The 513,735-nt window shown below is 42.6% G+C and overlaps 2 protein-coding genes across 4 annotated transcripts; both read left to right on the top strand.

Moving 5' to 3' along the window:
- Nucleotides 1–52,049: 52,049 nt before the first annotated feature.
- On the top strand, nucleotides 52,050–454,729 carry FRAS1 (Fraser extracellular matrix complex subunit 1). Its single transcript, XM_087826788.1, has 74 exons — nucleotides 52,050–52,576; nucleotides 59,716–59,747; nucleotides 202,470–202,577; nucleotides 210,189–210,281; nucleotides 217,687–217,846; nucleotides 219,546–219,679; nucleotides 225,067–225,150; nucleotides 226,773–226,874; nucleotides 227,170–227,361; nucleotides 232,162–232,251; nucleotides 234,073–234,108; nucleotides 235,483–235,630; nucleotides 237,082–237,225; nucleotides 238,560–238,694; nucleotides 254,692–254,835; nucleotides 262,078–262,218; nucleotides 263,958–264,098; nucleotides 265,850–266,026; nucleotides 278,207–278,347; nucleotides 280,586–280,729; nucleotides 297,774–297,926; nucleotides 298,162–298,308; nucleotides 307,175–307,321; nucleotides 309,895–310,035; nucleotides 310,944–311,084; nucleotides 312,573–312,713; nucleotides 315,669–315,939; nucleotides 319,612–319,696; nucleotides 322,373–322,699; nucleotides 331,895–332,048; nucleotides 337,078–337,253; nucleotides 341,732–341,848; nucleotides 349,527–349,641; nucleotides 351,220–351,357; nucleotides 353,447–353,479; nucleotides 361,576–361,707; nucleotides 363,029–363,154; nucleotides 365,382–365,629; nucleotides 371,226–371,374; nucleotides 371,682–371,844; nucleotides 373,376–373,511; nucleotides 376,925–377,115; nucleotides 378,117–378,270; nucleotides 379,465–379,728; nucleotides 381,464–381,652; nucleotides 383,084–383,203; nucleotides 383,485–383,664; nucleotides 391,401–391,525; nucleotides 391,801–391,941; nucleotides 393,538–393,765; nucleotides 396,781–396,894; nucleotides 398,755–398,905; nucleotides 400,024–400,183; nucleotides 402,348–402,516; nucleotides 404,706–404,952; nucleotides 406,195–406,539; nucleotides 408,092–408,252; nucleotides 408,788–408,935; nucleotides 417,915–418,120; nucleotides 421,164–421,320; nucleotides 423,041–423,241; nucleotides 425,011–425,198; nucleotides 426,096–426,371; nucleotides 428,649–428,881; nucleotides 430,680–430,840; nucleotides 433,198–433,412; nucleotides 436,462–436,612; nucleotides 438,236–438,343; nucleotides 439,785–439,944; nucleotides 442,590–442,706; nucleotides 445,169–445,335; nucleotides 448,400–448,605; nucleotides 449,760–449,906; nucleotides 450,985–454,729. Exons 1-74 carry the CDS (start codon nucleotides 52,501–52,503, stop codon nucleotides 451,558–451,560), a joined length of 12,018 nt encoding a protein of 4,005 aa, XP_087682914.1. The 5' UTR covers nucleotides 52,050–52,500; the 3' UTR covers nucleotides 451,561–454,729.
- Nucleotides 454,730–460,475: 5,746 nt separating this feature from the next.
- Nucleotides 460,476–510,152, top strand: ANXA3 (annexin A3). 3 transcript variants are annotated; one of them, XM_087826776.1, is made up of 14 exons: nucleotides 460,476–460,545; nucleotides 461,072–461,115; nucleotides 462,929–462,981; nucleotides 477,488–477,575; nucleotides 480,894–480,988; nucleotides 483,586–483,699; nucleotides 485,930–486,020; nucleotides 490,581–490,660; nucleotides 494,106–494,162; nucleotides 494,505–494,598; nucleotides 495,941–496,036; nucleotides 500,081–500,139; nucleotides 502,803–502,925; nucleotides 509,762–510,152. In XM_087826776.1, exons 3-14 carry the CDS (start codon nucleotides 462,967–462,969, stop codon nucleotides 509,819–509,821), a joined length of 972 nt encoding a protein of 323 aa, XP_087682902.1. In that variant the 5' UTR covers nucleotides 460,476–460,545; nucleotides 461,072–461,115; nucleotides 462,929–462,966; the 3' UTR covers nucleotides 509,822–510,152. The 3 variants fall into 3 exon arrangements, with proteins under 3 accessions (XP_087682902.1, XP_016068604.2, XP_016068603.2); XM_016213118.2 differs by lacking the exon at nucleotides 461,072–461,115 and having other exon boundaries at nucleotides 460,491–460,545; XM_016213117.2 differs by lacking the exon at nucleotides 460,476–460,545 and having other exon boundaries at nucleotides 460,997–461,115.
- Nucleotides 510,153–513,735: the final 3,583 nt, after the last annotated feature.

Here is a 513,735-nt window from a genome sequence, read left to right as displayed (position 1 = left end):
GTCCAAATGGTAACTATGTTTAGTCTTGGGGGACACACGAGGCTGCTTTCCTGCGCGGCTACACCACCTCTGTGCCCATCAGCGGGTGTGAGGCTTCCAGTTTCTCCACACCCTGGCCAATACTTGGCTATTGTCTGTCTTTTTTATTACAGCCATCCTAGTAGGTAGGAATCGGGATCTCATTGTGGTTTTTGATTTTTTTGAAGATGTGCTTATTGGATATTTGTATTCTTTGAAGACACATATATTCAAATTCTTTGTCCATTTTTAATTGTGTTATTTGTCTTTATATATTGTAGTTCCTTATCAACATATGATTTGAAAATTTTTCTCCTATTCTATGGATTGGCTTTTCAATTTTTTTGGTGGTGTCCTTTGAAGCACAAAAGGTTTTACTTTTGATGATGTTTGATTTACCTGTTTGTTTGTTTTCTTATGTTTGTGTTTTTGGTGTCTTATCCAAGAAATCCTTGCTTATTTCAAGGCTATGAAAATTAACACCTGTGTTTTCTTCTAAGATCGTTAATAGTTGTAACTCTTACATTTAGGTCTTTAATCCATTTTTAGTTTATTACTTTTATGATGTGAAGTAGGAGGTATAACTTTATTCCTTTCTATATAAATATTTTGTTGGTCCAGCATAATTCATTGAAAAGGCTATTCTTTCCCTCATTGAATTGTCTTGGCACCCTTGCTGAAAATCAAGTGACTATAAGTGTGAAGGTTTATTTCTGGACTTAATTCTATTCCACTGATTTACATGTATATCCTTTGCCACTACCACTCTGTCCTGATTATTGTAGCTTAGGAGTAAGTTTTTGAAATCAGAAGGTGTGAATCCTACAACTTTGTTCTTAAGATTGTTTTGGCTATTTTTGGTCCTTTGAATTTTCATACAAATTGTAGGATCAGCTTGTCAGTTTCTGCAAAAAAACAGCTGGAGTTATTTTGTGTGTGTGGGGGTGGTGGTATTAAGATGATATATAATTGACATATAACATTATATTAATTTTAGGTAAACAACATAATGATTTAATATACATATGCACTGTGAAATGACCACAATAAGTTTAGTTCAAATCCATCACCATACATAGTTATAATTTTTTTTCTTACAATGAGAACTTTTAAGATCTACTCTCTTAGCAACTTTCAAATATACAATATGGTATCGTTAACTATAGTCACTATATTGCGCATTACATCCCAGGACTTAGTTATCTTATAGTTATCTTATAGTTTGTACTTTTGACCACCTTCACCCGTTTCACCCACTCCCCACCCTCACCTCTGGCAACCACTAATCTGTTTTTACTATACTTTTCTTTATGGTCGATAGTAATATCTCCTTCTACATTCTTGATTTTAGTAATTTGAATTTTCTCTTTTCTTTGCTTGGATAGTCTAAAGTTTGTCCACTTTATTGATCCTTACAAAGAATTAAGTTTTGGCTTTATTAGCTGTATGTATTATTTTCTATTTCTTATTTGATTTATTACCACCCTATTCTATTATGTCCATCTCTTTCCCCTTGCCTTGGATTTAACTTACTCCTATTTTTCTAGTGTCTTCAGGTAGAAGTTTAGGTTATTGATTTTATGTCATTTTTCTGTTTTAATATAGGCACTTAAAACTATAAGTTTTCCTTTAAGCACTCCTTTAGTTAGGTCCCATAAGTTTTGGTATGTTGTATTTTCATTTTCATTTATTTCAAATTATTTTCCAATTTCCCTTGTGATTTCTTCTTTGACCCATTGGTTACTTAGTAGTGTGTTATTTCATTTCTACATCTTTGTTAATTTTCCAAATTATATATTTTATTCAGTCTGGTAGTTGTGGAACATCCTTTGCATGATTTGAGTCCTTTAAAATGCACTGAGTTGCCCAGCCGGGCGTGGCTCAGTGGTTGAGCATTGACCTAGGATCCAGGCGATCAGGGTTCGATTCCCGGTCAGGGCACATGCCCGGGTTGCGGGCTGCAGCTGGCGATCAGGGTTCGATTCTCGGTCAGGGCACATGCCCGGGTTGTGGGCTGCAGCTGGCGATCAGGGTTCGATTCCCGGTCAGGGCACATGCCCGGGTTGTGGGCTGCAGCTGACCAATGACTCTCTCATCATTGATGTTTCTGTCTCTCCCTCTCCTTTCCTCTCTCTGAAATTAATAAAGATATATTTAAAAAAAAAAAATGTACTGAGTTTTGTTTTATGGCCTGGGAATATTCTATGTGCACTTGAGCAGAATGTATATTCTGCTATTGTTGGGTAGAGTGTTTTATAAATGTCTGGTAGTTCTAGTTGGTTTAAAGTTGTTCACGTGTGTTACCTTTTTATTGTTTTTCTATGGGTTTTTTAGTGCATCAATGACCTAGTCTTTGACTTGCTCTCCTACCCCATTCCCCTCAGGCCCTTTGTTTTTTATTGTGGGAATTTGCATAGCACTGTGATTTTTAGGAATACTTATTGTGAGTTATAGAAGAAATGACCATATGCTGAAAGTGGGTGTGTTTTATATACATTATGCGTCATTAGAGTCTATCTTAAAAGAAACTTATTGTGGGGAAAAGTTATTTAAGACTGTAAATTATAGTTTCTTAGAGTAACAGATTATTGTATTGAACAGACACATTTGAAAACTTACCCCTTAAAAGAGATTTTTTAAAAAAAATCTATCACGCCTTTTCTAATAGGTATTGAAATCCGTTTTTCTACTTCCACTAGTTTTGTCATAAAAATCCATATTTTTTCACAAAGGCTTGATTACTTTTTCATCTTAAATTGTTTAGTGAAATGCTTCTGCTTTTATTATTTTAAAAAGTTTCAAAAAGCTACTGATAATTGGAAATATCTCACCTTAAAATTCTGTCAACCATGTCAGGCTAAGAGAGCATATTTACCAACAGTTGCTCTTTAATCCAAAATACACTGTTCTCTTTATGTTCATTTAAAAAGAGAGAGTTGATTTCAACTGTTGCTCTTCTCCCAGCGTTGCCTGCAAATTAGACAGCAATTTTATCTAGATTAAAAGCCTAAATTAACCATTAAAAGTAGGTGGACTTGTCAAGTGATCTCAGTGGCTTCATTGAGAATTCAAAGGACCAATAAAACAGAGCCCTCATTACATGTCTTTAGTTTGGAAAAAATATTTTTTCAGTGAGAAAGCTAATCATTAACCAATCTGTGTTCCCACGGGAAACTGAAGTTTGGGTATAGCAGTGAAATCTCTCAGCATTCTAAAATAATAAAATCCAACACAACAAAATCCTTTGAGGGCCTGCTAAAAGTGAGGCGTGGCATGAGTTTGGCTTAGTGATAGTATGTAATTTTGAAAGCAAGTTTTAAGATTTATAGCCAAGTTTTAATATCAAGGTCAACAAACATCATTGAGCTTATAGTTGTGAGAACTAAAATTCAGGGCTGAGTGAATAATGCTCATTGTTTTTCCAACTTTTTATTCTAAAAGCTAATGTCTTGGATGGTTAATTCTAGATGATATTGATAAGTTTCCCCTGATTGGATGTTAGCTAGAAACGGTGATATGTATAAAAATGAATGAACATTCTCTAAACAGACGTGTACTGTCAAAAGAGCGAGCTGTTTTTTTGATAAATTTTAAATGCTTAGCCTATATGTAAATTAGGGCACCCTCACTTCTTGTTTTCCTGTCATCAGATGTTCTTCCTTTATAGCACTTATTAAAATTTATTTTTATGTTCATTTGTTCAAAGTATGGGTACAGCTATGTCCCATATCTGACTCTAAAGTACATACATATTCTTACCACTGTATATCTAGTACCTTGCACCACTTGCCATATAGAATGCACTCTGAAAAAATTATTGAATGACCAAATAGATAAAATATGTAGACCTCAAAATCCAGTCTTAACTCCATTCTGACTTAAGAAATAACTTAAGCTGGTCACTTCCCCTCTTTTTGCCTTCTGTAGTTTAGTGATAATAATGATACCTTACATATAATACATTACATCTCTTTAATATTCAACACTTTCATAGCATTCACCGAATGATTGTATATGTCAGTTACACTTCTAGGTATTAAGCCAAAAAGTGAGCCAAAAAGACAAAAACTTGTGCCTTCAAGGAGCTTACATTCTAGTGAATGTTGTTTGGTTTTGGTCTTCACACCAGCCCTGTGAAGTGGGTAGGACTGATATTATAATTTACTCATGTGGAATAGAGACTTGGTGAAGTTAAGTATTTACTGAAGGTCAACCAGCTGGTGAACCAGCTACTTTATTTCCATTGCTTTTTCCACCACCCCCAACTCCTCATCTATTCATGTAGGAGTTTCTTGGGGAAAAGTAAGGCCCAATTTACTCAACAACTTCTGTAAAATAAACTATATAAATACAAAGTGATAGCATAATTCAGGCTTCTTTTTAATTGAGGCATAATTGGCATACAGCATTATATTAGTTTCAGGTGTACAACACAATGATTCCACATTGCGAAATGAGTACCACAAGTCTAGTTAAGATCCAGGTTTTAAAAACTATGGCATTTCAACCTTAAATCCAAAGAAAATTTAAAATTTAAGTCTGAACTCCTTTGTGTAGATATGGCCTGCTGTTATATATTTAACACCCGACTCATACCAAACCCTTGACTACAGGAGCTGGGGCTTCCTATTGTTAAATGTTCTAACACTGTGCATTGGCATGGAAATCTAGCCGCTGCGTATAGTGGATAACATATTAGTTGCTAAGCAAGGGAAATTATTATGCCATCTGCTGCCAGGTGTGCTATTACCCAACTCACTTTCTGAATCAGCACACTGAAAGTACCATAAGTAATGTAAATTATAGTAGCTTGCACACTTCTCAACTAAACAAGCAGTTCATAAGAAAAACACACACCAGTTTTGTGCCTCTTCTCAATTTTAATGGATGCCTTGAAAAATTATTTTTGTCCTTCAAACTTTGCTTTCATAAGATAACTTTTATCAGACTATCAGGGATCCCATATTCAAACTTAAACAAGATGTTTTCTTTGTTAGGAACTTACAACAGTTCTTTAGCTTTGAGAGTAGGCTACTCATGAAAAATTTGGTATTTGTTTTGATTCAAGCACTTCAAATTCTAAAAGCATTAAAATGCACCCAAATATGTGTAAGCTTGCATAGTTATGGAAAATATATCTATTTGACAGAAATGACAAAGTAATTTCTTCATTAATCTACCCTAAAAACCATAAATTTTATATAATTCTTTTTACTGTTTGTCCTATTAAAGGATTAGATTACCATAGAAAAACACCTCTCAAAATGTGTTCCTTGAGTGTGTCTCTGAAGATATTAACAATGATTATTGAGGGAGAAGGAAGGTGACCGTAGCCAAATATGATGAAAATGCTAAAGAGGTTTCTTCACTCTCAGACTTCTCTGAGCCTTTAATATGTCCATGTGTTAGTGTGTATTATAATCTCCAGTGGGCGATGCTCTTCCCAGCATGTTGCCACAGATCCATGTTGTTTTTAGGAGTATCTTCTGGGACTAATGTTCTGCAAAATGTAATTTGGGAAACACTCCCTTAGAGTGTATGTTAGTATTTGCGCAGCAGCCTAGGGAGTCTGTGGCTGCAGGTTGCTCCTTGGTCCTCTGCTCTCCCTGGGCAGCCTCAATTGTACCCAAGGCTTTAAAGTGATGATGCCCACTTTATGTAAAGTCACCAGCTCTGTCTCCTGAGCTCCACATCCATATGTATATCTGCCTACCCAACTTCCCAAGTGAGTATTGAGGCCCTCAAATTCAGGTATCCAAAACTGAACCCAATATTTCCCTCTAAGTCAGCTTCTTTTGCTCGTTTCCTGGCTCACTGAAGATTCCAAGAACCCACTCCATCATCCAAGTCTGATACCTGGAGGCCTTCCTTAACTCTGGCCAGTCAATTTTCTTTCTCACCCAACCATCAGCATGACCTGATTATCCTAATTCTTGATATTTCTTAAGTTCACGTCATTCAAATTGGATCTAACTTAGTTTAAGCCTTCTTTTTTTTAATATATCTTTATTGATTTCAGAGAGAGGAAAGGAGAGGGAGAGAGAGATAGAAACATCAATGATGAGAGAGTCACTGATCGAGCCCGCAACCCGGGCCCGCGCCCTGACCGGGAATTGAACCCCGATCGCCTGGATCCCAGGTCGACGCTCAACCACTGAGCCATGCCCGGCTGGGCTAAGCCTCCTTGTAACTCAGCACCATTCAATAGAAATAAAATGCAAGCCACAAACCCAAGTTATATATGTAATTTTAAAATTTCTAATAGCCACATTAGTTAAGCCAGTCAGAGAAAGACAAGTACCATGTAGCTTCACTTATATGTGGAATCTAATGAACAAATAAACTAACAGGGGAGACAGACTCATGGATACAGAGAACAAACGGACAGCTGTCAGAGGGGAGGGGTTTGGGGGCTGGGGCCGAGGGGTGAAGGGATTAAGCAAAGACGAAAAAGGAAGGCTCCTGGACGCAGACAACAGTGTGGGATGGCCAGGGGGAAGGCGGGGAGGCAGAAGGAAGTAAAGGGGGGATGAATGGTGATGGAAGGAGACTTGGCTTGGGGTGGGGAACACAATACCGATGATGTGTTGTAGAATTGTACAATTGGTGAGTGAGCTAAACATAACAGTTTGCTATAAGTACTTCTTTTGAAGTTTTTCCCCCTCAACCTCAAGATTTGGGGAGTGTTCTGTTTGTGTGTTTGAGAGGCTGGAATTATATGACAATGTTGTAGGTTTATTATGAAGTCAGAGGTCAGCCATGTAGGGAAAGGAAATGCATTCCCTTCCTTTTTACTGAAGTTACAGCGTGGAAGTGGAAAGTGGAAGCACACACTCCAGATTTTACTTTCTAGGGTAATGCTGAGACAGGAATTTCGTTTTCTTGGACGGCCCCCTCACTAGCATGAGATGAATGGCTCCACGGGATAGAGATAACGCTTGGGCCATAGAGCTCTAGGTCCTGGCAATCAGGGCATGAGAAACAGTAGCTCACTCCTGGATCCAGCCCAGTAAGAACCGTTCCCTTGAAGAAGTAAAGTGTCAGGTCACGTATGAAACTCTCCCAGCAGCATTGGGTCAGCTGATTCTGACGGCTGTGCGATCCCAAACTGCCGAGCCTTGTTTCTTCACCCAGGGAGAGCATCAGGAATGAAGAGGAATAAAATTGATCTACAGTGTAAAACATGATTGCGCGGAGCAGACCTTCTCGTAGCAGGGCCCTGCTCTGGCCGGGGTTGGGCTGGACAAGGCAGCCTTCTTACAGCAGCCACCAAGAAAGTGTGTGATGCAAAAGTGTCTGTGGATCCCACCAGCATCTGTTGACCTCACACGGTTCATTCTCCGTCGCTCACTCCCTGGTAAATAGAAACAAAGAACAGTGGTTGCCTTGAAAGGGTCAGTGTTTCTAGCTCTGGCAACACACTTTGCTTTCCTTCCCCATTTATTTCTCATCAGTGAACTTGCTCCAGCAGTTACCCAGCAGCAGGGGGACCATTATTGCATGAAAATGTCCCGTGACAGTGACATTCATTCAATTTCCTAAAGCTAAACATGGACTCTGGATCCCTCTAAAAAATATAAGATAAGCAGCTTACACTTGAGTAGTGATTGGATACTTTTAAAATTTGGAAAACTCGAGCTTATTCATATTTAGTAACAGCAATAGTTCATTTTCCATTCTTCAGGTGAAAAGGCCTGGAAATATAAAAAAATGATTAAAGGTCCCTGAAAATTTCTAAACACTTATACGATTATATAGACCTCAGTGATGCCTTCTACGGAGGCCTTTCACTGGGACGGCTGTGGAGTAGCGGCACCGGTGTTCGGCCTCCCCTCTCTGCTCCCCGCAGGCCCGGGGTCCCCAGTCTGCTCCCTGCAGGCCCTGGGAAAGGAGGAAACAGCGCTGGGGAGCCCAGCAGCCTGAGGAGAGACGGGGGGCGGGAAACACGGGTCCAGGCCACCCGTGATCTCTGTTTCCTCACAGTATCTGTGATTGTAGACTGATCCCCCCATTTCAGTCTGTTTTTCTTGGACCAGCATCTCATATGATGTAGTTTTATCCTGTTATGTGAACAAAGGCGCTGATTTTAATCACATGGAAATTGATGTTTACTGTGAGCTTTTATGAAGAGTAATTATTGCATCGAAAAGGATCCAAAGAGTAGTTATTCATCTTTACAGTCTTTGATTTGGCTGTAAATGTGCCTGATCTCTAAGGTTTAATAGTGAGAATGAATTTGTTCATTACATCCACATTTATATATGATTTTTTTTTAGTTATGGGATTTCTGGTGCATCTGTAGTTTTTACCTATTCATAAATATTGATGTCAAGGCTTTGTTTAGTTTACTTCCTTTTCAATATGTTCCCAAAGTCTGCTTGGACGCATCAGGATTTTTGCTAATATGGCTAGATGTTGCCTACCTCAAGGTCAGAGGTCTCATCTTAATTGGCTTTGCAAGTCTCCCTACGAAGCACAAGGAGGCATTCAAATACAAGTTGAAGGAAATGAATCTAGTCCAAATGGGTGATTTCCAACAAAGGAAATAGTCTGTCTGCAATGCTTTATCTGAAAAGAGAGGCAAGTAGTTTGATTTATATCACAGGTATATGTATTTTAAGGATCCATACATAGTGGTAAGAGTAATTGCTCAGAAGATGGTTGTCATACAAAAATTCAAGAGAAAAAAAAATCTTCCTCTGGTTCTCTGCTGTGATATGTCTGTATAAAGCCTACTCTCCTTGTTCTGCTGGTGTTGCAAGTACTTGAGCAATTTGCTGTTCTCCCTACTCCTGGATCCATATAGTATTAATGCTTTTGAGGTTTCTCATTTCCTTTGAATAGCAGCTCTTCAGATTTAGTGTAATCTCAGAATTTAATTAGGAATCAGAGCAAAGGTCAATTGGTGTCTCACTGTGTGGGGCTGAGAGAGGAGGGGTTGAAGATGATTACACTTTTGCCTGGTGCCCATTGCTCATTTTAAAGAAAAGTTAAAGCCAGCAATAGTGCGAGGCCAGGTGCATTTCCCATCTGCTGTCCCTGCTAGCTGAAGCTACTTCATCAACATTGATTAATATGCTCTGGCAGGTGCAGGTATTTGGAAATCAGTTTCAGTGATTAAACTTTATTTACCAGGGGGTTCCGGGAATGTAGGTCCCAACTTCACTTTCTGCCCATGGTCAGGGGATCCTGAGAGGACTGAAGATCCTCTGACTCTTTTCACTCCCATTGGGATTCAGAGTCTTTATTTAAAAAGTCTCAGCCTGCCTTAAATATTCTTTTACCCTTTGACTCAGTAATTATCCTTCTGGGAATTTAATAGAACAAAATCGCCAGAGATCCATGTATAGATCATTTGTTTTTATGTATTTTTTTAAAAATACTTTTTAAAAATTGATTTGAGGGAGAGAGGAAGGGAGAGGAATAGAGAGAAACATTGATCAGAGAGAAATATCACCAATTGGCTGCCTTCTGCATGCTCCCTACTGGATATCGAGCCTACAACCTGGGCATGAGCCCTGACTGGGAATTGAACCAGCGACTTTTGGTGCATGGGACGCTGCTCAACCAACTAAGCCACACTGGCCAAGGCTAGATCATTTGTTTCAACATATTTATAATGTCAAAAACCTGGAAACAATCAAAATGCTTAAGTAGAAGACTGATTAAGTGATACAATCACACGGTAGAATCCTATGTAGCTACTAATAATCTTTTATTTAACAATATAGGAAAATGCTTATTCTATAATATGAAGTGAAAAAAGCAGAATGCAAATATAGTTACACATAGCCATGATTTTGTAAAATAAGCTATACATGTATATAATTTTGAAAAATGTATTTATATTTGGGTAGTGAGATTATAGATGTCTGCAAATATTTTTTTCCATTTAAGCCTATCTGTATTTTTCCAGTTTTCTATAATTTTATCAAAAAGTGTTAATTTTTCTATAATGAATTAGTTCAGCTATTTTTTTTCCCCCTGAGTGATAACAGAAAGGCAGTGATTCACATACAGAAAGTGTAGGAACTGTCTATGAAACAGACTGTAGAGGTGAGAAGCAGGGGTGACAAGCTTAGCAAGGTCAAGGCACCAGTGTGGGAGAGGGACCACTCATAGCTTTGGGTCACTCTGGCCTGGGGATTTCTGAGAAAGGTGCAAATTCCATGCCAAGTCCAATGCATACAGAGATTACTGCTTTCAGATGAACCATGGACATACTGTGGGTGTTAATAGGGAGACAGCGGCTCTGGCTCTGCTGGCTGCAGAGGAAGGTGCGAGAAGGAAGCAGCTGAGTCCGCAGGTGGAGCAGCCCGCCTGGCTAAGGGAGAGTTGGGAAGCAGAGGTGGAGGGACAGAGCTGGTTGTAAAGGGACAGGGAGAGGAAGTGAGCCCAGCAGGCGGAGCAAAAATAACACAACGATGGGAAATACAGGCCTGAGTCATATTTGGAGGTCCATATGCAACAGAAGGAACCTCCGTAAGTTAAGTGTCCTTTGTCACTCCTCTGCTCAAAACCCTTCAGTAGCAGCTCGGTTCACTCACAGTAAAAGCCACAGTCATAGAATCTAAATGTTAAAAGCGTGTCCTTGGAAATCGGCTTGAGGTATCGCCTTGCCTTCTTCCCCGTGGTTCTTGGACTGCATGGGGACGGCCGACTCCCGCACCCCAAAGAGCCCCAACTACTAAGCCGGGACCTCAGAGCCTAGAGCACGTCTCATCCGGGAGGCGGCCCGGGGGGGATTAAGGGGTGCAAGTTGGAATCCAGGTCTGGGGCTGCAGGGAGCACAGTGAAACGGAGGATTTGGTTCTGGAGCATCAGGCGTCACCCTTGGGGTAACTGCTTTTGTGCAGAGGTGGAATCTTCTGGTTCAAAGAATGTCACCAATGTGCTCATCTGCTTCAAGCAGTTTGAAGTAATGGGATAGTGTATTTAAGACTTAGCTGCCTGTATTTTATTAATTTGTATCCCCAAGTTCTGAAATTATGCCATAGTCATTCTTGCCGTTCCTGGCCGACCAAGTGGATTTGGAAGCCACCAATGTGGAAACGTAGAGCCGGGGAGGGGAAGGGGTGCGGAGGAGGAAAGGGAGGGAAGGGGGCCGGTTAAGCTGGAATGTGGCTGTGCCCTGACCTGCTCCAGCAAAGCGGAGTGAAAAGTGCTGCTATCAGCGTTCTGAGTGAACCTTCTGATTGTACACCCAGGAGCCCTTGGTCTAAATCTCCCCCACTTTCCTGAGGTCAAAGACGGAGTCAGTGAGGGAGCTAAGAATAGACCCCCTGAGCACCAGGTGCCGCGGTGACTGTCTGCTCAGCCACACAGCGAGGTGTGTGCACACAAAGCGTTTTTATTATTAGTGACGGGAAACGGGCCTTGCCAAGTTTAGCCACTTCTTTGAAACCAGAGGTTCAGTCTTTACAGCCTGAACACTGACACCTACCCAAAACATATATTCCTTTTTCTTCTTAGGAAAAAGGGCTTTTTCAAATAATAAATTAAAGATTCAAAGATGTTTTTCTAGACATAAATGATTTTAAAGCAGCACTTTAGAAAAATGTAAATGTAAATGAAAGGACTGGATTTAAACTGACATATGCATTTCTAAATCACATTGCTTCCTACCTGAGCCACCACAGAGAAAACCAGTAATGAATGCCTGTGCTCAAAGCTCATCATAAACCAATTTAAAAAGCTCACCAAGTCAAGGTGACCACGCAAGGTTTTTGGTTCTACCTGCCTGTTTTTGCTAGTTTTTGACTTTGAGTCAAATAAAAGAAAAGCCCTGTAACAGTGCCTGGCATGGGGCAGACAGACCCAAGCCAGGTGGGTTCCCCAGCTAGGCTAATAATTTGGTGCATCTACCAACTCTTACTAAATAAATACTTGTTCAACTGAGTGAAGCAAGGAGGAAAGATAACTTTTGTGACAGTACCTGACATTTCCTATCCTGGGCTGGCCAATGTGGTGGCTATTAGACACATGTGGCTATTTAAATTCAAATTAAATTAAATTAAAATTTTAGTTATTTATTCACACCAGGCATGTTTCAGATGCTCAATAGCCATATGTGGATAGTGGCTATTGTATTGAATGGCACTGGTACAGAATTTTTCCATCACTGCAGAAAGTTCTCTGGACAGCATTGTTATGTCCCAGTTATTTAGGTTCCAAACATATGTGCCCCTACAGTTGTAAGGGCATAGTAAGGGCCCTGCTGTTTGTCTACTGACATTCATTTAATGGCATTCTATTTGTTTTTGTTTCATTTTGTGAATCCGCACTGAGGATACTTTTTCCATTCATTTTTAGAGAGAGTAGAAGGGAGGAGAGGAGGGGGGGAGACACACGCACATATCGATTGGCTGCCTCCTACATGTACCCCTAGCACCCTGACTTGGGCTAGGGAATGAGCCTGCAATCCAGGAACATGCCCTTGACTGGGAATCAAACCCTTGACCCTTTGGTGCTCCGGCCAATGCTCGACCACTGAGCAACACTGGCCAGGGCTAATGGCAATCTATTATACTCGAACATTCACTCATTCAACAAATACTTATTGAGCACCTGTCACATTTCCTGGCTTTGATTGCCTCTGGGTCAAGTAGGTACCTGTGGTTTAAGATTTCAGTAAAGGTCCTGAGATGGAAAATGGAAAGAGTGGTGGAGGTATTTGAAGTGGGACGGTCAGTTGTCAATGAGATCAGAAGTGGGCTTAGGGGATATGACTGAAGACATCAAAAGTACCTGCTAAAACACTTTGTAAGTGTGAGTAACTATTTTGCCTTTATTTTAACATTTCCTGTTATTATAACTTAAAATGTTTTTAGTATCCAATAGAAATGCCATCTTGGCATTCATTTCAATGTGGTCCAAGTGATGGTTCTGAAGAACTGGGCCTGGAAATCAATATCTTTGGAATGGAAGTTAGATGTGCTAAAATAAGACTAAGTACCCTAACACACCAGGCTATTACTTTTGGAGAAAGCATGTTATGATATATTAGGGTAATCTTGAGAAAACTTAAGGCAAAAATAGGCAACAATGATGATAAATGCATATACTGTGAGATTTCATCTCTTCCTAGTTTCCATTTTTTCCCTCTGGAAATATTAGTCTGAATTATGTATGCCAGACTCAAGAAACATGATGGCCCTCACATGGAATAGCCCTGAACAACTTTCTCCATCTAGATACATTTCCAGGGAAGACTCCCTATAGATTGGCACCCTAGGCAACTGCCCAGCTACCTCACCCTGTTGGTCAGATTCCGTCTGGTAGTAAAACACGGGGATAAAAAATCTTGGTTGCCTCCATAGTATCCATTTCTCCCTCTTGCCTGGGGTAGAAACCATGGGGCTGGGTGGAATCAACTCTTTTCCTAGCTCTAGAGGTGGGTTGTCATTCTAACTCTATGTTATTGGCTCAGGCTCGGGATAATTTCCCGGGTCTGAAATTACTATGGTGCATGGCTTCCTGGCCACAGTCATTTTTTTCAGAGGTGGGAAAATCCAGGCAGTGCGAAGCCTAAGAATTTGTTTTATGACTGGAAAGCAGGGTAGCCCCTCCTGTCCCCCCTGTAAATGAGAAAGCATTTAGACCTGGGAACTGCTGGCAATCACCTTGCTCCCATAACTAAAAAGCCAATACAAGGAGGTAGACACAGCCAAGGGAATTGCAAAAAAGGGAAGCACTGGCCCTGATGATATTACAAACCTTTGGCTCAAACTGACCCTGAAGTTTGCTCTCTAGTTATGAGTCAATAGATTCCCTTATTGTCTAAATCAGTTTAAATTGTGTTTGTGCTACAGAAAGCTTCCTGATAGCAGACACTTAGGAATAAATGTTCCCTTTCCCCTCCGTTCCAGTGTCTTCAGAGCCACCAGGACATAAACACAGAAAGTTATACATGAAACCCATAGAAAACTATGCTTTTTTTCATGACCCAAATCAAATGTTCTGGTCTTTTTCCACTTAAACTTTTTTCGCATAGCCGTATTATTTTATTATTAGTCCCTAATCACTGGCAATCCACTTCTAAATTGATTTATATTGCTTATAAAGTGAAACATCATCTACTGCTCAGTTTAATTATTGAATTCTGCTTGCTTACATAAATAAACAACTCTCTGCGTGTGATAGTCGGGGCACTGCAGCCTCAGATTGGTCGAATTCACTTGTGGTTCCCATGGTGATCGGTGATGTGCATGTGTGGGACTTCCGACTGTAATAATGCTCTGGTGCGAAAGTAATGCTGAATAGTTTCACATTTTACAAAGTACATAATTGCTTCCATTTGTCCTACTTATACAGCTAACTGTTTATTTCAACAGATTCTGCAAATTGTCTCCCAATAGAAATGGCTGAAAACATGAATGCATTTTTATTTTGTAGTTTACAAAAAGACATTTGTGTAAATGAAATGTCTACCGGTTTGGATGCTGTTGCCTGCGATGGAGACCCAGATACGCTGGTTTAACAAGAAGGGGGACTGGCGGGCTCAGGGGCCTTGGATAGGACAGGATCTGTGGATCAAATGGTGCTCTCAGAGCTCAGCTTCTGTCTCCCTCTTTGTCACTGGCTCTCCCCTCGGGCTGTGCCCCTTGACCTCCCATGGCTCCAGCTTCCCGGCCTCTCAGTCCCATTGAAGGCATAATATTCTCCCCCAGCTCAGAGGCCGGAGTTTAAAGCTGTAGGTGTCCATTGGTCTGAACCAACTAGAGTGACCAAGAGATATAACACACAGGTTGTCTTAGAATCCGTGTCCGTAACCTCTGCATTCAGGGGGAGAGGTGGGCCACTTAACCGCACTCACACCTACTGAGAGTAAGGGGGACCCCAAGGAGGTATGTATTGCACACTCACCTCAAACCAGGGCGGGGAGTGAAAGGACTGAACCCTCAGGAAGCGAGGCCACATATCACTCTTGTCTTTGGACCCCAGGGAACTTCCGGCGGCCTAGCCGAGGCCTTGCTGGGGCCTAGACCTCACCGAGGGCTCGGCAAGCTGAGGTCTTACCAGGCCTTTCACCGTCGGCCTCCTAGCAAGTAACCACGGTGTCCTTTGCTGCGACTTCTTTGCCTTTCCTTCTGGCCCAGTTTGGTTCCCATCTGAGCCCTGATTTCTGGGTGAGCTTGATTCTCACTTTATCACACAAAGTTCATGGTTATAAAGGAACTGTTCAACCCATTGGACGTTTGCTTTTTTCCTTGGTCGCTTGAATTAGCCTCACAGTATGATTTGTGGGTCCCCATAGAGGCTGGGTAGAGGAGTATTCTGCCTGGTAGGCTCTGAGGCAGCTGGCTAATTTTAATACATAGAAAATAACTAGCCTCAGAGAGCAGGGAGAGCACATGGGAGCTCCCCGAAATGATGCCCAGGCCTGTCTCCCCCGCCCGCCCCCCATGTGGTAGACTTGGTTCTGAGAGATTCGGAAGTCCGAGTCGGCTTCTGGGTGATCTGCCTTGGGAACAGTGTCTGAAGAGGGGTTGTTTTCATGTTTAAAGGGGGTAGGGACATACAAGGCCATTTCCAAATCTGGAAAGTTAAAATTGCCCACTGAGAAATTTGCTGAGCTTCTAATTTGGCTGTTTAATCAAACAATCTAAAAATAAAGACTGCCTTAAATAAAAGACCAAAATAAATCACTCAGGAAAAAGTTGAATATCTGTTCCTATCCAGCAGTTCAGTTATACCGTTTAATCACTTATTTATTCCCCCATTAAAGTTAATATGGTTGCATTTGTTCTTTTCACAACCCCCTTTTAAAGGTTATGCACAAAGATATATACCCTTCTTTTTGCCCGTTAAGAGAGCATATTTTGTTAATTTTTTTGCCAAGGGAGATATTACTTAGAGTGAATTCAAGGAGTCCCAGAGAAGAAGGTGAAATAATATAAGGCAACTGGGAGGTGTCAAGACAATGTAATAAATTTAGAGCAAAAACCTGGAGTTTAAATTTGGTCCACCAATTACTGTGTTACCTTGACCAGAGCTTCAGGTTGTTTTTATTGTTAATTCTCACCCAAGGATATATTTTTCCATTGATTTTTAGAGAGAGTGGAAGGGAGGGGATAGAAGAGGGAGGGGGAAAGAGAGAGAGAGAGAGAGATGTCGATATGAGAGAGAGACACTGAGTAGTTGCCTCCCGCACACTCCCCGACCAGGGCTGGGGATCGAACCTGCAGCCGAGGTACATGCCCTTGACCAGAAATCGAACCCGTGACCCTTCACTCTGAGGGCCGACATTCTAACCACTGAGCCAGACTGGCCAGGGCTGAACTTCAATTTTTGAAGAAAACTGAAAACAAGTAAAAGAGGGTCCAAAACAACATAGTAATTTGACCTTCCTTAGAGCTGGAAAGATCTTAGGTGGCCTTTACATCCATTCTCTAAGTACTTAAATCACTGTGTGTAGATGGATATTTACTGTATTTGAAGTTATAGCAATAATACTTTGATTTATGTAAACTTTGTCCTCAAAAATTTTTCTAAAAAAGGAATAATTTATTCTAAAATCTTTAAGATGAAGGAATAAATGACATTTTATATCTGCCAGTCTTTTGTTATCATAATGTTATAATGATAAGCAGTAAGTCCTGAAGACTAAATACAAGCCCAGTACCACTAAGATCAGAGGTTCTCTGGGTCATAGCCAGGAATTGCTGAGCCCTGCGTGCGGCCTTGACGTGGAGATGAGAGAAGAATGCGGTGGGCTTGGGAAGAGAAAGCATTCAAACGCCAAGTTGAGCTGTTTTGCATTCCAGGTCCCAAACTCAGCATTTTAAAATTAGCCTCTTTATTTTAAAGAAAGGCAGGGTTTTTCTGGCTCCATTCTTTTGTTCTTGCCCCATATATGTCTTGACATTTTATATATACACAGGTATTCATATAAAAAACCATAATATCTGATAAATATTAATTTTCCCAAAGGTAATTTTTTTTTTTGCCTAGTCAAATTTAATCTAAACCAATCTAACTTTAAACCCAAATCAAACAAAAAGGGAAAAAACAAAACAAAACCTGAAAATTTTAAATTTTAAGCCAGCTTTCCTTTATTAAAGAAGCAAGCCTGCTCAGGTGGGTGTGGCTCAGTGGTTAAAGCATCAGCCCCCACACTGAAGGGTCTCAGGTTCGATTCCTGGTCAAGGGCAGGTAGTTGGGTTGCAGGTTCTATCCCCAGCCCGGTCGGGGCTCATGCGGGGGGCAACCAGTCAGTGTGTCTCTCTCACGTCGATGTTTCTCCCCCCCACCACCACCACTTCTACTCTCTTTAAAATATCCTCAGGTGGGAATTGACAACAAGAAAAAAGTAAGTTCTGATTTTGTTGGAAACCTTTCAATGCCACTTTTTCAGATAGAATCCTATCTTCTGATGATCAGATTAAAACAATAGTTTTAAACCCTTTAGGAGTGACTACAACCGATCATGGTTAATTTTGCAATTATTTCTTCTTTCTTATTTCCTTCCTTATTCTATACTTTAAAAAAATCCTGCATCACATACATACTGTATTATATAACTAATTTTACTTTTAAAATTAATGCAATTTATAACAGCTTTATTGAGATATAATTCACATATCATACAGTGCACTCATTTTAAGTGTATAAGTATTTTAAAATATATTTAGAGTTGTGCACTAATTCCAGAACATTTTATCACATTTTATCATGCTTGATTTATCAATTTTAGGCATTATTTAAATTTACTTCCTGTGTAATAAATAAGAAATGAGATATTTATTCAGTGATACCACCTACTATTTCCCTTAGCAACATTAAGAGATATTACCACACCTTAAGTTTTTATTTTATCACTATAGGCATTATTGTTGATCGCCCATCTTGTCAGATGAGGACAATAGTGCCTCCATCCTTCCATTTAGGTTTTCTCCACTCCTTCCCCTTCCTAACTCCTAACAACTATCCTTTTTCATTTGCCTTGTGGAAGTTGTAACATTTATGGTCTATTCTGTAACCAAAATTTAGTCTTCCATGTGTTGCCTATAGGTTGAGTCTAAAGGTTGAAAAGCAACAAAATGTTATTATTTTAATTTTATAAAAATTATGAATTGCTACATTATACTGTGATTAACACTTGTTTTTGGTATAGCTTTTCTCCCCATGATGTTTCTAAAAGTCCTCTTTTTCTTGCACATTTCCTTTTTAATAGTCTTTATTATCTCTATACTCTACATAACATCAGACATGCTATTGAGTGCACCCTCTCCCTGGCGCCACCCCGCCTCTGCCCTAATAAGACTTACCATCATTATATCCAATTTGAACTGCTTTCAAGTCATTGCAGGACTTCCTTTCACTTTATTGACTTCTTCTCATGTTTTACTGGAACACATCCTGAAGAAATTTTCTAAGAAACGGTGTGCAATGTAAATTTTCTCAGCTGTTGCACATTTGAAAATGAGTTTAATCTATATTAAATTTGATTGACAGTTTGGGTGGGTATGGCATTCCAGTTTCAAAATCACTTTCCATTAGAATTATAAAAATATTACCCCACTGTTATCATGCAACCCATATTGTCATTGAGAAGCTGACTGCTACTCTGAGTAACATTACTTTGTAGATAAGGAGTTTTATTTTAGGGAATATGTTATGATCCTGCCTTCATTCTTCGTGCTCACAATTATTTATAGAAATATGAGTCATTTTTCATTTAGTGTGCTGGGCAGTTGGGAACTTCTTTAATACGAAGACTTACATTCTTTTTCTTGGAAGATTTTCTTATTTGAAAATGCCCTTATTTCCGTCTTTTTCTGTTCTTTCTTCCTGGAGTGCCTGTTAATTGATGTTGGATCTCTGGTATTGATCTTATTCAATTTCTTTAGAAAAGAACCCTCTATATTTCCTGTAAGACAGACACCATGAAGGAATCTGAGAGCTGGAGAGGTGAACTTTTCTGAAAACACACTTTCATTCATCCCTCTGCTTTTACCCCTATAGCTCAATGCCACCACTTGCTGTGCCTGGTGTATCTGTGCCCTCAGCCTCTCTTGTATGTTTCAAGTCATTTCCCCCTTCTTTGTACTCCTCCCCCATACTCGCATGTACACATGCTCTCCTCTCTTTAGACTGAGGCTTCTCCTTCTTGCTTCACCAGTAAGTACTTCTCTGTCTGCACATTCTTCCAGAAACTAGTCTAATCTGTGGTTCACCAACGGAGTCCTTCCTCTGTGATTTGGGGGGCATTAAAAATTATTCCTTGATTCTCTGTTTCTGTCATTTTAATAGCATCTCTAGAGGAAGAGGCGATAAATGTACATAGTTGTTTCACTATACTGACCCTCTAACAAATCAAGCCCATCGTACACGGTCTGTGTGAGCTCTGCCCAGATCCTTATCATTAACTCACCTTCCTTCAGATCACAGGATTTGGCTCTACATGATCCATCATCTTGACTTAATGGCTCAGGTTTGCCATTCTTCTTGGTACAGAGAAATTCCTTGATCTATTATAAAACAGGTCTGAGAATCACTCACTGTCTAGTGTTTAGGACTACAGATCTTCACACTGGGAATCGTAACCCAAGTGTCCTAAGATTATTATCTCCTTTATTTCCTTTCAGAGAAGTGAAAGTGTTGGAGTGAAGAGCTGTGTTTGGGGGGGCCCAGGGGAGTGAGAGGAGGAAGGCCGAGTCATAACCTTCAAGCACAGCCTCTGCGAGGCCAGTAGAGAGGGCGGTAAGCTGTTCTCCATCCACAGTAAAGAGCGAGAAGAAATGAGCCGACGCTGCAACCTGAGAGGCTTTTAGGAAAACCAGAAAACATTCCTGAGCGAGCAGGAATTCCTGTAGGGAAATCGTGTGCTTTCCTTCTCTTAAGTACCCTTAGAAACTGGAGAGGGACTCATTTTGTTTTCTGTATTTAAATGTGATCCAAATTAGAAGCAGAAGGATGGACTAGGAGATCATTCTAGCTCCTTCCTCCTGCGAGGATGATGCTGAGAAATAACCACAAACATGGTGATAGCTGCCATTTATTGAGCGCTCACAATGTGGCAGCTTCTGGGCTAAGTGCTTTACACACCAGTCTCAGTTTCCCCAATAAGCCTGCGAGGCGGGAAACAGTAACATCTCCGCAGGTGAGGACACCCACGGCCCCAGATCCCTAAAGCAACACAGCGTGGATCTGGGTCTGTGCGACCGCAAGGGCCGCGCTTTGCATCGCCGCCCTAATGTCTCTCTTCTGGGGCGCCGTGATGTACACTTTCAAAAGCAGTGCGGACCACCCCCTAGGCCTTCACTGCTCTAAGTGCTATTTGTAATTATAGTTGCTTTTAGGTGATTTCTTTTTTTCTCTGCATTTTATCATCCAGTGAGAGTGAGGCGATGCCTCTTTATTTCTAGGACTTGGACTAGTTTTCCAGTGTCATAAAAATGTGCCGCCTCCGAGCTCTTTCAAAGCCGGGCTCCTTTTCACTATGGACACGGGAGACGCTTAAGGCCCCCCTGTGGCCCGGAGCTGGGCGGGGCGGTGCCCCCGCAGCTGGCCCCCCGTCCCCTCCCCCCCGTCGCTGCCCCCCCGTCCCCTCCCCCCTCCCCCCCGCAGCTGCCCCCCGTCCCCTCCCCCCCCCGCAGCTGCCCCCCCGTCCCCTCCCCCCCGTCCCCCCCTCCCCGCGGGGCCCTGCAGGTGGCCAGCCCGCGGGGAGCGTTTCCTCCTCCCGAGGACGTTCTTCCCACCCGTCTTCTAAGTGTGGCTGCTTCGCGTAGGGTGAACAGTGGCCGGTTAGAGAAACCTTCACCCCCCGGCTCCTCAGCGGGCTCTTCTGCTTTGAGCCTCAGCTGCCCGTCTGTTCTGGCTCTTGTGGGCTTTGCTGTTCCTCCGGGCGGCGCCTGCCCTTCCCGCGGAGCCCGGGAGGCCGTGGGCGGGGCTCGCTCGGCAGCTCCCCCCCCCCACAGGGAGGGGAGGGGAGGGGGAGGGGAGGGGAGGGGAGGGGGAGGGGGAGGGGAGGGAAGGTCTCGTCTTTGCTCTCTTGCCATGGAGGTAAAGGAGATCTGGCTGCAGCAGATCCTGACAAAGGCAGAATTATGCCCTAAGTGAAATCATGCCAATGAAAACACATCCGGGCCATTGCAGCTGGCCATCAGGCGATTGTTGCCACAAGGTAATTCTGCGGCCCTTCCAAGCTCTCGGACCCGTCCCGGTTCCCCCGAGTATGCACCCCGCGGGTGACCACCGGGAATCCTCTAGCGGCTGCCGGCTGGCGCGCCCTGCCCACTGCTCCCGTCATCTCCCCTCCGGCCCTCTCTTTACCCGGACAGGACTGTTGAAAAGGTGGTGGCAGAGGCGACAAGGGACTGCACACGGCTTGTTCAGGACCCCCCTTCTCCATATGGTTTCTGTTTGTAGTCCCTGGCCACCGCCTGCGTCCAAGAGCAGGCCAGCTGCTGGTCACACAGTGGCTGGGTGAAGGTGTTTCTCTTAACTTTGCTCCTGTCACCTGGAGAACACACGGCTGGCAGGCCCTGTGACGTCACTGTCACAGTCTGGACTGTAGCTCTGAGGGGCCCTGCACTGGGACGCAGGAGGAAGCTGACAGGCGCCTACACAAGCTGAAGAGGGGATCCTTGTCCCATTCGTGTCATGCTTTAAACATCTCTACTTCAGGAACTACTGTTTTCCTCCTGTATGCGGAGGCTTTCTGAAAATTCTCTATATTATGGCCACCACTTCCACTAGCCTCAGCAATGACACATTTTCCAACGTTGGTCCAGTGGGAGAAAGAGAAAGTGACCCTGTCTAGACACAACTAAAGTGTCATACTGCACGCTGGAGCAAGTACGGACGCCTAGACGGTCTATTCATTCAGATGGAACACAGCAAATATCAAAACATGGTAAAACTGCAGTCATTTAGCAAGTGTAATGTACAGAAAAGAGACAAATAAATGTACATAATAGGAAAAGAACCAGCATGTATAAAATTTTAATACATGATATTGGAAGGTAGGACAAATCAATCAGAAAGGGTAAGATTGTCCATTAAATGATCTGGAGAGACAAGGTTTGATAGTCAGAAAAAAATCAATTTAGATTTTCACTTTACACTGTATGTGAAAATTTATTCCACATGGACTAAACATAAATTATTAATAAGTAGGGAGAAACAGTAAGTGACTGATCTCTGGAAGGGAATGTAGTCTCTTGGCATTAGAGCAAAGATAAAAATTATAAAGTAATTTATAATCATTTGACTAGATGACAGTGTAGAACTCTTGTATATCAAAAACCAGTTATGACACCAAGAGCTAATATCTTTTCTCTATAGAGGACTTATACACGCAGATGAGAAAAGCACTTGGACCCCAGGAGAAAAACAGGCAAAGAGCACGAATAGTCAGTTCACAAACGAGGCAATGTCAGAGCCTAATAAAGACAAATAAATATGCACTCAAATTTGTAATCAAAGAAATGCAATTGACATAATGAAATGCCTTTTATTTTCCTATCAAATTAGCACAGTTTCTGTATTGGCTGGGTCCTCTGGGGAACAGATGCGAGGTGTGGTTAGGAATATAAGGTTTTATTTGGGAGTCAGGCCTCTGAAAGACAAAAGGGGAGGAAGCAGGGTCCAACATTAGTGCAGTATAAATATTGTATCACACTACACGATGATCTGTCAAGAAAAAGAGAGGCAATTAGTGTTAATAACACTCAAATATAAACCCATCCAATCCTCACAAAAACTCTATGAGGCGCACACTTTTTGGATCCTATATTAGAGATGAAGAAAGAAATGCACTGGGAAGATGAATAAAATGCCCTGGGCAGAGCTGGAGCTTGAACCCAGGTCATCTGGCTCCAGAGCCTTATATTACACTACCTCCAAGTATAGCATGAACTATTAAGAAGTTTTTAAAATGATGTTAAAAAAATTTTAATCATGTGGGGAAATGTGTATGATATAAATTTAATTGGAAAGTGAAATTCAGAATTATCTACATAATGAAATCTCAATTATAATATGCATAAGTACTGGGTGAAAATAGCATAAATTACTCATAGTAACTACTGAGTGAGAGGTGAGATGTGGGATAACCAATTCATCTGGGCTTACCCTGGACTTTCTTGGTTTTTCCTATGTCCTGGGAATTTCCTCAATTCTTGGACAAACTGGAATGATTGGTCAATCCTAGTGATTTTAATTATCTTTTTATATGACTTAGGTTTTCCACCCAAATTTTTGAAAATGAACATCTATTAACTGGGTAATAATGAAAAATAAGAAAATTCTTAGGAGAAGGAGAGGAAGCCTGTGGGCTGTGTTTTGGCTGAGAAGAGATCGAGACAAGAGAAGTGTCCAATAAAATTACTCAGATCAAAAGGATTAAAAAAGTAGCAGGAAATATTGGTTCATTTTCTCATTCACTTGACCCAATAATGCTAGGCCCTGTGGAGACAGGAATGGAGATGGTGACAAGTCACTTACTCTCAGGAATTTACACTCTAGTAGGCTCAGGCATTCAGTAAACAAGGACAATGCTTACACATTGTGATGAAGAAACAGGAGTGCGATGGGCATGCTCTAGAGAGGGGCCTTAGGGAAGGCCTCTGTGGATTGGTGACATTTGATTTGGGACTGAATGAGAAGTGGCATTATAAACATTAATTCAAGTATAAAACTAAACCATGGGGGAAAGAAAAAATTTCTAGCAACTTATTTCTTCCCAGATCTGGGATTAAGACACTCCATCTCTGGAGATAGAATTCCTTGGCACCGTGCTCCCAAATCACATGAATGATCGAGTATGTTCACATTTTTGGAGTCTGGAAGAAACTGGGCAAGTTTGCAAAAATGGAGATTTTTTAAGGGGAAAACTGATGAAATACCAGTTTTTGGAGACTTTTTCCTAAATATATTTGAAGCAGTAATAAAATACCTTGAATCTATAATTATTCAGCAGAATAAGGGTTTTTGAAAATTCTTGCCTGTGTCTGAACGATCTCATTTCAGCACGATGCTGCTCAGAAGCATTACAAACCTTGAATGACTAAAGAATAGCATAAAGAAAGCTGCACTCCCCTTTCTTCATTTAGCAAATGTACACCCCCTGAAAATGAAGACAGAGCGTGCAGTTTACAGGGAAGAAAAACAGAATAACCCAGTCTTGGCAAAGTCAGCAGAGCTTTCCTGGGGTCGTCAGAAGTAAAGTCTTCACCAAAACTCTTCTTAAACGTTGAGAGCCTGTTTTGTAGAGTGAAAATGCTTTCACAGCACCTCCCCGGCTGCTCATCAAGGTAGATGACAATTTGCATAATTATTCAATGTTTAAAACAAGAAGGGCCACGATGGAGCAGGGAAGGGGGCGCTGGGAACAAGAGAGCTTTTTGTTTTGCTTTTAGATTAGAAGACACTGATATACTCCTAAGGTCCTAACCTGGTGATAAATTAGGACCAGAGCCTCAACAGTATATTTTAGATTATAGTGCTCATAACAGAACTAGTCCTAAAAAGACTGTCGTATTTGTTCTTCCACATTCCTCCCTGGTCTCTGCCCCTTTCCTTTCGGAAAATACTCTGGGAAAAAATTGTTAAAATGCTTATTAAACAATTTTTATGCTTTAAGCTGATTATGAGTTGGACTTTAAGGAAGGAAATAAGCAGGATGAATTTTTTTAAATCCTCAGAAAAATGTCTGTGGAAGAGACACTCTTTTGGGGGTAGCAGTTCAGGTAGGATATCAGTGTCTGTTGGTAGGCTTATCGTAACGGAGAACACTAGGCTTTTCTCAAAAAAAATTCCTTAGCTGGAATGAATAATTGAAAATGCAGAGCCATTAGAACTTCAAAGATTAATTTTCTCCATTAATGGCAGAAGGTGATAGAGAGAAACAATTAGGCTAAAGAAGGAGACTCAAACTAACCCAACTGGGGCATTTCATCTGATGTTCAAAGTCACTGGGCCAAAACTTTCATCTCCTTCAGTTTGGTTTGAGGGAGTTTTAAGTCATTTAAAACTGCAGAAACCTTCTGTCTTTGTAACTCAGAACTGTGTTCTGATACATGATTTTCTTTTAATCCCTTCAGGTAATAGGATACAAAGTGCGATTTCTGGGCACTGTGAACTGCAGGATGGTTATTTAATGACCAGCCTCAGATATTCCTCAAAGGCCTTGGCCATATATATATATAAAATATATTTTTATTGATTTCAGAGAGAGAAAGAGAGGAGAGAAATATCAATGATGAGAGAATCATCGATCGGCTGCCTCCTGCGCTCACCCCCACTGGGGACCGAGCCGGCAACCCAGTCATGTGCCCTGACCAGGAATTGAACCCCTTCCTCCAGGTCCATAGGTCAACGCTCAAGCACTGAGCCATGCAGGCTGGGCAAGGCCTTGGCTATATTTTGAATGTGCTTACTTGATAGCCACAAGTCCATTCAGTTATATTAAACTTGGAGACAGACCATCTTACTTAGCTAAAGAAAGAACAATGATGCAGCAGGAAGTCAGACGGCAAAGATGAGACTCCTGTGTTCCACGGTAAACCAAATGAGGCAGAACCACTATAACTTGGGTTTGCATAAAAGTTGGGGATGGGCAGATTTAACTAAAAACTTTTCTTGTTAGCAGCCAATTCTCCCAGTCATGAATATATTCTTTTTAAAAAAATATATTTTTATTGTATTACAGATATCCCCCATTTCCCCCCCCCCCCCAGGCCATCACCATCCTATTGTCTGTGTCCATGGGCTATGCATATAAGTATATAAGTTCTTTGGTTTATCTCTTTTCGTTCTCCCCCTCCTCCACCACACACACACACTGAGAGCTGTCAGTCTGTTCCATGCCTCTGTGCCTTGGGTCTTATTTTGTTGGTGAACTCATTTGTTCATTAGATTCCACAAATAAGTGAGATTCATGAGATACTTGTCTTTCTCTGATTGGATTATTTCACTTAGCATAATACTCTCCAGGTCCCTCCATGCTGCCTCAAAGGATAAGAGATCCTTCTTCTTTACAGCTGCATAGTATTCCATGGTATGAATGTGCCACAGCTTTTTTATCCACTCATCTGCTGATGGGCACTTGGGCTGTTTCCAGATCTTAGCTATTGTAAACTGTGCTGCTATGAACATAGGGGTGCATATTTTCTTTCTGATTGGTGTTTCAGGTTTTTTAGGATACATTCCCAGAAGTGGGATTGTTGTGTCAAACAGCAGCTCCATTATTAATTTTTTGAGGACTCACTATACTGTTTTCCACAGTGGCTGCGCCAGTCTGCATTCCCACCAGCAATGAACTAGGGTTCCCCTTTCTCCAAATCCTTGCCATCACTTGTTGTTTCTTGATTTGTTGATGGAGCCATTCTGTGAGGTGTGAGGTGATACCTCATTGTGGTTTTAATTTGCATCTCTCTGATGATTAGTGACTTTGAGCATTTTCTCATGTGTCTCTTGGCCATGTGTATGTCCTCTTTGGACAAGTGTCTATTCAGATCCTCAGCCCATTTAAAAAAAAATTTTTTTTTAATCTTCCCCTGAGGATATTTTTCCCATTGCCTTTCACAGAGAGTGGAAGGGAGAGACAGGGAGAGAGGGAGAGAGAAAGAGACAGAGAAACATCTATGTGAGAGAGACATATCGATTCGTTGCCTCTCTCATGCACCCTGACCGCAGCTGGAGATCGAACCTGCAACTGAGGTACATGCCCTTGGCTGGAATTGAATCTGGGACCCTTCAATCTGAGAGCTGATGCTCTAACCATTGAGCCAAACCAGCCAGGGCTGCCTATTTCTTTTTTAAATTTATCTTTATTGTTGAAAGTATCCCATTTCCCCCCCACAATTGATCCCTCCGCCTCACTCCCAATCCCTCCCCAGGCCTTTACCCCATTATTGACTGTGTCCATGGGTTATGCTTATATGCATATAACTTCTTTGGTTAGTTTCTTTCCACCCTCCACCCCCCTTCCCTTCTCCCTCTGAGATATGACCATTTGTTGCATGCGTCAATGTTTCTGGAACTATTTAGTTAGTCAGATTCGTTTGTTCATTAGCTTCTTCTTAAAGAAGACCCTTCAACTTTTCCTGTAGTGCTGGTTTGGTGGTGATGAACTCCTCTAGCTTTTCCTTGTCTGAGAATCTCTTTATTTGACCTTCAATTCTAAATGGTAGCTTTGCTGGGTAGAGCAATCTTGGTTATAGTTCCATGTTTTTCATCACTTTGAATATTTCTTGCCACTCCCTTCTGGCCTGCAAAGTTTCTGTTGAGAAATCAGCTGACAGTCGTATGGGTGCCCCCTTGTAGGTAACTAACTGTTTTTCTCTTGCTGCTTTTAAGATTCTCTCTTTGTCTTTAACCTTTGGCATTTTAATTATAATGTGTCTTGTTGTGGGCCTCTTTGGGTTCCTCTTGTTTGGGACTTTCTGTGCTTCCTGGACTTGTAAGTCTATTTCTCTCCCCAGGTAGGGGAAGTTTTCTGTAATTATTTTTTCAAATAGGTTTTTAACTTCTTGCTGTCTTTCTTCACCTGGTGCTCGATAATGCGAATGTTGGGCCTCTTGAAGTTGTCCCAGAGGCTCCTTATACTATTTTCATATTTCTGGATTTTTTTTTCTTTTTGCTGTTCTGATTGGGTGTTTTTTGCTTCCTCATATTCCAAATTGCTGATTTGAATCTCAGCATCCTCTCCTCTACTGTTGATTCCCTATAAATTATTCTTCATTTCAGTTCATGTAGCCTTCATTTCTGATTGGTACTTTATTATGTCATTGATGATCTCACTAGTTTCCTTAATAGTCTTACTAAGATCCTTGAGCATCCTTATAACCATTATTCTGAACTCTGCATTTGTTACCTTGCTTGGGCCTATTTTTTTTAGTTCCTCTTCTAGAGATTTCTTCTGTTCTTTCCTTTGTGACATGTTTCTTTGCCTCCACATTTTGGCTGCTTCCAGGTGTTTGTTTCTATGTATTAGGTAGAGCTATGTCTCCTGGAATTGGTAGAGTGGCTTTGTGTAGTAGGTGTCCTGTAGGGCCCAGTGGCTCAGCCTCCGCAGTCACCTGAGCTGGGCCTTCTAGGTGCTCCCCTGTGTGTGCTGTGTGCACTGTCCTGTTGTAGTTGAGCCTTGGTTGCTGTTGGCATCACTGGGAGGAACTGACCCCCAGGCCAATAGGTTGTGAGGACCAACTGCAACTACAGCCAGAGAGCTGCTGTGCTGGAGACACCCCTATGGAGCAGGATTTACTTCAGTGGAGCTTTGGTGCTCACCAAGTGCGCCCCTTGAGTGTCACTCGTGGATGTGGTAGGGTTGTAATCCATGTGGTCGAGTCTGACCACCAGGTGCACTGTCTCTGGGGCCTCCCGGGAGGTGCAAAGTCAGCCTGTGCCAGTGCCTTGCCCAGGGCCCCCCAGCATGAGCTACACAGCAAACCGTAGTTGGCTGCTACTTGTGCTGGGCTTGGAGGTGCCCAGGGGAGGCCAAACTATGAGCCAATGCAGCTGCCGCTAGTGCCAGGCCTGGGGCCGCTTATCAAGCCGTATGGGGCAGCTGCTGCTTGTTTGAGAGATTTTAGGAAAGTCCTAAGCATGAGGCTCGAGAGGCCACTTGCCCAGAAAAGCCCTTGGAAATGGCCCGGATGAGCTGCAGGTGGGAGGGGCGGGGCCTCCGGGAATCACGGGGCGGGGCCAAAGGTGTGAGTCAGGTGCTGGCGACTCAAACATGGTGCCTGCCTGCCGGCTGTGTGCGGGGAGGACTCGCCACAGGAGCCATGGCCTCCGCCAGCCCTTCTGCCTGGAGGAAGCCGCCCTCCACTCTCGCCCGGATCTCAGGCAGGTTAGTTCCTCCCGAGTGTCCCGGGTCCTTTCAGGCTGCTCCCGGCGCTGGGCTCAGAGGGAGCGTCCGGGTGAGTCCGTGCCGGGCCCTTTAGAGGAGCTGCTGGGGCTCCCGCGGCCTCCGCGACCCTCAGGGACAGTCCCCGCTGGGTTCACAGCCCGGAGTTGTGGGGACGTCTCTTTCCGGCCTGGAGCCCTGGGCTGGGGGCCTGCTGTGGGGCTGGGACCCCTCCCTCCTCCGGGAAACCCCCACCGCTGAGATTCCCTCCCGGGTTTACCCCGAGGCACCGGGTGTGGGCCCAGGGCCCCGCGCCGCCGGCGTCTCCACCCCTCCTCCCGCTCTCGGTGCTTCCTCAGCTCCCTGGTTGTGGGGCTTCTGTGCAGCCAGATCTCAGGAGGCTCTGAGTGATGGTGGTTCTGGATTTTAGTTGTGATTTTGATGTGGTTGCGGGAGGCGGCGGGTGCAGCTGTGACCTACGCCCCCATTTTGTCTCTTCAGGGCTGCCTATTTTTTAATTGACTAGTTTTGTTGAATTGTGTGAGTACTTTACATATTTTGGAGATTAGCCCTTTACCAGATGCATCATTAGCAAGTATGTTCTCTCATATAGTAGGTTCCCTTTTCATTTTGATGACGGTTTCTTTGGCTGTGCAGAAGCTTTTTATTTTGATGTAGTTCCATTTGTTTATTTTTTCCTTTGCTTCTCTTGCCCTAGGGGATGTATCAGTGAAAATTCTGTTACATGAGATGTCTGAGATTTTATTGCTATGTTTTTTCGTCTAGGATTTTTATGGTTTCATGGCTTACATTTAAGTTTTTTATCCATTTTGAGTTTATTCTTGTGTATGGTGTAAGTTGGTTGTCTAGTTTCATCTTTTTGCATTTGTCTTTCCAGTTTTCCCAACACCATTTGTTGAAGAGACTCTCTTTACTCCATTGTATGTTCTTGCCTCCTTTGTCAAATATTAATTGACCATAATGGCATGGGTCAATTTCTGGGCTCTCTGTTCTGTTCCACTGATCTATATGCCTATTCTTGTGCCAGTACCAGGCTGTTTTGATTACAGTGGCTTTGTAGTATAACTTGATATCTGGTATTGTGATCCCTCCAACTTTGTTCTTCTTTCACAAGATGCATATAGTCTTAATGTTTACAATCAAGAATATAGAGGATAGCTTATTATAATACCAGGTGGATTATATTCCCTCTGCCAGTGAAATTTTCATACTGTATAAGTCTAACTTATAAAATATCTTCATAAATGCTCATCAGGATTACTTCATGGTTATGGAAACTTTTTGTTTCAGAAACTGTAAATCAGATTATTATAACTATTGTTGTCATTAATATTATTGGCAAAATCAATGCCATAATAGTAAGAGTTATATATTATATAGAGTTCCTGTCTGTATTTATTTAGTTACTGTTATGTCTGAGGCACTGTTTTGAGCCTATTTAAAACATCATCCCCGCGCGGCCGGGCGTGGCTCAGCGGTTGAGCATCAACCTAGGATCCAGGCGATCAGGGTTCGATTCCCGGTCAGGGCACATGCCCGGGTTGCGGGCTCAATCAGTGACTCTCATCATTGATGTTTCTATCTCTGTCTCTCCCTCTTCTTTCCTCTCAAATCAATAAAAGATATATTTAAAAAAAAAAAGTATAAAACATCATCTCTATTTCTTATAATAATCTTGCAAAGTAAATAAGTATTACTAGTCTAATTTAATACTTGAGGAAATTGAGTTTAAATAATTTGCCCAAGGAATACAAATGGTTACATGGTAGATTTCAAGATTCTGGTAGGAGCTTCTTTGACTCCAAAAAACAAATTCCATCACAATCACCATCTCTCCAACTTTTATACTGCTTTTTCTTCAGAATTAATGGTTGGAGTGGTCTTCCTTAACAGTGTCACTTACTTGGAAGTAAATGTTCTTTCTTTGAAGCAGACTGAATCTACTGTATATTCACAAGTCCTTTAGTGCCATGCTGTCTCACCGGGGAGAGTGACAGAGACAAATGAGGGTGAAGAACGCCAAAGCATCTTCACTATCACAGAAGTCAAACCAAGCACACACATTACCTTTAAAACTAGTATTTGGAACTCCGGTGGGATTAGTCCCATTTGAGTTTTTTTACACAGTGGGCTGCAGAACTGTTAACAATCTGCCACCCTGGGCCCTTTCCCGGTCTGAGGCATGTGCACAGATTATCTTATCAGTACTATTGTCATTATCATCCTCATATTACAAATAAGGTTAAGGTCATTTATAACTTATTGGTAGAACAGGGATTAGAACCTATGCCTCTACCTCAAAATTCAGTAATTGTTTAGATGATATTTGATAATTCTTTAGTGGTCTCAGGTGTCTTGACACTGTGATGCATTGTAATTCTCAAACATCCTGAGTAATTTATAATCAAGATAGATAAAATACTAAAATTTGCAAATGGTTGACCTGTTGTTTGTAAACTAGAGAACATTCAAGGATTTCTCTTAAATACCATCATCTACAACTGTTCACATTCAATATATTTCCTTTTGTATGAGAGAAATGTGTAATAGCGACCAGCATTCAGGAAACTGAACATAACCCTGTTTGTTACCCATTGTACGGCTTTGCCTGTTTCCTATCTTGGTTCTTTGAAAGCCGTCTGGGGACTTTCTGCCATCTAAAGGACTGACACGAGTCTGTCATTACTCGTAGCAAGCACAGTAAGTTCTCGCTAAAAGCATTCGAGTAAGAAACAGGGTGGTAAAGGCACAGATTACAGAGCTGACGTCAGCCCTCCAGCAGTTACCACCTCTGTGGTCTCAGGCTATTATTTACCCTCCCCAAGCCTCGGTTTCTCATTAAAGAAACGGGGGTCATAGTAGTACCCAAGTCATGGGGTTGTTGTGAGGATTAAATAAGATAATGTAAATAGAAGTGTTTAGCAGTGTCTGGCTTACAGCAAATGCTCAGTAATGTTAGCAGGTATTACCTGCTATTCTAGAAGGATTCCTTTTTCCCTCACTCTTCAGGTCTAGTTATATTGTAATGACACAAAATAAGGGACTCTATCTTTCCCTTTGGGGTAAGCTATGAAAGTCTGGGGCCCCAATATTATAAATAAATATATATTATTAGATTTATTTTATAAGCAATGCCATGTATTATGAAGGGATGGGGAAATATAGTCAATAAGTAACTGGGAAATTTAATAAAATATTTACTCTTTACCATCTAACCTTGTAAACTAGTAATAAAAAAACAATTTTTAAGCCTTGTTAATAGCAAGACTGCACCCAAGATGATAAATTTGTATGTGGGAGGCCTTTAATCATTTCTTGCAAGCTATTGATTTTTTAAAAAATCTAATTATTAACATAATGGAAATTAGTGCACTTTGAATTCTTACGGATTTTTTTTCCCCTCTTTATAAGGGACTTGAAAATAGCTTATGCTATCTGCATAGAAAATTAAGAAAACCCCCCACATAGATGCAGACTTGGCGTCCTAGCCCGCAGAAGGAGGCGGGCGGGCTGTGGGCTGCGCAGGAGGAGCCACAGGGCGGGGCAGGGCCCTGGTGCAGACGGGACCTCCCGCGGCGCCAGGCGGGCAGCCGCGCTCGCGGGCGCTCGGCCTGCGGCGTGAGGAGGCGTCGCTAGCCCCGTCTCCAGGGGCCACGCCGCGGTCTCCTCTGCAATGGTAGCCTCCCAGTGTTTTTTGACGCAGAGTCACACACCTGACAGTCCTACAGGGCAGCAGCAAAGGGTGCCGGCGTCAGAGCCGAAGAGGAGAGTTTCTCTGGGCAGCCGGAGCTTCACAGCCTCTTCGTCCCGGTCCCTGCGCCGCCGGGGCCCGGAGCGCGTTCCCGTCGCCTCTCGGCCGTGCCCTCGCTGCCTGCAGTTAGCTGTTCTTTCCAGCAGGGGGAGCAGACGATTGCGCTGCCGTCGGGCTTCCTTTGACTTATTTAACACAGAAAGAACTTTCACAACAATAAAAAGATGTCAGAAGTTGTAGATGATTAAAAAAATCGGAGAAAGCTGTTTCGCTGTTATTGATCCTTCTCTTATGAAGCAAATGACCTGAATGGGAAAGCTTGCTGCAGGAGCTCCTCTTCCGACGGGAAGGCAGTGTGACGGCGTGGAAGAAACACGCGCGGACAAGACTGAACCGAGCCAGGGAAACAGGAGCTCTGGCCCTCGTCTCGCCAGCCGCAAGCTGGGGAATTTGGGGTCAGTTACTGCGCTTTCCTAGAACGCAGTTTCCTTATGAGTAAAATTGGAGTATTGGGACAGATGTTTGAAAGGCCTCTTAGAACTCTGTCGTTTGGTGTTCAAAGGTGAACAAAACCAGCCTCTCCGGTGGACGATTTCCCAAGAGATGATCATGAACCTATCACTGTAAATAAATGTTTTAGTTTTTAAAAAACGTCTAATTCTATCCAGAGGATTTTAAGATAAATAGAAGTGAAATAAGTAGAGGTGTTTCAGACCAGGATAGGAAACAATGGATCCTCAGTGATTATAAAAACCTAGATAACTAAACAAAGTAACTTAGCAAAAAAAGCAAGCAAAAAAAAATTCAAAGAATTATTAACAAAACTTTAATTCTTCCAGAAAAATTTATTTCTATTACTTTTTAACACTGGAAGTGTTGATAGAGATTTCCATTTCTGGACTTGGTGAAGTGCCTGGTACCAGACTTTTCTTCCTACTGCAAGTAGCTAAAAATATCAACAAAATGCATGGAACAGCTCTTCAATATTGGGCAATGGACAATGCAAGAATGTGATCCCTGAGAGAAGGGAAACAACCGGAGGCCCCAAACCACCCTGAGTTTCACTTGGAAGCATTTTCTGGGCCATGTTGTAGGGATGGAGAACCAAGTAGAGCATGCATAATGTTCTCACTGAACAGAAGGGATAGAGTGTGGAGTTCAGAGGAAACTGAGGTGGCTGAAGAGTGGGACAGAAGAGTAGAGAAATGAGAGTTATCTAACAGAAAACCACATGACCTTTTGAATCCAGTAGAACAATATGAATGCTGATGGTACTGATACTGTCCGCGGTGAGAGCATGACTGCTTCCATGATCAAGCAGTCTTCTGCATTATCTCTCTATTTGCTGACTTGTGTGACCCCCAAACTAAGTCTTTTAGTCTCAGAAAAATCAGTCGTGACTCCTATTTATTTAAAACATTATTTTTACTGAGAGATTCAAAATTTAAAAATAAATTTAAAATATATGTTCCTAGTCCACACATACTCATACAATTTTTATATTGGTTTGTACTGGATCATAAACTCTAAGGTAGTCTTAGATGGAGTAGATGTATAAGATAAAACAATTATTTGAAGATTGAGTCTCAAAGCTCATCTATTATCTATCATCTATCTATCTATCTATCTATCTATCTATCTATCTATCTATATCTATCTATCATCATCTATCTATCATCTATCTATCTATCTAATCTATCATCAATCATCTATCTAATCATCCATCCCCAAGCATAAGTATAGGGTGTCCCAAAAGAGTGTACACACACTTTGAATGATTTTAAAGGCCGTGTTTATTAACACATTGTTTGCGGGTAGTTTTCATCGCGCTCTACTACCAGTCAACGTAAAACGTATAAATACGTTTTCCGCATACAATGTGTTAAAATACATTTCATTTTCAAAATTGAGCTATCAGCTGTTAAAGTGTGTATACATTTTGGGGGGACACCCTGTATAGAAGTATACTTGTTATATCATTAGCTAAATTACTATCAAAAAAGATTAAGGAAGAAGAGTTAAAACCTCATGGATCCCTTTTCAATTTACACTTCTGTTTCAAGGGTAATTATACATTTATAATTTTTAGTTGAGACCCTTATTTTTAACAGCATGAGTTTATATTTGTTTTGAATTTCACATCAGAGATTCTGTAATAGTACACATTTTAGGTGTCCATATCTTTATTAATAAATATATTTCATATTTTTTTCTCTACTTGATTTAGTCATAGCTAAGAGAGGTATGTTGAAGTCATCTGTTATGATGTGGTTTGTGTCCATTACTCTTTTTATTACACTTTCCACCTTATACATTTTGATGTTGTTTGATCCACTAAGTTGAATGGATATAATATCTTCTTTGTAACATTTTGGTTTATAACATTTTATCAACATAAAGTATTCTTTTTGTTTACTTAACACCTTATCTCTTTGAATTCCCTGTTGTATTTATATTTATTCTTACCACTTAATGTTTTTTTCTTGTTAGAATTCCCTTGATATAGCTTTTTAAAAATCACATTTTCTAGTATTTGCTGATTTGATTTTTTTGTCTTTATTTTGCCTTTGGTGACTTGGAAAGTGTCATTTGCTGTGGTCTGGGGTACTTATGAAGTTTGGCTTTCTAGTTTCCCTTCTTTTGGGTCATTAGGGAGCTTCTCATGCGGGGCTCTTCATGTGGGGCCCTCAGTCACTATGTCCCCACCTCCACCATCACAGAAACAAGCAGGTGACTCTAGCTGGCTAGTCAAAGCAACTCACTTGTCTGGCCATAAAAACTGAATCAAGAATGAGCCCATCCCTGATCAAATCTACCCTGGAATCAAAATGACTATAATCTCCTCCACGATAGACTCAACCTTTGTTATGTTTCTACTCCCTTCCCCTTCCACTGGAGTGACCTGTTTTGTGAAATCATTTTCCATTTTAGTTATATTTTGAGGGTTTTATATTGTAGTTGTTTCATTTTCATGATATTTAAATAATTCTTTACCAAGTTTTATGACCAGAGTAATATTTCTTTATACTTAACGATACACTTATTAGTTCCTTTGCTCAATGCTATTTTTTGTATATCATGTCTTTCTATTTTTTTAGATAATTTATTTGTAGAAATATGTCTTGAAGTTTTTCAGGAAGATTGAGTGAGCAGAAAATACTTAGTAGATGAGTAAAAATGTCTCATTTGTTAACCTATTTCAATAGTGATTTGTATGCCTTTGTATGAAAGTTTATACAAAATTTTGGGTTCAAAGTTCCTTTCTTCGAGAACTCCACAGAAATCATTCCGTTGTCTTTTTCATTCCATGAAGAAGAAAGAAAGTATAAGCCTATCTAGGTCTTGATCATTTAGCACTATTTTGAAAAAATAAGCCTATTCCTAGAGCTGAGAAACCTTACCTGAATGATCCCTTCATTGTTTCTGTTTGGCACTAAATCTAAAGATTCTGTTTTTCCATGGCTCAAAGAAAATTTCTCTTATTATTATTTTAGAAAACGTTTTAAAATAATTCAAGTTACATAGGAAAACACATTTAGTGTGTTCAGTTATAGCAGTACACACAGTAAGAGCTTAGAATCCCTCCGTAATCCCTTTAATTTCCACGTGGTCCCTTGCCACTCTCAGCCCCCTTCAAGGAAGAGCTTCTCGCCCAAGTCGCCAACAGGCAGCCTCTGGCTTCGGGGTGTGGTTCAGTGGCAGAGAGCAGCCGCTCTAAAAGCATGACTTCCTAAGATGACTCGCATTCAATGAGTTGGGGGTATAGGGTCTGGCAATGTCTGCCCAGTGTGATTTGTCATGTCTGGAAGTCAATACATGGTAGAAGTCCCAGTGGCATTGGCCAAGGCTTTGTCTGGCCCTCATCACAGTTTAACTTCTTCTGCCCAGTTCTATTTTCTCTCTCTCAGTTGATTCCTAAAATATACTCCGTCTACCAAACTCAGACTTAGCATCTGCTTGAAAAGAACCTAACTTAGAAGAGTTGGTGGCAGAAATTTTATGAGAAAGCAAGTGATATGCTGGGGTTTTGGAGATGGATAATGCATTTGCCACCTGGCAGTGAAGACCCCATCACTGGTGACAGGTGGAGCACAGATAGCGCCTGCCACAGAGTACAATTGTAAAGCTCTCATTGATGGTGAATTGCAATGGTATGTTGGTGAAAGGGAATATAGTAGACAGTGTAATTTATCAGGAATTTGAGTAGTATAAGAGAAATAGTAACTCTAAAGGAAATAGGATTGGATGCTAAAAGCCCTTGATACCTTAGATTAACCCTTCTCAAAGCACAGTATCTACTGGGAAGCTGTGTAAAATACAAATTGTGGGGCCCCACCACAGACCTACAGAATCAGGAACTCTGGACCTTGGGCCCAGCAATCTACGTTTTAACAAGCCTACCACCTTAAAGTTTTATAACTGCTCTCATAGAAAAGATAAGGAAAAGCTGTAGGCATTAGCCACCCATTGGCAGCCAAGTGTGAAAGCCAGGGGTTTTCTCTCTCTGAGCTCACAAAGAGGCTCCTATCTCTTGCAGAGTAAGCTGTGGACCAGACTGAGGGAGAGATAAGTGGCTGAGCTCCAGAGAATGTTTAACTCCCAATTAAGGCAGGTCTATTATGCCAAGGTCAGGACCTTGGGATAGGGGCACCTTGACAGACTTTGAGCCCCTAGAATTGTCTGACTTTGCAGCAGTAGATTAGCCCGCCATATTAAAAGTTAGCATTTCTCCCTTGTGTGAAAGAGATTCAGAGGCCTCTCCCAGGCAAGACAACATGTGGTTCCCGCAGAATGATGAACTTCCACATCCTTCCCTGGACACTAGGTCTGTGTCCTGAGTTACATCCATCATCCACAGCTGGGCCCGATACGGGAGGACAGGGGCTATCTCCCAGAGCAGCTGTACATCTAGCCAGGAGCTGCTGCTCGGGAACTGGGTCTGAGCTGAGGGTGCTTGATTAGAGGGCAGGGACTTAAGATTTAATAGTGGAGAGTTACTGATTTGAGAGCATGTGCCCGAGATATGGGATATAATGCTCTGGCAAAGTCCCCAAGAGATGGTATGGACTTGTACTAGGATGCTTCTAGAAGCATGGGAAAAGTGATGGCTCATATATATATATGAACTTCAAGTGCCAGAATTTGCGTGGGAGACAATGGAGGAAGGGATCGAAGGACCCAAGGAAGTGGGCATGCTGGAGTGGGTGTACCACGTGAGGCCAGAAGACCCACTGGAGCATCTTACTCCACAGGTGCACTGGGGACATACCACCTGCCATGGCCATAGAGAACATGCTGGTGACAGGGCACCAGTGTCACTAAAAGGGTTCAGTGCCATCTCTCTGTAAGCGAAGAGACTATTACAGAACTAGGCTTATAGGAACCCAAAGCGATAGAGGTCAGGCGGATGCAATTATTGTAATGATCCTCAGGATTGGCATGATAGCCACGGGAGTCTGACCTGAAGAGGGTTAATCAGACGAGCGACCCTAGGGGCAAAAGAGATGAGAGCCAGCATAGGTACTACCCAGTGTGTATCATCATAACAAATTGAAGACAAATGACCAGGAGACGGAAAGCAACTGGTACAATAAAAAGTCATGACACTTTGCCCAAATCCAGATCTCAACCAGTTTTTCAACCTGGAGCACACTGACCAAAGAGGAGGCTGGATCCACAGGAAAAAGACACCCACAAAACCATGATAGTTATCGCAGTAATAATTCTCCCAGTTCTTCAAAGGATGTGGCCGTTTACTCAAGTAACTGCACTCTCAGGAAAGAGGAGTTCTTGTGGGCATAATAATAGTCTCCCCAAAGATGTCCAGGTCCTGATCCCTGGAACCTGTGACTGTGTCATGTAACATGTCAGGAAGACTTAAGGTTGCAGATGGAATTAAGGTTGTTGATCAATTCACTTCCAATGTGGAAGAGTGAGAAGAGACAGGGTGTCAGAGTGGATGATGCAATGTGAGAAAGACTTGAGCAGCTATTGCTAGCTTTGAGGATGAGGGTGACCATGAGCCAGGGGAGTATGGGCAGTCTTTAGAAGCTGGAAAGGGCAAGGAAATGGATTTCAGAAGGAAAGCTAACCTTGATTTTAGTCCAGTGAGACTAATTTTGGACTTCAATTTCCAGAAATGTATGATAATAAATTTTTGTTGTTTAAACCACCATGTTTGTAGTAATCTGTTACAGAAATGATAGGAAACTTAGAAGCAATAGAATCCATACACTAATATTCATCCATTTTAATTACAAGCCTGGCCACAAAAGGAGCTTAATGAATCATAGAAAATCCCTGCAGACCACCTCAAACTCAACCAAGTAGTAGCCCAGTTGCAGCTGCTCTGTCAAATGTAAATTTGTTAGCAGAGTGGCATGGCCTCAGGTACAAGGAATGCGGCCCCTGAGTTGGCAAATGCATACTTTTCTAATCAGAATAAAAACCATTCACATTGAATGGGCAACAATACATATTTTCAGTTTTTCCCAGGGCTATGTTAAATCTACTACCTTCTATCATAATATAGTCTGGAGAGATCTAGATCTTGTGGACATCTCCCAGAAACTGATCCACTACATTAAGGATATTATTCTTATAGGGTCAGAGAAGCAAATAATGGCTTACACACTGGAGGCCTTGGAAAGACACCCCTGTGCTTAATGGTGGAAGGTAAACCTACAAAGATCCAAGAGTCTATCACCTTGGGGAAAACTTCAGCAGTTTGGTAGTCATGGGCGTGCCAGGATATCCCTTCAAAATGAAAGACAAATTATTGCATCTTGCAACTTCCACCATTAAGAAGGAGATACAGTGCCTGTTAGGCCTCTTTGGGGTTTGGAGGCAGATATTCTGCACCTGGAATACTGCCCCTATATTGGGCATCACAGAAGACTGCCACCTGTGAGGTAGGGTGCAGCGCAAGAAAGAGCTCTACAGCAGGACCCTGGGCCAGCTGCTTGGCCCAAAGGACCCAGCAGACCATTATATTGAGGTGTGAGTGGTGGGAATGATGCTGTGTGATGCTCATGACAAACTACTCTGGTGGAACCAAAATGCAGGCCCTCAGCATTCTATAGCTATATGCCCTCAGGGCAGATAATTATGTTTTTTGTGTTTTTTTTTTAATTTATCTTTATTGTTGAAAGTATTACAGATATCTGCCTTTTTTTCCCCATTGATCCCTCCATCCCACATCCACCTCCCCCCAGGCCTTTACCACACTATTGTCTGTGTCCCTGGGTTATGCATATAGGCACATAAGTTCTTTGATTAATCTTCCCCACCCACCCTCCCACCCCCACCTTCCCACTGAGATTCATCAGTCTGTTCCATGCTTCTATGTCTCTGGACCTATTTTGTTCCTCAGTCTGTTTTGTTTATTAGATTCCACATATGGGTGAGATTATGTAAAACTGAATCAGGAAGAATCAGAAAACCTGAACAGGTTAATAATAATTGATGAAATCAAAGCAGTAATAAAAAAACTCCCAGCAAACAAAAGTCCTGGTCCAGACAGCTTCACAGGGGAGCTTTCTAATTCTTTAGGCTGTAGGGTTAGGTAGTTTACTAAAAATTTTCTTGCTTTTTGAGGTAGGCCTATAGTGCTATGAACTTCCCTCTCAGGACTGCTTTCTCTGTGTCCCACAGATTTTGGGTTGTTGTGTGCTCATTTTCACTTGTCTCCAGGAAGTTTTTTATTTATTTCTTGACCTTATTGGTAACCCATTCATTGTTTAATAATATGCTATTTAGCCTCCATGTGTTTGAATGTTTTTGAGTATTTTTACTATAGTTGATTTCTAATTTTATGCCATTGTGATCTGAGATGCTTGATATGATTTCAATCTTCTTGAACTTGTAGAGGCTGGTTTTGTGTCCTAACATGTGGTCTATCTTTGAGCATGACCCATGTGCACTTGAGAGGAATGTGTATTCTGCAGTTTTGGGGTGAAATGTTCTGTAAATGTCAATTAAATCCATCTGATCTAGTGTGCCATTTAGAGTCACTGTTTCTGTGTTGACTTTTTGTCTGGAAGATCTATCCAGTGAAGCCAGTGGGGTGTTCAAGTCCCTAACTATGATTGTATTGCTGCTGATCTCTCCCTTAAAGTCTTTAAGGTTGTTATTGATAGGTCCTTATTTATTGCCATTTTAATTCTTTATGCCTATGTTTCTCTATTTCATCTTATTATTACAGCAGTCCTGTTAACATTATGTTTTTTGAAAAACAGCTCCTGCAGAACCACTGGACTCTGGTAGAAAAATTACATCCTAAGTGGGCAACACTGTCTTCCAAGGCTTATCACTATTAGTCGGGAGAGAGTGGAATATGTGCTCAGGCTTCCATCATCTCAGCATGAATAACTATTGTTCCTTTTACTACTATTTTTCTTATGTTTTCTCTGTTCCCTCCATCAAGAACTCTTATTAGACAGATACTGGGTCTCCTGGAACTGTATTATAGTTTATTGCTCTAAGTTTTGAAAATATCCTGTTTTAATCTTTTTACTGATTAAAGTTTGCAGTTACATATGCTTTATTATTCAGAACTTCTGTTAAGCTGTTCTTATTTTGGGAATTATATCTTTGTTTTCCAAAAACTCTCTTGTATTTTTAACTACTCTTTTTCATAGTGGCCAGTGCTTATTTTTCAGAAATACTGTCCTTTCAAATAACTCTGAGAATATAAGCCTATTTTTTGGGAAAGCTTTCTTGTCTTTCTTGCATGGTATCTTTTTACTCAGGAATCAGTTGTTTTTTTGTTCATTTTTAAATTTCACTTCAAGCTGTGGCTCTTTTCTCAAATGTGTTTTGACTTTGGCTGTTTGTTCCTGTTTATGGCAGGACTGGATTGTCTAGCACAGGTAGCTGATAAGTATTTCTTCAGCTGACTTTAGGTGCTTCTTTCCTGAATGGGTATGTATGTTTGGGGATGACAGAAAGTAGATCAACTAGAGAGCTCTGTGGATAAATGCCCGTATGTGGGATTCCTTCAGTCCTGTGGCCACTGGGCAGGCAGGCTAGCTGGGGACCTCTGTAACTTTTCCAGTAAGAGAGGCATTACTCTGGGTGGACTTTATGCTGTGAATAACACTAAATTGACGTGTCTGCTCCTCAGAGTGTTATTTTTTCTCTAACTGATGTAGGTAGCCACTTATGGAATCACCACATTTATAATGACAATTGAAATGATTGAGGTTATTTTTGATGATGTATGTAAAATAGCATGATGTAAACAACTGTCTAGTTCAATTCAAAGCTTACTGTGAGTCTTTTAATATATTGAGATTAAGAGAGGATTTATAAGGACAATTGTGGATGAAAACAATTACTCTCCTTTTCAAATAAATTTGAGAAAACCAGAGTAGAAAGCTTTTATTTGTAATTTTTTTCTATGAAGGGGAGAGCACCAAAAAATCATGATGTCCTGGCTATGCTAAATCACGTAGGTACATATATGTATAAACTTTGTTCTGTCCTGGGGTATTATGAAATTAATTGTATTTTATGTAATTCTTTCCCTTTAGTTATGAGAATGGAGTCTCTTCTTTGTAGCATCAGATGTAAATTAAGACAGTACATATGTTTCCATTTTTAGAAAAAGCTTATGCCATATTCATTGCAAGTTAAATTTTCTATACTGACACTGCGTTTGATGCCTCACTGACGGGGATCCATGCGGATATGATCTGGTGAGAAGCATGACGGTGGATTCTGACGGGGGATGACGGAGTTGATCAGAGGGGCCATCTCAAGGAGATGCGCACATTTCTCCCATCGCCAAGGCACTTTCAAAGTCCGTATACCTTTTCGTTCCAAACAAGATGAGAGGGGATACAGGGTCATGGTTCTTCAGTATTTGATTTCCCACCTTCTTTTTGTCCTGTACCCACAAGGGAAATATTTCTCAACTCTGTAACCTCCTAAAAATGACAGCAGGTCCAGGATGGCCTGTCTGCCAGGGGATTCCCCTGAGAACCCATGAGCAGTTCTTCCCTGTCTTTTCAAAGTCCACAGTCATTTTAAGATTGAATCACTCCAGAGGCATCAAAGCCAGACATATTGCAGCTCAGCTGTTCCTAGGAACCGATAGGATAGAAGAGAAAAAACAGCAAAATTAAATGCTAATGGATTAGTATGAGCAAACATACCAGACTCCCATTGCTAGTAAAAGTTGCAGCTCTGATTATATCATTACTGGAAATCTTTGAAAGATAAAGATGCTAAAAGGTACTTAGTCTTTTTGCATGGATCAAGGTGTGAGGTCATTATCTTTCCTCCCTGATTCTCATTCACGATTAGAGAAATACCATCATGTCATCATCAACATCATCATCATCAGTTTTGATTTATCTGAATAGCCTTCTGGAATAGACCTCTGAGAGCATTTACATATCCAATTACCACAGAATGATTATTCATAGCCTTAAAACTGCCTTGCACATAAAAATGCCTGACCTAGCTGGAAGTTCTTAATAATACTCTACACTTGTATAGTGCTCTTAATATTTCAAAAGATTTTCATATTCACTTTCTTAATTTGAGCCTCAAAACAACCCAGTTTAATAAGTGGATCCCAAGTATTATTATCTCCCTTCTACAGATGAAGACTTAGAAGACCATCTCATCCATCAGTGACTTGTCTAGTCAGTCAACCAGTTAGTCTTAGAACTTAGACTGCATCGTAGGTGTTAATTCCTGGGCTCAGTGGGATAATCCAGTCTCTTGTTCCTTGGTTTGTAGAGGCCAATATGTTTGGATTGCAATGAAAACAATCTCAAAGTCATGATTTTACTTCTGAGAAGCTGGTGTTGTTTGTTGTTTAGGCTCTGAGGTCTTTAAAAAGCCTTGGGGGTTGGAGGGTGGGCCTGGGATGGGAGGCCCAGGGCACATCGGCAGGCTTGAGCTCACTAGTGTTGATTTCCTTGGGTTACCTTGGAGAGAATATCTTGAAAACAGGCTGGATTCAGAAGCGGGCTTTGCAGTCTGCTGAGTTTTCCCTCATAGAGAGTATAAGGTAATTGCTATTGCAGGGACTCTGTTTTCTTCGTAGGTGCTGCAGACAGAATGCTTGTATGCCCCTCAAATTCATATGCTTAAACCTAATCCCCAGTGTGATGGTATTTGGTAATCTCCTTTGTGAGGTGATTAAATCATGAGGTTGAAGCCCTCATAAATGGGCTGAGAGCCCTTACGAAAGAGACCCCAGAGAGCTCCCTCACCCCTTCTGCCCTGTGAGGTTACAGCAGAAAGGAGCCATCTGTGCGCCAGGAAGCAGGCTCTCACCAGACACCGAGCGGCCTGAGTCTTCATCTTGGACTTTCTCAGCTTCCAGAACTGAGAACAATACATTTCTCTTGTTTATAAGCCAGTCAGTCTATGGTATTTCATTGTAGCAGCCTGCATGGTCTAAGACAGGTAGTATGTATGTGATTTAAAATATTTTTTAAAATAGTCATTGTGGTTATCTCCCCAATACCCATTCTGCTTTGTCTAACCAACTACCGACTTTTCATTCAGGTGTCCACATCTGCCCCAGGAAGCATGCACTTTGGGAGCCCTGGTTTGTGCCTGTTATCCTGGCATGATCATTAATACATTCTCTGTTACTCTCTAAAGCATCTTGGTTTGGACAACCAATTACTCACCCTAATTTGGGGGACTGTTAACTCTACCTACTCCTGACTGTAGGGGTGGGGCATTTTCGATGACTCAGGTCTTAGCTAGTTCATGAAATTTCATACTCTGTCAAACGTGTTGATTCAGGTATAAGCATGGGAGAGAATGTGGGCTAATGAAACACAAGGAAATATGTGCTGGGGGTGCACCAGAAAGTAGATTCCTTGCCTTTCTTAGATAACTCTGCCTCAACTCTCTGTGGATTGGACAAATAAAAGCATGCTGCTCTGAGAATTGCTGGCAGTTATTTTGTATCTAAAAGCAGGATCCCAGTGGAAGGTGAAGCTGCCACAGTGGAAGGCGTCATTTTTCAGGACAGCATAGGTTATGCTGAAGTAACAACCCCCCAAATCTTTACTGCTTAACAAAATAAAGTTTACTTCTCACATTATCTGCCCAATGAATGTTGGCAGGGGGCTTTGTCCCAAATAGTCAGTCGGGGACTTGGGCTTACGGAGGGTCTTCTGATGCTGCATCATCAGCTTTAGAATTCACTGAGGCAGGGGAAGGGAGCAGTGCTGGGGTTGTTTGGACCTCAAGGTGTCATAGCCCATTATCTAAAACAGTGCTCTCCAATGGAATATAAAGTGATCCATATGTGTGAATATTTCCACTAACTTTATTATTGTTGTTCTTACTACCAAGTTTGGAGGTAATGCTTGTTTGCTAAGATTTTTTTGTTTTCCATACTTTAAATTAGGGTATAATTTATACGCAGTAAAGTTCACCCTTTTTAGTGTACGGTTCTGTTTCAACAAACATACAGTCACATAATTACCATTTTTAGCAAGTTTTAGAACAGTTCCGTCTCTCTCCAAAATTACTCTGAGCCCTTTGTGTTCAACTCCCCCTCCTACCCTCTGCCTCTGGCAACCTCTGATCTGTTTCCTGCCCCTAAGGTTTTGCCATTCAAGGGTGTCACATAAATGGAATCAGAGCATGGAGTTTTTTGAGTCTGGCTTATTTCACGTACCATAAAGCATTTGCGATTCGTCTGTGCTGTGTTGTGCATCAGGAGTTGATTCCTTTTGGTAGCTGAGTAGTCTTCCATTGTATGAATATACCACAGTTTTTTTCATTTCCCAAACGAGGGACATTTCAGTTGTTGCTAGGTTTTGGTGATGAATAAAGCCAACGTAAGCATTCATGTACAGGTTTTTGTGTGAACATAAGTCTTCATTTCCCTTGGGTAAATATTTAGGAGTGGGATGACTATGCCATGTGGTAATTTCATGTTTAACTTTATAAGAAACTGCTGAAATGTTTTCTGATGTGTCTGCACCATTTTGCATTAAAACCAGCAAAATGTATGAGAGTCCCAGTTGTTCTGCATCCTTGCTAGTGCTTGACATTATCATTTTTTTTAAACCATTCTCATAGATGTGCAGTGAACATATGCAAACCTAATTTTCTAGTATCCACATTTTAAAAAGTAAAAAGAAACTGGTAACGTTAACTTTACTAATATATTTTATTTAACACAATATATTAAAAACACTATCATTTTAACAGTATTTAAAAAATTAAAGATGTCATTAAAAAGCTGATGATATATTTTACATTCTCTTTTTATGTGTGCTAAGTCTTTGAAATCTGATTCACATTTTGCACTTGCAGTGCACCTCAGTTTGGACTGGCCACCTTTCAAGAGCTCGGCAGCCACGTGTGGACAGTGGCTGCCGCATTGGACAGTGCAGGTCAGATCTAGTTACAGGGCCCCACCTAGCTATGAGAGGGCTGGGACAGTGTGATGATGTATGTATGCTGGAAATGCTGGTGAGCACTAGTAATGTCCACGACAAAGGCAGCCTGGAGGGAAAGAACAAAGTCAGGTCCTTTATGACATCATTAAAGTACTAAATTAAACTAAATCTGAAGGTTCTCTAAGGTTAGCATTGGTTTCTAGTTATCATGGACAGTAAATATCACGTATAGTTTAAGCCAGTTTGCATGAGCTGATTCTGTTATTTGAAAGTTCCTCCAATATAATTTTACATCGTGCAGTTAAATATGTATTCTATGTAGAATATTGAGAAAATAGAGATGAGCTAAAAAGAGAAATTAAAATCACCTGGAATCTCCGAGATGCTATTTTGCTGCGTATCCTTTGAGATGTGTCTGTGTGGATCTGTGCGTATACATGTATGAAGGTACATGTGTATAAGCAAAGTCACGAGAGCACTGCCTTGTTATTAAAAACATCTTTCCATGTCAGTAAATATATGGGTAAGGTATCATTTTTATCTATATATTATTCTGTTTTATGGGGAAATCATAATTTACTCCACAAATTCTGTTACAGGTTGTTCAGAACACTTTTGTTTACATTGGTGCAGGGGCAGAGGTGGGGTCTAGTTTAGAACACCTTTCGAAGCAAAAGCAAAGAATATTTGGAATTCCTTTTGCCTTCCTCTCACTTCTCTTTATATCTGCTCTCCTCTCAGTTCTTTCTGTAGAAATAATACAAAAGGTAATATATGGCTCAGCATGAGGACTGAATGATTAGTAAAATAGAAAAAAGTTTCCTATAAAGTTTTCAGTATTTTTTTTCTAATTGCCATGACTATGTTGTATTTATTACCAGTATTGATTAGTAGTTAGGTTATTCAAGGTGGTCGAGGTGTAACTAGAAGATAATTGATGATGCAGAAAATAACAAAGTTTTTAAAAAAATCTAGACTTTATGTAATCGTAAAGTGCAGGATGAATCAGATCTAGTACTACAGAACTTTTCTTTGTAAAACAAAAGCCAGCGTAATCTGTGCAGAAAAGCAATTGATTAAATGTGCTGAGATGACCTAGCTGCTTTCCTTTATTTGTCGCCGTGACCATTTGGCATTTTCAGTGGCCTCTGATGTTTAGCTTTCTGCTGTGTTGCTATGGTAGGCACAGGGGTGATATTAAAAATATTAACAACTGGGGAAGATAAAACAAGGAAACATACAAATAGCCTGGCTGGTGTGGCTCAGCGGTTGAGCACCGACCTAGGATCTAGGAGATCGCTGTTCAATTCCCAGTCAGGGCACATGCCCGGGTTGCGGGCTCCGTCCCCAGTTGGGAGAATGCAGGAGGCAGCTGATCAGATGACTCTCATCATTGATGGTTCTTCCTCTCTCTCTCCCTCTCCCTTCCTCCCTCTGAAATCAATAAAGATATATTAAATAAAAAAGAAACAGACAAAACTTGTGATTTTTGTTTATTTTATCCCAGGAAAATAGTTCTAGGTAAAAAGCTTTTTTTCCTTGGTTTTGCATATCCTTCCAGAGACACTACTGGGGGAACTATCATTTCCCACAAAAATTAATGGTCAATGGCCACTCCCTTTCTGTAAAGCAATGTCCACATTCATTTAAAAGGATTAATATCCTGAACATATAAAGAAACCTTATAATTCTAGATAAAATAAAAACCCTATTTACATACACATACAAAGAAATATAATAAGTATACGAAAAACCTTACGAATGAGCAAAGAAATGCAGATTTTTAAGATACTCATATTTCCTTTGTCTAACGTCTGTGAAGGGGCGAACTTGTGTCAGATATGGTGCTGAGCACTTTTACCTTATTTAATGCAAACGAAAGTCCTGTAAGGTCGGCACTATTATAACATCCATTTCATAGACAGGGAATTGGAGGTTTAGGGAGGCTAATACGCCTGAGGTAACAAAGTGAATAAGTGGTATTAAGCAAAATGCATTTTTAACTTTTGAATTTGCAAAGATTAAATGATGATATGAAAATGACAAATATGCCTGCCTTTGACCCAGCAATTTCAACCTACAAAAGTTTATCTCAGGGAAATACTTAGGTACATGCACAAAGAACTTTTATAAAGATGTTTTAGTGCTGTATTATTTATAACAGCAATACATGGGAAACAACCTAAATTTTCTTCAAAAGACTGTTGGCTAAATTTGTAAAAACATATCCATACAGTGTAAACCCAAGCAGTGCTTAAAAATGAGGTAGATCATTATGATGTGGCTTGGAAACTTGTGGCCCAACTATGTTGTTCAGTGGGAGAAAAAAAGGCAGGTTACAAAATGGCGTGTAAATCCTAACTCTGTTTTTATAAAAATAATTATATTCATTAAGCACAGAAAAATTTTGGAGTGTATTTGCTACGGAGATCCTTGAGAAGGGATTAGATTGTAGCAGAGCCCATCAGTACTCTGCGTTATTTGTCTGTTCTTTTTGATATAACTATTTGAAGCAGGAAAAAAAAAGCAAATATTGTTACACGCTGAAAGTGACAAGCTAGAACAAATGCACTAATACTATAGCCAGAGTGGGTGACAGGAGATCAGAGAGGCACAGAGAGCAGAAAGAGAGGAGACTCAGTACTGAGTGGGGCTGTACAGAAAGAGGACCCCAGCAGCAGAGGAGAGGGGCGGGAGGGAGAGGGGACAGGAGAGCAGAGTGGAAACGCAGGAAAGTGGAGCCGAGGCAGACTGGAGGAACAGCAGAGCCTGAGTGTCCTGGGGAAGGTTGAACCTGGGCTTATGCTGAGGGAGCTAGTGTAGCCAAGGAGAGTTAAGAGACTTAAGAGCACGGGCTCTGGAGTGGAGCAGGACAGTGAGTGCTCACTAAATATCCACTGTTTCCTTGTGGGCCCCAGACCTCGTGTCAGAATGGGGTCATCATGTGATTTATTCTTGCCACAGGGCTCTGAGAGGAAGGCTGAGGCCTTAGGGACTGCAATGCCTCTGTGGCTCTTGCCCTGATGCAGAAGCAGCGCATGTGCTCCAGGATGGCCTAGCAACAAGAAGTCATCCATGGCAGGGATCACCTATGGCCAGCGGCCAGGATGTAATTGAGAAATAAACTTTTGCTATTTTAAGACACTGCAACGTGGAGGTTTGTCGGTTATTGCCTCTAGAGTTGCTTGCTCTAATATGCTTTGTCATTTATTAGCTGTCTGATTTTGGATGGATTACTTAACTCTCTGGACATCAATTATTTCTCCTGTAAATGGAAATAATAATAGTACCTATCTCAGAAGCCTACTGGTGGATTAAATGGCAAAGTGTACAGTGTTAGGAACAAAGTACTCAATATGTATTAGAGGTTATTGTTCTTATCACTATCATTTACAGCAGGAATTGATCAATCAGTCTCTCCAAAGGGGCAGCAAAAGGCCAGGGAAATGTCAATAGATGACAGCAGGGCTGAGCCAAGGAGATATTGTGGGACACAGTAGCAGAAGTTGTGGAATCCAGACATGTGAATGAAGAGCACTGAAGATATAGACCCAACTGTCTCTGGCTAGTGAACTGCCAACTCCCTGTCACTGGAAGCACTGGTTGTTGAAATGAAGCACTCCCAGGTAGAGGTTAGCTTCTGGAGATAAGCTAGTTATGAGTAGTTGCATATCAATAAAAATGCTTACTAAACTCCCACCATAATGAAATAGGTTATGCTAATATAATTATTTTTCCAATATCTCAATTTAAATGGCCAAAAGGGCACTAGATATACCTGATATTACTGGATTATTGGTTGATCCTTCCAACTGTTTGGTCATCTAAGGATCTTGGCACAGGGGCTCTGGGGCTACCAGCTGGCTTTCTACCTAATTAGGGGAGAGGGAGGGTGATTTGAGTGAACCAGTGTGTGCCCTTGTGCTAGGCTGGTGGTGGAGGGGGGCATTATATATAAATGTAGCATATGATGAAATTGGGGAAAGGTAATGATGTGATTCCCCTCCCTCCCTCCCTCCCTCCCTCCCTCCCTCCCTCCCTCCCTCCCTCCCTCCCTCCCTCCCTCCCTCCCTCCCTCTCTCCCTCCCTGCCTGCCTCCCTCCCTCCCCCCCCTCCTTCTTTCATTTCCTTTCCTTTTTAAAAAGCACATTTGCAACAGCATGTCTTATTGAGACTAATTGGAGTGCCAGGAGTGTCTGAATTTTTTTATAAAATCAAACTGATTCTTGAAAGGACACATTGTCTAAGTTACTTCTAGTCAGTGGTGGCTACAAATTTTCTATGAGGGGATAGAGGTGGTAACCTGGCTGAGTTTTTATAGCACTTTACCAGGGATTGAGAAAATGTCAACCTTCTAAATTTAAAGAGGAGGGGATCCTTTTTTGGGGGGTTTGAGACACCCAACCCCACTTGATATGGCCGCTGTTCTCAGGGACTTAATATTTTGCTCAGTCCATTCTGTGAACAGGCTTTTAATGAGCACCTACTATGTGCTTCTGATATACAAAGCTGATAAACAGTCTTTGTCGCTGAGACCACCACTGCCCAGGAGAGACTGGGGGTGAGTTGCACACCCCCTGGGGCCTCTTAGTACTCAAACATCAGTGCTAGGTTGTCGGAGGTTCCCTCTTTGCTCTGGATAAATAGTGGTCACAGGGATCTGCCAGTTGCAACTTCATGAGTTAAACAGTGGGACCCCTCCTGTTTCACCACTTGGTGTTCAATGCTTGGACAAACTCTACTCCTGGGACAAACTTACCTCCCACAGGCTGGCCCCTCTCAGGTCAACTGAGGGACCCCGGATGCCTCTTCTCTGGGCCAATCAGAAGCCGGCCAGCATCTCTCCGATTCACCCATTCTTATCTTATAGAATGCTTATTCAACCTTAACCTTTTTATTTGGCCCAAAAAAACTCCCAAAACACTAACACAACAGCTGCCATTACTCAGTCCTGACCAGGAATCAAGGCCTCTGCTCTTCACGCGCGCCCGGAGCCTGCCTCGCCCTGACATTTACTTGCCAGTCCCTGGCATTCGGGGCGCGCCCGCAGCCACCGCCGGGACCTAGAGCGCCAGGGGGAGAGGCCGCGGTGCAGCGCGGGGGAGGCGCCCCGAGACCCACACGCCCAGATCCTCGCGGGCTGCGGGGAACCCTGCGGTGCGACGCCCGGAGGCTCCCAGAGTACGGAAGGTGGATCAGGTGCTCCTCTCGCACTTCGTCCTGCAGGAGCGGAGGGGTGCGGGGTGAGGGCGGCGCCAGAGCCTTCGGACGTGGGCACACCCCACTCAGGAGTGGGTCTCGCCCTGAGCGAGGGGTGTGGGCCGGGTCGCAGGCCCTCAGCTGTGCCTGAGCAAGGACCACGCCATCTTCCCCCCTCCCCGGTGTGACCACTTTTGATCCCGCTGCAGACAAAGGCAATCTGAACTCCAGCAGAACGAATAAGGGGATCAGGTTGCTCCCCTGGCCTCCCCCCGTCGCGTTCCCCTTCCCCACGTGACTCTCTGGAATCTTTGCCAAAGCTCCGAGTCCCTGGGTCCATTTTCACGCCCAGCAAGGGAGAGAGGAACGGGCGCAGGGAGGCGGGGCGTGTCTTTTAAACGCGGGGGTCCAGAGGGGGCCTTATTTTGTGCGTCTCCGGGCTCTCCGGTGTGAGTGGCATTGAACCCGGGGTTCTTTCCAGCCCCTGTAGCTCTTTCCTCCGTGCGTTTAAAATCATGGCTCCTCCCCCACTCCCGTGATCACACCTGGACCCCGCACACCAGCGCCGCGGCGCTCAGTGCGGAGGCGGCTGCCGGCGCGGAGCGAGCGGCGCCGCAGAGCTGCTCCCCGCGCGGGGGTCGGGGCGAGGCCAGCAGCAGCAGCAGCAGCAGCGCCCCCGCGCCTGCCCGGTCTTTCCTGGGAAGCCTCGGAGCCCCCTGCTGCAGGGAGCGCAGCCCGAGCCGGCGCCGGGCGGCTGCAGCGCCCGCGAGTCCCCGGAGCCGCCCGCAGCGCAGCGCAAAGTTTCCCGGGAGCGGCGCCCCGCGGAGGGGTGGGTGGGTCCTTCCGGGCTCCTGGCGACCCCCGCTGCCGAAGAAGCGCCAACGTAGAGGGTCAAGCGAACTTTCAAAAGCGGCTGCAAACGAACGGACGCGGGGATCTCCACGGTGGGGGACCTGGGAGCGGAAGGGTCAGGCCTGAGGGAGATGATGGGAGATCCGGTCAGCCGGTGACCCGCAACTTTCCGGCGAGACCTCCGCGGAGAACAGCACTCTGCCTGCCCCAAGCCCAGCCCGCGTCGGCGTCCCGCCTGCTGGGGAGCGGGGCGGCGAGGGAATCGGATCCCCCGCCCCCCGGCGCCTCGGGGCTGATGCGAGTCTAGCTCTCCACCAGTCCCGCGCCTCCTCTCCAGGAGGTAACCGCCCTTCGCCCGCCGCCCCCCGCCCTCGGTGCGCCCGGGTCCGTGGCGCGGGAGCCAGCGTTTTGGCCGCGAGCAGGTTCTCGGATGCTGAAGGCTGGGCTCCTCCAGCGTGGGTGCCGAGGCGGCGATGGGTGTCTTCAGAGCGTGGCTCGGGGTGGCCCTGGCACTGGCAGAATTTGCAGTATTGCCTCGTCGTTCCGAAGGTGAGAGCGGCGCTGTGTGTGTGTCCGCGCTGGTTAACAAACCCAGCGGGCTTGGGGTATTGTGGGTCGGAAGGAAGTTTTCTGGGGATGGGTGGGTGGGAGTGGAACTGGAGTGGGCTCTTCCCGAGACTTCTACGGATTGCTCTGCATTCGGGCCACAAGCGGCCGCCGCCTCCCGCTCTGCCCAAGTGCCTGTGGGCGGGCGGGTGCCTGGCTGGGGGAGTCTCTGAAACGGGATTCTCTCCCCCGTTTCCCGCTGCCCCCAGTGGAAGGCAACTGCTCGGCGCGCAGGTGCGGAGCGAGCTGTGGCTCCTACCTGTGTAAAAATACTTCTTTCCGCGCCTACGAAACGTACAGTCGGCACCTTAAAGACCGGGCGCCCCCGCCCTCCTGGTGCCTGTAAGTGTCCCGGTAGCGTCGGGGGAAGGTTTGGTAACTCTCCGGACGCAGGCAGCTCTACGGCGCCGAGAGGAATCTCCCCCGTGCCGGGGCGCGGGCGCCCGCCCGGAAAACAAGTGGTTAATAAGTTTCGCTCCCTTCCCTCGCTTCGCCCCCCGCCTTCCCGTTTTCCTCCGGGGCTCAGACCTCCGGGGAAAACCCTGAAGCTGCGGGAGAGAAAGAAGGAGACGGTGGGGTTGTTGTCGCCATGATAGCAGCGGCAGTCTGGGCGCAAGGCAATAAATGGATCAATAAAGAGCTCAAGATGTGGGGGCCGTGGGAGGCGGGCCCGGGGACCCGAGGCTCCCCGGCTCCCACCTGCTCCGAGCCGCCGCTCAGCGCGGGGGGGGGGGGGGGGGGGGGGGGGGGGAGCGGGGAGCCGGTGGCCTGGGAGGGAGGCGGCTGGAGCCTCGGCCCGCTTCCCCTCGCTCCATTCATTATTCATCCAGCTGCGGGAAGGAGCGCTCACCTGCCCCGCGCGGTCCCAGCCGCAGCCTCGGCGGCGGGGGCGGGGCGGGGCGGGGCGGGGCGAGGCGCCTTCCCAGCCCTGGCGCCCGCCGCGGGGCCCGAGCCCGGGCGCGGGACTGGGGACAGCGGCAGGCCCCGGGGGGGACAGAGCCCTGCCTCGGGTCGCCCTGCAGCCACCGGGCAGCTGCCCTTTCCTTGCTATTTCCCGGGAGAAGGTGGCTTAGCCTTGGACTTTCCCGGGTGCCGGCGCCGCCTGCCCGCACCTTCCCGGGACGGAGGTCGGATGTGTTCGATCCCCGCGAAGAGCGCGCCTGGGCCCTGAGCAGCCTCCCCTCACACGGGGCATAACCTGTGGAAACATGTCTTTACTGTGTGTGTGTGTGTGTGTGTGCACGCGCGCGCGCCCGTGCATACTTCAAAAAAAATAAAACTTACAGGGCTTAATTATGATAATAAACCAGATGGGAGAGTGGATCCTCGCCACCCAAACCTGAACTTGAGACTTAGGAAAATTACGTTATCCCTTGGCGATGGCAGTTTCTTACTCAGAACCAAATCCCAGCAGCGCAGAAAATGTGCTATCTTTCCCAGATAGCTCACCAGGGGGCAGTTGGAATGAGGCAGTTTTACAAAACCAAATCTCTTGAATTACAAAAGCCATTATTATTAAGAGCCTGCAGGGTTCACTCTTTGGAAGATTGGTTGATATATTGGGCAAAGTTTAAGAAACTCCAGTCTTTTGATGGGGGAGGAAGAGTGCAGGGCAAAAGGGGCGCTATTCCTCCAAAGATTTTGTGGAAACCTTGCTTCTTAGTGTTTCACCCCATCTTCAGAGCATTCTAGAATCATTTTACAAGTTGGATTGATGTCTGAGAGTTTCCACCCAGGCCATAATGATGCTTATCGAATAATGAATGAATATGGACATTTATTGAGCACATATTACTTGCCTGGCACTATTCTAAGTAAGTGCTTCACATACTTTATCTCATTTAATTAATTAAAGTGATATCGGTTCGACAACCAAAATATTAGCTGTCATCAGATGAGACCTTTGATTTGGGTGTCTCAGGGTTTTTTCCTTTTTCTCTTAGAAATAAGAGCATTGAAAGCAAGGGTGGAAAGCTAAGTGTCTTAGAGATTTCCTCAAGTTTTTCTTACTATCCTTGGCAATGATTTTTAAAAATGGAAAGGAAGCATTCACGTGTGTGCTGCTCTTGGTGTGACGTACTCTGTGACACTTTGGCTGACTAGGCCATGGCAGAATTTATGTTTTCCTCTCAGTGCTCAGAGAGCATGTCATACATACTTCTAGTATACCAGTTAATAATTATACAATTGTTGTTAATAAAGGCGTGGTTTCTGCCTTCCTCACTTAGCTGTGCACACACTGAGAGCTTAGGATGGGTCCTAGTTATTTTTATATCTCCAACTCAGCTCCTACTATACAATAGGTACTAAAAAATGTTGGTCAGATGAACGACTATTGCCAGATCACATTCTTGTGAATTAAGATGGACTGGCTTGGACGGTAAGATGCTCTGTGACCTTGAATGAATCACCTAACTTCTTTGGGTTGTGGTTCAGTCATTTACCAAATGCAGAAGTTGAAGAAGTGATAGTTCTAAAGTACTTCTGCTAATCATCCAGCATAGAGGGGTGGGGGAAATCAATATTTGCTGTCTTATTTTGTGGTCAGTTGCAACTTTCTCATTCTGAATTTTATTTTAATTATTAAAAGAAAAATGAATTATTGGCAATGATAATTTACATTGTCTTATATTGCCACACTGACAAACTACTATGATTTGAGAGCTTTATAAAATTAAGATGTTATAGAGAAACTTCTAGCAAACATGGCTGCTTTCTGAGTCAGACAAGTTCTGCCATGGCATTTTCTGGAGAAGCGCATCTTGAGTTATGTTGACAGGGAAGTCCTGTGAACTTACACTAGATAGAACATGTGGGCTTGGGGATAGGAAAAGACTGTTTAATTGGAGGTTAAGAGAACTGAGTTCTAGCCTGTGTCCCATCATTCCCCACATGACTTCTGCTAATCCCACAATCTTCCAGGCTTTTCCTTTACATGTCATTAACCAAATGCACTGAAAAGGATCAGTTGATAGTGTGTTTTACTTAAGGGTGTATTAGCATATTTGGTTCCTCTTAGCCGGAGAGTTCCTTTTGTGTAAGACTCAATGCTTAAAACTCAGTATTAAGGAAGAGAAGACATTGGCTGGGAAAAATAGTCTATCTCTTCATTCTTTCACAAATCTTTATTGAGAGCTTATGTGCCAGGTTATTTCTGTTAGGGTGATACGGACATAAAATAATAATATCTGCCCTTAGGAGTTTAAATATTCAGAAATTGTTAATACCATAATGTAGCAGTAGGGTTATGTGAACATTGGTCCTTGGTGGGTTTTCCGGTATTGAATAATTGCATCTTTGCATCTTTTGGCTTTGGCAGCTACCTGCTAGTGGAAATAAGGAGGTGGTGTGTGGTCATAGGGTCTTAATTCCATTATATTATATTTCTTCTCTGGGGATTGGATTTTGGGTGTTGCCCACTGCATATACATTATTTAGTAAGGGCACAGCCACCTGTATTCACTGTATGGACTCGAGTGGGAGTATCACTCAGTTTTACTCAGGCACAAGTAGTCATAGAGCTCTCCACCACGTGGCTCAGGAGAGGGGAGGGGACTTCCACATGGCAAAGTTGGAGCCATGCACCAAATCTTAGAATGGCTCAGAAACAGTTGGCCCATTTTCATTTTAGCTACTTTATTAATTGATCTGAATCCTGACCAACAATAATCAGGATGTGAGCGGTCCTGTCAGTCCAGAAAGTGATTGTTTTTACTGTTCCACAGTGTACAAGCCGTATCCTGAGTTACAGCACAACATAAAGCCCGAACATTTAAATGGCAGCTGGTGGCTGCTTGTTCCTAATGAGTCATGTTTGTGTGATGCCACGCTCTCCAGATCTCTTCATATCTTACGGTCATATCTGTCACATTTCCTTTGAACTAATGGGTCTGACATTTTGTGGCCCTTGGATTTGACTTCTCTAATTTACTTAGTTTACCAGATACAGTTTCTAGAGTGAATAGACTATAAATACTGGTGCAAATTATATCTCACATTTTCTCTGAAAACTTTAGATTTCAAATAGGAGTACATTATACTGTGCAAAAGGGCTTAAACAGACATTTACTTATTTAAATGAATCTGAAGCAACATTTCACCTCTGTAACCTGCAAGAAGGGAGCCAGCCGCCTGGGAGGAAGGTCTCGGGAGCTCAGCTTCCTTGGCGCAGATGACCGCGTCACCCTGCAACACTCCTGCACTTCCTCACAGGGCTTAGAAATTAAGTTAGCTAGCTTCTCAGCTGTACTCAGTGTCCCGAAACTGGCAGAGTTCTTGGTCAGAGAACTCCAGCTCTGTAGTCTGACTTTCCCTGTTTTCCCTTGAAGAAGATATGTTTCTCCTTTTAGATGTGCACCATCTGTCAGAATTCACCTTGAGGAGTTTCTTTTAAAGTTCAAATAAAGTCGTAAATTTAAACCTCAGACAGAGCCGCAATCATTCCAGTGCTCCTTAAGAGAAAAAGTGATGAGTGGAGTACTTTTGTTTTCCATATTATGTGAGTTGATCCATGATGGAAAAGGCCCCTGCTCTAGGTCAGAACCCGAAGCTGCCCCAGCAGCCGATGCCAGCAGGCCCCCCTGCTTCGTCCGCTGCTGGGGGTGAAGTGTGTGAGCTAGTGTGGGGGAAATATGCTGCTTGGAGGACTGCTGGCCATGGGTGGTGATAAATGTTTGCTAGGCCTGGGTATCACTGGAATGCTTTATTTTCTCTAGAGAGTAGAAATGAGATTTTTGGAAGCTGTGTTAATGGAGACTCATTTGTGTAGCTGCCTTCCGGGTAGAGCTGTGCTGTTTTAGGAAAACCCTCAGAGGGCAAAGCTTACTTCTTTTGGAATTGTACATCATGGAGTGACCTAAATTGAGTTATTTCCTTTTTCTAATGATGGAATTTATCAGCAGTTACATATCATTTTTGACTTGAGTCCCTAGCAGATGTTTGGCTTAACCAAGTGTGTATATGGTGCCACACACTCAGTGCTGCTTTATTTTTTTAATGTTACAGTGAGATTATAATATCCATCTAAAACCTCCAGAAGTGGGTTTTAAAACGTGGGTACTCTTAAGATACTTGATTTCTTTTGGAGCTTTGAAAAGATATTGGCTTTTATAAGGAAATGCTATGGAGGAGGGCAATGAAATTATTTGAGGATGGTCTTATTCTAATGGTTACATTTTGTTGTTTATACTAAAGGTTAAATTTTGTTAAATTGTACCTAAGTGTTGATCTTTATGTTTTAAACATGAGAATTAAATATGTCCATTTAATTTAGAAATTGAATATTTATTTGAGCTATATATGATTATTTTATATACAGGGTGGGACAAAAGTAGGTTTATAGTTGTGAGTGTGCAAAACACAGAATTTATTCTTATATTATTATCTATTAATTATTGTATTATTTTCCATATGAACAACTGTAAACCTACTTTTGCCCCACCCTGCATATGCATATATAATATCTGAATATATATCCTTTTTTATGCCATACCATAGACTGAAATACTAAGTCTTGGGAACAGAATTTCTTAAAGAAAAATAAGTCAATTGATCCCAAGGTTTTTATCTCAAGTGATTCTTATTTGAATGTCAAGGGCACAGAAGTTTTATTTCAATAAATTTACCCACAGAGATCTTCGACTCAAACGCCAAGTGTAAACAGTCATCTCATTTTTGTTGAAGATTGCTCTTAATTCCATTATTGGAGATTAAGGGAGACCAATCCTTTCCTGAGAAGTTAATATTTTTGAGACTTCATGAATGATCCGTTAGAGGCCAAGCACTGCAGTAAAATGTGTCCTTCCCTTTTTGGACACCCAAGTGTGGCAGGTTGTCAAGATGTGCCTTTGCTATTCCAGTCTGTTTGAGCCTCAGTTTCTGAGAGAGTAGCTGTTAGCACACTACCTGCATGTTTCTAGGTTAAGTCACTACCTGTTGTGCTGTTTAAAAATTGGTTGGGAATGTGTGTGTATGTTTTTGTAAATTAGCATTGTAATTTCACAATTTTCAAATATAAAACTTAGAAAAGATTTATTTTATGATACACTAATTATTCAAAATATATAGGCTGTCCCATTTAAATTCAGCCTACTTTTCTGTTTAGAAGCAAATCATCTGTTGTTTGTTTTTTTTGCTGCGTAATGAGCAGAAACTATAAAGATATATTAGTTTATCACCAGCCCATTAGAAAAAAAGTTGAGTGCAGAGAGGGTGAAAAGAGCCTTGGAAGTCAGGAGCTCAATAGAAGAGCTCTTTTCAAATAACTACAGTCTACACCACTCTTCTAGAAAATGTTTTAATATCCCTAAAGAGGAACATATTGTGTTAAAGGCATGAAGTGGGTAATCAGCCAGATACCTAAGTGGATGCCTACTGTGTGAAAAGTTAGGGAAAACAGTAGAAGGAGCCCCTGTCCTAAGAGTCTATGTACAGGCAGGGAGTAGACGCAACAGTTCCACATCCTCAGCAAGGCTGTCAGAAGAAGGTACGCAGGCATGAATTCACAAACCGGTGATGCAGACACAAAGCTCTATGGGCTCAAGGGAGAAAGGGCATAATCCTATGGACTGGAAAGCTGAAGGAGATGGGGTCACGTTCAGTGAACTCAGATAGACCAAATGTATCCCCTGCTGGTAACGCTGATGAACAAAGGCACTGAGATATGAAAGCATTATCACAGGATCCTAAGTTGGCCTCTTGGGTGGGACTGGAGAGAACTTGTATAAGCAAAGAGTGGCCGAGAAGCCTGGATAAATCAACTGGGACTGGATTGTGGAGGCTTTGCTGATTTATCACAAGTGAAAATAGACACTATATTTATAGCATGCCTTTTTAAATGCATTTATTTTAAAACTCAAATACTAAGTTTTAATGATGCTTTTCCTCATGTGTATCCAAGAAATCTTATTTTGGCGTATGAGGTTATTTCCCGAGGGCCAGAATGCTGAAGTTTTAAAGATTTTAGAAAGGGCAGTTTGCTGATTATGATACATATAGATGCAGTATTCCCGTAAGTCTGCCGGGGCGGTGCCAGTTGGCTTGCTATGCATCCCTTTTAATTCTTGTTTTGTTTTTCTCCACAGGTGCTTGTGTCTATCAGGGTTCCTTGTTGGCGGTAGGTCATTCTTAATATTTTTGGTGTATTTCTTTTGGATGTAAAATGCTTGACTGAGGTTACTGAATGAGTGAGGTGACCCTGTCGTTCTAAACTATGTTTATTTTCCTTCACAGTTTGAGGATTATCCCTTATCCTGGGACAATCATACTCAATTACTTAATACCTTTTCAGAGTGAATTAGTTCCATTCGGATACTCAGGTATTAGGAGAGAAGTACAAACACCCACCGCCCAATTTGCATTCCTTTGTGTTTTTTCAATCGGAGAGAAAATTAGGTCCCATTCTCTTATCAGACATGCACTAGGGCACAACTTGTTTATCTTCCTGTTGCATTTGCCTCTCCTTTTGAAGCCCCTCCAAAAAAGGTATGATTATTAAATTGAGTGCAATGTGGAAGATTCTTGACTGTTGCTTTGAATTAGAAATTTAAGATCCAGTAAACAACAAACAAATTAACATTTTATTGCTGAAACTTTGCCATGAGTGGAGTAGAATTGATTTTGAATTTAAAGGCAGGATGACTTGGGGGGAAAAGCTGAGGCAAGTCTTATGCATTTCTTTTCATTAATAATGTACTATGGTGCATAACAGTGTGTTAAAGCCTTATTGAAAAAACTGTCTATGCTCCATCAACTCTAATAAATGGTGTGACAAGTCATTCTTCACCACTTTTTTATCCTGGTTTAATAAATGCTGTAATAAAAACAGAACTGAAATGGTTGGAATGGGTTTGCTCCTTTCCATCACAACTCGCTGTTGACATGTCTGATATTAATAAGTCATCTTGGATTATCCTTGTGGTGTTGAAATAGATGAGAAATATCTGAAATATCCGAGTCTGGATAATTGTAGGTGTTTATAGTAATATTCTTGAATCTGAACTTTATGTAATACAGTAACTGGAGATTTGAGGGATATTTTTTCTTCTTTATATTTTTCTATTAAAGAATCAGGAGAAAGCCATTTTCCCTGTCTTTCTCATTTCATGCCCTTAAAAACCTACTTTTCCTGCTGTTTATTCTTTAACACATTTTAGGACTCATTTTAAAATCAATGTGCTATAAAGTACATCATCAGTTTTGGGGAGCTATAGTAGCTATTATAGACAAGTGGGTTATCCATGTTAATGCAAAGAGTGTTGCTTATTGTATAGAGTGTTTCATAATTTTTCAGTATATTTTCATAGCTGTTGATCCATCTGATACTTACAATAAACCGATGACATAAGCAGGCCACATATTAGTTTACACCTTCCCCCTTTTTAATGAACAACCAAGGATGAGAGAAAGATTAAGAAATTTGCTAAAGGTAATTGACTTAAAAACAACCCATCTTTCTTCTGTTGTCTGCCTTTATCTGAAGAAAAGTGGCTAGGCTCTCTTGTATATTTGACATTGCTGTGTGTTACTATACATTTCAATATGAAAGCATCAAGTAGTTGGAGACATCAATTTGATTAAGTTAAAGGAGAGGCTGTGTAGTCCATTTGTATTTAACAGATGATCTTGCTCCCCTCCTTTCCATGCCCTGGCTGATCCCAAGGTTCATGGCTGCCCAGGGCTAGTTGGCTGTGCTCTAGTGCACGAGCACAATCCTGACCCCTCTAGTTGGCTCCTTGGTTTACCAAGACTCTGCTACTTTTGTTCCTAAACTTCCTCAAGCCTGAAATCATTGCAATTGTAGTTATACAATTCAATCAGAAAGGCAATACACTTAGTGCAGTAACAAAGATTATTATTATTTATCATTTTTTATTTTCCAGTTATAGTTGACATACAATATTATATTAGTTTCAGGTATACACTCCAATGACAGACATTATGTAACTTAGGAAGTGATCATCCAATAAATCTCACACCCATCTGACACCATATATAGTTATTAGAATATTATTGACTATATTCCCTATGCTGTACTTTACGTCCCCATGACTATTCTGTAACAACCCATTTGTACTTCTAAATCCCTTCACCTTTATCACTCATTCCCCTAACGCCCCTCCCATCTGACAACCAAGTGTTCTATGGGTCTGTTTCTGTTCTGCTTGTTCATTTATTTTGTTTTTTAGATTCGATTGCTGATAGATATGTATTTATTGCCACTTTATTGTTTGTATTTTTAATCTTTTTTTTTTCTTCTTAAAGAATACCCTTTAACATTTCAAGTAATACTGGTTTGGTGGTGATGAATTCATTAGCTTTTTCTTGTGGGAAGCTCTTAATCTGGCCTTCAATTAATTCTAAATGATAGCTTTGCTGTGTGGAATAATCTTGGTTGTAGGTCCTTGCTTTTCATCACTTTGAATATTTGTTGCCAGTCCCTTCTGGCCTGCAGAGTTTCTGTTGAGAAATCTGCTGACAGTCTTATGGGAGTTCCTTGTAGGTAACTACTAACTGCCTGCTTTTCTCTTTCTGCTTTTAAGATTCTCTCTTTGTCTTTAACCTTTTGCATTTTAATTATGATGTGTCTTGGTCTGGGCCTCTTTGGGTTTAATCTTGTTTGGGACTATCTGCACTTCCTGGACTTGTATGTCTGTTTCCTTTACCAAGTTAGGGAACTTTTTTATCATTTTTTCAAATAGGCTTTCAATTTCTTGTTCTCTCTCTTATTCTTCTGCGACCCCCATGATGCAAATGTTGGTACACTTTAAGTTATTGCAGAGACTTCTTACACTGTCCTCATATTTTTAGATTTTTTTTTTCTGTTCTGATTGAGTGTTATTTGCTTCCTTATATTCTAAATTGCTGATTTGATTCTCAGCTTTATCTACTCTATTGTTGATTCTCTGTAAATTATTATTCATTTCAGTTAGTGTATTGAAGATTATTATTATTGAGGGACAACTGGACCTGCTATTCTAGGCATTAGGAATGCATCAGTGAACAAACAAACAAAACCCTGGCCCTCATGAAGCTCCAATTCTAATGAGTAAAATATATAGTATGCCAGATAAGTGTTGTGGAGTAAAACAATATAGGGTAGAAAAGGCTGAATGGGGGAAGGGATGGCTACTTGAAATAGGGTGGTAGGGAAGGCCTCATTAAGAAGGTGACATTTGAGCAAACACCTGATTATAAGAGTGAGCTCCCTAGCTATCCAGCAGAAGAGAACTCCAGAGAAGGGGGAACAGCAAGTGTGAAGCCTGAAGTGGAAGCTTACTTGGCCATTTGAAGAAGTGTGTGGAGATCAGAGTGACTGGAGTGCATGACCAAGGGGGAGGATGGCAGGAGATGAAGTCAGAGAGGTGGGCAGGGCCAGAGCATGTGGGGCCTGTCATTTCAATAAGGTGGGTGAGCCATCAGAGGAGCTAGAGCAGAATGACAAAATCTGACTTACTGTTTAATTAAACTGCTGAAATGTAAATGTGAAAAGAAATAGCATTCTTGTTTCTAGGGAAACTATGTTGAATACTTTAAAAGACTCCATAGAGGTGAGTCACTAAAAATTTGCTGTCATATTAAGCGTGAGAGAAACAATTATAAAAGATTGGGGAAAAACACAAAAATCCAGAGATTCTGCATTTGGATTTATTTGCAACCACTTTAAGTTTTTTTTTTTCCCATTTTAAGGAACTTCACACTGGAAATGGACATAATGTATTTTGAAGATAGTTAATTGTCTGCATAATTGATTAAAGAAAGCCACATATCAATACGATTGAATGAATGTATATTTATGTATTTTGAATTAAAATAAAGAATTTAAGAGCATTGATATACTATTCTAGAATTCTCTGATTAAACAACTCATTGGGTGAGAGGATTTGTACTATAAGAGGCTTTACAGTTGGGAGCTGGCTCTGAGGATGGTGGTGTGGTGTCCCTGTCCCAAACACTGTAGATTCTACCCACATGCATTTTAGAGCGAGGGATGACTTCAGAGATCATGTAGTCCAAACTCTCCATCTTCTAGGTGAGGAAAATGGGACAAGAATGTGAAGTTCTTGAGCTTCATTCGTTTCTCAGGAGAGTAACCAGAAGTGGAGAGTGGGTCTGATTCAAAATGGCAAAGCATGAGCTTTACCTGGAAGAATTCCATAAAACATACCAAGCAAATGAGTACCCTGATCTAGGCACCAGCTGCTAGTTGCCAACTCTCAGCCTATCTTGTGAGGCTTCCTTCCACTGATACCTTTTCAGTTGCCTAGGAAGTTGCCACGTGTAGTGCAACATTCATGGTCCTCGTTTCAATTCTTCCTCCTCTGTGACCTTGAGCAAGTTACATGACCTTCCCGAATCTCTTTCACCTCCTCTCTGAAATGAGGTGAGTAAAGCCTCTCCTAGAGAGTTTTTGTAGAGTAAGAAGATAATGTGGGGAAGACTCCCAGATGCGTGCCTCGCACGTGCTTTTCCACCCTAACCCACTCCTCTTTACCAACCAAGAAGAAGAGGGAGGGATAGTTATTAAGCATCTACTGTGAATTTCATACTCTCCACAGTCCCAGGAAATGGATTTTGTCTTTACTTTATAGATAAGAAAACTGAGCCTCAGGAAGCCTATATGACTTGCCCAAAATTACACAGCTGGTCAGTGCTGGAGGAAGAGCAGGTTCCAACTCAGTTCTGGCTCTGAAGCCATTCCACTGAGCATACCGTTTCTCACAGCCAAGTCAGCCTGCTTGTTGTCTCTGAACACAACTAGCTTATTTCACCGTCAGTCTTATGTGCCCATCCCTTCCCTGCTGCACCTGCCATGCAGTTGTCTCTGCCAGTCTCTGTCCTGACCCTCAAAAGCCAGCTGTCCCTAGCTAACCCCTTTCCACCTCACCGAGGCTCGCCTGTGCTAGCGTGTCCATTCACACGCTATGCAGGGAACACTTAGGGGGTTATTCCATCTTAAAAATATATGATCACATACACACTCACACATTCCCAACAATATATTGTGTTTCCCAACTTTTGACAGCTGAATGGACTAGCGGTGACATTCTGAGTCATTTGGTTAATAAACCCAACAACTCAGCAGTGTTTATCCGTCTTAAAATTTTACAGCAGTGCTGATGGTTGCAGTCTTATAGGCTTTTTGCCTAGATTTTTCATATGTATTTCAAAATATCTTTTGCGAAAGAATTCACTTGATTGTAATTTAATTAAGGGTCTGGAATCAGTTAGGTCTCACCTGGGAGGGCAGCCCCACCAGGGCTGAGTCAGCTGGAGGCTAGTCAGCTGTACCCGAGGCCGTGGGAACCGACCAGGTAAGGAGCAGCCCCATCCCCTTTAGCACCCCAGGCTCCTCCAGGAACCCCCACGGCCCTCCATCAGTTCATTCACCCAATTACCTGAGCTCCAAGTGGGCCATGCCCTTCCCTCTTTAGCTGAAAACTCAGATCCCAGGTTTTTGACTCTTAAAAGCGGTCAAAGAGGAGTCGCTTTCTTAATACCTTTCCGTTTCTCTTCACTTTCATCACTGGCACTCGTTTGCAGATAGTTTACATTTCAGTGTCATTATTAACGAAGCTCATTCTAAGCCACATGAAGCTGTCTCTCACTTATGTACTGACTTCAGCTGTCTCTCTTCTCCCTTCTTTAACACTATCTTCAGGATACCTTTCTTTCCATTCCTCATGTCAGAAATTACCTGAAGGGACTCAAATACCCAGGAAGGTCCTGTACTGTGAGAAACACTGGCTACTCTACTTTGGGGTGTGTTTCCTACCCTGCAATACCCCCTGCACCTCCAGGCTCTCAGGAATTTCTCTAAAGTCAGCCCTTGTGGAGGAGAGAGTGTGACTGTGTTGAATCATAAACCCATCAGAGGAAAACTACCTACTTAATATGTTTAACTGTGACTGGAGCATTGAATGTGAGAAGGAAAATACATGTTGTATTTCAAAGTTTTCACCTATCTTCTGCTCTTTCCCAATTCTATGAGTAAAAGAATTCACTTTCTTTTGGCATCACCACAAGCAAACAGTTCTTTAATTAGGCTCTTCCTGGGGGCGGATGGACTCTTCACCTCAGTCTTTACATCTGTAAAATGGAGGTGAACTATTTACCTCATAGGGTTGTTGTGAAGGCTAACGGAGATCAACACGGAGCCCTTAGCCCAGCGCTAAGTGACCTTCAATGCCTAGTAAAGGTCAGCTGCTGTTACTGTTGCTATAAAGTGGTTATGAATAGAAATTTTGGACAAAACTATGCATCTTCCTTAGACCAAAAGTGTTAAGTGTTTGGATTTTCCTACTTGGAATACTTTTGCTCATAAATTCTGACAAAGTGAGTCATGAGGCACTAACTTACGGCACACTTGAAAGAAAGAAAGAAATTTTCGAGGATAATTAAACACGTGGCGTGTTCATTCTATATGGTGTGACAGTGGAAAGACCCAGCTTTGGAGTCTGAATCTGGGTAATGCGACATACTTGCTGTGTGTCCTCAGGGCATTTAATGCAGAGGATGATATTCCTCGTACGGTTGATGTGAAGACCAGCTGAGAGCATGCATGTGAAAGGACTCAGACTGTGCTTGGCAAGGAACCGGCACTCATGTCACCTAGGTGGCAACACAGTGTCAGAGTGGAAAGGACTCAGTGATAAAGGCCAGGGTGTCTTGGTTTGGGTCCTGACTCTGTAATTATGAGCTACGTAGCACTGAGTAAATTGCTTGAGTGAAATGAGGTCTCAGTTTCTAAATTTGTAAAATGAGAGAGTTAGATTAGATCCTCTCCAAGATTCCTCAGTGCAGTGCTATCCACTAGAACTTTCTCTGCTGATGGAAATGTTCCATAGAGGCTTTCCAGCATGGGACCCATGACCCATATGTGCTTATTGAGTACTTGAAATGTGGCTAGTGACACTGAGAAACTGAATTTTAAATTTTGCTTAAAATTAATTAAAATTAAAATTTTAAATAGCCACCTGTGGCTCATGAGTACTATATTGGACCATGCAGCTTTAGAGCTTTAAAATGCTTAACATACTTGAGTGCTTAGACTTGAATTATAGTCTCATGGATGGTTCTCACCCCTGGTGAAGGCTCATTGTAGTGTTAGCAGTTATGAGGAAGGTCATAAGAAATTTGTTAGAATACTTGAGTTTGCTATTTGATTGTTAATTTAAATAATTTGAACAGTTATCTCTGTTACAACGCTACTCTCATATTGCTCGACGTGTTTCCTTGAATATAAGAAAAGGGGTGGAGCCCTTGCCAGGCAGCTCAGTTGGTTAGAGCGTTCTCCCAATATGCCAAGATTGGAGGTTCAGTCTCCTGTCTGGGCACATACAGGAATCAACCAAGGAATACATAAATAAGTGGAATAGTAAATTGCTGTTTCTCTCTCTCTTCCTTCCTGTCTCTCTAAAATTAATTAAAAATAAAGAAAAGGGGTGGAGTTATACCTGAGCCCTCACCAGCAAACAATCTTACATATTTCAGTACATTTTTTCCAGCTTTATTGAGGTATAATTGACAAAAATTGTATATAGTTAAGATGTACAACTTGATGTTTTGATATATGTATACATTTTGAAATAATCACCACAATCAGGCTAATAAATATATCTATCACCTCACTAAGTTGCTGTTTCCTTTTTGTGTGTGGGAAGAACACTTAAGACCTACCCTCTTAGCAAAGTGCAAGTATACAGTCCAGTATTATTAACTATAGTGATACTGTTGTGCATTAGGTCTTCAGAACTTGTTCATCTTGCGTAAGTGAAACTTGTACTCCTTGACTGACATTTCCCTCTTTTATCTTCCCCCAGCCTCTGAAAACCCCCATTTTATTCTCTGCTCTATGAGTGTAACTATTTTAGATTTCACATAGAAATGAGATCATGCGGTATTTATCTTTTTGCATCTGGCTTGCTTCACTTAGCATAATGTCCTCCAGGTCCGTCTATGTCATTGCAAATGGCAGAATTTCCTTCTTTTTTAAGGCTGAATAATATTCCATTGTGTGTGTGTGTGCATGTGTGTGTGTGTATGTATTTCCATTCATCTGTTAATGGGTGAGGTTGTTTCTGTATGTTGGCTATTGTGTGCATAGTGCTGAAATTACCATGGGAGTAGATTTCTCTTCAAGATCTTGATTTCGTTTCCTTTGAATATATACCCAGAAGTGGAATTGCTGGATCATATGGCAGTTCTATTTTTAATGTTTTTAAGGAACTTCCATACTGTTTTCCAATATGACTGTACTGATTTCCATTCTCACCAACAGCACATAAGGGTTCCCTTTTCTCCAAATCCTCACCAGCACTTGTTATTTTGTCTTTACTAGTAGCCAACTTAACAGATATGAGGCGATATCTCATTTTGGTTTTGATTTATGTCCATTAAAATTTTTACAAAATACTTTTGGTGTTTTGTCAAAGTCTGAAAAATTTGTGGGATTGTTATCCACTGCTTATGTTGCTGTGGAAAAAAGTTGAGAACCTCTGGTCTAATCTGTAAGCCTTATTTATTAGGTTTAAAGAAGATGAAGGGAGACAGCTCTTCAGTGCTAGAGTTCTTTTAAAAAATTGGTGTGCTATAGCATTGTTTTCTTTTTTTGAGACTAACACAAGAGAGAGAGCCCACAGAAGTAAAAGTGTCTCAGGCTTGCATTTTTTCCGGTGTTCACCAACATGCTCAAGAGGTTTTATGAAGAAGAGAAGCGACGAAATTTGGAAGCTTTCTCTATTAAGTGCTCCAGGATCCCCTAAGCACTTAGCAAATCTCGGTCAGTGGCTACTATTAAACACCCTAAACTCCTCAGCAGTGGGGGACTGCTTGGCATCCTGTGGATATACTCAGAGGGGAAGCAATAAAACCAGCCATTCCTTAATTTCCCTTAAGAGTACTATTGGGTATTGTAGGATATTGCTGTTTTTTGTTATAGCTTAACAAGAATTCATCATTTTTTAATACCTCTGGTCCTTCATTTATTTTTAAATACTGAGTAATAAGCTTTTAAGTGGAGAAGCTCCTCTTTATTTAAATGTACTTATTCTGGGGAGAAACCTTTATTTATTTATTTGCAGAAAACCAGTAGCCCATGATCACAGTGCTAGGTGCTGGAATAAACCTTGGGAAATGGTAAGCGTCTTTTAACCAGCGGTATCACAGTGGAGACTTAACAGTCAGTATCAGGAATGAGACAGTGTTGGCTTGGCCTTCCCGGGGGCCTTCTGATTGGGGTTCTTTCTTGTGTGGCCTGAAGGCTAGAGCTGTGCATGTCTGCCCAAGGAGGCCCGTGTGGAGGAAGAGGGGATCTCCGGGCTGTACGGGGACTGGTTGCTCCTTGCGTCTCCTCAGAGGCAGCGATTTTGTGCCCATGGGGGCTGGGTGGTGAGGATTGGGCTCTAGGTGGTTCAGATGATTCTTTTTTCCATGCTGTGTTTTTAAAATTGTTCATCATAATCAGATGTGCTAGCTTCCTTTTTGAGAATTTATATCTTAGAATCCTTGTGTGAGAGGGATAATGTCAGAGATTTTGTGCTTTTATTGATGAATAATCTGTATGCGCTTCCTTTCTTATTCATATTCTTGTAGTAGGAACAGATGTTTAAATTAACAAACACATATCTTATGCTTTGTTTTGAATTTAGGAAGTGCAACTGAGCTTGGCAGCCATATTAATTTCTTCAGACTACTGTATGTGTGATCATATATCTCAATTTTTTTGGCCAGACTGTACATTCCTCCCACCTTTAAAAAAAAAAGTTTGTGTCATTTTTGCTCCAAATTGCCTTACAACCGAGTACCTCATTTTTGTTTACCATTTGTCTGTTTATAACTATATATGTTTATTTTGTACATAGTACATTTATATATGCATATGTATATATCTCCTAGAAAAGAACTTTCACTCATTTATGACAATTTATGGTATAATCTTGTCATAGTTTACTTACTTTTTAAAAGATAATATGTAAATATCAAATGACAATTATGAGTTAAGCTTATGTTTTCTTGGAATTTGAATGACAAATATCTTTTAAAAAGTTGGCTTTGAAAATTTCATATGGATGACATTTTGCTTCTGTGCTGTGAAGGGACACTTAAATATAAAATTGGCACAAAATACGTATTTTTAAATCTGAGCAGTTTTATGTACAGTTAGTGCATAGCCCTTGGAATCCCAGCTGAGTTCCTCTTAGCAATGATTTCTTACACTCCTAGAGTTCATAAGCTACCTGAAAGGAAGGAGGAAAGGAGGGAAAAGCTGTCACAGTAGAAAACAGTTTATTGTTAGTACCCAGGAGGCCCTTGAATTTGGACCATGACCTGTGCGTTCTTTCCTGATAGCTTCCAAGATTGGTTATTTATTAAATTTATGTCATTCCTTTCTTCCAAAGGGAAATTGAATGGGTGGAGGAGGTGCTGAGGAGAGGAGATTTCATAATCCCTCCACCTTACATTCTTGAGATGGTTTTGTAATAGTGAGCAGGAGAGAATTATCAACAGAAATGGACACTTAGTCTTTGATGCCCTGACGGTCCTGAGTTTCCCTATAATCAGGAGGAACTGGGTTTAGGAGATGAGAGAACAGGAACAGAAGGAAGCCTAACCTGAAGGTAGTAGCTAAGAAGAAACCCCTCTGTCTCATATTGCCGCAGGCATATGGTAGTAGCAGAGATCCAGCCGGATTCCAGATATTTATCGATCAACGTCCATGTGCTGGACGATAGCAGTTTTACGCCCAGGTCATGCAGTACCAGACCCTAGGCTGGCTGCCCAACAGCCCCGCTTCTCCTTTTCTTTACTGGCTAAGTCCCGACCTTTCTCCAGTCCCGCCGCTTTCCCACGCGACACACGACGTCCTCACTAGGAGGCTTCTGTCCCCTTGCCAGCGCTGGTTCAGGTGAGCCTGTGACCTATGTGGCCAGTGAGGTGTGTGTGGATGTCTGCTAAGTTTTTGGGTGTTCGAAAGGACCCCCATAAATAACACCTCTCTCTTCCCAGTTCTGAATGAGTTGAGAAAGAAAACAAAGAATAAATATGGAAGTAAAAATATCACTTTTTAAAAGCGTCAGTGACACTAAGGTGGAAGACGCAGCTTTCATTTTCTTAGCCAAGTGGGCTTACTGAATTTGAACCCCAGACCTGGGTGGACTCGTGCGTTCCCGGCAGAGCCTTACTGAGGAAGCTTTCCCACGTGGCAGGGCTGCTCGGCAAAGAATTACCATTTGGGGAAGCGGAGGAAAATTTATGCTCTTGGTTGATATGTTTGCTCCCTTGGAGAGGAAGGAAGACAAAACTAGTTCGGCATTCCCAGTTACTCTTTTAAATTTACCAGTTGGATAATCAAGCCACCTTCCCAGGGATAAGACAGGTCTGGTTGATGAGCTGATATCCCTTCCCAGGAAGGAACTTGAAGAGAAAGAAGAATTCTCTGTTAATGGGAAATTTTAAAACGTGTTCTTTGAACATTGGCACGGGAATACATGACCCCCAGAGCTATTGCTACCACTTTGCAACCGTTAGGACACCTAGTCACCACCCGAGGCTGCTGGAGGAAAGGGTGGGAAGAGTTTGGTTCCTCCAGGGGTTTGGTGGTCGTTCTGTTTACTTAACAACCAGCACAGGAATTGACCTTTCTGATATATGAGCTAGAAAAACTCCCTCATTGATTAAACCAGTGGAAACAGAACGTTACGTTACTGTAGCCAAAGGCATTCTCACCCATACCTCACAGGCAGGCAGCGAGCTCGGCGCTTAGGGGGCAGTGCAGGAGCATAGCAGCAGGTTGGGGCCCCGGCTCCACGTCCAGACTGGCTGCATTTGAGCCCGAGTCCCTCACTGTTGTTTGACCTTGGGCAAGTTACTTACCTCATCTTTAAAATGGACATAATAGCCGTGCCTGTATTAGAGAGCCATTGCGAAATTACATAAAATAGTCCGTGGGATACAGTAAGTAGTAAGTACGTGCTAGCTTTTGAGAATACTGTTATTCACGAAGGAAACCCTTTGATACTGACTTTGAAACTTGGTTTAGTTTAGAATCGGAAGAGATGAGGGGAAGACTCTTAAGATAGAAGATCTGTATGACTAAACGTGTACGTGGCCAAGGTAGTCCAGTTCGATTGAAGCGTGAGAAGTGATTCGATGAAACACTGAGAAGGGATTTTTAAAGTGCTGATCACAAAGGGCCTGGAATAAGGCATTTGAATTACATTCTGCAGGCAGTGGGGACCCTTTGAAATGGAGATCATTTGCTCTTGAATTCTAAGCCTGTCACTGGAGTAGTTGGAAGTGAGATATCATACATCCTCCTTTGCCACATTCCTCCCTCTTCTCATTTTCGCCAGGGTGCAGATGTAGTTGCTCTGTTAAGCCTTGAAGAGGGTGTTAGTGGTTCCATGTAACTGATCATCGTTGCTGAAAAAAAAGGTCAGTTTGCAGACATATTCCCGCAGTGAGTCAGTAATGTTCATTATTTGTTCAACAAAAATGGGTTTATCGCCCGGCTGGGCATGGCCCAGCGGTTGAGCATAGACTTAGGCTCCAGGAGATCGCCGTTTGATTCCCGGTCAGGGCTCATGCCTGGGTTGCTGGCTCGATCCCCAGCAGGGGGCGTGCAGGAGGCAGCCGATCAATGACTCTCTCTCATCATTGGTGTTTCTATCTTCTCTTTCCCTTCCTCTCTTTGAAATCAATAAAGATATATTAAAAAAAAAAATGGGTTCATCATGTCAACTAAAACTCCCTATTAAAAGGCCTCATGCCATCTGAAGCTCCCTATTAGTCGGCATCGGTGTATTCCTTTAATATTGATGCTCAGGATGATGCCCCTCGAGGTGGTGGTATAATCCTTTCCCTTCCGCTTTAATCTAGTTGGCATTTCTTATTTCTCCTTTGCAATTTGCTAAGGTTAAGTTATGTTCTGGATAGTGTTAGGATGAATTACATTTTATTGTGTTAAAAATACATTTTTTCCATGGACACCTAGTTACGTTACATACACTACCCGGAGTTTGACGAATTTTTCTCCTGTGCTGGACAACACAACTTGCTATCTTTTTGTTTGCTTCTAGAGTTTTATCAGAGGTATCAAGTCCTACATTTAAAATGTTTAAAAAACATTAAAAAGTTTTAAAAAATGATTTAAAAATGATTTTAATTTTAAAAGGATTTTTAAAATGATTTTTAAAAGTTTAGTTTTTCATTACAGTTGACATACAATATTACATTAGTTTCAGGCATACGATATAGTGATTAGACATTCACTTAACTTATGAAGCAATCATCCTGGTAAGTCTAGTACCCAACTGACACCTTGTGTAGTTATTACAATATAATTGACTATATTCCCTATGCTATACTTTACATTCCCATGACTGTTAAAAATGTATGCTAAGTTGGTTTTTTAAAAAGATTTTTTTGCCCGGCCAGGCGTGGCTCAGCAGTTGAGCATCAACCTAGGACCCAGGCGATTGGGGTTCGATTCCCGGTCAGGGCACATGCCCAGGTTGCAGGCTCGATCCTCAAAGACTCTCTTGTCATTGTTGTTTCTCTCTCTCTCCCTCTCCTTTCCTCTCTCTGAAGTCAATAAAGATATATTTAAAAAAAAAAGATTTTTTAATTGATTGTTAGATGAAGAGGGAGAAGGAAAGAGGGAGAGCACCGCTGATGTGAGAGTGAAACACTGATCCACTGCCTCCTGCACACCCCTAATGGGGATCGAGCCCACAACCCAGGCATGTGCCCTGACCTGGGATCGAACTGGCAACGTTTCGATGCAGAGGATGGTGCCCAACCAACTGAGCCACACTGGCCAGGACCTACGTTGATTTTTTTTTTTTTACTTCCATTAAAATCATTTAATATTATTGCAGATTGGTAAACATTAAAAAACGGAACAATTTTAAATGTAATTTTCAGTTGAATATTTTTTGCATGGTTGGGAGATCAGAAGCAAAAAGACAAACTATTTAGAATATAACAACTTTTGTCAGAAAATGTTTTAATGTGTTTTTAAAAAGAAAGATCAAGTGTGATAGCATACTTTAAGGAATACTAGGACCTCTTATAAAACATGAACTGCTAGTAAAGATTCTTAATAGCTTGAGGATTTAGGAGAGGAGAGGAAGATTTTCATGGGCATACGGTAACTCTAGTGCGTATGGAAAGGACAGAAACTCATGTTAAACAGCTGCTTTGGTTACCACTTTAGTAGAATAAAGCTGTTGAAGAAAAAAAGTCTTTTTATATTTCTTACTGTTTCACTGCTGACTTCGAGGAAACCCCCTGAATAATATCTGTCAGAAGATAAATATAAAGTGTAATAAAAGAAATTCTCTGAGCATCAAGACATATATTCCTGTGAGGGGCTTGTATGCAAATTAAGGTCAGTGATACTTGGTAAGGGAGAGTATATATTTAAAACTAAGAATTCAATTTTCATGTACTGTAAATAAATTATTGAGTTAAGAAGAAAAAAATCGAAAAGAGTAAACGTAATGGGTTTTAAAAACCAAACCACAAAACTCAGAATATCATCCCAACTTTTGAGAAAGATGGCTTTCTTTTTTGTTTTTTCTAAATGAAAGTGGCCATATTGTGTTACTTATTGTATTAAAAATAATACAAGTTTGTTATAAAAGAAAAGAAACTAAACATAAAATATAAAAAGAAGGGAAAAGTCTCCATTAATTCCAGAAATTCCACAAACAAAAATAATTTCTACTAAATATTAGATGAATTTATTGCAGAACTTCTTCTATAAATGTGTGCATGTGCGTGTGCTCATGCGCTTAACAAAAACAGACATTGCCATATGCCTATTGCGTGGTCACTTGTATTTTTTATTTAATACTGCATAACGAATATGTCAGTACATATTGATTTATATCATAAGTTGGTCATGGATAAACTGTAAGTTACTTTAGCCAGCCCTGTTGATTGGCATTCCTACTCCAATATTTTGGTATTTCATTTCCTCAGGGGTAGATTTCAGTTGTTTCCTGCAGGTAAATTCCTTAGCTATACAATTTTTGAATCACATTATGTATAAACTCTGCAATTACATTTGTGTACACATTTAATGCATATTACCTAATTGTCCTTTGGGGAAGTCACACCAATTTTCACTGCTATTAGCTGGTATTAGTAGAGAATTCTGATGTAAGGATAACGCCAACACTTGATGTTTGAATGATTGATTTTTAAAGGTTAATGGAATAGATGACAGCATTGACAAATCTGACAAAATCCTAAAACTTTATAACAATGTAAAACTAAAAAACCCAAAGTACACAATTTCAAAGCATTAGTGTTACAAAAAATTACTTAGTATTCATAAAGAATTCATGCAAATGTTTAAGAATACCACCAAACTTTTGGAATTAAACTAGCTAAAAATAGGAATAGAGTTCACATGACAGACAATACAACTAGCAAAATATATTAACCCTGGCTGGGTGGCTCAGTTGGTTGGAGCCCCATCCCATACACCAAAAGTCTGCGGGTTGCGTTGCCGGTCGGGCCACATACCTAGGTTGCGGGGTTTGATCTCCAGTCGGGGCACTTATGGGAGGCAACTGATCGATGATTTTTTCTCACATCAATGTTTCCCTCTCTTTTTCCCCTTCCTCTCTCTCTCAAATCTATAAACATATCCTAGGGTGAGCATAAATATATATGTGTAAAGAAGAACCATTATTAATATCCAGGTAAAAACTAAACCAATAATGGGATATCATCTTGCGCCTATTAGAAAAAAAATTTAAATGATCAAATTCACTTTTGATGAAACTTCTGGGAATTTGCCCAGAGGAATTAATTTAGAAGAAAGAAAAATTATACCTAAAGAAGTGCTCTTTCCAGCATTATTTATAATATAAACTAAGACGCTATCTTAGTGTCTGTATTAGAGGAGTGCTTAAGTAGATCATCATGGGCTGTGTTGACACGGGACGTCAGATAGCCATTAGAATGAAGTTGTGAAGAGCATCTAGCTGCAGAGATGCAATTTGAGATCATGTTAAATGACAGGCAGAACGTTCACTTCAAACCCTGTAATTAAAACTATTTTTAAAAATGTGCCTTTTGTGATTGGAGCCTGATAAGGGGGAAAAAACCATTTTATGTCGAAAGGAGGGAGAAAGCTTGTAAGTAGAAGATATGGGACCAGAGGAGAGAGAGGATAGGAGATATGTGGATGAACACACAATGGATGGAGAGGATTGAGAAGAGGCAGGATGGATAGAGGTGGAATCAAACCATAAGTGGCAGGGACAACCTAGACAAGGTTCTTTTTCAAAGACAGAAGCAAAGCAGCGGAAGGTATATGAAAACGACATCATTTAGGACTCAGTGTGAGTGATGGAAATGCAACCCAAGTGGCGTAAGCGAAGCCTGTAATTTATTGCTCCCTAACCCGAAGCCCAGAGGTTTAGCTTCAGGTGCAGCTGCATCCATGTGTTCACGTGGCATCTCTCTTGGCTGTGCTTGACCCTGGTTGGCATCACTCTCAGGCAGCCTCTTGGTGGTGGTGACGTTGATTTGCATAGTTCCAATAGTCCATATCCACAGAGAACCCCTTTTTTGGGGGGTGATACCTCCAGTCAAAGTTCTAGGAAAATTTCTGATCTGTCTGGCTTGAGCCGCGCGTCATGTCCCCAGGTATAATCACCCTCTCGCTGGGGAGGAGGGAACCTTACGATTTACCCGACTACCGAGCAGAGGAGGGCAGTTCTAACAATGAAAGCCTGCCCGCCAAAGAGACAGGAGCAGATGTTCTCTACAAGGATAAATGGACATTTGGAGGCAGAGTGGTTCATTCAATAAGTCTTAAGTGTGAGCTACCATCTGCTCGGTTGGCCTGACCAATGAGACTGGAGAAAGCATCATTGGAACCAGGTTTCCTGTCTCTTGCTTACCCCATTGTGGTCAGCCCTAGACTAACATCCATATTTCCTTTTATCTGAATTTGAGAAAACTTGTTGGGCCTCTTTCACTCTATAATAAAGTTTTACTTGTTTGACGAGAGTATTCAGCAAAAACGTGGACATATTTGATGAATTAGGGCCATGTTGATGTCCTTTTTGGTAAGTTAGAGGGGGTGGCGAAGTAAATGGGTGGGAGGTTAGGTATTATTGCATTTTGAAATGGAACGTTTTATTGTTGGTTTTTTTTTTTTTTAAATGCTTGGTTGGAACATTTTTTGGGTACTGAGTTCTTTGTTTCATTTATTTCCCTTTGATAAATGACTTGTAGAAAGAGAAAACAACCAGAAACGGAGACTGAAAATTTATTGATTAGAAAGATGGCGCTCAGAGTGTGTGGGGCCAAACATTTTTCCAGTCCTCTGAAATGAGTCAGTGATTTGATGTACGATTTCCATGGCAAAATCATTGTCTGCCATGAGGAATGAGAGCAGAGGAGACTAAACCATGGCACTTCACGCGTTCGGGAACTTTGGAGTAACAGTGTCCTCCCCCACCCTGGACTCCTAAATATGGAGGGATGATAGCAGCTTTTCTCCGCTACATCCCTCTACTAGCATCTCAGTTCTTACCCCAAACTGATGATATAATAAAACATGGAAACAAACCAGGAGCCAGAACTAAGAGCTTTTATTTTCAGTATTTACAATCATCTCCTGATTGCATTTGATGATTTTTTTGGTGTATGTGTATGTAGTTATGAAAACCACTCTGCCGTGAGTTCTGTGTTGGATGTTCTGGATCCCTGAGTGGGTCCAAGCATTAATGGGTGTGATATTATGTGTAACTTACACCACGCAAATGGAATGACATCTCTCCTTTGGTAACTCAGCTTTTTGGCAAACTCATCTATTTGGAACACAGCGAAGAAACAGGAGCTCACAGCGAAGGTCTGTGCAGAGTCGGAGCAGGCACACAGTGTGCGTGCCCAGAAGGACAGACTGACTTGCTGCCCGGCCGCCGAGAGCAGTCCAGCCCCGGGTTAGAGGAAGCGCAGCCGCGGTGCTCAGCAGTGTCCTTCGAGAAGGCGCTGGTGCGCTCAGGCCTCTAGGTGCAAGCCTGGGGTGCAAACGTCGTACGTCGGGCAAAGAGTTTGAGTCTTGTTTCTTTGTCATATGTATTTAAGATCTTTTTTCTATCATTGTTAGGATGTCAATAAAAAACATCCAATCTTAGCGGAATAGGTTTTATCTTAATAAGATGCATTCGATTGTCCAGAGTTTGTCCCCGTGAGCTGCTGGTGACAGATGTGCTTCGGGAAATGCTGTGTGAAGTAATGTTTCCTGTGCGCAGTCCTGCTCTTGCCATGAACACTAGTTTAAACGCCGTGAGGCCACTGTACAGGCACATACGTGTAAGCGGTCCACGAGGTGCGCTTTGGGCTCACACACACTTTCCTGCCTGAAATTCTTGCTTGGTTATGGAATATGTGTTTTTCAGTTCACTTCTGATTTTCCATTTGTGTGGCAAGGTTACACTTTTTCTTTTCTTCTTTAAAAGTTCTTCATAGTCACCTTGCCTTGTAAGCTGCCTGGATGCTTGCTGGGTCAGCTGCGGCCCGGGAAGCGCGGGGCTGGAGTCGGGGTGTCCCTTCCTGGCATCTGGGCTCCTTCCCTGCGCTGGGAAAGCAAACCCCCCCAGTGACACTGAAGGGGGGGTGTTAAACTGGTGCTTAGCTCTAGTTTCTGATTTGTTTGGGGCCTGGGATCCTCCTGGGAAAGAGCTTCAACCTGGAAAACAGTTGGAATTCAGACACCTGCCCTCGTGTCCTAAAGGCTCTGAGCTCAGGTGGTTCCCAGGATGGGGCGGAGCAGGTGGAAGCTCCTCACGCCTCCCAGGACCGAGCTGGACTCGCAGCGAAAATACAGAGCAGCCAGCGGGACACCCAGCTGAGGACAGGCTGACAGAGTCTTCTGACCAGGGGTTTCGAGAAGAAGCCACAGCGAGGCTGAGTGTGGGGCAGGACGAGGGACCTTGCGCAGAGTTGTGGGCGTTGGCAGAGGCAGAGGGGAGGGGCTGGGATGCCTGGGTGGTCGTGTGTAAACCCACCGTTAAATATTAGCTGGGCTGTGACTTGGATGAAAAATACATATTTTTTGCACTCTAAAGAGAAATACTCTGAGGATGAAATGGCGTGGAGCCAACCATAAGAAAGCTTGTCCTCAAAGAGGGACAGCCGGCTTCCTGAGAGAAGCCCCAGCGAGCACGCCGTTTGGCACGGGGGGACCTCCCGAGAGAACGTCCCCAACACGCGAAAGTGCTGCAGCTGTGCCGGTGGCCACTGCGCATCTGCATGTGGCTACCGTGAAAGAGACGGAAGTAGATTATGCATCGTATTTTTAAGTACATGTAAGCAGCACGGGCGACTAGCAGCTCCCGCATTGGACAGCACGGGTGTGGACTGGAGCAGCAGCGATGACCAAGACGGCCGTAATTCCACGTCTAGGTTTGGGCAACGGGTGAACTCGACAGGTTGCTCCAGCCTCTTGGAGCAACTTTGCACCTGGAAAGACGATGAGTGGAGGTGGGTGGGGTAAAAGCGAGAGATGTAATTAGCATAAGTTACTGGGGGTTCAGGCCCAGATACCTGGGAGACAAATTGGCAAGAACCTGTCACTAGCTTTCCCACCCCCACTGTGGTTTGAACCCCCACTCGCTTGCTCATGTCAACTAGAGACAGATGGGCGCCCTGAGTCAGGAGGTAGAGGACAGGGGGCTCCATCCTTGGCAGCTGACTGAGGGCATTGTAGGTCAATGATAGGGGAGCAGAAACTCAAATTATCTAAGAAGACTTCATTTCCTTCCCTCCTTCCTCCCTTCCTTCCTCCCTTCCTTCCTCCCTCCCTCCCTCCCTCCCTTCCTTCCTTCCTTCCTTCCTTCCTTCCTTCCTTCCTTCCTTCCTTCCTTCCTTCCTTCCTTCCTTCCTTCCTCCCTCCCTCCCTCCCTCCCTCCCTCCCTCCCTCCCTCCCTCCCTCCCTCCCTCCCTCCCTCCCTCCCTCCCACAACTCTGATTATTTTTAGGCATTTTTCTTTCTCGTGGCCATATCCTTTAGAAGAGGTAGGCCTCCTCCTCAGGCTTAATGATCTGCTTTCTTTGACCTAAGTCAGTGCTCTTCTGCTTCTCCCCCTCCCCCCTTTACTCATATCCCCTCAAAATAGTTTTGAAAACCATATACCTCCTTATACATTTACATCTAAAAATTTTTTTCATAAGATGCATGAGTTGCAATGTAGGTAATTGTTTGCATATGGAAAACATTGGCATTTTAGAACTTACAGCTCTGTCCTAAAATGTCAGTGTATCCAACAGAATCTGAATACTGTAGCAATTTGACTCCCACTGTCATCCATAAAAAATATACAAGCTCATCTTTATAGGAAATGTACATTGTATTTTTCTCCTTAAACTTTCATTTCTGATCCAATTTTCCCACAGAGTTTATCCTCATGTAATTTATTTTTATGCTTGAAAGTCTTTTATTGATCACCCTATTATACTTCTCTGCAACAAAGTGTGTATATAAATTTTATTTTAAAACATTTGTAATTTTTTTGTGTGAACATAAGGCCCTTAAGTGTAAGTAGTTTCTTTTGGATTGAGTTATCACGGTTGAGCAAAACAACATAAATACATTACAAATTTTGATAAATACTTGCTAAACATTAGAAAGTACAGTTTCATTGAAAATGCATTTCTTAATGAGATGGATGGGGCTTTTTTCCCTTCAGTTAGTTTATGCAGGATGCATATTATTTATTGCTGGATGATACAGGGTTCGGCATCAATTCTATTCATATTTTTCACTTGTCTAGATGTAGACTCTGTGAAATCTTGTTCACATAATAAGTAGAAAAGGAAGGAATTCGTTTATATAGTCTCTGAATTTCTCCTGAATTACAGGCCAAAAATCAATTGTGATATATCGTTAAAAATTATTTTTAATGATCAGCTGACAACCTGATTAGGTTCCTCTTCAATTTTATTAAAAGAAAAGGATTGGTAACTACCTGATTTGCAGAAGGATTAGTTGTGAGTTATTAAAGTAATTTATTTTCTCAATATACACATTGATATTTCAAAATGGCTGTGTTTGGTGACCCTGATATTTTAATATACCAGAGCATCACACTACAAACATGCAGGCTAGGTGAGAGGTACACCTTTCTTTTACAGGGTGAAAATGGAGATAGTGAAAGGCTTAGCCTTTTCTTAGCAAAGAAAACAGAAGGATCTGGGGATCTAGAAACGACTTTAAATGATCTATTCTCACTGTAGCCTTGAGGAGACTTCATGGAGCCCAAGGGGTACAGTGCTCTAATACCCTCGGTTTGAAGGCCAAGCTCTAGGCGTTTCCATGGTTCCTTTTCCCTGGCCTGTGATTGGTCAAGACATTGGGCGACTCTGGACCCTGAGAGGCGAGGGGAAGTGTGTTGCCGGGTTCTGGGAGATGTTTCCTGGTTCTCAACAAGAGCAGGGAAGAATCTGCCTCTTGTTCCACTGGATGTGGCTGTCTGGTGGTGTGGAACAGCTGCAGAAACACTCCGATCGTTGGGGGACCACCTTAAGGACAGAGGGCCGCCTTAGCGTGTCAGAGCAGAAAGAGCAGAATTAGGGTTCTTAAGGGTACTCTGAACCACTCAGTTAACCAAGCCTAGCACCCTACCTTTGAACTTCTTCTTGGTTAAGCAGGTTTTTTTTCTTATTGTTTAAACCATGTATTTTTGGGCACCACTGTATTATTATTATTAGTAGTAGTAGTAACAGCTTTATCATATAACTCACGTACCATGCAATTATCTCATTTAAAGCATACAATGCCATGGTTTTTCGTATATCTCAGAGTTGTGCATCTATCACCACAATCAATTTTAGAACATTTTCTTCATCCCAAAGAAGAAGTCCATGCCCTTTACCAGGCCCTCCCCCTGCCCCACCCCGTGTTTTTCTCCACTCCCCACCATGCCCCAGGCCAGCCAGCCACGGCTCTGCTTTCGGTCTGTATAGATTTGCCTATTCTGGACATTTCATATAAATGAAATAGTTCACTCTGTGGGTTTTTGTTGTTGTTGTTTTGTTTTTTGTTAATCATCACCAGGGGATATTTTCTCCATTGACTTTTAAGAGAGAGAGGAAGGGAGGGATGAAGGGGGGGAAGGAGAGAGAGAAAGAGAGAGAGAAAAACATTGATGTGAGAGAGACACATCGATTGGTTGCCTCCCACATACACCCTGACTGGGCCAAGCATCGAATCTGCAACCCAGGTACATGCCCTTGACCAGAAATCAAACCTGTGACCCTTTGGTGCCCGGCGACGCGCTAACCGCTGAACCACACCGGCCAGTGCTCTTGGTTTTTTATGACTGGCCTCTTTCCCTTAGTGTAATCTTTTCAAAGTTCATCCATGTTGTAGCATATATAAGTACTTCATTCTTTTGTATTGTCAAATATTCCATTATACATACCACCTTTTATTTATCCACCCATCAGGTGATGCAGTTAGAGCTGTTTTTACTTTTGGGGCATTGTGAATAATGTTGCTACAAGCATTTGTTACAAGTTTGTGTGTGAACATGTGTTTTTAATTCTCTCGGCATATACCTAGGAGTAGAATTTCTGGTCATATGGTCATTCGATGATTCATCATTTGAGTGCTTACCAAGGTGGCTACACCATTTATAGTCCCACCTGCAGTGTAGGGGGTTCAAATCTCTCCACAGCCTCAGGAACACTTGCTGTTTTCTGAGTTTTTGTAGTTATTTTAAAGGGTATAAATTGGGTTTTCATTGTTTTTTGTTCTTTTTTTAAAATATGTTTTTATTGATCTCAGAGAGAGGAAGTGAGAGGAGGAGAGAGAGACAGAAACATCAATGATGAGTCATTAATTGGCTGCCTCCTGCACGCCCCCCACTGGGGATGGAGCCCACAACCTGGGCCTGTGCCCTGACCGGGAATGGAACTGCGAGCTGCTGGATCCTAGGTCGATGCTCACCTGCTGAGCTATGAAGGCCGGGTGGATTTTCATTATGGTTTTGATTTGCATTTCCCCGGTGGCTAACAATATTAAACATCATTTTAAAAAATACAGCTTTTAAAATTGATTTTAGAGAGAGAGGAAGGGAGAGGGAGATAGAAACATCAATGATGAGAGAGAAACTCGATCGGCCACCTCCTGCCCACCTCTCCCCGGGCGTGCGCCCTGACCAGGAATAGAACTGGCGGCCTCTTGGTGCCGGGGTTGATGCTCAGCCACTTGCCACAGCAGCCAGGCCCAGCATCATTTTATGTGCTTAACTGGCCGTTTATATACATTCTTGGATATTGCATTATTATAAATGTTTTTTAACTTTAGAAAATTTCAAATATACACAAAAGGAAGAAAAACTAGTATTGTAAAGCCCCATGTACCCGCCACCCATCATTAATAGTTATTTATGACCAAACTTGTCCTGTTTACTTTCCCTTCTTCTGTTCACTCACCCTTGATCATTCATTCAGAAATTGTTAGTTTATATCACTAATGATACAGATATATGTAAAGTATATATGATAATGGCTTAGAAAACATAACCACAACACTATTTTATGGCTTACAATTTGACCATATTTCTGTGTTTTTTTTTAGTTTCTTTATCTTTATTGTTGAGAATATTACAGATGTCCCCTTTTTACCCCCATGGATCCCTTCCACCCTGCATCCATCCCATTCCCAGGCTTTCCCCAGACCAGTGTCTGTGTCCATGGGTTATGTTTATAAACATGTAATTTCTTTGATTAATCTCTCCCCACCCACTCCCCCACCCCACCTGCCCTCTGAGATCCCTCAGTCTGTTCCATGCTTCTATGACCATATTTCTTAATGCCATCAAATTTAACAAGTGGATTATGTTTACATTTGGATGATTTAAATCATGATACAAATATAGTCCATACATCTCTTTTAATCCTTAAGTTTCTCCATTTATTTCTTTGCAATTTATTTATTGAAGATACTTGTTCATTTGTTCTATAGGGTTTCCCACATGACTGACTTTTCTGAATACATTCCTGTGGTGTCATTTTACATGTTTTTTTGGTCCTCGATATTTTCTGTAAATGGTAGACCATTGGCTCATTCAGTTTCCTTTTGTTTGGCAAGAATTCAACATAGACTGCAAAACTACTTCGATCAAGAGGTACATGGTTATTTCTTGTGATGGTGATTGGTGAGCAGTTCAGGTGTTACCAGCCTGACTGTACATTGTAAACTTACCCATCTGCTTTTCATCTAGTTGTGTTAACAGCCATCAATCAGCGTAACTTGGATCCCTAATTTCATTAGATTTTAGCAAAATGCTGACATTTGCCTTCTGTCATTCCTTCCCTTATGAGCTCTAATCCACCTAAAAGATAAAACTTGCCTGTATCATCTATCTGGTTAGCCTAAGGCACAGTTCAGAGAGGAAAGACAGGGTAAATTCTTGGTCGTTTTTTTCCTTTTTATTTACCAGTTTTCAGAGTAGTGATTTGGTTCTCTGGCATCCACCAAAGGGGATCAATGAGGTTTCCTCTTTTTATTTTTTGAAACTACTATTGTGGATTCATGAATGTTTAACATGTTTGAAGTGTATCGATTCATTGCAGTTAATATTCCTCCCGCTGCTCAGTTTGTCACATCTTTGGATAGTGAGAGCGTATGTTTGCTATTGAGTCCTTTAGATATGATCGCAGTACACTGACAAAGTCCTTGGTTTTCTGCCCCAATCCTAGAGACAGCCAGTTTTTCAATGAGCTCTGGTTCCTTTTAGTGGGAAATGGTATTCCAGGGCCAATAATGTATGTGAGTAAAGCTGCTTATTGTTACTGGATTGGTCATTGTTTTCTGGCCCTTTCAGAGGATAGAGGTAGGAAATACATATTTCCATTTAAAGCAAAAATGAAGCATGAGTTTATACTCATTCCATTTCAAATTTAGGAATATTTTTGTTATTATTGTATCTCTTATTTTGAAAAGCTGTTTCCCCAGTGACACGAATATAATTACATATATACACTGCACACTGTGCTGCTATGTCTGTGATCATTTCAGATGAACAAAGTCGATACTGAATTTAGCAGTGTGATTACTGAAAATAGTTTAAGCTCTTTTAGGTCTTTAGAATGTATTCAACTAAGGATAGTCAAATTTCTGTGTTTTAAGGTCATGTGAAATGATTCTTCTCTGCATGATTCAGTATGTTGTCAGACTTTTGGATTTGATAAGAAATGGTATCTCAGCATAGTTGCAATTGCATTTCTGTTCTTATATATTTAAGGGCCATTTACATTTCTTTTATGCAATTTCTCTTCATGCCTCCTTCCCATCCTTGTTGGTCTTTTAATTCTCTATTTTAGAAAAACATCAGTTTTACTTGGTCTTTTTATGACTTACATCTGAAGACATCCTGATAAGTCAAAACTACCAACTTGTAGGCCTAAGGAATCAGTAGTAGCCCTAAAAGTCAGATGGCAGCAGCCAGAGTGATGGCGGAGACAGAGCTGCAGGCAGCAGGTTGGAATATTTGGAAGACCTTTCCCTCTGTGTTCCCTACCCTGCCTTCTGGGGACGCCTAGACATGAGAAGGGGTTCACCCTAGTGAGTCAGATTGTAATTGTTGATTCAGTGGGCTTAGTAGCAGTATGTTAACAAAACTCCCACACTGGTGGAGCCCAAGGGGCCTTGCCTTTGTATTATACCTGGATTACGTGCCAATCCCCTATTTGGACTTTTAATTGCTTTCCTTTTTGTGAATTCCAAGTTTTTAATTTTTCTCTCACTCTGTGGTACAAACTCCACGTCATTTGACTTCTTACTTTATCTGCCCAGAGAACACATAATATGAAATTAGCCCGTTGTCTGGGCTCCTTATAAAGGAATAGAAATAAATAGGAGGAAATAGAAATTGGATTTAGATCTTTAAGCTTCCCGTTTTCAAAATGCATTTGAAATCCACCATGTTGACAATGTGTAACAAATGTCAGTGAAGATCATGGCATTGCAAACTGTGACTCAGAACCAACTGAGCCTAGAGCAGTGGTTCCACACTGTTCGAATAGTAATGAGTGCAAATGGCCTGGGCATAAGAACAACGTCATTCTCTAGCAAAACATGGTGCACTCATGACTGGCATTTATGAGCCTCAAGTTCCCAATCGGAAGAAAGTGAATTCACTTGGTATAGAGACAATTTTAAATGTGCTGAACAGTTGCTAAGACTAGAGTATATGCTAATGTAGAAAGGTTTGAACCCCTCTGGAATCTGAAAGCCAAGACTACAAGGGTGGTAAAATTATGGTCTCAAAATTATTCCAAGTTTGAAGCTATTTGAAAACATTTCCCCTTGTTTTCCCAAACTTAACTTGCAAACTACCATGGTGGACAGTCAGATCTGGTTAAGTGCAAAATGGGGCTCTGAGGGCCCAAAGAGGCCTCTCTGAACTGTGTCACTTTCTTCATCTTTGCGTTTGGCTAATGCTGTTCCCATGGCCCTCAAACCATTAACTCATCTATGCTCAGGATCATTAAGGCCATAAATCCACGATATTCCTACCGCGCAGCTGTGTGCCGCAAAGAACGATTTTCCCATCGTCATTAAGAGAACAAATGCCATGGGACATTTTTTTTCTGTAAGTCGACAACTAAAGAAAGGCATTTTTCCTCTAGTTGATATAAAAGTTGTCATTGCATAGAATGGCCTGCCTGTCTTGTCCTCTTGTGCATTAACTGAGCATAATTTTCCAATGTAGAACCTCGAAGAGGAGCGTAATTCTGGAAATGGCAAGATTATAATTATGTGCAGTCGAAAGGATAAATTTGCAGTTTATAAATCATGGATGTTAATATTCAGCAGGAGCCCAATTCACAGTAAAACTGGAAATAACGACATTGTTAAAAAATAATTGAATTTCGGTTTTAGAGGAAATTTTAGCAGTTAAAGATTATTTTGGTGGGGAGGGCTTTTGGCCATCTGGGGTTAAATTTGCATTTTGGTGGGGACTTTTTCATTGCTCTTCGAAACAGTGGCACACATTTAAATTCATCTTGGCTGTTTTTCTCATTCCTACTCCCTGTGCCTCTGTCTCTAATCTGTCACAAATGCTTGGATATTTAACTTTGCATATATTTGTGAATCACGCATTTCCTGCTGTTTCTACTACTGTCTTGATTTTTGCAGGGGCCCCCACCCTCTGGACCTTGTGTCCCTCAAATCCATATTATGTAGCATCAAGAGAAATCTAGTTAACCTGTGAATCTTACTTTATCCCTTTGCTTGAAACTGCTTGATGCCAATTCAGTATCTACAGAAATGGAATTTGCTGCACTCTGAAGGGCCCTGGTAGCTCTAGGTGGGGCGAATGGGCCAAAATATATTTTACTTTTGAATAATGCTGAACTTTTTCAGTGGGTCTTGATCGTTGCCGATTTTCAAACCACAAATGCTTCAATTTTGAGATCCTGAAGTTTGAATGGCTCAGAAGTAAGAATTTCCTTGGCTGGTGTTTCTGCAGCTTTAGGTTTTTCTCATTCCTCCAGTATTTTTCTGGGGAGAAGAAGCATAGAGTGGTAGAACAAAGGGGCTTTGCGGTAGACCCGAGTTCAAATTCTGCCCTGCTGCTTTCTTATGGAGTGATGTTTACATGTTATTTATCTTGTACAGACCTCTGGTCCCTATCCTGTAGGATGGGTTGTTGTGAGGACTGGCATGTGCTAGGCACTCTTCATCAGTGGCACTGGCCTTGAGGTTTACAGTGGACCTGGGGGAGGTGGGTCTCAAGGACCTCACAGTAGATATGTGTTCTTCCTTGAAGTAAAGTGTAGCACTTTTGCCACTCTTAGATGACTTCACAGTAACCCCTCTAGGTCTACACAAAGCTAGCAAACACTCTTTCTTCAACATACATTCAACCCAGTGGTCTGTGTGCACAAAGTAGAAGCTGCCAATCGCAGAGAGTAGTTATTATGAGTGATGGTTTGAGAAAAACCTGGTTTGCTCTAATCTTTGCTTTTTGTGTAACCAGGTGTCCACCAAAGATCGCAATGCAGTCTGTGTAATTTTAATTCAAAGTCACCTTTTGTTTGACAACACTGATTCACCCATGAACATTTTGAACCTGAGCCTGTGTTCACATTCCTGTCTTAAGTCAGGAGCAGCTAAAAGGAAAGAGCCACTCTCAAACCAGAATAATTAAATATGCTTTGAGAAGCATTCAAGATATGATAAAAATTATTCCGAAATGGAAAAATACCACAAGTACCAGCCTAAAACTCAAATGCCTGTGCAGAAGCCATGAAAAAATAAACACTGCCATAGTGGAAGGGAGTTAACCAGGGTTTCTAGAAGCTAAGATAGAAAGTGCTAAGTATAATTTGAAGTGAATCTTTATTTTTGCAGCTGTTATGACTAAGGCAGGTTGCTTATATTGAAAAAGAAACACACTATTCATACCACTATGACAACTGATTATATTTAATACCTACTTCCATAAAAACCTTATTAGGATTTCAGAAGAGCAGAAGATTAAGTTACCAGGATTAAAATTATTTTTATCTGAACAGGAATAACAGGTATTTAAAATGTGAACTACCAGATTTGATATATTTGGCCAGATGCTCTCCAACTTTTTATTTTTACTTTTTTTTTTATAAGAAACCATCTGCTGTAAGTGGAGGTGCCTGTTAAATTTTCTAGTAGACAAAAGAAATTAGCTTCTGAAGACACAGCAAGTGAATTGTGAAAGAACACAGTTATGAAGACAAAATTAAAAAATCCTCTGGCACCCCCAAGGACCAATTAAAAAGTGTTCTATTTAGAGAAATTCTGTTTTCAAAGCATATATTTTCAGTTATTTCTGTTAAGGTTACTACTTGCAGCAATTTCAGAAGTTTGTTTTAATAGATACTGTATTATGTTGCATTTAATGAGAACAAACTCTGGATCACAACTCATCTGTTTATAGAGCTCACTCCCCTGACCTCACTCCCTACCCCAAGTCCTGATGACCGGTCTGGAACATCACAACAGGCTACCTGGAAGTCACCGTGCAGTTAGAAACATAACATCAGTATGGAAGGAATAGATAAAATTATTTATGGATAACCAAGTAGTTTTTTGCAACTATAAAAGTGAAATTAGGAAAGCATGTTGTGTTCCATTTTTATATGAGCTATATATTTCCCAAGAACTTTGGATCACACAGAATCTCTCATATGAGGGAAAAGATAAAAAGTGAGGTCAGTGGATTTTAGATAATTTTCAAAAAATCAAAACTGCCTTTTGACCCAGCAATTCCACTTCTGAGAATATAGCCAAAGAAACCCCAAACACTAATTTGAAAGAATATATGCATGCTTATTTTTATTGCAGCATTATTTACAGCAGCCAAGATTTGGAAGCAGCTGAAGTGCCCATCTGTAGATGAGTAAATAAAAAAAGCTGTGGTACATTCACACAGTGGAATACTACGCAGCCATAAAAGGAAGGAAATCTTGTCCTTTGCAACAGCATGGATGGACCTGGAGAGCATTCTGCTAAGTGAAACAAGCCAGTCAGAGGAAGACAAATACCACGTGATTTCACGTATATGTGGAACCTAATGAACAAGATAGACTAGCGTACAAAATAGAAACGCTCACAGATTTAGAGAACAGACTGACACTTGTCAGAGGCGAGGGTTGTTGGGGAGCTGGGTGAAAAAGGTGAAGGTATTAAACCAAAAAAACCGAAAACAAAACATAAAAAACCCTCATAGACACAGGCGACAGTATGGCGATGACCAGAGGGAAGGGGGTGGGGAGGCAGAAGACGGTAAAGGGAGAATAAATGTGACCGAAGGAGACTTGACTTGGGGTGGGAAACACAATGCAAAATACAGATGATGTGTGACAGACTGTACACCTGACACCTAGATAATTTTATTAACCAATGTCACCCCGATAAATTCAATAAAAGGGAAAAAAAGAAAATGATGGCAAATGCTCTTATTTTGGTTGAGGTAGCATAGCTTTCTCCTGAGGCAAACTGAGTTAAAGCCCCATGGGAAATTCTTTTCTTTCCATTTATTATAGCAAATATACTTTTGAATCTTTAGCTTAAAAAGTTCTCAAATTGCATTTTTTCTGCCTTTTATCTATATTGGAATCTTAACTCAAGGATAATACTTGCTGTCCCATTAATGCCATTGTCCATCTGTGATGACTTACCAGAATTTTCCAATTGTCGTATGAAACAGTTTGCACTAAAGTTATGTTCTAGATTTAGGAATTTTGCTTGATTTTGTTTTTAATCATGTGGCAACTTAACCTGGGAAGCCAGAGAAAATGAAGTTAACACTCAGCCTGTGTTCAGCAGGAGCTGTGCTCTTCTTGAGTAGATAAGAAGATAAAAAAAAGCTGGCCCCTTCATCAGAAACATTTTTAAAAATCACAATAATAAAAGCAACATTATATATGTAAATAAAGAAATGCTTAAAACCCATCTAATTGACCAGAAAAATCTTTATATTAAATATAAAAATGTCAAAACTTTTCTAAGAGAAGAGATTCTGTCCTCAAGTAGTTAGATCCTGCTTGGTTAGGTTTCATTCAAACAATGAAAGCCTCATTGTAGGGGGAAAAAAGGCTATTTCCAGATGGTCTACTAAATTGATAGCTCTAAGAGTTTATTTTTAATTTGTTTATTTGGAAGTTAGAACATATTTTCCCCACAAAATCGTCCCTAAAAGCTGGTTGGATCTATTTAAGGCTTGGTGAAGTTTCACTGTTACATTATCTTGGTTTTAATCTTGAGAGTAGAGGATTGCTATGGGCTGAATTGGGTCCTCCCTAAATTATATCTTGAAGTTTTAACTTCCAGTACCTTAGAATGTGACTCTATTTGGAGATAAGGCTTTAAAGAAGTAATTAAGTTAAAATGATATCATTACATTAGGTTGGGCCCTAATCCAAAATGACTGGTGTCTTATGAGGAAATTGGACACAGATGTGCCCAGTGGGGAGGCCATGAGAAGACTCTGGAAGAAGACAGCCATCTAGAAGCCAAGGGGACAGGACTTAGCAGAAGCCAGCCCTGCCAACTCCTTGATCTCTCACTTCTAACCTCCAGAATTGTGAGAAAGGAAATTTCTGTCACTGAGGCCACAGAGTCTGTGGTCTCGGATGGCAGCCCTAGCCAACGAACAACACAAGGACCACGCGGCGCTGGAGGAGCAGGCCTGGCTGTAGGTTGAGATGCACATGTAGACGTTGTCTTTGCCCGTCTTTCATCATTTGCTGCCTCGCTCTCCTTTTCCCGTGGTCTTCTTGCCACTCAGTTCCACTATGACTCTGTTCTTCAATGTGCTGAGTTAGGGTGAATCTGGAGTCTCTCCAAAGCGCTCCCTGCTCCTTCTGCCCCAGATAAAGTCAGGAAATAAGTCGTGAGTGGCTTTGACCATACGTACTAAAATATGAGTGCCCCGTGGCTCCTTAATTTTTTAAATATGAGTTCCACTGGGACATGGATTTTGTTTGCTGGCCAGTACATTACCAGAGCCAAGAATAGAGTCTGACATGTGCTAATTACTTCAATTAATATCCCTGGGTGGATGTTTTACTTTAAAAGCCAGAGCTGAACTCAAGTGACTCTTCCTGTAGGAATCGCAGACGGTACGAGCCAGCGGAGTAGAACACCTCCAGCCCTTGGGAAGGTGCTCCGTTTCTGTGTGGCGGTGGTGGCTGGGGTGCGGGCGGCAACGGAGCCCTAACTGAGAGCCTGCTTCTGGGATCAGCCTGCCATCTTTCCAGCTCTGTACCGCAGATCTAAGAAACCTCCTCATCGCTTCAGTTCATAAAGGCTCTGCTGGCGCTGCCGGCAGGCCTCAGCTTTGGGGACCAGGGAGGGATTTAGGCGACGGGCGGAGCGGGCGGCCTCTGCGCCTCGGGCTCACTGGTAAGCTGAGGGCGGCCTCGGCGGCAGCCTTTTACCCCGTCACCTGCATGCGCAGCGCGAGAAGGGAGGGGGAAACGGGCTGGGACCGAGAACATTTGGAATGCTGCCGAACTGGCCCTTCCCGGCGGAATACCCGCCGAGGTGGGGGGGGTGTGACTGCAGTGACAGCGGCTCTGAGCTCTTCTCTTGCCCTCGTCCCCTGTTTCAGCTCCCCCCCACTTGTGGAGTCCATTTGGCCAACCCTTTAAAAGATGGAGGTGAAGGGGCACATGCGATAGGAGATAAATAAAAATGTGTTTGTTTAATTTATTCATTCAGTAATCACTTATATAGCACTTACTGTGTCCTGGGCACTGCTCCAAGGGTCCTACACCTATTCACTCATTTAATCTTCCTGATCACCCTGTGAGAAAATCCTGGCCAGAGCGCTTCTTGCGGCAGGTTACACAGTGAGAAGGCGCTAGAGTCAGGGCTCAGACCCAGGGAGTGTGATTCCAGAGTGTGAGCCCCCACGTGAAGGAACCCATAGCAAGTCAGGCACTTTGTGCAGTGGGGCTGAAGAAAGGGAATTCCAGATTTGGGAGTGGGATATTGAATGTACATGAGGCACAATTTGGGCACAAACGGGAGAAATAGCTTGTTATGACATTGAATTGATCTCTAGTTTATCCTGTTTCATAGCCCTCTTCTACTGTGGTCACATGAACACTGTAGTCACCTTACAGGAAATAGCCTTAGAAGGAAATATTTTCTGGAGACTGGAGGAAAGACTCAGCCCAGGAAAGAAACTGCAGTTGGGATGGGGAAGCCAGGGTTTGGTTAGTGACACATCCTTAAGTAAGATGTTGACCCTCTGTGTGTGTGTGTGTGTTTACAAATGGAAATGATAATTTCTATCCTTATACAGTAATGGATTGCATCTATGACAGTGGTCCCATAACATAATGGAGCTGAAAAATTCCTATCGCCTAGTGACGTTGTAGCCGTTGTATCATCAGCGCAGTGCATTTTAGTGGCCGACAGCGTTCTGCACAGTCACGTGCTGTGCAGGCTTGTAGCCTGGAAGCAGTAGGCTATGCCGGATAGCCTAGGCGTGTGTAGGCTGGGCCATCTAGGTTTGTGTAAATACACTATGATGTTTGCACAGTGACAAAATTGCCTAATGACACATTTCTCGGAATGTTTCCCAGTTGTTAAGCAACACATAACTGTACTTACAAGGTTGTTGTGAAGCCTATAATATGAAATAGAGCATAGAACTTAAAATTGGAAAGACTGCAAGCTCAACAAATTCAATAATTTTCAGGTAACTCATTTTTTCAAATGAAGGTAAGAACGTCAAACAGAGCAACCGTTTCAATTAAGAGTGACCTACTCAGCTTGCCCTTTTTCACCTGCCCTTTATGTCCTTGAGGGCACTCCGGGGATTTTTCAGAGCATGATTTCAAAGCATAGTTTGAAAACCACTTCTCTGAGCCAACCTCAGTTCTGAATATGAGGAAATGTAGGCCACGAGGCATTCAGTGGCTTTCCTGCAGTCGTTCGATATTTCCACTCTGAGGGTTCTGTCTCTACTGGGATATGAAAAGTTAAAAGTTCAGTTCAAAGTAAGCATCTTTGCTTTAGTAATACCTACCATTTATTGAATACCTCCAACGCTCTTGGACAGAGACAGCTTCACAAGTGTGTGACCCGTGCAGTTGCACAGGCCCCACTCTCAGAAGGGCCCCGCTCTTGGTTTCATGCTTGGTTGCTGCCCTGTTGGAATTCTTAGTAGTTTTTGAACAGGGTGCCTGTTTTTTCCTTTTGCATTGGACCCCACAAATTATAATCCTGGCTCTTGGTATGTATAGATCTTGTTTCATTTAAAACTCACAATCATCTACAAGGTGTGAATATTATTATCCCTAGTGTACAATCAAGGACATTGAGGCTAAGAGAATTTCCTGAAGCTCACAGGTGTTATAAAAGGAAATGTAGTCAATAAATGTTGGCCTAAAAGCCCACTGTCTTTCCACCCTCGGCCAGTGGGAGTCTAAAGTTAGAATGTGCTGGAGAAGGGAAAATAGGCTAATGGTAAATCTTTGTTTGGGGGGAAACGGGGGCTGGGTAGGCAATGTAAGAGCTGCTGAAATGCTTAACCTGGGGGGCATTCAATATATATAAGCATCCTTTGATTTTTTTAAAGCTGATTAACTCAATTTCAAAAATAGGTAGTTTGTTATGAGATTAATTTACATAGGACCTTTACTCCGCAAATCTGGTGGCTGACCCAACAAGCGTGATTTTGTTTTCTTTACATAGGAGCAGCTGAGAAACATTTGTAAAAGAACATGTTTTAATTCAAGCTGTGACTTGGAGGCAGGTTTAGGATTAGAACTATATTGTGCTTGCTTTTGCTTCAACATTCAGTCCATATTTTTCTTTATTGTTTTCTCATATAGTCATAAGACAACACAGTGGTTTAGGAGTTGTTTTGATGATAAATGTTGTAGGAATAGATACAATTACTTGATATTCCTGTGTTTACATCTATAAGAGCCCAAAACTTTATGTTTGGTCTCCCCACCCCCTATAATTTCAAAGTGAGAGTATAGTTTTTAACATTTTTTTCATCCAGAGTGTTAGTGAATTTTTAAATAGTTGCCTGGGTAGAAATGGGAATTTTCTATTTGGAGAACATTTTAAAGAACTGAGAATTTCTGGCTCTAATATCTTGGACAGCATTATGACTCAAGTTAGTAATATTTTGCATTTGTATAGAGCTTTGAGTCTGTCATGGTTTTTCATATTTGTTATAGGAAGAGGGATAAGACTGCAGAATGGAGGAAGGAAAGAGCGTCGACCTGATATTCTGACACAACATAAAGAACATTAAATGAGGTTCCGTAACAAGAGCAAAGCTAGTGGACACAGAGCAGGGTCCACACAGGATTTAGGAGTATAATTTTTCATTCTGCTAGTGTCTGTTGGTCTGCTTTAGTCATTCAGCACGTATTCATTGGATCTCTCAAAATACTAAACCTTTACTACGCCTTAATATAACAAATTAGACTGCAGTGGCCCATCAAGACCTAAAATTGCAGCTTTCTATCAGTACCATCTTTTAATTTGAATGGCGCACTTCCAAAGTGTTCTAACCAATTGAACTTTGATCAAGGTCAAATATGGTGATTTTCAAAGGAAAAAGTAAGAAAAAATTGGAACAATTTTCTTCTTTATCTAGACTGTTGAAAATACTTTCTTAGAGACTTCTCAGAAAAGAAGCCATTTCCAAAGGACCACCAGACACACTTCTGCAGGAGAAACAGCCCACAGAATGTATCCCATGACTAATCTTCACCTAAGTCCTTGAAAACTCAATTAGTGAAGTTCATGCCCAGAATCTGTCAGACAGGTTGTAACTGGAGAGTGCTAATGGCTTAATTCTTTAGTTATCAAAATGTCACTTCATATTAAATGAACGAACTCTAAGTGCCCGTATGCTAATTGGATTTATTTCATACATGTTGGCTGTGGTCATTATCACACTGAACACGAACTTTCCTGGATGACCCTACAAGTTCCCCTTAATTCTCCAAGTTAGGATGCCACTGGGTATCACCTTCATAAAGATATTCTAACTTCCAGTTAAAGAGTATAGTTAAAGTAAAAGCTGAAAGTTGGACAAAAGGCTTAAAGATTCAGAAAAAGGTAAAAAAACACACCAACCTGATAGAAATAAACTGTATAAACCAAATGTATAAAGTACTGAAGACTACTATGAAGATTTTATTACCTTAAGGTTGAAGTTACCACATCACCATGGATTCCTCTCAGTCAGCCGTGTCTAAATGCGTTGCCATGCAGTGAGCGCACTCACCCCACTTTAAGATCTGAGGAAAGGAGACAAGAGTAAAACAGCTTCATCTGGAGTAGAAATAAGCGCAGGGGTTGAATACTGAGCAACTCTCCTCTTCTTTAAACCGGGTGAAAACATAATCTAGACTTGTGTCCCATGCGTGGAATACCGAGGAGCCCGTGGAAAGGGTGCAGTGTGCGTGGCTTCATCTTCTACACCTGGAACGGACCAGCACCTGCCTGGCTCGTCCAGGGGCACGAGCAGCTGGGGGAAGCACACCTGCCCCCAGTGGCCTGCTTCCACCGCCTTTCTTCAGACACAGAGGCAAATAACAGCACCTTGGGTTCAGGGCCCGTGGAAGTGGCTTTGTGGGAGCTCCGAGCAGAGGCAACCTTGAAACCATGAAGTGACCAGTATTTAGACTTTCTATGTTATCTCCAGTAGCCACTAACTGTTGGATACAGGGTGGTGCTGGAAGAAGGCATTCATCAAATAACTTTAATTGTTAAATAAAACATTCTCAGTACTTTAAAAAATATTTTAACATACCTAGAGTCTCAAAAATCACAAGTTTTCTAATTTTTTCTTGCCTTCTGAGAGGGTATGTTTGGCAGGTGACCACCTACATCTTCATGTGTAGACAACAACTGTTTCTCAAAGTGTTTTTTAGCCCCTGGAGTAAGGGGATGTAGTGGAAGGTGGGGTTTGTGGACAGAACAGAGCGGGGGGTGTAGTGGGGGCCATCCATTTATGGAGAGTCCTGCGCTCTCAGCCTTCCCCTTGTCGGGCAGGCCTGTCGGGCTGCTGGGAGGGGCTCAGCTTGGGCCCAGGCAGCCAGCTGATGGCCTTTGCTTCGCCAGCCTCGATGGGATCCGCCAGCTGGAAGGCCCGCTCGCAGAAAGGAGCCTCCTCCAGCTGGAAGCTCATTTAGCTCCGTGCTCTCAGCTAGGGCCTCCAGTATTGCTATGGAACCGTAAAGGTGTTTTCATTCAATGTTTTACTCCCTCTTCTTCCAGGAGTGGTTGTGGCAACTTTGAGATTAAACGCAAGGCGAAAATGAGATGTTTAGGAATAAATCTGAACAGAAGCCTCTTGGGAGGCTGCTGCATTGCACACGAGCCAAGCTAACATCAGACGGACCACAGTTTTCTTGGTTGTTCAATTTTAATATGTTTGCTCCATAACATGCACAATAATTTTAGGAGATAGTGAGAAGTCTGGAAACACAGTCTTGACAAACGTGAAGAGAAGAGAGGGATTCGGTGCTGCCCACCAGATTTTATCTGTATGCAGTGCAGACCACTGTCTTTTATTTATTTAAATAAATAGGTCTGATCTTTCTAGCAAGATTACATGATTCACCATGTGCATTTTTGCTCACTTCCTTGTTATTTATTTATTCTACTGTATATCCTTTCAGAAAAATAGGAGATGAGGTAGAAACTGACTCATCCGTTTAGCAGAAATTCGTTGCACAGCTAGGTGTTGGTGGGATGGAGATGAAAGGCCAAATGCTCATCTTCCAGGAATTTACAGTCATATCAGAGGACCTTTTAACTAAAAGGGGAGAAAGCAAATACTTAATATATCCTTAAATAATATAGTAAAGAAAATTAGACTTATTTTGAAATCATACCTTTTATCCTGTATTTCACATCCTACAACATTTTGGGCTAATATTATAGACTGTTTTATAGTGTCATATTTTGTAATAGGGTGGAACTAGTCCTGACTAGCAGACAAGGTGTTCGGCCTAACCTTGCTGCATCTTGCTCGCTTTCATGGATTGTTCTCATTTTGATTGACTGGGTTTATTTCTTTTCTCAGCAATGGGTTGATTTCCTCTCCAGTTTTTCTTTACTTTAGATCCAGATTCTTTAGAAAACCTGCTGTTCCCCAGTTTCTTCTCCTGGCATCAGGTGGCTCCATGTGGATAGCTCCCATCAGTCTGAAAGAGTCTTTATCTTGTTAGGAAGCCAGAATTCAGGCTTGGCTTGGCACGATCCTCGGAAGAGTAAATGTTTGATGGGAATAGTTGCCTTCCACATCTGCTCTGGACTGTTGGTTTTACTTGCCTGGCATATTTTTGTATGATTATATAACATCACTCATAATCCTTATTTTGGAAGAAGGGAGAGGGATGGGGCGGTTGACAGGCATCATGAAGTTCTAGAAGTTTGGTTATTCAAAGCACCCTAAGTGGGCCTTTTTGTTCTCTCTCAATGCAATGGAAGGCTTGGTGAGGGAGAGGCCTCTAATTGCCCCTCTCAGAGGGCGCTGGGGGAAATGAGGAAAGGGGATGGGGCGGGCGGGAGAGCGCTTGGCACTTGTAAAGACTTCTGTGCATTTACTTTTCCTTTCCTTTCACTACAGATGGTGCAGGAAGGAGGCTGTATGTTCCTTACCATTGTTTTTGAACATGTTGGTCTCACATCACAGAGGGGAAAGTACAACTGTTAGAAATAGGATAAAATATGAAACATGATTATACGTGAAATCAGTGCATAAATTGTGAAATGTAAGATGAGATTCTGTTTTGGAACAAAGTAAAAGTCTTGAATAGTTAATTAAGGTAAAAACTAGACACACTGAAAAACTAAGGGAGTAATATGGGGGGAAAGACCTACTGCTGTCCCGTTTACATCCCCATATGAAGTTGTTCTCGGGTGACAGGAAAGGATTATGAATCAGAAAAATGTTAAGAATGTGTGTTTTTAAAAGCAATAAAAACAATTTTTGGAATTCTTGACATCCATATTTTACACTATATGGAGAATTTCTTTGATAATCTTCTCTTTGGTGAGTATATTGCTCTTCTCTCTATGTTTTTCACATAAAGAATCTAAATTTTAGTTGACTTAAGCAGTCTTTGAAGTAGGGAGGGAAATAACTAATTGTATATGGCCAGCATATTTCTGATGCTTTATTAAAAACTATAATAATATTATCTTATAATATATAGAAAAGATATATAGAAAACTGATTGAATAAGTGAAACTAATCACTCAACGAATACATATTAAGAATCTGGCTTTTACTTTGGCTTTAAGGGAATCGCACAGGCACTTCATGTACATATTTACAAATTTAACTTATACTCTCGGACCCGTAGATCTGGAGATCATGGATCTATAATCTTTTTTATTATATTTTCTACCCGAACAGTCTGTGAGCTTTTCCATTAGGAAACTCTTTCCTGATAGTGTTTCTTGAGGCCTCTGGCTTGTGATTGGGCTTTGGAAACATTTATATGCAATACAGATAATTAAGATTCAAATCATTAATATTTTTCCTCCAGAAATGGCTTGTGAAAACACTACAAGTAATGTGTAATGTCCTAACCAAATAGATTCTGTGCATCTGTGGCATGGCTACTTATTTGTTAGTTAATGCAATGCGCAAAACAGAACTATCAAAATACTCAATCTTTTTTCATTTTAATACTTTTATCGTATTTCTAGTACTTCCCCAAAAGCTATGTCAGCAAGAGTAGGTCAGACTTTGTAGCATAGTAGTTCCGAAACCTGACTTTGTGTTAGAGTCAATCAGTAAAAACACAGACGCCTAAGTTCTGGGGATGCTAATTCAGTGGGACAAGACTGGGGTCCTGAATTTTGACTTTCAACACGTTCCCCCGGTGATTTAATGACCGGTCCGTGGATCAGCGTGTGGGAAACTCTGCTTTCGGGAATGTCGCTGTCAGGTACCAAACAAGCAAACCCCTTGACTGACAGCTGGCCTTGTGACAGGGGTTCGGATGATTCCTCCGCGGGCCGCGGATGCCACTGCCTTGACCAGAGAGGAGGAGCTGCTTCTCCTTTCCCTGTTTGTCTCCTGAAGTGAGACAGAATTGTAAAATATTTCTTTTCTTTCTGTTTACACCTTGTTCGTTTGTCTTAATCAGCTCAATGGAGCGACTTTTTTTAAAGTTACAAATGGATGTATCTCAGACTCCTAACTACTTACTACCCAGGACATTTTGGAACAAAGTATATTGATGAATTTCTTATATCCCTCTCGTTTTGGAGTTCACAGTGTATTTGGCTTCTTTAAAATGTACACCAATTTCTTACGACCAATATTTATGCCAAATATCTTAAATCTGAACAAAGAGTTTTCCTTAAAAATAACAAAACAACAACTACGAGCTATATGTGACTTGGGATAACAAAGTGACTGTCCTCTGGTACGGGGGCAGCAGGGCACTGTTTTCTCTGGGTGTATCTCTAAGGTTTAACTTAGCGTTGTCCGGAAGTGCTTTGTGTTTTTATTAAGACATTTCTGAGGTTATCTAAATATCTTTCAGGTTTCTCTTGTTCCCGTCAGCTCTCTGGGCAGGCATGATTGTCCTGTGGGGAGACTGTAAGAGAGACCCCATTAGCTCTGACTTGTTTTCTGTTGGGGTCCGTGGCAGCCACTTCTAGGGGAGAAGGGCCTGTGTGCAGACAGCTGCAGCCTGGGTTGGTCTTGTTCAGAGGAGGCCATTCTGTACATGTCTGACCTCAGAGTTGAAGTCAGGATTATTTGGGTGCAGGACTGAGCATATCTGTGGGCTGCTGACTTTAGGGGTCTATTCTGCAGTGATTTATGACCTCTGAGTCTTTGAATCTTAGACACTTAGGATTCGTTCCTAGACTTTCTCTGATGTAGTCTCAACTAAATTAAAATCTTGCTAAAAGTGGGGTCAGGACCTAGGTTTGGACCACATGTAGAGCTATACAGATGAGATGGATGAAATGATGGTAGTTTGGTGTTGGCTTGATGGTCTTTGCTATTTTGTGGGAAATTGAAATGTGGTTTCTTAAGCCCAACACAAATGAAGGAAGACATCCAGGAAGACAGCAAGGGATCCTCAAATAGTACAGTCCAAGAGTGCTTTGGTATTTTACTTTTCTGGGACACCAGCGTTTTCGGGGAATGTTCCGAAACCTCTCAGCCAATCTTACCAGCAAATTTGCCTTGTCTGGAACCTGAGTGGTCAGCGATGCAGCCTGGTAGGACCTTTCTCCTGGGAGCAATAGCAACATGTACACATCTGCATGTACTTTCAAGAGTAGGGGGAGGTCCGGTTAGGATTCCTACTCAATAGGGTGGGCTAAAGTAAACGAGTTCCTTTGAACATTTTGGTCCAGTGCCTCACTGATTACAGATGCTTCATCCATGCTGAGGTTTAATTTCCTTAAAGCAAGCCCTCCACATCCTGGGAGTGTTCTGGGGGCCGCTGTAACAGAGTGGGAACCCTGGTTAGGGTGAGAGGTTTGGGCACAGTGCGGCCTGCTTTTCTTCCTTTCATGAGAGCACAGGGCCCTAGTCACCAAGTAATGTGATCAAGCACACTCTGCCTTATGTGCCTCTTGGCATATAATGTGAAAGCACTTAATATAGTACAGGAATTAGCCAGCCCTGCCTGGGAGATTTATTCCCTTGCTGCATAGTAGGCAAGGGGTGTTTTATCAGACTCTCTGCCACTCTTCAGATTTATTGCATAAACAGAGACTTCTTTGGTTATGCTTGTGCTCTGTTTCTGATTCAACTGTGTATGTTTTGCAGTGAAATAGCTATGTGGTGCTGCTGCTTCTTTTTTTTCCTTTTTAATTCTCACCTGAGGATAGCTTTTCAGAGAGAGTGGAAGGGAGAGAGAGACACATCAATGAGAGAGAGACACATCGATTGGTTGTCTCCTGCAAGCACCCAGACTGGGGCTGGGGGTTGAGCCTGCACCTGAGGTACGTGTCCTTGACTGGAATCGAACCTGAGACCCTTCAGTCTGTGGGCCGATGCTCCAACCACTGAGCCAAACTGGCCAGGGCTATGCTGTGCTTCTTTATTTTTATTTATTTATTTTTTAAAATATATCTTTATTGATTTCAGAGAGAGAGGAAAGGAGAGGGAGAGAGATAGAAACATCAATGATGAGAGAGTCATTGATCAAGCCTGCAACCCGGGCATGTGCCCTGACCGGGAATCGAACCCCGATCGCCGGAATCCTAGGTTGACACTCAGCCGCTGAGCCACGCCCGGCCGGGCTATGCTGTGCTTCTTTAAAGCAGCACAGTAGACTTGGCTGTTTCCTTCTGTATCACAGCACATGTGGTGGGTTTTATTCAGAATAGCTACCCACAGCAGTTGGAATATGAATAGCTCTCAGACGAAGAGCCTTGGGGTGCCAGAAGTTAAAGATGGTGATGTGGCCTGGACATGTGTTGTTTCTCTCAGACTCTAGAGTCGAGAGTCTAGATCCTTAAAGGACAAGACCTGTATCTATTTGTGGCACCTACCTCAGCTGCACAATAGGTGTATGGTACAGAAAATCCTTGATGCTCTTTGTATTGAAAATTCTTGGTTTTATCTACCTGCACTATGCTAGATCAGCTCACTTTCTCTTCCTCAAATCTTATCCTGTTCTTTATTGTTTTTGAATCCAGCACATTGTGCAATTTGAGTGTTAATCCACATTTTTAATCATATCACATGTCTAGGCATAGATTGTGGAACAGTGAAAGGGTCAAGGAGGAAAGTGTACAGACATAGCGTACCATTCAGCAACTTCCTGTGCGTTCATGGAGACCTCTAAAATATATTTTATTTTGTATTAGTCAAAGCTTTAGTTTCAATTACAAGCAAATTAATGCGCCTTGAAATTGTAGCCTGAGAATAATTAAGTGACTGAGGCTGAACCCCAGTATTTATTTATTCATTCATTAATTCAGAAAATATTTATGAATCTCCCAGTATGTGCCCAATATTGTATTAGGTACTAGGATGCAATGAATTAGACAGATTCGATCCTTTATTCATGGGACCAAAAGTCTTACTGGAGATGTAATTACACAGACAATTATTAAAGAGAATGGGTAAGGGATGGGCAATGGGAAACAATATAGTTGAAGGCCGAGAGACAGGAGAGGGGAGGGTAGAAGAGGAGACGAGGGGAGGGGAGGGGAGGAGAGGAGAGGGGAGGGGAGAGTAACATATTGGAGGAACTGAAAGGATTCTGAATGGCCTGAGTGTGAAGTGGGGGAGGAGAGTGGTGAGAAATGAGTTTAAGGAGAGAATCCTTGTCTGGCTCCCTAGTGAAGGGTTGGAAGCCCTCTTAAGGGGGTTGGACTTTATCTTAAGGCAACAGGAATTAAGACAGCGTTTAGAGCTAGAGAGGTGATCAGATCTGCAGCGCCATGAGGATATTAGCATCTGGATAGGCCTGGAGAACGGAAGGATGGGGCGCGAGTGAAGGGTGGCGATGCTGACCAAGGTCACGGCTCGGTGGAGAGAGTAGAGCTTTAGGAGCTGCAGAGAAGCAAGGCCAATAAGACTTGGTAACTCAAGAGGGTCAAGGGTGATTTCCAGGTTTCAGGGGTCAGGCCACCTGGGGCACAGCGACAACATGCTCTGGGAGAAGGAACGCAGCAGGAGGAGCGCATCAGAGGAAGGATGATGAAGGAAGTTTTGGGCAAACGCCCTTTGAGATGCCTCTTAGAAGCCAAGGGAAGATGCTGACTGGTCAGTTGCATGTAGGGTCTCGGGCTGAGGAGAGAGGTCTTGGATGTGGGTAATGAATTGAGAATGTGCCGTAATCCCTGGGAGATGAAGAAACAAGCTGATTAATGGGCGGTGGCCTCCGGGTATGTGACGTTAAATTTGGGAATTAAGACTCGCATCCACGGAAGAAGGGAACAAGTGTGCCAGTGCAAGGTGGCCCAGTGGTAACCAGAGACGCAGTAAATACTCTCAGAGCCTGGAGAAGGAAGTTTGGTAGCCTGGGGTAATCAAGGATGTTTTGAAGCCAGTGTAATCATTCTAAAATTTACCCCCTTACCTCTCCCTGCCTAAAACCATCAGTGGTTTCTCATTGATTTTAGGTTGAGGTTCACATTTCTTAGTTTGGTTGCCAAGGCCTATCCTAATCTATTTTCTCCCATCTCTTAACTCTTCACCTTCCATTCTTTTTCTCTCTCTCATATTCCACTATTGATTTTCCCGAGCATGAAGCTGCTTCTCACCTGTGTGTCTCTGCCCGTGATGCTCCCGCCCTGGATCCCCAGCCTGTTCTTCTCTACCTTGTCTGGCAACTCTAATCAATCTTTTGAGCAGAGCTCTGTCTGGGTTGTTCTCCTTACGGTGCTTTCCCTCACCCCTGAGTGTAGCATTCATCCTTCCTTGTGTACTTTTCTCCTTTTGACATCCTTCTGTTACTTATGTAGTGCTTTTTTGTGGCTTGTTTTTTGTTTTTGTTTCTATTTCCATCACCCATTGAGACTTTTAAGCTCCTATGGACAGTGACCAGTTCCCCCTCTCCCCCCCATCATGTACCCGGTATTATATAGCAGAGTATTGGCACTTACAAGATGCGCAGTAAATTCTGAATTGGAATAATTACATTCAGCTTCAGGTATAAAAGTATAAGGTAGATTACAGGAATATAGGACCTATATAGAGGAATCTATGGACTAGATTTTTTGTGTTTACTAGCACTGATTACAAACTCGGTGCTGCATATTTATTGCTTGTAACAATGATATTAATCAAGTTCAGCTCAGTCAGCACTTACACACTTTTTGCGCTCCATTGTCTCCAGAATAATTTTGGTTCAAAGTTTAGTTTTACTTCCATTCTTCTGTCTCAAAAAATTAAAATTGTGAAAGTTGTAACCAACCCCTAAAGCTTGTTCAGCTTAATATTCAGTCATTTGTTAGCCCCATTCACTCATAGACAATTACTGAGTGTCTACCCTGGGTCCAGGCACTGATGAGATGGGGAAAGACATGGCCCTATCCTCAGGCAGCTTATAGCTTCAGTGGAGAGTTTGCTCGAAGCTTTAGTGCTAGTAGCCATTATTTCTGCTAGCCATTAAGCTATAGCACCAAATAAACCAAATTTTTGATTCTGATACTTTCTGACTTCTTTCAGATATTATTAACACATGAACTAGAGGTTACATATATTTTTATGATATGCATTTTTTGAAGACTCGCCCCATTCTCATGTGCTTTCATTGTGCCTTGGGTGAAAACATTTTTTTTCTAGGGGAATAATTCTTTCCAGAATTAAAATTCTGATACTGATATGTAATCACACAGGATTTGATAGAGAGGTTAAAGTTTATATAAATCTTCCTGACTAGATCTATGCAATCAAGCTGGGCACAGCTGTATTAGATTTTCCCTCTCAGCTCAGCTTTTCTTGAGACTCCTCTACCCCGTCCAGACTATTTTTCTTTATTCTGCCCCCTCCGAGGCCCACCCATGCCCATAGAGATGTTATACTATTTCTTCTGGTATAAAGTGTGGCATGTGTTTGTGTCTTTTTGATTATAGAGGAATGATGTAGTCTGGTGAGAAAAATGACTGTTATATTGAAAATGTCTGTGCTAAGTCTTCATAACAAAAGCAGTGCAGGCAGAAGCCAAATTTGTGCCACTCTGAGAAGAAGGTATGTTGGTGTTAGGAAGGCGTATTTACCTCTGAGTTGCTTTCCAGAGCTGAATCTACTGCAGTGCAAACAGCACTGGAGCACTGGAGCACTGTGCCAGGGAGCCCACTGGTATTAAGTGACTAGCAAAATAGATTCAAGTGGGAAGAAAAAAAGTTAGCTATTAATTACTTATTCAGGCATGTAGCCTATGAGAATGGGAAAATCTAAAATTATTTTACCAGCATTAGCTAGAGTTTTAAATCAAGCACTAGGCAATAACTTCACCATGGATTTAAGTAGTTGCTGATAAATAGATGCCTGGGACCATCTCTAGGGGCGTAGCTTTTATTAAATGAACACACTAAACAGGCTATTAAAGCTCTGTATTATTCCAGTGTGGTCCCAGACCCAGCCTGTAAAATCCCTTTGCGTTGTCTTACTGTGCATGGTTCGGGTCTGTAAGGTTGGTGCCCTGTCAGTGCTGACTTGTGTTTCTTGGTGGTTTTCCCTGTGGTCTATCTTGTGCAGACCAGAGGCCCCCTGAAGAGCACGTAGGGAGCCAGAAGGGGCAGCTGATAGCTCTTGACTTTTACTTCAGGTTTGGCTGGGAAAACAGCCCCATTCCTGTTTCCTTGGAGAACTTAGTGTGTATGCAAGAAGTCAGGTTCTAGTTTGGTGGTCCATAATGTGCCTTTCTTAAAACACAACAAGGAAAAAACAAAAGCAGTATCTCTGGCAATAAAAGCAGCAGCACCAGCCGTGATCTGCATTGGGGTATCCAGAGCTTTCATCCAGCAGTGCTGCATTCTTAGGCTGTGGAATGAATGCATGAGTGACCATCTCAGGATTTTAGGATTGCACATGCTCATGGAGGGTTTGTAGAGTGGTTCAAGTTGGAAGAACCACTGAGTGGAATGGGAGGGAACCTAGCTTGGTTTGGCCTACACAAGGCACCCAGGGCAGATGCTGGGGCCTGTGCAGAAGCAATGGGCCTGTTAGATGGTCTACAAGTTTATATTTGGAGCTGTCTGCTGGCATTACATCTCACTTTGTTCTCTCTAGTGCCTCTATTTCTGATTTCTCAGCCCTTGATTTGTAAGTCAGCCTAGACACCTCCAGTTAGGCATATAATCAGCTTCTCTGCCTCTTTAACTGCAGCTGTACTTCCTAACTGTAGTTCTTGTCTTTCCACAGCTCAGCAGTTTTGCAAATGGATTTCTGGATAAGAAATCCATGGGACGACCCAGCCCTCAAAACCTTCTCTTTCCCAATTTTAAATAGGAAGCCCTCACTGTTTAAGCTTGTGGGTTGGACACAGACAGAGGGAGCAGACCAAGAACAAGTAAAAGTATTAGTGACCCGGTCAGTGGTCCAGCTGTGAAGTAAAATCACAAATCTGAAATGGAGTCCAGTGTGCGAGTATGCAAGGTTTGTCTAATTGTATGCAGCAGCCCCAAGACATCAGATTTTAGGTTTGATCCAGAGTTAGTAGCTTATGGGGAGCTATGTGACAAGGTACATGGATAAGAAAGATAAGGGTGCTGGCGGGAATGTCACTGGACTAGCATTCCATGGGGTCCATAATGGGCTTGAAAGATGTCAGCAATAGAAAGGCTGATAGACTGAGAGCAGAGGGGGTGTCAGATGACCAAACCCTCTAAGGCCCAAGATAGTGGGAGGGAGTGGATTGGGATTCTCACACCCATTTTGTTTTTATAGACTACTCTTATATCCCATCTCAATTCTCTAATCATTCTTGAAACCGTAGTTATATATTGAGGACTCACAGTCATGTTAGAAGGTTGTCTTAGATGAACCAAAAGATCTTTCCCAAGCCTATGATTCCATTATGTGCTACATGGAGAAAGAAAGAGCCCAATTAAATGACTCACTTGATCAATGATCAATGATGATGACAGAAACACAATGTGTCTTTGGCCCTGTGTTGGCCTCTTTTCTTATTTTAGCCTCGTGCATCTTGCACATGAATTTTTAACATTTGACCTGGAGGATTCCTGAACTGTGCCTCTGGGAGGGCATGGTGTTCTCCGATACGCCGATGCTAGTATTTAGGCTTTATGCTAGTATTTATGCTAGTATTTTCTTCTTTTTTTAATGATGTATTTTATGCTTCCTTTCCTCAGAAGTAGTGATTTTAAAGTTAAGGTTCCATTTTAAGTATTCCTGCAGTGAGGGCTATTGGACAGCTTCCCGTAGAACATAACGAACAGGTCTGTTTTATTGCTGTGCTAGGCACGAGAGCAGCTGGACGCTTTAGAAATAGCAGTCCTTCCTGTGAGCCTCAGAATTCTTTATTTCTCCTTGTCTTAGCTGCTGATGGTGGAGGCTTTGGCCTTAGAGGTCTTTTTCCTTTGTCCGCTCCTCATTTTCTCAAGTTTATTTTCATGTCACTTGTCCCTCCTCATGTCAGTGGGATATCACTGTGGCTTCTGAGTTCTGGGCCTGTGATCACATCATTTTTACTTGTAGGATTCGTTTTGGTCTCTGGGAAGTCATTGATCCATTACTTAGCAATGAGAGGAGAAAAGCAGAAAGCCTGAGAAACTCAAAAGGAAATTGCTGTTCTCTCTTTTTTTCTCCTTCCAGCATCCGTCCTTTCATGATGGATAACTCCAAAGGCGTTTCTGTGAGATGGCTTCCATTCTGGGGTTTTACCTACTGACTTAAAGCCCCGCATCACCTGGATCTATATGCGATTTGCCAATTATAATATATTAATAAATGATGTTTTTATATTCTAGGTATGGCATTAGGTGCTTTAAATGCAACATTTCATTTAGTTCTCAGAACAGCCTATGTAGTAGGTGCTATCACTATCCCCGCTTTACAAATGAGGAGGCTGAAGCTCAGAAGATAAGCCACCTACTGACAGCCACGTAGCTAAGTAGTGTCGGTGGCATCTGAGCCCTCACACCTGAGTTCAGAGTCTAAGGAGAGCGCTCTTTTATTTTACCCTAATTTTGACAGCCTTGAAGGACATTTGCACGCTGGCAGGGTTTAACTGTATGAAATTGTTAACACCACCAGTGATGTGGAGGGCTGACTATATATTTGAGACATATAGTTACAAACCATATTATAAAAGAAAAAAAAAGCTTACCCCAGCTTGCAAAAGGAAAGACATTTTGATCCACGTTACCGATAATCAGCCTTTCTCCAGTAGCATTTATTCTGAAAACTTTCCTTCTCTTCCTGTTCTTTGTTTTCTTGCCTTTTTCCCCTGCTCTTGTGTTTCCTCTCCTTTTAAGAAGGAATCTCCCCGTATATCTTCCTGGTCGGATTTTCAGGTGCCTGCATGCATTATTCATTGCTACTGTCCTGTGCTGCTGCAGTGGATTTGTGGAGAACCTTCTCACGGCCGCACTATCTGCAATTATTAATGACAGGTACAAAATGATCTAAAGAGGAAGCTTAGAAACACTTGGGTTTTTTCTTGCAAAATCTAGAATACCTATATTAGCTTAAGAGGGATGGAGTAAAGGTGTTTCAGGAGACACCCAGGTTCCCAGATGGGTGTACCCATGTCAGGAGCCTGGTCGTGTGCAGTAATTTCTTCATGACCACAGACTAAAGCTTCTAGAGATTTTTTACTTGGGGTAGGTTAAGAATAGAAGTTTCCATTTTTGTTTTCTCAGTTGTGTTCATTCTAACTAGATCATATTTCAAGGGCAGTGGTGCTACACGTGGTTGGGTAGGTCGTACACTCTGCAACTCTAGGGGATGCCATTTACACAGTTGTAGATGAAGCCTGGACTGAGAGTATACAGTCAAATCTCATTATTCACAATAGTTATATTCTTTAAAGTCACCACAAACACTGAATTAGCAAATACTGAACCATTGCTCCTACATATTTCCCCTAGGAGCCTCTGGTCACAACATTTTCATCAACAGATCAATACGTAACCTTGTTTTATGTGTGTTTCTGTTTAAAGACAACTTATTGAATATATTGCTGATTTATTAACACTGAAATCACGGCCAGCAGCGCTGTAACTCATGCCTTAATGAAGCTTATCTAACACACACATTTTCTCCGTAAGGATCACCACAGCCTTCTTGAGCTCAGGAACACTAGACAGCACTTCAACACTATACTTAGGGACCATTTTAAGCAGCAACATCACCAACAAAATAGTACAAAAATTTGAAAAACACAGCACTAAATAGAATGTAAAAAAATGACACTATGGGAGCTGAAACAAGAAGGCAGAGGGTCACCTTATTTGACTTCAGCTGGGAGCGTGCCCGTCAGTTTACTTAAATATTTTGTTGGTCTGTGCATGTTCTTAAATGACCACGAAGGCATTGTAAGTATTGATTTTGGGGTTACAAATAAATTTTAGCCAGTAAGTGAATTCACAAATATGGACTCCTTGAAAAATGAGGATCAGCTGTATAATCTTTTAACTAAGAACTGAGGGAGCCCAAGGGAGATGTTGGGCTGAGAATGATTTTAAGAGAAGTAGGATTGTAACACTTAGAGTAAGATAGCACTCAGCCTAATCTCTTTGCTTCCTGAGTGAGAAAGAAGCTCAAATACACTATGTGACTTGTTGAAGGCCAGGCAGCCGATGAGTGACTGAGCCAACATTTGAGCCAGAGAAGGTCAGAGGAACCCAAGTCTTGACATAACCCCATCGATACCCTGCCCTTCCATGTGTGCCAGGGTAAAAGTCCCCACAGGACTTCCCAGAGCTCTGTGTTGAAAGGAAAGGGCAAGGGGGTGATATTACTAAATAGCTCTTACAAGTGTGGGCTTCTGTCTCAGTCTAGTTAGGCTGCTGTAACAGAATGCCCTAGACTGGGTAGTTTACAAACAGAAATGCATTTCTTACAGTTCTGAAGGCCACGAAGTTCAAGATCAAGTCACCAGCAGATATAGTGTCTGGGGAGTGTCTACCTCCTGGTTCATAGATGGCATTCTTCTTGCTATAACCTCATATGGTGAAGGGACCAGGGATACTATCACATTGGGGATTCGGTTTCAACATATACATTTTGGGGGAGACACAAACATCCAGTCTGTAGCAGCTTCCCACCCCATTAGTTTAATTTTTCACTCAAAAACGGTTTTTGTATTCTTACTGTGTGCCAGTCCAGTGCCAGGTGCTGGGATACTGGGAGCGAATGGGACTTCACAAGAAGCTGACAGTCCCTCGTGAAGCCTTCACAGGAGGAGTGGGCCCCAGCACACATGAGGCTTGAGGCTGCTGGTGCTGAGACATCTGGAAGAAAAATTCCTTTCCCAACAAAAAAAGCTCTCCAAAGGAACTAAACTTAATGTCACTTCTCAAAATCCTGCCTAAGAAGCCTCTTATGTCACCCACTTGGCTATGGCTTTTCTGAACCTAGACAGGGCCAGACTACAGTGGACCCTTGAGCAACATGGGTTTGAACTGGAAAGGTCCACTTATTTGTTGATTTTTTTTTTCAATAAATACTGTAAATGTATTTTCTCTTCCTTATGATTTTCTTAATATTCTCTTTTCTCTAACTTTATTGCAACAATACAGTATATAAACATAACAAAATATGTGTTAATTGACTATTTTATTGGTAATGCTTCTGGTCAATGGTAGGCTATTAGTTTTGAGGGAGTCAAAAGTTATATGTGGATTTCTGACTGTGTAGGTAATAGGCACCCCTAACCCCTGCACTATTCAAGGGTCAGCTATATACTTAAGTTGCTTTTATAGTCCTTTGGATTATTATTATTATTATTATTATTATTATTATTATTATTATTATTTTTACTCACCTTAAGAAAAGACGTGAAGCCTATGACAGAGTCTGATGCCTCCTCCTTACTCGGCCACAGTAAATTTTCCAAAGGCCCTGTTAGTTCTAGGGAATTATTTGAGTCAGTAATTTGTACTTGCTAAATGTCAGTTTGTATCTGTGTATACACGCAAATACACACATATAATTAAAGAAGTTGTTTTATTCAACATTGAATACGATGATGTTCTCTTTTATTTAAAATTATTCAACTCTGAGTGATAACAGCATCCTCTCTTAGGTATGGAGATGACTGACAAGGGAAACTTCAAGTACTGTCTGGGGAGGCTGGATTGAGCCCCCAGAGAAGGTGCCCCACGTCTGGTGTGTGTCATTTTGGCATTGGCCGGTGTCTCTTCACTCACTCTCTGCAGGAAAGATGAACTTCAGATCTGGGTTTGGAGGCATGTGTGGCAGTGTGAGGAGTGGTTGAGAGCATGTGCTGTGGAGCTAGGTTGAGCTGGGTTCTAATCTTGTCTCCATGTAATCTTGGGCACATTACGAAGACTCTCAGTGCTTCCAGATTCTTACCTGTTTAAATGGTGATAATAACATGAACCTTGCTGGGTTGTTTTGAGAATTAATATAGGTAATTGTATAAAATTCTTAGTGTAATGCTACATAGAGAAGGCTGGATAAGTGGTATTTTTTGGTGGTAGTAAGTGGCCAGCGGGTTCTGGTTGGTACGAGTGGCCAAGTGCACTCCGTGTACACTGGCTCAGTCTGAGGTGGAAGCGTCCAACCCTGGACTTCCCCACCCGGCACCTGTCTTCTTTCTGTAGTTGGTCTTCGGCTCTTGCCTGGGGAGAGCCTCACTTCCAGTTTCTTTGGAGAGTCTGGTGTGAAACTACCCATTACTTAAGCTCTGCAGTTGCTCTCATTTTGAGTAGAAGAGTGATCAGTGCATTGAATAAACACCACTCTGGTTCACAGTTTTATTTTGTCCAAATGTAGAGCTTCGCTAAAAAAAGCAAGGATGGCCATAGAGAGCAGGCTGGCTCCTGGGCCAAGAACTGAGTGGTTTTGTTTCGGGAGGGCCCTGGGCTAATACTGTCTGCTGAGGATGTGGTCAGAAGTTTACAGAGAATGAACCCAGGGGTCAGCAGGGTTACAGAGAAGCCCAGATGGTCAGCCAGGGTGTGTAGAGGAACTTATCCAAGGGGCTATGCAATTTCTTTTAACTGTATGCTCTTAACTATCGGCTTTCATAATCAGATTGGTTTTTCAGCCTTGATAAAAAGATCACAACTAGTATATAATAATTCCCTGTCACCTAGCACTGTGTGTCCCTGGACAAGTGACTTAATCTCTCTGAGCTTCAGTTTCTCTTGCTATAAGGTGGGGGTATATTTTTAGTACCTATCTCCTAGGGTTGTTCTGAAAATTAAATGAAATAAATAGCTACATTCATGAGCAAATGAATGTGCATGAGATAGTGTGGAATCATGAGCTCAGCACAGTGGCTGCCTTATATCAGAGTAAGCACTTGATAAATGTTAGCTACTATTATTTAAGTTACTGCTGAACTGTAGTTAATAATTGGGAAAAATAAGTTTGCTCTTCCTTAGTCTTAAATAAGTAAACGCTGACCGAATACCGAGGATTTTTCTAGCTGGTAAAGGGGACTTATAAGCAACTACTACTACCTCTGTGTGTGTGTGTGTGTGTGTGTGTGTGTGTGTGTGTGTGTGTGTAAGTCTGCATAGCTGGGTATTTAATTAAAATGAACCATCTCACTCTCAAGATGAGAGTTCACATCTTGGGGCTAACAGACTTGCCTAGTTTGGGAAAATCCTACAGTGTTTTTGGAGGGGAATCAGAACCTCTCCCCACCCCCCACCAAAATAATATGCCGAAGAACTGGGCCTTGGGATGTGACTGCAAGGATACAGGGGAGTAAAGAAAGACATTTCGGACATAACTGAAACCAACACTTAGCAGACTATTGATTGAGCAGGGAACAATTGATGGAGTGTATGATAAAATGATTTTCCAAAGTATTTTTTCTATTTTGTTTTGGACTACCCCCATCCCTCAAGTTATGACATTTTAGATACATTTAGGTACAAAAAGGCAATTTGGGGGAGATCTGGGATAGTAGTTGTTTTTCTTTGGTGTTCCTTTTTACCTTCCAACTGCCCTCCACCAATTTACCCTTCTCTGCAGTAAGTCTTACTTGGACCCTCAAATACCCTAAATGTAGCTGACATTCCACCGTGGGGTACTTTGTTAGTGGGAAAGAATCTGGGTTATAAAATATTAAGAATATACTAAACACTGAATGTTGCATTAGCGTAAATAAAATAATTTCTTTTAGATTTTAAAACAGATTATAGTTGATAACACTGCATTGTATAATTAAAATTTACTAAGAGTGTAGAACTTAAATGTTCACACACACACACAAAAAGATAAATATGTGAGGTGATGGATGTGTTAATTAACTAGATGGGAGGAATCCTTTTTATAAATCACCATGTATATAAATCGCCATGATGTACACTTCAGTTTTTTTACTGCTTTACTTGCCAATTAATTAACCCTCAATAAAGCTGAAATAATAAAAAAAAGATTCTGAGAACAATATTAGTATTTGTGTGATGAAATATAAAAAAAGGTAGTTGAATTACACTAAATAATGCATTATCTTGCCTCTTGCTTAGCTTACCTAGTTTATAGCTTACCTAGTTTATAGAAGTTATTTTTTAAAGCATTTGTGTCATTGGCTGAGATTATATATCTAGAGATATTTGTTGAACTGTATTGTTATAATTGGATTTGGCTTTTAGTCCCCTTTAATTCATTCATTTGGCAACTTTCTCTTTTAATTTAATTTTTTTAAAATTCTTACCCCGAGGGTATTTTTTCCATTGCTTTTCAGAGAGTGGAAGGGGGAGAGAGAGAGAAAGAGAGAGAAAGAAACATTGATGTGAGAGAGGCACATCGATTGGTTGCCTCCTGCATGGGCCCCGACTGGGGCAGGGGATTGAGCCTGCAACCAAGGTACGTGCCCTTGACTGGAAATCGAACCCAAGACCGTTAAGTCCCTAGGTTGATGCCCTAACCCCTGAGCCAAACTGGCTATAGCGGCAACTTATTTTTATAAGAAAAAAATAATAGATGGACTTTTAACTTCCTTTCATTTTAGTTTTACTTTTTATTATGGAAAATTTCACATAACTACAAAAGAACAGTGTAATAAATAAATATGTGTTATCACTATCTCTCAATTCCTGGCCAATTTTATTTACTCTATACACTCTCTTATTTCTTCACATCTTATATTATTTTGAAGTAAATCCTAAATATATTTCATTAACAAATATTTAATATGTATGTATGAATGATAATGACTTTTAAAAATATAACGAACATAACACTATCATATCTGACAAAATTATTGTTTCTTAATAACCTCAGATATTTAGTTATGTTTAAAATTTGTAATTACCTCTGTTTTGTCCTTGGTTTGTTTGTAAGGATCCATATTAAGTTCAGATTTCATGATTGTTTATGTTCCATTTTATTTACTTATTTAATAAATATTTTTTTGAAGTGGTGCTTTTTAAAAAAAAAATTATTTTAAATCTCTAGTGCAGATTGCCCGCCCTCGATGTGAACTGGATTAGTTTCCTAGTTCTTTCAGGAACTTGTTGTATGACCATGAGACAATGATTTCACCTCTTAGAGCCTTCATTTCATAATTTGTAAAATTATAGTGTTGAGCTAGAAGACCTTTAAAGTCATCCACAGTTCTCATATTTTGTAATGACATACCAGTAGCAAAAAAGGAATATTTGAACTTTTTTCTTTTATGCGGGGAAATGGCTTTTAGAAAGGTCATAAGTCAGAGTCACAGATAAAATGTTAGGTGATAGGCTGGGAGATTCTTTTTGAGTTTTTTGGAAGACATTATACTGTCGTAGAAATTGGTATTTGGCTTATTACCTCTAGAGTACACAAATTATCCCTTCCACCCTTATGTAACTGAGCATGGTCCAGGGCTGAATTGAAATGGGTTATGAAAAACATTTATTTGGGATTTAATTTTTAAAACTTGTTCAGTGGAGGAGTTTTCTTTTGGTAGTGGTAGACTATGTAACTTTAAACAAATTCTCCTACTTAAAGAACTGAAAAATATGTACAAAATATGAAAAACCTTTGCTTAAAGGAATAGGAAAGCTATTAAGATAGCAAGAAATTAGAGGACCAAGATACAGGAGAGGAAGTGTCTGAAAGCAGTGATTGAGAGGCTAAGAAACTGAGCACAGCTTTTAATACAATTATGGGGATGGTGGAAGATCAAAATGGGACCAAAGTCTACCTGGGAATGTGGTTGCTAAATACCCAGACTTTCATTTAAGGACTTGAAGGGCTGCATCCTAGAAGTAAGAGTGAGCAGGAAACAGACTAATCTCACAAGTATGGAAGCTGTGGTCTGAGACAGTTTAATCCCTGGTTGGATTAAGATGATTTTAGAATTATTGGTGCCCTTAGACTAGCTGCCTGCCAGTAGTAAAATTATTCCTCTCTGGAGGAAGATAGCATCACCCAGAGCCTGCAAATAACTCTACTTTTCAATATAAAACCTTCCGTACTTAAGCAGAATAGCCAAGCATATGAGAAAACAAAATGTAACTGAAAACTAAAAAAAAAAAAAAAAAGAAAGATGACAAGAAAAGCTTCAACAGGGTCTTTCAGGTCATGGAATTATCAGAGTTTTTACAACTATGAATAATATGTTCAAGGAAAAGACTGAGAATTCAGTAGATAATTGTAAACTAAGAAAAAAAACCTAAATAAAATTATATAATTAACAAAATACAACTGAAATTAAGGACTCAGTGAATGGCTTTCATAGTAGATTTGACATAATTAAAGAGTGAAGTAGTGAACTGAAAGAGCAGAAGAAGCTATTTTAAGTACAGAGAACAAAAAGAAAAGAAAATATAAAAAACAGTGTAAGAGACAAATGAGATCTGGTGAAAAGTTCAGCATTTTGTAATTAGTATCCCAGTAAAAGAGGAAAGATGGAATGGGAAAGCAACATTTGAAGAGTAACTGAGAAACATCAAACAAGCATTTTGAACCCTACACAGAATAAAGGAAAAATAGAAACCTTAGTACAAATACTGAGAACAAAGACAAAGAGAAAAATCATAAAATCAGCCAGAGAATAGACACATAACCTTGAAAGGATAAACAAGATATTAAGATGATTTTCCAGTGGAAACAATGAAAGCCAGAAAACAGTGGAAAGGTATTTTCAAAGTGATGAAGGAAAACTGCCAATGCAGAACTTTATACCTAGCAAAAATGTCCTTCAAACATAAAGGTGGAAAAAGACATGCAAAAGCTGAGAGAACCTATTGTTAGCAGATCTACACAGAATGAAATACTAAAGTATATTTTTTAGGCAGTAGAGACATTATCCCAGAAGGAAGCTGAATGAAGGAAGGAGTGAAGAGCAACAAAATGGGTAGATATGTGGGTAAATATAAATGATTTTTGACTATTCAAAAATAATTACAAAGTATAAAATTAAATATGCCACTAAATAGTACATAGTTTTGGAGGAGATTAAATGTAGAAAAAGTGCTAAGGTCCTTACATGATTAAGGAAGTAGAAAAAAATGCTAATTTAGTTTGGACTTTAATAGGTGAAGAATGCATGTTGTAATCTTTGGAGTATCAATTAAAAGCATAGTTAAGGAATGCATAACTAACAAGCAAATAAAGGCAGAGAATAGAATAAAAAAAATTCTTGGTAAGTCCAAAGTAAGGTAAGAAGAGAAAAAGGAATAAATATAAAGCAAATTATAAGATGAAAGAATTAAACTCAATTCCATTAAATATGAAATATTAAAGTCTACCCTCAAAGGGTAAAAATTAATAGACTAGAAAGACAAACAAAACCTAACTATATGGTGCTTATAAGAAACAAATCTTAGTATAAGGATTCAGAAACATTGAATATAAAAGTTGGGAAAATGAAATACAGTGAAAATACTAAAACAAAAGAAAGCCAGTGAAGCTATAATATTTTAATGTAAGATTTACTAAGAGTGGTTTAAACAGGTCAGTCCCGCAGGAATACATACTACTTTTTAATGTGTATATACCTAATAACATGGTTTTAAAATACATAAAACAAAAATTGACAGAATGGCAAGGAGAAACAGGTAAACCCACAATCACAATGGGAGATTTTCACATACTTTCCTCAATAATTGATAGGTAAGTGGACAAAAAGAAAATCAGAGGATATGGACTGTTTGAACAAATTAATCAACCTGAACTAATTGATATATAGTTAACAGAATAGTGCTCACAACAACTGCAAAATACACATTTTCTTCAAGTGCACATGTACATTTTCAAAAAATGACCATATGCCAGGCATAAAGCAAGCCTTAACTTCCAAAAAGTTAAAATCTAAAACGTACTCCTGCGCACTGAGAAATTAAGCTAGAAATTACTAACAGAACTACTTAGACAATTCCCAAATGTTTTGAAAACAGTTAATATTTCTCTAAAGAATAAGTAAAAAAAAAAAAAGAAATCACAAGAGATATTAGATAGCATTTTGAACAGAATGATAGTTACTATAAATTACAGCTAAGTATTGAATAATGAGAAATTTATAACCTTAAAAAATATAAAAATTTAAAGAGAAAGGCTGAAAAACCTAAAGGAGTTGGAGAAGAGAATAATAAAATAAATGAAATATAAAAAAAAGTAATAGAAGGAAGACAATAATGAATATAGAGGCAAATATTATTGAAATAGAAACAAACGTACAATAAAGAGAATGAACAATGTCAAAATTGGTGTTTTTGAAAAGACTAGAAGAATTGATAAACCTCTGATGAGACTGTTTCCCAGATTTTGGAGAATTATTTGTTGGGCCAACAAATATATTCCAAAATCAACATCGCTGCTTGACCATCAGCTTTTCTTCCTACTCTTCTTTCTTATTTTAAAAAATAATGTATATATAATGTTAAAAAATAACATTACTTTTGTAGTCACCTGTGTGTTCTTTGCTTAATCAACTTTAGAAAGAAATAGCTTTTTACTTCTTTTATTATTAAAGTGATATATGTTCATTGAACAAAATACAAATATGCAAAAAGGAGATTTACTGGGAAATTTTAAATCTCACATAATTGCTTTTGATATATATTATTTGAAACTCATTTCTTTGCTTATAGATGCACATCTGTTTATAGAAATGTGATCAGAGTGTATTCTGTTCTGTACCTTTTTCCCCCCACTCAAGACTGTAGAATGACTATTTTTTTCATGTCATTAAATATCTTTCAATTGAATTATTTTCATGACCGCATGATCTAATTTATTCAAGTGTACCAGTTGCCTGTGTTTGGACATTGAGGTTGTTTGCAATATATGTATATTTTTAATCCTCACTGGAGGATATTTGTTCCATTGCTTTTCAGAGAGAGAGGAAGGGAGAGGGAAGTAGAGAGAGAAACGGGGGTGTGAGAGAGAGACACTGATTGGTTGCCTCCCGCACATGCCTTGACCCGGGCCAGGGATCGAGCCTGCAGCCGAGGTACTTGACTGGAATCAAACCCGGGACCCTTCAGTCCACAGGTAGATGCTGAAAGCACTGAGCCAGAATGGCTAGTATTTTTGCTGTTATAAACAGTGCTGTGATAAACATACTTGTAACTGAATTTTTGTGCAAATCACTGATTATTTTCACCAGAAAGTGAAATTGACGAGAGGAAAAGAAAATTATTTTTAAGGCTTCCTATATTTGTTGTTCGATTGCCTTCCAGAAGGATTGTGCCAAGTTATAATCACATCAACATCAACAGTGTATGAGCATCCATTTCCAATACTGTCGCCAACATCAGGCATACTCTTTTTAAATGAGCTTCTAATGATCTTGACCTACTCTGAGAGTGCCCAGTCAGTTTCCGAGAGGATAACAGCTGTGGGCACCGAGGTGGGAGAACGGCGATGGGCCTGAGCGTCTGGGCAGCTCTTGGCGGGGCAGTGGCTGGGGTGAGGGCGATCCTGCTCCGTGATTTCCAGTTAACTTCCAGGAGTTCAGCAGCCAGGAGCCATGTATGAGCCCAGAGAAGTGAAAGCATGGCTGTTTTTTATTCTCTACCTTTATTTCCATTGTCAATAATATTATTATTTTGTTATTTTTTAAAATTCTCATAGGTACCACTCACTTGGGGTGGGTGCAGTGGGGTGAAGGGGAACTAGAGAACCTCAGGGAGCTATCTGAAGCCCCGAAGCCACATCATGACCACGTGCAGCTCTGCTTTGTACGTCAGCAGCCTCCATGAGCTCGGAAACCTCCATTTATATAAAGAGTACTTTAAAGTTTACAAAGCTTTTTAGACTTAGTGTATCTGAAAATGTCTTGATCCTACCTTTATTCTCAACTAACAGCAAGGTTGGCTATAGAATTCTAGGTTGTAAATGATTTCCCTCAGAATTTTGAAGGTGTTACTCCATTTTCTTCTGTCTTCTAGTGTTACTGGGAAGACTTACGTTGTTGTGATGCTCAGTCATTTGTTTGTGATTGGGTTTTTGCTCCCTGCTAGAATATTTTAGGATCTTCTTGTCTCCCATGTTCTGAAATTTCATGACAATGTATTATGGTGTATTTTTTTTTAAATCCCCTCCCCTCCCCTCCCCTCCCCTCCCCTCCCCTCCCCTCCCCTCCCCTCCCCTCCCCTCCCCTCCCCTCCCCTCCCCTCCCCTCCCCTCCCCTCCCCTCCCCTCCCCTCCCCTCCCCTCCCTCCTCCTCTCCCCCCACTTCCCTCCTCTCCCCTCCCCTCCTCCTTTCCTCCCCCTCTCTTCTCCTCTTTCTCCTGCTCTCTCTGTCATTTGATTTTCGATCTTCCTACAAAGGAGCCTAGCAGCCAGCATTGCTGGGAGACAAGTAGGGGTGGGGCTGTGGTCTCGCCGGTTCGCAGACTTGCACTTACCTCTCCCCTTTCCAAAAGATGCGTCACTCAGCGGCCCCGGGTAGCCCCTGGTTCCGAGCATCTCTGGTTCAGCCTCTTCACAGGGTCAATCTTCAGGCCTCCGCCAGGGTTGTGGGAGTGGGCAGAGGCATCTTCGTAGCTCTCATTTTCAGCCTTTCCCCTCTTAAAGGCGCTTGAAGCTGAGGAACCTGAAATGTCAGTCACTGTTTGCCTCTCTACTTTCTATCTTAAACTGTTGTGTGTCGGTCCCGTGTCCCCCCCCCCCCCCCCCCCCCCCCCCCCCCCCCCCCCCCCCCGTCTCTACCCTTCGTTGTCATCGCCTCTTCTCTGTGATGTTTTAGTGGGGTTTAGGAAAAAGTGGAGGGGGACGCTGGTTCCATCCACTGTGTTTGAATGAAAGTGCTTTTAGTACAGTGATTTATATTAAAAAGCAGGTCACCTTTTTAAAAAAAAATTTTTATTTATTTTTTACTTTTTAAAATATATCTATTGATTTCAGAGAGAGGAACGGAGAGGGAGAGATAGAAACATCAATGATGAGAGAGTCATTGATTGGCTGCAGCCCGCAACTAGGGCATGTGCCCTGACCGGGAATCGAACCCCGATCGCCTGGATCCTAGGTCGACGCTCAGCTGCTGAGCCACGCCCGGCCGGGCAGCAGGTCACCTTTTTAATGTGCTTGGTACACAGGAGGCAAAATAAGGAAGGGTCGGAAGGGAAGAAGAGGAAGGGAGAGCAGGGAGGCAGGGGAGGGTGCGGGTGTGGAGGGAGCGCTGCTGGTCCTCTGCCATCCATTCCCCATAGGGAATGAAGCCAGGCCCGAGCCAGGGCCTCAGTTTGATTCCTCGGGCCTCTAGTGTGTGGTCACAGGTGGGGCTTCATCTGGAGAGTAAGAACATTGCTATCGCCAAAAAGAAAAAGACAGCAGTTACTTATTACAAATAGAATCCCCAAAGTCATTTTTCACCTTTTAGCCAGAATGACTTTCATCTTCTCATTCTATTTGATCAAATACGGGATTAGGTCGCTTTTGATTTCCATGGAGAGAGGCATGGAAGTATTTCCATTTCCATTATGGTTTATTCTGTTCTTCATACAAGTTTCTGTTTAATCACCAGCTAAACTTTGGGTCCCGCAAAGTGGTTCGGTCATTTACTCACTCACTCATTCTTCGTCTCAATGGCCAGAGCAGGGCAGCTTTTTTAGTACACAGCTGTGACGTAGGACTTCAGGTTTGCAGGCCCGTATTTATTGTTACGTATTTCCACACAGGTTAATTGGCCACTATTACGTGGCAGTTTCGTGTCCTTCGGACCAAAGGTGAACAAGGCATAACTTTTGTCAGCTCTCAGAGATTACAGCCTTGTGCAAATCTGATCCCCCTTCTAAAGAAAGGAATGCACTGTGAGTTGACAAAGTAACTGCACGTACGATGAATGAACAGTTTTGGAGCCAAGTGCCTAGCAGGGAGGCCGTATTCCATAAAGGTCAATCACATCGGCTTGGAATCAGTTGACTCTGCCTCCGTTCCAGCCCTGCCGTTATGCTGCGTCTCCTCTCTGAGCCTCAGTTTCCCCATCTGCAAAATGGGGAGAATAGTACTACTTCTCGCCTGCTGGTTTAAATGCGGTGACACAGGTAGAGGCCTTACAGCTGGTCCTGAGGACAGAGTCTGTTAACGGCAAGTAGGAGCTTTAGGAGGACAGCGGAGAATGTCGCACAAGGATTTTGAGCTCGTGTCCCGGTTTTGCTCTTTCTAACTCTGTGATGTTTATAATGTCTCTTGGCTTTAGTTTCCTTATGTTTAAAATTGGGATATGATGTCTGTCTTACAGAGTTGCTATGAGGACAGTGTTAAATGGGATAATACAAGCCACTGTTGGCCATATATAAGGGTTTAGTGTAAGTTTTATTATTAAAATGTTGGGGGTCCTGGGGTACTAGATGCATTGTGAGACTGTGTCCGAGGAAAGCCAAGCATTTGATTGAGAATTTGCCTGCTGCACTGTGGTAACCTGATCTTTGTGGTACTATCCTGAAAACGTAATTTAAATCAAATTGTTCAGAGTGAGAATTTTCTTCTTTTTTTAAATAGGTGATAGTTCTTCTTTTTAAAAACTATGTTTTTATTGATTTGAGAGAGAGGAAGGGAGAGGGAGAGAGAGATAGAAACATCGATCGGCCGCCTCCCGCAATACCCCTTCTGCCCACAACCTGGGCATGTGCCCAGACTGGGAATTGGACCAGTGACCTCCTGGTGCATGGGACCACTCTCAACCAACTGAGTCACACCAGCCGGGCCATACTGAGAATTTTCTTGACATGTTCTGTGGAGGTAGTTCAATCTGGAGGTGACCTTGGAAAAAATAAAAAATTAAAAGGAGCTACCTTGTGTGTGTATAATGAAAATGTCATTACTTCACTCTAAATCCCAAGACCTTCTCTTCTACAAAACATGTGAACAGCTTCTAGAAATTAACTTGTTTGGGATTTTTGGTTTGTTTCTTTAAAAGAATAGAGAAATGACTTCATTTTTCAATGGTGAGTAGCATGCTAGTGGAGACTCATAGAATAATAGACTTTTAGAGATGAAAATAGGGTAGTGACCACTTGATTAAAATTTTAATTTCTTATTGATGAAGAAATTAGGCTTGGAGAAAGGCTTTTCTTGTCCAAAACTACAAAGCTATTAACTAGTGAAGCTCAAAAGAATAGATCTCCACTTAAATTTCAGCTAAAACAACATTGTGTAATAAAATAACTCAATGTAATATTATAATTGAATGCTTCAGTGCTTTCTCTCAGTCTCAGCCTAGAATGGAAAAGATGGACTCCCTAAGGGTTTTTGAAACAAGTTTGTTGAAATTATGTCAGAAAAGTTTTTTAAAAATTGTAAGTGAATTGAGATTTAGTAAGCATTTTTAAGTTTCTAAATTAACACTCCAATTTTCATAGTCTGCATAGCTATTAATTATGTATTTGTGCTCTTAATTATTTATTTCAAAATGTATCAAGTTTTCCTGTGTTAAAAATTCTAGCGATCATCACTGCTTATCTGTGGACTATAGTGACTGATACTCAGAAATTTGACCAGATAACTCAGCCTCTTTTGATTTCATCTTTACTGGGATCCATTGTTTTGTTGTCAGTTGTGTTTATTGTTGCAAGTTATAGTGACCATGAATACACAGTATTTTTGGATGAACCTTGAAATTATAGGAAGACATGCACCAGCAAAGTCCATATGATTTGTGTTTCATCAAGTGAAAATGAGCTTTTTCGTGATTGGCAGCAGAAGTGCCCAACTCTCATGTGAATAATACTGTCTTAGTTTGAAATATAGGCTGCAGAAATTGTCTTCTTTAAAAACCTGTCAAAGAATGTAAATCACACTCTTTCTTGGGGAGAGCCATTCTGATGTTGCTATTTCTTTACGTGCTGAATAAAACTCCAGATTTGGAACTTCTTGCCCTATTGTATTTTGGCTTCCCCTGAAATCCTTTGAAGGGGCAGTGACTGGGAATAGCATGATCCTGGAAATGATGGAGTTGGGGCAGTGCTGGCAGAGTGAAAGATCCACAGCGAGTGCCTTGTTTTGGTTAATTAACCTAAGGGCCTAAGCATCCTTGGCAGCAAATATACAGTTGGTGGTGAATATCTGACCTTGGATTTGTGTTACTGCTTCATTCTCCTTTTTTAATTTTATTTTAATTTTATTTTTTATAAATTATATCTTCATTGATTTCAGAGAGAGGAAAGGAGAGGGAGAGAGAGATATAGAAACATCAATGATGAGAGAGTCATTGATCGGCTGCCCCCTGCATGCCCTCCACTGGGGATCGAGCCCACAACCCAGGCATGTGCCCTGACCGGGAATTGAACCGCGATCTCCTGCATCACAGGTCAGTGATCAACCACTGAGCCACGCCTGCTGGGCTTCCTTTTCCTTAAATTTTGTTTCTGTGCAGCTAATTTTTCTCAATCTTCTGTGTCCTTCAGATATATTAAAAAATTATGAGACCAATACATACTCATAGTAAAAAATGCAAACAGAATCAAAAGATTATACAATGCACTGTTCACCCCCTCCAGTCTCACTTGTTACAGGAAACACTGTCTGTTGATTTTTGGGTTTTCTTCTAGACATTTTTCACGTGAACATACTTGCATACATACACCTATATATTTTTCTTGAATGGGAGTATAGTATACATACAATTCTCTACGTTGCCTTTCACTTAATATGTTTTGGAGATGTTTTTGCATCACCGCATAGTGTGAACTCATTCTTTTAAATGGCTGGGTAGCTCTCATGTTAGAGATACTTCATTATTTATTAGATTTTTCTCATATCCTTTTCTTTCTTCCTCAGACAACATAGCTCGGGACAGGCCTTGAGTCAATCTCACATTTAAGGCAGGTGTCACCTGGAGGGGGCTCAATTTCCAACCTCAAGAAAGTGAGCTGGTGGCAGCCTGGGACTACCATTAGCTGTCACCACGTGCACCTCCCTTTCACCTCTTGATGTATGAGGAGTGGTGTGTGTTTTTGTGTTTGCCAAAGTCAGAGCTGCCATGATGTCTCCAAGGGGCAGTGGAGCATGGAAAAGTGAGTGGGAAGCTGGGTACATCAGTGCCAAATCCTTAGATTGGACATAATGAAGCAGAAAATCAAGGTACTATGCTTTCAGAATTTTCCAGGTCAACAATGTGGCTCATGCTCTTTAAGTCAGGTTAGCACAGGGGCCGATTCCAGTAGCATTGTCTGCTTTCCCAGACAGCAGGAAAGTCTCAGTGCCTGTAAAGCACATCTCGGAAAGAGTTTGCAGATTCCCAAAGGAAATTGAAATATCAGTTTTAGCTTGCCTTCAAGCAACAGTGCTAAACTTTGGACATGATAAGTAGTTTTCAAACTTCTTTTAGAAGGAGAACCTATTTTTCAAATGAAATCTCTTTTACAATTCCCAGTATATAAAAGAGATAAAAGTGTAGCTGCAGCGTTTTGGGTTGGGATGGGGATCTGTTGGTTTTCCCCCAACAATTTCCATTGCCTGGCAGTTTTGCAGAACACAGACTGAAAAACAATGAACTAGATAGCATTTTGTGTCAACCAATATATTATGATTTATCTTTCTTTGTTTTTTAGTAGCATTTAGACAGGGTTTCTAATACTATTTAGAGGTAATCATCTGCCTTGCATATAATTTCAAAGAGGAAACATCTTCTCTTTGTTGTTTTTTAAAGGGCCTGTTTTCACTTGGCTGGATCGAAGGGCAGCCTGCGAGCTGATAGATCATTTCAGTTAACTTTTAGCTACTAAAGGAAAAGTTAAAAGTATCCAGGCTGGAGAAACTAGCTTGTAAGGGCAATAAGTCTTTATTCAAATTCCAAGGCCTGTGAGATTGATTGCTTTCAGTGTTTACTGCAGCCAAATGATTAACTAGGACCCTGAAACCCAGCCCTCCTGAGAAGTGATTTATGCTGTGAATGCAGAAAGGATGTTTGCATATGGCCATTGGATTTCTTGTTGAAGCCTTTTAAACATTGTTTATCTTGGGGACACCCACTGCTTAGAGCATTTTTATTTTCTTTTGTATTTTATTGTCTTATGCCAAAGGCCAAGGCCAGCCTTGTAGTATTTACTGAGTTTGGTTGTTCAGGGCTTTCTAGGGGGGCACTGAGTGTGTGGGAGAAAAACAGGCTTCAAACAGTTTATAAAGTGTAGTGCTCTGGAATTTTTCACCGTTGTGAACAAGGTTTTTTGTAACTAAAGAAACACAGTGCTCACAAACAATGAATCATACTATAATTATTTGGGATTTCAAAGATGAGATGTATATTCAAGCCAGTGCCAACTTTTATGGGACCTTCTTTATAACGCTTCTCTTATACCTTGAAGTTTTATTATGGATGAGACACCCCCATTCACCAACATTGAAATAGCATACTTCATTCAGAAATATGTTTTTGAGCACCTACTATGTGCCAGTCTGGATTCTAGGTCATTGGGATACAACAGTGAACATAACAGAGAAAACGCCACCCCTCTGGGACCCTCACTTTTGTTCTCCTAGCTAGTTGTTAAAAAATCTGAAAAGTCATCTGCCTCGCCTTTGCAGGTGTTATTTGAGGAAGACAGTGTGCTTTAGGGTAGTGGAACCTGTTATTTTGCTAGGGAGCTTTCTGTGCACTCATGATAGGGCTAATGGAAGATGATCGTGGATTTGTCCTGCATACAGAAGATAAATTACACGCAGTTTCTCAAAATGTGCTATTACCTACCTGCCTGTGGACAGGTAAGACATTTTCTTAAAAATACGCATTCCTCAAGGTGTAATGCAGAGTTAAAAGAAAAAGCATTCAGTTGCAATTCTCTTCTATTAGGGAGCATCAAGAGAGCTGGAGAATAGCTAATAGAGAGAGAGGCTTTTCTTGGCTCTCTAGAGCTAGGGGTTTCTAAAGCCTTCATGTTCCTTATCTATTTTTTACAACCAGGGGAAGTGCTAAGGCCCAACAGTGGACCAGAACTTCCAAGAATTCTTACTCTTTTTTGGGAAGAGGTATTAATTTTCAAGGTAGTGCTTTAGCTTTTTTTTTTTTTTTTTTTTTTAAATAATATTCTTCACCTGGAAGTGGAAGAAATCATACTTGGTGAACTACTATTCAGAAAAAGACTGATTCTAAGTGACAGCCCAGAAACGGAATCAATATTTGCATTGTTCACGTGACATTATGATTCGTTGTACTATTGGGCTATATTTTAGAGAAATGAGTGTTGGTGTTGCCGTTAAGAAAGGTTGAAATCTGTTTACACGTTGGAATCGGTATCATTCCTTGAATCCGTGTGTGTTTGGAGTGCTCTCTTTTGCATGGCTTCTGGAGAGGCAGGGTGCTGCTCAAGGCACCTCCCCACCCCCTTCCCGGGGAAGATTAAGGTGCAGGAAGGAAACTGAATGGCTTAAGGTTGAGCTTCTTACTTACATGCCTTTGTTTAGGGCTCTGAGTTGCTTATTCCAGGCTCCAAGGGACAGTAAAGAACTTGCAGATTTTAAATTGAGTATATGCTTTAATTCAGGCCTAATTGTTGAATAAAGTTGTGTACATGTATTTTCTTCCCAACTTGTGGTGAGCATGTTGAATCCAAGACTCTTCTTCTCTTGCACTTTTTTGCATGCCCCTTACGTCACGCAGACTTGTTCTTAGCATATAAACCTTCTGTTACTACTTGCTGGTTGATCAAGGGTGGCCCAGAGTTGATATCTCACAGATAATGACTGATTCAGTTTTGGAGAATTCATTGGTTCCTTCAACAGATACTGGTCGAGGTCTTACTGTGTGCTAAGGAAGCAGTGGGATTGCACAACTTGCTCTTTGGTTGGATGCGAATCTGGTTCTCAGTGGTAATGCACTGTATTTGACATGATTATAGATTGATGAGACATTTTCCAGGGCAGTTGGTCTCAGTACTTGTGGTCATGTTCCGTCAGCCTGCTAGACCTACTCACTTTGTTGCCTAAATATAGCACAGAGCACTCCTTTCTTTCTCTCGTTAGGGACGCGGCATAAACTTGAGCCTTCATTACTGCTCGCCTGGATTGTCATGATAGCTTAACAGTTCTCTGTTTCATTGGTGGTCTTGCCTCTCTCATATCCATCTTCTAAGTTCTTAGACACCGATGCTACAGTGATCTTTCTAACCTGAAGACTGGCTGAATCCCTAGAGGGTTTTGTTAGTGGCATACAAGACCTGCTACCTTGCAGCCTTCTTCCAGCCACGCCTCCTTGTGCTCTGGGAATGTCGTGTCTGTATCTCCTAGATCGAGAGCTCTGTGAGGCCTGCGTTCCTGTCTGCATGTCCCTCTCGGAATCTCTGGGGTCCGAAGGTGCCCAGAATAGAGCTGGGTTCTCTAAGTTTTTGTAGAGTTAAAGTGAATCATGTACTCTCTGAAACTAACAAGACTTAAGCTTATTAGCAAACCAGATTACATTGCCTTCTGTCTAATCCCTTAAATTCTTACTGGATGGATTCAGCATTGTTTGTCAAAGCACTTTGGGAAATGAAAAATAGATGGCTCTTTCCTCTCACTGCTCAGCAAGACTCAGAAATATATTTAGAACATTTAGCACTTGAAAGACTGTATATTTCAGCCAACTGTCCTCCCCCTCATCTGATATGAGGAGGCGGTATTAATTTCTAAAATAATAGAAAAGGAGGAGTGAGGCAATGCAAGGGACTCACGCTTCAAAATATCTTTTGCATTTCGGTTATCTTGAGGACATGCAATAATTTAATAGCTTTCTCAATATTTTTTAAAATCTGCTTTACATTTCATAATTCTTCCCTTTTCATATTCTGTAAACCAATTTTCTTTATAACATTGATTCTACACTCACCCAGCGAGGTTCAATCAAAGTTTATGGATCCAGTGTTATTTCACGATCTCTCTGGCCCATCTAGATCAAATTATTTACTTAAGAAATTTCTGCAGATTCTTTAATCTTTTGTTTGGTAGAAATTTATCTATCCTTACAAATTTGAATTGCAGATAATTCACTGTGATTTGCCTTTGTCACAACAAATTTTAATTTATGGGCTTTTTTTCTTATTCCTATTTTCATGAGGCCAAGAGACTCATACATATGAATGTAGTTAATAAGTGGCCTGCCCTGTATATTCACAGATGAAGCCACTTACCATTGGGGTTGGTATCTTGAGTTACGCTTTATGGAAACACATGGACAATAATTTCACCCACAATTTCTCTTGATCTCCTCACTCTCTTGGAACTAATGGTGTACACTTTAGAGGGAATTGTATGATCACTGTGTAAAGAAGAGGAACTTCAGACGTAGTGGAGTTAAGTAACTTGCTTGGCATAATCCTGGTCCATTAGCCTAAAACCCTCTTAAAATATTTTTTATCATGAGGTTTTTCTAAAAATTCTTAAAATGAAAGGAAACTCTCATGTACCCATCACTCAGCTTTAAAAGCTGGCAACATCTGCCTGTTTGGGGTCCAGTCTTTAGTACCACTGTGTTTGTCTCACCCCTAACATAGGTTTAAAGAAATTCAGGTGACATTGGGAGGATCAGAGGGTATTACATTTCTTTTTAAGCCTACTTTAATTACATTTATGTAATTATTCTCATCACCATTTTAAGTCATTCTCATTGTTAATATTTTAAAAACACACTAAACTAAGAAAATCCATTTTTAATCCCTGAGGGAAAAAATGCAAAAGTAAGCAAAGTGGAAATCTTAACAGATGGGTAATTAAAAGCAAACAAAGCAGAATTATCCTGAGAGTTTTTTCACAGTTCCATATACTAAGAATGTGTGCTTTATCTGGGGGATTAAATGTACTCAGCCCTTGAATATCCAGCAGCAGATAACTTTGTCTTTGGGCCTTCTCCAAGCTGTGCTCTGCTGTGCTCCCACCATCTTCTTGGCCCAGGGAGGCACAGACGTAGGAGACTAGCAAAAGGTGACCCTGTATGACACTGTCCTTTAATGATTTCCATGATTTTTGGCTGAGGCATTGGATTGTTTTGCTTGTTTATCTCACTTCTCTGTGATCGTCACACAGTTAATAAATCATTGGTTCAGGTAGCTGCATTAAACTACAAAACGTGAGGCCATGGCCTGTTCATCTTGTATCCGCATCACCTAGGACAGGGTCTGACTTCTGGTAGGTTCTTGGTGCATGTTCTGAGGCTGGAGCGGAACCACCCTAAGATGATATGCCATTGGTTAAGAACCTGCACATGGGTTGCTTTATTTTCAAACTGGATCGATAGACTGAGCAAAAAAATTTGGCATGTTTTTAATATAAAAAAAGATAGTGTTGTTGTTGAGAACAAACTGAAAAATGAGGAAATTAAACTGATCTAATTTTACTCTGAGCACGTGACCAAGAGTTAAGTAAATAGTGTAAATTGTGCTGAAATGGAAAGAAAACAACATCTGAGGCAGAGATTATAATTAGAAAGCAAAGTTATTTTTCAAAATTATTATTTCTGCTGTGACCTTTTCTTCAAGTTAACTGATGATACAGTCCCTTGCTTTTTCTAATAGAGAAACACGTGGCATTCGAGGAGCTTATTTATAACCCACTGTGAAGAGCAAACAGTAAAGAAGAGAGCTCAGTTACACATTTTAAACACCATGCTTCGTGTGGTCAGGATGAAGTGCTATTCTGCCTGTACTATGGTATCTTTTCTATCTGAGCAAATGTACCTGGCTTCCTTTCCCCAGCTTTCTCCCCTCTTTTTTCTCCGTTCAGGAAATCAGTTTGGTTGAGTTTCTTGTGTAGGGTGAAACCCATGGACTGGTACAGAGCTGGTGAGTGGCCCATCAATGGGATCTCTGTTAGCTCGTTTTTCATCAGGGAGATACATTTCTTTCCCAAAGCTGTGATCCAGGAGAGTTGCCAAGCGGCTAGAGTTTTTAAAAAAATACATACAAAACAGCAAACAACGTGATTCTTTCACGTGGTGATCTCTCCTTTCGTGTTCATTATGCTGTTGCTGGCCGGCCAGCTCTAAAACAGCCCATGGTTCCTTTGCCTTTGGCTGTTTCTAGGCTCTTGGAATCTTAGTTAAAAGTTGATTCCAAATAACTTTTTACTGACAGCATTCAAAGGGTGGAAGTAGAAGACTCTCTTTTTGTGGGTTGGGACTTAATTGAAAAACGGTAGAAGTTCATGAACAATTTCTCAGGTTCACTTTTGTGCACTTAGCATGTGTAAAACATTTACAAAGCTCTTATGTCCATATCTGACCTTGTGTGCTCTTTGAACCCAAAGTGTTCATTTTTTTGATACCACTATTTAGCTCTTTGACAGACTTTATATAGGTGGCTTAAAACTGAAATATACTTTATTTTCCCCCCTGTATCTTCAGCAGGGCTAGCATGTTAAAAGCCGATTGACTCAGTATGCTTCCATTGGCTTTGTTGCATAAATGCCTCTGGTGGCCACAGCCAAGCTCTCCTGTCCAGAGGAAACAGTGAAGCCCAACCAGCTGGTGGGGGTGATTTTTTTATTGTGAGCACTTGAATTTGGCTTATTTGTAACATTCTGTAAGGCAGCAGTTGTTTGTCCTCTATCTAAACAAGACACTGTCCCCAGGTAGCTTTGGCGGTCTGAAAAATGACCTGTTTCAAGGAGGCCTTTCAGATGATTGAATTGAATTGACTAATTCTAAATGTTTCACCATTAGTGAGAAATGTCTAACAAACACTTTGTGGCCCAGGACAAAAGTGGTTTTAGCTCAACTCTTTTCCCACAGGGTCCCACAGGGTCCCACCGAGTGGTGACTCTCCCACCGCTTCAGTTCCTGAAGGGTGGTGTGGAAGCCCACTCCCAGTTTCCCAATGCAGTGCCCATCTCCTTCGAGTGCCCTCACAATTCTGGTGCTGCCACAAGCTCAGGATGCCCACATCCCCTCTCGTCTAACCTGAGTCCCAGCAGCCCCTTCCAGATTGGCCTTTCTAGGCTCTCTGCTCTGAGTGGTCTGTGAAGTTCTCCTCTAAGCTCTGCTGGGTGAAAAGAATGATCACCAGCTGCGATGCTCCAGCCACACACGATGAATTAAATTCCCATGCCTGCCTGGCCGGTGTGGCTCAGCAGTTGAACGTCAATCTATGATCCAGAAGATTGCGGTTTGATTCCCGGTCAGGGCAAATGCCTGGGTTTCGGGCTTGATCCCCAGTGGGGGGTGCAGGAGGCAGCCCATTAATGACTCTCATCATTCATGTTTCTATCTCTTTCTCTCCCTTCCTCTCTCTGAAATCAATAAAGATATATTTTAAAAAAAATAAATTCCCATGCCTACATTGTAGTCAACAACCAAAATACTGTTATTTCACCTTGAAAATATATCACCTTATGTTTTTAGGCTTGCTGCAGTATGTAATGTGCTCAAGGCAAATGGCACTTGGGTTCTTTGATCTGGGTTCTTTGCAGCGAAACTGTTTTATTTATTGTGTCACATAACCTCATTTCCCAAATCAGGCTGGTTGTTGGACTCGTGTTCATTTAGCTAGGCCATTGCTGTTTCGTTGTTTGGAATCTCTTACTGAAGAATGGCTGTTGTGCTGAGACGATGTTGAAGTCAGGAACGCTGTGTTTGGGCCTTGGGCATCCAGCAGTGCTGAAGAGCAACTGCAAACAGCGATTGGCATCGGTGAACTGTGCCTGGGAGAGTTGGACTGTAGCCCTTAAACCAGAAGGTACCAGCAGCTCTTTGACATCTAGGGCAGCACTTCTTAATCACATGTCGTAGCATTTGGTCAGCAGTGCAGTGTGTCACACACATTTGATGCTGGTGTGATGGGCAGGACTTACCGGTATGTGCGTGTTCACAGTTTCTCATTTTCATTCTGAGAAAGAAAGCGCAAAACTCAATGAATGAAGTTTGAGAGAAAAACCATCAGGTTGGAATGCAAACTAAGTCCTTGCAAGCTTCACTGGAGGGGAACTTGATGTAGTGGGAGGATGAAGGCTGGGCAGGAAAAGCTCAGAGAGAAGTGACCTGGAAAAGCAGATGGAAATGGTGAGGTGATACGGATGAGCGAGAGAGCTCTTGTGGAGTGGGCCACCGAGTGGCTCCCATGAGTTGTGTGTTGCTTGAGAATAATATAAGCCAGGGCTTTCATGTTGCTCTCGGCTCTATTCTGGAACTTCTTTAAATGATTCTGGGAGACACAAGAGAAAATGGACAGTCTTGTTTGGGCTATGGGTTTGAATTGTGACGTTGTTCTGGACTGTGTGGATTGTGGCTTTATATTTGTAGTAATGATTACTTAATTTTTAGTATGATTTACCTTTAAAAATATTTCAGAACTAATTCATGATTACTCTCTCATAATCATTTAAAGTGCCCCCCCTGTGGGAGAGAAAGGATGTCTAACCTCTGAGTCCCAGCAGCCCCTACCTGTTTTATCTACTCTACAGCTCAGAGCAGGTATCTATTACTATTAATTAGTATGGCAATTACCATTTATTTATAGTGTTTGTGATTTTATAGTTTTTAATTTACCCAAGGATAAATTTTTAATAAGGAAGGAGCAAGAATAGACAAAGAAAGCCTGAGTAATGTGTCTATATCTCTGCTGAACATGAAAAAAATGTTTTAAATGTCTCCCTTAGAAAGAACACAACAGTTCCATGGGTCATAAGCTAAAGGACTATAGGTCAAATACATCAAATACAGCCTACATACGTGTTTTATTTATCTCTAATAGTTGAATCTATTGCCAAAATATCAAATATGGAGATTTCATAGGAAAATCTGTCTTTCTAACTTTTTTTTTTTAATATATCTTTATTGATTTCAGAGATGAAGGGAGAGGGAGGGAGAGAGATAGAAACATCAATTATGAGAGTCATTGATCAGCTGCCTCCTGCACGCCCCCCCCACTGGGGATCGAGCCCGCAACCCGGGCATGTGCCCTGACCAGGAATCAAACCTTGATCTCCTGGATCCTAGGTCGATGCTCAACTGCTGAGCCACGCCCGGCTGGGCTTTCTAACTTCTCTTGAACAATTGAAGGGCTTTGGGACATTGGCCCACATTTCCATGGCAATAACTGTCTGGATGTGTTTCAGAAGTCTTGCTCATGAGGTGGGGCACATGTACCTCAGTTTGCTGTTGCCCACGATGCTGTTTCCCGAGGCACTGGCCGCTTCCTTTGCCCATGCAGGCAGTGGAGTATGCTAATCCTTGCTAATCACTAAACCAATGGTAGGCAAATGATAATGTTTTAAAAGTTTGCAATAATTCTAGTAATATTAATAATGTTAAATACCTGTATATTATAATATAAAACTATAAAGTAGGGTTTATTTCTTTTAATTAGAATATTTTATTTTTTATACAGCACCATTTTGAATATCTTCCAGTGGCTTATTTTATTACCCAGATGCAAGCATAAGCCATTTAAAGATCTAAAAAAGGGCAGTTTTATAAGCAAAGAGATATGATTATTCTAATTCAAAGAACTAATCATAGCTTTTTTTAATGAGAATTATTTTTTCCAGCCCTCTAATCCACAGATTATATTAGAAGTAAGCCAGTATACATCAATGAACTCTACTTTATTATTTTACATTACTGTCCACAGTGTGGGCTCTAGATTAAGGGAGTCTGAGTTTGAATTCAGATTCTGTCACATATGAACTGTGTAACCTGCATGAGCCAGAGCCTCTCTATGCCTTGATCTTCTCACCTGTGGTATGGGAATCATTATAGCCCTTACCTTAGATGGTTGTTTTGATGATTAAATAAAATAACGTACACAGGGCAGGTGGCTCAGATTAGGAACTCAATAATATTACCTATTATTATTACTTCCACATATGATTTTTCAGTGTTATCTTATTTACTTTATTACAATTTATTTTTTGCCTAAGAAAATCTTGGTGTCAATATTGGGAGTATGTTGGACATGCCTATATCATCTGCCAGGAGTAAGGCTGCAAAATTTGGCCCTAGAAAATGCTGTCATATTAAATCTAAACTTTCACCATTTCATCTCATACCATAGGTCTTCATCTGTAAAATAAGGAGACTTCTCTTTGTAATCTACCTCGCAGGGTAAAACAAAGTAGAAACCTTGTACAGTGGTGCCTCGGTTTTCGAACATCTCCGTTGGCGAACATTTCGGTTTACAAAGGCCGGAAACCCTGAGGGAAATGCTTCGGTTTTCGAACCCGCCTCAGAGGTGGAACATGCCCCGTGGCTTCCACTGAGGGCAGGATCCTGAGGCCCAGCTGTCGGCTGCGGATCCCTCGGTTTTCAAACGGTCTTTTGGAATGGATTGCATTCGAAAACTGAGGCACCTTGTCCTGATAAGTTAGGCTATTGGTACAAAGCTGCTGAAAAGACTTTGTCTGCCACAGCTGAACTCGATGAAGATGAATTTAGCCGTTCACACTCCCTTTCCCAGTTCCACGCATGCTGCCAGCCTTGGCACCTGAGTACAGAGAAGCATAAGTATGTTGTGTCCAGTAGATATGCAGCTACTAGTTTATTGAGATGGAAATAAACTTTGTCCTTACTGTGTCTCTTGTCTTATAATTTTATTTCTTGAGGTTGACTTTGACTTTTTGCTAGAAGGAGGAAAAGCAGGTTTTACTTCTATGCCTAAAAGGAATCCATGAGAAAAATGTTTTTTAATCAGCGTACATGGGATATAGCACTAACTTGGGACCATGATCTGCATCCAGGGAAATGTATGCTCATGTCCTTCCACTTTGTTGTTCACTCTCGTAGAAAAAAGTTGGTTTTAAGTGGGACAGGATAGAAATGGTGCCACAAAAACTATTTCTTAGATTCAAAATTGCAGTTTTCTGGCACCACAGGAAGCCTGCACTGTTGAGCACCACTGCCCTTTCTGAGGAAACAGAAAGCAGCATTTCACGGTTGTAAATGAAGATCGAGTGTGATGGGTTACATTTGAGGAAAATGTCCTCTTAAATGATTGCAGAAACACAAATCTATCTCAGCTGTAGGGTTTTCAGTGCTGAGGATCTTGTAAATTCCGTCTGCCTGCCATTGTCATGGTGGTTACATTCATTCCATTTCTGTCACTGCCTGTTAGGTGAATGTTTTGCTTTTATCTGATAACTTTGGAAACCCAAGTTATTTCTCCTGAGGCTACGAGGCAGAAGAGTCTCTCAGGAGCTGGTTGATTCTGAAGTATGAAGCTGCTTTTCCTGAAAGGAAGGTGTATTATTAGACGTGGTTTTAGTCCCTTGCTGTGTCAGTGCTAACCATCTTGAATTGGGGAAAACAATAAAATGGAATTACCTAAGAGAGGAAAAATCCAAGAAATAGTGCAGTTGTTTTTATAGCTAACTGCTAGAAAACAATTTGTGGGGTGAGCCTTTCTTGTCCTCTCCAACTTTTTCTAGCACTGAGCATGCGAACTCTGAGGCCCCGCACTTGCTTTGTAATTAAACAAGAAGCAACAGGCAGATGATGCACAATTGTCACCATTCCGCTTCCTGCTTGTCTCTAGAACACACCCAAACCTCAGATGACAGAAAAGATGGGAAAGGCATCATTCTTTTAATGGAGACTCTTGGAACATTGCCCAACTCTTATAAAAAGCATTTTATTCACATTTCTCCATTCTGTTTTTATTCATCTTTTTATGAGTAAATTTAAGTTTATATAGCTGTACACCTTCACATACATAACTTATTGTGCATAAATTACATAATTTATTTCTCATTCTTTGAAAATTTGATTTTTTTCTCCCTATTGTTATAAAAATCTATATAGTGTTTCTCACTATTATTAAAAAAACTTTTAATTTTATGGTCAAAGATTTTTCACATTCCCAAGACAAGTTAATTGAGTTACCTAATTATTCTATGAGTGAATTATATTTATAATGGCTTTATTAGCAGAGATCATAATTTAGACCTGGTTTCTAAGTTGTGGGCACTTTCTAAAAATTGTTGGGTGCTCAGATTTCAAACTGTCCTCCCCTGCCTTCCACCCCTGCCAAGGGAACAATATTCTAAATTATAATAAATAAAGATTAGATTTCTATTGAAACCCACAAATCTGTGTACTCCACACTGGGACTAATCTCTAGAGCTATGGTTTCTTATTGCTGCTTTGGAAAAAGTAGTCCCAAGTCACAATATTACACATGACTTCCATAACTCCAGTGCTCCAGTGTTGACGAAAATCATATTTTGCCTTTCCCTTCGCACTTGGACTTAGTTTTTTCTCTCTCCTTCTACTCTAACCTGGGCAGTGTGAAGAGTTCTGGTCCTTCTCCCCCTTTCGGTGCCGGGATTTGAAAGGAGTTGTGCGTAGTCTCGTCTGATGAGAGTGGCAGCAGGAGGAGGTTTCTGCTCTGCCTGCCCAGCCTCCCATGCCCCCATCTGGATGGTGAGGATTGCATTGACCACCTGGCTGGAACAAGGGTTCAGTTCCGAAAGGCTCTGGGTGTGGAAAGCAAAGGGGCCAAGGGGACAACTGAAGTCAGAGTTCCTAAGGGCAGACATTAAGCCAGCGGTCTGTGATAGGATGTTGCAGAGCAGGCAGAAACGGTTTTAGGCAGAAATGGGGTCCAGGGGTGGGCAGGCAGAAACACCTTTGTGTGGCATGCTCAGCATTTTCCCTTGGAGACGGGGGCATTATGTGATGCTTGAAGCATGGAATAGACTGACAGATCTCAGAGGGGAAGGGGGTGCGGGGGATGCGAAGAGCACATAGGCATATATGCGTAGCCCATGGACACAGACAATAGTGTGGTGAAGGGCTGGGTAACAAAGGGGGTGAGGAATGGGGGACATCCGTAATACTGCCAACAATAAAATAAATAAATAAAATGAATAAATAAAAGAGATAATTTTGAAGTGGTATGTTTGTAACTCCAGAACCACTCATAATGCTTTAGAGCAGTACAGTTTTTGAATCAGTACAGTTGAAGAAATACAACATGAGGAATGGAAACCATATTTATAACCAATTAATAAAATTAATCTTTTAAAAATTCTATGAAATGTTAAGAAAGATGTAAGAAGAGATTTAAAAAGGCTTTGATTTTGTTAAAGTGCTAATGTAAATTTAGTACTTAAAGCACTAAAATTGTTCTAAAGGGAAAAAATTTTACCTGAGATAATGCCTCACATAAATGTAAATTATTACTATATAACAACTTTCCTGCAGAAGGAATCTAAAGGCTATTTAAAACCTCAGTTATTATGAGAAAGTCGAGTATTTTGATAAAGTTGTATTTAAACATGGGCACAACACAGTCAATATCTTCTTCTTTTGAAAAAGCTTCTAATATATTCCTCATTTTTTTTCTTTCCTCTTTTTCATGCAGGTCTTTTAAAAAGTAACATTTTATTTTCCTGCTTCCTCAGCCTAAAGTTCTTTCTCCAAACTCCTGGGAATATACTAATTAAAAAAGTCAAGCTTTCTGCCCTTCTAGCCTTTAGTCCCTTAGGTCAGAATACAAGTTAAAAAGGCAAATTTTAGAGCAATTCTCTTGATGCTCTAAAAACTAATGAGCTCTCCTTATGCTAGTATCCTTTCCCCCATTTTTTGGAGAATGGTTAATGTCTACATAAAAATCAGAGCTTTCTGAGCTAAAGATATGACAAAGCTGACCCAACGACCTTTCTTTTGACAAAGTAAAGGCTTATAAAATACTTTCATCCATGCCTCTGGCATATAGTAGGATATTTTGCCTTTTATAGTACTTTATAGTGTGTTTCACACGATTCCCTCTTATGGGAAGGTCCAACATTCTTACACGTGGCTTTCTTATTGGACCCTAACGTTTATGTTGACTTGAGAAACTCCAAAGATCTTAGAAGTAAAATAAGATGATTTCATGGAAAGCCCATCAAACTGCTAAATCAGAAGACCTGAGTTGTAATCCTCGCTTTACTAGTGTATGCTTTTATTACTTTCCTTCTCAAGTCTTCTGTTTACGCGTCAGTAAAATGAAGGGCTGTGTTAGGTAAAAACTAAAGGTCTGTATTAGGTAGTTATTGTTGTGTAACAGACACCCCCCCAAACATCCATGTCTGAAAACAATAGATATGTAATTTTACTCTGGTTCGTCTGGGCAGGCCTGCTAACATGGCGAGGCTCACTTGACTTTGGTTAGACTTGCTCATGGTTCGGCAGCCTGCTAGAGGCTTGGCCAGAGGCCGAGTCCTTTGGAATGGGCTCTTGCCCATAGCTGGCTAGGGACTGGGCAATGAGACAAGAGTGTCATCAATTTCTCACCGTCCAGCAGCCTGGCCTGGGCTTATTCTCTTGGCCAAAGCATGTACCCCCAGGGTGTGAGCAGACACATGCAAGGCCACTTGAGGACTGTTAACTCCACCACATTCTGTTGGCTGAAGCAAATCTCAAGGCCCTCTCAGGTTCTGGAGATGGGGAAATAGACTCCGAAAGGCATGGAAACAAGGAGCAGTGAAGAATTATAGCCCGTTTTTCAATTAATGGACTATATAGGCCCTTTGAGCCTTAACCTTTTGTTAACCCTGTAAGTGATCTAATTGGTTATTTAAATGCCTACTACTGTGCTTAGGCGCTGAAAGAAATACAAAAGAAAAAAAATAACACTTGACTGTACTGAAGGCATTTTATAAAACCATTTTCATTTTCCAGAGAAACATAAAGTAGAAGATACCCTTGAGGAGCTAGCAACATGGTTAAGCAAATAAGGCTCATATATTAAACCGTAAAACATTTCAAGACCATCTTTCTTTCTTCTTTCTTTTTGTAAGGGCTACAGGACACAGAAAACCAAGAAGCAAACGTGGGCTGGAATTGTCTCCTAAGCCTGGAAGGATGATGTGTCTTTGGTTAGATCCAGACTAAGCAGGCTTTTTTCCTTTTGATCACCCCTTATATTTATACACACAAAGAGAGCAAAATGTGTTTTAATTAAGCAAGGGAAACAAACAATTCGTTGGTAGATAATTAATCTGAAAACCTGTTTCTTGCTAATTTAAGGAAGAAGTTATATCTTGATTATAGACATTTTTAGTAAATAAAAGCTATTTTCACAAGAATGTTTAATTTTCTCAGTACTCACCAAATATTTTTAAGCACTGGCTCCTTGGAATAAAGCCAATGGGATTAATTTCAGCCACTGGCAGAGGTGCTCACTGTTCACTAAAATTCATTTTCCCTTTCTACATCTCCCAGCCTCTCGCAGTTAGGGGAATCATTTAGTAAGTTCTGGCTCATGGTAAGTGAGTAGTAAAACATGTGCCATTTCCCACTCATTCCATCAGACATCCAACAGGTGCTCTCCACACAGACTCCCTTTCCTGGCTGGCTGGGTGGCCACATGCAGGGCAACTTTGGAAGCCATAGGTTGATGCTGGAAGAGCTGCGGTCATCTGTGTTCCTAAATGATTGCCTGGAGCAGAACCCCTCTTTCAAAGAGGAGCATCTGCCATGGATTATTAATGGAGCAAAACATGAATTCTATTGTGTTCAACACAATCCATAGTGGATCTACTCCAACTAATGGTCTACTCCAACTAATACAAAAAATAAGACCATTACTTGTAAAATCAAGGTAGCTAAAGCAAAATTAAATTAGAGCTTTCTAGCTTTTTTTCTCTATCCACAGGCCTAAATCTTGTTACAGAGTTCAACAAACACAACACTTACTGACTCTTCCATCTACAAAAGGCGGAGCTCATTGCTGAACTAAGAACTGAATGAGACTATTCCAACTTCAGGGCGTGCACAGTATCTTAGGGTAAATGATTATTAACAATGTAGTAAAGCTATTTGGCGGTACAGGCTGAATGAATGTATCATAGAGACCCCACTACTTAGTGACTCAAGCAAGATAGAAAATTCTTTTTTTCTATAATAGTTCAGTGTAAGGTGGGCAGTCCAGAATGGATGGGCAGCTCTGCTCTAAAGAGTTATTATAACAACACTGATAGAATGATTCCTATTGATAATAGTAATAATAATGATGATCATTATTATTATAGGTAGCATCACCTGGCACTTACTATGCTTTAAGATTTTTTCCAAGCCCTTAGGTGTTATTAATAACTACTTTAGTTGTTACAAAACCCACATGTATTAGGTACTGTTTATTCCCCCATTTTACACATACGGAAACCAGCCCACAAATTGCTTAAGTGATTTACCCAGGGTCACAGAGCTAGGAAGTGACTTAGCTGGGCTTTCAACCAGGCAACCTGAGCCTGTGCTGTTAACCACCATGCTGTGCTCAGATGGGCAAGGTGACTCAGTGGGTGGTCATTGAAGTGTGGGAACATCCGCTGATCTGGGTGGACATTTGACTGATACCTTTGAGCTAGTTCTTGTAGCACCCAGAAACTCAGGTGGTGATGGTGTACTTGGTGTTCAGAGTTATGCTGCATTACATGTTTTTTATGTGTTTTGTGTTCCAGATATATAATGATTCTTTGAGGCATTTTGCCTAATCTTTGTGGTTTCTGTCTTCTTATGTAGCCAATTAAGGTTGCACCAGTTCAAAGAAAGTAGTGATGATTATTTGCAAGTGTTATTTTCCCAATAATTTTTAAGGGTCTCCAACTTATTTAGAATATATTATACCAATCTCCACGCACACTAAGTACCTGATAAGTGGCTTCTTGCTGAGTAAATATGGAATACTACACTGTGTAAGTTTATCTTTGAGCTCCCATCAGAAGCACAGCATACAGTCCTCCCCTTGTCCTCTGCATTCGCCCTGTCTCTCTCACTCTGACAGAAGACAGAGTCCGAACGTTCCTTTCCCTCTGCCCCTCCTCAAGGAAGGCTGGCTTTACTAGAGAGGGTGCACATTGTTGTTACATAGCATTTTTGCTTTTCCCCTTTGTGATATTTACACAAGATGGTTTGGCAAATATAAACCTAACCTGAAACCTAGATTCTCTTTCCTTGAGTAAGCACAGTGAACATGTGCAAAGTGCCATTTACTACTGTCCACTACATATTTCCATTTCATGAGAATGTTGGACTTTTTCTGAGATTTACACCATATCTGCTCTCTAGTGGGGATCATTTTAGTTTTCCTTAAACTGTTGTGACTGCTGTTCTACTTTTTTTGTTCACCTGTGAGCATTTGCTCTTGTAGGGGACACAGGATAGGAGTATTTTCTGAGCATCCCATGCGTTAGGTGCTGAAGTCCTCTGGCCACTGAGCCAGCTCTTGACAAAGAGGCTAGGCAGGTGCTAAAAGATTCCTAGAGCAGCTTTTATTCTGGGGGCCATTGTGTCTGGCTAATTCTGAACCTTGTTGGGTTTTGTGAGGGTGCTTTGTGTGCAAAACGTCTGATAAGACAAAAACTGGCAGTGTTCATTTACAAAAGTTGGCAGCTCTTCACTGGGAAATTTAGATGTAAATTATGATCCAGGTTGGGACTGCTGCATGTCCTGCAAGAAGGGTTTTGAAAGTCCAACAAGTCTAACAAAGGCCTTGTAAGCTGCAGGCTGCCCTTTTATTCCTTAAGTACAATTGACTTGAGTCGGTCAGGAATGAATTAAGTAATTTTTTCAATAATCACGCATTCATCATCTTTCCCAAGCAGTGTTACTGAGATCAGGAAGTGAATGGGAAGCTGGGAATTCCTATCTTCCTGGCAGGGTCTACTTTTCACTAGCCAGTTACCTTTGACAAACTGTTTTGCCTCTGTTCTTTCTCCCTGCGGCAAAGCTAGTTGTCTAGTGGAAATCACGGGCTGGTGAAGGGGATGACATTGTTAGTGTACTGTATGGGAGTTTGAATGTCTCCTCTGCCACTTGTGTAGTGTAGCCTTGGTCATGTTGCTTAACCTCTCAGCTTTAATTTTTTAAAATTTATTGATTGATTTGAGAGAGAGAGAGAGAGAGAGAGAGAGAGAGAGAGAGAGAGAGAAACATTGACTTGTTGTTCCACCCATTTATTTATGCATTGGTTTCTTCTTGTATGTGCCCTGACCAGAGATTGAACCTGCAACTTTGGTGTATTGGGACAACGCTCTAACCAACTGAGTTATCCAGCCAGGGCTAATCTCTCAACTTTAGATGCCATCTCTCCAATGGGGAAAGTAATGTCCACCTCACAGGGTTGTTACAAGAATGACATAAGGCTGTGCCTGGTTATCACCAAGCATGATGACTAACACATAGTTGGTACCCGTTACTTTCTAGTTATTATGTTATTATTATTAGCTATTATCAAGTTCTCAAACTAGATGAGATGCTGGCAAAATATCAACAGGGATGCAAGGAATGTTCTTTCATGAAAAGATCATGCCTATTTAGGCTACATATTTTTCAATGCAATAGTTATTATTACATTAATATTAAAGAGTTTTTATCCAGAGACTTATTTTCATAATAAAAGAGTAACTTCAGAGACCATGTGAGTTGAGAGTCAATGGGGCATGGTGGAAAGATCATGAGGTTCAGAAGCTGCACAGATCTTACTTGAATTCTGTCACTACCACTTACTACCTGTAACCTTGTAAAAGTCAATTAACTTCTCTAAGCCTTAGTTTACTGGTTCATAAAATGGAGATGATATGATAATGCTGATTTAAGCAAGACTCATTTTGAGGATTGGAGATCATTAACATAGAGTTAGTGAAGTCTTGCTCATTGCCATGTGGTTAACTAACAGAACAACCAGATGTTGCCATGTGCTCTCTTAAGGTGTTTTATAAGGCCATCATGAGCTTCCAGGATCATCAGTTGTGTTGTATGTGTTCCTGTTTTAAAGCGTCCCGTTCTTTTCCTTCATAGCACTTACTCACAATGTGTATTTCTCCATTCATTTGTACGTTTGCTTACTAACTGTTCTTTTCCTAGGCTGAGGACTGGGTGTGTTCTGTGTGTTCACTATTACATGGCTAGCATGGTACCTGGCACAGAGTCAATGCCCAGGACATCTTTGTTAAGTGACTGGATGAAAGGATAGCCAACAGCTAACAGAGATCTTTCTCCTCTGTAAGCACATGTCATTTATTTGTTACTTTATTTCATATTGCCTTGCCCCATCACCTGTTGTCTTGTTAATTAAGCTCTTAAAAAATCTCTAATTCACCCAGCTGGGTGTGGCTCAGCGGTTGAGCGTCGACCTAGGATCCTGATCGCGCTTTGATTCCCAGTCAGGGCACATGCCCGGGTTGCTGCTTGATCACCGGTCGGGGGCGTGCAGGAGGCAGCCGATCAATGACGACTTTCTCATCCTTGATATTTCTGTCTCCCTCTCCCTCTCCTCTCTCTGAAATCAATAAAGGTATATTTTTTAAAAAATTGCCAATTATTTTCTTAGACTCTGTGATAGGTCGTTAACCCCTTAAGGGCTGGAGCCATAGATTAGGTCTCATCCCCCAAAGATGGTACCGTGCTTTGCTCAGTAATTAAGTGTTGGATAGATGCAGTGGAAATGGAAAGAAAAACTCATTCTGCATATGTCACCAAAGATCGAAGTGGGAAATGTCATGAGGTCAGTTTGCATTCAGCCTTTTTCTCTAGTGCTCCTATCTATTGTATTATAATGGTGATAATCGATTTTTAAAGATGAGAAGGAAAGGCATATGCTCAGCTCCCTGACATGGTCCTAACCATTCTTTGTATGCTCATCTCAGTGGCTCTTTCCTCTTTCCACTGGTGGTCCTACTCAACCTGCAAAATTTTCTGTGCTTTCCCATGGCCATTCCTTTTTCATGTCATTTCCTGACACAAGATGAGCTCCTTGCATTCTTACCTGGTAAAATCTTACCCTTCAAGGCATATCTTAAATGCTCCTCCAGCATTCAAGACAGGCCTTGACTGTGGCGTCCTCATTTAGATGCTCTCTTGTGCCCATTTTCCTCCCCCTGCCCTCACCTCATCTTCCCCCTGCATTCCACACCTCACTGCATTTTTCTACAGTAGCTTCACCTGCTTGCTTGCATTAGGCCCATCCAGTCTGCACATTCCTTGCCCTTCTGTGACAGTTGTCATCTCCTGGCTCAGTGCATTGATAGTGTAAGAGCTCTACATGTAGTTATTTCTTTGCATTGGATGGAATCATCTCAGAAAAGTCGTTATATTTAACACCCCCATTAAAAAATCACCTGTTTTCATTCATTTTATTAGTCTGAAGAACATTAGTGTATTGAGGATCTCTTGAAGTTCTTGATTGAAAAGCTCTTTGTGGCTGCTTTATATTTTAAAACTGTACTTTTCCTCAGAGTGTCATCATTTTGGATTGAATTTAGAGGTGACCGTATGATAAAAATACTGCCTTTGTGGTCTCTCTGTTGGCCATAGTATTTTATCCATGACACCCAACAAAGAGAACTGCATTGTGAAAGGTTAATTTAAGAGATGGGTGCAAATATTGGTCCACAACTCAGGAGTACTAGAAACACTGACTTTATGTTCTATAACTCTAATCAATTTCTGACACTGAGTCTCTATGCTGTCAGGTGGGCAGAACAATACCCTAAGTCTTTCTGCTGTGTCTCTTCGTCTTCCTGGGGTTTCATCAGAGTCTGAGGGCTGACACTGCCAGTTTTCAAGGAGGTGGTTCATCTCTTTCTTGAGTCCAAACTAGTTGCCAGGAGATATCTCCAACCCATCTTCACTGCTGCTCAACCTCTCTGGGTTTAGGAGCCCCTGTTACTTCTCTGCCCTTGAAGCATGGGCATCTCTCCTGGATGGTCCATGGTCCCTTTTGCCTGGGGCATTATGAACACAAAGCCGTTCCTCTCTGGAGTAGCCTTGTCACTTCACAGAGGTGCTGTGGGTGACCGAGGTCCAGACTCTCTTTATTCCCATGACTCCCCCCCCTCTTTCAGTCTTCTCACCCTTGGTATCTTTATAATCACTGGGAAACTCCCATCCTCCCATCCTCAAGAGCTATGTCATTTGAGCACAGGAGGCATCTTAGAATTGAAACTGAAACTTAAGATAGCTCATGCAATTATACCTTTAATAGGGGTATTTTGTCTCTAGTTAAGTACTTCATTACTACTCATTGTTTATGTAAAGTGCAAAAGTTGGTACTGTGCTTACTGATTAGTGTTGGGAACCAACACATTCTAATTGGGGAAACTGTTAGTTTTTTCAAGACCATTTTCATGTCTTATTGGGAAGGTATGGAAAAAGTGTTCCTCACTTAAAGCATTGCTTTGGAGAACCATCATGGATAAAAATGACAGGCTGGTTGAAGTCATAAAAAACATTTCTATTTGCATTAGGCTGTTATTGTCAGCATGCTTAGTAATTTTTACTTGGGCTTATCACCAGTTATTGTGTACACTCGGCTTCATTGTGCAAATGGTGTAGTTGGGCTCTGCGTGACTAACTCTTGATGACCATGTCCCTTGGTGTCCAGTATGTCTCCTGTGTTTCAGTTGAACACACAACTGCATCTGTGAGGTCAGAATAGCCGTCTCTTTTATTTTTAGGACGGATCTCTGATACTTGGCCCCTCTGAATGAGCCTCGTGTCTTCCAAGAGCTAAGTGTACATTGAATTTTGCTGCATTCACTGCTTCCACTTGGAAATTTCTTGGCTCATGGTCTTGACTACAAGAAATCATGGTCCACTTAGGTCACATAAAATATCTTATTGTTAATTTAGGGCCTGGCAAAGATACCTATGTCAGTGCATCTCTTCCATATTTGGTATGGCCGTGGGACCTGCTTAACAAAGACTTGAATATTATTTAAATATACAGGAAAATGGTCTGAAGAGAAGACAATGAAGAGGCAGCTCAGTGGAGAGTAACACTTTCTACCAGTGATGGCAGCAAGATCACAGGCCCCACGCCCACTTTCCTGCACTCACTAGACCTTTTGTTTCCTGTAGCCAGGAGTCATTATTTATTTTGAGTATAACAAATACAGAAGGAAAGGAAAAGAGAGAGGGGTTGTGTTCACTCATCTGTCTCAAAAAGGCTGAGCATTCAAGTTGTCTAGCAATTAAGATGAGCCAAATATTTGGCTGAGTGGTATTGGTCGTCTCCAGGCATTAAAGTAGACTGCAGCATGGTTTGTCTTGAGGATGAAATGACAGGACTGTAAATCTTTAATCAGGCTCTTTTAAATCTGGTAAAATGGAAGGCTGAATTAGGTCTGAAGTCTCAGGCAAGAAAACACAGTCTAACTCTCGAGCTATTTGCTTGAAGTGGGATTACCTGTGTAGGAATTGTTGTCAGGATGGATGTTTTCATTTGGAAACAAAATGTAAACCCTAAATGTAAATCACTGAATTTTCTCTTAGCTGCATATGAATAGCGCATTACATTCATGCACAGGCCCTGGCGTTATTGAGGCAGAAAGGCATTACTGTATTCAGTAATGTGCTGTGAAGATTTTCATTATTGGGTCTCAGCAGGCTTGGTTCTAGGCAGAAAGATGAAGTGGGTGAAATCTGATTTTTTTTTTTACTTCCTGCAAATGCAGGCCAGCTCCTTTCCACTGGCTCCAGCCTGACACTGTCCAGCAGGCTCCTGGCCCCTTATTCCATTGTCTGGGGGCTAATTTTTTTGTGGGGGAGGGCAGGATCTCTCTTTGGGCTCTTTCACTAATAATACTCCTGGCTCCCATTAGTTAAGCTCCTGTGTGCCTGCCATTGGCTGAGATGTTCCACATACTTTCTGTCTCTAGCATTTGCACCCTTGGTGGTAAGCAATTCTCTTTACTTTGCTCTGCTCTTGGACTCTGCCTTCCCATGTTCTGCCCTTTTGGTGTCACACCACTTCTCTCTCCTCTGACATCCCTCACTTAGAGAACTTTACTACTCGGGTACCACGTTTCCACAAATTAAAGTTCTTAGAGCCTGCAAGGGGAAAACTAAACCAATACATTAGTCTGTGATAATACTTAACATTTATTAAACACTAATCATGTGCCATTCCCTCTGCTAAGCATTCTGTCTCCTTTAACCTTTACAACAACCTCTCATGGAGGAATAATGATCTTTGTTCTGCAAATAGGAAACTGAGTCTGGAAAGGCTAAGTAGTGTCTCCAAGGTCATTGGCTAGTAAGTGCTAGAACTAGGATTTGAGCTTGGGGCTGCCTGATATTCTAAGAGAGAGATAATGGGAGAAAGAGAGCCAGAGCAGAGCAAGAGAGTGTGAGAAAGACTTGCTCTCCACTCTATCCTCATTGGTACCTTTCCCTTCTTGGTTTCCTTTCAGCGTTATAATATTGCAATACTGGCTTCTAGAGGCCACACCAGCCTTATATGCTCATTACAAAAGAATTTTAGACCAAATAGGGACCAAGAAGAAATGGGAAATTGGATACAGGACATATCAAACTAGGAGGCAGGTAGTATCTATAAGTTGAAGATTATTTTCCTCTGAATTTGGAAAAAGATCTAACTAACTTTTGTCTCTCGGTTCATTTTTTATAAAACTCATATTTTCTGATGGATTGACTGTACTCTCCAACCTAACTGTCTGATGGCTGCTGCTCTTTGTTCCGTGGTTAGACTGGCGCTGCTGGAGGGACTCTCGCAGGCTGCTGTGGTGGGGTGGCAGCACTCCCACCTGTGTCCCTGCCGAGGAGGGGCACCCTCGCTTTGCATGGAGCCCACCCTCAGTGAGCTGATCTTGACTGATGTCTGCCTGTGCTAATCAGGAACCCAGCAGGAAACAGGCAACACACCTAAAGTAGGTAATTTGAGGAGGGGCTCTTTCAAAGCTGAGAGCAGAGCGTTGTATAAGGAAACCACAGGATGGTGCAGTATTCTAGTTACAGCAGAGTCAATATTAATCCTGTGTCTGAGGGGTCAGGGCCGGGAGCCCGTCGAGAGTGTCGCCTTAATGGAGCTGGAAGCTTCAGATGAAGGATGTGGCCAGAACTTTGGTATTCAGCAGAGAGAGAGGCAGGAGAGTAAATACCCTCACTCTGTACCCTTCCTCTAATCTTTTGCCAGCCCTCACTTTTGGCCAAATCCTACTGGAAGCCAGAGGACACAGGATCCTGCTGATGTGGTTCAGACTGGCTGCCTGCCTTGGCCAAGAGTAGGGCTCAGTGGAAGACATCGGCTTGTGGGCTCTCAAACTGACGTAATTACACTCTTGAGAGATGCTAGATTACTGTCTCTTGGTGGGTGTCATTTTACAAATAAGTAGGATTAAAACTTCAGCCACTCAGATATTAGTGAATTGAATGTCAAATGCTGCATTGGCCATCAGGGAAGCTTTATATGGAGACTCCACCCAACTTACAAGTAACAGCTAGTACAGTTGTACCCTGTTCAGAAACAAAGGAATTTTTCTTTTGTAGATATCTCCCTATTTGCAAGATGTCATTACTTCATGTATCAGCATCTATGAAAATTATTAATTTAAGAAGAAGGACTGAAAACTAAGAAGCCTAGAATGCTCTAGAATCTTGGACGCTAAAGAGAGTATCCAATTTATTCTTTTACTTAGAGCAAGAAGCCTTTCGTAAGTGCCCTCAGTAATCGTCAATGGGGGGACTCAAAACTCAGCCCATTCCCTTTGCCATCAAATGTAATTGGTAGAAAGAGCTTCCTTATGCTGGACAGAAATCAATTCACTATTCCTTCCACCAGTTGTTGGGATTTTTCCCTCCAGAGCTGCATAGCTTAAAGCTCATCATCATTCAGATATGTAAAGACAGCCATCATTTCTCCTTGACACCTTCTCACTTCCAAGCTGCACATTCCCTGTTTCTGCAACCTGTTCTAATATGATAGACTTTAATTCAACAGACATTGTTGAACCCCCAGCTGTATGCACTTGGTCCAGGTTCCAGGAGTGTACAGGTAAAAGCTTTCAATACAGCGAGGAAGAGGAACATAAACACTTACCACAAAACGAGGCAGAATGAAATGTGCCGAGTAGACAGTTAACTCACATACTTCTTCTTTTTTTTTTTTTTTTTACTTTTTAAATGTATCTGTATTGTTTAGAGTATTACAGGTATCCCATTTTTCCCCCCAATTGATCCCCTCCACTTCCCTCCCACTCCCTTCCCAGGCCTTCACCCTATTATTAACTGTGTCCATGGGTTATGCATATAACTTCTTTGGTTAATCTCTTCCCACCCTCCACCCCCCTTCCCTCTTTCCTCTGAAATACAATCGTCTGTTGCATGCGTCAGTGTCTCTGGATCTATTTAGTTCATCAGATTCTTTTGTTCATTAGATTCTTCTTAAAGAAGACCTTTCGATATTTCCTGTAGTGCTGGTTTGGTGGTGATGAACTTCTTTAGCTTTTTCTTATCTGTGAAGCTCTTTATCTGACCTTCAGTTCTAAATGATAGCTTTGCTGGGTAGAGCAATCTTGTTTGTAGTTCCATGTTTTTCATCACTTTGAATATTTCTTGCCACTCCCTTCTGGCCTGCAAAGTTTCTGTTGAGAAATCAGCTGACAGTCGTATGGGTGCTCCCTTGTAGGTAACTAATTGCTTTTCTCTTGCTGCTTTTAAGATTCTCTCTTTGTCTTTAACCTTTGGCATTTTAATTATGATGTGTCTTGCTGTGGGCCTCTTTGGGTTCTTCTTCTTTGGGACTTTCTGTGCTTCCTGGACTTGTAAGTCGATTTCTTTCCCCGGGTAGGGGAAGTTTTCTGTAATTATTTTTTCAAATAGGTTTTCAATTTCTTGGTCTCTTTCTTCCCCTTCTGGCACCCCAATAATAAGAATGTTGGGCCTCTTAAAGTTGTCCCAGAGGCTCCTTAAACTATTTTCATATTTCTGGATTCTTTTTTCTTTTTGCTCTTCTGGTTGGGTGTTTTTTGTTTCCTCATGTTCCAAATTGCTGATTTGATTCTCAGCATCCTCTGCTCTACTGTTGATTCCATGTAAATTATTCTTCATTTCAGTTCCTGTAGCCTTCATTTCAAATTGGTACTTTATTATGTTATCGATTTTCTCAGTTATTTCCCTAATAGTCTGCTTAAACATCCTTATAACCATTATTTTGAACTCTCTGTCTGTTAGCTTGCTTGGATCTATTTCATTTAGTTCCTCTTCTAGAGATTTCTTCTGTTCTTTCCTTTGTGACATGTTTCTTTGCCTCCACATTTTGGCTGCTTCCAGGTATTTGTTTCTGTGTATTAGGTAGAGCTGCTATGTCTTCTGGAATTTGTAGAGTGGCTTTGTGTAGCAGGTGTCCTGTAGGGTCCAGTGGCTCAGCCGCTCACCTAAGCTGGGCCCTCTAGGTGCTCCCCTGTGTGGGCTGTGTGCACTGTCCTGTTGTAGTTGAGCCTTGGTTGCTGTTGGCGTCCCTGGGAGGAATTGACCCCCAAGGCCAATCAGCTGTGAGGCCCAGCTGCAACTATAGCCAGAGAGCTGCTGTGCTGGAGACACCCTTATGGATCAGGACTTACCTCATTGGAGCTTTGGTGCTCACCAAGTGCGCCCCTTGAGTGTCACTCGTGGATGTGGTAGGGTTGTAATCCTGCAGGGTCGAGTCTGACCACCAGTTGCACTGTCTCTGGGGCATCCAGGGAGGTGCAAAGTCAGCCTGTGCCAGTGCCTTGCCCAGGGTCCCCCAGCATGAGCTACACAGCAAACTGTAGTTGGCTGCTACTTGTGCTGGGCTTGGAGGTGCCCAGGAGAGGCCAAGCTATGAGCCAGTGCAGGCTTCTGCTAGTGCCAGGCCTGGGGCCACTTATCAAGCTGTATGGGGCCTGCTGCTGCTTGTTTGAGAGATTTTAGGAAAGTCCTAAGCATGGGACTCGAGAGGCCACTTGCTCAGAAAAGCCCCTGGAAATGGCCTGGATGAGCTGCAGGTGGGGAGGGGCGGGGCCTCCGGGAATCACGGGGCGGGGCCAAAGGTGTGAGTCAGGTGCTGGCGATTCAAACATGGCGCCTGCCTGCCGGCTGTGTGGGGAGGACTCGCCACAGGAGCCATGGCCTCCGCCAGCCCTTCTGCCTGGAGGAAGCCTCCCTCCACCTCTCCCCCAGATTTCAGGCAGGTTAATTCCCCCCCGAGTGTCCCGGGTCCTTTCAGGCTGCTCCCGGCGCTGGGCTCAGAGGGAGCGTCCGAGTGAGTCCGTGCCGGGCCCTTTAGAGGAGCTGCTGGGGCTCCCGCAGCCTCCGAGACCCTCAGGACAGTCCCCGCTGGGTTCACAGCCCGGAGTTGTGGGGACGCCTCTTCCCGGCCCTGGAGCCCTGGGCTGGGGGCCTGCTGTGGGGCTGGGACCCCTCCCTCCCCCGGGAACCCCCCACTGCCGAGATTCCCTCCCGGGTTTACCCCAGGGCACCGGGAGTAGGCCCGAAGCTGTGTCTCCGCCCCGCCCGCGTCTCCACCCCTCCTCCTGGTCTCGGTGCTCCTTCAGCTCCCTGGTTGTGGGGCTTCTGCTCAGCCACATTTCAGGAGGCTCTGGGTGATGGTGGTTCTGGATTTTAGTTGTGATTAGATGTGGTTGCGGGAGGCGGCGGGTGCAGCTGTGACCTATGCCCCCAGCTTGTTTCTCTCCCTAACTCACACACTTCTAAGTCTTCATGCAAGTTGTGGGTTAAAATGTTACGCAGGACAGGAATGAGCAAAGGGCCCTCAGCATGCCAAAGCAGAGCCATCTCCAGATCAAGTCTGATCAGTTCACTGACATCGATGTGTACTGTCATTCCACCTGCCTTAGCTCTGGTCATCTTATGCACCCCATCAAGACATCATGGGGGGGCCTTTGTCATCATGTCTCTTTCAACCGTTGTCACTCAGGAGGCTGCACAACTCCATGGAGTAGGTAGTTAAAATCTCAAAGGGGAGGAGCAGAGTGAATTTTTTTATATTCATCAGAAGAGGGAACATGGCCCAGCCAGGCGCGGCTCGGTGGTTGAGTGTCGGCCTGGGATCCAGAGGATTGGGGTTTGATTCCGGGTCAGGGCACATGCCCGGGTTGCGGGCTGCATCCCTTCGCGGCATGCAGGAGGCAGCTGGTCAATGACGACTCTCATCATTGATGTTTCTGTCTCTCTCTCTCCCTCTCGCTCCCTCTCTCTGAAATCAATAAAGATGTATTTAAGAAGGAAAAGTAAATTTAAAAAAAGAGGGAACATGGTTTAAAATGAAAATTGAGAAACAGAAATAAGTGTGCCAAATGTTAAAAGTTGTTGAAGCTCAGAGGTGGTCTGTGGGTATTTATACTATTCTACATACTTTTCAGTGTGTTTGAAATACTTCAACATTTATAAAAGGAAGAAATAATCACTTCCAATGGCCCATTAGCGAAACCTTAAACGCTGACTATGGCCATGATAGATCACAAGCCGCTAGAGACAAATGGTCAGGGACACTGGCTCATGCTCAGCATTCTCCTGCTGTTCCTGTTTAGTTTCATTGTTAACATTGTTCTTTCAGTTAAAGCGAAATCAAACCACCTCACATAGGTGAGGTCCGTTGGGAGCTCCTGGCTCCTGACTTACACTTGTGGGCTGTGTGCTTCAGGAGAATCGGCCAATCGTACTTGAGCTCATGTTTCAAGCACCTGTAACTGCTGGCCCATCATCACTGCGGCCGAGGATTTCAGCCATCTCTCCATCCCTCACACTTTTTGCCTTTGGGTGCCTCCCCTGCCTTTTAACCTTTACCCCCATGGAGATGGGTATGGGGTTGATTATGGTTTGTTACTTCCTGTGTGAAAGTTACCCGATGTCTTTGATCCTCAGTTTCTGCATCAGTAAAGTAGGAATAAAGTTACCTACTGTTTAGGATTTATTAGTTTCCTGTGGCTGCCGTAACAAATTTCTACAAATTTCTGTCTTAAAGCAACAGAAATTTATTTCCTCACAGTTCTGGAGGCCAGAAATTCGAAATCAAGGTATTGGCAGGGCCATGCCTCTGAAGGATCTAAGGGAGCCTGCCTTGCCCTCTACCTTGTGGTGGCTCCAGGCATTCCTTGGTTTGTGGCAGCGTAACTGTAATCTCTGACTCTGTCTTCACGTGGCTGGCTCCTCTGGGAGTCTGTGTGCCCTCACCTCTTCTTGTAAGGATACCAGTCATTGGATTTAGGGTCCACCCTAATCCAGTAGGACTTCATTTTAATGTAACTAAGTTCATCTGCAAAGACCCTATTTCTAAATTAGGTTGCATTCTGAGGTTCAGGTACACAGAAATTTAGGGGAAGCAATTCTGGGAAGTGGCCAGGGTGTGATCCGCAAGACACCTTCAAGTACCTCACTTTTCCCTTCTGTCTACCAAATAGGGCCAATCATTCATCTGTAAAGTGTATAGAAATATAGAAAATGAGAAGTGTCCTTTCTTAAATTCTTGTCCAGGTTTTCCAGTTATGAATGTAGCAAAGGGAAACTTTTTGAGAATGTAACTTAGAATCAGGACACAGAGTAGAGTTGGGAAAACACAGTTGCTCGCACTGTGTGAAAGTGTATCAGCAGTTCAGGCCCCCTCTGAGTCACTTGCATTCTTCTCATTTTTTCAGCCTTGGGGCCTTCTCTTGACATCTGGCTCTCCACAGAAAAAGCACCTGTGGTGGCCTCTCCTTTTTAATATCAAGTGCCAGCGGGTAGCGGGGCATGCTATGCCGAGACACTGCTCAGAGTCTCCCCAGGCTTCGGATGAAAGAAAGTGGAATTCCCCTGAATGAGCGGGAAGTGTTTCATTAAAAGCCTTAGTTACATAAAACTGTCATGTGGAGCTTTGGAAAGCTATTCTTTCCCTGCTCCAGAAAATATATTTAAAATGACATCTCTATAAACTTTGAATGTATTATGTGTACAGAAATCCAGAGAAGTTACATAAATGATTCCAGATATTCATTTAGTCCAAATAACTTATCTCAGGGAGTTTACTTTCATCTGAAGGTGGAGTAAAGCCTGATGCTATTAAGAGACACCTTTTGTTTGTCTCTAGGTATTTAAGGTATCTAACTGGCAGCCACTTGTGAGACAGTGATATAACTGTTATTGCTGATGGCCCTGTAAATAGTAGCCACTCCAGCAAGGGTCAGGGCTGGTGTGAGGATACTGAGGCAATTAGTGGCATCCTTGGGTAGATGTGGCTGAAAAGATTTGATTAACAAACACTCTTGCATATATGAAGCTTTCTCTTTGACTGCTGGTGATACCATTATATTTATATTGACTTATTTAATCAACAAACCTTTATGAACCGCTTACTACATGCTAGGCGCTAGGGATAGGGAAATGAAAGTCGGTTCCTATTCCTAAGGGTTCCTCAGTCTAGTGGAGGAGATACATAGGTAAACAGTTATTCATTCAACAACTAATTGAGCAAATGCAGTGTCTCAGGCACTGGGTAAGCTGCTGGGTCTGTTGAACAAAATAGATGGTTCCTAATGTTATGAAATCTTCAACCTAGAGGGGGAGAGGTCATTCAATAATTGTACAAATTATTATAGAATTGTTTTCATAAGAAAATTTATAAAGCACAGGGTGCTGTGAGGATATATAATGGGGTCAACCAAATTGTTGTTTTTCAATTACAATACTATGCAATAAGTGCTGCAGTGGGAGTGTGCATAGGATGCCCACAGGAGTGGACCTTTGCCCTGGCTGAGGAAGTTAAGGGAGGGTCGTAGGAGAGGCAGCATATGGATCTTGACTGTGTGTTGGAAGTTGAGTAAGAGGTAACCAGGCACGGAAGAAGGTGGACTCCCTCTCAGGTTTCCAACTTCTTTTCCCTGAGTGGATGCTGCTGCTGTTTCAGTAAAACAGAAGGAGGAAGGTAGATTTAAAGAGAGTGACAGTTCTATTTGGGTTACTTTTGGTCTAAGATACTTGTGGATATCTAAAGTAAGATGCCCAGAAGGCAGAGAACTATTTGGGTCTGGAGCTCAGTGTGAAGATGACTTGGGAATCATCATCAGCGACTAAACATTTGGGATGGATGATGGAGGAAAACAAGAACTCAGACTGGGGAGGTGCATGGAAGAAAAGCAGCTGAAGGAGGAGACATCGGAGGGAAACCAGGAGATAATAATGGCACGGAAGTCAGGGAGGTCGAGATAGGGGTCAGTAGTATCCAGGGCTATTGAGAGGTCAAGCCAGGTATGGACTTACTTGCTCACTGAGTTGGGCAAAAGGAGGCCACTGACCTCTTCACTAGGTATAGTTTCATGGGCAGTGAGAGCAGTAGATTGAATGACAGGTGTGGGCATGGACACAGGCATCTCAGTTTCTGAAGTTCACATCTGTATTTTCCTCAAGAGTATTTTTATTCCCAAGGATGCAAAGCCTTATAGCACAAGAACGAAGATTTTTTCCCATAGAATATTAATAGTCCCAGGTGAGAGAGAGAGAGTGGGAAGTGTTCATCTCTGCACAGGAGTTGTTTCGGCCTCCCCTGAAATCACCCCACATTCAGATGGGTGGCCCATCTTTCAGCAAGACTGATCAGGAATATGCTAACTGTGCCCAGAGAATGTATTATGTTGTTCCTCTGTTGGTATTTGTGTTCTTCTTTGGACCCTATAAATAGTGACCATGCCTTACTCTACTGTCAAATGATCTCTTTGCTCTTGGTGTTAAAGAGCCTTCTACCAATCGGGTTGTAACAGTGCAGGCCTGTGTGAGTAGTCTTTAGTTCTGGGTATGGGATATGGGAGGGCACTTTTTAGTATTTGTTATCTTTTTTTTCTGTTTTCACTCTTCTTTGTGGCTTTTTTATATTACAGACATCCAAAGTTCTAGAAAGTGGTCAGTGCATTGTATATTTCTATTGCATTAATTAATTAAAAAAAATAAAAAAGCAACAGAAACTTGAAAATTGCAAGAGCACAAAGGTGGTATGGGGAAAGCAAACTAGTGCTTATTTAGTGTTTATTATCTTCCAGGATGGCTCTTGCTAGTCAAATTGTGCCTATTGGCCATCAATGTTAGCATCAACTGGGAGCTGGTTAGAAATGCAGGCTCTTGGGCCCCACCCCAGACCTGCTGACTCAGAATCTGCACCCCAGGTGATCTGTGCTCACAAAACAGTTTGAGGAATACTGCCTTAGGCACTGTACAAACTATCACATTTAATTCTCATTGTAAATCTGTGAAGTACAGATAGTTATCCCCTGTATCATTTGGAGCCAAATGTAGAAACAGAACCAGTAGGAGATAATATTAAAGATTTATTACAATTAATTGGCTTACCCCTAGCTTCAAGTCAACTGATTAGGGACTTTAATTACATCTGCAAAGTCCCTTCACATCAGCACCTACATTAATGTTTGATTAAATAATTGGGAAAAAGCCTGTAGGTGCTACAAATGGCTTTGCCCTTACCCCCTTGTAGTTTAACCTGGCCAAATGGACAGCAAAAGCCACCACATCTTTATATTTCAACAAACAGTGGTCAAATAATTTATCTTGAATCATACAGTTGGTCAATGCTACCCTGCCATTCAATCCTAGGACTGTCTACCATGCTGCCTCTAGAAGGATTATTACTTTTCAAAACGTGTTGACCAGACTAGTACCTGTAGCATTGACCCTGAGTGTCAGATGATTAACAATGATTTGCAGAGCTCCTGGTGCATCCTGTGTAGGCCTGTGCTAGATGCTGTGTCCGTGAGTGTCATTTAGCAGAGTGTAGAGTGCAAGTAAAGTGATACAGTCACTGATTGAAGTGGTTTATAGTATGTAGCAGTTCTATTGGCTTGAGCTTTGTTAAAGTAAACTTGATTTATCAAGATTATTGCCTTGCAGAATCTAGATGGAATGCATTTGTGCCAGAGTTTATAGATTTCAAGTTGCTTGCTAGCCTTTCTGAGTAAACTTTCAGTTGATGTTTGGGTACCTATATTCCGGTTTTTTCCACTTCATAGGTCTGTGTTTTTTGACCTTAGTGTATTAGTTTTAGAGAAGGCTTATATAAGTGTTTTGGTTTTTCTTTTAGTATAATAAAGTTATTTGCTTTTCTTAATTGTTAGAAAATGTGCTCCAGCAAGTTGTGACCAGGCATCTTATGTGCTGATTGAGTGATCGTCATACAGTTCTAATTTTAGAGCGTGCATCACTTGGCTTAGCATTTAAAAATATCTACTCTTGAAGCAGATCAGGACAAGCCACATCTTGGAACCAGAGGCTGCTAAATAAGTGCAATTTGCCCACTTCTTGAAAATCATCAACCCTTGATTTGGACTCTCACCTGTTCTATCATTTCCATGTCCTCATTCTTGGATTCCCTTGTTCTATCCTGATAACCCACATTTCAAGTCAAGGCTCAGTTTTTTGGCAATTTCTATTGGACATATTTTTGTGGTTCCCTTTGAGGCTGGCTGTCCTCTTTGCTGACCTTGTCCTATAAACCTGCTGATCCTAGTTGCTTTCTGTGATTCTGATGGCTCCAAAAGGGTCTTAACCCCAAAGTTGAACATTCTACAGCTCCTCATGGGAAAAGGTGACATGTGTAAGGGGTGTGTGTGTGTGTGTGTGTGTGTGTGTGTGTGTGTGTGTGTGTATTCAGTAACATTGGAAGCTTGGGGGTTTTCAAATTAAATAGGTCAGAATATTAGTAACCTATGGTGCAAGTTGCAGAAGACTCAAATACAGTTGGCCCTGGAACAACACGGGTTTGAACTGCATGGGTCAACTGAACTGAGAGGGTCAATTGAAAAAATCTGTGTGTAAGTGGACTCATGCAGTTCAAACACTGTGTTGTTCAAGGGTCAAATATATTTAATTTTACTTTTCTTAAAAAAACAGCTTTGATGAATGGCTGGCTTCTAGAGTGGTGAGAAACAGCTGCTTGACAGACTGCTTGGGAGATTAAGATCTTGCTCAGACTTTTCCCCTCTTCTAGAATCATGAAACCTTGATATGAGCTTGGGCCAGAGAATGCTAAATGGTGATCAGTTATCGGGGATATCTATTATAAATGCCATCTGTTCAAGGCTTCACATATATTTAATAGCATTTTTACTGAAGTACTCTATTCATCATAAAACCTGTCACTTGTGAACTATGTGGAAGTCTATATTAATTTGGAGCCAGCATACTACTAAGTTTGAATCACATGAGGCTTATTAGCATTTGCCAGGTCAGGACCTACTTGGGCTCTTGCCCTGCTTCTTTATATGCATGTAGGTTTTTTCAACATTATCAGTGTTTTTTCAAACATTATTTTTTTCCATCCCAAGCTTGTCAGCCGGAGCAGAGCAGCAATATGCAAAGTGACACAAATTACTATACAAACGGTGTTGCAATTGTATTCTTTGGTGATTTCCCTGTAGACCATATCAAAACTGTGTTCTGATTAACTACTTTTCTAATGGCAACTAGATCTTAGTTTGGTGGTAGTCACCCAGGGGTAAGAGCTCTCAATATATCACTGTATTTTCTTTTTTCCCCTTCTTTTCATTTTTTCACCCCACTATGTCTAACTATGGCTAAACTCCTGTTGAATTTTTATTTGTATATTTAATGCAAACATGTTTTATAGTATTATATGTATGTAGATTCTCTCCAAATCCTGAAGTCTAAAATCAGGTTTGATTTATCTTAGCATCTTCCAAAGCACTCGATAAATGCTTTTGAGTGAATGAGTGCATAAATGAAAATATGAAAATGTGGGTGCATTTTAAGAGGAACTGTGGTCAACCCTATGTACCAAAGGTGGAAGGAGAGCTGGAAGGGACACATCCTTGAGTCCAGCTCCTCTCCTTGGTGCTGGAGGGCCAAACAGAGCTGCAAAATGGCTTGTATGGTCTTCACAGTGCTCCTTTTCCAGAAAAACGAATCCTTTAACTGAGTGAGATGATTTAGAATGGATGGTGGGAGGGGAGGGAACCCCTAGTCTTGTTATCCTGATCACCTGGGCATCCAGAGATGACTCCCCCCAGCCCCTGACCTTCCTGTTGGGAAAGATGATGACTCATAGGCCTCATTTCCAAAGGTGAGGAAGGGTGATAGGCAGAAAACTGAGCTAGCTGACATTTTCTCTCTGGCGGAGGAATTCATCAAACTTTGTCCCTATAGTTTTCAGCCCCAGATGTTCCACCTTTTGCCCAGGTATTTCTGGGGGGAGGCCAAGGGACTAAACTCAAGGAACTACAGCTAAGGTTTAAAGGTAGCAACAGCATTCAATTTTATGCTGCTGTTTCTGTACATTGGATTTAACAGGGAAGTGCAATTGGCTATGGGCTGTACAACTGAACAAGACCTTAAGAACCTTGTGTTATAGTTTAGATTTGCCAAGTGCATGGAGCATGTGACTAATGAGAAGGAGAAGTTTTCTGACTGTATTCATCACCTATCAACAGCTGTGCTTCCCTTTGCCTCCCAGGTGAGAGGGGAGTAACTTTTTCCGCTTTTCTTGTATGGAAACAACACTCTTTAGCTGCAGTAGTGTGCATTTACATGGGCTTGGCTTCTTTCATCTGTGCAGAAAAGGAAGATGTATAAGTCAGAGTCCCACCAGAGAAACAGAACAAGTAGGGTGTACACACACACACACACACACACACACACACACAGTAGTCCCCCCCATCCATAAGATATACATTTTAACACCCCAGATAATATTGAACCCTATACATACATACTTATAATAAAGTTTAATTTATAAATTAGGTACAGTAACAGATTTACAGCAATAACTAATAATAAAATAAAACGATTATGACAATATCTTATAATAAAAGTTATGTGAATGTGGTCTCTCTCATTAAACTAGCATGAGTTTCTTTTTCTCTCTCGCAGTTTTACAGATAAAGATTCGTTCTTACTATAGATCTTACCAACCTCAGCATGTGATATTTTTTTCTTTCCTTATTAAGTTGAGAATGTTTACCTTTTAAAGGAAGCAATTTATAGCTTCTATTTGAATATACGAATTGTCAGCATGACTACACTTGTGCTTTGGAGGCATTCTTAAGTAAAATGGGGGTTACTTGAACACAAACAGTGAGATACTGCAGTAGTACACAGGAATTGAAATGACTATTAAGTGACTACCTGGCGGGTATACAATGTGGATACACAGGACAAAAGGATGATTTATGTCCCAGGCAGGATGGAGCTGGGTGACCTAAGATTTCATCATACTACTGAGAATAGTGCACAATTTAAAACTTATGAGTTGATTATTTCTGGAATTTTCCATTTATTATTTTCAGACCATGGTTGACCATGGGTAAGGTGACTAAAGCTACAGAAAGCAAAACTGCAGATGGGGGACTACTGTGTATATATACATGCATATAGTATATGTGTATATGTATTTTCACAAACACACTCATATATGTGTATACACACAAGCACATTTACTTACTTATTTTTGCAAGGAATTGGATTATACAATTGTGAGATCTGGTAGGCCACTGGACTCTGCAGCCCACCACAGAATTACTTCCCTGGGGAACCTCAGCTGTACTCTTAAGGCCTTTCAACTATTTGGATCAGGTCCATCCAGACTATGGAGCATAATCTTCATTACTTAAGTCATCTGATTGTGGATATTAAGGACCTGTACAAAATATCTTCACAGTGACACCTAGATTAGTATGTGAATAACTGGAACTGCAGCCTAGGTGAGGTGACACATTAAACTGACCATCACAGAAGAGTTTTGCACATTGGACTTCCAGACCACACATCGATTCTGTAATGTGGAATTTTCTGCATTGCTGCAATGGAGGGTCATTGATGCCGTGGTCATGAGTTCAGTCCCTGCATATAGACAGTTGGCATTACTCTGTCTCCTGCCCTCATATGGTAAGCGGCCCTCAGCAGTAAGAATAGACAGTCATAAAAGCACCATCACAGGTGGAAAACAGCTCAAAGTGTGTGTCTTACAGATGTGGGCTTATTTCCAGCTATTACTAATTAGTTCTTTTCAGGTGAAGAGGGACTGTGTCATTACTGCTGAATTCAGGTGAGGCCCAAAGAGGGGTCAAGGGCTTGCCCTCTCTAAAGGACACAGTAAGTCACTGCTTGTCTTGGGATACCATAATCAGCTTCCAGTTCTGGTGTAAGCTTTTCTTCTCTTCATATACCTGATCCCATGCATGATTATATCATGTCTCATTAAAATGTACAACTGTGGACATGTTCATTTTCATTGAACTTAGGTTTGACCTTTCAATACTGAATGATAAAAGGTATACTTCTCACTTAATTGTGTTGGGAATGGACAAGTGGACAAGTTAGTGCATCCCTCTCGGTTTCCTTCAGTCCAGGCTTTCTTGCACTTCTCTGAATCTTCTCACATTGCTCTTAGAGTTCGGAGGTTGAAATGTGCTCAGCTCTCCAGTGTCGGAGATGGCGTGAGGAGAGGTAGGGATGTGGTTTGAATGCTCCTGAGGAGCTTTTGATGGCTCCCTCTCCTCCAAAAGTTGGTGTGCTGTTGCAGACCTGCCTCTCTAGCTATTGGCTCTAGGTTTTCATGGGGCTCTGTAATTCAGTTGTGTCATCCCTATACTGACTTGCAAATGCAGCCCTCCAGCACTGATCTCTCCCGTGGCAGACACAGATGGCAAATCTCTATTTTACTTCTTCATTTGCATGTCTAGTGGATCCTCAGACTTCACAAGTTCAAAAGAGAAGCCTTGATTCTGTGCACCCTTTGCAACTTGCTTTTTCCAATTTCTCTTCATCTCATATAATTTTTGACTTATGCCAAATATTTCAGTTATTTATCATTCTACTCTCCATATCCAATCCATGACCGTGTCCTATGGTTTTACTTTATAAAATAGACCCTAAGTTCTCTCTAACTTCATTACCTCAACCCATTCCCCAAATCTACCATTTTTGCTAAGCTGATGCACTAGTCTTATAACCTGATTTTGCTGTTTTTACTCTTGCCCAGCTAGATCCTTTCCTGGCCACAGAAAACCCCGACTGACTGAAAACCCTGAAAGCCAGATCAGGCTCCCTTCCCTGCTTCCCTGCTTCCCTGCTTCCCTGTTTCCCAAGGCCTTCCTGCTGCAGTTAGTTTAAGTGCAACTCTACCATGGTCTGCATCTTCCCGCCTCCTTTCCAGACCTCATCTCATACTGTTTGCCCCACGATTTACTACAGCCCAGCCACTGTGGCCTCTTTCCCTCACATGTGCCAAACTCGTGATTGGCCCAAGCTTTTCCATCGTCTATTCTTTCTCCTTGAAACACTTTCCCAGGAACCTCACGTGACTGGCTCCCTCTCCTTCTTCAGATCTCCATGTAAAATCCCTTCCCCCGAGAGGCCTTTCTTTCCTGCCCAGGCTGCCTGAATGGTCTCCTCTGCCAGTTCTCTTCCCCAGCCCCCTCACTCCCAATGGTTAGTCTTCAGTTAGTTGTTCGGTTATTTATTGTTTATCATCTACTAGAATGTGCTATTGCGAAGGCAGGGTCTTTAACCCTTTCTCCCTCCCATCCTCTCTTCCTCCTTTCCCCTTCCTTCCTTCCTCCCACAACAGGAGATAGTACCTGATGCAGAGTAGTTATCTAATAAATATTTAAACGGTTGATTAACTACTTACTATTTTTTTGTGCTTTTGGTCTGTAGCAATATATTAGGTTGACTTCAAGGGGAGATATAGATGAATTGTCTTCCCCCCAATTCAAATGTTGAAGCCTTAACCTCCATGCGACTATATTTGGAGATTGGGCTTCTATGGGAGTAATTAAGGCTAAATGTGGTCATCAGGGTAGACTTAATGTGATTAGATTAGTGCCCTGTAAGATCTTGTTCTTCTCAGACTTCATAACTGTGAGGAAACATTTTTTGTTATTTAACAACCGAGTCTGGGATATTTGGTTGTGGCAGCCTGAGCAGCCCAACCCGAGGGGCGACCCACAGCGACTGTCGGGTTGCCTGTTTCAGTCTCAGCGCATGTCATCTTCCACAGATAATTCATGCTGAAGTTTCCTAATTGCACTAAGTTAGAGTCTCCCTCATTATTTATTATCTACCAATTGTCTGTCTTAGCATGCAGCTTCTGAGATCTTCTATTAGGCTGGCATTTTATTACTCAAGGGAGTCAGTGTTATCTGATGAATTAGAAAATTCACAAAAAGGTTAAAATATTTTAAAGTAACATTTATAAGTGTTGAAAGAAAACTGTTTCTACTATCAGGTCTTAGTAATCTGTGTTTTACTTTCATCTAGAGAGAGGATCATTTATTCTTAAAATTTTTTTTTAATCTTAAGGCTAGTTCCTTTTTTATAACAAGATCATGTCTTATTGATTGTAGTATCAACTCAAAAGTTTATTGAATGAATAATTAAAGTTTTCTGGACCCATGCTAAGTTGTTCTTAATCTTTGGTATAAAACTTTATTAGAAGTCTTTAGAAAGATTAAAAAAATATATACTTTAGAATAATCTGTATGTACTCATATTATACCTTTTATTTTTATTTCTCATCTTGTTCAAAGTTAAAACCCTGAGCTTGAGAGAGTTTCCTGAATTGGTTTCTCTAACTCTTTTAATGGTGTCTGTGGACATCCACTCTGGTTTTACTGGTGGTGATTGCATGTTGCTTTCACTCTGTGATTTCATGTATTCTCTGTCCCCCAGAGTGGTGGTGGAGAAGAAAAAGCTGTATGAAAAATTTGGAATAATGATCTATTTATCATATAATTAATGCTGGGAAACTTCAACATTAATTCTTAGAGCTTGAAGAATATTTTTCCCCCTTTAGAGTTTAACTGAAACTCATGGAATTTCATTAAGTGGTATTGTTTATAGACCTTTTGAAACTGAAATCAAGAATGAGCACACGTTTGTTGCAATGAAGGGAGATATGAAAACAAACAGTGGGGTGGGGGACGATTGGGACAAAGTAGGGCAGAAATATGGGTGAGATTCCTGGTATGGTATGGGCTGAATACTTTAGATAAAATTTTCCTTTTGTTTTTACAGGCAGCTCATTATTTTTTACCTCAATAACCATGCTTATTACTTGCTATGATTATTTTGGCTCTCCTCCTACCCCATCTTTCCTGCAAAGTTAGTATTGGCTCTGAAGTCAGACTATCTAGGTTCAAATTCTGACTCCTCACTTAACATTTGTGTGATCTTGATCAAGTTACTCAATGTCCCTATGCCTCAATGAAGTGAAGAAATATCTATAAAATGGGGCAAATAGTTCAAAGAATTGTCATGGGGATTAAATGAGTTCATACATGCAAAGAACTGGCATATAAGAGACCTCAGTAATTAGTAGTTGTTTTAATCATCATAATCATCATCATCACAATGTTTATTTCTCCCAGGGAGCCTAGCACATCAATATTTTATTAATTAAAAAACAATTTTTAAATGATACATGGCATTGTGAAAGAATTTTAAAGTGGAAAAGGCATTTTTGGGGAGCTAGAAAATGTAACTTGTTTCAGATACATCGAGAAGATTGGACAAGGAAAGAGGCTTGAGACAAGGGAAAAAATAAATTGAGAGTAAAGCATGCACTGAATATTATATTCACACAACACTCTCAGAGCAGGACTGTGTAGCAGGTTCACATCACAGCTCCTCTGCCCACCTCTGATTTTAGCTACTTCCATTGGGTGTTAGATGAGTGTGAGTTCCGTGGGAGCTCAGACTCACACTAACAGTGCCCCATCTTAACGACCAGGCTGCCTCCTTTCACTTTCTGTCTCAGGACCTTTCCAGACCACTGGAATCAGCTTGGCCAGCAGGCTAGTGCAGCCTACACATGTGGGAGAGTTAATACCCCCCGACAACCCTCAACCAATAAACTCTGCAGATGAACATTCTGGGAGACATCCTCTGCCTCTTAGAAGTCCCACTGGCATCAGCCCCAGTTGACTATGATCTTTATAACACACCCTCTTATTGTCTTTTCCTTTGTCTTTATCTCACTCCTTCCTCTCACTCACTGATGCTTTCTGGGACATCTTCCAAATGAATTACCTTTCCTGAGTCCTTGATCTTTTCTCAGGCCCTGCTTTGAGAAGAACCCAAACAAAGAAAAAAATGAAAGAAAGTGTAGGAAATTAATAGACCAGCATTCACTTGGGAGACTTCTTGACGTTCTCTCTGGTACATAGCTTGCTGATAAAATACCTTAGCAATATTGCAGTGTTTTAACTTTTTCAACAATATTGAAACTTTCTTGAGAACAAGGGCAGTCTTTAAAATGTATTTAATGGACCCTGCCTTCTGTCACTCAGTGGTAGGCACATTTGTGGATGGATTGGCTTTCTAGTTGAATCTCACAATTCCTCTTGGGACTGTCATTCAGAGTAATCTAGTTTTATCGATGGGAAATCAGTGGCAAATGATAAATTAGACCTATTAGTTTGGGGATTTTAGTTTTTAAGACCAGTGGCTCATGTGAGCTTTCTAGCTGAAGAACAACTGTGGCTTCTGTGAGTAATTATCTCTCCAGAGATGATCACCTCCGTTAGGCTGCCCCATCACTTGAGCCCCTTCATGTAACAGTGACATTTCTTGGCTTTGTTTTTCCTCTCTTCCTATGAGAAAGAAATTAGGTTTTGGGGGAGGGCACCACCATGGGGAATTTGTCTACAGAGTATGAAAGCAATTTTCCCAAATTAATGGCTGAACAAAGCAGTAAAATGGTTAAATAAAGTAAAACTAATTAGTATTTTGAAATATGTAGTACTTGCAAAATGCCAATTTATGTTCTTCAGCCTTAACTCATAGTCCCTTAGAAAGAGGTCCATGAGAAGACCTGTGTGCCCGCATGGCACCCAGACTTCCAGCTCCTAGAGAATTATGATCACATTGATTTGACTAAGAAAAGAAAGACTTCTTTGGGGTCAATGATGGTGCCACATGTAACCAGGCCTGTGAAGTTGGAAAGACAAAAACGGTTTCAGTGATTTAATACATGCAAAGTATGCTTGGCACGTGGTAGGTACTCAGTAAACATTATCCCTGCTGATGATTTCTGAATAACAGCCACGAAAGCAAAGGTGAAGAGCCCTCATGCTTCCAACCTGTCATTTTCCCCTGGCGATTTGGGATTACAGGGTAGAGGATACCTAAAGGGTAGGCAAAGAGAGCTCTTGTCTATGTCTTAGTCTGTTTGGGCTATTATAGCAGAATATCATAGGCTGGGCAGGTTACAAACAACAGAAATTTATTTCTCACAGTTTTAGAGGCTGGGAAGTATAAGACTAAGGTGCTAACAGATTCAGTGTCTGGTGAGAGCCACTTTCTGATTCACTGACAGCCATCATCTCGCTGTGTCCTCACATGGCTGAAGGGGTGAGGGACTCTCTGAGATCTTATATAAGGGCACTAATTCCATTCATAAGGGCCCCACCCTCATGACCTAATCACCAGAGGCCCTACCCCACATTGGGGGGTTAGGTTTCAACGTAGGAATTTGGGGGAGATAACAAACATATAATCTGTAACACTACGTTTGTTTAATGTAACTTCTTTATAGAAGAAATATAGGTAGTAAGAACAACTACCATTCTAGCTGTCTGTCCATTTCGTGTGGAGAAGCTGAGAGCTGGTCTTATCTCATGGCTGATGTGACGTGACTGACTTGGGATGCCGAGGCAGTGCTGTTGACAGGTTTCCAGCCTTTATTAGAACCTTATTTTTGCTGTTGTTACTCCTCTAAATAGATGTCAAGTTAACCAAAAATAAACAGAACTCTTTTCTTGGACACAGCATGTGTTCAACCACAAATAATTCACCGTATGCTTCTGGGAGACATGAGTCTGTGCCTCATATTTTAACACACGAAATATGGAGCTACTGACAGATAGGGCCACACCCCTGTCATACGTTATTGCTGACATTTCTCCCAAAGCAGTACTGCTGATTATTATGAAAACAAGGCAGGTCTGAGTGGCGAAAGAATATGCTGCATTGAAAGAAAACAGAAAGTAACTTCTAATGCGTATTTGGAGGCTATTGTTCAACCTTTTCCCTGTGTTATTTTGTAGCAAATAAAGGAATTGCTGCAATACTGATGTGATCAAGCTATTTAAGAAAGTAATATATCCAAGTTTGTTATGGCCTGGGAATTACTTTTTCCCCCCAGACAAGTAGCTGCCAAAGAAGTTGGTGTGGCATCAGTTCAAGGAAACTTATAGCAAATTGTCATTTCTAATTATTCAGTGTATTTCCCTCTAAAGTCATAGCTTTCATCACTCAAAGTGGTTGTACTTCAAGGGGAGAGGCCTCCTCTTATGAAGAAAGTGATGAGAATGTTGTAACTGGAAGTTTCTAGCATGCCTTGAATTTATCTTTGTCTTGTTTGTCCCTAAGGCTGGAGGGCCAAGTAAAAATTTTTTCCTTCCTTTTCTAACTTTTGTTCATCTTTTTTTAAAGACTGATTTTAGAGAGAGCGAGAAAGGGAGTGAGGGAGGGATAGAGATATAGATAGATGGATAGATGCATGGATAGACATGATAGATAGAAACATGGATTTGTTGTTCCACTTATTTATGCATTTATTGCTTGATTTTTGTATGTGCCCTGACTGGGGATTAAACCCACAACTTTGGCATACTGGGATGATGCTCTAACCAGCTGAGCTAACTGACTAGGGCCTCATCTTTTTCTGATCTCATATTTATTCTTATTGTTTTTGTATGGAGCACATATTTTATTTTGGTTTTCATTTGTTTTTTGGTCTGTGTATCTATTGTTCTCACTGAGGTCAGAGACTGTGTCTTATCTTTTTTTTGGTGTTGGTGGGAAGACTGAAGCTTTTTACAAAGTAGACACTCAAGAACTGTTACTTTGAGAAATGTTTATTGAGTAAATGCTAAAATATTATAGTTATACTATTAAGTTTCAATATTAAAAGTATGAAATTGTTGATGAATTGGAAGCTAGGTAAAGGAAGAGAGTATTAGGAGTTAATTGGAATCATAGAATTTTTAAAAGTATGTGGAATTTTAGAGAAACTTGGGAGTTTAGTCCAACCACTTTGTTTCACAGATAGAGAATCTTTTTTAAAAATATATCTTTATTGATTTCAAAGAGAGGAAAGGAGAGGGAGAGAGAGAGAGAAACATCAATGATGAGAGAGTCATTGATCGGCTGCCTCCTGCACGCCCCTGACTGGGGATCAAGCCCGCAACCCGGGCATGTGCCCTGACCAGGCATCGAACCCTGATTGCCTGGATCCTAGGTCGACGCTCAACCGCTGAGCCATGCCTGGCTGGGCACAGATAGAGAATCTTTGACTTGCTTTGGGTGACAAATTCATGGCCCATGTACTCCAGTCTTTTAGTGCTTTGACTAGAGAGCTGGGGAATTGGCCTATGAAAGACCTGTTGTCAAATTAATTCTAAGCGTGTTATAAAGGCTCTAAGCTTTCGCGCCATATTTACACTTCTACATACGATGTGAATGAATTCTAAAATTGGGACTCAACCAATTGCTTTTGAAAGTCTGTATTATTTAGAACAAAGTAAAATTAACTTTGTAGCCTAACAGAGCCAGGATTTAAGGCGTCACTGATGAGAAACAAAGGAGGTGTGAAAAATACAAAAAGCTTTGAAGGCCTTCATAAAAACTGTCCAAACGAACCTCTCTTCTCTGAGGAGTCATTGAGTTGAGGGAGAAGAAAGAAAATAAACATTTATCGATAACCTACCACATGTCAGACCCTGTCACAGTTGTTAGGTCCAACAATCCTTTAAGCCAGTGGGTTTCAACTAGCAGTGACTTTGTCCCTCCCCGCTCGGGGATATTTGGCAATATCTGGAAATAATTTTGATGGTCACTACTGGGGTGTTGCTCCTGGTATCTAGTGGGCAGGCTCCATGAATGCAGCCAGACATCCTACCATGCATAGGATTGTCCTCACTGAAAACAGTTATCGGGCTCAAAATGCCAGTGGTGTCACAGTAGAGCAACCCTGTAAACTAAGTATAATATTGTCCTCATGTTTCCAGTTGAGAAAACAGAGGCTCCATGTTACCTGGCTAGTAAGTGGATGGGGCCTTTGAACCCATATTTCTCAGCAATCAAAACTTGGGCCCTCCTCACTACTCCCACTCTCTAGGTGGAGCAGTGGCTCCCAAACATAGGTTTGCCTCATCACCTATGGGGAGCTTGTTAAAGAGTTCAGCTTTCTGGATCTACCCTTAGAGATTCTGTTTCATTTGGTCTGGTATAGAAACATGGAATCTGCATATTTTAACAAACGCTTAAGCCCCTCAGACGCACACTTTGAGAAACACTGCCCCAGGCAAGGGTATCACTACTTGGGCAATGCTGCTTTCATTGTCCCCTTGGCTGGGACCTAGACTCCTTTTGCTTTGTCTAGTTTTGCATGTCTTGAATTTCTGCCCCCTCCTAGATTGTTCCTTAGGTAATGAGGGGTGGGGGCTTTCTTAGTTTTATGTATGAATGTTCCAGAAGATACTGAGTGAATGGAGAGCTGAAGGCATATCGTTTTATTTCATCCTGGATATATTATCTTTTCATTTTAAGTTACTATTCTTTTAGGTTAATGATACCTTAGGCTTGGTACCTGGGTACTAAAAATAGTATAGAACTGGTTTATAACACTGGTTTCAAAGAGGAATGACTAAAGAAAGCTTCCTTTGGGGTCAGCCAGACTGGTTTGATTACTTAATAAACACTAATGGAGGGCTTCTTTGGGAGCTAGGAATTTCATTGCCCGATTGCTAGGCAATGATACGGGGTAAAACATGCTCAGTGTTGCTGGATCTTAGGAACTGGGAGACCTCACAGTGGATCGGGGAGTGACCTGTGGTGACTAAGGTATAAGGGAGTTGGAAGTGTCTCTTATAAGATAGGGTACAGTCAATCTTCATTATTTGTGGATTCTATATTTGTGAATTCACCTACTCACTCAAATTTATTTGTAACCCCTAAATCAATCCTCATAGCACTTTTGTGGTTATTTGGTACATGAGCGGGTGGCAAAAAATCAAGTGACTTGATGTGCATGTTCCCAGCTGAAGTCACCAGGTCACAATCTACCTTTTTGTTTAACTTCTCATACTATAAACAAGTATCCTTTCCACAGTCTGTTTACTACAATGTTTTCCACATTTTTGTGCTTTTTGGTGGTGATTTCACTGTTTTAGATAGCCTCCAAGCAAAGTGCTGAAGTGCTACCTAGTGTTTCTAAGCAAGAAGGCTGTGATGTACCTTACGAAGAAAATACTGTTAGATGTTTCGTTCTGTATCATAGTGCTATGAGCTGTGAGTTCAATGTTAGTGAATCAACAATATATATTAAATAGGGTGTCTTTAAACAGAAACACAAAATAAAGTTATGTATTGACTGGGTAATGAAAATATTGCCAAAAGTCAAAATCAGAAAAAAGGAAAAGAAAATATTGTGACTATGAGCTTGTAGGAACACTACCCTGTACATCCCTAGGAGCAATGGTTAATGTTTACTAATTCAGTGTTTGTGGAGGCCTCATGGACTATAACTACCACAAATAATGAGAATCACTGCCTATGGATTGCCTCAACATCTCTACAGCGGAGCACTAAGCAGCCGTGTTATTGAACTGTCAGGGAAAGACTTTCATTTTGCCTGAGACAAATGAGTGATGTTTTTCTGAAGTAAATATGGCTAATCTCCATTCATACAGAAATTGCAGTTGTAGATTAAGTTAATTGCTTACTAAAGGAATAAAGGAAATTAAAATAAAGCTGTCTTTTTTAAAGACATAATTATCAAAGAGATTTAAGGACCATTCGATTCATTTTCAAGAGCCAGTGTGAGTGTCTGGACTGATTTCTGGGCTCACTACCATGCAGTTTTATTAATCTCACCTGGCTTTTACACCGATTGAAAAAAGAATTTTCACCCACAGTCCACAGCATGCTCCTTACGGAGAAGGAGAAGGCACTGAGTTAATGACCCTTCATCTATTTAGATAGTATATTCTCTAACATTCAGGAAAATATTATATTTGATTTAGAATTTCTAAGTGAAAAAAATAAGTCATCTATACAATGAAAGCAAATTATGGGAAGCCTCTACACATAGGTTGATGTTTTGAGCTATTTCTTCTTTATCAAATTTTCATTTTTTCTGCACTTGAGAATCAGATACCAGTTTTCAACAGAACATGCCTGTTAAGGAGACCCTGCCTAGGAGGCCCAGTAAATGCACAGTTTGCACTTCGTTTTTTATCCAAGCTTCAGAGGACTTTTTTTGGGGTGGTGAATCTCAAGGTAGGGAATGGGTCCCTGATGATAGTAAGAGGCACACTGTTAATTCCATGATTGGGAAGGAGTTGGGATGCCTCTGAAATAAAAAGAGCATTTAAAAGTGTGGTCTTTAAAGTTTTCAGACAATTAGACTATTTTGGGATAATAAAACATCTCTATGAGCCCTGGCCAGTGGGGCTCAGTTGGTTGGGCGTCGTCCTGAGCACCGGGAGGTCCCCGGTTCAATTCCCAGTCAGTGCATATGCCCAGGTCGCAGGCTCATCCCCGGTAGGGGGCAGACAAGAGGCAACTGATTGATGTTTCTCTGTCATTACTGCTTCTCTCTCTCTCCCTCTCCTTTCCTCTCTATCTAAAAGTCAATAAACGATTCTTTTTTTCTTTTTTTTTTTTTTAAAAAAGCATCTCTATGAAAATGAGAAGTTCTTTGAAGTCTGTATGTGAATTATTTGAATTAGCAACTCTAACCAACATGGAGCCAAGTTGCTCCTGGACTGAACTGTCAGGCTGGGTATAGAAAAGAGAAATTTAAAAATAGTGCACAGGGCTGGTGCAGTGGCATGGAGACCTTCTGACCATTGTAACCTAAACATCCTCTCCAAGAGAATGCTCTGGAGAGAAGCAGCAGGAAGCGGGTAGCCGCTCAAGAAGGGAGGGTAAGTGTATCAAGGGCAAAATTTGGAGACTTTGCTATTGTAGGTCCAAACCACACTACTAAATTACTGCAGTCTAGCCTTTTCAGCTGAACTTGATGGCTCCCATTTCCCCAGTTTATTCTGTGCCCCCGTCCTCTGCTCAAGAGGGTGCCCAGGGAAGGAAAAGAAAAAGAGCAGGTTAGGTCCTTGGACCTTTAGCCCGCTGTATACAGAATTCCAACTTAGTGTTGTAAAAATGATAATCACGAATATGCTACCTGCGGTAGGCTGAGCAATAACCCCCCAAGTGGTTCACATTCTAACCCCTTACTATGCCGTATACTCCTTAGATGGCAAAAGGGAAGTTACAGATTTTGAGGTGGGAGACAGATGACCTTGGATTATCCAGGTGGGAGACAGATGACCTTGGATTATCCAGGTGGGAGACAGATGAGCTTGGATTATCCAGGTGGGAGACAGATGAGCTTGGATTATCCAGGTGGGAGACAGATGAGTTTGGATTATCCAGGTGGGAGACAGATGAGTTTGGATTATCCAGGTGGGAGACAGATGACCTTGGATTATCCAGGTGGGATACAGATGATTTTGGATTATCCAGGTGAGAGATAGATGACCTTGGATTATCCATGCCCAATCATGTAATCAAAAGGGTCCTTACGGGGGGAGGCAGAGAGAGCTTCTACCACAGAAGAAGAAATGTGATGATAGAAGCAGTGAATCAAGTTTGACACCTTGAAGATGGAGGAGGGGGTCCAAGCCAAGGAACACAGTAGCTGCAAAAGGCAAGGACGTAGATTCTCCTTCCAAGCCTTGATAAAGAGCCGGACCTGCCAGCACCTTGACTTTAGCCCAGAGAAACCAACTTCAGGCGTCTACCTCCAGGACTGTGAAGGAATAAATGCGTGGTGCTGTAAGCCACTGAATTTGTGGTAATTAGTTACAGCAGCCATAGGAACTAATTTACTAGCTAAAGGGCGTTTTTATGCCACTGTTTTATTTCCTTTTAGAAAAGTAAGTTCATATAATAGTTGTGGGAATATGCCTTTTGTGCAAATGTTTCCTCACATTTCATCTTTTCTTTAGCAGGGAAACTAAACAGGTTTGTTTAAGCATTTTAAGAGGAATGGCTGGGAGGAATCATAAAATTATGGCATTCAAGGGCTTCTAGGGAAAATGAAGTCTAACTGCTTTCCAGGTGAGTTAACTGGGACTAAAGTCCTGGTCTCCTGACTTGAGTTCTAGCAAGGGACTCACTTTCCCTCTGTCTAGCCCGCTGGGAATTTCCTGCCTCTTTTGTGAAAATCATTTACTCTGTCGGTTGCTGCCATATGTGATGGTCACATTGCTGAGAACATGAGCCCAGGGATCTGACTTTGTTACGGATAAGAAGGGAGTGTGAAGAAACAGGTGCCAGTTGGAATAAAGTTACTTTTTAAAATTATCCAAAATGTATAGTTATCACTAAAGAGCTGTAATGTATGCTCTGATGTTTTAATCCTTCATTAAGAAATGAAGGGCGTTTTCTTCAAACCCCACCTATTAAATCTTGAAATCCAGTCCTTGCTCATTGAATCAAAGTCTGGAGAGGAAATGAAATGCTGCAAATTACCTTGATTACAACTTTTCCCCCTTTTGTTGTGTTCTTTTGGAGTCCAGTCCAGGGAGGATGAGAATGCATTAGAAATCAAACTTGCCAAAATGATTCTAATTCTCGAAAATCTGCACCCAGTTATAACCATTGTTTACCTTGTAGACTGCTGTCTCAGATAAAGAAAGGTTCGTGAGGAATTCTTAGGGCTACCGATAGGGGGAAGCTTTTAAAGCGTGTGTTGTTTGTTTTTTCACTTTTGTGGGAGAAAGTAATGCTGATACATCTACATATTTGAAAAATAGTGTAGAAATAATAACCTAAAGTTTCCTGTGCTCTTAAAGGGGAGGAAGGAGGTGTAGTAATGTTAGACATTTACTTCTGATAGCTTATAATCCTGGCAACAATCTAGGAGGCAAATATTATTTTATTTTACTTGTCAAGAAACTGAGTTGATTCAGTGAGTTAAAGCAATTGGAAAAGTTACAGTGGACAATTTGAAAAGAATTCAGGTCTTGAGACCCCAGGTTGAGAGAACAGGCTGTTATAATTTCTTCTTGACTGGTGCTCTTTCCTGCACATTAAAGGGCCTGTGAGTGTGGGGCCAAGGGCAATGGCAGACCTTCCCAGTTCAGGTTTCTGGGTTATGTCTTCATTGGTGAAATTTTTTTTTTATAGAATTGTCTTTAAAAAAATCGTTTATTATATTAAACTTTTCTACATGTATAATTTGTTCTGAAGTAATAACATGCTCAGGATAAGCAAGGCTAAATTCTGGACATTTCTTCCACAACTTTTCCCAGGTTCATACAATGCAATACTGTCATTTTAGGGAAAAGCAGTGCCTGTTTTAGGTCCTTCTAAGCAGAGAAAAATGAATTGTAGTTTATATACCTATTACTCACACGTAAATCATTACCCCTAAAACACTGCATGGACTTTGTTCTCCTCAGTAGTTAAAATATTTCCCTGCATTTTGGGTTGTCCTTAGCCTTGTTGGAGATACCTCAAATTCCAGCATAGTCACTCATGAATGAATGAGATTTTGATGTGTTACCAGTTCTCCCCCTGCATGTCAGGCATATGTAACTCTCCTCACCTGAACACATATCCCCTCGGAATGGCTAAGTCTAAATATCAGGACCCCTGAGGAAGGAGCTCCTTGGGCTTTTGGTAAGATGTCTCGTGGTGACATTAGGACTTCTCCACATATAACAGGAGCTGCTGCTGCCCTAGGGGCTGGTGGGCCCAGCAAAGCCTGTTGAAACAAGCAGTAATCTACTTACTGGGATGCACCGTATACAATACCTGACTTCCCAGGTGGATCAAGGCTTCTCACTCTGGAGTTTGGTTTCCAGGCAACCCGGATTCTTGGAGTTGCCCTCAGCCTTCTGGACCTCTCTTGCTCCCGCATTCCTGATGCTGACTCAGCTTGTTCCCCATCACATGCCTACTAATGATCACTTTGGCCTGTCTTCAAGAATAGAGCCATAGAAGCCAACTGTGTCGTAGACAAAGTATTTTGGCTGGATATTTTCCATTTACCTCCCCAGACCCACTGCTCCCTCTGCTCCGCAACTCTGCAGGAGCCATGCATTGACGGGCCCTCTCCCCTGTGGTGGGAGGCACCGGCAGGAGGTGGGAGGGCTGCTGGAGGGTGAGGTAGGACTGCTTATTCTCCCAGCTCTACCCTCTGGGTTAATTGCAGTTGATTGAGTTTGTCTGCTTCCAAAGGCCACAGCTCTTCTGGGCTCTGGGAAGTGCTCATCTCTCTGTCCCTTTAGGCCTGGTGGCGGTAATGGCTCCTTGGGTCGCTGCTGCTGCCGGGCATTCCCTATACCCTGCCTACCCCTCGTCAATAGTCTCTGTCTTACCCTTCCCTCAGTGCCTCTGTGGGAACGAGGCGTTGTTCCTGCCAGGACCAGAGTCTCTGGCCTCCTTTTCGTGACCCTCCCCACTTGCCCACGAGCGGCTCCTCTTCCCCCTTTATGAGTTAGCGCTCTCATCATATGTCTTTCCCCGGGCCCCACGGTTTGAGCAAATGCCTATCATTAGATAATTTCCACCTAGTGGGAAATTATCTCAGAAAGCAGTGTCAGAACCAGAAGGCATTTGAGAAATTGTGTGCTCTAATGGGTTTTTTATTCAGAAGTGAAGAAAATAGGGCCAGAGAAGATAGGTCTGTTGTCTGAGGTCCTCTGTATGCTACGTAGACTCTGGTCTACTCTTCTTTCCTCTGTACAATATAGAGACTGGGGATAAATGTACCAAATAGGAGACATCTTCAAAAATGAAGGTCAGTATATGCCACCTTCTGAACTGGAAACCAGTAAGATCCAGCATCAGATAGATGGAATCGTGCCTCTGCAGAAATAAGATGCATTCTAAGAGGAGATACTGATTTTGAAAATGTATTCCTAAGAAGTCAGTGTTTCACAGTCTTCAACTAGAAGACCTAGGGGAATTCCTAAGAAATTAAGATATGCTTTAATCCAGTGGGTTTTACATGCACAAAGAAATGCGTCATCACAGAAAGAGGGTTATTTGTCAGGATAAAAGAGAAATGTGTAAGACTTTATATGCACGTCTCTGGTATTGATTAGTTACCTCAACTGTCATCCCAACTGACAGATCCAAATGTTCTGATTCAATTTCCAGACATATCCCTTTAATGAATTTAACATATCCTGGCTAAATTCAACAAACACTGACCATCTACTATGAGCTCCTCACTGTATGAGGAATTGGATATATAAATTTGATCTACAAGTAGATCTTGCCCTCAAGTAGACTATAATGGGGAAAGAGACACAAACCAGATTTCAATGGAGACTATTTTAAATATCCCTGTCACATTCTCTCATAGGCTCCTCTTTTTTGCTTTTTTCAAAACACCTAGCTGCTAGGAAACACCTGGAAAATCACCTCTTATGGTCTTTGCTTTCACTTTCCTTTGGTGGTACCAGTTGCTCTGTGACAAGCCAGACTGGGATGGGTTCTAGACCTCTTGACTGGTTCAAGAGAAAGTGTCCAGGGCCAAGTATGAGATTCAGCTTCTGGGTGAGACTGAGCCATAAGGGAGGAGATAAGTCACCACCCAGTGTCAGCATTTAGTATTTGCTAAGCAAATTAATTCATTCAAGTTGTTTAATGAGTTTCTACTAAGCGGCAGGGATAGATAGGCACACAACTCAGAAGTCAGTGAAAGTAAGTCCTTGCCTTCCCAGAGCCTGTATCCTAGGAAATGTCTTGAAAGAGTGTTTCCTGGAGAGAGTAGTGGGTCTGAGAGGAGAGAGAAGCCGGTAAACCAAGAGCTCAGACCTGAAGCAGAAGTGGAAACAGTGGGAGTGCAGAATTTTTAATGTGGTCTGGGGTGGAAAGTAGAGTTGAGGGCTGAGGGGATTGGAGAAGACTTGATAGAGGTTCAAGTCCGTGGCCATCCTCTGGGTTACTTTTCCCTCAGGTTTGTGCATTTCTGTGGGTTTGAGGATGGAACCTTAGATTATCAGGACCCCCTGGATACTTTGGTACTGGTCATAGCAGCAGGACTCATTGAAACTCACCTTTGAAAATAACTGCTCTTAATTAAGAGGAGTATTTGATTCTGGGTAAGTTGTCAAGAGGGCTAATTTCATTTACATTCTTTACTCCTGGGCTGCCTCCCAACCAAGCTGACCAAAGACCTGAGTGTTCCAGAACATCTCATTGACTCTGTACCCCTTACTTAGCTTGCTGTGCCTTTGGTTTAGTGGTCTCTGCCCCGTTTGGGGTTCACCAAGCAGAGTTCCCTATGCTCTTTACCTCCCTCGGCCTGGGCTCTGCTGAGCTCGCCTACCTCATCCTTGCCCTTGGTGCAGCAGCAGTACCCACCTGCCCGCTCCACTTCACACCGCCCTCCCTAGTTCCCGCACTTCCCAATCCCGAAAATGCCTCTTCTACCTCCTTCGCTCCTCCCTCGCCCCCGTATCTGCTTCTAAGATTTAACCCAGGCACCACCACCTCCCAGAAGCCTCCTTGCTCCCCACCTGGGCTGCCAGCCCCAGTCTCAGGCTCTCATTCTAAGCCACACCTACCTCTATCACAGCACTCATCACCATGTCTGTAAATTACCCACTATGATAAGTTTTGTGTTTAAATTTACAGTTTATTCTCCCACTAGGCTCGCTCATACAGGGCCTGAGGCATACTAAGTAGACACTCATTTTGGAAGAAGTTATTCTGATTTGTAAGAAATGGGTTTTATGTTGGAATTTCCTGACATCCATAGAGTTTGTCAGCTTTTTCCTTTGCTTTCCTATGCCCCAAGCTCTTCGTATCCCAAGGACACTTGTGTGCCCTGAGAAATTGGGGCCATGGGGATGGGTCACATGCCATCATCTTGTCCCTGCCTATGAGAAGGATAACGCAATTATGGGAAATGGGTTTGCCTGGTGCGACAGCCTCAGAGAAAGAGAAGAAAATTGAATTGACTACGTCCGTCTATACAATCATTGCAGAGCCGGGGGGTTGTAGGTGTCAGAGCTCTTGGCAGAAACCAGTGGTTGTTAGGTTATAAAATCATAGGGTCTGTTAGGTGGCAGTGCCTCAGGAAAAGCAATAAGCTGCTTTCTTTCTAAGCACACATTGTGGAGAATCTGTGGCATCCCATGTCCACATGAGGACCATGGCTTCAGACGCGTACAGCATTCTGAGGACACAGCAATTTCCTTTCACTGAGATGGAAGCATTTTCCCCTCAGCATTCATATGATGGTGGGCATTGTGGCCTCTCTATAAGGTAAGACAGGACTTGTTTTTTGTAAAATCTATTTTATTTTAAATACATTTCATCTGAACAAAGGAATCATGGGCCTGTCCTAAGGAAACTAGGGAATGAGAGGGCAAGGATGTTGAGATTTGGGAGCAAGACTAACTTTTTCTTCCTTGAAAGTGTTGTGAGCAAGCCTGGTGGTATTTATAAGACCAAGGATAGTCAAGTCTCTGTAACCATACTTACTTATTTCTTATTTGCATGCCTTTCCCTGTACCACATTTTAAATGCTCATGAAGCCAAAGATGTGATATCTTAAAGTTTCCAGCTCTGAGCTCAGCACATAATAGATACTTAAATAAGTTGAAAGAAAAATAGCACTTGCTCTGCAAGAGCAAATAATTGGCTTATTGGCTAGGGTTGATTTTCCTGAGAAATAGGCTCTGGGATGGAAATTGGGGTGCAGGTATTTTATCGGGGAAGACACCTGTGTGAGGGAAACAACTGAACAGAGGAGAAGTTACACTGTGACACAGATACCAACAGAGGCCTCTCTTGAGTTCAGGGGGAGCTCTGGAATTGGGATGGCTCTTCAGAGTTGATGATGCATCTAAGCCAGGAGACCCAGTCTTTGCACCCCTTGCACACCTTTATGGATGCCGGCTACCCTCATGGGGGAAATAATATAGTGGGAGGCAGCTCCCTTCAGCCTAGGGTGATTTCCAGCCAACCCTCCTGGCAGCCAAGGGAATGAGTGCTTATTTCTTGAGGAGTGAGATCTGAGTGGCCTGCCAGGACTAGAATGTGGCTCTTTAGTTTTGGGGACCCAGGTTCCTTCTATCTTGTTGATCTGTTGTCTCTTATTATTGGATGACTTACCTCACGTCCGCATTCCAAAGGAAAGCTCAGACTGGGACATGTTTCTCTTCCTTCTATCTTTTATCAGAGCGCTTGCCACTTGTACATGACTGTCACCTCTAAGTTATACACATTATTCCATTGTCGTGCCATTGGCTAAAACATATCCAGATGAATACACCTAGCTGCAAAAGGCTGGGACATTATATATACCTAAATTGTACAATGTGATGATTTGACATACATATACATTGTAAAGCGATTACTACAATCAAGTTAATTAATGCATCCATCACTTCACGTACCAATTTTTGTGTGTGTACATGTGATGGGAGTGCTGAAGATTTACTCTATTAGCAAGTTTCAGTTATACAATATGCTATCATTAACTATAGTCACCAGCTCTACATTAGATCCACAGAACACACTCATCTTATAATTGAAAGTTTGTGCCCTTTGACCAACATTCCCCTTGGAATGAAAGTGGCTATTTTATTTCTTTTTTTTTTCTTCACCTCTTATTTCCCATCTCCTTATTTCATGCCTTATATTTCTGGAGTGAGCATTTATAACTTTTGTAATTAGGATAAATATTATAGTGTATAACAGATGAAATTGATTGCTGGAAGAAAATGAGCTTTTAAAGTGTGAATTTTTAACTGGTTTCAGTATCAAATATGGGAACCATAGAGAGGAAGAAGTCAGTAGAGAGTTGCCCCAAATGGCTTTAAATAATTATTTACTCAATTCATTAACTCAACAAACACGAGCATTCTTCTTGACCAGGGGGAAATTCCTCCTGCTACTTTTGGGAAATGTTCATTGGTCATCACCTCTGTGATCTCCTAAGGTCAAAAGTTAATCAACTACAAAGTGGGGTACTTTTTCAAGTTGGAAACACTCATGTGTATAATTCTAGAGAACCAAATGTGCACAGACAACTTTGATAGGTGTTGGCTTCCTTATTTATGGTTACCATTGGATGTAGCATGAAGCTGGAACATTTGACAAAAGGTCGTTGAATCTTTAGGCAAGTTGTTGGTTATGGGGAATTTGGTGGAGGGAGTTGACTTCATGGCCATGGCTCCCTTAGTAGACTGGGTTGATTTAGCTGAAAAAAGACAGAGACTAGAAGTCTTCTTTGTTATTTCTCACTCCCTTTCCCAGCCTGCACACTTGTGTTCGGTGACTCCTTTGGGCAAAGGCACCATAATACACTATCAGTAATAAATTTTCCTGATTAATTTTATAGTATCTTGATGGGTTGGGAATAATCTAAATTCTGTGTCTGTCTTGAAGTCATCCACAAGCCTGTCATGAACTGTTCTGCCACATGCATATTTAAAAAATGAACTTTTATTACAGAAAATTTCAACTGAACCCAAAAAGTAGGGAGAATAACACAATGAACCCCATGTAACCTTCATCTACCTTCAAGAATTATTAGCATTTTGCCAGTCTCGTTTCATTTACCTTCCCCATTTTTTATTTTTTGCTGGAGAATTTGAAAGTGAATCCTTTATTGTGTCTGAACATCCCACATTCTTCATGATAAAAGCAGCATACCCTTCATGGGAACCTCTCAGACTTCCTTGAGGGCTGCCTGTGAAAAGTGCTTTTGATTTTACAGCAGAAATTTTTCTCGAGGCAATAAGTTGCTGTGCCAAGACCAATTAATTTACTCATTCATAAGGGAGAGAAGCAGTATGTGCTGTGTGCAAGTGAGCTGTGGAGCCCTTACCTGGCTTTTGCTTGCAGTTTATTTTAATTTGTTTGCCCTCACACAATATTACTAGCCAGTCACATCTTGAATGAACTAAGGGGCCCTAGTCACAGAATTAGGGGACCCAGAGACAGTCCTCTTATGATCTAGGTACAAAGTCTGCATTCCCTGAGATTAACAACTATGTCAGAGGTGCCTTTTTTATTATTATTTTTGCCCTTTCTCTAAAGCAGTCAGTCACTAGCCAGTTTGTAAACCTGCCTTTCTGGATGTTGCGCATGAAGGTAGGTGCAGAAAGAACTGAGGTTTGGAGCACACCTGATAGCTATCTTGACCATGCTATTTAACTTCACCCTAGTCTATAAAATATTTTGTTTTGTTTTTATTGTGGTTAAATAGACATAACATAAAATGTACTATCTTTACCATTTTTAAGTATACAGTTCAGTAGTGTTAAGTGTATTCATATAGTTGTGCAAACTAATCCATAAAACTTGTCATTTGGCGAACTGAAACTCTGTACCCATTAAACAACCTCCATTCTACCCACCCCTCACCCTCAGAAGCCACCATTCTATTTTCTGTCTCTAAGAACGTGACTACTCTAGATATCTCATATAAGTAGAATCATCCAGTGTTTGTCTCTTGTAATGGGCTTATTTCACTTAGCACCGTGTCCTCAAGATTCATCCATGTTACAGAATGTGTCAGAATTCTCTTCCTTTTCAAAGCTGAATAATATTTCACTGTATGTATATATCGTATTTTGTTTATTCATTCCTCTGTTGATGGACAATTGGGTTGCTTTTATATTTTGACTATTGTGAATAATGCTGATATGAACATGGGTATGTATAAAATGCTCTTTTAGGTGAAAATTTTTTTTCTGTTCTGGTTTTTATTGCTTTCTCCGATTTTTGGTGTCCACCATTCATTGAGTACTCTCCTTTCCCGAGGTTATTACAGGACCTATAATACCTCAGCATTATTTCTGTCAAATCCTGGATAGTTTCCCTAACCTATTGCATGACTTGCCATTGATATGCCCACCACTTGGCACAGTGCTTGGGATGAACTGTAGATATTTGATAAACAAGTGAATGAATGAATGAATTCAGTAAACTTAAAATGAAAGAAAGAAAAAGTTATTTTTCTCATAGAATGGTTGGGACTGCAAGCCTGTCTAGATATGTCCCAAGCATCTTCTCTTTCAAACATCTGACCCATGTTCCTATTTAAATTAACTCAATATAGTGACTCTTGTCTGTATTTTTAGTCAAAACACACAAACACAACCCATACCGCTTTTACTACCTTTCCTTCCTTGATTTGAGCATAGTAGGGGCTCAACTATATTCACTATATGTGAGTAAATCTTTAAATGCGTGCAAGTGTGATTTCATAATTCTTGGAGACCTTTACTGTGATAGGAGAGGGGAAGGGAAGGAAGTAGGAACGGACTTCCCTTCCAATTGTTTATTCTTTCATTACACAAATATCCCCAGCTCTGAGCTCTGGGGGTCCAATAGTAAAAAAAACACACATAGGCATGGGTCCTGCTCTCAGGACCTTACCTGGTAGGGAGTGAAACAGACGTAAACAGGTGATTTCCAGTTGTTTTTCAGGCCATGAAGAAGAAGAGGAAGCTGTGGCAGAGAATGGTAGGTGCTGACATTAGGGTGTGTGGTCAGGGTGGACGTGGATGGGGAGGGGAACCTTCAGAGTGAGAAGGAGCCCAGTCAGGAGGAGTGGGGGGCTGTGTCAGGAAAAGGAAATGCCTGGCACAGGAGAGCGTTTTCAGGAACTAATGGAAGGCAGATAGGATGACGGATCAAGAGGAGAGGACAGAGGGCTGAACCACCATTCTGTTGTCTGTATGAGTTTGTTTCTGTTTTGTTTTGTTAGTTTGTTACTTTTTGCTTTAGATTCCACGTATAAGTGAAATCATACTGTTTTTGCCTTTTCCGTCTGATTTATTTTATTTAGCAGAATACCTTCAAGATTCATCCATTTTGTCATAAATGGCAATACTTCCCCTTTTTTATGGCTGAGAAGTATTCCATCGTGTGTGGTGTGTGTGTAGGTACAGGATGTTCCCATATCTTGGCTATTGTAAACAATGTTGCAGTGACTGAAGAATGGTATGATCGAATTTGTGTCTTTAAAAGCTCACCCAGATTGCTGTGTGGAGAACTGCTGAGGGTGCACCTGGAAGAGGAGTGAGTGTCAGGGGCTGCTAGAGCCACAGCCCAGGTGAGAGACCAGAGGTAGCAATGGATCCAGGGAAATGTGGTGTTTGGAGATAAGAGATTGCCTTCCTCATCACCTGTGTTTGGTCTTCTTGCCCCTATGTTTATTTTGTTACCTCTGAAGGAAATTCCTCTAGATCTGTAGAATCTATTGCTGCTGTCACTGACATTGTTATGAGTAACTTTACCTGGTACTGTGTCAGAGTCTCAGCATTAGTTCATTAAGCAATAGCTATTTCAAGCACCTATCCTCTTTCACTAAAAGACCTCTCTTTCTCTCTTACACACACACATCAAAATAAAAAATAGTTCTAAGTATTTAAGTTAATATTTCATTGAATGAAGTATAATTCTGTCCATCCTATTCATTTCCCTTTGACTCCTAAGAAACTGTATTTTGTAGAATACTCACAGGGAGAAGGTAACAGTCTTAGAAGGATCTGTGTTTAAAGTACATCACATTATGCTTCCCTAAAACTCACTTTTTGTTCATAGAAGGTGGTATGGTTTGAGTATATCTAGAAATAAGTTCACATATACTATGATTTGTTTAACCTATTCTAAATTGGAGAAAAGTAGACTGTATTTTTTTCTAGTGTAGCACAGTTCATTATTTAAATATCTTAGCACCAAGTCAGGGATGATGGTTGCAATAGTGACATCAAGGAGATTATGTGGGGACTGAGAGCCAAGTACATACTGTTTGCCTTATGATACCTGGTTGAAACCTGTGTTCTGACTTAAGTCTTTAATATCGTCTAAGAGCAGATCTAAGAGAATTATTCTGTAGAATCTTTGGACCCACTATCATTTTGACCCTGCATTTGAAATCACAGAGGATTAGCCCCAGAATTAATCAAACCAGCCATCCCAGATATCTTTAAACAAATGATGGCTCTGCACTCCTTGAAACCCAGAACAACCCACTTGCTCCCTTGTCCTGTGGAAAGGGACAGGAGACCAATGGGCTGGTGGGATTGAAGAGAAGGTGACACATGTAGATTGCTTGCCTCAAAATATTCTGAACTCTGCGTTCTCTCTGTGTGATTTTCCAAGTATAAAATCTGACATCTCTTAGGAAATGATCATTGAAATGAATTTTTGTCTTTTCAGTTCACAAAATAGAACTCATAAATTTAAAAACACACATACAAAAAAATAATAAAGACAAAAACACACATTCCTTTCTTACAGAGGAAACACCGGGCATTCCAGGATTCTTTTCTCTGATGTGGGATTTCAGTGGCAGATATAATTCCAGAGGTACTTGTAATCACATCCTTTTGCTGATTTTTCTCTTTCCCATCTTGAAGATGATTTTAATTTCTCATGCTATAGACCAAATGCTATTTAATGTTCTTATTAGGGAAGAACGATTAACATATCAGTGAATTGTGGCCCTATTTGGACATCTATTATCAGAGAGAATTACTTGTTTGTTTAAGAATGTTCTACCTCATTTAAGACCATTTTTGTCTGTTAGCAATTGAATTCTATTTGACTTTTCATGAGTATGTTGTTTTATTTCTCGCCAAAGAGCCATTATTTTAGGAAATCAGAACCTTAAAACTTTTTAAACAAATAAAAAGATGGATTATTTGCTTATAATATATTTCATAATTGCTTTTTCTTTTAGACCTAGCAATAACTGATCATGGGTAATGTTGATATCAGCCAATTTCAAGGACAAATAATGTATACTACTAAACAAAAAACGTATTTAAAAAAAGCTTTCAAAGAGCCACCTGCCACGTCAAATTGATTAAGCATCTAAATAACATGTTGGATTTAAAATACTTTTGTGTGAGGTCTCTGTTTCATCCTTGAGGGGCAATAATAAACTTTGTTGAGAGGATTGAGCTTTCTGCAGAGTTTATTTGAGATGTCAGGATAAGTAATTGCCTTGCTGCTACAAATTTGGAGCTTAACGTTTTGTTGGGCCTATTTTTGCTGCCACTCCATAGATAATAAATTTCATGAAGGGATCGTTCCATTGGCAGAAGTGAGTTCCTTTTGTTTTCTCTGCAGAAAATGAGTTGCTTCTCTTTGTGATAGGCAGGTATCCAAGCACTAATACTCTTCTTTTCAGTCTGGAATCAGGTAATGACGGCCCATCATTCTCACTGACAGCAGCGATGACAATCTTGCTCATCCCATATCTTCTAGCACAGCTCAAGGACAGACACAGTGACTCGAGTTTTATCGGTAGGCTCAAGAGTCAAGGGACAGGAGTGATAGGGGCCCGAGAAGATGATTAACTCTTTGAAGACTCCTCTTTTGCTATCAACCGCAAATTGGCCAGAAGGTGCTATTTTACTGTTGAACCCTGACCGCCTTCCCTCACTTATCCCTCTGGAATGATACACAATCTATTTTGCTGAGTCATTCTTCTCTCTCTCTCTCTTTTATGCTGTAGATCAGGTGTTGGCTGATGATAAATCCAGTCCGTGACTGGTAAGCTAGTTAGAATGGGTTTTACATTTTTAAATGGATGAAAAAATGAGAAGAATATTTGTGACACAAAAATGATGTCAGTAAAATTTGAGTGGAACACAGCCTGCTGCTTCATTTACATATTCTATGGCTGTTTGTCTGCCACATTGACAAAGTTAACTTGAGGAGTTAGGACAGAGTGAATGGCCCACAAAGTCTAGGATGAGGCAAGTCGAGGAAGTGCTTAGGTTCTCTATGTGAGTAGCTACAGCTCTGTTCTTAACTGTAGTGGTGATTTTTCTACATTATAAAAAAGATATTTTTTCAGGAGCCAAATGGAGAAACTTTTTAGCACATTTCTCTTGTTTGCTGTAATCTAATTGTATTAAGGGAAAAGTCAAAGAAACAAGATATTAGAGCCAGTTCAGACAGCAGACCATCTAATCTGAAGGTATGAGATTAACCCAAGCACTGATTTAACCTACTCTCTCTTTTTCCAGCTACTGTATTTTGAAGTTCATCTCAACTTTTAGGTAAATTATTCAGACATTTCAGGAATACCAGCAGCATTTTTTAATTTTTTAAAAGAAATAACATATTTACCATCAAAAATAATACATGACCAGCTATCCTTTTTTAGCTAAAAAAGTGGGAATATAGAATTTATTATGAAGATTAAAAATACTAAATTTCTTTAGTGGTCTCCATTAGTGTTTTAACATTTCTTTCCCTCTCTGTAATCCTTGTATATATGCAAAGTTAATGGGAAGGTAAACAACTTCTAGGCTGATTAATTGATAGTTGAAATAAAATTACCTGAGGGTATTTTGCATATGTATTAGAAACTTAAAAATTTGCATATGTTCTGTCTTCACTTCTGCAGATGAGCTAAATAGAATGCTACTTACTGCATTTGTAATTGTCTGCTAGCTCTAACTAAACATTTTGATATGCCTGGGAAGGAGCCTCACACCCAAAATACTGTTATCATTTCCTACAGATACATGTTTATCCTTGCAAACCTCATTTCATTCTTTGCATTGCATGGCCTACTGTCCCCCCACTTTTAGAGTGGGGTCCAGGTTGGCCGAACCACACAGTGTGCGTTGAAGAATGTGGTTCATGGACATAGGGCCCTACAGAGAGTTGTGAGACCCTGAGCCACCAAGAAGAGGGGCACAAATCTATTTTGCAAATGAACGCTTCCTCCCTCCTACCCTTGACATTCAGCTTTAGGACAAGGTCACAGAGCCACTTTAGTCCATATTAAATGTCAATCACAGGGTCAGAAATGGATAAAGGCTGAAAGAGTATATTTTGGATAAAGGCCAGGAAACAAATTATAATCTATGCTCTGTCTTTAATGGAATCATTCCCCCAAGGGTGCTTGGAAGCCTCCGGCTCGTCCTCAGTGGGGCCAGACAGAACCCTCCCGGATGTCTGCCAAGGGCCGCAGTTAGCCTCCCGCACGCTCTGGAGTTGAGGAGAGCAGGGCAGTGCTGTGGAGCCGCGGGGTCCAGCCTGCTGTCCCTGCCCTGAGGCGCTGCCTGGGTCTGCTCAGCTCTGGGAGAGTCGCTGGAGTTACGCAGCCAGAACTGGGGAGGATGCCAGTGGATCTGCCAGAACCCCTGCCCGGGACTCCCCTGGGCTCCTGGCACTGGCAGCAGAGTCGGATGGGCTCAGTCAGTCAAGGCCACTGCCCCACCCCATCCCCACTGTCCACTGTGTGGGCCCCTTGTTTCCCGTGTGCACTCCCCCTCCCTGACTAGACTTGACTGCCCCTCAGCGCTGTGGGGCTCTGCCCTCAGCTCAGTAACTCCTCTGTCGCGTGGACTGCGGAGCAGCGCGGGGAGGCAGGCGTCCTCAGGAGAAGGCGCGCCTTTTTGGCCGGTCTATACTGTGCAATGTTAGTAAGTCCCAACCAGACCTTGCAGGAGGAACGGCAATTTAATTCTCTTGCCATTAGTCAAACAAATAGTAGGCAGGCTGGGTGTTAAGCTTAAATGTCTCCAGTACATTTACCTGTGGGTTAAACCGTACATCCCACCTGTGGGTTGTCTGCAGCCTGCCCTTTGTTGCGAAGGGTCCCCTAATTCTCTTTTCAGTCCCTTTCATCTCGTCATTGTTCTCGAAGGCATAGCTCTGGAAACCACATAAAGGCCCTTCAACTTCCCTTGCATTTTGTTTTATTTAGCGAATTGACCGGTACTGTCAGCTAATTGGAGTGGAAATGTAAAATGAAAGCTGCATTATTCAGCTGCCAAGTCTCCTCACTTGGCGGGGAGTGGGTGATGCCGGTGATTGTACCAGGGGTGTAATTGCCCTGGGTTCTGCCTCTGGATTTGACAGCGAGCCCTGGGAGGGTCTTCCTGGGGGACACCTGATACCTGCTTCTGCGGGGGCTTCCTGACAAACAGCGCGGCTTGAAGCAGATCTAATCGAGCATTCTTGGGTTGTCGGGGCCTACGGCCGCCCTGGGTTTTGCTGACTGCGGGAGTGGATTACTTGGTCTAAGTGCTTAGTCAATATGTCTTTCTCATTAGAACTGGCAGCTAATTTCCTCTGGGTTGGGGATGGGGGTGAAGATGCTTACTTCATAGGCCAATTGTGGTCTGTACCAGGGTGTTCTTGGGAACAGTAGCTGATGCAGAACAGAAGCCCCTTTTGTAAACTGGTTATGAATGAGGAAAGGTTTACACATCTGGAAAGAGTTGAATAGTTTAATGGAAAAATAAGGAACATTGTAATTGATTAGTTCACCATTAAAGTGGATCATCTCAGTGGTTTTGGCCCAGCCGGCTTTCTTTCTTTCTTTCCTCTTTTTTCCCCTCCACTTTAGCTTGTGAATTAAGTGAGAGGGGTGAACAGTCCTTCACCCCTCTCACTTAATTCACATAAAGATTATGTTGGCTCTAGCATGTGGAAATGTATGTCACAGTAACTCCCACTCCTCCCCACAACTTAACCCTGAGCCTGTGGCTGACAATAGTAATCTTTCCCAACCTACTCGGGCAGAGCTTCAGAATCCTTCTCAACAGAGAATTTTAAATAGCTATTTCTACAGCTGGCATATGTGATAAAACCTGTTTACTGTCTCTGACTTAGAAATTTAGGAATATTTCCACTATGAACTCAGGAAATGGAGAGACAGCAGCAGCTAAGTAATTATTAAACTTATCTCATTTACCAAGATTAAGAAAATTGTTTTGAGCAGTGTTGTCTGGTAGAGTTTTGTTACTATATCATTAGTATTTTATTATGCCATGTGGCTTTATAGAAAGCTTCCTCAGACAGGAGAAATAGTTTTTGTTTTCCTAGAAACTTGAGATCTTGAGTAAGATACCGAGAGTAAGATGTTCCAGGCAGGGCTAACTGCCTTTTTTGGTCCCTGATTCCCTCATCCCGGGAAATCGTTGCTGGCTGCAAGGAGTCAGGGTGTAGTTGGCGGCAGCAGCCCAAGTTAATCAGGCCTATTGATCTGTTTGTTTAGAACTATCATTTTTCAGTTGAAAGAGCATGGCTCTTGAAACCCAGCAGTCCTGGCTTCAAGTTCTGGCTTCACCAGTTCTGTGATAACTGAGCAAATACTTTCTTTAACTTTAGTTTCTTTTTTTCTGTAAAACAGGAGTAATAATAATGAATTCATAGGATTTTGGTGAGGATTAAATGTCATGTGAATATATACAAATATACGCACATATGTAGTATATGAAATATAGGTATACATATACACATGCATGTACCTTAATATACACATATACACATATATGTAATATATGTATGGGATAGTAGCTCAGTAAATAGTAGTTACATGTACTGTATGGACATATGACTTGTGTAATGGGGTTTGGGAAGTTGTGTGTTTGGTTTTTTATAAAAAGCAATATCTCTACAGTGTCATATTTTGCAAAGTGAGCTTTCTAACTTGTAATATTAGGAGTGGTTGTATATTGATGAACATGGTCATGAAATACACACATTAGAAAAAAATCCAGCAGATGATGAGCTGCTTTATAAATTGCGCACAGAGGGTGCAGCGATGCTCCCTCCAGGACACAGAGTCAATAGAGGTTTGTCGGGAGTGCAGAGGATGACCGACGACGGAGAGCCGAGGGCCTTTGCTCGAACCTGTAAGTGCTGGGCGCTGGGCTGAGGAATTGCAAAGGTGTTATCCGCCCTAACCTCCTGATATTACTCCAGGGTAGGTTTTATTATCTTTATTCTTTTTACATAAAAGGAAACAGGCTGTCAGGGTAACGACCTTGCTTAAGGTTCTGTAACTATTGAGGCAGGGAGATAGGTTCCAGCCCAGAGTTGTTGGACTCCAAAATGCATCTCTAGATTATGGACAGTGTTGTGTAATCTCTATATTTTATGGAGGAGGAATCTGAGGCCCAGCAAGTGACTTGTCTAGGGTGCTCAGCTTGGTAAAATCAGGTTCTGACTCAGTCTACTCTTTTTTCATACTATGCTCTCTCTCCAATTCTTTTTCTTTATTCTGTTGTTTCAAAAGCTATATTTAAAGTTCAAGGGCAAATATAAGGGACTGGGTTGTATTCTTCTGTACCTGGTTTGGGTTGTATTTTTCTGTGTCTCCCACATTGCTTAGTACTATGATAAATCCTCAATAAATCCTTGGTGAGTTGAATTCTTAGGAGAGTTAGTCTCTGAAATCCTATTTTGAATGAGGCAGAGATATAAATACATACAAATATACATATGTGTTTATCAGGTTGTATCTTTGAGAAATTAAGTTGATACCTTGGCTCTCAAATGTTATGGAGTCCACTCCCTGTTTTTAGGCAGTCTGCCATCTTTATCTTTTAACATTTTCATTCATTGTAATTACTGATATTTTAAGGTTTATGTCTACTGTCTTACTATTCATTTTCTGTTATTCCTACTTTTCTCTCTTCTTTTGGTTCAATCCAATAATTTTTATTTACCCATCTATTAGCTTGTCAGTTATACATGCTTTTAATATTTCTTTTGTGGTTATCCTAGAAATTACAACATGTATTAATCATTTTATTTGTCTTGTTTAACTTTATTTATCTTCCAACTGTCTTATGTTACTGTTTTTATGCATTTTATATTTACATACATTTAAAATCCTACCATATGTTATTTTTATTTTGTACAGTTCTTTATTTAGATTTAGCCACATATTTGTCCTTTCTCTAACTCTAAATTCCTTCCTACATTACTGTGTTTCTATCTAGAATCACTTTCTTTTTGCCTAAATAACTTCGTTTAGTTTTTGGGGTTTTTTTTTTTTTTTAGTTTGGGCTTGCAGGTGACAAATTCTCATAGGTTTTATTAATTTAAAACATCTTTATTTCACTTTCATTTTTGCTGGATATAGAATTCCAAGTTGGTGATTATTTTCATTTACCACTTTAAAGATTTGTTTTCTAACTTCTATAATTTTGTGTGTGTGTAGAATTTAGCTGTCAGGTTTAATGTTCTTCTTTGAAGATAATTCCCTACCCATCTATGGATTTTAAGGTTTTTATTTATGAAAACAACCTAAGTGCCCATTGATGGATGAGTGGATAAAGAAAAAGTGGTATATACAATGGAATATTATTAAGCTTTAAAAAACGAAGGGAATCCTGTAACAACATGGATGAACCTGGAGGGCATTATGCTAAGTGAAATAAGCCAGAAAGAGAAAGACAAATACTGCATAGTATCACTTGTATGTGGAATCTAAATATATATATATATATTAGTGAAACTCATAGAAATAGAGAGTAGAAAAGTAGTTTCCAGAGGCTGCTGGGTGGGGAGCATAGCAAGAGGTTAGGGGAAAAAAAAGACTTTTCTCTTTGCTGCTGGGTTTTAGTAGTCTTACTCTGATGTGCTTTTGTTTTATATTTATTTTGCTTGATATTCATAGCACTTCTGAATCTATAGCTTGATGTTTTCCTTTATTTTATAAAACTCTTAGCTATTATTTCTTCAAAAATTGTTTCCATCATTTTCTGTCATCTGCCTCTCAGAACTCAGTTGCCCATATGTTAAACCTTGCGGCACGTTCCATGTGTTTCCCATGCTCTTTTCTGTTTCTTTTTACTTTTTATTCTTTGTCCTTCAGTTTGTATATTTTCTATTGACCTCTCTTCTCATTTACTAATATTCTTTTGAGCTATGTCCAGTATGCAGTTCAACAAATTAATCTCATTTGTTTTTATTTTTTTGTTCCAGAATTTCAAATTAAGTTTGTAGATACTGCTTATCTGATGAAATATTCATAGTTATTTTAAAATCTCCAATGTATGTTTTTATTTTCTTATGTTATCTTCACAAAGCTCCAAACAAAATAAAGTACAATCTTTCTTTGAGTTACAGGGTAGTTAAGTTCCCTGCAAATATAGTGTACATTGTTACTGCTGAATAAATTCTTTGTGTTAATATGTAAAACAGAATTAGCATATATAGTCAGAAATGATAAACAGATTTTTCACTGACTTGAACGTTTAGTGAGACATTTGAAAGTCATGTGGAAATGGGACAATTTTTCTTTGTGCAGGTGTGTATTGTCTGTTACACGACATCTAGAGTTCATGATCTCTGTTCATTAAATGTCAAAGGGTAAATCCCAACATTTAGTCATCAAAACAAATTTTCAAATGCCTCTTGGGGTGGCATTGCTCCTGTGTAGGAGCCTACTTTACATTAAATAGTGCGACTGGGTCAACAGTGATGAAGCCTTTGACTCAGGGCCTTCGCTAGGCCTGAAAACAGGCATAATAGGATGTGACTTTACCTGGTTGAATGTGTCAGTACAACCCCCAGCCATTTACTAGATGGCCAGTTTTACTAAACCAACTGCGAAGAGGCTACCTAGAGGAAAAATTTAGGGACCCAGGTCATGAAGCAGAGATTCGGATGATATGACACAGCCCTGTCATCAGGCAGATGAGCCCAGCATTTGGTCAGAAATAGAGGGACTCTTTTAGAGCAAAGGTCTTGACTGAGACATAAGTCTGGAAAGCAAGATCTCAAACAGTACGTACTGAAAATGGCCACTGCAGCTGCAAGGCACCTTTTATAGGGCAGCATGGAGAGGAAAGTGCTGTTGTCTGTGTATTTGACTTTCAGCAATTACATCACAAAATAGCTAGCAATTATTTAAATTTGAGAATATCCATTCATCCATCCATTCATCCATTCATCTATTTCTCCACCCACCCTGTCAGAAACATTGTCAGTGCCTGTTATGTTTCAATCACTGTGGGAATACAAAGCACCTATATATAAAGAAATTGTTCTCACTCTTGGGAAGGGAGAGAGACAAGTAAACAACTAATTATAAAGTGAATGATAATGATCTAGTGACGGAGGAAGACAAGGAAATAAATAATTTTAACATAAGGGATAATGGTATAGCTATAATTTAATTTCGTCTGCAAACATTTTGAATGTTTAATTTTTTTCTCCATTTGCCTTAGGAATATGAAATGAAGTCTGAGAGCTGAATTGTTAGAGGGGAAAAAAAAGTTAATTACTAGTTTAAGCTCTATTAGAGTCTCCCTGATATCTGGATTGCTTAAGTAGAAATATGAGGCAGACTTTTTAATCATTATAGAACTTTTTATATGGTTAACATCTCTAGGAATTTATTTTGTCATTGAGGTGCTCTTTGCTGGGCTTTCAGTATAACAAGATTGTGTTTGAACAAATGGAAAAATTAGAAGGGCTACAGAGCTAAGCCTGTGTTTCCATTGCTTCAGAATTTGGAATGTGAAGCACATTGACTGGGTAATTAATTTTATTCTATATTTTGAAGAGATTTCCCCCTCTGTATACCAACTCTAGGAGTATAGTTTCCACAGCCCTCTATAGGCAAATATTTTGTAAGCTTTTAAGCTGTGGGAAAGTTAACTTCCCCTTTTTTGTGGTAGCTGGAGGGATTTTCTAAATCTCTAAATGTTACAACTACTCTTCTGCCACAGAAAATACCTTGATCAACAGGTTAAGATTGTGGCAAGTGACCAGATTCACAGCTACCATTTATTGAGTGTTGCCATGGGTCATCACTGTGCTAATTACATTAGTTTATTTAATCTCTACTGTTACCCAACTGGGTCCTGTTTTCTCCTTAGTTTATATATTAGGAAATGGAGACTCAGAAAAACTAAGCGATTTATCCGAGATCCCAAAGTTAGGAAGTAATTGAATTTATATTTGAATCCAAGTTTACCCACTCTACCATACTGGCATGATTACTTGAGTTAGTGTGGTATATAACCTGTGTTCATAGACCAAGACTGTGGATACAGATGTGGATATGGTGGGAAAAACATAATCTTCAGAATCCAGTGGACACTGGTTCAAATACAGGTGCCATCACTTACAAGCTTTGGAAACATTACTTAACCCCTCTGAACCTTGTGTTTCCCATCTGTAAAATGGGGATGGTAATCATATCTACTTTAACATTTGCGAGAGAGAGAGAGAAACATCGATGTGGGAGAGACACATCTATTGGTTGCCTCCTGCACTTACCCCGACCAGGATCGAACCTGCAACCCAAGTCCGTGCCCTTGACCGGGAATCGAACTCGTGACCCTTCTGTGCTTGGATTGGTGCTTTAACTACTGACCCACAATGACCAGGGCCCCAGAGGGCCCTCTTCTTTTTCTTTTCTACGCAAAACAGAACTAGGAGGAGTAAGTCGGGCTTTGTGGAAGCAGGGGGAGCTTGGCAAGCACAAGGCAGGGAAGTGGTGACTGAGTCCCGGAGGCAGAGAAGGCCTGGAGGAGGGGAAGTGATACTGAGCTGAGGCCCGGAGGACGTGTGAAGCGAGATGCGGAGGCTGGCAGTGCGCTGTTGCAGCACAGGGGGCGTGTCAGGCAGGTAAGGCACTTACCCGCCAGCTCCTTCCTCCGTACGTTTGGCAGCACTGCCCCGGTGTCTCTCACCTTGTTGGCCTATTAAGGTGAGAAAGTGGAAGCGAGGATGGCTTGAAATGGTGAGGCCGCGATACAATATAAGGCGCACACTGTATGATATTATATGATAACAGTATAGCACAGAATACAAAGAATGGGTTTGAATCCCACATCTACCCATCGCTAGATGTGCTCTGGACCATTCACTCAGCCTCTTCAGTCCTGTTCTGTCATCTGTAAAATAAGGGTAGCGATGCCTTGTTCCCAGCGTGCGGGTGGAGCAGTGAGATTGTGCGTGTGGAGGACGTGGAGGAGGATCGGCCCTTGGTGGTAGCTGGGCTCCTTTCCTTTCCCTCCCTGCCCCCCGCCTGTCCCTTAGAATAGCTGCCACACTATTCTAAGAAGACGGGTGTACAAGAACATGACGTTAACTTGCCATGCTATACAGGGTCTCTTGTCAGCAACTGAACAAAGACATTTTCGGTTATATATAGCAGCTATCGTTTCATCTGTGATTCATGCTGTTCCTTCTGTAGCCAAATGATATTCTTATAGCTGATGCCTTCAGATTTATCATTTTAAGACAGCAGCAGGAGGAGATCAGGTACAAGCTAATCTCTCCAGGATGCTGACATGGGAAACTACTTAGGTCCTTGGTATAGGAAACAAGAAACTCTAAAATGGGGTGTTATATGGAGCAAGCCTTTGAAATAGGTTTCAGACAGAAAATGGTTTGCCTTTTTCCCTTTTATTTGGCATTAATTTATGTTTTCTTCTGAAAGGAGAGAATTTTCATGTAAACACAAGGACTCATATCTTTTCTTAACAATAAGTGTCCTCTGCTCCTTTTTATTGGGTCTGGATGAGGAGCTTTACATGAACTTCAAAATGAGACCAAATGAAAAAGGCATTGTTTATCTAAGCTGTCTGAGGAAGGGCACTTGGGGAAAGAATTGAACTCTAAAATAACCTTATGAAAGCTATTGATTCGTTTCTTTATGGTGCCTTTCCAAACAAGGGCCATTATTTCTGTGCCCGAACTGGAGCTGGGTCAAAGAACCCGTTTCTATGGATTATCTTTCCTGAGAACCAGGCATGTCAGGAAAATGAACCTCCAGAAATGAAGACATGAGGCCCAGTTGAATATTATGGCCCTTTTATCACTTTGAAGGACAACTAGGGAACAGTTAATTTTTGAAAATTTCACTGAGTGCAAAAAGTTTGGGAATAACTGGTGAAGTTTAGATAAATGGTTTACTTATGTATTTGGTAGGTGGTTTTAAGTAACTCCATTCCCCCCCAATGCCAGCTCAGCTCCAAAGCTCTGGTTCTAACTATGTTCTTCTACTTTATATTTAAAAATAAGAGATCACATACGTTTCATCTACTATGTGTGAGGACTGTTCTAGGGATTAGGGACACAGCAGTGAGCATAACAAACAAAATTCCTGCTTTCCTAGGGAGCAGCTGTATAACATAATGTCAGGTGGTGAGTGCTAGGAGGAAAACAGAACAAGGGAGTAGACTGACAAGAAAATACTGTCTGTGGAGGTGGTGTTTGAGCAGCTGCTTGAATGAAGTGAAAGAATAAGCCATGATGGTATTTCGGGGAAGAGCAATCCAAGCAGAGAGAATGTCATGTTCTAAGGCCCTGAGCTGGGAATATACTTAGTAGTTCCAGGAATAGCAATAAAACCAATGTCGCTAGAGCCTGGCAAAAAAGGTTGGGAGAGAGGGTGAGAAATAAGTTCAGAGAAAGAAATAAGGGGCCACTAGAACTTTTTAAGCAGTAGAGAAGGTGCCATGAGCTATGACAATCCTGTCCTGAAGCCACCTAACTGCCACCTTGGAGCCTGGCTTGCTCTAGGTACCAAGCTATGCTCCTCAGAAGGTGCTTGGGGAGACGTAGGAGCCACCTCCCCCAAGGTGGTTCCAACAGCTCTCATTTTTCAGCTCCAAACTTGTACCCTCACCACATAGTTTCCAGCTCGGCTCTCCCATTTGACTCAAGGAATTTGGGTCTCCCAAGGGCTTAAATAAGAACAGAGGATTCAGTAATTCCTGATTCCTGGTGTCAAAAGATCCATCAGAGCTAGGGGGGAAAAATTTTAAAAAGAAAAAAAAAGCAGAGCATTGTGTTACATTTCAGGATACAAGTATGTAGGGACCGAAGGCCTGAAGCTGCGCACACCATCCCCCTGCCCTGCTCCTGCCACCCAGGGAAGCCGGGGGTCCTGGTCAAACTCTTCCTCCTTGGGAGGTCCTCAGGAGTCCTGTATCCCAACACGAAGTTACCTGGAGATGACTTTGAGAATCTGAGATTTTTGTGAAAATACTTTACACAATGTTTTATTGAATGAATATGTTTCATTGAATAAATGGGAAGTACATATACCCATTATTACTGGTCACGATTTTCTAGGAAATTTTAGTATGCTAAAAAAATCACGTTAAGTTACATATTTTTGTTACTGAACAAATAGAAAATATGGGTAAGAATAAAGGAAAAACAAAAAATCACCTAGAATCCAGACCCAGGAATGACTACCCTTCACTCACAGGTTTATATAATTCCATAATTTGTTTCCACACAGGTTTTTTTTTTTTTTTTTTTTTTTTACAGAAAGGAATATTTTACATACTATTTTATAACTTGAAAGCACTGCTTTGGGGGAGCTTTGTTCCTTCTTTCTCATTTTTGGTCTAAGAAACAAAGGGAATTTAAAATGAGATGAATTAATTAGTAATTGAAGTGGAATTATTATACCATTTAGATGAAAGAAAATTTATGTCAACAGGCGATACACTGCTCTTATAGAATACTATAAATAATTTCCCCCAGAAATTTGAGTACTGATGAGGAATATAGTCATTGTTTATTTTCAGCACTAAATAAATGTTTAGTAAATACTTAACCAAGTGAAATAAATTTTTTTTAATTGAAACATCTTGTTATTACTTAAAAGTAAATCTTTTCTTTTGTGACAGCATGGATGGACCTGGAGATTATTATGCTAAGTGAAATAAGCCAGTCAGAGAAAAACAAATACCATATGCTCTCATTTATATGTGGAATCTAATGAACAAAATAAACTGATGAACAAAATAGAAGCAGATTAATCTCTTCCCACCCTCCCACCCACCCCCTCCTTCCCTGAGATTCGTTCAGTCTGTTCCATGCTTCTGTGTCTCTGGATCTATTTTGTTCATCAGTTTATTTTGTTCTTTAGATTCTGCATATGAGTGAGATCATGGACACAGATAATAGTGTGATGAAGGCCAGGGGCAGGGGGGTGGGTGCAGGGTAGAAGGGGTCAATGGGGAAAAAAGAGAGAACACCTGTAATACTTTCAATAAAAATAAATTTAAGAAATGGAAGCAGAGGCATGGACGCATGGAACAGACTGACAGCTGTCAGAGGAGAGGGGCGAGGGGAGGACTGGATGTAAGAAGGTGAAGGGATTGGCCAAAGAACATATATGCATAACCCATAGGCACAGACAAGAGTGTGGTGAGGGCCAGGGGGAGGGCAGGGGGGGCTGGGTAGAGGTGGGCAGAGGGGGAAAACGAGGACATCTGAAGTAGTATCAACAATAAAAATAAAGTAAAAATCATATATTTGGGGATGGAGACACTGTATTATTAGCAAGAATATTTTATTCATATATTATTAAAAATATAAAAAGATGTTTAAAAAGATCATATTTCAGTTGCTTTTTAGCTTTGTCAAAATCTAATCCTTTAATCTATAGTCTAGGGAAAAACAATTTTAAGACTATTTCTTCTGCAGAGTGTGTTAGATTGGAAGAGAGGATTCTAAAGAGACAGAATTGTAATAATAACATGGAAAATCTGTACAACTTATTTTACAATGTTATTTCTTTGGTTTTTATGACTTCATCCAAAGTTTCAGCTATTGAGGAACTCTCGTATCCCTACTGTCATAAAGCAGTTTTATGGGACCATAGAAATTGATTCCTAAAGTTTTAGACCTAAAAAATATATGGCCCTCTGTCTAGGTCTTGGTAAAGGGCTTACTTTATTTAAAATCAACCATAGCCCTGGCCAGTGTGGCTCAGTTGGTTGGGCAGGTTGCTGGTTCGATTCCTGGTCAGGGCACGTGCCTGGGTTGCAGGCTCCGTCCCTAGTAGGGGGCGTGCAGGAGGCAGCCAATCGATGTTTCGCTCTCGCGTTAATATTTTTGCCCTCTCTCCCCATCTCCCTTCCTTTCTCTATAAAAATAAAAAAATCTTTAAAAATAAAAAATAAAATTAACCAGAAACTACTTACTCTCTGAGGACATTATTATAAGGACTTTTTTGACAAGTCCGATGCCCAGATGAAGGAAATTTTTCTTCAAACACAGTTTGATCAAGTGAAGAAATAACCTTCAACATTACGGGGATTTTGCGGTGACATCACTAAACATTGCGTTGTCAGGGCCTTGCATCCTAAGTGCGGTATCTCGGTTCACATGGACAGCCATTATCCTGAAGGGTTGTTCATTAGTGAATTCATCCAGTACTGTGCTAGGTGATGGGGACAGATAAAGGGGAATAAAACGAGATCTTCCTTGAAGAGTCATAGTCTGGTGGGAAGATAGATATGTAAACAAATTCAAGAAAGCTTCCTGGGCCCAGATGAATTTAACTTTGAATTAACAGAAAGAAAAATTCTGGCTCTATGAGCAAAAGTGAAAATTAGTCCCTGTTTTTAGATGTCTGCTGGTTAGAGTTCAGTAAGCCACTTCAGTGATTGAGAGCTGCTGAAAAGAGTCACGGACTGTTTTGGAGTCGGGTCACTGAGGAAATGACTGAGGTGCAGAGGACTTGACGCCCGGGGTGGGAATGCTGCATCTGGAGTAAGGGTGATGGCACTTAGAGTCACACCGACCTGCGGGGCACACGTGGAGCTGGCGCAGCTCTCTGCTGTCCGAGTGAAATGAAGACGTGGCTTCATGGCTACGTCAGTGTAGTGGGGCAGAGGCTTTTCCAGTTACCTGAGTAGCCCTGCAGATGCCATCTGTGAATTCATGCCTCCCTTCTACTGCTTTCGCTATGAGAAAAGGAAATGTTTAAAAGATAGTTGCTACATGCTGGTGACATCTTAGAAAGCATTTGGATTCAAAATAAATTACATTCAATGGGCCCTTAGTAACTTCCAGGCACTGTTCTGATCTCTTTTTTAAATACACCATCTCATTTCATCTTTTCAATAACCCTATGACTTAAGTACTTTCTCACCCATACTTTACAGATGAGGAACCTGAGATATAGACACCTTAACTTGGTAAGGGCCTCACTGTTAATAAAGGGTGACACCAGGATTCAAGCCCAGGCAGCCGGGGTTCTTGGAGTTCATAGAGCTTTAGGAACTGGGGTAAATGGCTCAATCTCTTGAACACTCATCTGTAAAATGAGAATAGTTGTAATAAGGATAGTACTGGCTCCTAGGGTTGTCCTGCAGGTAAGTGCTTTGCATGTCCCTCTCTGCTGGGCCCAGCCCTCTGGGATGATGGCAGAGGCTGGGGAAGCAAACCGGCCGCCTTCCTGCAGCACCACCAATGCCCCCCTTCCATCAGTGTTTCCTGCTCCAAGAGTCAGGCATAAGTCAGCATAAGATAGTGATCAATAAATGGTAGCTGCTGGCTTTGTGAAGTTGTCATTTTTATTTAATCTGTATCCTGAAACTCATATCGTTTTCTTGAAATCAGCAGGAAACACATATTACATTGTGCTTGGGCGTGGAATTTGTTTTGCCTCACCTACTTGTCATTGCTGTTTGGGTGAAGAGTAGACGTAGCTGGCACACTATTGCCAATTTCAGAGGAACGTGCAGTAGCAATAAAGAGAAGGAAATTCGGAGGTATTGCAAGTCAGGTTCTAGTGCTCATTTGCTTCGACTCCAATTTTTTGTGAATTGGCTACTGGGAATGTAATCTGACTTCAGATGTATTTTATATTTTTTAAGTGACTTTGGGTTTGAAGCCCATTCTGTAAGAGGTTATGGATGCATTTAACATTTCTCAGCCTGGAAGGTTGACTTCAGCTTTGCTTGGGAATGTTGTGCACATCCATGTAAATCAGTGCACTGTTGGTATGTCAGACGTCGTCCTGCAGAGAAACAAAAGCAAGAGGAGACGTGTGGATCTTGGCTTGTGCAGTAATTGTGGGGGCTGGCAAGTTCCAGGTCTGTAGGGCAGACGGGCAAGTTGGAAATTCAGGCAAGAGTTGAAATTGCAGTCTTGAGTCTGATATTTTGAAATTTGGAGGGCAGGCTGGCAGTATGGAAATTCTAGCAGAATTTCTGTTATAGTTTTGAGGCTGAATTCCTTCCTCTCCAGGAAACCTCAGTTTTCGCTCTTAAAAGCCTTCAACTGATTGGGTGATTACGGGTGATCTTCATGTTATTACGGGTGATCTTCATTTAACTTAATAAACTGATTATGTTAATGAAATCTACAAAATATCTCCACAGCAACATCTAGGCTGGCTTTTGACCTAACAACTGGGCACTGTATCCTAGCCAAGTTGACACATAACATTAACCATTACATTTGCTTCGGCCTTCCGGTGTGGAAGTGTCTGTCGCTAGCGTCTGCCGGCTTCCGAGCTCGCCCAGTCCAGGTCAGATGAGGGCCTTCTGAGGACTCTCAGGGACCCAGGCGCTGCTCTCACTCTGCCCCACGGTATTTTAACAGCGCTTCATCTGGCTGACTGAGGAGAAAGGGACGAGAGTCTTTAGAAAGATGGAAAATGTCTTTACTGAGCAACTTAGGAACTGTGAGCCTTGGTTTCTGAAGGACCTACAGAGGCCAGCCAAGGACAGTCCTCTTCAAAGGGCTTGCATTCTGCTCTAGCAAGCTGGCAGGGCTGTGGTGCATGCGGGGAGCAGCGGGGTCGCAGAGGTCACTGAAGGGCCGCACCTGAGTGGCGGGTTTGCTGTGCAGACTTACGGGTTAGGAAATACTTATCCCTGACATTGAGGCTTAAAAGAAGCATGTTACTTTCCGACTGTCTCTGAGGAAGTGGGGGAGGAGTGGGGATCCCCAGAGGAGGGTAAGGGGTGAGACCAGACGAGGGAGGCTGGGGCTGTCGATGGCTTGACCAACTTGAGTGGAGGGATGAGAGTCTCAGGACTGTGAAGTTTGCCACGGCGCAGGCACTGTACCCCATCAGAGGTAAAGATGAGAGACGTCATAGTTTCATACCAGAGCATGTCATGGACAGTGCTCTTAAAAGAGGCTGAGTGTTCAGAACTCGGCCGAACAGGATGGCTGTTTCAACCCATACCAAATAGGAATGTAGGTTGGGAAATCTCTGGGAACATATATTTCAGCACAGTCTATGGTACCTTTACTGCTTCAATTCGAAGCAGCTTTGCAAAGGACAGAAACTGATCTCTTTGGGGTCTGTGATGTATTTGGGCTCCAAGGTACTTCAGATGGGCACAATTGAAATCTAGATTCAGCGTGATGGAAGGTGGGAAACCAAAAGGAAATTTCTAAGTGCTTTTTGCACTGAGCCCAGTTTGACTTTTCTGTTATGATCGTTACTTTCCCATTTGTTGAGAACTAACATAGTGTCATCAATTTTTGTTTATTTAATACCCTCATGTGCATAATACAAAACAATTTGTGAGACCCTTACGGATGGTGCTTTATTTGTACCCCCGTATGCCTGGCATACAGCTGGACACATAATAGCCACTCAGTGCGTTGGCTGATCTGCCCTAAAAATACTGAACTACTCACTCAGATCCTTTTTGTTTCTGATGAGCATGAAAGTATGTAGTAACAAAGAGCTGGAAAATGCTGGTTAGTGCTAGTCCAAGTGTCATTTTCCTTTAAACAGGCTCTGATGGTTTCTGCTGCTTAACAGCAAAGAGAAACTTCAAGTCAGGGAGCAGCTTGTCCCCCTGACGTTTCAGGTCAATCGATGGTTTTTACTCGGGGTATCGACAGCTTTCTGCTGCGTGCCCTTGTCTTTGGCTACGTGGGCTGACTATGGTGAAATGGATTATACTGCTTTTATTGCCTCTGGAGGTTTAATCAGTGCCCAGCAAGCATGATGTGTGCCTGTGACTTTTCCTTTGCCTTTTAATTGTTCAGGCTGCAGGGCCCTTGAAGGTGCTGCTGTTGTTTGCTCAGACGTTGACTGATCAGTTTTTAACTCAGAGCTTATGCTTCTTTGCAGGACGCCACAATTTGGAAGCCTGATTCATGCCAGAATTGCCGTTGCCATGGCGATATTGTTATCTGCAAACCTGCTGTTTGCAGAAACCCTCAGTGTGCCTTTGAGAAGGTATGATATGCTAACTGTTTTCTAGAGGTATTGGTAAAGTCACTGAACTGGTAGGATATTTGCATATTTTCAGCTATCTAGCTTTTTATCCCAAACTAATTGGAAGCTTTATGAAACGTAGGCGAGAAGTTTTTCATATTATATTTAAGGATATCTTAATTTCTGTTTATTGAGCATTTAGTACGCTGTTAAGTGTTTTACAAATGTTATTCCGTTTACTATTATGTCAGGTGAGATATCTTTATCCCCACTTTACAGATGAGGAAAGTGAAGCCTAGAGATTTTAAGCAACTGAACCATGATTATGCAATTAATAAGCCAACTGCTGCCCAGAGAGTTTTTTCTGGGTTCGACAGTTGCTAAAGCTACTGATACTAACCGCAGCATTTACAAGCTGTTGAATAGATTGAAAGTCAGGATCAACTTAAAGATGATTTTCTAAAAATATTATTTGTTCTGACTGTATTATTGTACTGCCTTTGTGCTCTCTAGGAATGTGAGAGGCTCTGACTCAGAAATCTCCGGCATTTGACCAAGTGTATGAGAGATATTTCATTCTGTCCCTCTGTTTCGTTTTTTCAGGTTTTTTTTTCTAACTACACAGCTATGCTGTTAGAATATTTTTTTCCAGGTGCTGACTCTTTTCTTTTTAAAGTGAGTCTATTAAAATAAAAAGAGCTTAAGCTTCAAATTTGAACATTTGAAACTCCCTGGAGAAGACCAATTATTTTTTCTAAAAATGCATCCTGTCAGTTTCACAAGCAGTTTATTTTTTTAGTTTTCTTGCTTCCCCCACAATAATTAATCTTGAGCTTTCATACCATCTAGTGCTAATAAATTTCTGTTTCTAAATTTGGAGTGAATAAATTTCTGTATACCTTTAAGGTATTACTCAATTTCTACATGGGTATATTTTTAAGAAGCTGGTTATACATCAAGTGTTGGTAAATTTGATAATATTTTGTTGTATATTATGGAGCTTTCTATTTTATGGAGGAAATACTCCTAAAAGATCACTGCTTAGCTTGCTGAGTAATTCATGTCAAAATCTGAGCTGGTTGTGTAACAGCCATGAAAACATACCCTCCTCCATGTCACATGAATAATTGTGGTATCGCAGGAAAAGCCCTGAACTAAATGTTATAAGACATAGACTGTATTGCTGAAAACTAAATGTGTTTTATACCAGGGGCAGCTGACAGAATCTAGCCGCTATGACCTGTGAACAAACAATGGTTTTTGCATTTTGAAATGGTTAGAAAAGATCCATAGAGAATAGTATTTCATAATGCAAAAATTATATGAAATCAAGTTTCAGTGTCATAAATAAAGTTTTATTGAACACAGACAGACTCATTGATTTATGTAATGCCCGTGGCTACATTATAGTGACAAGCAAACCAAAGACTAAAATATTTGCTCTCTGGCCCTTTGCAGAAAAAGGTTCTGACCCTTGTTCTATACCAAATGTGATTTTATCTCTTCTTCATTTGTTCCTCTCCTAATTTTTCTCATCTCAGAAAATGGCAACTCCCTTCTTCCACTTTCTCAGGCCAGAAAACAGCATGACCCTCAGCTCCCCACTTTCTCCCACATCCCGCATCTAGCACATTAGCAAGCCAGCCAGCTCTTCATGAAACAGGACATTCCGTATGTGGCTTCCCTGCTCTTACTCTGCCCTTACTGTTATCATCTTTTGCTTCATTCTTCACAGTAACCTCTTAATTTGTTTCACTGTTTCTGGACTTGCCTTTTTCACTGTAATCTTGAAAAAGTAGCCGGGGTGATCCTATTAACATTGAAGTCAGGGTATGTTGCTTTTCTCCTTCAACCCCTCCAGGGGCTTCCAATGGCTTCTCTTCTCACAGTAGCTCTCCACGGGGTCCCTTGAAAGTGCTGTTGCACCCCTTTAACTAACCAACTGGTCTCTCCCTTGCTCACTCTGCCTGAGACAGCGTGCCCGCTCGCTGTGTACTGGATACGCCAGGCACACTTCCGCCACAGGGCCTTTGCGCTCTGCTGTTCCCACAGAGATTGCTTTTGTCCAGATATATATATATATATATGCCTTGATCTTTTACTTCCTTTAATTTTTGCCCGAATCTCTTTCTATTTAAAATTGCAACCCTCCACCCCCTACCACACATTTCCCACCCCTCTCCCATGCTTTAGTTTTCTTCTTGGCACTAACTAGTATCTGACATACTCTGTATTTTACTTATATTCCTTGTTTACTGTCTCTTTTGATCACTGTATATCCTCAGCACCTACAATAGCACCTGACACATGGCAGGCACTCAGTACTAATATTTTTTGGCTGACTGTGTGAATGAATGAGAGATGGGGCTAGAGAGCTGGTAAGTTCAAGGTTACAGGGAGCCTTGTATGATGTTCTGTGAAGCTTGGAATTTTATTTTTAAGGTGATAGGATACTAAGTACAGTGTGAGGCATATGGGTAGAATGACCAGCTTTTCTTTGAGAAACATCTCTCCAGTTTTTGAGAGATAATACATAATATTAGAAGTGAGGAGATGAGTTCAGAAGCCGTGAGATGAATCCAGCTGCGAGGAAGAGACGAGAATTGGAGCACTGGTAGTGTTGGGAGCAAGAGGAAAGGGCACGCAGACTTTAGGACAGTAGTGCAGACTTTTAGAATTAATGAGCTCATTCAAAGAGGTTGTGTGAAAAAAGAGTCCAAGAGCAAGGATGGAATTTGGGGAACACAACCATTGAGGGGGAGGTGAGCATAAGAGATGGCACCTAAGGAGATTAGAAAGACGTGATCAAGAGGTTAAGAGGTGAGAAATGGTCAGAGCAGAGAGCAGCGTCATGGTAGCCAGGAGAGCAGAGCATTTCCAGGAGGGTTCCGTAGCAACAGTTTTGATCACAGGTGAGACAGTGGGTGGGAGAAGAATTTAATATGCTTCATTGGATTTGGCAGCATGTAGGCCACTGGGGACCACGCTGAAGTTGGTTTCAGTAGAGTGGCAGGAGTGGAAGCTGTATTGCAGTGGTTTGAGGAATGAAAAGTGGAGAAAGGAAGGCCAAATACAGGCTACACTTTTGGGGAGCTTCATTGAGAATGGAAGGAGAGCAATGGGACATTGGGCAGACACCACTACATCTGTGAAATTTCTCTGAGCCTCCCATGCCCAACCAGTGGGCCTCCTCTATGTGCCATGGTGCTTTGTGCATGCCCTTATTACAGCCCTTGACCAGACTGCAAATGCCTGCTTGTCTGCTGCCTCCAGACTCTTAGCTTCTTGAGGACAGAGACTTTGTCTTCACTATTGCAGCCCATCAAACAGCATAGTGCATGTCACACAGACGGTGCTCGGTCAGTACTTGGAGAGTGACCAAACAAGGGAAGGGAAGGGTTTTGTTTTTGTTTTCTGTATTGGCATGAGAGAGACATAATCACCTTAGGAAAGTAGGGCAGTAACCTAGAAGAAAGAGAGAAGTTGAAGATATAGGGGGTGGATTGGGAAGAGAGACAGAAGGAATGATTAGAAAGGGTAGTTTTGGAGAAGAGCAGAATGTGTGGGATCCAGCACATGGGGTTGGGAGGACAACCCTAACCTCTAAAAGAAAGAGCCATGGATGGATACAGATATAATTAAACTTCTGGGTAGGTCGAGGGACAGGGTACTGAAGCAGTTCAGACATAGTGAGCTTACTCTGTGAAGAGTTTGAGGTTTGGTTGGGAGCTGAAGGAGAGTAGTGAATGTCAGCTGTAAGTGAGGGGAGAAAGGGACCTACGCATTTGTGGGTGCTATTAAGGGCCCATAAGAGCAGGAGACTGTGAACCTGTGGGAGTACCAAGCTGCGTAGTGGAATGAATTTCTTAGCAATGCTTACCAGCCAGGTATAAGAGAGAATAAGGCAAGCTGTGAAATAGATTCAGGATTGGGATTCTGCCATATCAATGGAGAAAAAGAATGGAGGTGCATAAAGTGTTGGGCATTGAGGATAACATGACAAGGGAAATGAGGCCAGCTGGGGGCTGAATCACTGTAAGGAAAAGACGTGCTCAGAGTTCTCTCTGAAGGATGTGAAATGAGTGAGAGTATGGGTGAGAGAGAGCTAAAGGCTAGGACGCTCAGATTTAGGGAGTTAAAAGTTTCTGGTATGGAATAATTTGGAGTGTGGACAAGACCTAAGGTTGACCATGACCATTGGGGTCTCAAAGTAGAGTTGAAGAGTATTTGAATTGATGTGGTTAAGAATGTATAAGGTCAGAACGTTAGACTCGTCTCTTCCATGGACATTGAAGTTGTCCAGAATTAATTCTAGATATAGGGTAGAAAAGAATTGAGACCCAGGTGCCATGTCTTTACTGAGTGACTGCGAGGGAGTGATTGGCAAATTGGTGAATGACGTAATTACAGAGTACGAACTCTAAAGAGGTTCCTTTATCTGTAATGAGAAGGTTGGGGTTGGACCAGATGACCCAACCATAAGAAACTTTCAACTCCAAGATCGTGTGAGTATATTCCAGAGCATTTGGGTTCTTTATTTTAAGTAATAATATAGATCGTAGAATGATAGAACTACAAGAGGCCTTTAGAATTCACTTAGACTTTCTTATTTTATAGACAAAGAAACAGACTTTTAGTGGTTTAATCACTTGCTCAGTGACACAGAGCTGGTGAGTGGCACAGCCATGACAAAAACCGTAGTCCCTGGCTAATGTCCCGATGTGATTTCTACTGCAACATGTTGCTTTTCAGTTCTCCTTTGTGTTTGTCAGCAGCATGCGTTGTTATTCAGATCTGCTGTGGTATATTTACATTGGTTCATGTCGCAAGTTAATGAATCCCCATTGTACCCTAAACTAAATTATTATTATTAATGAATTCCTATTATGTATGGTTTTTTGCTCATGGATGGACTAGAAATAACCTAGTGTCAGTGTCAATTTTGATAGATGTATGTATGTTTGTATGTATGTATGAATGTATCTGTTCAGCCTATAACTTATATAATAGATTCTATATCCATATCCTATATCCATATAGAATAGCTAGCTAAAAAGGGACAGAAAGGAGATAGACAGAGACAGAGAACAATTGAGAAAAAGAGAAAACAGAGGCATTTAGAACCCAGTCCTGTCAGAAGCAATGACCTCTTAAGGATTTCTGGAGAGTATATAGGTATAGAGAGCAATGCCATGCAAGGAACGCTGTATTAGTACACGGGGTGGGATTTTGTCTGAAAACCTCAAGGCAGATAATAGTACTTACTGAATTAAGTAGTGAGAATTAAATTATACATACACCCATATATACGTACACTCTTATATGTGTACATCTATGGGGGTGGGGAAAAAGTAGGTTTACAGTAGTGAGATTGTGAAACACAGAGTTTATTCTTGTATTATTATTTATTGTATTACATATTTTCCTATATACTTAGAAGAGTATCTGGCTATCCTAAGCACTCAATAAGTGTTGGCTATAATTATCAAAAGATCATCATAATTATTGTTAGTTGGTTCTCCTAGATCCTACACAAGTAATCTCGCCCAGATCCCCCAGCAGTCTTCGCTGATGTCTCTGGCCCACGTGGCCACTTCCCAGTGTTCCCCAGTGCACAGTCTGGAGGTGCAACAGGCTTACGTGTTCCATGTAGCCCACAGTTCACAGGGCTATGCAAGGTTACATGGTTAGGTAGCAAGACTCCCTGCCTCTCCTTCCCTAAGCACCCACTTGCTAAATGTTTTGCTCTTCCTTTAGCTCCAGATCACCTTTCATGTTCAACTGGAAGTTCAATAGGTAGACTCAAGCTGGAGACTCTATCTGCCATCTCATGTAAGGGATGTTATATTTATGAAATGAGTTTTGAGGGCCAAATCTGAAAATCAGTTTTTATGTAAAACAAAGAAAACTTAATTGGGGGCATACAATATTCCTTGGAATCTCTCATTCTACCTGCCTTTCTCCCCTGCTCCTTGTTTCCATGTTAGAATATAAACAATACCTGGTTTGTCACATTTTCTATTTGTATGAAATTCTTAGTGCAAATTAGATTAGTGCAGTTTGTACGTTTTACTGTCTTAATGGAAATTGTACAAGTGTAGTTTTCTCTTGGGGTTCAGAGGAAACTTTTCTGAAAAGTCATCAACATTGTGTAGTATGTAGAATTTTATAAAATTCCATATCTTATGTTTCTCCTTTATCAAGCAAATAGGAAGAATTTGGTGATTACCTTACTGGTGTATTTATCTGTTTTATGGGTAAACAGTTGTAAAATCTTAGTGCCATTTCTCACCCACTCTTGTGAATGTAGTTATATAAAATTACAATTCTCTTGTAGGCACTTTTTTTTTTTTAATAGAAGCAGCCCCAAATAACAAGGAATCATTAACACACACACACTTTGTTCATTCTAGCAGCTGAATTCTTTGTAGACTTTTATTCCGTGAGCAAGTTATGGTTTCCTAGCTAATGCAGGATCTCATACCATTTTCGCCCAAAGTCACTCATTGCCTGATCTGCCACATCTCTAGACTTGAGGAAACGCTAAGATATATATAGCGGAGGAACAAGGTGAAGCAGAGGATTGACTAGGAAAATCACTGGCCCCACAGACAAACATAATCTCTTTGCTCCATAGTTTTAATAACTCTTAGATAAGTGGATTGATGCTTCGCTGGCAAATAGATGGTTAGTTAATGTAACAACTTCCCAATAAACCCTGGGGTGTCACGTGGTAGCACATTCCCTTGATAGTATCACATCTGTTCTTTCTTTTTTTTTTTAATTTTTAAATTTTATTTTTGTTTAAAATATTACAGATGCCCCCAATGACCCGTCCCACCCCCCTCCCCAGTCCCTCTCCCCACCATTGTCCGTGTCCTTGGGTTGTGCATATATGCATATAAATTCTTTGGTTAATCTCTCCCCCTCCACCCGCTCTCCTCCCTCCCTCTGACATTTGTTAGTCTCATCCATGCTTCCATGTCATTGAATCTATTCTGTTCATCAGTTTATTAAGTTCTTTAGATTCCACGTATAAGCGAGATCATGGGACAGTATCACATCTTGTTAGGGAACACAGTTGCCATTATAGAAGCCTTGGAAAACAATGTAGGTCTTTCCTGGAGCCAGTGAATTCTCCCAGCCCTCCACAGGACACAGGACACCTCAACTACTTTGTGTCCCAGGTAAAAGCGAACCTCAGAACCTTAGCTCCCTGCTGCCGACTACATCCGGCCTCTATAGGAGATCTGGAAGACCTGTGGCCCCCAACTCTGTGGCCACCCCTCACCTCTACCCAGGTCAAGCTACAGCTCTCCTCTCCCTGTCGCTGCCTTTCTTATGTGACACTCAGATGAAGCATTTCTAGTGAATAAAATTCTTCACTTCATTACATGTGAAAAGATACAGACAATTTCCAAGGAAATTACTTACACAAGGGCGTTCATTTTATCTTTAAGAGAAGCTTGTCTTGACAGAGAGAATCCCTTTTGTTAGTTTATTCGGTTTATCCTGTCTATTGTTGTCACCCGGGAAAACTCATGAGATTTAGTGAATCTGAGATGGCTCTGGCACAAAGAACCATTGTGACTGTTTGCTGCCGCTGTTTTACACTGAGCTGTTAATGTGCAGGGAGAAGTGCTTCAAATAGCCGCCAACCAGTGCTGCCCTGAGTGTGTGTCCACGGCTCATGGATCTTGCCATCAGGAAAAGAAAATCTATGCGGTAAGTGTTTTCTGACCCCTGGTTGATTCTCTGTCTGTAGATCATTGACAAGGGAAAGCTGAATGCTAACCTTGTGTTGACAAGAGAGGTGTTTTTTTCTTTGTCTGGGCTGTGGAGGACCAGAAGCTCATTTGACTTTCCATGGGCATTTGGGTTTCTTAAATAAGATTAAAACTGCCCTATTTATTCCGTAGGCCCAGTGTAAATATATATAGATTGAATTTGTGTCTGTATAAAGGATAGTCTGAGAATGTTGATGTTAAAGAAGTTGTGATGCTAAATAATAAAAGTGCCAACTCGGCTTTGTATACCACATGCAATTTTTTCATTTGATGGTTACGAACAGCCCTGAGTGGGTGAGTAGAGCAGATATTACTACTCCCATGATACAGATGAAAAAATTGAATTGCAAAGAGCTTGAGGTGCTTGGCCAGTGTCTATTGTTAAAAAATGATATAACCTGGCCTAGAACCCTGGTCTTCTTACTCCTAACTTAGGGCTCTTTCGCTAAGGGTAGAGTTTCTAAACTTGAGGACTATTGACATTTTAAGCTTTGTTGTGGGGGCTGTTCTGTGCATTGTAAGAAATTTAGCAGCATCCCTGGCCTCTACCCACTAGATGCTAGTAGCAGCCCCCCCCAGACCTAGTGACCAGACTGTCTGCAGGCGTGGCCAAATTCCCCCAAAGGGGGAAAATGCTAAGCTACCCCCGTTTAGAATCACGGTACTAGAAATTGGTTCTAAAGTTCCTTTATTATACTTTCTCATTTCAGATCCTTTAGAATTAATTTTGAGAAATTAAATACTGATTTAAAAGTACCATTGCAAGGTTTATAATAGAAGTTATGAAACGGAATGGATACAGTTAGTTTATCTTTACGCATACCTAAATGTTACCCGGAGGCGGCAGGTGAAGTTGAATCCTTGTCTTCCACCTGATACAAAACTTTCTCCAAGTTAGTGTCTCTACCCATTCAGGAGGAGCATAGGTTAGCAGGATTTGATAATGTCCACTCTGCTGCTCTTCAGTGTGAGTACCTAAAACTCAGTGAGTACAATGCACTGTCCCCATGGGACGGGATCATCTCACCTGCGCCACCGTCTCCTAATTACCTGAGAAAGCCTCTCTTTCACTCTGCACAATGTGCTGCCGAAAGGCACCAAGCAGGACCTGTACTGGGAATGTCTTCACAGAACGTGTCACCCTGTGCTGCTTGATTCAGGCTGTGTTATGTTGGGTGATGTAAGGTTTAGACGCCACAGGAGAGGATCCTGTGAAATGGTAGGTGCCGCAGGGCACACCGGTGATGGACATAAAGCCAGTTCATAATGATCGGAATAGGTGGGTGGTTCAGGATCAGAGCACCAAGCTGAAGCATTCAAGTGAAGGAGCACATAGGATCTAAATAAGATCAGGATCTGGGGAAAATCCGATGTCTCGATGGGAAATAGGGGTTCGACAAATCTTTGCATGGAGCACTCCACTGACACTTGCCATTTGCTCTCCCGTGTTATAGTTGTGCACATGTGCAGTCTTCCTATCTTGATTTCAGAGGCCTGAGAACACTGACACTTCTGTATCTTTAGAGTGATCTTTCTTGTCTCCCATCTAACCTAGCACTTAGCACTCAACTTTTCCCAGAGTTGATACTCAATGAACATTGATGACTGGGGGACTCAGACAGTAAGTGAATCCCTTTTCTGGCTTATCCATGTACTTGTCCAGTGCATATTGGTCATGGACCAAGGGCCTGTGTACTTGGGAGGTTCTGGGACCACAAATCTGCTGACGGGTTAGTTGGAAATCCGCTCGGCCTACTTTTCCGGGGAGAGTTCAGAAAGCCTTCCTGCTGCCCGCCTCCCTTGCGGTTCATCCTTTCGCTGTAAACACTGCCCATGGAGAGCTCTAAACTGGGTAAGGACATATCTATGTGCCGTTTTCCCATATGCAACCTTCAAAATACGCTCCCTCAGAAGATGTGATAATTATATTTCTGGTACTGACGTGACGGAGAAAAGGGCTGAATTTAAGGAACTATAGTTTGAAGGGAAAAGATCTCTAGTGGTCTACTTCTTTAAATAGAGGTGGAAGAATGAGTTACTTTTAAGTCAAGACAAAATCTTCTCATTTTAGTCTTAATAAAGTTAAAATGCTCATGTTTTTAGTCTTCCTTAACTTCTTCTCTTTCTTTCTTCACTTCCTCTACCCTCTTGCCAAGGCCTTCTCAATATTATTTATTTTCTTGAGTGGTCGAAATGCTTCTCTGGGTTTGCTCTGAGTCTCACTTTGTCACGTGCATCACAGGTGGCTTTTTTCCTGAATCTTGGAGCCTTTTTTACCCCCCTTTCAGCTTGCTTGGTAAGCAGTTTCCAGAGCACTCTCCTCCCCCAAGAGCAGCAGTAATCCTCTCCAGGCCCTGGCTTGCATCCCGGGGCAGGTTGTGGAGACTCTCTCCCAGCAGCTGTAAAATAGCCTGGTGTTCTAGGAACTTCGGAACTGTGATCTGCAGTGAAAGCTTTCCCCTAAGAGAGATTTACAGGAGCCTTAGGATAGGGGAGGGTGGCAGGAGGGGAGCCAGTGGAAACATCCCCAGAAAATAGGGCTGAAACAAAGGAGAGTGGAGGGCGGTGGAGCTCAGGGCACAGGAGGAGGCCCTGCTCTGAGGAAGCGGCCTCGCCTCCTCCCCAGAGGACCTCCTTCGCCTGCGGGGTGGGCATTCCAGCAAGTCAGGACAGGTCCCAGCACCCCCCCATCCACCCCCCCCCCCCGCCCCCCGAAGTGAGGAAAGCACTGAGCCTTTTGGCTGACTTCAGGTGATGTGACAGTTTTATGTGGGCTTATTACAGCCAGCATTTGGGGGACTGTTTCACCATGACCTCCCCAAAGCTCTCCCTTCAAATCAGCATTGGGATCTCTGCCCAGCCTTGCTGACCAGCAGGGAGACGAGCCTGAAATATGTTTTCCTAGAGTGTTGGAATGCTTTCCCCTAGTCCTGTCCCCCACAAATTGGCCTTTCAAGAGAGGGGAGAGGGCCATTAATCCCCTTTCTTTTCCTCTGCACTAGTTCATACCAGCTCCAGACAATGTCACGTCTGGGAAAGTAATGCCCGGAGAGTCACTAAGAAAGGAAGTGGCAGGTGGCACTGCCTGGCGCCCGCCCTGGACTGAACAGAGGAGCGCGGAGGGAGGGGCGCGCGCCTGTTCTGAGGCTGGGCAGCGGGCCTGTGTGGGGGGAGGAAGGAATATTCAGTTCCGCAGCCTTGTTCTCAACCTAGAGGATTAATTATAATTCGCAGTGAACGTTCCCAGGTATTTAGTATTCTACCTCTATTACTTCATAACCCGAACAAATTATATGGAGAAAAATTATTTTGTTGCTCTGACAGTAAACCAGGCAAATACTTTATGGCCTTATCTTTCCTTTGGACTTATGTCAGCAGCCACGCCGACTTGTTAGTTGGCTGTGCAGAAGAATATATTTAAGAGGTTGTCTACGGAATGGGCTTTTCACCCAGTGTCAAAAACTCATGTTTTCTAAAAGCATTAATGAGGTTAAGATGGCACAGCTAAACCCGGGTCTTATGGGAGTATGGCTTTGATTTTACAAAGGTCTCTTTGCTGTTTACAAATAAGACTTTTGTAAAGAGGTATATAAAGCTATGGAATTTTATATGTATATTAGCATGTGCTGAACCCCATGATCTCTAGTCTCCCTTTGGTGAGGGAAGTGCCACTGTCTGAGGGATAGGAGCAGGAGACGGAAAGGAGGGGGCTTCTGTGACATTTCCCTGAGCTAGAGGTGGGAGTCATTCCTTTACTCTGCACTTTGGGTCACCATCTGGCACTTCTTCTGTGGCTTTGACATCAAGTGGTGCAGTCTTCCTGCCGAATGTTCCATGTTGTTCCCTTAATTCTCCAGCTTATTGTGAAGGGCAAATCCCGTGCTTAATTTTATGTCTCTTGAGTTAGGTAATAGATTTACATAGAGAATTGGAAGGTACTGAGGAGATTAGCGAACACAGCCCTGTCGTTTTACAGGTGAAGCTGTTTCGGTGATTGACAGGTTGTTATTATAATTTATTTTTGTGGTCTATCTGAAAGGTGGTGCAATTGTAAATGCTTAAGAAGTGACAGTGTTCCTGAGTAGTAAAAATCCATGCTCTTGTTTTAATGAAGTGAACGGTCTCGATGTTTAGAAGTAACCTCCTAATTTGTAATAGAATAAAGAAGTTCACCTTGGGTTGTTTTACATGCAGCCTTCAAATTTTACTTCAGGTATATACATGATTCATTAGATGTTTTAAACAGTAATCCACTCTCTGATGACAAAAGTAAAGCTATATTTATTGATGAAAATTTGGAAAATAGAGAAGTATACAAAAGCAGATAAAAAAATCCACTAATAATCCCCAAACTCTAAAAACCACTCTTCCTTGTTCTTTCAGTTTTTTGGGAAGAGGGTGGAAGTGGAGATGGATAGATATCTAGATAGATGGATGGATAGATAGATAGAAACACATGTTTTTATATAGTTGTAATTATACCCTGTATACAGTTTATATCTTGCTTTTTTTTGGTATAAATATTATGTTGTAAATAGTTCTTAGCATACTCTTGGAGAACATGATTTTCTATTATTAGGCATTTGGGTAGCTTCCAGTTTTCACTAAAATATTTCCAATTTTGCTATAAAGAAGAGAGAAATGGAATTTCTTATATTAAAAATTTTTTGTGTATCATCAATCATTTTCTTCATGTATCTTCTTAAAAGTGAAATTAGTATGTCAAAGAATCTAAAGATTTTGAGTATGAAGCTGTGACATCTATGGTCGTTATTAAATCAATTTTAAATGGCCTGTGTCTAATGGTAAACCCGGTGGGAATATCACCAATAGTACAGGCCCCACCTGGCTGGGTCATTCCAGCTGCTACAGTGAGGAATGCTCCGGGCAGGAGCATCTCCCTCCACTGCAGCTTCACCAGCACTAACTACTGTGAATTTTAACTCTTTCCTTACCTGATTTTAAATAATATCCAATTTTATTTTAATTAATATTTCTTTGCATTTAAGAAAGTTGAATATTCTATAAACTTATTACCATTTTTTCCATTGAGATTTTTTTTTTTTGCTGGTCATTGATTTTATATCAGTTTCACTTTAATTAATATAATTTGCAATCTTTGAATCAGTTTGTCATTTGCCTTTTAATTTTGTTTATAATGTATTTTTAAAAAATATGTATATTGATTTCAGAGAGAGGAAGGGAGAGGGAGAGAGATAGAAACATCAATGATGAGAGTCAATTGATCGTTTGCCTCCTGCACGTGACTTGCTGGGGATCAAGTCCACAACTGGGCATGTGTTCTGACTAGGAATCGAACCCGCGATCTCCTGGATCATAGGTCAGTGCTCAACCACTGAGCTACACCAGCCGGGCTGTAATGTATTTTTGACAGACTTTTAAAATTTTAACTCATCAGAACCTGTCAATTTTTCTTTTATAATTTCTTCCTTTGCTTTTATGCTTAGACCTTTCAAAGTATAAGGGTCAGTTGCTCCCTATTAGCAAGTTGTGGGCTTGCCCACTTATATGCTGTACTAAATCTGAAATTTTGTATTTAATTATAGCAGAAGTAAAAATTACTGGGAGAGGACTTGTTCTTAGCATACACGTCTATTTTTGCAATTAGAGTTGGCACACAGGTGTGGAAATGGGGAGGAAGTCCATGAACTCATGCTGTGGAAACTGGAGAGAGAACTGAGCACCTTCTACCTGCCACCCCCTTGCTGACTCTTAAATCAGCTACCTTGATACTGAGAGTTAGAAAGATGAAGTCACTCATCCATAGTCCCCAAAGCAGGCAGGGCTGAGCTGGGACCCGAGAGCACACAAGCATCCAAGGAAACCCTTGGTTCGCCTGACTCAGCACATTACCTGCATTACTGCCCCCTTGGGGTCCCAGTAAGTCCACTTAGAGGACAGTAGTCTTCATGACACTAAGGTGAGGTCTTGGTTCCCAAATAAATGACTGTGACTAACTATTATTATCATTGCTACAATAATAGCACAGCATATTAGTAATTCTTAATGTCAGGTTTGTGGTGCTTGCTCTGTGGCAGCAATTTGCAGAATAAAGAGGTACTAACTGCCTTAGGTAAGACAGAGTTCTTTTGTATTTGAGAGAGATGAATAATTATTTTAGATGCTGTCTTGTGGAGAAGCAAAAGTACTTTATTTTCAATGACACAGTTCTAATCCCCAGATTATATTAGGTGATTGAGCACCTGGAATGTGTGATGTTTTTAATAGAAGTCTATAATGATTTGGCTGAATCAGATATCATCATATACTACATTTAACAGAGGCAAAGGAAAGCAGGATCTGATATCTAAGAAAATGTTTTCTGTAGCATAGAAACCCACGCCTGAAACCTATGTGTTCATATTAACCATTGTCACCCCAGTAAATTTAATAAAGTATTATAAAAAATGTTATAGGAGGAAAACTTCATTCATTAAGCTAAATTTTCCCCTACATCTTGTATAAAAGGCCATTATTATTTCATTCTGCCTTGATAACATGTTTTGACAGCAACTTCCCTAAGTATTTGTAGCTTTTTACATTCAGGCTTCACCCCTTTTACTCTGCATCACATCTGAGAGTGGCTCATTTAGATACTCAGTAAATCATATGATAACTCAAGGCACAGCTCTGTTAGACTACTGATACAGTGCTAGCTTTGGGAATGTTGGATCCCAATCTAAAGTGGATCAGGAACATTCTCTAGGTTTAGGTGGGCATTCTCACAGGGAATGAGTTGGCTCTGCAGTTTGTATGAGAACTGATGGAGCAGGTGCCTCCTGCTGGCTGTCACACTTTCCCCAGAACCATGAGATCATTGGAACAGAGGAAAGAAGGGGGCAGGGAGGGAGGGAGAGAGGGAGGGTGGGTTGAAAGGGAGAAAGAATATGAATAAATGTGGGAACTAATCAGGGTAAAAAGTAAAGGCAAAAAAGAAAGAGAGAAAGAGGGAATTGGAGTGAGAGAGCTATTGAAAACAATATAAGCATTATAAAATATTAAGTAGATGGATGTATAAATGTGTGCATTTTACTTTGAGCTTCATAGAATTTTTTAAGTGATGGGATTGGGGTAATTTTTCTTTACTCTTTGTGCTTTCCTGAAATTTTCAAATCTAAATCTTAGGGATAATACAAAGAAAATAAAAGCCAGATTTTAGACTTGGAACATCACAAACCCTGGTCTTAATCTTGCCAGCCTCGAGCCTTCTTTCATCTTTCCTGAGCTTCATCCTTTGTTTAAGAAGGTGGTTTTGTGTTTGGCCAAATGAAAGTCTAAATTCTGGCAATAACCTTCTTTTTCTCTTTTTCCCTAACACCCAGAATGGGACAGAGTGGGCCTCCTCCCTGTGTAGTGTGTGCTCCTGCACTAATGGGGAAGTCCGATGCAGCCCCCAACCATGCCCACCGCTGCTGTGTGGACACCAGGAGCTGGAATTCATCCCTGAAGGAAGCTGCTGCCCCATCTGTGTGGGCCCTGGGAGTGAGTATGAGCTCATAGAAAGAGACCCTGCTTGCCTTTGAGTTCACCTGGTGACATCCCAACTGTTCTCTTTTATGTTCAACGTGGTTCAAAGATCCCCAACCCCATTCCTTATTGGAACAAGATCGGGCCTTGCACTTGGCAGGAAGGACGTTGCAGAGAGTGAGGTTGGAACAAATCTTTAAGCTCCATTCCAAACTTGGGACTCTGCAAGTCTCTGATTTATCTATTTTGCCTTGGCCAGATGCGGCCCTCTGCATTCATAGCTCCCGAGAAGGAAAGGGAGGAGAGACAAGATCCTCTGATGTGATTCCATAAGGCCAAGGTAGTTCCTCTTTCCTCCTGGCGGAGAGACGAAAGAACAAATCACTTCTGCATGTAGTGTCACTGGTACTATCCTGCTGACTGGTCTTTGAGATGACATAACATCTTTCTCCAAGACCCACAGAGCAGGAAGCAGGTATTTCACTTGTCTTTATTGCATCTTTGATGTGGAGATTATGCCTGCCTGCAAACCAAGGCATGGGCCAGCCAGCCAGGCGCACTTCCAGACCCTCTCCTTGCAATTCACTCTTGGTCCAAGCACCCCTTTTTCATTTATGGATATATGTCCCCTTCCATTTTTATAACTGAGTAGTGTATACTTCACAATAACAGTTATTATCATTGTTGCATTATGTTCTCTCCTGGCATATAATAGCTAAAATTATTTTTTTACTTAATGGCACCTGGAAGCTGTACTTTATTCCTGCCTTTTCCCTTTAAAAAGACCCCTGGTTTCTTTCTGATTCCAAGTTATTCCATTTCTGGCCATCTCTTACCCTGGAGAACCATTCCAGGGATGAAAAGGCACATTAGGAAACGATGCAAGGAGAATGCTTGCCATGTGCATTTCAGATGTCACCAGAAAAGGACTGACAGCTGCTTTAGGTCAGATAACCCTGCAAATAAAAATGCTTGAACAAGAGGGTTTAGAGGGGGAGTGGGGAGTGGGCTGTCTGAGTCTGTGGGATCCCTTCTTAGGTTTTAGGAGGCTTTTTTGCTGGCCGTCCATGAGAAAGACACATAGGCAACATTTTGTCTGGAGGGACAGCCAGGGCCAACTTCATAATTTACTGGGTGGCGTGCAGAATGCAGAAGGGCAGGGTGCCTTGTGCAAGAAGCTAGGGTGGGGGGATGCTTTTCCTTTGCTTCTGTGGACTTTCTCAACCTGTCATGTTTTCAATTTACTATTTAATGTCGTATTGCCTCAAGTATGGAGATACTTGCTGGGTGGGTGGAGACCTCTATGGGCTCCCTGGATCCCACCCTGCTACGTGGTGCTTAGGTCACATGTCCTCCCCTGGCACCACACCCAGGCGCTGCTGTGGTGGGGGTAGCAGCCTTCACTGGGTGTGGGTTTGGGAGCAGAAGGCGGAGAGCCCACCCCAGAAAGACAAGGACACTGTGGGAGGTGGGACCATGCACCAGCTGAGGCCCTAAACCCCCAGTGCATGCTCCCTGGACTTCACTTACAGAACAGTTAGTGACAACTCCATGCAATGACGGCCAAGTATTAACCCCTAAGAATGAGCCCTTCTTTGCGCTGGGTTCTGACCGCGGGACCCCATGTGACTGCACTGGCCACATACCTATGCAGTCAGCCCTGGGATCAGCAAATGCAACCCCCCCAGTAATTTTTATTTCTCTGACCTTCCAGAACCCTGTTCCTACGAAGGCCGTGTGTTTCAGGATGGGGAGGACTGGCCATTGAGTCCTTGTGCCAAATGTGCGTGTAGAAATGGGGTCACCCAGTGCTTCACAGCTCAGTGCCAGCCTCTGTTTTGTGATCAGGTAAGGAAGACAGCCTTGGAATGGATCCTTCACAGGCTGTTAACTTCTCTGTACTGGGCTTGGTGCCCCTTCTGAGATGATGTCAGGCAGGCCTGGAAGTTTAGGAACAGGAAGGCAACGCTGTTTGTTTCCCTTAACCTTTTGGAGACCGCCGCTGAGACACTGCTTTTACTTGAGAAGCTACAGATAGGTCCAACTACCAGCCATGTAGGCCAATTGTTACATTATGAAACTGAATCTGGAGGGCACATGAAAGGAAGTTGCCCTCCCCAGTTGCAGATGTTCCCAAAATGTCAAGCTCAGCATCTGGAAAATTTAGTAATAATCAATCAGGTTGCTTACTGTTTGTCAATGCCGAGGTAAAGGCTGCTTTTTGAAGACATATGCGTGTCTTTAGACATGTTTATTCAGATGTACACGATTTAATTCTTATAATGATTCAGATTAGCAGAAGATTTTCTCTGGGGTGCTTTAAAATAGTGGGATCTTATTGTTCGTTTAAAGCTGATCTGATTTTCAAAACATTCAGCTCATCACACAAATTTAAAACAAAAAATCAATTGCAAATAGATGTAGTACACATGATATTTTATAGTTTTTTACTCTTCCAGAGGCTCCTACAGAGGTTTCTTGGCAGTTGACAGATAACCACGAAAGGAGTTTGCCTCCAGTGAAAAAATAGCTCATTTTTGATGTGAGGAAAAGCTGGAAGCCAACATTCAGTTGATACAGAGCAGTACTTTGTGTCAAATAAAACAAAATCAATAACATGGCATATTGTGACAATTGGGCAATATTTTTAAAGGCAGACAAAGGGCAATTAGACAAGAAATGCTAAATGCCAAATAAAAGGAAAATATATCTAATTGAAGGACTATATTGTATTACCCACACTATACCAACCAAGTTCATGCCACGTCTCCCAATTCACCGCAAAGACTTGTCCTACCTTTAGGATTACAAATGAGCTTCTTGATAGAGTTGCACAATATCTTACATTCAGAGGACACTGTAGTGTTGAGGTATTTTCATTTACACATTACAGGGCTTAGTCCCTTGTGAATGAAGGATAATTAAGCAGTTTTCCCCCATTACAATTAAGGAGGTGGGAGGAGGGATAGAGGAAACACCCCATTGGAACCCTTTTTTGAAAATCTTTAAAAACGTAACCATGGACTGCATAGTAGGGGATTAGATTTTGGAATAATTGAAATTATAATTTCCCATTTTCGGAAACATTAACTAGAAATTCTAGCTTCAAATGGTATCTTCCAACACATAGAGTCTGCATTGTTTCTAAAGATGGAATTTGGTACCGTACTTTAGAGCTGATTGACATGCAAGCATTCTGAAGTCTCGGAAACAGGTTGAATTTAATCACTTATGCATCGTTAAGTCTATATTTTTGTCACGACATAATTTTAAACTCAACTGTCAGATTAATTAGAACTATTTTTATTTAATATCAATATTAAATATTGGATGTCCTGATGATGTAAAGAGGTGCTGTGGAATTTGTGCTTTTGATGGAAACATCACCACCACCATCTGTCATCACTACATTTTGGGCATTTTTTATGTACCAATAATTAGTTTTACAAGCTTTAATTAATCCTCATAACAACCCTATGAAGTAGAAGTTATTATTATCATCCCATTTTACAGTAGATAAGACTGAGGTACAGAGAAGTAAGTAGCTTGCTCAAGGTTCCACAGTCAAGAAGTGTCAGTACTCCTAGCTCAGGTGGCTCTACATCACAAGCTCAACAGACCACACCTGACTTGTAATTTTAACCATTAAGTTATACTGCCTCCCAAAATGATGATTTTCATAGCATTTATAGAATAATAATCACAATAACAATAGTTGCTAACATCATTGAGCATGATTATGTTTATCTTATATATATATTAACTCATTAAAAAGAAAAAATACAAGTCCATCAGAAGAAATGTATTTCCAGGTCTTGAGCTCTAGAAAAATTTGATTTTTAATATAAGGTTTTTTAATTATAAAAAGAACTTGTATTCATTAAGGAAAGTTTGGAAAAGGCAGAAAGGCAGAAAAGAAAATGACCATCCATATTTCCATCATTCAGACTACGATAGATTTTTTTTTTTTTTGTAATTTATTTCAATTTTTTTGGTGGGCAAATGCGGATACATTTGTTTGTTTGCAGAGTTATAATTACATTTTAGAGGTTGGTGATAATCCCTGATGAAAGGAGACATTTCTTCTGTTTAAATAAGGAGTTGTTCCCTTAATGAGGAATGTAAATACTGAAATTGATTGCTCCCCACTGCTGTTCGGGTGCCTTGTGAAAAGAGCTCTCGCCCAGCCACATTTTTGTAGGCTTGTTGAAATGGCCTCTTTAGTTTGATGAGAGTTGTTCCTGATGATGCTGCCACCAGTTTTTAATACTACCTTTTTCTCCCTCCCCAAACGGATTAATCTGAGTAGGCTGAACTTCATCTTCGGATACTTTGTCTTCTGGGCCGCTAGGTATTTGAGAATCATTTTCTTGCTGTCTATATTCATGAAAGATAATTGAAGGAGTCTAAAATTTGGGAGGATTATGTTCTCTTTGCCATCTCAGCCCTATTGTCTTCTTTCCATTGAATTCTGGAATTTAGTTCCATGGAGGTCTGTCTGCTTTCTTTTCCATTACACTCAGCCAGTTTCACTCTGTTGGATTCTTGCAGGATGTTTCTTTATCTTTATAATTCAAACATTTCCCTGGACATTTCTAGGCAAGGTGTCTTTTCACATAGTTTTCCTAGAGTATTGTGAAGCCCTCTCCGTCTGTATTCCAGTTTCTGAAACGATTTCTTTGGTCATGGCTCTGGTTAATCTTCCCCGTTCCAGTTATTCTCACTCCTCCAGAAACAGCTGTGTGCCTTAGGGTGCTCCCTGCCCTGCCCTGCCCTGCCCTGCCCTGCCCTGCCCTGCCCTGCCTGCCCTGCATGCTCCTTCTCTTCATTTCTCACTTTGCTTTCCCCTGCGTTATGGAGAGCACCCCTCGAGTTTGTAGAGTCTACCTCCAGAACCGATTTTAATTTGAAGATTTCACATTAATTTTCTTTTGAGTCTTCCTATTTCTCCTATCGTTGGTTCCTCTATTTTTTATCCCAATGCTTACTCGTGCTTTATTGCCTCCTGCTTCTATTTAATAAAGACTGCATTTTCTTACATCTTACTGAAGCTGAAAAACTGCTTTCAAATCTTCTTTTTTGGTGTGGATCATATAGTATGTAGTGCTCAGAAAGCTGCTCTTTGTCTGAATCTTCAGCATGTTATTCCTTTCATTGTTCTTCGGGGTTGTCCCCCAAGTTCTGCTTGAAAGCTGCAAGGATAAGAGGCCTGCCCTGGGCTAATTCCCCTTCTTGGAGCCTTAGCCAGATGCTAAGAAATGAGCATGTCCTCCGGGTCCGGGGGTCTGCCAGGTTTTATGCAGTGCAGCGCATGGTACTGAGATCAAGTCTCTTCCTAACCCCACGCCCAATCCTCTTACATTCTGAACACATGAAACAAACAGTTTGAACCGCTGCAGAGGGCTCTTTCTACCTCTCTCAGTAACTGTGTGTTTACACTTGGGGAGTCTTCCCCTCGCCCTGCTTTTTATCACTCCTTTTACCTCCCCCAACACACATAATTCCCACTCTTTTTTAGAATTTATGGGCTCAGCCCAGATGGGATCTCACCTCTGAACCACACAATTCTCTCGTATCCTGGCATATTTTCCCCTTAAATGCTTTTTCTTCTTGCCCTCGTTGGTCAGTATTTGTGAAGAAAGCTTCTGTTTCTCTCAACAAATTATATAACTAGGTATTGCCAATAAGAATCGGAAAGCTTGATTTTCCCTGTACCAACCTCTATATCAGGAATTCCTCCCTCCCCCACGCTCTCCTGCTGGCTCTGCTTCTGTACATGGGTCTGTGAAGATAGATCGATACTAACTCTATTTCTTCTCAAGATTTGTGATCATGACATTTGTCCCCTGTTTACTTAACGTTGTATAAGTTCATTTGTTTACTTCAATAAAGGTACCGAAAAGTGTGATATTAGATAAACCTTTATTTCTCACAGAAATTTCATTAAACTATAGTTCTGAGGTGAAGAAATGCTCAGTAATTTCAATCCATGTCCAATTTTCACAGGCTCTATTAAACATCAGTGGTCGATATATTTTGCATATAGAATCAAAAGAAATAAAATAACCTAAAGCATAGAAAACAATTGTCAGTTTAATTACAGGGATTCAGGTGTTTGAAATAAATCCTATTATATAGTAACACATTAATCTAACTCATATAATTGGGGTAAAGGAACTACTGAAGTATGACTGGAACTTTCCAAGAAAAATTAAGGTTATTTGACACCCACCCCCAAGTACACTGGCCTTGTTTTTCTTGCAGAATGAACACTAGAGCAACCATGATAGTAAAGTCTCATTTTCTGCTTCTAATAAGAGAAGGAAGAGACCTGTTATGGAGGTGTTCTCTATGTAAGATCTACCACTTCTTAGTCAGTGAAACTTGGTTTGTTCTAACCCCCCTTCCCCTGCCTTTAATTGCTCTATCTTCCTACCCATCAAGAAGGCTGTAGTAAAAAGTCAAAGTGAGAAGCTGACTTTTGGGCATTAATGAGGAGACTGTTGCTGTGAAAATTCTTATGGCAGCAGAAACAAAGGGTCTAATATTCTACAGTTGGGGATGTTAGAGGTGACTAAGCACTGACTTATTCCTAGATACCTAGAAGTATGTTTTTTGTGGGTTTTTTTTCATGTTAAGGACCTGCCAAATGCATACATGTAAGTGTATAGGTTCACATAAAGATGCAAAAGAATAGTGAAGTTGTGTATGAGGGATACCTTCTCTTTGAATTTAGAAGTAACTCAGCAGGGGTGTAAATATTCTTAGGGGTTGATATGGCTAGTGCTATGAGTTTCCACTACTGACCGTTTACTTCTACCAGGTTAGCTCTGTGACCTTGTATGAGTCATATAACCTCTCTGGTCTTTACTTTTCTTGTTCTTAAAGTGGCAGTAAGAGCATATACTTCATAGGATCCTTGTAAAGTGCCTAAAGCAATGCCTGGCAAACACTAAGTACAATTATTGTTGTTATGGTTATTATTTGTGCTTTTATTTGTTCTTAGGAGAAGATGGGGCATAATGGATGTGCAGACTTCTTAATAGTCACACTGACCTTGGGAGTGCTAATTCTTATCAAAGCACCAGGTGACAAATAGATACTAAATGAGAGTAAATAGCTGTTTCTTCATGCTTGAGGCACATGATTCAGTTGGCTATGAATAAAATGTTCCTACTTTTGTGGATTTTATTAATGTTTCCTTTTGATGGATTGCTCCTTTTCTGGCTATTAAGGATGAGACTGTAGTGCGAGTTCCTGGAAAATGCTGCCCCCGGTGCTCTCCCCAGCCCTGCTCCGCTGCTGGCCGAGTATACCAGGTAACCTTGGACGTACCCCACGCAGGTGTTTCGATGCACGTTTTCACACATCTGCCCTCCGCTCCTCCAGCCACTGTACCCCCTGCCCTCATGCCTGACTCTTTGCCAGGATTAGTAACTCAGTACATAAACGGCTTTTTTCTTCCTACATGGAAAGCCTTTACGAAAAAATTAAACTGGAGGGGATTAGAAATATAAAGGAATGTGCTGAAACGGAGCCTCCGGTTCACAAACCTTGGTGAAAGTACCGTTCATACACCTTGAAGGGAAAAAGGGACGATCATTGGTTACTATCGGTTTACAGTTAGGTTGGAGGCTCTGGGAATGTTTGTCCGCTTTGGCTTGGTTTTATGTACTTACATTTAGAGATCATGTCGCCTTGTCTTACACTGAGGGGAGGGCATGGGGGTAGTAGGTGAGCGGGAAGGGAGGCAGGGTGCTGGTGGTAGTGGACTCTGCAAACCTCGAAGTATTATTGGGGCAGTCTGGATAACTTGCCTGATAGATAGTAGGCACCAAGTAAAAACCAGCTCAACAAAGAGAATAAATCAGTGAATATTCTGTCTTGGGAGTGCCCAGCTGATCCAAAAGAAGGTTACATTATTCAAGAGCACAGAGCATATTAAGAATGAACCCAACTACTTCTCTTGCTTGTCAACCACTCTAAGGAAGACTAAGTAGAAATTGGGATTGGGATTCTCTGTGGAGAATCTGGAACGGAGTATTAGGGGGTGGTGTCACAAGTTATAGATGGATAGCATGAAATCTGAATGAAACTAACTGGGAAAGATTTTTGTATGTACTAGATCCATGCTGTCGAATCCAGTAGTCACATATGTGCTAGATTAACTTCTCATGAGAGATATAGCCTCTGTGTCTGTTCTGATGTTTTTGGATGCAAGGAACAGAAATGCTCCTCTAAAAGTAGCTAAAATGAAAACACTTATTGTCTCATGTCACAGGAAGTACAGAGGCAGGGCAGTTGTAGGGTCGCTTAATTCGGGTCTCGGTGATATCATGGAGGATCTAAGCTCTTTTGATCTTTCCACCCTGCCATGCTCAGCATTTGCCTCTGTCCTCCAGTCCCCACGATGGCCTCCTCAGCTCCAGGCAGCTTATCCTCACACAACTATTACTAAATGCTGGTAGAAGAAGGGAGTGGGCTTTTCTTCACAGGGAGGAGTCTTTTCCTTGACCTCTGCCTCTCTAGTAAACCTCCCCTCAATCCGCTCTGTTAGGATTGGGACAGTGCTGTGCCCTGCTGCAGGGGAAGCTGGGAAAATAAATATGTGGCAGAGAGAGCTGGGTCACCTGGCCAAGAAGAACTAAAGAATGACCAGTGCTTAGCCCACAAACAGGGCCTTCCCATTCATCCTCTGTGCCCGGCATAGGGCAGCCCTCAGCACACCTGTGCGATGAAGGGAATGGAACGACTTCCCTTTGGACATTTACAAACTTTGTTCTGAGAAGCTGTTGCTACCTAAATGATACCATTTTTCAAGAGTACATTCAGTGTGGCTTAATTAAAAATTGTAATAAAAAAGCATGCGTCTTACGTGCCTGTGTTTCTGTTGATATGAGACACTTGATTTCCCACTTTCTTCTTTCCCTCATTTATTCAGCATGGTGAACAGTGGAGTGAAAACGCCTGCACCACGTGTACATGTGACCGGGGCGAGGTCCGGTGCCACACGCAAGCCTGCCCCCCTCTAAGATGTGAAAAGGTACTGAGTGTGTAGCATGATTTTCAAAGTTTTATTCCGGGTCACTTCAGAAATTCATTTCTTAGAGCAGTGTGTTCTTTAAGGAAATCAAAAGCTTTATACTGTTTAGTGTATTAGATAAAGATGTGAAAGGTCTGCTTCCAGGAAGGAGGGCTGCGGGGAGGGACTCGCCTGGCTGGTTGGGTGGGGAGGGGGCAGAGTATGGTGGTGCTTTGTGCCCTCCTGCCCCACTGGCTCGGGTGTGTCCCTGCTCTCCTGAGCCACCCTTCACCCGCCCTTCTCTCTGTCTCCCCAGGGTCAGAGAAGGGCCCAGCGCCCCGGGGAGTGCTGTGAGGAGTGCGTGTCTCCTGCTCGAAGCTGCTCACACGGCGGGATTGTGCGGCACCAGGCCGAGGTGTGGAAGGGCGCGGCCTGTGAGTTCTGCCTGTGCGACCGCGGCCGAGTGACCTGCCACCCCGGAGAGTGTGCCAAGGTGGAGTGCGCCCAGGTAAGAAGCAGGGCATCTCCCCTGGGACTGGATAGCGCTCTCCAAGGGGACAGAGGCCCTCCCTGCTCCTTGCTTCCTGGCAGCAGAGGGACCCGCCAGGGGGACGCTCAGGTTTCAAGGAGCCTTCTAGCACAGAGACTGTGGGGTAAAGTAGATGTCACCCTTTGTTCAGACCCTCGGAACAGGCCCCTGGAGCTTTTGGCTCTCGGTGCATCTGGTCAGATTGGAAGCCCTGAGACAGACACACGAAGGGGAAGGACACGCTGTGGGACCGGAGCCTGTGGCCGGTGCAGCTGGGCCTCGTCGCCGGCCGCCTGCCCAGCTGGCCCTGCTTGTGACACAGGCGGCAGCTGCTCCGCCAGCTTCTGCTGCGGCCCACTGGCAGCGTTTAAGCAGAAGGGACACCAGCACCGGGGCTGCTCCTGTGGCTCAGGAAAGGGAATAAAATGGGTTTTTGTTTTTGTTTTAAATGGGAGAGGCTCATAAGTAATTAACCCCATTGACCTCTTTTGACTTCTGCTGTCTGCTGAATTTCTAGAAGCATCTCACAAAGTAGCCTCTGTTTGCACTACAGTATATCGTAGGGAAGTCGCTTTTTTCCCCCCCTTTGAACTCAGTTTTTGCCCACTGCAAAACAAATTGCTTTTACAGTTGTCCCCCCCCCCCCATCCGCCCCACCAGTCTCCCTCAGGGTTGTGAGCGTGAGGAGAAGAGGGGCACTGGGGAGATCTGAGGCACTGGGTGTCTCTGAAGCCATTTTTCTTTCTAGTTCTTCCTCCCCGAGTCTCAGCTCCTCCCAACACTGAGCCGGAGGAGGCGCAACCTCTCAAACCAGGCTGTCAGTGACAGGGTTGTTTTTCATTTTGACTCCTACTTCTGAGTCCTGGCAGAGCTGAGACATGGTTAAGTAAAAAGGGTCTTGCTTCTTGCAGATTTATTTCCCCCCACACGCCTTTTCATTTCTTTACTTTGATTATGTCAGGGGAGTCAGAATGGTTGGATGGAGATGAGAAAAACCCTAATCAGGGCCCCTTTCTCTGGCTGAGGCTGGGCTTCCTAGCCTCGGCAGTCTGCCCAGAGGATGCTGGGTTGTTTCCCAAGGTTTTAATTTGTCTCAGATCTTGGGGTTTGTGGAAAATTTGGAAGAGATGATCATGGTAGGGTGAGTCCTTCAGCCACCTCTTTTGTTGGGTCTGAACAAAGAGTCACATTAAAGAAAATAATCTGATCCTCTACTCCCAATGTCAGTGACTTTCCAGGTGTTTTCCTGTGCCTTGTGACACCTACCTGTGGCAGTGTAAGCCAGGTCTTCTCTGTTCTTAGGGAAAATGGGGAGCAGCTGCTGATGTAAGTGGAAAGGGCCTCAATGTTCCTCAAGACACCCTGTAGCCCAACCTCATCTCTTTCTACTTCCATATCCCACCCCCACCTCATTTTCTCTTTTATGAATTGAGGAGTTTTAATGCCTTTAGCTTATTTCTTCAGATTTTTAATCAACTAAATTATTTTCTTTCAGAATTCATCCATGCTCCTAAATTTCATTTAAGGCACTGGGTTCTAAATTAGAAACACTATCAGAAGTGAAATTTTAACCAAAATTGAATCTTATAAAGAATATCCCTTAGCCTTCTTTCTGTGCCATACTTATGTGATTAATGGCCTTGGTTAATGACCTTGGGTAAGCCTGGGCACACTAACCTTGCTAGTATGGTTAGTGACCTTGGAAAAGCCTGGGCGTGCTAAGTTCCCAACTTCTTTTTACTTGGAGATACAAATGTGAACAAGACACATTTTGATCTAAGAGTTCCCAACCTTTGGGGAAGTCAGATACATAGACAGAAATTATAATATGTGGCAGCACCAACAATTATGGAAGTATGAATTAAATGCATTAGGATCACCTGAAGAAAATACCTATGTCTGGCAAGGCAGTGAAAATACATTACTGGTATTTTTCAGTTTTCCCCTATTTGCTGCCTTTTCTAGAATATCAAGGTCATTAGATTTCTAAACTTGGATACCAAGGGTGGATTAAGTCTAAGTGTTTGCACATCCACAAAGGTACATAGGAGTAAACACCTAGATGAGGAGGCAAATTGTGCAGCTTCACAGTTGTAGTAATTATCACATTGGTTATCAACAGCAATATTCTGAAGAACACTGAAATTAGCACACAACTTTTGTTTAAAAAGGAGCACATGGTATGACTCTTGTCTTTGACAAATCAAAACCCTAGACATTGGAACATAAATAAATCAACAGTAACATAGCACAATATGATGATTTTCATTTTTTGTATTTTGTGTTTTCTTTGAAGATGAATTCAGATGAAGTCAAATTACCTTTTCTTTTTTAAAGGACCTAGCATTTATAAAGGGTGGGGCAAAAGTAGGCTTATAGTTGTTCATGTGGAAAATAATACAATAATTAATAAATAATAATACAAGAATAAATAAACTCTGTTTCATGCACTCACAACTATAAACCTGCTTTTGCCCCACCCTGTATATGAAGCATAAAATTGTAGGGGGATTGATGGAAGCTTGTAGCAGAATGCAGGGGCGAGGTTAGGCATGCTATAAAAGTGAGGTTCCTTCCCCTCTCCAGTAGAGGAAAAGCCTCTCAGAAGAGTGTTTCCTGTTCCAGTGGGCAGGTGTGTGGAGCCACAGAGACTTTTATCTGGTGGGTGAATATAGGTGTGTTTCACTGGGGAGGGGCAAGCAGGTTTCACATGGCCTCTGCAGCAGAATCCTCTCAAAAATAAAAGAATTAGTCTTGTTTCACAAAGCAGTTTTTTTCAAAGCAAAAGTCAAAAGCTAATTGGAGCAAGATCCCCACCGCAGTGAACTGACACAGTTTGGGGCATCCAGGCTTCTTCTATAAATAACAAATCTATTTAGAAATTCCCACCTCACCAAAACTGGGTCCTTGCTCCTCAGGAGCAGGACCTGCTGTTATTTACAGGAGCATCTGGACTCAGAACAGCCACCGTCTTTGCTTTATTGGGGTGATGCAGACTCCATTTCCAGTGCTGTCTGTATGTATTGTAGTGGGCACTCAAGATTCTCATGCATTTTGTCTTTAATAGAAGTACACATACTCCGTCTTGTTTCAAAACATTGTTTTAAGCACCTTAGATTACATGCCTATAAACCCCTTTATGTGCTTTGAAAGCAAATTTCACTGTGTTTCTGGGTTATGCTTTCACTACTAGCTCATTTGTCACGTTTCTGCAGAACAATTTATATGTAAATACGTCTGCTGTCTACAGCACCCAGTGCTCTCCACTGGCCTCTGATTGGCATTAGATTTTGATGGACAGCGATCTATAGAATGCCCTTCTTTTTGAAATAACTCCTTAGAGACTAAAAAGTTACAATCACTCTTGTATTTTTGTGTGTCTTTTAAAACTTTGTTTTCCTTCATTAAAATGATATATTTTTATTCTAGGAAATTGAAGACTTAAGGAAAGTAGAAGAGCTTTAAAATCCATTCATAATGCTATAATTCAAAGCAATCAATGCTCTTTTCATATTTTTCTTTCATGCAGTGTTTTAAGCATAAAATATCATTGTGATTATTCTGTTTATGCTATCTTACATTATTCAATTTTTACCTAACGTGGTTTTTGCACTTTAGATGTAATATAGATTCTAAATTAAATAATGTCTTCATTTAAAGAAATACTGCCATTCTTTAGAAAATAGATATATCTTTACAAGGTAGAAAGTGCTTTAAAATACTCTTTAGCTCATAGACATTAGATGTTAGTGTATCTAACAAAAAATTGCAAACAGAGATTGTACTTTTAACAGGAGATTCCCTGGGAGGTAGAACTGCAGTGGAATTATACTTTCTAAGTTATAAAATTCAGTACTATTTAATGTTTTGTAGTAAGCATTTTTTATTATTTTGTAATGAAAAATAAGAATTTTGAAATTGCTGGTATTTGGAAGTTGAAACGATAAGACTTTGAAGGTTAAACATCTGCCTTCTTGCCCGGCCAGGCGTGGCTCAGCGGCTGAGCATTGACCTAGGATCCAGGTGATCGGGGTTCGATTCCCGGTCAAGGCACATGCCCGGGTTGCGGGCTGCAGCCGATCAATGACCCTCTCATCATTGATATTTCTCTCTCTCTCTCTCTCTCTCTCTCTCTCTCTCTCTCTCTCTCTCTTTCCTCCTCTCCCCCTCTCTCCTTTCCTCTCTGAAATCAATAAAGGTATATTTAAACATCTGCCTCCTAGTGTGGCATTCCTTCCCTTCCTCTTATAATTTTTAAAATAGCGATAACGGAAGTTAGATAACAGCTCGGGCGTATTGAACAGTTTTTGCTCTGCTGTTTCACTTGTGCCTGAGACCACACCTGTGCATACGGGATGTGTCCGGTGTTGTATTCAAGGGAAAACGTTGGTTTGATTTGAGCGCCGTAAATGAAACCGAACCACGAGTTGAAACCTTGTACACCGAGGAAAGCCTGATTCTTTTCTGAAGCTCGCAGCCTCCAAGACCACAGCATTGGCCTTGGCCATTCTCCTTTTTCACACGAACTCCTGGTCGTGGGCACGAAATTGTGGAGGGCTCTGTGCGCAGGTAGCACCAGAACTGGAGGGAAAAGCCTTGGGGGTGCCCAGGGACTGTCCTGACTAGACTCTCACTCAGAGGGGAAATGAGTCCTGGGCCGAGGCAAGGGGAGCGCTCAAGGTTTGCCTTCCAGGCAGGGCATCCAGCTGCTTCGAAAGGTAGCACCTCGACGTGGGGACGTTCATCTGATAGGTCTCTCTGCAACCCTTACTTCTACAGGGTGAAGAATTAATTCACTTAGATGGAAAATGCTGTCCTGAATGCGTTTCGAGGAGTGGCTATTGTGTTTATGAAGAAAATGCAGAATTTGTGAGTATTAGGCTAATAGCTGAAAGCTATTAAGAATTAATAATTCAAAATTTATTTAATGAGGGGGCATGACCTTCTCATTTCTTTCACCTGTTTATTTGTTTAACAAATGTGATGTGGACCTACTATGTGACAGGTACTGGGGATACGGACGTGGACACAGCAGGGAGAGTCCACGCTCTCACAGAGTTAATGTTTTAATGTGGGGACACAGAGGGCCAAGTACTGTCTAGAGAATAAAGTGGCTTAATGGGGCTAGAGAGTACCCAGGTGGAGGCAGGTGCTCTTTTACATAAGGTGATTGGGGAGTCCTCTCAGGCAGAGAAATCTGAGCAAAATTTCTCCGCAAGCATAAAAAGCCTGAAGCAGAAGTGTGCTTGGTGTGTTTAAGAAACAGCAAGAACATGAGTCCGGCTAACACCAGGTGACTGAGGGGAAGGGAGGTGGAGATGAGGTTCAGTAGTAGCCTGGATGCCATGATAAAGGTGTGTTTCACCCCGGTGTAGATGGCAGCTGCTGGTGGGTAGTAAGCGGAGCAGTGCTGTGATCTGGCTTCTTGTGAGAGGATCACCTGGGCTGCTACTTGGGCAAGTGACAGAGGGGGTGAGGCTGGAAGTAAGTGTTCCAGTTAGAAGAGTTTTGCTCTAGTCCAGAGAAAGGGTGATGGTGGCTTGTTCCAGGAAGGAAGTGGTGAAACGTGATCAGGCTCTGGATTTATTTTGCAGAAAGAATTTTGATGGATTAGATGTGTTTTGAAACTCTGTTTGCTAAGGTTTTATTTCTCCCTGTACCTGTACCTTTTTATTGTATACCCAAAGGAAAAACACACACATACTTATCTTAATCTCTTCAAATTCACTCTATTCATGTAGCCCATATTTTCCACATGAGGTTGTGGAATATTAATAAATTCACTTTGTTCTTAAAATATGCCACTTGATCATAAATAGAACTGTTTCGTTGACCAAGATTATAAGAATTACAATTCAACACTTTGATTTGTGAACTGATTCCTGCACACTTTTCCTTTGTGATTCGGGTGGATTGCATCTGTCAGCCTACCGGTGTCCTGCATCTGCTGAGGAGCAGGATTGTGTAGGGTTAATGCACAGGCACTAGGTTGAAATCCCTGCTTTGCCACACACTGTGACCTTGGGCAAGTTACTTATCCTTAACTGTAAAATGGTACTTACCTCATGGCTCTATTGAGATGATATGTACAGAGCACTTAGAACCATACCTGACACACAGAAACAGCTTTAAAATGATATTATTGTTGTTATGTTGTTGGCGTTGTTTGTTTAATAGTGGTGTTTCATAGTCAGTCATTCTCTTTTCTTAAGAATTTGCGAGATTAAAGGTTCCCTATAAATGTTGAATCTGTATTTTCTCAATCAGAGTATTAATTTTCCTGCTCATTTTGGGAGATAAATTAAGCCCAGTGGAACTGAAGTAAAGCAAATTTTTTAAAATAAGTACAAATTCCCATAATGCTTTACCTAGTGCCACACAAGATTCAAGAATGTAACCTTGCAAGCTTAGATCTTCTGACTGTGAAGTCCTTCCTGTCGAGGGGAGTGGAAGTCAAGTGCTCAAACACAAAGCGAGAATGAGAATTTAAAAATATTTCCTGGGCAGTTGTCTTCACCTCATATTGGTATGCTTTTCTTATTTTCGAGAAAGATAGGTTTTATTCCTATTTATAACTGGCGAATGATGTAGCATGTCACTTGGGGGAAAATGGATAGTTCCTAATGAAAAAACAGATCAGCCTAATGGCGTTTTTAGTGGTATAATAAATACATTTCTTTTTGTTCCTAGATGTCCTCAAATGTGAGTGAAGTTAAACGTATTCCAGTAAGTATAGATTTTAACTTTATATAGATATTTATAAAATTATTCTAGGCTGTTCTGGGGAAACCTCACTGCTTTAGTGTTTTTAACAGTCATGTTTGATGGCCGTGGCCTAGGACTAAAAATCTTAGTGATAACTAAGACTTTGATTCATTGAACGTTTCCTCCTTTCTTTAGCTTATTTTTTTTTTTCCATAATTGGTCATTAATACTACAAGGGCCTGCGCAGATCCTTTTTTGTTCTTGTGATGATTTTCTCCTGATTTTTTCTGGCCTAAAAAATCTCAGTTAAGTCTAAAGTACAATTTTATGTACCGCAAAACGTTAAAGAGAGAGCTTTTCGGGTCTTGAGAGTGTCCACGCTCCAGGCAGTGCCAGGTGTTCCTGCCCTCTGTGTTGTTTGCAGGACAGTGCTGTGTAGTTTCTTTCTAAGGGAGAATGTAGCGTGTTTGTTTATTCAAGCAGTCCCGCAGCGGTGGTGGCTGCCGAGTCTGGTCTGCCTTGAGATGGAAGAAAGCACTTTTGCTTTCTCAAGGCAGCATTTCTCATTATTATAATATTATCATTCAGTGTTGCTAAATACTGTCGCATTGTTTGGAATTTTAATATCAGTTGGCTTAATAAATATTATACCAAATCTTTGTTTTAAAATATGCTTTTCTAGTCTCACCTGTTTTACCTCCTTCATCACCCCAAAACATTCTGGTGGGAACCCTTGTCTCTTTCTTATATCCTGGGTGAGTGGGAAGCGATAAATTAATAATAAATAAATAAGCTCTTTATAATTTACATTGGATTCTCTGTCAAAGTACTAGTGTTTATTAACATGGTTTGGTTGGCTGAAGAGAATATTTTAGAGTGAGGCAGCCCATGGCAGGCACATCTACAGCCCACTAAAAGGTCCCTGCCCAAACTTTCACTTTAAGAACGCAGTGACTCCACTGTTACTCTTACGGCAGCAACCATGAGGAAATTCTTGGCTTGAACCAACTTCCCACTGTTATGAAGATTGTATTTAATGTACCTGCTAATCACTAGGTAATGAGTAAGCCCCTGTGGTGTTTTGTCCGTGAGATAGGTTGAGAAACAAGTGTTCTGTGCTGCTTGCTTATCCTGGTAGCCCCAGAAGGCTATCACAATTTATCTCTCTGCTTGGGTTCCACATTAAAATAAACCAATTAAAAACAAAGAAGGAGAAATGCTGCCCTTTTACATTTAGGACACCTCTCCTCCTGACCTGTTTCGGAGCTAGGTTTGACATACTGCTGATCAGGAGCCTGCACTCTGTCCCTCGCGGAGATGACAGATTCTCCATCGGGAACTGCCTCTGAGCCTCTGCCCTCTGCCAACAGCGTCTTTCTTTACTGTTTCTCGTAGGAGGGGGCCAGGTGGGAGGACGGCCCTTGCAAGGTGTGCGAGTGCCGCGCGGCTCAGGTAACTTGCTACGAGCCCTCGTGTCCACCGTGTCCAGTGGGCACGCTAGCCCAGGCGGTGAAGGGACGGTGCTGCCCGGAGTGCACGTCAGGTGGGTCCGTGTCTAATTTATTTTACTGAGATGGTTTTACTATAAAAAAATTCAGAGAGTTCCGATTCCCCAGCCCCTTGCTTTCCCCCCCCGCAACCCACCCACTGGGCCTGTTGGTTTGTTTCTTTCTTTCTTCCAGATTTTTCCAACAAATGGTGTTAATTAATCTTGATCCATGTATTTGCCATATTCAACTGATGATGGGTAGATGACCTCTGGGCAAGTCATTGGCCCTCTCTAAATCTTCATTTTCTTGTTGGTGAATGTGCTTTATCTACCTTACAAAATTACTGTGAAAAAATTAAACAACATAATTTTTGAAAACTTGTAAAGGCAACTATATGTGTTAGGACTGTTTCACTTTTGAAGCTATAAGGACAATTGCTGAAAGTTTGTTATGGATGTCCATTTTTTTTAAGGTGAGCTATTCAACAGATGGCTCCTTTTAGAGTTCTTAAAAGGGTTCTTGAAGTTTAAAGACTCATTAATTTCTTCCAAAAGAAAATTTTATCTACTTGTTCTGCAACTCTGCTTTCAAATCACCTGGGGTTGAATTAGTTCCAGTTAATAATTGTTGGCAAGCACTGGAGTTACTCTGGCTGAGCAATAATTTGCCCATGAGCTTCGTCTCTCAGAGAAGTGACATTTTCTTCCATTCATATTTCATAATTAATTGTTTTCATCTGTGGGTTGCAATTTTTCACATTGGCAGTTGCTCTTGTAGCTCTCAACTTATTTTGGCTAATCACAGTGTTTCTGTGAAGAGTTTATCACAGGAAAAGCAAAGCGACTTTATGGTTTAATTACATTACCTTCACTAAAGTGCCTCTCTGGGCTTTCCAAAACAAACATTTAGCACATTGTAATACACCACACCTTGCAAATCAGGTCCTTGACAACTTCAAAACCTGAAAGTAGTTCTTTGCTGACAATTACTGTTAAATTCAGTGCTAATCCCAATTATTGGCAATGAGATTTGAAATTTTGGAGAAAAAGGAGAAAACTGGCTGAATTTTTATAAAAGAAAATAACGATTTTTTAAAATTGTTTTATGCCTTAACTTTTTATGCACATCAGAGCTTAAGAATATCTGAAAAGTCATAAATGATTGAATCTGTTTAAGTCATATATTGTAGAGCTAGTCATTCCTGTCTAAAGAGGCATTCCTGCAGGTAGAAGCATTAATAGAGCTGGTCTGGTAATGTTTTTAGCATCTTCAATTTGAAGCTACAGGAGACAGTGATATCATTTCAGATAAGGAGAGATTCTTGGCACTCTCACATTAAAATCACTTTTTTTCTATTTGGGAGGCTTTCATACATAAGTTACAGAGTTTTCTGTTCTTCATATTCTACACTGTTCCATATACCCTGAGATTCTTTTTCAGAAGGATTTAAAAGAAATAAATCAGGTGGTCTTTACTGAGTTTTCTTCTTTGTCTTTGATTGTAGTTTATTGCCACCAAGACTGCTTGACCTGCTCTCAATCTCCAGACCACTGTGACCTCTGCCAGGACCCCACGAAGTTGCTGCGGAATGGACGGTGTGTGCACAGCTGTGGCCCAGGATTTTACCAAGCCGGTGCTCTCTGTTTAGGTATGGCTCTAGGCAGAGTCCAGAGGTGGACAGGGGCTGACTGTTGTCAGGAGGGGGTCATGGATGCAGGAAACGCACAACTTCCAAAAACCACTAGTAGGTAGTAAAGCCATCCATAGGTTACTTGGCCTCTTTACCTGCAGGTCTCTTTCTTCTAATATTTTGCAGGTCTCTTTCTTCTAATATTCTAATATTTTGACGCTTACTAGGAGATAGGTGATGGGGAGGGTAGACGCTTGCTAGGTAGTCATGGCTGGATTTTTCATTTTTTAAGACTTTCAAGGATAGTAAGATCAGGATGCTTGGTGTCATTTATTAAGACACGCAGTGAATCCAAGATAGAACTTTAGAATTGATACAGACCTTTGAGATCACTTACTAGAACTTTCTCATTTTGCAAATGTGGAACCTGTGGGACAGAGAATCAACTGGCTTTCTCAGCATCACACTGGTAATTAGTAATACAGCTTCTCTCTCGTGGGTTCTTACCAGAGGATCCAAAACGGGTCCATGTGCATTTTAGAATTCTTACCCATGTGAAAAGGAGAACTTACCTGGGAAAACTTCGTGTAATTGAAGACAAATTATAGTTACTTTTTTTTCTGTCTCTGACTCATAGGGTTAACTATGAATTTAAGAGTGTGTAGGTTCATATACTGGCAGTGAGTATTTAATCTCTTTGTGCCTCAGTGTTCTCATCTGTAAAGTAGGGTAATACTGGTACCTTCCTCAGAGGGTTCTGGTGAAGATAAGTGAGTTAATATGTAAAGTGTTTAGAATAATGTCTGGGATATAGTCACTGCTCAATAAAGTTAACTGCTTTTATTATTTTTGCAATTATTCACTTATTCTTACTTTCTCTCCTGATTCATGATCTTCAGACTGTTTGCAGGTTATTTATATATCTGCTATAGGTTGTGGAGGCCAGGGATAGTTTTGTAAAATGGTTGAGTGAGAAAGATATTGGGGGCTAATGGATAAAAAGAAAGGAACACACCCCTGAACCAAACTGCCTGGCTTCCAATGCCAGCTTCATGTGACCTTGGGCAAGTTCCTTAACCTCTGAGTTTGTTCCTCATCTGTAAAACTGGGATTAATAATATCCACCCCATAGGGTTGTCGTGAAGATGAAATGCATTCATATATGTAGAGCACTTTGTACAGTGCCTGGCATGAAATATGTGCTGTATAAATGAAGGCTAAGTTATTTTCTTGCCTTGTCCTCTGTGACCCCAGAACCTCAGAACTGGGCTCTGCAGGAACTGACTCTGGGGTGATGTCTTTGAGCTAACCAGAGCTTCCCTTTTCTTTCTCCCGACCTTGTCCGGAGCCAGCCTGCCAGCCTCAGTGCTCCACGTGTACCAGTGGGCTGGAGTGCGCCTCCTGCCAGCCTCCCCTGCTGATGCGGCATGGGCAGTGTGTGCCCACCTGTGGCGATGGCTTCTACCAAGATCGCCACTCCTGTGCAGGTAATCACCGGCCAGACCAGCTGCTGGTTGGGCCACTAAGAAAGCCACTCTTACTCCCAAGCCATCTGGGGTCACCAGGAGCTGTAAGCAGCTTTTCAAGTAAGAGAAATTATTCTGAACAGACTCCTGATGGGATGAGAACAGTGAATGAGAGAGATGATACACATTGTTTTTATAACCTCATTAGTGCACTAGTGATGTACATATGTGATGCAATTTTTGTAAGTCCTTCTGCACATATTTGGGGGCACTGGGACAGCATTTAATTGACCCCATACTTTTAGTTCAGAACTGTCATTATGTTATAAGTTGGATTCCTTTGTAGTATAAACACACATGGCTAAAATGAAAATAAAGGGGAAAGTACATCTATATATTTTTAAAACTTCATTTCCACCTAAAGAGAGAGGGATAATCAGAAACAAGAAAGTGACATCATAATATTGAACTTGGACAAAAAAGGAGGCATTTATTTAAAAAAAAAAAGAAAAGAAAAGAAAAAGAAAAAGAAAAAGAAAAGGAAAAAAGCCTGGCCGGGCATGGCTCAACGGTTGAGCGTCAACCTAGGATCCAGGTGATCAGGGTTCAATTCCTGGTCAGGGCACATGCCCGGGTTGTGGGCTCGATCAATGACTCTCTCATCATTGATGTTTCTGTCTCTCTCTCCCTCTCCTTTCCTCTCTCTGAAATCAATAAAGATATATTTAAAAAAAAAAAAGAAAAGAAAAGTAGGCATTTAAATTTGCTCTAACTTTACTATGTATGTTTTTTTGTTTTTTCCCCTCACCCGAAGATATTTTTCCCATTTCTTTTTCCAAGAGAGTGGAAGGGAGAGAGAGAGAGAGAGAGCAATATCGATGTGAGAGAGACACATCCACTGGTCGCCTCCCTCAGGGGCCAGAAATTGAGCCTGCAACTGAGGCACGTGCCCTTGGCCAGAATCGAACCCCGGACCCTTCAGTCCACAGGCTGACACTCTAACCACTGAGCCAAACTAGCTGGGCCACTCCTATGTAGATTATTCACTGTATATTCCTACTTATATTTTAAATTAAGATCTAGGTGAAATTCTAATAGTGTAACAGTCTCTGGAGGTAGGTGTAGTCTTAATAAAATTTAATTTGTTGTTTATACTTGATCTTTTTTTGCAATAGTGATTATAATCATGGGTATAAGTAAAAAAGTAAATAGGTGAAGAATTGTTAAGTGGAGAAATGGAAGCAGGAGGTAATGGTGAAAGGAAAGACAGGCCCAATCCTAAGGCGAAGTCCTCCTGAGGGCGGAGACGGCATCCAATGTGCCCGGAGCTGAGGCAGGTGCGCAGTGGTGGGTAAACCCAGGTGGGCAGACCGGCGGAGGGAGCGGGCGGGGTATCACTCCTGGTGTGGGGGGAGCTGCCCTCTGCAGCTGGGCAGGAAACGGGCAGGTGCTTGATGAGAACGGGAAGGTGGCCAGGCCGACGGTCCACTGCTACACTCCTCTCTTTCCTGCCCTTGGTTAGATTTTCAGGGAAATCATTTGAAGGGAAATAGTGAAAGAGAAGACATGCATAGTATTCTTCAGATGTGCAGGCTGAATGGGCTCTAAGGTTTGTGAAGGTCCCCTGTTTGGAGGCTGCTGGCCCCCTCCTTCCAGACTGTGGTCAGAAGCACCGTCCACGGGATTGTGGTCACCATCTTAAACGGAAACAGTGGCACCGTGTGTGCGCACTGGCCTTGGCGCCTGGCTCCGGGGTTGCTCGAGGGCCCTAGGAATATCTTCTGTATCCTGTAGCCCCAACATCAAGGGCTGCACAAAGCGTTCAGCGTTTGAACAAGTGTTTGGTGAATGAAGGGACGTTGTACCTCATAGTGATCCTTGAAGGACCAGTGTTTCAAAAGAAGTTTCAGCCATAAAAGGGAAAAGAACCTTTAATGTTTATTGATTATCGTGTTCTCTTTACCTGTTATTTTAGAGCAGGTTCAGAGTGGGCACATGCAAACGGCTCTGTAAGTGTCTGATGTTTGCACAATTTAGGTAAACTGCTGAAATTTCAATTTGATGAAATTATTGAATGTATTTTTTACTCCTTTCTTTTATCCCATCAAAGAGACCTCCTACTAGCACTCCTGCGACAGATTTGCCTTTAAGAGGGAATTAATTTCCCTTAGATTTTATTCCTCCCTCCATACCTCCTCCACCCCTTGCCACACATCCCCCGTACATATTTACATTTTTATTTCTTTCTTGTTTCTTTTGGGGGAGCATTTTCCTTCCTCTCGTGCCCAGTGTTTTAATTGGCGATGTTAACGCTGTTGTAGGGCACTTTAGAATAGGTAATGTTTCATTTGATTATTGGTTTACGTCGCTGGCTGCTTCCACATTCCATCCACATACTCATACACAAATGCCTGTAGTAGAGAGTCTGGGAAAATTGAATTCCTTCCAGGGAATTAAACCAATTTGCTTTAGTTCAGCCTGGTTGCATTTTTATGCATAAAATGAGAAGAAAAGAGAGCGGGGGGCAGAGAGAGAAGAGAAGAGACTGGTCTTAAAAATTACAGCTAAACAAACTTGTAATCAATTTCTATATACTGTCTCTATGCTGAGACTACTACCCAAATAATCTTTCTTCTTTTTTTTCACTGAATTTATTGGGGTGACACTGATTCTCAAAACCATATAGGATTCTAGTGTACAGCTCAATAAAACATCATCTGCACACTGTGGTGTGCACCCGTTGCCCCAAGCAAAGTCTCTTTCCATCCCCATTCCCACCCCCTCTGCCCACCTCCACCCACCCCACCCCCCTTCTGGCTATCACCACACTATTGTCTGTCTCTATGTGGTGTGTGTGTGTGTGTATATACATATATATATGTGTGTGTGTGTGTGTGTGTTTTGCTTAATCCCTTCTGATTATTAGAATTTTTTCCCCAATATCTTCTTGTGCCATTTTTGGTGGGTTTTCACCACTGACCTTGGAAGTCTGTCGGTCAACCAGTGCTCTTCCAGTATGTGTTAAACTTTTCCAAAGGAAGCCTGCCAGTCTATGGTCACAGCAGGCTTTTTCTGGATTCATTCCTCTTGGCAGGGTCATTTGTGTTATGACTGGCATAATTCTCCACTCTATTGACCCATCAAAACCAAAAGAAAGTGAACATTGTGCTGAGGAAACTAATTACCAGAAATTTCCTGATTAATATTCATGCTCATTGCGTCAGATCCAGGCAGAGTGAGAGACGTTGGGCAGAGCCCAGCGGCACATCAGAGTGGCTCTTCATCAAGAGAGTTCAAGCAGGTAAACCAGAGGGAGTGAAAGAAGACAGGAGCCCTGCCAGGGGATCGCATCCCTAGGGGCCCTTATCATTTCCCCTTTCCCTGATCCTGCGGCATACACACACAGACACACATGCTGTGTGCGTACAGACCTGGGCGTATGTGTGCGTGTGTTAATATTATTCTTGCACTCTTGTGCTTGACTGAACTGAATATCATGGCACCCGCACCAGTCCTTGCTTCTTTCCTCCTGCTCTCCCTAGCCTTGGAGTAGGATGTTTTATCACTAATGCCCAGCACCACCCAGTTTTTATACCAGTCTCAACCAGAGACAGGTAACATATAAGTTGCCTCTTTCCCACAGCTGGTGGGGCCAAGTCATAATCATCCTCTTAGTACCCACATTTCACATTTTAGGCCTGGCATTCAGGCTTCTGCCTTAACCTTTTGGCTTCCTTTGCTGCCAGCTGGGATCTGGTCCAACATTCCTGTTGCCCACCCTGCTGCACTCTTCTTGACAGTAAGGACATCAGGTCCTAGGAATGGGCTTCCACTTTGATTCCTGCCACCTTATCCTGTTGTGACCATCTTCAGGAATTAATAGCCCATCTCAAACTCATCCCAGCCTGCTGGCCAGGCTTGATACATGTATGGATGCTCCTTACCCCAACTCTCAGCCCCATCACATCACATCACCTTGCAGCCTTCTTGCATGGCTCCTGGGTACCCCTTGTACTGAAAGAATTATATTCTCCTGTCAGAGTGGTGGTTCCATTGCCTCTTCTAAGAAACCCTGGTATTAAATCTAAATCTGGATCCAAACTGAGCTCACCATGTCCTCAGGACATTCTTTTTTTCTTTTGAATTTATCTTTATTGTTGAGAGCATTACTGATGTCCCCCCTTTTTTACCCTCATTGCCCCCCTCCTCCTGGCTCCCACTCCACTACAGGCCTTCACCACACGTCTGTGTCCATGGGCAATGCATGTATGCATATAAGTTCTTTAGTTTCTTCCGGGTCCCCCGGCCCCCCTTCCCTCTGAGATCCCACAGTCTGCTCCATGCTTCCATGCCCCTGGATCTATTTTGTTTGTCAGTTTGTTTTGTTCATTTGGGCATTCTTTCTTGCTTGTCGTGTTCCTCTTTTCAATCAGCCTGTGTTCCACTCTGGTGGGACCATTGACTTGTGCACACAAATCCTAGATATAAGAGCCCATTAAAAAGAAAAGTTAAAACCACCAAACATATGCCATGCGAGATTAGTTTAAAATGAGTAGCTCAGAGGCCTGTGGACTCTGAGTAGAGAAAGAGTAGAATTTAACCCATTTTTGTATGTGTATCAGTGTTTGTTTTGTTTCCTTAAAACTTCCATTATTCACAAAGGCCTAAGGATGGAGCTGTGTGTACCCCATGGCAAGTCCTGCCTTCGTTCTGCAGGCCCGAGAGGGGAGGGAGTGCAACGCTGCGCTTAAGACCGTAGGCTCTGGGGCCAGGTCACCTGGATTCCAGCCTTGGCTCTGTCACTTACAAACAGTGCCTTCTTGAATTCTGTGCCTCAGGTGCCTTATGCGTAAAGTAGAAACAATAACATCTGCCACATAGCGTTGTTGTGAGGACTGAATGAGAAAATTCACACACGTCCTTAAGGATGGTGCCTGGTACCTAGCAAGCCTGCATATGTTCGGAGACAGATTTGTGCTTTCCACTACCCCTCTCCCCTGCCCCCTGCTCCCTTTCTCTCCCCCATTCATCCTCTTTGACCACCACTCTAGGTCCTGAGGATATGAAGATAAATAGGACTCCGTCTTTGCCTGTAGTGAGCTTCAGTGAAGGCAGGGTTAGCTGCTGCTTTCAGAGCAACACACACAAAAATAATAGCACAAGGACCTATGTGGTTTATTCTATATCTGATTGCTGTGTCTTCTTAGATTTTGAAACTTAAAGAATCAGGCAGTTAAACTCTACCTCTCATTGCTGTAGGGTTTGGGGCAAGTCACTTAATCTCTTTGAGCCTCAATTTCCTCAACTAGACAATGGGGAGAATGTTATCTACTGCAAACCATTAATATGAAGTTAGAAAAGATGTTCGAAAATGTAAAGATACTGTGTCTTGCACATAGTGAATGTCTGTCAAAAGGCAGCTGTTGTCATTATCGAATGTTCCTTTATTCTTGAATTTATGGGAATGAAAACCGAACAACCTGCATTAAGAAACAAAGAGCCATGCCTTTAGTGCCTGACCTAAAATAAAATATACCTTTACGTGTTGTGGAGAAATAAATACATTACAGAGGACAGTTTACTGTATTCCTCACAACAAGGAAAAATCCTTTCATTTTCTTTAAATGCTCAGAGCAAATGATGAGAATCTGTAGTTATTTGTTTCTCGGCCAATATTACGGTATATTTAGAGGGAAAACGTAAAAGAAAACCCATAAAATTTACATAGAGGATGCTGACCTAGCTGAGATGGAAAAGCTGTGGTTTGAAGAGAGGAATTCCTAAAGTTAATTATTAGTAGGAGCCACGGTTGACTCGCGCAGCCCGGTCACTGGAAATGAAGCACTGAGGCCCTGGAGCCGGGTGCAAAGCAGCGACGGCCCGAGGGCCTCGCATGATGTTCCAGCGTGGCTGAGCCCAGCCTGGCCGAGCCCGGGGCGGACCCCTTCCCGAAGGCGGCTCTGAAGCTTTTTCTGAAAGCTTCAAGAAGACAGAAGCACTCCTTGTTCCGCTGGATAGTCGTTGTTAAGCAGGTCTTCCCCATGGCCCATCCCCCATGCCCCAGAATTGGAGGGTCAGTCCCAATCACTGCCAGATCACATGTTCACTTTGGGGGCCCAGCACATCCTGCCCCTTGGTCTTCACTCCCTTTGCTCTGCTCTCTAAGCCTCCTGCATTGTTCAAGCTTTCTCTGCCATTCTGGAGAAGCATGGGCTCCCAGTGGCTGAATGCCTTGTAAAGGCGACTTACTGCCTCGAGCGGTGTCTTCTCCATTCTGTTTAACAAATATTTGTTGAGCCTCTTCACTGTACCAGGCACCAGAGATACAGTGAACCGACCGACACACAACTGCCCTGTGGTTAAGGAACTTAACTTTCCCACCAGGAGAAGGGTGTCAATAAACAAGTAAGATAATCAGATAGTTAGCGCTGCCTGAATTCATCACTATCAGTGCTATAGAGGGTGTTTTAAAGGTACGTTCCAAGGACGTGACTGATTACTGAGGCAGGGATAGGTCTCAGACTTTTGAATTCCTCACGTTGCTAAGTGCACCGAAGGCCTCTGGAATCATCTTTGTTTGGGAAAGTGTGATAAACCATTGCATGGAGGAGAAAAGACAGGAATGCACAGGCATGCCTAGGCCTTGGCGTTCAGGTGATCTGTCTCCCATTAGCTTCTGTTATTTACTCCCTGTCAGCAATTCCTGCCTAGGTGTGGCCTGAGGAAAATTGTAGAATCTCTACTTTCCCCATCCCTCTTTTTCTTCCCTTAATTTCCCTCTTAAGCTAGTGGGGTACCTTATCAGTGCTGGAGGGTGACTCTTTAAACCAATTGTCGCTGGAACTTGGAGCATGCCCATGGACTGTTTTAAGCCATTCAGAAGGGAGGATCATAGGATTGCCTTCCTTACAAGCACGTTTCTTTAGTAGACTGGACCCAGGAAGGCAGGTGACAGTGGCATTCCAAGTCCCCTTCCCCTTTGGACATTCACGTCAAGGATACATGGAGAGAGGAAGAAGCAGCTGGTGGAGTTTTGCCGGGGACCTTTCCTGTGGCGGGAGGCTGGCTGAGTTTGGCATTTGTCTGCTCCGCTTATAGACCCCGGCTGTGTACGCCAAAGGACAAATGACAGAACAAGGGGATCACATACCAGCAGAGAAAGCCCGCCACAAATGCGAGGGAGTTTATCTTCCAGACAGATCCCATTCCTCCTGACAAATCTGAACCCCTACATAGTTCAGCTATGGATTACAAACTAGTGACACATCTTCTGGCTTTCTGCCCGGTTCCTAGCGTTCTCAGTTATTTTAGCTAAACTCCATGGCACGCACTCTTTCTCTTCTCCGTTTCCCACCCCAGCCCTCTTGCTATCCCGCCCCCCCTTTCTGTTTTGTGCTCCCCACAGGGCTCGCAGCCCCTCTGCCTATCACTGCGCACGTCTGAGCAGGCTGTGCTAGAGCAGCCAGGAGGTCTGAGAACTCTCTCCATCAAAAGCTTGGTTTTGGTTGGTGGGCCCTCCTTTGGCTCTTCAGTTACTGTAGACAGATACTCAAGGTGTCACTGGAGAAATCAACAGCCATTTAATTAACAGGTACTGAGGAAAAACCCAGGGAGTCCTAGCAGCTGTAGGTGGCCAGTGGTCACAGTGGAGAGTAGAATCTGAGGGTTCCATTTGGTTCATCAAACTAGGCCTAGGTAATCACTGCACTGAAAATCCGTGGGGTGGCCCAGCCAGCGTGGCTCAGTGGTTGAGTGTCAGCCTAGGAACCAGGAAATCACAGTTCGATTCTTAGGGCACATGCCCGGGTTGTAGACTCATCAACAGTAGGGAGCAAGCAGGAGGCAGCCGATCAATGACTCATCATTGATGTTTCTCTCTCTCCCTCTCCCTTCCTATCTCTGAAAAAAAAATCCTTGGGGTGTACTTGTGTTTTAGATTTAGGAGTACAGGTAGAAGGGCAAGAGGTAGGAAGGATAAGAATGTTCCTGGCAAACCGGCCTGTCTGCCTTCATCCCCTGACTTGCATACCCGTGGAAAGCTAGCCAGCTTGTACATCTCTCTCAACATGGACCTGCCAGAGCCTCCCTCAGCTGGGACTTCTTGCCTTCAGTTGAAGCTCTGTGCCTGTAGAAGACCCTGCAAAAAATTCAAATATATTACCTAAGACGAGTAAATTATTCTGCTGTATCACAAATATGGTTACTAGATTAAGTAGCTATTTACCCAGCACATGCCTTAGGGGAAGGACTGCAGGCTTTTTATTTTCTTCCTTTAGTAATTTTCTCCCTAAATACTAAATGGATTCATGTTTGCTCCAAAAAATAATTTGATGAAGTTAGTAAAATTCAAGGCACAATAAAAAAATCAGTGAAGATCCCTGACTCAAGCTCTCCCAAATCATTACTGTTAGTATTTTGGTGAATGTCTTCTTAATTTTTGAGTTTTGCATGTGGTTGTATACACAGATGTACGTACATGCTTTGGTGTGCACGAATTCATTTAGAGGCCCTCTATCGCTTGATGTTTCTTCCTAATTTTCCCATTATCATAAATAACCATGACATGAACACTTTCTCCCCCCCCCCCCCTTTTTTTAACATATCTTTATTGATTTCAGAGAGAGGAAAGGAGGGGGGGGGGAGAGAGATAGAAGCATCAATGATGAGAGAGTCATTTATCGGCTGCCTAGCCTGCAACCCGGGCATGTGCCCTGACCGGGAATCAAACTCTGATCTCCTGGATCCTAGGTGGATGCTCAACTGCTGAGCCACGCCCGGCCGGGCGACATGAACACTTTCAGTGGAAATCGTGGTAAATATATTTGATTGGGGTAAATTCTTAGACATGATTTCTGGGTCCAAGTATATATATATGTACATTTCACATATTAACATATTACTCATTTTTTAGAAGTTGTAGTTTATATTCCTACTAGAAATATATGAGAATGCCTACTTCCCACTACCTTTCTCAAAACTAGGTATGACGATTAAGTTTGCCATTTTGATTGATGTAAAATGGAATCCTGTTTAATTTTTAAAAATATATCTTTATTGATTTCAGAGAGAGAAAGAGAGAGGAAGAGCAAGAAATAGAAATATCAATGATGAGAGGGTCATTGATCGGCTCCCTCCTGCACGCCCCCGACTGGGGATGGAGCCCGCAACCCGGGCATGGGCCCTGACTGGGAATCGAACCTCAGTCTCCTGGATCCTAGGTCGATGCTCAACTGCTGAGCCACGCCCAGCCAGGCATTTTGTTTAATTTTTTTCTTTTACTTATTTTGGGGATTATATGAAGAGAGTTGAGTCAATCATACTTATCAGTTCATGGCTCATTTTCATTGTTGGCCTGCGCCAGACTATTCTCTTACTTATCTGTCTGTCTGTCTACCTGTCTGTCTATTCTTCTTGTTCCCATGACCCATTCCCACTTTACTTCTCCCCAGCTCCCTACTTAAGTAACTATTCTAATGCAATTTAATGTGTATTTCATGCATCTGTGTGCTCTTATTGCTTTGTATGCACATATTTTAAATATTTACATGTATTACTAGATAGAGATTTAATTCTTTTAATTTTATTTCAAAAACTTTGTTTTTGTTGAGCAGTTTTGGTTTCACAGCAAAATTTAATGGAAAATACAGAGATTTCCCACATTTCCCCTGTCCCCCACACATGCAGAGCCTCCCCATTATAAACATCTCCCACCAGAATGGTACATTTGTTATAATCAGTGAACGAACCATGCTTTCACTTTCTTTTCCCCCTCTCATAGTACTATTTCTGAGATACGTATGTGTTGTCATGTGTACCTCTAATCCACGGCATCTAGTTGCTGCTCTCCTGTTTAATTTGCCTTTCTCTGCCTCTTAATGAGGCTGAGGATTTTTTCCATGTGTTTACATTTTTTCTACTATAAACTCCCTTAAGTGCATATGGGTTTTCAGAACATGTGGAGTCTAGATATCCCTGTTGCAGGGTGGGAAGGTGTTAGTTGGTACAGGGAGGCAGGTGGAGGGCAGAGACCCAGCCTGATAGGGGACAGAAGATTGGAGTGAAAGGATAAAAAATGATGACTACTCAGATCAGCTTCTCCTTTTAAATATGTCTGGCATTTGCTCTTCTTAGGCAAGTGGCCTTGGCCTCCTGTGGGGTGTGATGTCCAACATCTGGGCTTCCAGGGAAGCCTCACCAAGCTTTGGTTGATGTTTGTAGAGACTGCAAGGAAAGAGCTTTAGAGTGGGAGGCCTCTGGGAAAGGCTGGAGCCCCTTTTGTAACTGCGGGAATTATTCTTGAGGGCTCTGTCACTTCCCTGACTCCCTTTTGAAGTGAGCCTACCCTCCCTGTAGTCTTTTATGCCCTCCCCTCTTCTGTCTGCATTGCACTTTCATTCGTTCCCTTTACAATTACTTTGCCTTTGATGCCAGTGGAAACAAATATGCTGGATTTCTTGGGACATGCCACTCATATAATCATGTCCAACATTCTCAAGTATGTCATCTCATCATATCCCCATGGATTAGGTACCACAAATACAGTTGACCCTTGAACAACATGGGCTTGAACTGAGCAGGTCCACTATTTGCAGATTTTTTTCAATAAATGTAAGTTGACCTTCCATATCCTTGGGTTTCGCATCCACAGGTTGAACCAACCAGAGCTGAGAACAGTATTTTCTGTGTGCGGTTAGGAATCCAAGGATGCAGAGGGCTGACTCTATGCATTGATCTACACTATTTTATATAGGGGACTTGAGCATCCTCAGAGTTAGATATCTGAGGGGATCCTGGGACCAGTCCCCTGCAGATACCAAAGGACAACTTAACATCTTTCCGACTGGCTATTTCGAGCCAGAACTTGCCCGTGCATCTGGCTACTTTTCTGTCATGACTGGTCAGCAAGGCGTTTAAAATTACTTAGATTAATGTAAGTGCAGACACGAGTTATCTCATGACCAGTCAGCAACGTTCGGACACAGAAACACATGTATACTCGTGACCAGTCAGCAAGGTGTTTAAGTTTTGGGGGAGTCAAAAGTTATACGCAGATTTTTAACTTCATGGAGGTTGGTTCCCCTAAGCCCCGCATTGTTCCAGGGTCAGCTGTAATACCGTTTCCACTTTGCAGATTGGGAAAGCAAGGAACAGTGAAGTTTGAGTTTCAGGTAGAAACATTTTCCATCAACAAGAGCTTCATATTGGAAACAGACCCACTAAAACTTGGCAAGTGCTTCTGGTTATTTACAAGATGAGAAGGAAAGTAAGCAGTTGCCACAAAATGGGTACGGAACAGAATGAAGGGACTCGACCTGCGTCTGCCATACCTGCCTGTGCCTGGACTTGCGGCTGTTTCTGTGGAGTAGAAACTTCTTGGCAGTTTGGAAATCTGAGCAGCAGCCTCACTGATGACTGCAAGGGGCTGCTGACCAAGTGTGCTGGTTCCCTGGTAATGGCAGGGAAGCTTGCCTGGGAGACCCTGGGAGAGGGGGAGCTGGGCCCCTCCTCCTGGGGCAGTCTCAGCTGCCGTGGCTCTCTGTACCCACTGCCCGTGGCTCTCTGTGCCCACTGTCCGTGGCTCTCTGTGCCCACTGCCCGTGGCTCTCTGTGTCCACTGCCTGGGTCTAGGAAGGCTTCCTGGGACATAAGCGGCCTGTAGGAAGTACGAGTTTTAACATTTCCCTGGGAGGGCTGCATTTTATTCTTAGAGGAGCACAGGCTAAAAAAGCTTTTAAAGCAATCTTCTATTACAAAATTATCAAGTACAAAACAAGTTTCTTATTTTGAGAACAGGGTTTTAATATACAGTTGCCAAAAGAAAAGTAATTTGTTCCTTTTCGTTTTGAATGAGTTGCTCAGCAAGCCAGCACATGTCTTGTTAGGCTCCAGAAGAGGCAGGGGCTTTCCCAAATAAATTACCAACTACATGTGAGATAAGAAGATAGCTCTCCCTTAGTCTTCCTCTTTTAAAATTTATTGCCACAATTTTCACAATGTATAATTCAGACCCTGGGTGATCTGAAATGTATCGCAAAGAGAAATTATGGTGAAAAGTCAGGGAGTGACCTTTTATTTTTCGTAATAATCCCAATGTAGTAAAAGCTACATATAAAATAAGGCTGCAAGAAGAGATTATCTGCAGTAGCATATGTTCAGTTAGAAGCTAGAAATCAATTGCAGAACACAGTAGGAGTATGTCATAAGAAATGACAGCTGGGGAAAAAAAGAAAAGAAATGACAGCTCAGCATAGTTCTGGGTAGAAATAAAAATCCCTTCTGCTATTCTATCTGGCCATGGAACATGGCTTTTGTCTGATATGGCAAAAGGAGAAGGCCAGCATCACATTTTTTTTAATGTGTCTTTATTGATTTCAGAGAGAGGAAGGGAGAAGGAGAGAGAGAGAGAAACATCAATAATGAGAGTCATTGATTGGCTGCCTCTTGCACGCCCCTCACTGGGAATGGAGCCCACAACCCAGGCATGTGCCCTGACTGGAAATCGAACCATGATCTCCTGGATCATAGATTGATGCTGGCCAGGCCACATTTGGTTACTCTGTATGAATACAGTATACGTATTTGTCATCATAAGCAGATCTGGACTCTGGCACTTATCAGGTAAATTTTATAGCTTCAAGTTTATCTGTCTTAAGGTATCATATCTTCAGACTATGACCTTATGGTTACAACTCACCGTGTGGATGTTAATGTAGAAGATAATTCATGGGATGAAGTCCCCATAGCCAATTAAAAGAAAGGCCATTAATTAATTCATTTAGCATACGTTTAATGAGTCCTGACTGCATCAGGCATCAGTCTGGACACTGGGGTGAAGATGACTGAAACTTGGCCCCTATTTTGGAGGATATTACATTCCATGTCAGAGAATCAATCTGCAGCTGAAGAGCAAGTACAGTAGGATAAATAGTACCAGAGAGGCATGTGCAACGTGCTGCAGGAGCATAAAGGAAGGAGCGACCGGCTGTGTTTGGAGAAGTTCAGCAAAGCTTCACAGAAGTAGTGACAACTGAGGAGGCGTCTGAAGTGTAAACACGATTCCAGGGGCTGGGTGAATCTCGTGTGGAACACCCAGAACCCACAAAAAGGTGCACAGCATGCTTAGGGTACCCAGATTCATGGAGTTGGCGAGCAGGAGGGAGGCTGCAGAAGGCAGGTATGAAGAGTTAAGTCGGGCTCAGTGTGATGGGCTTGAGTCTGTAGCCTCTATCTTAGACTTAAGCCTAAATCTATAGACTTACACTAAGTTTGTAACCTCTGTTCTGCTCATCCTTTGGCCTCTGTTCTGATTGGCAACACCACGGGTAATATTAAAAATATTTAACAAACAGTATGGCAGAAATCCGATCAGTCCGAAGGAAGGAGAACCCGAGACCCTCAGCTGTGCTGGACCTTTTGGTCACTGAAGCATGGTGCCTGCCAAGTTCCCAGGTATGAAGCCAGAGTGTCATGGAGGGGGCAGGACAGAGGCTGTTTACCAACCAGTTTGGAATTATTTTTACTATTTTAACAGCCAGTGCAGCTGAGTATCTGCACTGCCACTAGCCAGCCATCGAAGAGAGCTAGTGCTTTCTCCTCTCCGCTTCACTCCCTGGACTAAGATGATTTCATCCCTTACAGATGTCTTCATCACCCTCTCCTCTCCCCACTGCAGAGCAAACTGTCTGGAAAGCAAAGCTGCTCCCTTCCACTGCCCTGAGTAAATCGCTTACAGGAGGAAGTTCAAGGTCCTTACCCAGTCCTGCTGGACACTTGTGATCTGGCCCCTATTGGCTTTTTTTTTTTTTTATAAATATATTTTTATTGATTTCAGAGAGAGGGAGGGAGAGAGAGAGAGAGAGAAACATAAACGATGAGTGTCATTGGCTGGCTGCCTTCTGCCTCCAGCCACCCCGGCCTGCCTGGCCCCATTGTCTTGTTGGCCTCAATTCCCATCACCCTCTGGGGCACATGCACCCTGAGCAGTCTGCCCCCTGCCCCAGTACAGCGCGCTCAAGTCGGGTGGTTTAACCGCTTGCTCTGTAGGCGTCGGGTCCTGGGGCTCACCTGTGGCCCTGGGAAGGCCCCACGGGCTGGCTCAGCGCCTTGCGTAGGGCAGGTGCTTCTGAGCACTGGGAGACAGGTGGACCTGCCAGACCTTCTTAGACATGAGATTGGGCTTTTTTTGTTGTTTACTTGTCTAGGTAACAAACTTTATATCAACTCCCTAGTCAGCGAGACAGAGGCGTGAACAGTGTTAGACACTTCAGACGATGACTGTAGTCCATCATTGAAGGGTAGTTGAATAAGTAATGACAGATTTCATGTGCTGAGGGTAGAATTTGTTACTGGAACCTTTGCATCCACATCTTTAGTCATAATGTAGTGTTAGTAGGTTATCCTAATGTGAACAGTATTCTTGTGTACCACTTATAAAATAGAAAAGAAGTGTTAAATATAAATAAACGGAGGCACTCAAGAGATGTTTGTAGAGCACCAAACAGTATACTTGAAAACTAGAATTGGGTTTTGCGCTCATGAAGCCTGTGGTCTCATGACGACGCTAGACAATAAATAAACTTTCCTCCATTTCTGCTTCCCACCCGCCATGGTTATCTCTTACCTGGACCACAGCATAGACTCCACACTGGTCTCCCTACCTGCATGCAAATCCTTAACCCCGCTATACATGGCAGCCAGAGAGAGCGTTTAAAAATCTAAATCAGGGCCTGTGTCTTTCCTGCTTAAGCCTGTTCATGACTTCACAGTGCAATTAGGATAAAATCCTAATTTTTTCCCGTGGTCTCCAAGGTAAAGTTTGATCTGGCTTCTGCCTTGCCTCATCCTTGGATCTACCCAAAGCCGGTCCTTTCCACGCTCACCTCAGTTATTCTTTATCAGAGTCCTCCTAGCACTTACCACAATTTGTAATTTCCCCTAAATTCATTGGTGAGAAAAGTTGTCTGAAATTGGGCTTTCCTGGGCAGTTTAGAATAGAGAGGGGAGGACTGGATCTTGAGATTTGCAATGTAGGTGTCCTTTCTTTTGATTCCAAAGGGATGCTAATTAAATTACTTCAGTGAAATCCCCAAGTCACTTGTAATCAGCTAAGGCATTCTTCCTACCAGTTTCCGTCAGATTGAGGATGTCGCAAAACAGGTTGTGTTCCATTGTGAAGCAAACCTTTGGAAAATTAGGGTGCATTAACAAAAGCAAAGGTGGGCTTAGCCATACAGGGAGTTAAGTCTGAACATACTCCGTCACTCAGAATAGGCCTCTCTAAGGTGAAGAGCAAGCCAGAAGGGTAATAAAAAACTAAATGCCGGAGGAGGTGGGAATTTTGGAGTCAAAGGAACAGCACTGGTCTAGGGACAACATACTGTTAGAGGCCTAAAGTGTAAGGGAAAGGCAGGCTCTGTGGGTCCTCAAGATGCATGTTGAGAGCAGATGTTACTGGGGGTAACCAGAGACTGAGGGAGGTTGAGAGTTGTGAGGGAGGGCAGAGGGGCATATGTACGGTGAGGGAGGGAGAGGAGGGAGATGAAAAGGGAGGGAAAATGCAACACAGTCAAGCAGTACCAGGTCCTTCGAGGTCTAATCAAGGACATGGCTTCCTTCCTTAGCTGATTCTCGATGGTGCTGGAGACAGGAGTGTTACCTTGTTGACACTGCGCTGTGGTTGCAAAGGCGATGTGATGGAGCCCCATCTGACCTCATTAGACATACCATCTTCATAGAGAACGTTATGGTTTCCGTCCCTGTGATTTTCAGTTTTCAAAAGCTCCTGATTTCCTATTCCAATTTTTTTTTTTTTTCCTGCAATAATTACTGAAATTATACTTCTAGCCAACAGAAATAATTTTTTGAGGGGAGAGGGTGTTCTCCTGGGGTGTACATATGTGCATGGTGGTTTAAGGATGAAGGAACCAATATCCTCCTTATAAATTTCATAACTTTTTAGAAAGATCTGACCAGTCCTTTCTGCTGTAGCTTTTTCACTGACTTTGCTGTTTGCCTGCAGCCTGCCACGAGTCCTGCGCGGCCTGCTGGGGTCCCATGGAGAAGCACTGCCTGGCCTGCAGGGACCCCCTCCAAGTGCTGAGAGAGGGCGGCTGTGAGAGCAGCTGCGGCGACGGGTTTTACAACAAGCAGGGGACCTGCAGCGGTAGGTGCCAGACTTTGCATGTCATAGCATCATTTCGTCTTCCAGCACCCCAGGCTTAATTCAGATCAGAGCACCAATAACCAATGTCTCTTTTACTCAACGAGTAGGCAAATGGCTGCTGACATTGCTGGTGTTTTAATAGTTTATAGAACATGTGTTTTTCACTTGGGGTGGACCCCCTTTAATATATTCTTCCACCCCCCCATAACTTGTTCTGCAGATAAAGACAGTGAGGCCTGGGCTGCTTGCTCTATACCCACAGCTATAGGGACAGGAGCAGGCTTCCCTTCTCCAAATCCCAAAACTCTCCATCCACTGCAGACTGCCTCCCAAATACGCATGGAGACACGTTTAGCCCAGCCAAGGGCAGGCCCGCCTTTGTTTTTGGTGCCACTGACTTAAAGCTGAAGCCGTTCTTGTCTATTCTGCCTCTAACACCGACTGCATAGCATTAGGAATTAACCCAGCCCCCCGAGTCCTGTGCCAGGCACTGCTCCAAGTGCGTTATAAACATGCACCCATCGAGAAGCAGGAAAGTACTGTGGGAAAAGCATGACCTTGGGCAAGTTACTCAATCTGTCCACCTGTCAGTTCCCCATTTGTAAGATGGGGATAACACAGCCCCTGTGGGAGACAGAATAATGGCTCCTCAAAGATGCCTGCATCCTAATCGCCGTTACTTGTGATTATGCCGCCTTAAATGGCAAAAGGGGTTTGGGAGTTATAACTAAGTTAAGGGTCTTGAGATGGGCGGTTATCCCGGATGACCCACTGGGCCAGTGTCATCACAAGGGTCCTTGTAGGAGGGAGGCTCGAAGGTGGGAGTCAGAAAAGATCTGAGATGGAAGCAGAGTTCAGAGTGATGCCAGGAGGGGCCCATGAGCTTGCAGGCGGCCTCTAGAACTTGGAAAAAGGCAAGGAAGTGGGTCATCCCCGAGAGCTTCGAGAAGGAATGCAGCTCTGCGAACACCTTGATCTTAGGACTCCTGACCTCTAGAGCGGTAATAGATTTGTGCTGTTTTAAACCACTGAGTTTGTGGTAATTTGTTACAGCAGCAATGGGAAATTAATACACGCCCACCTCAGAAGGCTGCTGAGAGGGATGAGTGAATATGAGCAAGACATTTAGCGCAGTTCCCCTCACAGAGTAAGTGCTCTGTAAGCGTTTGGCGTTTAATCCTCACAACAATTTTATACGATAGTTACTGTCATCACTCTCATTTTCCTGATGAAGAAAATCCTTGCCCAAGATCGCATAGCTAGTAAGGGATAGAGTTGGGCAGAGCCTTGGTCTCGGGCCCTAAATCTTCACCGCCTCTTATCTCCCGCTCACGATAATGTGATCCCCGCGAGCACCTTTGCCTGTTTCTCTCTCTTCTTTTTCCATTTTCCTCTCGCCTCTGTCTTCTCTCCCTCCTGTCCTCGTGTCAGCCTTTAGATCCTTCCCCTGCCACTGTAGATGTTGTCCGGTCTGTAGGTAGCCCCCTGACAGTGGGTGAGTGACTTCCTGCGGTGGTCGCACCAGTAGAAAGGGCAGTGGCGACAGAGATGATCTTTGGGAGCTGACAACTCCACTTGCCTTAGGGAGGAAAGGTAGCTCTTAGCAGCCGCTTGCTCAAAGCTGTGCAGACGTTCATCAGCGTCGCTGGTGTGAAAAATCTCTCTTGATTTGGAGGGGTCACTGGTGGCTAGTGTGTGGACTTGGGAGAGAACAAGGAAGGAAAGGCCAGGCTGACATTAGTCTGAGCATTTCATCTTTTCTGCCAGCATCACTTTCCTGCTCCGTTAAGCCAGATGTATTCTCTAAAGGTCAGCAGATGTCAAATTTGCACGAATCCAAAGGCCTAGAGGTATTTACTCATTAAATCCCCAAGGAGGCTGTCTACCGTCACTGACAAGGAGGTGACACTAACCTGCTACTGCGAAGGCATTACCTGGGTTGAGGGAGCGACTTTTGCTGGGGAAGCATGCGTTTAAAAGGAGAGACGGTTAGCGTGAGCCTGGAGACAGACAGTGGGGGGTGGGAAAATACCCGGGCTCAGAAGTTGAATGAAAGAAGCTGGAGCTCCTTGGGGACAGACAATAGGGTGGTGAAGACCTAGGGCGGGGTGGGAAATGGGTGGAGGGGGGCAATGGGGGAAATAAAGGAGGGACATCTGTAATGTTCTCCACAATAAAGATGAAAGAAAAAGAGAACACTGCTTCTAGAGAGAGCATACATCTGAAATACTATCTGTATACATTTTGAAACAAAGCATCAGACAGAAAACTTACAAACAGAAGGACAGACTATTGCTGACAGTCAGCCAACCAATCAGTTGACCAACAGGTAATTACTGAATGCCCGCCCTGTTGCTTAGCACAGTGCTAGACGCCATGACCCCACTGGCATTGACCAATGTGCCTTTTGACAGACAAGATTGGAGTTTACACTTTTCATAAAATTGTTAAGAGTTCTCTAAGCTTTTATCAAGTGCCTTCAGAAATGTTCAAATAATATTTCCTAAACAGCGGTGAACCAAGTCCCTGATTGGTATCGGAATGTTAATTAAGACGTCTGATGCTGATAAAGCTGACTCATTTCCAATTCAGATTAGTGCTATTCAAGATAAAGACCGGCTGGTGTTGGTTTAATAATTTATAACCAAGCAGCTCATATCTGTAGAAATCTCAAGGTCAAGTGCTGGGGGAAAAAAATCCAGAATAACCTGTTATAAACGGTGGTATGCCCTGGTTGAAAGAATTTACAGTAACCACACTCATCTGTGGTACATGCTTTGAGTTTTTACAAATATTAGATATAAAGGGTGGGGAAATTGAAAGGACAGAGCTCCTCAGGATTCTTCAGTTCTTTAAGTACTTGTGCCGTTAGGAAGGCTTTCCTGAGTCTAGCTAACAAATCAAAGCAAGTTCATGGGTTTCTGTTAACCATTCTCTCCTTTTCTCTGCCTTTTCCTCCTTCCTTTTACCCTCATGTTCCTTTTTCACCAGATTATTCTTTTTTAATCTTTCTGCTTTTATGAGCTCATATAAACTGGGTATTGTCATTGTGAATACAGCTGACCCTCAAACAACACAGGTTGGAACTGTGTGGGCCCGCTTACATGCGGATTTTTTCAGTACACACCCGTACTGATTTCAGTCGTGGGCGAGGTGTGGAGGACCCACTGTGCGCACTGATCTACACCACAGTGCACAGGGAAAGTGAGCATCTGCGGACTTCGGCGTCTGTGGAGGTGCTGGGACCAGCTCCTCGCAGATACTTAGGATAGTTAAGGGTGGTTACGTTTTGGGGAGTCAAAAGTTACGTGCAGATTTTTGACTGCATGGGGGGGATTGACCCCCAGCAAGGGTAACTGTGTGTGTGTGTGTGCTTAACGATATCATGTTATGGAGGCCATGCTCTCTTCTTTTTTTCTCAGCATTGTGTTTTAAGGTTCACCCATGTTGCTAATCATGTAGTCCTCATGCATCCACTCTCCCAGCGGCAGGTCCCCGAGTTCCTCCCGCCCATGTGCCGTCACCATCACTAGAGAGCACGAATAAAGAGCTGTGACCATGGCCTTTTATGAGCCCCGTGGGAGGTTCCCTGGGAGGAATAATCTGGGAACAGAATTGTTGTTTTTTCTTGTTTTTTGTTTTAATATACTTTATTTTTATTGTTAACACTATTACTTATTAACTCTGCATATCTGTTTGACTAAGTAGCTCACCAAGGTCTCCTCTCCAAACCCCGAGGGCTCTCCCATTCCCACATCCTTGCTACCATTTAGCCTTATCAAGTTTTAGATTTTCCTCTGGTCAATAAGTATGCAGGGTCATCCCATCTGATTATTAATGAATCCTCCTGATTATTAATGAATTTGAAAATATCTTCAACTCCTTTTGGACTTTTGTATCAGCTCTTCTCTAAATTGCTTTTTAATGTGTTTTCCCCCATTGTTTTATTGGCCTTGCTGCCTTTTGATTGTTGATTTTATGGAGTTCTTTGTATGTTATACGTATTAACCCTTGTTAGTCTCAAATATGCAAATATTTCCCAATTTTGTTACCTTTTAACTTTTATTGTGGTGCCCATTGTTGAACAGAACATTTTAATTCATCATTTTTTACTTTAACGTTTTGATTTTGAATTTTTAAAAAGAATTCTGCTCATTTTGAACTTGAATTCTTTTTTTCTGCTCAAGTTCACAAAGAAATTATTCTACATTTTCTTCTATTAACCTGACAGTTTTATCTTAAGTTAGGCTGTTGAACCATCTGGTGCCCACTTACGGATGTGGGTTTAAGTAGGGATTCAGTTTTATTTTTCTTCACTTCATGATCCAGTTTTCCCAAGATCATCTGGTAATTCAATCTAAGCTTCCCCAATGATCTTTATTGTATATTAAGTTTCTGTGTGCACATAGGTCTGTCTCTGAGCTATTCCAGTAGCCTAAATTTCTGCCCTTATACCCTATCTCACTTTTTTGTTTTATGTTTTCATTAATTTCTATTGCTTTGCAGTATGTCTCAGTATCTGATGGGGTAAATTTTCCCTTTCTTTCCTCTTCCTTTTCAAAGTTGACTTAGTTATTCATGGACTTTAGAATATGTTTATTAAATTCCTAATAAAATACAACTGGAATTTTTGTTAATACTATATTGAAATTATAGACTAGTTGGGAAAGAAATGACCTCTTCCTAATAATCTTATTTAAATTTACAAATTATGCTCTAAGTATTACGTCAGGTGTGTCTTAAAAATGTTTTGTTTATAATGTTTTTTATTGTTGGTCAATTCTAAATTAAAAAAATTTTTCTGTTACTCTTTGTTTCTGGGGAATCCACTTAGCTTAAAGATTGTTCGGTTCTGTTGAGATGCCAGTTCTAGAATTAGAAACTTTGGAAGTTTTTATGGAGGGTGAGAGGAAAGATGCTTTTCAGATTTATTTTTGCTTTTTTGTTCCAGTTATGAGTTGAGGGAATGATTTTCCTTTTCTCTGCTGTAGAGATCATAGCCTTTGACCTTTTCCTGATATTGCCTTGCCTTAAATGTTTGCTTCTAGAGAGATGCTGAATCTTCCGGGCTGCAGGATGGAACATTTGGCCCTGTCACTTGCATCTTTTTTCCCAAGTTCTTAAGATGTTTTTCAGGAGGTTAGCATGGTGTAGGTGGATAAAGAGAACAGAGAGTAGATCTCAGCATCGATTCTCTGACAGCCAGAAGGTTTGTTTTGTTTGTTTTTAAAGCATTTAGCCAACGGGCAATAGAGTAGATGGAGTCGCAGACTTACCTGCAGCTGCCTTCGCCTTCGCCGCCCCTCTCAGGGCAGGAGGCCCCCTCTGCTCTGTCCAAGGCTAATCTCTCCTTCTGTACTTTTGAAAGTACGTTCCCTTGTTCTCCTAAGTATTCTTTGAACAATTATTTAAGTTCTTCTCTTTTTAAAAACCTTTCCTTGGGTCTGTACTAGCCTTGAGCTTTTACAATTTGGGAGAGACAAAACAGCCTCTTCCCCTTTTAATCATTCCTCTCTGTCCCTGTCCGTTCTCAGCCAGGGCCTCCAGGGGACAGTTAACAACCCTGGCCTCACGCTCATCCCAGGGCTCCGCGCCGACCGCTGCGGTGCAGGTCCCCCCTACCTCAGTCTAGGTGCAGTGAGCCATGTCCAGGCTTTGTTCGTCCTTTCTGCGCTCTTGCTCACTCCCTTCTTGAAACTTTTCCCCCCTCAGCTGCTCAGCCTCCACTCTCCTGTTTTCTCTTCTACCTTTGTATCATTTCTTCTTGGTCACCTTTGCTAGTTTTTTCATTTTTCATTAAATGTTGGTGCTCTCGGATCCTTGAGTACTTCTGCCTTACCTTTCATGCTTTTTTCTGAAAAAATCAACTAATTTCTGATCTCAACAACCACTTACGTGTGATGATCCCCAGGCCTCCCTCCTGAGCTCGAGAACTGTCAATCGGGCTGTTTACTGGACCACGCCTGTCAAAACTGAGCCCATTAGAATCCCCCACACCTCCTCTCCTTGCATTCTGTGGGTGGCATGTCCCACCCCCCAAGCTATATGCCTGGAATCCATCTGAGACACTTTCTCCTACACAGGCCTTAAATCTGTCATCTTCTCCACAGCCTTGATTCAGCCCCCCATCGTCTTGTTCTGTGGGCACTGCCATGGTCTTCCAGCTAGACCCCCAACTCTCCGTCTTCGCCTCTCCAAATTGCACTCCAAACTGAAGCCAAGTAGCCTTTCTTGTACCCAACATGGCGATGTTTCTGTTGTGATTGAGACTTGGCAGGGGCTCCCGCTGCCTTCCTTTCACAGGCCGAGAATCTAGACCTCAGAGTCTGGCGTACGGGCTTATATAATCTGGCCCTGTCCACTTTTCCAGCTGATTGGAGCTGTACTTTCCCTGGGCAGCCCAAGCTTTTGCCAGACCCTGGACCTTTCCTTGCCTCGCTGCTTATGCTGGGAATGCTTCCCAAGACAGTGTTCAAGGGTTGCTCGTATATGAATCCTTTCTTACTTGACCTTTCGTATCTTCTATATCACACACATTGTTTTTGGAATTTTCCTTGTTCTTATGTAAACTGATCTGAGTGACAGCTATAGTATTTCTCATGTTGCATGTCTGTCTCTCTCTATTAGACTCATAAGCCCCTTAAAGCAAAGACCAAGTTGATTTGATTTTTGTGTGTCTACCACCTGAAGCAGTACCTGACACAGAGCATAAGAAATGTTTTGGGGGCTAAATGGGTGAATAAGTAACCCTGCTTAACATTTGTGTATCATGACCTTGCTTAGAAGAACTCTGAGTTTCTGAATTCTCTCTCCAACTAGGGTTGCCAGATGAAGGATGAAATATTTGGGACAAAGCTAAACTAAATAATAATTCATTATTTATCTGAAATTCAAATTTAACTGGGCATCTCATATTTTTATTTGCTAAATCTGGCAACTCTACCTCCAAGGCCATTTTAACTTTAAATCTTATATTAAATTTGATACACTAGGGGTGGGGGAGCGGAATGCTTCAGAGTATTTGTTATGCTTCGTGCAATGAATAATTCTTTGGTTCTTCAACTGTGAAAACAGAAAGTGCAGAGTCCTTTGAAATATTGGCATCAAGGAAACAGAACTCAGTTGAGCAGCCAGAGAACGAGATTACTTTGTCGATACCAACTGTGGACGTTGTAATGAATAGACTTCCCCGCTCCCTTGGCTCACTATTGACTTTCTCTGATGGGTTTTCCTCTCTCTTAGCTTGTGACCAATCCTGTAAAAGTTGTGGCCCCAATAGTCCCCGATGTCTTACCTGTACTGAGAAGGCAGTGTTGCATGAGGGCAGATGCATTTCTGAATGCCCTGGTGGATACTACGCTGATGCCACAGGCAGATGCAGAGGTAAGACATGGTCCATCATCATCGTCATCATCATCACCAACTACACTGGGCCCTATAGGCTGCTCATGTGGGAATTTGTGTGCCTGATGGGAAAATGTCAAAAGGAATAGCTTTTTCATTAGAGTACCTACGTGTATTTGGATGGGAGTGGGAGACATGGGTAGATGCTGGGGGACTAGAGTGATTAAATAAAGAACTTGTACATATTAATCATCATGAGAGATCATTTGGTCCTTTTGAAATGCAAAGAACATCTTTAAGATCTTCATAGAATTCTTGTATACTTGTAAACCATCACCAACTTAGGTCATAGGTATGACAGAATCATTCCTTAGATGGCATTTATAAACACTACAGGGGTGGGCAAAAGTAGGTTAATAATAATAAATAATACAATAATTAACAATTAAATAATAATACAAGAATAAATGCTGTTTCACATACAATTGTAAGTCTATGTTTGCCCACCCCTGTATATTGACAACTACAATACTCCACAAAAATAAAATAAAAAATAAACTAAGTTTGATCATGTGTAAAACTGAAGTCTGTACCTAGTGAAAATTTGGTTTTATGTTCTATTTATATATTGCTTTTTTCAGACTTATACAACCTAAATGATGAAACATTCCCATTTGAGACTTCATAAGTTTCGGTGTATATATGCTTGTCTTGTCTTTCCAAATGAGCACCTCTGGGAACTTATTGCTGCCGTGATTGGCCCCCCTCCCTTAGGCATGAACACATGCTCACGTCTCCTTGGTGTCTGTTAATGGCAGACTATTTAGACCTGTCCCTCAGTCTCTTCTTATCAGCATCTCTTTTGTCTTTGAACCTGTTTACTTACCCCTTTTCCTCAGCACCCTGCCCCCAAAGGTCTTATCCTATCTCTACTCTCCCTTCTCCCAGCTCCTGACTATTGTCCTCTGGAGGCCTCTTTCACTATCTCACTCCTGTCCTTTAGGACAAGCCATGGTACCATCTGTCTCTTTAGAGTCAGGGATGCCCACTGTTACCACCCAGGACCAAAGGAGGGGATGTGTGTGTCTGACATTGTCCTATATAGTGGTCAGATTCTTAAATGTAATTCTTACTTAGAGTCTCAGAACATCCAAGCTGGAAGCACCTTAGATGACCATTTAGTCCAACCTCTCTCTGTGCATATGCCAAGGAAACTAGGCCTGCAGATACCCAGACTTGGTGAAGGGCATAGATAAACTACTAGGCACGATAGTCAAAATTCAACTGCTCCCAACACTCAGACCTATGAACGTCCCACTCATCCCTGTTCAGGTGGGGGATTTTAGGTTCAGACAGACCTACGGCTACATTCCAGACCTGCTACTAATTAGCTCTGTGGTCTTAGGGAAATTTTTTAACTTCCCAAGACCTCAGTTTCTTCATCTGTAATGAGGTTAATAATCCCTACCTCATAATGTTACTTATCTATGAAGATTAAAAGTGGTAATGTGTATAAAACACTTAATACAGACATTAAGTAAAGGATAGCTAGTCAGTAATAGATAGAACGTGGGTAGAAGATGGGTCATGGGGCAATGTGGGCAGCTCTGGTGATAGAACCACCTCCTAACACATCTTTTCTTGTATTTGGTGTGAGAGCTGAGGCGGGACTGAGGGTGACGGAGGAGAGGGCTTCCTGGCACATAGGGAGCCAGCCAAGACGTGTGCTCTTCAGTCACCTCGGCTCCACTGTGGTCATCTCTCACTCTCTTCCTCAGTTTGCCACCACTCGTGTGCCAGCTGCTCTGGACCCGCGGCCTCTCACTGTGCAGCCTGCGCCCACCCCCAGGCTCTGCGCCAAGGCCACTGCCTGTCCAGCTGTGGAGAGGGCTTCTACCCTGACCTCGGCGTCTGCAAAGGTATCGTTGGTGTCATTCTTATTCTTAGGAGACTTTCCCGTCATTGAGACATAGATTTAAGTTACAATTTTTTAACAGATTGATTTTAGAGAGAGGGAGGGAGAGAGAAGCGCTGACTTGTTTTTCCACTTGTTTATACATTCATTGGTTGATTCTTTTTTTTTTTAAATTATTTTTTTAATCCTACCTGGAGGATATTTTTTCTATTGACTGTTAGAGAGACTGGAAGGGAGGAAGGGAGGGGGAGAGGAAGAGAGAGAGGGAGAGAAAGAGAAACATCAATGTGAGAGAGACATCAATTGCCTCCTGCGCACGCACCGCAGCTGGGGCCTGGGATCAAACCTGCAGCCCAGGTAAGTGCCCTTGATCAGGAATCTAACCAGTGACCCTTCAGTACGTGGGCCAGAGCTCAAACCACTGAGCAGCACCGGCCAAGGTCATTGATTGATTTTTGTATGTGCCCTGATCGGGCATCAACCCCCCAACCTTGACTTATCAAGACAACACTCTAACCAACTGAACTACCCAGCCAGGGCCTAAATTTCTTTTTAGTTCAACTTTTCCTCTAGTGTATCTCATATGACTATGCATACATTATATGCTTTTTTTCATTGCCAAGAGATAAGCTGAAAAATCATGTGAAGATACCCATAAATTCATGATTTTTCTGGCCGTCCTTGAGAGGAATGTCATTTCCTCTACTGTACATTAAAACCACTCTGTTTCCTTCCTTTTCTATTTTTCCAGCATTGCTAATGTCTTTCTTAGTCTTCGTTTTGTTTTTCCCTGAAGAACCTCTCTTTGTTAATGATACTGCTAAACACACTGAGAGTCACTAGCGATGCCTCTGGGCTGAGTAAAATGGAAAATCTTAAACAGCTGTTTGCCAGAAAAGGCCCTGGGCTCCTTGGGGGGGGGAAGTATCTTTCAGCCTTTTGGAACTAGAACATTGGGAGCAAACACTGCAAGTGAAATTAACTTGTATTTATTTATGCACACGGCACCTTAGAAAAGAGCTTCTGAATAGTTATAAGCAAAACATTTTTAAAACAGGTAGCTGCAATAAATATTATGAAAAGGAAAGTGTAGTGAGTCTTTTAAAGAACAGGAAAGCTAATTGTATCAAAATGTGGGCCTGAGATAACCCATGTAGTCCATTTGGCTTTGATTCTCGCCAGTAGCCAGGGAAAACAAGAAAATGTGATGGACTATGAAATTCTGGTGGCTGCTCAAAGAGGCCTCTTTCTTGTTTAGAAAAGCAGTCTTTCCTCACATAAGCCCTAAAAGGAATTTGTTGCCTGGACCCCTGTATAGTGGGTGATGAATAACACAGCGACCATGTTTGCAGAAAATACAGTAATGGCCTTTATGTGAATGTGTCTTAAAATCTTCAATAAAAACTGAGGATATAATATTAAATCGCCATTCAATGACTGTGTTTCTCTGGAAAACCGAGCCAGTATTGCCCAGCTTGCTGTTATTTTTGTTTTGTTTTGTTTTATTTTTTTAATCTAGCTAGGCAGTTCCTATAGGACCTGAGAGATATGACTAGTTAACCTCACCCTCACTTTGTCCCTCACAAATATTATTATTATCACCCTGCTCTTTATACAGCGCACTAGAAAAACAATATTCTGAAAGGATGTATCTGGTGAACTTCTCTAAGTGGTTTTGATTTAATGATGGGCTCCCATTATTGCAACGTATATATAATCCTTGGATTGTCCTCTGCATTCTGTTTCTGTTGGCAGCCTGTCATTCCTCTTGTCTGACTTGTGTGGGCCCTGAGCGCTCTCACTGTACCCAGTGTAAGCAGCCAGTGGAAGGACTGCAAGCTGAGCAGCTGTCCGGTGCAAACGTCACCTCAGGCGAGTGTCTGCCCCAGTGCAGAGCCCAGTTTTACTTGGAGAACACGGGGCTGTGTGAAGGTGAGTGAGTGTGATTTGAGAAAATGTTAGGTGCCTCTGGGCTTCTTGAGAGATCCTGTGAGGTGGAACCACACCCAGGAAGATCTGTGTTTTCACATAAAAGTGGTTCCAGGATGCTCATGGATGGAGCAGAAGATTGACATATGCCAAAGAGGGGCCCCACTGATGTCCTCCTTCCCTTTGTGAGTGATAGATGATCTGAAAGAGATGGTTCCTTTTACCCCACTGTCCCCACAGTTATACTCAGAAGTTCCAGAGAGGAATTCTTTCAGAAGCCCGTATGAGTAGCTAGGAAGGACTCAGTGCTCATGTAGAATTCTATTTATTATTTCTTCTAATTTGCTATTCTGAATATGAAATGGTTCCTTCAGGGCAAAACCTGGACTTCTGTCAAAATTTAGAAGTGATTCCTGTGATTACCTTGTCATATCATCTATAGAAAACTGATGCCATCCTAAATAATGTGATTTAATGGCCAGGTCATCTATGAGTGGCTGAGGAGAGGAAGGGGGAATTATATATATAATTTCTTGGGAGGTAAAGGTGGCCTCTATCTCTGCTCCTACAAGGAGCTGCCTTGCTGTTGGACAAATTATTTGACTCTCAAGCTACCTGAAAAAAATTATTCATATTTCCCACTTGTAAACATAATGTGTGCCATTAAACAAAATTTTGAATGTAAAAAAAAAAAGTAGACAATTAATCTGCCTACCACCTACCACCTAAACCCACTTGCCTTTAACATTTTGCTGTAATATATCTGAGGACTTTTTCTCTGCATAGCTTTGAATTTTTATTTTTGCAACATAACTCTAAACATGCTGCAGATGCAATTTTGTATTCTACAGGCCCACTTATAAAAGTGGCTTCCCTTTCACATTGGACTGTACCCTCACATGGAAATGCTGGATTTCAAGGTCAGGCTAAAAGATCTTGGATGCAGTGAGTCATATGGCAGAATAGGAACTGTGCAGAATTGGAATACAGAGACCCCAGGCAGGACACTTAAGCTCTCTGAGCCTTGGCGTTCACTGCATTAGAAGAGGGATAATTTTCTTTCACACTGGCTTTTTACCAGGGCCTAAGGAGGTTAGGAGTGTGAAGGGCGTGGTAAATTGTGAAACCCCATGCTCAATTGCTATAAACCTCAGCCAAAAACTCAGGTGTTCAGGAACACTGTAGGGCTAACTTCCTGCTCCCTGGGAAGCACCAGGGCTTCAGGGGGGTTTACAGTGGTACCTAAAAATTGGGGGTCACTACTCTCCAGACATCCTGGTTGCTGCCCATGGATGCATTGCCCCAATTCTCTGTGGTCCCTTGCTCTGTTTCCATAGCCACTTGTGAAATTTGGAAATCTCTGTTGCTGCCGAGAGTGCCAGTGTCTCCCCAGGGCATATCACACAGCCTCCCCTCTGATCCCAGGAAAAATCGAGAAGAAATCTTCCCAGGCTGCTCCACATACTTAGCTTCTTTCTACAGTTTTGAGCACTATTATAAAAATGAAATGATTAACATTTTAATAAGTTATGTTGTAAATAAAAATTATAGCGTCCAGAGTTATTCATCCAGGAAATCATGTTACTGGTATTTGGTACACAAATCATGAGCCAGGCAACGTGGAAAATGCTGTACTCGTTTGCTCACTCGGTCCTGATGCCAACCGTAGGGGGCCAGTGACACCACTAGAGGAGAAGAAACGGAGGGTTGAGGAAGGTAAGGCTGTAACTTGCTCACAGTCAAGTCGCCAGCACATAGTGGAGCCCAGGGGGACATAAGCCGGCCTGACCCCAGTACCCGTGCTCTAGACCAGGATGCCGTTGCACGTGGCTGCCGAAGGGCAGAGGCGCGTGTGCTAGGGCTGCCGGATTACGTCATCACTAACTGACAAAGGGGTGTTGGGAATTTCTTTATACATAAATTTAAAAAAGATTAGAGTCTAATCCCTCTGGAATGGCTTAATTGTGGTCCCGGGTGAGAGGACTAGATCGACCTATTGAGTCCTTGTAGCCCCGTGATTTCGTGCTAGTTAATATAATATGATTAGGTATCACACACACAGCTGTCTGCTCTCATTTATCACCAAATCCCCGTGCAGTCTCCGCTAGATGGATAGATTGTTGTACCCAATTTATAAGTGATGAGAATGTGGCAGAAAGAGGTTAATGGAGGTGCCCAAGATTTCATTGGGAGACTGAGTGCAACCAGCAGTTGTTTCGAACCCTACCTGAGTTTCGCGTGTGCTGATTGATGGATTTCCTGTCACTCGTCCTGTATCTCTGGAAACCTTCCTGCCTTCCCACAGTCTGTTCCCTTTTCCATTCAGCCGGAGTGTTGCCTGTGAAGTCAGGCCTGGGAGTGCTGTGAGACGGCATCGGGCTCTCCCCACACAGCCCCAGGAATGTCCTTGCCTCTTTGCAGAACATTTAGAAAGGCTGGGGGGTGTGTGTGTGTGTGTGTGTGTGTGTGTGTGTGTGTGTGCACACGCGTGTGTGCTCCATTCTTTGATCGCAAGTTCTTTTCTGTAAAGAAGAGAAAAACAACTGTTTTCCAGAACTCTCCCTCTGCCTTTCTTCGAGACTGCAGCACAGGGAGGTCAGAATATCCCTGCAGCTGATGAAAGCGAGAAGCAGATGCATCATAGGAAGAAGCAATTTACTTAGAGCCTGAAATGGTGTCAGGGTTATTATTAGAAAAGTTGCTCCTTTGAGCTACAGAACAAAACCAGCCGTAATCTAAGTGGAATATATTCAAGATATTTGACTAAAATTCAAGCCTGTGATTGACAGATGGAAAAATATAAAATTAATAAACATGACTGGAGAGAACACTGTGTATTATTAACTGCAGGATGATCTATCTTTATTCATTTTCCTACAGATTTTACATAGCGCCTCTCGGGCGCCAGGCTTTGTCTAGGCACTGGGAGCACACTCACGAACGAGTCCTGTGAAAGGCCTGCTCTCACGGAATTTATATTCTAGTGAGAGAAACGGATAATAAAGGAATAAATGAATAGTAGCAGCAGCTGCAAAACCCATGGCACACACTTGGCTAGTGGTCTGTGCTCTGATGCCCATACAGGGTAATGGGGGGAAGAAGGGATGGGATGGAGGTGGCCCTCAAAGAAGAAGTGCTCCGGCGAGAGGGGGACAGCCACCAGCATGTTTGTCCTGCGTTTTTGGCTCGTTCTCTGAAACAAATTTGGGTATTGCAGAAGATCGAGCTGTGACTTCATGCTTCTTTTTCGCACGGCCCCTGGGTTTCCAAAGTGCGGCTGGAATGCTGGTACAAAGGGGGGTCTGCTGCTGATTGTGAGATGACTTGAGGCATTTGGTAGCTGACCAAATTTGTTCGTGTTTATTAAATATGAACATTTAGGGTTCATTAAAAGGGGGATTTGAATAATCTAGAGTAGATCTTACCTGTTTAACTGATTGTTCACCAGCACTGACAGATTCAAGTTGAAAAAAAAACCAACGAAACCCAAAAACACCCATCAGTCCCCTTGCCCAAATAAAACAAAACAAATTATGAATCAGTAAAAACCCATGCCCTCCAAAACACCACCAAAAACCCCATCCTTTCATCTGCCTTCTGCACTAGTGTCCTCTGCCTGTCGGAGCTGGATCAGGGCCGCTCTGCTGCGCAGCCCCAGGGGCACCATGCTCACAGTCCCCGCCTGCCTGGTCTCCCAGAGGCTTTAGTGACTGCGCGGCTCTGTGCAGGGCCCCGGGGGCATGGCCAGACCGATGGCCTGGGGCTCCTGTCCCGGAGGCCTCTCCTCTCACTGATGTTCCTGGCTTCAGGTCAGTCTCACATTCTCCTTCCACTCTTTTGGTTGTTTTAAACCCTCACCCGAGGAATATCCATTGCTTTTCAGAGAGAGTGGAAGAGAGAGAAAGAGAAACATCAGGTGAGAGACACATCGATTGGTTGCCTCCCGCGCGCACCCTGACTGGGTCCAGGGATTGGGCCTGCAACCGAGGCACCAGAATCAAAGCTGAGGCCCTTCAGCCCGCAGGCCTACGCTCTAACCACTGAGCCAAACGGGCCAGGGCTCTCCTTCCACTCCTGGTGAGGATTTTTTCTCTCTCTTAAGGGACTCAGCTGCTTTGAAGACAGGTTTTTGTTGAGTTCCCTAGAGCAAGCTTCTCACTGAAGTCTCCTGGAATTGTGTTAAGATTTGACTCCGATTTAGTGTGTTGGGGTGGGGTTTGAGTGCCTGCATTTCTGACATGCTCCCAGATGAGGCTGCTGCTCCTGGCCCATTACCAGAGTTTGAGTAAGGAAAGCCTGTAATGAAAGAAGGGCAAGCACATCACTTATTCACTGGTATGCTTCTTCCTAACTAGAGCAGTTTAAAAAAACTCCATTTTTATTTCTTCTCATTGCCAGCATTTTACATATCACAGAAACTTAAAAAAAATACAGATAAGAAAAAAAATCTATTACAAGGCTACCCAGATATAGCCAATAAAAGTATAGAATTAGGAACTAAAAATACAGGGGAAGGCAAAAGTAGGTTTATAGTTCTTATGAAAAATAATACAAAAATGAATAAAGGATAATATAGGAATAAACTCTGTGTTTTGTGTACTCACAATTGTAAACCTACTTTTGCCCCACCCTATATTTTGCAAGTGTAAAAAAATGAATTTTTTAGTACAAGTGTTTCCCAAATATTGCCTGAGATATTCTAAAATACTATTATTCATTGTTTACCTGAAATTCAAATTTAAGTAGGTATTTTTTATTTTATCTGTAAACCCTACCTATGACCCTTCTATCTGGGGATAACCTCTTTTAATCTTCTGGCATAGAGTCTTACAGTTGTATACACACACACATATCACTTCATGGTTTATAAATTCCTTCCAACCAAGAAGCTTACTGGAGATCCTGTGAATTTACATTTACTTCCATTTTATAGATGAAGAAAGTGAGGCTTAGAAGGAATCAACTAAAGGATAATTTAGCAATAGGGGACCCTGGGATCTAACAGAGGGCATAGTTGCTTGGGAAATATTTGCTTCTTTCCAAGCCCGGAAGCTTGTTCTTCATCTCACACTAGAGCTTTACAATTCCATTTTAGGCCAGGCCATCTCAATTAATGAGGCAGTTCAATCATCGCGTCCACGATTTGGCAGTGGCGACCAGGAAGGGACATGAACATGAGCAGGATGATTAGTGTAGCCATGTAATTGCCTCGATTCTGTAGCAAATTAATGATGGATTCTTTCAATTCCCACACAGTTCAGCAAGAGGTTTGAAATGATATAATTTTGAGGAAATTACAAGCTTTATGTTAAAAATGAACCGTGTACTACGATAATGAATTCTACTTACACATTTTCTAATGTATTATGTCAGGAGAAGCTGCTTGCAGGAAGAATGCAGAGGTAATAAACACCCCAGCGGGCTCGATCCCGCGCATCAGCAGCCTTGTCATTATAGTTCGAAGAATCATGGCACTTTGGTCAGGGAAACATGAGGGAAATTTTAGCAACTAAATTTTTCCAAGCCTCCTTTTTTGGTGTCCAAGGTAGTATCGCCGCCTTAGGCTAGATCTTAGTGCATCGGGCAGAATTGCACAAAATTAATACAGATTTGATATCAATTTTAAAGTTTTTTCAACTTTATTGAGATATAATTGATGTATAACATTGTATTAGTTTAAGGTGTACAAAGTAATAATTTGATATATGTATATATTGGGAAATGAGCACCATCATAAGTCTAGTTACCACACGCAGTTACACACTTCCTTTGGTGTGTGATGAGAACTTTTAAGTATACAATGTGGTATTGTTAACTTTAATTACCATGGTGTACATTCCATTCCAAGAACTTACTTATCTTATGACTGGGAGTTTATACCTTTGGCCTTCCTCACTTTCCCTGCCTCCCTGCTCCCCCACCCCCAACCACCGGTCTATCTTCTGAACCTTATCATTCAGCCGCCATAGCTCTTGGTTGTCCCTCAAACCTTTGTGATTGTCCAAGCTACTTTCTTTGTTCTTAGTGGCTCGCAGTAGTTGAGGCTGTGCCAAGACCTGTCGGTGTCCCAAAGGGTAGGATCTCAGTCAGCCCCTAGATGCAGGCTGATTGGAAGCCGGACCTTCAGACAGCGGCTTTTAAAGTACTTACAAATACCTCTTTTGGGGCAGCACTGAGAGATGGGTGCTTATGTTTGCTCTCTCTGAGCCCAGGAGGGTTAGCTGGTTTGCCACAGTCCCGTTGAATCCAGGAACTCAAGCCCCACGGGCCACCAGAGCCAGGCTTTCAAGGGATGTGTCCTTCGGGTGGCAGCTGCAGAAGGCAGGCATCAGACAGGTGCACAAGCTCTTTCAGGGAGTCACCAGTGAGGAGGAGCGGCATAGAGGGAGAGGGTGAATAGAGTGTCCGCCAGCCTCCCAGGTCCCGAAGAGGATCTCAGACAGTCTTGGTAAATTAGAAGCCTGACCTTCAGGCGCCGCTCGCAAGATACGCGAATATGTCTCTTCTGGGGGAGGCCTGGGAGCTGGGCATTTCTGACTCCTGCCTCTGCTCAGAGCCTTGGGGAGCAACCTCCACAAGTCCTTGCGAGTCATTGAGAACTTGGTTTGCTACAGTCTGATGGGTCTCTTGGGTAGAAGCCCCTGTTGGCTTTCAGCCCTACAGTTTTGGGGACCCATGCCTCAAGTGGAAACCCTAAAAGATGGGGCACTAGATGTTGGGTCCTAACCCTTCACTCTTCAGGGAGGAGCTGGGAGCTCCCTCAGATTGCTGCTGTTCTCGGGGTAGGGCATATGGCAACAGCGCCTCAGTCTTTCCTACCCATGTTGACAAGGTTTTTTCTCCTTTGCCTCTTACATACTAGCTGTTGCTCAGGTAGTTTCTAGGTTCCTTTAGAGGGAATAGTTCCATGTGTGTTTGGGGAGAAATGAGTTCAGGAGCCTGCTATGTCACTATCTTGGATGGGAACCCAATTTTTTTTTTAAATAAGATATTCAATTAGTTTGGTCAATTAATTAAATTGCTTTAGGAGAATGGGAAGAAATAAAGTATACTGTGAGTATTTTGATCTGTTTTGTTGTTGCTAAGATTCACCAAGGGCCTTAAGGCAAAGAGTTTTAATTAAAGAAAGAAATGGGCAGGAGTCTGCCTGCTCAGCTTAAGAGTATGTTACTACTTATGAAGATGGGGTTCCCTTGAATTAACTGAATAAAAGATGAGGCTTCTATATTAAGGTAGCCCCCAGAGAGCTGACATGAGCTATCCAAGTGCATGCCTTCTGGTAGCATCCAGTCCCCCCCCCCCCCCCCCCCGCTTCTGTAGCAGGGATGTGCTGTGCTTTAGGGATGGAAGATGAGAGGGATACAGACCGTGCTTCAAGAAGGCGTGGTCAAGTCGGGGAGATTGACATCTGAACAAGGAATGAAAAGAACGGGGCACATGCTGGAGTGGCAGCAGGCGCAAGGTCCAGAAAGAGAGACTGACTGGGCGACAGTGTAGCATCAGGCTGTCGAAGGATTGATGGGAGTTGACCAGGGAAAAGGAGGGACGGGGCGTTCTAGGCCAAGGAAAGGCGCATTTGGGGAGTGCAGCGTATTTGGTATTCCTGCAGCACAAGGCCATAGCGATGAATTGTGGGGGCTGACACTGGAGACATGGGGTGAGTCATGTCATGAAGTGCTTTATGTGCTGGGCTAAGGGGCTTAGAGTTGACACTATTGGCATTGGAGAACCATTAAAAGATCTTAAGTAGGGGAATAATTTAGTCAATTGGCGTTTTGTAAAGATCTATCTGATGGTTGTATGGCAGGTAATTGGGGAGAAACAGAGTGGGGCTGGTTAGGAAGATTTTGCATTAATCCAGATCACAAGAAAGGGGCCAGGGGGATGGTGAAGTAGGGACAGATGTGACAGAGATTTAAGAAGTAAAAATCAATCTATCTTGGATGTGTTGTGCTGATAGAAAAGTAGAAGACTAAAGTTTTCAGCATGAGTATCTTGGTGAGTAGTGGGGCTACCAAGCGAGACGGGGCATATAAAAGAAAGGTCAGGTAGGGGAGAGGAGGTGGGGTTGGGGTGGCTTAAGTACAGTTTGGGACAGAAGGCATGTGATGTCATAATTTACACTAAGTAGACACGGACTGAGCTTGGAAGTGGTAATGAGAAGTGTTTTAGAGATTTGGAGTGAGGTACTGATGAAAATGCCATGTAAAAATATCCCTTCGGCAGTTAGATTTATGTGATTGGAGTTTGGGGTAAAATTTAGAGCTGTTCTCATAAATTTTGGACTCTCTAGTATGTAGGTCAGCATTAAAGCTGTGGGTAAGCTTACCCTGGAGTGAGAAGTAAAAGGGCAGAGGGTGCAATTTGGGGAATATTCGTGCTGTAAATAGAGAAAGGCTAAAAAGAAATGATCAAAGAGGAGAATGAGAAGAGTTTGCTGCCAACATTTCCATGGGAGAGAGGTGATTTTTACTCCTAAAGCACTCCCGATATATTTAGGTTAAATCATGTTCATTAAAAAGAGAAAAAAGAAAGAGAATATGGAATAGGAGGGTTGGGAAAGAGGGAGATCGATTTTATTTGGCTTCACTCATTTCCATTTTCATTTCTCATGACAGTACTCCTACTGTATATCCTGGAGGGTTTTCATATTTACGTCGTAACTGGGGAGAGACCTACCTCAAGAGCTGTTTGGACATGAAAAGCCAGGAAATTTTATATGATGAAAAACTAGGGATGCTGGACTACTCTTTATATCATTAAAAGGGGAAAAAAATAAGTAGTAGTGTTTGCCATCTGAAACTTAAATAGAAAACAGAATGAACAAAAATTGATAATGTTTTAATTGTTTCAGGTAAATTTTTTTGTACTGGAATCAGGTCCACTGGACTTTACAACCATCTAAGGACACTGTTAGAGCTTAAGCAGCTCAGTTCTGCTTCTTGGGAAATATACTTAGCCATCAACTGGAAAGCCACTCTCTAAAATTGTAGTACTATGTGGAGAAATAATTCATAGAACTTCTCTCAGATGTCTTCCATATATACGTTGTAATGAAGTTACTCTTCCTTGAAGGACCTTAGACTTCAAACCAGAACTCTGGCTATGAAATCAGCTTCCATGGAATGATCAAGCCTCATAAAAGTCATTGAGATAGTATAGACATTTCCAGAAACAGCATAGAATCCAAGTTTTATAAGAGTGTGTTTAAAGATGCAGAAGGCAGTGCCTGTACTTACAGAACGAGAGGGTGACAGAGGAAAAGGCACTTCGAGGGGATGGCCACCCTTCCCCTCTGTGCCACGTGGCAGCTTAACTAGCTCATCTACTTGGTTCTTGACTGTTTCCAATTCTGAAGTCGGCCATGGCCATGTTCATTGGGGCGCATTTCTAAAATCTAGTGGGTGGCAAAGGGACGCTTTCCTGGAATTCTTGGTCCATCAGCCTTTCAACTCCCCTGTCTCCTTTGCTTTCCTTATATAGTTCAGTAATATTTTTACTCACATCGAGTCCGGTTATCACATTGACTTTGTGACCAAACGGAATGAAATAAATTATGCTGTGTGCTCATAATGCATTGATTCCTATTTCCCTAGTTTTCAGTTCTACAATGAGGTGCTTTGATTTCCTATTTATTACGGGGGGATAACAGGAAGAACTAGGGATTTTAGCAATCTTGTAAAGTCTAATACAAACATGTTGGCATTATCGAAGGTACATTTAAATAGAAAATATTGTATTGCTTCTAATTGCTTCGTCCTGGAAAGCTTGGTGTTGACAATATAATTTAGTTGTTACTGAAATATTGCCACCTGACTTTCCACTGCATCCCGTTTCATTTTGTGTTAAACGTGTCTTAAATAACAGGCCAATGTGTACCCTTCTTTTATAATATTTGCTTAAATGTCAGTTTATCTGTTTGTTTTTTAAAGATGAAATAGCTTTATAGTGATTCTGAAAATACTTGGGAAGAAAATTTCTAACTGTGACTTGTGCTAATAGAGCTATTAACAAAGCCATCTAGAAAAAAAAATATTTTAAAATTGTGCTTCTAGCCCGGTTTTTCATAGAATAACAAATACTGCTGAATAGATATAAAACTCTACAGCATATTCAGGGATAACAAAAGTATTTATCAAGCAGGAAGGCAAGGGCACTGCCCGGTGGGAATGGGTCAGGACCAAGGGCCTGAGGGCTCCTGGTACAGGTGTTAACCCTTTAGGGCTGGGGTATAGATGAGTCAGGGTCCCAGGGTGGGACCACGGCTGCAGGGGAGCACTGGAAGGCTTAGGAGAGCAGCCATATACCAGCCATATAACCATAGTTTAATACTGTAACAGCCAGCACCGCTGGACCAGGACAGCCTGCTTTATTTCAGTCCCCTGTATATCCAAGGATGTAGGTGACATTTTTATTGGGAGTTGATAGAAATGAAGACCACAGTGGTGTAAAATCATGCTTAGATCTTCCAAGCTGTTGGTCTCTAAGACTCCTGGGTGTTTGTTAGAGGTGGCAGAGGAGGCAAAGAGGGGACTCGGAGTGGTGTCCCTGAGTCAGTGGATCTCGTCCATTGAACAGAACATGCCCTGGAATGAACAGGGTCATCTCCATGGGTAAGAACCAGGGCTTGTATTACTTTTGTATCCCCAGCACCTAGACTTCTTTGACAGATAATGATGAATGAATGAATGATTGGAGCTGAATATCAGGCTGTTTCAAGATGTAAGTTTTATTATCATTCAGGTATAGTATGGCTAACAGATTAGTGGACAGCTGCTATTGGAAATATAGTTTGTTAGTCACAGTTCCCCAGAGGAACTGTGACATCATTCTATGGAGGAGCCATGCAAGGAAGCACCAGGGTCAGTCAGGAGGCAGAGGGAGTAAGGGGGAAATGTAGACAAGGGCCTTTATTTTAGTTTCCTGGGAAAGAAGAAGTAAGGCAGGGCAACAGGCTTAGGACTGGCTAGTCTGAGTAAGGCCAGTGGGCTCCAGGGTGTAGGGGCTGTTCCTAGTTGTCTGGTACCTGGCATTGGAGTGACTAGAGCAGGAGGATAGTGGTCCTGAGTGTGAGATCCAGCAAAGGAGTTGATGGGTATAAGGACTTTGGACTGATTAGTAGGCAAATGAAAGGCATGCTCACAGGCTAGTCACTTACCGTCTCTAGAAACTGGCTAACCCTGAGAGGGGGAGCCTCCAGGATCACCAGGGCCCCTAATGTCAGAGCGTCCGAAATACAGAAAATAAAAAAGCGTCATGAATACAATGGCCGCACTTGGGAAATGATGCAAATATTCCTTTTATCCTTAAAGGTCTGATGTAGGCAAGCAGAGATGTTTTCTTTCTCTTTGCTTTCCACGTTTCTTTTTACACCTATGAGTACTTGTAACATGGCATTTAATGGTAATAATTATAGCTAAGATTTACTAAACCCTTACTATGTGTTTAGCACTATTAAGAACTTTACATGCGTCAACCCAGTTAGTGTCCACAACATCTCATGCAGTATGCATAGTTTATATTATCATTTTATACATGAAGACGTAGGAGCCTTGAGAAATTACATGACTTAGTCAAGGTCTCATAGAGTGGCTATTAGATGCTCTTATTGTCTGTGCTATACTCCATCTCCCATTCATTTTAGTCTAGTTGCTTACTTGCTTGTGAGTCTGTTGAGGCAGCTGGCTTAAGCAGCGCAAAATGTTGGCCAGTTCTTCTCACCTGGGTGTGTCCAGTCTCCAGCAGAGAGCAGGCACCATATAAACTTCTGTAGGATCCACGAGTAAAACTCCCATCACCTTTCTCTTTAATTTGAGCAGCCTCATAAGCAGCCCATTGCCTAGCGATGGTGGAGGAGCTGTCCTGGGGGAGGAAGACCCGTTTTTACAGCTTCTTGCTCTCCATTTGACATTCTCTGAGAATGGGAACTTGGGAAGAAAGAAATGGGTGACTCTGCAAATGGTTATTTCTGTTTTGTGGCATTTGTGTCTTATCTAATCTGAGTGCCACAGATGCTTGCTTTGTGGGACAGGGCCTTTATAAAGAAGTGTGTGAGATGTGTCCTTGGGAAAATGAAATGAGTGTGCAGAATGTGTTTCAGCTCAGGAATGCTAACGGGAGAGTCAGAGCTCCCGCACTTGTCCTGTGGTGACTCCTGATCGTCTCTCTGCTCTGTCTTCCCAGCCTGCCACCACTCCTGTTTCGCGTGCGCAGGGAGGAGCCCGCACAACTGCACCGCCTGCTGGCCTCCGCATGTGCTGGTGGAGGGGCAGTGCCTCTCCCAGTGCCCAGATGGGCACTTTAACCAGGAAGGCAGTTGCACAGGTGAGTGTGTAACGCTGAGGCATATTCCCAATACCCCTGTTCTGTCTTCGTAATGCAGCCAGGCCCTGTAATTAGAAGCATCGTCTTGCCACGGGAGTAAGGGTTGGGTTGTAAATCCCCATCTTAAACTTGTAAGAGTAAAGGGAACAGGAGAAAGTCAGTTCTTCCAATAGGGAAGCAGGGAGGAAGTGAAGAATTAGGCTCAGCTGTGCCTGTGCGTACAGTTAGGGGTGGGGGGACGGCAGTCATTGGAGACAGTGCTGCAGGCACTAACGCGTCTATGTAGGATCTGGAGTTTGGCGTGACCTCTGCAGTTCTCAGCCCCACTTTCCCTGGCTACAGCCTAATAAAGCAAAAGGAGAGAGGGGGATTTATTTATTTCTGCGACAGGTCCATCCCATATATTTTTAAGAGCACTTTTATGTCTCAGTGACAGAGATTCTAGAAATTACTAGTTGGGATTAGTGCAGGGTTTTATTGGAATTGACAAAATACTAAAATTTAAGCACCTCATGGTAGCACTGTGTTTTCTTGTATCTATGGGGGGCAAAAAAGATGAAACGCATTCTATCATGATGACTATTTTATTTCTAATAATAGACTTGTTGACACTGGCTTATAGGAAAAAGCCCAATGTTATGAAATTGTATTACATATTTTTTTAGAGTTGGAAAACAAGTAGTAAATTTGTAAAATATTTTAAAAATAACTTAACACTTGTTAGCTTCATCTAGCCTCCAACTCTAAAGAGGAAATTTAATGTGGACACAGATTTAGATGATTGAAGATCAATACGACATTTCTTCTGACATTTTCTTTTTCCAAGTACCTTTTTAATCTCTCTAGATGGGTTGCTTTCCTTTCAACTCCCTATCAGGAGCAGAGGGCTTGTCGTCAGGGTTGTCCTTGAAAACCGTTGTCTGTCCTTCTGTGCTTCACACTAGCCCATTGGGGGGTGTGTGTGTGTGTGTGTGTGTGTGTGTGTGTGTGTGTGTGTGTGAGAGAGAGAGAGAGAGAGAGAGAGAGAGACAGAGAGAGAGAGAGAGAGAGAGAGAAGTTGTCTGGGGGAGTTGAGTCCGAGTAGCTCTGTGTCCTCTCTGCCTCCGCCTCCTGGAAGCCAGCAGATGGATGGTGCCACTGGCGCCAGGGCCACCAGGTTGCTGGACATACTCTGGCAGGGAGGAAACACGGCAGGCGGAAAGCACCTTGAGATGCTAGTATCTTTGGGACGGGCATTTTCAAAGTTAAGAGCCTCGGGAATGTGGCTGGGGATACTAAAGCTAGCCTTCTAATCAGCACTGAATTTTCTTGCTTCTCTTTTTTAAAAAAAATAATTCCTTATCTTCTTTTGGCCTCTTGCCAGAAGAAGTGAGAAGCAGTTGACTTTATCCACAATCTGGGCCTTCGCTTCTCACCAGCCCTGTGCCAAAGGGCATGCTCCATCGTCAGTCCCAGCAAGCTCGCCCCAGCCGGTCCTCTTGGAATCGGCCGAGCTCAGGCTCCGCGCCCAGCAGAGAAGCCCCTGCGCCCCGCTTTTATCCCTCGCCACCCTTATCTTTATTGCCCACACCTACTGTGATTCACTTGGTTTTCTTCCAGTGTAGCGCCTCTTGTTAATTTGGTGGTTTTTCTGGGGAAAACATAGCTCTGACATAATTTTGCCTAAGGAATTGAACTTCAAACAGAGCTCGTGATAACCCCCAGGAAGAAGACTTTTTCTGTTCTCTGTACTTGAATGAAATGTTGCTACTAAAACAGGCATCCGGGTTGCGCCATCTGACCCTAGCGAGAAGGTTTATATCCATTGCTGTGGAAGGTTTCCCCCTTCGCTTGTCAGGGATTTCTGAGAAGCAAAATGTGTCCCTCCTTTCCCCACCCTGCTGCCTTTGGATCATGGTATTTGGGGGCGGAGGAGTCTTACCCTCGCTCTTCCACTTTGTCACTTTGATCTGCATCTCCTTATTTACGTAGATGGGGATGGTCATGCTGGCCCCTCCGGAATGTGTGAAAAATGTATGGCTCTGGATTCCATGTTCTATTCATGGATGGCATTTCCATTGACTCCAAAAATGCATCCTCTCGGTCGGGCCTAAGGGTATGCCAGGCTTGCGCAGGAATCTTCAAAAGATGAGTAGTGTTTGAGTCCTGCTCTTAGTGTGATTTGAGGACTGCATCAAATGCTTCATGTATTGACATGCCGGCTGCTCATTCCTGTCCTGGTTCCTGTTTTCCCCCTAGAATGCCACCCCACCTGCAGGCAGTGTCACGGCCCGTCCGAATCCAACTGCACGTCCTGTCACCCTCATGTCACTATTACCGGTGGAAACTGCAGGACCAGCTGCAAAGAAGAGCAGTTCCTCAACCTCGTGGGGTACTGTACTGGTGAGTGATACCCCCTCAGAGTCCCAAAGAATAGCTGGGATTAAGCTAGAGGGAGGTCAGGCAGAGTCTCTGGCTGTGACTCCACCAGGAGACAGGCACAGAGGAAGCACATGTGAGCCATTCACGGCCAGTGAGTGATCCAGCCTGGCTGAGGAACGTGCTTTGTATTAAGGCGTAGTAGATGAAATGGTTGGAAAACTTAAGTGGGAACCAAGGTATAGAAAACCCACAATTTCAGGCCAAAATATTTGGGTGGAATTTTGTGGGCAATACAGCCGTGAGTTTTGGAGAAGACTGTGACTTGACAAGGGTGTGTTATGGGCAGGACGTGTGCAAACTGTGTAGGAGGTAGACTGGAGCAAGGAAAGATGAGAGTCAGAGACAGGAGTTAGAAGGCAGGATCCTCATTATGGCTTTTCTGTTTCCAACCTATTCAGCATGTGGACCTTAAAATTTTTATGCTGGGGAAATTTTTAAAATAAGTATTTATATAGAGAGATTGGAAAATTTTAATTTTTAATGAGCTTTGTTCTCTCCGATGTCCAGAACCCTCTTTGAGAGTAAGTTAGGTGGTTAGAAGTACATTAATTTTTTAAGGCTAATAAGGGGACCATTAGAATAAAGAATCATGGGACTAGGCTAAATGATTCTGGAAATCCCTAGCCCTAGAAGAACAGGTCCCACTAGAATGGCTAGGGATGAACCTTGGCTGTCCTGGGCACTAGGTATATTAAGTATACATTGTAAATAAGATAACCATTGTCTGGTGCTTGGATATCCTTTGTTGAATAGAGACTGGTGTGTGGGTGTGTAGTATAAAAAAAGTGACCAGTAATTTCAATTGGTGATCTTTCAGAGAAGTGTAGTGACCACGAAGCTTACTTTTCCAATAAATATGTCATTTCCAAACACCTCCCACTTCTCTCTGTAGCATTGCAATGCATTTATTCATTTACTGCTTCATCAAACATTTATTAAGCACATGCTGCATGCCAGGCACGGTGCTGGGCTCAGGGGATGCAAAGATGAGTAAGAGCTAATGCTTGCATTCAAGAAGCATACAGTGTAAGAAGGAAGGGGATGTGTGTTGAATATTATATTGATGTGAATATGAGATGAGCCTGTGGGACAGGACTCCAACCCAGATCAGACAGGGGGTTTGTTTAGAGTGGGTATGGAAAGCTTTCTGGAACATTTCATAACGGAGATGATTTTGAAATATTGAGAGGAGTTTGGAGATTTGGAAGGAAGAGCATTCCAGAAAATGGGCCAAAGAATATTATCTGTTCAGGCACCAACAAAGAGTTAAGTAGAATGCCAGCCCCTAGTATGGGAGTGATGGGGCTTGAAGCAGAAGGCGGGGGGGCCAGGTCATGGAGGCCTTTGTATTTTCTGTTTAAGGAGAACATACTTTGTTATCAAGGCTGTGGGGATCTCTTCAAGGTTTTTAAGGAGAGGAGTGTGATGGTCATGTTTCTGTCAAGAGAGAGATCTGCAGAAGATTGCTTGCAGGAAGACAAGACAGGAGCAGAAAGGCCTTTTAGAAGGTAGTTGTAGGAATGCAGATGGTTGATGAAGGCCTTTCATGAGAAAATTGCTGAGAGAATGAAGAGAAGGGGGCATGGCTTCACTAAGTATTAATTATGTGTTACGTTGCCCATGTGAGGTTGCTGTTTTGTGGGCACAAATGGTCAGATAGTGGCAATTTCATTGGGTTCAACCTAACACAATAGTCTTCCCACACCTGTGGAAGAAGCATTCCAAGACCCCTAGTGGATTACCAAACTATGGGTGGTACCAAACCATATATATATATATATACTATATATATATATACTATATATATATACTATGTTCTTTCTTATAAGTACATGCCTTTGCATTTAAAGAAAGCACTTTAAGGCTTCTCTTCGGCATATCTGAATGGCCAGTATCACTACTCTCATGCTCCGGGACCATTATTAAGTAAAACTAGGGTTACTTGAACACCAGGCTCTGCAGCAGTAAATCTGATCACCCAGACGGCTACTAAGTGACTACGGGCAGGTGACACACAGAGCACGTCTGCACTGGACAAAAGGATGGTTCACATTCCTGGCGGGCAGGTGTGGAGTGGCGCAGATTTCATCATGCTACTCAGAATGACACACAATTTAAAACTGATAAGCTGTTTATTTCTGGGATTTTTCATTTAATATTTTTGAACAGGGCTTGACCGAGGGTAACTGAAACTGCGGAAGGCAGAATTGTGGATAAGGGGAGATACAACAGAAGTTGCTGATCTCTAACCCTGGGGGCGAAGGGAGAGGGAGTTTGGGGCTGATTTCCAGGTTTCTGGTCAAGTAGACTTGCGGAATGAGAGTACCATTTACCAGTTGCCAGGACAGGAAGATAAGGGGTTTGGATGTGGACACGTTGAATTGGGGTGGCACTGGACACCCCCAGGGAGCTGTCCAGGTGGAGGTTGAAGACCTAAGTGAACACAGGTTTTCACTGTAACCACCAGGAACTCATCTGCTATCTTCCTTTTACCCTGCACTTAACGTCATAGAATGTTTTTTTCTTTCAACTGAAGTGTTGCTTTAGTCGGGTCAGAGTTAGCCTCATGGAACATTTCAGTGACTTTTATCTAAACTCAGAAGGTGTTAGGAAGAATCCTGTGATGATTAACAAAGCAGAAGATCATCGGCCCCAGGCAGTGCCACCCGCGGCTGTTTTCATCACCTCGGGAAGTTTGGCGCAGTGGAGCCCTGGGGAAGGGCCCTGTCTGCTCCGTCTGTCACGCGCGAGCTTTGCAGGGTGGTGGGATTTACGCATAGGATTTACACACTATCTGAGCTGTACCTACAATCATCATCACAGACCTCTTAATTGCACTTGGCTGTTTAAGAAAGAAAATTAATCTAATCTATCACACAGACAAGAATAAACATATCCTGGGAACAGGTCCAATAACCTTAATGTGTTATCACATACGGAGATGTCATATGTGTGGGGATTTTTTTCCCCTTTAAGTCTGTCAAAGCAAATATACAGGTTAGGAGATTTAGACCAGGGCTGAAGGTTTTCAACAGAGATAAATGCACTGGGGTGAGTGGCAGGAGTGGATAAGATTACAGCCGACATGGTTAAGTGTTATGGAAAGCCAGGGGTTTTTTTCATAGATTTTTTTTCTTAGTATTTTGCACACATCTCATCAACATTATCCAAAAATTCCAAAGCCTGGAGTGCTTTCTCCTGTTTTGTTTTGTTTTTTCAGCTAACTCCTTTCTCCTATTTATAGAAAATGATAGAAATTAAAAAGAAAACATGAGTGAGAAATATGCAAATGCAGATGCAAAAAAAAAAAGTGCCTTGGGCTTTGTGGCATGGCCTAATGGAATAGATATACTTTGAGTTCTTATGTAGAAAAGGCAATAATACTGAGAGTAATACTGGAGAGGGGAAGCCTGGAAAGTTTTAAACAGCTGATATGTTAGAATGGTAGAATTCTGGGGGATTAAACATTTGTTTGCTTATGCAGTAATTTTTTAAATGCTGATTTATTTTCTTCATAAATCTGAGCCAGAATGTAAGCAAAAGAAGACATATCAGTAACGAAATACTACTCTGGGCGTTTTCATATTGTAATCCATGGTTCTCAAGTTCTAGGCAATTGTTAACAAGTGTTACATGCAAAAAAGATTCCTGGCTAAATAAACTTGGGAATCTCTGAGTTAAATAAGCAACTTTCTTTATTCAGGGTATCTCAGAACCTTAAATAAACAGACGTGCATTGTGAATGTCTAGGATGAAGGAGGCCGGACATCATTTCCCAAACATTTAATTGCATACCCCTCCATTTATTATAGCCTCTCACAGAGCTAGCCAGGGGTTTGCAGAAAAATCTTTGGAAAGCCCTGGACTGTGATGTTAATATGTTGAGCAATTTGTTGGCACTCCCTAAGGGTAAAATGAAATAATGAACCAGTCCTCAGATTGTGGACTCCCTCCCTCCCTCCCTCCCTCCCTTCCTTCCTTCCTTCCTTCCCTCTCTGTGGGCAAGCAGAGGGGTTACGAGGAGCCTCAGGTTTGCCACCCTTGCCTACTGAAGAGCACCAAAGAGCACCTCCAGCGTTGGGTCTGAGAAGTGCTTGCTCTCTGAACCTATGTGAAGCCGTTTGTTAACTAATTAGAAAACCTGTTAACATTTTTCCCCCCAAATCATAAAAAAAACACCTTTTGAGCCCTTTCCATGATTTTTCCATTTATTATCATAATTTCTGAAAGAGGACCCTAAGAAAAGTGATGCAAAAGTTGAAATGCAGATTAAAAGAGCAACAAATCCTTATTTTGGAATAAGCTGATACAACAACACTAAGTAATGAGAAAAAACCAGTTCAAATTGAGCACAATTAAGGACCTGGGAAGGAGCCCCGTGTGAGCCAGCGTGCCAGCTCTCTGCTTCCAGACACAGGGACCCGAAGCCAGAGAGGTGAGAGCCAATTCTGTTTTACAGCAGCTTCTACATGCAGAGGAGGTGGGTTGGCACTGCCTGCATCTTGCTGTAGCTGCTCCTGCTGGAACTGGAAGACCGCAAATGTGTAGCAGTAACTGCCTCATTCTGTTTAAAAATCCTACCCATCCATCTCTCTTGGCCTGGCTCGGGTTCCTTCCCCGAGAGGACCAGCTTCTTCTTGGCCTCTCCCACATCGGAATTCCTGGTGTGCTGATCGTCGCTCCCGCTTACCTCGCACTCGGCATTGAAGAGCTCCTGCTCTCTGCCGGGGGTTGTTTCCTGGTGATAGGGCACTGTTCTGAGGGCTCGCTGTGTAACAAGCACTGTGCTCATTGCTTTGAGTGCATTTTCCCATTTAGTATTAGCAGCAATCCTCCAGGATAGGTACTAATTTGATCTCCACTGTACACATGAAGAGACTGAAACACAGAAAGGTTAAGTGACTTGCTCAAAATGACAGAAGTTGGAAGATAGAACCAAGATTTGACCCCAGAGAGTGTAATTGCAGAATACAACTACTCAACCATTTTGTTTTACTTATGATGCCAAATATGGTTGATCACACACAATAGAGACTTAAGAACGATTTTTTGTTTGGTGGATTAAAAGGTGGATTGGCAGGGACTGGTATGAAGGTGGCTTGGAGAGGCACTGCTGGGGAAAGTTGCAAGAACTCTTAGTCTGTTTTCAGTGCTGAGAAGCCTGATTTAGAGCGCCGTGTGTACAGGTGGTCCTACTGTGTACTGTCCTTATTGAATCAGTAAATTTTAAAGAAACCTTAATGCATACTGTATTTTAATAATTTATGTCTACATTTTAATTTTTTCAACATATACGTGTATCTATTTTTCATAGTTGTAGTCAAAACTACATATTTGTTTTTCTTAGATATCACTTTAATTTATGTGTTTCCATATGTTGGCAAATATTCAAAGAATCCATATAATTGCCTTTTTTAATGCTAAGTAGCATTGCATTGTGTTTGTGTAACTTAATTTCATTTGCCATTTTCCTTTGGTGGACCTGGGAGATGACTACCAGGAGGTAGGTTTACTGCTTGGTCCTTGGTGCGTTAAGTATGGCCTTCAAGGTTTCAGTTGGACTAGGTCTGTATTTCATGTTATTGTTAATACAAACAATAGGGTGTTTGTGGAATTTTCTAATTTTCAAAGCAGTGTCTCACCTATTTTCTCATTTGACCATTCTAGGAAACCTCCTGCAGCAGTGGGAGTAAGAGCTCAGTGTAGTTAGTGCCCAGCTAACACACAGATGCTCATAAGCAATGGGGGGTGAATGAGTGACAGACCTGGGCCCTCATGTCTAGTACGATCACCTCCTCATGCATCGTATGGTAATTACAGCAAGGATCCTTCTTCTTAGCGTGACTCATTTATATGGTTCTAGTCTCTTCTTTTCCACCTCCCACTTTATTCCCTCTGGTCCTAGTCTTCTATCTTTATATTTTTTCAATTTTCTTGTCTTGTCTATTTTTTTTAATACTTGCCTGTTTATTTTCCTTATCTTTATTTTTAGCCTGCACTTTCTTTCTTATGTCTCACGTTGTCACCCTATCTCCTGTTGCTTGAACTGTGAATTGCCTATCTGGTCTCTCTCCGGGACTTTCAATGATTGTCTCTTTTTTGTTCTCCGATTTGTGTTTTATTTAAGAGGCCACCCTATCTGCTGAAGGATGATCGACTATTTCAAGGCTTTTTTTTTCTTTTCAGAATAAAAGAACATGGCATGCTTAAATTGGACCTTCCTAAATTAAGAAGAAGACTTTACACTTTCTTCTTCATGTGATTTTTACTAAACACTATCTTGCCTAGCTCTGGTAGTGACAGAAACATCTTACTTACAAACTTTCAACTTGGCAGGGCTCCCAGTGAAGTCAGGATTGCTGCAGGTCAGGGCGTGAATCGCAGAGAAGGTCTTTGAGGGTCTGTGCTTAAGAACACAGCTGAATTCAGGCTCCTAAGTTACCCTTTCAATACTGAAGGGGGCAAAACTGCTAAGGCTACACTTACCTACTTTTCTAACACACATGTTAATCTCTGTGGTTTACATGTAATAGGAAAAACTGTGACTTAGATGCAAGCATGCTCATCACTATCGATGTCACTTCTGGTTGGACCTACTGCAGGTAATGTTTATTGAGCACTTGCTATGTCCCAGCCCCTCACATGCATTATCTCATTTAATCCTGACCTCAACCTTGGGAGGTTGGTCCTGTGATTAGTAGCATCTCCATTTTATGGCCCAGGAGACTGAGATTGGTGGCATTAATCAATTTACCCAACGTTTCACAGCTAGTGAGCAGTAGAGCTAGGCTTTGGATGACCACTGTACCAGCCTTCATCACCTGCTCTAGTTCCGATAAGACCTTCTCTGCTTCTCCGCGGTCATACTCTTTTTAACTCTTTCTGATGCTCTGCCGTCTTGCCCACCGCGGCCTTTCCATATGCACTTTCCATACTTTCTCAACTCACATTTTATTCAGATCAGTTTGCATCTTAGCTTTCTTTTTTGTTTAGAATATTAATGTAGTCTGATTAAAACAATACAACAAACTCCCTCACCTTTTCTGCTCAAATTTCCTGTATTTTCTTCTTGATGCCTTTTTTCCTTATTTCTCCCCTTTTTTTTGTTTAGGTATTTTTTGTTGTTGTTGATTCTTAGAGAGAGAGAGAGAAACATGGATGTGAGAGAGAAACATTGATCAGTTGCCGCCTGTACACGCCCTGACTGGGGATGGAACCCACAACTTAGGTAAATGCCCTGACCAGGGATCGAACCCGCAACATTTTGGTGCACAGGCTGACACTCCAACTAACTGAGCCACCTGGCTAGGGCTCCTCATTTCTTCCTTTGAGAAAGGAGGTCCCTCACCCTGGCCCAGGGAGCCCCTCCCTCTGTGACCCAGAGCCTGTCTGCCCAATCACCTTCATGAGCTGGTCTTTCTAGAATATTATTTCCCCTTCTGGTTACTCATTTCACCTCCCTCTGTCTCTCTTTATCTTTCTCTGTCTTCTTCCCCCCCATCCTCTTTCTTCTGGAACGTTAGTGTCTTTCACAGCCTTAATGTGACCCTCATTTCGGTTTCCTCCTTAGATGCCGTCTCGGGTGCACACGCGATGATTGTCTCCAGGCCCTCATTTTTATCTACCTGCTGGACAACTGCCCCACGGGAATATCATACTCAAAAAACTTCAAAGACAACTCACCCCATCTTCCCCTCCCGACCCACCCACCCATCGGGTGCTCTTCTTCCTTCCCCTGTCTTTCTTGTGTGCCTCCTGCTGATTTTTCAATGAGCACAATTTATAACAGTTGAGTTACGCCGAATCCCCCCCACCCTGTGCAACATTCTAATTACTGCACATCTTGCAAACTCCACTTTTGCAATGATCCTTAAATGTATTCTCCTTTCTCTTCTAATAGAAAACCAAAACTCATCTTTCTCAGGTAGCCTTAGTTTTTTCCTGAAGGCTCTGCCCCACTAAACCTCCCCCCCACTCCTTCCTAAGAGGGTAACCCTTCTGGAAAATCAGCTTTGACTTATGAAACACACTTTGGTGGGTAGAACTTACTGATTGTTTCCCATTGCCTAGCACATCGAGTGTAAATTTTTCCCCCTGATTTTCAAGCCCCCCGGTCTCCCTTGGCTCCTGACTGTCTGAATGAAGCTCTGGCCATGCTGGATGCTTGTCCCACTCTCTACTGCCCCTCCTGTGCGCCAGCTCCCGCTCTTCTTGCCTCCTAACTAGGATGCCCTCAGCACCATTTGCAAACATCAAATAAGCATACAAATCATGAACACATGATTCACAAGAGCTCAGGGATGGGCTAGGACCAAAGTCCTAATCGAAAGGGGAAGAGAGGATGTGTCTTTCTCTTCCGTCCTACTCCTTTTAGATAAATATTCTCTGGTCCTCCTTGAAACCTATTGCAGTTTAGGCGTGGCTTTCTTCTAACCTTCCACTTTGCCATGAGCATCTCAAAGGAATGCTCTGTGCCCGACTTAATGCTCTGTCTCCCACAGTAACTTCCATACTGCCTCACACCCAATTGATGTTCTAAGAATGTTAACAGAAGTGGACATTTTTCTATCATGGAAGTGAACCAAGAGGAAAACATAAACTGGTGGCACGCTAGGTACACGGGCAGGGGTGGTGCTCATGTCTCCTTGTTGGCAGGAAGAACTGGCACCAAAAATGAGGAAAGAGCTTTGCTCGTCTGTCTACCTGACAGTGCCTCTCGACTCCTCACGTCCTACCACAGCTTTCTCAGCACATTTGTGAGCTTGTCCACACTAGGTAGAAATAAAACCTAAGGTCAGCCTACTGTAGTGGGCTGTGTTTTTTAGCGGGGGTGGGGGGGTTGATTTTTTCAGGATAAGACATTAGCCGCAGACGCTGAAAAAAAGGGGAAGTTTTGTTTGTTTTATGGTTTTTGTACCTCTAACAAAAAGAACACGTGATTCACAAGAGCTCAGGGATGGGCTAGGACCAAAGTCCTAATCGGAAGGGGAAGAGAGGATGATGTGTCTTTCTCTCCTGCCGTCTGTACGTTATTTTCTGGATTCCATCTGTACTTATCTCACAAGTAGCACCCTATCGGTTTTAACAGTGGCATCAGAATTCAAATTCCATGCACTCTTTGAGGGCCCTGAGTTTTGGTTTGAGATTATTTCTTTTTCTCCTGATGAGGAATAGCTCCGAATGCTGATTATTTTAACCGCTTCCAAACACATTTAATGTGGTTGCATTAAGAACCTAATCGACTGACAGGTCATTATTAAAAATCTCACTGTGTGTCCAAATTTATCTGTGTAGGTCATTATTTACTAGCTAAGGAGTCACTGCCCCATAAAACCAACAACCAAAGCCATTGCTTCAACAGTACACATTTACTTTAATATCTTCAAGCTTTTCTGACTTTGCTCCAAAGATGGGAAATAAGCCATTTCACCGCCGTGTGCTTCCATCCATCATGATTGTGGGTAATCCTCACTGATCCTCGAAGCAGAGCCTTTGTGATTTGAAGAAAGAATCACATAGCAGTGACCATATGTAATTTCCTCCTAGCTGCAGGAAGGCATACTAGAGGATTTTGCAGCTGCTGAGTCAAAATATTAATTTTTTTATCTATTTCAATTTTTAGCATATCTATACATTGTGCATATTTAGAAAACAAATGGAATCCTCTGCTTGCTCAAAAACAGGAAATGTATTTATTTCAGCTGAAGCTAATACTCCATTTTCAGGCTCCCTTGTAATGTGTTCATTAATTTGTTTGTTTAAAGTGCTAATTCCCTGGGTTTGTTAGCAAGCAGGCACATAGACAAACAACTGGAATTCCATCTGCCCTCCCCCCACCACATGCCTATTTTACACCAGTCATCTGAAACAGGCCATCCATAAATGTATCCTGGGTCTCTTGTCTTCCCTTGTCACCCTTAATGAGTTTTATATTTAAAGACTTTTCACTGTAATTGAAATAGTGACAAATAAGGATTTACTTACTGAGTAGCAATGGGAGAGCCAGCCTCCGGAATGGCGCTGTTTTTAAGCATTTAATGGATGCGCACTCACCGTTTGGACACATCAGAGGTTCGTCTCCTCGTTTGATTATAGGCAGGAAGGTCAGAGGCAAATGCCTTACTGCACAGATGGGGCTTTTAGGATGGGACGTTAATCCTGCAGAGGCTGCTGGATTGGTGGCTTGGAAACTGAGCTCCCCTATTTTAGTAACTGTGGTCCTGGTACAAATTAAGCTGTGAGAGCATAAACTTCCTCTGGTGTATCCTGTGAAATTGTTCCAAATACCACCTGTGGGGAGGAGTGGGAGTGGAAGGTGGGGCAAGGAGGGTTATGGGGAAGTTCACTCTGTGGCTTGTTGGCCTCTCTGGGGATACTGCCAATTTCAGGACACACTTTCTGACAGCTGCGCTCCTCCAGTGCGGGTCCAGCAAGAAGATGAATTAGACTTTGTCAGATGGTCTCCGCCTACCAAGAAGAGTTCTAGAGTTGCCTCTAAATCAGCTTAGTTTTTAGAAACTGTGCCCACAGATTTTACTGTGCAGGAAGTGACTGGTGCCTTAGCAGTTCCCCGGGACAGCCGCCTCCTGCAGTGCCTGGAGATGGCTCCTACCACCTCTTAATTATGGTTAGCTTGTGTAGTTAGTGCGTTTGGCTGACCACGGGGATCTTTCTCTCTTCATTATCTCCAGTCGTAATGGCGAAGCAGTTGTACTTTGTCACATGCACAGCTGAGTAGTGACTTTCCCCTCTTAGCCTGAAGTAGATTTTGAAAACCACGTGGTACAACCCACATTCACCCTTTTCATGGGCCTCCAAGTTCCCAATTTCCTAGTGTTATTACTCCAATAATTTTTTTACTTCATTCAACAAATGGGTAGGGCTACCTACTAGGTACAACTAATTTGGCCAGATTTTACTCTTTCCGTTTGTAAAGGTGTTTTAGAAACTGACAATTTGTGAAAAGATCTTCCTCAGTCACTGTCTGGAAGATAAGCCACTGGTATGTTTATGTTATTTTTTCTTTCTTAAGGGACACCCAAGATTTCCATCCCTGGTCACGATAGCGTTCACGTACCTGTGTTACCGTATTCTTAATATTGTTGATACGCCTAGTCTACATGAGCCCCTTGAGAACGATGCAGCCATGTGATGTTATTACCAGGGAATTGTCTTCTTTAGTCGTAACGGAGGGGACGAGGGGAGAGAACAGCAGAGGCCCCCTGCCAGCGGAGGTTTCCTGTAGAGAGCCGCTGCGTGTGTTCTCAGGCTGTTGGTTTCTGCTGTGGTTCTCACCCTTCCCCATCACTAGGACTTCTCATTCACATCTGTAATCAAGACAGACTCCTCAGTAGGTCGACTGGTAAAAGTCAAATCCACACACGTGACCCGACCCCCAGTTGCCTGCGGGGTAAGATCCATGGGCCTTTCCTACCTTAGAGGTCACTCCTGAACTGGCCGCCCAGGTCCTGCGTGGCTCCCGCAGCCGGCCGCCCGCAGCGTTCCTGTCTCAGCCCCTCTAGAAAGTTCGCTGCCTTCTGGAGCGACACCCTTCAGAGACTCCCAGGGCCCGGCAGCATTCTGTGGAGCGTCTGTAACGTCTCCTGGCAGTCCCGTGTCCTGGCGTCTGCCATACACTCTCTTCTTGCTCATCCTGCTGTGCCACTGTCTCTATTGCCCTGTGACCCAAGGAGCACAGCCCAAGTCCACTCTACTACCGAATTCTCGAATATTCCAATGGACTGCCAACAACCTATTCTGTGAGCGGGGAGGGCAGGGGCAAAGCAGCTGGTGTCTCTGCTCCTTCCTCTCCAGCTTGAAGGGCTTTTCTAGGCTGCGGAACAAAGGTGGAGAGTGTAGGGTTGTGTTGGTGGGGAGAGGCCTGGGCCTGTTAGCTCCAGGGCACAGTCAAGTTTGTTTTTCTTCTGTTGCCTGCGCTGGGCTCTTTGAATGTGGTGCCTTTGCGGGTCTGAGTCTGACACCTTTCTCTGGGGCCGCGTGATGGCCCATGTTTCCCGGCCCGGTGGGGCATGGTTACCGTGGGTGAGAGCTCACGGGTTGGTTCTCCACATTGCCGTTGGTTGCACCTGTTTTTTACCTGCCTGTAATTATACATCCACCGTTGCTTTTCTCCACCATACTGAAAGCTCTGTGAGTACAGTAGATTTTGAACATTTTCATTGTTTGAAAGAAAACCTTTTAAAAATGTTTAATCTTACGATGCAATACCAGTTTTCACCAGCCAAATTAGCCAAGATTGTTTTACTATTTTTAAAATCTCAGTGCAGGCAAAGTTATAATGAGATAGTCTAATGAATGGCTCTTAGAGATGTAAATTGATACAAGCTTTCTGAAAAGAAAATTTCAATACCTATTAAGTATTTTACATTTTTTCATGCCTTTAGTGATTAAAAGTGTATGCTCTGGAGTCAGTGTGGATATGGCGTGTGCGAGCAAATGGCCTCCCTTCTAAGTCTCAGTTTCCTCATCTTTCAAATGGGGTAATAACAATGCCTACTGCATCTTTCCAAATAAGATTATGTACTTATAATAATTAGTATAGTGTTTGATCTATATTCAGAGCTCAACAAATGTAAGCTATAATAATAATATGATTTGTAACCTTTTGACACTGTCTTTTAGGAAATACAATTGACTCTCAAACAACATGATTTTAGAACTGTACGAGTCCACTTATACACGCATTTTTTTCAATAACTTCTTAGTCAGCCCTCCTTGTCCCGAGGTTTTGCAGATTCAACCACTGCATATCAAAAACAGTATATTTGGTCCATGGTTGGGAATTTAAGGATTAGAGGGCCAACTATATACATTGTTCTATACCATTTTATATAAGGGACTTGAGCATCCTTAGATTTTGGTATCCTCAGGAGGTCCTGGACCCAATCCTCCACAGATACCAAGGGACGACTGTAATTATGTTTTATGGGAGTCAAAATTACATACAGATTTTTTATTGCACAGGGTGTCGGTACCTCTACCCCCGTGTGTTGTGCAAGGGTCAACTGTAATTTAAAATATACAAAGTTTTTATCATGGCTTTAATTATAAAAGTGGACAAATGCTTATTTATACTTTGTAAAAATATTCTTCATATTTTCTTTCATGGCTCACTTTGCAGTGAGAAAAATAAAACCCCAAGATCCACGTTCGAGCCCCACTCAGCCCCTCTCCTGTGCAGAAAGTCACAGTGGCGCCCTGGGCTTGAGCCTGAAGCTTGCTGCTGCTGGTGCCCAGCGGGACTGGCCACTTGTAGCCTGTCATGCCTGAGTTCTGGAGTCTGCCCTCGGGAACTATACTTCTCTGATTATAAATCAGAGCACTGGTATTAATCCTCAAGCCCTTGTTGCTCTGAGTTTTGGCTTCTTTCCCTGCACATCATTACTCATTTTGAGCTCTCCCAAGGAACGCTCTCCTATAAAGTGATTTTAACTTCAAGCCTCTCAAGACAAAGGTGTTTCTTAGGTTTTAGGAATTTATTTTTCTTTTCTGATTGGTTTAATAAAAGTCAACTTTCAGATTGAGTTCGGAGCATATTTATTTAAGTGGTCTTCTGTTGGGGACTTGTGTATGATAGAGCTGGGACTGGAGGTTTGCATGAGTGTATTACCAGGGGACCCACACAGATTGTTGTTTTGGACGGAAGCTATTCATGGGATTGGGTGGTTAGCATGACTTTTTAAACCATGGATGGGTGAATAAGGAATGAATACAAGTAGTGAATGAAAAGAGAGTGTTCAGCTTTCCAGACTCGGGTAGTTACGTGCATGAGGTAGAACTATAAACTAACTTGGATTGATGTGATGCTTTGGGCAGCTTGTAGTTGATTGTTTTATATTTTCAGGTGCCATTTATTGATTTCTCCTTGCCTCTGGGCACTCACTCCATCATGTAGTGTGATATGTTTTAAGACTTAACATGAAACAACGGAGGGAAGCCAAGGCCTTGAGATTTAGGTGTCTCCACCACCCTCGAGCCCTTTCCACTGGCTTCTGGTAGCTGCACACAGCCGTGTCCAGTTGAAGACCTCCAGAGCATGAGACAGAGTTAGGTGGATAGAAGAAGGTGAGGTTGTGGGGAGACTCTGCATTTCTCAGGCGGCCAGAGGCAGGGAACGAAGACCAGCCCAGAGGAGCCCCTGGGTAAAGCATGCTAACGGGACAGGGCTTAAGAGGAAGGTGGCCCAAGTGTCATGTGTTGCAGAGATTTTCATGTAGGTTAGGAATCAGAGGAGGCCATTAAATTTGGTCCTTAAGAGGTGGTCAGAGACCTTTTCAAGGGCATTATCGTAGGAGAGCTGAGGAGGTTGAAGGCAGATTACAGGGAGGGGAAGAGTTAGGGAGGCGAGGAAGTTGGGTGATGAAGGGATGGCCAGAGATGGAGTGGTCGCAGAGAAAAAGGTTTTGTGGGGTAGGGGATGTGGAACATATTTGGAAGTTGAGGTCCAGGAAAGTAAATAGAGATGAGAGAAAGTATGCAATAACACTGTAAGAATGTTCAAACAATGTTGAAAATTGGTCGAGAATGTGGGTGGAAGAATTAGCCGTTTCATCCTGTGAGAGAAGAAATGAGATGGAAGTGGGTAAAGATAGCTGTTCTGAGGTTGACAGGGAGGAACTGAAGGTGCTCATGCTTGAAGGGCTGAGCGAAGTAGAAGAGAAAATAACCTGGGGAGGGAGACGGGAGGGTGGGCGGGGGGGCACTGACTGCAGAAGAGTAGTAGGGTTTAAAGGCAGCCGCCGAGGGGGAAGGAACACCCACAACCCAGCTCTGCCTTCCCTTAGAAATAGTGCTACACGCTACACTCCTCCTTTTAACAGCTTCTACAGGTCCTTCAGATAAGGCAAACCCACAAATGTTTATTTATCGTACCCCCCAATTCTCCCATGCTCTGCTGACCTTCTCTTCAAAGCACGCCCTGGTGATGACGCCTCGTTTCTAATTGCCCCAGGGGAAGCTTGGGCTGGGCGCGGGTGGTCGTTAGCTCCCGCACACCTGCGGATCTTGTTGCTGCGCGCCTGAGCCCGCCCGCGAGCGCTGGCTTTAGAGAGGAGGGGCCGTGAGCTCTCCAGTACGGCGCCTGGAAGCAGCCGTGTTCCCCGGGCGCCCGGTCCTAACGTACCCGCTCATTAAGGTAATCACAAAGCAGTCTCCTCCATCTGCCCCAGCAACTTTTGCAGCATTTTGAGTCTTCCCTTTGCACACGTAGGACTGTGCTCCGGGCACTGTGAGGAGGGCACAGGAAAAGAGAACAGAAAGGTTGGCATTGTATGGAAACCATACACTAAGTCAGGGAAAATTGCCTCCTTATCATATTTCTCTCAATGCAGCCATAATTTCCTTTATGATTCTCTGAAGGGCTATCCTGAGGCTTAATTCAGCACTTAGGATATCCAGATTTGTTCCTAATACTGGCAGAAGGCTGCCTGTAACTTGAAACTCCCTAAGTTCAGAGAAAGGTCAGAGGCTGTTAGTTTGCTTGCTTCGAAAAGAGTCAGCATTTTTGAGGACACTTTGGTTCAGCTGCTGGAGTGGCTATAAAGGTCCTAGACCAGCTTCTCATGCAGATGAGTGACTGCTGGGTATGGGACTGATGTCTGCCTTTTGTGCAGAGAACACATCTCAGAGGATCAGCAGTTAAGAAAGTGTATCACTGAGGGTATAGAGAGAAAGACCTGTCTTAACAGATTTCATGGGGCAGCAATCTGTTCGATGACAGGATTTTTTTAGTCGAAACACCGGTAGAACTCTCAGTCTCTATCCGCAAGACTTTGGGATGAAAGAAGGCGTATCTGGTCCCTGCGTGGGCCATTAGCAAGTTCAAACAGTGCTTGGAATCCTAAGGGGGAGATGGAAAGGCCCTATAACCAGAGCGCTTGCTCCCCTTTTCCTAGGCCTTTTACTCCTCTTTCACACTGGTGGGTATTTCAGGGTTTGTGTATTTTCTTCCAACTTTAGGATGGAGGATGGTAAATGGGACTTAAAGGGTAATTATCACTGAAAACAGGACAGAGGATGTGTTTACCTGAGAGCTGAACACAATCAAGTTCTTTTTTTTCTTTTCTGTTTTTTAATATATCTTTATTGATTTCAGAGAGAAGAAGGGAGAGGGAGAGATAGAAACATCAATGATGAGAGAGTCGTCATTGACCGGCTGCCTCCTGCACGCCCTCCACTGGGGATTGAGCCCACTACCCGAGCATAAGCCCTGACCGGGAATCGAACCGTCATCTCCTGGATCTTAGGTTGATGCTCAACCACTGAGCCCTGGCCAGCTGGGCCCAATCAAGTTCTTTAATTAAAGGATGACTGTTACATGGGCTGGAACAAGAGACAGTGCTAGCCACACCAGATAGTCTGTCTTATAGCTTCAATCATAGCTGGTACAACAGAGCGCCTGCGAGCTATAGATCACATCATGAAAATGAATCTTCAACTCATAACTCTTCTTCATAAAATTAAAGGTTTCCTCCTACTCAACACAATGAGTTACTAATTCCAATCCTTCTGTACCAATGCCTGGGACGGGTATACTGACTCTGAGGACAGAATTTGTGAGGAGCCATGTGAGGGCATTGAGCACAGCTCAGGAGCACTGGGAATGGGGAGCATGCTGTCCTCCAGTTCTCAGAGCTCTTGGGGAAATGGTGATAGTATTGATGGTACTGTTTCTGTGAGTCTGACCGTTTTCTGTATACCCCTAGCAAGTATCTATCATGTGCTGCCCTAGAACTTGAAGGTCGTTCAGTTGGAAAGGGGTGAAAACTCAATTGCTGTGCTGGGCCTGGCCATTTGCTAAAAACCTCAAACATACAATTTGTACAGGTCCCACACTTCTGCTTTACTGCCATATGCTGCCTTTGGGCTGCTCTGGCTGTCTGTGCTGCAATGGTGGTAATTGCAATTCCATCTGCCCTTTGGTATAGTGATGAGTCTTGGTGTTTATATCATCTGTGCCTTCTCTGTGCCCCCCTGCCCTCTCCAGACTGCCATCCTCTGTGCCAGCAATGTGCAGCTGATCTCCACAACACCGGGAGCATCTGCCTGAGGTGCCAGAACACCCGGTACCTGCTGCTGGGGGACCACTGTGTTCCTGATTGCCCTTCTGGATATTATGCAGAGAAAGGAGCTTGTAAAAGTGAGTTAAGTGCTGGACACAGGACCTGACAGTGTTTCATGAGCTTCTCTTTGGGGTAATAGCTGAGAAGGCTTGAAGAGAGAGAGAAAGAGAAAGAAAGGAGCACACTGTGGGACAATAAATCAGATCAGCTAATTCTCTCAGCATTGGGACCTTTATGAACACCTCTTGGGATGGTACTTTGGAAGGGAGTTTGGCTTCATAGGTTCTCTTTGTGTCTCTTTTCCCTCTGCAGAATGTCACTCCTCCTGTAGAACCTGCCAGGGCAGAGGACCCTTCTCCTGCTCCTCATGTGACACTAACCTCGTTCTGTCCCACCTTGGCACCTGCAGCACCACCTGCTTCCCAGGGCACTATCTCGATGATAACCATGCTTGTCAATGTAGGTTTTTAAAAATGAACTTTCTCTCCTTTCCTGCTCTTCTGTGGTCATCGATGGAAATACTAGGTTTTGCTTTCATATTCTTACCTGTAGCCTTTGTTTTTATAAAAGGAAGAAAATTAATCTAAAAAGGCATATGGATGCCATTAGCAGATTTAACTCAGCTTCCAGCCTAATTGGAAGTGCTGAGCTGGGGATCTCTGCCAGTACCAGTTGTGTGATCTTGGGCCAGTTATTTAATCTCTCTGTTCTCTAGTTATCTTATTTTAGAAGTAAAAGTATTAGTCTATTCCCTTTTATGGTTTCTCTCAGCATTTGAATTACAAGGCCCTGAGCAGAGCTCATTCTAGTACACAATCAGTAACCTAAACACTTCTCTGGATTCAATTTGTTTTCGACATGTATGTGTTGAATATTGACAATGTGTTAGGCTTGACATGTACAAAGCATTTAGTTTCTGCCCAAACAGCAGTTATTTTGTCTTGCATGAGAGTTACTTATATAGATGTCTTATTTTTCAAATAAGTCAAAATATGATTAATTACTTGAATCAGGCAAAACAAAGAGTTAGGATAAATTAGGGAAAGGGCAAATCTCAGGGGAAAAAAATTAGGAATCCTTCACAGATGAAGGAACACTTTTGAAAATGGGCTGAGATGGCTTACTTTATTTCAATCACTGAACTGTCATTTGTAAAAGAAAAATTTGTTATACTTTCTCATTTTGAAAATGACAGTTAACAAATACAGTATTGATGTTTCAATTTTATATCCTAGGAAATACCATGTTGAAGGAATTATAGAATAGTGGTTAGGAGAGTGGGCTCTAGAGTCAGGAGTTCAAGTCCTATCTAACACTTAATAGCTTTGTGACCTTGAGCAAATAAATTAATCACTAAGTCTCAGTATTTTTTCGAGAAAAGGGGGATTATAATAGTACCTACATCTAATGTTATTGCACTTAGCACAGACCCTAGCAGAAAATAGCCTTTCAGTATAGCTATTGTTGGTATTGTTATTTATCATCAGCATCGGCTGAAATAAGAGGAAAATCAAGCTGTAAAAGATATGTCTATTTTATAAATAGAAAGATGGGTATTGCTGTCAGTTTATTGAGATACTGGCAAGGGTTTTCATTTGAAATGAAGTTATATGGAACTCATAATTTTGCATCACTTGTTTAGATGCCAGACATAAAAAACCCTTTTTGAACAGATGAAAGATTTCTTTACGTTTATAATAAAAAATTTTCTTGGAAACATACCTCAAATGAAAGAACAGGAGAAATCTCCGAAAAGAGCTAAATTAAATGGAGGCAAGCAATTTACCAGATATAGAGTTCAAAAGAATGGTTATAATGGTGCTCAAGGAACTTAGTGAGAGCAATAAGAAACTTAGTGAGAACTGCAAGGAACTTAGAACTATAACAACATGAAAAAGGGCATAGAAACCATAAAAGAGAACCAGTCAGAAATAAAGAATATAATATGTGAAATGAAGAATACACTAGAAGGAATAAACAGTACATTGGATAAAGCAGAGGATCGAATCAGCAATTTGGGAGGAAAGGTAAAAAACAACGCCGCCTAATCAGAGCAGCAAAAACAAAAACAAATTTTAAAAAGTGAGGATAGTTTAAGAGAAATTTGGAACAACATGAAGCATAACAACATTCATGTCATAGGGGTAGCAGGAGGAAAGAGAGCAAAGGATTGAGAACCTTTTTGAAGAAATAATGACTGAAAACTTCCCTAATCTGGTGAAGGAAAAAGACACACAAGTCCAGGAAGTGCAGAGAGTCCCAAACCAGATGAACCCAAAGAGGTCTACACCAAGACACATCATAATTAAAATGGCTAGGTTAAAGGCAAAGAGAGAATCTTAAAAGCAGCAAGAGAAAAACAATTATCTACAAATGAGCTCCCTTAAGACTGTCAACTGATTTCTCAACAGAAACATTTTAGGCCAGAAGGGAGTGGCATGAAATATTCAAAGTGATGAAAAGCAAGGACCTACAACCAAGACTACTTTACCCCAAAAGGGTATCATTTAAAATTGAAGGAGAAATAAAGCACTTTCCAGACAAGAAAAAGCTAAAGGAGTTTGTTACTTCCAAACCAGTATTACAAGAAATGTTAAAGGGCCTGCTTAAAGAAGAAGAAGGAAAAAGAAAACAGAGGAACAGAGTTAAAAGAATAAAGTAACAATAAATATGTACCTATCAATAATCATTTTAAATGTAAATGGCTAAAATGCTCCTATCAAAAGACATAGGGTAGCTGAATGGGTAAGAAAACAAGACCCATATATATGCTGTCTACAAGAGACCCACCTCAGAATGAAGGATACACAGACTAAAAGTAAAGGGATGGAAAAAGATATTTCATGCAAATGGGGGGGAGGGGAGCTGGAATAGCAATACTTATATCTGAAAAAAGGCTATAGTAAGAGACAAAGAAGAACACTACATAATGGTAAAGGGATCAATCCAACAAGAAGATATAACCCTTGTAAACATTTACACACCCAATATAGGAGAACCTAAATATATAAAGCAAATCTTGATGGACATAAAGTGAAAGATTGACAGTAATACAGTCATAGTAGGGGTCTTTAACACCCCATTGACATCAATGGATAAGTTTTCCAGACAGAAAATCAACGAAACAGTGACCTTAAATGACATACCAGACAGAATGACTTCATCAATATCTTCAGAACACTTCACCCTAAAACAGAAGAATACATATTATTTTCAAGTACACATGGATCATTTTCTCGGATAGACCACATGTTAGGACACAAAACAAGTCTCAATAAAAACGATTGAAATCATTTCAAGCATCTTCTCTGACCATAATGCTATGAAACTAGGAATCAATCACAAGAAAAAAACTGAAAAGCATACAAAGACATGGAGGCAAAATAACATGTTACTAAACAATGAATGGGTTAACAGGTCAACGAAGGAATCAAAAGATACCTTGAAACAACTGCAAAAGAGAACACAACAAAGCAATTTCTATCAAGGTACCAATGGTGTATTTCACAAAACTAGAACAAATAATTCCAAAAATTTATATGGAACTCCTAAAAAACTCAACAGTAATCTTGAGAAAGAGGAACAAAGTTGTAGGAATCACACCACGTGATATCAAACTCTACTACAAAGCCATAGTAATCAAAACAGCGTAGTGTTGGCATAAAAACAGACATACATAGATCAATGGAACAGAATAGAAAGCCTAGAAATAAACCTGTGCCATTATGGTCAATTAATATTTGACAAAAGAGGAAGAACATACAATGGGGTAAAGATAGTCTATTCAATAAATGGTGCTGGGAAAATTGGACAGATACAGGCAAAAAAATGGAAACTAGACCACCTTCTTACACTATACACAAGAATGAATTTGAAATGGATTAAAGACTTCAGTGTCAGACTCAAAGCCTTAAAAATCCTAGAAGAAAACACATACAGTAAAATTTCGGACATTTCTTGTAGCAATATTTTTTCTGGTATATCTTTTCCGGCAAGGGAAACAAAAGAAAAAATAAACAAATGGGACTACATCAGACTAAAAAAGTGTTTTTTGCCATGGCTAGGTAGCTCAGTTGGTTAGAGCATCATCCCCATATTGCAAGGTTGCTGGTTTGATCCCCAATCAGGGGGGCACATATAAGAATCAGCCAATGATGCATAAATAGGTGGAACAAGAAACTGGATGTTTCTCTCTCTCTCTGTCTCCCCCCCCTCTCTCCCTAAAATCAATCAATAAAAATAATTTACAAAAAAGTTATAAAAATAAAAAGTTTTTGCACAGCAAAGGAAACCATCAACAAAATGAAAAGACAAACCACTGAATGGGAGGACATATTCACTAATGATACATCTGATAAGGGGTTAACATCCAACATTTATAAAGAACTTATAAAACTCAACACCAATAAAAACAATCCAATTAAAAAATGGGCAAAGTACCTGATTAGACACTTATCCGAAGAGAATATACAGATGGCCAGTAGACATATGAAAAGATGCTCAACATCACTAATCATCAGAGAAATCCAGGTTCAAACCACAATGAGATATAACCTCACTTCTGTCAGAATGGCTCCATCAATATCAACAAACAAGTGTTGGCCAGGATGTGGAGAAAAGGGAGCCCTCGTGCACTGCTGGTGGGAATGCAGACTGGGGCAGCCACTGTGGGAAGCAGCATGGAGTTCCCTCAAAAAATTAAAAGTGGAGCTGCCTTATGACCCAGTGTTTCCACTTCTGGGAATATATCCTAAGAAACCCAAAACACTAATTCAAAAGAATATCTGTACCCCTATGTTCATTGCATGTTATTTATAATAGCCAAAATTTGGAAGCAGCCCAAGTGCCCATCAGTAGATGAGTGGGCAAAAAGCTGTGCTACCCTTTGGGATACCATGGATGGACCTGGAAAGTGTTATGCTAAGTGAAATAAGCCAGTCAGAGAAAGACAAATACCATATGATCTCACTTATATGTGGACTCTGATGAACAAAATAAACAAACGAAATGGAAACAGACTTATAGATACAGAGAACAGACTGACAGCTGTTAGAGGGGTTGGGTGAAAAAGGTGAAAGGATTAAGCAAAGCAACAACAGCAAAAAACAAAAAAACCCTCATAGACAACAGTATAGTGATTACCAAAGGGAAAGGGAGATGTGGGGATGTAGAAGAGCATAAAGGGGGAATAAGTAGTGACGGAAGACTTGAATTTGGGTGGTGAACACACAATACAATATGCAGATGATACTATAGAATTGGACACCTGAAACCTATATAATGTTATTAACCAATGTCACTCCAATAAATTCAATTTAAAAGTAAATAAAAGCAAGAAAAATTTGCTTGGTGCATATTAACTGCTGCCAGAATCTGTAGATTCTGTAACACAGGAGACACAAATGAAGTACTTGCGTGTTCTTTGCAAGAGCAAGAGGGTATTGGTGGAGAAACTGTGACTTAGATTTATCAGGCTCCTCACAGCAGTGGAATCACAGAAACAAAGTTCAAAAGAAAAATAGAATACTTTATGTAGAATATAGGTGAGAAAAATAGGTTGCATTGAAATATTTTCTGGGAAGTTTTTGCCTTTGTACAGGGTAATCACTACACAAATACATTCGCTATGATAACATGTAAATGGGATTTGATGGACTATTTTCATTAAATTAAGAATCTTAACTTATTTGCTCAAGCTTAAGTCTCATTCTTCCTGAGACTGAATAAAGCACAGCCCTAAGTTGGAATATCTAAGTTTTTAGTATGTAAAAAAAATCAACAATGTTCCTTCATAATGCTCATCATTATAGACAGTTCTAGGCCCAACAATTTTAGGAAGGGAGCAGTAAGTGGCTTTAAAGGAAATATAGTCAGTATTAAGGAGAGACGTTAATAACCATATTATAGAAGAAAGTAAGAGCTGGAGAGCTAGCTAGATTCTGGTTAAGGAAACCCTTAGAAATGATGTACTGAGCTCTAAAATTTAGGAATGACCAGCAGAGACAGGAACTTTTTAAGAAAAGAGATGATAAATGAGGTTGTCAATACTTGAAATCGTAATGCTGTAGAGTAAGAGGAGGACTCCAGGGCTGCCCGAGCCCACCTTGCTCCCAGTGCAGATTCTTTCCCACTCCCTTCTCTGACATCTACAGTGAGGACGGGAGCTGCGTCCATTGGGGGGGGGGGTGTTTAGCTGTCCGACAGTTTTTCTCATTGGCCCTAGAACCCCCCCTCTACATGTAGCGATATAGAATAAATGGCCTTCCTCAGTCAATGATTACCTTCAACAGCTTGAAATTAAGTGCCATCTCCCACTTGGACTTCTCTGCTCAGGCAGAATGGAGGCCGGTGGAATATTTAAGTGGAAATGATGGCCCTCTCCCAGAGCTGCGGTGGAAAGCAAGCCTGTTTCAGAGGAGGGTGGACTTCCTAAGCCGCGAGGCCCCTCCCTCCTTGAGTGAGGGTTCATCTGTGTGCCTGATCCCACCACTGGGTCCTGGCCCACTCCTCTCCTTTTTCACAGTCCACTTTCCACGGGGTCAGAGAACTGCACCTGCTACTGCAGATGTCATCGCAAAGGACTGCGATAGGGCTAATACCCTGTACTGTCTGCACGTCATAGTTGGGGAATGCTCCTACCCACATGGCTCCGAAGGTGGCAGCGGGACCTAAGGGGCTCTATGTGCGGGACTGCTCTGAGTGAGACCAGCTCATTTGCGGGCTGCCTTGGAGAAGGGCGAGGGGACAGATGAGCGAGGAAGAATGGTTCAGATAGAAATGGTGGAAGCCCAGCGACACTGTCGCACCCCTCCAAATCCTATTAACGTTTTAAGATGCTCAGCGTGAATCCACTTCTTTTGGAAGTCAGTGAAGGGGCTGAGCTGTACACTGAGGTGCCGAGGGGAAATGAAAGACTGAAAGACAGATTGGAGAGCATGCAAGCAGACAGAAGCTTAGGAAGTAAACTGCAGTAAACTCAGCTGTGCACTGGCCTGTCACCCCAGCCCGAGGAACTGGCGTGCGGGCCTCGTTTTGCAGCTCTGTGTCAGGCAGGGAGGTCCAGCTGACAGTTGGTTTACATGAAGGCTCTTCAGCTCAAGAGTGCATTCATTTCTTTAGTAATCATATCACACTTTTCGTAAGCTTTTAATCAACTGAAACTTTCAGAACATTTTTTCTAGGAATTGCTGCCTGTCTTTGGTATCCTCTGTTTGTGTAATTTGTTATGGAACATAAATGCAGGACTTAAAGTTTTGCTTATTTTATCTGATTACTTTTAGCTTATTATTCAACTGGCTAAAATGAGTTTGTGTTGTTCTTTCAGCTGGTAAAACCTAATTAGTGTGTTTCCTATGTAGCTGTATATGGCGTATTTAAACATCATTAGCATACCATCTTTGTTTTCACTAAAGTTATTAACATAAATATTGATCAAGTGAAAAATTAAGGCTTGGTCTTAATGCTCTACTAGACATTTCTTTTGCCCATTACAAAGATTTCCTGATCACTTTTTGAGTATGCATTTCAACCATCTTCAGAAACAGCTACAACTACTAGGCCCCTTTATTTTTGTATTCACAAGTTTATCTTCGGGATCGTTGTCAAACACTTTGCCAAAACTAAGATACACTATGTGTAGGAATCCTAGTGGGGAAAAAATTGGATAAAAGTTTAGTGTCATGTAAGTTTCCAACACTTAAAATATCCTCTAACTATTCCCAAATGATCTGAAACTCCCATCTAGAATCATTATGGGAGCTTTAATTACAAACCTACATACTCTAATGAATATGTTATACCACTGACTTTTCTTATAGATAAAACAGCCTATCCAGGGAGGTAATTTTCCTGCATTGTGCCTCATGCTTTGATATCTCATAGACCTAAAACTCCCATGATCACTCTGCAGACTTTTCCTCTGACCTATATTTAGAGAAGATTTCAGAACGAGGCAGAGCTGCTAGTGCTTGAGTGTATATAATTAAGTATCTGGCTTCTTTCATTTATGTAACAAGTGTTTACCGAACACCTACAAAATGATAGCTAACCAGCTAGGTGCTGGGATTATTGCGAGGAACAAGGCGAACCTGGCCTTTGCTTTTATGAAGCATACGGCCTAAAGGATGCAGATGTTAAATAATCACTTACGCAAAAATTGTGATGTATGGCATGAGAAAGAGGGTATAAACTGTTATGAAAGCAGTAGCTGGGAGACTTATTCTAGGGAGAGTCAGGGGGGGCCTCTTTGAAGAAGAGACTGAAGAAAAAGGACAAGTTAAGGACAAGACACTTGGAGATTATGTTGAGAGAATTCAAATATGTGTTAAGATTTCTAGGTGGGAAGAATAAAGAAAATGATGGAGGAGCAATATTTGCAAAAATGAAAGCTGGAGATTTTCCAGGATTCAAGAAAATCATAAGCGTATAGATGAAGTTGACCTCTGAAGCCTGAGCGGTATGAATGAAAATATTGCTCTGCTGGAAACATGGAAAATAGATTGCAAGGGGGTCAGGTCGGACTTGGGGAAACTAATTAGGACGCCGTGGTAGTAGCCCAGCAGGAAATGATGATGGCTTGGCTGTCTTGGTGGCATCTGTGGATACAGAGAAAAGCACAAAGCTCTGAGAATTATGTAGGAGAGCTCAAGTAAATAGGATCCGCGAGTGAATGGGAGGAAGAAAATGGGGGGGTGTTAAAATAGACTCTCAGGTTTCTAGCGTGAACAGCTGAGTAGATGGAGAAATGCCAGTTGCTCAGTTAGGGAAGGTGGAAGTATGATCAGTTTAGGGCCCATCCCTGAATGCATGAATTAGGTAAACCACTAAGAAGCACAACTGCGCAAAGCAATAAGCCAGGTCACCTCTAAGTCCTTTGTATCTTAAAATATGTTGTATTTCAAAATAAAGTTGATGCCTAACTTTAATCTTGACGTCACATAAAAACATGAATCTATGTCATAAACTATAGGGGCTTGATTCCTTAAGAAGTAAGGTACAAATAAAACTCTGGACTATCATTTCAGAGATCCCAGACTAAGTATAAATCCTGTTGCTGAATCACAAGGCAACTTGGATGTGGGATTTCCATTCTTGGGTTTATAGTTTGTCTTCTCTGGAAAGTAAGATAACCTTTTTTTTTTTTTTATTTTGGAAAGCAAGACTGACATTCTCTGTTTCTGTTTATCACAGGGGAGGGTTATGAGCCGTAATTAAAGGACAGGTTGGCGCCGGGCTCTGTTTCTTTGCAGCATCTGTCTAGGTTTGATCAGTCCTTCAGTATTTGCAATTGTAATCACCCGGTCATTTTCGTTCCCTGTTTGCTCAGCGTGCAGCCCACACTGTAGAAGCTGTGACTCACAGGCCAGCTGTACCTCCTGCCAAGATCCAAACAAGGTCCTGCTCTTTGGGGAGTGTCAGTATGAGAGCTGTGCCCCACAGTACTATCTCGACTTCTCCACCAAGACATGCAGAGGTAAAGCTCAGACTGAATTGCACAGTTCTGCTACTCAGTGATGCCCCTTTACTGTAGATGCTCAGCCCCCACACTGGGAAAATACTGCCATCATACAGTTAGGCTTTCTGTGGTCATAGCAAGAAGTCGTTATGTCTGTATGCATCCATGTATTCCTCCATTCATTTATTTGTTAAAGGTTTGAGCAGGGAGGTGAAAAAAATTTATTTGTTAAGCAAATATTTTTGAGCACCTACTGTGTGCCAGACATTGTGCAGGGTGTTGGTAACTATACCAGGGGTGGCAAAGTAGAAACCCTCAGGTTGTATGTGGCCCGCCTAATCTTCCAGTGTTTTAAAATGTTTAATATCTTTTAAAAATCAGTAAACCTCACAGACAGAAATTGAGATTTTCCATTTGTTTTGAAAAAATCAGAAGATCTGGAAAAATCAGAAAACTGGATTTGCATTCCCAGAATGCAACAGGAGATCGGAGATGAGTAGCTGCTGTCTCTGTTGGATGGAGCCTGATCTCTACAGGTCACCCCAGTCCCCACCGTTCCCTATTCCATCACACCAGGCCTATTTCAAAGACTTACATTACCTTCCTGGGTCCTATAGGCACCTGCATTTACAACTCTAGATTGCTAGACTTTATGCTTAATGAGGACAGGAGTTGTATCTGATTTGTTCATCTCTGCTTAATACAACTGAAATGAGTGAAGACACAGTTCTTGCCCTCAAGGAATTTATAATGTCAAAGACCAATTGCCTTTTTCTTTGTTCTCCCGTGGCTGGAATTTTAGGGGCTTTTGCTCTTTGAATGGCAGTGCTCAGCCAGAGGAAAAGCAGAGTTAAAGGATGGATTTTGCTTGCTCCTGTTTTTTTCCCTTCTCCATTCCTCCATTCCACATTCCCCTCTGTATCTCCAGTTCTGCCAGAGAAGCTAGGGCTCGGATACGGAGGTCAAACATCTGTCAGGTAAACTTGGGATGCCTGAAGCCTTTGCAATATTGCATACTTTCCATTCCAAAAAATTCTCCTTGGTTGTCGACTTAGGTGGTCTGCTGTGCTCAAGACCACAGAAGCTTTTCTGTATTTTCCCTCCTAACCAGCGGTTGTTAGTTTGCAGTGAAAAACAAGATTATCACAAATCCCCCCTGTTGTACATGATTTCATAACTATGCTGGCAGTTTTCAAAGCTCTATTTTAGTCATTTTCCCTCAGGACTGATTCAGCCAAATAAATGAGTGAGATTAACTTTATAAATCTTCATGGAAGCACATGTACTGTCTTGCACATTTACCTGCTTCCCTGGGACTTAGAAATATTGCATCAAGGAAGAGAGAAAGTAACCAATGAGAGGTTTCCCCAGTTTCTTCTTGGGGAGGGAAGATGGAGGTGAGGCAGCACCCGGTGGAGATATTTCTCCAAGGCAAACAGCTCCGCAGCAGACATTCAGGAAGCTGTTGCTGCGTGTCAGGCACTGTGCTCAGTTCTTCACGTGCATTATTGCAATCTTCACAGTAGCCTCATGCAGTAGGTGCCTATTCTTATTCTAGTTTTACAGATAAGGAAACTGAGGCTTTAAAAGCTCAAGGAAGGCACATGAGATATGCAGATAAAAAGCACAAAGCTGTGACTTGCATACAGACTTTCCAGACTTCAAAACCCAAGTCCTTGCCAGCGCTGTGCTGTCCCATCTTCCACCCACGAAGGACGTACCTTCCCAGCAAGCACTTCGTTTTCAAACATGAGTTTTCTGACCTCATCCAAACTGCCCATTAAAAACAAAAGCAATGACTATAGTAATCACCACAACAAAACAATAGCAGTGGCAACATGTTTCTTGCCCCAGCGCCTGAGACTAACTATAGTTCTGATGCCGGGCCTGATCACCTGGATTTCTAACAATCGCACTGGATTGTTTGGATCACAGCTACGGCTGGGACACCCCAGAACGTAAGCTCCTTGAGAGCAGGGTCTCTGCCTCTCACTTCCTGCCCTCGTTCAGTGCCCAATCCTGCAGGTGCTTGTTGAGTGAATCAACATGTAAACGAGTCAGCTCTTCTGCTCTACATGAGATCTGTTACTTTAGTAAGCCCTTTATTTTTGGACGGTTCCTTCATGCCCTGTTCTTTCTGTTGTGTTGGTCAGCACCCAGTTTTTGAAGAGAGAGTCAAGCAGCTGGTCTCTGTGGACTCTCTGACATCCTTTCCCTCTCAAGCATTTGGAGGGGTCCGAATTAGGTTTGCAGAGGAAGTGGCCGCTCCCTATAGCGCGCTTTACAGGAAGGCCTGTGGCTCAGGGATAAAGAACCCGGGGCCCTTGGAATGAGATCGAGTTGACCTGGCTCCTCGGCAGCCCCGCGGGCAAGCAGGCCCCGCAGGAGCACGGAGCGATCCGTGCACACGCTCGTGTGTGACGGAATTAGGAAGCACTAAACCTCCGAGAGGCGGTCAGGCTCCTGCAGGCAGAGCCGTTAGAGCTCGCTGGCCTGACGTCCTCGCTGTCTCCCTCGCGGCTGCAGCCGCATCCTCATGAATCAGGCGCTGCACAGAAAGGGAGCTGGTCTGATGGGGCCTTTCTTTCTAGAGTGTGATTGGAGCTGCAATGCGTGCAGCGGGCCTCTGAGGACAGACTGCCTGCAGTGCATGGAGGGCTACGTCCTCCAGGACGGTGCCTGCGTGGAGCAGTGCGCACTGTCATCCTACCAGGACCGGGGACTCTGCAAGAGTAAGTGTCTGGAGCCTCTGCTCTGTGCTCATCCAAGCTTCAGCCTCCTGTGCTTTTAGTGTTCTGAGAAGGAGCCTGTGGCAGGTTTGCATCCTGGCTTTTTATCTAATTTCTGGTTTCTTTTCCTAAGAACTTTTCTTTGGCATAATGAAAATGTTTCTCTTTTTCCTCTCATGCCCAAGTACATTTCCTAAAATTTGAGGGCAGTATGGGGGTATTGGGGGCCTACGGCCACAGAAACAGGCATGTTTTGGCCATTACTTTTGGATTTCCTGAAAAATTGAGCAGGCCTGTGCTCCAGATGGAAAGGTCTTTGTACTCTGGTCACCGGGGCACATGGGAAGACCCCATTATCCCACCATCTGCTTCCCACAACCTTCCATATACCTGATATCTCACCATTGCCGTTCTCTGGTCCAGTATCCCCTCAATTTAACACCACAAAATCTTCAGACCCTGAAATGCCCACCCAAAGTGCCCAGACAACTTTCCTGGGAGACTCTGATAATTGGGTGAGTCAGGAAAAGATGGACATTTCAGTGAAAGCAGTACATAGAGTCAAGGACTAGTTAATAACAGCAATAACAGCTGCTTATTTATAGTTTGCTTAATATTTTCCATGATTTAATTTGATCTTCACCCAGGGAGCTGGGTAGGGTAGTAAGTCCACTCCCATTTTGTAGGAGAGAATACTGAGGCTCGGAGAGGTGGAGTAACTAGTTCTGTCCCCCAGCTGGTAAGTCCAGGAGTCACAACCAGCAGCCTGGCCCCTTGACTCCCCGAGACTGCTGCTTTGCCCAGCACACCAGGTTATGCTGTTCACTCTGTCTAACGCTGCCTCTCTGTCAGGACCAGGAGCCACTTGGAAAGCCATGCACATTCCTGTGGACTTGACTTCTGTCTTTCAGGCTGTGACAGCCACTGTCTCCAGTGCCAAGGTCCCCGGGAGTGCACCCGCTGTGAGGAGCCATTTCTCCTCTGGGAAGCCCAGTGTGTCCAGGAATGTGGGAAGGGATACTTTGCAGACCATGCAAATCGCAAATGCACAGGTAACTTGGGGACCAGGGCTGAGTTCTCTGGAAAGGAGTAAAGGCAGCAAGCAGTTCAGGTGTGCTGATCCTCAGGTAACCAAGGGGCATTGGAAATAGAAGTAGCAGGAAAACCCAGGGAGCTTGGCCTAAGTAACTGATGACTTCCCGTGCACTCTGCCAATTGCTAGTTAAATAGAATATAGAAGAGCAGGCCAATAATTCTCCTGCACAAATCAATATTGTCCCTAACAGTCTCTATGGAAATGAAGCCAATATTTTATGGCATGTAAAGCTTATATTGAACTAAGGTGTGGTATCCATTAAGAGTGAATCAGCCCTGTTGAACTGAGCACAGAATTTTCAGCGTGTTGACTAAATAACCAGTGACCCTGATATTTGCCATAATAGCCTTGAAGAGTGGGGTTTCTGGGAATACTTTAGTGAGACTCATCGGCCTTTTATTATGAAACTAAAGTTAAGCCCAAAGTCTAAATTACCTTGTCCATTCAGTTACAAGAGTTTCCTTAGTATGTTCTCATCATTTCTATCAAAACTTGGTACTGTTTGCCCCACTTTAATGAGTACCTGACACTTAGTAGTAATTTTATTAGCCAGGCATAGCATTTTATATCTCACCAAATTTCCTTCATCTGCATTACATTATTTAATACTCTCAGTGGCCTGGTGAAATATGGTAGGCACTGTGAGTTCTGTTTTATAAGGGAAAAAACAAAGAGGCTAAGAGTATTAACCAGGGCAACATGAGATATTAAACCCAGCTTGTGTTATTCTAATCCAGGGCCCTTTAAACTACACTGTGCTGCCTCTCTCTACCAAAATCTTAATCACCAAAGCAGAAAAATTAGGCAGTGAACACTTGACTTAGAGATTATTAACTTGATCCGAAGAAATAATCTATGGTCCTTTAAAGAGCTTGTTCGCCTCATGCATTTAAAATAATAATAAAAACAATAGGAGGGGAGCAATGATAGTTGTAATGCGACTGAGTCCTTTTGTGTGCCAGGCACTGTTCTAGTCAGGACACATCATAACACATGTAATCTTCCCAACTATCATTTGCATTAGGTGCTATTAGTTTTCCCACTTTTAAGACAAGAAAATTGCACCACAGGTAGTTAGAGGAACGTGCCCAAGCTTGGCAGCTGGTAAGTGGTAGAGGAGGAGCAGTACCCAGAAAGGGCCTGTGCTCTTAATCGCTATAAACTGCTTCTTTTACAAGGCACTATGGCTAACTTTTTAAACAGTCCACTCATGGGAAACATTTTCCGAGCAGAGTGTATACAGTAAGAGTGCTTCTCTCTGCTCACTTTCCTTCCCAGGCCCGATCAGCTCTCTCTGAAATTCTGTAGGAAGCTGCTGGAACTCTCTTTTGCTGCAGTTGGCAGCCATGTGTTCTTGTGCTCCCTTCATTACTTCACCAAGGGTGGCTCTAGCTGGGGGCCATGCCTTTGTTGTGTGTCACTTAGTGTGTCCTCTCTTGAATAGCCTGCCCTCAGGGGTGCTTGCAGTGCAGCCACAGGGACCGGTGTCACCGCTGTGACCATGGGTTCTCTCTGAAGAGTGGCCTTTGTGTTTCCAACTGCATTCCTGGCCTCTCTGCCCACTCTACTAATGAAACATGTGCTGGTAAGTACCCCTCCACTCCTGGTCGGGTGAATTCACCTGCAGTTTCCACACGCAGAGGCTGCGTTTGCACATGCAGTTGACTCATGCGGTATAAAATGCAGGATTCCCATTCCTGGGGAAGCCCCTGGTGCTGCTAGGAATAAGGAGCTCTTTATAGAATATGAAAGATTGGGAAAACTCAGCTTCTAAGATTTCTGGAGGAGGAAAAGAAGCAATCTGTGCTTTAAAATCAATTGTCAGGTTATAAATTTGGCATAAAACTTACTTATGTTGCTGAACTACAACTATGTTGTAGAAAATGACATATATACTTAGATATAATTTATTTACATTTATATAAACTCGTGGAGCTAAGTATGGCCAGGATGCAATGGTGTGTCCTTTGTGCACACGCTGGAGATAAATTACAAATAAATGAGTAGTGTTAGGAGCCTGCCCCATTAGGTTCACGCATTTGAAGTGCATGGATTCAAGCCACACTATTTGCCATTAAGAAAAAGATAACAGCCCGGCTGGTGTGGCTGAGCGTTGACCCATGAACCAAGAGGTCACCAGTTCAATTCCCGGCCAGGGCACATGCCCGGGTTGCGGGCTCCATCCCTGGTAGGGGGCCTGCAGGAGGCAGCAGATGGACGTTTCTCTCTCATCCATATTTCTCTCTCTCTAGCCCTCTCTCTTTTCCTCTCTCTCTCAAATCAATAAAAAACATATTTAAAATAAAGAATAAAATAAGAAAAGAGTAAGGTAACACGTTAAAGGGGCGGAGCTAGACCTGTCTAACATATTGATGGGCCCTTTTCCTTACACAGTGAAGAGAAGCAAATTTAAATTCAGTCTTACTTTTTAAACCCAGGAGTTTCATAGGTGAGTAAAGCTTGGGAGTTCTCTTACAGCTGAGCATTCCTTGGCTTTGGGTTTCCTTTATCAATAATGTGAGGCATATTTTAACACCTGCAGTCAGATTTTCCATCTCTATTTCTGACCTCTAAGGATATTAAGACTTCATATGAGAAAAAGTATCTTTGGCTTATTTTATTGGCATCCTTCTGGGAACCCCAAGGACTTGAGAGTCTGCTTGTTCCTCTTGGGATGCAACGCAAGTCAGTGTGCCGGTGTGAATTCTGCGTTCATTAGAGTGACATTACCGTGGTAGTGGTGCCCCTGAAGGCCGGCCTTCCTCACGGTCCTGCCTGACCTACACGCAGAGGGAAACACTACCTTTTCAAGTCCAGGCAAAACAGCTTGCAGGGGACAGAATGGTTGGAAATCCTAATTCACCCATCCGTCAGGTGTTTCCTGTGGACAAAGATTATAAAATGTTTAAACAAAGTGTATGTATTTCACGTGAATTTTGAATAGAAGCCACTGATAATCCTACTTTATTATGGATTAACTGGTACTGTTCTAGCATTGGTATTAGACATTTGCCTCTTTTCTTGCCCTTGGTGGGTCTGATGGTCAGGTATGACAGATGTCTTAAGAGAGGACTGTGGTTCTCAACGTTGGAGCCCATTAGGATTACCCAGGGAGTTTGTAAAATCACTGGAGTCCCACCCAGAACATGTAAGTCAGGATCTCTGGTGGTGAGGCCCAAGTATTAATATTGTTTTAAAGATCCCTGTGTGATTCTTTATTGTTACTATTACTGAAATATAATTCTCATACCATAAAATTCACCCTTTAAAGTAGACAATTCAGTGATTTTTAGTATATTTACAAAGTTATGCAACCGTCACTACTATTTAATTCCAAGACATTTTACTCACCCTAAAAAGAAATCCAGTAAGCACTGGGAGTCTCTCCCCACTGCTCCCTCGTTGCAGCCACTGATCTACTTTCTGTATGAATTTGCCTGTTCTGGACATTTCACGTAGATGGAGTCCTACAATATCTGGCCTTCTCTGTCTGGCTTCTTTCAGTTGGCATAATGCTTTCAAGCTTCCTCCATATTGTGACATCTATCAGTCAGTGTGCCGTTCCTTTTTATGCTTGAATAATACTCCATTGTGTGGCTATACCACATTGTGTTATGCCTTCATCGCTGACGAACACTTGGGTTTCCACTTTTTAGCTGTTATGAATAATGCTGTTATGAACATTTGTGTGCAACCTTTTGTGTGGATATATGTTTTCCATTCTCTTGGGTATATGGCTAAGAGTAAAATCGGTGGGTCATACGGTAGCTATGTATTTAATTATCTGAGGAACTGCAGACTGTTTTCCCAAGGGGCTGCACTATTTTACTTTCCCACCAGCAATGTATGAGGGGTCTGATTTCTCCTCACCCTCAGCAACAGGTTTTATTGTCCTTCCTGCTGGGTGTGAAGTGGAATCACCTGGTGGTTTTAATTCTATTTCCCTAATTGCTAATGACATTGAGCACCTTTTCCTGTGCTTTATTGGCCTTTTAAAAATCTTCTTTGGGGGAAATGCCTATTCAAATTCTTTGCCTGTCTTAAAATTGTGTTATTTGTCTTTTGCTACATTGGAAGGGTTCTTTATATACTGTGGATTCAAGTTCCCTTTCAGGAATATCTGATTTGCAAATACTTTATCCCATTCTGCAGGTTGTCTATTTTCTTTCTTGCTGGTGTCCTGGTGAAGCGCAAAATTTTTAAATTTTAGTGATGTCTAATTTATCTGTTTTTTCTTTTTTCGCTTGTGTTTTTGTGTTCTATCTAAGAAAGCTTTGCCTAATTCAAGATCACAAAGATTTACTCCTATTTTTTTCTAGGAGTTTAATAGTTTAACTTATAAAATAAGATCCTATGATATTTTCCTGCACATCTGGAATGAGAACCGCTGGATTAGAAGGAAGCTTGTGGTGTACAGTAGCCTAGAGTCTCATCTTTGTAGCTCTGAATGAACATTACAAGACTCTTTCTTTAAACACACACACACACACACACTCCTAATTCTTGATAAGCCTGACCTTTGGATTCATATGTTTTCCAGGCAAAATGCACACTCCTGGTCTTCATGTGAATGGTTCTCTCATCCTTGCCATTGGTTCGATGAAGCCACTGGATTTTTCCCTCCTGAATGTCCAAGACCAGGATGGCAGGGTCGAAGACCTCCTGTTCCATGTCGTGAGCACTCCCACCAACGGGCAGCTAGTGCTCTCAAGGAGCGGGAAGGAGGTTCCGCTCGACAAGGCTGGCCATTTTAGCTGGAAAGACGTGAGCGAGAAAAAAGTGCGTTTTGTGCACAGCAAAGAAAAGCCCAGGTGACTCGGCTGTTCTGCAGTTTTCCTCCGGCCTCCCTTCCACCAGTGCTTTGTGTCTCCCCCTGGCCCCGACTCCCCCTCTCTCCATAGTTATCCCTTCCCTTCTGGGAAAGATCCATGCTCCACAAATGCCAAATGCTTTCAGCTGCCTGTCATCATTTCACTGTAATTGCTCAGAGAGTGTGCTTCTGTTAGAGGCATTTTCATTTTATCACATAATTATGGGTAATTCTCTGGTGTGACAGGAAAGTTCCTAGTACAATTACCCAGCTTTTTGGCCCAGCAGAAACAAAACTGGTTATGCACCCAGAGCTGCAGCTGCTTCTCCCGCGTTGGTGTCATATACTAGGTGTAGGGAGCGGCTGGAAGATGGAGTACACTCTTTTCAAGGTGTTGTGCGCGTCCTAGATTTCAGAGTTGGAAGGAAACGAAGAGCCACAGTTAACTTTTTATTATCCACTTTAAGGGATTAATTGTGGTTAATTTTTAAGCTTGATCCAGTTTTCCTCTGCTGCCTAGCACACTTCTGGCCGTCTTCCCCGCCCCAGCTGACATATGCTTCAGGAATGCAGTAGAATGTTAACACTAACCCAGGCAAAGAGAGCCATGTAATTAGCAGAGTAAATCTACTAAGCAGAAATCAGAGAATGCACCCCAAAGATTAGCCTCCTGGATTATCCTTCACCCTGCTCTGCTTCATTAGTGCAGATAATTAAGACTAGACTGTATTTGTAAACAAGGAGTTGATACCCAGAGAGTAGTGATAAGGAAACAGGGAATGTTTTCTACTGTCACCACTAAGCTTGAGATTTTTTTTTAAGCTTTGAGCTAGGACATAGGTGGGAGAAAAGGAAATGGCACTTTCTCTATTTGCAGTTCAGAGGTAGTGAGCCAATAGCCTCAAAACCATCTATAGGAATAAGAGCAAGTAACGTTCACTGAGCGCTGTGAGCCAGGCACCATGTTAACTACTTGACATAAATTCTCTATGTTTGTTTCCAGTCTCCAGATAGAGAAACCAAGGCCTTAAAAGTGTAAGTAATCTTGCCCAAGGCCTTGCACCCTACGAGCGCACAGCTGAGACTCCAGCCCAAGGCTCTCTGATTCCACAGCCCGTGCCTTTGGCCACTATGATTTCTGTCTTCTCAATAACAGCAGGAATAATGGGCATGCTTCCATCTTCCAGGGGCAAACAGAAGTATTGCCACAGATGGAGCTTAAAACTCTAGTGTTTGATGCCATAGAAGCACTCTTCAAACTCATGCCCCATCTCCTGCATTCATTTTGCTGCAGATATAGTTAAATGTTTGCATATCACAGACACGTACCTGTAGTTGCTTATCTTGGAATCACTTGTGAAATGTGCATAAAATACATAAAGCTTCAAAAACAACCAAAGTGAAACGTCTATCTAACCTTTTTAATCTCTCATCACCTGTTTTCTTGCAGAGTCAGCTTTGCGCCCATAATCGGGACAAAGAATGGCAACTGTTTTTTAGGGATTTTTTGGTACTTTTTTGGGGTACCCATTTAACGTTGGATTTCCTTTATCTAAAAATTTAAACAAAAGAAAGAATGAGAGGAATAGTAAGACAAACAGGATTGGTACAAACTCATGAAAAAGGGAAATGATGTGTCTCTGAATGATACAAAAACAAAAGCTACAACCTGCCACCCGGTTCGTGGTTTTTCACCATGCAGACATTGACCAAGTTCTTTAGGACTGGGATTCTTTAAGACTGAAATCCTCTGGGATTGGGATGCTCCTGTGGAGTAGGAAACAAGCTGTAAACATAGTCAGAAGCCGAGATATGCTGCCATTACTGAGATGCCGAACACAGCTATTGAAACCTCATTGCCAGCAAAAACCGTTTTCCCCAGTGGTTTGGGAGTCACCGGCCCTTCGTTGTCCATTTTGTTATTCCCGTCAATTGCATTCTCTTGAAGTCTGCACGTGGGTTGGAGAGGAGCAGGATTTAAATGGGGCAGAAAATGAAGGGAAAGAGAAAATAGGAGGAAAAACAAGAAAATTTCTTTTTAAAATCAGGTTTATTGAGGTACAATTTGCATTTAATAAAATTCACTTTTTCAAAGTGTATTGTTCTATGAGTGTTAACAAATGTAGACTGTCGTACCCTGGCCGGTGTGGCTCAGTTGGTTGAGCACCATCCCATGCACCAAAAGGTTGCTGGTTCGATTCCCAGCCTGGGGACATACCTAGGTTGCAGGTTCAGTCCGTGGTCAGGGTGCATACGGGAGGCAACCAGTTGACGTTTTTCTCTCACGTCAATGTTTCCCTCTCTCTGCCCGCCCTTCCTCTTTCTCTCAAATCAATAAAAACATATTTTTAAAAAATGTATACCATACCATCTTGCAGTCTTGAGACTACAACCACATTCAAAATATAAGACAGTTCTATCCCTCAAAAAAATCTCCACTCACAGTCACTACCTTCCCCAGTCCCTGGCAACCACTAATCTGTTTTTTACCCTGTAGTTTTACCCTTCCTGAAATGTCACGTGAATGGAGTCATACAGTATGTAATCTTTTGTTTCTGGTTTTTGCCATAATGCTTTTGAGATCCATCCACATTCTTTCATGTATCAGAAGTTAGTTCCAAGAATACCTTTTAAAGAACTTTTAAAACAGTGGTCCCTATCATAGACCAGAATTCAAACCCTCTCATATTCATTAACCATGTCTTACCAGCCCAAAGTGAGTTCCGTGCTTGGTTTGGGCCAACTCCTACCTTCCCTTCTAGTAGTCTCTGAAGTTGATGAAACAACAGTCTTTTATAGGAGGTAAAACCCACAACAAAGAATGAGCCTTATTTTGTTCTCTTAATTAGGATTCTTTGGTTGCAAGTAATAGAAGTCAACTCGAAATAGATTAAGGAAATAGTAAGGCTTGTTGTAACATTGCAGGTATGGCTCAGATCTCAAAGACATCAAGGGCAGCTGGGCTGCAGGGCAAGCCTGGAAGGTAGACCCCAGAACAGGAGCAGGATTCGATTCTTTGTCTTGGCTCTGTGTCTTGGCTCATAGGCTTCATGGACGTCTCTCCTACAAACTGGCTTTCTCCACACTGTCATTTACACTATAGACTATGCTTTCCCAGTGGTCCATAATCAGACATCCTTCCCTAATCAAGTTCACATTGAACGTTGCATGTGTGTGGCTGGAGGGGTTGGATAGATGAGTCAGGTAATAACAGCATTGCAAACATTGTTATTTGGGGTCCACTCACGTGGATTGGGTAGGGCTTGGCGAGAGGGTTTGCAGGGAGTAGGGACCCATGGAGAACTACTCAAAGACTGTGAAAGGCTCCTTTTTCATTCTTCAGTTTTACCATTAGCCTACGATATGTTACTAACCTTTCTTGGCCCCAAAACTGATTTTCAACCTTTTATATAGTCAACTTAGGAAAATAGAAAAAAAAAAGTTTACGTAATTGTTATAATGAGATCTAAGAACAAACAATAGTTTTACCTGCATCTCACTAGGTTCATCTCTATGTGATCATTTTTATTTATAGTATGGATGTTATATTACTGTAGTTGTTTGATCCAAATTCTTCCATGCCCATAGGCTGGAAATGTTTTGAATCCTTGTCTTTCTAATGACTGGTTTAATTATTTTATTTTCTTGTTTCTTTCTTGGGGATTTCTTTCAGGAAAGGTTACTTTTCCCTGAAAATTAGTGACCAGCAGTTCTTCTCTGAGCCACAGCTGATCAACATACAAGCATTTTCAACACAGGTAATAAGAAAATGCCACAGTATTAATAATTTTACATGCCTACCAATTCTCAAGCACAAATCAAGGTTTCTTATAGTTGTAGACAAATGAATGAGCTGAATTAATCTTGTCTTAGTTTCCTCCTGAAATAATTTTTTAATACTTCTGGGCAAAAACAATAGCAACAACCATTACTGAAACATCTGCAGTACTCCCTGTAGTGTTTCTCATGCCATTCCTATGAGGTATTATTGTGCCCAATTTACAGATGAGGACTCGAAGTCGCAGGGAACTTAAGTAACTTGTCTATGGTGAAACAGCTAATCAGTAGAAAGCCAGGATTTATGCCCAGTAACTCTGAGTGCTGCTTCTGGGTCCCTGATCATCATGTTATGGTGCCGTCTGTTGCTATGCTCAGTCTGAAACTAGCCCATCAGAATAATTTGAGGTGTTCTAGTTCGTAAGACTTTCCTTATCCTTAGATAAATGAGTTTGTTTTGTCTAAATGTTTCTCTCGTGGGTATGGAATTATGTTGGCTGCTTTTGCCTGCCATGCAGCCGGACTGCATTTATCTTAGTTGGCAGTAGTTAGATGATCTTATTAAGGATCTTCTTAAATGTAGTGCCAGCGTGGTCATCAGCCAAGCATTGGTCTGAGGAAATCATGGAAGATGTTGTAAAACTCGGTGTGATGGTTCTTCTGTTCTCATCACTCATCTCTATCAAGTTGTACTCATGTGTGCAGAATACATATAGTGGTAGAAACTCTGAGTAATTGGGCTTGAGAGCTGAAATGTGCAAAGAGAGCAGGGAGATAGATATATCCTGAAGTTGTGAACAGCAGGAGATTGGGACATCATCAGGGGGAAGCAAGGCTTCCTAAATGTCCAGATCTCAGGATATTTAGTCATGATTTAAGGAAGGATATGAGGTCTTGTTTTTAAACTGACATTTTTATATCTTTGGTCCAAAAATGAGAAGACCATGGACTGTAGATAACATAGACTTGATCTAGACGTGGCTGCCAAATGACATGAGCAGCCCAGCTCAGCTCTTCTTGATGGCATTCTCACTTTAGGGATTATCGAAGTTAGGGAATGATTAGAAATTGATCCTAAATTAATTTGATCTCAGAGTTGGGCTAAGAGTATGAATTTTGTTTTAATTGTAGCTAAAATGTGATCTCTGTAAATATGGCCCAGAGGGTAACATTAAGCCTCAGGACTCACTGGCTTAGATGTTTTGTGAACTTGAGTCAGAAGTTTTGTTTTGTTCTTTTTGTTTGTGTAATACAGTTACTCTAAATAGGTGAAGAAAAGGCCCAGTGTAGGTATAAGCACATGGCTTCCTCACTGAGATGGTGAGTTCTCGTGGTCCCCTGGTTGTAATTTGTTTTTCCAACATCAGGTGAATGGATAGTGAGGGTACATTTGTATTTTATTTATGAGACACTTTTATCATTTAAACTTTTCAAAAATGGAATTTTAGAAATGAGTTTTTACTTGTTTTTTTTGTTCCTTTACATTTCTGTGATATTTCAACATGGTTTTGAGGCTCCCTGGGATTTTCTCATGTAAGTTAAGTCGATCTTTTTCGTTTATGGATTTTGACATCACCTTTAACCTCTCTCTTTAGAATCCGAGGGACCTTTCATTCCCATGAGTAGAATCACAGCTTTTGAAGTTTCACTTGGGAATTTTGAGTAGCTATTTCTAGTTTCCTATTATGTGATTATTATAACGATACATTAGTTAGACATTACTTTAATAGACATTGAAATTCCCAGGAAGCCAGGGGGGCTAGTTTTAAAAGAAAGCCATTTGGATTAAAGAAGGCAGTGTGCTAAGAAAAATCCTAGATGGTTCAACTTCAAATGACACAAAAAACTAAGATCATGGCTTTTTTGGCTCCTGGCCTTGATTTTTTTTAGTGAGATTTTTTTCTGTTGTGGCTCATTAACTTTTATCTTTATGAAAGAACATTTTATCTGGTAAGAGGAAACCTGATAATCCTAAGAAAACATATTAAATTTTCCTATATTAGCAGTACCACATGAATTAACCAGGTGGTTGCCTTACTCAGACCATGATCTTATCAGGCTTCATAACTTGAGCTGGGGTGAGCCCCTTCAAGATATGGATGAGACAACTTGAAGAAAATTACTGGCAGGGACCAGAAGCAGCGTGAATTCAGAATGCAAAATTATCTTATTCCGAGTCAGCATGCTGCAACATGGCCTGGAATGAAGTGCTCAACTCCCAACACAAATGCAAAAATTCCATACATCTTATTAGTCTCTCTTGGATGCAGACAACTGATTGGGTTGCCTGACACTGAGCTGATCACAGTTACAGTGCAGGGCATGTGGTATAAATCAAGAAAGCAGAGACTTCAAAGATCTTAAAGCAAGCAGCTCTCCTTAAATGGCCTCTGATGAATACTGTAATCCTGGAGTGCCTTGAGATATTTGCAGAACCAGAGATGTGAAGGAACGTCCTTTGCTGTGATGACTGTGACTGACCATGCCTTACACAAATATTTTGAATATGCAACAGTTGGGCACTTTGCTAGAACATTAGAGATCTGTAAAAAGCATCAAAATATCAATTAGGTTGCACATAGCTGCTATCTATCCCATTGGATTGTCCTCTCTTTTGCTGCTAAATGCTTTCTCTTCTCCTTCCCTTCACTCCCCAGCCCCCCTACGTGCTGAGAAATGAGGCCCTCCACATTAGCAGAGGAGCGAGGGGAACCATCACCACCCAGCTCCTTGACATCCGAGATGATGACAATCCGCAGGATGTGGTAGTTGAAGTGCTGGCTCCTCCACTTCACGGCCAACTGCTGCAAACACTCCAGTCGCCTGCAACCCCTGTCTATCAATTCCGGCTGGACGAACTCTCCAGGGGCCTTCTCCACTATGCTCACGACGGCCGGGACAGCACATCCGATGTTGCAGTCTTGCAGGCCAATGATGGATACTCCTTCCGAAACATACTGTTCCACGTGAAGACTGTGCCCAAGGTAGGTGTCATTTCTAGAGCTATGGTTTCCTTGCTCCAAGATGTTGTTTTGTTGATGATATTATTTTTCAATTTCATAAAGATATGGGTGGTTATTTATTCCAACATTTGTTAAGCACCTATTATGGGGATACTCAGGATATTCAAAGATTAAGAGAACGCGTTACTCAATCCCAGGGGCAGGATATATTTTGTTAGGAGCACTTTTGATCTGAAAGACCTGGCCCCATGTTCTCTACAAAAGGTAAGCTTTTGAATCTTCATGTTGACTTGCTTCCATAAAAATGCCTCCTTGTGCACTGATCCTGTTGTCTCCTGCCTGAACATGATCACACTCTATGCACCCCTGTTCTTGTCTGCTCCTCTAAAACAGCTCGTGAAGTATGTGAAGCTCATAGTCCAGTTATCATAATGCATCAAAAAAGATGAGCTCAGCCCTTCTGCTAGCCCAGCTGAAGTAGGATGTGTGAACTCTCTAGGCTATCATGGGACTCATTGGCCTGTGGGGTAGAAGGAGTGTTTCTCAGTGTCATTCCCATGCCACCTCCGTATGCTTTTGCCGTGTGTGCAGTCGACACCTGCCCTGTTATTTACTTTGAATCAACTTCATCTTTTACTGTGTCCACATCCTAATAAACAGCAGTTGTGAGATCATGGGCTTAATGTAAAATTATACTTTTTTCTATAATATTAAAATTAATATATACCCATTTTATAAAATGGTATCAATGTCTTAGATAAAATATCCTTGGATACTGCTAGTGGGATGTCTATCACATTTTGGGAAATACTGGGCTAAATCAAAGAGACCTATTGAAAAATATTTTCAAAACCATTTATTACTTGATGATATTTCATTAGAAGCTCTTTTCTGTTATAGTAAGAATGGCTCTTTGTCATCGTGGTAGACTAAGAGACATAATTTTTTTGAAACTTTTCATTCCAAATGTCAGTACCTGATAAAGTGTCATTAATGATCAGCTAGAGAGATTGATTTGCTGAGGACAGGTTAGAAATCACTTGTAACTTTCTCACCAATGATCACTCAAAATTTGTGATTGAGCCTTATGAAGGTGCACACCTGAATCTAAGATGATCTGCTCACTGGTTTTTCAGCTCTTGTCTCATTATTTTCAGCTGCTGAAAACAGCGATGGAGAGCTAGATGGCAGAGCTGAAGGCTGATCATGAGACCGAGCTGGCAGATAGCCATCCTGTAGCTAATCCTAATTCTCACCCTCTTGCAATTGCCCTAGGAAAAGAGATGAAGTCTAGACAGACAGTTTTCTTTTCTTCCTTCTTGGTTTCTTTTCAAAGATTGTACAGGATTTCAGCACAACCCTAGCAGCTGCCTTCCTTATCGTGGTTTCAATCTCCATGTTTGGAGCTCAGTTGAGTTTCTTGCACAATCATTTTGTGTGGTATGACCCAAGGCTGAAGGGTATTTCTAGGATTTTCGCTGCTTTGACTACAAAAAGAAAAATAGAGTTTTAATGTATAAGTAAGACATAAGCCCAGAACTTAAGATCCTTGTGGTGTATATAACTTGGGAGTCATGTTGGTACTTAGGTGTCTGTCCCTCCCCCCGTCAGCCCTCCATCCCCTATCATGCTGTGCTTACCTGTTCATCAGGGGAACTAATGGTTTATAAGCCAATGAATTGGGATAGCGAAACCAGTGACCAGAGTACCAGCATCCATCAGGATGTGCTACTAATAAATTTCACTCTGTAATACTGATAGTATTTTATAAATATATACTATATGTTTTTAAGGAATTGAAAGTACTTTTCCTCCTATTTGCTCTACTTATCTTTGCAATATCTTAATAAAGAAGATTAGAATAGAACTTATACGACCTTATTTTTTATAAAGGAAATTCTACTATGGGTTGTGGGTGTTTTTGTTTGTTTTGTTTTTTTTAACCTTTATTAGGCACTAATGCTTGATGCGAATTGTTTTATTTTATCTTCATAATCATTTTAGGATGTTTGTGCAATTATTATCTCTGATTTTTCAAAAGAGGAAACTAAAAAAGGAAGTTTGAACATATTTAAAGAGGTTTAAAAACACTTATGTTTTTATAAAAGTATTTAGTGCTAGAGCTGAGATTTCAGTTCAGGTGTGTTCTGGCTCCTCACACTTAACCTCATGGCTCTTTTCATTCTAGTCCATATTTTTCATACTTTGGTCATATATATTCTTATCCCCTTAATGGACAGAATGGAGACAGTAATGTAGTCATTTTCTCAGTGTCCTGTTCAAGCAATCCAGGCCCCAAACTTCCTGGAATCTTCCCTCTGGACTCAACACATCTTCTTATGAGTGAAGCTATTTATAATCATAAGCCTGCCGGAGCCCAAGAAGAAAAAATGCCTCAACTGTTAACCGCTTCCAGTAGATGTATAGTCAGACAGGACTGATTTTGTTCTGATAGCTGTTTCTGAAAATGAGCATCCAAGTCCTTACCCTGGGGCAACCTGTATATTAAATTTGGAGTGAAAGCAGTGACTGGCTCATGTCTAGCTGATGGCTTAAATGGAATGACCAAGGGGTTTAGGTCTAATTCCTAGTTAACAGATGTACAAATTAATCCCAATGTTGTTCAACAGCAAACTTAATCTGGTAAGATAGATGGAAAAGGAAGGAGGGGTAGGGAAAGGAAGCTTTGTGAGAACAGAAACTGTTTCATCCAGGCACACAGAGGAGTTTAGTACATTTTTGTTGGCTGGACAGATGGACGGATGAATGCAGCAGCCTGAGTGAGGCTGGTGCCTGCGTCCTGCCCCCGAATGTATCTTGCACCCAAGGAGAAGCCCTCAGAGCACCTCTGCCGGCGCTGGCGTGGCCCACCTGGGGCTGAGGGTGGGCGCTGTCAGTCCCACTCGTGTTTCTCGAGCTCTGCATCACTTCTTCCAAACTTAGGTTTCCATCCTTGCCTGGCGGGGAGCAAACTGGACTGTCACTCTCCAGGCTTCTACTGAGTGGCTGAGGGGAAAGCAGACCCAGGGCTGGTGCTGAAACATGTTCTGTTAAAGAGAGGGGCCAAAAGAAATCAGCAAGATTAAGAAGTAATAAAGAATGCTCTGCAGAACAAGCTTTCATTAATTGGGTGGATTACCAAACCCAAGCCTGCAAGAGATGCTCTTCTAAAGCAATTCGGCTCTTAATAAGGGCTGAAAATGTGCGCAGGGAAAAGTCAAGCTTATTGGGGAGTTTCTCTCCACTGCTGGGCTTTCAAAGAATTACCTTCCTTTTTATTAATTAAGGCTTCTCTGGAAGCTGTGCGTCTTTTTCCACATTGGCAATAAATCTGATGATCTTTCTGACCTCGTTTGTTGTTTGAACAGTTATTTTCTGCAACTGGGTAATGCTTTGATGTTAAAAGCCCCCAAGTGTCATGCTTATGAACCGAATGGAAAATTCTGTTACTGAGAGTCCTTCCCGGCTGATTGACCGTGGTGAGGCTCATGAGCAGCTAAAAGCCCTGCTGTGCTTTTCCTCAATTTTCTTGAAAACTCTCCTCCCATTGGTTGTCTTGCAGGGCCACAGTTTGAAAATAAGAATGTTTCTGAGAATTATACATATCAATCACACAAAAAATATTTATTTTTCTGAATAAGGATCTATCTTATAAATAAACCTTTATCATGTGTTAGGGTTTCACCTTTTTTGAACTTGCTTAAGTTCAATTTAGTGTCTTTAAGATGCATCAGCTCAGAGTATACACTCAAAAAACCTTTGTGAGTTACAAAAAAATGTATTTGTTTGTTTGTTTATAAAGCAGTTGAAATCTACATGGAGAGAGGGTTCTGTCTTCTTCACCTGAGTGAGCAAAGCTGCATCACACACATTGACACACAGAACAGTCCAGTTACGTTTCCTTCGTGCTTCATCTTCGTAAACAGCACCAAAGTGTCACCTTACCCACGCCACCCCACATGATCATCCCCTAAAATCTACAAGATTAAAATTTAAAAGCTATGGTATAACCCGGCTGGGCGTGGCTCAGCGGTTGGGCATCGACCTAGGATCCAGGAGATCTCGGTCCGGTTCCCAGTCGGGGCACATGCCCGGGTTGTGGGCTTGATCCCCAGTCAGGGGCGTGCAGGAGGCAGCCGATCCATGACTCTCATCATTGATGCTTCTGTCTCTCTCTCTCCTTTCCTCTCTCTGAAATCAATAAAGACATATATAAACGCTATGGTATAAATGAACCTTTGCAAATTAAGGTATATTTACAGGATAAATACAATGTTAGGGTTGACATGGACTATATCCAATTATAGTCATTTTCTGTTTAGCTTAAAGTTTTTTATCTTAAATATTTTGGCCGGGGGTGGGGTACACTATCATTTGAGCTCATCACTTTGTCCCAAGCTTTAACCTGGAGTTGGGGAGGATTTCATTGTATTTGTAGGATTTTTTTTTACTCCAAATGAGAGACTTGGGCCCTTACTTTTGGTTTACAACGTTAATATTTTTATTTGTAATACAATATATAATGACCAAACTTTATTACGAAGATTTCTGTATGTCTATTTTTCTATGAAATGAATTAGAATAACTTTTTAATTTAAAGCACTGCTTTAATTATGCCCCATAGTCTCTCGTTGGGACTTCATTGCCTTGTAATGTGGTACCCTGAAGGATATATAAAACATCACTAGGCAGAAGAGTAGTCAACTGATATTAAGGCTGATTTCTTGAGTTCACAGGGATATGTGCACCATTGTGCAGAAGAAGAAGAAACTATAAGGAGATAAAAAAAATTGTAAAATGTCAGACCCATTGGGGAAATTAGGCTAAAATTTTTGCCTTTTAGACACTAGCTGTAGAAGAGATAGTATATAGCTTGCTATTCATCTCTTCTTAAATCTTCCCTGGACCATCTCCCAAAAGAAAGCAACTGAAAAAACCATCTTTATCATAATGAGGAGAAAGAATTATCCTTCTTTTCCTTAGATAGTTGTCTGTTTCTTCTTAAGTACTGTAAACAAATAATTAAGAAACAGAGGAATATGTATTATCCTGTTATAAATGTAACCATACTGAATGCCTGTTTGTGGAGTTTGGGGAGAATCATTCCAGACCCATCAGGATCTCTATCTACCCTTGGCCGTGCGTCTCATACTTTAACATGACTCCACATCTCATGAGGATCTTGTTAAATGCATGTGGGAATGCATCCAACTAACAAGCTGCATAACAAAGAAAATAATCTACAAAATGAAAAGGCAACCTATGGAATGGGAGAAAATATTTGAAACCATGTATCTGATAAGGGATTGATATCTAAACTACATAAGGAACTCAAACAACTCAATAGCAGAAAAGCAATGTGATTGAAAATGAGCTAGGGATCTGCATAGACATCTCTCGGGGGAGGACATACGAACAAGAACATGGAAGGGTGCTCAGCATCACTCATCACCAGAGGAATACAAATCAAAGCCGCAGGGAGGTGTCACCTCACACCTGTTAGAATGGCTGTTATCAAAAAGACAAAAAATAACAAGTGCTGGCGAGGGTGTGGGAAAAAGAACCTTCAACACTGTTGGTGGGAATGTAAATTGGTGTAGCCATTTTGGAAAACGGTATGGTGGTTACTAAAAAATTTCCAAATAGAACAATCCAGCAGTCCTGTTTCTGGGTATACTGTATAGCCAATCAAAATGAAATCGGTGTCTTGTAGAGATATCTGCACTCCCACCTTCATTGCAGCCTTGTTCACGACAGCCAAGATGTGGAAGCAGCCTCGGTGCCCTCAGTGGGTAAATGGATGGAGAGAATGTGGTCTGTACACAATGGAATGTTGTTCGGTCTTTAAAAAGAAGGAAGTCCTGCCATTTGTGACAGCGTGGATGAGCCTGGAGGACATTATGCTACGTAAAATAAGGCAGATCCAGAAGGACACATACTGCATGATCTCCTTAAATTTGGAATCTCAGAAAGTTAAACTCATAAAAGCAGAATAGAATGGTGGTTTCCAGGGGCTGGGGGCAGGGGAAAGGGGGAGATGTTGGTGAAAAGGCACAAAGGTTCAATTATAAGGGATGAATAAGCTCTGGAGAGCTAACGTACAGCAGGGTAACTATACTTAATAATCATGTATTTTATACTTGAGAAATTTGCTAAGAGAGTTGATCATGTTTTCACCACACCAAAAAAATCATAACTATGCGAGGTGATGGATACCTTAATTAGCTTGATTGTGGTAATCGTTTCACAATGTGTATATCTATCAAAACAGCACATTATACACCTTAAATATATGCAGTTTTTATCAGTCAAGTATACTTCAGTAAAGCTGATGAACAAAACTAAAATGCAGATTCTAATTCTGAAGGTCTGATTCAGAAGTCTGGGGTAGGGGCCTGAGATTCTTAATGTCTAAGCTTTCAGACGTTGCTGGTCTCTGAACACTGACTTGCAAGGAGTACTGTCTCCTAGAAAGGTACTCACACAGGAATTAGAGGGGATTGTGTTGATAAAGTATAGGTAAGCTAGAAACTCAGCCCTGCCCGTGTGGCTCAGTGGTTGCGCATTGACCTAGGATCCAGGAGATCTCTGTGCTATTCCGGTCAGGGCACGTGCCCGGGTTGTGGGCTCGATCCCCAGCAGGGGGCGTGCAGGGGGCAGCTGATCAATGACTCTCATCATTGATGTTTCTCTCTCCCCCTCTCCCTTCCTCTCTCTGAAATCAATAAAAATATATATTTTAAAAAAAGACAAATGCAGTAAGAGAGGCATCTGGGACGTGCATTTGGGTCCCAGTTCCTGCTTGCTTGGAATATGAAAAGCCACATTGCCTCGTCAGCTCAAGATTGCGGTGGTTGGTGTATGACTGATCTCCCTAACCATAATCCAAGTTGACGAGGCTGCTACTACTAGAAATATTTTGAGCAGTTAAAGACACCTGGGTCCAAGTGTATTATGTTATATAAAATTTTGCTGGAGATAATAGGGCCTTTCCCCCCAGAATTCTGGTAGATGACATGCCAAGTTCTTGACACACTTTAATTTTTTTGTAAATAATATTGTATATCGGTTGTGAAAGGAGAAAGTCTCCGGAATTTTGCTCCTGGGCATCCATCACAATAGAAGGTGCCCTTGCTCTTGCTCTCCCGGGCACAGTTTGACTCAGTTTCCTGGTGACTAGTGAAAAGAGCTGGGACCGCCTCCTGACAGGAACAAATGCGCTCTTGTCAGGTGCCCGAAAAGAATATTTGTTGTCGTCTATTCTGAATGTTCTCCAGGGAGTGCTGTTTACTTTGTTCTCTTTGTTAGCATATTTGAAAGTAATAACAATAATTTAGAAAAACATCTGTTCTGAAATGCCATATTTTAAAATATCAGATTTACTCATTTTTAAAGCCCGAAAACAAATAAAAACTGAAGACGAGCCGCCTTGCTAATCTCATTCCTTGGAAAGTGTCAGTTAGGAGGCTCTGGAAGAGGTGTGCTCCTGGCCAAGCCGGAGTGGCAGTGCTGTTTAATGACATTAGCTTTTGCAATTAAAATGGTCGCTTCCTGAGGAGCACTAAAGGGGTAATTTCTTCCAGTTAGCTTTTTCTAATTGTTGTTTCTAAGGCTTCACTTTCAATCAGTCATCCAGGCCTGTCAATTTGGCCTCTGTGGTGTTTCTGGAACCGGTTTCTAACTATCCATTCCCACTGCAATTACCTTCGTATCTTCTCTCATTATCAGAACTTGTCAAAGGGTTTCCATAGCTCCAGATGCACCCCAGCTCTCGTCCCTTCCATCTCCTGCTGCCGGAGACTGTCCACAACCCCGATCTGAGCATCTCATTTCCTCCCCTGCTCGAAGGACTCCCAAGACTCATGCTGACTTTACAGGGCCTACAGCGTAAATTGAATCTTTTAGCAGCTTTTGCCTTCTACTAGCCAACTTAAGAGAGTGTCACTTTTCTTTTTTATTTTAACCTTTTTTTAAAAAAAATTTACTGTGTATTGGTTTCGGGTATATAGCTTAGTGGTCGATCATATACATATTACATCACGCTCCCCTTGATATTTTCAGTACCCCACTGGCCCTATATGTAGTTATCACAATATGATTGACTATATTTCCTATGCTTTACTTACTTCCCCCTGGCTATTTTGTAACTACCGATTTGGACTTCTTAATCCCTTCACCTCTTTCCCGCAGTGCCCGAGCCCCCTCCCCTCTGGCAACCACCAGTTCCAGTGTCACTTTCCACTTTCCGGCTCCTGACTCCCTAAACTTCACTTGCCCAGACCCTTGGACATTTTCTTAAGCACGCACTACATCGTCTCATGTCTTTGCTCAGTCTGGGACCTCTTGCCTGGAATCTGTTTCACCGCTTCTCTGCTTAGCCTCTTTCTTTGTCGTTAAAGAATTAAATGCTATTTCCATAGGAAAGCCTTCCTGAGCATTCCTTCTCCAAAGAGGAAATCTCCTTGGTCCTTTCCTCACTCAGCATGCTGCTCGAGCTTCCTAGAGAGCATCCCTTGCGATGCATTGTAACTAGTTATGTTTCCGCCTGCCCCACTCGACTGTAAGCTCTGAAACTGAAGTCGCATGTCAGCCATCCTTATGTACCCTACCCTCTAGCAAAAGAGCTGAATGGATAGTTCTCAAATGTGGACAGATGGGGAGCATGGGAGGACAGGGAGGTGGGCAAATGATAGAAAGAAATGAAGAGGCTTAGTCTTCCTGAATGAAGGAAGTTATTTGCTCATGATAAATTAAAAGAAAAAGCAGGAAAAATACCTATGTATATATGCATACACATGCACTTATTTACACACAGTATGCACACATATAGAGTTGACGCTTAAACAACGTGGGGTTAGGGGTGCTGACTGCCTGCACAATTCAAACTCCATGTATGACTTTCTTTGGTGCTCTGTATAGGGATTCCTCACCTTGGTTGCAGATTCCCAGCTGTGGAGTTGACCCTTGAACAACATGGTTTGGCCTGCGCCAGTTAATTGAACACACAGGTCATTTGAAAAGAATCCCCGTGTAAGTGGACCCTCATAGTTCAAATCTGTGTTGTTCAGGGAGCAGCTGGAGTTCATAGTGTGGCTTTAAAGCTATAAATCTCTCTTCTTAGACAATCTTTAGCAGTACGACCTGATAACATGTTTTTAAGGACTGATATTTTCTTATTTTGCTTGGACCTAATTCTGTACTCTTCCCTTTTTCTAGAACGACGGAGGTCTTCGGCTTGTGGCCAATTCAGTGGTGTGGGTTCCAGAAGGGGGAATGCTGCAGATTACCAACAGGATCTTACAGGCCGAAGCTCCAGGTGCCAGGGCCTCAGAAATCATCTACAAAATTATGCAGAACCACCCTCAGTTTGGTAACTCTTTTTTGCATTGTCATAATGTCGTCATTGTATTCAGCAGTCTTAGACTTGCTTTTGTAAGATGCCATGTAGCAAGGTTGTGACTCCAATGAACTTGACTTTCTAATAGCTCACACTTCCCCTTTAAAAACAGAGCAATCGAAGTAGCTACCACACTGTACATTTAATATATACTAGGTAGCATGCTAAGTAATGTAAACATTATAGAAAAACCTAAAATTTAAGCTTTAGAAGAACTTTATTTTACACAAAAGACAACTTGCCAAGAGTCACCAACCTAATATATGTCAGTTTAATTTCAAAGCTTAGGCTCTCAAACTCCATCCTGTGTCCCTTGTAGGACATTGCCAGACATCTTGATGAGACTTTGTTTTTTAAGAAAAACTTTTCACAAAAACATTTTTCAAGGTCTCCATTGTTACTTGAACTTCTAGCAGGATAGTAGAGTATGATAACCTGAAAAATCTTCCATCATTACCAACTAGAAATGCTGGATAAAAGACTATAAGAATTATAAGGCATTCATAGCTGACCTTGCAGGAATAGTGAGAAATCTTGAGGTGTCATAAACAAAGAAGGAACCAAAGCCTGTCTGGGCATGCATTGATGGCAAGGCTCTCCTGAGAGGAGCTGTGGGTGTCTGGATAACCCAAGGGCTTGAGCTTTAATGCCCATGCAGAGACAGAAAGTTTTAATTAAGATCCTGCATAAAACCTAGACTCTGGGAAGACTTTCCTTCAATTACAGGGACAGAATAGAAAACGAAAAGTTCACCAGCACAGAGGGATCTCAAAGAAACCTACCTGTGTTTTTCAGGGCTCAGAGTAAAGCAAAAAAGTCTACTGAGCATTCAGAACTTCAAGCCTATTTCTCTGTAGATCCAGAGTTAAGTTATACTGGGTGTATTATTTGAGAAGCCCAGGGCTGAGACATTAATATGAAAATTAATCTCAGGCCGATGACACTTCTTGGGTTTCTTACAGAAACTAATAGAAACTACTGTAGAGTGTCCACCCTCTATTCCAGAACGCTCAGGGTTCTCACAGATAAAACCACTGAAGATTAGCTCAGAATTCAAAATTGCAGAACATATGAGGAAACAATCTATATGACTAAAACAAGAAGATTAAAACCCCAAGGATTTGAAATAAAGAAACAATCATATAAAAACTATGATAAAGTATATTTAAAATGATTTAAAGACACACAAAAAAGTATTGAAACTCTAAGGAAATAACAAAATGCTATAAACATAAAGAAATAGGCAGGTAGATTTTTTACAAAGAAATTAGATACCTGAAAATGAAAATTATATTCATTAAAAGTAAAAGCTTGCTTGACATGTTAAATAGTAGAGGAATATCTGTTTTCCTCTGGGTTATCAGATTTTAAAATTATATATTTTCTGTAGTGAAGAAAAAATTAGCTTTTGCATAATTTAAAAAATAATTCCAATGTCCACAGACACTGAAAAGCATAATCTAATCAAGAATTGATAAAATTACAAAGCAGTCGGTCTAGCTGGGATATCATTTATTATAGTCGTGTAACCTGGAGGAAGGCAAGTGGACCCCATTGAGCTGTCAGTCTCTTTGAAAGATTAGGCTAGATATTTTTTTAACTTTTTATTTTAAAGTAATTTTAGACTTACTGAAAAGTTGCAGAAATGATATAAAGAGCTCTCAAATACCCTTTATCCAGTGTCCCCCAATGTCAGCATCTTATGTTATCGTAGAATAATTATCGAAACCAGGAAATTAATATTGATTCAATGCTATTAATTATCCACAGACCTTATTCTACTTTGCCTTACTTTCACCCACTGATATTAAACTAGATAATGTTTAAGACCTTTTCAGCTCTAAAAATATTTGAAGCATTTGATGTATTAAATTCTCTATCTTATCTTGATTATTAAAAGCCAAAACTTGAATTTCCTAGTGACAGCCCTATATTCCAATATTCTGTTTAAATGTTAAACAGAAAAATGCTGAATTAAATGATTTTTAAGCCATTTCAACTTGATAAATGCCATGTGGGCTTGACTGTGACCCTTTTCTACTATAGCTCTCTTGATTAACTTCTTCCTGTGAACATAGTCCCCTTTGTCTGTGTCCAGAGCTCATATTAGTAATAAGCGAATCGTATTACCCTTGGGAACCATTCAAGAGTAAAAAAAGCAGTGGGAACTAGAAGCCCACTTAACACAAACCTACTTAGACCCATTGTCCCAGTGATGTGAGTATGGAGCCTCTACCTCCTTGCCACCCCAGCTACTATACACTCTGGTGTTTGTCATATTATAATAAAGTGGAGGCGAGGCACTACACAAAAGCTCTCACCTTGCAGGGGTGAACCCCACAAAACACGGGTGTTTCTTCCTGTCTACTTGGGCTCCGCACAGAGGCGCCTTGTATTCAGCGTGCCCAGTGCCGAACTCTGCTCGCCTCCAGCCTGCTCGTCCCATCAGAGGCATCACTTGCCTACCCGTTGCTTAGCCTAGGACCTGATTCTCAGTTCCTCCGTCTCATCCCTCACAGCCACGTTCGTCAGGCCTGTTCCACTTCCTCAGTGGCCCTTGTATCTGTTTATTTCTTTCCAATCTTACTTCTGTTGCCTTAGTTCAGGTTCCCCCATCTCTTCACCTGGATTTTACAGTAGCCTCATAGTTGGGCATACTGTCCACATAAATGTTAGCTACTATTGTTATACTTTTTAACAGGACTTCCAAGCTTTATAGGCTCTCTATATTCCGATCATGTATCCATGTTCTAAATCATTCACCTACTGAAAATCTCACAGTGGCTCCCAATTGCTCGTGCAAGGGGGCTGGTCTTCAGGGGAAGAAAGTGCATTTTGCTTTGAATTTCCCTACCTTAAGGGCCTAGCACAGCAGCTAGCACCTGACAGGTATCCACTGACTATTTACTAGGTTGGAATGAATGGAATGAGCCAATATCCTAGGATTCCTGTTAATTTTATAGTGTGGCAATGATTTTGTAAATCTGAAAAGTAGGTTTATTTCATTAGGCCTTGTCAGGAAAAGTCTGCTTATCTTTTACATTATAAAACAGAAGAGCTAGGAGCTAGGCATTTGAATATTTACTATTCTTACTGTCCACATTTCCATTGCAAAAATCTTTTAAAATATTTTGCAGCTGTGCTCACATTCATAAACAGGCCACATTCTGGAAAAGCATGTTCATTAGCAGCATCTTATGAACAGAAGTTGAACCAGGGAGAGACATGTAATGGAATTTGTGACTGAGGTACAAATGAAAAATAATACAGAAAAGAAACTAGAGTGAGTGAGTTGATTCCGCACAAGATTATGTAAAGAGGAGTATTGCTGTTTTTCTCTTGCTTTAGTATTTCATCACCAGCCAGGACATTATGCTGATTTTTAACTTGAATTTAGTGCAGATAAATGAATGAGTATTTCCTTTGAGTAAGAAAACAAATTTCTAGGGTAATCAAAGTATGTTATCAATTGCCCAGTATGTTTAGTGTATTAAGATTGGGCATCCTCCTACATAACATTGTTAAAATATACACAGTCTCTCCCTCCCTCTCTCTCTCTCTCTTTCTCTCTCTCTCTCTCTCTTACACACACACACACACACACACACACACACACACACACGCTGAGGATTAGAGAGGCTTCTTTCAGATTTATTGCTAGATGCATTTTTGTGAGAACACAGCCTGTTTTCAGCAGTTCATCCATTTTTCTGTTTGGCCTTCACTTAAAGGCATCATCTCCTTGTGCAATTTTAATTGTTTCGGTAACACCTCTGTATTTGCAACCTCACTTTTAAAAGATAGTAGCTTCAGGTGAAGAACATGCAGTAGAAACAGATTGGTGGTGGTGGGATTTAGATTTAGATTTCCTTGCTTCCATTCTAATGAAGTTTAGAATGAAGGAGGAGAATATTTATCAGGATAAATATTGGCCTGTGAACACAAAATAATCATGATTGTTGGCAGAGTTTCATGACCAAGAATACGAGCTTCGAATTCAAATCCCAGCTCCTCCACTTAATCATTTGTGTGACCTTGAACAAGTTATTGAACTGCTGTGAGCCTAAATGACTTTGTCTATAAAATGGAGATGGCACTCGGCCGGGCGTGGCTCAGCGGTTGAGCGTGAACCTGGGATCCAGGCGATCGATCGGGGTTCGATTCCCAGTCAGGGCACATGCCCGGGTTGCAGGCTCGATCAATGACTCTCTCATCATTGATGTTTCTGTCTCTGTCTCTCCCTCTCCCTTCCTCTCTCTGATATCAATAAAGATATATTTAAATAAAAAATAAAAAAAATGGAGATGGCAATGGCATCTTTAGAAGGATTAAAAATGTAACGCTAAGGATGATCAACATTTTTTAAAGCACCTATGAAGTGTGGACTATTATTCTTGTTTACCAATGAGGAACAGAGCTTATAGAGCATAAGTGAGCTCACATCGTTGGATGTGACGGAGCTGGGTTTGAACCACCACTTAGAGTGTTTCATGTGGTGCCTGCCATGAGGAGTCAAGTGTTAGGTATTATTATTTTCATTACAGAATTCTCCCCAGGATAACTTTTTCTGAATTTTTTTCTGATTTTTCCATTGTGTTTCCACCAGAAACTTTCTGGTTGGAATGCATTTTCTGTTCATAGAAAGCTGTGGGTAGAAATGAATCCAATTGCCCAGTATTTAAAGACTTGTTTGCAATGTTCATGACTGTTTGAGTCTCCTTATATGATTTTAATAGATATAAGTCAGTAACTTCATACATGAGTTGCCCTTAAATGACTTTTAGTTCTTTTAGCTAAAAGACTGGGAATTCTATATCTAAAGATGGATTCGATGATTATCTATTAAATTCTGTGTTAATGTTCTTTCCTTTACCCAATTAATGTACCTTAGTACATTATTTCATTTCTGAAAAAACAAACAAACAGTGGTACAAAGGAGATGAGAGCTCTGACTTGCTTTTACTTTTCCCAGGGATCCTCACTAACTGTATGGCTTTCGTAGGGGAGGTGGTCCTTCTGCTTAATATGCCTGCAGACAGCCCCACAGAAGGACAGCACCTGCCTGATGGGAGGACAGCAACCCCCACCAGCACCTTCACCCAGCAAGACGTGGACGAAGGCCTCGTGTGGTACAGGCACTCGGGGGCCCCGGCCCAGAGCGACTCCTTCCGCTTCCAGGTACCGTCTGCTTCCCACTCCTCTCGCGTCTGGATGGTCTGATGGAAGCCATCACCCTTATTTATAAACAGCTCAGGTAGTTTTCTGTGGCTGCCTAGAAATAATATTCGGGGAAAGAGGAAATTAATAGCATTGAGAGATATTTTTGATCTGCTAATTCAATCTTATACATATCTCTGCAAGCACAGTCATTTTACAGCAAAGAGGTTCATAACAGGTAATGGCTAAAGGATTTAGAAAAAATGTTTCCAAAATATTAAAATGTTTATTTTGAGACAGTCTTATTTTCTTTTTTCAAATTTTCTGGAACATTTACCATCTTCTGATAATATCATGGACTTGGCAGCCAGATCCAGTGGGTTCATATTTCAGTTCTGCCACATATTAACTACATAACTTTGGGAAAATTACTTGAGCAAAATCCTTGTGCTCCAGATTCCTCATCTGTAAAATAGAATTATTGTAAGGATTTAATGAGTTAATACATATAAGACATTTAGAATACTGCCTATCACTACATAAGGGATTATTACTACCATTTATCAAGATTGGTCAAGTACCAGTGCTATAGACTGAATGTTTGTGTCCCCCCCCAAAATTAATATCTTGAAACCCTTCCCTCCCCCATGTGATGGTGTATGGAGGTGAGGTATTTGGTAGGTGATTAGCATTAGATGAGATCATGAGGGCTGTGCCCTTGTGAGAGGGATTGTACACTTACAAGGGTCACAAGAGAGCTTGCTCCCCCATCTACTCCCCGCCATGGGGATACAATGAAAAGACGGCAGCCTGCAACCCAGACCCGACCACGCTGCCACCCTGACCTCAGACCTTCAGCCTCCAGAGTGGAGAAATAAATTTCTGTTATCTATGAGCCACCCAGTCTATGGTATTTTGGTTATAGTAGCTTGAGTCAGCTAAAACAACCAGCTCATAAGACTGTCAGTAAATGAAAGAACAAGAAATTATACTGGGGACATTCTCTGGCTATTATGGAATATAATTAGAAATTAATTTTAAAAGGGCAAAAATTCAAACCATTTGGAGTTTATAAAATAGTCTCCCAAATAATTATACTTCTAAAAAGGCAATCAAAATGGCAAACTATTAAGAAATATTGATGAGGAGGAAATAAATTATCAAAACTTAAATTATGTTTCCAATATTCAAGAAAATTGATGGTCTTAAGCTCTTATTATTGAGCAGAAGAGCATGAAAATAAATGATCTAAATATTTAACTCAAGAAGCTAGAGAACCACAAAGAAACCTAAGGAAAGCAAAAGGAAGGAATTAATAGAGATAAACAAAGAACTGATTAATTATAAAATGCTAGAATTGACAAATGAGTACAAAACTCGATTCTTTGGAAAGACCAATAAAATTATACAAACCTCTGTCAGTGACAATTTGGGAATAAAGAACTGAACAGAAGTACAAAGGAATGAGGAAATATGAATGAGAAAGAGCATTTAAACAGATACAGAAAGAATTTGGGAAGGTATAAAGAAAATATGAAGGCGCGTTCATGATGATCAGCCAAAGCAGTGCCACAGCCCCTCTGAGTCTGAGACTTTCCCTTTGTCTGGGAATCCACTCGGGGATAAACTCCCACAATAGCTCACCTTGTTAAAATCATCGTGCATTCTGCCCCTGGTGCCTGGAGGGCACATCTTCATTGCTTGACTAATTTATATGGTATAAAATATGTGCTTTTCCAGAGAGCAACTTGAAATAAACTCAGAAACTGTTAAAATGAGATTTTACTGAGCACATTAATGTCCAATGAATGTGAGCGAACACGCGCCCTTTGCTGGAATTAGCTTTTCCTTTTTAGCACCTGAGGACTCAGCAGTCCTGAAAGAATGAGTCAGAAGGGAGGCAAAGACCTCAATCAGAAGACGTCAGAGCCGCCTTTGCCTTCAGAGGCCTTAGGGCGAAGAGCGCTGTCAACACCAGCATTTCCCTGGGAAGGGATCATCAGGATATTTGATTGCTTTTGCAAGTTGCTTACTAAGTGGGTCATTATAAAATAGCGAAATGTACTCATTTCTTTTAACAAACTCCCTTGAGTTTAAGACATGCAGTTGAACATCACTACTTAGTAAGTGGTTCCCTTTGAAGAGTCTTTGCACATCCTGCTCAAAATGTGTTCAGAACTCCTATTTGAAATCGCCTTCCAAACCCGTGGGGCCTTCTTCAGAATAGCCTTAGTAGTGACAGTACTTTGGAAGTAGCTTTTAAAATATAACCAAATAGCCAGAGTCATTCAGAATCATGTCTGGTATGAAGAAGAGTAGTAATTATTTTGGGTTCAAACGGAGTAATTAGGAAGTAACAAGCTCAGTTTTCTCACTTGATTTTTGAACTCCCTCGGAAGGCGCCCCGAAAGGGCATTTTGAGCACTCACAGCACCTTTATTGCAAGAATGAAACAACGCTCCGAGATGATGTTCTCCTGGATGTAATGGTGTGCTTATTCTTCAAGTCTCGTTGTTTTATAGGCTTACCTCATGTTTGATTTGAAATGACACAGACACTATAACTATGTGCCAAAATAAACAGCAACTTTTCCCATTCATTTTAGTGTCCCTAAAGGATTTGAAACTAAAAGAGAAAAAAATTGCTGTTTTCATGATTCTTCTTTTTCTTCTCTTTTTTTCCTTTCAAGCAGCAATTGCGATACAATGAGTTGCATCAGTTTAATTTCATTTTAATGTTTATGTGCTGTCATGAGCCATCAATGCATTCCATCTGTTACTTTGCCTGTAAGACTTGGGATTTATGTAATGTGTGTGGCTTTACAAAATAGAGCATGGCATAGGCAAGAAAGCATGCACACTTATGTCACTTTTGTCATGGGGAGGAGCCCTGGTAATTGGTCTATTCAGATCATGTTAGCATAGCCTCAGGGGATATGGTTTTAAAAAGACCCATGTGTTTCACACCAGTATCTTGACTAAGGAATCTAGAACTGATTCACTTGATTGGCAGTATGCTCACATTTTATTACCTGCACAGTGTTCCATTGCTCTTTTTCAAGAGACAGGAGAACATATTTTCCTAATCACCTGAAGCTTGGTCAGCACGGAAAGAAGTTATCTTGGTCAGTAGGAAGATCATGACCTTCGGTTTCCTCATCTAGAAAAGGTTTCCTCATTTGTAGGAAAGGAGATAATATCCACTTTGTGGGTATTACATATGGTAACTTTGGAAAAGTGCTGAGCCCATGATAGATGTTCGGTGAATTATAGCTATTGCTACTCATATTATATTTAGCAATACAGTAAGATGGCTCCTTGAAAACCTGAAGATATTCTAAACTTGAGCTCCAGGCATCAGATGTGATCAAGACAGAGAAGACAGTTTTTGTTGTTGTTGGCCCAACTGTTGAAGACATAAGAAAGGGCTGCTAACCTGTCCGGTGTGGCTCAGTTGGTTGTGTATCATCCCGTGAGCCAAGAGGTCAGCTGTTAGTTTCCCGGTCAGGGCACATGCCTGGGTTTTGGGCTCAAACCCCAGTAGGGGGTGTGCAGGAGGCAGCCGATCAATGTTTCTCTTTCATTGATGTTTCTATCTCTCCCTTCTTCTCTCTCTAAAATCAATAAAAACATATTTAAAAAAGAAAAAAGAAAAGTAGAGAAAAGAAAAGAACAGAAAAGGAAAGGAAAGGAAAGGAAAGGAAAGGAAAGGAAAGGAAAGGAAAGGAAAGGAAAGGAAAGGAAAGGAAAGGAAAAGAAAGAAAAAAGACTGCTATTCCTGCCTTTTTCTCAGAATTTATGGCACTCTGCCCCCTCTCATATGGAATTAATGCAACTACACATGGCCACACAGGCCTTATCAATTCTTGTAACAAGACCACAAAGAGAAGGAGAGTGTGAGGGAGCAACTCAGTAGCACTGAAGGAGGGGAGAAGCTGCATTAAAAAAAGCATCATTGTTTCCAGTATTTTCAAAGCAAGAAAAAGTGAATTTTTGTGACCACTACACTAATTGTTATGAATCTTTCCTTGCTGATTCATAACAATTAATTAGTGATTAGGCTGAGATTTGTCATTTATAACCTAACTGTAGGTGTCTGTGCTGTTACAAATTTTTTAAATGGAATAAAAATTACATATCTAACATGTGTTATGTGTGCTCATAGTGAAACATTACGTAGCTATCAAAAATCGTGTTTTTAAACATGTTTAATGTATTATGTTCAGTAAAAACTTAGAATACACAATTGTATGTAAGTTTTGACATATGCATAGGAAAAAGATTAAACCAAAATGCATCAATATGTTAATAACTCCAATTTGTAGGCAGTGAGATTCTAGATGATTTTTTATTCCTTATTTACACTGTCCTGCATTTTCAAAATTGCCTAAAAGGATTGTGTATAGTTTTGTAAGGCGAGAACGGATAGAATTCAGACAGATGATGTAACGTGCAGACGCGCGGCTCCGCAGAGCTCACCCGCAGGATGTTCCCTTCCAGGTGTCCAGCGCCGCAGACGCCCACAGCCACCTGGAGAGCCGCACGTTCAATGTCGCGATCCTGCCGCAGCCGCCCGCGGCGCCGCAGCTGTCCCCGGGAGCGTCTCTCCACATGACTGTGAGCCCGGGGGGGGGTCGTGGCTTCTGAGGCCTCTGAGGGGTCTGGTAGGGCGGCCTGGGCAAATCCAGGCCCAGGACGCAGGCCAGGCCTGTGAACGCTTCTCTTGACTTGAGGAAGAAACTTAAAATTCCCCGAGTGGAGGGAAGTTAGAGGGCAGCCACCCCGGCCCTCACCCACTGCTGCTGCTCTCTCCACAGCGTCCCAGAGGGTGCCAGGCCCTCTCCTTGCGTGGGCAGGAGGAATCTCAGCTTACGCCTATTTAATCAGCACCATTTGGGCGCCATCACTCAGTGATAGCTCCACCTGGCTGAAGAAACTGTTACTCAGTTTCTTCGAAGCCCTGTTAGAAGTTTCCTTTGTGTTACAAAAGTTTCCTGAAGATGAGAGGTCTGTACTGAATCCAGAGAGATCCGTAGCAATTATCCAAGTGAAAGTATTGGGGGCAGGTTGGAGGAAGGGAAAGGTGATGGCAAAGGGCACTAAAGGCCATAAAAACAGCAGATGCAAAGACCCCGGGGCCAGGGAGAGCATGATTGTTGGGGAAAAGTGCCAATAGTTCAAGAAGACTGGCGAGGGAGGATGGCAGAGAGCGGGGAGGAGGGTGGGCTCGTGGAAGGGTTGGAAGCGAGGCAACAGCTAAGTTCCAACAGCCAGCAGCTCCATTGTAACCCCGCATCTAGGGGCGCTGTGATGCCAGAACCCCTCTTCTAGACAGGGCCACAGCATCGGAGACCTTGTAAATTAATCATTCCGGGTCTACATTTTAGTTAGCGCTCATGTAATTACACTCCAAAGCGTGTATCAGCCTTGAGCCACGACAAAGAAATCACCTGTAGTTTCAGAAATTATGGGTCTGGGGAATGACAGAGACATAAAGGGGGAAATAGAAGGTTTTTAATGAATAGCTGATATCGGCGTTTCCACTGTAAACCATAATTTAAAGAAATCATAATTCAGCAGCACTATAAAGTCTATAATTCATCATTCTGACTGGAGGAACTTGGATCAGAATTTTCTCTAAACTGTGAAGAAAAATGTGCGTGCATATTTCTTGCCAAATGCTAATGCAGTGTTATTTTGAGTTTAGAGGGGAAAATGGGCCAGGAGCCATGGGGATGGCGCCATTCCCACTCCGTTGCTAGGGACCCATAGAGACTTTTCAAAGTCCCTGACCTTTAGGGTCTCGGGTTGCTAGTTTGAACATTAGGTCTGTGTCATGTAACATAGGATATCACAAGGTTTGTTTACAATAAAATGCAGTTAGCCTAATCTTTAGTTCCTTAAAATATACATACTTTGTATTTCTTTTGACATTAATTAGGGCCATTACTGTAGAGCACACTTGTAATCTGTGACAAAAACACATTCTTGATCCAGTGATTTGGACTCACCTAAGTATGAGTTTTGCACATATTTGATAAATACCTTATAAATATATATGCTAAGTACATACATGGTATATTCATGTATGTGTTTAAGGGTCGGGGTCTACTTCAATCGTTCAGCCATATACTTTTGAGCTTCTAGTTTATGCCAAGTGCTATGGAAGACATTGTTGATTCAATGACCATAAAATACAGTCTCTATTCTTAAGGAACTTAGAGTCTAAAAGCGGAAATGAGCAAGTAAATGAGCACTGACAATATAATGATAAATGCCATGATGGGGCCATGATATGGAGGCAAATAAAAGGCACCTTACCCAGTGGGGGGTGGCAGAGTCATGGAAGGCTTCCTCTAGGGGGAGAACGGAGCTGGCTGAGGTGCAAGTTGTTCAGCCTGCCTTAGGATCCCCTACAGTGTTTGTTTCATCACAGATTGCTGGAGCCTACCCCGAAGTTCTCTAATTCAGTCCATCTGCTGTAGGGCTGATAATCTGAGTTTCTAACAAGTGCCCAGGTGATTCTATTACTGCTCTTCTGCTCACCACATTTGAAGAACCACTTATCTATAGTGGAAATAGGGGGAAATGCATTCCGGACAAAGGAGCAGCAGGGGGAAAAAGATGGAGATGTGGGAGAACACAACATATTGAGCAATGAGAGTTCATCTGACTGGAGTATAAGTTCCTACGTGAAGAAGAAACAAGATATGAGAGTCACATCATGGGGGACTTTAAAGATAAAATGAAGGGATTTCCATTGTGTCCCAGAAGGCTGTTGGGACTAGTACTATGTAGCAGACAGGCAGCCTGATCAGATTTTCACTTTAGGAAGGTCATTCTGGCTGCAGGGTAGACAACATCCTATATGGGGACCAGACAGGGAGCAAGGAATCCAAGAAACAGGCTATTGCAGTCATCTAGAACAAGAAAGGTTGTTGGCATAATGCCATGCAGTGGCAATAAGAATTAAAAGTTAGTAAGCTCTTGAAGAGATACCTGTACACCCGTGTTCATTGCGGTATTATTCACAGTAGCTAAGGTGTGGAAGCAGCCTGAGTGTCCTTTGGCAGATAGATGGATTAAAAAATGTGGTATACAGAACAATGGAATATTATTCAACCCTGAAAAAGGAAATCCTGTCATATGCTACAATATGGATGAACCTTAAGGACATTGTCCTAAGTGAAATAATCCAGTCACGAAAAGACAGTCTGATCATTCCACTTCTATGGGCTATCTAAAGTAATCAGACCCTTAGAAAAGGAAAGCAGAATGGTGATTGTCCCTGTGGGGGTAGGGGTGCAGGTGGGGAGAGGGAAAAAGGGAGTTGTTCAATAGATCCAGAGTTTCAGTTTTGCAAGAGGAAAAAAATTCTAGAAATCTGTTGCATAGCAATGTGTATGTAGTTAACACTACTGTACTGGACACTGAAAAGTGGTTAAGGTCGTGGGGGATGTTAGGGAAAGATTAAAAGATATTTAGAGATGTCATGGTCAATTAGATGTGAGAGGAAGGTGAATACCCAATTTCTGAGTATATCGAGATGCCGTTCATTGAGATCAGTAATGTATGGGGGCTTTAGCGGGAGGGGTGGAAGACATGACCAGTACAGTTTGGGGGGGTGCCTATTAAGGGTGGGTATATAGTAGATATTCTGGGTAGGAGATAAACCTTTAAGAATCATTAATGGTATATGGTGGTTAAATCCTTGGGCATTACTGAGATTTCCCAGAAAGACTGAATAGAGTGAAAGCAATACAATCAAATACCTATCTAAATTGAAATTAGTTCTGTGGCCTTTCTATAATTCTTTATTCATCAAATCTAAGATCCTTTAAATAGGATCCTATGGTTTAGTTCACAGTGTTCAGCAAAATTATATGCATACATACATATATAAGATATGTATATACATATGTATATTATGTTGATATATAGGGTGTCCCAAAAAATGTGTACACATACATTTTTTGATAGCTCAATTGATGTTTCTTTCTTTTCAGATTTAACACATTGGAATTAATAATTATTCAAAGTGTGTATACATTTTGGGGGGATGCCCTGTATATAAGCATATATGATATGTTATACATTTAGGATATATATATATATATATATATATATATATATATAGTCAAGGAGGTCTGAAAACATGCATGTTTACCAATAAAAATCATAGCCTAGATAGTATAAGATTCTGAAGATGAATTAATAGGTTCATATCAACTCAGTTTCCCAAGTAATCAACCACTATTTGACTTAGAAAATCCTTAAGAGCAAAACCTTTGATTAATTAATCTTGGTGTCCTCCTTAGCATCTCACACAATGCCATATATAAAGCAGTTGCTTAGTAAATGTTTGTTGACTAAATGAATATTGTCAGACATAATTTCACATAGTTAATAACTTCCTAAACTCTATCCCCTTCAAATTTAAATAAATTACATAGTTACATACACACACACACACACACACACTTTGAATATCGTATTTCCAATTCCTTACTTAAAGGGGAAATAAATTCTGTTATCTCTTAGTGTGAAAGACATAGTATTTATTATTTCCTTTTTCAAATGGTTGTCCTACTCAGGGTTGGGTTGGCCAAAGTCACCACTTAAGGGAAGGCCTTGAGTAAGCCTTTCTTTCCTGGTTTCTTTTGCTTTCAGAGTAATAGTCATAGCAGAGTTCTCTTAAGACGGCTCTTACAGGGCCAGCAGAGATCCGGTTGGAACTCAAGTCTGGGCATGCTCTGTTTATTTTGTGGCTGAGGGCTTGTGTGTCCAAGTTTATTCTTGAGACCTGTCAGAAAATAATAGAATTGTTATCTGCAATCTCTGGAAATGTTTGTTTATCCTTGGAATTCCTGCTGTGCTTTGTCTGAGTCTTTCACACCACTTAAGAAAAAAAAAAAAAAAAAGAACTTCTTATGTTAGAGCTATTTTTTATTTTCCCCTACAAAAATTTGGAATTCCTTGAGGAAAGGGCCTATATCTGACTCATCTTGCATCTCTCACAGCTCTTTGCTTGGCACCTTGCACATAATAGGTTCTTACCCAATAATTCGCTGCATGAATATGTGAATGACTTAATTTTGTTGTCCTAATAAACTATGGGAGAAGATAATTTCTTGTAGGGCCTCTATTTTATTTATCTCATCTCGTTATTATTGGGTATCTGATTTCTCAGGCCCACTGTGGGCTTTGCTGCTTTTATAGAATGACAATCCACATGAGAAATTGGTCTTTTTTTAATAGAGGGTGAAATGATAATGTTGTTTGCAAATCCTGACCTAGAAGCTTAAGTTATACACACTTTGCTAAGGCTTAAGTGTTAAACTGTTTATGTCCCCCCTCCACCTCCCACCCCCACCAGATTCTTTAGATGACGTTGAAATGCAATGGTAAGTATTCTAAAAAAAGTACTGATTTAGTTTTTATAAAAAGTATTTTTATTAATTTATATGTTAGCTTAATCTTTTTATAATAATATGTTTTATTCACTCAACAAATTTTTATCAAGTAATGACGTGCTAGGTGCTTAGAATCTACCCATGAACAAACAAAAGTCGTGTTCTCATGGAGTTTACATTCTTTTGGGTATAAGTAATAAATAAAGAACTCACATATAGCAAGTTAGTGAGAAGTATTATGGTGAAACAAAAAGTAGATCAGGGCCAAGGGTGTTGGAAACGTAGTGGTGGGGACAGAGGAGACCTACGCTGCAGCTTTCAATGAGGCAGTCGGGGGCCTTTATGAAGGCAGCGACACTTAAGGAAAGGCCTGCAGGAAGTGAGGGAGACAGCCGTGCACACACCCAGGACACAGCATGCCAGGCCCAGGGAACCACGGGTCGGAGGCATCGAGTCGGGAGCATGCTTAGATGTTCAAGGAACAGCGGGATGGGGAGGGGGCAGACCATGTCAGGCCGCATAGCCATTACAGGGACTTAGCTTTTATTCTGAGTAAGATAGAGCGCCATTGCAGGGTGTTGAGCAGGGTAATGACCTTTTTTTTTTTTAATTCCCACCTGAGGAGATTTTGTCCATTGCTTTTCAGAGAGAGTGGAAGGGGGAGAGAGAGAGAGAAACATTGATGTGAGAGAGACACATCAGTTGGTTGCCTCCCACATACACCCCCACCAGGGCCAGGGATCGAGCCTGCAACTGAGGTATGTGCCCTTGGCCAGAATCAAACCCGGGACCCTTCAGTCCGTGGGCCGATGTTCTAACCACTGAGCCAAACCAGCCAGGGATCTAATGTGCTTTTTAAAGGGATCACACCGACAGCTGTGCTGAAATAGACTGGGGGGGGGGGGGGGGCAGGAGAGCAGTTGGGAAGCCATCCTGTTAACACAGCAAGGTGGTCGCAATGGCCATGGGGAGAAGTGGTTGGATTTTGGGTATATGCAGAAGTAATATGGGTGTTATGAAAACCATTATTCTGTAATATTCTCTTGTTGACAGATATTTTAATAAAAAAGTGTCTTCTGTAACGATTTCTATGAAATTTAATCTCTCATTTCGTATGATGTTTAATTGAACATTCCAAATAGGCAATATTAAAATTGATCATACTTTGATACATCTCAACCTCAATATTGCTTTCTTCAAAGAATCAAGTCCTTTTTCTACCTAGTGTCTATTTCTATTAGTAGGGAAATAGCATCCATAAATTTCATAGATATGAAATATCTGTTATCTTGGCTGGAACATATTTCTCCTTTCCATAGCCCTATGCCCATGCTAATTCTCTCTTCTTATCACTTTATTGTTTTAGGGACATCTAGATTTTCAAAAATATCTCATAATACTCAGAACATGCAGTTATTATGAGGGTTTTGAGATTACAAAGGAGGAAAATGGTACTGAACAATGTACTGAGCCTGCACTTTTTTGTCTGTGTATCTGTATGCACACATGTCCACATTTATAGCTGTGTGCACACATGCATGGGCTGTAAACACCTTATATAGGGCATATGTTTTTAATTTTCTGTCCTTACTTGTTTTATTTTAGGCTGAGAGAACAGGTACTATTTTGCAATCCTGATTTTCCTTGCTCTATACATTCCAGAGCTGAGCAATGGCCTGAAACATGACTCTATACTATAGGAGGACTGTCCTAACCTGCTAGGGCTGCCTCTCCCCAGGACAAGTATGCCTTGGGGACAATTAAAAGAGCAACTGTAACCTTCAATCTTTTCATGGTTAAAAGGAAGAGCACCACACCCTCCTGCATGAGAATTACTGAGCCCTACTCTCCTAAACAGGGAAATAAATTCCTTCTGAAAGATGCCAAGCTTCAAAGAGCGGGAGAGGGTGTCAAACTCTAACCCTTCAGGGTCAGTTAGGAAGAGCCTACAAAGAGCCACATCTTTTTGTTCTGGTTTATTGACGTGTCTCCGTCAGAGGGCCCGTGCTCACACCCCTTCCCCCTCCCTCCGCCCCACTGTGTTTTTGCTGCTGCCCAATTCAGTGTTGTGCCTGGTCATGGGATTCCGAACCTCTCCCCTCCCCCCTTTGCTGAGTGTTGTCACTGTTAGTGGGGGATGGATGTACACAGGTGCATGGATAGGAAAAGCTGCATACACATCGGCCTTCTGATTAATGTTGCTGAGCCTTCTTCGGGTTCTGAAACCTAGAAGAGAAAAAGCAATAACTAGTTCTTTTGAAAAGTAGAATGGAGACAAAGAGAAATATTGACTATTATTTACTTTAATAAACAACTAATTCTTAAATCTCTGAATTCAAATGGTGAGCCTGTGCTGGTTTTTTAGTTCATCTTTAGTCCTTTGAAACTGTCACAGTTTCAAGAAAAGAAACCAAAACAGAAAGAATCAAAGTTCCCATCAGCAAAGCTTTTTCCCAGATGCAACCTTAGCTCATTAAGTTGGAGGAGCAAAGATGTAGCGTCCAGCTGTGAATAGTAGAATATCCAGCTGTGATGGCTCATTTTCAAACAGGTACCACTGTGAGCTCCACCTAGGGAAAGTGATCATTTTGGGATGCCCAGGACACGCACCACCGAAAGCCTGAGGCAGAGGGCAGGGGAGAGAAGGGTCGGGGTGCAAGACCTGAAGGGGACTCTCTAGCCCTCTGAGGTCCCTAAGGCTGGGACCAGTCTACAGGGCAACAGGCCAGCTGCTGCTTTTGAGCTGTCAGGGAAAATTTTGTGTCACTAGCGTAAAAGCCCAGAGTGAGTTTGGGTTTTTGAGTTTAATAAGGTTTGGTTTTGCCTCTGGCTTTTGTCTTTATCACACTGTGTTTTCTTCTCCCTTCTTAAACTTCGTTTAGGCTCGGGAAGACGACCTGACTGTGATTCAGCCTCATTCTCTCTCCTTCGTAAACTCCGAGAGGCCGAGTGGAGAGATTATGTACAATGTGACTTTACCTCTGCATCCCAATCAAGGTAAGATGCACAGCAAATGATGTCTTAAGTGACCTCTTCAAGCTGTTGATGAGTCTTAAGAGCCCTGGGGTTTGTCTGCTTATACTTTCTGAATTTTAAGAAGTAACAATCATTGACACCCCTTGTTCCCAGCCTCTGAGTTAGAACCAATTGAGAAGGAGAGAGACGGTGGATAGACCTATGGGGATGAGTGTGTCGACTTTGGTATCAACAGAGCTGTGCTGGAGAACACAGTGTGTATATAGCTTCAGTCACTGGATTGAGCTCCCCCTCCCCTGTATAGAGGGAACCGGACAGACACCTGGACAGACACCAGACACGGGCACTATCTATAGGGACAGAGCCTGCCCAGTGTGGTTGTGATAGGGGATCAGACCAGAATGAGAATGTGCTAAGGACCAGGAGCTCTGCGGAGAGCTCAGAGGGGACTGAGCCACACATACTCAGTTCCTTTCCCAACTGGATAAGTCGCTCCTCTTCCCCTAGGGGAACATGGAAATGTGGAACCACAGTCAGAGGAGGGGTGGGTCCCTACCCTCAGTCCTCAGCCTTAAGATCTCTGAACTTCGGGTTTAACTAATAAGCCTATGCCCAAGGGGCATGTGACTGTCCCTCATAGGAAGGAGATCAGCTTCTATTAAGATAATTCTGCTTCTGTCTCTCAGCCTGCTCTCCCAAGACCAGTCACAGCCCTAAAAGTAAGCCTTTCACGTGATCAAATTCCCAAGGAGAAATCAAAGTCTGAAAATTAAATTCCATTACCCTTTTGATAAAATCGAAAGAAATTAAAAGTCTAAAAGTCATCATCCCTTTTTTAACCTGCTGAGTCATAGCCAGAGTCGTCCCCCCTCGGGGAGGGGTGCCAGGGAGAGATACCAGGGAGCGATGAAGCACTTCTGGACCAGCAGCCTGAATGGACTGCCTGTAAGCCCTGCAGAAGTTGAGTTAGTCCAACACCGAGCCTCAGGCGTGTCCTCCTTTGGAAGAGATAGTAGGACATGACAGATCACCACAGCATCAGCTCTGTACCTGTAAAATTTAGAAATGACAGGCGAATAGGCAGCTCCTAAGCCATTTATCACAAGCAAAGTGATCACTGTAAATCCAAGTTTTAGAATAATCCTTGTTACTGTTGCCACGATCATCACAGAGCCTAAGGAGTTTCTGAAGGGGAGAGAGGAGACAGAAAAATCTCTCTACAGCTCACCAGGAGACCAGTCTGCGCCATTTTCCCAGTGACCTTGACCTTTGAACTTAAACTCAAGGAGAGAATCTCATAATTATGGTGCAGTGTCTATGACTGCTGCAGAACTGCCTGGCCTAAGCTCAGTCGGGGCAGTAGTTTGTGTCTTACTATTGTTTATAGTTAATGATTCCTAGTCAAGAGTCTATCTAGGTTTCAGATTTTCCTCTTCTTGAATAACAGGAGAATGGTATGCCAAGAACAGCCTGAGAGCCATCGTCCTAAGGGATAAAAGACTCTCACTAGCTAGCGGGAAGGGCAGCTGATGGCTCTGGAGACTCAGTCAGCCATCCAGACCTGCTGTTGGTGCTCACACGCGGTCTCCTTCTCCCCAGGCATCATCGAACACCGGGACCAGCCTCACTCTCCCGTCCGGTACTTCACACAGGCAGATGTTAACCAGGGAAAAATAATGTATCGCCCTCCCACGGCAGCCCCGCACCTCCAGGAGATCATGGCCTACTCCTTCTCCGGTAATGCCTTCTTCTCTGTTTTAAGGTGCCCAAACTGTCCTCTGTGGATCTTTATGGCGGGCTCACCCTAACTCTTCCTGGTCCTGTTGGATAGTTTGGTGACGCTGCTTTATAGCTGTTCAAAGCAGCTCGAGACTTGTGGGCCCGTACGTGGCTTGGGCTCAGTTCATCCCTTTGTTTAACTTATTCATACACGCAGGAGTACCTTCAGTGAATCTTTAGTTTGTGCCTATTCTGTAGCAATCACTGAGGGAGGCCTTGGATATCTAGTGGTGAGCAAAAAGAGGCATGAATCCTGTTCTTGGCAAGTTTGAGAGTCTAAGAATAGAGACAGAATTTGGTAAATAATCCCAGTAATGAATGTTTAATTTCAGACTGAGATAAGAGCTCTGATAAGTAGTGGAATTAGATATAACAAGACTGACCTAGACTGAAGGCTCAGTGGAGGCTACCACAGGGTGATACTGACCGTGGAGAGATGGGGAGAAGCTAATAGGCTACTTGTGCGTGTTGGGATAGTTTAGTGGGAGAACATTCCTGAAGAAAGGACACACACCCCATGTGCAGAGTCCCTGGGGAGGGAGCAAATGAGGCATCCTGGAAATTGAAAAGAAAGTCTGGTGTGTCTAGAATGTGGGTGGTTTAGCAGAGAAGGGATGGGCCTGGAGAGAGAGAGATTCCTGAACTTAGAGGTGCTGAACGCCTATCGGGATTTGGATCTTTATTCCAACAGCACTAAGAGCCTGGGGGCTTTAAGATCTAGGGGGATGGCTTTTCATAAGGAACTCTTCAGTGCAGTGACATGAATGGATCTGAGGAGGAAGCCAGGGTGGATGAGCATGTGGGCGAAAGGAATACAGTGAGAAGGACCCCATGTAGGAATGGAGGGTGCAGCGACCTTTTGGGATTAAAACTTGGATTTGTCAAAAGGCTCCTTTTTTAAAGGAAGAGAAGACTAAGTAAAAGAATAACTGCATTTCTAAATTAAACCAGCATGTACCCTTCCACTAAGCCAAGATCATCTTAATCCTCACACCCCTTATCTCTCCCCTTGACCTGGTAATCAGAGCTGCTGGCTGCAAAGCAGGAGTCTTGAGTCTCTACCCTAAATGTTTCTGTGCCTCAAAATGATTTTAAAAATCTTGAAGCTGTTTCTTTATGATCGTTAAGGTATATGTACCACATAACACAATTAATATAGAGTATTATTTTTATATGGTAACTTAATTAATATGGAATAGCTATTAATTTCTTGTGATGAGTTGAACATGGATAAAATAATATTGGAGTTATGTTTTAAATTATGGCCAACATTTAAAGTAATAATTGCCATTATTTATGTAACTGCAGTTGTCTGGGACATGATTAACTACTCAATTAGGTTGAAAATCTCTAAGGATGGGGGTAGGCCACTTCTCTAAGGAGTATCCCCAGTGTTTAGTAACTGGGTAACCAATAGGCCATGCAAATGTTCATGGTTCCCTAACCCCTACTTTTCAAGACCTACTTTACAAGAAACTCAGGATACCCTGGGATTAGAAGGAAAGAAAACATGTCAGCCATGGTTGACGTTATTTCTGTATCCATTATACTCGGCTGAGTTCCTAGAGCCTTTTTAGAGAGAGCTGAGTCCTATCCTATATAATCTGCAGGGTAAATGTCATGAGATAAATCTCTCACGCTGTTACAGTGTGTAAATCATTGTCACAGGCATCACTCAGTTCTACAATGGAATTTATCCACCAGACAGCCTTGTCAGTGATATATGACATCACCCACATTCACGGATTTATAAGGTTTTATGTACTGATAAAATGAAATCTGAATGAATGTATTATAAATCACTCTGGCTGCTGTGATATAAAATTGTTCCACTTTGTGGTTCTTTTGGTTTCTTAAAATTAGTGTTGATACCATTAAATTCAACATAACATTTTCAAATGACCTTGTAGCCTTTCCTTAAACCATAATAATTTAGATGAAAACATCCTTCACTTTTTCAACCTCTGCCCCATGTTTTATACCTTCCCCATTTATTTCTGACCCCAGAATGTTTAGTGCACTGATTTTCTCTCTTCTGTTCTTGCAGGTCTCCCAGAATCGGTGAAATTCCACTTCACAGGTGAAGATTTTAATCTCAATTTTATTAGAAAATGAATTTTTCCTTTCCTTATTAGTCTTTTCTTTTTTGCTCTCTTCATCATTACTTCTGGCTGTTTTCTAAGAACTGCTTAAAAGTTACATAAGACAAGTTTCTTCTAAAATAATCACATGGCTAGTTAAATAGTCATAGCTTAACTTTGTATTCATAGGAAAAACAATACACCAAGGATACCAAAGGCTAGTGTTATTTCAGCCCCATTTCAACCTGTTCAAATATCTGTTAAAAATAGATAATAGTGTTGCCCTGGCCAGTGTGGTTCAGTTGGTTGAATGTCCTCCCGTGCACTGAAGGGTTGCCAGTTCAATTCTCGGTCAGGGCACATGCCCAGGTTTCGGGCTCAATCCTCAATGGAGGGTGTGCAGGAGGCAGCTGATCAATGTTCTGCTCTCACATCAGTGTTTCTCTCTTTCCCTTTTCCTCCTCTCTCTATAAAAATCACTAAAAAACAGTCTTTAAAAAAAAGAGGTAATAGTGGTTAAAATTATAGACTCTGGAAACAAACTGCCTGGGGTTCTGCCTACTCTGGGAAAGTTTCTTAACCTCTAACCCTGAATATCTTGTCCATCATTGAGAATAATAAATAATAATTCTATTTATGTAAAGCTCCCAGGCACATTGTCATCTCTATGTGACACCCATCTAATGAAAATGGTTTTGTATAGTCTTGAATAGAGCCTTTCACTGAGTACCTTGTTATCAGAGCAAGAAGTGTTATGACCCAGAGAGTGAGTTGTGAAAGCTGTGTGTAGGAGGTCTCAGCATCCCAGCTTTCGTTCACAGTGCACTGGAACCTGAGTGCCAACAAGCAAAAGCAGAGTCAGATCTGGCATCTACGCTGGGCAAAATAGGGGCAAGCATTCTTCTTTAGGTCTAGAGTGAGGTTGGTTGATTAAATGGCATTCTTAAATAGCTGTTTAGTTAGAATTGACTATTCTATTTGAATCAACCATCCATATGGCCTGTCATATTTCATGTAGACTTAAATCTTGGTGAGAGAGAGTCACCTCCATCAAACTCTAAGACCTGCCTTTCTTCTTTGAGGATTTAAAATCACATTTTAATCAACAGTAAATTTTAGTGTTAAGTCCTTTTTTTTTTTTTTTTGAGATATCATTGACATATAACATGGTTTTAGTTTCAGGTGTACACATAATCATTCAATATTTGTATGTATTGACAAATGATTACCACAATAAGTCTAGTTAACATTAGTCATCATATACAGTTACAAAAGTTATTTTCTTGTGATGAAAACTTTTTTATTGAATTTACTGGGGTGACATTGGTTAATAAAATTATATAGGTTTTTAAGTGTTTAATTCTCTAATACATCATTTGTTTATTGCATTGTGTGTTCCCCACCCCAGGACAAGTCTCCTTCCATCACCATTTATCTCCCCTTTACCTTCTTCTATGGAGCCCTATCCCTGTCCCACTGGTAATGACCGCACTGTTGTCTGTGTTTATGAGTTTGTTTTTGTTTGTTTGTTTGTTTTTTGCTTAATCCCTTGGCCTTTTCTTGCAGCCTGCTACCCACTCCCCTCTGACAGCTGTCAGTGTGTTCTCTGTATTTATGAGTCTGCCTCTATGTTGTTTGTTAGTTTATTTGTTCATTAGATTCCACATATAGTATAAGTAAAATCATATGGTACTTGGCTTTCTCTGACTAGCTTATTTCACTTAGCATAATACTCTCCAGGTCCATCCGTGCTGTCACAAAGGGTAAGCTTTCCTTCCTTTTTATGGCCAAGGAGTATTTCATTGTGTAAATGTCCCACAGCCTTTTTATCCGCTCATCTACTGAGGGGCACTTGGGCTGCTTCTAAATCTTGGCTATTGTAAATCACGCTGCAATGAATATAGGGGTGCATAGATTCTTTCAAATTAGTAGTTTGGGTTTCTTTGGATATAGTCCTAGAAGTGGAATCATTGGGTCATAAGGCAGTTCTATTTTTAATTTTTTGAAGTAACTCCATCCTGCTTTTCACAGTAGCTGCACCAGACTACATTCCTACCAACAGGGGATGAGACTTCTCTTTTCTCCACACCCTCACCAACACTTGTTTGTTGATTTATTGATGGTAGCCATTCTGACAGGTGTGATGTGGTATCTCATTGTGGATTTCTCTAATGATTAGTGACATTGAACATCTTTTCATATATCTGTTGGCTATCTGTATGTCCTCTTTGAAGAAGTGTCTCTTCAGGTTCTTTGCCCATTTTTAAATTGGATTGTTTGTTTTTATTGGTGTTGAGTTGTATAAGTTCTTCATAAATTTTGGATATTAAACCCTTATCAAATGTGTCATTGGCGAATATGTTCTCCCAATCAGTGGGTTGTCTTTTTATTTTGTTGATGGCTTCCTTTGCTGTGCAAAAACTTTTAGTTTGATGTAGTCCCATTTACTTATTTTTGTTTCCCTTACCCAATAGGATATATCAGAATAAAATATTGTTACAAAAAATATCTGAGATTTTACTGCCTATATTTTCTTCTAGTATTTTTATGGTTTCAAGTCTTACATTTAAGTCTTTAATCTATTTTGAGTTTATTCTTGTGTATGTTGTAAGAAGGTGGTCTGATTTATTTTTTGCATGTATTTGTCCAATTTTCCCAATATCACTTATTGAATAGACTATCTTTACCCCATTGTGTGTTCTTGCCTCCTTTGTCAAATATTAATTGGCCATTAAAGCATGGGTTTATTTCTGGGCTCTCTATTCTGTTCCATTGATCTATATGTCTGTTTTTATGCCAGTACCATGCTGTTTTGATGACTGTGGTTTTGTAGTATGGTTTGATATCAGGTAGCATAATTCTTCCATCTTTGTTCTTCTTTCTCAAAATTTATGTGTCTATTTGGGGTCTTTTGCCATTCCATATAAATTTTTGGCATATTTGTTCTAATTCTGTGAAATACACCATTGGTCTCTTGATAGGAACTGTGCTGAATCCATAGATTGCTTTGTGTAGAATGGACATTTTAATGATGTTAATTATTCCTACCCATGACCATAGTATATGCTTCCACTTATTTGTATCTTCTTCATTTTCTTTCTTCAGTGTCTTATAATTTTATAAGTACAGGTTATTTACATCCTTGGTTAAATTTAATCCTAGCTAATTTTTTATGCAGTTGTGAATGGGATTATTTTCTTAGTTTTTCTTTCTGATAGTTCATTATTGATGTATAGAAATGCAACTAATTTGGGGATATTTATTTTGTATCCTGCTACTTTACTGAATTCATTTATCAGGTCTAGTAGTTTTTGGTAGAATCTTTAGGGTTCTCATCATCTACAAATAATTACAGTTTTACTTCTTCCTTTCCCATTTGGATGCCTTTTATTTCTTCTTCACGCCTGATCGCTGTGGCTGGGACTTCTAGCACTATGTTGAATAGGAGTGTTGAAAACAGACATTCCTGTCTTGTTCCTGATCTTAAGGGAAATGCTTGTAGCTTTTGCCCACTGAGTATGATGTTGGCTGTGGGTTTGTCATATATGTCCTTTCTTATGTTAAGAAACATAAGAAAGGCCATATATTTATCTTATAACCGGAAGTTTGTACCTTTTGACCATCTTCATTCATTTCACCCACCTCCCATCCCTTATCTCTGGCAACCACTAATCTGTTCATTTTTTAGGGTTCACATGTAAATGAGATCATATGGTTTGTCTTCAAGGTCCATCCATGTTGTCTGTCACAAATTGCAAGATTTCATTCTTTTTTATGGCCGAATAATATTCCATTATATATATATGCATACACACACACACACACACACACACACACACACGACATTTTCTTTATCCACTTATCCATCAGTGGACACTTAGGTTGTTTCCATGCCTTGGCTATTGTAAATAATGCTGCAGTAAACATGAGGATGCAGATATCTTTTCAAGTAGTATTTTCATGGTTTCATTTTTTTATTTTTCAGATAAATACCCAGAATTGGGACTGTTAAGTTATATGGTAGCTCTATTTTTAATTTTGTGAGGAACCTTCACACTGTTTTCCATGGTGGCTGCACCAGTTTACATTCTCACTAAGAGTGCACAAGGGTTTCCTTTTTCTTACATTCTCACCAACACTTGCTGATTATTGTGCTTTTGATAATATCATGTCATGTGCAAATAGTGACAGTTTTACTTCCTTTCCAATTTGGATGCCTTTTATTTCTTTTTCTAGTGTTGTGTCATTGTGGTTATGAACCCAGTATCAGCTCATTTCTAGTGAGAGACTTCTAGATAATTAATATAGTCAGTGATATTATACAATAGATTATAACGTTTATGTTTTAACAAATAAATTTACAATATAAGTTGTCTTATTTAATCCTTGTAACAATGTTGTAAGGACGGGTATTATTTTTAGAATTTTAAGGCTGAGGAACTGGGGGTCATTACAGTAAGTCATGTGCCTAGGTCTCTACACCTGGTAAATAGTAGTACCAGGTGTTGGTGCACGTTTCTGATTCTGAGTATGGGATATTTAGTTTAGTCTGGTGTGGATTGTGTTGGTCATGAAAAACACGCACATATAGTGTTCCAGTTTAGTTTCCAAGCCTCAAATTTTCCCTGAAAACTTGAATAGGTAAAGGGATTAACTATTAACTTCCTTGGGCCTTAAAATTAACTGAACCTTGAACCTATTTTACAGAGTAAAGGAAATGGACCTTTGGCTGACCTTAATTTATTTTGTTTGTGCCTGAGGTTTCTTTCTTTAAAAATGTTGAATGATCGTTTAAAAATTTTATTTTAAAGACAATTTTAGAGCAATTTTAGGTTTACAACAAAATCAAAAATGTATAAAGATTTACCCTATACCCCTTAGCCCCCACATGCATAGCATACCCTCTCCCATGATCAGAATCACTCACCTTTTATCAAGCGTGAACCTACATTGACATCTCCTAATCACCCAAAGTCTATAGTTTGCTTTAGGGTTCACTCATGGTGTTGTACAATCTTTGGGTTTGTACCAACGTATGACATTTACCCATCATTATAATATCATCAGAGTATATACCCTGCCCTAAAAATTCTCTGTGCTCTGTCCATTCATCTCCCCCACCCCACCTCTCACTTTCAGCAACCGATATTCTTTTTATTGTCTTCCATAATTTTGCCTTTTTCAGAGTGTCATGAGTTGGAATTATACAATACGTTGCCTTCTCAGATTGGCTTGTTTCACTTAGTAATAATAGGCCTTTGAGATTTCTCCATGTCTTTTCACGGCTTGATAGCTCATTTCTTTTTAGTGCTAAATAATCTTTCATTGTGTGCATGTACCACAGTTTATTTATTCATTCACCCAGTGAAGGACATATTGGTTGTTTCCAAGTTTGGCAATTATGAATAAAACTGCTATAAACATCTGTGTGCAGGTTTTTGCGTGGACCCGAATTTTCAGTTTCGTTGGGTAAATACCAAAGAGTGCAATTGCTGGGTCATATGGTAAAAGTATGTTCAGTTTTATAAGAAACTGCCAAACTATCTTCCAAAGTGGCTGTGCCACTCTGCACTCCCATCAGCAGTGTATGAGAGTTCTTGAGCGTGTGGTGGTGTCAGTGTTCCAGATTTTGGCCATTCTAATTGGAATGTAGGGTATCTCTTTGTTGTTTTCATTTGTGTGTCCCTGCTCACATATGATGTGGAGCATCTTTTCATAGGCTTATTTGCCATCTGTATATCTTCTTTGGTAAGGTGTCTGTTGAAGTCTTTGGGCCATTTTTAAATAAGATTGCTGTCTTATTGTTGAGTTTTAAGAGATCTTTGCGTATGTTGGCTAACAGTCCTACATCATATGTGTCTTTTGCAAATATTTTCTACCATTTTGTGGCTTGTCCTCTTATTCTTTTGATATTATCTTTCACAGAGCAGTTTTTTATTTTAATGAAGTCCAGTTTATCGATTATTTCTTTCATAAATCATGTCTTTGGTCTTATATCTAAAAAGGCATCACATAACCCAAGGTCATCTAGGTTTTCTCCTGTGTTATCTTCTAGGTGTTTTGTAGGTTTGTGGTTTACATTTAGGTTTATGACCCATTTTGAGTTAACTGTTGTGAAGGGTGTAAGAGATTCCTTTTTTTAAGGAGAAAAACTTTTGTGGTCTGGTAGGAAGGAAGCCATCACCTTTAGGAAAATTTTGTGAGAGAGAACTTTAAATTGGGCACATAATGAATTAAGGTGACAACAAGCCCATACCCTGGCAATATTAGCCATAGAACAAAGGAGAACAGCTCATTTGGTTAGTCAGCTAAGACAGGAAGGAAAGCTGATATTCCTGAGCTGGCTGCTTCGAGATAAGCACAGATACTGTGCAGAACTGTCCTGAGCAAGGAAAACACAGCAGGTGAATGGTGCCCACGGGAGGCATCTGACCCAAAGAGACAGTCTGACTGTTTCCTAGAGAAATCAGAAACGCTGCTTAAAAAGAGGGCTGGCCATGTAATTGCTAACATTTGGATCGTAAGCTCTCATGTTTGCTTGCAAAACCCTGTACCCACATGATACATTTTCTTGGTAATAAGTACCAGAAAATAGCTTTCTTCCATTTATTTATGAGGGCAAACATATACCTTGGTCATAGTGATAGCTGTGTGATATGACCAAAGCTCTAAGTTTTGGGGCCTTTCCTTTCCTTTCTGTAAGTAAGGATGTTGAAAGCTCCCTGAGGTCTTCCCATTAAAAAAATAAAATTAATGTAAAACATTAAAAAAATTAAAATTATATTATGCAATTATTTGTTTTTATTTAACTGAGGGGTTTGTTATTTAGATTCCAAGGACTTCAGAAAATTCCAAATTTATGAAAATTTATGAAAAGTTAATATGTTTGTCCACAAACCCCCAGAAGTTAAGAATTGTCTTTTCTTACCTTTGAGGATCCAGAGAGAAGACTGAGCCTAAACAAGGAATCAGAGGCAATAATTTTGACATTTGACTGGATGACCAGAGCCCTAAAACCTTTATTCCTATAGGAATTGTGTCTTCTCTCCTTTAATGGGGCTATTTCTGGACTTCTCTTGGATATGGAATGTACCTTATAAAATCCAGGCAAATCTTTTAGATCTGTCCTCAAGGAAAAGAGACATCTCAAATGTAAATGGAACCATTACTAGGAGTCACTGAGCAATGCTTTACTTTGCTTAAGTTCAGCAAAGTAAAGATTCCTATTGACTGTTACTAAGTACAGATGAAAGTGAAGAAGGAAACCAGTTTGTTATAACCAACCCGTATACAAGCATAGCACACATTTAAAATAGTCAATAGTAAATAAAGTTAAAAATAAGTAAAAATAAAATAAAATAATCAATAGTACAGTTCTCTCAATTGCCACTACAAATAAACACATTGATGAGCTGGTGGCCAGGCAATCCTCCTGGCTTTTAGAGAAGAGAGGGTGTGTTAAGTTGTGGGGAAGTGGAAATAAGAGTAAAGAATCAGGCAATTCTGCTTTCACTTCCCTCAGGTGATCAGTATTCACTTGGATGTCAGATAACCCAGGGAAATAAAATCTAAAGTCACTGTTTTGTTCACGAAGGTGTCTTACATTTGCCGCATTGTGCATAATGACCAGGGAAAAATGGGTCTGCTCCCTTCCAAACAAATGCCATTAGAGACATTTGTATGGACATTTCCTGTCCTCTTCAAAAGTTATTTTCTCAAGGGACATAAACACGTCATTTCTAAAAGAGATTTCTTGAAAAAAAATTTCTCTGGAACATTGGAAGGCTGAATTTAATCAAAAAATAATTCCTTAAATAAAAGCCTTTACCAGCTTCATCTAAAGGGACAAATTTTGTATTGCTTTCCTTGCCCTAACACTTACCACTTGCTTCTCGGAGTGGACTTGCTGCTGCGGCCCCTGCCCCTTCGGTCCCCCATAGGAGAGGCTGTGTTAGAAGAGCGCCCAGTGTCTTGCTTGCTTTCCCGTTGTCGGCACCTCTTCAAAGCATCTGTACAACTTCTGGCTACTCGTTTGCGGAAGGAGCCTGAAGGCGATGTGCCGGCAGCACTAAGTGTGTGTCCCTGCCCTTTCTAGCTTCGGACGGAGAGCGCACGAGTCCCGAGATGGCCCTCACCATTCACCTCGTTCAGGCCGGCCGGCGCCCCCCGGAGGCCCAGGCCGCAGCGCCGCTGCTCCAGGTCCGCCCCGGCGGCAGGACGCCTGTGGGTAAGAGCTGCAGCCCCACAGGAAATGGCTGTGGCGGTGGAGCCGTGTTTCAGCAGTGTCCTGTTCGCACCCCAGCTGGTCACCGAGAAGTAACGACCCCCGCTCCCAGAAGGCGCCGGCACCCGCCTCTGGACCCTTCCCTCCGCCCTATGCCTTGGAGACAGAAGCAGAGGGAGAGAGGGGGATAAATCCTTCAGAGGCCAGTGCTCAGTGGTGGGCTCCAACACAGAATTTATTTTCCAGCCTCCAGGAGACTGATTTGTGGCCCTCACTAAAGTGTAGAGTAACGGAGAGCGGAGAGAACGGGGGAGCAGTTCCGATGACTCCCTTCGTTTCCTATTTAGAAAGTAAAGAGCAGCAGGAGGAATGACAGGTCACAATAGCCTTCGGAAGTTGCGAAGAGCTGGTGGTGGCCAGTTCCTTGGCATGTGATTTGATTTGCCCGTTAGTGTACCCCCTCTTTAGAAGCGTATGCTTTCACCAAGGACATCGTAAGAGCAAACAGGGTGTATCTCGTTTTGTTAGGTGTGCTCTCCAGTCCTTATCCAGGTTCTACATGTGGGTATTGGCCTCAAATTAATTGTCACCCAGCTTAGAAACAAACTATATGCACAAAGACAACTGTCTCTTTCACCCTACTTCTCGCTGCAGTGATGGCTGGAGCAGCCACTGTTAAAATAACTTGGCTCTTACGTAGATTCAGAGAAAGAAAATGGGAAGAAACAATGAAAAGCAAAACAGTTTCCTGGGGGTAGTTTCTGGAAGAAAACCTACCCGATCCGGTCGGGACTGATCTTTTTATAGGTTTCCCTATTCTCATTTGAATGGCAGGAAAAAAAGGTGTTCTGAGTTCAGAACTACCTACTTACAAGTTAACTTGTGGAAGCACCTGCTTGTAATTTGGGGATGGACTATAGTATTTTTCTCTCTTTTGTGGTTGATTGGAATTAAATAATGTTTTCCTATAGCTATCAAATTACCCACAACATGGCTTCCAGCCTGGCTTGTAGCTTCAATTAACACAGAGAATACAGGTTTTTTGTTGTTGTTTTTTAAAAATATATCTTTATTGATTTCAGAGAGAGGAAGGGAGAGGGAGAGAGAGAAACATCAATGATGAGAGAGTCATTGATCGGCTGCCTCCCGCACGCCCCCGACTGGGGATCGAGCCCGCAACCCGGGCATGGGCCCTGACCGGGGGTGGAACCGCGATCTCCTGGATCCTAGGTGGATGCTCAGCCGCTGAGCCACCCTGGCCGGGCGCGAGAATGCGGTTTTTAATGTGCACACTTTCTCACCACCCTTATTCCCCGGCCTGCAGGACTGCAGTGGGCAGGAGGAGGCGCCCGCACAGCGCCTGAAGAGCTCCTGTTTGAGCTGCGGAAGCCCCCGGAGCACGGGGTGCTCCTGAAGGACACAGCCGAGCTCCCAGGGCCCCTGGCCGCAGGTAGCTGCTCGCTCTGGCCCTCACCTGCTCGGGGGGTTTCTTGCTCTACCGTCAGTTTTGCGTGTCTCAGACAAGAAGTCAGCAATTTTGTGGGACAAACTCTGAGGAGATACTTAGAAAGGAAAAAAAACTTCAGTGTTTAGTCCACTGGCTGAAATATTTGGGACTTCCTTCTCTGTGCCACTTCCCATGCCCAAAACTATGAAGCTGTTTCCTCAAATTGTAGGTGAAATTGGTTGATTTCTGAAACCTGGGGTAAACGCATTTTGAACAGCCTCATATGAGTTGTCAGCTGCCACTTTCCTATGGGTTGTTCATGGACATGAATTTGTTTCCCTTACTGTGGTATGTAAATCTTCACGGTATTTATAGCACTGTGATTCTAATAGTGTGAACTACATGTGTCTTCATTCATAAAAAAGGAAACACATTATTAAACTAGTATTTATGCAATATAACAGTGTGGTAATATGACCAGCTTTCCAGAATAATATTTACTGTGCTTTCTCCAGTTATAAAAAATAATATATATTGGTTGTTTAGAAAGTACTGGAAAACACAAAGAATATAACTATATCTAATTTTTAATACTCATCTCTTATATATCAACGTAGATATTATCCTTTTGAAAGTCATCACCTTGGGATACTATGTGCTTATTCTGACAGTCTTTACTTTCTCAAAATCTTTATATAATTCCTAGTTGTCATGTAAAAATGCATTATTCTGAATATCCCTGCAGAGGTAGGGGGCAGGTCTTTGACCTTGAAGGCAGATTGAATTTGTGAGAACAAGCAGTAGGCACTTGGGAGTCACAAAGGCAGGTTTTTTACAAGTTTACTGAACAAAAGAAGGGTTATTGGAATAGATTTCTAGTACCCTAAGGGAACTACTTTAGGATCATGATAGTCATAGCCCAGTTTTGTGAGCATTATATTTCACCTCTATTTGTGTAATTAACATAGAGATCCAAAGATGTTTGTGAAATGTTCTTTTTAATGTGTTACAATAAACTTATCAGTCTTATTACTTTTTTAAGCACAATGCCACTAGCACCAGTAAATCACCATAACACAATGTTGAAAGAGTAATACAGAGAATAAATAAATTCTTTAGTTTAATTACATAACATACCAGTGATGAGAGTCAATAATCTATCAGGAAATAGAGTTGAAAATAACATCTAAGGAGACCAATACCTCAACTGTGCTCTGTGGAATTGTTGGGACCCATGACACTAAGTGGCATTTCTCATAAAACGGGCTCCTTGACCAAACAATTTTGAGAAGCTTTAATATTGTATATTAAAGATTCTAAAATTCTAATAAATCCTGCAGTTTAAAAGTCAGAGAAAGACAAGTGCCATATGATTTCACTCATATGTGGAATTTAATGAACAAACTGAACTACCAAGCAAAACAGAGACAGACTCATAGAGCGAGAGCAGGCTGACAGCTCGGGGGGGGGGGGGGGGGGCCAAAAAGAACAAATGAGAGAGGGAACTCACGGACATGGCCAACAGCGATGCTTGCCGGGCGGCGGCGAGGTGGAAGCGGGCATAGAGGGGAGAAATGGTGATGGGCAAAAACAGATCGTAAGTAAAGTCAGGGGGGAAAAGTTTTAAATTTTGTTGAAACCTATTTTTCCTAAACCGACATGACCTAGAAACATTTTCACACAGCGCATAGCAAATCTATCATGAATTAGTACTCTAGACTTAGCCTGAGTTTCTAATTTCAAGTATATTTTATAAATTTTTAGATATTTTTTTAATTTTAAAAAATCTTATGCTCTCAAAGCAAAGACCTCTTACGGGTTCATTCAGCATAATTTATTTTCTTTTTCAAACAATTCTTAGTGTCCAGATTAGCTACTGGAAGGACTGACATAAAGAATAGAGGCTTATCCGTTATTCTCTAGAGCAGAGCGATGAGTGGGTCTTACAGAGGCCGGTTGAAGGGGAAAACCAATAGCGCCGCCCCGTGGAACCAGCCACCTTGTGACACAGTGAGCCGTCCACCCGGGGGCGCTGAAGGCCAGGCTAGGTACCCCCTCCAGGGCACAGAGAGGGAATTCTGTGTTGGGTGGCTGCCTGGGCTAATTAGCTCACGTCTCCCAGTTTGTGAGCCTATACGTACTTTGAAATCCTGACATCAAAGGTGATATATAAGTGAAAAGTGTCATTCCCAGAAGTCATTGGTTCGGTCATGTGTTTTATTCTTGAAAGGTGACACTTTCACGTATGAGGATATTGAGAAAAATGTCCTGCAGTATCTCCACGATGGCTCCTCTGCACAGGAAGACAGCATGGAGATCTCGGTCACAGATGGCCTCTCAGCGACCACCGTGAACCTGAGAGTGCAGGTGTCCGCGCCAGCGGCCCGAGCGCCTCGGCTGGCTGCCGGGGCCTCTCTGAGCATGACCGTCGCTAGCGAGAGCACAGCCGTAATCACTAGATCGCACCTCGCTTACGTCGTAAGTGCTCCGCCTGCCCCGTTCTCTCTGGCCGGGCTCACTAGCGGGCAGTGGCGGGCCCGGCACCTGGGGCTCCGGGCGTGCGGCCCCTCAGGGACTCCTTTCCCAGCTGTCCTGCAGCTCCGCTCTTTGGAACAGTTACTCTCTCTGCCAGCGGCTCTCGGTGTCTCACCACAGGCAAGGGGATGAGCAAGCCTTGGTGAAAACATGAGTGTGTGTAGAGATGGGTGACTGGCAACAGGAAACAGTGCCAGTGTCCAAAAGGCCCAAGTCCCCATATTTTAAATTCCATCCATAATGTTTCAAATGAGAATGCTGTGGAAAGAACATGTTAGAACTTACCTGGTCAGTGACTGATAGGTAACGGTGCTTCATGGCCCGCGTTTCTGAGAGGAAGCCCCCCTCTCACCAGCGTTGGCCTCACCCAGCTCTCGACAGAAGCCTGGCTCAGCCCCTGGCGGTGCCCCTGCCGGACTCCCGGGCCGGGTTTCTCAATCAGCCTCCATTCTGGGCCCCAGGAGAAGCAGGGCGGTTGAGGGAACAAGGGTGAGTTCATGGACCTTAGGTTGGTTTTTCCTCATCTGCCCTTATCTTGATAAGTGATCCTTCTTAACTGAACTCACCTTCTTTCTTTGATTTAGCTCAGGTGCTAAGGATACTGAGGCTAATTCATTTTATTTTTCAATTATGTATGTTGTAAACAGATATGAACTCAATAAGTAAACATAATAATGAGAAGTTTGGACAAATGCCTTGAAAATAAGAATGTTTATCCGAATCGTAGTCGTTCTTAGTATTGAATTTTTTCTCTACTAATCTTAAAATTCCAGCCCATGACCAGGCCTTTTTTAAATTTTATTGATTTTCTAGAAAGAAGAAGGGAGAGAGAGAAAGAGAGAAAGAGAAACTTTGATCTGTTGCTTCCCACACACGCCCCTACTGGGGATGGAATCTGAAACCTGGGTATGGGCCCTGACCGAAAATCGAACCCGCCACCTTCTGATGTATGGGATGACTCTCAACCAGCTGAGCCACCCGGCCAGGGCAGCCTTAAAAAAAAACCACTATGTAGTTTTAAGTAATCCTTTACCGGGGTAAAGAGTCTGGCTATAAAATCTAGTCCTGAGTAGTGGCATAAAAGATAAAGCAGTGGCCTGGGAACAATTTCTTTAATTGCTTTTGCACAGATTTTCCCTTCAGATTGTCTTTTCTTAAATTATGGGAAACTGTATTCCATCCTATTCTTCTCATGGGTCTAGTACAGTTTCAGAACAGTTTTGATTTTGTTTTTGTTATTTTAATTGACAGGTGATTTTTACCATAGGTTATGGTCTTGAATTTTATAAAACTCATGAATTCACAAAAATGTATGAATACAGATTTAATCAATAGATCACCAAGGCTTGAAAAATGTTTGACAGACCAAAATTGTACTCCAGGAGCAGTTCCTGCCCATTAACTGCATATTATAAGCTGCATATAAAATGCAAGCCCATTGGCAATTGAATGTGTATTTTCAGAAATAGATTGAATGTGAATTTACCCACTAGAGCAGAAAGAACTGTCCTAGCCTGCTGAAAGCATAGCATATTTTAAAGACTTAGCTAAGGCATATACTAACTTTCTCTGAGGGCTGTAGAAGAATTTTATACTTAGTGTAATGGGGAAATTTTTTCCAGATACGCATAGTTAGTGAGTTGGCAGTGAACATCCAGAAAGGTTGGAAAAGCCATATGAAATCTGGTCATAAATGAAGCAGAATATAAAGGGATAGGAGGAGGTGAGCCTATTCTTAATTAGAGTTCATTAATGAGATGTTGGGAGAGACATAAGATAGAAATGGGATTCTGTGTGATTTGCTTATTAATGGTGATTCCTTTTACACAGTTTGCTATGCACTACAACTAAACAGGAAGGGAGGGGTGGGACTTTGTAGTTAGAACAGATGTAGGTTTTAATCCAAGCTCACCACTTACTAGCCTAGAAACCCTTAGCAAATTACTTAACTCTCTAGGACTCAATTTTTTTCATCTATAATATGGGGAGAATGGTATAAGATTGGTCTTAAAGTGTTAATAGTGCTTATATGTACCAGCCAAGCTACAATAATTCAAAATATGATACCATCTGTCATAAGATTGCATAACACACATCTAGGAATAAATGTAACAAAAGATGTGTAAATTCTAGGGATAATGAATGCTAGGACTGACTATAAAATCCAAAAGAATCTTTTTGACAAAGTACTAGAAATAAAGGGAGAATTTACCAAGAGACCAGACAGATCAACAAAGCAAGAGCATTGCTATACATAAGCAAAAAAGAGCCAGTAAATGTAACTAAAAAGATGACACCTCTTATAACAGCATTACAAAAATCACGTTTGTTGGACAAAATCTAACAAAAATCGGACAGTCCTTCTGCAGGGAAAATTTATCACTTCACTGACGAGACATTTTAAAAAGCACTAAATAAGTGATATGTTTGCCATTTTCATGAGTAAGAAGATTTAGTGTCGGAAAGATTTCAATTCTCCCACAAAGTGATCTTTCTATTGAACTGAGATTCAATCAAAAAACCCAATGGACTTTTTATAGCTCTTGATAAGCTGATTTTATAATATATAAGGAAGAACAAAGGGCCAAAATTTTGAAAAAGTATGATAGGAGGGCAGGCGCTTGCCCTATAGTATCAGGATTGAGTATAAAGCTGCACTATTTAAAGCAGTGTAGCACAGGAATCTACTGGAGAGTCCAGAAACACACCCACACGTGGAACCATAATATAAAACGGATATAGCAAGCTGGATCTGTGGGAACAAGAGAAACTGATTAAGACATGGATCTGCACAAAATGAGTATTTGTATGGAAAAACAAAAACACTTGTATCGCTACCTCACACCGTACAGATACTAACTCCAGGCAAATCAAGTACTTAAATGTCATAAGCAAAATTTTATAATTCTTTTTAGGGTAGAGGTGAATATTTCTATGACATTGGGAAAGGGAAGAATTTCTTAAACTAGAAACAAAAAGTGCTAATTCTAAAGAAAAGATTGATAAATTTGACTATATTTAAATTAAATTTGTTTCCCAAAACAACATAAATACAGAAAACAGACAAGTTAAAAGTTGGGAAAAGGTATTTGTAACACATATAACCAAAAATAACAGAGAATTAAGATAACATGCACAGATCAAAAAGAAAAAGATAATCCAATAGGAACATGAACAAGAGACATTCACAGGAATTTCAGAAGATGAACTCCTAGGGCCAGTGCATCTAAGAAGAGATACACACGTTTTTGTCATTAGGGAAAGCAAATTAAGACTACATAGCACCTTATACCTGCTACATTGGCAGAAATTTAAAAATCGGACAACACCCAAATGTTGGAGAGGAAATGGGTCTGCGGGTAGTTTTTTATCTTTGCTGATGGAAGTGTAACTGGAATGACCATTTTGGGATGAATGTCATATATCTTAACCATTTCACTCCTAGATTCTATGCAAGAGAAACTTACACATTTACGCCAAAGGATATGCACAAGAACATTCATAGTAATATCATTTGCAATATCAAAGCCAAATAAATGCCCATCACCAGGATAACAGATAACTTGTAGTACACTTCCTCTGTGGAATGTTAGAGAACACTCAAAACAGATGAACTACTGCTACACAAAACAATATCGACGGCTCTTAGTACTCCACTATTAAGTAAAAAGAAAAATAAATCCCACAAGAGGAGAGTCTAACTCCTTGTTCATAAGCATTAAAAAAACCCCACAAAACAACAACAACACACACACTAAAATACTTTGTAGTAATCTATCAAACTATATCATGAAATTCAAGGAAATGAGATGAGAAACAAGCTTCAGGATAATGGTAGACTCAGGGACAGGATAAAGGAGAATCACATAGACAAATATTATTTATCAAAGTCCTAGTTCCCTTGTTGAATAGGTGAGATAATAGACTTATAAATAATAAAAGGAAAATGAAAAAAATGAATTAATATTGAAGGGGTAAGAAGTTCTTTAAGTAGGAAAGTTACATGAGAACAAGCTCTATGTTCTTATAAGTTTTTGCCCTCACAGTGTCTTGGATATGCCAAAATAGTAATTTCTTTAAGTTATGATAGCATTTTCAGAAAAAAAAAGTTTTCTGATATCAAATCCTTTCAAACCCAGCAGTCACTTGAGATTTGGAACATTATAATAAGATGTGCCTGACATGAAAAAGTATTTCTTTGCCGAATTTGCCTGTGAGGAACTTAGAGGGTACTCCCTGTAATCAAGAGTCAGGAGCACTGTCCTTGTAGTTCATCGCCATCCTGGAAGACAACACTTAGAGCTCTCAGCTGCCTTTTTAAAATTCTCTTTGAGGGAGCACTCACAGTAATATTAGGAGCTAGTCTTTTGGAAGTCTGCATATTGTATTTGATAACCCAAGTGGAAAAATAGAGAAACTTTTAAAGTATAAACTTAGGGGAAATTTTCTGAAGTTTTTAGCTTCAATGAATTTGAGTTTCCTTCCTTGCTAGTGTCAAGTGATGTGAGAAAATATGGAAAGTTCTGTGATCTTGCCTTGAGGCTCTGAACAGCCAACTTAAAAAGGCCTCTGGGTCTAGAAATGAGAACTGATTAAAATCTGCTGCCTCCAGATCACCACCTACACGTATCCCTGCTCACATTTCTGACCCAGGACCTCAACTAACTGTACAACAGCTGTGAACATTTGCATTTGAGAGAACACCGAGCCATGCAGTGTTCGTCTTCATTGTTGCTGTGGTAGAGTGTCAAGTGCCCCCGTGTTCACATCAAGGGCTCTGAAAGATGAATAGCTAAAGAGAACCTCCCAAGAAGATGTTGCCTACCTTCTAGACATTTCCAAAAATATCCTTGAAGAAAGAGGAAATTGTTCATTAAGACATTCAATTTTCATCCATGTAGAAACACAGAAAACAAATTTTTATTTCCCAATAAGCAATGCAGAAGGAAAGGGAAATGGTCTTTTCAGTGATGGAATGAAACCCATAACATTCCCTAGATTCTGTTCAACTAAAAATTTTACCATGTTGAACATTAAAGTGAGTCATTGGCTGAGCAAAGTAACTTCCATTCTTTGTTTTGCAGAACTTTGCCATTGTATTATATGTTATAAGGGAATTTTACCTGTTTCTGAAAAGGAAATCATCCTCAGAAACTCTAGAAAGAAAGCTACAGCTGTGTTTTTAGAAAGAGGACTTATATCTCTGGCCATGTTTTGTTTTTCACAAATGCTTGTAATCAAAACAAAACCCTGTGCCGCTCTTATAGTAACAATAGGGCATCTCTGTTTTATGCCTCACGCCCAAAGTGCATTTCCCCACTATTATCCTGAGCTACTCTTGAAAAAAGAGATTATCAAAAAGGCATTTTAGGAGGAGTAAGTACTAGGATTTTCATGCAGTTTGAAATGATGTTGCTTTGTCACAGAGGGAAAGAGACTTTTCCAGTTAGCAGAGAAGGAAGCACCTTGATCTTGAACTACTGAAGTATTTATTTCTGCAAATGTGCATTCATGTCTTACCTCATATTTGCCTGATTAGGACGATTCTTCCCCCGACTCAGAGATCTGGATTCATTTAAGTTCTCTGCCCATGTATGGGACTCTTTTAAGAACCTCAGGGCCTGAAGTGGAAGAAATCTCAGAGGTTGCCAATTTCACAATGGAAGACATCAACAACAAGAAAATTAGGTTTGTAAAAATTGTATTAAAATAGTTAACCTTGATTTTGAGTGGCAAAAACACGCAATTCAATATATAGATGATATATTATAAAACTGTACACTTGAGGACCCATATAATTTTATTAACTAACTAATGTCACCCCAATAAATTTAATAATTTTTAAAATGTGGAACGAAATTTTTTTAAAAATTAGTAACTCACCAGTAGCTCCCTTGAAAGATTATATTGCTTCTGGCCCCATTTTTAAACAAAAAAGCAGTTGTCTTACTTAACATCTCCGTGTAACTCATATGATTCTTCTCTTGGCCTCTAGGTACTCAGCTGTGTTTGAGACCTACGGTCAGCTGATTACTGATAGCTTCCATTTCTCCGTGTCTGATATGGACCACAACCGCCTGGAAAATCAGATGTTCACCATCATGATCACTCCTGTCAAGAATCCACCTCCAGTCATTGCTTTTGCTGACCTTATCACGGTAAACAGTTCTCAGATCAATAAGCAACGAGTGCTACAGAGAGCTGCAAACTGTGGCCATGTAAATGAAGGATCTCTTTTTAAATTGGCTGCCAAGTGCTTCCCCCAGAGTATCAAGGCAATAGCATTACGATATACATTCTTTTCAATCATGAGTTTTTCAAAAAGTAAGAATAATTATATGCAGAAAATCAAATTATTCTATCCACATTGTTTAGTTAGTCAACAAATATTTATGTGCCAGACATAAATGCTAGAGGTGTCTAGTAGTGGGAGGAAAATTAGAAATAGAATATGTCTTTGAGGAGTTTATAATCTAATGTGTGCAGCAAATAAAACATGGGGATATGGACAATGTCCCCCGAGTCACTCCTTAAATCAAGTTGCTACTTATCACTGTAGACCATGTTGACAGCTCCTTGGGGTAGGGAGGGTGGGCGTTGCTAGATTATGAATCCTAATCATGAAGTCACGCAGGCCTGAGTTCAAGTGCAGGTTCTGTTGCTTACTAGCTGTGTGAGCTTGGACCAGTTATGTAATCTTTCTTAGCCCCAATTTCCTCATCTTTAAAATATTAGTAATTCCAGAAGATTGCTCTGATGATTAATAAAATAGCATTAAAACAACAATACCAATACAGTACTGGCACGTTGTAGGAGTTCCATAAAAGTGAATTCACTTTCCTCTTCCTGCTCTCTGTACTTACCAAAGTGCCAGAAACTCAGAGGAATTTTTCTGGTTTTGTAACGCAACTGAAAATTGATCAAACAGTTGTTCCTAAATGATTCTGATATTTCACCTATTTTCTCATTTCCACGCCTTGAGACAGCCATCCGGACCTTGCCCATTCCCAGAGCCAGGGTGCCCATCTACTTTGTAGGCTGCCGGTCCCCCCGCGGGTAGCCAGGTGGTGCTCGGCGCGGAAGGCCTGGGTCCGAGCCTGCAGGCTGGGCCTGCGGGGTGAGCAGGCAGAGGGGCCCGGAGGAGAAAGTCGGCGCGGCCCCCCGCTCTTCCTTACGCTGATTTATTGCCCTCCTCGACATTGAGATAAGCGCTAGCTTTCAGGCATGTTGAACCCTTTCCCTCTGCACGCCGAGGAAAATGTACTGTAAAGGAGTGAACGGGACTTCTGTTCTGCGTGGGAACACGCAGGACAGTCGCCCGCACGCTGTCCAGGGGACCGTGCTCTAGCTGCGGGCTTTTGAATGCTGAGGTGGGAGCAAGGCGGCATCCTGTGCTGAGGTGGGCGAGGAGCGGGCCACGGCTGCTTTATAAGCAGATCCATCATCGAAGCAAGCACGACTTTGAAGGGAGACAGAGCCATCGTGCCTGAGCGTCGCTTTGCGAGGCGCTGAAAGATTGCCTGGCTCCGGCGGCAGGCACATTCCTCATCTCGTCTGTGGAGGATCTGCCTCCTCAAAGCAGTGAAATTGGTGCCAGAAGGTCACCCTAGGCGGCACTTTGCAATTCAGTTCTTTTTACCGCAGTTACGTGCAACCGCCCAAGGACTCTCTGCATCTTTCCTTTCCCAGGTTGACGAGGGAGGGAGAACCCCACTCTCATTTCACCATTTCTTTGCTGCTGATGACCAGGACAACCTCCAAGGCGATGCCGTCATTCGCCTGAGCGCTCTGCCCAAGTATGGCTGCATTGAGAACACGGGAACAGGTACCAGCAGTAGTTTTGCCGTAGAGTTATATAGACCTGAAAAAAGGAAGGGTGGAGGGGGTGACCGCCTCCAGTTAAACCTGGACCTGGGCAGCTGAGAGGAATGGGACCACTGCAAAGAAATGGCAGAGAGGAAGCTTTCAACCACTCAGCAGAGATTTACTGAGCATTTTCTGTGTGCCACACACTTTTTTAAGTACTAGGGATACATCAGTATACAAAACAGACAAAAACCACTACCTTCATGGTGCCTTAGATCCTGGAAGGGCGGGGGACAGCCAGATTAGAAACCTAACAAATGAGAAAATTGTGTCAGATGTTAGGAGATATATCAATGTTATGGGGAAAAAATAGAGGAACAGGTTCCAGCAGTGGGGATGGAGGGCCTTGTGGCTTACACACAGAACTGAGTGTAAAGGAAATAAAATTTCTGTCTCTTTATTGTGAGGCCGCTGTAGTTTAGCCAAACCATAGCTTATGTCTGGGCTCCCCCTGAAGACGTGACGTGCACTGAAATGCATGCTTGTCTGTCTGTGACCCACTCCTCGGCATCCCCCCGCCTGCCATCTGCCCGGGGCCCACTGCCCTGGGTGGTCATCACAGAGGAGAAGCGAGACGTGCCCGTGCGGGCCCCTGAGGCCGCCGTGCCCGGCAGCTGAGACGGCTCCCGGCCGTCGCCCTGCTGGTGCCTCTGCGGTGACACCCCGGACGCCAGCGCTTGGCTCTCACCGCGCGCAGCCAGCAGCGCCCGCCGAGAGGCCGCGGACTGAGGGTGCCTGTGGCCAGCGTGGGGCCTGAGAGTTGAGGCTGGTCCCCGGAAACTCATTTAGCTGTGACCATGCTTTCCTGTAGAAAACCTTGGGTCTTTTCCCCATCTTGCCTTTCAGTGTGTGCACTTCCATTTCTTTATCATTGGATTAGATTTATCTCCACAAATGTTTATACTAGACACAGTGATGTAAAGGCTAATACGACACGGACCCTGCCCCGAGCGGGAGACAGATACGAAGATGATAAATTACACGATACATAAAATGCCAGGGCAGGGAAGGGAGCAAAGCACTGAGAAGGGACATAGGGCAAAACAATTACCTTTGCCTGGAAAGGCAGGAAAAAGCCTAAGGAAGTGACATTTGAGTTGGTCCCTCAAGGGTTAGGGTGAGTCGCTGTAGGCAGAGGGAAAATGGCATTTCTCGCAGAGGGATGAGCATGGACGAGGGGAGGGGAAGCGGCCAAGGCCGGTAGCCCCTGGCCTTCTCTTCCTTCCAGATGGTTTCTTATTGAGCCTTCCTGGCAGGTTTTTACGTTAACCTGGAATGAATGCGGGGGAGTGTTCCACTGGCCCAGAGTCAAATTTCTGGTTCTCAAACTTTAATGTCCATAGACTCACAGAGAAGGCTTGTGAAAGCGCCGTTTCCTGGGCAGCACACCAGAGCTCCTGCTGGAGGAGGTCGGCGAGGCCCATGCATTTGCATCTCTCACTGACTCACAGGCAATGCCATTGGTGCTGGTCCAAGCGCCACGCTTGGAAAACTGCTGCTCTACGTTAGTCTGAACCTGGAAGTAAGGAAGAGATGATCAGGGGGACAAATTATTTTCCCAAGGCACATCATTTAAGGACCCCGCCTTTTGCTCCATGGGTATTAAGAATCAAGTCTGTTTTATGCATATGAAACTAGCTACCTAGATTTAGAATCCAGCTGATCAGAAGAATGTCTTTTTAAAAACATTAGAAAGAGTAGCTTAAACTTCTTACTAGCAAGACTGGAAGGAACAGAATAATTATATTGTTAAGTATAAACTCTAACAGCATGGAGTCTACATTCATTCAGTACCAGCACAAACAGGACAGGACCCACCTTGATTCCCTCTAGGGCATCATTGTGTTCCAGGGCAATGCTGTAATAGATGCTCATAATGACAGCCTGCAAGCATTGAGAGCCGTTTAATTTGCATATAGTCTATTTTGTTTAAGACAGAAGGGAAGTGCATAAGAACGATTTTTGTGGGGGAAAAAAAAGCTGCAGTTTTAAAAATTGGAAGGGTTGAGGCTCAATGCTTCAGTGACAGATTCACTTGTTGGGTGGCTTGTTTTCAAATGGCAGAAAATAAGTCATTATTCTGTTTGCATATATTTTTAGGCATTATTTACCTTATGTTATTTCTGACCCAAATAAAGAAGCCACATTTCTCACATTATAGCACTCAATGGAAAGAAAATATAAGAACTTGAAGGAATTAGAGCAGTTTCTTCTGGAAACCCTGAACTGTATGTCCTTGGGATTAGACTCCTCTATGCTTCTGGTGATGAGGCATCAAATTTGAGGGATGAAATTTAGGAAAATTTATGTCATTGAAGAAGAAAAAAAGTATATTGAGTTCTTAATTCAAACACATTATAAATAAAACTTTTTAATTCCTAGTCTTTCTGTTGAGAGGTCAACAAATATGACACTGTCTACAATTCAGGAAGTCAATGTCCTTTTAATATATGATGTGATCTTTGCAAAGGACTGTGGAAAAGGGAAAGAGAAAGCCTTGCTGCTTTTAGATCTCCATGTATACTTTCCTTTGCTGATATGTCCAGGGAATGTGTGAAGACACAGGGGTTTCTTTTTTCTCATTTTTTAGAAGAAAATGTGATAACAATTTGAAATCAATCCATTAGAGAGACTCAGATCAAGTAAGAGGCAAGTCATCCATCATGTAGACAGTGCTTACTCTTCCCCTTGGTCTTTTACAGTCTGTGGGGTTGGGATGAAAGGAAGAGTTAACCAGAGGGAGCATTTACTATGGAGCACTGAGTGGTCCTTGAGCAGCTCAGTACCTGAGTGGCACCTGAGCTCTGGGTGGTCCTTGAGCATCACAGGAGCCCTGATGGACCATCCCATGCTGTTTCCTTAAGGGACTGAGAGGTCGAATGAAAACATGCTTAAGGAGATGTTTTTGACATATAAAGGTATCTAGTCAACCTTTTCTTATGTAGAAAAAGAAGTTTTCTCTTGCAGGATACGCCAACTAGAGTTGTCTTGAAATTGACTAAAGCTTAAGGTAGAATCTTTGCTATTGTGTCATTAATTGCCCCAAAACTTATCTAAGATTTGTAACAAAAAACCACAGATTCTGTGTTATATAAAATAGTAACCTTCTGACTGTTTTCATGCATATTATCTGATTTGATTTCTATGGAAATAGCAGGGCAGGTATATCCATTAATAGATGAAAAATAGTGGAGAAACTGTGATCCAACACCACGTCTCCCAATTCCTAGTCTTGTGCTCCTTCCACTCTCCCACCTTTATCCTCACAAATGCTTTCATCTTTTGTTGATAATGCTGTCATGTTTTCTGGTTCAGCCTAGTAACCAAGGATTGAAGGACCAAGATAAATGTTCTCTCCTGCTGTTGATGCAGGTGACCGTTTTGGCCCTGGAACTACCAGTGACCCAGAGGCATCGTTTCTGATTCAAGATGTACTGGAAAACTACATTTACTACTTTCAGAGTGTTCATGAAAGCATTGAACCAACCCATGATATTTTTAGTTTTTATGTAAGTGATGGAAATAGTCGCTCAGAAATCCACAGCATCAATATCACCATCGAGGTAAAGACTTTGGAAGTTGGAAAAGTTGGGCCTTTGACCATAATATCCTACCGTGAAATAGCTTTATATAAACCCAAAGGCAAAGAAGATTGAATTTGACCTTCAGTTTTAGAGGTTAATTTGAAAAAATAACCCTAACCTACAGGAAATTTGTAAAATTAAGGCTGGCATTTGGGGATGCTCTGACCTTGAAATCTAAACTTCCATTTCAGGGTAAAATCTATTCTTTCTGTGTGAAAACACTTTGTAAAGGTCAGACAGAAAAACCTTGCCAATCTCATATTAAGATGAAAACTAACATGCCAATTTTTCCCTGAAATTATTGTATGTGGTTCTATGTGCATAGTTGCCTTTTTTTAAGTTTTTAATACATTTATTCATTAAATGGTAGCATCAAAGAACTGTGTTCCTTGATACTGTATTTATTCTCACTGGAGCAACTACTTAGGCTTGCTCTACCACCCCAGGGAGAGGGAGATAAAAGAGAAAACTCAGAATGGAATACCCTCTGCCTTGAGCAAATAAAACATATGGTACCTCAGCACCCTCCAGGGACAGTGTAGGGGTGGCACTGGCAGGGAGACAACTTTAAAAACCCACACTTTCAAATGTAGTGTCCTCCCACAGACAGCGATATGCTTAGGGTGTTCTAAGACAGTTCTGATCTCAAATAATGTGCCCTTTTATCCCCCAAATCTACTCATACTTGCCTAACCACGTGTCTATATTTTTGATCTGGAAAATATGATCATTGTACCTATGGAAAAGATCTGAGATTTGTGTAGAACGTCCACCCATTTCTTTTCAAGGAGACATTTTGTTTGTGTGACTTGCTGTCCTATGAAACTGACCATTTTGATTGGAAGTTAAAGATGGTGACACATTAAATGCTCTTTTGATAGTGAGTGGTAGTGCACCCAATATTACTTTTTCTGAATAATGTGCCTTTTTCTCTCTCAAACCGCCATCTGTGTGAGACTAATATTTTATGCTTTAATCAGAGGAAGAATGACGAGCCTCCCAGGATGACCTTGCGGCCCCTGCGCGTGCAGCTGAGCTCGGGAGTGGTGATAAACAATTTTTCTTTGAGCCTGCAAGACCTGGACACTCCAGATAATGAGCTGATTTTTGTATTGACAAAAAAGCCCGACCACGGTAGGACACAACTGCTATATAAAGTTCCTTAATTGAGGTGCCCTGTGGCTTATTAGAATAAACACATGGATTCCAGGCAACTGTTCCTCTGCCTTGCCTGTATGTCATTCATTCTTTGCATCGCAGTACAAATCAACTTCACAGCTAGCTGGTATTCTTTGGGCTCACAGTAGACACTGGTTACTCTAAAAGCCTGAATCCTAGGTAATTGGTATTTCTGAAATTCAATTTCAGCTGTTTTCTTGCTTTCCTATGTAATCTCAGACAAAGCAGCCTTCAAAGTGTGCATATTCTCTTCTCAGAGAAAGAAAGCATCATCCCTTGGTAGTCCGTGGCCATCTTACACCAGGGACAGCCTTGCTATTAATTGCAAAAGTTGTTCACTGCAGATTCGAGGCATGGTCAATGTCTTTATGAGCTTGTTTCTTTTGCAAAAAAAAAAAGAGTCACTTTTCCTGATTAAACCAGAGGTAAAAGCCACCATGGGGGTCTTCTACCTACTTCTTTTCTAAATGCCATCCCCCTGGTATTAGCTAAAGCCAGAACTTTCATCTCCCAAAGGTCCATCCTAACATCCATCCTTTGGTCTCTTAAGGATGAAACCGTTGTTGTTGATAGAGGGTTAACTGAAGAGGCTATTGGTCACTGCGTTTTAGCTAGCCTTCACTCACTTTCCTTAATGAAGCACTTGAACTGTTTCATTGTGATACACAGGACCCCGGAAAACAGCAAATTATGTCTCAACCCAAAGATGCTTAATGTCTTTCTGAATTTAAAAGGAATTCAAAGCATACCCTTATCTCGTATTCCAGATGCCCTAGGAGGAAGGCAGCCAGTGCAGAGTGCTATTTTCATGTCCAGAAGGGAAAAGTAAGGTTTAGATAATGAAATGAGTATGAATTCGTGGAGTGGGATCTGATTTCTAAGCCATTATATTACCACATCCATCTGTGTCTCCTTAAGAGACTTTTAACCAGGAAAGATGGGACTTTTTTTTATCTGTAGATGAGGCCACAGGGAAGCACCCTGTGCCTATTTATAAGATGCTAAGTTGCTGGTCATTTATGTGTGTGTCACCAAGAGCCTTGGAGGCGCTTGACACTCTATGCAGGCTCATACTATTGGACAAAATCAGACAATGTTTGGTGCCATATGTATTCTACCATTGCTTCTTTGCTTTTCTTCCTTCCTCAGGCCATCTCCGCCAGAGGCACACTGCTTCTGAGCTTCTGGAGAACGGGAGGATTTTAGACCAGGGCTCCTCCTTCACCTACCGGGACGTCCTGGGCGGGCTGGTGGGCTACACCCCTGGTGGGCCTGGCGTGGCCGTGGATGAGTTCCAGTTCTCTCTCACTGACGGGCTCCACGTGGACACAGGGAGGATGGCCGTACACATAGAGCTGCCGACGGGCAGCGCCCCCCACTTGGCTGTCAACCGAGGCCTGCAGCTCTCAGCAGGTACCAGAGCAATGGAAGAGAGTGGCTGTGGTTCTGTCAGTGTGCAGTGCTTCCTTCCACGTTAGCTCTGGGAGGGGATAGGAGCAATGTGTTCAGAACTCAGGGAGACTAAAGTCGGGGACAGCTGTTGTTTTAGGGACACCAAAAGTTGTGAGTGACAAATGTGAATCTCTGAAACTCTTTGGGCCAGATGCCTATGTCTGTGAATTTGAGAAAAGGTTGAGAAGAGTTTATAGTATTTCCAAGGGTGAACATTGCCACTGTCCAACCAACCCCACACAGAAACAACAAAAGAAAGCCAGCAGGATTTTCAACACAATTATTAGTAAATAAAATTTTTAAATGGCATGGTAGGGCAGTTGGGGAGCTGTCATGCACTAAAAGAGATTGTGCAAATAATTGAGAATCATTTGCTACGGTATAATAGGGTTGAACACTCACAATCTTGCTTATGTGTAAGCAACACTGAAGAACCTGTGGCACGTGTAGGTCTTGGAGTCAGATCGCAGTAGGATGTTAATTAGGGAGTGGGCCTTTTGCCCACAGAGCGGCCCCATCCCCTGGAGTTCTGATGGTTTATCTCTTCTTAGTTTCACATGTATTTTACAGCGAAAAATATGTAGTATAATGGTATTTGAAAACTTGGAGATTCCCAAAGCTCCCGAAGTATTAGGTCTGGGATTTAACTTTACCCCATTTACAAGCAATTAAGTGAGCCTGCTCATGTTTCATGGGTGCTGGTGGAAGACACAAGATCCCTGGGTCCAAGACCAAGTACTTTGTTACTCACAGCATAGCAGGCAGCGTTGCCATCAGCAAGTTTGCGCTGGTTCTCCCTGCCCTCTGAGTCTTGTGGTGGTGGTGCAGAGGGCCCAGGTGGGTGCCTGCATGTGCACTGGGATGCACTACAGGAGAAGCACACTGAGCTTGGGGAACTCCCTGTGTCATAATAGGCAATAAGCAAGCCTGATTTTTGTCCCAGAGGAAGACATCACCTCATCCCCGAGAATGACTTTGGTGACGAGTGGTCAGGCCTTGCATTCTTGGCATTACCCGGCAAGAACATGCAGGGGCACTCAGGGCTCATGGTGGATTGTCCCTCCAAACACCAGGGTGACTAGGATCTACTTTACCAGAATTTACTATTTTTAATATGAGAAAATGGCTGGACAGAAAAGCAAGAGGCGAGGCTCTGAGAAGAGGTATTTGCCAGTAGCCAGTGCCTTGCCTCGCAGGGCCCGGGGCTCAGGTCCCCCTGTTCTGTCATCCTCACAATATGTTCCGTCTTGAGGAACAATGCTTTTGACTATTTGGTCTGAGTTGGCAACCAGCTATGCTTGTGAGTTTATTTAAAGCAGTTTTTTATGATTTGATGATCCTCAAGACAGTAAATAAATGAGGTCCAAGCAGGTTTTATCACAGTCTAGCCGTGATTTACACCGCAGAACAAGGAGTTAGTACATTTAGGTACTAACTGATAGGCTGTGGGACTGGCGCAAGCTTAATGAGAGAGTAGGAATGGATCAGAAGAGAAGCGGCTCAGATGGAAACTCCAGGGCTGACTAACAAGTGGGCGGTTGGGCAATTAACACCTATTCAGAGGGAAACAGAAGGGCAAGCACCTGGTGCTTAGCCCCAGAGAACCTGTGATAATCTCTCCCGTCTCCTGGAGTCATTGGACATCCTGCTCAGAGGCAATGGTGGGCAATGACCTCCGTCTCCCATTCTCTCCCAGGGTCTACAGCACGCATCACAGAACAGCACCTGAGGGTGACAGACACTGACTCAGATGAAAGCCGTGTGACGTTCATCATGAAGGAGGATCCCGGTGCCGGGCGCCTGCAGATGGTGGAGCACGGCAACCTGGAGCAAATCTCCGTGAAAGGCCCTCTCCGGAGCTTCACCCAGGGGGACATTAGCCAAGGTCAGCCAGTTCCCCTCCGCCCACCCAGACTCCACCCACAACGGGGACGTGGGAGTTAAGTGCCTGGCAGCCATGGCAGTAAACTGTACACTCTTAGTTTTGAATAAGAGCTGAGTTATAGCTTCATTTATTCTTTCTTGTCTCCTCAATTTTTTTTATTTTTATTTTTAAAAACTATCGTTCTTGGCTAAAATGCGTGCATCCTTTGACATAGCATTGATGAACTTTGGGGCTGTCGTGAAGGGGAAAAATCATCTGACTTGCTGTGATGTTAAAAAGTGTTATGTGAGAGAGGAAGAAGAAAAAGAAGTGGATTGGGATGGATTTAGGTGCAAATTATGCCTGCCTTAGGTGAGCAATTTATATCTCTTTTCTGCTCCCCAAAGAGCGCAAGTTAATGAACTAAGCAAAATGGAAGGGCATAAATCGGAGCTGCCTGGGGGAGATTACATAGCTCATCCCTCCTCCAGGAAATGCTGATGTAATGGAAAAGCATAAATGTTAAATGCTACCTAGTTACTGTCCAGTGCTTTCAGGGGTAAAAACGGGGGAAGTTACATATTGTGGGAGAAAGTAATTCAGCATCATCTGATGCTGTGCAATTCCATTTAGAGGTGGAAATATGCCCCCGAGGAGCAGCGGAAAATAAGGGTCCTGTCCATGCACCACCACGTAAAGTTGGAAGCAGCCCAATTCTCATTGGGCCTGTCTGAACTTTAATGAAGGGGGCAGAATAGGCAAAGGGATAGTCATTCCTTAATTACTCCTTGTGTCAGTGTCTCTTTTTTAAAACTGAGGCCAGGCACCTCTTCCCAGAGATCTGGTTATATTCACATCACTAGGTATGTAGAAGTGATGTTGTGGGTTCACAACAATGTAACGCATCGCACTTTCCCCATTGGATCCTTCTGACTTCTGTGTAGAGCTTATTTGTTCTGTTTATTTATTTACTTGTTGGTTGGTTATATTTCATGTTGTTCCAAAAATGATTTAAGGCTGTACTGGGAACTGGAAATGATACTTTCTGGGAGAGTGTGGGCTGCAGCTCCGCATCCTCTTGTCCCGTAACGTGGACATATTGACAGGGTCACACAAGTGACGTGGATGTGGACTGCACATTTTCCACATGGGCAGTTTTGCTGATCTGGTTATTTCATGAGACGTCCTCAGACTTTTTCCCAAAAGCTGAGCCTCAGCCATAAGCAGTGCTCTTTGGGGTGATTTTAATACGAGGGGTCTCTATGAGAAGTCCATAGTGGGAGAGGAAAGGAAGAATGAAAACTTTAGATTAAAATGTCAAAAATAATGTGAAAGTGAGGAAGGTGTTAATTGATTCCTTGGTGTGGATACCAGTTGAGTTCCCACCTCGCCCTTCAGAAATAAGAACAGAAGCATTAACAGCAAATCTTGATTTTGTTGTTCTTTTCACAGGCCGAGTAGAATACAGTCACCGAAAAGGAGAATCTGGTGGGAGCTTTCATTTTAAATTTGATGCGGTCGATGGAAAAGGCAACAAACTGATCGACCAGTCATTTTCCATCAGTGTTTTGGGTAAGGGAGCATTTGTGTGTAAAAATACGTCAGCAGCTCAGAGGCTAAATAGTCTCTACTGTGATGGCCTTGAGGCTAAGCCTTTCCTTTACCCAACCGGTAAGGAAGCCTGGGATCGCGTCCTCACTGCCTGATGAAGCTCTGGCTCCTCGGGCTCGCTCTCTCCCTGAGGGACAGACGCCTGAGGACTGTTCTGATCTTATCCCTGGGCACCAGGTCTGGAAGTGAAGAAAGGAGGCTGAAAATATCCCGTCTCAAATCACTATTTCTAATATTTTCAGAAGACAAATCCCCACCAGTCATCACCACCAATAAAGGGCTAGTGTTGGATAAAAACTCGGTAAAGAAGATCACCACTCTGCAGCTGTCTGCCGCTGACCAGGAGAGTGGGCCTGCAGAACTAACCTTCAGAATCACCAAGCAGCCCCAGCTAGGCCACCTGGAGCATGCGGCCTCACCAGGTGAGCCTGTCGTCGTTGCTTCATCAAACCAAAAGTTGGCCTTGAGTCAGCATCAGGGGCAGCCCCAGCATGTACACACATGCACCTGCAGTCTATTACTATTTATTTTTTGCATCACTCATCTTGACCATTATATACTATCTTACATTATGCTTAGCACACAATAGGTGCTCCAGAAATGATTTGCTGAAAGTTGAATTAATATTTGCAATTTTATATAAGCAATCTTGTCCTCATAACTAGATTGTCAGTTTCTTTAGGGCGAACACTGCATCCTGTTCTTCTTTTAAAGTCTTTGAGCACCTGACATGGTGCAATGCACTGTGCTTAAAAGTTTAATTCAGCAAAGAGCAAGTGAGCATGTACATTGAGCAAGATTCTAGTTTAGCTGCTGCTGGGGAAAGAAAAAGAAAAAGATAAATAAAATACAGTTCTCCCCTTCCAGAGTTTTCTACTGGGTGAGATAAGGAATCTCTTCCCTGCAGATAACCATAACCCAGGGAAGATCATGGCAGGTGTTTTAAGAACTGTGGAAACCTGGTGTCCAAAAGTGGGAGAGGCGACGCCAGGTGGGAAGGTGCCTGGCGGTGGCATTTAAGAGGGTCGGCAGACAGAAATTTTGCTATTTCCAGAGATGGGAACAGCGTGTGGGCTCGTGGGTAAATTGACATTTTATGGAGGGTCTTCAAATCTGAGATAAGTAATCCCTATTTCATTCAATTGGCAATGGGAAGTGACTGCAGACTGTTGAGGTGGGAAAGGAAGTGAAATTTATCTCGTGTCCAACAGAATGAACCAAAAGAAGGAAAAAGGAGGCAGTGACAGTGGGTAGGAAGTTTCCCATTCAACCAGGTGGAAACTAGTGAGGTTCACCCGGGGGGCAGTAGTGGAACAGGTAAGATGAGAATGTATGAGATGATACCTGGTACCTAGTACGTTCAGTGAACAGCGGCTGGTTGACGGAAGGAGGGAGAGAAGGGAGGAATTGCAGGAAGAGAACCCTTGGGTCATGGCAGTGGGAGGGAGGCAAAGGACGAGATACTTGCAGAATAAACAGTCTAAAGGTAGAATTATCTTTATTTCATACATCATACAGGCAGTGGCAGCTGGCAGGAGATTTAGAGCTTCAGTGCTGCTTTTTTTTGCTTTTTTTTTTAATTTTAGGCTAAAGAGTCTTCATTCAACCAGGGAAATATCAAAACAGGGGAATTGCTTGCCCCAGTGGTGCTCACCATGTAATGCAGGGAGCCAGAGAGTAAGCAGACAAGCAAGCGAATACATCATGTATCACTGGGGATGAGTGCTGGGGGAGAAACAAGGGCATCACCAGGGTGCCCAGGGAGCAAGGGTGAGGGCGGGCCTCCCTAATAATAAGATGACGTTTGAGCAGAGAGCTAAAGAAAAGGAGGAAGCCAGCCGCTCTGGCAGATAGGAAAGAGCGTGCCAGGCAGAGGGACCAGCGAGTGCGGACATCCAGACTCAGGATCAGCCAGGCACATGGCGTCCCAGGCGCAGCAAGACCAGCGTGCCTGCGGCCGTGAATGAGGGAGAAGGCCCTGGGAGACCAGCTGCCAGAGCTGGAGGGCGATGTGGCAGGGGAGCTGAAGAAGGCAGACCCTGTTGGGTCCAGGTGATGCTAGAGGAAGGAGGGTCATATGCCTATGTGGGAGGGCATGGGGAGGGATGGACACATTGGCCAAAACCCTAATGCAAATTAAAGCAGGTGGCCTACCCTTTTCTCCCCCAGTCCCCGGGGAAGTATGCAGATCAGCGCTCCCGAGACCTTGGCTGCATGAGCTCTTCGATAACTAATTCATGAGCTAATTGCTTCTGCCAGAATCCTGGCAGGTTGCTGATTGTTTCCCTGCAAAGATGAAAGGGCCGACCCTTGGCTGTTTTGTTGGGCAGCTGCATGCACACTGCTCAGGGCTGTGGGAGGCTCTGAGCTTCGTGCGGGACACCGCCCGTGCCCATGGCTGGTAAACCCCAGCCCTCTCTCGTCTCCGACCCCGGGCTGCGCTGAGCCACGTGTGAGGCTGCTCCAGGTTTGCCTTTTCGTGTTCACAGTCTCGCCTTCACTAGGCCCCAGTTCTGTCTGCTAAGCCCAAGCCAGCACAGCTCAGGGAGCAACCCGTAGGTGAACACACTTCCCCCTCCTCTTGGGAAGGTGCCCTCCCAAAGTAGGGGCTGACTCTCTACCTGGGACTCTTCCTTCACCTGCCCTTTTCCTCCAGGTTTGACTTCCTAATCCACGATCTACCGCCCAGACCAGTTTTTCTCAATTTGCCTGTTTCTAGTAACTCTTAAGTAGGCCAGATACAAAATGCAGCCCCCTCCCTGTTAATCTTGGGGGCCCCTCCCCATTGCGGATAGGGCAGGGCTTCCTGCCCCTCCCTTACTATGGACCCCACGCTGTTCTTTCTGTAGCATTTCATCAGCGTCCTCTCCTTCCCTGTCTCCCCTAAGTGTGAATATTTTCATGCAGTTGATGCTATTTAAATGCCAAAGGCCTCCCTTCGGAGGAAGTCCTTGTTGATGACTTATCTTCCTCTCTTCAGGCAGCTGGCTACAGCTTGAGCAGCGCCTGCCCTGGCCAGGTGGCTCTGGTGGTTGGGGTGTCACCTTATACACCAGAAAGTTGCAGGTTTGATTCCCAGTCAGGGCCTGGATGGGAGGCAACCATTTGATGTTTCTCTCTCACATCGATGTGTTTTTTTCTCTCACCCTCCCCCTCCCTTCCTCTCTCTCCAAAATCAATAAACATATATTTGGATGAGAATTTTTAAAAAGTTTTTAAAGGAAAAAAGAGCCGCAGCACCTCACCCACCTCTCCCCATTTGTCCCGGTGGGTGATGTCCCTCCCAGGAGTTGGGGTTGGCTGGACCTGGTCTTTCTGAGAAGACAGAGCAGCTGCCAGGCCCGTGTCTGTAGTGCAGGCGCTAAGCTATTTTGGGACCAGTGCCTCTTGCGAGGATCACTTGCCACCAGTGTTCGCAGACATCCTCCTGACGGCTCGCTGTGAAGTGGACCGATTCGCGTGCTGCCTTCCCTGGCCAGCCCAGGGTGATTGACTGTCCTCTCTAGATAGACAGGAAAGCTGGGGACCTCTTTTCTTCCCCTGAGGCGATGTCGGGAGCCACCTGCCTGTGGAAACTGGAAGACGGACGCGGCCTCCTCCCACCGAGGAGCTGGGAGCCTGGTCCCTCAAGTGCTCCAGCCACACCCTCACATCAGGGACCCCAAAGACTCTCTTTTTCTTGGTAAACCAGAGAAGAGAATTAAATTATTAGGACAGAAACTAAGCTCCTGGAATAGAGACTTCAAAGTACAGTGCCTGAAACAAGAAGTTTTATTTTCCCTGACAGAAAAATCGAGAGGCAGGTGGCCCAGAAGGCCCAACACGAGGCTCCCATTTCTGGTCTAACAACTACTGTAGCTGTTGTCATCCCCCTGCCAGCAGTGAGGGAGAAAGGCCAGGGGAGCCCACTTCCATTTCCTTCCAGGAGTATTACTAGAAGAGCACACGCCTCTTTTGGTCACATCCTGGTGGCAAGAACGCAGTCACACCGAGCTGTGAGGTGGCTGCGAAATGCAGACCCTAACCGGGGATCCGGTTGCTTAGCTAATAGTCAGGAGTCGTATTTTTAAAGTAGGAGAGGAGTCGTATTGGAATCTGGCAGTCTCGGGCAATCTTGGTTCCCACCTGTATTTACTGGGTAGCTGCTGCAGGAAAAAACATGGTTCAGAAGTTGCTGACATGCAAAGAATAGGTGCAGGTGTGTTTTAGTAGCTGTGACAGCAACGTGACAGGAGAGCAGAAGCCCAAGGACAGCCAGTTCTACCTAAGAGAGGGCTGGGGAGTCGGGAAAGACTTCCCAGAGGTGATCTTGAGCAGAGGTATTCTTTGGTTTTCTCTTGACCGCAGCCTCTCTCAGTATTATGACCCAACCAAAAGAGGATGCACCCATTGTCTTAGCTTGGGTTCTCCCTGAAAGCAGGGGTATGAGCCTGCTGGGGCTGCCGTCACGGGACCACAGGCTGTGCAGCTTCAACAGAAATGTGTTGTCTCACAGATGTGGGGGCTGTAAGTCCAAGACTATGGTGTCCGTAGGTTTGGTTTCTTCTGAGACAAGGATCTGTCCCAGACCTCTCTCCCTGGCTCATAGATGGCCATTTTCATGTCCACATGGTGTTCCCCCTATATGCGTATGTCTATGTCAGAGTGTCCCCTTTTATAAGGACAATAGTCATACTGGATTAGGTCTCACCCTAGTGACCTCATCTTAACTAATTACATATGCATTGATCCTGTTTCCGAGTAATGCCACATGTGAGGTACTGAGGGTTAGGACTTCACATATGAATTTGGGGGGGTGGGCACAATTTAGCCCATCACTGGAGGCTTTGAAGAAAATCTGCAGCAGAAAAGCTGAGAGTCTCCCATGGTGTGAGCCTGCGGAGGAACGCCGGTGGCATGCACAGAGCCGTCCTGGCCATGCTGAAAGCAGGAGGTGCAGGCAGTCACTTAACCTCCGCTTAGGAAGGCACTTTCTTCAAAGCTGCTTTGTTCCCACACCCCTTCCCTGGCCTGGACAAAATTTTCTCTCATGTGCTGGCTTTCCAGGGGAATTGGGAAAGCTGACAGGGTTAACGTGGGTCTCCGCAGTGCTGCCAGAGACCTAGTGTAGCCAGCAGGTTGGTCACTGCAAATACCTTTGTGGGATTAAAAGCCTTCAGCATATTTCAAACAGTAACCACCTGCTGTGACCACCAGCAAGGAGAACATGTTATTAGAAACACCGTCTTGCTGGTAAGTAAGTAGCTGAAGTCTTACAATTTCCAATTTACAAAGGCTAAAACTGGAAGAAAAAAAAAGTATATACAGGTTGAAAATCATGCTCAATAGGTAGGGCCTCTTAATATCGATTATAGTGGGTGAGTTAAATTCTTTCACCAATTATGTTTTAAGTACCTACTGTGTGCCAGGCACCATTCTAGTTGCATGTTGGGGGAGAAACCACCAAAATGCTTGTCCCCTTGAAGCTTACATTCTAGGTGTAGCTTATTACCCTCTGGCAATTAATTATTGATATGTAATGATAATATTAAGTACCTCATCAAAATCAGTATTTCAGATTAGAGAAAGGTTATAACCAATCAAGTATAAGAAACAGTTCAATTCACAAATATTATAATGGTGATATTTCAGTGATAGATGTATGAGTGGTTTTTGTGATTCTTTACTACTTTTCTATGCTTTTCACATTTTCTTTAATAGACATGTATTACTTTTATATTGAAAAGAAATTAAGGGATAAGGGTAATATCCAAGAGGCTCCTTGTCTGGTCTGAAAAGGCTACATAAGTTTTACAAAAAAGTACTCCTAGCAGGCATAAACTTTGGAGTTAGACAACCTTGAGTTCCAGTCCCAGCTCTGTCCTCGTATTAGCTATGTGACCTGGGATAGGTCACATTGCTCTTCTAATTGTATTACTGTGTCCTAATCTATAAAAAAGAGGTAACATGCTAACCTTGAATTCCCAAAGTTGTTAAAAGATAAAACCTAAAATATATAAGCAAGCCTGAATTAGTGCTCTGCACATGGTAGGTGTTCAGGGTTTTCTAGATAGAATTGGGGAAGGCCCCCTAAGATCAAGCCCAGAGCTCTCATGCAGTGCTGGTAGGAATGGAAAGTGGTACTACCTCCTTTGGAAAATCGTTTTTTAGTTTCCTAAAGAGTTAAGTATGCACCCAACATATATTCCAGCCACTTCAAGAAGAATGAAAACTTATGCCCATACAAAGACTTATACACAAATGACCATAGCAGTTTTATCTGTAATAGCCTCAAACCGGAAATAATTGAAATGTTCATCAATAGGTGAGTGGAAAAACCAACCATGACACATCCACACAATGGAATACTACCTGGCCATAAAAAGGAATGAACTGTTAATACATGGTACAATATGGAGGAATTGCAAAATAATTATGTGAAGTGAAAGATCATGCATAAAATAGTACATAGTGTATGAATCTATTTATAAAACAATCAGAGAAAATGCCAACTAATTTAGAGTTGGAAGAAATTTATTTATTGCTTTGGGATAGGGTAGGGGGTGGGAAGGATGGGAGAATTAGAGTGTCACTGGAAACTTCGGGGGTGATGGATAGGTCTACTATTCTGATTGCAGTGGTGATTTTATGGATGTGCCAAAGCTTATGAAATTGTACACTTTAAATATGTGCAATTTGGTATATGTCCATTTCCTCCCAAAAATGCTTTAAAAGTCAGTCCCAGCAGTTCCTTCCCAAGAGGAAGGAAAATCCTATCACCTCTCTCAGTCAGTCTTAGACTCTCATAAAGAGAAGAGTGAATTAGGTGACCAGTGGATTGTGAGAATCCAGACAAGCATTTCCCCATGAGCTATGGGGATGGAGTCACAGCGGGGGAAGAGATTTAAATTTCTCAGCGCAGCCAGTCTGAAGTTATTAAATTTTTAAAGAATGGTATGGATTTCTGTCCAGACCACAAGACAAAGCTATAAGACAGAGGGCTACATTTTTTTTGCCTGTCAAGAGCTGATGTAGCAAACACAGAAATATAAAATGCCTCATCAAAAAATTAATGCCCCAACATCAGGAGGCTATTGTATCTAGGCGACAAATTTCAGATGATAAAGAGAGATGCAAATGTAAACCATGTGGGTTTATTTTATTTTTTTAATATAGCAACAACACTGGTGTCACAGTCAAAGTAAAATCTCTGGGGTTGTGTTTGTTTTTTTTTTAATAGAAAAGCTAAACTGGTTTTGCCAGGATTTACAATAACAAATAATAAATCCTAGGCAGCAACAAATGAATTGCAGGACCAAACAGAAGGATTAGGCTAAATGGATTAATACCCCAACACTCATATCAGACAAAGGAAATTGGTGCTGAGGGTCAAAAAGATGTGATTTTGTGTCAGTCTTGGCTGACACCAGAGGATGAGTCCCAGAGCCCTAAGATGGATGCAAGAATTCTGCGCTAAATGTTGTTTGACATTTAAAAACATAGAGATGTTCACTTGTGGGAGACTTTGGCATTATTCAAAATCACTTTAGATATTTATACTTTTAAAACGACTCTGAAAAAAATTAACATCTTTTCTATAGTGTTGTTAAAGGGTAGTGGTTTTCTAGGTCGCTTTAGAGTTGATACAGAATGATTGCCCAGAGCCCAGAGCCATGCACAGTGAGTCTCCTGTCAGCCCGGCTAGCATGAGAGGCCGGAATCATACGCCTCGAAGGGGACCTTGAAGAATATCCAGTGAAAGGGGAGGCCGGGGAAGCCCACCGGCCGCAGAAAGCCGAGCCTCAGCAGCCAGCGTTCCCATTACACAGTATTAAAAACTAGGGCAGGCTGTCGGGAAGGGCTGCGGGGCTGGGGGGATTTAAAGCTTAAGAGAGAGGAGCCTGGAGAACAAGGCGATGGAGGGCTGGACCTTTCACAGATTTGACCTGCGTACAAAAGCCCGAGAGAAAGGAGAGTAGCACTGATTGAGCAGCTGCTGTTGGCCTGGCGCAGCAGAAGCCTAGAAATGGCGCGCACAGGCGCTCCCACAGAGCACGCGCTGCTGCGGGAAAAGCGTGCGAGCAGCTCTAAGGCCAGGTCTGGGGGAGGCCTCTCTCGGCGGGGGGCGGGGAAGCAGGCCTGCGTGTTCACCCCTCCCTGGCCCTGTCCCCTTCGCCAGGTCTCCAGGTGGCCTCCTTCACGCAGGCCGACCTGGCCTCCGGGAGCATCCAGTACGTGCACTCCAGCGCGTCCCGCCGGCGCTCGGATGCCTTCAGCTTCGCGCTGTCCGACGGAGCCAATGAGGTGGGCGAGCCCGGGTCCCTTCCCCGGGAGTGGGTGAGTCGCAGGGCACCCCCAGGGGGCTGGCGCGCTCAGAGCGCCCCTTCCCTGCGCTGCCAGCCAAGGGCAGGGCCGCGCCTGCCAGTCCCCGGGGCCCTTGCCCAGGAGAACTCCCTGCTGGGCTCCTGGTCCCTGGCTGGTCATGTGAGGAAAGCTCTGAAAGGGACAGCAGAGAGCACCTGCCTTGGGTGCGGCTGGGGACCGGGGTCCCTCCAACCTGCCCCTTCCTGCCCTGCCAGGCGACCGAGACTTTCCACATCACCATCCGGCCTGCGGCTGACGCGCTGCCCGTGGTGCAGAGCCTGGGGATGCGGGTGCAGGAGGGCGTGAGGAAGACCATCACGGAATCCGAGCTCAAGGCAGTGGCTGCGGGCACCGAGGTGAGCGCGCTCCCTGGGCTCCGGCTCCGAGAGGCGACCTGGCGCCAGTGGTCACTTTGCCACTGTGCGTCCTGAGGGCTGAGTATGAGGCTAGTGCGCGTGTCCCTGAAGGACTGAAAACCAGAAGAGACCACACAGCCTCTGGAAAAGAGAAAACAAATGCACCTGCATTCACACTGCTTTTAGACCCTTTCTGAAACCCTGCACACATTCACCTCTCCCCCGATTACATGTAACAATCCCCTTAACATGCTGAATTTTTATCAGGATTTATAGGAAATTAGGTAGGCGATGTTCTACACGATAGTTGTATTATCCCTTATTGGCATGAACAAGGATTTTCGGCACCCGTACATCTTCCCCTTCTTTGTAACCTCCGTCATTCAGACTTTGCTGGATGACAACTAATTATTACAATTTAAGCATCCTCAGAGAACTAGGCTTTGTACAGTGAAACAGCCTGTAGAGACAGAACTCTCATTCTCGTGATGCTTTCAGATAAAAGCGTGTAAGCTTCCGGCATGATTTAGCTCCCATAAGAGTACCACAGCATTTATTATTTAGTTCTGTGTGCACTCTACCCTGTACCAGCGCTCATTCATTCATCTGTTTACTCTTTCAGCAAATACTGATTACCTACAGCACCAGGCTCTGCTCTAGATGCAAAGGACAGAGCTGTGAACAAAACACATAAAGTTCCAGCCTTAGGGAGTTTTCAACCTTTGGTTAGGAAGACAGACAATAAAGAAAGAACATACAATACCATGTCAGATATTGTAAGTGCTATAATAAAACTAAAGCAAGCTAAAGGAGACAGAGATTGCGCTGTTTTAGACAGAATGGACAGGGAAAGCTTCTCTGAGGAGCAGAGATATGAAGTAGAAGAGCAAGCTATGCAGTCATCTGGGAGCATCACTCCCTGGGCAGCAGAACCAGAAGTGCAAAGCCCCTGTGGTCAAGTGTGCTTAGAACTTTTGAGTTACAGCAAGAGGCCAAGAGGCTGGAACCTCATGAACAAGCAGGAGAGGAGAAGCGTGGGCCCAGAGAGGAGTCCTGGGACCAGGTCACAAAGGGCCTGGCCAGATCAGGCCTTTTCATTTTATTCTAAGTTGGTGGGAAATCATTGGAAAGTCTTGAGTGGAGTTTTCTACCTCTTTATTTTTGCTTCTATGTGTCACCCAAAAGCAGCAATTAGAAAGGGGAAATAAACTTCTATTCTGATGCATATGGGATTCTGTATATAAGAGTTTTGGGAAATGGGGGGGTGGGGGGGTGGAAAGGAAATGAATAATTTTAAAAGGCCTTGCTCCTATCATCTTGAGAGAGGTCAAAGATTCAGGTTTTCCCCTCTGACCCCCAAAGAACAAATTGAAATGTCTTAGTCTTACAACTGAAGACACCAGTATATAAGTTCAAGTACGGCAATCAATGTAATGTCTCTCCTTAGCTTTATTTCTGATATCCATAAAGAAAATGCAGTCTTATTTTATGTATGTCTTTAGGGTTGGCTGCACTTGCCCACCTGTTGGCCGTCACTGACACACCTGGTTTCTCTCAAGAAGTCCCCCTCTCCCCTTGCTTTTTGCCCCTCAACAGGCCGAGTCGATCACGTTCACCATCGTGCAGCCCCCGCGCCATGGCAGCATCGAGCGGACCACCGACGGGCGGCATTTCCAGCACACCTCCACCTTCACCATGGAGGACATCTCCCAGAGCCGGCTCAGCTACAGCCACGATGGCAGCGACTCCCTCCGGGACCGGTTCACCTTCACTGTTGCTGATGGGACCAACCCCTTCTTTATTATTGAGGAAGGAGGGGAAGAGGTGAGGCGGAACAGTGGGGAGGCCATGGCAAAGCAGGCCAGAGGCTGTCCAGAGGAAACCGTGGCATGTTAACGCCACGGATGGCCTTGTTTGAGTTTTTGATCTGTCACCAATTGGCCTTAGACAAATTACTCAACTTCTCTAAGCCTCGGCTTTTCTTTCTTTCTTTTTTTAAATCCTTACCCAAGGATATTTTTTCCATTGCTTTTCAGAGAGAGTGGAAGGGAGAGAGAGAGAAACAGCGATGTGAGAGAGATATATCGATTGTTTGCCTATGAGAGAAACATATGGATTGGTTGCCTCCTGCACTTGCCCCAGCCGGGGTGGGGATCGAGCCCCAACCGAGGTGCATGCCCTTGACTGGAATGGAACCAGAGACCCTTCAGTCTGCAGGCCAACGCTCTAACCACTGAGCCAATCCGGCTAGGGCTAAGCCTCTGCTTTTCATCTGTAAAATGGGTATAATAATCACCAGCTTCAATTAGACTAGGGATCAGAGAGGTAATCCACATAAAGTACTTAGCACTGTTGGCAAATCATGAGCACTTTCCATAGAAGTTGATAGTTATTGTTATTATTCTGCTATTATTTCTCCTTTCCTTCTATCCACCCTTACTCCTTTCATTTTTCTTTCATCTGTTTTTTCAGTAATATACGGTTCTAGATTGTCTTTCTCTTTTATATGTCCCCTCAGTCAGCCAAAGTTTCTCAGTTTCATGAAGAATAACAGTGGTTAAGAGTGTGACTTTTGCATCCAAAAAAACATTGATTTACAGCTGTAGAGTATTCCATGGTGTAAATATCCGAGAAGATGCTTGATTTCAGTCTTCTTGAACTTGTAGAGACTTGTTTTGGTCCTAACATGTGGTCTGTCTTTGAGAATGTCCCATGTGCACTTGAGGAGAATGCCTATTCTGCAGCTTTGGAGTGGAATGTTCTGTAAATGTCAATGAAATCCATCTGATCTAGTGTGTCAATTAGGGTCCCTGTTTCCTTGTTGATTTTTTGTCTGGAAGATCTATCCAGTAAAGTCATACTATGCAGCTGTGAAAAAGAAGGATCCCTTACCCTATGAGACAGCATGGTGGGACCTACAGATTATTATGCTACGCGAAATAAGCCAGTCAGAGAAAGACAAGTGTCACATAATCTTACTCACATGTGGAATTTAATGAACAAAATGAACTGGTGAACAAAATAGATCCAGAGACATAGAAGCAGGGAACAGACTGAGGGATCTCAGAGGGAAAGTAGGGGCGGGTGGGTAGGTGTGGAGAGATCAACATAAGAACTTATACGCATATATACATATCCCGTGGACACTGACAACTGTGGCGAAGGCCTGGGGACAGGGATGCAGGATGGACTAGATCAACGGGGGGAAAAGGGGGACATTTGTAATACTTTCATCAATAAAAATAAATTTAAAATATATATACATATATTAGCTATGAAAAAAAAAGACACAAATTTAAATTCCAGCTCTGTCACTTACTGGCTGAGTGACTTTGTAAGTCATTTAACCTTGCTAAGCCTCAGCTTCCCTGTCTGTAAAATGGGGATGATACGTCCCTTCGTGATGCACATAAGGCACTTAGCCCAGTCCCGTGCACAGGAACATCCAATCAGCTGTGGCTGCAGTCATCATCAGCGTCCTCATTCTAGGACCAACAGCTAAAGACTCTTGTCTTGAGGTCATGCTGCCATCAAGCTTTACTTCCTTAAGAGAACTGTTACCTTCTAATATCCAGGCGCCTGGAAGAAACATTGACAGCCCCTCCACTCCCATCCCTGCTATTTTCACTCGTTCCTTCGTCCCCTAGCCAGGTCTCCTGCAGCCCCACACCCTCCTGGGAATGGCTGCAACTCTGGTCAGAGGTAGGCGCGGACACTCCTGCATCGCAGGCATCTGTTTGTGACTCCGCAGAAGCCGTTTAGTGAGCCACAGGGCCACACCTACCATACTGCCAGGGCTAGGAAGGGTCAGGCCCTCTGGCCTGCACAGTGCCCTTCACACCTTCACGATGAACGGGAATGATTCCTTTGCGGAAGAAAGAGCTGCCTGCGTCCCTGGAGACAGCCAGCCTGTGGGAAGGTCGTTCGCAGCGGGCGGCAGGGTCGCTGGGATAGCTCTCGGGACTTCCCTGCCATTTCGGTGTTTGCACAGCATCACCCCTGGGAAGCTCCTCGCTTTTATTTTCTCTCCCCCACATTGTAGCCGCTCCCCAGTTGGTGTGACTTTCAGAAGAGAAAAAAGATTTCAGGATAAATCAGCAAGAGGGCTACCTCTCTGGTAAATGCAAAAGGTCACAGCAGGTCTCCAGAGGGACTGTGTTATTTTAAAAATGGAAATTACTTAGGAGGTTGGAAAGCCAGCGTCTGCTGCCCTGCGGGTCCGCTGCCTGAGCCCCGGGAACAGTGGGGGGCTGGGTTGCACCCACCGCACATGTGTTGTGTGGATGTGTGTGGATCTGTCTGTGTGAGAATGAAAGTAGAAACCAAAATTTCTTTTCACTATTTCCATAAATATTTTATTCTTAATTTCTTCTGCCTCTTTTCCCCATATGAACAGTTTTCTCTCTCAAAAAAACAAAACGGCCTCTTCCCATGACACCTCTTTTTCCATCCGGCAGCGTTCCACCTGGAGACTTCGACAACATAACATTTTAATGACGGTTTCCCTCTGCCTCTCGGGAAAATTTTAACAAGAGTTATTGAAAGGCAAACGTTTTGTTTATTGTTTCACCTCAGGGTGACACCGACCTCACTAAAGAGTGCAGAGGTGCGTCCTCAACTCCCGCAGCAGGTGAAAGCCCAGCCGGGCCACTTGTCCCGCCCTTGCCCTCTCATGCGCTCCCTTTTTCAGTCAGTGGTCCCCCCGAAAGCCTCCTGCCAAGTGGTCCTAAGTGGCGGAAGCTGGCTCAGCTGCCCACTGTGAGGTGTCAGCTGCTCTCAGGGCGTCTGGACCTGACACGGTTCAGTGTCTGTGAATGAGTTTTTTGGCTTCCCCCCCAGATTGTGACAGCAGCACCTCAGCAGTTCCGAGTGGACATCCTCCCGGTAGATGACAGCACCCCTAGAATTGTTACCAACCTGGGGCTGCAGTGGCTGGAGCGTGTGGATGGCAAGGTAAGGCCCTCCGTCGGCCGCGTCCGCGCGAAGCGGCTCGGGCAGAGCCTTTCCGTGACCCTTCGTGACTGGCGCCCCGGCTCAGGCACGTCTGTTCCTCCCTGAGCCGGCTGATGTTCCCACGGCTGGGGAGCTTCACGAGTTTCACTCGGACGGCGTATAGCTGAACATGTTCTTGTACAGTGACCCCCAAAGTAGAGTGGATCAAACAAAATGGCAGTTATTTTTTCCCTCGCATCTAGGGAGGGCGTCTAGGGCCCGCGTGGTGGCTCAGAGGTGCAGATTCCTTCTTTTCACTCTTCTGCCGTCGCTGGCTTGTCGCTGTTGACCGTAGTTACCTAAATCCCTCCAGCTAGTCATCAGTATTCCGGCCCATGGGAAGAAGAAAACAGAACAGTAGAGTGCAAGGGATGTATTTTAAGCAAGTGATCCAGAAATTAAACGCATCTCTTGACTCATATTATTTTAGCAAGAAATTAGTCATATGGGCCCATCCTGTTGCATGGGATCTGGAAACAGAGTCTCTAGCTGGGCAGCTAGGTGCTCAGCTGAAAGTTTGTTAACTAGAAGAAGGAAAGGATGGATTTTAGAAATATCTGGAATATGCCATTAATGGAAGGGAAGTATTTTTGCATGGGAGTGTCCTCAGAGGAGTACTTTAAACATTTCTCTCTCCCTCTCCTAAAGCCCAATTTGGTCATTTTAAGACATGCCATAATTCTCACCTGATAACATTAAATAGCATCAAACCCCTATCGCCACCCAAACACACGCAGTTCTTCAGTCCAGTTTGGGAGCTGGTTTCTTTCTTTTGTGTGTGGTTTTCCCTGTAAGAGGTGGATTTTCTCATCTCCACGAAGCTGATTAGTTGGTTGTACAGGCACACCTCAGAGATGTTGCGGGTTCGGTTCCTGACTACTGCAATAAAGCGAGTGTCACAGTAAAGAGAGTCATAATCTTTTTTGTTGATGGAGGAGGGTCTTGCGTTCAATTTTTAGAACACACAACATCTGTGAAGCACAATAAAACGCTGAGCCTGTATGTGTAGCTGTTGTGCTAGAGCGTTCCACTAAACTGATCGGAATTTTTTAAATATATCAAACAAAATTAGTACAGATTCCTTTTGCCCTATTTTATTTTCTCATATTCAGAACTATCTCATTCTCTTCTCAACATTCCTCAATTGGTTTTCTACTTTTCGCCCCTACCCTACCTCAGGGACTCTTGTCAAAGTCACCAGCGACCTCTATTTCCCCAAGTCCAAAGACCACTTACGTGTCCTTCCTTTACTAAAGCTAGTAACATTTAATACTATTGGCCACCCCTTTTTTCCTCTCAAACCTTTGCTCTCCTTAAAAATTTGTTGAGTGAGTTAAAATATAGGCAGTATATTTGGGCAAAACTGGGGTATCATATTTATCTTAATCAATTGCAAGCATTGCATTTGACTCCTGGAAGGTACAAATGGCCGTCTTTCCTGTATTTTATCATTCTTTCAAGGTTCCAACCTTCTTGAAAGGCCAAGTTCAAATTCCACCGTCTCAAATCCCTCCTTCCCAGTTCGGATGGAATTCTCTCTCCCACTCGCACAAAGTGTGCAGCTCTCTTGTGTGTGTTTCCCGATGCAGCCCTTGCCACAGCTACCCTGCTTTAAGCCTTCCCTTCCCAGTAAAGCGTGAACACGGCGAGGGCAGAGGCTGGCTGGTGTCTACCGCCGCAGCCTCCTCGGGACCGACGGAGCTCTCCACGCAGTCATGCCCTCAGTCAGTCATTGCTGAGCTGAATTAAATCTGAGTCATGGGGCCTTGTTCTCGCCTTAGTCCCATGTCAGGAATTAAATGTAATGGGTTTCTATTCCAGGCAACCAACTTGATCACCAAGAAGGAACTGCTGACCATGGACCCAGACACGGGGGACCCGCAGCTCGTCTACGAGATCACCACGGGCCCCAGGCACGGCCGCGTGGAGAACAAGCTGCAGCCCGGCAGAGCTGCTGCGACTTTCACGCAGGGTGGGGCCGCGGGGAACTGGGGAACGGGAGGAATCTGTTCTAACACCACTCCCTACCTCTCTGATCTTATCACAATCACAGCGAGCTTCTTACCTCTAAGTAACCTATTTGCAAACACATCTTTTAGTGTCTAACTATTCAACTTTGGAATTTTACTTCTCTGATTTTTATTTCCTGTTACTCTGAATTATGCCTGCCCCACCCCCCACCCCCAAATTCATCTTTACCATGCTTCCTCAGCTCCCAAATTGCTTTAGGTTTTGGCCAGGTTTTCTGGAAAGGATCTCTTAACACTGCTTGGTTTCCTTTAAAAAAAAAAACACACACACAAAAACGGCCAACAGGCTATATGAGAGATCCATGATCCTGTGTGGTTTGGTTTATTTTTTGTTCTCTAAGGGTTATGGATTTTTTTTTAAGTCTTCAGTAAAGAAATTAAAATCAATGTGAGTAGATTCCTCAATAAAAATGTTTTCCTGCTTTGAAGCACATGAAGCAGACCATTTTGTATTTAAGTTCCTCTGAAGCTTTTTGGAGTCTTCTAGACTTCTGAGGATGGACCTGATTGGGAGCGGCCACTGGGAAACTGCCTGTTACAATTCATGCACTGTATTTCCTTTTTCTCACTGTCTTCAGTCTTGTGTGCTCTCCTGTCCCATTTTACCTGTGCTTTGTGTGGGGGCTGTTTTAATCCAACCTTAGTTTTTATTAGTAGCACATAACATCTAAGGAACATTATTTAGAAAGAAGTAGTGTGGATCTGATCAAATATCCACAGAAGGTGGGGTCGAAGACTCTCCGTCAGCTCTAGGATTTGCCTCTAACATTCCATAGGCATTTATTAAAGTAATTTTTAGCTAAGATCCTGGAAGTCTCATTTTACAACAGCATAGGGTATTTCCTGTACATAAAGACAACCTTTTGTCACACAGAGCTACAGGCTCTTATTTTGACATCTGGCAGAAACATTATTTTTAAGACTATTGTCCCTTTTTGTTCTTGGGAACACAAGTTCTGTCTGTGACCCATTAGAAGAATAGACTGCGTGTGTCAGCGTGGGCACCTATGAGGCTGTTTTTACAACCCCCGGTTAATTCACTGTGTCTTTTTTCTCACAGAGGATGTGAACTTGGGGTTGATTTGTTATGTGCTACATGAGGAGAAGATCCATGAGATGATGGATAGTTTTCAGTTTCTGGTGAAAGACGGCAAACCCAACGTGGTCAGAGACAATGTCTTCCATATCCAGTGGTCCCTCATCAGCTTTAAACATACCAGGTACAGGTGTCATTGTGTGCTCATTCCTGAGAAATGAGTCAGGCAAGTAGAGGATTCGGGACGAAGCCCCCTGTGGGTCAGCTGTGCTCATCTGATGATGGTGGTGGTGATAACAATAATAAAAATAAAAATTGTACCAAGTATTTCTTAAATACTGTATGTAGCAGGCACTGAACTAGGTACTTGACCTACATCACCTGGTTTGATCCTTGTGATTGTGAGATGAGTACTGTTGTTGCCCCTGCAACAGCCAAGCAATCGAGGCAGAAACAGGGTAAGTAACTTGCCCAAAGTCACATAGCTAATGAGCAGTAAAACCAGGATGTGAGCCCAGTGGCCTTAACCATGTGCTTTACTGCCTCTCCTATAAGTATTTTTGCTTTTGTCTTCCAGTTTCGGAAGACAATCCAGTAGAACTGATAGGGGAAAATGCACTTTCAAGGTCTGCAAATCATCAGTGGCCCCAAGAACATCTTTGCCTTCCATCTACATTCTCTGTGTTCTCAAGATCATCTTTTCCCTCTAGCTCCTTTGGTGTTCACAGGATCATACATCTTTAGGGACAAATTCATAGCCTGCACTAAGCTCCTTAAGGTGCCTTCATAGTCTGTTGGGGAGTTGAGAGGCAAACAGAGAGGCACCAACTCATAAAGGTGGGCAAGCACAGTGCTGATTTTATACGTTAAATTATAACTAGGATTATAATTTTTGGGGGGGGAAGAATTCTTTAAATCTACATTTCAGAGCTCCCTATTCTAAGAAATCAATTTCATGATAAGTCATATGAAAATTGGAACTTGGAGAGGAAAAGGGAAAATGTACAAACAAAGTTGATTTCATATGCCCCAGATGTAGGCTAGTCCACTCTTACACACACTGGAGAATTAGTGGAAAATTAGAATAACTTTTATAAGTGTAATGTTTTGCTGTTATTTACCTCTCTTTTTAATCTGCTTTAAAATTAACTGAATAAAACTAATCATGTATTCTGGAACCCCACTAGTGTTTAACAGACTAAAGAGTATAGAGGACCCCCAAAGCTAGCAGGGACTAACCCGCTGAGGCACTATGCCTGCCACCCTCACAGCAACAAGACACAGCTTCAGCAAATGCCCATCTTCAATGATGAAAACAAAGCCCAGCTGAGGCGCCATCCACTAAATACTTATTGTGAATTAATAGCACATGGATAGATTGCCTCTTATTTTACAAAAGCAATACAGATTGCTAGCACCAAACTCAGTTAGCTCTGTGTCTTAGTCCCTTTGGGCTGCTATAACAGAATACCATAGAGTGGGTGGCTTATAAACAACAGGAATTTATTTCCCACAGTTCTGGAGGCTGGGAAGTCCAAGATCAGGGTGCTAGCAGACTCAGTGTCTGCTAACAGCTTGCTTTCCGGTTTTCTATTGTCTTTTCACTATAACGTATTTGACAGAAGGATGAGAGCCCCCTCTGGGGTCTCTTTTATAGGGGCCCTGATCCCATTTATGAGGGCTCTACCCTTAGGACCTGATCACCTCCCAAAGGCCTCACTTCCTAATATAATCACATTGGGGTTAGGGTTTCAGTGCATGAATTTGGGGGACACTAACATTCAAGACCATAGCATCCGGTCAACTCCCCCATTGTCATAAAGCCCCATTAATCTAAACACCTTTGTTACCTAGGCCCAGTTCTCATTTGCTCACCTCTGGCACTGCCCTGACTCCTCTCTGCGCCCTGCACACTCCCGGAGATCTGATGTACTCAGCCCCTGCCTGAGCTAAGTCACTGCTTTCCAAGAGCCTTTTCCTAAGAACCCGCTGACCCACTCCCATGCCTCTACCACCGCAGGGAGGAGTGTTTGTCCTTCTCCGTGTGTGCAACGTGAAGCTCGTAGCTCCTTTGTGCTGCCTGCCCATCCTTGAGTGTCTTTCCACTCTCTCTGAAAACGAGGCAAGTACCATTCTGCACCCACAGCTTCCTCAGTCACTTGGTGCTGTGACTGTCCCAGGAGGACATGTTTCCTCAACTTACAGCCCAGCTTCTTAAAGCAATCAGACTCCGTCCTCTCTGAAATGCCTGCCACCACAAGCCAGCCGGGAGAGACCAGCATTGACCGTGCAGATTCTTCACAGCCCAGGGGCACAATTTCAGAGACTACCTTTTTGTGTCTTTGTAGCTACAATGTCAGTGAGAAGGCGGGATCTGTCAGCGTCACAGTGCAGAGGACTGGGAACCTGAACCAATACGCCATCGTCCTGTGTCACACGGAGCAAGGCACCGCCAGCTCCAGCTCCAGGGTCAGCTCCCAGCCTGGGCAGCAGGACTACGTGGAGTATGCTGGCCAGGTAGGTGGCGGAGGGGGCCTCTGACTCCTGAGCTGAATTGCAAGGGCTGTGGCCAGGTCGTGGGATACTGTGGCACCTTGCCACTTCTTTTTATCCCACCTCCCTTTCCGTTGGCATCCTTCCTCGAGTAATTTGCCTGTGTTCTGTTCCCAGCACTTTGTTCTTCACGGCCTGCCTAAACACCACGGGCATTCTAACTCCCAGAGCTTAAGTGGTTGTCTAGCTTCTCAGTGTTTACATTTTGCTTCATGACCAAAAGAATGTCCCCAAGGCATCGAGCTCTACACCCAGCCTTTGGAATGCTAACTTTTTCTCTCCACCTTCTCTACCTGAAGGGAGGGGAGAGAGAGTGTGGGGAGACCAGTCGGGAAGCTCTTGGAGGGGGTGGGTGAGAGAGGATGGGAGCGTGAGCTGCAGTTGTATAGTGAAGGTGGAGAGCTGTGGACGGATTCAACAGATGAGTAAGCCATCGACTGCTAGGACTTAGCAGTGGATTAGACAGTGGGGCAGAAGGGACAGTGGGTGCTGATGCCCGTTGCTAGGAGGGGACACAGAGAGGAGCAGGTTTGGTGAGGGGGTGATCTTGACTTTGCTTTGAACATGTTGAGTGTGAGTTGCCTTAGAGGCATCAGTCGGCAGCTGTGTTCGTTGGTAGGGAGCACAGAGAGGTGTCCTGGGGGAGAGAGAGAAATGTGTAATCTCTCTGTACAGTGGTGGTGATTAGTGCCAGGGTAGGAGAGAGAGAGAGAGGGGAGAGAATGGAAGCAAAAGAGGAAGGAGGGGACGGCACTTCTTTATGGCAGAATGCCCTGTATTTGTCATCTTTTGTGTATGGCATAATGGCTGGCACTTATTAGGTATTTATTAAATGTTTTTCTCAAAGTAATTTCATTATTCTTGTGGCAACATGAAACAACAGAAATCATTAAGAGGAGTGGGCTCTCTCTGAGTCCTGTCAGCTGGACTAAGCTAAGGCTTCTTACGTCAAATTTAAACGGGGGATTAGAAAAGAATAGATAAGCTAAGAAGTCTTTTAACAAAATGGTAAAAAGAGACTTGTCCTCCCATTTTACAAAGAAAGATAAAAGGGAGTGTGTTCTAGATGTTAGAGATTTGTGGAGTGCTTCATTTAGTTGGGAGTGATTTGAAATGGGGAGCTTCGTAAAAATTTGATTAGCTGATTAGATAGCAATAGTCATTTTCTGTTGATGAAAATTACGTGTTTTTCAGAGGTTTATGACTATTTGTACACATATTTCACTTGTCTCAGTTCACACAAAGTGCATTCCAGGCCCATTTCCTGCCCTCTCAATTTTGAACAAACCCATAGCCCTGTTTCCATCTGAAGGTTTTATCTCCCTCTTTTATTTTTAGACACAGTAAAACCACAATATAGCCTTGTGAGTTCACAATTATATGCATATAAAATAATTTCTCTTTTGTACCAGGCTAAATGTATTCACATTTTAGATTTTATTGGCAAAGGACCTAGTCAAATATAAAGTTAAATGCAACCTGGCTTAGTCGCAAGGTAACCTTTCCCGAATTCAAACTGCGTTGTTCAGCACGCTGAGATTTTGTGTCAGTCTTGATTGGACAATAATATGATGATGGTAACAGGATAACATCTTGCATTTGTTCAGTGCTTTAAAATAACTTAGCGCTTTCATTATACATGGTCTCCCTTAGTCCTCCGAATAAGTATGTGAAATAGTATTATTATTATTATTTGGCTGGTGAGGAACCAGCTGATGTTTGTCAAGTTTCAAAGCCAGACCCAGCTTGGAACTGACAAAACTAAGACTTCAGCCTAGAACTTCAAACTCCAAGTTCAAAGATCTTTCCAGTTAAACTCACCACGAATAGAAGGGGGAATAAGTAATCAAATGACTCTTGCTATCCCAAGAGAGTTAATAAAACAGGATATGAATAGTTACCTACGTTTTACTACAGTCACCAGATGGCAGGGGATGTCTTCGCCCTCTATGTCCCTATACAGTGAATCATTCCAGTTGCAGATGAAGAGTGGGAAGAGGTAGCCAAGTGTTCCCAGCGATACAGCAGAAGTTGGGGCTAGAAGAACCCGCTGCTTCATTCAGTGCTCACTGGACATGGGCCCTCTTTTCCCATAATGTTCTGGGGGAGCAGAGCAGGCACAGCTTAACCCCTCATTGTTTCCTTTGTGACAGGTACAGTTTGATGAGCGTGAGGACACCAAATCCTGCACCATTGTCATCAATGATGATGATGTGTTCGAGAACGTGGAGAGTTTCTCCGTGGAGCTCAGCATGCCAGCATATGCCCTCCTAGGGGACTTCACCCAGGCGAAGGTCATTATCAATGACACTGAGGACGAACCCACATTAGAGTTTGATAAGAAGACCTACCGGGTCAACGAGAGTGCTGGTTTCCTATTTGCACCCATTGAAAGAAAAGGTCTGTTGGCGCCAAAGGTGACAAGGAGCTATGTAATAGCTAACGTTTACTGAGTCCTTCTTATGTGCCAAGTGCTCATGTGCCATATTAACTCATGTGTATCAGTACTTTTCATATATTAACTCATTTAAATCCCCAGCACAGCCCTGATAAAGATCCTACCAAGTGAGTACTATCAGAAGGCTTCTCTTGTTAGTTCAGGTTGTTAACACACCGTTTATTCTTTGAAGGGACTAGAAGACTTTATATGTGGCCTTGCAAATATTCATATACTCGGGATTCTTAATCAATCACCCAATCCATACAATATTTAGTAGCCTTGGTCAAGGAGGAAAGTTACAGTTTGTAAGAACTGGGTTCATATCTTAGTTCTTGAAAGACAGAAAATGTGTTTAACGATTTCCTGACCTGAATGTCATGTGTAGAACTCAGATGAGAAATAAACTGTGTAAGAACTAAAGCTCAGTTCTTAAGGGGCTGAAAATCAAACCAAAGATCGTATGGATTTATGATTGTGCAATATTGAGACTTTAAAACACAGGGGAATTAAATCTTCATTCAAAGCCACACAAGGACTGTAAGTGATGATGTCAGGTTTTTTATTGAATCTGCTGGCTGTTAGTGTAACGAACACTGTGGGTAATGCAGACCCTCGGAGTGGCCACTTGGAAAGCAAGCAAGCCCCACTGACGGCTCTGGGCCAGCAAGCGGGGCCCAGAACAGGCTGTCAGTCAGGGCAGTGGCAGCACTAATAAGTAAGGTCATTTGTACAGAAAGGCGGGTTTTATTTTGTTTTGTCTTTCTTTTTTTAAATAAGCTTGTTTTTCCCTGGAACTTAAAGTGCTGAATTTTATTTGGAAAAGTAGTGAACTGTGCTCATAGCACTACCTTCAGGACACAATTACTTTGCTCCTTAAAGTACCAAATATGTCTCTTATCGTTCCACCCTCTGTGGTCTTAGATGGTGGCCAGTGAGTCTTGTGAATTAACAGAGCACAAAATTTGCAGAATAGGAAATCCATTTTAAGTTGTTTGGTGAAGTATCTGGGGGATATTAAATCCTCAAGTTGTTTATTTCATAAGCTCAAAAGAGACTGCAGTGTGGGAGGTTTCACGTCGGAATTTGAACACAAATAGTGCTGCACTATGTCGGAGGGAACCAAGCTCACTAACTTACCAGAGATTTTAGAATTTGAGAATACTCATTCCAGTGCTTCGTTTTCTTGCTGTTCTGTCTTTCAGGGGATTCGAGCAGCGTTGTTTCTGTGATTTGCTACACCATCCCCAAGTCAGCTATGGGAAGTAGCCTCTATGCTCTAGAATCAGGCTCCGATTTTAAATCTAGAGGGATGTCTGCTGACAGCCGTGTGATATTCGGGCCTGGTGTCACCATGTCAACCTGTGACGTCATGCTCATCGATGACAGTGAGTATGAAGAGGAAGAAGAGTTTGAGATTGCCCTGGTGGATGCTTCTGCCAACGCCTGCATCGGAAGGGTGTCATTGGCCAAGGTGCTCATCAGTGGTCCCAATGATGCCTCCACTGTGTCCCTAGGCAACACAGCTTTCACCGTCAGCGAGGACGCAGGTAATGGAAAGCGCCCCTGGGGCCCCATCACCCTGTCTTGATCCCTTTGAATGATTTCCTTCAGGTTTGAGAATGTTCTTGAGACACTGAGAATGCCGTTCCTCAGTGACTCCACTGTTGGTCCGAGAAATCATACAATGTGAGGCTTTACAGCCACGCCTGGGAGTTCATGAAGAGCAGGGAGTTTTCGTCACCTTTCTTGCTGTGGTTACTGATGGCAGGGAGGGATCCAGCTTACAGCTTCACTGGCTCACCTCTGAGGTCCAGAGGGAAGGCCTGGTGCTAAGCATTTGGCTTGCAAAGGAGGGGAATGTGATCTATTGAGAAAGGAGGCAAGTGATTTAGTATACTTCTAGCTGCTAAAACAAACACATTCTAAAATGTCGGTGTCTTCCCAAATGGAACTTCCTCATTCATATACCAGCCCAAAGCAGTCAGTGGGCAGGCTCTTCTACCCAGGCTCCTTCCCTCTCCTGGCGGCACAAGGGTCCCCCACATGCTGCTCACAGACTTATTGCCAGAAGGGGCAGCAGCCATGAGGAGTACCTACTGATCAGAGCCACTGGACCAAAGCCTTTCACCTCTTGGAAGGTGATATTCCGAGGGACAGTGGGAACTGATTTTTTTTTTTTAGTACTGATGGAATGGCAGGTACTGTGCAATGTGCATTTCATGCATTCTCACTTAATCTTCTATAGAGAAGATAACATTAGAGAGGAGAGCAAATGGAGACTCAGAGAGGTTAAATAAATCATCAAAGATCAAGCAGTTAATATGCCTGAGCTGGGATTAGAACCCAGACCTTTGTACTGTGCCGCTTCCTTTCCCACACAGCACTGCACAGCCATGACTGCCTGTCATTCCACAACACACTGACTAGAAGAATGTGAATGATGAGTGTTCTTGTAGCTTTGCTCTGACTTCCATTGTGAAAACAGCTACAAATCTACATGTATATCATTAGGACCCTTCGAAGTGTGATCTCACAGTGGACCAGAAGATGAGTTTCATTCCTAAGATAAGCAATAAGCACATATGGTTTAAGTAATGATGTGTGCACCACTCAGATAAAATGGGGAAATCAAACCAGTTAGGAACATTTAATTAGGAACATTCAGCTTCAGGCCCCATAGAGTCCCATAGCTGGTTCTTCCTTAATTGACTATTTTCTAGCTCATCCCTGAGGTGCTAGTCTGAGCTTCTCCTGAAATAGGCTCAAGATGTTTTTCACTGGATCTTCCCTCCCCTTAAATTCATTGTTCTTCTGTGAACAGTCTCCTTTGTGAAGCCACAGGTCCACTTGCCCCTAAGGGCTATCTCTCCAGCACTGCCTGCATGAGATCCCCCTCCAGGTCTGCTCTTTGTCTCAGAGTCAGTAAAAGAAGGGTGACGATACTCTCAGTCTTCCTCAGAGGGAGCACAGAGCATCTCAGAGTGGAGCAGGCAGGCCAGCAGGATCACTGCTGCTGTCAAGGTGGAGCAGAGTTCTGAAAGCCCCGCTGATTTTCTGGCTCAAGGTTGACCTTGGAATTCTCTGTGAATCTTGCTTCAGGCACAGTGAAGATCCCAGTCATCCGCCATGGCACCGACCTTTCAACCTTCACATCTGTCTGGTGTGCTACCCGCCCCTCAGACCCAGCTTCCGCCACTCCTGGGGTTGACTACGTTCCCAGCTCTAGGAAGGTGGAATTCGGGCCGGGTGTCACTGAGCAGGTGAGCACACACTGGTGAAAGGCTGCATGAGTCTGTTAATGTTGCATCTAGTCTGCTCTCCAAACTCTCTGAAGGACACTACTCTCCCCTTGCAATATTACTATCTTCCCTTTCTTCAACAACACAAACATAAAAACAAGAGAACAAACTTACAGGGATCGTCTACAAACTCTCCAACTGACATTTTCCGCATCTGATATCCAGCACACGGATTTAGGATAGAAACCACACTTGTTTGATCTAAATATCTAGAAACAAAACACCTAAGGGTATGTAATTAAAAGAGTATAATTTTATGGATAAAAACAAAACAAAACTTTACTTAAGACCACCAAGGAAAGGCAAGTTGTTGCCTGTGTCCTAATCTCCCAAAACAGATGGGTGTTATGTGTTCCGCATTCTGTAAGGTTTGCTTGAGATATAATTGATATATAACATTATACTAGTTTCAGGTGTACAACATGATTCAATATTTGCTTCCATTTCAAAACAATCACCACAGTAAATCTCGTTAACATCCTGATTTTTCTCCTAGTATTGCACCTTGACGATCTTGGATGACACTCAGTATCCAGCAATTGAAGGGCTGGAGACATTTGTGGTTTTCCTCAGCTCAGCACAAGGGGCCGAACTGACCAAGCCCTTCCAGGCTGTTATTGCAATTAATGACACATTCCAGGACGGTAAGAGATTGGGGCTGCCAGCTGGTGGCTCACACTATAGATCTCTTTTTTCCTTAACTTCCATGTGTATAACATTGGAACTCATTCACATTTCATTCAAGAAATGTGGATGAGTATGTGTGAGTGTGAGTGCATATGTGTGTATGTGTGTATATGTCTGCGTGTGTACAAGCACGTGCATGCACACACTTTTACATGAAAATGTAGGAAAGAAATAATTGTTCATGTTTCTGGTACTCTATTAGATACACAATAAATATATAAGCCTTGGTTGCACCATGTCCTCAAGAAGTTCAGCGTCTAGTTGGGAGATCAGATGACCCTTAAACTAAAAAATTCAAATACATTATGATAAATCACCTAACAGTGCTATAAATCCAGTATTCTTGGAGCAGATGGGACTGAACGGTAGCTTTGCGTGGAAGAATCATAGAAGATTTCACAAAGGAGTTGATATTTAAGCTGAGTCTTCAGGTGTGATAGTAGTTTACCTAATGGATAATAAAATAAAGCTTTGTCAAATGAAGAGATACAGTAGTAAGGTATAAAATGTTGAAAGACGCATATTTGGAAAACTGTGAGGTGCTTACTTTTGCTTTGTGCCCGGCAGGAGGTGAATAGAAGGAAATGAAATGGAAAGACAGGTTGGAGTCAAGTACTAAGAGGTCTTATGTTCTAGCTTAAGGAATTCATAAGCAGAGGGGAGCAACAGATGCTTATAAGCAGAGGAGTGGTGTGATTTTTGTCTGAGGAAACTCATACTGGCCGTCCCGCAGAGGATGTGCAGGAATGAAGGGACAAGTATATGAACCAAACGTCAGTCGCCACTGAAGACCTAAGAAACATGAGGATGAACAGGAAAGGACAGTTGCTTCTTAGGAAGAATTGATGAAATTTAGAATTGTCAGACTCTAGAGTTGGGTGGAGAAGATTAGGCAAGCCTTCCACCTCACGCAGAAGGACCCTAATCAGCATCCCTGGTGACTGACAATAGACCCTGTGCTTAAACTCTTACAGTGAATGAAAAGGCACTAAGAAAGGAACAGGCAACCCAGCAGAGCGATCTTTAATATTTTTATTTATTTTAAATAATTGATTCATTTATTTAGTAAAAAATCAAATGACAAAAAAGGTATACTGTGAAAATTAAGTCTTCCTTCTACTCCCTCCCAATCCTCTAGTTCCACTCCCTAGAGAAAACCATTTTAACCACTTTTTTTGTTGTGTGTAGCCTTTAAGAGAGAAAAGAAATATATGCATATGTCGAAAATGATATCTTATTTTAGAGCTAGGTTTATTGAGGTCTAATTTACAAAAATTACAATTCATCCTTTCTGGTGTACAGTTCTATGGTTTTTGACAAATGGACAGTATTGTTCCCACCACCCCAATCAAGATGTTGAAGAGTTCCAACCCCCTACAAAGTTCTCTCGTGCCCCTTTGTAGTCAACCTCTCCCATCCCAAGTCCTGGGAACTGGATCTGTTTTCTATCCATAAAGTTATGCCATTTCCAGAATGTCATATAAATGGAATCCTGTAACAGGAACACCTTGAGTCTGGCTGCTTTCCATTAAAATACTGTCTTTGAGAGCCATCCATGTTGTTGCACATGAGTGGTTCACTCCTTTTATTGCTGAGTAGTTTCACATTGCATGGATGTACCACCGTTTGTTTATCCATTCACCTGTTGAATGACATTTGGGCTGCTTCCAGGTTTTACCAATTATGATCTGAGTGGCTATAATACTTGCAGATGGGTTTTGTGTGAATGTAGGTTTTCATTTCTCTGGGGTAAGTACTTAGGAGTGGAGTTGTTAGATCTTATCAGTGTTTAACGTTCTAAGAAACCTCCAGCTTGTTTTCCAAAGTGATTGTAACTGTTCTGCGTTACCACAAGCAGTGTGTGAGAATTCCAGTTGCTCCACATCCACACCAACATTTGATGCTGTCCATTTTTTGTGAGTTGTTTTAGTTATTCCAGTAGGTGTGTAGTGAATGACTGATGATACAGATATTTTCAGGGACTTACTTGATATCCATATATCTTCTTTGACAAAGCATTGTTGAAAACTCCCATTTTTAATTGGATTGTTCCTCCCCTCTATTATTGTATTGTTGTAGACTCTGGACAAAGATTTGTGTTTTACAAATATTTTATTCAAATCCATTGGTTCTTTTTTTTCTCTTTTAACAACGTCTTTCAAAGAGCAAGCGTTTTTCATTTTGAAGTAGTCCCATTTATTCACATTTCTATTACAGGTCATGCTTTTGGTGGTGTATTTAAGAAATCTTTGCCTAAACCAAAGTTCCAGATATGTTTCTCCTACGTTTTCTTCTGGAAGTTTTATCGTTTTAAGTTTTGCATTTAGGTTTGTGATTCACAAAATGGTAACTTTTAACCATGAACAAGATAACAGTTACTCCAGATTCCATGTTACTTCAGAGTTTACAAAGTGATCTGTTAAACATGATCCCATTTGCTCAGAACCCGTAATTTCACTTTGTTTCTGTTTTGTAGATAAAGAGTCTAAGAATTAGGGAAGAAACAGTCACCAAGTCTAGTATGTGGAGGAACCAGTGTACATTCTAGGACTTTGGGCTCCAAATCCATAGTCTTTAAACTACACTAAATCGTCCTATTTGTGGTCCAATAGTAGAATCTGTGGGATTTTTTTTTTCCTTAGTAAAGTTAAAAAAGAATAAAAAAGGAAGTTCAGTTATTTTCTTTATTCTTGAAAAGGCTTCATATTCTTTTGCATGAAAAGATATCTAATTTCCCTCTGATGACGTGGAAAGTGAATGCATAGTCAGAAGTCCTAAAATTTAATCCCAGCCCCACCACTTCCTTGCTCTTTCAGCTTTAAGGTTATTGAGCCTCATTTTGTTCACCTATAAAAAATATAAAGACCTAACCTTACAAAATTGTTGTAAGGAATAAACTAGATAAAATATGTGAAATTACCTACCATAGTATCTGGCACATAGTAAATTTCATTACATGTTAACTCCTTTTCTTCCTGACACATTTGTAATTTATTACACTTGCCAGTGGGACTCCAGTAACACATAAACTTCGTTGTACTCTGATCAACACAGAAGATTGTTTTTGTATTTTATTGACAGGCATTAGGATTGCAAACTTAGAAAATAAATATGTTAAATAAAATATCACTTTTCAGGAAGACTACAATAATATATATTCAGCCCGGAATTTATCCCAAAGGAAGAAGTCCCCAAACCTATTTCAGTGACCCCATTGTAGTGTTCGGCAATTATTTCTGTGGGTCATCCTTGCTAGTGAGCACCAATCCTGTTGAGTCACTTCAATGTGCACATTCTAGGGCAGAAGGATCTCACTGGCTCTTCACATTGTGAAACTAAGGTTGAATAATTTAACATCACGCAGAGAGGAGGTGATGGAGCCAGAGTTAAAACCCGGGTCCATTCTATCCAAGCCGAATCTTCTGGTTTTATACCCTACCCCATGCTCACTTCCCATAGTACAGTTTTAGCTGGCCACTGCCCTCTGTATAACAGTGCGTAATGTCCCTCAAGATCCTTGTAAAGTCAACTTTTAGCCTTCAGAAGCGATCTTGGCTCCTTTCATCTTTTTTCCACCAGGCTGATTTTTCAGTCCCTTAAACCACCCTTTAAGTAGCTCATCTCAGAACATGTTTCCGTTTTTGTCTTCTCCTGCTCTGGTACCTGGAATCAGGCTTTGGTGTGGGCCTGAGGAATGCTGAGCAAGGCCAGAAAGGCCTTGTGGCCGCCACCGCACCACACTCCTGGGTAGGCAGCTGTCCTACCTGCTCATTGACTCAAAAGAACCGGAGACAGGATTTCTCCTAAGTCTCGGCCTTAACCACTGCCCGTAAAGAGGCCATCCCACCCCCGGGGTGGTATTTCACTCCGTTTGTCAGTTACTAAGGAGATCGGCATGTAACAGCGCGTGGCAAGTTCTCCATGCCCAAGACTGGCACTCAGCACTTGTGTGGGTTACAGAGCAGTAGAGAGCAGAGTCCCACAGTTCACCCTGGAACACAAGACACACAGATGAGAAGGTAACTGTAAACTGGGTCATGCGTGATGACCATTTTCAGACAGGTGTTGACAGTAGTATCCCGTGTGAGCCCGTGAGCCTTCAGAGAGTGGTTTCCAGTTCATATTCATGCCCCACGCTGGTGGAACTGAACCCAGGGCCAGTGCTCCTACTTCCTGCAGCGATCATAGTGCCTTTAGGGCTGTCAAGAGAATGACGGGAAATGACCTGAATGGAAGCCCGACCTGGGCTCCACCCTTTCTTTGTGTGCCATGGACCCCCATGTGTAAATTTACTCCTGAACACTCTCCTGTTGTCTTTTCATTGTCTCTTGCCTCAGTCTCCACTGGCCTGGGGGCTCCTTAAAAGCAGGGACTGTTCCCAGCAGGCAATCATGAGACACATTCACCCACTTTTTTTTTTTCTTTCTTTCTTTCTTTCTTTCTTTCTTTCTTTCTTTCTTTCTTTCTTTCTTTCTTTCTTTCTTTCTTTCTTTCTTTCTTTCTTTCTCTCTCTCTCTCTCTCTCTCTCTCTCTCTCTCTCTCTCTCTCTCTCTCTCTCTCTCTTTCATGTTTCTTCCTTTCTTTTTTTCATTTATTTTTTGCAGATAGGAGTGAGGGTTAGCTTGTTAAAGATTTAAAAAGTATCTTTACAACACAAAACCCAAACATTGTCACTCTACTCATTTTTTAAATTTCTATTGAATTTATTAGGGTGACATTGGTTAATAAAATTACATAGGTGTCAGGTGTACAGTCTATAACACATCATCTATATATTGTATTGTGTGTTCCCCACCCCAAGTCAAGTCTCCTTTTACCCCCTTAACCCTCTTCTACCTCCCCAGCCCCCATTTCTCTCTGGTAATCACCACACCATTATCTGTGTCTATGAGTTGTTTTTTCTTTTTTGCTTAATCCCTTTATCTTTTTTACCCAGCCCTCCCCCAACGCTCTCCGCTCTAACAGCTGTCAGTCTGTTTTCTGTGTCTGTATGTCTGTTTCTACTTTGTTTGATAGTTTATTTTGTTCATTGGATTCCACATACAGTGTAAGTGAAGTCATATGATACTTGTCTTTCTCTGACTGGCTTATTTCACTGAGCATAATACTTTCCAGGTCCCTCCATACTGTCACAAAAGTTAAGATTTCCTTCCTTTGTACGGCTGAGTAGAGTTCCGTTGTGTGAATGTCCCCCAGCTTTTTAATTCACTTATCTACTGACGGGCACCTGGGCTGTTTACAAACCTGGGCTATTGTAAATAATGCTGCAATGAACATAGGGGTGCGTGTAGTCTTTTGAACCAGTGTCTTGGGTTTCTTCAGATATATTCCCATAAATGGAATTGCTGGGTCATAAGGCAGTTCCACTTTTTTTTTTTTTTTTTAAATATATCTTTATTGATTTCAGAGAGAGGAAAGGAGAGGGAGAGAGAGAGACAGAAACATCAATGCTGAGAGAGTCATTGATCGAGCCCACAACCCGGGCATGTGCCCTGACCGGGAATCGAACCCCGATCGCCTGGATCCTAGGTTGACGCGCACCCGCTGAGCCACACCCGGCCGGGCGGCAGTTCTACTTTTAATCTTTTGAGGAACCTCCACACTGTTTTCCACAGTGGCTGCGCCAATCTGCATTCCCACCAGCAGTGCACCAGGCTCCCTTTCCCCGCACCCTCACCACCACTTGTTGTTTGTTGATTTGTTGATGGAGCCATTCTGACAGATGTGAGGTGATATCTTATTGTGCTTTTAATTTGCATCTCTCTGATGATTAGTGACGTTGAGCATCTTTTCATATGTCTATTAACCATCTGTATATTCTCTTCGGAAAAATGTCTATTCAGGTCCTTTGCCCATTTTTTAATTGGATTGTTTGTTTTTATTGGTGTTGAGTTGTATAAGTTCTTTATAAATTTTGGATTTTCACCCCTTATCAAATATATCATTGGTGAATGTGTTATGCCATTCAGTGGGAATAGAGGGAACATACCTCAACACAATAAAGGCCATATATAGCAAACCCACAGCCAACATCATTCTCAACGGGCAAAAGCTACAAGCATTTCCCTTAAGATCAGGAACAAAACTGGGACGTCTGCTTTCACCATTCTTACTCAACATAGTGCTGGAAGTTGTAGGCACAGCAATCAGACAAGAAGAAGAAATGAAAAGCATTCACGTTGGAAAGGAGAAAGTAAAACTGTCATTATTTGCAGAGGACATGATACTATATAGAGAGAACTGTAAAGATTCCACCAAAAAATACTAAAATTGATCAATGAATGCAGTAAAGTAGCAGGATACAAAATAAATATCCATTTATCAGTTGCATTTTTGTGCACCAATAATGAAATATCAGAAAAGGAAACTAAGAAAACAATCCCATTTACAATTTCATTAAAAAAATACCTAGGAATAAATTTAACCAAGGACGTAAAGAACTTGTACTCATAAAATTGTAAGACACTGAAGAAAGAAATTGAAGAATATATAAATAAAGTGGAAGCATATACCGAGTTCGTGTATAGGAAGAATTAACATCATTAAAATGTCCATACTATCCAAAGCAATCTGTAGATTCAACACAATTCCTATCAAGAGACCAATGGCGTATTTCACAGAACTAGAACAAATATTCCAAAAATTTATAGGAACTGCAAATGACCCCAAATAGACACAGAAATCTTGAGATAGAAGAACCAAGTTGGAGGAATTATGCTACCTGATATCAAACTATACTACAAAGCCATAATAATCAAAATAGCATGGTACTGGAATAAAACAAACATATAGATCAATGGAACAGATAGAGAGCCCAGAAACAAACCTGCACCTTTATGGCCAATTAATATTTGACAAAGGAGGCACGAACCTACAATGGGGTAACGATAGTCTAATCAATAAATGGTGTTAGGAAAATTGGATAGGTTACGTGCAAAAAAATGAAATTAGACCACCTTCTTACACCACACACAAGAATAATCTCAAAATGGATTAAAGACTTAGGACTCAGAACCATAAAAATCCAAAAAGAAAACATAGGCAGTAAAATCTCAGACATTTTTCGTAGCAATTTTTTTTCTGATATTTCTCCTGGGGCAAGGGAAACAAAATAATAAACAAACAAATGGGACTACATCAAACTATAAAGTTTTTACACAGCGAAGGAAACCATCAACAAAATGAAAAGACAACCACTCTAGCTTTTAACTCCTCTGACTTGATGCCTGTCAGGCCAGCAAGAAAAATCAATGCAGAGCATTAGATAATCTGCCATGAGCAGAAAAGCTTTCTTGCTTATGTTGCTTTTCACTGGGCGACAAGCTTCCTCTTGTCCTCCTGTGCTAGGTCATGACATTGCCACCCACTTTTCAACAGCACAGACCATTTTACTGGATGACAGAGCCCTAAATGGTAATTGTTCAGGGCCTAATGCTAATGGTGTTAATTTTCCTTTAGGTGTGGTGTTCTGGGTTTTTCTTAGTAATAAATGGTAACTGTTAGGCTTAGCGCAGATCATGGGTTTGTTTTACTTTGCTGCTGCCAACAGTTCTGAGCAGTGGGCGGGTTGGAAGCAAACAGAGCTTTCTGCATATTGACTTGCAGGATACTTGGGTGTTCAGCCCTTTGGTTCCCTCCTTTAGGTTTGGCAGGGCATACCCCGGACACAGCCAGGAAGGAGGTGTCTGCAGCTGTAGGTCAGCTTCCTGCAGCCCCAAAGACTAATTTGTCATAGGACCGGAGGGACTACCTCTTTGTATTGTTCATTAGGAAATTAATAACCGGCGGTCAGAATGTTCTGGGAAGGGGCAAGCCTTAATGCGGAGTATTACCATGGGCATTGTAGGAAGTAAGGAGAGAAAAAACTGACCCTTCATATTGAGAAGCCTGGGATAGGGCAGTATATGAACCATATGATACTAATTCCTACCAAAATTTGAGTGCCTGCTGTGTGCCAGATCCTGCACTGAGCACTGTACTCACATAATCTTGTTAAATTCAATACTCCTGATAATTCTATGAGTTAGCTATTAACATTTCCAGTTTACATATTGAAGAAACCCAAGGCTCATAAAATCTAAGTAGATTGCTCTATGTCGTAGAGCTAATAAGTAGTAGGGCTGGGATGGAAATTCAAGCAGGTTTACTCCAACGCCCTTGTTTTTAACCATGATTTGGCTGCTTTCCCTCCCTAGTGTCAAATGAGGCCTTGTGAGTTATGAGAACAGGTAACGCTCCAGCAGTGGTCACAGACTGGGGGTCTGCTAGACATTTCAGCATGTGGATGTGTTTTGTTTGGCCCAAATAGCTTTGACCTATATGGAATTTCTTTTTCCTATTTTAATGGGTTGCTATTTTAAAATTTAGGAGCTAAGACATAAAAATCCAGATAAGATATTGGGCTTTGTTTAAAAGTAGGAAGATCTGCCAACAAAAAACTGGAGCTGAAAGTCAGCTCCTTTAAGCAAGGCCTGTTCTTTCCTCTTTGCCAATGTCCCAGCTCCTCCCTGTTATCTTCCTGGCCCCAGGACCAGTGTGAGTGGTCATTTCTGAGCAGGCTCACACTGCTATTTTCCTATTGTAGCCTTAGAAGGGAAGTGAACTTTTTTGAGTACTCAAGTCTCCATTAAACTTTTTCTTACACCTGGCCCATTTCTTTACTTGCATTACCTGTCTGCATTTGGGATGGTGACCATAGCCTGAAGCTGGGCAAAAACAGGTACAAAATGTATTTATTCTATTTTATTGGCACCACACTCACAGTGGAGACAATCCCCTTGTCCTGAGAGCAGCAACCACGCCTTGAAACCTGCTTACCCCCTGTGACTTGCCTCCTGGAGCCCTCCTGCCACGTGGCCACTGAGGCCAGCGAGGGCTGTGGCCACCTCCCTCTGTCTCCCTCCAACGATGCCTCCGTCTTTCCTTCTGCCCCCCAGTGCCCAGCATGCAGTTTGCCAAGGATTTGCTCCTCGTGAAGGAGAAGGAGGGTGTCCTGCACGTGCCTATCGTTCGGAGTGGGGACCTGAGCTATGAGTCGTCGGTGAGGTGCTACACTCAGAGCTACACAGCTCAGGTCGCGGAGGACTTTGCGGAGAGAAGAAACGCAGACTCTTCGCGGATTACGTTCCTGAAAGGGGAGAAGGTAAGAGGTTGACGGTGCTGGAAGATGAGGTTCTCTTCGTCCTTGATGCCTTTATCTGTCCATAGTGAAGTAATTGAGACAAATTCTGAACAGCCTGGGACGTTTCTTACTAATTGACAATATTTTTAGTGATATCATGCATTTTTTGTGGCTATCTTCTTGGTCTCCCACCTAAAACCAAATACATGTGTTATTGGTTGAGCTGGGAAATTTAGGTGATGTGTAATATTTTTGGAATTTAACAGAATTCAATGAATGAGGCCCCTCTTAATTTGAAACAACATTAGAGACGAAGAGATTCCACCAGTGTAACCTAAAGGAGGAAGAGGCAGTTCCCTGATACCTGGGCCCCTTTCCCAGGGCAGCCTACATCCTAATAGGCCCAATAGTCTAAGACCAGATAGGCAGGCAGAGAGCAGATTCAAGTCAGTAGAATAGGCTCTTGGCGACGTGCTTGAATAGCAATGCACAGTGCATGGGACTCCTGAGTGACGCCAGGCACTACGCACGGCTACGTCAGACTCCACGCTTGCAGCTCAGTGTCTGCCAAAAATATATAGCAAATAAGACTCACGGTTTTCCATTTTTGGAACTCAGCTGCGGGTGGTTGAGTCCACTGTACCCTTTGGTTCAAGGCACAAGTCCTCATTAGTTAGTTCAAGGCCCTTCTTTCATTTTACCTTTTAATTTACGCCTCTTCTTCAGTCACATTCCCTTCCCCACCTCAGAGCTCATCAATCTGTTGTGTTTAAAATATCTTTTCATTTGTATTTGTTCTTTAAAAATGCTGCTTTTGTGTGCATAATTTTTATTTTATAAAATAGCTATTATGTTGTGTCTTTTTCAAACTTTTACTGTGTCTACCCAGCAATATGTTTTATTCTTCCATGTCATGTATGTGTACATCTAATCTGTTGCTGCAAACTGTCGCATAGTATTTCATGCTGAGCTTCTACCCGCCCGCTCTCAGCAACAGACAGTGAGGAGCCACAGGGATAGCCTTCGGTCCCCTCCTCACACTCGGCCACCGCTACTAATGCGCAGTGCAAATCCTCATACACACCCGCTCGCAGGCGTGAGGGGAGTTTCTCTGCACACGTACCCCGCAGCCAAATCGCTGTACCATAGGGCGTGCGTGTGCTTAATTTAAAAAATAGTGTCCGAGTACTTTCCAAAATCTCACTAGCGGTATGTGAGGATTGTTATAACCCAACATCCCTATCAACACTTAGCATTACTCATCTTTTGACTTTTCGCTAATCTAATATGCATAAAGTTATATCTTGTTTTAATTTGCATTTTTCTAATTAATGATGTTTTATACACTTGTTAACTTATTGAGCTTCCTTTTATGGAAATTTATTTTTGCCCTTTTTTCCTTATTTTATCATATTGCTGTCTTTTCCTTTACTGATCTCCTGTACCTTCTTGAGTATCCTAAATATTGATTCCTTACCAGTTAGACATTTTAGATATTAGAGACACGCTTTCCCTTTCTGTCGCTTATCTATTACCTTTGACTGTGGTGTTCTTAATTGAACAGAAGTCTTTGATTTTGATATAATCCAATGCATAAAATTTTGGTTTTATGATTAGACCTTATGAAGTTTAACATAAGAAAACCTGGTATCCATCCATCCCACTTCACCTCAAATTCTTCTTCTGTTCATATTTAATAAAAATAAAAAAGTGATAGCTTTCTTCTTTGGGACTCTCAGTCTTTTACACATTTATGACTCAATAAAGCCCCATCTCAGTAATATGTTTTATAAGAATTTTACTGGTGGAAAGTTGAAACATGTTTAAAAATACACACAAATACAACAGATGCAGTCTTAACCTTTGAGTCTACATGTCTGTATTTGCTTTAAGTTCATAAAAGGATTCTCTACCCATCCAAGAGACAGTTTGTCATTCAATAAAATTATAAAGAAATACAGTCTAATAGTCTAAATGTTACCCACATGACATTTTATCTATCATTATTCATCAGTACACTTTGGAATCTTCATTTTCTTGGCTTGCTAAGCAATATATCTTTAGAACTTGTCATTCACTAGTCTGCCTGCTTTTAAAGATATTCTGAAGAGTCACTACTAAATTTATATTTTCTATAAAGAAATTGTTACTGTAGTAAAGATATGGTAGGAAAATAAAAGAAACACTCTTCAAGGATCTAAAACCAGGTTAGCAAGCCACATATAATGTTCATAGGTATGTTCTCCTACTATTTAGTATAATTAGGAAGTATGAGAATGAAATTTCTCTATACCCACATAGCCTATGCAATACGGTAGTATAGTAGATTTTAAATGGTTCAACTAAAAATAACCCTACTTATCACAAGAGGCTACTATCAAGGCTGCTCTGTTATCTAAAATGTTATGACCTTATTTTACATTTCTCAAGGACACAATCCTCAATAGAGAATCATCAGCTTGAGAGACACAATTTCCTTGCCTCAAACAGGGATTTAGGTTATGTTCCGAGACTCAATCAATACTCAGCAGTTTTCGGGTGAGACAACATTTGGCAGCACATTTGAGAATTCTGCAGCATTTAAAGGTGTCTTTAGCCTAACAAGAAGCCTCTCTAAATTCTTTATAAGACTATTCAGTTTTTACAGTGGAAAAGGAAGGGTATTCGGCTCTCCAGGAAGTCTAATCCATTTGTTAGACCCCCACATCAGAAATCTACCTGTCATGACATGTGCAGGTGCACTGGGCCGCCTGGGAACACGTGGGACAGCAAGCAGACGTCCTGCGCGTGCTCATCAGTGGGTTCTTCGCTGGATCTTCTTTTCCATAACTCATTGCCTGCCAGTCATTCAAAGTGGTTTGGGATGTTCTTATACAAGGGAGGTCCCACATAGGCGTGAACTCTTAGCTATAAACATTCCATTTTATAAATGAAACAGTTTGGATTCTTTTGAATTTGTGCTGACTCTTTGATGCTGCAAAGAAGAAGTCATGTTCTAGGAAAACCAAGCAAGTTATCAATATCTCACTGCCATTGTTCATCAATCTTGTGCCTTTGACTGTAGGTGAAGAACTGTACTGTCTCTATCCATGATGACTCCAAGTTTGAGCCCGACGAACAGTTCAGGGTCTTCCTCGGCCATCCTCTCGGAAACCACTGGAGCGGAGCCAGGGTTGGGAAGAATAAGATGGCCTCCATCACCATATCCAACGACGAAGACGGTAACCGCTGCCCTCATGCGCACCGACGGCACACTCTGTTCTCTCCTCATGTCATTCTAAGTGTTTTGAAAGATGGCAGGTCTACAAAAGTGCCTACTGGTAACAGTCATGCAGGGTTTACTAAAATGTTGGCAGCAAATGATCATCACCTCCAAAGCTCCAATAACTTTATGGGTATTTTATATCTCATTATTCCATACCACACTGCCAAGCGCTAGGGAGTGAGCATGGTTAATAGCTAGGACAGAGACGCCAAGACAGACAGAGAATAAAACTAGTTAAGTCACTGAGTTCAGGAGCAGGATTAGAAATACAATCAGGATCAGCTGAATCCAATGAACTGATTTAAACTCTGCACCTTCCTGGAAAAGTCTGATTTCTCGGTTTTCGTTTCTTTCATTGACTTGGCCTATTAACCTAAAAAACAAAAACAAAAAAAACACCTTAAACTCTTTGGTCAGGTGATAGTAAAGAGTGACCCAGGCACCAGAGAAAACAAAATCTGTTCCAAATTAGGACATAATTGTTTTATTAAAATAGATATTTTAATGAGTGAATAGATAATATGACAAATAGCAATAGCAATTTTACTGAATATTTACTGTATGCCAAGAATCATGCTATGCATATGTAAAATTAGGGACCAGTTTGGACACTGGGTAAGATAAGGAAAGCCAGCCTGGAGGTTGAATCACTCCTTTACCAAGGAAGCTCAGGCTCCACCCCTGCAGTGACCCTCTCCCGGTCACATGGAGAACCCAATGGTGGAAGCTCAGAGACACACCTAAGTTTCAAAGAACATTCGTTTTAAAAACTAGGCAGCCTCAAATGAGGCTTATCTTCTATGATTAGAAAGAATTGACTTTCTGAGGGAGAAATGAACATAGAGACTAGAAATTTCTGCAAAATTTTGTATATTAAAAATGGTACAAAATGTGTAATTGCTCTGATGTTTATCTCTCTCTGCCACTACCACTTTGTCCTTATTCATAAGAATGTAATGGGGAGAAAAGGCACAGTATGAATATTTTTTAAAAATTGTCATGTTATTATTAACCATACCCTAGCAAGAATAACTTAAACCAGATTGGGTTTGGAAGACTTCTGTTCCTGAATTATTGTTGTAGCCAGTCACGAGGACTACCCACTCATAACTAAACAACCTGTGAGAAGTTAGGAAAAGCTGAGGGCGGGGGAAAGTAAGAGCACCAGGCGGGAGGGTTCACAGGACCAGAGATGAGAGATGCACTGGGTAAATTTAAGTCGTATATAAATGAGGTAAGTTATTAACCTTAGAAATTCATGTATCATCAATGAAAAGGAGTTGATTCATGGACTCAGTTGATAGAATTCTATCAGTTGCTTACTGGACTCAGTCCCTTGATTAATTGTGCACATTTTAAAACATTCTGTGAGTTGGCACTCCTCGATGGAAGTGGGCATCATGCCTTCCGAAGTCCTTAAACATATTTCTCTCACTCTGTTGTTCTTAATAAGATATGTATGAGAAACAACTTCTACAAAACCACAAATAAATTCCTTTTCCCCAAGCATTGCTTAGGGATAAATACTGATTGATTTTCACAACTGTAAGCCATTTTGTCTTTGTGTCGTTAACTGAAAAACTCCCTCTTGTCATTAGCAAGTGTTTCCATTGGGGTCAGAATCGTCTGTGCTTGTCTAACTTGCTCTGATTCCTTAACCCATCATGTTTCCTCAGCCCCCACCATTGAGTTTGAAGAAGCTGCGTACCAGGTCCGGGAACCCTCGGGGCCAGATGCCACCGCCGTTCTGAACATCAAGGTGATCCGCAAAGGGGATCAGAACAGGACGTCCAGGGTCCGCTGCAGCACCCGGGACGGGTCGGCCCAGTCGGGTGTGGACTATTACCCGAAGAGCCGCGTCCTGAAGTTCAGTCCCGGTAACTGAATGCAGGCCCCTGGGGGTTTACTTCCTAGATAACCACATACCTCGTATTTGAAGATAGGAATGAGCAGGAAAATGAAAGAGGAAAATAGTCATTCCAGTAGCATAAAGTATTTTTTAAACACACATTTGAGATTGCAGGAGTCTAAAATTTTTAATTAGTAAAAATTGTACGGGGAAAAAAAAATAGACCAGTGACTTTGGAACATCCTTGGCATTTTGCTTCATTTAAAAGGATTTTTGTTGTTGTTGGCCTGTGATTTGGCTAAGTAATAAAAGCACTTAGTTTTTAAAAAGTGTATGTGACTGCCCAGCCAGCATGGCTCAGTGGTTGAGCATTGACCTATGAATCAGGAGATCACGGTTCGATTCCCAGTCAGGGCACATGCCCCAGATGCAGGCTTGATCCCCACTAGGGGGAGTGCAGGAGGCAGCCGATCAATGACTCTCATCATTGATATTTCTCTCTTTCTCTGAAATCAATAAAAACGTATTTAAAAAATATTTTAAAATTAAAAAAAAATAAAAAGTGTACGTGACTGCCACAATTCAACAAACATTGGTACAAACCACTGTGCTAGGCCCTTTGAGCCTGGCTTACTAAAATCCAGAAGGTACACTTTCTGTGCTCAAGTGGCTGAACATCTACTAGGAAATGGGACACCCTATTATGGAATTTCCAAAACAGGTTTATCCTAGAGAGAGCTATGGAGACAAGCCAGGGAAGAGGGAAAGATGGGATTGAAGTCACAACCAGCTAGTGAACTGTCTGATGTATTAATTTGATGAGAGGAGTGAGACAGGGAAGGAGTTGAATTATATGTTAGGTTTTATTTCCACAGAACTTTCTAGAACATTGTAAGGTGAAAAGGCTAATGTAGGTGATGGCATCATTTGTAATGTAACCAGAAGTGGGCAACAGTGTTAGAAGTTCTTTTCAGAGATGTCTTGGCAAGTGGAGGGAGAAAATAACTCCCTCAGAAGAGAGTTTGGGGGTCTCTGTATGTCTCTCTTAGGCCCCTGGAGCTTTGGGGCTTTGGGCTCCGTCCTTTGTCTGTCTGGTTGGTGTTTGCTGGGATGTGGGTGCCCTCCCTCCACGCCTGCACAAGGACATCTCTTCTGAGTGTCTTTTTCATTTTCTATATAAGGATCTAGGGGAAATATGGGTCTTAGAAGTAATCAAGCCCAGGAGACGAAGAAGGGAACTTTACAGCCAGGGATATTTGCACCTGCAGAGAATCATTTTAGGCAAAGGAAGGGTGTTTCTAAGATTCTAACACTCCCCCTTTAAGGCCAACAAACCACATTCTCAACTTTGCAGAGACTGGCCTAGCAGATAGTCTTTGAGCTATTGCTCCTCAGGAGACAGCTCTGAAAGGCGTCTGCGAGCACCTGCAGCCACACAGGTGCTTATGCCTAAGTGTAAAGGGGAAAGAAAAATTAAGCAAAAAAAAAAAAAACCCTCATAACCAGGGTGAAGTGCATTTTGGATCATAGATTTTTATCACTGCCAGTTAGTGTCAGGCAGGGGCCATTAACCCTCATGCGGTGCTGAATAGTAAATCTGCAATACTGAGCCTCTACCGCAGGTGGGATTGGGTCTGTAAAGCAGATTCCCCATTTGAGATGGGGCCAATGTGATCAGCAGCCATTGCATTTGTAGAAAACCCCTAAAAGGAAAGGGCATATTTAAACACAAAGCCTTGTCTTAGGTCAGTCACCTGACCAGGACCTCTTCTGTCCTGTGTTTTGTCTTTGGCGAAGGTGTGGATCATATCTTCTTTAAAGTCGAGATCCTGTCCAATGAAGACCGGGAATGGCATGAATCTTTCTCACTGGTGCTTGGCCCAGACGACCCAGTGGAAGCCGTTCTCGGCGAAGTGACCACTGCCACAGTGACAATCCTGGACCAGGAGGCGGCAGGGAGCCTCGTACTGCCAGCACCACCCATTGTGAGTTGCTTGGCGGGAAGGATTGCTTTTATGTCGCAGTGACCAGTAGGCAGAGCTTGAAGTAAGCAGGACTCCCAGTGCTATACGTTTTTTCATTCCTCTAACACAGTGGTTCTCAACCGGGAGCAATCCTGTCCCCTCCCCTGCAATGGCCCCACCCTCTCCCTCTGCCGCCACCTCCATGGGGCATTTGGCAATCTCTGGTGACATTTTTAGTTGTTATAACTGTTACACTGGGTGCTATTAGCATCTAGTGGGTAGAAGCCATACTGGCCACACACATAGAATTAAGTATCTGTAGAAATGCGGCACCGTGATTCCCAACTGGGGGATGTATGGAACGAATGCACTGACTTTATAATGAGGAGGGAAATGCCTGGAGGTTGCCACAGGGGGTGTAAGCCATAGTAATGAAGCAGGCAGAGTAAGTGTCCTAACCTCCCCTGACTAGGCTCAGACTAGAAGGACCATTCCCAAATGTGTCTCTTGACTGACCATGGAAGCAATACACTACCTCTATCCACTCCTACTCTGCCGTGTGCTACTGCATACCATTAACAATTTAATGCAACTTTAAACTAGTAACTGCCATTCATGATATAGCTTCATTTACAGTGTGCAGGAAAATAAAAGTATTTTCCACATGAGTGATAGAGCTCTGCCTCAGGACTAATGTTAGTAAGATAATAAAGCTTTTAGCTGGGTAGCAGGAAGATCTTCTCCGCTGCCTAAGGTCTGCAGTATCTTCTGGGGATGCTCTGTAAAGCACTGTAAACTCCTATTATATTTTCGAGAATCCCTGGAAGTTAAGGGATCTTGTGGGTCCTGCAGAGCCTTAGTTCTCCAACCTTCCCAGTAGCCAACCCAGGCCGAAGCTTCTTTGTTGCTCCTTTGCAGGTTGTCACACTTGCGGACTATGACCATGTGGAAGAAATTACCAAGGAAGGAGTCAAGAAATCTCCCTCTCCAGGCTACCCGCTGATCTGTGTCACCCCCTGCGACCCTCATTTTCCCAAGTATGTCATCACAAGGGAGCGCTGCAGCGAGGCCGGCATCAACCAGACATCTGTGCAGTTCAGCTGGGAGGTGGCCACCCCCACCGATGGCAACGGGGCCCGGTCTCCCTTTGAGACCATCACCGACAACACACCGTTTACCAGTGTCAACCACATGGTAGGTCTGGGGTCTGGGCCTGGTTGCGTTGGGAGAGAACTGGTATCTCTCTTTGTTACTCTGACTCTGTCAAACTCCCTAAGACCCATGTGTGGCATTTGGAATAAAATCAACAAATGAACAGTTACACACAGTACACACACAGTCTTTTTATTTTTATATTTAAGGAAGGTAATATGGTGTTGTAGAAAGAGCTGAGCTAGTATTTAGACAGCCTGTTTACAAATCTTAATTCTGTCTGATTTTAATTATGTGATGTTAAGAGGTGGCTTAACCTCTCTGAGTCTCAGTTTCCTGATCTGCTAAATCATACCTCTTCCAATTAGCCACTTGACAAGGTGGTTGACAAATCAGATATAAAAGTGACCTATAAATGGCATTAGTAAGTCAAAGGTTCCAGGCAGGTACAATTAATGATTACTTTTTGTTCACATCTCTTTAATTGTTCAATAAGTAGTAGGCTAAAAACGCCTTAAGGACATGGACCAAGGACATATACCACGTTTGTATATCCCAAAGTGACCAGCACATTGATGGCACATAGTAGGGACCAGTTATCAGACAAAAAAATAAAATTCGTATTGAGTGATCAGTGTTTTACAGTCTTGTCAGAGAGCATGAAAGGGAGTGCACAGTGTAGTTGCTGTCTTCAAAGAGTTAGGACACCAGATCAACACCTCGGCCACCACCAGAGAGCAGCCAAGAGGGATGGTTGTCCCAAGCTTAGGAAGAGTGCACCACAGAGACTGCCCAGCGCACCAGGGCAGTTCATTCCCTTCAGAGAGAGCTGGAAGCAATGGAGATGCAGGCTCAGCCCAGTGTCTCGCACAGAGTAAGCACTCAGTGATTTTTGACTGAAATTAGTGTACTTCATAATATTGGAAATTGGAGAGATGAATTTCTCTCAGTTTTTTTCTATTCAACCCACAGTTTGTTCTGACTTCAATAAGTGCATCGCTTCAATGGGATAATAGTGGGGGGAGCTATTGGACATAGATGGGAGGCTTTGGATAAAGGGAGGTCACTCATGCCCATGGCTTTGGCGCAGCTTATTCAGAAAGGCTAGAAGGTTAAGTCTTTTTCAACATAACCTAGCTCACATTTAGAATATCTTCTATCTTATTAAAATCCTGAAATGGTAAGACTTCACAGTGTACTGATTCATAAGTACCTAATTCTTCATTCAACAAAACCATGAAGGGAGCTTGGTCTGATTTGAGCCAAATACACATTTTTCACAGGTACCAAGTTCACAATTTTACTTTATATTTCAGTTTTCCTTCTTGCAATGAAGTGGTGACTAATACTTTTACTTTCCTTTGCTCTATCTTTATTTCTTCAATTATTTATTTAATATTACTGTATTTTATGCATTTGTGTAAGCTGCCTCAAATCCCTTCTGAACTAAGTCCATGTATAAATAAACAAATAAGGTGTTGTCAGCTCATTAAAATTTTTAATGGAAAAATCTTCTTTAATTTTTAATAGACTTCAATGAAAATTGTTTTCATGGGTAGAATTTATAAGTTTGTATGTTTGCTTTGTGGGAGGTCTATGGCACACAGGACTACTAATTAGTTCCCCCTGTTATTTGCTTCTCTGTGTGTCTGCACACATAACCTAAGAGTCCTGGTCACCTACCTTGCCTCTGCATAGATCGAGTTAAGCACTCTTATGGCTTCTGCATGTCTGGGAGCATGAAAGAGTCTGTAGAAAGCCCTTCAAAGGCCAGTAGGTGTCAGAAGCCAAGTTCTCAGCATCAAGGCTGCATGTTATTGTAACCCTTGCAATGTGTATGGTCATCAGGAGGGGGCTGGAGGAGGAAAAGCAGTAGGAGACAAAGAAAACTAAGAATGCCTGGGAAGAAAGCGTCGTTCCCCTGCATCCTGACACCACGACATAAACAAAATTGACTTGGGGGTGCCAATGGCTCTTGCTTAGAAGGGCTGAAAACCAATTGAGCGGTCCTTATGCTGAACTTAACATATAAAGAGAACAGCACTGTGCCGTCTGGGCCCTTGCTTCCCACATGTCTACTTGCTCAGTGTCTGCCTTACTGACTTAGGCTGTGAGGACTCACCGCTCTGTGCATAGTGCCTGGCTCCTGGTAGACTCAGTACTTACGTGGTGGGTAGATGGATGGATGATGGGTGGTGGATTGTCTTCACAGAGCATCTTGTACCAGGAACTGGTTGTGTCATATCATCCAGAAGATAGATTTTAAGGAGCTGGGTAAGTAGTGTACACACATCTGAGGTGTTTCATTCTTCCCCATAGGTCCTGGATAGCATTTACTTCAGCCGGAGGTTCCATGTGCGTTGTGTGGCAAAGGCTGTAGACAAAGTGGGTCACGTGGGGACCCCCTTAAGGAGCAACATCGTCACTATCGGAACAGACAGTGCTATCTGCCACACCCCCGTGGTGGCTGGGACCGCGAGAGGCTTCCAGGCTCAGTCCTTCATCGCAACCCTGAAATACTTGGATGTCAAACAGAAGGAGCATCCGAACAGGTCAGGCTGCTCTGTCCCTCCGGCAGTGAAGGGTAGCGTGAGTCTCGGCTGTGCTGGGTGTGTGTTCTAGGCAGGGCAGGTCTAAGAGCGATACTTAGCAAAATAGGTGTAGTGGTTATGCATGTTTCAAAGGCCCCCTAAGATCCGGCCCCTTGCCTGTCCTAGCCTCATGTCCCTCACCTTGTCATGCTCACCTGCCAGTCCACCCACGGACAATCACCGTGACTTCCCAGGGCCTCAAATTCCAGTGGCATTCCAGCTATGTCGCTACTCCTGACTCCAGATCTCCCACCCCCTTCCACTCAGTGTAGTTAGGTCCAGTTGTCCTACTATACCTAGCTCATGGCATCTCTTCTAGGAACTTTTTCATCGCCACCTTCAAGTTAATTTGGAAGCCCCTCCTTCCAGCTCTTCTGGCACCCACATGCCTCTTTCAGAGCATTATCATCGTCAGTTCTCTGTCCCCATAACAGATGGTGAGGGCAGGGACCATGATTATTTGTATCCCCTGTGCCTAGGACATTTGCTTCTTGGCACCTCTGAGGACAGATATGCTTTTATATTTTCCTGTGCCACCATGATTTTGGTGGAAGATGAATACTTTCATTTTTGTATAGGAAAGAAAGAAGTCATGTATGTTGCACATATTCATTAAACCTCATAGTATTTATATGTGTGCCTTTATGAGCAACTGAGTTCAGGGAAAGGGGTTCATTTGCATGGGGAAAAAACAGATTTGAATATGTGGCTAAGAATATGCAGATTCTTCTTTTGTTCCAACAGAGTAAAATTTATCTTTGTTAAAAAGCAATAACAGAAGTACCCAGGGCACTACTGACCAACAGCCATTCTGTTTATATTCCTAAATTCTAATTCCTCGTATTAATATGGGTCTTTGCTCTGAGAGATAAGCTGCAGAAATTCAAAACGCACCTCAATAAACATTCTGGAAATTTAAACTTGTACAATGAAAAAATGTAGCCTCTAACTACAAGTCCACTGTGGTGTAGTCTCAACCAATATTTATTAAGCTTATATTTTATTTAGAATTGCAAACTACATACTCTAGAGAAACAAAAGAAGGGAAGGAAATGGTTCTGGTCCTCAGAGTGGGGAGGCAAGATAAACAGTCTGAAAACATACAAGAAGTAGCAGCCAGTGTCAATAAGGTACAGAGTGTCTGGCACAAAGGCACTCAGATGCTGAGGAATGTAGATGGGGGGATGCGCAGACTGAGGCCGGGGGGGTTCTTTCAGCCTCGGGGGACAGTGAGCAGTGGGATATTACCGCTTCTAAGATACTTTCCTCCATAGGGATATTGGCTTTAGCATTTAAGAGCTCAGTGATGTCTTTTTATTTTAAAAATACATTTTTAATACATATTTTTTAAGAAATACGAGTGTCGACCCTGCCCAGCCTACACACACTCACTGACGGAAGGGGAGCAGCACCTGCATCCGTCACTCAGCTTTGGCTCGTGAGGAAACAAAGCTCCCATTTAAAGCAAAAGAAAACTTTAAAGTAATTTGGGGTCGGGATGTTACCTTTTCTTGTATTGAACAAAAAAATCTATGATCTTGACTGCTACCGGGCCTGAGTCTGAAGGACCTCTTGGGGGAAAAACAACCCTCCGTGCGCAGCAGAGCCCCATGGTCAGAGGGAGACCTTACCGCATGGAAAGCTTTGGGGGACAAAACACTGGGAAACTCGCTGGTGAAGGCAAAGCGGGCTTTGAGAAAGAAATGCGCCGTACGAACCGCTGACAGCGCGCCTAAACGTGTGTCCCTGCCTCCCCCAGGATCCACATCTCGGTGCAGATCCCGCACCAGGACGGGATGCTGCCCCTCATCTCCACCCTGCCCCTGCACAACCTGCACTTCCTGCTGTCCGAGTCCGTCTACAGGCGCCAGCACGTCTGCTCCAACCTCGCCACCGCCCGCGACCTGAGAAGCGTCTCAGGTGAGGCGCGTCCTGCACGGCACGGTGGCCTCGCTCAGCCCTGCTTGTCGTGACTTCCCAGCCCCAAGATCTGCGGGATTAGTGGATTTCCTTCCCAGCAGGCCACCAAACCTAAGCCGCCCAGCAGTGACAGGAAAAGGCAAAAACAAGGACTTTGGAATTAAACCGACAGGTTCACATCCTTGGTCCACTACCCATGCAACTGAACAAAAGTAGCGGGACCTCCCCCAGCCATTCTTTTCTTATCTAAAACAGGAGGAAACAGTGGATACCATTGAAGGCGAGGTTAAATGCACCAGCATTTTTATCTTTTTTTAATTAAAAAAACAATTTTTTTCACTTACAGTTTACATTCAATATTGTTTTATATTAGTTTCAGGGCACAGCACAGTGGTTAGAAAATCATGTACTTTACTAAGTGTTTCCCCTGATATTCCCAGTACCCACCTGGCACTGTACATAGTTATTACAATATCATTGACTGTATTCCCTCTGCTGTACGTTGCATCCCTGTGACTGTTTTGTACCTACCAGTTGGTATTTCACAATCCCTTCATCTTTTTCACTCAGTCCCCCAACTCCCCTCCCCTCTGGCAACCACCAATCTGTTCTCTGTATCTATGAGGCTGTTTCTCCTTTGTTTGTTCCTTTATATTGTTCTTCAGATTCCACATAGAAGTGAAATCATTTGGTATTTGTCTTTCTTTCACTGGCTTACATGCGTTGACATTTTTAAAGTGCAGACCGTGGTAAATTTTCCTTCCTTCCTTCCCCTCTTGTGAGCATGTTTGGATCTGTGCCCGAAAACCCCATTCTCGAAGCATCTTTAGGAAGCTCAAGTGCAGATGTTACTTGTTATAGGATGTGTTATCCGGGAGCGGGAGCATAGATGGAGTTGGGAGCCAAGATGTTTATTAGGAATCAAGCCTGTGCAAAGGAAGGGGAGGAAGCAGGACCGGGCGGAGGGAGAAGCTGAGCTGCAGTGCAGCCTGACAAGGCCTGGACCAGCTCCGCTGGGAGCCTGGGAGAGAGCCGACTGGACTGGACAGACCTTTCTGCCCACCCCGCCACCTTTCCACCTGCCTGGGTCAGTCCCTGGATGCAGCTAGGGCCTGACCCCGGGCTGAGCGGGCCTGACCTCAGGCTGAGCGGCCCTAAGGCCGATGCAGACCTGGAGGAGCTGACTGCTGGGGTGGAGCCTGTCCCACTGCAGACATGTCACTTTACTAAGAATCCTGTCCCTTTCCATTTACCTTAGCAAGTGCTCCTTCCGTGGGCTCCTCCTGCCTTCCCAACTGATGAGTCATTTAACAGTGTTTTTGGAGATCGAAAAGCATTCGTATGTTCTTTCATATTCATTAAGCATCACTTCAGGGAGGGACGCTCTTGATACAGTAGAAATTAGTTGAGTGTAAATTATTCCCAAGTCACTGAGCTACACTTGCAAGTTGAATTGGTCCACACATGCAGCTAGTGAAAGAAACGCACTTGTTTGTAGGCTGAAAGTTTGCACCTCTTTCCACTTAAACAATTCAATTCAGCACGTGGAACTGAGATCCTAGTCCTCGTGGCGGAGGGTTGGGTGCTGTCGGACAGTCGAAGAAATGTATGCGCTCCCTCAGAATGCTGTAGCTGCTTTTAGGACTCTAGGAACCTCAACCCCGACGTTCTAAAATTGTGTCTGTATTTAGCTCTCTGCTGCATAAAGGTCTTCCTTAATTTAAAGTAGTTCAGTTGCTTGGCAGCATTTGATCCAATAATTTTTGCCTGTGTCAGGATTTAGTCAAGCATCATTAACCAGATATTTACTCATTAACACAAAATTAAGACTTTTTTCCCAAGAGTTCAGGAACTTTGTGGGGGGCAGGGGGCAGTGCATAGTCAGATGTTTGTTGGCTTTACATAAAAGCTGTTTTATAAAAATCGGTCTTAGAAAAATAATAACTCATCAACAAATTATATAGTAAACCCATTTCTTCAAGGACTGATTGTGAGGCACAGAACCAGACTTGCCAGGCGTGACAGGCAAAGATTCAGTGTTTTCTTTTCCAAGATAAGCAGGGCCACCGAGCTGTCTTCAGTTATGGAATCATTTGTTCACCTTTTCTTCCCGGGTTCCTGCAGACCCGTAGGGGAGTCTGTGAACCCAGTCGCTCCCACAGGTGGCAGCAGGCAGTTAGCCAACTCCACTGCCTTCTCCCCGAGTGTGCTGGGAGCCCCGGGGGCTCTGTTAACAGAGCTTCAGGTGGAGGGAAAGCTCCCTCAAGGTCAGGTTCTCCCCACCCAGCTTCTGGACGGCCAGTGAGAGGCAGGTCTGCACCCTGAGTTACTGTTTCTTGTCCTTCCCTCCCCTACAGATGCAGGGTTCCTGGATGACAAGGTCTATGACAGCACAGCCATGGGGCCTGGCTACGACCGCCCCTTCCAGTTTGACGCCAGTGTCAGGGAGCCCAAGACCATCCAGCTCTACAAACACCTCAACCTGAAGAGCTGCGTCTGGACCTTTGATGCCTATTACGACATGACCGAGTTAATCGACGTCTGCGGGGGGTCTGTAACCGCCGACTTCCAGGTGGGTGCTCCAGGCCTTGTCTGAAGGCTGCGCACCTGGGTGCCTGGTGAAACCTGTTTGTTCCTGAAGCAGCTCAGTTAACATGTTGCATCCAGTGGCCCCCAGAACTGCCCAACCCACTCGGGGAGTCTTCTTTATGAGGCCCTCAGGTGAGACCTCAGCAGCAGCGCAGCTAGAGAGCCTCCCAGAGTCCTTGAAATCAACTAGGTGGAAAAGTAATATGGAAAATGTTCCAATTAATGTGGAAAAAATGTACTGTCTGACACAGTCATTTATATAAAAATCTAATATTTACTTTTCTGAGTATATATGTTTTTTCCTCTGGGTATATTTTGGAAAGCCAGAACGATTTATATTTTATGGTAGAGTTATTACTAAGTAGATGTGTTCTCTTCCCTACCTGGGGGAATGAGTTAAAATGACAGGTAAGTGGAACATGTTGTCCTAAGACTTATGGAGAGATAATTGTTTAAAACACCTTGATTTCATATCTATTCTAAACTGGCAACCCTTGCAAAAATAGACCCTTTTTAATAGTCATTAAACATCAGTGACAAAAGAAAATTTTTCTAGCAAGAAGCCACAGTTCTAAGGCAGTTATATCAAAGGGACTAGGCTAATGCGTCCTCATAGGAAAATAATTCTAAAGTACGTTCTACCCAATTTTGAGCAATTACCTTAAAGAACTAAAAATTACATGTTTGGTCTTCATTTCAAATCAGGTTTAGCCACACTGAAAGAGGGAACTTGCAGAGGGACTTAGAGTAATCGTTTAGGGAACGTGCCTTTGAATCAAATTTGTTTTCTTTGCCATGGCTCTCATTTTGGTTAACTCTCATCTTGTATACACTACTGCCCTCTACTGAGTAGAATTTTGAGGCATTCTTAGGTTTTCTTTCAATTTTATATGCTACGTTCAATTTTGAAAATGCAAAACCGAGTGATTGGTTCCTTCCCTGGCCCCTCAAAAGCTAGTATTTTCTCTTCTTCATGATTTCACTTTGGTTATATTTTTGGCTATTTTTGATCAGACTATGCTTGAAAATCTCAAAGACAAGGATCTTATCACATATGTCCTACTTCTTATACCAACACAGAAAGACTATATACACAGGAATACTTCATTGTTGCCTGTTTCTTTTCTTTCTTTTTTTAATCCTTGCCTGAGGCCATGCTTAGAGAGAAGAAGGGGGAGAGAGAGAGAGAGACAGATGGACAGACAGGCACTTATCGGTTGCCTTCTGTAGCTCCCAGACTGGGGATGAGACCCGAAATTCAGGTATGTGCCCTGACTGGGAATCGAACCACCAACCTTTCAGTGCATGGGATGACACTCAGCCAACTGAGCCACTCCAGCCAGGCCATTGTCTATTTCTTTGAAAGAGTTGAAACAGCTGATATATGGTAGAAAGACTATAGAACTTGGAACCAAGCCCTACTTCATATCTTTATCAAATATCAGCAGACTTGGATGAGTCATAACCTCTCTGAACCTCATCTGAAGTAGTCACTAATAATCTCGACATGGGAAGGCATCTAACACAGTGTCTGGCACAAAATAGGCCTGCAGTAATATTTGTCAGGGATGTTTTTCTTTTTAATTATTAAGTTATATGAAGATTAAAAGAGAAGAAACAGAAACAGAGAAGGGAAAATTAATTTTGCCAGTCACCTGGAGAAGTTATATGGATTCTGATATCTGCAATTGTGAGCGTAGGGCAAGTGTATTTAGCAAAACCTGTATATTAGGGGGACAGCACATGGGTAAAACCCAGATAAAATCTGGGGATTTTCTAAAGAAAACAGAATAAGGCATTTCAAAAGATATTTTTAAATGAATGTGGAATTAATAGTCTTTTGAAAAAAATGGAATCAAATTTTAAATCCCTGACAACACTGAATATGAAAAAATACTTTAGAAAAATAAAATTTTGGTTACCTAAATATTAATAAAGCATTTGGCTCTTTCCCTTATTTACCTATGGAAACACTTTACATTTGTATTTTTGAACAAAAAAATATATAAGTTCCATAGTGTATTTGGCTAATGAAAAAGTAAAATTGTTTGACACTAAGATTTTTGTTATAAAAGAAAGATATATTTATGAAGAAAAATATAAAACATTTTAAAATATAATAAACCAGCTCCCCCACTCATACACATATGTATAGTTAGCTTCCCCATGAAGCCTCCCGCTCATGTTATTTTTCCACCCGGGTTTCGTTCATTGCATAGTAAAATAAAAGTTACTGAGCCAACCTAATAGCATAACAGGAACCCCCTTAGAAGAAGTGTTCTTTCAGAAGTATGGCATTCTGCCTTTTCAAAGCTACTGCAACACAACATTGTGTGAGGTGGGAAATTATCCAAGCATATGCAGCTCTGAGCTGTCGCTAAGTTTCCTAGAAATGATATCCAGATCCCACAACCTGTGTTCCTGGAGCAGGAGCTGCGAGTACTCACTAAACATCCAAGTCAGCCACACGTTCATCCCGAGGGTCCAGACTTGGGCATCTCCCTGGCTGGGGTTAATCCAGGCTTTCCTACTTTCGCGGCAAAGTACAGTCAGTGAGGGACTGTGTACTGACAGTACACCCCAGGTCTGCCTGGTCAGGCCTTTAGGGGTGATTGTGAAATCTAAAGTCTCAGCCAAGGCTTCCAGCAGCTAAACAGTGGAGACAAAGCTCCTTCTCACTCTTCGAAAGCTTTTGTTCAAGTGTCACCTCCTCAGAAAAGCCTCCCCAGCTCTCCCTACCTAAGAAACACCCTGGCCACTTCCCATCCCTTTATTTACTTTATTTTTTTAAATTGACATATCTTCCTTACTAGACTGTAGGTTCCATAAGGGCAGTAACTTGGGTCTTTTCACTGAGGAGAGCCCAGCTCCTAACCTGGTACCTGCCACAATCGTGGGCACTTCATTAGTAATTATTAATGAGTGAGTGACTAATTACGTGAGTGAAGATTAAACTGAGATGTGTTGATTGCCGGCCTTTTCACCCCGGGGAAGAAATCATCCTCCCTGTGTGCACACCGTTTGCTTGGCAGGTGAGAGACTCTGCCCAGTCGTTCCTGACAGTGCACGTGCCTCTCTACGTGTCCTACATCTACGTGACAGCCCCCAGGGGCTGGGCCTCCTTGGAGCACCACACAGAGATGGAGTTTTCCTTCTTCTATGACACTGTTCTCTGGAGAACAGGTACACCCCCTGACCTCTTAACTGTTCCACCTCATTGTCCAGCAAGATTAAAAGAAAAAAAGCTGAAGTAGTGACTTTTAACGGGAGCTGCATTCGTTATCCCGTTGTTCTGTGTACAGTCAAAGGAGGGCTGCCTGGGGCCTGGGAAGTGCACAGAACTGTGGTTCCTGAACAAGGCGAGGTCCGTACATGTTGACGCGGGAGGCCTCCAGCGAGGAGCTCAGCCAGATAGCCAGGGGCCCAGAGTAGAGGCGGGCAAGTAACAGGTGGGCCTGTACTGCCCACTAGGGGTCCCAAGGAGTGTGTGTTCTCTTGGAACATAATCATGTACATTTTCTTTTAGCTAAAAAAAGGTGTGATTCATGTTTAAGAAGCAAAAAGTGTTTTCAGATTAGATACATGGAAATAGAAAAATGTATCAACTTAGCTCACTTTATTCACTTGGCTTGGAGCTTGCTCTTCTGTTGCACTCTTAAAAGTATTTTTTAAAAGGACTTTAACCTTACTTTTATTTAAGGATTTCAATGCTGAATTTTTTTAAATAATTTTTTTAAAAATATGTTTTTATTGATTTTAGAGAGAGAGTAAGGTCTCCCCAACCCACCTTCTCCCCCTGCTACCACATGAATGCTCCTTAAAACTGAATGATTCTCTCCTCCACTCACTCCAATGGCTCTCAGTTATTTTTTGCCTTTTTCCCATTTTCAGTGTCCTGTACTTGAAATATTACCCCCAGTTCAATTCCCTTCTGCTGCTCTCATCCTGCCTCTCGCCCTCCCTAGAGATGATTTACTTGATCAGAGGCAGAGATACTGAAAGGCTGCAGGAGTTTTCTTTAGATAGGCCACATTTCTAGTCATGGAAAGGATAGTCCTTTCTTCTGTTAAATGATTTAAGCTCAAATCATTTATTTGCTTTATACTTCTCATAGGAAAATAACTTCAGGAAGTTTTCATACTTTGGGTCAGATAAGTCCTTAAGCCTTGGGGTTTTTTGTTAATGTTTTGTTTTTTAACTTTTTCTCCCCTTCCTTTGGTTACCCTTTAATATTTGGTCAAACTGAACCCATTGGTATCATGATCGCAACTGCCTTCACTGAAGCTACAGTTTACCCCTGTCGTGCCACTGTAGCTGCCTGCCAGGGTGATCCTTAATTCCCCATTGGCTTGAATACTGAACGCAGGCGCCAAGGCTTTGGTTAGGGTTCTGTTCCATCCTAAAAGGTATCCCAGTGGGGAACAGAAAATATACTCTGAAGCAGATGTGTTGTAACCACATCCTGGAGGAAAGCTGACCGAAGAAGTTTCAAGAATCACTTTCTTCTGAGCTCTGGGCTGGGGCCCTGCATCTGGGCCGGTGGCACTTATGGGTATAAAGAGCTATGTCATGGAGAGTACAGCTGGGGAAGGAACAAATAGAATGAACTGTCCTACAATTTTAATTGGCAAATGCCTCTAACTAGACCCTGTGCTCACATGAATATATAAATGTTTTCTTACACTACATTCAAATACATGTATGTCTGCTTAGAGGTGTCACTGGGATAGCTTCCATGACAGCTGCTGTTTGGGAGGCCTTCTCCACGCCCTAACTTGCATGTTTTGTGCATGGTTTTCTGCCCAGGAATCCAGACAGACAGTGTGCTCTCCGCGAGGCTTCAAATATTAAGAATCTATATTCGAGAGGATGGCCGCCTCGTCATTGAATTCAAGACCCATGCCAAGTTCAGAGGTAATGGCAGGGCTGTTGTTCTCCTCAACTTGTCTTAGTTGTTTGTTTGTTTTTAATTTTTCTTTTAAATCCTCACCCAAGGATACTTTTTCCATTGCTTTTTAGAGAAAGTGGAAGGGAGAGAGAGAGAAACATGGATGTGAGAGAGACGTATCCATTGGTTTCCTCCCGCATGGCCCCCAACTGGGGCTGGTGATGGAGCCTGCAGCCGGAACCGAACCCAGGACCCTTCAGTCTGAGAGCCGATGCTCTAACCACGGAGCAAAACCAGCCAGGACTTTTAGTATTTTTTTTAAGATTTTTTTAATTGATTTTAAGAGAGAGAAGCATCGCTGTAAGAGAGAAACTTGGATCTGCTGCCTCCTGCACGCCCCCGACCAGGGGTGAACCTGCCACCCAGGCGTGTGCCCTGCCCGGGAATGGGACCAGCAGCCTCCCCATGCACAGATGACGCCCTCCGTGAGCCAGGCTCTCCTCAGCTTCTTATCAAGAAGCGTTTGGAACGTAGGACAGAGTTCAAAGACCAGAACAATTAAAAGCAGAGTCAACATCTGTTAGCGTTTTGCTATGTGTGTGTGCACATACACACATGCACACCCGTGTTTTGTCACACCATTTGAAAACAAACTGCAGGCTGTGTGTCAGGTGACCCTGAGTACCTCAGTAGCCATCATCTGAGAACAGGGACATCTCCTACACATCACAATAGCATTACCTCGTCCAAGATATTGGACTCTGACCCCATGCTATCAATTTCCTATTCACATTTTCTCCATTGTACCCCAAGCGTCTTTTCTACTTGTTTTTATATTAGTTTATATTTATTTTATATCTGTTGATATAAAAGGAAGAATCCAATCAAGATTCATGCTACATTTTGGTTGTTATATCAATTTAGTCTCTTTTAATCTAGAATCGTGTCCCTACTTTATTCATGACACTATGTGACTGCCGTTTTAAAGGACAGAGGTGATTTGCTGAGCAACATTTACCTTTTTAATCATGTTTACCAGTGTCTCTCTCCATCAAGGACTTGAGTGGGGCTAAATGAGATTTTTTTAATCCAAATTTGGTATTTCTATTTATAAACTACTGAGACCTTTCTACATCTAAGAAACATGTTGGTTGGAATTCGATGCTAAGTTTATTCAATGTTGATCGTCACATAAGGACCCCTATTATTCAGAATATTCTCGTTAGCTCCCTTTCCACAGGCACATTCGTATCGTTAGTAAATGTCTGCCACCATAAAGCCCATCACAAGGAGGAGGGGGACTGAGGTGAGGTGCCGCACTGGCCCGACCAGTGTGGATTATGTTCTGAGGACCAGGGGGTATAACCTTAGCTGTTCGAAGAATATGAATTCAGTTCTACGAGGAGTGGGGCATCACCACAAGTACGATAGAGCACACAGTAAGTGAGTGCGTTTCACTTTAAATAGGGCAGTTTGTGATGGAGCACCACACCCTGCCGGAGGTGAAGTCTTTCATCATGACCCCCGACCACCTGGGCGGCATGGAGTTCGGCCTGCAGCTGCTGTGGAGCGCCCAGACCTTCGATTCCCCGCACCAGCTCTGGAGAGCCACGAGCTCTTACAACAGGTGACCGCCGGGGGCCCAGCGGGTGTGCGGATTCCTTAGGAGCTTAGTAAATAGGGCCTTTCCTCAAAGACTGGATTCTTAAACTGAATTGATTGGGGTGACATTGATTAATAAGATCATGTGGGTTTCAAGTGAATCTTTATGATTCATGATCTGTATATTGCATTGTGTGCCCATCACCTGAAGTCAGATCATCTTCTGTCACCGTATATTAGGCCCCCTTTACCCTTCACCACCCTCCCACCCCCCTTCCCCCTGGGAACCACCATACCATCGTTTGTGTCCGTGAGTTTCAGTTTTATTTCCCACATATGAGTGAAATCACATGGTTCTTAGCTTTCTCTGACTGACTTATTTCACTTAGCATAGTATTCTCAAGGTCCATCCATGTTGTCACAAATGGCAGTGTGTCATCCTTTCTTATGGCTGAGCAGCATTCTGTTGCATATGTGTGTCACATCTTCTTGTCCAGTCATCTAATTTCTATTTAAAAGGAGGAGAGATGGAAACAACACTCTGGCAAATAGAGAAGGAAACAAATGTAGCTCAGATCACCTTCTGACCAAAAAATAAACCAGGAGGCACTCACCCTTGTCCTAAGGGTAAGACCAGGCAGGGCATATATCACTTTCACTCACATCCCGTTTGCTAGAACTGAATCATATAGCACTTCTGCCTGCAAGGGAAGCTGGGAAATGTGGCCAACTGAAATTTTAGTGTAATAAAGGAATTTTCATTCTAATTGCCACGAGCAGGGAAAATTTCAGTATCTCTGATTATTAGGTCCAGATGCCACTCCTTATGGTCTAGTGTCCCATAAAATAAATAACAATATTCCTTCCCACACCCAACACAGAGGTAAAATAAGAATTGGGTAAATACAGTAAAGTACCCCATTTGTAAAAGGAAAAAATAGGGAAAACAAAATTAAAACCGCTACCATGGAAAGAATAGTGGGGAGCCAAGAACCTCGTAAATATCATTATCCCCGCATCATAGATCATGAAGGTAAGATCTGTATTTGCATGAAAATGTTATTCTAGCTCTATATTTAAGAAGTGGCAGGTTGTCCTGAGAATTATTTTCAAAAAGATTTCTTTCCGTTGTTGCTGTTAATCCTACCTGAGGATATTTTTCCCATTGATTTTTTTTTTTTTAAGAGAGAGTGGAAGGGAGAGAGAAGGAGAGAGAGAAACATCAATGTGAGAGAGGCGCATTGATTGGTTGCCTCCTGCACCTGCCCCCACCAGAGCTTCAGATCAAACCTGCAACCCAGGTTCGTGCCCTTGACCAGGAATCGAATCCACAATCCTTTGGTGCATGGGCCAATGCTTAACCACTGAGCAACACTGGCCAGGGCCAAAAAGATTTCTTTAATTATAAACTTTTGGTCTTTTTATTATTTATTTGAGAGAGAGAGAGAAACGTCGATTTGTTGTTCCATTCATTTATGCACCCATTGATTGATTCTTATATGTACCCTGACTGGGAATCAAACCTTGGAATATCGAGATGATGCTCTAACCAACTGAGCTACCCAGTCAGGGCCATAAATTTTTGGTCTTATATCAGATTATGCATGTACTTTGTTCCAACTTATAGATAAAGAAAGTGTCCCCTTTAATCCTCTGCTGACTCCCCACCACCTACTAAAGCCCAACTCTTTGTACAAGGCCCATCCTCTACCTTCTAGCCTCACCTCAAATCCGGCCTTCTCACTACATTAAATAAAAGTTTTATTTAATTAATGTTTTACCAAATCTTTGCTATCACTTTAGTAATAAACAGATATAAATAATACAAAAGAAATGGTCAAAGAATGAACACGTGGGTGTGAGGAGCCTTTGCAGATTGCTCACAGCAGTGATGATTAAGATTCTCAGCCCTGCGCTCCTCTCTCAATGGATGGCAGCTTCCCAAGGCTCTTGAAGAATCTCCAGGAAGCTTCTGCATGTCTGGCCGCCTTCCAGGCATCCTGCCAGGGCTACACTGCTAGTCAATGGCAAGTGTGGGAAATGAAGTAGGTGAGGCCCAGGTGTCACGCCTGCAGAGCCCTGCACCCTCCGTAAGCAAGGAGGTTCCCAGCCCATGCTGTCCTTGAGAAGTGATACTGTGCTCCAGCCTCCTAAAGGGATGACGCTGTAGCTTGGGAGCTGAGCCGGAAAACTGGGTGCTAATAAAATGGGAGTAGGGACTTTCTCTGGAGGGCAGGCATTTGCTACCCCTCCTAGGAGAGGAGCATCTGGCACGGTTACATGTTAATAAAGCTTTTGCAGCTGAGAATGCGTTGAACAGGGTGTCGCTCAACAAGAAACACTGAACTGAAATTGTCCAACAAGTTGATGAAAATCTACAGGAAGTGGCCAGTTCTGTTTGTCTTCACCTGGGCCTTTTAGGGTTTTATAAACAGTGTGTCTTTCCCAGCTTTCCTCATGAAAAGAACTTGAATAGATGAAAGTAGCTCTATTAACACCTGGATAATACGCTGAAGATCAGAAAAATCAGTGATGAATTCCTGAAAGTTGTGTTTGCAGACTTGTAAAGTTCTTACCATCTGAAAACCGTTCAGCGAGCTCGGTGCGCCTCTGGGTGAGTGAGTAATCGATAACGCGCCCCCTAACGCGGCCTGCCCTGCGTGTTCCCAGGAAGGACTACTCGGGGGAGTACTCCATCTACCTGATCCCGTGCACCGTGCAGCCCACGCAGCCGTGGGTTGACCCAGGAGAGAAGCCTTTGGCCTGCACTGCGCATGCCCCGGAAAGGTAGGGGAAGAGCGCCAATGCTCATTATTTATGAATTCGCCTCGGGCTAACACGTACTTATAACCCCAAAACCAATTTTGGGGGTGCTTTCACCACCTTCACAAACATGAACAGTGGCAAAACACGGAGCCCCCTGACACTCACTCGCAGCTCAGGCTGAGCAAGGCAGCCCTCTGCTGCTGTGTCGCAGCGCTCACACTGTCAACAGGCGTCTTTTTCAGTCTATTTAGTGCCGTGTTGTTTCATTTTTGTGCTTTTTGGTGGTGATTTCCTTGTTTAAAATGGCTCCCAAGTACAGCAGTGCTGAAGGGCCATCAGGTGTCCCAAGTACAGGAAGGCTGTGACGTGCCTCGTGGGCGTCAGCATGACTGTCAGTGCTGTTACCATGAGTTTCTGTGTTAATGAATCAACAATATATATTCAGGAAGCTGCCTGTAAGCAGAAACATGCCTTGACCAGTTGACGAAAGTGCTGGGACTGGCAGCTGCAGGAACTCTGTCTGTATTTCCCCCAGGAGCGATGGATCAGTGTTCACTAACCTAGTGTCCGTTGTGACTTTATAGACCGTAACTACCACAGATAAAGAGACTCAACTCTGCATCAGCTCGTGCCTCCCTTAGGCCTGAGACTGAGTTGTGCCATTGTTCGTTCATTCAACCACTGCTTAGTCAGCTCTGACGATGTGCTTCGCTCTGGCCTTGACATGGAAATTCTAGCAGAGGATTAAGTAACCTCTCCTTTCAGGCAGTTTATCGTCTAATGCCCCTTTCCTAGGAGTGGAGCAAGTGAATTAAAAACATTTCTGAGAAAAGAAGCTGAGGACAGCATTTGACATTACTAATAGAAGACTATGTGGAATGGCTTTCAAAGTAAGAGACTGAGTTGGCCACTGGATTTGGCGATATGGAGTCATTGATGATCTTGACAAAGGGCAGGTTCGGAGGACTGAGGGAGATAAAGCCTAATTGGAGTGGGTTCAAAGGAAAGGCAAGAAGGGGGTCAGCAGGGAAAACAGTACATAAGAGTTTTGTTGTTAAGGATGTCAGAGGATAGAAGCAGTCGCTAGAAACATGAGGGGTCAAAGGAGGTTTTATTTGTGTTTTAGGTTGAAAAATATTTTAGGATGTTTGTGTGCTGGTGGGAATAACCCTACTTGTCTATGGCGGGAAATTTGATGATGCTGGGAGAAGGGAAACCTGCAGAGCCAAGTCCTTGAGTAGGGCAGGGGACAGATCCAGGACAGGGTTGGCCTTAGCTAGAAGCAGAGAGAGCTCATCACTGAAAGAGGGAGGCAGTCAGAGCCTGTGGATACAGGTGGAGGGCGAATTAGCGGATTGGGAGGGTAAGGGTGACAAAGTAGATATTTGAGTGAATCTGGTTTCTCCATGAAATAAGAAGCCAAGCATTAGCTGGAAGTGAGGAACACTGAGTTTTGAGAAGAGATGAGGGAGTGATGCAGTCATCTCAGAGAGTGGGAAAGTAAGTACACTAGAGGGTACCAATAGCAGCGGACCCGGCAGTGCCGAGGGCCCAAGTGGGTTGTTTTTAAGTCGCCATGTTATTGATATAAGATAAACTATACATGTTTAAAGTATATACAATTTGAGAAATTTTGACATACACAGTTGGCCCTTGAACAACTCTCATTTGAACTGCGCAGGTCCACCTATAGGTGGATTTTTTTCAATAAATACTATAAATGTATTTTCTCTTCCTTATGATTCTCTTAATAACATTTTCTTTTCTCCACCTTACTTTATTGTAAGAATAGAGTATACAATATATAAAACATACAAAATATGTGTTATTTTAATAGACTGTGTATGTTATTGGTAAGGCTTCCAGTCAACAGTAGGCTATTTGGGGGGAGTCAAAAGTTATATGCAGATTTTCAACTGTGCAGGTGTCAGCACTCCCCCCCCACATTGTTCAAGGGTCAACTGTAAATACACTTGTGAAACCTCACCACAGTTAAGATAGTAAATATATCTGATTCCTCAAAAATTTCTTTATACTCCTTTGTAATCCCTCCCTCCTATCCCACCCCTAACCACCCTGTTCCCCCGATACCCACTGACCTGCTTTCTGTCCCTACAGATTAGTTTGTATTTCTAGAAAGTTATATAAATGGTATCAGATACTGCACATTTTGTTCTCTCTGGCTTCTTTCACTCAGCATGGTTATTGTGACTCATTCGTGTTGTTGTGTACCTGTAGTTTGTTCCTGTCATTGCTGGACTGTATTCCGTGGTATGGATATGCTACAATTTGTCGATTTTTAGGTTGATGGGCATTTGGGTTGTTTCCAGGTTATGGCAATGATAAATAAAGCTGCTGTGGATATTTATATATATGCCTTTACATGGACGTATACTTTTTATTTTCCTGTGCAAATACCTAGGTGCGAATGACCTTTGCAAAGTTGGTCCGCTCTCAAGGAGCTCTTGTTTCTCCCCCTTTAGGTTCCTGATACCCATTGCATTCCAGCAGACCAACCGCCCTGTGCCCGTTGTGTATTCTCTCAATACTGAGTTTCAGCTCTGCAACAATGAGAAAGTGTTCCTAATGGATCCTAACACGTCTGATATGTCACTGGCAGAAATGGATTACAAGGGAGCCTTCTCAAAAGGTGAGAGGTTTCCTTCACCTGCACACACAGACTGTGGCTGGGTGTGAGAAGTTTTCGGGCAAGCCCTGGGCCAGCGTCTCTGCCCACGAGCCTTCGGTCAGCTTGCCCGTGAGGATTCCCCTGGGTTGATGCCAGGCCAGCCAATGAGTAGTCAAGGAACAGACCCCTATTCCTTCATGTCGTTTCACAATGCGATCGCATACTTAGCAGTTTAGTTATTGGCTGTGTCACACTGTGGAAAAGCACTGGTCTGAATGGTAAGGAGACTGGAGTTTCCAACCAGATTCTAGCACACTAACTCTGGGCCAGTTGCTTTATCTCTCAGTTCCTCAGAGATTGCGATATGACCCCCACTACCTGCCGGCCTCAAAGGCATGCCAAACGTGCATGTGCTCATGCTTTCTCTGCTGAAATGGTTCCTCTGCTGCCTTCTTGCCCGCCGCACACATGGTTCTCTTGACTTTTCAAAAGGCTGGTTCTTTCTTCTCCGTCAGGCCTTTACTTAAGTGTTAATCTCCTTGACCTGACTTGGGGCGGTGAACACGCAATGCAATATACAGATGATGTATTATAGAATTGTACACCTGAAACCTATATAATTCTATTAACCAATGTCACCCCAATGAATTCAATAAAAAAGTGAATCTTCTCAAAGAGCCTTTCCCTGACTACACCAGACAGTCTAACCAGGCCTTCATATTTTTCACTTTCACAGAACACTATTTATGTTTTATAGCACTAATCCCATTTTTAACATTTTATAATATATTTTATGTATTCTTTCCTTATTTATTGCCTACCTCTACCAGTAGACTGTAAGTTCCTTGAGAATAGAGATTGTGCTCAAATATGAAATTTGCACACCTTACGTCCAGTGCCTGGGTGCTCAATAAATACTTGAATGAATGAATGAATGAATGAATGAATGAATGAAACAAAGATCTGCCTTTCCTCTCTCAATTTCCCCTTCTGCCTTTTTCTTTCTTTTAATCTTCTCCTCATATGAGTTTTTTCTCTCATCCTAAAAGCACATCCAAGTCCTGCTCTTAACAGAAAAAAAAAATTCTCAGCCTCACCTCCACTTCAGACCTTTTCTTTTCTTTGAGGAACTTCCTAAAGGAGCGGTGAGCAAACACTATCTCCACAGCCTTACTTTACAGTCACTCCTCCAGCCACCTGTTGCAGGCTGGGTTTGGCCCACCACAGCTTTAGTGTTGATGACACTAAATCCATGGATTTTGACATGTTTTTCCTATTTGGTTTCCTTTGCACCAGCCTCACCTGACACCGTCCTGCCTCTCTGACCACTTCTCACTCTCCTGCCCTGGGTCTCCTTTCTCTGCCCTATGTGTGTTACTGTCCCCAGGTTCCATGCTTGGATCCTTCTGGTCTCACTTCATTGCTGCCTCTGGCATTCCCATGGCCTGTCCCATCTGTTTACTCTGAACCTGCTAGACTCCTACTACTCCACAGCCGATTCCACAAAAGTTGACCTCATCCCTGATCTCGCCTGAGCTTCATTCCTCGTTTCCACATGCAATCTGGAACGACCGAGCCTCTCCAGTGGAGCTTTCAGACACCTAGAGATGTCTAGAGCTGGACCTAACTCCCTGCAAACATGCTTCTCCCCTATCTGCTGCCCCACGGACTGCATCACCACACCCCAGGTGCCCCAGGGAAAAACTTCTGCGTTATCTTCCTCTTCTTCATGTCCCACATCCCATCTGTCACTAAAATGAGTGGAATCCGACTCCTAGACATTGCTTGAATCCATCCCCTTGCCTCACAGCTAGAGTTTAAATATCCATCACTAGACCATTAAAGTAGTCCCTATCTGATCTCTGTGACTCTAGTCTCTTCGCCTTTCCTCCATTCTCTGTTTTCTGAGGCCCAGGTGTGTTGATATTATGCTCCTGCTTAAAACTTTCCAGTGTTCCCTGTTACTTAAGTCCAGAATCCCCAGCACCATGTACTTCAGTCCAGAATCCCCAGCACCGTGTACTTCAGTCCAGAATCCCCAGCACCGTGTACTTCAGTCCAGAATCCCCAGCACCATGAGTCTCTCTTCACAGCAGTCTGTCCTCCTAGCGCTTCTACACATCCCCCAATCCAGTTACACTGACCTACCACAGAGCAAGTGCTCCGGGCGAGCATTTAGAGCCGGGAGGATTTATGCTCAGCTCCTGTCCTTAATGTCACAGATAGGAAAACTTGGACAAGTCATTTTAAATGGGGATAATAATTGAACCTATCTCTTTGGGCTCATGGGAAAACTAAATAAATAGCGTAGGTGGAGAACTTGTTGCCATAGCAGGCACTAAGGGCACAGTGCCCGGGACTCGAGCCCTTCTGGCACTCAGTGTTTTGTACCCAAGTTTCTTTTGCCTGGAATGCTCTCCCTGCCACTTCCTTCCACCACGAATGTTCTGTCTGACAAACACCTACTCCTGACTCAGGATTCTGCTCACACACCGTCTCCTTGTTAATTCCAAACCTCTCCCCAAGCAGATTTCTTTGCTCAGCTATATGCTTATTTAACATTAAGTACCTTCCTCTGTTGTGGTTGATGACAGTGTAGTGTTGTGATGGTTACTAGCGTGGGCTTTAGAGAGCCAAAGTACCTTGACTTTGAATCCCTCACCACGTCCTAGCTTTGTGACCTTCAACAAGTCACTTAACCATTCAGTGCCTCAATTTCCTCATTTGTGAAATTGCTGGTACTACATGAGTTCCTATATGGAAGGACTTAGTATACAGTACCCAGCAAACAGTATGAGCTTGATAAATGTTAGCTATTTTAGCAGTTACTTAGCTAGTATTTCTGTCCTCTCAGCTGCATCTCATTGACCTTTGTATCCCCTGTAACAGAGTGCCTGGCGTACCTTAAATGCTTAATTAATACATTTTTAATAAAAGAAGCAATAAATAGGCACGTGGATTCATAAAGCTCTTCATAGAGAGGCGCTTTGGGCTCTAAGCAAGTGTGTAAAATCCTTTTTGCCTTTGACATTTTTCCTCTTTAATCTTAAAGTCTGACCTAATTAATGCCTCTCAATCTTTCCAGGTCAAATCCTTTATGGCCGAGTACTCTGGAATCCAGAACAAAACCTTAATTCTGCTTACAAACTCCAGCTGGAGAAAGTCTACCTTTGTACTGGCAAGGATGGCTATGTGCCCTTCTTCGATCCCACTGGGACAATCTACAATGAAGGGCCACAGTATGGATGCATTCAGCCAAACAGACACCTAAAACACAGATTCTTGCTGCTGGTGTGTGACTGTTGGTGCTAAAGTGATGACATTTAAGTAGATTGTCTCAGCTTTGAATTCTTTCTAAAGCTGATAGAACCCCACTCTTAATGGTTTTATGTGTGTGTGTGTGTGTGTGTGTGTGTGTATCTATATATTGTTGTTGTTGTTTCTCTCTGCTCAGCCAAATTCTAGTACATATTACCAAATCTGATGGTTATGGTGGGTAACCAGACAAGCTATTATTAATGTCCCGGGAAAAGGAAAGTCTAGCCCAGTGTTTCTAGAAGTGTGGTCCGGAGACCCCAGAACATCCTCAATACCAGTACTCCTTCAGGGCGTCCACAAGGTCAAAACTGCTTTCATAGCAATATGATGACTTGCCTGTTTCACACTCATTCCTTCATGAGTGTAGAGAGCATGAAAGGTTTATTGATGTGGTTTCAGATTTCACGTTGTAGCTAATCTTTTAAAAATATCATTTATCAACTTATTGATAAAAGTTATTGATAAAAGCTATTGAAACATTCTTCTCTTTTCCAACTGCATAGCTATGTGAGGTCTTTTTCCTCATATACTTCAGCCAAAACAACATATCACAACTGATTGAATATAGAAGTTATGAGAGTAGTTCTTTCCAAGAAATTTGCAAAAATGTAAAGCAGTGCCAGCTCTCTTGGGGTGGTGGTGAATACATGTATTTTCTCTAAAGAACATGTTACTTATGCTAATATGTAATGGGTTTTTCATTGCCATTGTAAAATGAATTTATAAATTAGTATTTTTTAATTTCTCAGTGTTCATTTTAATACAGTAAAATTAGATACATACAAAATTTGATAGATACAAGCCACATAAACAAAAGACTTGTAGGGTCCTTGATTTTTAAGTGTGTAAAGGGTCCTGAGACCAAATAGCTTGAGAATTATTTGTCTAGGCCATCCTGCTCTTCGTGTTTTGAAGTCACAGAGGCCTCCAGCTATCGTCCCTCGAAGAGGGCGGTGGGTGCCCAGAGGCAGCGGTCATCCTAAGGAGGGGGCTTCTGCGGCACATGCTCTTCCCACCGCACCCAAGGCAGGCGTGGAGAGACCTTTCTCCTCCCAGGGACTGCTACTTGCCAGTCCAGTGGTTCCGTCTTTCTAAATCTTTTTTTCCTTTCCTTTCTGAAAACCTAGGACCGCAGTCAGCCAGAGGTAACTGATAAGTACTTCCATGACGTGCCCTTTGAGGCCCACTTTGCTTCCGAGCTGCCTGATTTCCACGTGGTCAGTAGCATGCCCGGCGTGGACGGATTTACTCTGAAAGTGGACGCACTCTATAAGGTGAGTGTGGTGAGGCGGGAAGCACAGGACCAAGGCCACTCTAAAGGTTGCAGAAGGGAGACACATCATCTGTGGACCGTCATTTTCTTTATGTAGCATCTTGCTGGCACCTCCTTTTGATGTTGTTAAGCTTATCGTTCACCCAAAATTTTCACCATCTATCTCCAATACAGCAAAGCAATGATACAGTTATTTAATTTGCACCCAGCCTCTGTTCATTGTGTGCACCCAGGTGCCTACTATACTCTAGTTTTTCTCTAATTATTTTTATATTGCCTGCCTTTTTGGCTCTATTTTCACAAGCATGTAGAAAACATTTAACAAAATCATAAGCACAATACAATAATTTAGAATGGCAAGAATTACAAATATTTGATAAGAAAACAATATTCTAAGTCTCAGTAATAAACATGAACTTCCAAGATCAAATTCTACTTTTTTCTGCCTCCAAATAGTAATCTATGACCTTAGATTTCAGAACTGTTACCACTCTGTAAGTTTCAAAACCGTGGAGGGCAGATGGGGGCAGATGACATGCAATAAAATACTTGATGATATAATCACTCAGAGGATGGTCCAGGGAGTATTCAGATTTAGTAAATTTTCGTCAAGTGTCTGCTTATTATGCCCAGGGTGGGTGTTTAGTGAATATTTGTTGAATGACTTTATTTTAGCTAAAGCTCATCAATAAATAGTAAATTAGCATAACAAGCAATTAAAGGTCACTGGGAATAAATGTGGTTATTAATACTGTTACTTCTCTGCAATCAAGGAAGACTGATATCGTAAGCACTTACCAGCTAAAGAGACCATAAAAAATAAATACTTAGGACTATTCTAGACACAGATAGACAAAGAGAAAAGAATGTGAATAGCTGGACCAGCATCACCCTAATTTAGAAATAAAATGGAATCCGTACTATTTGGTTGAATCCTCTAATAGTAGGCACCAGCCATTGCTAATGCTTTCCTTGAAATCGTTTACCTACCAAGGCTCGTGGTGGCAACTGTCTTTCCGTGTCCTTTCGTCAGAAGCTGTCTGTGGGCAGCAGTGACACGCCCGGTTTGTCTCCTGCAGGTGGAAGCAGGACACCAGTGGTACCTGCAGGTCATCTACATCATTGGCCCTGACACCCTCTCGGGGCCCCGGGTCCAGCGCTCGGTCACAGCCCCTCTGAGGCGCAGCCGGAGGGACCTGGTGGACCCCAGGGGCCTGCTGAGCCTGGCCGATTCCCTCGTCTATGACAACGAAGGGGACCAAGTCAAGAACGGCACCAATATGAAGTCCCTGAATCTGGACGTGCAGGAGCCGGTGGTCGCCGCTTCCCTGTCCCAGGCCGGGGCGTCCGTTGGCAGCGCTCTCGCTGCCATCATGCTTCTGCTTCTCGTGCTCCTGGTGGCTTGTTTCGTCACCAGGAGGTGCCGGACGCAGCGGAAGAAGGCGCCCCCGGAGGCCGTTCTGGAGGAGTACCCCCTGAACAGCAAGGTGGACGTGCCCGGGCGCGGCCTGGGCCGGGTGGAGAAGAACCTGAGCCGCCAGCGCCGCGCCCAGCGCGACGCCCACCTGCTGGGCGAGGGCCCGGGCACCAGGGTGAAAACGCTGAACCTGGAGGTCCGGGTGCACAACAACTTACAGGACGGCACGGAAGTTTAAGGGAGGAGACCCATGTGCATTTTTTTTTTCTAAAATCATTTTTATAAAACGGGGAAAATACTGGTATTTTTATAACCTTGCAGAGTAAAAAGGGAAAACTAGAGCTTTGAGCAGCGGAAGGCACACATCACTTGCATCAACTCACAACTGAGCTACCTCATTCAGCACAACCACTGAGCCCCCGGGGACTGGCGGCGTTCTTTCTGGGGATCCCTTTAGTAGGCTCGGTAGCTGCAGTTGCTCCTTCTGGACGGCGGGTCTTAGAAAGCAAGTGTGTTAGCATCGGGACGGGAGGGAGACGATTAGATTAGCTGACGCAGTTCAGGGGGCTGGGGAGTGAACGGGGGCAGATCTCAGAAAGTGGGGTTCAGGACCTTTGGTTTCCTCCCCCACCTCCAGCTTTCTTCTGCTAGGGCTTTTCCTGGCCTCTGGACAACAGAGTTCAAATTGCTGACACCCAGATTCCATTCAAAATTCTGCCAATCAGCACAGCGATGTATTTCTCATTGTATCCACTTGACAGCCTGCACTGGCTCCGTGGCCTCTAATTGCACTTTGCATTTCCAGAGGCATTTTCACCTGGGGGTTCAAAGTGCTCTAGAGGAGAGCACCTCTCTGTAGCCCTCAGGAGAAACCTGGGGCCCTCCTGTCAGTCATCGGACATCGGGCATGGCAGAACCCCCCTTACAGCGGGGACACTGAAACCTGGGGAAAGGAGGGGCCTGGCAAGCACCTCAGAGCACATTAGTGATGCAGTGCACCCTAGGCCGGGGAGATGTCCTTGTTCCCAGCTAGCTGATGCTGCACCAAGGACGTGTCAGGACGTCCTCCCTGTAGAAGGATGCTGCGAAACAAGCTCAGTGCACCCTGGCCTTTTTCTGTATCACCGCTTCCTGCCACCCCAGGCTTTGCCCAGTCCGATAACAGACAAGCCTGTGTGCTTTGCTAGCTGTGGGGTTTTTATTGTGCTAGGGTTTCAGGAAAGTAAGTGATTTATTTGCATAAAGCAAATTAGGAGAAAGCCCAGGCCAGAGTGAAATCAGTTAATAGATGCCTACTAATACAGCAGGTAGAGTACTGCTACTCACAGCAGATAAAGGCACCACTCCTGGTACCATAGTTCAGGGATTTCTCTTTCGGGGGGTTCTTTTCTGGTAGCTCAGGCACTTATTTTTACCATATCAGCACATGACAAGGCCATAAACCCATGGCTTTAAAATGATTTAGTGTTCAGATAGCAGCTTAACGATTTTGCACATTGTGTGCACACGGCCTGCTTTTGTGTTTCTTTTTGGTTCCTGCCTTGCTGGCAAAGCCATAAGCATGCGCGTCATGTTGTTTTGAACTGGAGACTCCTTTTCATTATTCAGGAGTAAGACGCTGTCTCTTCCCGATGCATGGCCTACCATAGTCGCCGAGCGGATAACAGCATGTTCACATTGCAATATTTGTGTTAGAATGACCCGAGCTTTCTGGAACATTCCAAACGGGAAACAGTTTGGTTCTAAAAGCTAGAAAGAGTGAACTCTGAAAGGTTTTAGGCATCTCTACCGGACTCCAAGCTCCTTGAGAGCAGGGCCTGTGTGAGTGTGCCTTTCATCACCCGGCAGTGCCTTGCACATAACAAGCACCCAGAAACCTGTGCTGAGTGAACAAATGACTGGGGTCGTGGGTGAGTTACAGGGGAATAAATTTAGGAAGAGGAGATGAGAGGGGATGATGGCAATATCACAAGGGCAAGTAGAAAAAAACCCCAAAACTTGCCTCTACTTGGGTTATGAAATAATCTCTTTGGAACAAAGAAGCACCGATTTACATTGACATGAATCTGGCGATGGCCCTAAGGAGCACTAAACAGACAAGTCATAATAGCATATGAGCAGGCGGTGAGGCTGTGACTCGGTCTCCAGAGCAGGACATTTAGAGGAATGTCTGACTTAGCATGCTGAGGTGAGTGTAAAATTTTCAGGACAGGATGGATTGAGGGATCCCAGACCTGGAAACACCTGACTGGTCAGGTGCTACCTGAGGCCAGCTCGGGCAGTCCAAGGCAGAACTATGTCCCTGCCTCGCGAACATCTGGAATTGGTGTCTCGTGGCTGGAAGCTCACCAGATGCACGCAGAATCTTCTAACAACCTAGGGGGTTCGCGCTAATTCTACAAGGACAGGAAGCCAGTCATTTGAGGAGCAGCTTTGATTTGGCCCATTGTTTATAGCTCCTCGTGCCAGATGCTTACACATTAAAGCAGCATCTTTCCATTTGCTCAGATATTCTTCTTGCACATCCCTTCCGTTACTACAAAATGGGACACCTGCATGGGAAGAGTGCAGGCAGGTGGCAAAATGAAGCTAGTTGGGAAGCGGTGGAGACCAGGATCTCCCTGTGCCCCCGGCAGCCTCCACGGGGAGGGCTTGCGTGACCAGAGCAGCTTCCTGCGAGGACCTTGAGATCGTGACCTACCTGTGCCAAAGGAAAGCACTCGGAGTAGTCCTGCCTCCCTTCCTCCCTGCCCTTCCCCCGCTACATGCAGGTGACTGAATGTGGTGCTTCTCTAGTGGATGACACATTACATAGAACATGTTAAGAGATGAGAACTTGAAGTTGACTCCTTTGATACAGAATTTTTCATTTCATTTATGTTTTATACTTCATTTAGGGATCAGATCATTTGGTGATTGATGTGGGATTATAATTCAGTCAAATCTCTGCTTTCAGTTTCTCTGACATGCTCACTAAAGCCTGTGTGTGTTTTACTAACCTTTTATACTATGCCTTTGGGTGAGAGGGAACAAAGCCCCTCCGGGGTCGCTATTTGCTATCAGTCACTGGTGGGCTGTGAAGGTTAAATGAAAGAAGAGTCTGCACCTTTTTCTGCCTTTCATTGTCCCCAGGCCTCCTGGAGGACTCCTGCGGGTTTTTATTGGTGGATGGGAAATGGAGTTGGAACACATTTGCAGTCTTCTAACTTTCAGTCTCTGTGTCCTGTAGGAACTTTTGTGATTCTTGGATACTGCACACCAGCTCAGGCTGAGTATGACATTTGTGGTGCTGTCAACCTGATTTCTTGACTCTCAAATGATTTTTGTATTTCCAGTACCAATTTGTGTGTTACGAATTTCTGATTTCTCCAATAGCATATGCCACTATATAAATTTGTATTAATAAATGACAGTCTGGTTGCATTTTTTTTTCTTTGCTGTGTTCTTTTTAGATCATTCATCTTAAAAGACGTCATCTAGATGGAAAAATCATTTCGATATTTTGTGGCCAATTTTTTTGCAAAAGGCCCCTCTGAAGGGATTAAATCTCAGACACATACTAACTGTGCTCAGAGCACAATAAGGATTAAATTACACATCTCCAGATAATCATAGCTCTTTCCTTGCAATCAGGTGAAACCCCAGGACAAAGAGGAATAATTAAAATCTTCATGTGCAATACAGTAAGATGATTATTCACACTATATTAGCATCCAACTTTCTCAGCATACTTGAGAGTGAGAATGGCTATGTGTTCTTATGCATCTAAAACACACAAAGGTTTGTTACGTGTCCCTAATGCCCTGGAGATGACCACAGAACCAAATAATAGTCTCTCGGCGTGTGACGGGGAAGATGGCAGAGTCAGAAAGGGACTGAGCCCAGGCTGTCTCCGCGGTCTGCAAGCCTGTGCATTCGTGTGCCTTCCCCTCTGTGGAATCGGTTTATATGGAAAAACAAAAATATTGCCGAGGACGGTGACCAGCAGGGCTCTGTTGGCACGTTTTCATGGTACATTAGCAAACTCAGCAAGACCTGAGAAAGCGTGTTTTCATAAAATCTGGGGAGAGGCGCCACAGCCAAGCCTGGGATTTCCTTAGACGTCGCTGCCCGGACTTCACCTGAGCTTCACTTCCTCCCAGTTTCCTGTGATTGAACCGCGCCTCGCAGCCTTTAAGCCCTGCGGTGCGGTTCTCTGGGGTCCATGGAGAGGCTGGATCAGACGCCAATCTGATACATTGTTAGGATTGGCTATGAAAATTCTCCTTAAGACCTGAAATTTCATAACTATAATATTTAGGAAACTTGGGAGTAAGTGGCAGAAAATAAGTTTTGACATAGATTTTGCAGAAGAGGGAGACATTTTGACAATACCTCATTTGGTTGAACCCCATAAAATTGTTGATTTTGTAGGTTAAAAATAGTCCTGTATCAGTAGTTTTATGTTTTAACTTAATATTAAATTGCCAGCAAATGTAAACAAAAGAAACATCCAAGCCTATAGAAAGCACTAATAAGAATTAATTGAGCCAGAATTTTGAGGACATGCCCAGAAGCAAGATCTCAATGGACTGAGAAAATGCTCTGGAGAAAGGCAGTTTTATAGTTCTTTTAATACGTTTAAGATCAAAGAAAAAGTAAGGGAGGTACATGGAACCTGTTGATGGTAGATAAAGAGGTGGGAGAAAAGGCTGGGGTTAAATAAAAAGGCAAATGGAGAGAGACATACTTCTTTTACATTGGCGGGCACAGGATCATGAACATTTAAGTTACTGAGAGTGGAGCTGGTATGTGGGCCAGAAGATAGCGAGTTTCGGTGTCCTCGTGCTCTGTTGCCAGTGGGTCTGTTTTTGAAGGATCTGGAAGTGAAAATTATTCGGACATTTCAAAGGCATATTATCCCACATGCGCAAGAGCAATAGACCGGAAACTGACTTAAAGATTAACCTTTTACTAAAGCAGCTGAAGGCCTGGGATATGACTATCCGCCATGACCGGCCCGCTTAGGAGTTATGTTCGGACCATCCTGTGTGTTACTGTTGGTCACTGGGCTTGTGGGACCTGCCGTGTAGCTTCCCGAGCTTGCCAGGTCTGTGTAGCCGCCTTTTTGTTCAGACCATCATGTATAAGAGAGACGCTGCCCCCAGATGAGCCCGAGAGAACTGGGAGCCCTTTAGCATGGCACCTGAGAGGCTAGGAACTTCCAGAGACAATGTCAAGTAATATAGTGGGCACATCTGGCCACCAAGGGCAATGACTCCTTTACATTCTGTACCCCACTCAGTGGGTAGCAACCCTATGACGTGGTTCTAGGTGACTGTCCTGGATAACTGTCTGAAAGTTCCATGTGAACCCCAGGATTTCAAGTCTTTGCCAGAGGCCTTCTCAAGCACAAACTGGTGTTGCTTAAAAACAGTCCGAAGCTCCTATGGATTTAATGCTTGTCGTGGAAAATTCAGTCACTTGATTAATACAACAAAATAGACCCATGTTGCAAGCCTGTGGGAGAGAAGCTGGGATGCGTCTATCCCTCCCCGCTGCTCCCCACTGCCGAGCTGTGGTTGTGACGGTGCCTGCAGCCCGCCAGGCCACAGGTCCTGTTGGACAGCCCCTCTCCCGTAGTCCAGGTCGCGAAAGCTCTGATGTGACCATCCTTCCCTTGTCCACGCAGGCCTAGAGGTGGTAACGATTTCAACCTGCTCCCAGTCCTCGGGGCTGCGGATTCCTTAAGTTAACCCTGCCCGCGCGTCTATACACAGTCCCGTTTTCAAACTCTGTATTCGAGCCCTTTGAGTATGCTGTTTCTCTTCTGCCAGAACTCTTACTCAGTCCTTAAACTCAGAGCCATTTGGTTATAGTTTTCCAATATATGTCAGAAACAATTAAGCACTTGAACTCAAATCATGTCTTTATTTTGTTTTTTACTTTTTAAATATGTTTTTATTGATTTTAGAGAGGGGGGAGAGAGAGGAATAGAGAGAGAGAAACATTGATGAGAGAAACATCTAGTGGCTTCCTCCTGCACACCTCCTACTGGGCATCGAGCTCACAACCTGACCTGGGCATATGCCCTGACCAAGAACCGAACTGGTGACCTCTTGGTTCATGGGTTGACACTCAACCACTGAGCCATCCCAGCTGGGCATCATATTTTCATTTTAAAATTGCCCATTTTATAACCAGTGGAGTGCTGATAAATGTTTCCCAATTGGCTTTGGAGTCTGGAGAGGCCTGTATTGTGGCATTGGCTGGTTTTCCTCTTGTATATGCCCCACCAACTCAACCCACCAGCATAATTTCACTGAACATGGAGTTGGGAAGCGAGGCCCAGGAACACAACTTTATGTGGCACTTCTATCACAGATAAAATAGGCAAAAATAACCTCGAGCATCAATAATAGTAAAATAAGTAAGAAGGGATTCATTTTGATTACTTTTGTTTCTAACACAATTTATTCAGTTGTGTTTATTTACTTTAACAAAGGCCATGCTTAACAACTAACTGGCTTGCAAACTTTCTGAAAGTTGAGCACTTGGCTTTCTTAGGCCCAGCCAGCTCAGCCCACCACACTATGAGAGCAAACTTATCTAATATCCACAACCACATGGTCAATTAAATCTGCTTTTATTAGCTTTCCCTCACATTTTACCATATATTTTAAATACACCTTAATAACTTTGTTCTAAAACCTTATATATGACTCTTGAATTACTCTGTTTAACAGAGAACAAAGTGATATATGAAAATTAGCTTCTTATAAAACTATTCAGTAGTTCTATGTATTCAGGGTGGTAAAAAATGTTTAACTAATCTTTTCTGGATTCTTTTAGATGACTATAAACTTGGTCTCTGGGCTCATAGCATTTATCATTATTACCACTATTATCATCTAATATTTCCTTCTGAGAAAATTCATCCTTTGAGGGAAAAATATTAGTTTTATAATCATACAATAGCATGATTCTGGTGTAAATGGTGGTAACTGGCAGTTGTTACAACTAGAACAATTCAAAAAATGGTTAGAGTGCATTTTATTTTAAAGTTGCAGCCCCGAAACCAGAGATTAAACTCTGAGCCTGGAACAATGATAAACACCACCTATTACTCATTTCCTTCTGGATATCCAGTCCTATTGCTTCCTGGTTATGCGGCATACAGCCTGCGGAAATTACAAATTGCTCTGAGCCTGTCTCTGTATATGCAAAATAGAAGTAACCACACCTAAGTCAAGTTAGTGAGTAAGCGTGAAGTAAGTGCATTACTAATGTCTGGCATAAATAATAGGTCCTTGATAAATGTCCCCCTTCTGCACCCAGGCTAATCCCAGAGTTCCCAGGATGAGGTGGGACTTAGTCTATGCGGGCGACCTCTGAATGGAAGTCAGGAATTAGGATGCAGAACAGAAGGCAGAACACCATCCTATCTTCTCTCTTGGCAGAAAGCTCATCACTCTCAATTTGTAAATCTGGTGTAAAGCTGGTGGGCTCCAGCTTTTTAAGCAAGACTGCCTCTCTCCTTTCTCCATTGCTGCTCCCTCTTCCATTTAAGGAAAGGTGTCTTCTTAAACCAGTGGTTCTTCAGCTCTAGGGTCCATCAGAATCAGACGGAGGGCTTATTAGGAGAGTAGGTTTGGGGTAGAACTCGAGAGATTTTGCACGTCTAACAGGTTCCCAGGTCCAGCATCGAGCTTGGAAAACCTCTGCTCTGGCCTCTTCAGTTCCCACACAGCCGTCCAAGCCAGTGATTTTCCTCAATCCCAGCACCTCCTATACTGGTTAAAGGGGCATCATATATTATCCTGTTGAAAGACTAGGGAAAAGGTGCATTCTGACAGTTTAAGTAACTGTAGATAAACCATATCAAAAGTTTACAAACATCTAAATACGATTCATCAGTCCTAATCCTGTTCTTCAAGTTAATGTTTTCACTAAAACTTTTCTCAGAATAACAGTAATGGCAGTAAGGCAACCTCACACCAAGACTGAGAAATATGAGGCCCACTAATTTAAAATTAAAAGACACTAAGTATTCTTTCAAATGACAGTTTTCAAATCTTCCCAGTTTCATTGCCTTCTCCCCTGTCCCAATCGTCTTGATGTTTCTTTTCTCCTAAAGCTACAATGTTTCAAGTCCTTGCCCCAGAATTTAGCACATGTGTGAAAAGTATAAGCATCATGCATCAAGACAAACTCAGTTTCACATGGGTTTGTCTTGACCTCATTAGACTGTGAACTCATTGATAACTCAACTAGGTCTAATTACTTCCTTTTAATCTCCCACCGCGCTTAGCAAATGCCTTACAGGGAGTGTGCAGTCGATACATTTAACTTACATGTCCTCGGGTAAATCACTTAACCGTTCTAAGCCTCGGTTTCCTCCGCTGCAAATTCTAATAAAAATAGCACCTCCCGGGATTGCCTTGAAGATAAAAGAGGTGCTGGAATCAATAACTTATTTCAAGTCCTGACACCAAATAAACGGTGGCTTTTATGATCTTCTACTCCATCCTTCAACACACAACTGCTCATAATTCCCCCGATACAAGCAGGGCTTTCACTTTTACCTGCTTCTGTTCTGTTGCCGCCCGTGCCGAGTCTGCCCTCCCGCGTCTCCTCCAGTCCCGGGTTCTAATCCCCGCAGAAGGGAGCCTGCAAGCTTGGCAGGGGCTGCAGAACCACCCGGCCTCAAAGCCGGCGCTCCCCGTGCGACTTTGCCTAAGTTACCGAATCTGTGTCTCGGTTGGTTCCCTAATTCATAAAATGGGGCAACGAGATGAAAGACTTTAGAGCAGTGCCCGGCACAGAGGGAACGCAGGCTGGCGTTGAGGCTGCTGTTGGCGCCAGGCCGCGCGCTCCTCGGGAGTGGGGACCGTCTCCTCCTGAACGCACAGTGCCTGGAACAAAACCAGCGTTGCAATAAACCCGCAGAATGTAATGGAAGTGAAGACACGGAACCCGAGGGAAAGGTTTCAACACGAGGAGGGTGGGCGACGCGGGCGGGAACGTCCGGCGACCCCCGAGGCCGCGGGGCGCGGGCGGAGGGCGCGGCTTCCCCGCGGGCGCGCGGCCGCCAGGTGGAGCCGGCGCGGAGGCGGGGCCGAGGAAGGGGTGCGGTCCCCGCAGCGGTCGCGGTCGCCGACGGCCCGCGGGGAGCCAGCTTCGGGGCAGCGGCGCGCGGGACGCACACCTGGCTCGCGGTTCCCCGCTCTCCCGCCGCTTCAGGGTAAGTGCAGCCCCCCGCGCGCCCCGCCCGGTCCGCCGCCAGCGCCCCGCGGTCCCCGCGCAGGTGCAGGGTCCGAGGGACCCCAGCGGGCACCGAGTCCACGTCCCAGGTTTCAGAATCGAAGAAACAAGGCCAGGGGAGCAAAAGCGCCGTGCTCTGGGAGGGCCCCCAGCTATGGTCACCCCCGGGTGCAAACTGACACCCCGCTTCCCGCGCCCCCGGGCCCTTCTCTTTCGCCACAGCTAGCGGAGGAGGGACCCAGCTGGCAACTTCAGCCGGCCCTAGAGGCCTGGGGCCCAGGAGGAGAGCGGGCGTCGGAAGGGTCCCCTGGGCGCGGGCGCCTGGGGAGGGCGGGCCAGGCTCCAGGCTGCGTCTGATTCCTGGAACCCACCCCTGCTCGGGAGCACCTTGGCCGCTTTACCTGGGCAATTTATTTTGTTTTACTTATTTTTTTTTGGAGGTAGAAGAAAAGTGTGTTTAGACACTGCGCGCTGGGAATCCGAGAAGTTTGTTTTTTCTTAAACAGGTTCGCCGTTTGCTTTGATTGCAACAGTGTTGAGTTCCCCAGACGTGAGTCATTCCCGGGCATTGGGCGCTGGAGTCGGCAGGTGGGGGACATGAGTGCGGGACCGCGAAAGGCCTATAGAAAATCGTGGCCAGGAGGCTCTGGGTGGCTGCTGCTAAGAAGTTGCACCCCCAGAGCTGAATTCTTTCCGAGGATTTCTGATCACAGAAATCCTCCACACACTTTGCCCGCATTTACGACTCCCTAAAAAATGTAACTCACTAAAACGTTACTTTGTAAAGATGTCACCATCGGCTTTCATGAAGGCAAAAAACTTCAAACTGACAAGAAAGGGAATTTAAAGATGGAAAGAAAACCAGAACCTTGTTCCCAGAGCCATGTGGTTGCGCAGAGAAATCTATTTAGAAACAGGATGCAGGAGGAAGTCAAAGGAAATGATGTAGCCATTCTAATCCCTTTCAGAAGGGATGTTTCAAGTTCTGTTGTTAGGTCGTTTGGCCGCCGCTGTGGAGTAATTCTTTATTTCTTAGCACTTAAACCAGTAATAATCGTTAATAATTTAGAAATTATACTGGATCAACATATGTTGAGTGTCAGCTTTGACCATGTACGGAACAGCCACTTGGGTAAGGCAGAGGCGTGGGGTTAAGGCCATACCTTTGGAGAGCGGCTGCCCAAGTTCAGTCCCTCCTCACTGGCTGTGTGACTGGACTGTTATTTTACCTCTCTGTCCCCCATTTCTTCATATGCAAAGTGGACGTGTTATTAATGGTACTTATCACCCTAGATTATTCTGAGGCTTGTATTAAATCACTCATTCATTCAACGAGTATTTTTTTTTTTTTATTGCCTTGTATGCCCCATTGAGCCAATATGGAGAAAAAAAGGTCTAGCTTTACAAAATTAACCTTTTGGTGTGTTTTTTGGCACACAGTAAGGACTCACAAAGCTAGCTGATATGATGATACATATTATTTTATTTAATGCCAGCTACAGCCCTCCTCTCCCGTTTTTACACATAAGAAAACTAGAGGTCAGAGAAATGTGTCTAGCTTGAAGAGGCAAAACCAGGACTAGTGATACCTTGTATCCACTATGTAGAGAGAGGGCCCTATATGGTGTTAGACCCTGTAACTAGAGAGCCTGAGAAAATCAGGGCTAAGTATTTTCAGGGACCAATGTAATTTCCTGTTGAACTCTGTTCTGGGGCTATCATTGTATTTTTAGAATATTTTGTTCCCAGGATGGGTGTGAGCAACTTGCATTTCTAAATCATCCCTTGGAGACACGCCAGCGTGTGTGAATAACACTGACCTGTGAGTTCCCAGCGGGAGCCCCTCCGCATCCTGCCAAGGACGGGCTGGGCTGCCTTAGAGAGCAGGCAGCCGCCTCTAGCAGCCTGCAGGCTTGGAGCCACGGAAAATCCAGATGGAAGCTTTGCTCAAACACAAGGAGTCACGTGGAAGCCAGCTAAAATTTATGTTGAGAGGGTACAATTTCCTATGTTTTTGTCATTCCCTAAGATGGTAGTCTGTCTTGATTAAAAGAAGTCAGCAATCAAATACTAGGTTTTAAGTTAGTAAAAAATTGGCTTTCCAGGAAACATATTTGTAAACCCCTTACGTCAGTTTTTTTTCTTTCCTTTGGAGCCCTTCACAGGCCTAGCACCATCTCTTGTATACAGTAGGCACTCAGTAAATGTTGGTTTAGCAAATGGGCTACCTTGTGTTAAAAACACATCTTCTTGAACTGGTTTCTCTTTGGATATTGGTTCTGTTTTCTGGATTAAAGATTAAGGATGGTGAACTTACTGTGTTTGCCTTACTCCATTTAGCAGGTTTTTTTTTCTTTTAATAGGTTAGTGTGATCTGAACTCAAGGCAAAGGCGGGATAGCATGGCATCTCTCTGGGTAAGTAAACATCAAGCCTTCCTAACACAGTAATTTATCTGAGTTCAATCAAAATACAAAGAAAAAGTTCTGAAAGTTGATAAAAAGTTCATCTGAAAAAAATTAACTTGCCAAAAAAGCTCATGGAAGTCCAAAAATAATGTATTGTAAAGGTACATAGTTAAAATAATTTATGATGGCACCAAAGCAGAGAGGTCAATAACAGAAAATTTCTTTAGTATATGATTTGGGAACTTATTATATGATAAAGATGATATTTCATAGCAGAGGGAAAAGATGGCTTATTCAATAAATTATGTTAGGAAAACTTCTAGCCATTTAGGGAAAAAGTAAATCTGTATTCCTTCTCCCTTCTTACATAAAAATATATTTCAGATGGATAAAAATACTGAAATGAAAGAGATGGGGTGTGGGTAAAATTTAAATAATCTAGGAGTGGGGAAGGCACCCACAACTGTGGCATCAATCAAAAGCCTAAAAGACAAATATTGATCTACTTAGCTATATGTAAATCTATAATTTATGACAGCAAAGGATACTATTAGTAGAGTCCAAAGACAACCCACAGGGGAGAAATAATTACAGCACATCGGACAAAAGACTTATTTCTTTAACATATAAATAACTTGAATAAACCCGTAAGAAAAATGGACTCAGTAGAAAAATTTGCAAGGGACATGAGTAGGACATGAAAAAAATTATAAATGCTCAACAAACATATGGAAACATGATCTACCTCACTGAAAATTAAAGAAATGTAAATAACACAATAAGAAATCATTTCCTGCCTAAGAAATCAGTAAAGATGAAAATAATGGAGTGAGACCAATGTTGCAGAGGATTTGGGTACGACAGGCCCTCGCCCGCTGTCCCTGGGAGAGTGAACGTGGCACCCATGGATGTTATTTTGTTAATCCCTGTCCGTGTTTAAACGTGCAACCCTTTAACCAAGTAGTTTCACTTCTGGGTATTTGTCATATAGCTATATTGGTATAAGGTTGAAAAAATAGGGACCTAAGGATGTTCATTTGAATTAATGAATATATGCAGACAGCCTAAATGGCCATCCTGGGACAAGAAATTAGTAAATCACTCATTTGTAATTTATAGCCATTTTTTATGTGATCATTAGAAAGACTGGGCGGGAAGGGTCAGCTTTATATGTACTGACGTAAGAAAATGCCCGAAGATATATTAATCAATGAATACAATCGAGTTACAGACTGATGTGTACAGAGTGATTCTGTTTATACATATATATGCATATAACATACATATGTGTATACACACACGCACACACACACACATATATTGTATCACATGAAAACTTTCTGGAAAGGGGAGCCGTTGCTTTGTGGGTGCAGGGCTCCTGCTCTGCGGTGCATGAAGAGCTCTGGAGCCAGGGCCGCGCTGAGCAGTCTCCCCGCCACCGGACCGTGCACGTAGAGGGGTCGCTGTGGTCAGCTTTATGCTGAGCTTTTACCACAGTAGAAACCCTCGGATTTGTGTAGATAAGTCGCTAAGTTTTATCCGTTCTCTTGTTCCCTCTTATACACAAAACACACAAACACACAAACACAAATGACCGATCAAGTCCGTGTTTTTCTACAAACTGTAGATGGGCTGGTGGTTGCCCATGTATGGGGAGTCTGTGGGGAGTCCACGGGGAGTCCACGGGGAGTCCACGGGGAGTCTGTGGGGACTCCACGGGAAGTCTGTGGGGAGTCTGTGGGGAGTCTGTGGGGAGTCCACGGGGAGTCTGTGGGGAGTCCACGGGAAGTCTACGGGGAGTCCGTGGGGAGTCTGTGGGGAGTCCACGGGAAGTCTGTGGGGAGTCCACGGGAAGTCTACGGGGAGTCTGTGGGGAGTCTGTGGGGAGTCCACGGGGAGTCTGTGGGGAGTCCACGGGAAGTCTACGGGGAGTCTGTGGGGAGTCTGTGGGGAGTCCACGGGGAGTCTACGGGGAGTCTGTGGGGAGTCTATGGGGAGCCTGTGGGGAGCCTGTGGGGAGCCTATGGGGAGTCTGTGGGGAGCCTGTGGGGAGCCTGTGGGGAGCCTGTGGGGAGTCTATGGGGAGCCTGTGGGGAGCCTGTGGGGAGCCTGTGGGGAGTCTATGGGGAGCCTGTGGGGAGCCTGTGGGGAGCCTGTGGGGAGTCTATGGGGAGTCTGTGGGGAGTCTGTGGGGAGCCTGTGGGGAGTCTGTGGGGAGTCTATGGGGATTCCACGGGGAGTCTATGGGGAGTCTATGGGGAGTCTATGGGGATTCCACGGGGAGCCTGTGGGGAGTCTATGGGGAGTCTATGGGGAGCCTATGGGGAGTCTATGGGGATTCCACGAGGAGTCTGTGGGGAGTCTATAGGGAGTCTATGGGGAGTCTATGGGGATTCCACGGGGAGCCTGTGGGGAGTCTATGGGGAGTCTATGGGGAGCCTATGGGGAGTCTATGGGGATTCCACGAGGAGTCTGTGGGGAGTCTATAGGGAGTCTATGGGGAGTCTATGGGGATTCCACGAGGAGTCTGTGGGGAGTCTATAGGGAGTCTATGGGGAGTCTATGGGGATTCCACGAGGAGTCTGTGGGGAGTCTATAGGGAGTCTATGGGGAGTCTATGGGGATTCCACGGGGAGTCTGTGGGGAGTCTATGGGGAGTCTATGGGGAGCCTATGGGGATTCCATGGGGAGTCTGTGGGGGGTCTATGGGGAGCCTATGGGGAGTCTGTGGGGATTCCACGGGGAGCCTGTGGGGAGTCTATAGGGAGTCTGTGGGGAGTCTATGGGGAGTCTATGGGGAGTCTACTGGCGCAATCTGATCGAGACGGGGGACTCCTGTTGCAGTTTCAGTCCTCACGGTTGAAGGTGAAAGCCTGGTTGGTTTCCCAGGTCTGTGTTCTCTGGGGAAGTGTTTCATCCTCCTGTAGTTTTAGATGAGTGAACAGTCCATGTTGCGTTACTGCTTCCTTTGTTTGGAAATGTTCACTGTCTCTGCTCCGGCAAATGTTCTACACTTAACCCTGATGAAAGGACTTGGTGCTTAGTGGTTTGTACACTGATTCCGGGTCCCTTGTCATATATGCCTTTAGGGCCATGGCAAGCGCTCAGGCAACCCACAAATTAAAATGCCTTGGAACATGACTTTTATTAAGATACATAGTAGTATTTTTTCTGTATGCTCCTTCTACAGTGCTGACTTTCTTATGCAGATATTCTGAGTTCTTTCCTCCTTGGTCAATTCTTAACTTACTTTTGCAGAATAATAATGAATGCAGTTACTCTTTTTGTGAACCCTCACATTAGTATTTTTATTATGGAACTAAAATATTTCTAAATTAACTCATAATCATTGTAATCATCATAAACCCTTAACTCTAATTTGCAAAATGAGGAAGGAGAACATAGAGCCCCTCTGGACCCAACGGATAAAAGCAGTTTCACAAAAATGTAACTTCCCGTAAATATGATGCCTAGTAGGTTTGTTTTGAAAGAGCACATCCAGAGGGCAGTTAAACAATTAAAGCAGTAAGTACCTGGTGCAGTGGGCCCGACTGAGAGCAGAATGAAGACAGTAAGGCCACAACGCCAGTTCTCCTTTTCATAACTCTCTAATTGAATATAGCATTGAGCAAAATACTTCGTCTCTCGCTGTCAGTCTCCTAATCTGGAAATGGGTGTGCTAATAGCACCTACATCATCTAGTGCTTGTCAGCATTAAATCCGTTCATGCAAAATGCATTAACAGTGCCTGGCATGTAGTGAGCACTCTGTAAATATTATAATCATTATAATTTCAATATATTAATTTCTTCCTAAGAACATATTTCTTGCTAATTATATCTTTGCAACTCTTTTAGTAAAGGAAACTCTGCCTGTTTCCTGGGCCTAAATTTATTACAAATCAACAGCATACCCTCCCCATTGGGCTGATTTCTCTGAGCTACCTGAAACAGATAGATTTTCCCCAAATAGAATCTTTCTGACCACTGCTATTTTCAATATTTCCTAGCACGTATGTATATATGTATATATTTAATACTTTATTTTTAGAGGAATTTTAGGTTCACGGGAAAATTGAGAGGAAGGTACAGAGATTTCCCATATACGCCCTGACCCCACACACGCACAGTATCAACATCCCCCACCAGAGTGGTGCATTTATTATACTTGATGAACCTACACTGACACATCATCATCACCCAGAGTCCATAGTTATATTACAGTCACTCTTGGTGTTGTATATTCTGTGGGTTTTGACATTTATATATATTTAAAGACCTATAATGCCCCATTTCCACTGCAAGTGGGTGTGCTACACCATTCTCACACTGCCGGAGTCACTGTCAGACGCCCCAGGTTTAAGGGCTCAGTCCCCACTTCAGACATCAGCTACAAGGCTTCAAGCCACCTGCCTTTCTGACCAATTAGCTGTACATTTGGGGATTTCCATGACCCTCTTAGGTTTGGCAATTCTCTAGAACAACTCATAGAACTCACTGAAAGTGCTATACTTAAAATTACAGTTTGTTGCAAAGGCTACACACAGGGCGAGGTCTGGAGGGGCCCGGATGCGGAGCTCTCCGCCCTCTGCCCGTGGATCGCCGCGTGACCCTCGTTCGCAGCCAGGAGGCTGCTGCAGCTCAGCGTCCAGAGTGTTCTCTGGGGCTTCGCTGCAGGTGTGGTTGATGAAGTCACTGGCCACGTGATTGAGCTCAATCTCCAGTCCCTTTCTCTTCTCAGATGCCAGCCCTCTAAAGTCCTGGCTGGTCTTTTTTAGTGGCCACCCTTTTTAAAAAAATAATAATTTTTTAAAATTGATTTTAGAGAGGAAGGAAGGAAGAGGGATAGAGGTAGAAACATCGATTGGCTGCCTCCTGCACGCCCCCTCCTGGGGATTGAGCCTGCAACCCGAGCATGTGCCCTTACTGGGAATGGAACTGGTCACCTCTTGGTTTATGCATCGATGCTCAACCACTGAGGCACACTTGCAGGGCTTAGTGACCACCTTTGTGGCTAAAGCTATTTAGGGACTCACAATGAGTCACCTCATTAGCATAATAAAGACACTTTTATCACTAGGGTACTTCCAACAGTGTTTGAACCCCTGTGCCTGGAACCCAGGACAAAGACCAGATACGTTCATTATACCTCACACATGTAACTCACAGCAGGGTCTATAGGATTTCCAACATGTCATATTTTTTTATTTTTTTACTAAAATTATATCAACACTGGCATTGGTTATTTTATGCTGATCAGAAGCTCTGACTACAAGTTACATCTGTCATAATAAATATGAGTTATGTGTTGTAATCAATACGGAGTGTCAGGCAGAATCATTCAAAACATAGCGTCCATGGAGAAGAAATAATAGAAAGGATTCCTGGTGGTGGGAAAGTTCGGGAAGGTGTATCTAAAGCAGAAACTTGCTAATAGGAAAAGCTGGGCCATGATCATGTACTCATGGTGAGAATTAGCGAGCACAGCTTCCCTTCCCCACCTGACCCTTCCCCTTTCCCTGGGAACAAGATTGGTGCAAGTGGACACCTGACGACACACCCATTTCTGCTGTGTAGCCCAGGGGAACCACAGCGGTAAGGCTCCGGGGACAGATGCGATGTGCTAGTATGAGAGGATTGTGGGCAGGTAATGCCTTTCAAACTCTGTCCCATGGATGCCACCAGCCCTGGGCATTTGGTTGCTCTTGGTATTGGGTAGGACGAGTCTGTGAGAGCCTTGTCTAGTTTCATAGCTGTTGCTTTGGTGGGGACATCCCATTAGGCCTTAATTTCCTGGTGTATTTGCTCTTCCTGGCCATGCAGATTTAATACGTGTGGAGAGAACACCTGCGTTATACCCATGTTGATACGCTGAATTTCTACTCTGGTCTCCTTCCTGTCTGTCACATCTCAGGGCTGGACGATCTGGCTTTCTGTTTTAATTGAAGAAGACTTTTCTCATCTCAAGCAGAGCAGTATACACCAGTGATTTTCAACCCGTGTGCCGCAAGAATTTTTAAAACATACAATACCTGACTAGTCAGGGGCACTGACCTCTTTTCCCTTAGATTGTCAAATAAAAAAATGACAACAGCCAACACAACTATAACCATCCAGTGTGAATGAATCAAAATTATACTTTTTTTTGTCAGATTGGCAAAAAAATAAAATATTTTGGGGTGTGCTGCAGAATTTTGGTAATTAGCTTATGTGTACCATGAGATGAAAAAGTTGAAACTCGCTGATATATACTGATGAAGTGTTCTTCAACAAGACTGCAACTTCCTCTCTGGTGTGTTTTAAACCATGTTTCCCAAAGCTTCTTTAGGTAAATATTGGCACTGAGACAGTTACACAGATGGCTCTCTGCAGGAAGTTAATGAAAAACAGGTTAGACCTGGGTTTCAAATCAAAACATGAGAGCTTTGTTTCAGGACAAAGCCTGGAGAGAATCCTGTGTGAGCTGAGTGAGCGGGGAGAGTCTTCCAGGGAATGAATGGAATTAACATTAAAGAGCTGTTCTTTGCCACTCCCTGACCCAAGCTCAATCACCTAAGAGTGATGGTCCCTCTTTCATATTTAATCATAATGAAAAGTATAATTTGACAACCTAATGAGTAGCCTTTGAAGAAGCCTGGCAAATCAGATGCAGAGAGGAAAAGAAAAAGTTTTACATTGAGGGCAAGGAAGATGAAAGGGAAAAGGTATGATTTGATTCTCTTAAAAGTCTATTTTTTGGTGGATGCAAAGCAGTCAAGCAGTTAGAAAAATATTTTAAAGTCCTGAACAATGAGTAATATTTTAGAGTCCTGAACAATGAGAAGTCTCAGATGAACTAAAAAATAAGTCAAAATGTTACCGTTATAACTAGCTAGCTGATACTAATAATAGGAAAGGAGCAAAGGGGATGCCAGGAATAAGTATGGCCATCTGGGCAGCTTCACCAGGAAGCTGCAACTTCACGCTCATTCCCTGCAAATCACTGGGGGAAGGGGTCCAACAAAGGGAGAAATGGACACATGCTTAGTGAAATTGGATGATACAGGGGAGGTGTTTGCCTGTCAGTCTAACCTGGGAACAAAGATCATTGGCTAGGAGGGTGGCCCCCAGTGCAAGCCTGGGAAAATCTGGGAATGCGTAATCCCAGACAAAGGGATTGTCTTGCTCTTGTTCCTCTGGCTTTGCTTCTGCTTCCTTGCACTCGCCCCTGCTCCCTCCATAGCCATGTGGCCCTAGAAGCCACATGGCCCGTGGCCATGTGGACCCCACACTCAATGGACAGCAGCTGGGACACAAGCTAAGCTAGAAGGATGCTGGACTGGACTGTGCAAATACGGAATGGAGGCCCTGAGCAGTGGCTTTGATCCTAGCTCTGCTGAAGACAAAATGGGACTTTTTCCACAGTGGGACAGAGGGAGATGGGACCTTGGACTCTCAGGGGTTTAATTCCACAGAAGTAAAGCTTTCTATGATACCTCATCCTCCCGTGGGGGCTTCAGGAAATCCTTTTCCCCATGGCACCCCAAGAAGCCCACTTCCGCAGGCAACAGATGGGAACACAGAGAGCACCCCACTGATAACAAAAGGAGCAAAGATTCTTCAAGTCTGCTCCTTCCTCTGTTATCATACCTTTGCTCTTTTCACTTTCAACTCTGTGTTTGATTAAATACCTCCCCCAGTTTCTAGAGGCATGTTTACCTAGGAGTGGTGACAGCCACTCAGCAGGATTGAGAAAAGGCGGAGAATGCATTTGTCAGATGTTTGACATGCAGCATGGAGCTTTAAAAAGTCTGCATTTGAGAATTATCAAAGAAAGACCCAGAACAAAAAAGCATTTTTATTCTCTTATTCATTTAACAAATATCTACTAAACATCTCCTATGTGCCAAATACTGTTTTAGGCTCTGGGGATACAGCAGGGAAAGAGAAATAATATAAAAAAAGCACAGAGCTTACATGCCTCTGATTTTATTTTGGAAGTCTGATAATAGCAAAGAAATAAATGTATAATATATAAAGCCAGTTTTAAGTAGCCTGGAAAAAAGCAGAGGTAGATCATGAGAGCGATGGGAGTGTTTTTTCTGCTATGTGAGCAGAAGTCGATGTGGAGTGAGGGGTGAGCTGGGAGAATAGCGTAGGGAACAACATCCAGGCAGAGGGATCAGCAGGTGAGAAGCTCTGAGGCAGATGGCAGGGTATGTTTGAGGAGCAACAAGAAAACTCCCATGAAGTGGTAGGAGGCAGCCAAGGAGGTTTGAGGAGGCGGTATGGTTCCCTTTTGTTGTTACATCAGGATCCTCCGAGGGCCACAAAGAATCCCAATAGTCGCAGTGGCCTTTGCATGGACTGTTCGAGGAGTTTCTATTATCCAGGTTTACTTTACATTAGGGAGCGTTCTTAAATCTGTAGCAACTTATTGTCAGGATTGTCACTTCCCAAACACAAGCATACAAAACCCATGAAATAATGCATTTTGCTATCATGTCATGTGGGCATTAATGACCCTGGCCAACGATACAAGAAATCTTCTCCCCAGAACATTACTGTTACAAACAGTAAATGTCCCTGATCTCAGTCCCTCACAGGTGGATTTCCATCCCATAGAAGCGAAGTGGGAAGAGAATGGGTGTCCCCACAGCACTCCCCAAATCCTGCCATGCCAGCCACCATTCTCGTCAAGGACTCACGATGATGTGGGTGATGCCAGATTTCCCACTTCATTGAGCCAAGTCCCCTGTACCTTCCACAGTTGGAGTGCAGGTCCCTTGGAGCAGGTGTCTCCCCCAGGGGATGAGCTAGATAAGCACAGAGCTGTGGACGTGGCCAGAATAGGCATGTTCTTCTTCAGAGGAGACTTTGGCCCAGAACTCTTAAGCACCTGACTTTGATTGTGGTACAAAAATATAATCTTTAGATACTGATGCTAGATAACTTGAAAGAAGAGGAATAAAACTGTAATCTATTTCAAACAAATGATGAAAGTTATTCTAAAAAGTTTGTGTTGATAGTGTCTTTCTGGGGACCCAGTGCTTCAAGCTCAACCCAGAGAGCTGGGTTTGCTGCCTTTCAGGGTAACCCTGAGAGCTTGGAGAGATAATAGAGTCACTGGAAAAATCCCTAGTGCACCACACGTCCATCCCAGCTTCTGGAACCATCTTAGACCTGGCGTAGCCTGTGGTGCTGAAAGTGGTCGCTGAAATGTTCCCTCCAAGATCTCCCAGGATACAACGATCACTCTGATCTCTGGACTGTGGATATTTGAAAGAAGCAACTTCATCAGGCCATCATCTAGTGTAGACCTTGGAGAAATCCTATACCTTGGGATGTCATTGTCTGTTTCCATCTGCTTCCAGCAAAACTTATTCACAGTTATTAAGCCCCTATCTGGAGGGTAAGCTCTGGACTAGGAGCTGGATATATTTTAAACAAAAGGTCTCTGCCCTCTGGAACTCTATTTAGAGGAGGTGGAGACACAGGTCTAAACAGTGAGGGATGTTACCGAATGCTGAGTGCCCTGCGAGGGGAGGCTGCTGGGATGGAGAATAACAGGAGTGGACCCACTCGGGTCAAGTGGCCAGGGCTGGTGGCCAGGTCCTCGGAGATGACCTGTATGCAGGGAACCGAAGGTAGAAAAACACTCCAGGTGGGGGAAACGGCACACACAGAGGCATTAAGATCAGAAAGAGTTCCACGTGTGTCAGCTGGCCTCCCAGAGAACTGAGTCACATTTATCTATCTGCTCCAGCCCAGCCCTGGCCTCTGTGGTCACATTCCAGTGCTCCTGCTCTGTGACTGTCCTGGTGAAGTCAGAACAAGAAAAGCTGTGAGTGTGGATATTTTCCCCTTTGAGTGCAAGGTGAAGTGCAGACATGTCCTTAGACCTCTAGACGCATTGCTGGCATAGCGAAGCCGTGTCAGCCTCGCTTCTGTCAGGCGTCCCCCAGGCTGCTGCCTGGGTGGAGAGCGACCGGTGGTGGCAGTGGTGGTGGCCATGGGGAGCCCTCTGTTTGCAGTGAGCACTGCGGGCCTGCGGCCTCCGGGAGAAGATAAGGCCCCTGGTATTTGCCCTGCACAACCTTCTGGCTACCAATCCTTTTCTCTGACATTTTCTGAGGCTGTCGTCACAAAGTGCCACAAACTGGATGGTTTTAAAAAAGAGAAATTTATTGTCTCACAGTTCTGGAGGCTAGAAGTCTGAAATCGTGGAGTCGGTAGGGCCATGCTCCCCCTGAAACCTGTAGGGGAGCCCCGGCTTCTGGTGGTTTGCTCGCAGTCTTTGGTGTTCTTAGCAGCTCCAGGCCTTGCCTTCATTCCTTCGTCATCACGTCACATCCTCCCTGTGGGTATCTGTCTTCACACGGCTGGCTTCTGAGGACACCAATTAGATCAGGGGCCCACCCTGATCATCTTATGGCCTCATCTTACCTGATCATCAGCAATGACCTGATATCCAGATAGGTCCCATTCTGAGGTTCTGGGGATTAGGACTTCAGCATATCTTTTTGGGGGGTGACACAGTTCACCCATAACACCTGCCTCACTACAAATCAACCCATAACACCTGCCTCACTACAGTTCAACCCATAACACCTGCCTCACTACAGTTCAACCCATAACACCTGCCTCACTTGCCCATATTTCATTTCAGGGCCTTTCATGGTATAATTTCTTTGGTTTTGAAAATCACCTTTTACTTGAAAAGTCGAAAGAGAAGTCTTACATTTTCCAAGTTTCGATTGCTTTGTTTTTTTAGCCTACTCCATTTTCTCTTTTGTCACAAGCCTAAGCCTTCATGGCCAGACTGTTCTGACACTGAGCAGAGAATGACCATTTCTCCCTGGCTCCTCGAGAGTCCCTGGGTCCTGGAGGTTTCCATGAGGCAGTGATTTGAAAGCTCAGCCTTTGGGCATGACCTTTACAGGGCTTTATGAAGGGAGGAGTGATTCAGCTTCGCCTCACCTTCAACGTACCTGCAGCAGCTGCTCTTCTTGCTCTGGAGCATTTGGCTTTAAATTATGTTTCTTGTCAACAGGATGGGCACCTTGTGTTTTTCTCTTTCACCCATTCTTCTAAATGCTAATGTTTAACTTCTTGCAAACCCAGTGCACTTTGCATGAAGAAATAGCTACTGTTGGCTTTCTTGAGTCAAAACACACCAGCCTCTCTCAGGGGTTGCAACAGACAAATCCCCAACATCAGTGGCTTCAATGCCTCATGTGCCATGTCCGACCTCCAAAGGACAGTTTTAGACGGTCAGGGAAAATTATATTGGCATGAAGAAGATTGTTCTAATAAGACGCAGCCTAGCCTACTAATTACAGCAAAGACTGATGAGACCGATCACTTGCTGGCTGTGAACTTGGGCAAGTTACTTAAGCATCAGTTTCATTCCCGTCTGTGAATAGAAGTTATTATATCGGCCTTATAAGTTCATTGTGAGGATTGAATGAGCTAATGCTGGAAACATGGTTAGCACAGTACTCAGCTCATAGTAACAGCAGCAGTTGTTACTAATGTAAAGAGCTCGTGTTATTTCCCCCTTTATTTACACACTGCTCGCTTTTCTTTCTTTTCCACTGGTTTCAGGTTCATTTTTTCTTTTGGGGCATCTGAAGGTCAAGTTGAAAAAAGGAATGCAACTAAATATGTTTAAGGAATGTGGGTGGAAATCTGGTTAAACATGATTTAAAAAAAAAAAAAAAAAGACAAGTATTCATGCAGTGTCCTACTCTAGCACTGACACTTCGTTAGGGTAGTTGAATTAGTGGAAATAAACGAAGTCAAATATCGGTTAGTAATTTAAGTGTCAAGGAATTAAGCCTGCAGTGAAGCAGGCAAGGCAGATAGTTTTGTTTGGCGGCAAAAGCGCCAACATTCCTGAAACAATGAGCTCACCCTCAAATTCTTCCACGCCCATAAAAGAATCTAGGACTTGTTTGCTCATTTATGCTTTGGTTTCCTGGGCAGCTGAGACTAAATAGAGCCGTGGTTTTTAAACTTTAGAGTGCATTAGAATCATCTGGAGGACTTTGTTAAAAACGCGAGTCCCAAGTCTCAGCCTCAGAGCTATTGATTTCTAAGACTGGGGTGGGGCCCGATAATTTGCACTGTTAACAAGTCCCCAGTGAGGCTGAGGCCGAGGCTGAGGCTACTTGCTGATCCAGGAACCACGCTTTAAGAACCACTGTGTGGAGTCCTGTGAGGCACTGTGATGCGGTGTAGAGCACAAGGAGGTGGGTTCAAATTTTGAAGCCATCCTTAGTAGCAGAGTTATGTTAAGCAAATAATTTCTCCAAGATTGAGTTTCTTCCACTTTAAAATGGAAATAATAAAATCTTATTAAGGCCATTGTAAGAGTTAAATAAGTTGTCTACAAAGTGCTTTGTTCACTGCCTGGCATGTATTAACTTAAAAGATTCTATTACTTTTACTGTAAGATTTTTTCGTAAGTCATATAAATATTTCTGAATGTTCTGGGCCACCAAATCTATCAAATAAACTATACTGCTCATTCAAATAACTAAAACAGTTTGAAATCACTAAGATTCTACTTCAGAGTGCCAGTGCATTTTTTCAATCTGGGGGATGTGTGTGTGGTGTTGTTTAGTTTTTTTGTTTAATTAAATGAATAGTTCCCTCCCACTTAAATTTTACTGGGTATCAAGTTGCATAACAGATTGGGAACTTCATTCTTCTCTAATTTTGCACATTGGAATTTCAGCGTGTTTTGATGTGTAGGTTGTACAGGGCAGTGTAAGGACACAGCTAGACTGGAAACCCTGAGTTTTCATCATTCATGAGATAATTAGAATGGGCTCCTACTTGGTCTTTTTGTGTTCAGAAGCAACTGTGTTTATCTGCATGGCCCAGAACCACGTGGGGAGCTTCTTAAATGTGCCATGTCCACCTTAACGCCTCCTTTCTAAGGAGTACGATTCAGTGTGTCCATGACAGGGCCCGGTCGGCTGCATTTTAAACAATCACTCCAGGTGGTTCAGAGGCCAGATTTCAAGAAACACCAGGAAAGGGTGCAGTGGGCATGACCACATTCCAATTTAAGTGCCGCTGCTTACCTAGTCATGTGGACTTGAGCACTTCTCCAGCCTTCTTACATCTTGGTGTCTTGTACGCGAAATGTGTACTTTACTCACTGGTCAGGACTGTGATACAGGCTATAGTTAATGTATATCAAATGCCTGGTACCGCGCTGGGCATGAGGCACCCAAACGCTGTAATATTGGGGTGGTCCCTCTAGAATGCTACACTTGGAGGGCGGACACATAAACTGAAAAGTTCACAGATGGATAGAATTGAAATGAAGTTGGTTGGCTCTGTGAATCCATAATATATTTCTTAAGCCCTGGAGGAGAATTCTCCCATGGTTATGTTGAAGTGACTGACTTCTTACGGTGCCTTTAGATCAGGCACTTGCCCATCTAGTTCCTGACTCATATTAATTACTTTTTTAGAATCAAAAACTCTTTATTTTGGATACTCTAAGATTATGATGGTTGATTGTATTGACCCAGATTGTTCAATCTAATCTAGTAAATCAACAGACTGTCATTTTTTACTGTGCCAGAACATTAATTCTCTGTCACTTTGATGTGACAGATAATGTCCTTTCATGAAAATATTGAACACTCCAGGAGAGCCTAAATGAAGCCATAGTAACACAGAATAACAGGGCCACTATTACTCAGTAACAGGGTAGGAAAATCAGTTCGGGGGGAAAAAAACATTATTACTGTAAAGAGAGGTTTTTTATTCCAAGAGTTAGAAAATGCCCTATAAGTGCATGTTTACTTGGATTTCTCTCAGTGTCTTGTGGCTGTTCTGTAGCCTCTTAAGCAGTTTTAAGGTATCTTCTTCTTTCTGCAGGATGGCCTTTCACAGCTTACTGACACGTCTCTAATGCATGTGTTTAAAATCAGTACCGTGGCAGTTTTCGTTTCCATGCTGTTCCTGAAGATCCCTGTCAGTGACTTTTCCGAAGAGAATTTATCAGCCACAGTTGCACACCGATTAAACAAAGCTCCCGACAGGCAGTCCTAGCGGGGTTTTCCCACAGGGACCCTTCGGCGCAGGGCTCCCCGAGGGCAGCGGTCAGCATTAGTTAGACGGCGTGGGCCTGTGGCCCTCAGCTGCTTCTGCGGAGGCGCAGTGAGGGGCTGTGAATTCTCTTAAAAACAAAGGATGGAAGACATCCCCACTTGCTCTTTGCTTCAACGCAGATGCCACTTTAAAGCCAATATTCTTCAGAGCTACCAGGGTTAATAGAATTTATACTTCTAGCTTGTTACACAAGAGAGAAAAAGGACAGCCCATAGTGCGTGCGGTAGAGGTCATGTTGCGTGCACCTCTCCTGAGGGGAGAGGAAGGGGTGCAGATTCTGGGAGTGCTATGTTTCTCACACACACGCGCGCGCACACACACACACGCACGGGAATATGCAGATGGCATATAAACAAAGATGTCATTTTGAACTAGTGGGACTCTCAGATCCTTCCTTCCAGGTGGGACCCCGCGGGACAGTGCGTGACTATCCAGGCTTCAGCCCATCAGCGGATGCGGAAGCGATTCAGAAGGCCATCCGAGGGCTTGGTGAGTCATGCTTTATCTTTCCTTTATTTATTTATTTTTTTAAAATATATCTTTATTGATTTCAGAGAGAGGAAAGGAGAGGGGGAGAGAGAGAGAAACATCACTGATGAGAGTCACTGACCGGCTGCCTCCTGCGCGCCCCCTGCTGGGGGTGGAGCCCGCAACCCGGGCCTGTGCCCTGACCGGGAATCGAACCCGATCGCCTGAATCCCAGGTCTACGCTCAACCTCTGAGCCATGCCCAGCTGGGCATTTCATTCTTTTCTTAATGTTGATGCAAATTAGATCATCTTTTACTGTCTAAAGGTGAAATGGTTCAGTTTGCCCAAGTTGGCTTCCTTAATTAGAGAAATTGTAAGGGACTTAAAATTGTGAAACACTGAGAAAAGTATACGGAACCCAGTTTTATTAAATCTTAAATCATGTCGTATTTCCTTAATATTAAACACTACCATCACCATCACTGCTACCAAAAACAATAATTATCATCATCATTATAAGCTGTCACAGATATGGCCAGTTCTTCCAGGATCTCATTCCCTGGAGAGAAACACTATCCTAAACTAGTTTATCCCCAGGAATCTTGTAATTTCGTAACTGCACATGTATGTACGTACTGTTTTGCTCTCAAACAGTATAAATTGAAATCATGCTGCATACATTCTTCTGCAGCTTTTTATCCCTTAACATTATGTTTTTGAGATTTATCCCTGTAGATATATTTAGCTCTAGTTCATTAATTTTAACTGCATAGCAGCCTATTGAACTGCTATGTCATCAGATGGGAATATTGATGGAATGTTTAAGTTGCCTACAATTCTTTTCTATTACAATATAAAAATACCGCATTGAATATTCCTGCTTATGTCTCGCGTGCACACTTGCTAGCATTTATCTAGAATAAAACAATAGGAATTTCTGGGTTCAAGGCATTTATCTTCACATTAAACATTTGGCCAACTGCTCTCTGAAATGAACATACAAGTTAGCATTCCCAGCAGGAATACGGGAGATTTCCTCCTGCTCCGTATTTTCACCAATACTTGCCAAGGTCACGTATTATTCAGTTTTCCAACTGCGTGGGACTAAAATGGTACCGCATTCTGCACGCATTTCCTTTCTTCTCCACATCCCACGGCTGAGTCAGTGAAGCGCCATTTCTTGTTTATTTGCTCCCTCCTTCCAAGATTGATTTTGTCATATCTTCTATCCAGTTTTTAGTTGGATCGTCTTCTTCATAGTTGGCAAGGATTTTTGTTATAAATACTGGATATTAAAGTTTTTAAAAATCACAGGCCATGAAAATATCTTCTTCCAATCTGTGGTTTTCTTCCAACATTGGTTATGGTACATTTTATTGCAAGTTTGTGGATCTGAAATGCTTGAGAGAGAGATGGACCAGAGAGGGACATGTTTTGGAGTCAGAGGTTTGGGTTAGGTTCCTGCTGCACCAACGATCAAGATTGTTGCTCCCTGGGGAAACCAGAATTCTCACAGGGGAGCTCATGGGCATGCCAGCCTCTCGTGGCTGTAAGTCAGTACCCACTGGCAGTAGCTGTGGTCCTCCTGCGTAGGCACATCCTGAAGCCGCTCCACAGAGCATCTGAGCTAGATCCCAGTGACCTGTGTACGAGCAAAGGGGTGTAGCCTTCATCCTGAAGGTTAACGAGGGCCATTACGATTTCAGCCAAGAATCAGTATGAACAGGTGCATGTTTTAAAGCTTTAGTTAGGCAGCGATAGATGGTATGAGTTATAAGGGGGTCAGGCTAGGAGGCTGCTGAAGTTCCTGGGTAACACGTGGTGAGCCACAGGCAGGGGAGAGGGCAGATCTGAGAGGTGCAGGTGACTGCTACTGTGCAGGGAGCAGAGAGGAGAGAGGAGTGTGGGATGACTCCGGGGGTCTTGGTTGGATGACTCCATCCATAGTGTCGCTGATGAGGGAACAGAATGAAAGGGAAGCCAGAGAGGAAGTAAAACGAACTCAGCCGGGGGCATGCTGAGTTTCACATGCAGGTGGACATGTCTGGTCACGTACCAACACAGATGCCCTTACAGGTCCCAGTTAATAATCAGACTCACAGCTTGAATCTAAGTCTGTGTTGTCTTAACTTTAGAGGCGAACACAAGACCACAGATACAGTGGGCAGCGCCTTTCAATGGAAGGCTTAGTAGCTAACCAAGTACCCAGTTCCTTGGTCCCATCAGTGATGGAGAGTGTGTACCGTTGATTGCCAAGGGAATGCATAGCCGAGGTGTGTGTGAGTCACCTCCACACAGAGAAGCTGAGTCCAACATTCCAGTTGCTCTCTTATACTGTTCTTGTCATGCAGGCCCAACGCATGCAGGTGCGTTCCTCTCCCGCGACGGAGGCTAACACGACTCCCACATTATCTTAATGCTATAATTATCAAGAAACTAGTGATCTTGAGGTCATTTTTGGAAGGCCAACATCAGCCCTGGCCTGATGTTATTCTTTACTCAGGTGGCTAAGTATATAGACGTGGAATGCCTGAGAGAGGTAGGAACCAGAGAGAGAGGTTTTGGAGTCAGAGATTTGGGTTCAAATTCCTGCTGCACCACTTAAAAGCTGTATGACTTTAGCAAGTGAGGCAAGTTTTCCAAGTGTTAGTGTCTTCATCTTTTTTTCCTTTCTTTTTTAAATTGATTGATTTTAGAGAGAGGGAGAGAAACATCCCTTTGTTGTTCCACGTATTTATGCATTCACTGGTTGCTTCTTTTATGTGCCCTGACCAGAGATCGAACCCCAAACCTTGGCATAGCGGGACGACACTCTGACCGACTGAGCTGCCCGGCCAGGGCTAGTGCCTTCGCCTTTAGGACAGCTTAATCATACCTGCCGCCCAGGGCCCCTGTGAATATGAAATATGACAGTAATTAAAAGGTGCCAAGTACATGGTAGGTTCTCAATAAATGCGAGTTCCTCTCTGTTAGAGGAAAGAAGATTTTGCTACCAAGTATGGAGGAGATAAGAAAAGACAAGATAGTAACTGAACCTCATACGGGTGAAAACACATGGTCCAAAAAACAGTATGTTCCTGTGCTGCTCCGTCAGAGGGATACTTAGGCAGCGATTGTTTTCTTCCCCCGAAACTATCCAAATAAAGTTAATTCCCTTTCCCAAAAGTCCAGCAAACAAAGAAATAAAAATTTCCACCTGGTAGTAACCTGGAAGTGAAAAATTAACGTGTCTTCCTGCCTGTATTTGTTTCAGACCACTGATCATTTTTCTTTTGTTCGTGGCAGATATTAAGCATATTTGGGTCGATGGTGAGTGAAATTATTCTCGTTGCGTTTAGGAACTGACGAGAAAACACTCATCAGCATCCTGACCGAGAGATCGAGTGCGCAGCGGCAGCGGATTGCGAAGGATTATGAAGCGGCCTCCGGAAAGGTGCGCGTGGCCAGCGTGGCAGCCGGGAGCTCCGCTCTGGCACAGGGTGGCCCGGGCGGGGCGCCCGCGGTCTGCCTGAAGCCGGCTGTAGGCGGAAGCCCGGCGTGTCTGGGCGGCAGCCCGGAACATGCGCCCCGGTTTTGCCCTTAGCTGGCTGAATGGCCTTGGGCACGTTATCTGATCTTTCTGGGCCTTAATTTCTTCACCTGTTGAAGAAGGAAGGTTGCCTTCGATGGGTGGCTCTGACCCAGGAATGGTTTTACTCTCCAGGGAATAGCTGGCGATGTCTCCAGGCACTTTGATCTCACAGCTGGTGGGGGAGAGAGGGGCGTTTCTGGCCTCCGGTGGGTACAGGTCAGGGATGCTGCTGAACATCGTCAATGCACAAGAAAGCTCCCGCCCCCCAACGAAGAATTACCTGACCAGCTATCCGATAAATCCTGTCTTAGATGAGCTTTCATTTCTCTTTCAACTTTAACGTGTGTATGTGATTATAGGTTTAATTCATTCAGCAAATGGAAATTTACTAAATACAGGAAGTTACATTAAGAACTATACAGGAACATTTGTGGGTCTCTTTCTTCACTTTATTTGTTCAGTAATGGACTACTCTGTGTCAGGACTTGGGTACTACGCTGAGTCAGAAGAGATCCTAGACATTGGAGGTTCACTGGCATAAAAAGCAGATCCTCTCTTCTTTCACAGAGCTACCATTCTATTAGAAAAATAATAAATATGTAAATAAAATAAATTCAGATATTGGGAACTGCTGTGAGAGAATTAAAATGGGATGATTGCTAGAGGATGACCCGTGAATGGCTCCTTTAGATCGGTGGTGAAGAAATGTCAGTGAGGGGTTGTTACCTTACTCAGCTATGACTAAATACCAAGGGTTCTGCTCTGCTTGATCTGGAGAGAGGAGCATTTCAGACAGAAGGTGCAGCAAATGCAGTAGCCCCGAGGCAAACCCAGGTGGGAATTTTCAGAAACAGAAAGAGTTCCAATATGGTGGCAGCGTGGAAAGTCAGAGGGAGAGGAGGGGAGAGTTGAGGTTGGAGAGAGGATTAGAACATGCTGGGCCTTGGGGTCTGGTACAGAGTTTAGATAAAAGAGAACCACTGAGGGTTTGCGAACAAGGGAGTAATGTGATCTAACAGCTTCAGAAGATTATTTTAGCTTTCATGCTAATGAGCTGTGCAGGGGAAAGAGTGGTGACGGAGACCAGTTGGGCTGTTGGGTCCAGGTGAGAATCGAGTGTCCTGGCCATGCAAAGGCAACTCAGACATCACCTCCTGAAAGGGTTCTCCAAGTCCCAGACTCCACCGAAACACCCTTCTCAGATACTTGACCTTCACACTTTACCAGATATTTAATATATTGAAATTTCATATTTGAATATTTCTGTTTTTCCCATTAGAGCATAATGTCCTAGTGGTAAAGACTGTGGCTAACTGACCTTTAAGTGCCTAGCACAGAGCAGGAGTCCAGTAAACTTTTGTTGAATTCAGTGAATTGCCAAGCTTCTAGGCAAAGCAGCACACTCATGAATAGGGAACATGAATGACCCATTGGCCTTTCAGGATTCGCAAAATATGGAGGAAGGATGGAGGTGAAGGGTGACAGCCATTTCTCACAGTGGGATAGAATGGGAGCATGTGAAATAGATTCAGTTGGAAAGTCTCGGTTTGAGGACAGATGGTGGTGGAATTTAGCATTTAGAGAGGAAACACCCTGTGGCAATTAAAGCAGAGCTAGTGGCATTTGGCTCCATTCCATCTATTTGCATGCAATTTCCATGCAGGAGCATGGCCCGCCCCCTGCCCTCAGGGGCTTGGTAGCCGCTGGTTGGTATCCACCTTGTCATAGCTGTCTGGGAGGCTGCCAGCCTCTGTTCCAGAGCTAAAAATAACCAAAAGCAAGAAAAATATTCACGAACACTTCTCTGAATATTGGAAATAAAAACCATGTTCCCTGCCTTCAAGCAGGGATGGTGGATCATACTTACATAATGTATGGAAATAGCATTAAAGCACAGTATCAATATATAATGTCTGCCCTGTTGCCACACGTAGGGTTCCCCCTGCTTCTGTTACCAGAAATTACTTTTGATGCTTCCCAGTTCTATACTCTTACCAGAGACAAATGACCAACCACTGCCTTCCCTTCCCCCTTCTTTTTGAAGCTCTTTGGCAGTCACTGAGAAGCAAGGCAGGAAGAGAACTGCCGCTGCAACTGGGTGGGAATTCTAGGGTTCCTGGTCTTCCCTTCCCTCTTTCCTCACCCCAGTCCCGGCACTGAGAGTATCAAGGACCTAGGAAATGCGTTTGAATACACAGTTCCTATTTGTGGCTCTCGTGGAAACTCCCTTCATTGGCTTTTCTTCAGGAAACCTTCCATGAAATAGAAGGACATTTTGGAAGCAATCATAAATTGCAGATTAATATCCGTAGAAATATTTTCCCCATGACCATTTATTCCCTGTGGATGGGCATGTTTTCATCTGTATTGTTACATATGATCATCTTTCACTAGGCAACTTAGAGGAAGAAAAAGAAAGGGTATATCACATGTACCTTTTGGGGTCTTTTTAATTTCAGAAACTGAAAGATGACCTGAAGGGCGATCTCTCTGGCCACTTTGAGCATCTCATGGTAGCCCTCGTGACACCTCCGGCAGTGTTTGATGCAAAGCAGCTGAAGAAATCCATGAAGGTATGAGCCCTACCTGAGCCACTTCTGCCCAGGATTTGACTATGTCATCAAAAATAGTGACTTTCTTCCAGTGCACACTTAAGATATGAGTGTAAATGTGCTAGATTTGGATGTCATTTTGATTCTGTGCTCTCCAATTGGTAGAACAACTCTGAAATGGGAAGCAGCTGTAGAACCTTGAGCCCACATGATCCTGGGATGAAAGGACATTGTCACATTCAAATTTTATTTGTTGTTTAATCTGAGGAGTCAATTTCCCTATTTTGCTGTCATTCAGAATGAATGGCACCATCATCAACCCCATTGCTTAGGCCAAAGACTTAGGGTTACCTTTGATCCCTTGCTTTCCCTCACTCTTCAGAGCTCCCAAATCTGTCTGCAGGCCCATTAGCTCTACTCCAAGAGTCATCAAAAACGAGAGCACATCTTTCAAAATCTGTTGCTAATATTCTAGTTCAACCACCATCATCTCTTGACTGGACCATACCAATAGCCTCCTAATTGGTCCCTTTGCCTCCATTTTTGCACATCTCAAATGTATGCACACAGAATAGCCAAAATAATTTTTATAAAGTTATTTTTAGGATCTTTTATGTAATTCAGCTGCATAAATCACCAATGGATTTGAATACTTAAAATTTAAACTCCTTACCATGACCTTCATTATCCAGCACAGTCTGGCTCCTGTCTATCTCTCTGACTTTTTAAAATTCTGTCTGTATCAGTCAGGGTTCCCCAGAGAGGCAGAACCAGTAGGCAAGAGATATATATTAAGAGATGTATTGCAAGGAATTGGCTACATGATTATGGAGCTGGCTAGGCAAATCTAAAATCTGAAGGGCAGACTTGAACTCTTAGCACAAGTGGAGCTGCCACCCACAGGTAGAATTTTTTCTTTTTCAGGGGAGCCTCAGGTCTGCTCATACGGCCTTTCAACTGACTAAATTAGGCCCACATAAAATATCTAAAACAATCTCCCTTACTTAAAGTCAACTGGTAATGGACTTCAGTTATATCTACAAAACACCTTCACAGCAACACCTAATTAGTTTGGTTAAATAACTGAGGACTGTAGCCTGGCCAAGTTGACACCTAAAACCATCACACCCACTCCTCCCCTGCACCCTCTCCTAACCACCCCAGTTCAACAGATATCCAGTTTAAGTCCAGCAATTATGTCTTCATCCAAGCTAAAAAGAGTAAGGGACAAAAAAACTGTTCACCTCTGATCCTTGAGGACTATCAGACACTGTATGTGGTACTTCACGTATATTCCATTGATGAGAATGTAGTTATATGGATAAACCTAGCTCTAAGGGAGGCTGAGACCTACGGTATTTATTTGGGTAGCTATGTGCTAAGTTAAAAATTAGAGGTTCTACTACCAAGCAAGGAAGCTAAAAGATGTATTGGGTCCACTCGGTTTTGCTGTGAACCTAAAACTGCTCTAAAAAATATTTAAAATTTTAAAATTAATTAATAATTTTTAAAGGAGAAATATGGGGGCAACTAGGAATCTGCGACGGAGAGACAGACGCCAGCCTATGTCCATATGCTGCATTGGTCTTATTTGCTCAAGTCCTAGTGTAAATGGCTTCTCTTGGAGTGTCAGTGTGATTCAGTGTTCTCAGTATAGACTCAATATAGGCGCAAGGGTTACTAGTCCCTAAACCAACGGGCCCATTATACATTATTGAGGCTTTAAAATCTCCCTGAATGAAGAGGATGATACATGCTGTGTAGAGATGGACTCAGTCCAAAGAATTGCAGAGCCTTCCTAAATATAGTGGTATGTTCAAATGCTCACTTCTGATCTTGAATGACACAGGCTTTTCCCTTTATACTCTTTCTTCCTAGAATTATTTAATTGATTTTTACACTAGAGTATGAAATTTGGGGGGAAATCTTGATGTCAGCTAACTCCACATGATTCATATTGTTTAATGCTAAAATATGAAATATTAGAAACTGCTTTAGAGCCATATAAGACCTTATGTTGATTTGTTCAAAACTGTTCTTTTTATTCATATAAAACAAGATATTAAGACTGAAATGGGGGGTAGGATGGGTGAAGGGTGGAAGGGACCAGTGGGGTTAAAGGGGACATCTGTAATATTTTCAACAATAAAGATAAACTAAAAAAAAAAAGAATGTCAAGAACAGAAAAAAAAACCCTGAAATGCATGAAATTAAGTTTTGTAAGTGTTCTAAAAATAGATTTCCTGTTTAGGGCACTGGAACAGATGAAGATGCATTGATTGAAATCTTAACCACCAGGACGAGCAGGCAGATGAAGGAGGTCTCTCAAGCCTACTACACAGGTCACCGTCCTCTCTGCTTACCTTTACCACCATTCACACATGTATGAGCCAGTGTTGCTTTTCCCAGAAACCCACCAATTTCTTCTCCATAAGGCCTTTGAGAAGGCAAGACATCAAAAGGAGGTTTCACTCTAAAATGGGCTAAGGTCTGTGGATTTTCAGAGAAAAATTGAATTTGATTGAGCTAGAAACTGCTACATAACAATGGCATTAAATTTCCCTTTTGCTCTCAGCAATCACTGCTTAATTGAATCAGCTAATTTCATCAATGTAAGAGATTCAAATCATTGTATATTAATATTATATGTTAAAAGCCACTTACATAAGCCTCCTGACTTTGGGTGTGGGAAATTAGATGAACCATTTAGAGAATGTGTTGAGCATGTAGATTCAGTATAATTAGCTGAAGTCCTAATAGTCTGTCAGCTTTGTAAAAATTAGAAAGCCCCTGCAATGCAATTCTGACACCAACTACCCAGGGTTAGTGAATTCACAAGTTAGAGCGCAGGCCCCACGAGGCTACCCTTACTTCAGAAACCAGCCACAAGGGCAGGTGTTCCCAGGACACATGTGCTTCTTTTCTTTTTTAAATATGTCTTTATTGATTTCGGAGAGAGGAAGGGAGAGGGAGAGATGGAAACACCAGTGATGAGAATCATTGATCAGCTGCCTCCTGCACGCCCCCTGCTGGGGATCAAGCCCGCAACCCGGGCATGTGCCCTGACCGGGAATCAAACTGCAATCTCTCGGATCCTAGGTCAATGCTCAACCACTGAGCCACGCCGGCTGGGCCCACATGCACTTCTAACCAAATGGCTACAAATTCAGAGGCTCTCACTGTCCCCTCAGGTTCAGTAGCTCACTAGAATGACTGATAGAACTCAAGAAAGTGCTACACTCACCATTAGAGTTTTACTAGTCAAATGAAGAGATGCATAGGGAGAAGTCTGGGAGGGTCCCAAATACGAAGCTTCGATGTCCTCAAGATGCGTGACTCTCCCAGCACATCAACGTATAACTACCAACCAGGGATGCTCACTCCCGCTTTGGAGTCCAGAGTTCTTACTGGGGTCTCGTTACACAGTCATGATCGATTGAAGCACTGGCCACATGCTTAAACTCCATCTGCAGTCCTCCTTCCACTAGAGGGCAGGCTGATACCATGTGTCTCAAAACCTGAACCCTCTAATCACGTGGCTCGTCTTTCTGGTGTGACCAGCCCCTGATCACTCAGATCCTGAGGCATCTTGTCAGCAAAAGTCAACTGTGGTTCATGGGGCCTGCCACGGATAACGAAGACATTTCTGTTATTTGGGAACCTCCAAGGATTTAGAGACATCTTCCCAGGAATGGGACAAACACCAGCCCAATTCTGTGTTATACAAGGACCTCTGTAACCCTCTCCAAGTACCTCAAGGGACCCATAGTTTCTGTATTTGTGTGTCAGGAAGCTTCTGCAGTGGGAGGGGTCTAAATGAGGGGTACACTGGCCCCCAGGTGGGGGTCAGGGAGGTTACTTTGAGGAAGTCTCATTAGAAGGTAAATGTCTCGGTGGTAGGTGTTTCATTGTTGATGTGTTAATCAGGGTCTAGTGAGAAAAACAGAAATAGCACTTGGTACTTTAACAGAGAGAATCTGATGTAGAGAATTGCTTAGACACCTTTTAGAGGACCGAAAAGCAGAACGGGCACACAGGTGTGGCACAGAGGTGTAACCCCCAGGGCTGGACAGCGAAGGAAGGAGGCTGGGGCTTTCAGATGCTAGAAGCGCAGAGGAGCGCAGCGTCTTGCAGGCGTTGACGCCTCGGGGGCTCGGAGGAGTTCAGCCGTCCGCGACAGGGCTCCATCTGGCTGGAGCTGGTACCCCCGTGGGGGTGCAGAGTGACTCGGTCTAGTTGTCTGGAGACGGGTCGCTGTCAGGGAGAGAGCCCTTCACTGGGTTGACACCGGCCTGAACAGCAGCAACAAGCGGGCTCTTCTTTCCTCCTGCTGCCTCCCAGGCTCCCTCTGGTGCCCCCCAGCCCCGACATCGGTGAACCTGGCAGGGTGCTGGGGGTGGGTGCAAAAGAGAAATGTAATTTGCAGAGTCCCAAACCCAGCTCCACAAAGCAGGGCGTAGAAAGGTAAATTTGGAGTAGATGGGATAACGGCTTGATGGGTAAAGTACATTGTAGGTGTTTAAAAAATTTGTTTCCATCAATTCAACAAGATTTTCATATAAAAAATCCTTAGAGCCAGGGCTCTGCACCGAGGGTCCTTGTTGCTTCCTGGTGTTTCTTAGAAAGGCCTCTGCTCCACGAGTTGACCGGCCGCAGGAGGTCCCTGCAGCCCCGCACTGTGCACAGACAACCGTGGAGCTGGCCTTCCCCCGAACAATGGACGGCAGATTCAAGTATTTACTGAATGAACATCCTCAGCATCGAGACTGGGACCCTAAGGCCAGTGCAGGTTCCCCTCGTTTGGGATGTTCTGCGGTCAAGGTCAGAGTTCCCAGGCGCGTGGCGTCGGTGTGGGCCCGGCTCCCCGACGGCCCGTAGGAATGGAATCGGTGCAGGTTCCCTTGGTTGGTGGGGGCTAGTGACACCGAAACATCAGTCACGCGTAGCCAGGCCCTGCAGCCACTCGGGCCACGGCAGCGCTGCTGCGGGCCGGCCGCCTTGTCGCTCCCTCGGTGGCCTGGGCACCCGCGTGCCGATGTTTTCGTCACAGCAGCTCCCTCGCTCTCTGCTTCTGCTCCTCTCTTCCCTGACCACACAGCCGTTTTTACTCGAAGCTGGTATCTGCCCATGGTTTCTGGTTATTCTTGGCTTCTGTTTTGTGCCTTCTTTCTTGGAGCCTTTTCCCTTTTTTGCTATTGTCTTTGCCTCTTGTTTCTGTGCAGCTGACTCCCTGGGGAGAAGCCTCAATGGGCTCAGGAGGGCCCCCTCTAGTAGAGAGCGTTATTCTGGACAGTTCTCCCACCAGGTCACCTCTAGTCAGATGCCAGCCCTGTTGCAGTCGAGTGATGGTGTCATATAATGTGAAATGGTGACCCAGGCATGAGAAATCCATCCACTTGGCCCTCGTAAAGGAACTAGGCATTTTGTTTCATGTTCTTTTTCTTATAAAGCATCTGGGGTCCAGGGAGGTGTGGGAGGCTACGTGAGATGACCATAAGGTCTCATCTAGATGATTGTAAAATATAAAATACTTCCTCAGATTCTAACAAATGAGATCTTTATTCTTTGGCTTGATATTTTTAAATAAATTATTTTTCTAATTGAAGTGAGGATAGACAAAACAATATCCTTACTACTAGGTAAAATGACCTAATAATAAACTAATGTTATTTAGTATTTATAGTGTAATTTATATTTATAGTGAATTTTGCTTATTTGAGTTGCTCTGGAAAAATTATAGTTTTCATAAAAAGAGACTAAATCACGCTGGAAGAGTTTCTGTCTCAACATAGTCCTTGCTAGTAGATAATCTCGTATCACTTTCTGTAATTGTCTTTTATTGATTTAAAAGGACAAGCGTCCATATGACTAATTTATAAAGCCCTTAAGAATGATGCGGGCAGAGTTCAAACAGCCACCCAGGGTCAGCTACACCCAGGTATGTGGCTCCAAGAGGATCATTGTGAGGTGTGGACGGAGCAGAACAGAGATTTAAAGTCAGTGGGCACGTGCATAACAAGTGATGCAAAAGGGGCTACGACCCGTCAGTACAAAAATATATGAACATACAGTTGTCATTTGTTACAGAAAAATTGTCTGTTTTAGGGTAGCTTTCTTTTGAGAGCTATCAAATAATACAATCTAGCTGTATGCATCAATTAAACAAAAACCGTTACAGTGGCTCAGATAAGACGTAAGCGTATTTCTCCCATATGTAGAAGAGGCCTGGAGATGGGCAATTCTAGAACCTGCATGAGAGCGCCTCAGGACCCCAGGCCCCTGCCTGCTGACTTTTATGCCGGCATTAAGTCACACTCCTTATCTTCATAGTCCAGGGTGGCCGCCTGAGCCCAGGTGCCATCTACAGATCAGGCACGAGGATGGAGGAGGGGACCGAGAGAGTCATGGGCTGTCCCTCGAGATGTGCCAGCAGTGCCACATTTGTGTGCCTACATTTCACTGGCAGGAGCTCAGTCATGGAGCTGCACCTAGCTCAGAGGAGAGCCGAGAGTTAGTCTTTAAGCTGCGTGCATTGTCTTGCTCAAGATGAGGGTTCTAGTACTATGGAAGAAAGACAATAGAAACTGGATGGCACACTGGCAGCGAGCCCACTCAAGCTTTCCCACTCTCTGTGTGGTCCTTCGTGCCACTTCAGATGAAATGGACCATGGCCTGATCCAGAATGGCAGTTCTTTCTGTTCCTGGGCGTCTGCCACAACATACACTCTAGTAATAGTTACAACAACGTGTCTATCTCAGAAGAAGACCAGGAAGTTAAAAAAAACACATGATGTATTTTATCAGGTTACTCCTTTCTTGCCAACTTTGACATTTAGGCTTTTCTCTGGTTTATAGTATTTTTCAGTTTGTCAGGGCTTAACTTCACTCTTCTCTGGTTTCAGCGTATAAGAAGAGTCTTGGAGATGACATTAGCTCTGAAACATCGGGTGACTTCCGGAAAGCTCTGTTGACTTTGGCCGACGTAAGGTTTATTTTATATTTTTTATTTCCTCAGTTAGCTGCATGCTTAAAAATAATTATTAGGAAGTTAAAAAATACCCAAACTGAGGCAATGAGTTTTCGATTTTCCTTATGAAACGATTTGCTCACTTTGCATTTGCATTGCCACCAAGCAGTGAAATGTTTAACCGCCATCAGAAGAGCATAACATATTCATGTCACGGAAAACTCTTTGTGTGGTCAGTCTGCGGATTCAAAGTGTTTAGATCAGGTTTCCCAATACACTGGAAAGGTTCTGATAATTCGTCTGACAAAACGATTGCTCATTTCCATTATACGTGTCTCCATTTTGATAACATGTTTATTTTCTTCTGGGCTCCAGAAAATATATATTTCTTTAGTTAGCATTTAAATTAAGTATGAAACATGATACAGAAAAGTTATCTTCAGTGATGGGTATATCTGTCTCAGGATTTAAAAACTGACTTGCTGCGGCTTCATCCTTAGGCCTTGGGAATTGCTGCTAAATCACTTGTCACCAGGTGACTAAATGAGGCCACACCTTGCTGCCCCTTCCTAGGAGGCTCATGCCTTTATAATAAAGGTGGCAAGGCCAGGGGTGAGCTGTAATCACAGGTGTGTGTAAGGGAGGAAATAAGTTAGGCCCCATCTCACTGGCCTCTCTCAGCTGATTTGCACAGCCCTCCAAGTGTGACAGAACCCCAACAATGGTTCTACCTGAGGGCTGAAGCGGCACTTGCCAAAGTGAGGCCTAGGCCACTAGGAAACAAGTTCCTAATTTTGGTTTCAGTTGTTTTAAATGGTGAAAACCTTATGAAGGTTGAACCTACAAACCCAATGTATGGGGCACTGCTACAAACATTTATTCAAAGGTGCATGTCCGTGTGTGCACACGGCGCGGGCACATCCATGAGTGTGCACATGGCACACGAACACACAGGAGGCAGTGAAGACTAGGGCTTCAGAATCAAACAGAACTGGAATCTTATGCTCCTCTGTTGCCTGCTAGCTTTATGTGTCTGGACACATTACTTTAGGCCTCAAAGCCCTTGTTTTCACATTAGTAAAATTAAAGTAATAATAGTACTAACCTCACAGGATGCTGCAAAGATAGATGATAAGATGATAGATAATGATATAGATAGATAGATAGATGATGATAGATGATAGATAGATAGATAGATAGATAGATAGATAGATAGATAGATATAGATAGATGATGATAGATGATAGATAGATAGATAGATAGATAGATAGATAGATAGATGATAGATAGATAGATATAGATAGATGATGATAGATGATAGATAGATAGATAGATAGATAGATAGATAGATAGATAGATAGATAGATGGATGATAGGTAGATGATAGATAGATAGATGATAGATAGATGATAGATGATAGATGATAGATAGATAGATAGATAGATAGATAGATAGATAGATAGATAGATAGATAGATAGATAGATAGGTAGATGATAGGTAGATGATAGGTAGATAGATGATAGATAGATGATAGATGATAGATAGATGATAGAGAGATAGATGATAGATGATAGATAGATAGATAGATAGATAGATAGATAGATAGATAGATAGATAGATAGATAGATAGGTAGATGATAGGTAGATGATAGGTAGATAGATGATAGATAGATGATAGATGATAGATAGATGATAGAGAGATAGATGATAGATGATAGATAGATAGATAGATAGATAGATAGATAGATAGATAGATAGATAGATAGATAGATAGATGACATGATGTACTTAGCACACAGAAAGTGATCAGTACATGGTGGTGGTGCTTACTATTATTGAATCAGTGATGACCAGCATCTTAATGACTGGAGCAGAGTGCGTGATGAGAGAAAGGCGGCAAACAGTAGAGATTCTCTACTCACAGTAGAGAATCAGCAGCACTGAAAAGAAGCAAGTAAACCATGCAAAAATCAGACAAGGATCGAATGTTTGAACACAGTAACAAAGGCACTTTAACTATTATGGCCAAATGTTTCATTCACCTCTAATCTTCAGAATAAGTCAGGCACCGGTCTTCCCCTCTCTCTCCCATCTCTGTGTGCTGAGGCACTTGTGCTTGAGCACACACAGTTCGCACAGGGCCTTCAACAGCAGAGCTGGTAGGGACCTTGGAGGTTTTAGTTTTTTTAATAGATTTTATTTTTTAGAGAAGTTTTAGATTTATAGAAAAATTGAGCAGAAAGTACAGAGGGCTCCCTTGTGCCCCTCCTCCCATCCCCCCACTGTTTCCCCTGTTATTAACATGTTGCGTTAGAGTGGTTCATTTGTTACAGCTAATGAATGAATGCGGATACATTATTTTTATTAAAGTCTGTAGTATACAACAGGGTTCACTCTCTGTGTTATACGTTCTATGAGTTTTGACAAATGCGTAATGTCACGCATCCATCATTACAGTATCATACAGAACAGCTTCACTGCCCTAGAAATACTTTGTGTTATTCACCTCTCTTCCTCCTTCTGAAACTCCTCACAGCTGGTCATTGTACTGTCTCTGTGGATTTCCTTTTCTAGCCTGTCATATAGGAGGAATTATACAGTGTGCAGTCTTTTCAGACTGCTTCTTCCCTTAGCAGTATGCTAAGTATCTTCTCATGGCTTGATAGCTTATTCCCTTTTGATGGCTGAATACTATTCCATTGTACAGGTGTACTATAGTACGTTTCGCCTGTTGAAGGGCACCTTCTTGGTTGCTTCCGAGTTTAGGCAATTATGAATAGAAATGTCTGTGAACATTCATGTGCAAGTTTTTATGTAAATATAAGTTTTCAACTCCTTTGAGTGAATACCAAGGAGAGCAATTGCTGGATTGTATGCTAAGGGTTTATGTAGTTGTGTTAAGAAACTGCCAAGCTGTGTGGCATTCCCACTGGCAATGAGGGAGAGTTTCTGTTGCCGACAGCAATATGGTAGAATCAGTGTTTCGGGTTTTAGCCATTCTAATAAGTAGTATCTTATTGTTTTAACTTTCGATTCCCTGGTGATACCTGATGTTGAGCATCTTTTCATGTGCTTTCTTATCATGTGTATATCTGAAGTATGCCCAGATCTTCTGCCCATTTTTCAGTGTTGTTTGTTCTCTTATTGTTGAATGTTAAGAATTCCTTATCGATTTTGGATACAAGTCCTATATTAGATATGAGTTTGCCAACAGTATTTTCCCCCAGTCTGTGGCTGATCTTTTCATTCCCTTAAGATTGAGGCTCAGAAAATTGTGTGATTTGCTGCCAACTTTGTGGCCAGTCGGTGACAGAGCCAGAACGAGAGCCCCGGGAGCCCGAGTCCTCTTGCTGTGGGCCCCCTGGGGAGGACCTCCGGGTGCCCTGCTGGGGGCAATACCAAGCGTTAGAATCTTCTGTCTTTAAACGGGCTGCCCTTGCTTTTATATTCCTTGCTTAGGGCAGAAGAGATGAAAGTCTAAAAGTGGATGAGCAGCTGGCCAAAAAGGATGCCCAGGTCAGTACCAGAGCAAAGAAAACGTCTCCTTTGACTACAGCCTCCGCTGCTTGTCTACCTTCTCACTTCTGTGGCACCAGCCGGGCTGTCGTCTCCTGTCCTGTCTGAAGGAGAAGCCTGAAGGCCGGGGACCACCCAACCCCAGCTCTTGCCTCCCCTGTGGGCTATTACTCCCCTCGCCCCTACCACCCCAGCTCTCAGAGTTCCAGTCTGCTAATTGAAGAATTATCTCTCTGACTCTCAAAGAAAGTAACCCCCTCACCCTTCTCCTTCCCCCTCTTCAATCTGAGAGAAAGAGAATTGTGTCCATAATGACCTGTGCGTCTTCCCGCCTTGCCGCAGATTCTCTATAACGCGGGTGAGAACCGATGGGGCACAGACGAAGATAAATTCACCGAGATCCTGTGTCTAAGGAGCTTTCCCCAACTAAAACGAAGTAAGGACTCTCCTCACAGTCCTTTTGGCTTTGTGTTGTTTTGCAGATGTTTTCTGGGTTTAATATACAAAGCTCTGGAAAATGGAGTTAAAAATTGCAGAGGCTGTTCCGTTTTTATGTATCAACAGTTCAGCAAACAAGTCAGGGCAGAACTGACAGGACTCATTCCCCTAGGGGCTGAGTAGGGACCTAGTGAGACAGGTAATGGGGGGGGGGGGGGGGGGGTAGCCCTCTGGGGTGAGAGCAGAGAGGAGAGACGGAGGGACGTGGCTGCATTGCTCCCGCCCAGCTCTTCCCTGGTTGCCCGCTTTCCAGAGAAGCCAGGCGCTGCGGTCTCTGTCGATGCGTTCGCTTGGGCTAACCCACCAACCTTCAGCTTTCTGATAGGAAGGTAAATTGGCAGGTGAAAGGGGCGGTGCCCTCCTTGTCACACCAGCTATTAAGTGTAACTGCTGAGCACCCACCCCCTCAGTCGTGCATCTCCCCGACCGTTCTGGAAGCAACAGCACCCAGACGCCCAGAGCTCCGTTCCCACGAGCGTCTGGCTGTGGCTTCCAGGTGCACGTCAGGAGCACAGCACAGAGCATGACAAGCGCCGGCCGAGCTCACGGGAAAAGGAGGAAACCTGAAGATATTACCGGGGCTTTTTCATCATCGGGTTGCCCTTCCTTAAGTTTGGTGTTAGAATATCATTTATAAAATAATGGTAATAGTATATCATGATTGCATTTTTAATGTCTTGGTTTGAAAAATTAAAAAAATCCTAGCTCTCTCTCCAAAATTTCTTTTTTCAAAGTTTACTTGGAAAAAATTTTACTTGGCTTGCAAAATGTGTCCACATACTTAGTGATGCATGTACAGGTTTTGCTTTGGGGCAAAAACTGATCAAGAAATTCGGGTGCCTGCAGGTAAATATAAAGTAGGCCATACCCCCTAAGGGAAGGATCTGCTCAGCAATAAGAAGTCTTCATACTGAAGATTGTGTTAGCAGATAAAACATAATTGATAATGGCCCAGGTGCTGCTATAATTTAAAAACAGCCCATCTTACTAGATATATTATTTATTATTTAACCTTTTAGGCTATTTTAAGTGCTAACAGCCTGGGAAGGGGGGGGGGAGATCATTGAGGAAAATGGCCTATGAAGTTCAGGTTTTATTGGAGATGATTTTTTTTAAAAAAGATATGAAAAACCAAAGACTTTCATGTTTAAATTTTGATGATTTAAAGAAGGGGTTTTTGAGCTCGCCACTTGATTTGCTGCATATCAAGTCAGAAACTGGAATATATTCGTGTGTGGTCAGCTGGATGCTCTCACTGTTTTTGTGGTGCTGCCTTTTAGCATTTGATGAATACAGAAACTTAAGCCAGAAGGACATTGAGGAGAGCATAAAAGGAGAACTCTCTGGGCATTTTGAGGACCTACTGCTGGCCATAGGTAAGCTCTTGAGTACTTACAACCTGAGTTACTTTGCACTTGATTTAATCAATGTCGGGGTTAGCTCCTTGTAAGAATCCGGACTGATCCATCCTCATGCCCCACAGCCCCTCCCAGTCCACGGCGCACACAGAGTGTTCAACAGATACTATTAAATGGATGCATGAAAAAGTTCGTTTTTACATCTTACTTTGCTTTTAACTCTGTATTTGACTTGTCACCGTATTTGGATTGTAAATTCCTTGAGAGAGAAAAATATTATGTTTCTACTGGCATTTTTATTGAGCCTGTTGAAAGCTGAGACCTAAGCCGATTTGGTCATTCACCATTTGGGGTTATTTTTGGAAGATGTCAGTGGCAAGTTGAGCTCAGGTCAGTGGCTGTGGTAGCAGGGAGTATGTCAAAGAGAAAGTCACAGCCCAGCTGGCATGGCTCAGTGATTGAGCATCGGCCTAGGATCCAGGTGATCGTGGTTCGATTCCCGGTCAGGGCACATGCCCGGGTTGCGGGCTCGATCCCCAGTTGGGGGCGTGCGGGAGGCATCCGATCAATGACTCTCTCATCACTGATGTTTCTCTCTCTCTCTCCCTCTCCCTTCCTCTCTCTGAAATCAATAAAAATATATAAAAAAAAGAAATAAACAAAAAGAAAGTCACAGGCTGAGTCTGTTCCTAGAGAGACACGTGGGTGAACAAGCGGACAGAAACACCGCTGCGTAAGCCCATCTGTCTTCTCAGTGAGGCCTGTCCTCTAGGCACCCGAACAGCACCTTGCACGACAGGTGCCGTCAGAAGAGTGAGAGACGAGTCAGAGACAGGCCACAAAACCTGTCACGTGCTTGCACACACACAGGATTATTAGGAATCCTAAACCACTCTAGCTTAGGGTGGTTACTGGACTTGCTGCAGGCTATTTCTCTATTAATTCCAGGGCAGGACTACCTGTGCTCCACATATCTTGTCATTCCTTCAATGAAAAATCATTTCTGTCATTCACCATGGTAATTAATAGCCCCTCTGGTGAGATCAGGACAGCCGATGCCTAAAGGTACCCTCCTCCAGACTGAGCCCCTGATTCATTTTCAGATATTAATTACCTCGTCTGGAGGTGAACTCCCAATTAGGGTTTCTCAAATTGTATTTTTAAATAAATACTCGTCGGGCACTTACCATGTGCTCAGCTCTGCGCTAAACTCTTTACAAATATCGACATATTTAAGCCTTGCAACAATCCCATGGGTTAGGGACTATTATTATCGCCCCTGTGGAGATGGTAACCTGAGGCACAAAGGGTTAAATTCCTTCCACAGGTTCCCCAGGGAGTGTGTGGTGGCGCTGAGGCTCTAACCAGTGGGACAGCCAGCCACTCCATGTGTGCAGTTCAGAGTCTGAAACACACATGTCACATGGACTATGCTGAAGTATTTAAAGTAAATTACGGAAAATACACCAGGTGGCAACCACTCCTGAAGTTCCAGGCCCCGTCCGCAGGGCTTTTTCCACATACGTTAATTCACTTAACTTATAATCCTCTCGTCAGTGCCAGGATAGGGCTCTATCCAAATGCTGCTCAAAAACGGAAAGAGGGAAGGAAGGTAGGAGGGAGGGAGGGAGGGAGGGAGGGAGGGGGGAGGGAAAGAAAACACTGTCCATTCCGAATTGCTAAAAGCTAGGCCAAGACAGAAAACAAGCTTCTTTTTCAATTAAAAGATGGAATAGAGCTCAGTCTCCATAATTCGTTCTGAGAACATTCCAGTGGCAATGATATAACCAGTTTACTTTTTTTCATTTCATACTGTTCCTCTTTACATCAGTTTTGCTGCTTTTTACTTTGCCTGCTATAATAACACTTGAAAACTTTATTGAGATGTGCAAACTGTTACTAATGCGCTAAGAAGCATTCCTGGGACTATACATAGAATGATACACTAAATTTGGGCTCTAATGTACATTGTTTTGTCAAGTAAAGAAAGCCCTTATAATTCAACTAATTTGAAGTTCGAGATATGTCACAATCATTTTCTATTTGTTTATCATTGGAATACATCACAGTTTTTCTCATCTTTATTGAGTTACAAGTCATATACCGTAAAATTCAAGCATTCAAAGTGTGCAGTTCAGTGCTTTTTAGTTTATTTACAGTGTCCAACCGTCACCACAATCTAAATTTAGGATATTTTCATCAGCCCCCAAAGAAACCCTGAAACCACTAGCAGTCACCCTCAGCCCCTGTTAACCCCTACTTTTGGTGTTGATAGATCTGGCTGTTCTGAATATTTCATATATAGGGAATCTAATACAGTATATAAGGAACCTAATAGAAGACATAATTTTTAATATGAAAACCCACCTGAACTTACCACCTTAGAAACGCATAATCCAACATTTCCAGTTGTCAAATCTGGACTTAGATAAGGAGAGACTTTGTTCAAAAAGACTCTTCCAGTAGGGAAAATGCTTTCATCTCAGAGATGTGCAAGAGCCTCAGAATCAAACAGAAAAGGTTTTTTCTTTTAAGTGGAATTGAATGAGCGAGGGGGTGACCACTGGGCCTGACAGGAAACGTGTTCTGCTGTTTTCTGTGTCGGCGCGGGCTCAGGCGGGGGCAAGCCAGAGCCCAGGCCCCGGGGGAGGAGACAGGGCTCACTGAAAGTTGCTCAGGACAACACAGAGGGTGAGAAATGGGCAGCTGTGGGCTCTTGGTCATTAATCCCATTGGAATTAATTTCAGTGGACTCCCTGAGTCTCAGAGATTTCCCCGAGTTTGCCTCCTGTCCATGCCGGGTGCTAAAGCAGACTTCCTACCGCTTTGTGTGACAGCACTTGCCCAAATTGTAGGACATAATGAACAAACCTGGGGGCTAAGAACATAAAGCAGAGGACAAGCTTAAGGACTATTGAGGGGCGAGGCGGGGGGGGGGGGGTTCTGTAAGGATTTAGTTTAAGGGGAGGGAGGTGATTGAAAAGCTTAGCAGGATAAAAGCAGGCTTACTAACTTTTGGTCGAAGTAGCAAGTCTCGCTCAATATGAACTTCAGAACCAGCAGGTAGAACTGATCCAAGTGGCTGGTTTATTCTCAGACAACTTCACATCTAACACTGTTTTCATGTTTGGCCCGGATTCCGTGTTTGAGTTTCTATTACATTTCCCCCGCTCTTTCCCTTAAGTCAGTTACACAAACTAGAGGCCTTTTCGCTTTCCTTAAGAGCCTGTAAGACAGGATGAGAAAGCAGCTTGTTATTGCTCTGATCTCCAAAATTCACTATAAAATGGATTCACTTCTGGCGAGTTCCTATCTGCAGATCAGATTTAAGATTATAAAAGTACTTGTGTTGCAGTAAATAGATTTATTCTCTACAGACTTCTATTTCTGATGATTTTCATTTTATTTAAAAGACAATAAATTTGCTCATGTGTTTTGCTTTTTTTGTTTTACTTCTGCTTTACCTGTTATTTCAAAATAAAGAATTGAAAGATCACAGTATTTTTTAGAAACTGAATTTAGATGATAGGCACTGGCTCTAATATAATTACTCCAACTAGCCTATAAATTCTAATGCAGCCGCTTAAGAGAAAAGCTTTCCATTTGAAAAACTGGTTTTAAAATGAACTCCAGGGCCTCTTCTTACGTAATGAGTTATTTGGAGCAACATCTCTGCAGTCTTTAGACCCAGGTTACTCATCAGTAGTCAAAGATGCTAGAAATGGAGCAGTGGTCCACCCTGGGGAATTATAAGTGTAAGTGTAGGTGTTGGTGTGTCTGGGATCTGGAGGTGTCATGTGCTGTGGGAGTTTCTTTGGCACAGAATTTTATTTTCCCCATGGCTAAAGATACTTTTTGTGCTAAAGTTCTGTACAAATAGTATTTCACAAGGCTTTGAAATTTAGGTTAAGCATTCATTCTTTCATTCTAAATAAAAGCCAGTGAGGGGGGTAGAATGGCTATGGTTACCCAAAGAATCGTTTTTAAAAAAACATTTTACTGTATATTATTAACTCAGTTTCTATTAACTGCCAGTGAACATATACTTTACTTTCTCTACAGTTCATTGTGCAAGGAACATGCCTGCCTTCTTAGCTGAGAGACTGCATCAAGCTCTAAAGGTTGGTCTGGAAATTTCATATGTGTTCTTAGCTTCTCTCAAAGAAAATGTAAAAATATTGCTGTTTTGGATAGAATTTCATTCTGTGTCCACTTTGGTGAGTTCTCTTCTGTAGCTAATGCTTCTACTGGCCTGTCTCATGGATGGGTCATGAGTGTCCAATCATTATAGAGACAGACACAGTGAAGTGTTGACCAAGTCATCTCCCCCAGTCCACAGTGAGTGTAGGCGGTAGAACTGGTTTAGAACTCCGCACCTCAAACGGGACCCGCAGGGCCCAGTGGCCTCTCAAGCTGCCTTCCTTGAAATGAACCGAACTGAGTCAGCAGCCTTTCGGGACGGAGACCCCTGTGATTTCCCGCCTGCTGCTGCTGCTGCTAGATGCTGAGCTCCATGAGTAGGGAAGTCGCTTTCCTCCTTTTCATGGCTTCAGACCCCTCGCCCTGGGCCCGGCCCGTAGAAGGTGCTTACTTCAATACTTTTACTGGACATTTCCTGTGGACGTCCACATGCACCTTCCCAGTTATGTCCAACGTGAACACATCACTTCCCTCGCTTCCCCTCACCTCCAACCCTGAGTCTGCTCCCCATCCTGTGTTCAGTCATCTCAGTGGGTAGCCCCAACAGGATCTGCCCTTGCCCAGCTTCTGTGGTTAAACCATCAGGATCTGCCCTTGCCCAGCTTCTGTGGTTAAACCATCAGGATCTGCCCTTGCCCAGCTTCTGTGGTTAAACCATCAGGATCTGCCCTTGCCCAGCTTCTGTGGTTAAACCATCAGGATCTGCCCTTGCCCAGCTTCTGTGGTTAAACCATCAGGATCTGCCCTTGCCCAGCTTCTGTGGTTATACCCTCAGGATCTGCACTTGCCCAGCCTCTGAGGTTGTACCGTCAGGATCTGCCCTTGCCCAGCCTCTGAGGTTGTACCGTCAGGATCTGCCCTTGCCCAGCCTCTGAGGTTGTACCGTCAGGATCTGCCCTTGCCCAGCCTCTGAGGTTGTACCGTCAGGATCTGCCCTTGCCCAGCCTCTGAGGTTATACCGTCAGGATCTGCCCTTGCCCAGCCTCTGAGGTTATACCGTCAGGATCTGCCCTTGCCCAGCCTCTGAGGTTGTACCGTCAGGATCTGCCCTTGCCCAGCTTCTGTGGTTAAACCATCAGGATCTGCCCTTGCCCAGCCTCTGAGGTTATACCGTCAGGATCTGCCCTTGCCCAGCCTCTGAGGTTGTACCGTCAGGATCTGCCCTTGCCCAGCCTCTGAGGTTATACCGTCAGGATCTGCCCTTGCCCAGCCTCTGAGGTTGTGCCCTTCCTCCCACCCTGTCCTCCATGCCCCAGTCATGTCAGCCTTTCTGTTCCTTGACTATGCCAGGCCTCTGCCCACATCAGAGTCTTCTCTCTGCCCTAAATGTGCCTCCTCCAGATCTACCTGTGATGGGCTCCTTCTCGTCTGTCAGGTCTCTGCTCATGTGTCACCTCCTGAGAAAGGTCTTCCCTGATTACTCAGGTCCATTAGCTCCCTTTTAGTCACGCTCCATTCCACAGTTCTCATTACTATTTATTTAAGCAAGTTGTTAATTTTCTCGACTGGCCATCTCCATTCACTGGAATGTAAACTCTACGAGGCTAGAGGCATGGTCTGTGTTGCTCACTACCATGGGCACAGTACATAGGACAACGCCCGGCATATAGTAGATGCTCAGTAAGCATTTGTTGAATAAATGAAGTGTGTCAGTATCCACTTCACCGCTCAGGAATTTTGCACTGCTCCCTCCTTCATTCTCTTCAAACGATACATCAAGTGTTGTCATCTGTCTTCATAAGCGTCTCTCCATTCGACCCATTTCTCCATCCGTACTGCCATTTTCCTAGGTCGGGCCACCCCCCCCCTTTTTGTATCAGCGCAGCCGCCGCTGGCTGAGTCCCCAAGCCTGTGGCCGACTCCGTTACCTCCACCCGCTCCTGCCCTGCGCTCCGTTCCTCCCCTGCGGTCCCAGCGATCTTCTGAGGCCGCAGATCCAGTCTGACCTCAGCGCTCGCCTGTTTGACAGATTGCAGTAGCTCTTCGCTCTTGGAATAAAGCTGAAACTTCATTTCAGGGTTTACGAGGTCCTGCCTTTCCAGACACATCTCTTGCTGTTCCTCCCCACTGCTTGTGTGTCCTCAGGTGGCACCCTTTCTTCCCCAGACCTTCCCACCTGCTGTTTTCTCCATTGCAACGTGTGGTGTTGGGTTTTTTCTTTGAACCACACCCCTTCTTCTGGCTGGTTATTTACGCTTCCACTTAAATACCCCTTTCTCAGACAGACCTTTCCAGATCTTTAATCTATTTAGACTCCCCTAATATATGTGCCCATAGTGCCCACTATTTCTTACATGTCACATCATATTGTAATGGCCTATTTTCTTCCCTGTATCCTTTACAAAACTGGAAGCTTAACGGGGTATCCCATCTCTGTCTTTAGCATTTGGCATGGTGTTGGCACAGAGTAGGTTCTTGGTAAGTATTTCTTGAACAAATGAGTGATGAGGTTTGAGGTTAAACGAGTGAAGAGTCACCATGGGGGACTATTTTGTGCACCGTTATCTATTTCTTATAAATATAGGTCTATAGGCTGTTCTGTGGCTGATGAGATTTATACTGTGGACACCTGCTTTCTTAACAGGGCGCTGGAACTGATGAGTTTACTCTGAACCGAATAATGGTTTCCAGGTCAGAAATTGACCTTTTGGACATTCGAGCAGAGTTTAAGAAGCGCTGTGGCTACTCCCTGCATTCAGCAATTAAAGTAAGTCTCCTCTTAAAATTAGCAAAACACATGTTGCCTTTCTTCTCCCCATTTTCTTTCCCTTAGATCCTTAGGAGATGGAGATATGTGACTTAGATTTCTCCCTGTCAGTGTGTAAATGGGTAGTAATAAAACAGCCCTTAACGAAGGAGACTATTTTTCAGCTCTAGAATCTCAGGCACATGATAGATGCTCAACATTTTTTTTCTTTTTGGTTTAACAGCCACTGATATTTCTTCTTTTGGGAATTGCGTATGTAAGTTGTTTACCTATTTTTTACATTGCAGTGTTTTTACTTATTTCTTTATGAAAATGACAGGAAAGAAAAATACATTTCCTCTTTGTTTCACACGAAAAGATAGCATGGTTCTGCAGCTTGGAGTTCTTTCCATTTCAGAATGTCGGAAGCTTTTTCATTCTTTTAAATAGCTGCGTATCATTCCATTGTTCGTTATTTATACCCACCGTATCAGCAGATGTTTCCAGTTTCTTGCTGTTGCAAACAATGCCGCAGTATGAATAGACAGTTTCCTAAGGTACAAGGGTATCTGTGGGATAAATGCGAGCACAGTTTTTTCTGTGCTGAATTCTCAGAAGTGGGTAGGATTGCTGAGACAGATGTGAATATATTCGTAACTGGTAAATATTACCAACTGACTTCCATCTGCACTTCCATGAAGAATATATAAATCCTTGTTTCTCCACACCTTTGGCACAGAGGGTCTTTTCTCAAGCTTTGCGTTTTTAAAATCTGATAGGGGAGAAATTGTATCTCAGTGTAGAATATACATTTTTCTTACTATGAGTGAGGCCTAACATGTTTTCATGTTTTTAAATGCCATTTGCACTTCCTTTTTGGTAATTTTTTTATATTCTTTGTCTATTATCCTGTTGATATTTGGGGTTTTAATTTTGGGGCGGTCAATTTCTAAGACCTCTTTTCATGTAAGTTAGATTCATCTTTTGTCTATGAATTGTAAATGTTTTCCCCAGTTTGATATTTTTCCTTTGACATGGCTGAAGGTGTTTTTCCATACCGTTTAGCATCCAATTCAATTTATCAATCTTTTTTTAATAGTTTCTTGAGTTAAAAAGTCGATTCCTTACAGTCTTATCATTCTGAATGAGAATCCTCCTAAAATGTGTTACACAACTTCCTTTCAGTTGTAAAGAATGAAACCAGTTTCCATTGTTCTCAGATCTCAGTTGATATTTTTTATATATGGAAACCCCAAATAAATTACAAATTACTAGAATTAATAAGGAAGTAAGACTCGCAAAAATTGTGTAAGAGGCTTCCATACATTGAGCTAATGGTTCAAAAGTCACAGTCCTAATAAGAACATGACAACGTGGAAATAATGAACTAGGGGGCTAGCCCCCACTGAAGATCGTTTTCTGCGTCAGCCTCCCCGATGGCACACAGGTCCGCAGACAGTGAGCTGTAGAGTTATCCAAGCTGGGTCCCAGGAACAAAGTGCGCCCGGGTTGTAGAGGGAGCCATCCGACGGCACCAGCCTCCAGAGCCACTGCCTCGGTGAAAAGGGGAGTCCAGGGCTGGTTGCACAGACGCCCCGCAGGCCTTTCTATGCCTCAGCCTCCACCCTACAGCTGGGGAGAAAATCAGCTTTGAAGAGCGTTAGGCCCAGAGCTGAAGAGAAGTAGATCTCCGTCAGTGTAGACAGAGTCCCTGAGGCAGGAGCTCAGAGGTGGGGCCCCAAGGACAAACCTAGCCTGGGAGAAGGGCACGTTTGCTCTGAGCACCCATGGTGCATAGTTGGGCGTGGAGTCTGAGCTGTCCGGACATCTGGGCCCCAGCTGCAGGATCATTTTATACACCCTGTGGATTCTGATCTTGGGACCAACTTTGATCAAGCCCCTACAAGGCTGGAGTTCCATGCTACGCAGGAGATCCAGCCATGGCCACCAGGGGCTCCTCCATTCAGCCGGTATTCCTGTGTCACCCCAGACAGCTGAAGCCTTTGAGGTGGCCCTGCCCACGACAGCCACCCTTGACCACATATTGGCCTGGGCCTTTGGGCAGCTATCTTGAGAACTTTCCAGCCTCAGGCTCCACAAATGGTTTTATAATGGATGAATAAATGAATATCACTCAGTTAACTAGAGTCATAAACCAACCCCCCCCACCCTTCCCCCCTCCAACAGAGCTTTTGTTTTTATACTAAACCTTTGCAGAAAGAGATGCATGCCTAAGCTACTTACTCAAAAAGGCAACTCTCAGGCTGTGCCTGCGGCTGAGCACAGATTCCTCCACTGCTCACAATGCAATTTGAATTGATCTTGACACATTACAATAGTTTCAATCAACAGAGGAAGATTCAATAATGTGAACCATATTGTTCTTACTAAGGCAGAAAAGTAGACGTATACCTTTTATAAAGATTGTCAGTAACAAGATTGAAACATAAAGAGGGCTTTCGGTTCACCCTCAGCAAACCAGAAAATTAAATTAACCGGTAGCTCTCCCTCCCGCAGCGGTCTGGGTAATCAAGGCTTATTGTATTAGGAAACATTTAAACTACGAGTATCTTGATAGAAAAGAAAAATCCATTGCTGAAGACTTTATTTTATAATTTAAAATTATATAAGGTTTCTTCGTTTCTACCACCTAAAAGTACAGTATTAAGCGATTACTACCTGTTCCCTGCGGATGAATAAGATCCTTTCCGACGGTCAGTGTCTGTCATTCAGGACCTAGAGTTCCATTTTGTATATTGTGGGGGAGGAAGAAACTTCCCCCTTCAAGTCTCTTTCACCTGGTCTAATAATTAAATCTGCACAAGACAGATTAACAAGAGAAAGTAACCAAATGTAATTGCATGCATGTGCATGGCAACCCCACGTACATGAGAGTCAGAGATCTCACATACATGAGAGGTTCAGGGACAGAAAGGTGTCCGTGACCTACCTCCTGGTCACATATGGAGTGAGAGGCCGTGGGCTTCAGAGGGTCGCTGCAGGGCGATCGGAAGAGCAGATGTTGCGTGATCTGTAGTTTGCCTGCCATACGGCTAGGTCCAAAAAGGTCATTTCTGATAACCTGTTGTTGTGGGCAAGGTCCCTAATCAAATATTCTGGGCAGTTGTGTGGGGAAGACAGAAGCTTCTTTGAGCCAGCCACAGGTCTCTGTTGCCTTTAGTGTAAAATAACCTGTGTATCACAGAGCACAGCTTGGGCTGACTCGTTCCGAACCCTGCAGCTTCAGCCTGGCCTTCAGTGCTGCCTTCCTCCTTCTGCCTGGTGCCTAGACATTTCCCTGCTCATTGCACCTTTCTCAGGTGATGGTCGGTGGGAAGAAGGAGAGAAAGATGTGGGTGGAACATGTGTATCTCTTATTAATTAATCATAAGATATTAATAGAATATTAGGATGAAATTGCATTTTTGGTAGATTTCCTTGATCAACAGGTTAAGTAGGTATTTAACAAATAGCCCAGTTCCAGACTCTTTAAGGGAAAACATCACAGTAGTCACCTTCAATTTGTAATCTCTGTGAAGTGAGGTGGGCATAAATAAAATAATTAAAGGATAATAATATGAAACAACATACAATTAATTGCTTGATTGTAAGGTACGGAGGATAGCAATGTAAGAATTTAGAGTAAAAGAAGTTGGGGGGATTAGAGAGGGACGTGGGTTTGAGCCTGCCTTTCAGGTGCATAAGCGTGTGTTGAGTGCCTCCTGTGGGCCAGGTGTATGCTGCTCAGTGGTGTCTCACAGGTGAATGCTCTGGAAACATATGTGTGGTGAGAAGTAGGAGGGAAAGAAGTAGTAAGTCACTTGATTGATTAGAAGGTCTGCCTTGGGGAGTACTGAAAAATACAATCCAAATGGCAAGATGAATTCAGGTGGAAGAGCTCTGAGATCAATTTATGTTGCACTTATTCAATTAAAGATATTTAATGCATGAAAATTATGTGCCAACCTCAGGGTTACAATTACAGACAAAGAAGTTTTCTGTCGTTATGGAATTACAAATAAATGTAAACTGTGTTTGTACAACTATGTTAAATGTAAGGGAAAGAAATATTATGCTAGAAGATCGTATAATGGGAGGATTTGACCTATAGGAAGTTATGATTCAGATCTGAAAGTGCGTAGACAAGGCAGAGGCGTGGGTGTCGGGAGAAAGCGGAGCCTTCTGACAACAGGAACTGCAAGGGGAAGGCCCTCGTGGTGCAGGAAGAGTAACGAGGAATGAGCTGGAGGGGCCGGTCACACCAGGCCTTTCTGACCGTGTTTAAAGATTTCGATTTTAGCGTCAGAGCCACGGGAAGCTACTGAAGAATTTAGTTGTAAGCACGCGGTGTCATAATTAGAAGTACATTTAAAAAAGATCCCTGAGACTGGAAAATGAGTTGGCCAGAAGATGGGAGAGAGTGTGGGGCGCTATGTTATTAGTCCTTTAGAGTGGCCACGACTGGGTAGTGAAGGTAGTAAGCAAGCTACTGGCAACGAAAGAAGAAAGAAGCAAAGACTCAGAAGATATTTCGGAGTTAAAATGAAGGCACTTGGTGTGAGGAGCAAGGAAGAGAGATGTTAAGGCCGACTCCTAGGTCCTTAACTTGGGAACAGCTGTGCCATTCGCTGCGCGAGTCAGGCTTTAGGTGTTTGGGGGTTTTGTGGGCTTTTTTGTGCTGTTGTTTTCCGGGAGGAGGGGAGAAAGTGCATGAATTTGGTTTTGCACGCGTTGAGTTTGAGACGCCTTTGAGGTGTAAATGGAGATGTCAGGTCGGTGGCCAGTGGCGCGAGACCTATTTTCAGGGTCAGTTATGTTACCAAGTCCTTGTGCGTGGATGGAAATCCTCTAGGGAGAGAACACGGATCGAGAAGAGAAGAAAGCTGAGAGCTGAGACTTATGTGTTGCCAACAGTTAGTGCTGGAGGGGAGGCCAAGGTGGGGACACTGGGGAGGGAGGCGAAGGGCCAGGGCCCCCTCAGGAACCGCCAGGGCCCCCTCAGGAACCGCCAGGGCCCCCTCAGGAACCGCCAGGGCCCCCTCAGGAACCGCCAGGGCCCCTCAGGAACAGCCAGGGCCCCCTCAGGAACAGCCAGGACCGCCTCAGGAACAGCCAGGGCCCCCTCAGGAACCGCCAGGGCCCCCTCAGGAACAGCCAGGGCCCCCTCAGGAACCGCCAGGGCCCCCTCAGGAGCAGCCAGGGCCCCCTCAGGAACCGCCAGGGCCCCCTCAGGAACAGCCAGGACCCCCTCAGGAACCGCCAGGGCCCCCTCAGGAACAGCCAGGGCCCCCTCAGGAACCGCCAGGGCCCCCTCAGGAACAGCCAGGCTGCTCGCTTGTGGGGGTGGCTGGGCTGGATCTACAGAGCGGGAAGGATCGACAGCTTCAGAAACAGACCCATGAATCTAGCCGGGGAATCTAGTGACCGGGAATGAGAGCCCAGAGTGCATTGGTTGTGGTCAGAATGGAAATGGAATAACTTAAAAAACACCACAAAGAAGTAATTGGACTAAACATAAAGGGTAAAAGATGGGATCAAAGTCGGGAGGAGAGAGAAGCACCGTTAAAAACAGCCCAACAGAAACATTTAGTGAGTTCCTTAAGAACAATTAATACGGCCCAATTAGGAAAGCATGAATTATGTTCAAAGGTTTGGGAATTACACTAACTTTTTTGTGATGAAATTTCTAAGATGCCGTATAAATAGCTACTTTACTAGAGGACATAAGGGAATAGAGGCAGGCGGGAAGGGTGGCTTTTTGTTTAGTGTCTCCAGTGGACCCGAATGTTAAATATAGCTGTGTGTTAAGCTCCTTGCATGTATTTTCTCAACTAACTGATCGAACCCCTAATAATTTTTAAAACTAGAGGGAGCTGTTTTAACAGAGGTGGAGCATTGTTGACGTGTTAGCAGTTTGAGAAATTATTACATACGGCAGAACAAGACTTAGGAAAACTGATAGGGCAAGAACCCAAAACTGTATAAAACAGAAGAATGTATGCTAATGCCTGTTGTGTCCCATAAAAGTGATGCTTCACTTCTTTTTGGGTGGCCCTTCATTGCTTTCTTCACATTGCCACTTACTTAATATTCACCCCAATGTGAAACTTAAGTGATAAGAAATGCTCGCCACTTGAGTTGCCTTGAATAAAATAAGAATAATGTGAGGATTTTAGGTAACTTAGGTTCAAAGCCATGCTATACAGAAAGTTTTTACCTCTTTTGCATAGTAAACGTAGCATCTTAGTCCTTTAAGCCTCAATCTCACGTGGTATCTTTTCTGAGCAAATATCTTTTGGGCTAGTCTAGGGGCAAGGAATTTAGACATATACTCTTTGGGGATGTAGTTCCTTTCACTTTCTGAAGTATAGCATGGTGTTAAGGAGCCAGGAGACCTGGCTTCAAATCCTGCTTCTGTCACTTATTGTATGATTTGGCACAAGGTTCCTAACCTCTCTTTTTCTCATCTTACTTATGTGTTAAATGGAGATACTCATGGTACCTGCTGCTTAAAGTTCTTCTAAGGGTTAAAGTAATTAACTCTTAATATTAGTAAATATATATTATTAAAACTATAATTTTAAAATTTTTGTTAAAAATTAATATTATGTAATATTATGTAATTGATGAAGTCTTATTTTATTAAACCCAAATTGAAATTTACTTGCAATATATCAGGAAGAATTTAAACATTATATATCATGAAGAAGATGCTAGGCTGGAAAATAACTACACTCAGGCATGAATGAATGATGGAATTTTGGGCACATTTTGCTAAGTGCTATGGGATTCAATTCCTCTGTGGCCTCCTTCTTATTTATGCTCTATCCGTCTTCTCTCCATCCTGTTCTTTGCAGTCAGATACTTCTGGAGACTACGAAGCCGCCCTGTTAAAGCTCTGCGGGGGAGATGACTGAGCCAAGAACATCACCTGCAAAGGTGGCCTGCTCCCATGATGGGCTTTTCCAACAGCCCTGCTTCCTTCTTTCTCACGCTATTTAAAAGCACAAGCAAGTACAAACAGCAGCCTGTCTTCCTAACAAAGTTTCACTGTTCCCTAACAACAGCAACACGATTATGCTAGAGCATCTCATCATAATGCAGTAGTTTATAATGAAAATTTAAAATGATGTGATGAATCTCCTAATACTATCTAAATTATATTTCTGTTTAGGAAGTGAGAATCTTTGTAGAGTTCCAAAACATGAAATGCAAAGCAGGGTAATAAAAGTTGTTGCTCTTCTTAAACTGTCTGTTTTTAGCTTTTACCGACGTTGCTGGTACCTGGTGCCAACAACTAATGATATTTTATAACATACTTTTGTTACAGAAGCTGTTGCTGCTTCAGTCTAGTGCCTTATTAATCACACTCATCTTTAAGCAAAGGAATAAAGATGAAGATGTGTGTGATCCCGCCCCCCGTTCTAGTCACGATCAAGCTATAGAGCGGCAACGCGTGATGGGTTAATTTAGTCCTCAGAAAACATCCGCTGAACTGCCAGTCTAACCACTTCCTGCCTGAATGGCAAGCATGAGTTGGGGCTGTTTTATGATAAATAAATGGGTATTTAGAATCAGGAATAATTTGTAAAGTGGGGTAGTAAGCCTTTCCTGACAGTTGTGCCAGGTTGTTGTAATGAGCAGGGGAAATAATTAGAAGTACCTTGAAAAGTATTGAATGTTACTCAAATATGATGTAGAACTGTAGAGTTTATATAAATCAAATTGATTATGACCCTTGAATAATATACTGTAATAATAATATGACCTAGGCTAACATTTGTTCAGGGCTTACCATAGGATATATACTATGCTGAATACCTTTTTAAATAGCTTTTTCATTCTAAAAAAACAACTATGAGGTAGAAACTATTGTTGCCATTTTAAAGAATAATTAATTTTGTCATCTGTATGAATAGAGGACTTACTATGTGCTGAGACTGTACTAGATATTTTAGATTTCATTTATTCTCAGAGTTGTTATACTATTTATCTGCCTTAACTGCTTTAAAATAAAACATGGTTGTATGCGCCAATATTATCCCCATTTTACAGATGAGGAAAACGAGGCTCAGAAAGGTTAGGTTACTAGTCCAAGGTTGCAGAGCAGAAAAGCCAAGGTTTAGAATCCAGGTGAGTTTGTATCTGTGCCTGAGTAAGTGGGAGGAGGGTGAGAATGGAGGAATTGATGATCACTTGAGAGGACCCTCCAAAGAGAAAGCAGCATTAAAATAATAAAAAACGGCTCTAAGGAAATCTCTCCTCCAGGCTTTTTATTCTCATTCTTCTTGCATCATAGGCATTGGACCAGCTAGTAGCTGCTAAAAGTATATCTTTTTTGTTGTTTTTAATTTATCTTTATTGTTGAAAGTATTACAGATGTCTCCTTTATTCCCCCATTAACCCCCTCCACCCTCCCATCCACCCCACCCCCACGCCTTCCCCATAACAATGTCTGTGTCCATGGGTTATGCTTATAGGCATATAAGTTCTTTGATTAATCTCCTCCCACCCACTCCCCACCCCCACCTTCCCTCTGAGATCCCTCCGTCTGTTCCATGCTTCTCTGTCTCTGGATCTATTTTGTTCATCAGTTTATTTTGTTTATTACAGTCCACATATGAGTGAGATCATGTGAGACTTGTCTTCCTCTGACTGGCTTATTTTGCTTAGCATAATACTCTCCAGTTCCCTCCACGCTGTCCCAAAGGGTAAGAGATCCTTCTTTTTTACAGCTGCATAGTATTCTGTGGTATAAATGTACCATAGCTCTTTTTTCCACTCATCTACTGTTGTGCACTTGAGAAGAATGTATATTCTGCAGCTTTGGGGTGGAATGTTCTGTAAATGTCAATTAAATCCGTCTGATCTAGTGTGTCATTTAGAGTCACTCTTTCCTTGTTGATTTTTTGTCTGGAAGACCTACCCAGTGAAGTCAGTGGGCTGTTAAAGTCCCCTAGTATGACTGTCTTGCTGTTGATTTCTCCCTTAAAGTCCTCCAGAAGCTTTTTTATAAACTTAAGTGCTTCTATATTGGGTGCTTATATGTTTATCAGGGTTACATTCTCTTGTTGGATTGATCCCTTTAGTATAATGTAGTGACCTTTCTTGTCTCTCATTATGGTCTTCATTTTGAAGTCTATTTTGTCTGATATGAGTATTGCTAACCCGGCTATTTTTTTCATTTCCATTTGCATGGAAAACTTTTTTCCATCCCTTCACTCTCATTCTGTGTGAGTCTTTTGTTTTGAGGTGGGTCTCTTGTAGACAGCATATATTTGGGTCATGTTTTCTTATCCATTCAGCTACCATATATATTTTTATTGGAGCATTTAATCAATTTACATTTAAGGTTATTATTGATACCTATCTATTGCCATTTTAATTCTTTATGCCTATGTTTCTGTTCTCTCTATTTCTATTTCTAATTACAGCAGTTTCTTTAACATTTCCTGCAATGCTGTTTGGTGGTGATAAACTCCTTTAACCTTTTTTTGTCTAGAAAGTTCTTTATTTCACCATCTATCTTGAATGATAATCTTGCTGGATAGAATAGTCTTGGTTTCAGATCCTTGTTTTGCATTACCTTGAATATTTCGTGCCATTCCCTACCGGCCTGTAGAGTTTCTGATGAAAAGTCAGCTGACAGCCTTATGGGGACTCCTTTGTAGGTAACAGCTTGCTTTTCTCTTGCTGCCTTTAAGATTCTCTCTTTGCCTTGAATCCTTGGCATTTTAATTATGATGTGTCTGGGTGTGGGCCTCTTTGGATTCTTCTTGCTTGGGACTCTCTGTTACCCCTGAACTTGTGTGACTTTTTCCTTGACCAGGTTAGGGAAGTTTCCTGCCATTATTTCTTCAAACAGACCTCTTCTGGCACTCCTATAATGCAAATATTGTTACATTTCATGCTGTCCCACAGCTCCCTTAAACTCTCCTCCTGTTTTTTAATTGTTTTTTTCTTTTTGGATCTCTGATTGAGTGATTTTTTTCTGCCTTATCTTCTAATTCACTGAACCAGTCCTCAACTTCCTCTAATCTGCTGTTTATTCCTTCCAATGTATTTATTCCTGCTATGTCATTCTTCATTTCCTTCATAGTTTCCATATCTTTTTTCATGCTGTTGAGCGGCCTTACAATCAGTATTCTGAATTCTATACCTGAGAAATTGCTTATCTCCATTTCATTTAGCTCTTTTTCTAGAGACTTCTCTTGTTCTTTCATTTGGGGCTTGTTTTCTTGTCTCCCCGTTTTGGCTGCCTGTTTGGATTTGTTTCTATGTATTAGGTAGATCTGCTAGGACTCTCGGTCTTTTTGGAGGGTCTCTGGTAAAGGTCAATGTCAGACGCAGTTTGTGACTGGCCCTGAGTACCCCGTTTGGAGCTATCAACAACCCTTGGCTTGAGGTCTCCTCTGCTGGGGCTGGGTGTGGTTGAACAGGACTAAGATGCACACCAAAGTCTGCTTTTCCAAGGCCCTAGTCCAGAAGCAGATCAGGCAAAGACTCAAAGCACCCAGGGGTCTGCCTCTGCCTGCAGGCTGATTAATCTGATTCTCTTAATGAGCCTCAGGCTGTAGAAACTCCACAGGGTAGGGGGGAGCGGTTTTGTAGCAGGTGGAGGCAATTGCTTCCCCCCCCCAGGCAAAAGCAGCAAAATGTCTGCCTGAGAAAGATGTTCTCTGCAGTATAGCGGACTGACTTGGCATAGGAATCCAGATGAGCGCCTTCTGATCTCACTCTCCAGATCCCACAGCCCCAGACTCTCCTCACACAGCTCCAGTCCACTCTGCCCTCCCTCCTTCGGAGCCCAAGGTGAGTGGCTGCCCAGGAA

This window comes from Miniopterus natalensis, chromosome 1 (genome assembly GCF_054644295.1).
Source record: "Miniopterus natalensis isolate mMinNat1 chromosome 1, mMinNat1.hap1, whole genome shotgun sequence".
In the NCBI taxonomy this organism is placed as follows: domain Eukaryota; kingdom Metazoa; phylum Chordata; class Mammalia; order Chiroptera; family Miniopteridae; genus Miniopterus; species Miniopterus natalensis.
The sequence above is the reverse complement of the archived record's forward strand: the minus strand, read 5'-3'. Positions and strand labels throughout refer to the sequence as shown.

What these genes read in the sequence shown, in the direction of transcription:
- FRAS1 (XM_087826788.1), top strand. Translation starts at nt 52,501, where the DNA reads ATGGGTGTCTTCAGAGCGTGGCTCGGGGTGGCCCTGGCACTGGCAGAA. An exon ending in CATCTGTGTGGGCCCTGGGA is followed by an intron (nt 217,847 to 219,545) that starts GTGAGTATGAGC and finishes CTGACCTTCCAG; the next exon opens with AACCCTGTTCCTACGAAGGC. An exon ending in ACTGCGCATGCCCCGGAAAG is followed by an intron (nt 442,707 to 445,168) that starts GTAGGGGAAGAG and finishes CTCCCCCTTTAG; the next exon opens with GTTCCTGATACCCATTGCAT.
- ANXA3 (XM_087826776.1), top strand. An exon ending in AGCTGAAGAAATCCATGAAG is followed by an intron (nt 483,700 to 485,929) that starts GTATGAGCCCTA and finishes TTTCCTGTTTAG; the next exon opens with GGCACTGGAACAGATGAAGA. An exon ending in CTCTCAAGCCTACTACACAG is followed by an intron (nt 486,021 to 490,580) that starts GTCACCGTCCTC and finishes CTCTGGTTTCAG; the next exon opens with CGTATAAGAAGAGTCTTGGA.